This window comes from Myodes glareolus, chromosome 16 (assembly GCF_982192425.1).
Source record: "Myodes glareolus chromosome 16, mMyoGla1.1, whole genome shotgun sequence".
NCBI lineage: Eukaryota > Metazoa > Chordata > Mammalia > Rodentia > Cricetidae > Myodes > Myodes glareolus.
In genome coordinates, this window is record NC_142041.1 from 68,372,953 (window position 1) to 68,886,495 (window position 513,543).

General features: G+C 45.0%; 3 protein-coding genes, 1 long non-coding RNA gene and 1 pseudogene across 10 annotated transcripts; 3 read left to right on the top strand and 2 right to left on the bottom strand.

Moving 5' to 3' along the window:
* Positions 1-42,451: 42,451 nt before the first annotated feature.
* Positions 42,452-73,929, bottom strand: LOC125391092 (uncharacterized). 5 transcript variants are annotated; one of them, XM_087897258.1, is made up of 4 exons: positions 71,054-73,929; positions 65,676-65,906; positions 62,067-62,190; positions 42,452-42,891 (listed from the first exon to the last, which is right to left on the bottom strand). In XM_087897258.1, the coding sequence occupies exon 1, from the start codon at positions 73,927-73,929 to the stop codon at positions 73,432-73,434; it is 498 nt and encodes a 165-aa protein (XP_087753384.1). In that variant the 3' UTR covers positions 42,452-42,891; positions 62,067-62,190; positions 65,676-65,906; positions 71,054-73,431. The 5 variants fall into 5 exon arrangements, with proteins under 5 accessions (XP_087753384.1, XP_087753382.1, XP_087753383.1 ...); XM_087897256.1 differs by having other exon boundaries at positions 63,374-65,906; XM_087897257.1 differs by adding an exon at positions 70,081-70,230 and having other exon boundaries at positions 62,067-65,906.
* On the top strand, positions 73,928-108,277 carry Zbtb10 (zinc finger and BTB domain containing 10). 2 transcript variants are annotated; one of them, XM_048420042.3, is made up of 6 exons: positions 73,928-74,887; positions 87,276-88,158; positions 98,076-98,174; positions 102,875-103,078; positions 103,223-103,395; positions 103,624-108,277. In XM_048420042.3, exons 1-6 carry the CDS (start codon positions 73,928-73,930, stop codon positions 103,927-103,929), a joined length of 2,625 nt encoding a protein of 874 aa, XP_048275999.3. In that variant the 3' UTR covers positions 103,930-108,277. The 2 variants fall into 2 exon arrangements, with proteins under 2 accessions (XP_048275999.3, XP_085533510.2); XM_085677384.2 differs by having other exon boundaries at positions 102,875-103,051.
* Positions 108,278-127,300: 19,023 nt separating this feature from the next.
* On the top strand, positions 127,301-128,704 carry LOC148119605 (fructose-bisphosphate aldolase A pseudogene; annotated as a pseudogene).
* A 113,368-nt stretch (positions 128,705-242,072) lies between these two features.
* Positions 242,073-431,435, bottom strand: Znf704 (zinc finger protein 704). Its single transcript, XM_085677385.2, has 9 exons — positions 430,968-431,435; positions 380,864-381,102; positions 286,093-286,196; positions 282,169-282,395; positions 268,954-269,054; positions 263,046-263,313; positions 260,469-260,570; positions 254,369-254,466; positions 242,073-253,411 (listed from the first exon to the last, which is right to left on the bottom strand). The coding sequence occupies exons 1-9, from the start codon at positions 431,418-431,420 to the stop codon at positions 253,300-253,302; spliced, it is 1,704 nt and encodes a 567-aa protein (XP_085533511.2). The 5' UTR covers positions 431,421-431,435; the 3' UTR covers positions 242,073-253,299.
* Positions 431,436-431,957: 522 nt separating this feature from the next.
* Positions 431,958-475,573, top strand: LOC125391122 (uncharacterized). 2 transcript variants are annotated; one of them, XR_015735157.1, is made up of 5 exons: positions 431,958-432,124; positions 434,972-435,311; positions 435,624-435,692; positions 436,525-436,641; positions 456,375-475,573. It is a non-coding gene; the product is annotated as an uncharacterized LOC125391122 (long non-coding RNA). The 2 variants fall into 2 exon arrangements; XR_015735158.1 differs by lacking the exons at positions 434,972-435,311; positions 435,624-435,692.
* Positions 475,574-513,543: the final 37,970 nt, after the last annotated feature.

Sequence of the window (513,543 nt, forward strand, 5' to 3'; positions counted from 1 at the left end):
GCACACATCGAAGGGCTCCACGTCCTCCAGTGGAGAAACTTGCACATCCCTGCTCCTTATTGCTGTATTCACAACAGCTAGGCAGTGGAATCGGTGTACACGGTCCTCAACTGATGGTAGATAAGGAAAGTGTAATGCATACACACAATGGAATTTTATACAGCTATTAAGAAAAAATAAAGTTAAGCCATGCATGGTGGCACATGCCTTTAATCCCAGCACTAGGGAGAAAGAGGGAGGTAGATCTCTGAGTTTGAGACCAGACTGATCTACAGAGCAAATTCCAGGATAGTCAGGGCTACACAGAGAGACACAACTTAAGAAAAAAAATCAAATCAAAACAAACAAAAACACATAAAAAGGAAAAAATGAAAATGTGAAAATTGCAAGAAAATGGATGGAACTGGAAAATATTATCCGAAGGGCAGTAACCTAGGCCTAGAAAGACATTACTGCAGGTTCTTCCTCATCAGTGTATCCTAGCTTAGAATCCTTAGATCTGTGCCTTTGAAGAGCCTAGAAGCCCAAAAAGGGCCCACGAGTGGGAAAGAGGAAGAAATCTTAAGGGAGGGGAGGTAATAGAACATATATGACAGGAAGTAGAGGGGAGAGATACTGGAAGAGCCCCTGGGAATACTTAACAGTTTGAGCCGAGGCGGGTGTACACGCAGATGTACCCACTGGTTCAATAGTGACATGAAGAGGAAGGTGACGAGTGGGTTAACCAGAACTGAGGATGTAAGAAAAGACATCAGTGGTTTCCTTGCAGTGAACTCTGAATGCTAAACACTAACCTGCCAAGCAAGCATGTTCGCTGGTGCAGTAGCTGCATGAAGGTTGTGGGGTAACCACCTGCTCCACGGGAAGGAATTCAGGTCTGATACTATAAAACTGGCCCAAAGTCCAAGACTTGGGGGCCATAGGCTCTAGGGATGAACCTACTACTACTGTTTTGCTAAATGACTTGTTGCCAAACTGCCTTCTGAATATTTATGTTTATAAGCATAGATTAGTGCTGCCTTTGGCCAGAGGAGCGTCTCTCTTCAGTGGTCACAGTTAATGCAGAAACTTCTAAGTGGTCAAACTGCTGAGAGCCATTTTGTGCTCTGCTCCTTCCCCCAACCAAGGGTAGGAAAACATCGTGGAAGAGGAGTGGAAAGATTGCTGAAACAGGAGGATGGATGGGAGTGCCCTGAAATGCTCTCTTTGGGACACAACACAGCCGCTGCATTCATAGGATGCATCTCTGAGCGCCTGTATGAGAGCAAGCCAACAAAGTCAGCCAACATTCCAACAGGCATCGCTACTAGGCTTGGGGGGCTACCCACAGATGAGGGAGAGAACACGAACATGGAGGTGGCATGTTGGAGGTGCCTGGGGGCTGTGGGAGGAGGAGAATGCGTATGAGTAAGGCAGAGTGTTTCCATGTATGAAGTTGTCAAAGAATAAATAAAAGTCTACTAGAGAGAGAGAGCAAGAGAGGAAGAAAGACATAAAAGTTATTATATAAGATAAATTATAATTTACTTCATATGATATGATTATAGACATGAATGCATGGACTGGTATTCAATTGTAAATTTAAAAATAACTCAGCTTGCTCTATACAGATGAACGTACAAACCTCGTGAGAGTTCTTGCAATGACTTTCCCTAGAAGCAATTAGGAAACTCTAATAAAAGATTTTTCTTATAATACTAACTCCAATAATATAAAGGCATACCTAGGAATGCACTCAAACATGTAAGAATTATGTGTTGGAAAATATAACTGGAAAGAGACTTTCCTGAAAAAAGAAAGTACAGTGTAATACTTGTATTTCTTTTCTTTAAAGCACTTCATAAATGCAATGCAAATAAAAATAGGAATATATGGGATTTGTTGCTGTAGCTGTTCAGTTTTTTAGGTAGGGGTGTAAGTTATGTAGCCTAGGCTAGCCTCAAAATCAAAGTCCTCCTATCACTGCCTCTCAGATGCAAAATATATTTTCCTGAGGAAGCAAGAAACCTACTACAAAATTCATAGAGTCATAGAGAACAGTGAAGGTCAAAGGCTGTTGGTAGAGCCCTTGTCCGGCATGCACAAAACCTCAAATTCAGCCCCTGGACCCACACTAACTTGGCATGGTGGTGCACACCAGCAACCCTAGGACTTGTGAAGTTGGGGCAGGAGGATCAAGAGTTCAAGGTTATCTTCCACTACCCAGAGTTCAAAGCCAGCCTGGTACTAAAGACCAGGTGTGGAGGGTCACATCTGTAATCCCAATACTCTGGAGGCTGAGGCAGGAGGATTTCTGGGAGTGCCCGGTCATCATAACAAGACGCTTTCTTAGAAAAACAACGATGAAAAGAACGACAATATCAACGAAAGAGCACGAGAAGAAAGGAGACATTCAGCAGCCTCAACCCTGCCCTGAGTGCAGTGCTGTGGGGCTTCTCCCACACCCAGGGCAGCCAGGCCCTGCTCTGGCCGGGGCTCCCAGGGAAGCAGCTTCTGAGACAGACTTTACAAAGTTCATTCAGCAAAGAAGGAAGCATAGGGTAAAAAGGAGGGCTGACTGAGGGAACCCTCCCAGAACTCCCCAGTCTTATAGTGGGAACAGGGCAGACCTTCTCCGTGTCCACCACAGGTGGAAAGCAAGGAACCTGGCAAGCCTTGGCTCAGGGCAGAGCTGAATGGCAGAATTACCTCGAAGCAGGCATGAGTGTGTAAATGAGCCTTTATCTCAGGCTTGCATTTTGTTGTGTCTACACAGACAAGTACTGAGACACACAACGTGACCCTACCTCAGCACAGGGCCAGTTAACAGATGTTTGTTTTTGTTTGTTTTGGTTTTTCTCTGTATAGTCCTGGCTGTCCTGGAACTAACTCTGTCGACCAGGCTGGCCTTGAACTCAGAGATCCACCTGTTTCTGCCTCTCCAGTGTTGAACTCAGTTAACATATATTAAATGAACAAATTCTTTAATTAATAAGTGTGACACAAGGGGAAAGAAAGAAAGGAAGAGAAGAAAAGAGAGGGGAGGGGAGCAGAGGGGAGAGGTTCAACTCCCAGTGATGCTGGAAGCAAGGAAGGAGGGTGGAGAGGAAGAGAAGTCTATGTACTGTGGTCGCCTTTGCTTCCAGCATGCTGTGATAACGAATGCTCACCAAGTTCCCTGGTGGAAAAGACCAACCCCAGTACACCCATCTCTCTGGACATTCTTTCTGCCTGCTTAGGACAAGCTGTTTGGAAAACACGCACCAGTAAGCTACTGCCACTCCAACCAGCGTCAAGTTTACCCGTACTGTAGTTGGTGTCGGTCATTTCGGCCGTGCTTCGAAATGAAGTTGCCTAAACTCCTACAGATATCACTTCCTTGCTCCCCACCGTCCCTGGTTGGGCGTCCAGGCAGACCCCGAAGGCTCATCTGAATCTTGGGCAGAGTTCTGTCTTAGGAGCACTTGTACTGCTGACCTCTGTGTGGGGCACAATGGGGTTCACACCCCAGGGAGTGCTCAGCAAACAGGGTCCCGCAGACAGTATAACGAAATAAAGCTTTCTTCCCCACGTTGGTTTTGGTGGTGGTGTTTATCGCACCAACAGAAATCTAACTAAGAGCAGGGACTTGTGGCACACACCCTTAGCCCCAGCACTTGCGGTGCAAAAGCAGATGGATCTCTGTGAGTCTGAGGCCAGCCTGGTCTACATAAGTTCTAGAATAGCCAGAGCTGTCCACAGTGAGATTCTGTCCCTAAAAAATTAAAACAAAACAAAACAGAAACAAAAAAGAAAAGAAACCACATGACATATTTCAAAGGCCTATTAAGCTGATGATGAGTGTATCCTGCTGAGAGCTTCCAACTGAAACTAAAGAGGAAATAGTTATTAAGTAATATAGAAACTGAAGTGCCTAGAAAATGCCTGGTACCCACTAGTTATTATTTCTTACTGTCACGAGTATTTTAAAAATGATTTTTTTCCTTTTTAATTTCTTTATTGTTTTTATTGAGCTATATATTTTTCTCTGCTCCCCTCTCTTCTTCCCCCTCCCCTTCTACCCTCTCTTTTGGTCCCCATGCTCCCAATTTACTCGGGAGATCTTGTCTTTTAAAAGAATTATTAAAACCCCTAAATTTATGGCCACAGCGGTGCATGCCTGTCATCCCAGCTACTCGCAAGACGGAGACGGAAGACCCTACCAAAGGCCTCTGTGGTAGACTGAGTTCAAAGCCCACCTCAGCAACCATGTCTCTAAATAAAAAGTAAAAATAGAGGGGTGGGGAGATGGCTCAGTTGGTAAGAGCACTTGTGGTACTTACAGAAGACCCAGGCTGGGTTCCCAGCACCCACACGACGGTTATAACCAACTGTTTCTAACCTCTGTCTCTTCTGACCTCTGCAGGTTCCTGCTTGTTTATGGTGCTTGTGCTAACACCAACACATGCACACAAAATCACAGTCGAAAGAAAGGAGTGGAGCGGAGGGGTGGGGCACTCGCCTGACACACGTGAGGCCTTGTTTAACCTGCCGCACTGCCAAATCCGCACAGCAGCAACAGCATAAACACCCTGGTTCCAACTTTTTTTTTTTTCCTGAGACAAGGTTTCACTGTGTAGCCTGGCTGTCCTCAAACTTACCCTTAGACCAGGCCAGCCTCAAACTTAGAGAAATCCACCTGCCTCTGCCTCCCAAGTGCTGGGATTAAAGACCTGCACCACCATCAGTACAAACGTACTGATTTGAATAAAGCTTTTAACCCAGCATTCAATCATAACTTAAAATGCCTCCCTAACCTTCTCATATTTCTGAGCATCATGGTAGGAATGTGCCTAAGATTTCCAGATAAAATATACAGTACTTAGTTAATTTTTAATTTTAGATAAACAATACATAATTTTTAAATATAAGTATATCCCAATATAATATCTGGGACATGCCAAATTTGGGACATACTTACACTAGAAAATTATTTGTTGTTGATTTGCAATTCAAATTTAACTGGGTATCTTGTATTTTGGCTTGCTGAATCTGGCAGTTCAAATCAAACCGTAATGACTAGCAATAATCCGTAAAGCAATGTAGTAGTTTGGTTAGCTCTTTTGATTTTGAAAGAATGTTTTATTGGCAGTTAACCAATTTTCTTCTGCTAAAGCTTTCAGCCTAACTCTTTCCCCTCCTAAACCTGTGGTTAGTTTGCACTGTGATTTCACCTTCGTTTAGAAAACGTTCTGAGCTCTGGAATCAGAATAGCTATTTTTGGTTCTCTGTGGTTACCAGAATGTGGCTTGCAAAAAAAAAAAAAAAAAAAAAGGAACAGTTGTTAGTCCTGGCTAAAAGCCAGACATTTGGTGTCGAATTATCTGCCGTGTGTTCTCCTTGAGGTTCAATGAAAGCTTGTAAGGCAGGTTTCCCTTATTGGTGTGATCCAGTAGCCAGGAGACCATTGACATGGCTGCTTGTTTTCATTCACAGTGAACAGTCCACAGACCTTATGCTAAGGAAGAAAGAGCCAAGCTTGATAAGCGGTGTGGCCGGGCATAATGAGCAATGTGACTTGCCAGTGAGCGCTGGTTCACAGAGCAGAAGGCTTGGAGCCAAGTTTAGAGGGAGGTCTTGGCTGGGCACCGCTGGCCAAGGAAGAAAAACCAGAAGTTTGCGCTAACTGGTCCTTTTATGGGTCGTTTCTTCTTTCATTAGTCACTTCTCTCAAGCAACTGTATAAATCATCTTGGGTCTGAACTCCAAACTTTCAGAAAGCGGCTGGTTAGGTGAGCAGCTGTGGGAAGCCAGGGCTTCTTGCCAAAACAAGACCCTGAGGACATTCCGGGTCTCCTGCCAGCTCCCGAAAGCCCTTCCCTTTCTTCTCTGAACCCTGAGGATCGGCCAGCCTGTTTCCTCTCCTCCGGGGCCACCTGTTATTTCCAACGGCTGTTATCTCCTTCCTGGAACAGCGTGGGACAGAAGTCAGCTTCACCACTTCTGACCTACCTTATTCACACCAACTGCGGTGTGTGCAGGGCTCGCCGTGTGCCTGGCCTGGCTTCCATGCCTCCCAGCATCCGGGTCTGTCTTTCCGGTCCTCCTGAGCTGAACCTGCACTTACAGCCAGAAATCGGAGTTCTTATCAGATCTTGAGAAATGAAAATGAGCTGCAAGCCCATCCAGCTTGTCTCAGTAGCTCCGGAGATGGGCGCTGTCTCTCCCTGACTCCTTTTTTTCAGCCGAGGGTGAATGCTTATAATCCTGGAGTTCCAAAGCTAACCTCAGCTGAATAGCAAGGTTGAGACCAGCCTAATCTAATTGAGATCATGTCTTAAAAAAAACAAGCAACCAACAAGAAACAAGAAACCTGAGTGTGTGTGTATGTGTGTATAAAAATGAAAAAACAGAACAAAAAAATTAAATTTAAATTAAGATAACTAAAAAATAATAAGACTTGTGAAATTGTGGAAAAGTTAAAAAATGTTGAAAAACTAGTTCTATGATAGGATCGATAAAATTGATAAACACAGAGAGATTAAGAATAGAGAAATCTGGTCTCAGTGGTGTTTGCTAAATTATGTGTGTTAATCTAGGTTTGATACAGCATAGCCTCCACAAAAGATTCTAAGTGTATTTATTAATTGCATATCAAATATTTAAGAAAAATAAATTAACAAACTGTGGGAAAGATCTTTATGCTGAAAACCATTGCTGGGAGATTTTAAAGATTTTTAAAAAGTTGACTTTGAATAAAATTCCAATATTTTAAAATGTCAGTGCTCCCTGAATCATGTATAGAACACGCATGCTCACACAAAAACATCCCAGTCACAACTCCATCTTTATAATAGAAATTGATAATTTGATTCCAAAATTTAAATGAAAATGGCCCAAAACGGCAAAGCTATCCTAATAACCAAGTATAATGTTAGAGGACTCAATTGCATTTTAATACAGCCCACTATCTGACCACATACTGTTCTAGTTTTTCTTTTGTTTTGTCATGGTCTTGCTATGTAGCCCTGGCTGACCTGGAACCTGCTATGTAATCAAGGCTGCATTCAGACACGTGTAGCCCTCCTGCCTCTGCCTCCAGAGTGTTTGTGACTATAGGCTAATGCCACCTCACCTGGTACTAATTGGCTTTCATAAATGTGCCAAGTCAATCGACTAAGATCTTCTCAGCAAACGGTGCTATCATAGCTGACCAAACATGTGGATCACCAAACGGTGCTGTGGTGTGGGAGAGTGATCTGTATTCTGTCAATTATATTTTAAATAAATGCTGATTGGCCAGTAGCCAGGCAGGAAGTAGACGTGGGTCAATGAGAACAGGAGAATTCTGGGAAGAAGGAAGTCCATTCCTCTGCAGTCCTGACCCGATCAGAGAAGAAGCAAGATGTGACTGCTTCACTGAATAAGGTACTGAGCCACGTGGCTAGCATAGACAAGAATAATGGGCTAATATAAGTTATAAGAGATAATAAGAAGCCTGAGCTAATGGACCAATCAGTTTATAACTAATGTAGACCTCTGTGTGATTTTTTTGGGACTTAACAATTGCAGGAACTGGACAGGACATACAACCTCAGTCAACGGTGCTATATAGCTGATCAAACACGTGGATCACCAAACGGTGCTATACTAGCTATAAACTGTTTAGGAGAAAATAAGGTCGGTGTGGTGACACAGGCCTATAGTCCTGCACATGGGAGGCAAAGTCAAGACGATGAGATGTTCAAGGCCAGCTTCAGCTGCATAACAAGTTGGCAGCCAGCCTGGACTACAGTGAAACCCTATCTCACACACACAGACACTGGGGTCTGTAAGGATACCATAGAGTGCTTGCTATAAGTACACGACCTGAGTTTGATGCCCCCCAAAATTGACAGGCCTGTGTGTATAACCTCAGTGCTGGGGGAGGGGAGGGATAGAAATAGGAGGGGCCCCAGAATCCTGATGACTTCGGATGAGTGACACCTGACCTTGACCATTTGCACACATGGGTGCATACATGTGCACGAGCGCAAGTAAGTACACATACACACATATATACACACACTCATAAACTAACCAGACAAAAAGAATGGATAATGAATACTTGCTTACTTCTTCAGACTTGTGCCATAGGCTTCATTGATAGGCTTGTGCCATACATAAGCTTCATTGATAGGCTTGTGCCATGGGCTTCATTGATAGGCTTGTGCAATAGGTTTCATTGATAGGTATAAACAAAAACACTAAACTTTAAAGAAGGATGATTAATGTCAAATTTTTATTTAAAATTTCGATCATCAAAAAAAAATAAAAAATAAAAAAAAAAGGGAGCTAGCGAGAGGACTCAATGGTTAAGAGCACTGGCTGCTCTTCCAGAGGACCTGGCTTCAACTCCCAGGACCAGCTCACAACCGTCTGTAACTCCAGCTCCAGAGATCTGACACCCTCACACAGACATACATGTAAACAAAAAACACCAATGTAAAAAATAAAAAATCTTACTCAGAGAAATAACAACAACAGAGCCCGCCAAGGTCAGAGAATGAAGGGCCTACTAACTAAAGTTCTGTAGCAGAGCATATAAAGAGCTGCAGGGAATGAAAAGATAAACCAGACCAGAGCAGTAACTCAGGAAGTCTAGGTGATACCACCAAGCCTCATGGTCTGAGAACATGGACAACGCCCATGTGGTAGGCGAGAACTGACTCCCACGACTGTCCTCTGACCACTACACACAAGTGTGGCTCACGACATGTACACCTACCCACCCACACCCCTTCTCCCCCCAGATACGAACACACAATAAATAAATTAATTTTTTAAAAGACAGACAACCCAGTAAATAAACGACAGAGATTTGAATAGGCCCTTCCCAAAAGAAAAAGGTTGAGAGGGAGACGCACAATGAAACCAGAGTTAGAGCTGATTTCACGCTCATTAGACTAAGCAGAATTTTAAAAGCTGAACATACCTGGTCTCAGAGAAAATGCAGGCTCACTAAAACAGTGAGATGATGCTGGGTGGTGGTAGCGCACACCTTTAATCCCAGCACTCAGGGGGCAGAGGCAGGCAGATCTCTGTGAGCTCGTGTCCAGCCTGGTCTACAGTGTGAGCTTCAGGACAGCCAGAGCTACACAGAGAAACCCTGTCTCAAAACAACAACAACAAACCCCAAAACCAGCCTGTAAGATGTTGCTCATGGCTCGGCAAACCAGTATAAGCACTTTCAAAACACACTTGGTATTTCTTTATGTCAGACATCCCACTCCTGGGTGTTTACCTAGAGGAAAAAAACAAAACAAATGCTGACAAAACGTGTGCAAAAATGTTCACGGTGGCTCAGATACAGACAAACCAAGCCCTTAAACAAATTGTGACAGATTTATACAAAATAGGATAATTATATTTTTTGTTTGTTTTTTGAGACAGGGTCTCACTATGTAGCCCTGGCTATTCTGGAACTCACCACAATAGGCATGACTGGCCTCAAATTCATACTGCCTGCTCCTGCTGAGATTAAAGGCATGCACCATCATGCCCAGAAATTCAAAATTTTCTAGGACAGAAGCCAAACACAAAAATAAAATAAAATAAAATAAAATAAAATAAAATAAAATAAAATAAAAACATGTCTACGATTGCACTGACGGTAAAGTCAAGTCTCTGCAACGCCGCTCCCTGGCGATCGGAAGCAGGGCATGCGCAGTGAAGAAGCACTAGGAGTGGGCGAAGGCAACTAGGGATAGCAGGGTGGTCAGCATCTCCTCAGGAAGGTTGGCTACACAGTTGTATACTTTTCTTCTAAAAATTTATCGAGATTTACTCAAAGTTTGCGTGTTTCATTCTATGTAGGAATTAGAACAGTTAAACATGTGCAGTTAGAAAAAAGGAGCATAGTTAAGATCGGGGGAAGTGGGCGGGGCCAATGGCGCTTCTCAAAACTGTTGACATGAGGTTGAGCAAGATTTCTGGCTAAAATGAAACTCTTAGGTCTGTTCACTCAGCTTTATCACTTCAAAGCGGAAAAGGAATAAAACCCAGCTTCCTGTCATTTCTGGGCATTAAAGGATGAGAAACTACAGTTGCTTTCCATTTTGACTAGAAACAAAAGTACAGATGAAGAGCGTAATAATAGATGGAGAAACTGCACAAACTCAAGTAACCCCTTCATCAGCAGAAGCCAACCAGTTAAAAGCAGAACGAAAACCTTCCACGCTGGCACTCTCTGCATTTCAAATGAGGATAATAGAGAGAGAGAAAGTCAGAAAGGAAGAGAACCCTTGGCTGAGCAAGCACACCTTACCAGCCTTTGTCCCGCTCACTGCTCACTCACGAGAGCCGCGAGCACTTTTCTCTATCCGGAAGAAGTGAAAGCAAAGCCACTGAAACAGGGGGCGACGCTCACTCACCAGGGAAAGTCTCCTTTCTCAGCACCTGACTGAAGACTTTTGACTCCTGAAGACTGCTAGGGTAGGGGCTTGGCAGATACCCAAGACAGCTGTCACTGTCACTTGTGTGTCTTCATTTTCTCACCCCGCATCTGCCCTGTCGACCAGCATTGCCAGAGGGCCCTAGGAAAATAGCCTGTGTCTCTAGGCCATACTTTTTGGTGATGCCAAGGCTTGGTTCAAGTCTTGGTTCAAGACTTCGTAAAGTGGTGTTTCTCATCTCATGGCTCACAACCACTTTGTGGACCGAATGATCCTTTTATGGGGTCACCTAAGACCTTGGGAAACATCAGATATTTGCACTATGATTCGTAATAGTAGCAAAGTTACAGTTGTGAAGTAGCAAAGAAAATAATTTTATGATTGGGGGTCACCACAACACGAGGTGTTGTGAAAGGGTTGCAGCCCTGGGAAGGTTGACAGCCACCATTAGAAAGGAATGACTTGTTCAGGTAGCTGAGGAGATAGCCCACGTGCCGTAGACATGGGACAGTCACTAGACTACCTGCAAGGTCCCTTTGGTTCTTATGTTGATGACTGTGCAGAAGAGAGTGTCACTCAGAAGTAAGACTTTTTATTAAGATTGAGGGATGTTGGGGGCAGAGAAATAATTTTGGAAAGCAGAGCACTTCAGAAATTACACAAAAAAGAACCCATATACAGAAGAAAATACGCTGAGGTATTTACTACTCAAAAGAGAAAAAAAAATCCACTGTCATTTGAAATAAATAATTCTTGTGTGTTGTGTGATGGAGAATCTGCTAGACGTACCAGTCTTTAAACGTGTGACCGTAGGAGCTGTCGTGAGGAGGCGCGGGGAAATGCGTCCAGGCGCCCCTATCTCCCGTAGCAGCAACAGGGGCACTGGGGGAAGCGAGGGCCGTGCACCTTCAGCTGGCGATGACAAGCGCTCTTTTGCAGAATGGAGTAAATATTTTTGGTAGCTGTCTTTAATCACTGTTCTGCCTGCGGATTGGGCTTCCTTGGTGATAGAAGGAAAATAAACTCAAGAGGCATGGCTGAACCGCGGAAACATAACATTTTGATTTACAGTTAACGTGATTGTTTGGGAACTGTCATTTACTCAGCTGCCTGGAGAGAGCTGCCGGAATGAAAAGCATATTCCTGGGTCAAGAAAATCACAAAGAGGAAAATATTTGAAAATCCAACAAATCCTTACACTACGGAAGAATCAGCTTCCTGGAAGGGAAGGGGTGGTGCCTGCTGGGATTTTCCCGCGTCTCCCAGGAAGGCGAATAATTTTCAGAGGGGTCATCTGTTGGCTGGTAATGCCCACCAAGCCAGTAAAAATTCTCACCCACACATTTTAAGTCATTTTTATTTTCTCTTCCTTGGACCTAGCGTTTAATAAAATTACATACACATTTGCACACATGTATGGCCATGTGTGTATGGGTATGTCTGTGCATGTGGAGGGGGGAGAAAGGGGAGATGTGTGTGTATGTATGTGTGTTCCTATGTGTGAATGCGGTCATGCAAATGCCATTGTGAGTGTGTGAGGTCAGAGGGTAACCTTGGGGGTCAGTCTTGCACCTTGTTTCAGGTAGAAACTTTGTTGTTAGCCATTGTTTATGCCAGGTTAGCTGGCCTGTGGAGTGCAGGGGTTCTCCTGTTCCTGCCTCCCATCTTGCTATGGGAAAAGTAGGATTGTAGATGCATGCACTGTCGGGCTTCTATGTGGGTCTGAGGCCTGAACTCAGGTCCCCACATTTGCTCAGCAATCACTACTCAACAAGTCTTTTCCCCAGCCCTTAAAATTTAATTTTGAAAACACCCGTGCCTTTCCAAGCTTGTGCTAGCTCTCTGGAGGGCTCTGTTCAGCCTGCAAACTTCACATCGATGGTATGAGCACTTGAGCTTACATCATCATTGTCATCTTACAAACAACAGCCCTGTGTCCTCCTTGATGATAAACATTATAGGGACATCTGTAAATAATGCTATGCCTGAGGTCTGAAAAACACATAGGCTGCCTGGAGGCTGTGGCACAAACCTTTAATTCCAGAATTTAAGAGGCAGAGGAGTTCAAGGCCAGCCTGACCTACATAGTGAGTTCTAGGACAGCCAGGCTACCCAGAAAAATCCTGTCTAAAAGAAAAAAAAAAAGTCACTGGCTGCAGATTAACTCAGTGGCAGAACACTTGCCTACCACGTGCAGAGGCCCTGGGGTTTCATCCCTGGCACTAAGAATAAAAGTACATGCATTTTGCATGCCTGAAACATGTTATCCTAATTTGTGAATCATGACGTTGTCCAGAAAAGTCATGTGTGGTGCAGATTTCGAATATTTTTGTCCCATTGACTACTTATAGCACACTTTTAAAAAGCATTGACATTTCATTTCGGTCCAGAACTTTCTGGTCCCCTCTGGGTGGCCCCTTCACATCTCCCAATTCTCCTCACGCGCCAACCTCTCGGGACCAACAGATGTCCCCAACCATCTTTCTAGAAAAAGAAAACACGGACACCACGGAACCTGTCTCAAGCGTCTTTTCTGTGCTTTCCTCTTCCTTACAAACTCTTCGTCCTGCAGTTGTTGCTGTTACCCTGACAACACGAGGCCCTTTACTGTACAAGGTCTTAGGAAAGCTGTCTTCAGACTGTCGCTGTTGACGCTCAGATCCCGTCTGGGGTCTCCCTGGTGTCCTGTGGTCTCCAGCAGCCTGCGTTTTACAGCGCTGTCCCTCCTGGATGTCACCAGGGCCTCAAAGGCAGCCTCTATCTGTTCTCCAAAACTGATGCTGCTTCCTCCCATATCTCTCAGCACTGGGAGAGAACATGAGTCACGCCTGGTGCCACTTGCTGTCCTGCTGGCTCACCACGGTCTGGATCTGCCCATTTGGCTCCACCCTTCTTATGTCCATTTCCCCTTCTCACACATATCCCGCCTGGATGGTGGTGGCCATGACCTCTCGATTGGTCTTGAGTCTATTCTCATTTGTTAATCTTAAACACACAATTATGTTCACCTCTGCCTTTTTCCTGTTTCCCGAGGACCCCCATCCTACTTTATTGCATCACTTCGAAGTCCCAAATGGCTTGACTCCTTCTGTCTTTTCCAGCTTGCTGCTCCCTTTCCCTGGGACACTGCTGGAGCCTGACTCCCAGATGTGCTGGTCCTGTCTTCTCTTTGGGGCTCTTTACCCTCACCCCCATCTGCTTTGTTCTCCTGGGAAATTCATCCTCTCCTTCCTGGCATCCTCGGTCACACTCATGGGCAAGTGAAGCCCCCTTTACAGTCTCACAGCACTGGCATGCTCCCTTCTCACTCTGTGCGGCCCCACCGGGCATCTCGGTCCCTCGGATATACCAGATTCTCCGTTGCTTCCGGCCTCCCCGGCCACCACTGCCTACGGCCTGCCGCCCCTGTCATTTCTCCACAGCTGGCTAATCACTACTTGGTCTTCATTTCTTAGCCTAAAGATAACTTCCTTCTTGAAAGCCTCTTAATGGCACGCTTTTCTCCTCTTTTCCCATTGTGAGCTGTTGCTGATTGGCCTCTACCTCCAGCCCTGGCATTATATTCCTGTCTCACCATGCCCAACTTTTCACATGGATGCTAAGGATTGAGTTCAGGCCCTTGAGCTTATGCAGTAAGACGCTTTACCAACTTACCTTGCTTACCCCGTAGCCCCTGGTATGTTTTAAAAATATTTTTGACCAAATTCATTGTCTAGGCAAAGGTGACCTTGAGTCCAGTCAACCTGCCTCCAACTCATGGACTATACCTTGAAACACTTTGTTAACGACTCATACTGAAGTCTAATTTCCTATTGCAACCTCATTTGTGACTGCCTGGGAAATATCTATCCTTTTTATTTATTGGTGTGTGTGTGTGTGTGTGTGTGTGTGTGTGTACAAAATGCATGGGGGGGTGCACCCATGCCACGGCGTTCGTTCCTTCGTTCCCGTGCAAGTTAGAGGACAACATTGGGAGTCAGCTCTGTTCTTTCATGTGAGTTCTGGGAATTGTGTGGCAAGTTGCTGCCCTCCACTGAGCCATCTCGTTAGCCCAGTTACCTGTTTTTTTGAGGGACTTTAACTTTAATGGGGTCAGGAACTAGGTGTTTCCCTCTTCCGTGCTGTATCCTCGGCTCTAGCGCAGAGCCTGGTGCCAACAGTCTCAGCAAACACTTCTTAAGCCAAAGGATTGTGCTACCCACCGCGTTTCTGCACTAATCTGTCCAGTGTGTCTCTCTTGGCAAGGGCTGTTCTGCTCATGGTTGCATGGCTGTCACTGAGCCCATGCTTGTAGTAACTAAAAAACGTAAAATCAATGAATGAGCTGCTCGTAGCAAATCAGAAGAGCTGGGGTTTTTAGCGAGCTGGTACTGCCAGACTTCAACCTATTCGTTTTTCAGACCACATTTGATTTGTCTAGAAGCCCAGATGTGCAGATAACAGATGCATTATCACCTGTGATGCCCCGTGATCACCATCAGAGATACAGGCAGAGGAAGAAGTTCTTAGTCTTAGTCTTTGAATGTAAGAATGATATGACGTAGTGGTGATGCTGAGACAGTTGGATTTCTGTGAGTTTGAGGCCAGCCTGGTCTAAATAGCAGAGTTCCAGGTGCCAGGATCATAGGCCTGCCGCAGCTTTGCTCTAGTTATGTATGCATGCATGTTTTTATGTATGTTTGTATGTATTTAACATGTGGAAGTCAGAGGGCAGCTTCTGAGAGTTGAGTCCCTCCTTCTACTCCCTGAGTTCCAGTGGCTGAACACAGACTTTCCTGGCAAGTGTCTACCCACTGAGCCATCTCCTAGGGCCCTAATTCTGGGTTTTAATTGCTGATTTGTTTTTGTTAATTTACAATGTGCAGTAAAATGGCTAATTGCTACCCTTATCAATATCGCTTCTTTCGGGGAAGTTTGCTGAGACATGGAAACGGTGCTGCTAGTCTGAGGTTTTTGTTTGCTCTGGGATTAGTAAAGTAAAGAGAAGCAAAGGCCACTGCAGTCTGAGCAATATCCTTTATCATCCTAATATGATATTACATGAGGCTCTGCTAATTGACAAGAAAAGGCCGGTAGCAGTCCCTCGTCTGACTCTGCTGTCATTTGACAACCTCATGAGCATACTTATCAGGGCAACAGCAGGAGGCACAGGACGGTCATTCATTTATTTTGATTTTTTGAGACAGGATCACACTCACAAATCCATTCTTGTTTTGGATTTATGGCAATCCTCCTGCTTCAGCTTCCGAAGCGCTGGGATGACAAGTGTGAGCCACCACACCCGGCTCTAAAATGTTCATTTAGATGTTGTTCCCTTTCTGGTTTCGAAGTCGGGCAGTGATGACACACTTGGGAGGCAGAGGCAGGTGGATCGCTACGCATTTGAGGCCAGTCTGGTCTACAGAGCAAGTTCCAGGCCAGCCACACTAAAACCAGTCCTTGTGTGTGCTAGAAAATCTCTCCCTCTGAGCGCATGCCCGACCTTCGGCTCAGGCCTTACCTATCGCAGGGCACCACCCACAGTGGAACAGGATTAAAGGTGGAAATGGCAGAGAAAATGGCCATTCGTCTGTCATTCCAGGGCTGTCACACAGGGCTGAAAACTAAACAAAACAAAAAGTGTCTCTACTTTGAAGAACTTTATGCATTTCCCTTTGATAAATTAGGCCTTATAGTATTGCCCATGCTGGACACAAAACTCCAGGCTCAGGGGCTCCTCCTAGCAAGGGAGCCAACTCCCCAAGGAGCTGGAATGACAGACAGGCCCGAGACGAAGGCCGGCCGAGGGGCTCAGGGAGAGCTCTTACCTAGCACACACAGGACTGGCTTGAATCTTCGACACCATACACAAGCGCATGAGAACTCACGGGCAAACACACTCTCTCTCTCTCTCACACACACACACACACACACACACACACGTATGCACACACACGATAGTCTATTAAGGCAGAACAATTAGAACAAGATGATAATCCTTGGGGGCTGGAGAGTTTACGCAGTGACACTGGCTGCTCTTCCAGATGGACCTGGGTTCAATTCCCAGCACCACATGGTGACTCACAACTGTCTATAACTCCACGATCTGACAGCCTCACCCAGACATACAATGTAGGCAAAACACCAATGCACATAAAACAAAAATAAACAAATTATTTTTTTAAGAACGATAATCCTCACCAGTGGAGTTGTAGATGTGTGCCACCATGCCACCATGCCCATCTTCTTTATGTGGGTTCTGGAGACCAAGCTCAGGACCATATGTTTACATGGCCAGCCCTTTATCCATTAAGTTATCTCCCCAGCCCCAGGCCCACATCCGCTTCTACATGGAGGGTCTGTAGTGGCCATCATTCCCCCCTGGGGCCTCTGCAGTATAGGCCCCAGTGTCTCAAAAGGCAACCGATTTCATTGATGGACATCTTAGGCAATAAAAATATTTGCACATATTTATTTGTATGTGTGTTTATGTATACACATGCATGCCGCAGCCTGTGTGAAGAGGTCAGAGGAGGGCTGCTTATAGGAGGAGGTCCTCTCCCACCCTGTGGGGCCCAGGGACCAAACCCCAGTGGTCAAACTTGGTGGCAAATGCCCTTATTTGCTAAGTCATTTTGCCAGCTTTCTAGTTATTTTCTACAGAATTTTTCTGTAGGGTCGTCTTGACTCCCTGGTTCCATCCGACCTCGGAGCTGTGCTGGGGAGTCTCCATCCTTTTCCCTGAGACTTCAAAGCCTTCCTGTTTCTCATCTTCACACAAAACAGGTTTTTGTTCTTCTATAAGTTCCTCTTGCGCTAGATTTTCTAGATCCCCTTGGCCCAGCCCCTGTAATCTTTAGGAATCCAATTTTCTTCCTGCCTTCCTGCCTGCCTGTCTGCCTGCCTATCTGCATTCCTGCCTGCCTTTCCGTGTGTTGGTAGGCTATCCATGCCCATGTGTATGTGAATGCATGTGCGTTTGCGGGTGTACATGCGCATATGTGTGCAGAGACTAGAACTCGACCTTGGGTGTCATTCCACAAGCATCTCTCACCTTCGTTTTTAGAGTCAGGGTCTCTCACTGGCCTGCAGCTTGCTAAGGAGGCTGGCTGGCTAGTGAGCTCTGAGGATCCACCTGTCTCCTCCCGCTACCACTGGAGTTATAAGTATGTGCCACCATGCCCAGGTTTTTAATTGTGGGTTCTGGGGAGCAAAACCCCAGTTCTGGTGTTCCTATGCCAAGTTCTTGTGTTCACTTGTGTTTCCCAGCTAAGCTCTCTCTCCAGCCCAGGAATCCAGTTAGCAATAGTTCACTCTCGAGAACCTCATCGTTAGCCGTGAGTTTGATCAGACAGACCAAAGTATGTCCTGGACTGCTATGTACTGGTCCAACGTCAAGTCAGGACTTTTCATGTCAGTGTGAGGGGCCAGCAAACTATAACACAAGCCTTGTTGTATGGAGTTAGGTTATCTGGAACTTTAACTTATCACAGCCACACACAATTTATACATATAGCCCACTTGTGTCAATGCAGAGCTTATAAAACTCTCACCTCTCTACTCCAGAACACAGGAACGCTGGTAACATAGAGCAAGCCCCTTTTAGCTTCCTTAGCCCTTATCAGACGTGGCTGACTTGTGTGGGGACACTCATTCGCCAAGGTCTGTTTATGTACACCCCCATTTCTATCCGGACTTGTGTTGACAGTGCTTTCATGTTTGTTTTTGCTGTTGTGGCTTGCTGTTTGTATTCTGAATTATTTATTCTTATTTGATTCTAACATATCTAAATACAACCTACCACCCCAACTATCAGGGGTCATTTTGAATTCTATGTGTGTTTAGTCTTTCCTAGCGGCATAGAACTATGAGAAGTCCAGTTGCTAGAGCTAACAAGATAGACTCAGAAAGTAAAGGTGCCTGCCACCAATACTAAGACTGAGTGAGAGCCGTTCCTAGGACTCGAATAGTGGAAGGTTCGCTAACTCCTGACGGTGTCCTCTGACTTCCACAGGCACACGGCGGCATGTGCGCACACCCTCCTCCCACCACACCCTCCAAAGAAATTAATAAATGTGAAATCAGTTTTTTTTTTTTAAGTCCAGCTGCTGTTTGCATGCCTGCTTCTTAGGCTTTGAGAGATGCAGCATATTCTTTGCCAAAAAGAACAGCCTCCTTCCTCTCGGCGCTGTGCCCACTGACTGGGAGCAGCTGCCAGCTCCTAGTAGCTGTAGGCTTGCCACAGTGTTTCCAGGCTTCGGAGAGTCCATGGGGAGCTCCTCTTTCTGTGAGAGCTGAGCATCAGCAGCCCCGTGTCCCTCGTCCTATGGTGGGCCCCACATAGTTCCTGTGAAGGCCATAAAAGGAGGCCTCAGGTTACCAAGTCCTGCGTCTTGTGTTGCTGGGATAACTCGCTGGGATTTATGGCTCCTGCAGCCATGTTTGAGAGGATGAAGACAAGAGGGTCACCAGGCAGCCAGTTGGACCAGAAACAGCGGTGAATTCCAGGTCTCAAGAAATAGAGGAGAGCACCTGATATTTTCCTCTGACCTCTAAGCACGAGCGTGGAAGTGTGTTCACATACCCTCATGACTCACACGCACACGTACAGATACAGATCTGGCCAAGCAGCTCTCTGGCCTTTTAAAATCTACGTCTGTGGCTTCCCACCCAGACCTGTATGAGCCAGGGCCAACACCACAGGTCTGCTATGTCTCTGCCTGGCTGACTGCCCCCTTTTAAAATTCGTTATATATGTATATATATATATATATATATATATATATATATACAATTTAAAATGTACTATATGTATATGTAATATTTTAAATTTGCTGTATATAATTTTTGAGATAGAGTCTCACTCTTATAGCACTGGTTGGCTTGGAATTCACTATGTAGATTAGGTTGTAACACAGAGATCTGCCTGTCTCTGCCTACCCACTGCACGAGCTGTTTTGAGCTATTCAGTGAAGCGTCTCTTTCCCCTCCTTTGCTGTCTATTATTACTGTGTGTATATGTTTATGATGCACTGTGGCTGTGTGACCACCCCAGCATCTATGAGGACACGGGACAACTCGTGGGGCTGTCGTTCTCTCGTTCCACCACACCCGGGGACTGAACTCAGGTCATCAGTGCCGGCGGCAAGCGCCCTTACCCTCTGTGTGCTGCTTAGCTTTTATGTCAGCTTGTACAAGTTAGTGTCACCCAGGAGGAGGGGCCTCACATGAGAAAGTGCCCTTTACGGTCCAGCTGTAGGTAAGCCTGTGGGACAATTTCTTCACTAGTAATGGAAGGAAGAAGGTTGAGCCCAGCAGTTCTCAACCTGTGTGTGGGTTGCAACTCCTTTGGGGGCCGAACCACCTTTTTACAAAGGTCACCTAAGATCATCGGAAACGCATATATATATATATATATATATATATATATATATATATATTCATAACAATAACAAAATTATAGTTATGAAGTAACAACAGAAATAATTTTGGAACTATATTAAAGGGTGTCAGCATCAGGAAGAGTCACTGGCTTAGGCCACTGTGGGAGGTGCTACACCTGGGCTGGTGGTCGGTCCTGGGTTCTATAGGAAAAAAGACTGAGCAAGCCAGTAAGTGGCACTCCTGCATGGCCTCTGCACCAGCTCCCATCTCAATTCCTGCCCTGCTTGAGTTCTGCCCTGACTTCCCTCGGGGGTGTGTACACCAAATCGACCCTCTCGTCCTAAAGCTGGCTTTGGTCACGGCACAGCAGCAGAAACCTGAGCTAAGACCCTGAGGTGTCCTACTGACCCAGTTCCCTGTTTCTGCTCCACTTCTTCATTTGTCGACATGAATTGGAATCATGGCTCCTACCCAACGGTCTGCTGTAGCTGTCAATCCTCTGCCCTACACTCCCGGTCACAAACACTCAGCAGGAGTGTCTCCTCCTCTGAGTCCCCGGCTCCTCTGCTCCTCTGGAACACACTGTATGTGGTGGATGGACTTAGATGTGTCCCGGTGTGGTTGGTTTCAGCTGGTGGTGTTGTTTGGGGAGCGCTGGAGGAAGTATGTCACTGGGGGTGGTCTTTGAGGGTTTTAGACTGCCCCCACTTACTTCCTGTGTAGAGCTAAAGACGTGATCACTCAGCTTCCTTTCCCAGCCACCTGCTGCTATGCTCCCCCCACCATCACCGCTTTCCCCCAGAACTCTAAGTCTAGAAAGAACCTCTGCTCACGGTATTTTTATCAAAGCAAGAAGTGCGCTGGGTGCTAGGTCCTGGGTCCTCCTCACAGCATGGATTCAGCTCTCTGCCCTCTGTTCCCTCACTCCCCTCATCCTCACCGGACTGCAGAGGACTAGCATTTCTGCCTGTGTTCTCTATGTGGGGAGAGCACTGTGTCCTCTCTGTGCGGGGAGAGCACCGTGGAGCCCCAGCCAGGCCTAGCCTCAAGAACAAGCTTTGATGGCAGCTCTCTAAGAGCTCCCTGTCAGCCGCGCATAAACACAACTCTGCTGCCTAGAATTCATTTTCTGTGGCACAAGTTTCATGCAATTCCTTTTCCACTTTAAATTCTTGAGGCAAAACAGACCAATCAAAGACAGTCTGACTGGTAAACGCTCAGTTAAAAGGAATTCTGTTCAGAGCAGCTGTGGCCTCAAAGATTTCACTTTCCCGAAATTCTGCAGGAGACATGATACAGTGAAGTTTTCACAGTTTCTCTGGTGTCCTCGCTAATTCATTTCCTCAACAAAATCACTTCAGATCTCCTGTCTACCACCCCTGAAACAAACCTGGATGATGAAGGAGGGGAGATGAGTCCTCCTTGCCACAGGGTTTGCAGTCTAGACAGGGCCTAGCTACTACACGTGTAAGAGACAGCGGAAACATGCTGAGATCTGAAACAGAATTCAGTAAGGAAAGTTAGTAAAGGCTCAGTGCAGACTTAGACAATAGAGGGGCTGGGGAGAGCGCTCAGCAGTTAAGAACACTGGTTTCCTTCCTGTGGGCCCGGGTTCAATTCTCAGGATCCACAAGGTGGATAACAATTGTAACTCCAGTGTTGGCTAATTCAACACCCTTTTCTGACTTCCATGGATCCTGCATGCATGTGGTATGCAGACATGCATGCAGACAAAGCACATATATACATAAAATAAATAAATCTCAAAAATTTTTTAAGAAAACGGGCCAGGAGGATCTCAAGTTCAAGGCCAGCCTGGACTACAGTGCGAGACCTTATGCCAAAATAAAATAGCCACCAATGGTAGAAAAGGAGGAAGGGAGGAATGAAGGAGAAGAGAAGGGTAGAATCTGTGCAGATGGGGTGATCTGAGATTTCACTGAGAGTCGAGGGTCTGTGTGATGTGGAAAAGACTGCAGAGGGAAAGAAAGAAAAACAACCCTTCTTCTGGTTTCCATGAAGACAGAGCACTCGTACATAAAATACATAAATAAATAAATAAATCTTTAAAAAGACGTCTCAAGAGACTGGGTTCTCAGTGCAGCGATAGGTGAGGTAAGTGCTCCAGTCACTCTGTGAAACGCTTTGGCAGTTTCTTTAAGGGAAAAAACCTAAACACGTAGTAACAGAGAAACCAACATTTTCATTCATTTGGCATTTATCCCAGAAAACTGAAAACTTACAGTCATGCAAAACTCTGTACCTGAATATTCATGGGTTTGCATAGCTCGGCCTGGAGATGATGCAAATCCCGAGCAGAGGGACGTTGTGAAAACTGAGATGTGTGTGCGGCGTGGAATATTACTCAACAATGAAAAGGGTGAATCTCCCTCACACCTACCTTGAGTAAATGTCCAGGAAATGTTGCTAAATAAATACAGTCAATCTCAAAGGGTTATGTACTTTTAATTCCATATATATGTATATGTATATATGTATATCTTGTTGTTATTGTTGTTTTAGGACAGGGTTATACTTTGTAACCCATGCTGGCCTCAAACTATCAGTGATTCTCCTGCCTCAGCATTCCACATACTATAATTACAGGCATATGCTAGGACTCCTGATCTATTGATATATAGTTTTAATTCTTAGAATACACTTATTTAAAAAAAAAAAGTCAAGTGGTGGAGGTGCATGCCTTTAATCCTAGCACTCAGGAGGCAGAGACAGGTGAATCTCTATGAGTTTGAGACAACCCTGATCTACAGAGGGAGTTCCAGGACAGGCTCCAGAGCTACAGAGAAATCCTGTCTCGAAAAACCTAAAAAAGTGGGCTTTTTCTGGTGTTTTGTTTTGTCTTGGTTTTGCCACGTCTCTTTATTTAGTCTGTGTCCCTCTGGGTGCATATGTGCACAGGCACACATGTGTCAAGAGGGAAGAGGCCCTTGATGCCAAACCTCATCAGACCTGACATCAATACCAGTAACCTCCGTGGTGGAAGGAGAGAACTGACTCCTCTAAGTTGTCCCTTGCCTTACATGCTCACGTGCGTGCACATGCACACACACATACACATATACACAGTTTTTTAAAAAATTAAAAAAGAAATAAAACTGTATGCGGATCTAGAGTTAACTGAAAATTTTCTTAGCTGGGTGTGGTGGTGCTTGCCTTTAATCCCAACATTCAGGAGGTAGAGGTTATTGGAACTCTGTGAGTTCAAGGTCAGTCTGGTCTACATTCTGAGTTCCAGAACAACCAGAGCTACACGGTAAGACCCTGTCTTGGTGGGGGATGGTGGATAAACCATCTTGAAAATTCATCTGTAAAGATGCCGGGCCAGGGAAGCCAGGGAGGAGTCCACACAGTGGTCCACAGGGACTGGTCCAGGGAGTCTTCTTGTGATGCATAAAATACGCAGTTAAACAGAAAGCAAAACTGAGAAAGAAAATAAAAAAGCAAATGGCTAGGACTGAGTTAGAGGGACAAGGAGCAGTGAAGAAAGGCTGTGTACAAAGGAGGCGCCCACGCCTCAAGTCAGGCAGTCAGCACAAGGAGGGGCAATGCAGAGGCGGATATAATGGCTGAAATTGACCTCTAACATCTAGACATTCTAAGGAACTTTCTCACCAAGTTTGCCCAGTCCCCAGATGGGTAAGAACCGTAATAATATCTGATATCAGTATCAATGACTTCATTACTATTTCTTGATATTTCATACCCCGTTTTGGTACAATGGTAGAAAACTGAGAACAAAGTCAAGGAGGATCCTGAGACGTGGGATCTTGGCTCCCCTGCCTTCCCACCGCGTCTTCTCACGAATGGACTCTGGTGACGGCTTCTGTTCTGGTGCCACCGTCACCATCTCAGTAATCACCACCCCAGGGCTACAGCCAGACCTGCCGACTTCTATCCGCCAAGGGTAACAAAGGCTAAAGGTTGGTGATGGTTTCTCTAGTACCATGGAAACATACACTTCTCATGCAGCTTGTCTACTTCCAACTGGTTCTCAAGACAAAATCCCCTTCCTTCCCTCCTTCCTTTTTTCCTACCTCCCTCCCTTCCTTCCTTGTTTCTTTTTTCCCCCAAAAACAGGGTTTCTCTGTGCAACTCTAGCTGTACTGGAACTCACTCTGTAGACCAGGCTGGCCTTGAACTCATGGAGATCCACCTCCTTGGCCTCCTGAGTGCTGAGATAAAAGGCGTGTGCCACCACCACCACCACCACCGGTAAAATTTTTTCTTTCAAGTCCAGCATTTTGTACACAGAATAGCCAGGGCTTTCTGCTGCTGAGTAGTGTGGACTGTCTCTGGGTGGGACTAACGAATGTCTTTAAGCATTAAAGAAGCCCCAGTCCCCAAACTCAGGGGACAACCCCAAATGAAGCTGTGTGCGTCTGTTTGGGTGTTGGGTATGTTAGTGTGCCAGTGAAAACCAGAAAAGGGCATCAGATCCCCTGGAGCTGGAGTTACACAAGGTTGAGCGCTGCCCAGTGTGGGTGCTGGGAATACACTCAGTGAAATTATTTATAAAAACTGGTGACCTGAGGCTGGTGCCACCCGCGAGACGCCGGTCCCACGAGGGGCAGCAGTGGGCCACCCGAGGCCCCAATGAATCCTCGAATCCTCTTGGCAGATGGGAGACCACAGCGGGTAAGAGAGAAAGATGCACCTTGCAGAGAGAGCTTGGGTATAGAACTTGTTTAGTGGGCTATGGAGGGGAAAGGAAAGGGGAGAGGGGGAGGGGAGAAGGGGAGAAAGAGGAGAGGGAGAGAGAGAGAGAGAGAGAGAGAGAGAGAGAGAGAGAGAGAGAGAGAGATCCAGCTTTTAAAGGCAGCCTAGCGCATGTGCACCGGGGCTTCTGTAGCTGTGGTACGTGTAGATCATGTGACCACGCTGCATGTAGGTCAGGTAGGATTTGAGGGTCCTGGGTGACTATGTAAGTCGACTGAGCGCTTGATGGTGTATGCACGGTCCTGGAACCTGGAAGCTACCTGGGATGGCTAGAGATTTCACTAAGGCTCTGGATGACTAAAGTGATAACACTCAGGTCCTCCAAAAGAGTAATTCATGCCCTTAACCACTGAGCCCTCTCTCCAGCCCCAAGCAATTGTTCTTTAAATTGATAATACAGGGAAGACACAGACAGCAGTTACCTAATTCATTATATTAAAATCTCTAAACAAGTTTCCAACTTGTTGGTTCACAGGAACTTGAGTTCTCAGGGTCACACTAGACATTTCACCATTTGGGGCGCACGTGGAGGCTTTTAGATATCAGACCAGACGGAAGGGAGGTCATGAGGCCACAGTGCTCCGGTGAAACGGAAAAGACTCATGGTCCTGGAGGGTCCAGTGGTTCCTTCTCCAGTGACCTCTCCCCTGCTCCCCCCGGGGTCCTTGTGACAAGGAGGAACGTTCCAGCTGGCTAGCAGCTTGGGGAGGCCCGCAACCAAAAGGAAGGTTGAGAAACGAATCAATGCTCCAAAGACTTCAGTGTGGGATGAAACAGCACATTTGAGATGGAGTGGGAGGTGGTGGAGCCATTGGGAAGAGAATCCTGCAGGGGGAATGATTCCAGCTAAAAAATAAAAATAAAACCCAAAGTCGGATTGGATACCTGAACTACAGGATACAGCCGAGTGGGGGAAGCCCCGTCTGGCTGTGGTTTTCCCCACTTTCCTAACTCTTGTAGACTTTCCTTTTACCAAGATTTACTTTGTAGCATATATGTGGGAAAAGAGACACAAAGTTTGGGCAGATAGGATTCTATTTTAGATCTGCCACGGCTATGACTCCGCCCCCTCCTCCCTCTTCTCCACCTCTCTTCTTTCTCCTACTGCTCCGAATTCTCCTACTCTTCTTCCTCTCTTGCCCCACTTTTCTCCCTCTCCTTCCTACACTTCTCCCGTGGTCATTTTGCTAATAAAAAAATAAAAAGATTATAAAATTGGGCAGTGGTGGCACACGCCTTTAATCCCATCACTCGGGAAGGGAGGCAGACAGTTCGAGGACAGTGCGATCTACGGAGTGAGTTCTAGGACAACCAGGGCTACACAGAGGAGCCCTGTCTCAAAACAAAGCATGAAGTATATATAGCTCAGTGATAGAGACGAGCTCCCTGGGTTCAATCCCTAGCATTGCATCCGAAAGGAGCCAACCACACATACCCACACCCCACCCATAGATAAACACTGAAGTTCAAGCTATGGATCCTTTCTGGAAACAGAGATGAACAAGACATACTTCTTGTACAGGAGAAATTTTGTCTAAGAGGAGATACAAGAAGAAAGTCTCCTCTTTGGTTATGGATCATGCCGTGGGAACAGAGCCCATGGACACCCTTTGGTTGTTAATAAATTAGTTTATATTTACATTTTATTCTGTTTTGTTTTGAGATAGGGCCTCATGAAGCATAGGTAGGTCCCACACTGTCAAGGGAGCCGAGAGAGAAGGCAAACTCCTGATTCCCTTGCTTCCACCTCCCACACGCTGGGCTTGCATTGTGCTCCAGCAGTCTGACTTTACTCATTAAAATGTTTAATTCTCTGCATTTTTTTTGCTTAAGTGATGATGTCCATTAAACAAGCTCAATGATGTGGAAATGAACAAACATCATCTCTATAGAAATCCTTATCCTCTGGAATCTAAGAAACATCATCTGTGTGGTAGAACTGTCAGCCTCAGGTTCTTTTGGATGTTTATAACCTAGTTAGCACTCATCCAATGCTTAAAGCAATAGAGTCCTTTGTCAGAGACATTCAGTTCTTAGCAGTTACTCCACAGGAGGTAGGATTAGAGAAACTGTGCTGGGGAGACTCAAGGGCTTTCTGGGTGCAGGCTTGAGAACCTGAGGCCCATACCCACGACTCATGTAAACAGCACACCTGTAGACCTGAGAAATGGTTCAGTGTTTAAGAGAAAGGACCTCTCTGGCTGGCAGAGGGCTCAGCCAGCACCCCCATGGGCAGCAAACCTGTAAGTAACTCCAGTTCCAGGGGATTTGATGTCTGTAGTCTTGAATGGGAGTCACATTCATACATACATGCCCAAATAGGCACAAACACAGAAACACACACACAGACACACACACACAAATAAATTTTTCTTAAAAAGCACACCTGTAATCACAGCCCTGCAGAGCCAGGGACAAGAGGATCCCTGGGATTCAGTATAGCCAATTTAGCCAAACTGGAGAAATATAGGTTCAGTGAGAGAGTCTATCTTCATAATAATAATAGTAATAGTAATAATAAACAGTAACAATAATAAATAGTGTGGAGAGTGACTGAGAAAGAACCCAACAATGACCTCTGACTTCCATATATATGCATACAGTTGTGTACACACATGTTTGTGCACACACAGACATAGAAGAGTGGCCAAAGAGGGGTAGCCCATCTTCAGGACACCTCCCTGCTGCAGGGAACTGTTACTCTAACTCTCAATAAAATTTGCTTTCCCTTAAGAAAAAGTGTAGAGCCGGACGGTGGTGGCACACAGGTCTTTAATCACTCGGGAGGCAGAGGCAGGCAGATCTCTGTGAGTTTGAGGCCAGCCTGGTTTACAGAGCAAGTTCCAGGACAGGGCTGTTACACAGAGAAACCCTGTATCCAAAAACAAACAAACAAACAAACAAAAAACAAACCCAAAGCAATAACAACAACAAAAGAAAAGAAGAAGAAGAGGAGGAGAAGGAAGAAGAAAAAGAAAAGGAGGAGAAAGAAGAGGAGGAGGACGGGGAGGAAGAAGAAAAAGAGGAGGAGGAGGAAGAAGAAAAGGAGGAAGAGGAGGAGGAGGAAGGAAGGAAGGAAGGAAGGAAGACAAGAAAGCAAGAAAGAGTGTAGAAATGGCAGGAGTGTGTGGCTTTCCTGGAGTTCCCGGTCACAGGTTCTAGGGTTTTGAGAGAATTTCACTTGAAATGAGCACTGTTCTGAATGGCCTAGGAATTGACAGCAAACGGTGGGAGCAAGAGGTCTTGGGAGCTTGGACCTATAGTAGTAATAGAACGAGAAGGAAGGGCGGGGTTTAGAGACGTGGTCTCTTCAGAGAACGTGACTGTGGAAGGAAGTGGAGAGAGCTTTGCGTAAGTAACCTGCTCATCAGACAATGGATGAATAGAAGCAAAATTAACGAGAGGTCAAGAGGAAAATAATAAATTTAGGGTTGGCTTCCTTGCCTGGGAGAGGCTAACAGCTCATAAAAATGGTTGTGTCTTGTTTCAAAGCTACTCGGGTTGTGGTTTGAGGTAGAGAGTCGCATTAGTGTGTTCAAGGCTCTGGCTTCCAGCCTGGGTATCAGAGGAGAGTCTTTCAAATGAAACGCCTAGGCCAGGCGCCATGACTTGTGCCAGTCATCCCAGCACTGTGGAGGTGGAGGCAGGAGGATTAGGAGTCCAAGGTTATTCTTGACCGTGTAGTAAAGTTAAAGCCATCTTGGGCCATACAAGACCTTGTCTCAAAATCCCAACAGACAAAAATTAATCAAGTGCTTGATTGACAGAAAACAGCAGGTGCCTGGTCACAGACCTACAGGATCGCGTCTGCATCCCAGGCTGCACCTGTGAGCCGTGACTTGGCCTCGGCGATGAGCCACTGAGGAAATCACAGAACTTCCTAAACTCTGAAGATAAAATGACTAGGTTTAGGGTGTGTTCTGAAGATGTGGTTGGTGTAAAGGACCTAAAAAAAAAAAAAAAAAAAAAAAACCAAGTAAATTCTGCTTAGAAAGTCTACTGAGGCCAGAGGCCACCTGTGGCCCGTGTACAGCTGCGTGATGCAGACTGGCCTGCCCCCGCCCGCCCCCGCCAGCTGCACTGCTCAGTGCTCTCCGTGTTGAAGAGCAGAGATTGTGGCTTCAAAGTGAAAATGAAAGACTTTTGACGGATTGTAGGATTGTAAGAGTTTGCATATACTAATAAGTGAGGAGTTGGATGTAACACCAGAAATACAAGACAGGCTTCTCACTCTCCAAAACCCTCCCTGTTCATAAATCCCCAGGTTTCCTTCTAATGGCGTGTCAGTTCCTCACACTCACCACAAGACAGACGTCTGTGTGTATGAAATCACTTCCCAATCTTGCTTGCAAAAAAGTCACCACTATGACATTTGTGATGTGTAGTTTGTATAAACTCATGAAAAGTCGCTTCCTCTCTGCTTGTCAGCGTCTCAGCTAACCGTAGAGGAAGTGCTTGTATAATGGAGTCATACTCTTGTTTTGTTGTTCTTTCTTCTTTCTTTCTTTCTTTCTTTCTTTCTTTCTTTCTTTCTTTCTTTCTTTCTTTCTTTCTTTCATTCTTCCTTTCTTTCTTCCTTTCTTTCTTCCTTTCTTTCTTTCTTTCTTTCTTTCTTTCTTTCTTTCTTTCTTTTTCTTTTTAAAGGTAAACTGTGTAGCACTGGCTGACCTGGAACTTGCTATGAAGACCAGGATAGCTTCAGACTCACAGTTTTGCCCGCCTCTTAAAGATTAAAGGCATGTACCACCATGCCCGGTTCACTCTAGTTTATCTTCCTGCAGTACTCAGACTCCGGGTCAGCTGGCCCAGGACATCTGTGTACCTCTCCTGCGTCACCTCCCTCCTTGCTGCAGGAGTGTTGAGGTTACAGGTACATGGCACTGAATCTGGCTTTGTCACGTGAGTTCTGGGAACCAACTTCGGTTGTCAGACTGGCGTGTCAAGCAGGCTTCCCACTGGGCCGTTTTGCCTGCCCAAAGGCCATCTTGCAAGCACTTGCAATTAGTTGATTGCATTGGGAATTTTTTTTTTTTTTTGGAAAGGTGACTCTGGGTAAATAATGCAGGTTGTAGAACGGGTAGCCATCAAAGACTGACTGTCACAGTATGCTGTAACGGAGAGGATGCTGGTCACCATTCTGGTGATGCTTTCTTGCTAGTTCTGAACATCACCTGTGTGCCAGGAGTCTGAGTAGGTGATTTACACAGATGGCCCTCATTGGTAGCTCTGGGGAACAAATGTTCCATGCATTCTACACAAATGTTCTACCACAGAACCATGCTTCCAGCCTCACGTGAATTCTTACTGACCACCTTAAAAATCTCATAAGCATTGTTTCCTTGGATGCTTCAGTTTGCCTAAAGCTTTCAAATAAGAGGGCACACTAGAAGGGACTGTCACGTCAGAGGGGACAGATACTTCAGCCAATGGAGTGGGCATTGAAAGAGCCTGCCAATGAAATGTTGCCTTTGGGTAGTAAGTTGGTATTGGGATTATTAGAACAAACCGCATGAGGCTGCCATTTTTATTCATCAAATATTGGCAACTTCATACAGCTCAGCCCTTGTTGTAATGAAGCAATATTTATGGGCTCACCTGTGGTTTCTACATGTTGTCTAATGACAGAGAAAGTACATGGAAGAGTCCCAGCCCCCCCTCATACGGTTGGTTTGCAAAGTAGAACCATTTCTCTCATGATACTGCTTCACAGACTTTCTCAATGACAGCCCTGCAGCTCAGCCTGCCAAGAGGAACTTATATTTACACTGAGCCCATCAGCCATTGGGTAGGATGGCCGTGTCTGGGAACTGTTCCCGTCAGCAGAGAGAAGCTGACAGATAGTGTGACAGGGTGGCCACCAGCCCATGGAAAAGCAGTTCTTGTTTATTTCTTTGCTGATTGGAATTGTACATGTGCTTTCTCTACATCTTTCCAGAACTGAAACACTAAGTATCTGAAAAGACCTCAGGGCAAATGGCCGCCTCATTGTTTAAAATGAGCGGAAGGGGCGAAGTGCTGACCTGACGCAAAGAGCTGAGTATGTTTGTCTTGATAGCGTCTTCTTTCAGCACAGTGTGGTGGCACAGGTCCCTAATCCTAGCGCTTGGGAGGCAAAGGCAAGAAGACTAGAGCTCAACAGTATCTGAACTCAATGGGTAATTTATAAAAGAAGATATGAAGTAGGGAGGAGAACAGGGTGGGGTGATTCTAGAAGTTAGAGAGATGAATGGGGGAGGGGTTCACTATATTCTAAATACATTACATGCTGCTCATCCAGAAGGTCCAAGAGTTTACTCCCAGCACTACACTGGGTGTTCACACCTATCTGTAACCAGCTCCAGGGGATCTGAAGTCCTCTTCTGACCTCCACAGGCACCCACATACATGTGGCATGTACCTCTCTCTGTCTCTCTCTCTCTCTGTCTCTGTCTCTCTCTCTCATCATTACTCTTGGCTATCAAGAGTAGCAGCGCTCCTCAGTGTAATAAGTTAGGAAATTATGCATGCACTCAGTGCCCTATCTTAAGCTTGTCTCATACTGTAAGAAACTCATTACGTTTTCACAAAATTCACATCTAGAAGTCCGGATTCGAGTGTGTGGGATCTGTTGCTACTGTTACCTGAGGGTGGGGGCTGGAGTCCGTTGATTCTGAAGTCTATGGGCCTTATGGTTTCCTTATCTGTAAAACCAGGTTAATCACAGTAGCAGTAATTACAGCTAAAGTTTAGAGGGTTCTGATACTCCTACCCACCTTACTGCTGAGGCATTCTTTGTAGAGGGTTAGGAACCCTCTGGACAAAGAGAGCTTGGCTCCTCCCTCTCTCCAAGGCTCTCCCACAAGCCCTTCTCTGCCAGGAGGGACCTTGGAGTCACAGTGGGGGTTCCCTCAACTCCTGACCTTTAGTTGGGTCCAGGAAGAGATAGAAGGTGGTGTGTGTGTGTGTGTGTGTGTGTGTGTGTGTGTGTGTTTGTGTGGTCATTCCTTCCACACTTCCACCCTGATTTAACATCCCAGCTCTGCTTTGTTTTGTGCACGGCAGGGGGAGCACCCTAAGTCTTCCAGACAGACCTTCCACAGCACCTCTTTTCCCAGGGCTCAGTCGACACCAGGCTCTTCCTCCCTTTCTCTCTAGTCCCTTCCCTTGGTGCCCTCGTGACAAGGATATGGTGGTTTCTGTGTAACATCTCCGGGCATGAGCTCTCTGAGTGAAACTCTTTCTCACTGGAACCCTGACTCTTCCAGGAATGTACTGTTTTAGCAGTTTAACAAGCTTTTTGCTACTTGGTACAGTATAAAGATCTCTTTTAGAGCCAGGCAGTGGTGGCGCACACCTTTAATCCCAGCACTTGGGAGGCAGAGGCAGGCGGATCTCTGTGAGTTCGAGGCCAGCCTGGTCTACAAGAACTAGTTCCAGGACAGGCTCCAAAGCCACAGAGAAACCCTGTCTCAAAAAACCAAAATTAAATAAATAAATAAATATTAAACAAAAATCTCTTGTTTGCTAAAAAAAGAAAAGAAACAAAAACAAAAACAAACCAAAACCATGAATTGAAGTGCTAAGAATCACCATCTTGCATATCAGTGGTTTAGAAAACCGAAGGCTTGTTTCTAATTTGAACAAGTTTGCTGTTCAAATGTACATGTACATGGAGGAAACAAACCTATCTCTTTCATTTGAGTCACTTCAGTGATGAGATTCTCAGGGTTTCAACCCTCCTGCAGCTCAGTGAAGTAATCTAGAGTCGCCCGGTGCAGTGGCCCACGGCTTCAGGCTCAACTAGAAAACCCTGAAATTCTGGAAAAGGCACCTTGGCTCAAGTTTCTCTGAGTGGGACTAAGGTGTGGTCTAGCTCTGGGGACACTCTTACCGGAACAGTGGAGACACAGGCCAGCTGACCAGTCGGAAGCGTGCTCACCTCAGTGCCTGCTTCATCTGCCACTCACTTGTCCATTGTGTACAGCTTAGCCTCTCAAACAAAGTCAACAGCATGGCCGTCGTGGTTTCATGTGTGTGGGTCTATGCACATGGGCACAGGAGCGCTTAGTTCCCCCCTGTAGTTACTGGTTCTCAGTGGGTGCTGCCAGCCCCAGGATTTTGTTATATGCTGTTTTCAGTGTCCTGGGGATCAAACCCAGGGTCCTGCACATGCTATAGTAGGTGGTCTTCTACTGAGCCACCCAGTGTTCGGTCTTCAAAGCCCCCAAGCATTCTAATGCTGGCCCGTTTGACAACCATTGTGTTTGGTTCTAGTTCAGAAGCCAAATTCTATTGAGCGCTTCTGTGTGGGGATCATATTCTTCTCAGAGGTCATGCTGAATGTATTTCCCTCTGTCTGTATAAAACTGATGGCACGCCCAAAATCATGAGCAGTGGAGCTGGTGTCGGCTCTCTGGCAATCTGATGCTATCATATCAGTTCCTATCAAGGAGGCCAGAGGGAAACCAGGAAAGCTACACAGAAGACACAGTGTGGAACCCTAAACCGGGCTTCAGAGTGCCTAGTCCCATCCTGTTAACCCTCAGACATTACTTAATACACTTTTGCTTCATTATTTGTATCCAGCAGAAAGAACCAAGATGTCATCTTGCTAATAGCATCTCATTTAAAGCACGGATTTCTGATTAGCCTGTAACTAAATAAATGTTTCCTTATTTTCTCTTTGGGAAACCCACTCAGGGAAACCAAAAGCAGAGCAAGCGCACACAGAGCTGCTATGGTCTGTGTTAAAGTCCTGGAAAGGGACACCTCGTACTAAGTATCCAAAGAGTATTTAATTGTATCTTCTGGCATTCCTGTTTCTTTTTCTAGGACAAAAGGCTGTTTTCCATATATGTGTACCCCTCCCCCAGCCAGATCCCACAGCTTCCGGTGGGAAGGCAGCTCCGGAGTGTGGGAGGGTTGGTTTCTAATCTGGGGAATCCCTCAGTCGAAAACTAACGATGTCTCACAGAGCCAACGCATCTCTAATCTCACAATGAATAATGCATAATGATTTAGAGGAAGATTTAATAAAAGATCCCCATGTTCCAAAGCCAGTGATTTGGAAGTCGCTAGTTCCTCCCTCCCTCGCCTCCCAGCACAATCTGTCACCAAGCCAGACCGACTGGAGCTGCCAAACCATTCTCAAACCTGTCCTTTCCTTTCCATTCTTGTTACAACTGCTTTCATTTCAGATCCAGACTTTTAATTGGACTTCCTTCCCCTTGCTCCCTTTTGCTGATTGTCATGACAACCACAAAGACTTGTCTTCATCTCATAGTGCTTCCCTATTTTGAATGTCCTCATCTCCTACCTGAGGAAGTCCTAGGCAGGCTGACCTCTCACCTCCTCTCACGGTTCATCAATATTCTAACAATATCTCTCTATCTGGTTCCCATCTTCCAAGCATTGCTTTCCAGCTGTTTCTACTAGAATTCCCTTTCTCTATTTAGGCCAAGAGGGAAATATATCATATTTCCTTCAAAACCCTGCTTACTGGCAGCTCCTCTTCAGAGACTCCCTAGCCTAAACTGAAGACGTACCTCTGGCCCCTACCATCACAAGACCTCGGGTAAGCCTCATAAGCTATCACCTAGTTATTTTAGTTATTTATCTGTAGGTTGTTGTGTAGCAATTTCCTCTGAATTGAAACAATCCCTCCTAGAGGGAAGGGGACGATTCTTAAACACATTAAACTGAGGAAATATTTTTAAAAGACAAGATGCTCAGAAAGTTATGAACTCACAATGTCTGCCCTCTGGGTAATATCATCAGTAAACAAACAATGGCTAGGAAGAGGGAACTCTGCAGTGGAACTGCCTGCAAGGTGAGCCTACCCATGTTGGCATAAGCTCCTCCATGATGCAGGCCTCCAGGAGCACTGTGCTCTTGTAATAGAGCCCTCTGACCGCATCAGCTCATGGAGGCAGACTTAGGATGTGTTGTGGCTTTTATCTACCACCTGTGCCCAGTGTGGGGTAAACAGACACTGATTCGCGTGTTACCAGGAAGTCACACCGGATTGGTCTTCAGTGTTGATTGCCACATAAAGTGTGACACCAAAGAGCTGCAGAGTTTAAGAAATGCCAGGTGTGATGGCACACGCCTTTGATCCCAGCCCTTGGGAGACAGAGACAAGCGGATCTCCGAGTTCGAGGTCATCCTGGTCTACAGCACACCACCCTGGTCTACAGAGTTCCATGACAACCAGGGCTACACAGAGAAACTCTGTCTCAAAAAATCCAGCTATGACAAAAATCCATGTGATGTAAAGGAATCCTACGAAAGCCAAGGGACTGCCTTCTGCATATTTCTGCTGAGGACACACCCGAGAATATCTGGTCTAGATGTGTCTAAGAACTGTGACGTTCAACCATACACGTGGAGTGACCGGATGATGGAGCAACTATTGCTCTCCATAACCAAAGAGTGGACAGTTGAGGTAGGAAACAAAATGCCAGTGCACTGACTGCCAAGGGAAGCACATTGTCCTGAAAACCCTGGCTATTGCTGTCCGCAGCTAACAAGCACGAGGTGGCGCTGGAAACTGGACCGCTCTTTCTGGAGGCTACGCGCAGAAACACAGCTAGTTTGGGCGGTGTTTCTTCCAGCCCAGGAATAAGGCGAGTGAGTCATTCCCGTCTTCACTGTAACAGAGACACTTTCGGTCCTGTCCTAAGGAGATGAGACCCATCCTCCATACTTGTCTTTTCTGATGTTCTTCTTAAATTATAACAAGATGGCACACACTGTAATCCTGGGACTCGGGAGGCAGGCAGGGGCTAGAGAATTCCTATAAATTCAAAACTATCAAAATTGTCTACCAGCAAGTTCCAAGCACAAAATCAAACCAAAAAGATAACCTTCTTTCTTAGGGTTACTATTGCTGAGACAAAAACACCAGGACCAAAAGTGAGTGGGAGAGGGAAGGGTTTATTCAGGTTACTCTTCCACACCATAGTCCATCACGGAAGGAAGTCAAAACAGGAACTCAGGCAGGACAGGGACCTGGAGGCAAGAGTTGAAGCAGAGGCCATGAGGGGTGTCGCTTACTGGCTTGCTCAGCCTGTTTTCTCACAGAACCCAGGACCACCAGACCAGGGATGGAACCGCCCACAATGAGCTTGGCCCTCGCCCGTCAATCACTAATTAAGAAAATGCTCTGAGGCTCGCCTACAACCTGATCTTTAGGGGGCATTTTCTCTGCTGAGGGTCCCTCCTCTCCGATGACTTAAGCTTGTGTCAAGTTGACATAAAACTAGCCAGCATGCTTCCTGAAATTGGGTGTGGTGGTTCATGCTCATAATCCCACTACTGTGGAGGAGATCGAGAGTTCAAGATCATCTTCAGCTACATTATGAGTTCTAGGCTAACCTGAGCTAACACAACTGTCTCAGAAAAAGGCAGAGGGGTGAAGGAAGGAAAAAAGCAAGCTAATCATAATTCCCTAGGTTTGTTTTGCTTTAAAATGGGCGTGGCAGTGCAGGCTGTATTACCGGTATTGTGGAGGCCGAGACTGGAGGATTCCAAGATGGGGAACAGCCTAGGCTATTATTGCCTTCCAGAACAGTTTGGATTATATGGGGGAGACACAAAAACAAGCAAAAAACAAAAAAGTTTGTATTTTTGTTTGGCTTTTTGAGAAGAGAGAAAATCAGACAAGATGAACGCGCTCCCCCTCAAGACTGGCCCTTCTGGACACTTCCCTTTCTGCGCTCACTCCACAGCTGGGGATGGGTGGTGGTCTTACCGAGGCTGATTGGGTAGAATTACTCATACCACAGAGAAAAAAGGAGGTTCAGTTTGATCCTCCACGTATGTTTTGTCCACATATGTTTCCTGTGGTTGCAGAGGCACCCCTTTGTGTTCTCCCTTTAGAACATGACCCAGGACTCTCTTTGTGGCTCAAGAATGGACTTCCTTTAAGAAGGTTCTATGTATGAAATGACAGGCATTCTCTCTGGAGTGGCCATAGTTATTCATGGTCTTGAGGGCCATAACTTACGTTATTTGTATTATCTTTCATATATGTGTGGAGGGATTAAAATACTGGGTTCTGGTCTACTACAGAGATAAAATACAAATTCGGTTCCATGTGATTTTGGTGATATTAGGGACCAAATCTTTATGTTTGTCTTTTAGAGATAGGATCTCCCAGTAGTACAGGTTGGCCTGAAACTTAATACAATGTAGCATTGACTTGTCTCTACCACACAGTGATCCTCTTGCCTTATTCTCTCAAGTGTTGGGATTACAGATGTGATCAGATGCTTGTGTTTTTAAAAGTCTTTAATCCAGAGGGTCATGGTAGCACATGCCTTTAATTCCAGCACTTGGGAAGCAGGGACAGGATCTCTGTGAGTTTGAGGTCAGCATGGTCTACATTGTAAGTACCAGGTCAGCAAAAGCTACATAACAGGGAGACCCTATCTCAAAACAAACAAACAAAAAAGCTTTAATCTTGGATACTGAATTTTGGGTACATTTTCAATTTACTTCTAACTATTATATGGTACCTTGAAGGGCTTAACCTTTCAACACAAACTTACCATTTCTTTCTACCCATATACAATTTCAAGAATAATTTTTATGAGCTTATCGGCGAATCAATCTCACACCAGTTATGTTTTAAGGGGTTATTTATTTTGGGGGGTAAAACTTACATACACCATAAACTGTCAGGAAGGGAGCCTAGTCGCTGGAGCAGGAGCCGGGAGCAGGAGTCGGGACCAAGCACCGGAACCAAGAGCCGGAACCAAGAGAGCCTGATCTGGATCTGTTTCTCTTTTTAAAAGAGAAATATACCACGCCCCAGTGGGCTGATATTTTAGCAGTTATTGGCTGACGGAGCGGAAGTCGCTCCCAGCTGCACTGTGGGCTCGTATTTCAGTGACTATTGGTTGAGGCAGCGGAAGTTACTCCCACAACACCTCCCCCTTTTGTTTAAGTAAGAGAGTTTTAAGCCTACTACGAAATTATATACAGTAAGTACAAACCTACACAATTATATACAATAAATATAAATATTTTATTTTAACTAGCTTAAGTCTTGTATAAGAAATAACTTGGCCACGTCATGAAAGGAAAGTAACTATGTTTATATAATCTTTAATCCCATCAAAGATCTGAGAAGGGAAATAATGTTACCTAAGTAATTAGGAAGTGCAATCAAACTTCCAGAACATGTAACAAATCACAGAGACAACTGGCTACCTGGGCAAACACCCAAAATCACGTTTGCAGCGTTGAAGCAACCAACTTTGGCTAAGGCCTAACGTAACTGACATACCATTTTTAAAGGCAAGGAACTTTTTAAAACTATCTTATCCTGTCTTGGCAGGATATGACAGTCCTGTTTTATCTATTTACGGATACTCTGTAACTCTGTCAGTAGTTGAGGTATGGGTATTTCTTTACCCAAAGACCAGTTCTGCCAAGAAGAAAGGCTCCAGGTGGAGTGTCTTTGGTGCTCAACATTTTCTCGGGAATAGATCAGTGTTGCCAGGAGCGATTGTGTCTCCCTACCGCAGAACTCTGAGTTAGATTAAAGGCCATTTTCTACAGCTCTTTGAAGAGGTTGAAGATTATCTATCTATATTGAATGTAATGTCTATGTATCTAAAGAACCTGATTAGTCTAATTATAAATGACAAACTTAGATGACTATTGATCTATATTATTTTCAATATCTATCTAACTTAAAGACTGAAATAGTAAACAACTGTGCAATAAATGGGGACAATATGACCTCCAAATATAAACAATGTGCAAGTATACGTTGTAATATGGTAAATATATATTAATACATAAATAATATATAAGTATCTTAATCAGAGGTAGAAGTGTACAATGCAATATGGTAAAATATACATATATCAATACAATATATATGTATATATATGTCAATACATAAAAATGTTTTAAACAGAGGTAGAAGCATGTATGCATAAAATAGTCAACATAATTTAACTTTGTATCAATATATAAGAATCAATACCAATATATTTGTCTAAAAACAATAACTCACAAGTACAAAGCTATTATCCCATAATCCAATTATCCCTCTTTTTTTTTTTTAAAGAGATGATTAGTGTTTTGCTATCGTTTGTTTAGTTGGTTGGTTCATTGTTTTGTTGTTGTTGTTAGTTTTTTGAGACAGGTTTCTCTGTTTCCCTGGCTGTCCTGGAACTCATTATCATTTAAAAATACAATGTAAAGATGGTTTTCATTTATTTTTTGAGATGGTGCCTTGTATTGTAAAAATGACATTAATTTTAAAAAGACTTTATTCTATTCTGGCAGTGGTGTTGCACACTTTTAATCCCACCATTCAGGAGGCAGCGATCTCTGTGAGCCGAGGCCAGGCTGGTCTACATGAGCTAGTTCCAGGACAAACACCAAAACTACAGAGAAACCTTGTCTCAAAAAACTGAAGAAAAAAGAAAGACACAGGGAGAGCTCATTGGATGGTCTGCACGGCTGAAATCTCAATGCCCGTTCACTGGTGACACCTCTCTTCCAACAAGGCCACACCTCCTAACCTTTCCCAAACTATTTCACCGACTGGTTCAAACTGCATTCAAACATATGAGCCTCCACAGGGTATTCTCATTTAAACCACTAGATTTAATCAAAAGTCTACTTCAAAAGTGTAGGACAATTGTAATTTCTCTTGGGAACAGAAAATAGGATCCACTCACAGAACTGTAATGAAGAATAAAGAAATTTATCCATGGAGTTATAGAATGTGAGGGTCTGGTCAATCCTCTAACTCTGAGGACCCTGAAACAGGAGGATCAGTTCAAGGCTAGCCTCAGCTACATAGTGAGTTCAAGACCAATCCAGGCTACTTGAGAGCAGGGAGAAAGCTTCCAGCTCAGTTCCAGCTGCCTCCTCCATATCTTGCATCCATAGGATATTCCGGCTTCAGAGATACTGTATCTTATCAACCAATTCTTGTGAGCAACCAAGAGCAATAGCAAGAGTTGGTACTGTTTGGGGCTCTGGGGCGGAGGACAGCTCCAAGGGAGGTACGCCACACCTGGCTCTGAGGTTTGTATTTAGTAACCCATTGCCTTTAGACCAGCATTGTTTAGCTGCCTGAGCTATCTGCCTCCAAATTCCCTTTAGATTTTCCAGTCGCATTAACAGACAGTAGGTTTCCAAGTTGTGTTTTCATATCCCTTCATTCGGACTAACATGGGCTACTGTCCCCCCATCTCCTGAATCCCCAACCCGATCCCATAGTCCCCCTCTGTGGTATTTTACCAATGTGCCATTGCTCTCCTTCCCCTAAAGCAACTGCCCCTACTTTCCCTTTTCTCAGATGGGTTCCTGAACTCCCTCAGGTCCACATAATTACACAGCAAGTCCTTTGCCAGTGAAGCTACTTCCCGAACCTCTTATTTTCTAGGACACACATGTTTTGAAGTTTACTTATCTACCAACCATTTAAAGATTAATGTCTTGTTTAATTAGATTTCTTTATTAACTTTAAATAACATTGAAGAAAACAATAACTTTGGCAAGGAAAGAAAGACAGTGATCTGCAGACAAAGCACAGTCTCCGGACTGTAGAAGAGATTCAAAGATGGCAATGGTGGCACACACCTTTCATCCAAGCAGTTGGGAAGCAGAGGCAGGGGGATCTCTATGAGTTCAAGACTAGCCTGATCTACAGAGTCAGACTCTGTCTCAAAAAAACAAAACAAACAAAAACTGAGCCCAGTCAACTAAATGATGTTCAATAGTCTGATAAGAGAACTTTCAAGGAAGGGGTTATAGAAGCGAATGTGGCATTAAAAATTATTAGATGGGGTTCGGGCGGGTTAAACAGTTATCATAGGCAGAACCTTTCTCCTGGGTTATACTTGTACTCTGGGAACATGTGAAGATATTTGCCTTCTTACAGAAAGGAAACTTGAGCCTTCGTGGAAACTTTTTCTTCCTTTTTTTTTTCTTGACTTTTGTCAAGACAGGGTTTCTTTGTAACTTTGGAGCCTGTCCTGAACTCATTCTGTAGACCAGGTTGGCCTCGAATTCACGGAGATCCACCTGCCTCTGCCTCTTGAGTGCTGGGATTAAAGGCATGTGCCATCACCGCCTGGCTCTTTCTTTTTTATTATTATTAATTTTATTCATTTATTTTGCATTCTGACTTCAGTTTCCCCTCCCTCCTCTCCTCCTATCCCTTCCCTTCCACCCTTCCCTGTCATTTCATTCCTCTTCTGTTTCTGCTCAGAAAGTGGTAGGTCTCCCGTGGGTGTCTACAAAGCATGGTGTATCGAGTTGAGGTAGGACTAAGCTCTTCCCCTTCTATTAAGGCTGGGCAAGGCAACTCAGTGTGAGAAATGGGTTCCCAAGAGCCAATCAAAACATTAGGGGCAGGCCCTGCTCCCACTGTCAGGAGTCTCTCAAATAGACTAAGCAACACAACTGTCACAGTTAGGTGGGTCCCATGTAGGTTCCCAAGCTGTAGGTTCAGACTCTTTGAGCACCTATGAGGCCAGGTTAGTTGTTTCCATGGGTTTTCTTGTGATGCCCTTGACCCCCTTGGCTCATACAATCCTTTCTCCGTCTCTTCAGCAGGATTCCCCAAGCTCGACTCAATTTTTAACGTATGGTGTTACTCCCTGTAATTTGACTATGTAAAGGTTAAAAAGATATTTGTGGCTGGCCTGGATGATTATATTTATTCTAGAGAAAGACTTCTTGGGTTTCAAATAAACAGCACATAAATGACATTTTAAAGTGTGGTGACTGTATTTATAGTAAATGCACTAAGATGGTATGCTAATATCGTTACTTCAGAAACCTAAGATGACAATGTCTTTTATTGCTTAGCTTTCTCCTAACTGGACATATATCTTGATTTTTTTTATTGTTATTCACCAGTATTTTTCTATATTGCTTAAATATTTAATGAACAAGCAAGAAAATATATACACACACACATATATATGTATATATATACACACACACACACACACCCGTGTGATAAGAGATCACGACATCTTTGGTGAGGACACAGTGGTGAGGAAGGGTCAGACCATAGGACAGGTCTAGGTCCTTAGTTAAATGTTTCACTGTGGTTGTGAATGGAGATCCTGGCTCAGATTGACTCACAGCTCTCATAACCTTGAGCTGAATTGAATGAAAAAAATGAAAGAAGTCACTAGGCAAAAAATAATCCTAAATGAAAGCCCTTTGCTCTGACAATGCTTGTGTTGAATTTGGGGTTATCAGTGAGTTAAGGGGAGTACTATATACAGGAAGACACCAGTATCCTTCTACTTTAGGCCCCCATATGCTTGTACATATGTGCACATATTTTACTTTCTGAATCAATTGTCTCATACAGTTCAGAGTTATTTAAACTCACTGCAAAGCCGGAGCTGCCGGGCAGTGGTGGTGCATGCCTTTAATTCCAGCACTTGGGAGGCAGGGACAGGAGGATCTTTGGGAGTTTGAGGCCAGCCTGGTTTACAGAGTGAGTGCCAGGACAGGCTCCCAAGCTACATAGAGAAATCCTGTCTCAAAAAAACAAAACAAAACAAAAAACCTCAAAGAAACAAAAAAAAAGAAAAGAAAAGAAAAGTGAAAATGAGATTGCATCCCTTCCCAGCAAGGCCTGCCCACTGGACGTGTAAAGTCGAGTTCCACTCCACTGTCATGCACATCTACATGGCCTACTGACAGCTTTTCCCTTCATTGGTCTGCTTGTTTCTCCATCCTAGCCCTCCTGGTTCTCTGTGTCCCTCCAGACTGGGCACTTGTATTGTCTGTCAAACATGACTGAATTCAAGATTTCCCAAAGCAGGAGACATGTTCAAGTCCCAGGATCCCCGGACCAGCCCTGTGTTCTCTAGGATGTAATCTTGCCTTGGTTCCTTTGTAAAATGTGTTACAACTAGCACTGTAACTATGTGTCTAAGTTAGGGTTACTATTGTTGTGATGAAACACCATGACCAAAAGCAAATTAGAGAAGAAAGGGTTTATTTGGCTTACACTCTTCATCACTGACAGCAGTCAGGCAAGGAACTCAAACAGGACAGAAACTTGGAGGCAGGAGCCGACACAGAACCATGGAGGAGTGCTTCTTATTGGCTTGCTCCATGACTTGCTCAGCCTAATTTCTTATAGAACCCAGGACCATCAGCTCCAGGGTGGTCCCACTGACAATGGGCTGGGCCGTTCGCCATCGATCAAATGCACTCTAGGCTTGCATACAGCCTGATCTTTGCAGGTATTTTCTCAATTGAGTCTCCTTCTCAGATGAGTATAGCTTGTGCCACACTGACATAAAGCCAACCAGAACTATGGATAGCTATTGCTGTTTGTCTTTTCTTCCTTTTAGAATCTCAACTCTAGGAGAACAGGGGTCTTGCCTTGTTCATGGACATCGTCACTTGGAACTCTCTGTGAAACATATACAACAGTCATTTTCAGATGGACTCACATTGTGGAATCTATGCTTTAAGGTTAAACAAAGTATGATGTTTTCATAGTATAGATTAATGGAAAGGTAGAGCCCAGGGAGTTTAAACGGTGTGTCTGGAGAGGGGAGCTAGGAGTTTCCAGTTCTGCCTCCGTGCCTTCGCATCACTGCATCCCACCCGGCTGCTCTGTGTCCTTCCCCCAAGCCTTCAGCGGGCTTGGTGCTAGCTCCCTTCTCCTGTCCAAGCTTTCCTGCGCTGCTCCTGCGTGCTCCCCAGTGCCAATATAGCCCATTGAGTTGTGAAGCTTACAAGTTTTCTCGGTAACTCTATGAAGAGCTCGGCGGTGGAAGTGATATGGGGGATCTTGTGAGAATACGCTGTGACTTGGAGAGAGCCGCGGTGTGCGATGGTAGCACACACAGCGACTCCACAAAGGCTCAGCTGTGTGGTTGCAGCGATGAGTCAATAATTAGCAACACATTTCTAAAGGTCTCTCTTGCATAATTTTTGTGTCCAGATGTCTATGACATTTGGATTCTAAAATAAAGTTCCAAATACCACACATTCATGCACATTTTCCAAGAATAATTGCATGGTTTTTGAGTCTTTCTGTTTAATAAACATCAGGACCAAAGATGGACGGCTTCACTCTACCTAATGTATTCATTTTCAGCATCCATTGTGGTGTGGAGAGTGTTTGGAATAAACACAATTAAAACAGTGGCAGATTGTAAATCCTTTGAAGTTTATGATATGTCTCTTCCAACTGCTAGTAGTGTAAAAATGGAAAGTAATTTACATAAAAATTTTCAATTCACATGTTCTAAGAGATTAACTATTAACGATTCCTACAAAATACTATGAGGATCTCCATCCCCCAGAGTCCAAAGTTCAGGCGTCCGAGGAGCCAAGGCACTAGCTTCCTCTTTCCTCTGCCTCTTCTGCTTGGACAGCCCCTGCTTCACCCCAGGGTCATGGGCTAAGACAGGAGGCTACTTCTGATTCCTGGAACACAGTGGAATGTTTCTCGGTTCGCTGTAAGTGTATACGTGATCTTTCCACGTCTTCCAGCTTGGCCCCCACCAGCTTAGGAGGTAAAGGTTCTGGTGTCCTTGAGTTGGGTGAGGTGTTCCTTGCAAACCTAGCTCCCTCTCCGAACTGCTACTGGGTTATCATTGCTGAAGGTGTCCCAGTCAGGCCCTCGACTGCTAGAAGATGGTCATTTGCCCAATATGGAGTAGGACATTAAAAAACAAGTGAAATAAAGAAACTGTCTACTTGACGGCATTAAATCACAGAAAGCAAAGGTTGAACACCAATGATCCCTACCCTACCCTTCCCTTCCTCCCTCCCTCCCTTCCTCCCTCCCTCCCTCCCTCCCTCTCTCTCCTGACAAGAAACTGGTCACCCTGCTTCAGCCTTCCAAGCGCTAAGGCTACAACTACAAACTTGTGTCCTGTCTGTCTGTCTGTGTTTGCAGTACTGGGAACTGAGCCGAGAACTAGACAGGTGCTTCACAGCTGAGCTGCACCCTTAGCTGTTTTTAACTCTTTGAAACAGAATTTCCCTAAATTGACCAGCGAGCCTTAAGTCTGTGATCTCTCCCCCTCCAGCCCCCACTCCAACTGCACTTCTCTTTAGCCTGCTCTCCTAGAACTTGCTCCGTAGACCAGGTTGGCCTCGAACTCAAGAAATCAGTCTGCCTTTGCCTCCTGAGTGCTGGGATTAAAGACGTGTGCCGCCATTTCTTAGTTTGTGATCCTTTTGCCTCAACCTACCAATTAGCTGCTTTGTAGACCTTGTTCCACCAGACCTGCCTGTGACTGGAAGGTTTGAAGGGAGGAGATTTAAACTTATGTTTGTTTGAGGGTCTCACTATTATCCCCTGCTGGCCTTAAATTCAGACAGATATCTCTCTCTGCCTCCTGAGTGCTGGGATTGAAGGTGTGTACCACTATACCAGGCTATGTTTTGGTTGTTCGTTTGTTTTGTTTTGTTTTGTTTAAATCCAAAAAGGACATAGGTTTTTGTTTGATCCTCCTATCTCTAAGAAGCTCTTTAATATAAGTGAAAGGGTGAAAAGTCACTTTCTATACCATGTCACAGTAGAAGCAAGCTCTAGGGACAGTCTGAAGGGCATGCATTTTATGTGAGAGGACACCAACCCTTGAAGAACGGGGGCCCCTTAGCTATTGAAAATAATGTATCAAGCTGAACACGATGGTGTATGTCTATAACACCAGCACTCTGCTGAGGCAGAACAATCGCCTTGCATCTGAGGTCAGCCAGGACCACAGAGTTAAACACTCCCCTGCCCCCTCCCCCCCACCCTGCACACACACACACACACACACACACACACACACACACACACACACGCACGCACGCTAATAACTAATAATAAAAAAAACTAGTTGGGCTTGATGGTTCATACCTGTAACCCCATAATTTGGGAGAATTATCATAAATTCAAGGCCTAGGCTACATAGTAACTGACCACTAGGGTTTGAGGCTAGACTAAGATGCAGTACAAGAACCCTGTCTCTAAAACCAGCAATGACAAAACCCAAAAAGCCAAGGAAAGAAGTCAGGCAATGGTGGTGCATGTCTTAAATCACAGCACTTGGGAGGCAGAATCAGAAGAGATTTCTGCAACTTAGAGGCCAGCCTGGTCTACAGAGAGAATTCTAGGACAGCCAAGGCTATACAGAGAAACCCTGTCTCAAAGAGGGGAAGGCTAAAGAACAAAAGCTCCACTTCTCTAGTCTGAATATGTATCCATTCACTCTGTATATGAACTTATTTTGGAAACAAGGTCTCCCTGTGTATCCCTAACTGGCCTGAAACTCACCATGTAGACCAGGGTGGCCTCAACTCATAGAGACCCTCCTGCCTCTGCCTCCTGCATGCTGGGATTAAAGGTGTGTGCCAGAATGCCCTGTTCTTTTTAGTTTTTTTCAGACAGGTGTCTCCTGTAGCACAGGCAGGTCCCACTTGCTATATAGCTAAGGATTACCTTGAACTTCTTGATTCTCCTGTCTTCACCTCCCAGGTGCTAGGGTATAATCATGTACTACCACATCTGGCTTCCATGCACAAATGTTTAAATATATATAGGTATTGAGATTAATAAATTTTCAATCTATGTAAGCAATATTTAATCCACAGAACCAACATCAGTGTACATTTTCTCAGTTCAAATACCTTATTTATCCACCCAACAAATATCTAGCCGGGCAGTGGTGGCGCATGCCTTTAATCCTAGCACTCGGGAGGCAGAGGCAGGCGGATCTCTGTGAGTTCGAGACCAGCCTGGTCTACAGAGTGAGTTCCAGGACAGGCTCCAAAGCTACACAGAGGAAACCCTGTCTCCAAATAACAAAAAGAGAGAGAAAGAGAGAGAGAGAGAGAGAGAGAGAGAGAGAGAGAGAGAGAAGAGGAAAAGAAAGGAAGGGGAAGGGACGGGGAAGAGAAGAGAGGGAAATATAGGGAAAGGAAGGGAGGAAACCTCAACTCTCTGAGCAATTATCATTAGGCCAAGGTGGACACAGGACGCCGAGAAGGAGGCAGGTAGGGTTGGTAACGCAGGCAAGGCCAGATCTTCCAGAAGGCAGTGGTCAGTGCAGGAGATTTTCTGAACACAATAAAGACAACAATGACCAGGGATACACTAGCTTCTGCCTCTCAGGTTACTTCTTAGAGTGCTAACTTGTATTGTATGTAAACACATGCTCAAGCAATATTTATTTTTTCTGTCTTTTCTTCTTCTTTGCTTTTTGGTTTAGTTTTTTGAGACAAGGTTTCTCTGTGAAACAGTGCTGGCTGTCTTGGAACTCACTATGCAGATCAGGCTGGCCTCAAACTAATAGAGATCCACCTGCCTCTGCCTCCTGAGTGCTGGGATTAAAGGCGTGCGCCGCCACCCCCCTCTCCCCCCAGCTGCAATATCTATTTTTCAGAATACAGAATGAACTATTACCATAACAAACACTCTTTTTCTATAGTGTAGACAATTTATCCAGCAGATCTGTAGACGCTTGTGCCTTCATGGGACCCCTCTCATTTAAGCTCAATTTCACGGGCATAGGCGTGATAGCACATGCCTACAGTCCAGGGTTTGCATCTGGGAAGCAGTCGGGCCATCATCACAAATTCAAGGCTACAACAGACCTTGCCTCAAAACAAACAAACAAACAAACAAAAATAGGGAGCTAGGGTTATAGTTTAGGAGGAGGACCTGAGTTCAATTCCCAGCATCCTCATTAAAAAAAAAAAAATCAGGTGTGGCAATTTATATTCGCAATGCTTCTGGGAGGAGACAGTTGCAAACTCAGTGGTCGGCCAGCCTAACCTGGCTGGCAGGCTCTAGGGCCCAGTGCCAGATCCTGTCTCTGAGGTGCACAGCTCCTGAAAGACAGCTGAAGATGTTGATCTCTGCTTCTGCAGGCACAAGCCCAAGTTCACACACACACACACACACACACACACACACACACACAGAGAGAGAGAGAGAGAGAGAGAGAGACATATAAGCAACCCCCCCCAAAAAAAAACCCAAAACAAAAACCAAAACAGTCTACAGAGCAAAGACTATTGACATTAAGACCCAGAAGGCAACCATTTCTCTTGAACTCGGAGCACATGGCTTCTCAGTGAGCACATTCTGTCCTGCTGGTCATTGTTCAGCTGACTATAAAGTCCCCAGGGAGCTGAGGTAGAGCTGGGAGAGGGCTGGGAGAGGGCTGAGCAAAGGTGGGCAGCGCTCTGGCCATCCTAGAACCAGAGGATCGTCAGACTGTTGGCTCTAAGTCCTCTGATTCTTGCATAAGGAGAATTTGCATGTCTCCTGGGTACTCCTGCAAATGGCAAAGGGTCTGCCTCAATATCTGTTTAGGCTTGAAGGACAGCCTCTCTCCAGCTCCAAAGAAGCAGCCAAGTGTCCATAGACACACTGGCGACTGCCTTGTACGTAGTCTCTATGTGTGTCTACAGCAGCTTCATGGATCTGTGACTGCACGGGTCCTGTAAATTCTAGGCTTTTGCCCTCCACTGAGCTTGCAGGAGAGACTGAGAAATCAGCTGTCAGCTCTTTCCCCAGGGTCTGGGGAGCCTTGGTGACGTAAGCACTTTTCTTCATTGGGTTAAAGTTAGGAGAAAAGGACAATTTGCTGAGCTGGTGGTTTTTCGTGGCAATAAGCCAATTTCTCTTTTCATGTTGCTCACCCCAGGGCATGCTTACGAGGTACATGGAATTCATTTCCACGAAAGGAGAAGCCTGCCAGCACAGGAGGGGAGAATGAATAAGACAGGCTGGCGGGGTTGGCTATTTGCTATGATGTCCTAAAGAGTATAAAAGCTGAGAACTGAGAGCAGAGGCTGGGGATTCGTGAATGTGTGTATATTTAAGCAGGCATTCATTCCCTGGAAGCAAGCAGATTTTCTTGATTTTTTTTTTCCATGAAAGAGGTTGCTGGAAGATCAAGGGAAGGAGAGTTTGTTTGAAGTGCCTGTGCTCTCTGGGTTGCCAGGCCAGTGGAATTCCAGACAGAAGGGCAAGCCCATGGTTTGACTACGTATTCACGAGGGAGACAGAAATTACTGCTAATAGTAGCAACACGTAGGAAGGTTTGGAACTATGGCGACAAAGCCTTCTGAAAGAGGTCCTGTCTGAGCTGAGGTCTAAATTAATGAGAACAGAGTTCAAGCCTAAGGGTGGGGGTGAGGGTGAGCAGCGTGTGCTGGGATGGGGGTCACAGAGGAGGAAGCATTTATGCAAAGCAGAAATGGGATGTCATTCCAGGTATCGGATGTAATTCAAGATGCCGAAGCAGCGTGCAGGTGGTTAGGAGAGGAAGCAAGAGACGGGGAGGCTAGAGGTATGCGTCCAGAGCCAGGTGTGGTGAGGCACAGCTGGGATACCTCACTAGGTAGAGGCAGGAGGATCAGTTCAGCAAGTGTCAGTAAGGCCAGGGACAGAATGATGATCTGCTGGTGGTGCTCACAGGACGGGTGGAAGTAGGTGGAAATCGGAAGTAATATGCATGACTTACTTGTTAAGTATGCGGATGATGTGGCCAAGGAGAATGAGGTGAGTCACGTTCTCTAGATGTCTGGCATCGTGAACTGGGGAACAGTGTGACCTCTCTATAAAGGCACCAGCAGCTACACTAGTGTTGACGGTCCAACTGCATTGAGAAGGAAACCTGGAGCCTATGGGTTTGGTACCGTAGTCCCAAACTCTCAAGATGGTTCTGAGAGTTTATTTATTTATTATACCTGTTAATGGTTCTCCTGGCTATCATCTTTCAGAAAGAGAATGTCTGCTGGCAGTGGTGGTGCACGCCTTTAATCCCAGCACTCGGGAGGCGGAGGCAGGTGGATCTCTGTGAGTTCGAGGCCAGCCTGGTCTACAAAAGCTAGTTCTAGGAGAAGCCCCAAAAGCTACAGAGAAACCCTGTCTTGAAACACCACACACACACACACACACACACACAGAGAGAGAGAGAGAGAGAGAGAGAGAGAGTATCTGTCCTAGTTTGGTTTTGCTTAAAGTTTTATTTTATGTGTGGCAATGTTGTACATAGGTATGTGTATCACATGTGCACTTGGTGCTTCTGGAGACCAGAAGAAGGGTTAGATCTCTGAAACCAGAGTTACAGTTGTGCGTTGCCTTGTGAGTGCTAGGAACCAAACCTGGGTCCTCTGCAAGAGCAATGAGCACTCCTACCCCCTGAGCGTCTCTCTGGCTTCCAAACATGTCTGTTTGTTCTGTGATACTGGGGATTGAACTCAGTGCTTCACACTTCCTAAGCAAGTGCTTTATTGCTTAGCTACACACTCTAATAATCCCATAGCACTATTCTTAAGCACAGATTTCACCGGGATAGAGGCTATAAATCAACGTGCTGGAGGAATGAATTGGGTAGAAATATTTCAATATTTATAACGAATAATGGTATTGTTATCTATATGAGCAAACTGTATTTGTCTCGTTGTTGTTGGGTGAGAAGATACCATGACCAGGGTAAATTAGAGAAGAGCTTATTTAGGGCTTATGGTTTCAGAGGGTTAGAGTCCATGATGACGGAGCAGAGGTAGCAGGTTGTAGGTGGTTAGCAGCAGCAGAGAGATCCCATCTCTAACTGAAATAGGGTGTGTGGAGGGGAGACTGTGGGACTCTCAAAGCTGCCCCCAGTGATACACTTCCTCCAGCAAGGTCACTCTTCTGAATCCTTTCCAAAGAGATCTACTAACTGGGACCAAGTACTCAAACATGAGCCAGTGAGGGCAGCCTCGTTAAACCGGCGCAGTTGCGATGGTAGTATAGTAGGATTTGATAATTATAGCTATTCTGGATTGGAAGTTACATTCTAACTTGCTAATTAGTTGTTCAAATTGTGACCATAAGTGGCTCTGTGTATTATAAGAAAGGGGCAGTATGGGCAGGCCAGGGCTGCTGGTTACCTTCACCTGCTGTGGTTGGATGTGGATGTGATGTGTGGATCCGTACAACTGGGCTGCATTCCAGACAAGATGAACTCAATTACCCTGACGTGAGCATAGCGATTGTCATTCTAGAGCAGTGGTTCTCAGTCTGTGGGGTCACGTGCCCGTGACTTTGGGGAGTTGAACAACCCTTTCATAGGGGGTGCCTAAGACCTCCGCAAAACATGGATACCTACATTATGACTCATAACAGTATCAAAATTATAGTTCTGACGTAGCAGTGAAAATGATTTTATGGTTGAGGGTCCCCACAGCATGAGGAACTGTAATAAAGAAGGGTTGAGAACCACTGCTCTGGGGATATGTCACAGGACCCTGGATGATTCTGAAATCAAGGATTGTATCTGCTGTAGTTAGGATGTGAAGTCATTCCCCCCAGGGATGTTGTAGGCTTGGCCCCAGCTTGTGACACCATTGCACTGGGGCAGAGTATATCCTGTCTCCAGCCTCTTCTTTCTGCTTTCTGTGTGGCATGAAGTGAGCCATTTTGTCCACCACCTGCTTTCTGTCAGGGTGCTGGACTGTATCAGACACAGGTCCAGGAACAGTGGAGCCCGTGGCCTCTGAAACCGTGAGCTGAAGCAAATGCTTCCTCATTTATGGTTATTCCAGAATATGTTGTCATACTGACAAACCTGGCTAATACAATGTCTAGTCTCGTGTATCCGACATTTGTTTCGGACTGCCCTGTGACATGGCCATATGGGACCAGAGCTGCCACGTCTCCCATCTTCTTGCCATCACGATTGTTTTGTTTCCTTGGTTTTGTCCTTTTGAGACAGGGTCTCACTCTGTCGTCCAGAGTTCGTCTCCTGAATGCTGGGATTATATGTTTGTACCATGCCCAGCATCCTGCACCAGAATGCTTGATGGGCTGAGGCTGTTATTAAGAACAATGAGGGGAAGCTGCACACCAGCACTGCAGTACACCAACAGAGGATGTGACAGCCCACAACGCGTACTGCTGAGTTGTGGCTACACTATGAATCTGATGGATAAAGAATGACATAACTCGGAGAGGCAAAGCCAGCACAAGATTCTCTCACACTACTCAGAACAGCACACACTTTGCTGTCTAGAGTTTGGGAGACAGGCAGGGCACCACTGAGAGTTCCGGGCCAGCCTGGGTACCGTAGTGAGATCCTGCCCTCAAAACAAACATAATATCCTGGGCGGTGGTGGTACACACCTTTTATCCCAGCACTTAGGAAGCAGAGACAGAAGGATCTCTGGTTTTGAGGCCAGCCTAGTCTACATAATGAGTTCAGGGACAGCCAGGGCTACACACACACACACACACACACACACACACACACACACTTCTCACAAAACAAACAAACATTTACAAATTGATTTATTTCTGGAATTTTCCTTTGAATATCTCCATTCATGGTTGACTGTAGGCAAAGGGAGGCTACTCTAGCAGATTCCAGGGCTACAAGAAAAAGTTTCCTGATCTTTAAACATCACCAAACTGATCTGTGATTCTGCTTTAAGGTCTTAGCGCCTACTTAAGTATTTTTTTTAATCTGTAAGCCTCGTCTATATATTTAGAGCCCAGATCCTTCCAAAGTCTATCCAAGATTGCGCTGAAAAATTTAGCCCCATTAGAAATAAGTTTTTCATAGTAGTCGATATGCTTTTACCTCCGAACTGTTTGGAAAGCTATCTTATACAGGCAACCCTGCTATTCTGTTTTCAAACAGATTGCATTCCAAAACTGCATTTAAGGGCTGGCTCTTTGCAAGATAAAATCATTTTTTTTTCCTTTCAGAAACATTATTATGGGTGAAATTCCCAGGCTAGTGCACAAAACTTAGTCAATCTTGGCTCGAATACTCACTAGAATCCTGGATCCTGGAAGTACTACAAGATAGAGTGGAAGGAAAGCAACACAGAATCCAGAAAGCCAAATACAGCACAAGTCTGGAATGCCCAGTTCCCCTCCACCTTCTAGGTACAACGGAAAAGTCTAGAAGATGTAAAGTCCCTCTTGGCTGAACACTTTCCCAAGGTCCTCCTAACATTGCTGTCCTCCTGCCTCCCTCTGTAATGGTCTGTCCTGTCCCTTTAAGAGACACCACCACCACCACCCACCACCACCTAGGCAGCCCCTTCCTTTCTGTTTCCCCAAAGAGGTAGCTGCTGAGGTAGCTGCTGCCTCAGTACCTCCCCATCACCCCCCCCCATTTCTTTCCTACTCCCCCTTCCCTTTCCCTCTCCCCTTCCGTTCTATAATCCACTAAAGAAATATCCAAACTCACTCTGCATGGTGTGCCTGTCCTTCTCGGTGGTCTCTCACCTGCCAAGTGGCTCCCTGCCTGGAACTTGCTGACCCTCACAGCCTGGGGATTCCTAGGGGGCTCCCTGCCTGCTGCCCACTGCTGCCCCTCAGGGAACCTACAACATTTTATTTTTACCATAGCACCCTCCACCTGGGCCTTTGTGATATCTAAATAGCACTGACCCCTGGAATCCTTTATTCCCTAATCAAATCTGGCAGAGTAGTTAGCTCCTTTTTTGTTCCTACTGTGTGAGTGTTGGGGTAGGGGGTGTTACCACCGAGCGGAGCACAAGTGGACTGAACACAGGTCATCAGGCTTGGCAGGAAGTGCTTTATCCAATAAGTCATCTCATCAGCCCGAAGCAGTCACCTTCCGACTGAAACGGTGACCGAGCACCCGTATGGGAAAGCCTAATGTGCTAGTTCTGTCCTTTAAACAAATCATACCTTCGTTTCTTCTCTGTCTTTTTATTTATTTTGAGGGGGGCAGTGTTTCACGTAACCCGGGTGGCCTTGAACTCGCAAAGTGCTGAGGATGACCTTGATCTTGCCTCTGCTCCAGAGAGCTGAGATTTTAAGTCTGGCCACCACGCCTGACTACTGCCTTTACCTTTAGATGAGGGCCGCAGCTGTTGTTGTCTTTGTTTTGTTTTGTTTTTTGAGACAGGGCTTCTCTGTAGCTTTGGAGCCTGTCCTTGGAGACCAGGCTGGCCTCGAACTCACAGAGGTCGACTGCCTCTGCCTCCTGAGTGCTGGGATTAAAGGCGTGTGCTACCTCCGCCTGGCTTTTTTATGTGCCTTTCGTGTAGAAAATGGTTTGGCGTGCCTTTGAAGACAGAAGCCACTGCTTTTTAAAGAGAAGGAAACCAAGCATTCGCTTTGCTTATACTCTCTCGTGGGGGGGGGGGGGTGGTAGGACGCAGGCTGGAAAGCTTTCATCCTGGAACTACCTCAGTGTTGGGTCCTCTGTGGTCCTCCTCCCCCCGAGATTCAGAGGCTCCCGTAGCTCCAAGTTTAATGGTAGGCTCTGTACCCAACGATGAGATGAGTACCCGAATGTGGGGACCTGGGATCAGCCCAGGGCTATCATCCCTAGACAGATATTTCTGTAGGAATTTGGGTGTGCCTTCTCTTGGGCTAGGGTAGGGATGTGGAGGGGGGTGTTTAGGTGTGCCTTCTCTTGGGCTGGGGTGGGGATGTGGGGGGTGTTTAGGTGTGCCTTCTCTTGGGCTGGGGTGGGGAGGTGGGGTGTTTGCTATGATAACAATTGATATCAACTTGAGATCTGGCTAGAAGGGGAGTAAGGCAGGTTAACTCAGGAATAAATGGAATGAAATCAGGTGTGCCCCAGGCCTTAATCTCAGCAACTGGGAGGTGGAGGCAGGAGAATCGGGAATTTAAGGTCACCCTCAGTTACTCTGTCAACCTGAGAACGGGTCTAGACTACTACTTGAGGGCAACCTTGTCTCGAGAGACAAAGCAAACAACAAAAAAGAAAAAAAGAGAACATGATTAAGTAGAAAGAACCCCAAAAGACTCAGGGTGCACACCTTCAGTGCCAGCATTGAAGAGCTGGAAGTAGAGGCTGAGGCTGCCTGGGCAGTTTGGGGCAGCCCTGTATCAAAACAATAATGAAGTCATGTGTTTTCATACTTGATCCAGTGCCTTAATTTCATTCATCAAATAGCATGAGACAATGTGATTATTTTTCAGTTTTTCCTTACTGATAACTAAATTATACAGCCCATAATTGTCAGTGTTCAGCAGACTTTCAGAGATAGACAAATACTTGATGCAACAGTGAAGAAGTAAAAACTTAGAATGGAGGTGTAGCTCAGTGGTCCAACACGTGCCTAACGGGTGAGGCTTTATTTCAATCCTTAGCACTGAAAAAACAAAAAAAGAAAGCTAACAGATCAGGGGTGGTGGCACATGCCTTTAACTGCAGCACTAGGGCGGCAGAGGCAGGCGGATCTCTGAGTGTGAGGCCAGCCTGGTCTACAGAGAGTTCCAGGACAGTCAGGAGAAACCCTGTCTTGAAAACCAAACAAAGAAAAGAAAGGCTAAGAGAAAGCCTGATTCAATAGTCAGAGTTTACTGCCGTGGTTGGGCTCAGCAGAGAGGTGGTGGCCAATCCAAATGTGTCTCTGGAGGCCAAGTCTTTGTGGTCACTCTGAGCCTGGCACAGAGACACCCCTGCCATCCCAGTATCCAGTGTAGACAGGCCAAACACACTTGGTGACTCTCTCCTCTAAGGCTGTCCAACTAAGCCTTGATGTCCAAGGCTAGAAGAGGAGATGCGGAGGGGACCCCTACATCAGACTGTCCAGACCATGAGTCTCCTGCAGTTCGATGATGCCCAAGGCTAGGAGAGGAGATGCGGAGGGGACCCCTACATCAGACTGTCCAGACCATGAGTCTCCTGCAGTTCGATGATGCCCAAGGCTAGGAGAGGAGATGCGGAGGGGACCCCTACATCAGACTGTCCAGACCATGAGTCTCCTGCAGATCGATGATGCCCAAGGCTAGGAGAGGAGATGCGGAGGGGACCCCTACATCAGACTGTCCAGACCATGAGTCTCCTGCAGATCGCCATCTGCCACCTACACAAGGTCCTCAAAAGCAGACAGATAGACAGACAGACAAAAACTTCTGGGGATGAAGCAGAGCCAAACTGCTGTTTTCTGGGAAAATTTTTAAAGTAACGTTAGGCAAATATTTATCAAAACCTGTTCTGTCCAAAAATTGAAGAACCCCACTTGTATTTAGGGCTGCGGGAGAAAGGAGGATGCTAGACCTGGCTCGCATCTCTAAAAGCTGAGTCACAGGAGGCTGGGGCGGCAAAGTAGGAGCTTCTCCTCAGGTGGGGGAGTGTCCCTCAGACTGTGACAGTTTATCAGACCTGGACTGATTGGATCTATGTAAAATTCAGAATGTCTACAAAGAATGTTAGGGTTAAACCAGAACAAAAAAGTTGGGTGTGAGACCCTACCCACAATATTGGGTTGCATAGTGAGACTCTTTCTCAAGCAAAATAAAATAAAAAACAAAACAAAAAGACACACGTAACTAATTAACTTCTTTCTTGTGTATTTGTGAGGTTTTTTTTCTTTTTTTGAGATAGGGTCTATCTAAACAGCAGTGGCTGTCCTGGAAGTCACAGAGACCAGGCTGGTCTTGAACTCACAGAGATCTGTCTGTTTCTGCCTCCAGAGAGGTGGGATAAAAGGTGTGTGCCACTGCCTTATGTGTTAGCTTCTTTAAAGCCCACCATTATAAAGGGGTAGGAATGTAATTAGAGCTCACAAGTGCACTCTGAGAAAAGTGACACGAACCAGACAGTTGAAGAAGCTGGTGTAGAGTCAGATGTGCCTGGAAGGTCAGGTCAGAACTGCAGAAGGATCGGGGCAGCCTGGGCTACTACAGAAGGTCAGAACTGCAGAGGGATCAGGGCAGCCTGGGTTACTTACAGAAGGTCAGAACTGCAGAGGGATCAGGGCAGCCTGGGCTACTACAGAAGGTCAGAACTGCAGAGGGATCAGGGCAGCCTGGGCTACTACAGAAGAAGAAGTACCTGTGTTAAACCATATTTTTGTGTCTAGAATTAAGCTCTCTCAGGTTTTTAAATGGATTTTAGCTGGCCATGTTGGCGCCAATTTGTTGAAGGAAGGGGCCTCTTATTGGTTCCTGCCCAGCTAGCTTAGCCCCAAAATAATCACACAGAAACTGTATTAATCAAACCACTGCTTGGCCCATTAGCTTTAGCTTCTTACTGGCTACCTCTTACATATTAATGTACCAGGTACTGAACTCAGGTCCTCAGGCTTGACAGCAAGCAGCTTTGTGTGCTGAGCCATCTCCCTGACCTATTTACTCATTTATATTGCTTTTTTAAGACATGTTCTCACTCAGTAGACTGGATGGTTTGGAAGTGTAGACCAGGGTGACTTTGACCTCCTAAGGATCTGCTGCTTCTGGCTCCCAGGGGCTAGGATTATACAGGTTGTGCCACCACATCCAGCTATGGTTGCTCATCTTAAGAATCCTTGACTTTGACCATGAGGGGTCCATCCACTGAGACAGTTTGCCTGAGCTAATGGGAGCTCACCAACTCCAACTGGACTGGGAGTGAACAAGCATGGGATCAAACTAGTTCCTCTGAATGTGGTTGACATTTGGGGTAGACTGAGGGGGCACTGATAGTGACACTGGGATTTGTCTCTACTGCATGTACTGGCTTCTTGGGATCTTATTCTCTTTGGATGTATCCCTTGCCCAACCTAGATGTAGTAGGGAGGGCCTTGGACTTTCCACAGGGCGGGGTGTATTGCCCTCTCTTAGGATTGGAGGGGGTGGGGTGGGAGGGAGTGGGAAGGGACTGGGAGGAGGGTAGGGAGTGGGAGTTTGGATTGGTATTTTTTTTAAGTAACAACAACAACAACAAAAAGAATCCTTGACTTTAAGGTTTTGGAAGTAGGGGATCACAACTGTAATTCAGCATTTAAAAAGCTGAGGCAGGAGTTCCAGGCCAGCCTGGAACCATAAAATTTTTTAAAATATTACACAGCACTTTACATTACACGCCACTGATAGGCTATTCACTCAATATATACTTTCCAGGGTTATATATCATGTTCATAGGACTGTTACTCATTGTATAAATTAACAAAAAACTTGTCTGGAATCACTTCTTTCATTGTTGGGGATTTTTTTGTTTGTTTTTCGAGGCAGGGTTTCTCTGTGTAACAGCCCTGGCTGTCCTGAAACTTACTTTGTAGACCAGGCTGGCCTCTAATTCATAGAGGTCCGCCTGCCTCTGCCTCCCAAGTGCTGGACTGAAGGCATGCACCAATACCACCTGGCTGAGCACAAGTTTTTAAAACATTCTGTGATTAGGTTGGAGACATGTCTCAACCAGTAGAGTAGTTGCCTATCACACACAAAGTCCTGGGTTCCATCTCCAGCACTGTATGAATGAGTCTTGGTAGCACCTGGAACCAGCAGTTGTCTAGAAGAGGCAGGAAGTTCAGAGACTCAAGGTCAGCCTTGGCTACACTGTGAGTTCCAAGCCAGCTTGGTCTACCTGAGACCCTGTCACAGCCAAGCTTAGCTAACACTGATGGTTTAGCTGGGTGTGGTCACACTCCTCCAGACAAGAGGAGAGTTCCAGGCCAGCCTGGCTCCTAGCCACAAAACAAAACCCACGAACACAATGAGGTCGGGGAGAGCACCTAGACTTCATCTCTGTGTAAGTGAAGGGAAGTCTCCACGACTGTGCTGTACTGTCAGCTCTTAGGACTATTTCTCACACTCCAGGGTTCAAAAACACCCCCAACATAGCAACTCTGTGGTTTCTTCTCTATACAGGGTGCTGGGCTGATGACACCACGAAGTCCCGTTTACAAGGTGCTGAGGATGAAACTCAGGACTTCCTGCAGGCTAAGGACCCCTGAGCTGTGTTCCCAGCCCTCTCCTGAAACGTTTAAAAAGGCTGCCCGATTCTTTAATTAGTTTTCAAACACTATTATTTTTGTTGTTGTTGACGTCTAAACCAAACAGAGTGTTTTCTGAGGCACATCAAGGGCTGAACAACAGACAAAACTCTTCTAGTGACATTTTGGGACAGCGCTGCAATTGTGCAGATTAACAATTGCCTAATTTCTAGGAGCCACTAAAAATAGAGCGTGGGTAATTGGGCCGAATGAGTGGGTGAGTCGATTAACAGGGCCATGAACTCTAAGATGCTCTGCTGTCCTTCTGTCCTATAAAGTGAGCAGAGCTCTCTCTTCTTTCTCAACTGTCAACTGGAGTGGGACAAAAGCACCTCACAGGAATTAAGATGCATTGCCTGATTTTTAATTTTTTTCTTTTATTCCTGCTTTAAAGTTTTTAAAAATTGAACTGAGTTTTAGACAGTCTCAAACTTGATATGTACTATGTAGCCGAGGTTGGTCTTGAACCCCTGATCCTGACTCAGTCTTCCCAATGTTGGGACTGTAGGTGTTGTCTCACCACACTTGGCTGCTCACTTTTATTAGTGGTAAACATATGCTATTTATGCTTCCTCTCCTGTGCTCCAGATTCATGGCAAACTGTCTGCCATGATAACCCACAACACAGGCAACTTCTGTGCACAACAGCATTTTTGACAAGCGAGAAATATTCCATCACTTGCCCAGCAGTAGCTGTCAGGTAACTCACACCTGGCTCAGCATTCTCAAGATAAACAGTTGAGAGGTGAGCAGGGGTGGCCGAGGACATAAAAGGGTAATGGGAGGTGAATTATGATCAAGACACACCATATACATAGATGGAAATGTCATAATGAAATCCATTACACATAATTAACATGTGTGGATACAGAGTTTGCAGTGAGGAGAAGGATCCGTGGCTGAAGTGCTTGCCACACAACTATGAAGACACATGTTCAAGTCCCCAGTGCTCACGGAAAGCCAGACAAGATTGTGGGCTTCTGTAATCCCAGCGCTCCTAGACAGGAGGTGGAGGCAGGAGAATGCCCAACTAGTGCGGTGGAGAGCAATGAAGAGATATTAACTCAAGGATAGGCACCCATGTTTGTCCTCTGATGTTCACATAAGCACCATGGCACATGCAGACTTACACACATGCATGTGTCACACACACACATAAATAAAAATAAAAATAAACAAAACAACAGCAAAAGCAATAGGGAAGGCTGCTAAGATGGCTCAGCTAAAGAAGTCTGCCACCTCGGCCTGATGACTTTATTTGCTCCCCCAGACCTACATTGGCTAGAGGTGAGAACTGACTTCTGAAAACTGCCACATGTGTTATGTGTGGGAAGCCTGAAAAAGCAATAGCCAACAAGGGAAATGAGGAAAGTATATGATGGTGCAATTCTAAAAGACAAATAGTCTAGGGAAAAGCAAGGGGATGGTGGGTAACAAAGTAGAGAAAGGAGGATAAGAGTAGGTGGGTAGAAAGGGGCTGGAGAGATGGGTTAGTGGTTAAAAGCACTGGCTGCTCTTCTAAAGGACCCAGGTTCAATTCCTAGCACCCACATGGCAGCTCACAACTGTCCCTTAACTCCAGTTCCAGGGGTTTCAGAAATAAATGCAGGCAAAATATCCATACACGTAAAACAAAACAAAAGTAACTTAAAAATGAGTGGGTAGAAAGGAGGATGGGCATGACCAAAACATGATTATATCCATGCATGGAAATACCACAATGAAGCCCACTAATCAGCATAATTACCATGCACTAGTAGTTATAAAACAAATGTCTAATGTACACTTCACTGTTAGTCTAGAAAATAACACAATGTATTTTGGCCTATCAGACTCACAAACACTAAAAATGATATTAACAGTCAGTGGAGTGAGAGCTGTGTGAGGGTGTGCACTTCGTAATTCTAGCGCTCCAGCGGCTGCGGCAGGAGTGTGAGACCGTCTGGGAAGCCGAGAGAAACAGTGGACCGAGAATACAGAACCGGCCGGAAAAATTGTCCTTCTCCAAAGAGCTCACAGGAGAGAGAGAGAGAGAGAGAGAGAGAGAGAGAGAGAGAGAGAGAGCGAGCGAGCGAGCGAGCGAGCGAGCGCGCAGCACAGCAGGAGAAGCTGAGCCACCAGCAGTTGGATTTTCTTTTACTCTAGCCCCACTTTGGGACACAGAAATGTTGCTGCTGCTTATTTTCTACTCTTTTGGCTCTGGGGCCCCACCACCCAGCTCCCAAATAAATCACACAGAGTCTTATTCTTTCCTATGAATGCCTGGCTTTAGCTTGGCTTGTTTCTTGCCAGCTTTTCTTAAATTATCCCATCTACCTTTTGCCTCTGGCTTTCCCTTTTCTTACTTCTGCAATCTCACTTTCACTCTGACGCGGTGCCTGGCTGGATGACTGGCCCCTTCTTCTCTTGCTCCTTGATCTCTCTTCTATTCTCTCTGCCTGCCAGCTCCGCCTAGGCTTTCTCCTGCCTCGTATTGCCCATTCAGCTCTTCATTAGACCATCCAGTGTTTTAGACAGGCACAGTAACAGAGCTTCATAGAGTTAAATAAATGCAACATAAAGGAATGCAACACAGCGGGAAAACAATCTTTGCATTGTTAAACAAATGTTCCAGAGCATAAACAAATGTAACACACCTTAAAATAATATTCTTCAACAGCCAGGGTTCTTTAGAGGAATAGAACTTATAGAATGAAAAAAATATATATTTGGGATTAATTGGGATGGCTTATAGGCTGTGGTCCAGCTAACTCAGCAAAGGCTGCCTACCAACAAAGGATCAGAGTCCAGCTGTTCAGTCTGCGAGGCTGGGTGTCTCGGCCCGTCTTCGCTATACACCTGAATCCCGAAGAAGCAGACACCACTGCCAGGAAGGGGTGGACTTGCCAGTGAGTGCAAGCAGGCGAAGAGAGCAAACCTCCTGCTTCCATGCCCTTCATAGGGGCTGCAGCAGAAAGTGAAGCCCAGATTAAAGGTGGACCTTCTCGCCTCAAAAGATCCTGATTAAAAGTGGGTCTCCCACATCAGATGATTTAGTTAAGAAAAAACTTACTTCATCTATAACGGCATCAGGAACTTGAAGAACTGGAGAGATGGCTCAGCACTTAAAGCACTGGTTTAGCTCAGTACCCAGTGCCTACGTGCAGACTCACAACCACCTGTAACTCCAGTTCCACAGGCTCTGACACCCTCTTCTGGCTTCCCTGGGCACAAGGCACATATATGGTGCACATACATACATAGAGGCAAAACTTATACACACACACAATAGTAAATCTTTGAAAATAACATTGAAACATTATTATTATTTGAAGAGTCACAATAGGGATTTAAGATCAATAACACATGAAAAAAATTACTTTAGCCAATTAGATATAAGTAACCAAGATAAACTGCTTTACCAAAATCTAACATTTAACTTAGTACAAATCCAAGTATAGTACAGGAATACATAAAGATTAATTATATGAAAAAAATTAGATCCAGGAGGTAGTAACACTCAGCACTTGGGAGGCAGAGGCAGGAGGATCTCTGTGAGTTCCACGCCAGCCTAGGCACAGCACAGGAAGAAAGACCTTAGTTTTTACAACTATTATTATTATTGGAGATGTATTTTACTTTTACCCATGTGTATGTAAAACGTTGCGGGTATGTTTGGAGACCAGAAGTGTTAGATTCTCTGGAACTGGAGTTACAGTTGTGAATGTCCTGTTCTGGGTGTTGGGAATTGAACTAAGACCCTTCTGGAGGAGTAATGCCCACTTTATTAGCCACTGAGCCATCTCTCCAGCCCTCTTTTATTACTAGCCGTAGTATTAGGAGATTTTTACATTTTTGATAGTTTCTACTTGTGATCAGATCCCCACTCCTTACCTTCTTGTATCCGTTCCTATTCCTGGTGGCCTCCTTCTTCCGTATCAGCCCCTCTCCTGTTTGTAGGTCTTGTATGAGTCTTTTGCAGGCCTTAGGTAGGTGGTCATAATTGCAATGGCACGTCCTACCAAGAAGAGGCATTTTACAGTCTTCCCACCTCATCTTTCACGATGTCTCCGGGACCCCAAGGTGGGTGACACAGATGCCCATTTACAGCTGTGCCCTCAGCTGTCTCCTATTTCCCCAGAACTTTGTCAGCTTATGACTCCATGTTTTGATTGTGACCCACTGTCAAATGAAGCACCCCGAACTAAGGATGAGAGCTGCTCTCGTCTAAGAATATAAACACAAGCATGTAGAAAGTAGTTTAACCACATGCCTATTTAACTATGTTCTTCCTAGCCTTCAGCTTTTGGCCAGGTTTATGGTACCAGGTGTCAGACCTAATCAGGAAGTGGTCAGTTACCCCTAGAATGCCATTATTGCAAAAGTGAGCACATCTTGTCTGGCAGATTGGTATTCTAAGTACTCAGGTGAGACCCTTGGTTTTTTCATTTGTTTGTTTTGCTTTGGTGGGGTTTTTTGTTTGTTTGTTTGTTTGTTTTTTGTTTTGTTTTGTTTTGGTTTTGGTTTTTGGAGATAGGATTTCTCTGTATAGTCCTAGCTGTCCTGGAATTAACTCTGTAGACCAAGCTGGCCTACCTCTGCCTCCCAAGTACTGGCATTAAAGTCATGTGCCACCACTGCCAGGCCCAAGATTCTGTCTTCAAAAAATAAAAACAAACCAAAAAATAAGGGAGGAAGGGTGAAAGAAATGGGAGGGAGCTCTGACGGTCCTCAGAGTGAACCTTGCAAGGACAACATCTAGCCACAGACTCCACAACTTAAAGAGGGATGTGGAGAAAGTGGAAGGGATTCAACAGGGAGTCACAGAGATGATTAAAGGGTTAGGAAAATAGGAGCTAGAGATTATTTAGCCCAAGTTAGAAGACTGCTAGGTTTCTTAATAACAGTATTTGAGCATAGGAAGGGCTGCTACATGCAGGATGAAGAACAGCTGCTTTTCTTCAAGACAGAATGGAAGACATGAACTCAGAAACATGGAAGGCCCAACTCAGATATAAAAGGGACTTTTGAAAATGATTATCAGATTCGGGATTACCTCAGGTCTCCACAGTCTCATGTGTCAGAGTTCTCTACTGATGGGGTAAGGTGGTGTCTCAATTGAACAGTGGCTGCCAAGCATGCACAAGGCCCTGTGATTAAGTTCTAGTATTTCAAAAAGAATTCAGTTCTCAGCCTCTTACCTCTTGGTGTGTTTTCCTTCATTTCTTTCATCTACTCTGATTTAATGACTTGCTATAAATTGGTAATTTCCAAACATATGTTGAAAAATCTCCAGTGCAGACTATCTTCTAAATGCCTGCTGCACATGCGGTTTATGTTTCTTACCTGCTCTACTGTGACGTCATCACAGGTGACCCTGTTCTACTGTGACGCCGTTATAGGTGACCCTGCTCTACAGTGACGTCATCACAGGCGGCCCTGCTCTACTGTGATGACATCACAGGTGCCCCTGCTCTACTGTGATGAAAACACAAGTGACCCTGTTCTAATGTGACGCCATCACAGGCGACCCTGTTCTGCTGTGACGTCATCACGGGTGACCCTGCTCTGCTGTGACGTCATCACGGGTGACCCTGTTCTACTTTGACGTTATCATAGAACCCTGTTCTACTGTTATGCTATCAAAGGTGACATGTCTGTTATGACAGTAACCATAGATTTTCTGATTGGAGTCTAGATCTACTCCTGTACAAGAGGAATCCATACCTGGTACTGTAAAACCAGTCAAAAGTCTGTGACTGGGAGGCCATTGGCCTACTGTCACTATTTTACTAGACAGACATGGTATCGAATGACCCCATACACTAACGATGCTCTCAGCCTTGACTAAAGAAACATATCTGGAGTTGGCAAAGAGGAATGCAGAGACTCTTAACTAGTCAAAGTGCTGGGAATAAGTGACTTTTGGTGCTTATCCTGGAAGAGAACATCACTACCACCCTCAACTCAATACAGAACCCAGGAAGTACCACAGAAGAAATGGGAGAAGAAATTTAAAACTGTTGTGAAAGACTGTTCTTTGGAGGTGACGCGGTCCTTGCCTCATGAACTCAGAGCACCAGAAGGTACCCACACAAGACTAAGCCCAATAACAATAATCACCCCGTCCCCTGAGACTGGGTTTCTCTGTGTAACATTGGAGCCTGTCCTGGAACTCGCTCTGTAGACCAGGTTGGTTCACACACACATTGCCTGCCTCTGCCTCCCAAGTGCTGGGATTAAAGGTATGTGCCACCATCACCCGGTCCTAGAGAAATAATCTTGATGACCCCAAAGAATTTTATTCCATTATTCTTTCTAGTGATTCGATTCTATTATTCTACCCTACCCTACCCTATTCTCACTTCCTATTCTCTAAAAGTTCTCTATTCTTTTCCTTCTCTTTTAAAATTTTTATTTTTATTTTATGTCCATTGGTGTTTTGCCTGCATGCATGTCTGTGTGAGGCTGTCAGATCCCCTGGAACTGGAGTAACAGACAGTTGCAAGCCGCCATGTAATACTGGAAAATTGAACCTAGGTCCTCTGGAGAAACAGCCAATGTTCTTAACCACTGAACCATCTCTCTTTTCCCTCCTGACCCCTGTCGCCTTTTTACATTTTCTCTGATGATTGTCAATACATATTAGACTGTGATTTTTTGGAAGCAGAGACTGTATTATCTTTTTACTACTTTGATAATTTTAATTGACACCCAACAATTATAAAATCTCAGGGGCACAGTGTGACATTTCACAACGTATGCACAAGACCACATGTCAGAGCAGGGTAGCTGCCCCACCTCTCATCTGGATAGCATCTATTCCGGCTCATATTGAGTGCTTTACCCACACGATTTCGCTAAATCTTCACAACGAACTCAGGAGGCCTCTCTTACCCTATTATTAGTTCCATTTTATAGATAAAGAAACCAGGATCCATCTAGAGATATTAAGGAACTTGTCCCTGGACATCAAACTGTGTGGGTGTGACTTGGGTCTATCACCTGCAGGTGACTTTGTAGATGTTAATGCATCTAAAGGGATCTAAAGGGACATTGAACACTTGAGAAGAATGAACTCTCCGAATCACGACTCCACCATGTGTCTTTGGAGCAAACCTGAAGGGCATCATACAGGGAGAGTCAATAATAGAATCCCGGGGCTGTGGGGTCAGGTGACTTAAACAAGGGTGGCAAGAAGCTCAGACCTGAATTGTACCTGCTCAGTGAGCCCAAGTGTTTCGTGGGCCTTGCAGAACATACCTCTGGCTCTGACTGACTGGGAAAACAGAGCTGGGTCAAGAAATTTAGTAAGCCAAGGTAAAAATTCGTTTCAGGAGCAGGAAAACAACAGGCCTACCTCATTTCAGTTGGCATCCCTGTACCCTCAGACAGTAAGGAGTATGTCTACAGTATGCTGTGGAAGACTGGCTTGGTGTCGGCGCGTCGACTGCCCAGAGCAGGTCGTCCAAAGGGGCTTGTGTTTTCTTCTCCTTCCATTACCTGGCCCAGCCAGATGCATGGCTGTCTAGTTTGGCTTTTGTTTTCCTTTGTAGAAAGAGTTTCACTGTGCAGGCCATGCTAGTGTCGAACTTGAGATTCTCCTGCCTCCGTCTCCTGAGTGCTGAGACTCCAGTAAGTGTGCCCCACTATGCAAGTCTGCAAGTCTTGCTGGGGCGGGAAGGTCAAGTGTTGGAGGGGAACCTTATGTGGGCCCATCACGAAGAGCTCTACCTGCATTTATGAGAAGTTGGAATAATGACTATAGGTATTACTGTTCTTCATTTATCATTATGCATTAAATTGTTAAGTTATACTTAATTAGCTTACAAAATTGAAGATTTTCATATGGCTTTTGCATATAGCCCTTCTTCCCCTTGAGACAGGATCATAGGTGGACTTGAGCTCTCTGTGGCCTCTACCTCCTAAATGTGCCACAGTAAGAACTTTTAAAGTATGACTGCTGTCTTACGAGACTATGGCTGTCTAGCTACAAAGGATTTGCCTACTGTGAGTCACTAGGTTAAATATGCAATACCACAGACACAAAATAAAAAGAGAAAAGAGAAATAAGGCAGGGACTAGGGAATTCTCAGTGTCCCCATGAGGAGGTAATCTACTGAGTACCATAGAGTCCCTAGCTTCTTGGGCAGGACTGGAAGAGGTGGGATTAGCTGCTGTATCTTCCAGATCTGCAGATCAGGCACGGCCCTCTAACTGGGCCCAATGATTCAATACGAAACATGCCAGATTCATGTACACCATATCAAACTAAGCATGTTAGAAGAAACAGTTGCTTTGCTACTCTTCAAATCAACAAACGTGGCAAGGCAATATACTGTTTCCAAGGGAAATTTCTTCTTGGCAGGTGACCTTTGTCAAGGCCAAGTTAAAAATGGAATTGATTGATGACCATATAATTAATATGAAGGAAACAGATATGCGTAAGGGCTGATGAAGTCTGTCCTGGGTTTAAAAACCTTTCAGTTTCCTCATTTTATCTTACCAGGATAAATCAAAGCCTGTATTGCTCTGTTTTGGCCTGGAACCAGGGCTTCCTGCATTTAAGGCAAGCTTTCCGTCACTGAAGTCCAGTCTCAAGGGCCTTGTTAGTTTCTCATCCTGATCCCTCACCTCAAGTCTTTCTCCTACACTCCAAACACACCGACCACTATAACATTTGCTTATGTTTGAAGTAGCTTGTATTTTAACAAATTTCATTTGTATCTAAAAACCCAGTTTCAAGACTTTTTTTTTTGATTTTTCGAGACAGCATTTTTCTGTAGCTTTGGAGCCTGTCCTGGAACTAGCTCTTGTAGATCAGGCTGGTCTCGGACTCACAGAGATCATCCACCTGCCTCAGCCTCCTGAGTGCTGGGATTAAAGGCGTGCGCCACCACTGCCTGGCTCAAGACTTTCTTTCTGACCTGGGTACAGTAACTCATGGCTGCAATCCCAGAATTTAGGAGGCTGAGGCAGAAGCACTGCTCCGAGTTCAGGCTTGCTACATAGTAAGTCTGGTTGACCTGAGTTACAGAGGGAGACCCAGTCTCAAAAAAGAAGAAAAAAGGAATATTTCATTTTCAAGCTACCAGCACAGTCCATGTTTCCATAGCAACTTATATATAAGTTTATTAACATTTAACTTTTTAATTATTTTTTTCTGCTGCTGGAGATGGGAGCCAGAATCTCAAGTATAGACAAGCACTTTTATCAGTGAGCTAGCTCCTTGTTGCTACTGATTTGGATATTCTCAATCATCAATCATTATTTATTAAATCAGTCCTTTAGAAAACTACACCACCATTTATTTCTTGTGGGAAGGAGCACGCACATGTAGAGACGACTGCTTCCACCATGGGATTCTGTGGGCGGAATTCAGGTCATCAGCCTACTGTAGCAAGTACCTTTGTGGGCAGAGTCATCTCAACATCCCTGTCTAACTCTAATTTAGACAACAGCTCAGAAAAGCCTTGAAGTGACTGATGCCCACGCACACTACACTCTGTGGTAAACTGGCTATGTCCACTCCTCATGAAGTCCAGGACATTTTGTTGTATAAAACATTTTCTTTAACTGGACAGAGTGACACATGCATTTAATCCCAGCATTTAGGTGGCACAGGCAGAGAGATACCAGGAGTTTGAGGTTAGCCTGGTCTATATAGCAAAAACAAACAAACAAACAAACCAAAACAAGAACAACTTAGCTCCTAGGCCAGTGTTCTGTCAGGGTTTGGAATTTGTGAGTTTACAAAAAGAAAAATAAATAAGCAGAGGACAGTGGTGTGCCCACTGAAAAGAACCAAGTTAACCCCCACCCCCAGGCAACCAATCTGTGAGTCAAACAGTATCTGTGAAGAAATCTTAAGGTTCAGCCACCCAATTAATAGAAATCAATAAAGAGGTCAAACATGGTGGGATTATTCCTGTAATCCTAGCAGTTGGTAGGCTGTGGCAAGAGGATCAGGAGTTTGAGGCAGCTTCAGATACATGATGAGTTTTTGTCTTAAAACAAACAGTAATAATGATCATTGTTTTCACTAAAAAAATAATTATCTAACCTGTCTGTGAAGAGATATTATGACCACAGCACCTCTTATAAAAAGAAACCATTTCATTGGGGCTGGTTTACAGTTTCAGAGTTAATTAAGTCTATTATCATCATGGCAGAGAGCATAGTAGCATGCAGGCAGACATGGTGTTGAAAGGTAGCTGAGAGTTCTACATCTGGACCCATAGGCAATAGGAAGAGAAAGCAACACTGGGCTTGGCTTGGACTTTTGAAAACTCAAAGCCCACCCCTAGTGACACACCCACTCCAACAAGGCCACACCCCCAATCCTTCTCAAGAAGGAAGGTATTGCTCTAGCTGAGAATACGGCTCTACAGCTGAGGCACACCTTCAGTGTCTGATCCTCCTGCCTATGCCTTCTAACAGGTGAATTATACAAGTGTCCCAGCTTTTCTGGCTCTAACTCAATATTTTTGAAAGAATAACTTTCCTTAGATGAAAAAAACAATAGAAAGCCAGGTGGTGGTGGTGGCACACGCCTTTAATCCCAGCACTTGGGAGCCAGAGGCAAGGAAGATCTCTGTGAGTTCCAGACCAATGTGGTCTACAGAGTGAGTTCCAGAACTGTAACACAGAGAAACCCTGTCTTGAAAAACCAGAAAGAGAGAGAAACACAAAAAGAGTTTATTGAAGTGGCTTGTGGGGTTGTGGTGAGGAAATGCTGGGGACCAGCCTCAACAAAAATACCTCTTGCTACTAGAGGTGTGGGGATTTAGAACATAGTAAAGAGTATGAAGACAACACAGATGAAAATAATAAAATGGAGAAACACAGAATAGTATGGGATGGAGTTCCAGCGAGTACTGAAATTTTGCCCGCATTTAATTTCCAGTTGATTCAAATACCACTGACCCCAGAAGGTAGGAGTGAGACAAAAAAACTTCATTAACATGGTACAAGAAAATCTCCTAAAGGAACTGGACCCTTAGTCAAATCTTTAGACTTCTGTTTGAGGTAGAAACACGTCTACTTCTCTATTCCTGAAATACAAGGTCTGGCTGTTAGCCACTCCTACTGACAATGACCTTGAGAGAGCAGAACTCTCTGATTTACACCTGGGAGGGACCTTTGGTTTGAGCAGCACAAAAACCTTGAAGGAACTAGAGGTAAGTTCCAACTCTCTGACCTTTGGCCAACATGGGAATAGGCTCACATTTTTGGGCCTCCACATGGAAAGACATGGTAGGCATTTCTCAAAGCTTATTTGTGGCTGACTTTGGACAGGCTGGGCCCAGCACCTTGTTTAGTTAAATCATCCCCATCTTCCTGGAAGAGGACCCATGCCAATTTTGCAGAAGCCTGGGCCACTGTTTCTGGAACCTAAAGAGTCAAAGTGCTGAGGGCAAATGCCCTCTACCAAGGCGCTGCTGGACAGTTGCAGCCTGGCCCAGCAGCTGCTACGGCAGGGCTAGGGGGGTCATCCCTATCAGGCCTGTGGGGACAGCACGAAACACCACCTCCAGAGGTTTTACACAGCTTAGATGAAATTAGGGGACAAATTGCTTGGGATTGCCCCATTCTTCAGGGGTTCCCCTAGTAAGCATCAGGGGGAATTCCCTTCAATATGGCAGAACCCTAATAGTATGGGGGCTACAGGGGAGAACAGGTCCCTGCCTGTTAGTGGGAGACTGGAAGGGGTGGGGGAATTCCTAAAAACTCCATTTACAGAGGAGATCCCCTTGTGATTCAAAGTTCCCTTGGCACAGGGTATTTGAAGGTACAGATCTGTTTCTCATCTCCTTTAGGTTTTAGAGGCAGACCACTAAAAAGAGGACGCACACACAGCTACTCTCTGGCTATAAACCAGTTCAATAGTAGAATTTAAATCACTTACATGAATGTAGCATCATTCAACCATTCATCATCTTTCTCTTGAGACAGGAGCTCCTGAATGCCAGGCTGGCCTCAGACTTTATGCGCTAAGGATGACCTTTAGCTTGTGGCTCTCTTCCTCTACTTATATCACAGGGATGTGCCACCATGCCTGTGTATGAGACATGAGATCCTGGGGATCTAACCACGGACATGGGCCGTGCTAGATGACGGCGTACTCAGACCCGAGTCCCACAGCATCCACACTTTCACAAAGTGTTTGTGTATGTGTTTGTGTGTGCCAGGGGCAGGCTGCGTATGGAGTAGGAAGAGGAGGTAGTTGTGAGGTAGTTGGTTGTGAGCTTCTCCCCCCCCCACCATTCATCTGAATTTGCTCCTCTTCAATTTCCAGAAAGAACACAATGTGAAAACGATTTTATTTAAATTAAATATTTGATCATTAATTTATTTTTTGAGACAAGGTCTCGTGTAGCCCAGGCCGGCCTCAGCTTCCTGGGTTCTGAGACTGCAGTGCTGGCCCACCATGTCTGACAACAGTGGAGACACAATAACAAGGGGGCACATGTGAGGGGAGGCGCTCTGTAAGCACCACCAGGATCCCAACTTTTTGATTGCCTATCACTACAAGAAAGCAAATAATGCCATAACTTGATAAAGTAATTATATATTAGCAAGGGATACAAGATTGAGATGAAGTAGGATTTATTAGTCTTGGAATAAAACAGACATACAGACGACATTTCTAAACATCTTAATCTGAAAACTAATTTCCAAGTGGAAGAGGCTGTGTGGTTAAAATATAATTATGTACTTATTTGTAAAATGCCTAGAATTTTAAAAAATGCATGGAAAACCAAGCATGTTGTTACATTTTCCTATACTGCAGCAGCTACAGCAGGTAAATTTCTCTTCGCATTCCAAGGTAAAGGTAGGTGCAGGCCACAGCCCTGTTAACATCGACAATCAGAACTCACCAGCCGTCTCGGGATAAGGGGCTCCAGCATGGTGACCACTGAGTCTATTTCGGTGAGGAGAAGCTCATCGCTGGGAAGATAATCCAAGCTCCATGGCTCTCTGTGCAACTGCAGTCCTGCCAGTCTTCATGACAGGTAAGAGACCAACTCGGGCAAATAAACACAAAATCACATTGGAATTAACCAATTTCATTTCACATACAAAACAGCAGTACATCGGGTCCTAAAATTAAGGTGAGTTAAGTCAAAGTGGCTTTGAAAAGTCAACATCAACACACAAATCTCAATATTCACGCTTGTGTTTAGTTAAGGCAATTGGACATAGTGGCTCTCACCTTGAATTCCAGCACTTAAGTGAGGCAGGATTGCCTGAGTTAGAAGGCAGTCTGAGCTACACACTGAGTTCTAGGACAGCCAGAGGTATGAAGTGAGACCTATAAACAAAATAACCCCAAAACTCCACCTACATAGCTGGGCATGGAGGTCCAGGCATAACCCCAGTCAAGGCCAGCCAGGCTGCAGAGAAAGCCGGCTCACAAACACAAAACAAAAACCCCTACTGGCAAACAGTAATTTATAACACTTTGGAGAATTGTAACACATAGCTTTAAACTAAAAAAAAAAATGCATTTGTGTATCGCCTGCATGTATGTCTGTGCACCATGGGCTGCCTGGTGCCTGGGGACAGATGAGCTGTCACATCCCCAGTAGCTGGAGCTCCAGGGAACCAGCCAGTTCCTCCGGAAGAACAGCCGTCTATCCAGGTTCCAGTATCTTTAAAACTGTAAAGTGGAGGGATCCTTTGCTGGCTCCTCTCTCCACCCCAGCCCAGCCCAACCCACCCAAAAGGGAAAAGGGGCTCGAGGCAGGGGAATCTCTGTGGGTTGGAGGCCACCCTGGTCTAGTGACAGCGAGAGTCTAGAAACCCTGTCTTTAAATTTAAAAAAAAAAACAAAAAAGGAAAAGAAAAAGGAAATAAAAGCCTGAAATAAGTTTGAACAAAAGAATTTTAAGATTAATCTTGTGTGGGTGGTGTACACCCTCAATTCCAGCACTAGGGATACTGAGGCAGGAGAACTGCTGTGAGTTCGAGATCAGCCTGGGCTAGATAGCAGAGCCCTGTTTCTTTTATTTTGAGACGAGGTCTCAGTGTGTATCCCTGGCTAACCTGAAACTGGGAGATGCGCCTGCCTCCTGGAAGATCGTGTTTCAAAAAAAAAAAAAAAACCCCAATTAAAAAAAAACAAATAAGTAAATAAAAACAGGTATCACTGTGTAAATTAGTAAAAGTCTAAACGTGTTAAAGGTTTCTAAATAGAGCATAATTAAAAGGAAGGTAAGTTTAAGGGCTAACTGGCAAGCCTCCTCCTGAAAAACTCAACTAACATAAGTACGGGAGGTTCGTTTGCAGGTTCGACCGTCCTAATCGCTCTAAACTCCACACGCGAAGCCAACAGCGTCTTCTCAAAAGTCCTGAAAATTCATTCTCATCTGCACAGGCTGTCTCCGGAGCGGCTCTCTCCTTGCAGCCGCACGCAGCGCCCGCAGCAGCTGACTCCTCCCCGCTCGTGGGGAAAACCCTGCCTAATATTTATAACGCTATGACATACTGTAATACTCACAAGGTGGTTGTAGAAGTATAAACACGACTGGAGTCATCTGATTGGCTGCTGGTGATGTAACACCCATGTCAATACTTCCCAGTGAACGCACGTGTTCGACCTTTTATTTAAATTTCCATTTCATCACAGCAATAAGACACTCGGGGCGGTGCATTTTCTGCGAAACGATCACCGCCCGGGGCCAGAGGTGCTGCCCGGCGCACACAGGGCGCCCGAGGAGGTGTCCTCGCGAGGAAGGCACCGCCTGGTCCAGTCTTTTGTGAAGGAACAAAATAAGTTCACTTCCTCGGGCACGGCCACCCACCCCTCAGCGGCTGCCACGGCTGCCGCGCACTGCCAGCGCAGTGCCTCCTGGAGTCCCAGGTGAAGTCGTGGCGAGAGCCGGGCACGGTGCGCCGGGGTGCGCGGCGCCGAGGCGGTCCCTGACACCCGCCAGCTGTTTGTCCTGGCCGAGCCGGCCCCGCCCCGAGACCCCAGCCCCGCGCGAGCCCCGCCCGCCGCCCGCTTCCTTCCCGCGGCCGCACCCCCGCCCGCAGGCCCGAGCGGCCGGCCCCTTTCCCGGTCCCCGGGCGCCCCCGGCCCAGCCCAGCCCGGCCCAGCCCGCCCCCTCCCCCGGCCGGCCCCCACCCTCTCCCCCTCCAGCGGTTACTGCTACCCCGGTGCATTGTGGGCGCACGGTCCGTTGTTCATTTGCCATTCGACCTCCGCCAGGGCCTGGTCGGACGGAAACGCTCGGCCGGCTTTATTGTCGGCTCGCTATGTGGCCGAGCCCGGCGGCTTAGCGCGCTTCTCGCGTCCGCGCCTCGGCAGCCGGCGTTGGCGGCGCGGCTCCCCCGAGGACGGAGAGCTGTTGGCGGGCCGGTGTGCGCGCGCGGCGCTGAAGCGGGGCAGCGGAGGGGCGCCCGCCCGCCCGCACTCCTCAACTTCGAAGGCCGCACGCGCCCCGGCTCGCCGCTCCGCCGCCCGCCCACCTCTCCCGCGGGGGGTCGCTGCCCGGAGCGCGGCGGGGCGGGGCGGAGAGGACGCGGCCGGGACAGCGGCGGCGGCGGACGCGTGCGGCGGCCCGGGAGCGAGCGCCAGCCGGCGGGAGGGTGAGGCCGGGCCGGCGGGAGCGCAGCGCAGAGCCGAGCGGCGCAGCGCCGGGGGCGGGGGCGGGGGCGGGGGCGAGACGTTGGGGGAGCCGCGGCGAGCGCGCGGGACGCGGCCCGAGGCCGGGTGCGAGCCGGGGCACCGGGCGGCGGCGGCGCGCGCCATGTCGTTCAGTGAGATGAACCGCAGGACGCTGGCGTTCCGAGGAGGCGGGTTGATCACCGGCGGCGGCGGCGGCGGCCCCACGAACAATAACGCCGGCGGGGAGGCCTCGGCTTGGCCTCCGCAGCCGCAGCCGCGACAGCCCGCTCCGCCCGCGCCGCAGCAGCCCAATGGGCGCGGGGCCGACGAGGAAATGGACTCGGAGGGCCTGGAGCCCCAGGACTCGGAGGCCTCCGCCGGGGCGACCGCCGCCGAGGACGCCAAGGAGTTGCTGCTCCCTCAGGACGCGGGCGGCCCCGCCTCGCTGGGCGGCGGCGCGGGGGGCCCCCTGCTAGCGGAAAGGAACCGTCGGACTCTGGCCTTCCGCGGGGGAGGCGCCGGGGGTCTCGGCAACAATGGCAGCAGCCGCGGCCGCCCGGAGACCTCGGCGTGGCCCCTCAGGCATTTCAATGGGCGCGGGCCGGCGGCCGTGGAGCTGGAGCTGGACGCGCTGGAGGGGAAGGAGTTGATGCAGGACGGCGCGTCCCTGAGCGACAGCACGGAGGACGAGGAGGAGGGGGCGAGCCCGGGCGACGGCAGTGGGGCGGAAGGCGGCAGCTGCGGCAGCAGCAGGCGGTCGGGAGGCGATGGCGGGGACGACGCGGAGGGCAGCGGTGTGGGAGCTGGCGACGGAGAGGCTGTCCAGCACTTCCCGCTCGCGAGGCCCAAGTTCCTCCTGCAGAAGCTCCAGTGCTCCTTCCAGACCTCTTGGCTCAAGGACTTCCCGTGGCTGCGCTACTCCAGGGATACCGGCCTCATGTTTTGCGGCTGGTGCCACAAGCCCCCCGAGGATGGCGGCGGTGCGGACCTGCCCCCGGTGGGGCACGACGAGCTTTCGCGAGGGACCCGCAACTACAAGAAGACCCTGCTGCTCAGGCACCACGTCTCCACCGAGCACAAACTCCACGAAGCCAACGCCCAGGTACAGTAGATCCTGCTCTTGCCTTTTTTTTTTTCTTTTTGGAGATCTTTCGGCAAAGGTTTATCAGTGAGAAAGACTAAAACTACAGCGGATAAAGAAAAAAATAAAGATCCTCCGGGTGAAGGCGTCGTTCCCATCGAGAGAGGTTCGGGGGAGCTTCTGCGTAGGGGTTTAGAAAGCCTGGGAACAAAGTTTTCCAAAGTTGTGGATGTATTGGGGGAGGGGTGGAACGACAGTTCTCTAATGATAGCGCTGGATTTATCTTTTTTTTTTTTTTTAAATGACTAAGCGTTTGTCTAGGAGATTGAATCCGAAAGAGATTTTAACTTTAGGATGGACTTTGGGTCAAAAAAATTTTTTTTTATCAGAACAGATTTTAGAACTGCTTTGTGTTGGTACACACAAAAGTGCTAGAAGTAGCTCGAGGAATGGATTTAAGCAGTTTCCGTCAGCTTTGATGCTACTGGCAGTTCCCTCTTAAATTCTCATGTCAGTTCGAGATGTGAAATATGAGAGGCATATGTAAATGTGGAGGTAGTTGAATAACGTAATTTTACGGTGTCCATCTCTGTTAAACTTGAACGCTCTTGGTAAAGTAATAACTTTAGTTCTTGTTGCTTGCTTTTGCCCATATTTCTTCTCTAAGACTCTTTCATTACCCCTTTCACAAGCTTTGCTCAGGGCAGCAAACATGAAGTTAAGCTGGGCTTTGGAAGTGCCTAGGGTGAAGTGATTGGACTTCATTTACTCACTGGAAAACTGGCAGTCCTGAGTTACAAAGCAATTCTTTCTTTTCTTAAAACAGTCTTCTAATAACCTAACCATTTTAATAGCCCTTTTAAAGTCAAACAGATACTGATCAGTTCTCCTTTTTATGACTCAGACGACCTGTGGTGTCAGCCTTTTGTATTGCTAGCTAGTCATTGATTTTTAGGAAGTCAACATTCAGGTATTAGTGCCTCTGTGGTGTTGATGGGAGCGAGCCTGTTGCTCATCATAGTACACTATGTAGTTTATTAGGCTCATCTATCAGAGGCTTTAGGTTTAAAAGCATGTTTGTTTGTTTTTCCCAGAAGGCAGGGAAATGGGGTTTGTTGGGATTAATTTTGATATTTGCAGAAATTACTTTTCCTAAATCTTACAATGAAGATTACTCTTTTTTTAAGTTTAAGACGAGGGTCTCGCAATGTAACTTTGACTGTTCTGGAACCCACTCTGTTGACCAGGCTGATCTCAAACTCAGACCCACCTTGCCTCCGCCTGGGATTACTGAGATTAAAGGTGTGTGCCACCACGCCTGGCTGAAGGTCGTTTATTTTTTAAACAATGTAAAGCCTAGAAATTTTTAGTAAATTGCCTTAAACCCAGTATGACAGCTGACACTAGGGCATATAAAGGATGTTGTAATGAGAAGAGGCACTTACATTTGTCTTGTTGTAGGTGTGCCAGACTCATTCTCATTACTCTGGACAGTAATTTTGTTTCTGTTTTACAGAAGATGCATTTCAGGCGTTAAAGAGTTAAGTGATAGATACCTGAAGGTATTTAGTATGATGGTAGATGTTGTGGCTTGTAAAAATGAAAAGCTTGAGTTTTTTACATATTGGTAGGTTAGTATTTACAACTTTAAGAAAACACAATCCATATTTTTTAATCTACAGTAGACCAAGAATATTCTGTCCTGTAGGCAAACATGAATGAGACTGAAAATTACAATTAGCTGCTCAGTGCTCCGTAACTCAGGGATAAACTTCTGGTAGAACTAGTATGGGTGTATCCTGTAGGCATTTACCTGGGTCTCAGCTCATTCCTAGGTTAAAACAAAAACAAACAAAAATCCAAAAAAACATTTACTGAACTTAATCTCTGACCTACCCCTTCCCATTCCCTTAATGACAGTGCCTTTTAATGTGATCTAGGAGACATCCACTTTTTTAGGGCATTCTGTTAAATCTTAGAGGTTATATATTAGTCTCCTTGATTGAATTTTAGGTGTTACCACTTTGAATTGATATTCAATCATTTTTCTTAATTTGTAGCTAACCTTAGTTTGAGGGATAGCTTGCTCTTCAAAAAAAGCCACCTGAGATTCTCTTTCCCTTGCTAATATTAGTGACAGTTTCCTAGTGCTTTGAGCAGAATTTGATATTGTATTGTGATTGCCCTGTCACCTTTCCTTACCTTTAGGAGGCAGTGTAACACAGTCTGTAAGGGCCTATGGTCCGTCTTGAGTCCTAATCCTCCACTTTCTCTGTCGGAAAGTTCTTAGACATCTACACATAATTAGTAAACACTAGCCCTATTTACTGTCATGCTTATTTTTACTAAACTAAGATAGTGCCTTGTTATAGTCCTGCCTGACCTGGTTGGCCTCACCCTTCTTCGATCCTCTACCTGTTTCCTCAGTTTCTCAGATGTTAGTACTACATGCATTTCCACCACACTCCGCTGAAGCTTTAAATTGATTTAAGCAGTGCTGGGTATCTAATCTGGGACCTTACACTAATCTAGGTTCTTACTGCTCAGCTTCACACCCCAGGCCCAAGATTTCTTTATTTTCTGGTCTCTTGCTCATCAGTGTCATCTTTTACCTTTCTGTATTTTATTGCAGCAGAGTCTCTTTTAGCTCAGGTTGGCCTCAGAGTCATCAGTTTTGAAGCCACTTTGTCATGGTGTTGCTCTTGATTCATACGTCCTAAGACCAAGGCCCATCATCAGCCTGGGCATTCATAAGTTTCACAGAGTATCTTGTATTAGCTTCCTTATTTAAAAAATGAAGTGGCGCCTGAAGAGATGGCTCAGTGGTTAAGAGTGATTATTACTCACTTGTTGCTCTTCAGAGATGGGGTTTGATTGATATCACCTACTCAATGCCTCACAACCATCCCTAGCTCCAGTGTAGGGGCTCCAACAGGCACGAAAGATGAGTGTGATGCATATGCATACAAAATTTATGTATGCATATATAAATTATATATGGGATTATACCTGTAATCCCAGCTCTTGGAGAGAGAGAGAGAGAGAGAGAGAGAGAGAGAGAGAAAGAGAAAGAGAAAGAGAAAGAGAATGATTGTGTGTGTGTGTGTGTGTATTAGCCTGGGCTACCCAAGACACAGTCTTTTTTATTTTGTATTTGCGAGATAGGGTTTCTCTGTGTAGCTTTGGAGCCTGTTGTGGAAGTCACTTTGTGTAGACTAGGCTAACCTCAAACTCAACAGAGATCCGCCTGCCTCTGCCTCCCTGAGAGCTGGGATTAAAGGCATGCTCACCACCACCTGGCAAGTCAAGATACAATCTTAACAAACCTTGTATGAGAGTTCTAGAATTTTGGCAAGAATTGAGTTTGACTTGGGCAGGATGGCATACTCCTTTAATCCCAGTGCCTTCCAGAGCTAGAGGCAGCAGGATCTCACAGCTACATAGTTAGACCCTGTAAGTTAGATTTACTTACTCCCTCTGGAGGTTTTTCCTTTTCTTTTCCTTTTTTTCTTTCTTTCTTTTTTTTTTTTTTTTTTTTTTGAGACAGGGATTCACTTTGTAGCTCAGACTGACCTTGAATTCATGTCACCCTGCCTGTTTGTGGAGTTCTTCAATTGTAGTCATGAAGAACCACCACACTTCCCTGCTTCCCTATGTTTCTCCCTCTCTCCTTCCCTCTGTTCCTTTCTCCTATCCCCACAAGGTTTCACTGTAGCCCCAGCAGTCTGAAACTCTGTACATCAGGCTGGCCTCTAACGCAGATCTGCCTCACTGCCACTTGAGTGCTGGGATTAAAGGTGTGTGTCAACACACCCAGCTCTCATTTCTTTCACAAAGGATCGAATCCACGGCCTCCTTTATGCTAGGGAAGCACTCTACCACTGAGCTGCACCTGAAGGCCTCTTTTTTCTATTAAAAGACCCTATGTTGTAAATTTTTAATTTTCATTTTTATTATGTGTAGATCTGTGTATAGGGTGTGAGATGGCTATGTACACATAAGTGCAGGTGCTTAAGGTATCCCCCTAGGCTGGCCTGCAACTCTTATCCTGCAAGCCTGGGAAGACCTCGCACCTGTGATCTTCCTGCTTCAGCCTCCTGAGCTGTTGGAATTTCAGACATGTTCCTTGCTAGAACCTGTTTCTCATGCTTTATATAAATAAGAAAAAAAGTCTTTTTGATTTTTTTGTTGTTGGTTGTGGTGATCGGGCTGGTTGAACTCGAAGCCTCCAGTGATCTGCCTCTGACTCCCAGTGATCGGAACTCTAGGAGAGTATTACTGCACTTGGAGTTCATATTTGCCTTTTTAGTTATTAAGGACTGCTAAGGAGAAATGTTTTGGTGGTGGCTGTAGTTTGTGGTTTCGTTGTTGTTTTTTAGGCAGGGTTCCTTGGCTAGCCTCAAACCCTTATTTTTTAAACGGTTGTGTATATGTGTGTGGAGGTTTGGAGGACAGCTTTGTAGATGTTAGTCTCTCAGCTGTGACCTTCTAAGGTTGCACCACTAGCTGTCAGGCCGTGTGATAAGCACTCTTACCAGCTTGGCAATCTGGGGCCCTGGCTTCAAATTCTTGTACTGCCGCCTCTGACACTGTTGCTGGAGCTACAGATGGGAATACCATGCCTGGTTTGGGGAGAGGTTATTTAGGGGAGTCTTTTTTGATCCTAGGGTGTCATGGATACTTAGCTAGTCAAGTGCCACTGGTCTATATCCACAGCCCCTGGGAGGATTCCTTAAGATCCTATGTGAATCTGTATTGAGGCTTTGTTAGTAACGGGACCCTCCTCCATTTGAAAGTGTCCGTGAAACAAACTTACTTGTTTGGTGCTGAAGTGTGTCAGAGTCAATTTCAAGAACTATCTCATTCAGAATTTGGCCATTTGGCCCAGAAAGATTTTAAAATTGCTTTTATTACAGTGATTACCACTGTAGCTTGGTTCAGAGCACTTTCTACCCAATTGTGAAATTCTCAGAGCCCAAATCACTCGTTCTGTCAACTGTCTGCAGTCTACTAAGCCTACAACATGCACCCAAATTATTATTATTGTAAGTTTAGTTAACCTTTCCAGAAATTAAACAGTGGATTCAGCCTAGTGCTGTGATTGAAATTACTGGTTGGAGTGCATTGCTGTCAGGTGGAGAAGAGGAAGGTGAGGCAGGGCTGCCAGCCTTTGCTTGGGAAACGGGAAGTCCCAAAGGTTGCTTGGTGTTTACTCTTACTTGGTTGGCTAGTTTTTAACAACTTAGGAAGAATTCTGAAAGTCTTTTTTATTGTGTTCCGTGTGTACATATGTGGTGTGTGTGGGAGTGTGTATGGAGAAGACAGCTTTCAGAAGTTGGTTCTCTTTCTTTCTACAGTGGGGTCTAGTGTCAAACTGCTCTTAGCTGCTGAGACATCTTGTGGGTCCTGAAAGTCTTTAAGTCAGGCTCTCATGTATCCTAAATCTACTTTCATATTCTGTTTAACTGAGGGTGAACTCCTGACTCCACCCCCTGAACACTGAGGTGAGAGACTTCGAACACCACAATTGGTGTATTCTGCATTGGGACTTGAACACTGGGCCTGATATATGTTCAGCAAATTATCCATGCCTCCTCAGTCCTTGAAAGTCTTCTGAAAGGGAAAGTTAGTATGAAAGATGAGGCTATGATCCATCAAATTATCATTGTATAATTTGTAGCTGATTCATAAAAACGGGTTTATTTCCCTTGTGGCATTCAATTTTTTGGAAGTATAATCATTATATATCTAGAAGGGACATCTTTCTCCTATATTAGGTAGGTGCAAGACATGAGATAAACCTGAAAGACTTCCTGCCCTCAAGGAGCAGCCACAGTGAAATCTAACCATGTAGAAATAGAGACCATTGGGGATTGGACAGAAGGCTCAGCAATTAAAAGCACTGGCTGCTCTTCCAGAGGACCCAGGTTCAAATCCCAGCACCCATATGGCAACTCTCTGTAACTCCACTAACTACCACCATCACAGAGACACATGTGCACATAAAATAAAAATAAAAGTAAAAACTTAAAAAAAAATAAAAAATGAGAACACTACCATTCAGGCTGATGAGTCCTGCCTGCTAACTTAGGTTTTGGCCAAGGAGGACACCTTGCAAGGTGTCCAAGGATGCAAAGGGTGTTATGCCATTGCATGTGAAAGGAAGCAGCAGCAGGAGACTGAAAATAGTGCTGATATGCCTGAGGGATGGATTGTTTAATTCCTGAGCAGGATGACGAATTAGGTTTTAATAGATCACCAAATCTTGAAGGATATTTTTCATGCAATAAAGGTGGCGTTGTGAGGTACAGTAGAACATACCTACCCTCCTAGACATTGTTTCGAGCAGGAAGTTTGTGGGAGTTCAGAGTGAGACCCTGTCTCAGTCAAATCAATTGAAAACAGCAAAAGAATTGCATTGTATTCTGTTAGCAAATGGGCAACAACACCATTTTAAGTAGGGAAGAATCAGATGTGTATGTGCTGCTGGAGACACCAGCATAATGCATATGTAGGCTTAAAATTTGAGAAGGAAGCTGGTATAATGCATATATATTTGATTACCAAAGATGCCAGGGTATTAATCACCTGACACTCGTCTCATTCCCCAAACACAAAATTAGAATTTATAGTGGGTGTGGTGTTCCACTACTCTGAGCCAGATCTTTGAATTAGTCTACATAGTGAATTCCAGACCAGCCATGAAGAAGTGAAGCCCTGCCTTAGCAAAATAAACAAAACGGAAGTAGAATTTCTGAGGATGGTGTTTAAGCCTCAGAAGAGAATAGCATCATCCCACAAAGCCACCATGGAGAAGACAGACTACAGAGGAGAGCCGTGTCTTTTCCATCAGCTGTTGAATTTGCTAACACCAGAAGAAGATTGGGGTCATGTTTGCTATGGCCTTGTTTGTTCTCACATCCTAGAAACTGGATTTGATTTTTAAACTTAAAAGCAGAAATTTTATCTAAATATATATTGTTCCCAGTGAGTTCTTGAAACAAACAATAGTGAATTTTTAGTACTTTAAGTTTATTTACTTTAAGTTTATTTATTGATGATCGCTGAAAACATTTGTTTTTTCTGCTATTTGATTATCATAAAAGGACTAAATTCTGAGTGAGAAAGAAAATACTTGTTAATTTTTTATTGTTAATGATTTGATAAGCTATGATGAGGTTTTATTGCTTAATTAAGGTAAGCTTTTTCTCCTTCACCGTAAAAGGTGACTTGGCTAGTGCTTTATAAAGTGGTCTGCAAGTTGGAATGTAGTTCTTCAAGGAAGAATGGTGAAAGTACAAATTCTTACTTGTTCTTTCTCCTATGTCTCATCACTTAGGCTGTCTTATTTTCCATTAACATCTGTCTTTTTCCCTCTAAATACCTTACATTACACACGCATACACACCCTTTTTTGTAGAAAAGTTCTCATGTAGTAAAGGCTGGCTTTAAATGCTTTTTTCTTAAAATGTAAAAGTATTTATTTTGTGTGTGTAAGTATTTGCCTGCATGTATGTATGTATGTATGTATGGGAACCACATGCATACCTAGTGCTTATGCTGAGGCTAGAAGAGGGTGGAGAATCCATCCCCTGGAACTGGAGTTACAGACTGTGAGACATGGTATGGGTGCTGGGAACTGAGCCAGCCCACTTCTGCAAGAGCAACAAATGCTCTTAACTACTGAGCTATCTCTCCAGCCCCTGAACTCATTCTTTGTCATTGAGGATGATTCTGAACTGATGGATCTTCCTGTCCCATTTGGGGTTGTAGACGTTTACCACTGCCTAGTTTTATGCAGTGCTGTGAATCAAACACAGGACTTTATGCATGCCAGACAAGCTCTCTGCCAATTGAGCTACTGTGTTAACACTGTGAGTTCCCAACTGGTCACAGTAATTCTTGTTTTAATTCTGTAGTATTGATCCCTCTTCACCATAATTATCTCTTGAGTCTGTCTGCCAATCCAATACTGTACCTAATTTTTTAAGCCTGGATCTGGGTTCTACCACACAACATAACGCACAAACACATACACACACACACAACACACATCCTACTTTTTGGGAGACAGAGGCAGGTGAATGGCTTGCCATGAGTTCGACACCAGATTCCAGGACAGCCAGAGCTACACAAAGAAACCCTGTCTCATAAATTCTGTAATGCATCCATAGCGTTGGTGCTTGCCCCTTTGAAAGATATACTTTCATTTATTTCTGTGGTGTCAGGGATTGAACCTAGGACTATGGTAGGCAGGCGTTAACAATTTTCTTAAATGCTTTTTAGTTTGACCAGGTGTGTTAGCTTTTAGTTCCAGTACTTGGGAGGCAGAAATAGGCATGTCTATGTGGTGAGTTGGAGGTTAGCCTGGTCTACATAGCAAGTTCCAGGACAGCCAAATTGACACAAAGAAACCTTGTCTCAAAAAACCAAACCCACACAGGTCTTGAACTTGAGATCCTCCTGCCTTAGCTACCCCAGTCACTGCCACCATTATAGGCCTTTGTCATCAGGCTCAGCGCTGTTTAATTTATTGCAGCTCTATACATATACATATACACCCTATATACATATACACCCTATACACATATGTATATACCCTATATACATACACACCCTATATACACATATGTACCCTATATACACCTATACACACCCCATGTACATGTGTATACCCTATATACATATACACCCTATATACACACATATACCCTACATACACATATACCCTATATATACATATATGTACCCTATATACATACACACCCTATACACACATATATGCCCTATATATACACCCTATATACACATATATACACCCTATATGCATATATACCCTATATACATACATATATATGCACCCTACATACAGGGTGACCTTGACCTTGTGATTCTCCTGCCCTACAGGCATGTGCAGCTTGTTTATAAATCTGATGGAAGTGAGCTGCATTTATGTGATAAATGCTTATTTGTGCTTTATGGACATTGGACACCTTGTAGTTCTCGTATAAATAAATCTAGAATTTTAAGGATGCTATAGATCATCTTGGTTATCTTTTTAAAATATCTCATTTGTTTAGAATGTTCATCCTCCTACCCTCTTTTCTTTTTCTTTATATTTTTTTCTTTTTTTTTCTTTCTTTTTTTGTGACAAGGTTTTTCTGAAACTTGTCCTGGAACTTGCTCTGTAGACCAGGCTGGCCTTGAACTCACAGAGATCCACCTGCCTCCACCTTTCCAAGTGCTAGGATTAAAGGCGTGCTCCACCACTGCCCTGCTTTACCCTATATTCTTTATATAAAGATCCATGCATTGGTGTTTTGCTTACATGTATGTCTGTGTGAGGCTGTCAGTGTCCTCTGGAACTGGAGCTACAGATAGTTGTGAACTGCCATATGGGTGCTGGGAATTGAACCCGAGCCCAGGTCCTCTGAAAGAGCAGCCAGTACTCTTAACCCCTGAGTTGAATACCTTGGAACTAGAATTAAAGGAATAACATAGTAAGATCCCATCCAAAAGGAGAGAGTAAAAACCATAGTTGTCAGTAGTTCTATCTAATTATTGCAGCCGTCCTAAGCTACGTCACTGGGTCCTGTAACCTATTTATGTAAGGTTTGTTGCATTTGTCACACAAAATGTCATTATTTTTGAAAAAAAAATCCCCAGTCAAAAGCATACCTACAACACTACCATACTGTACAAATCAAACACCCTGTAACCACCATGTTTTCTCATTATGACTATAGAATAACACCAATATCTGCTGTTACAAATACTTCCTTTTGCACTGCCTGTTTACTGGAGGACTGTGCTATGTCTAACAGCTATTAAGAAAGCCCTTTGAGGATCTGGAGGGATGGTTCATTGGTTAGGAGCATTTGTTGCTCTTGCAGAAGAATCTGGGTTCACCTTCCCAGCACCCACACTTTAGCTGAACTATGTATGTATTTTAGACTGGCCTCAACTAAACTTCCCGCCTTGGCCTTGGCTTCCTTAATTCTGTTATTACAGGTCTGTGCGTCACACCGCTTGTTATTTAAACTTTCGGCAGTTGTTTACTTTTCAGTGGTAATTCACTGCTTCCACAGAGCTTTCATAGAAGTGCTGCTGCCACATTTGTCAAATGTTAAACGCTTTTACTTCTTCCAAGGATTCAAACCTTTACTATAATACCTGCTAGGTAGAACTTGGAACCAACCAAATGAGTCCATTGTTAGCCAGATTACAACATTCACAGTTTAGAGTTAGGTTTGTACCAAAATAAACAACCAAACAACAACTAGAAAAACTTTCTCTTTCGGGTTTCCTACTGTCTGTGGAGAGCTTTGGTTAAGTTAATGAATTTTATTCAGATAGTCAGTTTTTAAAGGGATCCAGGTTTTTATCAGGTCAGTGTGATTGGTTCTTTTATTCGAAGTCACTTTGTAACAGCGTTTCGTATAAACATTTTTAGAATTGTCTTTTGCATTTATTTACGTAAGTCAAATATTTTTACTCACTTAATGCTAAAAATTTTGAAATTCTGTGATATGGTTTATATACAAGATTCATATTTTAAAAATAACCTCTTAGAACCTGGGTGGACCTCATGCATGCATATATTATGCAGGAAGAGGGGAAGCACCCATCACTAACATCTCACTGTGTATCTCTCCCCTCTGGCTTACTGCTGAGATTAAAGGTTCATTGTGCCACGCATTCTCCAGCTGTCCCCTAATTTTTGAAACCTCATTTTCTTTCAAAGCAAAAAGTTAGACTTATTCTAATGAATAAATAGATTTGTTTCACCATTTTATCCTGACTGTTAGCGTTTTAGTAGAAGAGAAATAGCTAATATACAGCATAGAGCGTTGTGGTGTAAAAGGATTGCTTGGGAGGTTTGCTGTAGTAGAAACCAAGGGTAGACTGCAGTTGAGTCTCTGTATGCTGTCCACTCACCACTCCAGCAGCTATGTGTACCGCAGGTTTCCAGGTCCATACTAGTCCACAGGCCTGGGAGCATTTCGTGTGCTAGAATGCTAATGCTTTGTTGGGCGTTTGTGGGTTTTATTTATTTTATTTATTTAAATAGACTGTTAACAGTTGGAAAGCGTGCAGAAATAGTGCAAAGCAATATGAAGTTAGTGGGGAATATAGAGCTTTGCTTGGAGCATTTGCCTACCTATTCCCTGAATGAAGCCACAGTTATTAATTAGAACTAATATTGTTAATATCACTATCATTTAGTGAATTGCCAAAGGACACACATTCTGAAGTTAGATCATACTCTTATATCTTGTAGCTTTTTTTTAAGATTGTGTTTGTTTGTGTGTGTGTTGAGGAGATACAGTTGCACTGCACCCAGAATATGGGTGCTATATCCCTTGGAACTGGAGTTAACAGATGGTAGTGAGCTCACCTGTGTATGCTGGGAATTTATAACCAAGGTCATATGCCAGGAGCATTTAAGGCTCTTAACCACTGAGCCCCCTCTCCAGACTTGTGTCATATAATAGTTTGTTTTTCTTGCAGTGCTGGGCATTGAACTCAGAGCTCCCAGCCACCCCCCCCCCATCCCTCTCCCCTTTAGGCTGACCTCAAACACACCATGTAGTCAGATGTCCTTGAACTCATCATCCTGCCTCAGCTTCACCAGTGATCGGATTATAGGTTCGAGCCACAATGTCTAGCTTAATTGCTCTCTGGGAATCATGCTAAATAGAACTATAATGAATACCTGTTTGCATCATTGGAAGTAAAATTTATATACATTAAAGCCTCTTGAATTCAGGAACTTAAAATCACCATATAGATGAGATAGTATTTGTGACCCTAAAGAGAAAACATTTTGAAAGTTGACTAGAATTATAACTGAATATACTCATAGTGGAAGCAGGTTTTCTCCTGCCAGTCTTAACATTACCAGTTTAGATTTAATTAACTTCATTGGCCTAAACTGTTTATGTCAGTGTCTGCCCAGACTTAAACTTTACCTACCTAATTGTGTTAGGGAAGGTGATATGCCTACTGTGTTATAACTTGAGTATTTTAAGTTTAATGAGAAGAGGAAGGCCTCTGCTTTCCTATCAGAGATAAAACAGACTAATTTGGGAAATGAAAATTTTAAGAAAATAATTGTTCTTTTCATTTTAAAGTTTCTTAATTCATATCCTTAGTTATTTTTGGAAAGAGGAATCAATGACGTCCTGCTGATCCTCAGTAAGATGTGTTCATTTAATGAGTCGCACCACACTGTTCATTCCACCCATTGTTTAGAATGGCGGACACTTCTGTCTCAAAATATATAGTTATCCATGAATTGATATACTTGAGTTAACTATTTATTTTGACAGTTACATTTATTTTCCTTTGGTTGGGGGCTTTAAAATGTGAATAAAATTTAATGTTAATGTTTTCCCTCCAATTACAGGAGTCAGAAATACCGTCAGAGGAGGGGTACTGTGACTTTAATAGTAGGCCAAATGAGAACTCTTATTGCTATCAACTTCTTCGTCAACTAGATGAGCAGAGAAAGAAAGATATTCTTTGTGATGTCAGCATTGTGGTGAGCGGGAAAATCTTTAAAGCTCATAAGAATATCCTGGTTGCAGGCAGCCGTTTCTTTAAGACTTTATATTGTGTTTCAAACAAAGAAAGCCCTAACCAAAACAATACTACCCACTTAGATATTGCTGCAGTTCAAGGTTTTTCAGTCATCTTGGACTTCCTGTATTCTGGGAACCTGGTGCTCACAAGCCAAAATGCCATTGAAGTGATGACAGTGGCCAGCTACCTTCAAATGAGTGAAGTTGTCCAGACTTGCCGAAATTTCATTAAAGATGCCTTAAATATAAGCATTAAATCAGAAGCTCCAGAGTCTGTGGTTGTGGACTATAATAATAGGAAACCAGTTAATAGAGATGGCCTGACTTCATCAAGGGATCAAAAAATTGCCAGCTTCTGGGCGACACGGAATCTTACCAATTTGGCAAGTAGTATAAAAATTGAAAATGATGCTTGCAATGTCGACGAGGGCCAAATAGAAAACTACCAAATGAATGACAGTAACTGGGTCCAGGATGCTTCTCCTGAATTGGCTGAAAATGAATCTCAAGGTAAAACAAAAGTGTTTATTTGGAATAATGTGAGCTCTCAAGAGACTGGCAAAGCAAGGAGGAAAAACCAAACTACCAAGAGATTTGTTTATAATATACCACCTAATAATGAAGCAAATGTAGAAGATTGCTCAGTGATGCAGCCACCTGTTGCCTATCCAGAAGAAAATAACGCCCTACTCATCAAGGAAGAACCAGGTAACTATCATATGTGCAAAGGTACCTCAGTTTTCATTCTGATTGCACTTCAAAAATCATTTTGAGATTTATTTATCTTTTAGTTGGAAAATGTTTAGTCATGAATGGTAATAAGAACAGGGGTATTCAAATTTGGGTTTTTTTTTTTTGGTGGTGGTGTGTATGTGAGTTTAAACGTTTTAGATTGGGTAGTAGCTAAAGTACTGTCTGTCTTATTAATAAGTATTGCATATACAGATTATATAGGTTATATATTATTAGGTTATATCTGTAAACACATCATAAGATGAATGAAGCTGTCTCTAGGTCAGAAATGCATTAAATAAACTTAGCACCGTTTGGCAGCTCATTCAACAAGACCTCTATCTTATAAGTAGTAAATGTCTTATAGTAGTAAAAAGTAATAAATAAGTTAACCGAAAGTAAAATAAAGTAAAGTGGTTGTAGAGCTTGCTTTTGTTTTATAACAATTTGGAAAATTTTTAGATTGAACTCTTCAGAGTATGGCTCCTGCAGGGCAAGGTCTGCCCTGTTTTTGCATGACTAGAAGGGAGTGTTTAGTTGTCGTGTGTAGAGTTAATCACTTTGTCTTTTTGAAATATTTGTAGGATCTAGTTAACATTTTTTTTAATTTAAGCATATTTATTGCTATAGAATTTTGCCAATTCAGAGAATTCTAATTTGTTTAGAGCTTAGCACAGGGCCTCAGAAGCAGGAGGTTCTGAGTTGTCACCTGAGTCTCGTTATATATAATTTGTAAGGTTTAGGAGGTGGGGTGGGGCTTGTTTGTTTTTGAAGAATTTTAGTTTTTCTTTCCAAACATATGCCAAAGAGGCTTTTGTTTTCACTATATTCTTAAGTGAGTATATACACGCCATATTGGTGGTAAAGACCTTTTTAAAAATGGAGTAAAAGACTGCTAAAGAATACAGATAGAATGGACTTAAATTGGCTCTACCTAATTTTGAAACATCTTGGGGGGGGGTTGAGAGTTCTCATATTTTAAGTTTGTGCTTTATTAATTGTGTGAAAATGCCTGAACTGGCAGGGTTGCATATATACTCTGGCATTTTGGAGGCATAAGCAGGCAGATCTCTTGAGTTCAAGGCCAGCCTGGTCTACATAGCAAGTTCCCTTACAGGCACTCTCAAAAAAAAGAAGATCCCCCCCCCCCCCAAAATGCCTGTAGGTGTGTGATTTCTATAATGAGGATGGAGTGGGGTTTTTTGGTTGTTGTTTTGTTTTTTGTCTCTCAGACAGGGTTTCTCTGTTGTTGCAGTCCTAGCTGTCCTGGAACTAGCTCTTGTAGACCAGGTTGGCCTCAGAGATCCCCCTTCCCAGTGCTGGGATTAAAGCTCCATCCGCCCATCTTGATGGAGTACTTCCCGTTAAAAGTTACTATTTTTATTCTGTGTGTGTTTGTGTAAAAGCCATAGCACACACATGTGAAAGTCAAAGGACTGCTTTGTGGTGTTCTCACTTTTATGATAGTTCCAGGAATCAAACTTGGGTTGTAAGGCTGACAAGTCAAACTCCTTTCCCTACTGAGCCATCCTGCGCGTCGTCACACAACTGTTTTCCTTTCCAGAAGGCAAGCCTGGGAAATGGGTTTTGGCCTTTTGGATTGAGTTAGTTTTCACTAGTAGAAATAATGATGTGGAAATGAATAATACTAAATTTTCTTTGGGTCCCCACAAGATTATTAGTGCCCCCAATTAGCAGGAAAAAAACCTAGAAAACTGTCTATGTTAACAAAAAAAAAATGGATTATTAATGTTTGTCTTTGTTTAGACTGTTGGTTACAAGTTTTTATAGATAATGGTCAGAAAAAAAGCTAAACAAAGGAAATTAGATTCAGGTTCTTGCTTTGAAAAGAAAAAAAGGGAAATGATGTTGGATAAGGCTCTTGTACGTTTTTTTTAATTTATTTTTTTTTTATGTGCATGTATGTTCCACCTGCATCTGTATCTATGTATAATAATTGTGTGTGGTGTCTGTGAAGGCCAGAAGAGGTCCTTAGGTATCCTGCCTGGGACTGGAGTTGAAGGAAGGTTGTGAGCTGTCGTGTGGGTACTGGGAATTGAACCCAGGTCCTCTAGAAGAACAGCCAGTATTCTTAACCACTGATTGGCTAGTAGCCAGACAGGAAGTATAGGCGGGGCAACTAGAATAGAATTCTGGGAAGAGGAAAGGCAGAGATGCAGTTACAAGCCAGATGCAGAGGAAGCAAGATGAGAATACCTTACTAAGAGAAGGTACCAAACCACGTGACTAAACATAGACAAGAATTATTGGCTAATTTAAGATGTAAGAACTAGTTAATAATAAGCATGAGATAATGGGCCAAACAGTTTATAATTAAAAAATTAATGTATGGGAATGCACATGCATATTGCAGGGTCTCCCCATGTAACTCTGTCCTGGAACTCGCTATGTAGACCAGGTTATCCTCAAACTCATAGCGATGCCTGCCTCTGCCTCCCAAGTGCTGGTACTAAAGGTGTGTATCACCCTGCCCTGCTGCTGTTCTTTTTCCTTGTATTTTCTATCAGTTTTATCAGCAAATCCCTGATGAGACTTTTTTTTTGGAGACAGCCTATGTAGCACAGGCTGACCTCTGACTGTAGTTGAGTATCACCTTTATATCCATTCTGATCCTCTTGGTTCCACCTCACAAGTCCTGAAATTATAAGGGCATGCCAACATTTCTGCCTCTGAGACAGTTTTTATATAATGCCTCAGCTGGCACTTTGTGTATTGACTTTTATTGATACAGAAGTCCTGACAGTTCAAAAATGGTAATGTATTCCAACGTGGTAGTAGCTAGAGGGTTTTAAGAAATTGTGTACACACACACACACACACACACCCTAAACCACTGAAACATGAATATAATAAAAAACCTTTTGGAAAACAAGCAGGTATTTTGGGTGATGGCAGAACTAAGTAGAGCAAATCCTGTTCTTATAATTGCCACATCAAAGCCTATCAGTGGTGGTGCACTTTACTCCCAGCGCCTTTAACAGCACTCAGGAGTCAAAGGCAGGCTGATCTCTTGAGTTCAAGGTCAGCCTGGTCTACAAGAGCTAGTTCAGGACAGGTTCTAGCTACAGAGAAACCTGTCTCGAAAAACAAAAACAAACAAACAAGAAAAACACAGAGAAATTACCACATAAAATTGGAATGACTTTAAAAAAAACAACAGAAAAAAGAAAATAAAAACAACAGTATTGACCCATGATGAAAATACTTCAAAAAGTCTCAACACTGTTAGCAATTATTTGAGTAAGCACTGAAAACTGATGACAGTTTAATGTGTCAGTTTATCTCATCCTAAAAATGATAAATGTCATGCTTTTGCATCATTTATAGCACTTTGGTGCCTGAACTTGCTTCAGTCACAAATTTGGTTTCATGGTGATAAACTGCATATCAACTGGTGATGGAGTAAGAGCCCAGATTCAGTTAGACATTAAAACTGAGTGTGATTGGTATGATTGACTTGGTTAAGGTTGTGTCTTTATTCTTTAAAAATGCATTCTATTTTTTTACAAAATCATATGGAAATTAAACGACAAGCATACATGCACAGTTATCTACCATGGTCATGTCTAGTGCCCTTAAAGTTGGGAAAGACTTTTGAAGTTATTTATAACAGTTTTCCAGTGTTGTGTGCTTTCTGCCAAACGCTAGATAATTGGTTTACATAGCGTGGCTTGCTTGAATGCTGACAAACATGACCTTAAGCAGCCTGTGTATATGATAAGTGTTAATAGAAGTTGCCATTATATTAAGCCAAAATTAACTTCTGGAATACCCATATTCTGCTTTTTTAGTGTAATTTGGACATAGTTTTAAACCCTTTAATTGGATTAGAAATTTAAATACTTCTGAACTCATGTTTAATTTAAGTGCCATTCCTTCTCTGTTGAGTATAGAGAATTGAAATTTGTAGGGAAGTTCTTACCAACAAAACAAATCTGTGTGTTTATTAAGGTGAAGGCCTTTCCTAAGATTATTCCATAGTAAAAGGAGTCTTCAGGTTCGTGTCTCATGCTAAGATCTTAAAAAGATTCATTCTGAACCTGAAAATTTGTTCATAAACTTCTATATAAGAAAAATGAAAAAATAGTGAAATTGATGCTTTTGCATCAATTTAAAACTCCTATTACAAACATCTGAAAAGTGCTAGTGAATATTTTGAAATCTAAAAATCAATGCTTAGCACATTTAACTTGTGAATACCTGTAAAGGAAATGTGACTTCCTCCAGGTCGTAAGTCTGTAGTTAGTAACTGCAGGTCTAAGAATGTCTTGTGCCGTTGTAATGTTGAAGCTGGTATTGCATCTCCTAACATTTTCTGGAGGTTATATTGAGGCTTACATTTTGATTCTTTAAAGTAGCATATCTTGTTTGACTTAACTGAATTGTCTTAATCAAATGACATATCTATACACAGGAATATATGAAGGGGAACCGAGGATTTTAAATTTTTGTCCTTTCGTATTGGATTTATAGGCTAAAAACTGAAAACTTGCCAGTCAAATAAAAGAGTTCTAATGATTTTTAATTGTTTTTTTAACTGATTTGTTACTGGGAAATTAAATTCTAACCAAATTGGGTAAATTATAAGATTTAAAATTTAGTTACTAATTTATTTTTCAATATTGTGTTTTAAACACAGGGCGCTGTGAATGCAAGACAAGAGTTTTACTTATTTTTTTTTATTGATTTTTATTGAGCTCTACATTTTTCTCTGCTCCCCTCCCTGCCTCTCCCCTCCCCTTCAACCCTCTACCAAGGTCCCCATGCTCTGAATTTACTCAGGAGATCTTGTCTTTTTCTACTTCCCATGTAGATTAGATCTATGTGTGTATCTCTTAGAGTCCTCATTGTTGTCTAGGTTCTATGGGATTGTGATTTGTGGGCTGGTTTACTTTGAAGAGCTTTACTTATGAAGTACGCATTTAGGCCTTAAATTTTTATTTGTTATATCTGGCACAGGCTAATAGTAAGATGTCCTGGCCTTCATTGAACTTTGTGTATAGTTCAGGAAGACCTTGAACTTGTGATGCCTCAACTTCTGGAGCATTTTGGTAAATGGCATGTGCTACCCCAACCTGTGTCTTTTTTATTATTACGTTTATTTTGCATGTTGCATATGTAAGGTCACCACAGTATGAATTTGGAAATAGGACAGTTTGCAGGAGCTGGTTTTTACCTTCCACCTGATGGGTTCCAGGGAACCTCAGGGCAACAGACTTGGCAGTAGTAAGCATCTTTACCCACTGGGCCATCTCATTGACCCTAGCCTCACATTCTTAATTTGCATAACTGCCTTTTAGTGAAATAGTGTATAATATTTAGAAAGCAGTTTTGAGGAAGCAGTACTCAAAGTACATACCTTTAGGAATCTTAATAAAGCATGTATCCAAAATAACTAGTAATTCTAATTGCAGGAAACTTTTAATTAGGATTATATGCTAGTCAACATTTCTGTCCTATATTTGTGGTAATAATTATTTTTCATCATTACTTTGGGTATTGCAAAATTCTGAAATGCTTTCTAAATCATGCATATTCTTTAAAAATTAACACGTTTGTGTGCATGTGCACGTGTATTTATATACCTTCTTGTGTGTGGAAGCCAAAGGTCAGTTTACGGAGAGTCTGTTCTCCTACATGTAGCTCACAGAGCCTGAACACAGGTCATGCCTTTACCACTGAGATAGTTCACATGCCATTAAACTCTTGGACATTTCTGAGTCCTCGTACTGTTTTGACCTTGTAATAGAACCTCTTGTATGAACTGTTCAGAGTAGAGTCTAGAACTGTGGAGTTTGCTTTGATTGAAATGTGGGTTTTAGGTTTGGTTCTGTTACTTAGGAATCCCCTAGTGTACCTCGAACAACTGCTCTAATGGGAAAGGAGGAAAGCAAACAGCTCAGAATTTAGAAATTATGTAAAAGTGTCCAAGATTCCAAATTTTTAAAGAAAATTAGTTTTGTTAACCATTTTTTTGTATGTTTTAATGTTTTGTCTTAAATTTTGTCATAGATATGTTTGTGTTGTTGTGGCAAGGTCTGGTTATGTAGTTCAGCCTAGACCACCACTTTTGCAGTCTGCATGTTGTGGTTGCAGGGTGCTGCCTATGTACTCCAGTGGGTTGTTGAACTAATGTGCATTCTCCCCTCCGTTTATGGACTTGGACTCCATTCTAGATGTTCAGGCAACACTTAAGGGCATCATTTGTTGAAGATTTTATGTTGTGAAGAATGAGCCCCCCTCCCAAAAAGGAAGGTTTACTTCTCACTTTAAAACTTAGTAGTTATTGGGCCGTGAAATCTTACCAAATAAGAATTTTTAAATACTTAAGAGATGGAACTGTGAAAATATCTGTCATCCCCCTCCCCCATGAATTTGGCTCTTGATATTTTTTATTTTTCATTTTGGAAATGATCTCTGGCTGTTGAGACTGGCTTTGAACTGATCTCCCTGCCTCTGCCTCTCAGGTGCAAGAGTTATATAGACTCTCAATTCTGGTTTCTTTCCTTTCCCATTTCATTCGGGTGTATTGGTGGTTACAGCCTGCAAGTAAGAAACCCCAGGGAACAGAGGTGAAGCTATAGGAACTTAGGAGCTGAAAAAAGAAGCCTTCTGTGAATTAATCCATAAGAGAGCGTTTTTGTGATTTATTTGCTGCAGGCGATAAGTAGTCTGAATACTATTAATGTGGATCTCTAAGTTTGGAGACGTAGTAGTTGTGTTTTGGTAATGCAAGGCATTGAACTGGAGTCTTTGTGTATCTATCATCTTCCAACCCTTCAAGTTTATATAATACTGTTAGCTTCTCACAGCAATATAGTAAGTTGACCAGACTGTTGAATTTATCTCCTTTTTAATTTTTGCACTGAGTGTTTTGTCTGCATGTATGTCAGTTTTTTATGTGCATGGTTGGTGTCCATGGAAGCTAGACAAGAACTGGAAATTGAAGATGATCGTGATCCTTTATGTGGATGCTGGGAATTGAACCCAGGTCCTCTGGTAGAGCAGCCACTTGTTCTTAACCACTGAGGCATCTCTCCTGTTTTGTTTTGTTTTGTTTTGTTTTCAAGACAGTTTGTCTATGTAACAGCCCAAGCTGTCCAGGAACTCACCCTATAGACCAGACTGGCCTCCATCTACCTGCCTCTGCCTCCCGAGTGCTGGGGTTAAAGGCATGCACCACCACTGCCTGGCTGTTTCCTGTTTTGAATATATGTCTGCATGTAGACAGGTGTGCACATCCACCTTGTTTCCACCCCCTTTTCTGTTTTTAAAATGAGTCTCACTTGCCTGGAACCTGCTTTGCCAAGTGGGCTGGATTGGCTGGTAAGGCAACATCAGGGATCAGCCTGTCTCCACTTTATCAGCACTGGTTTATAAGTAACTGAGCTGTCACACTCCAGCCAGAGTATTTGAAATTTTTTGTTCTTAAAGCTGTACAGTATAGCAAATGATACTTCTGGGAAATTCCTTTCCACATCATAAAGAGTCTGGAAACAAAATTTACATCTCAAGATATCAAGCACATTCTAGAGATTAAGACTAAGAATATCGTACCTGAAGCTACTTTGTAAGTAGTAATTCATGATCTATTGGGTGCTTAGGAATCATGAGAAAGGTTCCAATGTGGGAGGTGGGCTGACAGCCCAGAAAAGATTTGTTAGAGAATGCAGTGAGAGTTGGTGTGGTGTTGTGGGGCAGTTTGTTGGGAGAGGAACAAAGATGTTCATGGCAGGGGAGCAAGAACCTGGAGTGCATGGACCAGAGGACAGAAGACACAGTGAATGGGAGAGAGGCTAGGTAGGTTAGGGCTAGAGTATATATTGTATGCCACATAGTGAGTTGTGAAATTTGTTTTATGACTTGGGCAGCAGAGGTTTCTCAGGTAGAGGTTTGATCTGTTTAATTAGAATTAGAGTGTATTTAGGAAACTAGTTAAGGACTATTTGTTGACAGAAATATGTCTTTGAATAGTGAGAAGAAGAAACTATGTGGAGCCCAGTGTAAACAAGACAGGGCTGTCAGTCATTGAATCAATGAGTTTGGGTGAAGGAAAACAAGTTTCTAGGATGCTAAGAAACTAGCATTTACAACATTTCTGTTGTAAATGAAATTACTGAATAGGAAAGAGAAAGAGAAAAATACCCGTTTTGGTTATGATAAATAAAGGGCTTGCTTTTAAGTAACGCATGCTTTTTTATATGCCATGGTAATAAATTATGAATATGTTTATATGAAAATGAAATTTGTTTAGATCATAGTCTATAAGAGTTTGTGCAATGGAATTTCAGCTATTTTTAAAATTTTTCTGCTGTCAATTTATACCCTATTTTTGAGAGTATTGGAATGCCTAAGGGTGCTGTGTCCTGCTCTGCTATCCCCTGAGATACAGGATCTGTCATTGAACCTGGCTGGCAATACCCAACAATCTTCTCAGTGCCAAAACAGTACTGGGTTACTGGGTTGCAGACGCACTGCACGTTTCATGTAGGTCCTGGGATTTTGAAATTGTACCATCAGTTTTCACAAACTCGCGTCATTTCTCCTGTCTTCATCTCTCAGGGGTTGAAATTACTGGTTCAAGCCTAGCACACTCAGCACGGTTCTCTTGGATACTCCGACCTGGAGTTCTAGAGTCTTCTTTTAGAGATTTTTTTATTTTATGTATTACATGTATGGGTGCTCCATCTGCATATGTGTCTGCATGACAGAAGAGGGCACTGGTCCCATTACAGGTGGTTGTGAGCCACCAGGTGTTTTCTGGGAATTAAACTCAGGACTCCTGGAAGGGCAGCCAGTGTTCTTAACTGCTGAGCCTTCTTTCCACCCCCAAGTTCTGGATTCTTAAAAATATTCTTTCTCATTGTTGATATATGTTGAGTGTCCTTGACATCTTTCAGTGACTTCTGGCAGCATTTAAAGATAATTTTTATCCCCTAAAAATAATTCTTACTCTGTTTCTCACTCTTCCATCTTATAGTCACATTTCTTAAAACATTCCCTCATTCTTTTATTCCCAACACAAGCATTCCTTCTTTCCACTTGCCCTGTTAATCTTCCAAGTATTATCCTAAGAGTGTTATAAATACTTTGTGAATGGGATAAAAATAATTCAGGGGTCCTTTTATATTCTTGGCCTTTTCTCATGGTCTTATTCTTTGCCTTGTTTCTCATTATATGACACCCACATCATGGCATATAACTATCTGTAACTCCAGTTCCAGGAACTCAGATGGGCACACACATAGTGCACATACATGCGTTAAGGCATTATATTTATACAAAAAGTAAAATGATGCTGTCATTGTTTTTAGTATGTTCTAGCTCATCTTACATGACATTGTAAAGAAAGTAGTATTACCTAGGATGTTTAGGACTTACAGAGCCCTGGTTGAATCCTCAGCATCACACAGAACATTTAGTTAAAAGTAGTTTCTCATATTAGCACAGTTTTCACAATTAACAGCAAGTCAGAAATAACAGGACTGGTGAGAAGACTTGTAAGAGATTGCTATACAGGTCTGGCATCCTGAATTTAAGTCCTGGAACCCATGGTAAAAGGAGAGACTCTGCAAGTTCATACTCTTGGCACACATTAGGTACATGAGTGTTACGTTTATTTAACAAGTATTTGGAGGGCGTTCATTTTAGACAGTAGGAAAGTTAGGGTCTTTGCTTCACCTGGAGTTTACATTTGTTTGTATTGTAGCTAAGCCTCTCTGGCTTACAGTGTTGCGCATGTGGTGGATACACAATACTGGAAGGCCTCTTAACTGGCCTGCATCATAAACAAAAGAGGTCTAGAAAGAAACTAGTGTTCTTGGTGAATTGTTATGCTGTGGTTGTAAATAAACATCTTGTATCATTTTCAGATTTGGACGGTGCACTACTCTCAGGGCCTGATGGTGATAGGACCGTGAACACAAATTTATTGGCTGAAGCCTGCAGTGGTCAAGATGCAGGTGATGCTGGTAGGTACAGTAAGATTTTTAGCAAGAACATATCTAAGAGGATCTGAAGACTGTGGAGTGCTAGTGTGTGTATATGGTTACTGGAGTCTACCGTAGGTTCTTTGCTATTTGTGTGTAATTGCTTCCAGTTAGAGACCAATCTGAGATTAGTTAAGGTTGTGATGACTTTAGGAACTTGGTAAATACAAATTGATATTCCTTTAGTTTTGTTTGAGAAGACTTAATCGGTATTTTTAAACACTTTAAATATTGCCTGGTTTAATGGAGCTTATAACTTCCTGCCTGCTAATTGATGGAATTGAAAGGGTAGTTATCACAATGATTGTCTAGTGTATTTTAATTAGTTCTCAAAAAATAATTGTGATCATTGATGACTATAGAAAATGTTGAAAGGGACTGTAGAGATAGCTCAGCAATTAAGAGCACTGTGATTCCCAGCACCCACACCCAGTGGCTCACAAACATCTATAATTCCAACTAAAGGCACATGGCCTTTAGGAGTACATACATTTATGTTACACATACATACAGACATACACAATAAAAAAAAACATAAAAAATTTAAAAGAAATGTTAATGAATTTTAAATAGTGATATTTAAATCAGTTATACTTTAGGGAAGCCTTGATGTGTATAAGGGCAAAAAATTTATGAATCTAGCCAGTGGCGCACATCTTTAATCCCAGCACTCGGGAGGCAGAGTCAGGTGGATCTCTGTGAGTTCGAGGACTGCCTGTTCTACAGAGGGAGTTCCAGGACAGGCTCCAAAGCTAGAAAAACCCTGTCTTGGTTAAAAGAAAAAAAGAGAGAAATTATATTAATCTATTATAAATAAAATGGAATAAAAGAGAAGATTACTAACGTGTTAAAAACAGAAGGTTGATAGAATTAGACAGAAATCTACATTGTAGCCCTCAAAATTAATTCTCTTTAAAAGTTTTTTTAATTGCTACATTTTGTGTGTGTGCATACCTACCTTACCGAGAGGGAAGAGGTATGGACACACTAATGAGATCCGAGGAGCATTAATATAACCAACTGTTCAGAATGACTGTCATTGAAAACAACTTAATGAAATGGTGTGAACCTTTGGGTATACAGCAACCTAGGTAGAATTTTTGAACAATGTTTAACCTGAATCTTATCTGTGAGGAGAAAATTTAAAAACACAGCAGGCAGTCCAAGTCCTGTCCAAGCTGGACAGAAAAGACATACAAAGGAACCACTAGATGAAAGGAGACTAGACTCAATACAGTCTCGGTTAGATCAAGAACTTTTGCCCTTTCAGGAAGAAGTTGGAAATACGGCTATGTATTTGTTAGCAATATTCAACTTAAACTTTGTGTGCATTATGGTTTTGTAGAAGAATGTTTGATATATATAATATACACACACACATTTTTATTTGTGTATAGTAAATATGTATTGTATTTAGGCATAAAGGAAAAAGTTCACAAAATGTGCACAAAAGAAAAGGGGCAAAATATTAACATTTAAAGGTGAAATATAGATGTAAATTCAACTTCATGTTTGACTTTTTAAAATGAATGGTGGAAGAGCAGGTGGCACTGCTTGTAAAAGTTATTGGCTCTGCCACTCCCTTTCAGGTGCTGGATATCAAACATGGGCCTCGAGTATGCCGGCCACGCCCTGTGCTTCTGAGAGACACCTTTTTGTTTTGTTTTGCTTGATTCAGGTCACGCTATGTAGCCCTGGTTGGCCTGGAACTCAGATCTCCCTGTCCGTATCCCCCAAGTGCTGGAATTAAAGGCATATGCTACCATGCCCAGCATGCCTTTGGATTTTTTTTGAGCAATAGAGAATTTTGAAGATCTTTTAAATGAATTACTTATTTATTGATTGTACAGAGAATTACAGCTGTCTTAAGAGTATTTAATAGAACCCAATTTTTTGGTTTAGAAATTGGGCTCAAGAATGTAAAACTGAACATTGAGCACATGTTTGAAATAGACCGTAATAACTCTTAGGTATGTTGAATTATAGTTCCTCATAATTTCTACAAGTTAACTTTGCTAATATTAAGAATTAGAAGACGTCTAGGAAATTTGGAGTGAGGGTTTCTTAATTTGAATTGCAAACATTTTTTAATTTTTTTTTATTTATTTTGATTTATTTGTGTGTACACAATGTGGCACTGAGGTCAGTAGACAACAGGGAACTGACTTTCTACCATGTGGGTCCCAGGAATCGGTCAATTGATAGTGCTTGGCGGCAAGAATCTTAATCCACTGCGCTATCTTCCTACGTTGTGTATTTCTGACTGTTAATCATGAATGGTATACACAGAGAAGCATGGAATTGGAAGTGTGTGGTTTTTTAAATTTAATTCTAATCTTGCATTGTCAGTTTATTATTATAAATATTTCTGTCTGTATGTAGTCAGCGTTATTTATTTGAATTTTAGCAGTGATTTCTGAGGTCAACTTTTGAAGTATATTGAACAAGTTAAAAATATCAAGTACACATTGGCTTTCTAAAATATTTATTCAACAAATAGGTAAAGGTCATTTATGTTAAACACTAGAAGCACAAAGATAAAACAGGTCTCGCTGTCCTAGAGAGCAACTGTAATTTGTTTTGTACACAGGTAAGAAATAGGAATCATAAAGCCCCAGCTCTGTTTAGAAATGGGAAGGTGGAAATTGAAAGGTTGACTACCCCAGGCTGCCATTCCATTCCCTGCCCTGCCCTGTCCCATGTCCCACTAGTTTGGAGATCGACAGCATTGTATTTATAGCCCCAGAGGGTTCGTTTTTTTGGTGATTTTCAAGACAGGGTTTCTCTGTATGGCCTTGGCTGTCCGGGAACACACTTCCTCCCTCCCTCCCTCCCTCCCTCCCTCTGTGCGTGCGTGTGTGTGTGTGTGTGTGTGTGTGTGTGTGTGTATAAAGCAATATAATGGTAATGTAGTACATTTTAGAAAATCATCCCACAAAGATTTTTTTTAAAACTTCCTTGTATATTCTTCTACCAAAGAAAAAATAAATTTGCTCTAGCTTTTTGTAGCTTTGGTCCCTGTCCTGGAACTCACTTTATAGACCAGACTGGCCTTAAACTCACAGAGATCCACCCGCTCTGCTTCCTGAGTGCTGGGGTTAAAGGCGTGCGCCACCACTGCCTGAAAATTTTACTCTACTTTTTAACAGTACAATATGTAAATGGTAATTTAATTTTTATGAAATAAAGAAGTTTATGGGATAATTTTATTATCAAAGTGCTTGGGACCAGATGTTTTTGAAATGTTGGAGTCTTTTCAGAGTTTGAAATATTTTGCATGACCTTTACTGATAGGTTGACATCTCTCATCTAAAAACTTGAAAATGCTCCAAAATCTGAAAGTTTTTTTTTTTTAATTTTAACTTTATTTTACGTGCATTGGTTTGTTGGTGTGAAGGTGTCAGATCTCTAGGACCTGGAGTTACAGACAGTTAGGAGCTGTGGTACTGGGTACTGGGAATTGAACCTGGGTCCTCTGGAAGAACAGTCAGTGTGCTTAACCACTGAGCCATCTCTCCAGCACCCTGTCTGAAAGTTTTTTGAGAATTCTAGATTTGTGAGTATTTGAGGTTGTGTGGGTTTTTAGGTTAGAGATGTTCTGCCTGTGTTATTACTACATGAATGAGCTCTGTGCATATCTATATTAAAAAGGAATGTTTCCGAGAAGTCAGAGTTAAAAGTGCCTATTTACCACACGTGGAGAAACCTCCCAGAGGTCCTTATGTTGGAATGGAGCAGCCCAAGAGGTGTTTGGAAGGAAAGGCTCCATCAGATTAGTCTTTGATCCGGTATTGAACGTGAATTAGATGGGTAGCCCTTGATTCTTGCAGCCTGACAGACTCTGAATCAGTCTGCTGGGTTTGATCTTATGTTTGAAACAGGGTCTTTCTCTTACTAGTCTGGCTTTTTGTATCAACTTGCCTCAGCCTCCCAAGCATTGTGGTTTTATTGTCTTATAAAGATTTGCTGACAGGTGTGGTGGTGCATTTGGGAAGTGAAGGCAGGAGGTTGCTTAGTTCAAGGCCAGCCTGTACTGCATAATACCACATCTCAAAGGGCAAATGCTGTGACTGAGTGGGAACTGGGTAGCAAGTTGGCAACCACTGAAAAAGAATCCACATGTTAGAATTGATGGTTGGTTGGATCGAGTGGCAAAATCTGATGATTCTGTATACAGAAGAAATTCTTTGGCCCAATAAATTTATGTATATATTTAAAATGTAATTGAATCCAGAAAGAGGTCATTCTTGACTCTGTCGGGTTTTTATAGGACTAGGCTTTTGTTGTTAGTAAGGTTTTGTTAGTAAACTTTTGGAGTTTCAAGAATTTTATTTATATTGTTTTAGTATGGGAATTGAATTCAAGACCTGTTGTTTTTATTTAGGTTTTGGAGTGAAGACAGGGTGAGGGAATTGGATAGTTTTTAGGACAGGATCTTCTATGTGACCATATCTGACTCCAAATTCACAGTGTATCCAAGTTTGACCCTGAACTCCTGGCCTGTTTTAACCTTATGTCGTAGGAGCACAGGTGTGAGTGAGTCAGCACACAGAGCTTTATTCAGTGTCTATTAGATAGCTTATCATTGTTCTTATCGTTGTGTTTTATTTTCTTGGGCTCTAATTAAGGGATAACAGACTTCCCCTAACCATTTCCTCTAAATCCCCTTTCAATTGCTCTAGGAGCATCCCATGATTTCAAGTATGGTGTGATGCCTGGCGCTTCAAATGACTTCAAGTATGGATTGCTACCAAGTACTTCAAATGATTTCAAATATGGATTGTTACCAGGTGCTTCAAATGATTTCAAGTATGGATTATTGCCAGAATCTTGGCCCAAGCAAGAAACGTGGGAAAATGGCAAGTATTATCAACAAATACAAAATGGTAATTTTTAATATTTAAAAGTGTCTACATTCTGAGTTTTAAAGAATAAATAGTAGCTGTTGTTATGGCTAAGCATAGAAGTGTTGATATGAGATTTCTGTTTAAAAGTATATACAGTAAACAGTACTTTTTTCTTCCTTTAAGGTGACTCATCTCTAATCATGAACAAGTTAAAATGCCCTCACTGTACCTATGTAGCCAAATACAGACGAACACTAAAAAGACACTTGCTCATTCATACTGGAGTGAGATCGTTTAGCTGTGACATTTGTGGGAAGCTGTTTACTAGAAGAGAACATGTAAAAAGACATTCCCTGGTGAGTGAGCATGGAGACGAGGGCTTTTATGGCGGGGATGTTTCTAGCATTTTATTTGCAAGTTTAAAGAAGAATGGTTAAAGTTGCTTTAAACAATTATTTTTGAGCTAATACTGTCCTTCATCAAGAAAATATTCATTAGCTATCCTTTTATTACTAAATGTATGGCTTAATTTGAATGTGTTCTTTATCTGTACTATACTTATTTTGGGTTTTTCTCCCAATTAGGTGCATAAAAAGGATAAGAAATACAAATGCATGGTGTGTAAGAAGATCTTCATGTTAGCAGCCAGTGTTGGAATAAGACATGGATCTCGACGCTATGGAGTCTGTATGGACTGTGCAGATAAGTCACAGCCAGGAGGGCAGGAAGGTGCAGATCAGGGACAGGATGCAGAGTTCCCTCGGGATGAAGAGTATGAGGAGAATGAAGGAGGAGAGCCTGAGGACGAGCTGGCTGAGAATGGAGAAGATCAGAACGATGCGTCTCGGTGGGATGAATCAGGAGATGTTTGTATGTCTCTGGATGCTTAACTGACCTACTATATTCCTCAAGAATGCTGCATTTGGACATACTATGAATCGACAATTTGGATTGTTGAACTTGAAGGCTTGCAAAATATGGTACATGCTGGATGGTAGTTACGTTGCTGTGAAAAACTGTAGGGTTAAAGCCTTATAGCAAAAAAAAAATTTTTATATTTGCACAGGACTGTACAGCAAACAACCATGTGGTTGGATACATGGAGTCCCCACATTCAGTCAGTTATCAAAGTAAAATATTTTTTATTTATAGGATATACAGTTAACTATTTGGGTTCTATGAAAATATAGTACTTGTCCTTTCTAGAGGTTACATTCATGTACTACTGTAACATGAATGAAGAAAATCCATTTATGGAAGTACAGTGACAGTTGACCCAATCACTCTGTCAATCAAACCACTCAGGCTAGTTTGTACTAGTAGAGTTTTGTTTCTATTTTTATTTTATTAATTTTATTTTTTTTAATACAGATTTTCAGTGAGGGGCTTTTTCAACCCCATTGGTTCTATTTTCTTGTATTTTTTTCATTTTATTTGCTTTATAACTTAAACCAAGTCTCTTCTAGTCTTAGATATTATTTCTGAATTCTGTGCTGATAGGCATGTTTATAAGAACTGGAGAGGTAATTTATTGGAATGAACTGACTCCCCTTCCTCCCTTCCACTTTGTCATGAATTTTCCCACTGCACAAATGAAGAATGATGTTACGACGTTACCATGGTGAAGCTGACATAAACCACTAAACTGATTATGACTTAGAAGTGACTTTCCTGCTGCTCTGATTCGATAAATGGTTACTATATGATGTTTTCTGACATGGGTTTTGGTTTTGGGTATCTGTTACTTTGGCACTATTCTTGTTTGCCTCTTAAATTTTGCCAGTGTACTATACCTCAGCCTTATTTGAAATACAGAAGTCTAATTGAAGAAAAGTCATAGAAAAATGCATAAAATGATTTGTTTTATAATTTATCATCCATGTCCAGTTTGGTTAGCTTGTTATGCAAAATAAGTGAAATATCAGGGTTCCCCCCCCCGTGCCCTTTTTTTATCATTAAAATTAACCCAAAATGTGCATTCTCTTTTGTTTCATACTTACCGGGATATTGAGTGATATAAATTGTGGCTGGTAATTTATTTTTCCATTCCTTAAAGTCACCATACCTTGATGAAATCTTTATAGTCACCATGATTGAACAATCTGCAGAAATATTACAAATAAAATGTTGAGCCTTTATTGTTCCATTATCTAAATTCTTCAGGAGTCAAAAGAGTGATTCATTGAGTTGAAATTGTTAGATTTATTTTGCCTGGTGACAGATGAAGTAGCTGACAGTGGAGCTCTGCGCAGCCTTCTACATACTAACATGACGACGTGGGTCAGGAGCGTGTTGTGTATTAGAGAGGAGTGAGAGACAGCATATTTTCAACTTTCTTTTAAATACAAATTGAGTATATTTTCCTATTTTATATCAAGTATCTAAATTAGGCCAGTTGTGTGGAAGAAACCACAGAGCTGCTTTGACAGACACAATCTTTTTGGTGCTCCGTCTGGTCAAAGTTGAAAAGTTGATTTCCATTTAAAGAGACAGACTTGATCATTGCCTCTGATTTCAGTAGAATGATGGTTTGATACTGGTCAGTGACTTTCTGTGTGGCTAGACAAGAGGTGAATGTTAGTGTTCCATTGTGAGATGCCCCCATGGCCCTCAACTGTATGGTAGTCTCTGCACGTCTGGGAGCCTGGCAGAAGACTAGTTCGGGTTTGAGTTTTGTTTAAAATGAAGAGTACACCTTATTCTCAGTGTTTGAAACAAATGAGTAAAATGTAACTCTAGTAAAGTCCAAAGTAGACATAGTTGGGCAGAAATATTATGAATGAAAAAGTATTTTAAACGTAAAATGTTCTGCTTTGTGAATATGTAAGTATAGTATAAAGATTTCTTTCATCCCATTTATCCCCTTCCTTTAAAATAAACCATAGTTTACAATTGGTAGATCTGTCTATATATAAATATATATTAAAGAGCAAATATATATATTTAAAAAAAATCACCTAAATCTGCTTTATTAGACAGTAGTTCACTTATTGCATAGAAACTGGACTTGGCTTTACATCCTTAATGTACTTTATTTTACTCGAGATAAGACCTTATCTTGAAACAGAACTTCTTTTATTACTTAAATCATTTATGTATATCTGGTAAATTATGACCAAATTTTTGTTAGATTGCATACAGTAAGTTGAAATACACATTTGGTACACTACGGGATTGTTGTGCTTCTGTTTTGATTTTAGTTGGAAACAGGTTTGATGTAGATGACTTATTACTGTTAATTTAAAATATTCTATAATTGTCCATTGCCTTTTATGTCGTGTTGTGACAGATTTGGCTATATTTTTAGTCATCTGAAATATACTTTAAAAAGTTTGTTTTTAGGTAATCCAAAGGAAAAAAAATGTTTATACTCTTGAATATATATTTGCCTCAGCCTATATAAGTTTCTTTGAAGTAAACACTTTATCAGAACAGAATTGACAGATTTTTCTACTTGCTGACTGCCTAAGTTATTTTGTTTCATGGTCTTGAGGGATCGCCTTTTTCCCTTCGAGATCTTTTTTAAAAAATAGTTTTAGTACTAAGGTATACTACTGGACGTTTCTATTTTTTTAAGTATTCCTTTTCTGACAATACAACTTCAGGAAGTTGAAAAATTGTTTGAGAACTTTTGATTGGTCTCAGAAAGGTAATGAATTGGATACTCATGATTTTGTCTGGAGGTCTGACAGAGTTATGTTGTACATTTGGTGAAATTTTTCTTGTAATTTATATTTTAAATAAAATATTTTTAGAGTTTTTAATTTTAATGAAGGGGAAGAGCATACACTTTCATATTCCACAGTGGCAATACCATGTCATAAATTCAGATCATGTGTTATTTCTCTCAGACACACTTCCCATATGGTCCCTCATTTGTCATGGTTATTATTTCCTAGACAAGCTGCTAAATTCTAGTGCCCTAGTCATCAGGATCTTGAGGGTATGCAGTATTGGAAGGGGAAACAGGACAGAAACCAGTAGTTTTTACTTTGGAGGCAAAAAACACTATCTGGCTTAGGTTGAGTCATCCCAATGAAGAGCGAATTAATTACTACCGTTCACAGAGTACTCAGGCACACTAAGTAGTTTAATAGTAGATGTGAGCCAAGAACAAAGTTAATGAAAGCTAGTAGAATGGGAGAAGTGAGGAAGTTAAAGAATTAGGACTTTCAAAGGGCCCAAGGATGGCTCGAGTGTAAATGTGGAAAGGCAGCGACAAGCCCTGAGACCTTACCCTTCTCTGAGCAGATAGCATAAGAGGGTTAGAATCATTTCTCAGACTGATGACTCAAGCTCCCGCGCCTTTTTGGTATGCCTATACTTTTGTGTTGTCTGCCTTATTGTTTTCTAGACTCTAAAGTAGGTGCTATTCTATTTTACAGATAAAGGCTCAGAGAAATCAAACATTTGCCTGACTACTACAGCTCACCAGATCTGGATTTGATCAGGTCTGCTTTGGAAGCCCCGGCTCTTTTAGGAGGCTCTATTCGCCCCATAAAACAGCTTTTTTGTAAATTTATATTCTCCCTATAAAATGGCTGCGTTAGGGATTTTGTATCCTATCTGCCCCCAGTAAGCATTCTACCACACGTTCCTTCTGGTAGCTCTCGTCACTTTGACTTAAGCACCTCACTGTAGTCGGTGTCATTAGTGAGCTGTGACCTTTTCACTTTATAAAAGGATGGTTTTTTTAATCTGGAGAAGTAGATGTAAGCCTCAGTTTTTGTGCCGTTCAGTCACCCAGATCCTTAAGCTTAACTATGGTACCTAATCTACACAGTTTGAACTAACAGATGATTATTTATTTTGTCCCTCCCCTGCTGTATCCCAGGCTTCAAGTGAACTTGAACAAGGTCGTTTAAAACATGTTAGGGATAAGCACACTTTCAAAGATGTTTTCTAGCCCTGAATTTTAGGATATTGGGGCACTAAATTTGGAATACACTATTAAGAATGAAATTTGGGGTTTGTGAAAGGGGTGGTTGAGGCCACTATGATGTGGGAGAATCAGCATCTTAAACACTGTAAACAGAACACTTTCTTCTGCCTGCTGTTTGTGAAAGCTCTGGGAAGATCTTTTACAAAGACCAACTTTTTTTTTTTTTAAATGTAATTTACCTACCTAATATAAGTGTCCTGAGACATGTATGTAAACTTCCAAAATCTGTCTGTCTGTGTATTTAGGAAATACACAGAATCTTTATCAACTTAAAATATAAACTTGTGAGCACTAAACTGCTTCTGGCTTTGTGAATTTTATTGGTATTTAATTCTGATTTATTTGCAGGTGTGCTAATTTAGAGTAACTGGGTAAGGGGAACACCTTTGTAAACTTGGGGCATTCAGATATCTGTGTACTTGGACTTTACAGGTTCGAATTGTACAATCTGATGAGGTTTTTCTGTTTCTTATATGAAGGTGCGTAAATAAGACTACCTCCTGCCCTCCCTGCAGGGCTGCTCTCACTGGTCACGCTGGCCTTTGTGAGGACCCAGAGGACCTAGAGCGTGGAGAGTTCCCTGTGGTCCACATTGTGAATGCTCTTGGAGATGGGTGAAGTCAGAGCTGAAGCACTACCACATAAATACTGTATATTAGACAAATTGATTGCGAGTAAATATATAAGATTACAAGTTTCAAGTCTTTGAAATTTTTTTATATAGAGAATGCATACACAATTTAAGTTGACTCCTTCCCTCTTACTGGTTGGACCTCGCTGTAGTTTAGGCTAACCCCAGCCTCTGAATGCCAGGCTTGCTGCTGTCATCCACTGCACCTAACTCCCTTGAGTGAGTAGTAGAAGAGGACTCGGAGTACCCTTCACTCCACTTTACTAGAGAAGGGAGACTTTAAGTTGCCTCCTCTGAAGGAGAGGGAGTCATGTAGCAGATGTCACAGAGAGCTGTCAGGTACAGAATTAAGGTGTGTTCCATGTGGTACCAAGAACAAATTACCAACAATTTTGAGTTTTCCAAAGATAAAATGGGGCTGTTTGGGGGTTGGGACTCCACCACTGAATGTTCTAGATGTATAAAAAGATTATACAGTTGACAGTCATCTTGGCTAAAGCAGTATTTGCAAACATTCCTGTCTTGTTACTTTTTAGAGGTTTGGGACATTGTAGTTGCCGACAGTTCATCTCCTTGCTTAGTACATGAAGTAGAATTGATGGAAAACAACTATATGTATGCAGATACTTAAAGAAGCTTGTTTTGACACTAACATAATTTGTAAGTCCTGTTTAGCCTTACGAAAAAAAATTCTGTGTAAGCTTTTCGCTATAAATCATGGTAGCCCACCATTTGAGAACTGGCAAAGAAAATTATAATTGGTTTTAGAACTGAGCTTAGCATGGTGGCTCCAGGACTTTATTTCCAGTATCCTGAAGGTAGACACAGAAAGATCTGTGAGGTTGAGGCCAGCCTGATCTAAACACCAGACTTCAGGGCAGCCAAAACAGAAGAACTCTTCAGTTTTTGAGCTTAGTCTTGGGCATAACTATCATTCTAAAGTTAGTATATGCTGGAGGTACTAAAATCAACAGGAAGGTATCGAAAGCAAGAAACTAGGCTCCAAGCTGGTTGTGGTAGAGCACACCTCTAACCATCTCTCAGGTGATGGAGGCATGCTGATACACGGCAAAGCCTGTCTCGTCACGCTGCTCCTAACAGCATGATGACTTACTATATATATCTTTCCTGCCAACAGGTGTAATCCAGTTTCTTCACAATATGGTCAGTCTTAAATGAGCAATTCAGCTGACTTTTCAGTTGTAGTTTAGACATCTGTTAGGTCTCAGTGAGGGACAGGACTGATATTCTGACACACCACAACAGTTACTAAGAACAATATGAAACAGTTTGAAGACAACGGGAACGGGTTCAGAGAGTATTCCAGTGACATTGTAGAGTTTGAAACCTCATTTCAGTGTCTGTGTCAAACAGTTCCATTGGGTGTGTTGCCAGTTGTGAAATACAACGACAGTTTGAGCCTTCAGGCCCCTTTTCTAACAAGCAGACAACCATACTTCAATATGAAGGGACCAAACCTAACCTACAGCAGACAACATTCGTGATATACTATCTTCAACACTTAGAATGCTTAAAAAGATGAGTCATTTGCTGCAAGCCCATTTGACCAGATACTCTAGTTGCCAGCGTTTTGTATTTGTGGACAGGAATATTGGAGCTTGTCGCTCTTAGTTAATCATATGAGAGACATAACAAGTGAAAGTTAAGATGGAGCTTAGTATCCCTCTCTATGCCAGTGTTTTTGATAATATTATATGAGCATGAGTGCTGTGGTCCATATGAAAGTCGGAGACAACTTAGTGGAGTCAGATCTCCTGCAGTCAACTCCCAGCACTTAAAAACTTCGTGAGACCAGGTCTTGCTATGCAGCTGTAGCTAGTCTGCAAGTTCAAGCTAGTTTGGGATTCATCGTGATCCTCCATAGTGCTAGAATTATAGGTGTGCCCACCACACTCACTTTGTGCTTGTGTCGTCCCCCCCCCTTTTTTTTTTTTTTTACTGTTTTTGTGTGTAGCATCTCTTAATACCGTATTTAATCAATTCCAGTTGTCAGTGTGTATCCGGATATCGCCATTACGAGATGGCGCTGGTGGTCCTGCAGCTTGAAGGTAAACAAATCCTTTTGATGTTGCCGCGTGGGGCTGAGCACCCTTTGCCTGCATTTGCACAACTGAGCCTTGTCCCTAGCCAATCCCGAGGCCCCGAGCACCAGCAGAATGGTATTCACCAATCAGGACAGTATCCGAGTCCCTCCACCCTAGAAAAGCAGCTGCCGCTTGGCTTCTGCCCCTCTCCCTTCCCACTCTCCCTTCAACCAAGAGGCTCCAATAAAGTGTGATTTGGGAAGGATCCTCGACTTCGTGGTTGTTCTTCCTTGCTGGTCAAGGAGCATGCCACAGAAGGAATCTTGTGAAACCCCCCCAGATTTAATAATTGGTTTAATGCAGTATAATCCTAATACAAATTTGATTAATAAATTCCTTCTAGATTATATATTACAAATGATGAGAAGTTTTTTTTTCCTTTAGTTGCATTTAAGGTCATAATTCTAGAAGAAATGAGACCTGTCTCAAAGGTCAGGGTAAGTGTGAGGAAGGTCCTCCTGGCTCCCACCACCAGCGTACTGGTTCATACTTGTAATTCTAGCACTCAAGAGGCCGAGGCAGGATTGCCACCAGTTCTGGGACAGCCTGAGCTAACAGAGAATTCCAGGCCAGATGTGCAATGGTGAGATCCTGTGCTAGAGATTGATTCAATAGAATGTGACAACCATGTGAATTAGAAAGGTCCCTGTTTTCCTAAGTAAAATTCTCACCAAGCTCTGAATGAGCTTCTGAACTTGAAATATTTGTGATTTCTCTCTTGGGAACCAGGCTGTCAAGACAGGGAAACACACTGGACATCAGGATACAGAACCACTGGGTTCCTACTGAGGCCTCACTGCTCAATCGATGCTGAGATAGTCACTCTCCACTGCAGACTTTTGACTCCCGAAAGGACAATGGTGTTAGTTAAGAAGGCTTGGCATTCTTCAATGTACCAAAGGGAGAAAACATACTGATCTGGAGAAAACAGGCTCTCTGCCTAGGCTGCAAGTATCTATCTGCTCACGGCTATGGCTGGGTCTAGGCTGCTTGCTGGCTGGAGTGATCTCATGGCCTGAGATTCATTACCTGTCTCTTTAAAACAAGTTTGTTAGTACCTACACAGATCAGAATCCTGATTTAAAAGCAAAATGTGTACGTGTGGCGCGCTCCTTGACCAGCAAGGAAGAACAGCCACGAAGTCGAGGATCCTTCCCAAATCACACTTTATTGGAGCCTCTTGGTTGAAGGGAGAGTGGGAAGGGAGAGGGGCGAAAACCAAGCGGCAGCTGCTCTTCTAGGGTAGAGGGACTTGGATACTGTCCTGATTGGTGAATACCATTCTGCTGGTGCTCGGGGCCTCGGGATTGGCTAGGGACAAGGCTCAGTTGTGCAAATGCAGGCAAAGGGTGCTCAGCCCCACGCGGCAACAACAAAAGAATTTGTTTACCTCCAAGCTGCAGGACCGCCAGCGCCATTTCGTAATGGCGATATCCAGACTGCTCCTTACATCCTTCCACACTTCCTCCCTGATTTTTGTTTTCAACACAGGGTTTCTCTGTGGCTTTGGAGCCTGTCCTGGAACTGGCTCTTGTAGACCAGGTTGGCCTTGAACTCACAGAGATTTGCCTGCCTTTGCCTAAGTGCTAGGATTAAAGGCCATGGCCACCCAGCAAAATTCTTGTCACTTTGGCTGTCCCAGAACTCACTCTGTAAACCAGGCTGTTCTTGAACTCACAAGATCTGCCTGCCTCTGCCTCCCAGGTGCTGGGATTAAAGGCCTGTGCTACCATCACCCAACTTCTAGTTTTTCATAATAACCATCCAAATCTCAGGCTCAAAGTGAAGCCTAGATTATTATTGAACAAGGCCAGTCAAGCATGGGTTTCTCACACCGAATAGGATTATTTCCTAGGTGCCATGAGCTGCTAAGGCCCCAAGTGTGCCTCAAATCCATGGTACCTTCTTCCTCCTTTTTGAGTCTAGTTACACATGAGAAAACGTCACCTCTAACAATAAAGTGTCATCTAAGTTTTTCTAAGCTCTGGAGAGAGGTTAGGGATTAATCAGAGATTAACCACTGTGGAACTGAAAATAAATACCACAGAAAGGAATAGCAGGGATTTTTTGTTCTGCTTTGTATTGGGTCTCACTATGTAGCTCAGGGTGGCCTCAAACTCCTCAACCTAGATCCTCTGCCTCGGCCTACAGAGTAGCTGGGATCACAGGTATACAGCACCTAACCACGCAGGCACTGCCAATTCTGTGGGGTCAAGTGAAGGAGTGTGAAGGGATGTAGGCATTGGAAATGTTCAGTGTGCAGAATGGGTGAGCTGGCGATGAGCTTGGGGAGAGCTTTTCAAGGGTTTCTGGGGCCTGTATTATGTGAGTGTGTGCATTCAGTGCCCGCAGAGACCAACAGAGGGCGCTGGTGCCCTGGAACTGGAGTTAACAGACCGTTGTGAGCTGCCGCATAGGTGCTGGAAAGCAATCCTGGTCCTTTGAAAGAATGGCCAGTGCTCTTACCTGCTGAACCATCTCTCCAGCGCCAGTGTCTGGCATTTTAGGTATCCTAACAAGATCAGCAGTTTTATTTTTAACCACAAGCCCTCAAGGGAAGCAAAGCTTAACTGTGTATAAAGAAACGTTTTAAGCAACTGAACTAAAGACTAACTTTCCATGCAACTGAGCCTTACCATAGTAATTTTAAGATACTTCCCCCTGGGGTTAACGATTAGGAGGTAGCATATGTTTAGGGCCTTTCTATTTCAGAGATGAAGGTTAGCAAAAATCTCTAAGAAGGAACAGTTTCACAAATGTGGCTTTCATTCCCTGGGCGAGAATATGTGAAATCTGTTGAGGTACACTATGGAAAGGAAATTGAAAGTCAAAGTTTCTGACTTGCAAATGTGATCAGGAAGGTTTCAGAATTAAGCCACAGTTAGATATGAATTGGCTTTACAATTGAGCAGGTAAATTTGGTGACTAGTTGAAGCCTAATTCTTTCACTCTCCAGACTATTTGGTATGAGAATACTATTGCTAAAAATTATATTTCTTTAGCCTTGTAGAAATGTTATTTTTCATCAGCAAATATTGATCTAAATTTATATGTATGTACATTGTGTCTATACAAATAATTTTTGTAAATAATCTACATAAGTTATTTATAATGTGACTTTTGTTTGAATAGGCTCTCACTGCATAGCCGTGACTGCCTGGAACTATGGGCAGTCCCCCTGTCTTGGTAGTGCTGGCGTTTCCAGAAAGAAGAGATATCAAGTCAGGAAGTGTGAAGGTTTTAGTTTGGGGGAGGAGGTTGTTTTTTGTTTGTTTTGTTTTATTGGTCTTATTTTTGTTTTGAAGACAGAGTCTTATATATCTTAGGCCTCAAACTAGCCAAAGATGACCCTGAACTCTTTACCTTCTTGCTTGTACTTCCCAAGTGCAAGGATGGCAAGCCTGAATTTTTGAGGTTTGTGTGTATGAATTTTAAGTTATGAAGTAATTGTTTCAGCATCTCCCTTTCCCTCTGTAGCAGAGCACAATGTGTCTCCCGTACATTTTCTGTCTTCACCTTAGGATTTCTGTCTTAGCTCTCTAACTTCTGGAATTGATCGCTGGTGATTATTTATTTACTTGTTTGTTTATATAATTACTTGAGAGAGATAGGGGTCTCACTATGTAGCCCTGGTTTACATTTACTTTGCAAACCAGGCTATCTTGAGACTCTCAGAGCCCTATGGGTCTCTGCCTCCCTCGCAGCCCAATTGTTTTAGTGTATCCAGGCAGACTTGGGTGGGAAGGCATAGTTAAGGACCTTTCAGATTCTCAAGTGACCCTGAGGTGAACTTTAATCCAAACTTACTGGACAAAACTTACCTCGATGTTTACATTTTATTCTAGTGTTTGCCATGAATTGCCAGATCTTCCAGAACAGCCTCTGTGGCACACTTTCTCAGCCTTTCCCTGGGCGGTCTTGCCCTGCCCCCGACCTTCTTGTCTAAGTGGAAACTGGCTAAGAAATGCAGACCAAGCCTAAGAAGAGTAGCGTTGATTCTACTCTAAATAACCTTCCACGGGGATTTTCAGGCTACTGTGGGGTCCAAGTGGTTCTTTGAAGATTGCCTCTGGTCTAGCTAGCTGGGTGTGGGGCTAAGCAGAGCAGGTGGGGCCTGGGCCTTCAGCCAAGCCTCGGTGACTACAGCTGGGCTTGTTAGGTCTTCAGATTCCAGTGCTCACTGTTTTGGGGTGTGTGTGTGTGTGTGTGTGTGTGTGTGGTTGTTGTTGTTGTTGTTGTTGCTGCTGCTGCTGCTGTTTTATTTTTTCTTTAAAGCTAGGCACAGTGATTCATGGCTATAATCCCAGTTTTTGGTAGGAAGGTTGCCGTAAATTCGAGGCCATGCTGAGTTCCATAGTTCAAACAACAAAAGCCACTAATTTAAGATCACTGGTGTGTCCTTTATAAATAGAAGTGCTATTCTATAGTGGTCTTGTCGGCATCCCTGCTTCCACTTCTACTTCCGTATTTTTGAACATTAATTCTTAGACTCAAGATTGTTTCGTTCTAAGCCCACTTTACAAATGGTCAAAGTTAAGACTTGAAATCAACTCAATAATTTGCACAAGAAGTTTGAGATTTGAGTCTGTGAGTGTCAATCAACACTGAAGAGAAACCAGGCAGACCAGGTTCAGCCCTCATCTGAGGCAGCCTAGGCTAATGAACAGAAACCGCACAGCAGGGATGCCCTCACCAGCGCAGCCTGAGAACCTGAATGGGGTGCGGTGGATCATGTGTGCAGTGTGCGGTGTTCATCTCCCACTCCAAGGTGCGGCATCTGATTCCAAAGCATCACCATGTGCTGGGGTTGGTGTTGACGGCGGAAACCAATGAGCCCACCCTCGACTCCTCCATGGAGTTTCTCATGGTGATGGTCTTTGCTGTCCACCAAACCAAACTCTAACTTTGCTATCCTCATTCTTTGATACAGGAGTTTAATTTTTATATTTTTATATTTGTAACATATACATTCATATTTTGATAGCTGTAAATACTTTACAGTGTCAGGAGAATAGTTGTTTTGTAAGTTTTGTTTGTTTCTAGTGGATGAACTACTCAGAGACCTAATGATTTAGACGTGGTGGGGAGGCGGGAGGGCAGGAGGGCAGAGAACTTCTTCCTGGCTACACCAGCCAGTTCCCGTCATCCAGATTTCCACTTCCAGGATTCTGCACCCAAGACTGGCAGAGCCCTAGGGCTGGGTAAACGCCCACATATTTTGAGAAGGAACACACCCAGCCCCCAGCTGATTTTCAATACTCTTGCCAGCAGGTACTGGGCCGTGCCCATTCTTAGCAGGGAAAGTTGGGTCCAATTAAAGTTTTTCCTGTTAGGTGCAAGACTTCACATGACTCATGGCAGCTACTGCTGCAGACGCCAAGAGGCCCAAGGCCATATTTAGGAGCTTGCTATGAAATCACCTGTCAGTTCCACCCAGTTTTTCCAATCTAATACATATGGAATGCTAGCAAGAAGCATTATCATTTATTTTGAAATCATTTACAAACATTTTTTAAAATTGTGTCGTTTTTGTTATTGTTGAAGACGGGTGCTAAAGTCTGGTTTCCTTAAATGGATGGCTGCCCTCTCTTCAGAAGCCGGCACCGGTGTGCACATTACCCCATGTGACCGTTGCCATGGAATCCTTTAGATTCCTCATACAAATGTTGAGATGTGTCTTAAAGTGTTCTCCATGAATAAAAGGCTTCTTCCTAAAAGCTATTTCTGATGAATTCTCTAATTTTTTTTTTTTTGTAAAATTAGGAACGGCTGAGTAGCACCAACAGGAATGAATCAGAGTGACGAACGCGATGACCCTTGGGCTGTGCTCCAAGCTGTGCTGTTCCTTAGGATAACTTAAAGAGACCCTCCTGCTGACCATGGGCAGACACTGTGGTAACGGGAGAGCCTGACCATTTTTCTGTGTGGTTTTACTTCCATCACAGAAGAGAAAACAGGACTGTCTTGTTTTTAGCTTACTGTGGAAGATGACCAGAGGCATTTTCTCAGCTACACAGAGGGGTAACTGGGACTCACATTAAATAGATAGAAGGGTTCATGGAGAGATCATAGGGTAAGGTTTCCATGGATGTAGACAACAGACAGTAAAGATGAGGCCAGGGCTACAGTAATACTCATTGGTAGCAGTTAAGGTTGATGAGAAAAATGCGAATGCATCTGCTTCTTTTAGAAACACAAACCTAGATTCTATTTCATGACTGTGTCTCATTATGTGGGTCTAGCTTGCCTGGAACTCATTGTGTTAGCAGGCTGATCTCAGGCTGACACTGCAGCTACCTTAGTAGGCCTGGCTCACCCTCCCAAGGCCTCAGATCAAAGGTGTGCTCCAGCCTTGCGACAGACAGCTCAGTGAGGACTCCCAGCACACACGTGGTGACTCACTGCCATCCTCAACTGCAGTTCCAGGATGCACCTGATAGACAGACAGTGAGCAATATATATAATACACATATATATAGAAATAAAACACTCACCAGGTGGTGGTGGCACACGCCTTTAATCCCAGCACTCGGGAGGCAGAGGCAGACGGATCTCTGTGAGTTCGAGGCCAGCCTGGTCTACAGAGTGCTCTAAACTTGCAAATGTGAAGTGAAGAGAAAGTAGAGAAGGTGGCAGAGCCCTGGGAGGATAATTGTTACGTAATATCACTCAAGTCCTTCTAAGGCATAACCAGACCTTTTCCAGGGTAGATGACTCTGCATGCAAACATTCGTCAAAGTATTGTTTATGAGAGAAAATGTTTTTAATTTCATGGGTATGTATGTTTTGTCGACATGTATGTGCATGGTGCCTGAGGAAAGACCAGAGGCATGTCAGATCCCATGAAACAGGAGTTATAGAGAGCTGTGCGTTGCCATTATAGCGTCTCTGATTCGTTAAGTAGCTGACGACAACCTTGAACTCGACTTTCCTACCTCGGGAATACTAGGGTTACAGGCATACACGCATCACCGCGTCGAGCTCAGTCACTGCTTTCTATGATAGTAAACTTGTGAGTCTGTCCAGGCATGCTGAGGCTCACCAGCACTTGGGACTCAGAGACAGGAAGACTGGGAGGAGCTCCCGGCACACCTGAGCTGTGTGTGTAGTGAGCTCAGGGCCAGCCTGAGGTCACTCAGCCAGCAGCTGCAGGACCTGGGTTAGACCCAGATTGAAGTCCTCCTGGGCACTGCTCTGAAGCAGTGGACCCTTCACGACAGTGGCTTATCTGCCTTCTGGATGAAGCAGTTTCGGGTACTCAGTGCGAACCGCCTTAGAGGTCATTTTTACGCCACTGCAAAGCCTTGTCTTAGTCCGTGCCCCATTCAGAACAAAGGCTCAGAATGAACCAAGCTCCACCAGCAATTACACTTAAGAACCCTCAGGTAGATAGGGTTGTATTTCCCTGTACTGTAAACATAAACAAAACCTTCAGCATTGTCTTGTGGTCTTGTGAGATGTGCATATTTTTACATAATGAAATCATTTTGTTTTGCTTTGGTTTATGCCTCACATAAAGTATATTCTTCAATCCAAAATGATTGGAATAGCCATTTATTTGTTCGTTTGTTTGTTTGTTTTGTTTCTCAGTGTTTCCCTTTCGGTGCTGCCGGGAGCCCTTTGTGGGAGGCTTTAATAGGTTATTTGGAGTCCATGTCAGGGCTCCAGGCTTGGCATGCTTCTGCCCTCACGCGAGTAGAAGAAGTTAGACGACAATTTTGTCATGGCGGTCTCTTCTCCATTATGAGTCTTGACATCTGAATTGACTGTGTTCAACTTTAATTCTGCTTTTCAATGGATTCAGTTGCCTGGGAAGCTATTTTGTGTTTATTACCTGCAGAAAAGTCATGGGCAGGGAAGGGAGTTCCCACTGCTAGACATTAATCTCAAATCACTATCTAAACAACCAGCTAACCCTGCAGAGTGTCTTAACCACTCTCTTATGAGCAGCCCAGGAGAGATGTAATGTAATACAGAAATGGCCTGTTGCGTGGCCTCTCTGTGTTGTGACCCACTAATGGATGACCCTCAGGCTGAGACTTCAGTCTCTGAAGACCCACTAAGCTGGTTATGCGTTCATGTGATTGAGATTTATAGTTTGTGCTCCACCAAATGAGTGCTCTGGCTTTACAGCGGCATACTCTCCATGAAAACTTCATAATATCTTTCTTCAAAAAATTTTTTTTCTATGTGATCCAAAGGTACTTTGGTCTACAGCCTTCCCTTTGGGCTCAAGGTAAAGTGCTCCTAAGTAACCAGTAAAAAAATTTAATTCCACCCACATTTCCTGTGGGAAATGCAGACTCACGTGGTTTTATAGGCTGATAAGGAAGCCAAGAGGTGTGTTCAAATGGCAGCTGTTGTGAGTTTGTGAAAAAGAAGCAAAGCAAATACTGAAGGGGTAAACCCCGGGCAGATAATGTCTGCACCAATACTGAAGGGGTAAACCCTGGGCAGATAATGTCTGCACCAATACTGAAGGGGTAAACCCTGGGCAGATAATGTCTGCACCAATACTGATGGGGCAAACCCTGGGCAGATAATGTCTGCACCAATCACTTCTGTGTGGTGGAGCTATGGATGATTACATCTTACACAGTAGCACACATTACTTTCATATTACAAAATAAGCATGGGGGGGCGGACATTCACTTATTCCTGACTTTTAAGAGAGGGAACCTTGTTTGAGGTATGTATCATGATCTTATTTCTGAGTAAAAATGTAATAATGAAATGACAGCCAACCATGGTCAGAAGAATCATCAAACCATTTGCTTGTTCCCTCCCACTGTAGGATACGGAGCTGAACCGGAAGCTGACAGGTGACTGAGAAGTGGTGGGAAGATGTGTTCTGAGGACGGCTCACATCCATCTCTATTTTAAAAAGGGCTGTATCCGAGAGCGAGAAGGAAATATAAACACCAAACGGCCCCGGTCCCTGCTTTTAGCCAGTGCCGTAGGAGGTAGCATGACAGTTACGTTGCGCACAGTTGGAGAGATGAGTTGGCACCTGTAGACTGCACCCCGAGTGGAGCCATGGCGGAGGTGGGCTTCACGGACCTCCAAGCATGACTTCTGACTCCCGAATCTTGGCGGCAGTTACACGGGTGAAGCCACTATACAATCGTTCAGCAAATTCTATATTTAAAAAGTGTGTGTGTTTGTCTGTGGGTGTTATACTTCAATTTTTAAAAAAGTAAACTTGAAAAGGCCAAACCAAACCATTCTTCCTCACAGCTCTGCTTCTGTCTTAATGTAGCCCTCCGCCACATAAGGTAGCCCTCCGCTACCTTATGTGGAATAAGAAGAATAATTTCTTCTCCCTCTGGTCTGGCCAATCATAGCAGTCCATGTCCAGAGTTCAGTGACTGTGGGTGTGTCTCAAAACAGCTGGCCCCATCCCAGCAAACAACAAGAAGAGCAGCCTCAGAAACTCCGGCTCCTCAGCCCCCAGAACAAATTTCTGTTGTTTCTAAATGACTCAATTTATGGCTTTTTTTTTCCAGCAGCCGGAATGAACTACGGCAGCTTGTGATATTTTGTTTGACTATTTAGATGTCAGGATCTCTGACAAGAGAATGTGAAAGTCTATCCAGGCTTTGAGGGCTCTGTGTGGTGGCTCACACCTTAGTTCCAATTCTTGGGAGTGGCAGAGGCAGGAGGATCTCTGTGAGTTCCAGGCCATCGTGGTCTACACACTGAGTTTCAAGCCAGCCAGGACTACAAAACAAGCCAGTTCTGCATCAAAAACAAGAAAACCAAAGTTTGAAATTACTTTATTATTATTATTTAAGTCAGGGTTTCTCTGTGTAGCCCCGATTGTCCTGGAACTCACTCCATAGACCAAGCTGTTCTCAAACTCACAGAGATTCTCAGAAATGAAAAAGTCACTCATGCATAGAATTTTATTCCTTTTGACACAGGGCCTCTCTGTGTAGACTAGGCTGACCTCAAACTCACGAAACTTCACCTACCTCTGCCTTCCAAGTGCTGGAAGTCAAGGCGTGTACACTCATTTCTGAGTTTTTAATATTCTCTATATCTTTTTATCTCTACAAGGCGAGGACACATACATCTAAATGAATTTTCTCTGTGATTACCAGAATGTGTGCCTGGATCATTTTAGACAATGTGAATCATCTTAATCTTCTGAATATGAAAGAGACATTGTGAAAAACAACAACAAAAATGTTGCCAATTTATGGTACCTAAGAATTTTGTCTGATGTTTGGTGCATAAAGAATTCTTAATTGAGCAATGAAAAAATAGAGAAGAATAGAAGAGATAGATGCAGGCCATATAAAGTGTCAGGTTACAAAAGAAACACAAACATCTGTTTAAGATGTGGAAATGGAAACTTTGTTTTACAGTTTCTTTTATAGTTACAGAATTGCCGCATAACAGAAGAATGGGGCCAGCCAGTTGCGGTGGCGCACATATTTAATTCAACAACAGTCGGGGCAGAGGCAGGGAGATCTCCGTGAGTTCATGGCTAGCCTGGTCTACAAATGGAGTTCTACATAGTATGACGTGATGTCTCAGAAACAAAGACCAATGGAATGAATATTTGATATTTCCCTGTAAGTGCAGCAAGGGAGGATGCCGGGAAGCGAGTCCTTTCCTATGTCATCAGGACACTGAACATCTCAGTGCTGGGACTGGGGAAGGCAGGCTGACCAGGGCTAGCAAATTCAGACCTTTAGCCTTTATTATTTTTATTGCCGTTGTTTTTTATTAAATTAACTGTACTTTTTCCCCCAAAATAACAAGGCTTTTGAGGGGATGGGGAGACAGGTTTTTCTGTGTACCTCAGGTTGTCCTGGAACTTGCTCTGTAGACCAGTCTGGCCTTGAACCAAAATAACATAGCTTTTATTGACAATTATTTCTTGTCCAACAGTGATTTCTTGGATTCAGAACAAGATCTGTGTATTTATTTCTTTGAAAACGTCCTTTGTTGGCTGCCCTTCCACCGCTGTGGGATCATTGCCTTCTCAAGCCTATGGCTGTCCCTGGAAACCCGCATCTTCTGTGTCGCTTTCTCCAGCGAGTTCTTCTCGCGCATTTTGTCTGCAAGACTCATTTTCACTGTTGAATAATAAACAGAGAGTGTATTACGTCTGAGAAGCAAAGAGCATCTCCCCTCGACCGCACGAGAGACTGCCAGCTCCCAACTGCCCTCACTCTATTCAGGGAGTGAACTCTTGACATTTTGCTTCAAGGAATTTCTCCTATTGAGTCTTAGATAGATACAGATATTGATCACAGTGTGATACACAATAATGTAAAATAGAAACAGCGCCGATGTCCAACAACTAGAACAGTGACAGTTGAGGCTGAGTGTTTAAACCAAGTTTCCAAACTCAAGGGAATGAGGAACAACCTGACTTCAGCCCCAGCCCTGCTCATCCTGCTGCTCTCCTTATGACCCCGACATTGGTTGCCCTGCCATTTTTCCTGAGATCTTCCCACTTGTCTCTCGGGTTCCAGAACTTGCAGTCAGTCTCTAGTTTGCTTTGTTTCTGTCTGTGCTTCTTCTGGATGACTTCCAGTCCTTCTGGCCTGGGCAAGCCTTGGTGCTCTAGGTCCCAGTTAAAATTTCTTTTTAAAATTGATTTATTCTTCAGACTGGAGAGATGGTTCAGTGGTTAAGAGCATGCTATGTTCTAGAGGAAAAATGAATGAAATTTATGCCCTGGCAATGCTGAAGCATGCTTGGCAGCCATGTTGGGTTTCATGGTCTAAGTTGATGAGGATGAAAGACCAGGTCTCTTTCTCAAGAAGGAACTGGATCTCATTCCAGGTGGTTGTGAGCCACCATGTGGTTGCTGGAATTGAACCCAGGACCATTGGAAAAACAGGCAGTGCTCTTAACCACTGAGCCATCTCTCTAGCCCATGTTTTAGAGGACCCAGGTTCGAGTCCCAGCATCCACATGGAAACCATCTGTAACCCCAGTCTCAGGGGATCTGACGCCCTCTTCTGGTCTCTTTGGGCATTAGGCACACATGCGGTACATAGGCAAACATGCAGACAAAATGCCCAGATATATTTGCTTATTTATTTTGGTCTTTTGAGACAGAGTCTCTACACAGCTCTATCTGTCATGAAACACACTATGCAGACCAGCTGGCCTCAGACTCATAGAGTTCTGCCTGCCTCTTAGTACTGTGATTAAAGACGTGAACCACCATGGCCAGCTCCCATATGCATTTAAGTAACTGATTGTTCTTTTATCATTACATATATAATATAATTTTATCATTTGCTCTATTATCTTCCTAATCCACTTTCTCTTCCCACCTAATTCCTTTCCAACACATCCTCTCCTACTCCCATGTCTTTGTATATGCGTGTGTATATATGTGTGTATGTGTCTGTATGTGTATATATGTGTGTATTGTCTGTGTGTCTGTGTCTGTGTCTGTGTGCCTGTGTATGTGTCTGTGTGTATGTACATGCCTGTGTGACTGTGTATGTGTCTTTGTGTCTGTGTGTGTATGTATGTGTCTGTGTGTGTATATATGTGTCTGTGTGTGTATGTACGTGTCTGTGTGTGTATATATGTGTCTGTGTGTGTATGTACGTGTCTGTGTGTGTATATATGTGTGTATGTGTCTGTGGGTGTATGTACGTGCCTGTGTGCCTGTGTATGTGTCTGTGTGTCTGTGTTCATATGTACGTGTCTGTGTCTCTCTGTGTGTACGTGTGGGTGACTACATTTAATCAGAGTTGCCTGAATGAGCATGGGTGGGTGATTATTTACTTGAGCAAGAGCAACTTATCATTGGCTACACCACTGAGCAATGTAACTCCCTTCCCTCAGCAACCATTAATTGCCTCTTGCTCCTTGGGGAGGGATGGAACCTTGTGAATTCCTCCCCAGTCCTGGTGAAATATTGATGGCCTCAGACTCGTATGGGTCTTGTGCTGTGAGTTTATGGATTCAACAGTCTTCCTTAACCTATAGAGAGCTGTTATGTTCTTCCCCCACTCCTTCCTCGATGTTCCTTGAGCACTGGAGAGGGTAATGTAGATGTTCCATTTAGGGCTCGGCACTAATCACTCACTTCTCAGCAGGCTAACCAATTACAAGTCTGCCTAGCCATCACCCACACCAAGTAAGGTTTGTTGGAGGGCAAACACAAAGCGAGTCATGCTAATAACCAACAAACCCAGTCCCTGGCTCTCCGTGGGCACTGCCATGCTGGGCTTAGCTCTTAGCACCAGGGAGAGTCAGTATTGGACCCACAATGGTGGACCTCTGAGTCTTGAGCTCAAGGGGAGCTTAACCTGTGCTGTGTCATCGAGACGACCTGACTCATGAACACTAGTACTGGGAATCAAACATCACCCCTGCAGGACCCCCACACACCCTTTCTGACTTGTTAAAAACCAAATCTACTGCCGGGGAGGCACAGAGGTTGAATGCTTCTCTCCACTGACAGAGCGATTCCACAAGGCTGGTCTGCCAGCTCTAAGTTGGATTTCCTTTTTAGTTGCACGTTATTAGATGCCAACTAGCATCCATTGTATCCATGTATCGAACTATCGCATTATACCCTAGTGAAGTGATTCTCAACCTGTGAGCTCTGGCCTCTTCGGCAAACCCCGACCTCCAAACTATTTACATTATGATTCATAAAAGTAGCAAAATTACAATTATGAAATAGCAACAAAAATAATTTTATGGTTGGGGGGGTCGCCACAACATGAGGAACTGTATTAAAGGGTTGCAGCATTAGGAAGGTTGAGAAACACTGTCCTGGTATGTTACAATATTTATATAAATACAGAAAAAGTCCTGGGCAGGTGAGATGGCTCAGTAGGTAAACGTGTTTGCCACACAAGCCTGATAATCTGAGTTCAGTTCCTGGAGCCTACAGTGGAAAGAGAGAACTAAGTCACAAAAGCTGTTGTCTGACTTCCCTATGTGTGCCATTGCACACACGTGCCTGCACACAAGTGCACAAGTGTGCACACAAATAATAATACCAAATTAAAATTTTAAAAATAAATATGAAGTCTTGGGGAAATGTCAGCTATATCTAATTACCTTAGCCAGTGATTTCCCGGGTGGATCAGGGTGTCTGAAGTTCTTGCCTCTCTCCCAAACCTGTTGCATCCCCCGGTGTGGAGGGTGAGCACAGCTGTCTTTCCCGTACCTAGCCCACATACTGCATGACATCTGAGGACCAGTGCCCCGAGAGACCCTGGAGCCTGTCCCTTCACCAGTCTGACAGCAAACTGATCTGTCACTGACGTAGGGGAGGAGGAGTTGCTTTAGTTGAGTTTATTTTGTTGTTTTTAGACATGGTTGCAACACTCTGCACAGTTTGGTCCTGAGAATCTGGCTGGAGAATGGACAGACACACAGACAAATGTCCGGTGAAGCTGGGATGAGGTGGGCCATGTGAGATCTGACAGAGTATCACCAACAAAAGCCACCAGGAAACTCAGTGAGTTCTAGTTCTGAATTGAGGAGGGTTTACCGTACAGAGCTGCACCAGGAGGCAGGCTTGGCTGGTCTTCCGGGGTCTCTGTCAGAGAGCAGACCCAGGCTGCAGTCACCCCAAAGAGGAATCTGTGGTTGATAGTTCTTGCACACACTGGCCAGTTGTTTGCCGTTCCTGAGGTCACTGGAGAAGGCACTGGACTCCTTGACATGGCTATGCTTACGTAAACAACACACACTCACAGTTTCCTCTGCCTCTAATGCAAGACCTCACTAGGTAGCCCTGGCTGACCTAAAACTCTCTGTGTAGACCAGATTGGCCCCAATCTTGGAGAGGCCCAAATGATCCTGCCTCCTAAGTACTGTAATTAAAGGTATGCCTGGCCATACCAGCCTCGTTGGGGTTTTTATAAAAGAGAATCTCCCTAGGTAGCCTAGGCTGGCCTTGTCCTCAGATGATCCTCCTGCCTCAGCCTCCCAAGTGAGATTACATCATGCCTGGTCAGGAAGGGTTTGTTTGTCCTGAATTTTTGAGACAAGGTTTCTCTGTATAGACTTGACTGTCCTGGAACTAGCTGTGTTGACAAGGCTGGCCTCGAACTCACAGAAATCTGTCTGCCTCTGCCACCTGAGTACTGGGATTAAAGGTGTGCGTCACAACTACCCAGCTGTTTTTTTTTTTTTTCCCCATGACAGGGTTTCTCTGTAGCTTTTGGTGCCTGTCCTGGAACTAGCTCTTGTAGACCAGGCTGGCCTCGAATTCACAAAGATTCTCCTGCCTCTGCCTCCCACGTGCTGGGTTTAAAGGCATGTGCCACCACTGTCCGGATCCTAGCTGATTTTTTAAAATTACTTGTTATCATAGTCTATGTGCGGGTGGAGGACCCATGTGTGACATTGCTGTATACTATGATATTGGTTCTTTTGTTCCATCTTTTTGTGAATTTTAAGGATCAAACTCGGGCTTGTGAGGCAAACCCACTAAATCATCTCAGACACCCAGGAAGTTGTCTAGAAGATGTATCTGGGGACCGAAAAGATGGTTCAACCATTAAGAGCATGTGCTACTCTTACAGAGGACCAGAGTTCAGCCCCAGCTCCCACGTGTGAGGCTTGAGTCCATTCCCAAAAAATGGACTATGGATGTTCTTGTTTAAAAAAAAGGGGGGAGTGTAGCATGATAGGCCGGGCCTGCTTGTTGGGGGGTTTTCTGTCCTGCCTGCCCCCCCACAGATGTTTAGTCCCAGAGAAAATCACACACAGGACTCCATAAGTTATAAAGCTGATTGGCCCATTAGGTCAGGCTACTTATTAGCTAACTCTTACATCTTGATTAACCCATTTTTCTGATCTATTTTAGCCATGTGGCTCAGTACCTTTTTCAGTGGGGCAGCTCACATCCTGCTGCTTCGGTGATCTGCGCAGGAATGGGAGGAATCAGCTTCCTTCTTCTCAGAATTCTCCTGTTCTCCTTGCATCATTTCCACTTCCTGTCTGGTTTTCCCACCTACACCTACTGCCTGGCCAATCAGCATTTATTTAAAACATAATTGACAAAATACAGACAATTCTCCAGCACCAGGGGAGGAAGTGGTGCAGGACAAGAGTCTATATTCTGTCAATTATGTTTTAAATAAACACTGATTGGCCAGTAGCCAGGCAGGAAGTATAGGCGGGACAACCAGACAGGAAATAGAGGCAGGTCAATGGGAACAGGCGAATTCTGGGAAGGGGGAAACCCATTGCTCCCCAATCCTGTCCCAATCACAGAAGAAGAAAGATGTGATTGCCCTGCTGAAAAAGGTACCAAGCCATGTGGCTAACATAGATAAGAATAATGGGTTAATATAAGTTATAAGAGTCAATAAGAAGCCTGAAATAATGGGCCAATCAGTTTATAAAATATTGACCTCTGTGTGATTTCTTTGGGGCTAAACAGCTGTGGGACCTGGTGGGAGGACAGAAACCAGGCAGGACAGAAACCCAGGCAATGTTGTTTCTAACTCTACTCTAGACTTCTGGATACCTCTGACCTCTGTGGTCACCCGCACTCAGGTGCATATACCTCCTGTCCCAACACAGTTACACACAATTAAAAATAAAATCTAAAAATAACTGAATTCTTTTGGAACGCACGTAGTTCGGGGTTCTGGTGACTCTGTCCGCGTTCGCTCCTCCGGTCTTTTGCTCACCCACCGCCCTGCCCGGCAGACCCACCCCCTCCTGTGCCAGGAACGTGCTGCCACTGGCACCATGCCCTACCCATACCCAACACTAACCCCGGAGCAGAAGAAGGAGCTGTCTGACATCGCTCACCGAATTGTGGCTCCGGGCAAGGGCATCCTGGCTGCAGATGAGTCCACTGGAAGCATTGCTAAGCGGCTGCAGTCCATTGGCACTGAGAACACTGAAGAGAACAGGCGCTTCTACCGCCAGCTGCTGCTAACTGCTGATGACTGTGTGAACCCCTGCATTGGGGGGGTGATCCTCTTCCACGAAACACTCTACCAGAAGGCGGATGATGGTCGTCCCTTCCCCCAAGTTATCAAGTCCAAGGGCGGTGTTGTGGGCATTAAGGTAGATAAAGGCGTGGTACCCCTGGCAGGAACCAATGGTGAGACCACCACCCAAGGGCTGGATGGGCTGTCAGAACGCTGTGCCCAGTATAAGAAGGATGGAGCTGACTTTGCCAAATGGCACTGTGTGCTCAAGATTGGGGAGCATACTCCTTCAGCCCTTGCCATCATGGAAAATGCCAATGTTCTGGCCCGTTATGCCAGCATCTGCCAGCAGAATGGCATTGTACCCATTGTGGAGCCTGAAATTCTCCCTGATGGGGACCATGACTTAAAGCTCTGCCAGTATGTAACTGAGAAGGTACTGGCTGCTGTGTACAAGGCTCTGAGTGACCACCATGTCTATCTGGAAGGCACACTGCTGAAGCCCAACATGGTCACCCCAGGCCATGCTTGTACCCAGAAATATTCCAATGAGGAGATTGCCATGGCAACTGTCACAGCTCTGCGTTGCACAGTGCCCCCTGCTGTCACTGGGGTCACTTTCTTGTCTGGAGGGCAGAGCGAGGAAGAGGCGTCCATCAACCTCAATGCCATCAACAAGTGCCCACTGCTGAAGCCATGGGCCTTGACTTTCTCTTATGGCCGAGTCCTTCAGGCCTCTGCTCTGAAGGCCTGGGGCGGGAAGAAGGAGAACCTGAAGGCTGCTCAGGAGGAATACATCAAGCGAGCCCTGGCCAACAGCCTTGCTTGTCAAGGGAAGTACACCCCAAGTGGTCAGTCTGGAGCCGCAACCAGCGAATCTCTCTTCATCTCTAACCATGCCTACTAAGCTGAGGTGATCTAAGGCTGCCCCATCAACACTCCAGGCCCCCGCCTACCCACTTGCCTTTGAAGAGGGGGCCTTCAGGCTTTCCCATCACTCTTGCTGCCCTCGTGACTGGTGTGGTGTTGTCTGCGAATGCTAATTCTGCCATCCCTTCCAGCCCACTTCCAATAAACAACTATTTAAGGGGGGGGGGCAAAAACAAAAATCAATAAATAAATAAAAATAACTGAATTAAAAATAAAAAGGTATGTTTTTTTCTGAGCCCCAGACAAATGTCAGACAGACTCTTCCAAAGACGTACGAAAGCCAACCACAGGTCTTCTCAACCTGAGCTACTGGTGACCAGAGGGCACAAGATTATTTACACAATAAAGTAGTGCAAGACAGTAATTGACCACACTTGTAATGAGAGATCTTAATGTTATGATTAATCCACGACTAATTAGCAAGCAGTGTGAAGGACCAGAACATGTAAACAGGCCTGGAAACTCCCTTGGCCTCAGGCTTCTTGGAGTGAATTCTAGGAAAGGGGGTGGAACACAGCTCCTTTGCTCTGCACCTCGGGCCCAGTTGGTGTGGTGTGGGCAAGCCAGTGGGCAAGTCTGCAGACTGCGGTGTTTGCCATTGCTTTGCGGTGCGTGCGTGTGCTAGTCCAGTGTCACGTGATGACTGGTGCCGTCTTGGCAGCTCTGCCGCTAATTCTGAAGAAAAGTTAGTGTCACCGTAATTGTCTACTAGACTTTGTTCCTGGTTACTGCTATTTTGGGGTAGAGACGCCTCTATTTGGTCTGAATCTCTTCAGAGGGAGTGAGAGGAAAGGGATTGTGGATACTGAATAATCCCAAAGACCGTGAAGAAAGGAGAAAAAGGTAGTAGAGAGGACTTAGTTGTAGGAAAAGGGGTGTGAGTGATCCCCGGGGAAAGAAAGACCTAGGTAGAAACTTTACATGTGTGAGTGTGCGCACGTGCGCACATGCACGCATACACGTGCACACACCCACACAATCACACACATACATTCATGGACACATGTACAAGTGCATACCCACACACATGAACCAGTGACAATATTGTACAACATGTACAACGTTAGAGTTGGCCCCTGCCACGCTGAGTTCGTGCGCACAGCTCTGGATGTGGACAAGTGAGTCCCTCAGGGCTTTACATCCAGCCAGCGACATGGCTAAGACTCCAAGCCGCTCTGTGCCTGGGCCCTCAGAGCTGTTATCACGAAAATGACAACTCCATGCCCTAGAACTCAGGACCTCTGGCTTTGCTTTGCAATTAATCCCTTGTTCTTGGAGCATCTTTAGAAACAACAACAACAACAAAATTATCATGTTTAAAAACCCATATAACACAAGATCTTCTATCTTAAGCCTTTTTGCACTCTTCATTTGGAGTGTTTTTGCATGTTTACACTGCTGTGGCTGCTTCTCCACGGCCTGATTTTGCCTATCAGAAGCTGGTACCCAGTGAAAATGCCCATTCTTTCCTTCCTGGAGGGTCTTTATAGAGACTCATGCACAGGCTTACAAATGGGTCTCTGTTGTCAGAGCCTCTGAAAACCTTAATTTTTTTTATTGATTTTTATTGAGCTCTACATTTTTCTCTGCTCCCCTCCCTGCCTCTCCCCTCCCCCCCCCTTCAAATCTTCCCCAAGGTCCCCATGCTACCAGTTTACTCAGGAGATTTTGTCTTTTTCTACTTTCTACTTCCCATGTAGATTAGATCCATGTAAGTCTCTCTTGGTGTCCACATTGTTGTCTAAGTTCTCTGGGATTGTGATTTGTAGGCTGGCTTTCTTTGCTTTATGTTTAAAAACCACCTGTGAATGAGTGTATGTGGTAATTGTCTTTCTGTGTCTGGGTTACCTCACTCAAAATAATGTTTTCTAACTCCATCCATTTTCCTGCAAAATTCAAGATGTCATTTTTTTCTGCTGTGTAGTACTCCATTGTGTAAATGTACCACATTTTCCTTATCTATTCTTCGGTTGAGGGGCATTTAGGTTGTTTCCAAGTTCTGGCTATGACAAACAAAGCTGCTATGAACATAGTTGAGCACATGTCCTTGTGGCACAATTGAGCTTCCTTTGGATATATACCCAAAAGTGGTATTACTGAATCTTGAAGAAGGTTGTTCCCTAATTTTCTGAGAAATCGCCACACTGACATCCAAAGGGGTTGTATCAGCTTGCTTTCCCACCAGTGCAGAAGTGTTCCCTTTTCCCCACAACCTTTCCAGCATAAGTGGTCATCAGCATTTTTGATCTTGGCCATTTTTACAGTTATAAGATGGAATCTTAGAGTTGCTTTGATTTGCATTTCTCTGATGACTAAGGATGTCTTTTAGCCATTTTAGATTCCTCTGTTGAGAGTTCTCTGTTTAGGTCTGTACTTCAATTTTTTTATTGGATTATGTGTTCTTTTAATGACCAATTGCTTGAGGAAAACATAAACATTTTAAGAAGCAAAGGAAGGGGGGGATCTTGTCCCTGTTTCCCAATCAAAATGGTGGGCATCAGAAACCTTGCTGGGTGTCTTGACGTCCCAAGCAGATGACTCTGGCTTCAGGGAGTGAGGCGCCTTTTGTTTGTTTGGGAGGACATCTAGAAATGGACTCTAAGAGATGAAAAGGCTTCGATGTGGACCCCAGGTGGCAGACCTCTCCCTCACAGCTTGCATGGAGCACTGCTGCACCATCAATGCCGCTGGTGATGTCTCTCGGGCCTGCCGAGATGATGTCTCTAGGGCCTGCAGAGGTGATGGCCTCTCGGGCCTGCAGAGGTGATGTCTCCAGGGCCTGCAGAGGTGATGGCCTCTCGGGCCTGCAGAGGTGATGTCTCTCAGGTCTGCAGAGGTGATGTCTCTCAGGCCTGCAGAGGTGATGTCTCTCAGGTCTGCAGAGGTGATGTCTCTCGGGCCTGCAGAGGTGATGGCCTCTCGGGCCTGCAGAGGTGATGTCTCTCGGGTCTGCAGAGGTGATGTCTCTCGGGCCTGCAGAGGTGATGGTCTCTCGGGCCTGCAGAGGTGATGTCTCTCGGGCCTGCAGAGGTGATGTCTCTCGGGCCTGGAGAGGTGATGGTCTCTCGGGCCTGCAGAGGTGATGGCCTCTCGAGCCCGCAGAGCCATGCCCTTCCTAGTTTTCTCTCTGCCACTACTCTGGATGGGTTAAGTGACCCTCAGGGAGCTGGTCTCTCGTACTTAGAAGTACTGGCGCTCGTCTGCTGCTTGCTTCCTCCACTAGGAGTTCATGTTCTTGCCAAATACAATGGGATCTGCTATAAAAATCAGAATATGTGACACCTGAACCTGCCACGTCTTTCTGTGGTCTGCAAGGAACCAAATGTGCACACCTCAAACCTGTGAGGGTGGGAAACCCTCATTTGATTGTTGTTTCCCCTCAATATTGCTTTGCTTTTGTCTGTCCTGATTCTTTGTTTATGTGGTTCAGGGACAGCTAGCACGGCCCTGTCCTTACAGATACCCCCCGGGTTGGTACCAACGTAAGGTTCGGTTCTGTGCAGTCCTCCATGCACACATTCATTCAGGACTTCGCTCTCTGAAGGCGGCGCCCTACAGGAAGTGCTAAAGGCAAACACCCCATTTTGACATCTAGCTTTTACCCTCACATGTACCAGCACACAGACATGTGACATATCCATGCACACACCCACACACATGCACGCGCCCATCAGCACATACACACACTGTGCCCCACACCCAGTGACGTTAAGAAACTGCTAGCAAACTAAATCAGGAGCATGCCTGAGGACATGCTAGAGAGCTGAGAAGCAAGGGGAAGTCTTCCTGAACAATGTCAGATTCGTATGTGTGCTTCTGAAATATATAGACTTTTTGTTTTGTTTACTGATACTGCTATGGTTGATGCAGACGGAGGATTGAAACTACATACCTAGACCTTATTTTGCTCTCTAGTTTGAAGCTCGGCTTTCCTAAATTATCTGGGCTGACAACCTGAAGGAGCCGGGTCTCTTCTTCCACCCATGTAGGGCCTGTGACTTGAACCTCTACCTGCTGGCCCAAGACTTTCATTTTGTCAGAGAAAAGGGCAGCGTGAGCTGTTCCTGCACCGAGCTGTCTAGTGTGACTCTGCAAGACTGAAGCTTAAAATAATAATTTCTACCAATAGTTATGGCATTTTTATTTCAATAAGTATTTCTTGACATTTCAAAGCCAACTGTGCCGAAGAGTTGAAGATTAACTTGTTTAGGAGACTTTGTGCTGCCAAAAATACCAGGAGACAACACCATCAATAAAGAAGTGGCCCATGCTTCACTGATGCTCATGATAACCATGGTTGTCCGGCACTTGCCTTTTGAAGCTCATTAACTCTGTGCTTCGCGGGCAAGAGCTCTGTGACCTTCTCCACACTGATAGACAGAGAACTGCTTTATAGAGAAGTCTGGAACACCTGCGTGTATGTGAACATAAAACTAAGAGAATGTCCCAGTCACTGTATTTTCACCCTGCAGCACAGGGGTAGTTCCTTTCCGTTTCCACTCCATTCTACCCTATTCCTTAACCATTTTGTTCCTTCTATTTCTTTTTGTTGTCCTTTGTTATCTGGGGACAGAATATTATTCTGTAGTTCAGGCTGGCCAGGAGCTCCCTATGTGGTCTAGGATGATTATCATCCTTCTGCCTCAGCTTCCTGAATGCAAGGGTGGTAGGCATGATCACACCTGGCACCTTTTTCTTTCCCCTTCCTTCCTTCCTCCCTCCCTCCCTCCCTCCCTCCTTCCCTCCTTTCCTTCTTTCCTTCCTTCCTTCCTTCCTTCCTTCCCTCCTTCCCTCCTTCCCTCCTTCCTTCCTTCCTTCCCTCCTTCCCTCCTTCCCTCCTTCCTTCCTTCCTTCCTATCTTCTTTCCTTTCTATCTTCCTTCCTATCGTCTTTCCTTCCTTCCTATCTTCCTTCCTTCCTTCCTTCCTTCCTTCCTTCCTTCCTTCCTTCCTTCCTATCTTCCTTCCTTTTTTCTTCCCTCCCTTTCTTTTATGACAGTCTCACTATGCAGCTCTGGTTAGCTTGGAATTGCTATGTTGATCAAGCTAGCCTCAAACTCACAGAGATCCCCCTGCCTCTCTGTCTCCCAGGGGCTGGGATTTTTCCTGCTGCTTGCACCACTATACCAGGCAGATGTTTGTTTTAAATGACAAAATTATCTAGACTTTCTGGTAGATAAATCTACATGCAAGATGATACATTGTTTTGAGTTCCAAATAAGAAAGATTAATTTCAACATGTTCTCAACTGTTTACCCCAAATGTTTCCTTTACTCCTTTATTGTTTGCCTAGCTGGAGTCAAAGGGGAGTGAAGAACAGGCTAATCAAAAGGCTTTTCTGGAAGACTCCCTTAGAAACAAACGTTCTGAATTCAAGCCAAATGTGAGCCGGTTATATAAGTGAGCTTGTCTCTGGCAAGCTTATGTATCTGATGCATTGATACCCAGTTATAAAACAAATTGTGTATTACTGCAAAATGAAATTTGTGAAAACATAAAAAAGCAATGTACTGTTTCCCAGATATACCATTGTTAATATACATGTTTGATTACTTATTGAATATTTATGTAAAACTGATTTGTAATGGTGAAATGGAAGTAACAGCCACCACAGGAAGTCACAAACAGCTAGTACGACAGTGATAATGTCAAGACAAATTCGAAAGAATCAAGAGCTACCATGCAAATAGGCCCAGGGAGCTGCCCACTGTCCGTGTATGAGTTTAAACGTCTCAGAACTACATATGTGACATAGTCATATTATGTTTAAAATTCATACATAAACATATTTGAATTTTTTAATTAAAAAATTCATTCTTTTAAAAAAATTTTTTTATTCTTTTTACAAACCAACCACAGTTCCTCCTCCCTCCCCTCCTCCCACTTTCCCACCTCACCCCCCTTCCACTCCTCAGAAAGGGTAAGGCCTCCCATAGAAAGTCAACGAAACCTGGCACATTCCCTTGAAGCAGAACCAAGTCCCTCCCGATAGATTCTGATCCCCCTGCCAGAGGTTCCACAAACAGACCAAGCCACACAACTGTCACCCACATGTAGAGGGCCTAGTTTGGTCCCATGTAGGCTCCCCAGCTGTCGGTACAGAGTCCATGGGCTCCCGTGAGTCTGAGCTAGTCCTCTTTGTGGGTTTCCCAGTCATGATCTTGACCCTACTTGTTCACACAATCCCTCCTGCCTCTGCCGGACTCCTGGAGCCGGCCCAGTGTCTGGCTGTGGTCTCTGCATCTGCTTCCATCAGTTACTGGATGAAGGTTCTACGATGACAATTAGGGGAGTCACCAATCTGATTACAGGACAAGACCAGCTCAGTCTCCACTATTGCTAGGAGTCTCAGCTGGGGTCATCCTTGTGGATTCCAGCGAAGTTCCCTAGCACCAGGTTTCTCCCTAACCCCACATGACTTCCTCTATCCAGGTTTCTCTTTCCTTGCTCTCCCACCCTGTCCCTCTCCCAACTCAACGGTCCCAGTTCCTCAAGTTCTCATCCCCCACCCCCTCTCTTCTTCCCCTCCCCAAATAATTTATTCTTTGTGTCTTTCACATCATGCATCCCAATCCCACACATCTCCTGTCCCCTCGAATCTTCCCTGTGCCTCTGAACCCCTCCCCCAATAAAAGAAAATAAAACTGAAGATTAAAAAAAGGAAAACAACAAAAAAAGGAAGGGAAAAATCTTGTGAGGGAGCTGCAGTGTGACACGGCGAGTCAGTCACACAGTAAATTCCTTTATTCATGTACCTTCCCACACAGGCGCTCATGGGAAAGTCGCTGGGCTCTGCCACACTGTCGACACCGAGCCCTCGTTGGGACTCGTCCTGGATATCCCATTGCTGCCCATGTTGTGGAGATCCTGAGCCCTGAGCCCACAGGATACCCCCTGCCCCCCACCTGTGCTCCAGCAGACCACAGATGGGGTGGATGTTTGCGTGGGCCAACACTTAACCCTGGTTTTGGGCCTCAGTAGTTGCAGGGTTGGTCAGCCCACCAGCTCTCTCCCCTGTCCCTCACTGTTGTTTGAGGCTGCTCATTTGTTTCCTGACTGCCGTGACTCGAAATAACCACACAGAAACTGTATTAATTAAATCACTGCTTGGCCTATTAGCTCTAGCTTCTTATTGGCTAACTCTTACATCTAGAATTAACCCATTTTCATTATTTTATATTTTACCAAGAGGCTCATGACAAATGAGTGATGGGGACAGCTCTCCCATGCTCACAAGTTTGGGACTGGTTCACCCACACCTCTACCAATAGGGTCAGCTCTGCCGTGCTGCCCAGGTGAGGTGCAGGGCCCTCTCTCCTGAGTGCTCCAGCCAGTGAGGGGTGGGGCCAATGCTTAGAGCCCTATTCTCTGTGCCTTTGGTGGTATCAAGGACATAGTTCGTCAACACAGACCGTAACAGCATCAGGGCCATGACCCCAAGCATGGGTGCTGGCAGCAGCCCAGGACCAGACATCAGCACGTCACACACTTCATTGTGTTCCGCACCTCACGGCTTTCACTCCTTCAGATGTGCCTCTGTGCACAGAAAGTGGTCCGTTCTCTTGCGGCACCTTCCCCATAACACACTGTACATTTGCACACCATAACAGTGCCCTACCCACCGGGTGCCACAGGGTGGGTCCATGTTTTCTCCTGGAAAACTAGGCGGGCCTGTGTGTGGGTCTCTTTGCCCCCCCTCAGTCTGCCATGGCTGGATTGCCATGCCAATATTTAGATTTTTATGTGCTATCCAAAAATTATCTCCTTTGATCTCCCATGGTCATGGCTTAGTTTTTGGAGCAGTTCGAGAACAGCGGCAAGTGGCTATTCACTTGCTCAAGTCTCTTGATTGATAACGGTTGAAAACCAACTTTCAAGTGTATCGTGGAAATCTGTTCAGTATTTCGCGTTACTACATTTACAATATTACTTGTTACACACAAAAATGTATCTAGCAAGCCATTCTCTTCATACAGCTAAGCTGTGAACGATGTCTTGAGACAGATGAGATGAACTCAAGATACAGCCAGAGTGCATTAACCCCAGTCAAGTGCATTTATGTCTAATTCCAGCTAGGTCAGTATCAGTCAGGAAGATGCAGTGGGAGCACCTGTCTCCACACAGACAAGGTGCTCCCCTTTGTATTAGCACACTTTCTAGAGCTGTCATAGCAGGGTGAGCTGTCTCTCTTCCCCTTGAGGACTGGGATGTTGTACATGTTCATAGCTCTTATGAATTTATCATGGTCAGAGCTTCTCCGACAGCAGCCCTGCTGCCACACCGCCACTGCTGCTCCTTGCTGCTTCCTCCTTCTTGTCTTCTTTTCTGACCCTGAACTTGTCATCCTCCTGCCTCAATCTCCTGAGTACTGGGATGACAAGTGTGTACCACCATGACTGGCAAATCATACATTTCTTTCTCCTCCTCTCACATACCCAAAATTTACATTTCTTCAAGGCAAGGATATTTTGCCTTTGGACCCAAGTCCCTGCTGGAGTCTCAGCAAATGCCAATGGCATCCCTAGGATACGGCCACTATTTAGATAGTGGTGTGTAGATGGCTTATATGCGCTGAGGCATTTTCAAGCACAATTCTTTTTTTAAACTTTTTAAAAGATGTGTTTATTTATGTGTCTGAGTGTTTTGCCTGCGTGTTTGTGTGTGCATCACTCATGTATGTGTATGCGTGGTACCCTGGAGATCAGAAGAGGAAGCCGGATCCCCCGGAACAGGAGTTATATAGATGGTTGTGAGTCACCAGTGGGTGCTAGGAACCGAACCCAGATCCTGTGCAAGAGCAACAGGTGCTCTTTATTGCTGAGGCATCTCTCTAGCTCCGAGTAGTTTTTATTTGTTTCGTTTTTTTTTGTTTTGTTTTGTTTTGTTTTTTGAGACGGGGTTTCTCTGTGTAGCCCTGGCTGTCCTGGAACTCGCTCTGAAGACCAGGTTATCCTCGAACTCAGAGAGATCCCCCTGCCTCTGCCTCCTGAGTGCTGGGATTAAAGCCCCACAGCCTGGCTTCAAGTATTATTTTTAAGTGAGCATTTTTATCTGTTTATTAATGAACTATGGAGGATTTTATTTTCTGAAGTTAGCTACCACATTCTATCCATTTTTACAGGCTGTTTGGAGAAGTGGTGCTAGCTGGATCTCCTCCTGAGCCTGGACAGACAGACTGCCCACCAACAGAAACCTAGACAGACTGCCCACCAACAGAAACCTGGACAGACTGCCCACCAACAGAAACCTGGACAGACTGCCCACCAACAGAAACCTGGACAGACTGCCCACCAACAGAAACCTGGACAGACTGCCCACCAACAGAAACCTGGACAGACTGCCCACCAACAGAAACCTGGACAGACTGCCCACCAACAGAAACCTGGACAGACTGCCCACCAACAGAAACCTGGACAGACTGCCCACCAACAGAAACCTGGACAGACTGCCTACCAACAGAAACCTGGACAGACTGCCTACCAACAGAAACCTAGACAGACTGCCTACCAACAGAAACCTGGACAGACTGCCTACCAACAGAAACCTGGACAGACTGCCTACCAACAGAACACTGTTGGAGATAGCGCAGCATGGCTTTCGGAGGTAAATTACAAGGTCACCATAAAGCTGATGTTACCTTCTAGAAACGTTTGCTCTTGGAACCCTACCATTAGGTAAGGAAACCACATCAAGAGGCCATATGCAGATGCTAAGTGAGGTCCCAGCCACCATTCATCATCAGCTACAGAGTTCAGGACTTTGTCTTTAGATGGCCCGTACCGCCTGACTGTCAAGACGTCCGCCAATGGGGCAGAACTAGGCTGTCCTGCTGAGTCTTATCCAAACTGCACATTCAAAAGCAAAGTAAAAGATGTCTGTTGTTTTAAGCCCTTTAGTTTAGGGAGGCTGAGAGATTTATTGCATAACAATAGACAAAGGTAACATCTTGATGGATTTACATTCTAATCAAAACGTAGGAAAGGGTTCTCCGGGGCTCTGTGCCCTTCTTGCTGCTTCTTAAAAATACTCATTTTAAAATAGACTTATTTTGAAAATATTTAGGCTCATATAAAGCATTAATGTTACCATTGGCATCGGCATGTCTATCTAAATAAACATTGGCAGTATCTCAGGGTACTGCTGGCATCTGTTGAGTCAAAGGCTAGGGTCCTTGTCCTTTGGAAGTAACAGGGCCAAAGGGAAGTCCAACTGGAACCAAAATGGTAATCTCCACCCCACCTAAACAAACGGGACAGAAAAAGAACCAGCACCCATTAAATTCTTGTTGGTTGTGTGTGTGTGTGTGTGTGTGTGTGTGTGTGTGTGTGTGTGTGTTGTGTGTAACTGCTAAAAAGAAAATCTTCAGCAAGTCTCCTAACATGGGGTGTTAACTATGTTTGGGGTGGCATGGTGGCAAAGGTTTTTAATCCCAGCACTCTGGAGGCAGAGGTAGGAGGATCCCTGGGTTTGAGACCAGCCTAAGAGAAAGAAACGAAAGCACACACATGAAGGCACTAACTCTGAGTTTGAGGATGTGTAACAGGGGACTTGGTACCTATTGCAGGACTCGAGGACTTGTCCAAGGCTGAATAATGAGGGGGACAGTGTTTTGACACAGTAAATCCAGTGGCCCTGAAACAGTTTCACAGATAGAAGGGCGAGCCACAGATGTAGATGGGGCAGCAGACTCGTCCATGGACACAGGCCGCTCACTTTCTTGGGAAAGTATTTCTGACAAGGAAATTAACTTTAAGGACTTGAAGGTTGGCAAAGACTTGCAGACATTTTTTTCTCATTTTTTATTTATGAACTGCCAAGTTCTTTTGAGCACACAACAGTGCACTTTTACATTAACAATGAAATACATTATTTGTCAGGAAGCAATGAGGAATGAGAATGAAGAAACCAACTTGAGGCTTATCAATGGTTTCAATCTATGAACCTCAGCAACAGGGAACCTTGAAGAACTCCTGACGCTTCAGTGAAAATACTGTGTCAACTGCTTCTAATAAGAAGAAAAGTCTGCTAGAGTCCAGTTTTTCTTAATTGTCATTTAAGCCAAACTAGCTTTTTAAAGACAAGAAATTGTTATATAGCCTAGGCTGGAATCTAAGGGATCCTTCTGCCTCAACTACCCAAGCGCTAAGGTTCCACCTTATCTGGTGCCAAGCTACCTAGTCTAGACTTTGAAAATGATTTATTATAATAAAAGCCATATTTTGCACGTTAACCTTAAAAATTAATTAATTAAAGAAAATAGCTGGGTGGTGATAGCACACACCTTTAATCCCAGAATTCAGAAAGGAAAGGCAGGTAGATCTCAGTGGGTACAAGGCCCACTGAGGAAACTCTGATCTACAGAGTTCCAGGGCTGTTATACAGAAAAACCCTGTCTTTAAACACACACACACACACACACACACACACACACACACACACACACGAAAATAGCTGTTAATTGGACGGTGATCGTTGATTTAGGTCAACAAGAGCGCACGCCGGGACATCAAACAGAGCAAAAGTGGGTCTTTCCTTCAGTTGTGCTGAAGCAGTAAGAGACCCATTCTGGATGAAGCTGGAATAAGAAGAATTATAATCCGTCTATGCTGGTTACTGGTGTCTGTGTGCAAGGAACTCTGATTCACTGATAATAATTATTTAATACAAAATATTGATCAAGCACAGGCAGAAAGATATTTGTCACAATATTATTTGTGGATTTTGAAGCAGCCAAAAATAAAAGATTGCCCAGAATATTACATTAAGGAAATCTTATGAGGTAGAGTGTAAAGAAAGTTTAGCCACCGGATGGAAGAAAAAAGGAAGACAATGTATTGAAATGCTAACAGAGATCTCATAAAGGTAGAGAAATGAATGAGTATCCCCATGTTGTGAAACAGATTTAAAACAACCATTAACTGCTTAATACCTGAGTCCATAGGAGCTGAGCAATGCTTCCACTCAGGAGAGAACAGAAGACATTTGAATAATAAGTCTAAAGAAGTGACTTATAAACATGGAGGGAACCTTGACAAAGGGCTTTCTTCTGTGGTGGACAAGAGGCACAGCTGTGATGTGCACTTGAAACACAGTCTCCCTCACCAGCGAATCCGACCCCATTCATGTGTTTCCCCAGAAGTCTGCCTAAAACTTCAGCTCTTCACAGACTGACAAAAGGAAAAAAGACATTCTGAAAACAAGTAGGAATGGATTTTTTTTTATTTTGGAAAATAGCAAATATACACTAAGAACTACAAAGTCAATTTTGACTAAACTTGAGGTTCAGTTCACAGCTGGAGTTATGAGTGAAAACTATGTGGAGAGGGCTTCGGTTGGAGGTGATGCTGACTCCCGGGGAAAGGCTCTCAGCCTGGGACAGAGCGCCAGGAAAATGCAAGTAGAGTCCGCAAAGCTGAAGCAGCACGGTCACAAACTTCATGGGAATGTTCTGGTATCAGCTTTGGGGGACTGTGGACCCCAGATCCTGATTTTCCTGTGACCCCCTGCCTGCTGGAGTAAACAACTTGTTTTCCTGTGTTTGCAGCTGCTCTGAGCACGAGACCCTCAGGAGTTCCTGATGGCAGGGGAGCGGTTTCTGGTGGGCTTGCAGCTGAGAGTTGGGGCATGGCCATTAGTCAAGGAGACCCTATATAAACTGCCCTGGAACACAATGATGCGGGAGAATTGTCTGTATTCTGTCAATCATATTTTAATAAAACGCTGATTGGCCAGGCAGGCAGTATAGGTGGGAAAACCAGACAGGAAGTAGAGGTGATGCAATGAGAACAGGAGAATTCTAGGAAGCAGGGAGGTTCCTCTGCCACTCCTGCGCAGACCACCAAAGAGGCAGCATGTAACTTGCCCAGCTGAGAAAGGTACGGAGCCATTATGGCTAACATAGATGAGAATAGTGGGTTAATATAAGTTATAAGAGTTAACAAGAAGCCTGACCTAATGGGCCAATCAGTTTATAACCTTATGGAGTCTTGTGTGTGATTTTCTTTGTTGCTTGCCGGCTGTTGGGGTACTGGGAGGGACAGAAACCCCAACAAGCCGGCCCTCATGTTACAACACAAAAAAGGGGCATTCTTGGTGTTACCCGTGTGTGTGTGTGTGTGTGTGTGTGTGTGTGTGTGTGTGTGTTTCAATCTCCAGGCCTTTGCCCAACTCACGAACCATACTGTAGCACATGGCACATAGAGCAGGCATTGAGCTACAGTCAGTAAAGATTTGGTTATAGGTTCGAAACTGACTGGAGTTTAGGGGAAATTTGTAAAGAAACTCAGTGCACAGGACTGGCTTACAGGCATAGAGTCATCGGGAGGCACAGCGGCAGGGTGATGTTAGAGTCATTGGGAGGCACAGCAGCAGGATGATAGAGTCATCAGGAGGCACAGCAGCAGGATGATAGAGTCATCAGGAGGCACAGCAGCAGGATGATAGAGTCATCAGGAGGCATAGCGGCAGGCTTGAGGGATTATGATGGTTCTCCCTGAAAAGCTACGCTGTTGAACTTGGGACGCAAGTTCAGACTTTAGACCAAATCAGAATGTCGTCCCTTCACCCATCTTAACCAGGTCTAACCTTTGATAATACTGGGTCTTAGTCACTCTCCTGTTGCTGTTAAGATACAATAGTGCTAAGGCAACGTCAAAAGAAAGCATTTAATTGGGGGCCTCCTTACAGTTTCAGAGCTTGAGTCCCTGCGACCACCACGGCAGGCAGCCCGTAGGCAGGGCTCTGGAGAGGAAACTGAGAGCTTACATCTGACCCACAAGCCACAGACAGAGGAAGAGGCAGAGGGGAAAGAAACTGAGCCTGGTATGAGCTTTGTGTTGTTGTTGTTGTTGTTTTCAAGACAGGGATTTTCTGTGTAGCCCTGGCTGTCCCAGAACTCACTCTGCAGACCGGGCTGGCCTTGAACTCACAGAGTTCCTCCTGCCTCTGCCTCCTGAGTGTTGCAACTAAAGGTGTGAACCACCATTGCCCGACTAGAAGTGGGGTTTTAAAGTACACCCCCAGGCACACTTTCTGCCACAAGGTCACACCTCTTAATCCTTTCCAAAACTGTTTCACTAACTGGGCCCAAGAATTCAAATATATGACCCTGAGACAACCATTGTCATTCAAGCCTCCACACGGGGTGTTTTCTTCACATCTGTTGTGTTGTGATGGGGTTGTTTGTTTGGGGCAGAGTCTCTCTCTCTCTCTCTCTCCCTCTCTCTCTCTCTCTCCCTCTCTCTCTCTCTCTCTCTCTCTCTTGCCCTGGCTGTCCTGGAACTTACTATGTAGACCAGTCTGACCTGGAACTAAAAGGGATTCACCTGCCTCTGTCTCCCAAGAGCTGAGATTAGAGGTGTGCACCACCACACCAACTTCACATTTCTATTTTAAAGATCATTGCAGTTGAGAATAACTAATGTTTGTGTTAAGGTGAATTTTATAAAATTAAAAAAAAATATTCCGTCTGCCTAGCATGGTGGTTCACGCCTTTAATCCCAGCACTCCAAAGGCAGAGGCAGGTAGATCCCTGTGCGTCTGAGGCTAGCCTGGCCTACAAATCGAGTTCCCGGCCAGCCAGGGGTGCATAGTGAAACCTTGCCCAAAAGGGGGGGATAAAAATGTTCCTTCTGCTTCATGCATCCAAAATAACTTTAACAGAAGTTAGTGTTCTGAGTCTTGGACAGTACCTGTTTACTATGCACAAGGGCCTGATGCTGATTGCAGTATTAACCCTCAGCATTTATAGTCCCTTCCTACATATGAAAATGAGTAGTCCCGCAATTCCGGCTGGGCTTCCCAACACCATGGGTGTTTGCTATAAACTGCTCTAGTGTAGGAATGGAGACGGGGCAAGCAATATCCTGCATGTGTTTTGCTTGAAGCCGGTCTTCCTCCCTGAAGAATATCACGGGATTTTCAGCCTTCCAATAATCCCATGTCACAGTCCTGACGCATGACATTTGTTTGTTGAGACAGTTGTAAGATGTTCTTCACAGAGTAGCAAATTGGAGGTAACCAGCCATTTCTCTGTTTGCCTCTCTCTTTGACAAAAACTCTAAATAGGATTTTTGTTCGGGTCTTGGTGTTTTGAGATGGGGTCTTTTTTCTTCTTTCCTTTCTTTCTCTCTTCTCTTCTCTTTCTTTCTTTCTTTCTTTCTTTCTTTCTTTCTTTCTTTCTTTCTTTCAAATTTACTTACCTGTTTTTGAGACAGGATTTCACTGTATAGTAGTCCTAACTGCCTTAGAACTCAATGGAGATCAGGCTGGATGCAAGCTCACAGTGGCCCACCTGCCTCTGCTTCCCACATTCTGGGAGTTGAGGTGTATACTACCATGCCTGGCTAGAGAGCAAGTCACGCTGACTTCGGATCTGTAGCGATCCTCCTGCTTCTGCCTCCTAAAGCCTTGCTTTTCAACTGTGCACCGCGCCCAGCTTAGATCAGCTGTGTGTAGAGACCATAGATTAGCTGTGTGTAGAGACCATAGATTAGCTGTGTGTAGAGACCATAGATTAGCTGTGTGTAGAGACCATAGATTAGCTGTGTGTAGAGACCATAGATTAGCTGTGTGTAGAGACCATAGATTAGCTGTGTGTAGAGACCATAGATTAGCTGTGTGTAGAGACCATCTTGTTAATGCATCTTTTAAAACTGTTCTCCTCCTATATATTTAACATATATAAATAATTCTGGTCAAATTTTCTTCACACTCACTGATATGCAATAGTTTCACCCCAAGTGATGGTTCCCAAGATGAGAAGGTTACTGTCTGCTCTCCACCACGGCTCTACACGTGAGTGCAAGCCTGTCATTCACTGTTACACACAGCTGGAATCTGAGCCCAGAACGTTAGTATGATTCATAGGTGAGCTGAGGGCTTCATTCACACCTTCTTTTCTTTTGACAGTAATCCTTCCTAATTCCATAATTGTACAGTAGACTTCTGGGGGAATTAGCCTGGAAAACTTCTTAAATTATGTAATTAATTACACTCAGCCTCTAATACAAGTGCTTGTTGATCTCGGTCTCCCAGGCTGGCAGCCCCCAGGCAGAAGTTCAGTGCCGGGTGTCCGTCACAGGTGGATGGCAAGGCCTCTCCAGTTTCTGATGTATATGGGCTAATCATAGAAATTACATTTATTTTTGCTAAAGACAAAACAAAGCAAAACCCTTAGGGATGAGCCAAGCGTATGTCATTTACTGGGTTCCCAGGACTTGGAGGAAAGAGGGGTAGAGGTGAGGGGGGCTTTCAATCATTCCCTCCTTCTATTCCTGTAAAAATTGTGAAAGAGTTTAATTGGTGTCCGTGACAAACTTCCTGTGGACACATAAATTTGGCTCATGGTGAATTAAGAACAAAACGGTGTTTTGTTTTGTTTCTTACTTTGGAGTTGCTAGCTCTCTAATGTGTTGACCTATGCTACGGCGCTCACAAAGGCAGGGTATATACCTCAAACTGTTGGACAGATAACACCCCATTAGAACAAACATTTTCACTGAGGTAAAATTTACAAGTCATGAAATTTACTATTTAAAGGGTATAATTAAATGATTTTAAGTAAATTTATAGGGTTGTGACATCATTACCTAAGACCAAGTTCGGAGCACTTTAGTCTCAAGCAGATCTTACCCTCAGACTGGAGAGATGGCTAAAATCGTAAGCACTGGGGTTCGGACCCTAGAACCTGTGAAACCCCAGCTCCCCGGGGCCTGCAAACACAGAGACAGGAAGATAGCTGGGACTTGTTGGTTTCTAGCCTAGCTGAGAAAATATGAACCATAGGCTAGGGAGAGACCCCGCCTCAAAGTAATAGGTGGGGAATGATGAAGGAGATCCTTCAGCATCCTCCTCTGGCCTCCGTGCTTGCTCACTGGTGCAGATACACACACACACACGTGCATATTCTCATGCAAACAAATAAATCTTTTTAAAACATAAAAGGATCCTATCTCTCTTTATCATCACAAAGTATCCCCACCTCCAGACTCAGACAACCACAACCTTTCCCCTGTCTTTGTGGATTTATCTTCTTTTGATATTTTGCAAAAATGAACTCTCCGTGTTTCCTTCTTTGGTAGCAGGCTGTTTTATTTTTGAGGGTTATCATGGACTTAGTAACATATATCAACAGTGCGTGTCTCTTGGTTGCCAGATGTCATTCCGCATTGCTGGGCCCCCTTTCTTCTCTGTGAGTCAGTTCCTGGTCATTTGCACTGCACCCTCTTCCCAAGAGCGTTCACACACAGCCTTTGCCTGGAAACTCAATTCTACCTATTTTTAAAGACTCAAAGAAAGGTATCAGAGAAAGGGGGGATTACAGGCACCACATACCCGGCTTTCTGATGATGTGGGCACCTGATGTTTGTGCTTGGGCACGTGGCGATCGGAGAACTTGATGGAGTTGGTTCTCTCTGCCCACCTTTGTGTGTTCCGGGAGTCAAACTCTCATCAGCAGGCTTGCAAGGTAAGCCCTTTTATCTGCTAAACCGTTTCACCCACCCCTTTCCTGTCTTTAATTTTTTTCACTACTACTGTGAGTGTGTGTGTGTGCATTCGTGTGTGCATGTTGTGAGAGAGACATGTTTCATGGAGAGCATGTAGAATTCAGAGGACAACGTGGCGGAGCTGGTCGTCTCCTGCCTTAACTGGGTTCTGGAGAACAAGTTCATGTCAGCAGGCTTGCAGGGCAAGGGCCTCCACCTGCTGAGCCATTTTCCTGGCGCTTTATACTCTTTCTTTTTTAAATTTTATTCTCTTGTCTTTTTAAACTTTCTTAATTGTGTCTTTTCAAGCATAAGTTTATTTATTTATTATCATCGTGTGTGTGTGTGTGTGTGTGTGTGTGTGTGTGTGTGTGTGTGTGTGTGTGTGTATGCAGGAATATGTGCCATGGTGTGTATGTGGAGGTCTGAGGATAATTCTGGGAACATAAGTATATGTGCACACACATTCCCATGCCTGGCACAAGGTTTAAATTTTGACAAAATTTAACCTATCTTTAAACAAACAAACAAAACCTTGCATGCCTGTTGTATCTATAAAAGTCACGAAGACTTGTTTCCAGCTCTCCGGGGACCCTTACAGTTTTAGTTCTTTGGCTTGGAAGTGTAATCCACCTGGAACTAAATCTTGCGGACTCACTCTGAGGAGCTGCAGTTGAAATAGACACATCATCCGCAGGTGGGTCGCCAACTCTGGCTGTTGCTGACAAGACCACTCTTCCCTATTGAGTTGCTTTGGAACCTTTGTGGAAAATCAATTAGGCGTAAATTTACGAGGCTTTAATATGTTGATCTTGTTGTGAGTCTCCAACAGGGAGACTAGAGAAATGTTTCCCAAAGTGATTTTTAACAAGGAACCCTCTCCCCACCCTGCGAAGCTCCCACTGCGTTTCTGAGGCTCAGACACCTGGTAATGTTTCTCCAACATGTTCCAGTCTCTCACTTGGGTTTGTAACTCTGAGAAGTGAGGAAGGAGGCTGAGTGCTGTTTTTGAAACCACAGAAATAAAGACAATTTCTTTTAATTTGCTTACTTCAACGACGTCTCACAAACGGGAATGCGGCTCGGTTACTCTAGCATTTACCTGGCTGACCTGAAGCTCAGGAATTCCATCCTTTGCACCTCATAAAACACGATGTAGCAGCGCGGGCCTGCACCCCCACCACTTTGGATACTGAGGCCTGAGGATTGTTACGAGTCCACGGGCAGCCTGATCGACACAGCAACAAATGTGGGCCCATTCCCACGACGAAAATTCATCTTCATCTTCGCAAGCCTAGGAAAGACCAAAAGCGGTCGGTCCGGTCTGGAAGAACAGACCCTGGGACAGTCACTGCCTAATCAAGGGAGCTTATTCCTCTGGCCCGGTGAGATTCAGCTGAGAGTCTAGAGATTCAAGAACAGGGCAGGCATGTAAGTTACCTATGCCCCCTTCTGCTAGGAGCTACAAGTCTTTTCAAAAACACAGTACTGTTTTTGGAACGGCACCATCTCATAGATTTAAAAAAAAAAGCGTTTTACAAATATAGGTAACTTTTTTTGGTTGTTTTTTGTTTAGTATTTTCTTATGCCAAACAAAAATGAGTAAGATAGAACGGATTTTTCTCTGTGTAAACAGAGTTCCAAACAGAACACAAGCTACAACCGCATCCTAACCCTTGCCTACTTCTCTTCTCGCTACACTTCTAAATAAGTGCTCATCTTAGTTTAGATCGCCTATCTTTTTCCTGACTGGATTTTTGGAACTGCCCAGTTTAGAAGTGTCTTTCATAGGTTTTCTGGGACCGTGCTTGGCTTGTGCTGGGTATCGGAGTATCCTCGGAGCTGCGTGCAAACTTCTAGTCGCTTCCTTGGGATGGGCTGCGGACACAGCGGCCTTGGCTGGCCTGCGTGAGTGCCCTCGTGTTTTTCTCCTGTCCGATGTGCTGCAGGTGGCCTCGCGAGCACGTTCCTGGAATGCGAGGTGCCAGCGATTGGGGTTAAACAGTGACAGCCTTCTCCCTCCCTGACCTTGACCTCCTGGGGTGCCGGACAGGAGATGACGTCACGGCCAGCCAGCGCCCGCAGCGTGGTTCAAACGTGGCTTCGAGGTCCCACAGCTTCACACAAACGCCGCCGGGACTCTTAACTTTGCTTCTGTCTGTGAGCGGAGCCCCCGATTCTGCTGAAGTTCCCCAGCCCCCAGCTGCGCGGTGGGCGGTATGGGAGCACGGCCGGGTGCAAAGAGCCAGCCGCTTCCCCGGAACCAGAAACAAGGGGCAGGCATTTGTAATCTTCTCCAGCAGTATCAAAGTCTGGAAGATTTTCCGCGCCAAAGAGCTGCCCTAAAATGAACCTAGAAAGCTATTTTCCAGGAACTAACTTAGGGCTGCGTTCCTTTACAGGAGCCAGAAAAACTGGGCGGGGTGGGGGTGGGGGGGCGGCGTTCCATTCCAGAGGGCATTGCTTTACAACACACTTGGTTAGAACTTTTGTGAGATTAGAGAAACCGAGAATTAGTATGTCTGAAGTCTTATATAAAAATCGATATTATCCAATGCAGGGTGTGGTTATTGTACAGTGTAGGGTCAATCACTACTTGTCACTTTGAGAAAGCTTCATTCAAATAACTCCCGCTGTGCAGATACACCTGGACCGGAGACTTCTAAGTAACTGTGCTGTCAGCCAGCGTACCCCAGAGCTACCAATTCCGTGTTCACGGTGAATGTGAGCAGCACTAAAAAAACCAGGGACGAGCCAGGCAGAAAGCGATTAGCAGGCATGTAACTTTCACTAACTGATAAGAGTTGGAAATAAATTTGTAATATTTGGCTTATGTGCTTTCTCTCTTCACATTTCCATGTTTTCTGTTTTATTTTGCAAAGAGAAAAAAGCCCTTTGAACCAGGCAGTGGTGGCGCATACCTTTAATCCCAGCACTTGGGAGGCAGAGACAAGTGGATCACTGAGTTCGAGGCCAGCCTGGTCTGCAAAGCGAGTTCCAGGATAGCCAGAGCTAAACAATGAAATCCCGTCTCAAAAAACCAAGGTGAGTTGGTTGTGGGGAAGCCCTTTGAACCTGAACACCTCTTGACCCCAGTCCTACGTGAGTCATGGGATTTGCCAGAGGTAAAGCAAATCTTTTAGAGTCAACCTCTGGTTTCTGTAGAACAGAAGCAAGAAAAGGAAGGTGCCTGGAGGTGAAGCTTGGGCTTCAGGGTGTTGTTTGGAAAGGCCAGCGGAATTTCTGTGTGTTCATGTTTACGTACTTAACAACCACAGTCTGTCTGAAGCAGCGCTTAGCCTCTCTGTGTTGGGCTGCTCTGGGGAAGCAGCACACTTTCTCTACCCAAGGAACTTAAGTTTATTCTGAGGATAATTGTACCTGAACCCAAAGTGTTTGTTGTGCCTAGAAAACTGAAAAGAACTCGCTTTGTTTAAGGAGCTGTGTTAAACTAAAGATGTCTGCCGTCTCAGCTAGACCCCACCCCTCAGAGGCCGACCTAGTCCCTCCCCTCTCACCTCGAGGCTGCTCCCCACCGGTCAGTAACAGCCGGGCACAGAAGGGGTGCTGCAGCTAACTCCGCCCCTGAGAGCTCTTTGCATAGCTCTGTCTCTTTGGGGATGCTTATTCCACACCACAGGGAGGTGAGGTTCCCTGTGTAGAGAGGCACGGCTCAGTCCCCAGCGTTTGGGGGAAGGAGAGGAGCTACCAGAAGCCTCCAGCTCCAGCCACCACGTGGTACGACTAAAATGTCTAATTGAGCAACCAATCCACGGAAGCTAGAAAGCAAATGAAGTGATCGTCATCTGAAGCTACTAAATCCGGGTGATCCGTTACATAGCAGTAAACAGCTGAATCAGAAAGCAGGTCGGTCGCTGTCACCTATGAGGCGTGGGAAAGACAAGCAGACGTGGCTCTCCAGAGGGAGCTTTGCCCCCATCAGCTGCAGAGAGTCCTTAGAGATGACGGGAGACAGGCCAGAGGCGTGCAGACCTTCAAGGCCTGGCCTCTGGCAGACAGGAGGAACCAAACAGTATGGAACCAGTGGTCCCGAGGCAGGCAGCAGTACTGAGGTTGCGAGTGTTAAAGCAAGAGGAGGAAAAAAAAGAATGATAAAAATAAATGCATAATTACTCAAATAAAATGTTTATTCATAGCCACATTAAATGATCTACCCTACTCTACTTTTGGAAACGCTGTCTAGAAATAACACCCTTTTCATACCTCATGGCTCCCTCTGAAGGAGGCCTTCATGAGAAAGTAAATAGGAATTTTCTTTTTTTAAAAAAATAAGTATTTTTTTTTATTACTCTGTGAACCACGGATCTTCTTTCATTGCTGCATGAGACAGGCAGTCACACTAAGGCCCTTTAACACCGTTATGCTGATATCTTACACCCTGAGAGAGACACCCTGCATGCCGCCCCCGGCATCCGCAGATGCAAACACTGGCAGGCGTGCAACCTCGGATAGGCTGCTTTTCAAGCTGGCCAACATGAAGAATAATTTTCAACTTTTCTGCTTACAGAGTTCCTAAGGATAAAGAGGTGTCTATTTGATATCAGTCTCATTTTTGTGAGAATTCTCTAGCCTCTTAATTTGTATAAGTGCTCTAGGGTTTATTAAAATTAAATTCTCATCATCCACCTTTAAGAAAATAAGACTGAAAGTGATCCTGGAAGAATAAGGCTTGCTTTGACTTCAGAAACTTCAGCTGTATTCTTGTGAGCACATGGCATAGATGGAGGCCAAGTTCTCTCAGGCCCAAGGCCTGGCTTTCACTTACGGCCCGAGAACAGAACTGTGGCTATGAACTAATCCATATTTAAGAGTTTGGTTATGGTAATGTGCTGTATAGTTCAGAGGTAACAAGAAAGGATTTGGGGTGTTCACCACAAAGAAACAAGTGTTTAAGTAGACAGACATACATACTTACCTTGGTTTGAACATTATAGAATGTGTGCATGTATGAAGTCGCAACGTGCTACTCCAGATGTATGTACAATTTTATGTGTTAAATAAAGAAAAAAATTAGAAGACTTAAAAAGCATTTGATTTTATTTTTAGTTATGTGCGTGTGTGCGTTTCCTTGTGTGGGTATGTGCACATGAGTGTCCTCAGAGGGTGGAAAATGTGACTGCTGGATACCAAACTCTGGTCCTCTGGAAGAGTACTCTTAATACTCACGAGGTGCAGAAGGGTTTACCTGGCTTTGCACCAAAATGCAACAAACTGAGTTCAATTTTCATAAATAAAAAACAATCTGTTGTTGAGACCACTTAGATAGCGGTTATTATAAGAATATTATCTCAAAAGACTTCAAGGAGGCTGGAGTCAGTTCAGCGGTTAAGAGCACTGACTGCTCTTTCAGAAAACTGGAGTTGAGTTCCCAGCGCCCACATGGTGGCTCACACAGTCTGTCGCTCCAGCTCCAGGGGATCTGTTGTGTTGTTCTGGTGCAAGGCATACAGTGGTACACAGACAGACAGACAGACAGACAGACATGCAGGCAAAAGACCCACACACATAAAAAAGAATAAAGCAAAAAATTAAAAGATTTCCAACAGTAGCTGTATGTGGTGATGGAGGCCCAGAGAAAGTAGGTTGAAGAGACTCAGGTCACACTGCATCCTTTCATCTGAACGCCGCTTTGTGATTTCTCAGATCGCCCCATTTCCAGGGTCTGTAGGAAGGCCCTGTGGCGGGCAGCCCCTCAACATGTAGCTTGTGCTTTTTAGAAAGCCAGCCTTGGCTACAGATGGACTTGGACCAAGACTAACCGCTAGGGCCTGGCTGCTGGAAGCGCCAATTCTTTGGTATCTGATGCCATGCCATTTGTAAAGTGATTCCAAAGCTGGGTTAGGACCCCACTACGACTGTTTCTTCTGTGCCTTCTTCCTCACACATTTCAATGGGAGGTAGATCTGGGGGAGATGCACGGAGCGGGTGGGAACCCTAGACAGGGAGTTCTGCCAGTCACTTAATGTCTTTGGTTGTGATGGAGACTAGAAGATCTCTAAAATAATGGTGAAAACAGCAGATGTGTCATGGAATTGTGCAAGGGGGCTCCCTTTTCCTTCTCCATTAAAAGGAGTACACCAAACTGGATTGCATTGGGCTAAATCAGCCTTCTTTTCTGCCCTTGAAGCCAACAGTAAGAAGATGGCAGGAAAGAGTCATGGGTGAGCAATGTTGCACCTCACAGCAGGATAAAAGTGTTATCAGATCAGGGCTGAAGAGAGTGCAGAAGGTCTTCCTGACAGTGGAATGGGTAGCAGGGAAGGAAGTGAGTGTGTTTCAGAGCATCTGGAAGTAAAGATCTGCAGAGTTAAACCCAGGTGGTGAGCTCCAGGGGGGTCTGTGGAGACATTCCTGCAGGCCTATCAACCCTGAGGGGTGTCTTTCTCCCCACCTGAACCCTCTACCCAGGCTAGAGCAATCCCAGCATTCTGGAGGTTGACCCAAGAGGGTCTTGAGTTTGAGGATAGTCTGGGCTTCATGGCAAGTTCCAGGCCAGATACATCCACATCCAGTGACTCTGTCTTAAAAACAAACAACAAGCGAAAGAACGGTAGGACCAGAGAGATGGCTCAGGGGTTTAGGGCGCGCGTTGCGCTCGCAGAAGATCTGGGTTGGGTTCCTAGAATCCACACAGCAACACAACTGTCTCTGATTACAGTCCCAGGGTATCTGACACCTCTTTCTGACCTCGCCGGGCACCAGCCGGGCACCACGTGGGTGGACAGACATAACACGCAGGCAGAATATTTATACACAGAAAATTAAAACAAACATAAAAAATATTTTTTAAAACAATAAACTAAACTAAATTTTTAGAACTAAAAACAAAACTAAACAAAAACAGTCTTGGGAGAGATGGCTGTGCAGTTAAGAGAGCCTGCTGTGCTCCAGAGGACGGGAGTCGGGTCTAGCAGCCTCGTCAGGTGACTCACAATCACTTCTAACTCCATTTCCAGCAGCGCCAAAGCCCTCCGGCCTCCACGCATGCGCACAAACAAACAGTGGCATAAGTAATAAATAATTCTGAAAAAAGTAATATAAGGTAAATAAAAAGTAGAGAAATCTGCTGGGCAGTGGTGGTGCACGCCCTTAATCCCAGCACCTGGGAGGCAGAGACAAGAGGATCTCTGGGAGTTCGAGACCAGCCGGATCTGCCGTTTCAGGGCAGCCAGAGCTGTTAAACAGAGAAACCTTGCTTGAAAACAAAACAAAACAAACAAACAAACCAAAAACCAACAACAAAAATAGAAAAATATAAATCTCCCCACTTTAAATTATTCAAACGTTCTCTTCCACAGATGATTGACTCAGAGGTGAAACTTGATGACATCGATTTTTTTTTTAAGTCCCATATTTAGAAACGAGATTTAAAGATGACCAGTGACTCCGTATACAGAGGAAGGACAAAGCGGGTCTAGGTGAAGAGTTATGAACTACCGACAAAAATCAGAGGCGAAGATCTTTACTTCGCCTGGCTTCTGCGCTAGGGACCCAGTGACTTCGGGGTTAAGGTGTGCCTGCCCAGGGCAGCTCCACGCACGACTGTTCTGCTATATCCTAACAATAAATCCCCAGGTAAACATTGTAAGGCACCGTATAAAAATGGGCAGGAACAGTCTTGTCCAGCGCCAGGTTGAAGGCAAGATCAGTAAAGATAAAACATGGCCTCCTGTGGAAGCAGAGGAAAGGGCAAGCCTGCCAGATCGCGCCCCTCCCTCGCAGAAGCCCCGCCTCACTTCCTCAGGAGGCCTCCTCTTCCCGCCCTCTAATTCATAAAGAACTAGGTCAAGGGTCCCAGCTCTGTCAATTTCCCCAAATGGCGATTCTTCAATTAGCTGTTAACCAATCCCAACCAGCTGTTGACGGTATCAGAAAGAGTAACATCAGCCTTTATTTGAAATTCAAACATTTTGTTGGCTAAAGCCTTTTTTTTTTCTAGTGTATTCTCCTACTCGGAACAATGATCGTCTTCTCAGAAGGATTACAGCAAAAAACAAAATCCCAGAGTTTGTCCTCTGAATGTTCCTAGGCATGTCTGTGTGCCTAAGAAATAGTCTCCATTTCCCACTGGGCTTCAGGCAAGAGCGATACTTTAAGACTTTGATCCTCAAGGAGAGCCAGGGACGAGAGGTTCTGAGTCTTCTAATCACACAGCAGCACCGGACTCTAAATGGCTCCACAGAGCCGGTTCCTCCAGTTCATCCATTCTCCTGGGGGTCTGGGAGTGAGTTTCCTCCACCCCCACCTCCCCTGGACACCACCCCCACCCCCACCTCTTTGCTGGAAAGGCAAAAGCAAGAAGGGACGGAGCTGCTGCTGCCCTTTGCCATCTGGGTGCTCCCAGAGGCCTCCTTACCTGGAAACCAAGTGTAGTCACCACATGGGGTGCAGGCGGCTTCTTGGGAGTCAGCGTGAGGATTGCAGGTGGTGGGCATGACTTCACCACCCAGCATCACACACGACTGTGATCTAAACAAGCGGAGGCTTTCTTTTTATGCAGTGGGAGAAATCCAGTAGATATGCTTAGTCTCCCACTCTCGCCTCTGCTCAGACATCTTCACAAACGCAGCACTAAACCTAAATTTTGCCTTCTGTCTCTGAACATGGCTTCCACTAATCAACACTTCCTGTTCCAGAAAGTCCATTCCCCCCACCCCGCCCCCTTTTGTTGTTGTTTTGTTTTCTTTTTCAAGACAGGATTTCTCTGTGTAGCCCTGGCTGTCCTGAAATTTGCTCTGTATATCAGTCGGGCCTCTGTCTCCTGAGTGCTGGGATCGAAGGCTTGTCCCACCACTACCCTGCTCAGAAAGCCATTTCAAATGTGGTAGTGTCACAAGTGTCATTTTAAAAGCTTTTAGATCTCATGCTAAGGCCCAGCATGATGCTGGCTTGTTTATGCATTTGCTGTGCTGTAGACTGAACACGAGGCTTTGAGCGCACCAGGCAGGCACTGGGCAGGCCCTAGGCAGGCACCAGGCAGGCACCAGGCAGGTCCTAGGCAGACACCAGGCAGGTCCTAGGCAGGCACCAGGCAGGTCCTAGGCAGGCACCAGGCAGGCCCTAGGCAGGCACCAGGCAGGTGCCTAGGCAGGCACCAGGCAGGCCCTAGGCAGGCACCAGGCAGGTCCTAGGCAGGCACCAGGCAGATGACACCAGGCAGGCCCTAGGCAGGTACCAGGCAGGCCCTAGGCAGATGACACCAGGCAGGCCCTAGGCAGGCACCAGGCAGGCCCTAGGCAGATGACACCAGGCAGGCCCTAGGCAGGCACCAGGCAGGCCCTAGGCAGGCACCAGGCAGGCCCTAGGCAGGCACCAGGCAGGTCCTAGGCAGGCCCTAGGTAGGCACCAGGCAAGCACCAGGCAGGCCCTAGGTAGGCACCAGGCAGGCACCAGGCAGATGACACCAGGCAGGCCCTAGGTAGGCACCAGGCAGACACCAGCCAAGCCCTCTGCCACTGAGGTGCATCCCCAGCACCGTTCACTTGCCTAAGAAAATACACTGGGTACTGGAGAAATGGTCAACGGTGGAGAGCACTTGTTGCTCTCTCAGAAAGCTGGTGTTGCAATCCCAGCGTCCATACAGAGGCTCACAACCATCTGTACTCTGGTTCAGAGGGGATCTGATGCTTTCTTCTGACCTCCAAGGACATCAGGGATACATGTGGTACACACACACACACACACACACACACACAGACACACATACAAGTGAAAGATGTTGTGTCTAGGCACAGTGGTACACGCCTATAATCCCAGTATTCAGGAAGCTATGGATTTGAGGCAGTCCTGGCTGTAGAGTAAGATACTGTCTCAAAACAAACAAGCAAACAAACAAAGAAAAGGAAGGGAGGAAGGAAAGGAAAGAAGGAAGAAAGAAGGCAAGGGGTTGGCGTGGCTCAGTCAGTGAAGGGTATACAACAAGCAGGAGTATCTAAATTTGATCACCTGACTATAAAACTGCTAGGCGTGTGGCATGCTCTTATAATTGCAGAATTGTGGAGGTGGAGGCAGGACTCCTTGGATTCACTGGCCAGTCAGTCGACCCTCATCGGTGAGCTCCAGGCCAAGGTTAATGAGACACCCCCATCTCAAAGGAGATGGATGTTCCTGCAGATGAGCCTCAAAGTTGTCTCCTGGTCCTCTGGACTCCATAGACACACACACACAGGTATGCCTGTATGTGCACTGCATACACATGAAAGCACACACATGTACACACACATACAGAAAGAAAGCAGGGGAGCCAGAAAGGAAGACGAAAAGATCTCTAGTACTTCCAGGCACTTTAGCACTTGGCAGGAGACTCGGAAGTTTGAGGAGGCCTTGATTGCCCAGGGAGTTCTAGGCCAGTCTGTGGGACGGGAGACCTCTTAAAACATAATCAGAGAGACAGATGGGGGGGGGGGGGGGAGAAAGTTTTCTTTTAAACAGTCATTTGCTTGGAGTTCTGTGGTGATTAAAACTAATTCGCTTGTTTGATGTTTTTATTCTAGATGTTCATGAATTACCTTGTGTTAGTGGAAGCCAAAGTCTATACTGATTAAACCGACCTCTGCTGGGGCTAGGGAGGGGAATTCAGTTTTGTTCCTTTAAAATTCAGCTCTAAAAAAAAAAAAAAAAAATCAGTCTGTGGGTATACAAAGAAAAAAACAAGGCATGCATAATATTACTGCAAAATGCTGTTTGTGAATTCAATTAAAAGGAACTTTTGTTGAGACAAAAATCTGGAATCCTGTGAAAAATTCTTAGAGCCTTGCTCTCCCTCCCCCACCCCTTCCTTCTTATTTTCTAATAAATCTTACTCAGACTGGAGATCTACTGGGAAATTTCACTTTTAGTTTTGGGAAAATGTCAGTTACCCGTGATGGGAATATCAGAATATTTAAGCAAAGAAAAAAAAAATAATCTCTCCTTTCTCGTACATGTTAAAAATAGCTGCAGGGTAATTTTTCTTTTAAATTCTGTGAAAGAAAAAAATTCACCTTTGGACTGAAGTTAATGGGGTGTGTTTTTCTTAACAAGAAAAGCTCTTCAGAAAATTAGAAGGAGGGAGATTGGAAACTGGGGCTGCCACCAGTCAGCACAGGACAGTGAACCAGAAGGCATCTGTCTGATCACCCCTCCCCCACCCCATCTTCACCCCCAGTACCCGGTCCCACTGGGCATGCTCTCAGGGCCATCGGGAAAAGTGGCTTTGACTGGGAGCAACCATGCCTTATCCCATTTTGGTTGAGAGGCAGAAAGAGCAGAGTTGATCCCTAAGATGTCCTGCCTCTTAAGGCTGTTTTCTCTGCAGGAGTCTTCCTTCAACCTCCCAGAAGTCAGCTGAAGTTCAGATGTACCCCAAGAGCCCTCCTGTCAGTTCTCAGCCTACACAATGGGGGTGCCCACAGTACTGTTTCTCAGCTTTGTCCCCATGCCCCCACCTCCCCATATTGTAGACTGGGTCTGTTAGCTCCCAGAAACCTCAGGGGGAAGCAGTCCTTCGTCCTTCTCCTCCCCAGGAGTTTCCTTCTGTTTCTTCCCCTCTCTTCAGGGGCTCCCTGTCACCTTGGTTCTTCCAACAGACGACAAGAGGCTGAAGATTTTAGGGACATGTATACTCTCATCATTTCCAGAGCAAGTACAGGGGGAAATTCTGGGCCCCACCTGACTTTAAAGGTGTTGATAAAAACAAACAGAGCTGGTGTCTAAAAAGGGAAGTTTAGAGTCAGAACTTAAAACCAAGGTCAGCTTGATCACCATGGTAAGACCTTGGTGCCTTCGGAGGTCAGAGAGGGTATTGGGTCTCCCGGATCTGGAGTGATAGATGGTTGTGAACCTTCCAGCATGGGTGCAGAATGGAGCTTGCGTCGTTGCCGAAACTGTGCTTGCTCTTAGCTGTGGGGCCCTCTTTCCTCTCCCCTCCCCAAATTTAAAAAAAAAATTTATTTTTATGTGTATTGTTTGTGAATGTATGTGTATCACATGTGGAGGTTAGAAGGCAATAGCTTGCCTGGAACTGGAGTTCGAGACAGCCGCGTGTTGCCTGCCATGTGGGTGCTGAAGCCAGGTCTTCTAAAAGAGCAGCAAGGGCTCCTAACCATCAAGTCATCCTGTGCTCTCCTCTCCCCACGTCTTAAAAGATGGTTCATGACTGAATTCAGACTGTACGTTTTTACCTAACTTCTTAACCTTTAAAAGGTCAAGAAGCGACCAGAACAGATATTTTTAAGTATTGCCTCAATAGACACGGGGGCTACATGTACAAATGATTAGTCAGTTCAGGCAGGTGGGTCACTGCTTCCTATGTTTCTCAAGTTTGTGATATTGTATAAACCACATCATGACTTATGGAACAATATTGCCAGGGCAAGCAGGGTCTCATGTCTTTACTTAAGGACATTGTTTATTGCTTAATTGTGTAAAACAAATGTACTCTTGTCTTTGTTTTGCATTTGTGAGTGAGGCTCCCCCTGTGTTTTCAAGAGGTCCTCGGATTCACTACGTAACTCAAGCTAGCCTCGGTCATCAGTGTTTCCTTCCACAGCCACCCAAGTGCTAGGATTCCAGGCGTGGGCTTCCACCTCTGCTTTGTGGCCGCCATTCTGCTGCGCCAGAGTCAAAGGAGTGAGCACCTTTCAGCATCTTTTGAGACTATCCTCTCTTCCCAGGGTTTCCTGTATGCAAAGAAGCTCAGAAGGTAACTGCCCGGGAACATTTGTTTAAAATAAGAAAAAAAAAAAAAAAGAAGGAAAAGAAATTACAGCTGCCCAGTCTGGAGGGAGGAAAGCCGTCTTGGGGGAGGAACGATGGGGAGCAAAGTGCACTGCACACATGTATGCCTGAAGATGCCGTGATGAAACCCAACACTTTGCACTTCACCTACTTTTTAAAGACTCAGTAGAAAGAAGAAAATAATTTTTCAATTTAGATATTTTAAATTAATTAATCATCACTGTTGTATGTGTACATGATGGATTGTAAGGCGGGGACAGAAGGCAGCGTTGTAGAGTGTATCCTCCTGCCGTAAGCGCAGCCCATTGGATTTCAAAATCTGGACAAAACTGAGAAACCAATTAATTTATAGCCCCCGCCCCCCGCCTGGTTCTATTCCGTGTCGCTCCAGATGAGATGTGTGGGAAGCCCCGCTCCCGTGCAGTGGTGGTCAAGGGGTGTGTTGGCCAGTGACAGGAAACTGGGTGTCTTTGTCGCACCTCTGCTATTTGATGCTGTGAGAATCTGCGAATCTGGGCAGGCTTTCTGACCCTTGTCAACTTCAACTTCCTCATCTATAAAATGGGATAATGTTAAAACCTGACATCTACATGTGAAGATTGTGAGTTGATGCCCACAACTTGCTTAGATTGTTTGTTTGTCAGAAAACGTCACGTGTCAGCTCTTTGGGCCCCTCAGCCTGCAGGCCCTGGATGCTGTAGGCCAGTGCATGCATGTGCAGCTTTGTAAATACAAGCTTACATACATGTTCTGTCTTTTCTTTCTGGTCCAAGACAAAGTTGAAACTAGATAGGCTGTGCCACAGACGCTTTCTTGCTGCTGTGGGGGGTGACAAATTTGGGATCGCTGGTCAGGAGAAACCAGTGTTCTCTGGAGTAATACCTGAAAACAAGGATTCTGGTTTCTGAACTGGCAGAACAAACAGCAAAGCAGAAGTCTTGGCCACATCCACAGAGCGAGTTCTCTACGGCTTCCAAGGAGTTTTTGACCTTTGCTTGATGAAACATGGATTTGATTGGTGGATTTTTTTTTAAACAACCATGTTCCCTGCTTGAAAGCTAATCCTATTTATGGTGAGCGCTGTTTTTTCAATTAGGTTTATTTTCATTTTCCCATAGGCCATGTTAGCTGAGAACGTCTAAAAGTTTATTTTTCTTCCCTTCATGTCTTATGATGGTTTTAAAATAAAACACACGGGCACTCATCTCCGAGATTTCTTTTGAAATACTGGTGAGTCCAAAATAAGTTTATTTGCTCTTTTTTTTCTTTTCACACTACATTACCGTATCGTAGGTGCTAAAATGCTTTTCCGAGCATCTTCATAGTTGTTTTCATAGCAAACTTAGAACAGGATCACTTCTGCTTAGCCGACTTTCTGAAGTGTGTGGGTAATTACGCTCCTGCTTCGCAGGTCGTCGGACTTAAAACTGATGACACGTTCGAAAACAGTTTTTCAGATCCCAAGCTTAAGATTAGAGGTTTGTTCTCCGTAGGAGAGCCCAGGTTTGGGGGAATGGAGTGGGGGATGAACTCATAGACAAAAGCCCACGTCACCTTTCTAATAGTTCTGTAATGGGAAAATAGTCCCCGGTGAAAGCGACCTCGGCCCTCTGGACGCGAGCGCCTCCCTTCTCCGCTTGGCCTGCTGCGGCCCGGGACCGGGTGTCCTCGTCCCAGGGAGACTGGGCTGCGCGGGCTTGGGGATCCCTGTGGCTGGGAGGGCACGTGCAGCTGCAGAGGGGCTCTCTGGTCCCCGGGAAGGCAGCAGCGGGAAGAACCTGGGCTTGCTCCCTGGCACTCCGCGAGCCCTAGGGTCCCTGGTCCCGTGCACCACCGTCGCCTGCTCAACCTCCGTCCGCCAGCAGCTATGGCCAGGGTTCTACCCGGGTTGCGTCCTGCTCCTCCTTCCAGCCACCCTCCCTCCCGATCCTGTTAGGTCTTTGCTCCCCTCCCACGCTTAGCCCTTTCCTCCTGCTCTCCGCCTCTCTCCGCTGACCTTTCTCCCTCCTCCCCTGCACCCCTTCTACCCTCTAGCTGCTCCTTCCTCTACTGCTCCTCTTCCCCTCTCCCGGTGCCCTTCACTCACTTACTTCATCCCCTATTCTTCTTTATTTGCTTTATCCTACCCACTGGCCCCATCTCCCTCCCCTCTTCTACGTCCTCCAGCCTTTCTAGTCTCTTCTCCCTGCTTCGTGCCCCTCTCCTGTTTCCCTCCTGCTGCCTCCCCTCCAGCTCTAGGTTTGTGGCTCTCCCACGCGGTTGCTATGGTGTCGCCCAAGGCTGCTGGCGGCCAGGGGCTAACTGCCCTGAGGCCCCGGGAACAGAGCAGTGACTCTAGCCAAGACTGCGGCGCCGCCGCACCCCTTCGGGGTCCAGGAACAAAGCGTGCCCCGCCCCGCCCTGCTCTGTGAGGCTTCCCAGGACCTTCAGGCGCCCCAGGCCTCGAGGCTTAAGACCACCTATAATCTGCTCGTCCCCAGCCGCTGTGGGCAGGACCCTGGAGCCAAGGTGACAGCTGCGCCCTCTCGCGCTACCTACCTTCCTGGTCCCCTGAAGATCACTTTCACACGCCTGGGCTCAGAGGTGTCACTGGGGCCGGCAGCCGGCCAGATGGCCCTATTTAATAGGACTGACCCCTTTTGTTGGGGGCCCTAGGAGCATCCAGGCCAATTTACATAGGAAAATGGGGTTTGCGTCCCCAATTCAGGGCAGTGCCCCGACAGCTGGTGACCCTGTCTTTGTCTAAGGACCCCACAGCGCGTTGGTTAAAATGGCTTTATGTGTGCAGATGTGTGGGTGTGAAGGGAAATTCACCAGGACCCAGTAGCTCCCATGTCTTGCTCCCAGGTCCTGTAGGAAATGCGTCAGTCTGAAATCTGATAAGATCCTAAAGCCTCCGATGCTCCCATAGACCCAATAGTTTATTGTTCAGGTTTGAGAAAGATTCCAGAAATCTTTGCTACGTTGTAAGGCTGAGCATCAGAGGACTTAAGGAAATGTTCTCGAAGAGAGATCTAATCTAATTGCTTGTCTTCGTGGACTCTGACTTAGCTGATTTCTGTTCATGGATATATCCTGGAACAGGTTGAAAGCCATCATTTGTTTGGTTTGGAATCAGTAACTTAAACACGTGTACTGAAGTGGTAGAACAGGAGGCCGGAGAGAAAGTTATCATTTTACCAACAAGGAGCTTGAACCACAAGAGGTAGGTCCCAAGATCACACGACTCTGCTGGGTATAATAAAGCCAGGGGTCGAATCCATGAAAGGCTCAACCAGCTGTGTGGGCACTCCTATAAACCCAGCCCCAGAGAGCTAAGGCTTGATGACCATGGGTTCAAGACCAACCTCAGTTACAAACTAAACCTCAAACTCAAAAAAACCCCAAAAAAACAAAACAACAACAACAACAAAACAAAACAAAAAACCAACCTGAAGGAAAGCAAAACATATAAAAGGGTTAGGACCCTTGAAGTGCCACCATCAGCGGACTCTGGTTTACAGGTCACTTCTGAGGAAGCCAGGATGCTAGGGAAGTTCCCTTTAGTCTCTGCACCTTCCTGGCACCTTGCGCAGTCTATATTGGAATCAGTTCAGCAACTACAGTTTTCAAGAATCCTATTCCAGGACCCGTCCCTGTCACAATGGTCATTTTGTGACAAATAGGTGGGGCCTCCTGGTGCCCCTTCCGACTGGAAAGGACCACGGTGATCCACCTGGAAAGATTTCAGCAGCCCTGGCTGCTGTGGAAGGAAGATACTAGCTGGATCAGGAAATGTGGTGAAGGAATTCTATTGGATAACCTTCCAGTCGATTTCTATTGGTTCACCCCTTTGCCTGGAAGCCCTAAATGAGTTTATGGTAATTAGAAAAGAAAGCCTCTGGGAAGGCCTTTAGTTCATTATAGCTCTGTACATTGAGAAGACCGGCTGAGGGGCTGGAGCTGCTTTGTAGAGGACCAGAAAGATTGCTTTATTTGGAGAGGTGACAAGGAGTTCAATCCCCCCCCCCCGCAACTCCAGCTCTGGGGGGCTTACGTCTTTACATCTGACCTCTGTGGGTCCCCATATACAGGCATACACATAACCTTTAATTTAAAAAGGATTCTATTTTTTTAAGTTATATGTGCGTGTATGTGTGTATGTGTGTGTGTGTGTGTGTGTGTGTGTGTGTGTGTGTGTGTCTATGCACATGAATTCACTGCCTTTGGAGGCCAGAGAGGTGTTGATTCCCCCGGAGCTGGAGTTCAGTTGTTGGCTGCATGGTGTGAATGCTGAAAACCGAAATCAGATCCTCTGTTGGGGCGGCGTGAGCGATTAGCAAGGGAGTCCCACAGACCTGGACTAGACACCCACTTGGAGGTCCGCAGAGTTGAACTGTACACAAGGAACATCTCTGATGATGTTGTTGCGGACAAAGATGGAATCCCTTGGGCTCTCAGACTGGGTTTGGCTGAGGAAGTTTAGGGTAGCTCTGTTCTGTCTTTAATCGAGAATGTTCATCTCATGGTAATGCATGACAGTGAGAAAGGCTTGGGATTATCAACCCATCCCATGTCTCTAGACTACTCACAGGGAGGCGCCACTGTGACCCCTTTGCCTACATACATCTATGTGACCAAAGCCGGTCTCAAAACCAGAGGGACTGGATAGAGGGAAGGATCCCCGCTGCAGTAAATTCCAGAACTGAGCACACACAACTTCCGCTCTCTCTCTCAGGTGGGACGTGTACAGGATCCTGTCTCTCTCTCAGGTAGGACGTGTACAGGATCCTGTCTCTCTCTCAGGTAGGACATGTGCAGGATCCTGTCTCTCTCTCAGGTGGGACGTGTGCAGGATCCTGTCTCTCTCTCAGGTGGGACGTGTAGAGGATCCTGTCTCTCTCTCTCAGGTAGGACGTGTGCAGGATCCTGTCTCTCTCTCAGGTAGGACATGTGCAGGATCCTGTCTCTCTCTCAGGTAGGACGTGTGCAGGATCCTGTCTCTCTCTCAGGTAGGACGTGTACAGGATCCTGTCTCTCTCTCAGGTAGGACGTGTGCAGGGATCGCTGTCTCTCTCTCAGGTAGGACGTGTGCAGGATCCTGTCTCTCTCTCAGGTAGGATGTGTGCAGGATCCTGTCTCTCTCTCAGGTAGGACGTGTGCAGGGATCGCTGTCTCTCTCTCAGGTAGGACGTGTGCAGGGTCCTGTCTCTCTCTCAGGTAGGACATGTGCAGGATCCTGTCTCTCTCTCAGGTAGGACGTGTGCAGGATCCCGTCTCTCTCTCAGGTAGGACATGTGCAGGATCCTGTCTCTCTCTCAGGTAGGATGTGTGCAGGATCCCGTCTCTCTCTCAGGTAGGACATGTGCAGGATCCTGTCTCTCTCTCAGGTAGGACGTGTACAGGATCCTGTCTCTCTCTCAGGTAGGACGTGTGCAGGATCCTGTCTCTCTCTCAGGTAGGACGTGTGTAGGATCCTGTCTCTCTCTCAGGTGGGACATGTGCAGGATCCTGTCTCTCTCTCAGGTAGGACGTGTACAGGGATCGCTGTCTTCTTTGTCTATTACTGTGCACTCAGAACTGCTGCGTTCGATAGCTGTGCGAAACGCTCAGTCAGCTTGGAAGGTGACTTTGGTTATTTTCACTTATGGGGAAGATTAGAATTCCCAGAGAAGGGAGTGAAAGTCTGGCTTATCCTGAAGCGGTTCTGAAAAGTCCGAATTTCAGATGTTTAACACATAAACAGGTATATTATATAACAGCAGTTTTTGTTTGGGTGGAAATTAGAAGGAGGGAGAAGAAAATAACTGTGCTTGTATTCCAGTGCACACGGGCTTCATGGAGGCATTTCCTCTCCTTTCCTTGTGCTCGGCTTTGAGACGGGATCTCAGTGCGCAGGCCCAGCCGGCCTGGTTCCTCCAGAGCTCTTCCTGCTTCTGCCTCCTCAGTGCTACACCGCCACACCTGGCCACAGAAGGGGTTTCCTTAAGATCCTGATTCCGAGGGGGGATCCCTATGCAATGCACTCTTTATTCGTTTGGAATTTGAATTTGTCCTGCCATTTTTGACTGTGACAAATGAGGGGGCAGGCGAGGAGGTGGGTTAGTGCTTAGTTATGTAAAGGGGAGTTTTGCATAGGTCTACACTTAGCAGCGGGCTATTTTGGGATTTCTTTTATATGTAACTCCAGTCTTGAACACAGGAGTATGGAAAGTTCCTGCTGCTGGCTGAGTGTCCTCAGATGGGGACCTGGACACGGGGTTCCAGGCACGTGTCATTTGGATGGGAAAGGAAACGAGACGTCTGGAGCCTGGAGATGACTGGGATCACTCTGGCTGTGTTGCCCTCTCTCTCTCCATTTAGAATGTTAGGAGCTTTTTTCAGACTTCATCCACAAGTGTTCATGAACGTGTGGGCTGATTATTAGTAAGGCCCCACAGGGAGGACAATTAGTGTAGTTTCACTGCAGTCCTTGGGGCGGAATGTTTGGAGAGTTAGAGGACCTCTGTTCTTTCTTAATTTTTTTTTTTAAATTTTGTATACATTGGTGTTTTGCCTGCAAGTATGACTGTGTGAGGGTGTTGCGTCCCCTGGAACTGGAGCTACAGACAGCTGTGAGCTGTGAGCTGTAGATGCTGGGAATTGAACCTGGGTCCTCTGGTAGAGCAGTCAGAACTCTTAACTGCTGAGCCATCTCTCCAGCCCCATGTTCATTCTTTAGAGCCCTACTGAAATCATTAAATGCTGTTAGTTAATCTTAATCCTTGGCCCAAAGATGCTCATAATCAGGGTGATGGGGAGAGGCATGTCAGCAGATCAGAGGGGCTGAGAGAGCAAGTCAACTGACAAGGCGAGCAGGGGCAGGTGGGTGAGAGGGCCCCAGGGACAAGAGAAAGCCCAGGGCACAGATCAGCTTTGTCTGTTGTGTAATGCCTTGTGAAAGTCCCGCTGCCCTGGTCCTCTTTCCCCCGGGGGCAGCCCTAACTCCAGGCTAGTCCAGAGCCATTCCTGTCACCCCTATTACCTGTGGCAGGTTAAAGGTCATACTCTGTAGGGTGAGGAACCTGCGCTCACACCAGGCCTGCTGACAGGAACGGGTTGGTCTTGGAGATAGTTGCCCCCAAGCTCCTGGCTGGGTGAAGCAGACACAGGCAGTTACGGGTTTGAAGGGATTGGGGTGGGGCAGGGAGCTAGAGAAGGCGCCAGAGGTCTGGAAGGAAAACTTCAATCAGGAGAGGTTTGGATTGACTGGAAAATGTATTCTCTCAACAACAAAAAAACAAAAGAATTCTTTTAAACAAGCAAAAGAAGAAACAATAAAACAAGACCAGGAGCCCAAAGAGAAAGAAAGCCAGTAGAGCTGGATGAAGGTCACATGCGGTAAGAGGGAACCAAAGAACTAAAGAAGAAATGTCTAATGAGCAGACCACTCGCCTCCTCATTCTCAATGGGAAAACGCAGCTCTTCTCCCCATTGAACAGGAGCGAGGATGCGAGGTTATGTAATTAAAGACCATGCGGTGCTGCTGTTGGCCGTCCTCAGTCACTGGGCGAGCTCCTAACTGTGGGGCTGGCCGCTTCAGCACACGCAGTAAGAGAAGTCAATGCTAAGGGATCCCTCCTTTTTGGGGTTTGCAAATGAGGTTTTGAATATGGCAATGTTTCTCTCCCCAGTTATATGTGGGTTCTCTGGCTTTGCAGGGCTTTGCAGAGTCTGTACAATAGGCACCTACAAAATTAGAACTGCAGCTTGAATTTCCAAAGTAAGTAACTTTGCTGGTTCATGATTATAGTGAGGACTCTTGTGGTGCTTAACCAGAGCTCCGTCTGGGCTCAGAGGGCACAAGCAACGGATGACAGCTATGGTCTGACTCTGAAGGGTCGCCCAAGGGCTTCGGTTTTCAAGCGTGTTCCCCCGCTGGTGGTACTGTTCTAAAACCTTTAGGTCATTGGCGTGAGCCTTTGAAAGTTGTCCCCGCTAGCTCCACTACCAGCCCCTGCTCTCTCCTGATCTGCAGTGCTGTAAACAGCACCCCCGCTGTGAACTAACCTGTCCCAGTGTCCTTTCCCAGTGATGGACTGAGACCCTTTGCAACTGTGAGTCCAGATGACTCTTCCTCCCTGTAAGTTGCTTCTGTCGGGCACTGAGATCACAGCAACACTCACGTGATTGACACTCTCGATTTTAAAGGGTTTATTTGAGGTCATCAATCTGCTGCCATGTTCTGATTCTCTTCCATGTGAATGTCCGCAGTGTACTTCGTAGCAGAGGCTGGGCCTGCCATGGGATTTTCTTTGACCGATGAAAGGTGTTTAGAAGTGTGTGTGTCTGGGACTAATGAGAGGATCGGTCAGCAGGGTGTTGCTTTTGCAAGACGGAGGGCCTGAGTTTCACACCACCCCCGCCAGAGCCCACATAACACGTCAGGTGTGGAGGCAAATGCTGTGATTCTGGCACTGAGATGGCAGAGGCAGGAGAATCACTAAAGCTTGCTCTCTAACCAGTCTCGTACAATTGGTGAGCTCCAGGCCAAGGGAAGGAGATGGGTAGCAGTTCTGATCATGATACTCCTGGCCTCCATGGGCACACAGTGCATGCACACACGTGCATGCATGCTCTCACAAACACACATGCACACACAAGAACGCATACACAAATTTAAGTGTCCTGTTCACATCTAAGCCGACTTTAGTAGACTGACGACAGGGACTAAGGAAATTTCTAGATGAAGCCTCCATCACCTTGGTTTCCCAGTGATGCAGGAAGACGAAAGCCCCAGGCAACCTTCATAGCACACGCAGAAACATTCACTGTGCTTTGATACTGCTGGGCTCGCTTGTTACTCCCAGATAATATGGCTTACTCTAACTGGTATATTCGGTTTTCCAAAAGCAAGTTCCTCCTCCTCCTTCTCCTCCTCCTCCTCCTCCTTTTCCTCCTCCTCTTCTTCACTTAAAGAGGTATTTTGTTGTTGTTGTTGTTGTTGTTGTTGTTGTTGTTGTTTCTCTTGCTCTTTTGTTGAGGGAAGAGGAAGCTGCAAGGGACAAGGACAACGGAAGGAGATAGGTGTACCTATCCTCCATGTAGCCCTCAATCTAGTTCGAAGCTTCAGTAGGGAAAGAAGCAGAGCTGGGAACTGAAGGAACTCTCTGGGTTTTAGGTGCTAAAGGACAATGTCCCGAACTTAGGAATAGGTGTCCTCTCCGTGTTTCTCTCTGACCTAGAACTGCGGTGGCGTTTGGAGACTTGGGGGTTTGGGAGGACCTGGGTCTGTCTTCCCTGTCACAGATACTGATATTTCCATCCAGGGGAGCAGAGATGACATCTAGAGGTGATGGGAAGGGTGGCACACAGTCAGATCTGTCACTGGATTTGTCTGGGATGTCACTTTGAGGTTCCCAGAAGGAACTCCCAGACTTTGGGGATGACCAGCCGAGGTCCTGGTGTCTACTGATGGTGTTAAGAGCCGTGGCCATTGGGAACTAGCGTTAACATGACCTCATGCTATGGAAATGTTATGAATTGTGGAACTGATAAGTCACCTAAGTGTTTACTGTGGCCTGAAGCACATTGGCAAGGCTGTTCTGGTACCTATCTAGCGAGCATTCCGATGGCCACCAGCTTACACTCTTCTCCAGGCAGACCACTGCTACCTGCCAGCATGGACCAGGATCTAGTTTTCTAGGAGCTTATCAGAATGTATAAAGTATTAGTTTCTTGAAGAAAATTGAAATGTAGTCAAGTGTAGTGGCCAACACCTGTGATAGCAGCATTTGGAAGGCAGAGGCAGGAGGATCAGGAGTTTGAGGCTTCCTCTGCTCGTGAGTTCATGATCAGCCAGGGGTACATGAGACCCTGTCGGAAACAAATCAACACATGGCAAGTGCTCTAAATAGTTCAACTGCTTGGTGCTTCCTCCCACTAACTGTCAAAGTGCATTGTCTACCAGTTCTTTCTCTTGACTTCTCTCCCTCCCTCTATTCTTTCCCCCTCCTTCCCTCCCTCCATTCCTGCTCTCCACCCTTCCTCCCTCCCTTCATTTCTCCCCTCCACCCTCCCTCCTTCCCTCCCTCCATTTCTCCCCTCCACCCTCCCTCCCTCCTTCCCTCCCTCCCTCCCCCTCCTTTCCTCCCTCCCTCCCTCCCTCCCTCCCTCCCTCCCTCCCTCCATTCCTCCCCTCCACCCTTCCTCCTTCCCTTCTTTCTTTGGGCCCTCTGTGGCCTACATAGACCGGGCTGGCCTCAAATTTGCAAATTTACAAATTTATCTGAATTCCCTTAATTCAGAAGCTGGGAGTAGAACACAGACCTCACCCATTGGTTTTCTGTGTTACAGGATGTTTTCGTATTGGGAACTGGTCTGGTGAGAGGCATGCTAAACAACTTTACTTACTCTGTATATGAAGTAAATTTAAGAAGCCAGCTGACTCTCCAAATGTAAATTCTGTAACCAGCGTGAGAGCCACAGAGGAAGAAATAAGAGAAAAACTGCTACAGAGTCCGATAGTTGTACGATTTTAAGTGATGTAGAAACAGCTAGAGACTAATTTAAAAAAATTATTTTAATCAAAATTGGATTGGAATGAAGGTTTCCATTTTCATACCCAGTGATAAACCCACAAATTCAGCTGTGTTGCCCCAGGCACATTATTTACGGTCTCCGTGGTCTCCATTCGCTGCCATCCTCTGGTCTCTGAAGGGATGTTGAAGCCTGCTCTCTCCCACCCTGCCTTATCACTTCAGGCAACACACAGTTTCTTGGCCATGGGCAGTGTGAGCCTGCTGTGAGAACCTTAATTTATCTCCATGTGCTTGGATCAATAGCTCTAGCGATGCTGGGCTTCATGGCGTTGTGTACAAAATGCCCACCCATCTTTCTCATGAAACACAGTGTAGAAATATGGGGTGCATCAACAAAGGAAAAAAAGATAGTTCTTTTCACATGCAGGGCCAAACTGTTTTATTGATGATACCACACTTTCGTTAAATATTACAAGTTAAAATTTACAAAAGCCTTTTCAAATGAATTGGCCGGTTTCTCACTCTCAAAGAGTGAATGCTAGTTAAATTACTATCCTCGACTTACTGAAGAGGAATTGAACTTTGCTGTAGGTCATTAGTTGTCACTGATATGGGATTCAAAGGCTGGAGAGATGGCTCAGTGCTTAAGAGAACTGGCTGCCCTTTCTGAGGACCTGGGTTGCATTCACGGTACCCATGTGGCAGCTCACGGCTGTCTCGTGCCATCTTCTGGCTTCTCTGGGTACCAGGCACTTATGTGGTATAGAGACATACATGTACACAAAACATCCATACCATAATAAAATAAAAATAAAAATAATGTTTTACAGAAAGAAACGGGATTCAAACTCAGGGTTTCATTCTCATTGACCGCTGGCTGCCTCCTTAATTCATGAGGCTTTGTTAAACAACTAAAGGACATCATTTTATTCAATATCTAAAGCTTTAATTATGGAAAGAACCAAAGAAAACAGTGTCAGTATGATGTGAAGAAGGTTAATTCTGGAATGGCTGTTTTCCTGCATGGCGAATGACCTTTTTCTCCCACTGACTACACAAGTCTGTGTCTCTTGAGCCACTCTGGAGATTCAGTCCAGGTCTAGCTGCTAAAAACAAGGAAGCAGATAGCAAAAGTTGATCATTTAGAATAAGATGGCTTTTTTGTTTGTTTGTTTGTTGAATCAAGGTCTCACTATGTAGAACAGGCTGATCCTATAGAGACCCACCTGCCTTGGCCTCTCGAATGCTGGGGTTAAAGGTGTGTGCCATCAGACTTGGTCTAGGATGAGAAAAGTTAATCAATAGAGAAGCAGGGCGGAAGGGGTAAAGGTACTTGCAGTCATACCCGTGAGAGTTCAATCCCCAGAACCCACATAATGGAGGAAGAGAACTGACCTGCACACAGTGGCCTCCGACCAGCACACATGTGGTGCGTGCATGGACACGCGCACACAGAAATAAATAAATGTTTAAAAACATTTCTTCTTCTTCTTCTTCTTCTTCTTCTTCTTCTTCTTCTTCTTCTTCTTCTTCTTCTTCTTCTTCTTCTTCTTCTTCTTCTTCTTCTTCTTCTTCTTGTCTCTCTCTCTCTCTCTCTTCAAGACAGACTTTTTATGTGTAACCCTGGCTGTCCTGGAACTCGCTTTGTAGACTAGATAACTTTGAACTCAACATATTTCTTTTCTTTTTTTTTAAAATATTTATTTATTTATTATGTATACAATATTCTGTCTGTGTGTATGCTGCAGGCCAGAAGAGGGCACCAGATCTCATTACAGATGGCTGTGAGCCACCATGTGGTTGCTGGGAATTGAACTCAGGACCTTTGGAAGAGCAGCCAGTGCTCTTAACCTCTGAGCCATCTCTCCAGCCTCCAACATATTTCTTTTCAAGAAAGAAAAATGACTAGCTGGGTGTGCTGAACTTTCCTGTAACTCCAGCACTGGGCAGGATGAAGGGAAATAGTGGGCTCACGACAGCCCGGGCTACAGAAGAAAAAACTGACTCAAAATGAGGAAGAACATAGACAAATAGTTGTTCCTATCTTACTTGATCTCAACAATTCATTATGAATTTCAAGGAGAGTAATAGTCAGATATTAGTAATCATTTGCTGGGAGTCTCGTTAGGCATGATAGCCACCCGCCTATGACAGCCACCCACCCACCTATGACAGCCACCCGCCTATGACAACCACCCACCCGCCTATGACAACCACCCACCCGCCTATGACAACCACCCACCCGCCTATTACAGCCACCCACCCACCTATGATAGCCACCCACCCGCCTATGACAGCCACCCACCCGCCTATGACAGCCACCCACCCGCCTATGACAGCCACCCACCCGCCTATGACAGCCACCCACCTGCCTATGACAGCCACCCGCCTATGACAGCCACCCACCCGCCTATGACAGCCACCCACCCGCCTATGACAGCCACCCACCCGCCTATGACAGCCACCCACCCGCCTATGACAGCCACCCGCCTATGACAGCCACCCACCCGCCTATGACAGCCACCCGCCTATGACAACCACCCACCCGCCTATGACAACCACCCACCCGCCTATGACAGCCACCCACCCGCCTATGACAGCCACCCGCCTATGACAACCACCCACCCGCCTATGACAGCCACCCACCCGCCTATGACAGCCACCCACCCGCCTATGACAGCCACCCACCCGCCTATGACAGCCACCCACCCGCCTATGACAACCACCCACCCGCCTATGACAGCCACCCGCCTATGACAACCACCCACCCGCCTATGACAGCCACCCGCCTATGACAACCACCCACCCGCCTATGATAGCCACCCGCCTATGACAGCCGCCTGCCTATGACAGCCACCCACCTGCCTATGACAGCCATCCGCCTATGACAGCCACCTGCCTATGACAGCCATCCGCCTATGACAGCCACCTGCCTATGACAGCCACCCACCCGCCTATGACAGTCACCCGCCTATGACTACCACCCACCCGCCTATGACAGCCACCTACCTATGACAGCCACCCACCCGCCTATGACAGCCACCCACTCGCCTATGATAGCCACCCGCGTTCTCTTAACGCTCCCAATAGCCCCGTGATAGCAACACTATTTTGGCCCGATTTACTGACGAGGAATTGAGACTTACAGAGCTGGTGCAGCTCTTCCAGGCTTTAGAGTACCCAGACAACAGAGCACCATTGCGGCCCTCCATTGACTTGATTCTTATAAGCACAGAAATCTCATTTCATGAAAAAAATTCCCATGAATTAAAAAAAAAATTGCCCAGCCCAGAAATGAAGTGAGAAGGGTTGACCCTCCAGCAGCTTTAGGCTCTGCCGGTCGAAATCTGGCTGCTGTGGAGACTGGCTAGTCTTGCCAATTTTTCTAGAACATTAATTTGCTTTTCGGCAGAGCCTTGGGACTGTATGTGTTAGATGTTACATCTCAGCTAAACCCTGGAGCTAGGCACAGACTGTACCGCTTAGGAGGGAAAAGCAGTAAATTAAGATAAACCAGCACGAAACAGTTTTCATTTAAAGAAAAGCCATCCCCGACATATATTATTTTTTTCTAGCCACGAGGTCGTGACCCTTCAGGCACGCTGAAAGGAAGAGCAGATTGATGGAGGAAAGGGAAAACCGGCGACTTAAAAAAGCTCGTGGCAGATTAGATGGCATTGGGGTGCCTGGCCATGACTTCCTCCTACAAAATGAGATTCATTAACGAGAACTCTTAACTTAATTAAGGCTCCTCACTAGCAGCTTCCCCTCCAGATGCTGGAATGGCTGAGGCCAATGGCAATATGGTTGCATGCAGCCGGTGGACACAGGTCTCTGACACAGGAGAGAAGGCACTGGGAGGGAATCCTTGATATTCTTTGAACCACGCTGATCGCTGACTTCTGCTATCAGGACCGGCCATGCTCCGGGAATAGAACTTCGGGCATAGGTGGGCTGTGACTGGCCCCCGAGGCCTTATTTCCTGGCTTGCATTTGCAAGGGAAGTTGTTCTAGAGCAGAGCAGCTGGGAGGTCAGAGGCTGACAGGCCTTGGTCGATAGTGGTCTTTCCCGGGTCTGCTCTGGGACACACAGCGGGCCCTCCCATGCACAGGCTGGATTACGAAAAACGGCAAAACAAAATCGTCCAGGTCAAATGAAAATAAACTGTCCACAGAGTTAGAGCCTGGGCCCTGGCCCTATGAAACTCCCAGGGATCAAAAGTCCAATTAAGCTGAGCATGGTGGCTCACGCCTTTAATTCCAGCACTGGGGAGGAAGAGGTTCTCTGAGTTCCAGGACAGCCTGGTCTACATGGTGAGTTCCAGGGCAGTCAGGGCTACAGAGAAAAATCATCTATCTCAAACAACAACAATAGCAAACAAAGCAGCAAAAAATTCCCAAATAATACTGAAAACAGGAAACAAAGATATACCCTGCGTGCTCACACTGGGAAAGGAAAGAAAGAGCCCCAGAGACACACTGTCCCCAGCCCCAAGTCAGTTTCCTGGGCTCAGGTTTGAATGGAGGACAACAGGGATGTGTAACTGAGCAGCCACAGCCACGTGTGGGCCACCCCTTGGCATTGTCTCAGCTCCTATCTCTAAGGTGGTCTGACAGCTCCTCAGGCCTGTGTGACAACCCCGCCCCCAGACAAGCTCCTCCTCTGCCTGGCATCTCTGCCCCCACTCCTGCCAGCTTCCTTCTCCCAGGCTGAGTCTCCTGGGGAAATTCTAATTCTTGAGGTGCACTGTCTCAATAGTGTGGCAGCTGCCCTCGGGGCATAGGAGCCCCTCTGACAGTCTCCCTCCATGCCTGCCAGACTTCCTTTTCTGCTGTTTGATCTTACAGGTGGGGTGTGGGCTGCCCTGGAATACATCCTCTGCCTGTTGGGGGCTCCTCAGGACAGGGTCTTCCCTGCTGCGGAGGTGGGCCTTAGGGGACAACACTGGGCTTCTCTAGCCTCCCAGCTGCCCTGCTCAATAGCTCCTAAAAAAGCAGGGACTTGTTATTACGTTAAGAACGACTAACTTAATGTTGAGCTCATCGCCAGGGGTATTTTAATATCTTAAAAGAATCAGTAGATGGAACTTAAACTCAATTTTAGAGTGGAGGCCACTTTCCCAGTTTACCCACTGTCTGAGGATTCTGTAGACAGGCAGGGGGAAGGGATGCTCGCTGGCAAGGGCCCTCTCTTAGCAGATCAGGTGTCCCAGGGTATCCACGGGGGATGCCACGGCGGGCTCCTTGGCGCTCATCGCTCCAGGCCGTGGTGAGAGAAGAGGCTTTGCTGGTTTTAGTTTTCCTGAAGCTGATGAAGCTGCCATGAAATGAACAGGTCTGTTCACCATGTACTTGGGTTTCCTTCAGCACAGCTCCCAAAACAACGGAGCCAAATGACCATGGACTCAAACCTCTGTCCACGCGAGGTATAAATACACAGGGCCAGAAAGCCGGCTATCAAAGCACCGCAGACTGAACGAGAACCTAAAGGTGTTGATTCTGAAGGAATGGATCGTTTTTAAAAGATGTCTTTATTGCTGTGTTTGACTGTTTTGAATGCATGTATGTATATTTATCACATGCATGTATGTTGTCCTCAGATGTCAGAAAAGGGCATTGGATCCCATGAAAGGGGAACTGCTGAAGGTTGTGAGCCACCACAAGGATACAGGGAGCTGAACCTGGCTCCTTTGCATGGGTAATGAATGCTGTTGACTGCTGAGCCAGGTCTGGAGCCCTGCGGATTGTGTTTTATTTTCCTTTGAGATAAGGTGTCATCTAGTTCAGGCTGGCCTCAGAGTTATGTGGTCATGGATGATCTTCTGAATCTTATACCCTGTTGCCTGTATCCTTCACCTCCTGTTGAATAGTGCTGGGAACTGAACCCAGGGCTTCGTGCATGCTAGACAAGCACTCTACTGAGTTACATCTCAGTCCAGGACACGCAGCAGAGTTGGGGGCGACAGCTCCAGTCAGGTGACTCTCAGATGTGTCTGAATCAGCTGCGAAAACTAAAAACATGGTGAGCGTTATGGTCATTTTCAGAGGTGGGACTCAGCGGTCCTGGCCGAGTTCCTGCTTCTGGGTTGACACCATGTATAGAGGAATTTCAGGGCTGGGACACTTTGCCCAGGGTCTCTCCTTTCAATGAACAACCTGGGGCCTTGCTAAACACATACTTCCTGGTCCTCCCTGAATCTACTGGGTCAGATTCTTTAAGAGAGAAGCTCAGGGAATCTATAGTTTAAGGCGTGCTTCCGGCCAGGTGCAGAGACACACACGGGAAGTTCCAGCTGCTCAAGAGCCTGAGGCAGAAAATCGAGCAACTGAACCCAGAAGTTAAAAGTCTTGGCACTATTGCAAGGCCTGGGACCCCAATTGAGATGACTGCAGGTAACGGGGCGTGACCAGCAGCAGCACTGTGTCCCGAGGCCAGGGCTTTCTACGCCACCTGGGAACTGGTTAGAAATACACACACATTTCCTGAGGGTGGGGCCCAGAGATGTCACCTAACGGGCTTAGTGTCCAGCCGAGGAACACGGCTCTAGCCCCCTGCCTCCCTTAGGTGTGTGCCTGGACCAACCTCATTGGCCTAACCTGGGACCTTGCTGAAGGTGCAGATGGGGGCAAACATGTAATCCCAGCTACTCTGGAGACTAAGCAGCAGGCTCCCCGGTTAAGGCCACATGGCACAACACAGCAAAACCCCGTCTCGAGGGCAGGGAGAATCTGATGTTAAGCTTTCGGGCCCTACCCAGAACTGAGGAGACAGAATTGTGTTGTAGTGGATGCTATTGTTGTGTGTTTATTTGTTTGTGAAAGGGTCTCACACTAAACAGCCAAGGCTGGCTTGGAGTTTACTACATGTTCCATGACCTCAAATCCTAATTCTTCTGTCTTAGCCTTCCGCGTGCTGGAAGTTAGAAAACACACATTTTAAATGATTCCTAAGTGATTTTCTGTGCACGTGAAAGTTTGCAAAGCCCAACTCAGAAGCTAAATAAATATAGCTTTACTGGGGAAATAGAAAAATGGAGGCTCCATTAATGAGAAGCCAAATACAAATTCGGTAATATGTCTCCCTCTAAGAATAGAAGCAAATTTAATTATAGAAGAACTATGAAGCCAGTCTCTTGGAAGCGTCCCACCCCAAGTCCAGCATTGTGCTATTAATTAAGCTGGAATGAAGAGTCAAGTGAAATTCAATGTAAAGTTCTCTCCCCTCCCCTGGCACACTTTCTCCCTAATTTAACACAGCGCCTGTCAAGTTCTTTTCCTCCAGAACTTAACTCCTTTGAAATAGAAATTTGAAATACAGATGCCTTTGAATCACACACACACACACACACACACACACACACACACGTTCCACATGTTCCACATTGAATTAGTCAGGGTGCTTCAGTGAACGAGAAACAACAGCCGGTGTCCGGCAAGGGTCGAGCTTGCAGCACGCAGAGCCACACCCAGCTTGGAGCATGGCTTCTTAATCTGGTAAATGATCTCTGGCTGATCCCAAGGCCATTTTGTGTAGGAAAGACCTCAAAGAAGATATTGTGGTTTTATGTGGTTCAGAGAGAGAGAGAGAGAGAGAGAGAGAGAAGATTAATGTGTAAGAGGATGACTGTTAAGGTATCTTTGGGAATCAACTGGTGTGATCTCGGAGAATCATAGGTTCAAAATATTCGGGACAGGGCAAGAGTTGATGCTGCAGTTTGAGTCCAAAGGCACAGTTTCTTCCTCCTGCAAAACCTCCTAGTCTCAGAGTTTAAGGCCTTAAACTGCTTAGCTGAGGTCTGTCCACAGCAGGGAGGATTAGCCCCCTGGCTCTCCTCTACTGGTTTAGAGGTCATAACTCCTGGGCTGGTTCAATGGCAGAGTTCTTGTGCAGCATGTGTGAGGCCCTGGGTTCAATTTCCAGGGTTGAAAAATAGAGGTATCAGTTTTGTGTGTTTGTGTGTGACTGTCTCTGTGTGTGCGTGTCTCTGTGTGTGTGAGTGTGTCTGTGTGTGTGTCTGTGTGTGTAAATGTGTGTGTGTGTCTGTGTGTGCGCGTGTGTATGTGTGTGTCTGTGTGTGTACGTGCGTGTGTGTGTGTATGTGTGTGTCTGTATGTGTGTGTTTGTCTGTGTGTGTGTGTTTGTCTGTCGCTGTGTGTGTTTGTCTGTCTGTGTGTGTGCGTGTGTGTCTGTGTGTGTACGTGTGTGTATTTGTCTGTGTGTGTCTGTGCATGTGTGCGCGTGTGTGTGAGTGTCTGTGTGTGTCTCTGTGTGTGCATGTGTGTGTGCACATGTATGTGAATGTGTGTGTGTGTGTGCATGCGCATGCATGTGTGTGTCTGTGTGGATGCATATGCCTTTGCGCATGTGCAGGGGGTCAGAGGACAACTTTTGGGACCGGTTTCTCACCTTTTCCCTTGGTTGAAGCAGAACCTGTCTTGTTTCTGTCTTTCCTGTCTCCCATCTCTCCATGGGAATGCTGGGATTGCAGATATGTGTTTTTAGACTTGCATAGCTAGTACCTGAGCCTGCTGCGCCATCTCCCAGTCCTTGTGTTTTGGTTTTTGAGACAGGCACTCAGTACACAGCCCAGGCGGCCTGAGACTTGTGGCACTCTACCTGCTTCAGTTTCCCCAGTGCTGAGGGGCAGAAAAGAGTCACCCCACCTGGGTGATAGTCACTCTTATTGACTGAGTTTTGAGATGGGATCTTACTGTGTACCCCTAAAGATACTATGGTTTTGCATGGCCCCAAGAGAGAAACAGAAAAGATTAATTTATGGCTATGTTTGTGTAGCTTCTGATAGTGCCCTGGGTTTTAGCTTTGTCTGTCAGGTTGCTGTGTCCACGAGTCACTTTAGACAGTTACCATGGTGTATTGGTGACAAAAGTTTGTGAAGCACTGGGAATGACAGTGACCTAGAGGAACACGACCCTCCGCCATGAGTTTACGTGAGTGATGGTACAGAGGACTTTCAGCTGGGACCAGAACTCAGCTCAGTCTAGTTGGGGTAAGAGTGGCGTCACAGCACTGAAGGCAACTGGGAAGCAGCTCCAGACACTTGAGACTGGGCCCTGAGACCTGGGCCTGGCTTATTCCCCTTCACTCTCTCAGGCTTCTCTGTGGTTTGTGTGTGTAGCCGGGCAGGAGGGTGAGGTGGGCGGGATGGGGTGGGGTGGGTGACTCTCTGAGCCGAGATTAGGTGAGCTTGACTCAAGGTCAAAGAAGAACTAGACTGTCTTGTTGGACACAATAGAAGTCCCCTAAATGGCTGGCTCATCCTGGATTGAGTCACATGCTTATCTGTAGACAGGAAAGAGCCCTTTAAGGATAGTCTGGCCTTCTTAGGCAGGGGTGTGGAGGACTTTGTTCCCAGAAAAAGTAGGAACAAAGATGGGCTGGACAGATTTTTAAAAACACACGATAAAACGTACTAAATTGACCAAAATTTAAAAAAAAGTTGCTTGTTTATGGATTCTATTTCATCTTTAAATGTTTATCCATTTCTCAGTACTGGAGATTGAACTCAGGGCCTTGTATATTCTAGGCAAGTGGATTGCCACTGAGCTCTGTATCCCTTGCTCCTCCTTGTTCTCTCCTCCCTCCCTCCCTCCCTCCCTCCCTCCCTCCCTCCCTCCCTTCCTCCCTCCTGCCTCCTCCTCCTCCTCCTCCTCCTCCTCCTCCTCCTTCTTCTTCTTCCTCGAGATAGGATTTCTCTGTGGCTTTGGAGTCTGTCCTGGAACTCGCTCTGTAGACCAGGCTGGCCTCAAACTCACAGAGATCCTCCTGCCTCTGCCTCCTGAGTGATGGGATTAAAGGCATGTGCCACCATTGCCCACTTGCTTTTTTATTCTTTAGATAAAGTCTCCCTAAGTTGCAGTTTTGAACTTAAAACCTACGTATCTCAGACTACTAGATAGATGGTGCTACAGGTGGTATCCACCATACTTGTCTAAGTTCCATGACATTTATTTACTCATTCATTTCTTTATGTGTGTATTTATGTATTTAGTTAGTGTTGGGGGTGAGGAGGAAAGAATCAGACAGAGACAGAAAGTCCTATCCAGGCCCCCCTCAAACCTGCTGCAGCTAAGGATGGCCTTGCACGTTTGATTCCCCTGTCTCTTACCTCCCAAATGCTGTGATTATGGGCTTACGGTTGGTTTTGTGAGGTGACGGGGATCAAACCCAAGGCTTTGTATGTGCTACAAAAGCATCTTTCTAGTTGGTTCGCAGTCCTAGCCTTGGTTCTGTTGTCTCTGGTGAGCCTTGGCTCAATGGCTCTGTTAGTAGTCCCCTTCTGTAAATTCTTTCTTTTGTATGTGCCTGTAATACGGTGTGTATATGCACTTGTATATGTGGGTGCATGTGTATGTGTGCGGGCATGAAGCCTGTGTGTGTGTGTGGGAGTGGAGTTCATGTACACATGTGCGGGTATGCCTGTGAGAGACCTGAGTGCATGTGCCTGTACATATGGTGTGTATATATGCTTGTGTGTGGGGGTGCATGTGCACGTGTGCAGGTGCGCACGTGCATGCCTGTAGAGACCTGAGGTGGGCACTGGGAATCTTCTATCATTCTCCTCTTTATTCAGTGGCTAAGGGTCTGGTCTCTCTTAATTGAGCCCAGAACTTGCTAACATGACTAGCTGGGCTAGCCAGCTTGCTCCAGGAATTTTGTCTAGCTCTGGAATTGCAGTTGAGTGTTCGGGCTCACCCATCATTTATATGGGGTCTAGGGTCTGCGCTCTGCCCTCAGATTTGCAAGGTGAGCACTTTATCCTCTGAGCCACCTCAGCTCATGCCATGTTTTCTGATGTGGCTGGCTTCTGCCCCCTGCTCTTTGGACTTTCCACACAGCAGCTTTGACTCCCCCTGCATGCACTGTCATCCAGAAGGGTATACCAACCCTCCAGGGACTGAGGCCTTTGCACAGCAGGTAATCAGAGGAAAAGAAACCTTCCAGAGTAGGGCATTCCCTCTCCAGCATCCCACTGTGATTCCCTCTCCAGCATCCCACTGTGATTCCCTCTCCAGCATCCCACTGTGATTCCCTCTCCAGCATCCCACTGTGATTCCCTCTCCAGCATCCCACTGTGATTCCCTCTCCAGCATCCCACTGTGATTTCCTCTCCAGCATCCCACTGTGATTCCCTCTCCAGCATCCTACTGTCATCTTTCTCGCCCAGGAAAGCCCACCTTGTCCATCCACCAAGTGACAAAGCCTGTGAACATATTCACATGGTCCAAATTGGGTATGTTCTTGACTCTTCCAAGAGCAAACTGAAGAAAAAAGAAAGATACCTTTGTTCACCTGGGGGTAACTTATTTAACCCACAGATTGTTTGACTTATGTCTAACCTCTGACCCTTGTCTGTGTGTTTATTTGGTACTAGGAATTGAAACAAGGGCATTGGGGATGCTCGACAAGAACTCTACTTCATCCCTAGACACAGCATGTTTTGATACATTTCAGCTGTAATAATTATATTAGTGTCCAGTGTTTACTGCATAAACATATAAGTTCTAAAGGAGGAAAAATTATGTATAATCTCAATGTTTTGAAGACAGGGTCTTATGATGTAGTCCTGGCTGGTCTGGAACTCACTAAGTAGAGCAGACTGGCCTCAAACTTCTACACTCCTGCTTGGCTCTGTCTCCCAAGTTCTGGGATTAAAGGCGTGCAATACCTGCCCTAATTCTCTTGGAGCTGCTCTGTCACATATCAATGCATGGGCCTCTGCATTACCCTGAAAAATCTAGTTCTTTGAGTGGGATTATTGTGTATACAATATTTTAACTTAACTTTAATTTTTAATCATTGTAAATTATATGTATGTATGTATGTGTGTTGGGGGATGGATATTTGCACAAGAGGGCCATTGATGCAGGTGATGATAGAGGCCAGATGTGTTGTGGTTGTGAGCTGCCCAGCCTGGTTGTTGTAGTTCCAACTCAGGTGCCCTGGAAGAGCGATCCACACACTGAACCTCTGAGTCCTCTCTTCAGCCCCAAATTTTAAATTTTAATTGATCATATTTCAGCAAAACTTTCATGTCAGACGTTGGTCAGAACCCAACCCTGATCTCCAATCACAGAAGGAGGGAGGTGTGGTTAACAACAGGAAGTTTCAGTGTTGACTCATCAGTATTTACATAGGACTGGAAAGAGAAGAATGTCACCAAAACACGGGCTATTTAAAAAATGGCACTCAGCCGGAGGTGGTGGCGCATATCTTTAATCCCAGAGTCAGAGGCAGGCAGATATCTGTGAGTTCCAGGCCAGCCTGGTCTACAGCGTGAGTTCCAGGACAGTCAAGGTTACACAGAGAAACCCTGTCTCGAAAAACAGAACAAAATTGACATTCATAGCACAATCTGTGGCTGTCTTCTTGCTCATTTCTTACTATGTGGTTTAATGTCTACCCAGAAATGTATGTCGCTAACACATGCATTCTTCCTAGAAGTATCGACTCATCTGCCTGCCCCTAGGGGACTTTCCTTAGTCCCGTGGAACTGCTGTCCGTCTAACCCTGAACCGCAGCACTGGAATAGAATTGAAGCCCTGCACAGAGCAGCCCTCAGCACTTAATTTCTGACGAAAGACAAGGTAGCTTAATAAATTCATATTCTGCTAGGGAAGGTGACATAAGTCTATAATCCCAGCACTTGTGAGACCAAATTAGGAGGATCATGAGAATGAGGTCAGCCTGGGCTACATAGTGAGACCCCGTCTCAGCCCTGCTTTCACCTCCTCAGATTAACCCATATCCTCCCTTGATGCCCTGTAACCAAGTAGACTGTGGCAAAATCAGTGTTCACTAAATCTTTATATTCTCTCTGCATTTTCCAGCATCCCTCCGAGAAATTCTGGCTATGTGACAAGTCTGGGCCTGGACCGTGAGTGAGAGTTTGCCACTCCGGGGTCAGGACAATGAAGAGCCATGGTGCCGCCTGGTGGTGGGGCAGCTCATGCCTTGAATTCCAGCACTCGGGAGAGAGAGGCAGGAGGATTTCTGAGAGTTTGAGGCTAGCCAGGTTTACAAAGGGAGCTCCAGAACAGCTAGGACCGTTACCCAGAGAAACCCTGTCTTGAAAAAATAAAAAATCAACCAACCAACCAACCAACCAAATAAACAGAACCAGGACGCTGCTGGGAACGGTGAGTGGCCCAGGCCTGTAATCGGAGCACTTAAGCAAGATGGTTAGCACAAGGCCACCACTAACTAGGAGCATATTGCTACATAGCTGGACTTTGGGGTGTTGGGGGTGGGGGTGGGGCGGCGGCAGGATGATGCCTGCTTCTCTCGCCTTTCCTGAGTCGCGTGCTTCCTACACAATTTCCCTGACTTTCTCTCGGCCAGGTGCTTAAGCTGGTGGGAGACAGATAGCCAAACTGTGCCAGACTGTATGTGAGAAGCAAAGCTTTTGGGTTAAACCACTAGTATTTTAAAGTTTGCCTTCTGGGGTAAAGCTGAATCGTAGCCAAGACTATCCTGACAAATACAGATATAGAACCAAAGCTACAAGTTTGGGCTGGGTGATGTTTTGTTTGTGTTCTGACAATTAAATCTTGCCTGGAGATCAGCGTTAGCCATAGAGGTCAGGCAGTGGTGGCACACACCTTGAATCCCAGTACTTGGGAGGGGGAAGATCAGGAGTTCAAGGCCTGGGCCATAGAGATCGAACCAGTCTAAAAGAGAAACAGAGCCAGGCCGTAGTGGCTTACACCTTTAATCCCAGCACTTGGGAGGATCATGCCTTTGATCCCAGCCAGCACATGGGAGGTGGAGACAGGTGTATAAGGTGGGTGGGGACAGGATCTAGCACGCACGCACACACACACACCCCGCCATTCAGTCTGAGGACTTGTAGAGACAGGACCTCCCCTATTTTTTTTTTTTTTTAAATTCACTTAGAAAGTCCTCTTGACCCTCTGTCAGGGATAACTTACATCATCATGGACCAGTCTGAGCATTCTTAGAGACAGGATCTCCCCTATTTGGTCAGAGATTTCGCGGAGGTAAGAACTCTAGTGGCTGACGGATCTGCTTCTCTGATTTTTCAGCTTTCACCCCCTAATAGCTGACTCCGGTTTTTTTGTTAAGACCAATTAGGATCCTGCTTCAAGTCTGCTCTTTGGCCATGAAATTGAACAAACTGAATTGACATAAATAAGAAATGGCCTCATCTTCTTTCCTTTCTTCTTTCCTTTCTTCCTTCCTTTCTTCCTTCCTTCCTTTGTCTATCTATCTATCTATCTATCTATCTATCTATCTATCTATCTATCTATCTATCTTCTATCTATGTATCTATGTATCTGTCTGTCTGTCTATCTATCTTCTATCTATCTATCTATCTATCTATCTATCCATCTATCTAATCTATCTAGCTAATGACACCAGGTAATTCAGGCCTCACCCATCCAGACAAATGCTCCCCACTGAGTTGCACCTCCCAGCCCCACTTGGTCTATTTGCTTGTCTTGTTTTAAAATTTCTTTTAGCCAATTTTAAAATTAATTTTGTGTATGAGTGGATACATGTATGCTATGTGGCATATGCATGGAGGTCAGATAACTGGTAAAAGTAAATTTCCTTCTTCTACCATGTGGGTTCCAGAGATTAATTTGAATTGCCAATCTTGGCAAGTGCCTTTGCCCACTGCTCCATCTTGCTGGCCTGTATTTTGTTTTTGACACAGGGAAGGCCTCATGTAGTCCAGGCTGGCCTCAAACTTTATATAATATGTCATATATATGATTACCTTGACTCCTGATCCACTTGCTCCTGTCTTCTGGGTGCTAGGATTACAAGTATAACCTACCTCCTTTATAACCACACTCAGCTCCTTTAAAAAAAAAACTTGCTTTTTAAAAATTATTATTTTCTGAAACAGAGTTCTACTGGGTAGCCCTGGCTCTCCTGGAAGCCTCTGTGTAGATCAGGCTGGACTTGAACTCACCAGAGCTCCACTAACCTCTGCCTCCAGAATACTGGAATTGAGGGAATTTGTCACCATGCCTGGCTTTTTGTTTGTTTTTAAAGCAAAAATATGGTTGGCTGAAATCAACGTGTATGACATCTGGAGAACATTCTAAATATCTAAATATAAACCAGATTTCTATCTATGTGGCATGGTTTGGAATGTTTAATCCAAAAGGCTAGCTGCGTCCCTAGTATCCCTAAGCAGCCCGCTGTCGGCTGTTTGGTTAACCTCACCACCTTTCCCTCATCTCCTCCCCCTCTTAGGTCTTCACCCCTGGCATCCTGCACTCTGCTGACCCTCCTTCCGTAAGGGTCCCGTGCTCTAGCGGCTTCTTTCAAATGTCCTGGCTTCTGTGAGTAGTCCAACTCAAACACGCCAAACTGGGCTTGAAGCGAGGGTTCACATAGAAGGGAAACCATGTGGTATTTGTCTTTCTAGACTTGTACTTCCTCCCTCTGTATGATTTTTACTAGATCCATCCATTTACCATCAAATTTCACTTTTTTTCCCCAGCTAACGAAAATTCCATTGTGTATGTGCACCTTGTTTTTATCGCCTACCCGTCCTCTGACGGACAGCTAGGCTGGTCTCCTTTCCTAGCTTCCGTGACCAGAGCAGCAGTGCGCATGGCTGAGCGAGCGTCACGACAGCGTGCAATGTTTGGGGTAATGTGACCAGGGGGGAAACAGCCGTGTTCTACAGTATTTTCTCTCTGGCTTTTGAACAATCCCACCTGATTTCTGTAGCGACTCCCCATTTACGAATAAAGATTCACTGCTTCCCATAGCCTCCCGCATTTGCTGCTTTTAGAGTTTTCGATAGTAGTCACTCTGAACAGACAGAGCTGGAACCCCAAGGTGGTTCTAATTTGCATTTTCGTAATGGCTAATGATAACGGACAGTTAGTTTTTAGACTGTTTTAGAAATATTTGTATTTCTTCTTTGGGGAACTCTGTTCAAACCTGTGGCCGTTTTTTAAAGTTGAGTTATTTTCTCGGTGCTTTTTTTTTTTTTTTTTGAGTTCTTTGCTTATTCCAGGTGTTAACCTTCTATTGTGCACCGCTGGTGAAAGGGGAGGTTTCCTCCTGTCGTAATTTACTTGATCGACGATTTCATTGGTGTACAGAAGCTTTCTAATTTTATGATAAACCATTTGTTGGTTGTTGGCCTTATTTCTTCTTCCTTCTTCTTCCTCCTCCTCCTCCTTCTTCTTTTTCTTCTTTAAGATTTCCTTGTGCAACCCAGGCTGTCCTGGAACTAACAGGGTGGCCTCTATCACTCAGAGATCGCCTGTCTTCACCTCCTGAGTGCTGGGATTAAAGGCCTGCACCACCACATTCAGCTTTTAACCTTTATTTGACATGTGTGGGTATTCTGCAGGCAGGTGTATCTGTATGGGGTGTGCAGTACCCCATGGGGGCCAGAAGAGGGCATCTGATGTCCTGGGACTGGAGTTGCACAGACTGTGAGCTACCATGTGGGTACTAGGTCTCAAGCCTGAGTCCTCTGAAAGAACAACTACTCGTCTTAACCACTGAACCACCTCTGCAGTCTCTGACCTTAGTTCCTGGATGAATAAAGTTCTTACCCGTGCCCGTATGTTGTAGCACACTTCTTACCTTTTCTTGAAGCAGTTTCAGAATTTTAAGTTTACAGTTGTCTTTGATACATTAAAATTGATTGTTTTGAATGTGCAGATAAGGATACATAGTTTGATTGTTTTATATAGGGACAACCAATTATTCAGCAGCATTTGTTGAAGACGCTGCCACTCCTCCAGTGTGTAGTTTTGGCATCTTTGGCATACAGGTGGCTGTGATTATATGAACATAAGTCTGGGTCTTCTATTCCATTGATCTGCATGTCTGATTTCATGCCAGCACCATGCTGGCTTTATTAGTATGACTCTAGTGCATGAGGGGAAGTGTGGTGGTCCTTACGGTGTTGGTGTTATTCTTTTGGTTAAGAGTTGCTTTGGCTATCTAGAATCTTTCATGTTTCCATGTGAATTTTAAGACTTTTTTTTTCAGGGTCTGGAGAGATGGCTCAGCTGTTAAGGGCACTGGTTTCTCCTCCAGTTGTCCTAAGTTCAATTCCCGGCAACCATATGTTGTCTCACAACCATTTATAGTGGGATCTGATGCCCTCTTCTGGCATAAAGGTGTGTATACACAGATAGAGCACATAAATAAATCTTTTTTTAAAAAATAGATTTTCTTCTCTGTTTCTGTGAGGAATGTGTAAAAATCTGTAAATTACCTTTAGTAGGATAGTCATTTCCTCATTACTAATCCATAAGCATAAAAGTTATTTTATCTTGTGTCTTCAGAATTTTAAAGGTTTTTTTGTTGTTGTTGTTGTTTTGTTTGTTTTATGGGGTTTTGCTGTTGTTGTTTGTTTTGCTTTTTGAGACAAAGTTTTTCTGTACAGTCCTGGCTGTCCTGAAACTTGCTCTGTAGACCAGGCTGGCCTCAAACTCACAGAGATCCCCCACGCCGAGTGCTGGGCATTGCCCAGCTTAGTTTTAATTATAGGAGTTTTCCACTTCCTTGGCTAGGTTTATCCTGAAGTTTTCAGGGAAAAGCATCTTATTGATTTATGTGTGTGCTGGTGCGTGCATGCCTACCATGATCAAGTGTGGAGGTCAGAGGACAATGTCCATTCTGTGGGTCCTGGAGATTGAACTCAGGTGCCAGGTTTGGTGGCGAGTGACTTTTTACACAGAGCAACCACAAACCTAAGGTTTTGTTGTTGGTCTGTTTTCAGGATTGTTGTGAGTGAGACTGCTTCCCTGATTTTTTTCCTCAGTGTGTTTGCTTTGGTCTATGGAAAGGCTACTGATTTTTTGCATGCTAATTTTGTAGCCTGACAGTTTCCTGAAAGCATTGATTAGTTGTAGGAGTTTTCTGGTAGGGCTTTTGGGCTCTCTTAGATTCAGCATCATATTATCTGCAAATGGGTAATTTATTTCTCTTTTTCCTCTATCCTCCTTTTTTTTCCCTTCTCTTGTTCTATTGTTCTAGCCAAGACTTCAAGAACTACATAAAATAGGAGTTGAGACGTTGAGACAGTGGATGACCTTGTCTTGTTCCTAGTTTTGATGGGACTGCTTCGGGACGATGCTGGCGATGGATCTGTCACATAGAAATTTTACTCTGCTGAGGTATGTTGTCTTCAGTTCTGTTTCATCTAGAACTGCTCTCATGAAGAAGGGATTCGATTTTGTCAAAGGCTTTTTCTGCTCTCTTCAGATGATCATGTGATTTTTGTCTTTAAGTCCATTTTTGCAGTTGATTACATTTATTGATCTGTGTATGCCGAGCCATCCCCCTAATCACTGGAGTAAAGTCAGATTGATTATGATGAATGATCTTTTTGGAATGTACCTGTATTCAGTTTGCAAGTATCCTGTTGAGACTTTTCATGTCTGTGTTCATCAAGGGATTGGTCTGTAGCTCTTTTCCTTGTTGCATCTTTATTAAACTTTGGATTAGCATCTCCTTGCTTTTGTAACAAGAGAGTGGAAGTATTCCTTCTATTTCTATCTTGTGGAATAATTTGAGAAGCACACATTTTAGTTCTTCTTTAAAGGTCTGGTAGATTTCTGCTGTGAATACATCCGAACCTAGGCTTTTATGGTTGGGAGATTTGAATTTTATAGTTCTTTTTAACTTATTGATCTCTTTTGGTTTAACCTTGATGGACTGATGTATCTAGAAATCCATCAGATTTTGGATTTTTAAAAGGTTTTACAGCTTACTGAAATATATATTTTTAAAGTATATTCTTTACAGTTTTTTTGAATTTCACTAGTATATTCTGGGGTGTTTCCCCATTCATCTCCAATTTTATTAATTTGGATCTTATTACTTCTTTTGGTTACTCCAAGTAAGTGTTTGACAATCTTGTTTTTCTTTTCAAAGAGCCAACCCTTCATTTCATTGGTTTTTGGTAGTGGTTTTATTTGTTTCCATCTTATTAATTTCTTCCCTGGTTTTGATTACTTCTGCCTGAGGTTTTTTTAGCCACCAGCCCAGGTCAGAGCTGGAACTGGAATTCCAGCTCTAGGAGCAGGACCCAAACCTGGGTCCGGGAGAAAAACTAGTGTTCCCAGCTTTCATCTGCCCCAGCTTAGTTTCCATGTAAAGATGGAAAATACACAGAGAATCTGAATACTGTATGCTATTGTCTTATCTTTACATTGTTTGACTGCCGAGGAAGGAGCAACAGCTGCTAAAATACATTTGATTATTAATGCTGCTGGATTAATCCAACCTACATATTTTGAAAATGCCTTGACTTCTAAGTTTAAGTCAAAATATGCTTCTTTGGAGAAGAGGTTTTCTTTTGTTTCCACAGGAAGTAGGAGGCTGTGAATTCATTCTGGATTAATAAAAATAAGGTTTGATCAAAATACCTTGTCTTCAAAATTTAAGTCAAAAGATAATGTGACTTTGGAAAAGAGGTTTTGTTTTTGTTTCCCAGGAAATGAGAGTCTGTGGATTCATTTTTGATTAAGAAAAATAATATCTGATTGGCTGTGGATTCATTCTGGTTTAAGAAAAATAAGGTTTGATCAGGGAAGACTCCCTGAAAAATCTCTAATGGGAGCAGATGACCCAGATGATCCAATGTTTCAGAATATATTTGTTGCATTTCCTCTGTGTTCTACATCCAGAACAGCTTCAAGACTGCTGGCTGAAATGATCCAGCTTCACAGGATACTCCAGGAAGGACTGGCCCATGATCCTAAATTTTCTTTAGGTCCCCATAAGACTATCAGTGCCCTCAGTCAGCAGTATTCAGTCTAAAAAATTATGCCCACATTCCCCTCCCCCAATGTATTATGGATGTTTGTTTTTGTTTAATGTGTTGGTTACAAGTTGTTATGGATAATGGTCAGGAAAAAAGCTAAACAAAGAAAATTAGATGTAAGGTTCTTGTTGAAAAAAATGGCAAAGTGGTGGTGTTAGCACAGGCCTTTAATCCCAGCACTCAGAAGGCAGAAGCAGGTGGATCTCTGTGAGTTCAAGGTCAGCCTGGTCTACAGAGCGAATTCCAAAACAGGCTTCATAACTACTGAGAAACCCTGTCTCAAAAAAACAAAATAAATAAAGACACACACACACACACACACACACACACACAGAGAGAGAGAGAGAGAGAGAGAGAGAGAGAGAGAGAAAGAGAGAGAGAGAGAGAAGAAAATAAAAAAGGGAATATAAATATGATAAGATAGAAAGTTAGATTATTGAATTTTTAAATATTTAAAAGCAGCTACTAGTTTTAAATTGGTTTTGCTTTTATATATTGCATGCAAATTTTGTATATTGATACAAATTTGAGATTAATTTTGTTAAAACATGATGGGGAATCTCTGTTAGCCAATGATCTTTAAGAGGTTGGACGAGGTTAGGGCGTGACTTTTTGAGTACCTGGAGAAAACAACCAGCCCTCCTAGGGTACTCTCTCTCTCTGGTACACCGCACAGGTTGGACTTCTTATTCCTGTTTCGTGAGTTTGCCCCTTAAAATAAAGAAAATATAATTGGAATATCTTGGAGTTAGCCTGGGATTCTTTGACCCACATCCCAACAAAAACATGCTGTACACACATTTCTAATCTTGTTCAAGTTATTGTACCTTTACAATTTATTTAACAGTGTAATGCAAATCTCTAGTCCTTGAAAATTATTATTATCATTGTTTAGGATAATAAAGAAATGTAGGTTAGTAGTTAATCATCTAGTATAATCGAATTTGTAGTCACATTAGATACGTTTTCAAGGACAAAGATAATTTAGATAGATAGGTAATCTTCAACCACTTCAGAGATCTACAGAATATGACATTTAAGATGTTTTAATAACCTAGGTTCTTCTTTTTTTATGACAATGAGACATGTCTGCTCCTGGCAGCACCGATCTACTTCAGAGAAGACAATGGGCATCAAAGAAACTCCACATGGAGTTTACTTTCTTTGTGGCAAAAGTAAGATACTGGGCAAGAAAATGGCCCTTGCCTCAACATTGACATTGTCTGTCCTACCTAGACAAGCAGGACACAAAATACCCTGCTTCACAGAAAAGTCTGTCAAATATGCTAGGCCTGTAGGTCGAAGATGGATGCTCCAACATTGCAGAGGAATTTTGGGTGACTGTCCAGGCAGTGAGAAGTGTCTGTCATTACTCACAGTTTTTTGAAGTTGCTTGCTTGCACTTCCTGCTTACTCAGTTAGCAGGAGAAGTTAGAAGTTATTTTCTCCTTGGGACCCTGAGGGAGTTGAAGACTAGATAGCTATAGTTTACAAAAGCAAGTCATGGCAGAAAGTAAATTAGGTATAAGACAAGATAAGATAGATATGAAATATTTTCTCTGAATTTAGCAAATGCAAATGGACTCGACATTGTTGGTGTATTTATTGCCTGTATATATTGTATATAGGCATTGTACTTATTGTATATAGCTTTTTTATATTAGTTATAGCCTTTTTAACTGTTTTAGACAAAAAGGGGGAATGCAGTGGCATTTTAAATGTATTTTAATAAATAAAGACCGCCTGAAGATCTGAGGGTAAAGCAGTCCCACTGGTCAGCCTTACAGACTGGATTATGGTCACACACACCTTTAATCCCAGTGGCCACCCTAGTTGCCATAGAAATCGGGTGGTGCACGCCTTTGATCCCAGCCCTAGAGAGGAATATAAGACAGGGTGAGACAGTTCCCAGGTGCAGTCTCCTTCTCAGATTCCAGGAGGCAGAATCGCCATTTCAGACTGAAGTTGAGGTAAGAGCCAGTGGTTGGCTGTTTTGCTTTTCGAATCTTCAGGCTGAACCCCAATTTCTAAGTTTTTATTAACCGCGCTTTAATGTAGTGATGAGACTTGGAATGTGGGTTTTCTGCCAGGTCAACCAGAGCTCTTAACTAAACCTCCAAACCTCTACTGAGGTTTTTATTTGCGTTACTGAATGTTTTTTCCAGCTTTATTTATTTGGGATGTCTATCATTATTTGTTTCTTTATTGAATTCACTTTCATGTCCGGCATTATCTTGCCTATTTCAGCCAGTCATTTGTATTTTCTGGACCAATCTGGAGTTTATTACTGTTCTCTGTCTATTCGGTTGTTTGTGTCCTCTTTGAACATGCCTACAAGTGCTCTTTGAACAACTGTGTCTTGAGTTTTGTCTAAGTTTCTTTTTTTCTCTCGATTTTGTCTTTATTTATGTGTGTCAGTGTTTTGCCTACATGTATGTGTACCACATACCTGCAATGACACGAGAGGCCAGAAGAGGGCACCATATCTCCTGGAACTGGCGTTGCAGAGGGTTGTGAGTCATCACGTGGGCTAGCAACCAAACCTGGGCCCTGTGAAAGAGAAGACAGTGCTCTTGACTTCTGAGCCATCTCCTCCAGCCCCATCTAGGTTATTCTTGTTGGGAACAATTACTACAGGATAGATAGTCTTTGTGGGGGACTCTCTATCTTTTTGATTTTTCATATAGCCTGTGTTTTTGTGATGGGACCTGGACACTGGAGTTTAGGTTGCTGGCTATGTTTGCCTCTGATCAATTTCTAGCACACTCATATTGCATGAAAGATTGGTTCTGCTTTTGATGTTCCCTAACCTGGCTGGCTTTGGATCAGGTAGAAGTGTTTACAGCTTAGTCTTTGGTCAGTCAGTCTTTTGATTCATGATTGGAAGGGCGAGAATCACTCAAGGTTGGTGGCAATGGGGGTGAAAATACCAGCTCTTATGAGGTGCTCATCTAGCGCTTGAGAAGGCCCTGCAGCAGGTACTGGTAGAGCTGCAGGCCCCTACCACTTGGAACAGTTGCTTGGGTATGGTTTCAAAGGAAATTTGGATTATTAGCAATATTCATCAATTTATCATGATGGTTTATCAGCTGAGGATCAAGTTTCAGAATTTAAAATTTGAAATTATCACTCAGGTTTCCTTGTGAAAGACAGTAGAAGAAGTCATGTGTGGTATGGGGATATAGAAGGGCAGGGCAGTTCACGTTGATTTCTCCGTTTTCTGTCCCTTGGGTGACAGGAAGAGAAGCTGGGGCCCCATGAAGAGAGCAGGGTGAGGACAGCAGGGAGTCACTGGCAGAGCAATGGGAGGTCCATGGTGAAGCGGGTGGCCTGAGAACCCAGCCAGGCTGGGCTTCCATCCTCACACTGTATGAGGGCAGGGGATTTTCACTCTCAGTGTGACGGACAGAGAACCACCTATTTGGCTTTTTAAACGCAGCTTCCCACCATGAGACAGCAAAACCAGATTTGAAGAGAAACCCTAGCCTTCAGAAGTTAGAAAGTTAGCTGCCGAGTTTGTTACAATTTGTTAGTTATGAAGCTAGAGATGAAAATCAATTTGAGGAGGAAGCTGACCTAAGAGGTCAGTAGAAATGAGGGCGAGGGAGAGAGAAATTGAGCCCGTCCTTGACTGACGGGTGTGGGGAGTGAGGACCAGGCCTGTGTGCAGACATCATTTTTCACCATGTTTGGGTAGGAGTGAACTCAACAAGGAAGATGTGGAAGAGGGAGAGGTCTAAAGCCCCTAAAATTATTTTAGATGTATTTATTTTATTTTATGAGGACTTTGCCAGCATGTATGTGTGTGTACCATATGTGTGCCTGGTGCCCACAGGGATTAGAAGAGCGTTGATGGAGGCCACCTGTTCATTTCCCGGCTCCACAGATTCCCGAAAATAATCACACAGAAATCATATTATTTAAATCACTGCTTGGCCAATCACTTAAGCGTATTGCTAGCTAGCTCTTACATCTTTGGTTAACCCATTTCTATTATTTTATATTTTGCCACGAGGCTCATGGCTTACCAGCAAGGTTCCAGCTGGCAGCTCGCATCTTTCCCCTCTGGTGGCTCCATGGCATCTCTCTGACCCCGCCTACTCTCTTTCAGCCTGGCTTTACTCTGTTAAGCCATTGGCCGAAAGCAGCTTCTTTATTAGCCAATGGCAATAAAACACATTCACTGCATACATCACCTCCCACATCAGAAGAGGGTGTCAGATTCCCTAAAACTCGCATTAACGATTGATTGTGAGCCACTATGTGGGTGCTGGGAACTGATCCAGGTCCTCTGCAAGAACAAAACCTGCTCTTATCTGCTGAGCCATCGCTCCAGCTGTACCCTTACCCCCACCCTTATCCTATCCCTGGACTCCTTTTAAAGTAGAGTCTTATGTAACTTAGGCTGGCCTTGAACTTGCTAAATGGCCAAGAATGAGTTGAACTTCTGCTTTTTCTACCTCTAGCTTTCAATTCTAGGATTATAAACATGTAATACCATGTTAGCTTTTTTTGTTTTAAGTGCTGGGAATCAAATCTAGAGTCTTATGCATTATAGTCAAGCACTCTACCATTGAGCTATATCCTCAGTTCTGGAAAGGCAAACCAAACATCTTTTTAAAATATTCATTTTTATTTCTAATTATCTGTACCTTTAGAGGAGACTGAGGCAGGAGATGTCAGTGTAAGGCTGCTGTATGGAATACCCTGTCTCAAAAGAGAATACAATTTCCAGTCTTCACTGCAAAAGTATCATATGACCAATAGGATACAGGCAGAAACATGAGGTAGCATCTCTTAGGCAGTAAGAGTGGGTGCTTTTCTCCATCCTTCCTCTGAACACATCTGAACACAAGTGTGGCCATCTTTGGTCTTGGGTATGATGCAGTGGTGCTGATGGAGTGGAGGGAACAGGGCCATCACTTTGATTCTGCCTTCATCATAGTTCATTTATATGACTGGGAAATAAAATTCTGTCTCTAGGAGCCAGTGCTATTTTGGGTTTTCTGTTACACAAAGCTGAATCTGGTCATCATTATTATGTCCCATTAAATTTCATCTTGATGAATTTGAACCATCACTTTGTGCCTTTGGGTTCTGATGCTATCATTCAACATCTCTCCCCTCTCATCTGTCACCTGCTCATGAAATCAGAGTCTGTCTCCCATCCAAGTCATTAATAGAAGTGGGGTCTGAAAGGCAACACACAGCAGCTTCCAATGCATTAGAAACTATTCACCTTGATTTGGGACCCAGCAAAGTTGCTGGGGAGAGCCCAATGAGTGTTTGTTAGAGGTCAACGGATTTCAAGCTCTGCTGCCTCTTGGGACCACCCAGAAGGCTAGAGAAGCATGTATTGCTGGGCCTGGTCTCCAGGATTTCATACTTAGCCTGTGTGGCAAGGCCCCTGTGTATACATTTCTAGCAAGTCTCAGGTAAGGTGCCGATGCTCACCCCACAATGTCCACACCCTGACAATTCTTCTTTTGGAAGGAGAAAGAATAATTTAAAACAATGGCTGGGGGAGAGATGGCTCAGTGGTTAAGAGCACTGGCTGCTCTTCCAGAGGTCCTGAGTTCAATTCCCAGCAACCACATGGTGGCTCACAACCATTTGTAATGAGATCTGGTGCCCTCCTCTGGCATGAGGGCATACATGGAGGCAGAATGCTGTATACATAATAAATAAATCTTTAAAAAAAAACAATGGCTGGGTAGGTGAAGTGCTTGAGGAGCAAGCTTGTGTTTGTGCTCTGACCCCAGGTGAAAAGCTGGGTTGACAGTGTGCACCTGTGATCCCAGTCCTGGAGATCACAAGCTGCGACAAGAGAGTCTCCAGGGCTTGCTGACCAGTCAGGCTAGCCAATCGGGGGTACTCCAGATCCATCAAGAGACTCTGCTTCAAAATCAACCAAAAGGTGTAGAACGATTGCAAAGAGAGTCCCTGCTCCTCTAAGAAGTAGCCATGCAAGATGGGTACTTGGTGAGCCAAAAGGATACAGGCTGCTGAGCATCAGAGGAGGACAGGGTTCTTTTGGGACCAGAGCATAGCTGTGGCTTTCAGAAAGAGGACCAGCAAAAGGTCAGGGGTCTGTTCATTTGATTTGGGGAGTCCAGTGGCTCCTAGTATCTTATGGAAGAATATGCAAGAATGCAAGAGAAGGATGGAAATGGAGAACAATGCAGGCACGATTGAGGAAGTCCTTGAGGAGTTAGTGTGCTAACTAACTAACTAGTTAGTGAGGAGTTAGTTAGGAGTTTTGGTGTCAACTCCTTACTGGGAGCATGTTGTATGGAGGCCACTTGTTTGTTCCTGGCTGTTCAGTCCTGAAATAATCATACAGAAACCATATTATTTGCAATACTGTTTGGCCAATAACTTGAGCTTATTTCTGGCTAACTCATATCTTAAATTAACCCATCTCCATCAATCAGTGTATTGCCACTTACTGGGTTAAGTTCTGGCATTTATTTCTGGTGGGCAACATGGCTTCTCCCTGACTCTGCCTTCTTTCTCCCAGCATTCAGTTTAGTTTCTCCCACCTAGCTAAGGTGGCCTTGCTATAGGCCAAAGCAGTTTCTTTATTCATTAACCAATAAAAGCAACACATGGACAGAAGAACCTCTCATACTAAGAGCATCCAAACACTGACCAGTAGAAGTTGAGGGTCTGTTTGAATGTTCATGGGGATGTCTTCCAGCTCTGCAAACTGCTTGCCGAGTGCCCTGTTCACATTTAACAACACATAAATGTATGAGTTTCAATGTCTGGCTTAAACTATTCCCTAGAACAAAACACACACAATATGTCTTTACATGCATACATACATACATATACACATATACATGTGAAATATATGAAAAAATATATAATCACATTTAATGCACTAAAAGTTGGTACTTTGAGAAAAATCAATAAGATAAACAAACCCTTATCCAAACTAAATAAAAGGCAGAAAGAATATCCAAATTAACAAAATCAGAAATGAAAAGGGGACATAACAGCAGACACCAAGGAAATCCAGAGAATCATAAAGACATACTTTAAAACCCTGTACTCCACCCAATTGGAAAATCTAAAAGAAATGGATAATCTTCTTGATAGATATCACTTGCCAAAGTTAAATCAAGATCAGATAAGCAATTTAAACAAACCTATAACCCCTAGTGCAGTGGTTCTTGACCCCTTTGGGGGTCAAGAAACCCTTTCCCAGGGGTCTCCTAAGACCATTGGAAAACACAGATATTTACATTATGGTTCATAACAATTGTAAAATTGCAGTTATGAAGTAGTATGATTGGGGGTCACCACATGAGGAGCTGTACGAAAGGATCTCGACATTAGGAAGGTTGGGAACCACTGTGCTAGTGACATAGTCTCCCAGCCCTGTATCTCAGAGTCAGCCTCATTGGCAGAGCTATGGTGAGCCAGACCCAAGGTTACAAGTGTGGGAGACCTGTCCCCATTACCCATTTGTCATGCTGCAGCATCAGTGGGGGACAGGTCCTTTTCCAACCCATCAACACCTGAGGCATGTGGGAGAATTGGCCTTTCAGCCACAAGAGAATGAGAGCTGGCCCTGTCCCATCTGCTGCAGCACTGAGGAGAGTGACCCCTATGCCATACCTGGGCAACACAGTAGAGCTGACCCTGAAGTTGTAGGTATGGTAGAGATCTGACCCTGAGGATGTAAAGGCAGGAGAACTGGCCCAGCCACTTGCTCCTCCTCGCTGCAGCTTCAGGCGGTGAACTCACCAGGACAAGGCAGGAGAGCTCACCCTGGTGAGAACAAGGGAGAGCTGGCAGGCTGACCAACCCTGCACCTACCCAGACCCAGGACCATGAGTTGGTCCACCCCAACATCCACCATATCAGTGATCTACCAGAGCATGTGAAGGGGCTAGTCTCAAAACTGAAGGATCTCCACAGCACAGGGCAACAGCCAGATATCCAAGGGGAATCCTAGTGAGGGCCCAGCATTTATAGTGTAGCAGAAGTTAGGGGCCTTGAACCAGACCGATGACTCTCTGCAATGAACACTTGCAAGTAAAGATATATGGTTAAAAGGGTTTACATGTGACTCACTGTGTCACACTGCAGCTTCCATGATGAGACTGATTTTTCCTTCTCTCTTTTTTTCTTTTTTTTCTTAAGTTTTATTTTATTTTATTTTATTTTATTTTAGGGGGGATTGCAAGGCCAGAGGGTAGACATGAAGGGACAGGAAAATGAATGGAATGGGTATGCATGATGTGAAAGACACAAAGGATAAGGTAAAAGAAAAAAGTCTAAAAAAAGAAAAAAAAGTCCAGGCTAGGTGGTTTTAGTGCAGAATTCTACCAGACTTTTAAAGAAGAGTTAATACTAATGTCCTCAAAAATTTCCACAAAATAGAAAAAAGAAACATTTCCCAATTCATTTTATAAGGCTACAGTTACCCTGATACCCATGCCACATAAAGACCCAACAAAGAAAGAGAATTATAAACAAATTTCCTTATGTACATATATGCAAAATAGTCAAGATCTTTGTAAATGAAATCTAAAAGCTCATGAAAATATCATACACTGCGATAAAGAAGGTTTTGTCCCAGAGACACATTCACAAATCAGTAACTGTAACCCACCATGTAAACAAACTGATTTTTTTTAAAAAAAACATGATTATCTCATTAGATGCAGAAAAGATCTTTGACAGCATCCTTTATTATAAAAGTTTCAGAGAGATTAGCAGTTTGAGGGACATGCCTAAACATAATAAGGGCAGTTTACATTAAGCCTATGCCAACATCAAATTAAATGGAGAGAAATTCAAAGCAATTCCACTAAAATCAGGAACAAGACAAGGTTGTCCACACTCTCTATATCTATTCAACATAGTACTTGAAGTCTTAGAGCAATAAGACAACTGAAAGAGATCAAGGGGATTCAAATTGAAAAGAAAGACATCAAAATATCTTTATTTGCAGATAATAAGATAGTATACATAGTGACTTCAAAAGTTCTACCAGGGATCTCCTACTTTCAGCAAAGTAGTTTGATATAAAATTAACTCACAAAAATCAGTAGCACTTCTATACACAAATAACAAACAGACTGAGAAATAAGTCAAAGAAACAACAAATTTCACAATAGCATCAATAATATAAAATATTGTGTGTATGTGTGTGGGAGATATAAAATATTGTGTGTATGTGTGGGGGAGTGATTCTAATCAAGGAAGTGAAAGACCTGTTTGATAACAACTTCAAGAAAAAAGAAGAAAAAATTAAAGAAAATATCAGAAGATGGAAAGATCTCAAATGCTCATGAATTGGTAGGATCAACAGTAAAAATGGCCATCTTACCAAAAGCAATCTACAGATTCAATACAATCCCATCAAAATTCCAACACAATTATTTACAGATCTTGAAAGGATAATTTCTGTTTCCATATGGAAACACAGAAAACTCAGAATAGCTAAAACAATCCTGAATAATAAAAAGACTGTGGGAGGTATCACTATCCCCAACTTCAAGTTGTACTACAGAGCTATAGTAATAAAAGGAACATGGTATTGGGCATAACAGATACACTGGTCAACAAAGTAAAACTGAAGACACAGACATAAATCTATACACTTATGGACACTTAGTTTTTGATTTTAAAAAAGTCAAAAAATACAGACCGGAAAAAAGACAGCATCTTCAACAAATGGTGCTGATCCAACTGAATGTTTTCACATAGAAAAATGAAAACTGATTCATACTTACCACCCTGCACAAACCTCTACTCAAAATGGATCAAAGACCTCAGCATACAATGAGATACACTGAACCTGACAGAACAGAAAGTGGGAAATAGTCTTGAACTCATTGACACAGGACAGGACTTTCTGAACAGAGTACCGATAGCACAGGTACTAAGATCAACAATGAATAAATGGGACCTCATGAAACTAAGGATCTTCTGCACAGTAAAGGACAAAGCAGCAGCCTACAGAGTAAGAGAGAATTTTTGTCATCAATTAGAGGGCTAATATACAAAATATATAAAGAGCTTTAAAAAACAAACTAGATATCAGAGAGCGAGTAACAATTTTGAAGTGTAGTACAGAGCTAAACAGAAGATTCTCAATAGAAGAAGCACAAAAGGCTGAGAAACAAGAAAATATTCAACATCCTTAACCATCAGGGAAATGCAAATCAAAACTACTTTGAGATTCTGTCTTATAACTGTCAGAATCACAAAGATCAAAAAAAATAGGTGACAACTCATACTGGAGAAGATGTGGAGTAAGGGGAACACTCCTCCATTGCTGGTGGGAGTGCAAACTTATATAGCTACTTTGGAAATCAATATAGTGGTTTCTCAGAAAGGTGGGAATCAATCTACTTCAAGATCCAGCTGGTGTAGGAGGTCCTTCTGTATTTGTGTTGCTTTCATCGGTTAAATAAAGAAACTGCCTTGGCCTTTTGATAGGGCAGTACTTAGATGGGCGGGAAAGCAGAACTGAATGCTGGGAGGAGGGAGGCAGACAAGGAGAACTGCTATGAAGTCACCACCTCAGAAACACCATGAATCTCCAGCCTGAGACAGACATAGGTTAGAATCTTGCTGGTAAGTCACAGTCATGTGGTGATACACAGATTTAGTAGAAATTGGTTAATCAAGATGTGAGAGTTAGCCAATAAGAGGGTAGAGCTAATGGACCAGGCAGTAATTTAATTAATACAATTTCTGTGTGGTTATTTTGGGGGTTAAGCTAGCTGGGTGGCAGGACATGGCCAGCTCCTCTTACAACATTCAGCTATACCATCTTAGTTAAGATTTCTATTGCTGTGAAGAGATATTGTGACCATGGCAACTCTTATAAAAGAAAACATTTAATTGGGGCTGGCTTACAGTTTCAGAGGTTTAATCTATTATCATCATGGTGAGGCATGGTGTCATGCAGGCAGACATGATCCTGGAGGAGATAAGAGTTCTACATCCTGATTCAAAGGCAGAAGAAACTAAATTGTGTGACACACTATGCACAGCTTGAGCACAGGAGACCTCAAGCCCACTCCACAGTGATATACTTCCTCCAACAAGGCCACACCCACTCCAACAAAGTCATACCTAACAGTGACACTCTCTTTGAGGGCCATTTTCTTTCAAACTGCCACACCACCCTTGGGCATACACCCAAAGGATACTCTATCCTGCCAAAAGGATACTTGCTGAATCATGTTCATTCTGGCTTTATTCAGAATAGCCAGAACCTGGAAACAAACATGGATGTTCCTAAACAGAAGAATGGATAAAGAATCTGTGCTACATTTACACAATGGAATATTACTCAGTTGTTAAAAAAAATGACATGAAATTTGCAGGTAAATGAATGGAGCTAGAGAAAAATCATCCTGAGTGAGGTAACACAGTTCCAGAAAGATAAATATGGTATGTATTTGCTTATAAGTGGATATAAGCCATTAAATAAATAATAACCAAACTATAATCTGTAGATCCAGATAGGGTAGGTAAAAAGGAAGGGGGAACACATGGATCTTCCTGGGAAGGAGAAATAGAATAGAGTTTAGTGGTGGACTGGGAGCATATGAGAAGGTAATGTGGATAGATAGGGTAGAGAGACAGAATACAAGAAGAGACATCTGGAATTGGGGGGCATTTGAGGGATAATATGGAAACCTAATGCAGTAGAAACTTCCTAAAATATATGGAAGTGTTCCTAAAGGGGTCTCCTAAGAATGGGGGTAGCAGAGTCTCAACAGGCCATCTTTTGCCATTGTTGGTGTGTATGATTTTTTCCTTCTTTGGGATTTATTGTTATGAGATCATCTATTGTCTGTGTTTTTTGTGGATGTAGCTAACTTCTTTGAGTTGGAGTTTTCCTTCTAGTGTTTTGTGTAGGGCTGGGTTTGTGACTAGGTATTGGCATGACTGTTAAACACAGATGATGCAGATGACGGGCTCACCCATGCATGCATGTGGGTCTTACGGGGACCTTTAACATTCAGGCACTTCTGCCTGAGGGCTTGTCTGCACATGCATGGCTCTCGAACCTGGAAGTATCAATCTTTTGTTGCTGAAATCATTACATTCCACCCTTTTATTTATTTTAAAAATTTGGGAAGTTTGAGGTCTTTTAATGGGTGGGAATGGGGCATCATAAGGTCTCTCGTTACTGCTTCATACTGATTTTGTGGGTGTCATTGCTGATTTTGTGGGTGTCATTGCTGATTTTGTGGGCACCAGGAAATTGAGATGTGTGACCACGTCCTGGGGTGGCTGATTACTTTTATGTTTTTCCAGGCTCTGTGGAACTGGCTGGCTGGCAGCTTGGACCTCACAAGATGCTGGACAGGTAGAAAATTATGTCTGGAAAAAATTTTAGATCCCGGTGATTAAGGGAGGAGAATCTCAAGGTTGAAGATAGAGGGACGTTCTTTTGGGGGAGGTAGAGGAAGGAATTTCTCAGGGGTTCCTGAGACCAGAAATGATAAGGGAAGAATCAAATGATACTTATTCTGGGTGAGTCTGGTCCATTTAGGTAGGTCCAATTGACTCCCTGGAGCTTATTAAAAAATGTTTGGAAAGAAATAAATTTTAGACATATTAAAACCTTATGATTACGATGATATATTGTTGGAATGGAAGATGGTGTGGGAGAAATTATTGAAAAGGTAAATTAATGTTTTACCTGAGGCAAATCCTAAGGCACTTGTTCTCTTTAGCATCATGGTATTACCTTACATCCAGGAGACACTGCTGCAGTCACTAATAAACCTGTTATGTTAAAGTCTGTTTTGTAAGTTTTTGGAGTCTGGGGCTCTGAATGTCCTCAAACTCATCATTGTTTCTTACCACCTGGGCTTTTGGCAGTCCTGTACCTCAGGTTCTATATTTAATGGTGGTCCCTGTAATAACAGCTCAGTGGTTAACTGGAAATTTAAGCATGACATTGGAGATATAGAGAAGTTGGTAAAGCAGAAGGGAGAAAGAGGAAGAGGGAGAGTATGTGGAGTTTTTGGCACAGGAGAGTTGAGTATGAGGATGAGACTTATTTTTCTGAAACTGGAGAAAGAGTGGTTGATCTTGGTGCCCTCTGGAACTTAAAGGAGCAGGGCCCTGTTTAAGTTATTGTATATGAGTGGGTATCTTGAGCTGGAAGAGTAAAAGGCTTAAGGTGGGAGAGGTGGATCTAATGAGGAAGTCCCTTGAGCTTGGCAGCTGTGGGAGTTACAGGAATTACTTTAAAGGGGCCCTGCTATTTAAGGGAAAGGGATGAGGGGCATTGGTCTGGGAGAGAGAATAGTACCTGATCCCCTATTTTAATTGGTGGTGGGCATGAATTGGCACATGGTTGAGGTAGTGAGTAGTTGGTAAAATCTCATAATAGGGAGCAAAGATGGGATAACAGCGGAGTAAGCAGGTGATCAGGAAGGGGAGAGGTTTTAGGTAAGAGAGCAGGGCCTAAAACCGGTTGCCCATACATGAGTTCAAAGGGCAAGATGATGAAAAGGGAACTTTCTGGGAGAGCCTAAGCCTAAGAAGGGCCAGAGGCAAAAGTTCTACCCAGTCGAAGTGAAGCTCCTGTGACATTTTAACAAGAACATGTTTAAATTGATATTTATTGAGCTCTACATTTTTCTCTGCTCCCCTCCCTGCCTCTCCCATTTCCCCTCAATCCCCCCCAAGGTCCCCATGCTCCCAATTTACTCAGGAGATCTTGTCTTTTTCTACTTCCCATGTAGATTAGATCTATGTAAGTCTCTCTTAGTGCCCACATTGTTGTCTAAGTTCTCTGGGATTGTGGTTTGTAGGCTGGCTTTCTTTGCTTTATGTTTAAAAACCACCTATGAGTGAGTACATGTGATAATTGTCTTTCTGTGTCTGGGTTACCTCACTCAAAATAATGTTTTCTAGCTTCATCCATTTTCCTGCAAAATCCAAGATGTCGTTATTTTTTCTCCTGTGTAGTACTACATTGTGTAAATGTAACACATTTTTCTTATCCATTCTTTGGTTGAGGCACATTTAGGTTGTTTCCAGGCTCTGGCTATGACAAACAAAGCTGCTATGAACATAGTTGAGCACATGTGCTTGTGGTACAATTGTGCATCCTTTGGATATATACCCAAAAGTAGTATTACTAGGTCTTGAGGAAGGTTGTTTCCTAATTTTCTGAGAAATTGCCACACTGACATCCAAAGGGACTGGACCATCTTGCAATCCCACCAGCAATGCAGAAGTGTTTCCTTTTCCCCACAACCTCTCCAGCATAAGTTGTCATCAATGTTTTTGATCTTGGCAATTCTTTTAGGTGGAAGATGGAATCTCAGAGTTGTTTTGATTTGCATTTCTCTGATGACTAAGGATGTTGAACATTTCCTTAAGTGTCTTTCAGCCATTTTAGAGTCCTCTGTTGAGAGTTCTCTGTTTAGGTCTGTACTTCATTTTTTTTAATTATTGGATTATGTGATCTTTTGGTGTCCAATTTCTTGAGTTCTTTGTATATTTTGGAGATCAGACCTCTGTATGATATGGGGTTAGTGAAGATCTTTTCCCATTCTGTAGGCTGTCGTTTTGTCTTGTTGACCGTGTCCTTTGCTTTACAGAAGCTTTTCAGTTTCAAGAGGTCCTATTTATTAATTGTTTCTCTCAGTGTCTGTGCTATTGGGGTTATATTTAGGAAGTGGTTCCCTGTGCCAACGCATTCAAGTTTACTTCCCACTTTCTTTTCTATAAGGTTCAGTGTGGCTGGCTTTATGTTGAGGTTTTTGATCCATTTGGACTTGAGTTTTGTGCATGGTGATAGATATGGGTCTATTTTCATTTTTGTACCTGTTGATATCCAGTTATGCCAGCACCACTTGTTAAATATGCTTTCTTTTTTCCATTTGATATTTTTTGCTTCTTTGTCAAAGATCAGGTTTTCGAAGATGTGTGAATTGATATCTGGGTCTTCTATTTGGTTCCATTGGTCCTTCTGTCTGTTCTTATGCCAATATCAGGCTGTTTTCAGTACTATAGCTCTGTAGTAGAGTTTGAAGTCAGGGACTGTGATGCCTCCAGAGGTTTTTTTATTGCACAGGATTGTTTTGGCTATCCTGGGTTTTCTATTTTTCCATATGAAGTTGAGTACTGTTCTCTTGAGGTCTTTGAAGAATTTTGCTGGGATTTCCTGGGCATTGTGTTGAATCTGTAATTGTTTTTGGTAAGATTGCCATTTTTACTATGCTAATTCTGTTTATCCAAGATCATGGGAGATCTTTCCACTTTCTGATGTCTTCTTCAATTTCTTTCTTCAAAGATTTAAAGTTCTTGTCATACAAGTCTTCCACTTATTTGGTTAGAGTTACTCCAAAATATTTTATGCTATTTGTGGCTATTGTGAAGGGTGTTGATTCTCTGATTTCCTCCCCAGCCCTTTCATCATCTGTGTACAGGAGGGCTACTGATTTTTTTTTTTAGTTAATCTTATATCTTGCTACATTGCTGAAAGTATTTATGAGTTGTAGAAGTTCCTTGGTAGAATTTTTGGGATTATTTATGTAAACTATCATATCATCAGCAAACAGTGAGAGTTTGACTTCTTATTTTCCAATTTGTATCCCCTTGATCTTTTTTTGGTATCTTATTGCTCTAGGTAGGACCTCAAGAACTGTATTGAATAGATATGGAGAGTGGACAACCTTGTTTTATTCCTGATTTCAGTGGGATCGCTGGGAGTTTCTCTCCATTTAGTTTAATGTTGGCTGTTGGCTTGCCGTATATTGCCTTAATTATGTTTAGGTATGTTCCTTGTATCCCTGCTTTCTCCAAGACCTTTATCATGAAGGAATGTTTTATTTTGTCAAAAACTTTCTCAGTATCTAATGAGATGATCATGTGGTTTTTATTTTTCAATTTGTTTATATGATGGATTACGTTGACAAATTTTTGTATGTTGAACCACCCCTGCCTCAACCACCAAGTGCTGACCCCTGGGCAAAACTGACTTTCATCTAAACTGAGGATCTCCAGACAGTAGACAGAATCACTGAAATTGACAGCCTAGCAGCTCAGGTTAAGGTAGGCTTGTCTTCCTACAGATGTCTTAGCCCACAGAATCTTCTGGAGCCTGGCAGGCCCTGTGTTAAATAGCAAAAGGCAAATACGACCTTCAGCGACCATGGAGGACCCTGAGGAGTAAGTAACTCTAGGTGAACCAAGTAAGTTCTCTGTTGTTTTCAATCAGTAACTCAAGTAAAATTTTATCCTTCTTAAAGATCTCTGATGCAGTTTGACAGCTGAGAGGTTTTGTCAGTTTAAAAGTACAACCTCACCAAACAAATTTCAGTAAAATACAGATACAAATACAAGACCTGCAAGTTATAAAGGTATGAGGACAAGTGCACGCTATCAAATTTCTTTCTCATGCTGCCTTCCATAGTCTTAAAAAATACTTTTCATTGTGCAAAAATATCAGCCACAGTCATTCTGATATAAATATGCTATTGTTTATACAATGTATGTCTTAAAGTTCTGTTTTCACAAATCCAAAAAATTCTTGTGAGTTTCAGGGAGCCAAATTGAAGGATCCACCTTAAGCAGGTTAGATACAACCCCCTCAATACCCTGGTCCTAAACTTTTTTTCCTAAACTTAACTTTGTCCTCTGTTCTGCCAATACTTTAAACAGGTGTAAAAGACACCAGACATTTCCATACCACAAACACAGGACAGGAGCAAAGAGACCAGCTACCCCAGGATGTGACCAGCACCCAGCTTTCCCAGGTTCCCCCCTCAAGACGATGCCCACAAATAAGCAGGAAGCAATCTTGAGACTCTGCCGCCCCAATTCCTTTAACCTGTGGTGTCTAACCAGCCTTTTTATTATATATATAAAAAAAGATGGAAATGTAATGATCTGTCCTGTCCCTTTAAGAGACAAGCCCTGCCCACTCCCTTCCCCTTCTGCTGAGGCAGGCAGATCTTCCTTCCTGCTTGCAGCCTGGGTCTCTTCCTTTTCCCTAAGAGACAGCTTCTGTCCTTCCCCCCCCCCCCGCCCCTCTCTCTGCTCTTCTTCCCTTTTCATTTTCCCTCCGTAACCCACCAAATAAATGTTCACCCTCACTCTGCATGGCATGCCTATCCATCTGTTTCTTGCCCGTGGATGTGGCTCCCTGGTGGTTCCCTGCCCGGGACCAGCCGCCTTTGGAGACCTTCAGTGTGGTCTCGTGGCATGCACATCCACCTGTCTCTCCTCATGGGACTGGCTGCCCCATCGAGATCTCACCCACCACGTGGCTCCCTACCTGGGACTCATGGCCTGCTGCAGCCATTCAAGGGAATTATGCCGTCCCTGTCTGGGACTGGCTGTTCTCGGGCCCACTGCCCACTTCTGCCGCTTGGGGACCTGAAGCATTTCTGCCTTTGCAGCCACTCGGGATCCTGCAGAATTTTACTTAATCCATTACAATAGTTGTTGAAGTAACATGGATGAAATTTGAAAAAAAAATTGGAGTGTTTATGACACCAACTCAAGTTTGCTTTGCCAAGGGCTTTATGCTGTATGGTAAATGCTACAGCGAGGCATTGTTTGCTTTTCAATATTGAAAGAAAAGCTGACAACATCACAGTTTAATGTAAGAGGTAATCAACTGGATATTGAATGTTTAATTTGAAAACTTATGTATAGGTTTATTTTATTTCAAAAAAAGGCTTAATTTTGTGGTCTTGGTATGACAACCAAGCCCCATCCCACCCCTAAGACAGGGTTTTCTGTGTATTCCTGTCTGTCCTGGAACTCTTGCTCTGTAGAGCAGTCTGGCTTTGAACTCAGAAATCTGCCTGCCTGTGCCTCCTGAGTGCTGGGATTAAAGGCATATGCCACCACTGCCTGGCTGGTATGACAACTTTTATACTTCATTTTTGTTTTATCTGTGTACACGTGCTTCATATGTGGATACTGATGGAGACTAGAAACCGTGTAGAATTCCCAGGAGCTTGGAGGGTTGTGAGCTGCCTGAAGTGGGCACTGAGACCCTCTGGAAGGGCAGCACATGTCCTTGACCTCTGAGTTATCTCTCCAATTCTTGACTCCCACTTTAAAAGAATATGTTTTTAGGTCTGGGGCTATAACTCAGTTGGGAGAGTGTTTGCCTAGCATGCATGAAGCCCTGGTTTCAGTCCCCAGAGCCAAATAAACACGGTGATGCATACCTGTAATACCAGCATACTGGTATCGAAGCAGGGTGACCAGGAGTTCAAGGTCAGCTTTAGCTGTGTGGAGAGAGAACAGTCTGAGGTAACTGAGCCCTGTCTCAAACATTTTTAAAAAAACCGAACATGTTTTAATCAGAAAATATAATTGAGTGGTCCACCAGAGGGCAGTATTTGATAAAAGTTTGATAAGGCACATCATTCATAGAAATTACGTATGTTCATTTATTGTATTAGCAGTGATGTTGGTGGAGAGGGTTTCCTTCCACCCGTACAGTGTCAGGGTGGGAGCCTGGACATGCCTTATTCCTGCAGGGCACACACAGTTCTTTGATCGACATTCTTGAGTTGGAAAATGTGTTTGTTTTATAGTTTAAGACGAAAGAGGCAAGTGAAGGAACCCTGAACTATTACGTGGCGCTTTATAGCCTGGGTAGAGCCCATTGGCTCACTGAGAAAGAGTTCCATTGTTCTAACTCAATCTCCAATGTGTTATTTGCCCTCCCTGGGAAACATCCCAATTTGGCTGCATTCCATGTGCTAGAAAAAGACCAGAGCCAGAGAGTCAATTGTGGGATTGAGTGAGGCAGAGAACCAGCCAGCAGCAGGAGAGGGATTCAGCTATTCTTCAGGGGCCAGGAACATCACCGGCACACCCATGCACGGGGTAGTTCTGATTAGAGGCGGCAGGGCTGTTGACCCAGATCCTCAGTAAGTAAATGTTGGTCTTTTATCCAGCCGCCAAGTAGCTACTTTCTGGAGGTAGGGCTTAACTTTTCTTTCTTGCATTTACAACTAGAAAAAAGAAAGCAACATGTGTGTACAGAAAACAAACAATACAAGCTGGCATGTAATTAACACATCCCGGATTCGCCTCCAGGTATAAACAGCAGCCAAGATTTCTTGTTTTTCAGAAATCTAGGCAGAGACTCAACCATATAAACACTTGTCTATCCTGTGTAGATAGTCATATAAATGAACATCTGTGTATTCTTTGGTATCCGTGTACATACATGCACACAAGTACAATAACACATCCTGGGAATCTTTCTGTTTCATTGCGTACTTAGTTTTTTCCATGTTATCTTCTGAGAGAACCTGTCTCTATTACAGGGACCCTAATTGGCGTTCCTTTCCCTTGCTGCCTCCCCGTGTCGATGAGAGCACTATTAACACGTGTGTTTGAGGAGCATCCCATAGGTGTCAGGCTGCTAACCCAAAGTGGAGGAAAGAGAGCTAGTGTTGTATTGGAGTTTTTGTTTTGTTTTTCTGCAAAGAAATGGGAACTGAAAATCACACATTAGATCTCAGCTAGCATTTTTCTGAGCTTCAAATGCCTGCATAGCTTTGGTCTGTAGGTTGTCCCCATGATGACTTGTTTCTGTGTTCTTTGTTTTCAGAGACAGGGTCTCTCCATATACTCCGGGGTGTTTTGGAAGTAGTTATGCAAACCAGGCTGGCCTCAGACTCAGAGAGATCCACCTGCCTCTGCCTCCTGAGTGCTGGGATTAAAGGCATGTGCTCCCATGTCTGACCTGATGGTTAATCTTGGCTGCCAACTTGGTTGGGCTAAAAGATGCCTTAGTAAAGCCCACTTCTGCGTGTCTGTCATGGGGCCTGGCATGTGGGACAATATGTAAGTGGGGACAGTATCGCCCTACAGGCTGCAGTCTGGATCTACTTCCTGGCTCCCCTGATAGGACCAGCTCTGTACTAACGCAACCTGTTGCCATGTTTCTACCTTGTCACGGCTGGGAAGCCGTAGGACCAGATGGCCACAGGCTGCAGCCTCTGAAACGGGGAGATGAAGGAAATATCTTCTGCTCTCAGTAGATTTCCTCAGAGTCGTTTGTCACAGCAATTGCTATCGACCTAAACATCCCTGTTCCTCTCAGTCATTCAGTGGCAAACTGAACCTTTGGACTGGTCAGTTCTCCATGATCTCATTACAGATGATTGACGTCTCCATGACAGGGCATGGTGGCTCCTCAGAGGGCAGAGAGATTCATACGGGTCCAGTGACTTCAGACCACATAGCTCTGGGGACTTCCCTTCATTAAAAACTTGGATAGTCTTTGGATATGACTTACCTGGCTGTGACATCTGTCACCTCTCTGACTGATCTGGCTGGCTAGGCAGGAGTCTAAGCCTCATGGGTACCTCTTCTGAAGTTGTATGTTTGGTGGAAGAGACAACTTTCCCCAGCAGGTCTGTACTTCAGTAAAGGGTGCTTGAACCTCTGTGCTGGGTAGATTTTGTTGACTTGACATAAACCTAGACATACCTGGGAAGAGGGAATCTGGGTTGAGAAACTCTTTCCACCAGATCAGCCTGTGGCCTTGGCTGTGAAGGATTTTCAGAATTTCTATTGATGTGGGCGGGCTCAGCCCACTGTGGGTGGTGCAGCCCTAGGCAGGTGGGCCTGGACTGTCTGAGAAAGGCAGCTGAGCATGCTGGGAAAACAAGCCTGCAATCAACAGTCCTCTGTGTTTTTGCTTCAGTTCCTGTCTCCAGGCTGCTCCCTTGAATCTTGGCCTTACTGGACAGACTATAAGCTGTAACTGAGATACCTTGTTGGTTTTGGCCACTGTTTTATCATAGAAACAGAAAACTAACTAGAATAATCTCCAAACTAGCTCTCAATTGTGGGTTAATACAGTTGAAATTGCATATAAAAATTCTGTGATCTTGAAATTGTCCAATAAACTAGAAAAAATGGTTGTCATTTTTATATAAAATTCTTTGGTTTAGCTTTTATAGCCTTGATTTGAGAATTTTTTTTTTTGGTTTTCCCCCAAATCCATGCATTTTGTTACTTAGAGAGCTATAACTGGAGCCTGGATTGTGATTTAATCTGCAAACTCCTTCTTTCTGAGTCCTTCCGCAGTTCCCACAGTGGCTATTGCCATTCTCTGCTGTGGGAGGCAGCATTCTGGCTGGAACTAGATTACAGAAGATCTGCACTCCCCTTTCCTCCAGGTATCCAGGCTCAGCACCCCGCTTTCCTACCTCCAGCCCTTTCTCTTTTGTTCCCCTCAGTGATCTATCAGTTTTATCAGTGTCTTGAAAGTCAGCCCATGTGGTCATTTGGGTTTCAGATGGCCAACTTGGGGAAGACTGTCTAATTGTTGAGATGGATGTGTCTGGCTCTGGAGAAACAGCTGGGCTGTGACATGGTTGCTTCTGTGTGGCAGCTCATGGTGAGTAGGTGCTGTGGACACGGGGGCAGCATGTGCAGGAGCCTTGACGGTGTCGCAGCATAAGAGGGGCACATCAGTAATATTGGGGTTAGTCTGTGATTCCTCTCACGTGACATCCAAGTTTTTTGTTTTGTTTTCTGAGGTTCTAGGACTGTGGTGTTGGTTAGATACCATCAGTAGAAGGACGTCCTGAGCCTGAGCAAACAATGCCGAGTGATGATGCAGATCTGTGAGGGTGGAGGGGTGGGGAGGGTGGGGAGGTGGGTTTAGAAGGTTGGATGGGGACAGTGTGTAGTGTCTGACACTTATCCAAGTGTCGTGCTCTCCAGCTGGGATAAAAAGCTGCGCAAAGATCTGTGACAATTCCTGTGTAAACCAGGCAGGCAGTGCATGGTGGTTGGGTCAGGAGGCTCTGGAGGTCTCGCGGTACTGACTTTAGGGGATGCCAGAAAAAGGTGAACAAAATGTGTTTCCTTTCTCAAAAAAAAATGAATGAGAAGATCTTGGGTTAACTAATGTACTAGCCTGCTTGCCTGGAAACCTGATGGAAGCAGATGCTAACGGTGTTACCAGGCAACATGGCTTCCAGTGAGAATGACCTGTGACTGGCAGCTTCCTATGCACTGAAGGGTACCATGAAGAGACAGAACTGATGCTGTAGCATGAGGGCCTGCTTGTTGGGGTTTCTGTCCTCCCACCAGGTCCCACAGTTGTTTGGCCCCAAAGAAAATCACACAGAGAGTCTACATGAATGATAAACTGATTGGTCCATTAGCTCGGGCTTCACATTAGCTCTTATAACTTAATTAGCTCATTATTCTTATCTATGTTAGCCACATGGCTCGGTACCTTTCACAGCAGGGCAGGTCACATGTTGCTTCTTCGGTGGTCTGGGCTGGACTGGCAGAGGGAGCTTCCTGCTTCCCAGAATACTCCTTCCTGTTCTCTTTGCTCCACCTCTACTTCCTGTCTGGTTTTCCCGCCTATGTTTCCTGCCTGGCCAATCAGCATTTATTTAAACCATGATTGACAGAATACAGACAATTATCCCGCACCATGATGCAACACAGCTTTGAGCTTCTTCAGCGCAGCCACTTGTCACAGGGTACTTTCTTGATGGGGACCAGGAGTTCTGGCTGTGGAATCATTACAATGGAAATGACTCCTGAAGTGAGGGGCCTGGGAGTCTTCTGCAGCCTCCTGATGCTTCCAGTCCTCACCCTTGATCTTTGATGTATCTCTTAAAACAAGTTCCTGGCCTCTGGGACTTCTTCCTGCCATTTTCTGTACTTTCTCCAGGGGAGCCATCACTGGGCAATGCTTCTTGGATTCTGAAAGAATTTGTTAAAAGTAGACGCTGCAGGAAGAAAAATACTGGGATTATTTATATATTATGGGCAAGAGACCAAATAAAAAGACCCCCAGTGACTTCTTCATTTTCCTTAAAGAGAGTATTCTGCTGTGGTATGATCAGCTTTGTCCTTGAGTGACCCTACCAATAAGCCAATATATGTCCTTATCATCCAGGACCACCAGTGCTGGTCAGATGGCACACAGTGCTTAGACAAGACCTGTTGGACAACTGATATCAACAAATACTTGATTACCTTGTTTCAAATCCCGTGTGAGTTGTCTGTGTGACGATACATGCCAGTCCATCCCTTTCTTCAAGCAATTCACACTTGATTGACAGAAAGCCCATAGGATTCTGTCCTTTTTGTTTGGGGGAGGAATGATGGATGGATGACTACTCTTGAAGCAGCAAAAGTGAACCTTCAGTCGGGGACCACTTCATAAAGGACACACCTATTATCCCTCGAGCTCATGTTTAAATGCTCAAATTGTCCCACCTTCTGGCTGATCCTGAGTTACCATCACCTCCACTTGAGTTATCGTTGTGGTCAACGTCACCATAGTTCACACTATTTTCTGGGAACCGCCATCAACATTTTATTTAGATAATCTAATCAAAGTACCAAAACCACCCCTGTTTTACAGATACAAGCATCCAGTTTGCACAAGTAGGATCCAAACCTTGGCGTCTGACTCCGGTGTATATTTTCAACACCATTCTGCTTCTTCTTACCACCATGCTGGTGACATTTAGGCGAATTGTGAGATGCTGTGTAGATTTTTATATGTCTGGGCCGTAAAAAAATATTCAACTGCATCTTGTATCTGCTTGGAATAAAAGGTGAATTGTTCTTCAAATATTTCAAACATGTCACAGACTTAGAGCAGATGCCGTGAAAATGACTGAGTCTCACTTACAGAGGGACTACAAAGAAGTCACAAAGTGTTCCTCCCTGTACAGGACTCTATAAAGACACACTAATAAACATGCTGCTAGATCGGAATTTAAAAATTAATGTCTAATATATTCTAGCTAAACCCTGGTGACGGGATTTTTTTTTTACTTTAGTGAATGTGTGCAAGTTTAATTTGACTCCATCCTTTTGGAAAATCTTAGATAATTTTATTTTGAACTTTATGTTTTGAAGTAGAATGTTCCTCAGATTTTAAGAACACTGAATTTTATCAAGCCCAGGGAAATGGAAAGCTATTGAATGTGTCCAGTTTTGCTTGGAATTGTCTCAAGATTCCAGAAAAGCTTATTTCTGTTCTGGGGTTTGTCCTCGGTTCTCTGGAAGTTTCACTCCCAGCACCTCCCACCCCCAGCTCTTTACTCCCAGTCCCCCCACACCTCCCCCCCAGCTCTTTACTCCCAGTCCCCCCACTCCTCACCCCCAGCTCTTTACTCCCAGTCCCCCCACATCTCCCACCCCAGCTCTCAGCCTGCCTGCCAGTCACTGCTCAGCCGCCCCACTACTTCCCTGCAGAGGAATGGAAGAGCTGTGTGGCTCACACAGGGGACTGCCAAAGCAGTGACCAGAAGTTTGAAGGGAAACAAAGACTTGACCACAGTTAAAAGAATTTGATCTCTCTCTCTCTCTCTCTCTCTCTCTCTCTCTCTCTCTCTCTCTCTCTGTGTGTGTGTGTGTGTGTGTGTGTGTGTGTGTGTGTGCATGTGGTGTTTGCATGGGCAAATACACAAGTCCCTCTCCAAAACAGGTCTTGCTATGTGGCCCTGTCTCATCTGGAGCTCACGATGCAGACCAGCAGATCAGTCTAGCTCTGAACTCATAGAGATCTGTCCGCCTCTGTGTCCCCAGTCTGGGATTAAAGGCATGTGCCATCATACCTAGCCATTTTAAAAACAAATACTTATTTTCATTTGTGAAATATTTATTTTGCAAACATAACATTAGGATGTATTCTGGGGTAGTTCATTCAGGCTATGAGGTGGAGATGGGAGTAGTAGATATTCATTTATTTTTTTTTTTGAGATAAGGTCTCCCTGACCTGGAACTTGTCAAGTAGGCTGACCTGGGTGACCAGTGTACCCAGGAATCCTCCTGTCTCCACACTGGGAATACAAGTGTGTGCTGCTATGTCTGGTTTTTGATCACTTGAGTTCTAGTACTCAAATTCTGATCCTCATACTTGCAAGGCAAGCACCTTACAGCAGCTAGCTCCCCATCCCTGTAATTGACCTTCATAGTTTCCCAGTATCCCTGCTCTGGATGCTTTCCCTGTCGCCATGATGCAGTATTGGTAGTACAGGGTTGATGTGGAAGATCTATCCTTTCTAAACTGTCCAGTAGAGTAGCCACTAGCTGCGTGTGATTCAATTAAAATTAAAAATTCAATTTCTCAGTCATCTCAACCACATTTCAAGTACTTAGGAGCCACACGTGGTCAATGGTCATCTCAGCCACTTTTCAGTGCTCAGGAGCCACACGTGGCTAGTGGTCATTTTGTTGACACTTGAATTACTCAGGAGCCACATGTGGCTAGTGGTCATCTCAGCCACTTTTCAGTGCTCAGGAGCCACACGTGGCTAGTGGTCATCTCAGCCACTTTTCAGTGCTCAGGAGCCACACGTGGCTAGTGGTCATCTCAGCCACTTCTCAGTGCTCAGGAGCCACACGTGGCCAGTGGTCATTTTGTTGACACTTGAATTACTCAGGAGCCACACATGGCTAGTGGTCATCTCAGCCACTTTTCAAGTGCTCAGGAGCCACACGTGGCCAGTGGTCATTTTGTTGACACTTGAATTACTCAGGAGCCACACGTGGCTAGTGGTCATCTCAGCCACTTCTCAGTGCTCAGGAGCCACACGTGGCTAGTGGTCATCTCAGCCACTTCTCAGTGCTCAGGAGCCACACGTGGCTAGTGGCCACTATACTAGCCAGTAGAGGTGAAGAATGCTTCAGCTTTGTGGGCAGTTCTGTGAGTTGGTGTTATATCCTTTTCACATCCTCCTGCTTCCTCTCCTAGTCCCCAGTCTCTTATGCCACTTCACATACACACCCCAAACACCACAGTTTTTCACGCAGGAAGTCTTCAGGCAGCACCCCAAACCCCCATTCTTTCCATTAAAAAGAACTGAGAACATTCTCTGATGTGTTTCCCCAAAAACCAAAAACCCATCTGCTTTGAAAAATGTCCCCTTGCTCCGTGAAGGCCCCGTTTCCACAGGCTGCCCATGTTTCTCTACAGTCACAGGGCTAATTTCTGAATGTGGTCTGCGGATGCAGTTTTATGACCTCATCCTCATGTTTCAGATAATGAAGTACAAGAAGTTCTGAGTCAAGTCCCTTGTTTATTTGGCTATAAAAAGCAAAGGGAAGAAAATGGAAGAAGAATTACAGACCAGCCTTCGGCATAACATCAACTTTTAAACAGAAAATATTTGACTTGTACTGAAGAACAGTCCATCTGCCCTGTGGTCACCAAAACAAGTGAACAGAGGCATACAGAACTGATTCGTGTTTCTTTTCTGCCAAAAAAAATAAATTACCCATATGTCTGGAGAGACAGCTCAGTGGTGAAGAGCACTGGCTGCTCTTCCAGAGGACCGGGTTCTGCTCCCACATCTACATAGCCACTCACAGCCACCTATGACTCCAGTCCGGGGGCTCTGATGTCGTCTTCTGGCCTCCACAGGCACCAGGCATGTATGCAAAGCACCCATATACATAAAGTAAGACAATAAAAACAAGAAGCCTATAATTTATATTTATATTTTCTATAATTTAGAAACAAATTTAGAACAAAATAAATTATAATTTATTAATTTTCTATAATTTAGAAACAAAGAATTGCATGCTAAGGTGTGCGGCTTACCTTACACATGTCTTTGTGCTGTGAAGTAGTCTGAAACCTAGGAGTACTCGGAAGGTGATAACTGTTTGCCCAGGACATTATTTGTCTTATCCAAATAATGACAAGTCATGTATTTATAATCCAGGGTTTCTGGTGAACTACGAGACTGTAGAAACTCTATGACTCAAACCTGTACTCTCTGACACTGAGTCCTGTGGTTTCCTCGAGAACAAAAAAGTTTAAAAACAAACAAGGGAAAACGTCTAGGAATCATCCAGAGATGTTCTCTGTGTCCTCTCCTTTTGTACATCCACCCCTGCCATGCTCCAGAGACCACGTGACCGAAGTGGCTTTCACTGCCCTGTCTGTTCATTCATTTCACTACTTTCAGCACATCTTGGTGGATGTGTCTTTCTGGCTCTGTGCTCTGAAAATTTGCTTGCAGTGTATTCCTTTTGTGCCTGGGGCAAGCCAGCTAGTGTACCAGTTACTTCCCTGTGGCTGTGAGAAAGCACCCAGAAAGAGCAGTGTACAGCTATATTTTGGCCCACAGTTCAAGAGCACAGCCCATCACTGTGGGGAAGTCATGGCAGCAGGGATTGAGGGAGGGGCACAGCAAGGTTTCGAAAAAGAAATGGAAACAGGAATTGTCCAGATGAGAAGTTTAGGTGGAATGAGGAGAGGAACGGACCAGGAAAAGCAGGAGGTGCTTGCTTGAATCAGGGCAGAAGTTTTGACAGCAGACAGGACAGACAAGAGACTGGAAGCGAGCAGACGGATCATCAGGTGCAGTAGGCAGGACCGGCTGGTCTCCGCAGGGTTTGGGGTCTTATTCTAAACGCGAAGGATAAGATTTGTGCTCTAAACGTCTGTGTGGTTTCTGCATGAAGAGTAGGTGGAAAGATTCAGAAGTAACTGTTTGCTGTTACACTGGCCCCTCTAGGGGTTTTGCTGTAGTTATAAATATAGCAAGGAGACATTGAGCAGCAGGAAGCAGTTGCATGGCAAGCAAATAGGAGAGAAACCAACATTTGTTGGTGAAGCTTCCCTGAGCCAGTCCTAACACCCTGTCTCCCGGTCATCACTGGGCCCAGGGCAAGGCTTTGCTGTTTCCAGCCCCTGGAGAGCAATTGCAGAGAATTGAGGAGGCCCTACCGGTGCCACTGTAGAAACCTTCCGCTTGCCAGGAACACTGGGCAAGGAGTCTACTTCAGAGGTTTTTAGGGTGTAGAACCCGGTAGACATGGTACTGAATATGCTATTAGGCATGAAGGAGAGGGTGGATCAAAGATGTCACACCTTACACAGTTGGTGATTCCTTAAAGCAGAGTCCAGCTGGAAGAAGGGGAGGAAGACTTGTGTAGATGCAGGAAGCAAAGCCCCCAAGCCAGCCGACCCTGTGGTCTCACCAAGGTGTTAGCAGGCTTGGAAGTAGGCACCCCACACAAGCGGAGCGGCATGGGCAAGCTTTCCAGAGTGCATACCAGAGAGAGGCCATCTTGGCTCCAGAACGGCTCTGCGAGGCCCTGCGAATTCCATTTAAGCTCGCAGACGTGAGGTTTAAGGAAAAACAGTGGCACATCTGATTATATGAAGGTTTGGAAATCTGCAGGCAAATGTCTCACGCCTGAAGTGAAAACCGGGAAAGCAGTTACAGCACACCAGACGAGAGTCGAATGCTAGCGGGGTTAAGAAAAGGCACCAATTCACAGCAAGGGGAAGGCCCCCAAGAGATCCAGGCGGAGGGTGCAGACAGCGAACAGCAAGTGTGGAAGGCAGACAGAGGAACCACATCATTAGTGTGTAATGAAAACAAGAAAGGCACACTTTTGAACACATACGAGTCTAGGGCAGATCTGAGAAAACAATGTAGCCGTTTGCAGGTAAGTCACTCTCTGCTACCCAGGGAGAGTAAATGAGCCATAGCTGGTGAATAGTAAAGTAGCAATCTATAACAGCAATCAAAAGAGCACGGCCTTGGGCCAGCTGTGGCGGTTGGTATGCGCCTTTAACCCTAGCATGGGAAGGCAGAGGCAGGAGGATCTCGGTGAGTTTGACGTCTGCCTGGTCTACAAAGCGAGTCCTAGGTGAGCCAGGCTAGGGCTGCATCGTGAGGTCTATCTCAAAAGAAAAAAAAAGAGTGTAAACTTAGAAATCACATACAGTATTTCCTTTTAAATTGTTTTTATTGAGCGATACATTTTTTCTCTGCTTCTCTCCCTTCTTTCAACCCTCTCCCATGGTCCCCATGCTCCCAATTTACTCAGGAGATCTTGTCTTTTTCCACTTCCCATGTAGATTAGATTCATGTATGTCTCCCTTAAGGATCCTTTTTGTGGTCTAGGTTCTCTGGGATTTTGAATTGTAGACTGGTTTTTCTTTGCTCTATGTCTAAAAGCCAGTTATGATTGAACACATATTATATTTGTCTTTTTGGGTCTGGGTTACCACTCTTAATGTTTTCTAGATCCATCCATTTGCCTGCAAATTTCAACATGTCATTCCTTTTTCCTGCTGTGTAATACTCCATTGTGTAAATGTACCACATCTTTATTCATTCTTTGGTCAAGGGGCATTTAGGTTGTTTCCAGGTTCTGGCCACTACAAATAATGCAGCTAAGAACATAGTTGAGCACATGTCCTTGGGTACAATTGAGCATCCTTTGGGTATGTACCCAAAAGTGGTATTGCTGGGTCTTGAGCAGGTTGTTTCCTAATTTTCTGACAAATCGCCATACTGATATCCAAAGTGGTTGTACCAAGTTTCACTCCCACCAGCAATAGAGGAGTGTTCCCTTTATCCCACATTCCCTCCAGCATAAGTTGCCGTCAGTGTTTTAGATTTTGGCCATTCTTACATGTGTAAGATGGAATCTCAGAGTTGTTTTGATTTGCATTTCTCTAATGGCTAAGGATGTTAAGCATTTCCTTAAGTGTCTTTCAGCCATTTTAGATTCATCTGTTGAAAATTCTCTGTTTAGGTCTGTACCCCACTTTTTTTATTGAATTATTTGTTCGTTTGATGACCAGTTTCTTGAGCTCTTTGTATATTTTGGAGATCAGTCCTCTCTTCGATGTGGGGTTGGTGAAGATCTTTTCCCATTCTATAGGCTGATGTTTTGTCTGGTTGACTGTGTCCTTTGCTTTACAGAAGCTTTTCAATTTCAGGAAGTCCCATTTATTAATTGTTTTTCTCAGTGTCTGTGCTGCTGGGGTTATATTTAGGAAGTGGTTTCCAGTGCCAATGTATTCAAGTGTACTTCCCACTTTCTCTTCTGTAAGGTTCAGTGTGGTTGGCTTTATGTTGAGGTCTTTGATCCATTTGGACTTGAGTTTTGTGCATGGCAATAGATATGGATCTATTTTCATTCTTCTACATGTTGATATCCAGTTATGCCAGCATAATTTGTTAAATATGCTTTCTTTTGAACATTTTATATTTGTTTTGCTTCTTTGTCAAAAATCAGATGTTTGAAGGTGTATGGATTAATATCTGGGTATTCAATTCTATTCCATTGGTCCTCCTGTCTGTTTTTATTTCTTTTTTTTAGTTTTTTTGAGACAGAATTTTTCTGTGTAGACCTGGCTGTCCTGGAACTAGCTCTGTAGACCAGGCTGGCCTTGAACTCACAAAAATCTGCTTGCCTCTGCCTCTGAGCACTAGGATTGAAGGTGTGTACCACAATCACCCAGACCAAATACAGTAAAGAAGCCACTACATACTTAGTGTGAGCTGTACCATTACATAACTGTTCACATGCTGGCATTGGGAAATATTTAATGATATGGGAAAATGCATATGCTATCAAGTTAAAAGCAATACACTAAATTATATATGCAGTGTGATCACAGTTATATAAATAGATATGCATGACAATAGTTTGATAAAATATATCTATTATCAGTGACTATGTTTGTAAGTTGCAATTATCAGTGATTTTGTTTTTGTTTTGTTTTGTATTACTTCACTGGTGCAGAATTGGGAAATAAGAAAGCAATCTTTGTAAGGAATAAAAAAGTACGTAGTTCTCTGCAACTGAGCTAATGGCTTCTGCCCTGATGCTGATGCTTCTCTCACCGGCTGATAGATTTTTCTTAAGCTATTTAAACGATGACACTGGTGCTGGCTCCAATAAGAATCTTGGTGGCCCCCAGTAAGTGCCGGGCAACATACTGAACACTGTACACATACTAACCCATTAAGAGTAACACACTGGGGCTAGAGAGATGGCTCAGAGGTTAAGAACACTGGTTACTCTCCCAGAGGACCCAGATTAGATTCCCAGCACCCATATGGCAGCTCACAGCTGTCTGAAACTCCAGTTATAGGGAATTCGACACCCTCAAACAGACATACATGTAAGCAAGACACTAATGTACACAAAATAAGTTAATTAAAGAAGAATTCAAATTATTGAACATTTCTGGAAAATGAAAGAACAGTGATACAGGGTAGCTGCTTCTCAGCATCTCTAGTTAAAGTAACAAAGGCCAAGGATGAGCTCAGGGACTCAGTGTCTGAGATCTGGATACCCATAAGCACCACAAGGGCTTCTTAGCTGTCCCCGGAGAGAGTGTCTCCTACAGCCGCAAGGCTGAAGTTGCTGAACACCAAGCTCATGCCCTCACTGCATGATTGGCTGATCTACAATGTAAGTGTAAGTCTCTGTAACAGCTGCAGACATCTAAGGATGTCTGGAGCTAAAGTGAAGACCCTGACTGGAAAAGAACAGAGTCTGTAAGGGGATGGAGATATATGGGAGGACCTTGATGGAGCTTAGGACCCGGACATATAGGATTCTGGTGGGTTTATTTCACCTGAGAAAATATTTTGCCCACCTTGAGTATGCCATCTGCATTTCCAAACTCACTTCTGGAGTATTGCTATCTCTGGCCCTGCCTGAATTCTATATTGTCTATGGAGCCAGCAATGACCTTCCCTAAGAGATTAAGAAAGACAATACCTCAGTGTAAGGAGCCGTCAGGAAATCGCCATTACAATATGGCGCAGGTGGTCCTGCAGCTTGGAGGTAAACAGATCCTTTTGATGTTGCTGCTTGGGGCTGTATACCTCTTGGTCTGCATTTGCATAACTGAGCCTTGTTCCCTAGCCCAAAGCCTCGGGCTTCAGCGGAATGGTATTCACCAATCAGGACAGTGTCCGAGCCTCTCCACCCTAGAAAAGCAACTGCCACTTGGCTTTCGTTCTCTCTCGCTCCACGCTATCCCTTCAACCAAGAGGCTTCAACAAAGTGTGATTTGGGAAGAATCCTCGATTCCGTGGTCGTTCTTGCTTGCTGGTCAAGCAGCGCGCCACACCTCAGGACCCATCTGCACCACCCAACTTTGCCTAGAGAACATATAACCAAGACTCAGGTCTCAGCAGTTAGAGGTGAGGTTCACAGTGTGTTCCAGGAGAGCAGGAGAGCATCCTCAGAAGCTCTTGATTTTTCTCATTCATAGAATTAAAGGCCTGGTGACTACGTGTTGGAATTGGTTTTAAAAGCGGGGCAATGCTGGAAGACACAAATAACTAGATTGGGCTGAGCTTATAGATATGGATCCAGGGAGCAGTGGTTCTTGGTTTGATGCTCATAGATGGACTGCTATGGAGCAGGAGCTGCCTAGCTAGTATCCATGGGCTTTCTGTTAAATGATATATTAAATGTTAATGATAAAGAGACCCAAAACTCAAGGGAGACTGGAAAGCCAGTGTGCCTTTGCCATTAACCCTACTCTTCCACAACGTGAGAATACAGAAGATGTGCCCTTCCCTGATGTCAGAAGAAAGATCCGTGTGAGGACACCAATGTTAGATTTAGGGCAGGGGTTGAGAGAAAGATGGGTTGACAAGTCTTCAGGTAAGAGACTGGGGGCTCAACATGCACTACAGGGGAGCTAAAGCAAGAGGCTTCCATCTAGCCAAAGTGAGGATTGCAAAGGTGGGAGATGTTCTGCATGAGAGCGAAGCAGGCTTAGCTAATATGTCATGTGTGCTACATGCCATAGGTAAGAAAGCAGGGCACTGTGACGGGGGTCCAAGAGATGCTGCATAGGGGATGATTTTAGTTCATGTATGGCTGTAACAAAGCTGCCTTGGACCTGGGTGGTAGTGAGGCTGGGTGTGTTTCTCATCCAACCCACAGTCCCATCTGCTTAGGGCCTGTGTATCTGAGAGGCATGGATTTCCTTGCAGCCACCACACTTGAAGAGCTCAGTCACTGTCATCTGCATGCCAGACCTCACAGTAGGTCTGATAGTGTCTCAATTGGATAACTTAACTGCAGTGCATCTAATTGGATCTCAGGACAGCAAGAGCCAGACAAGGTGAGGGTATTTCTTGCCATGGACAGGAGAGACAAAGCAATGACCACTGTGCTGTGACTAGTGTGGACCTATGACACTTCCTAATGAGCTATGTTTCCAGAAGTTTACTAAAGTCTTATTGATCTGTGTAAGTGGAAACATTCCACAGCTGCTGTGGGAGCTCCTTCCGCTCCTTCAGCCAACGGCCTTTAAGATACCAGTCCACTTGGGCATGGTCTCTTATACTATAAATTCAGCTGTAAAGTCTGAGATCACTCCTTGTTTCTGGCTCTCACTTCTGGCTGCTAGACTCTGTTCCTGTTCCCCGTTCATGCAGAGGATTGTGATCTTTAAGTCTCCCCTGAATAAATAATCCTTTATTATATGTAATTCTGAACTAGTGTGAGATTATTTTGCAATTCCTGCCATCATCTGGTGCTTGAGCATGGGGACCAGTCCACACTTTTGGGGGTCTGTCCACCAGCCACGTGACGTGTTGGGCACTGACTCTCCTGCCTGCCGCTTTAGTCAGCCCTCAGATGCAGCAGGCTGCTGCTCAGTGCTCCCAGGTTCGTGGCCCACGTGCTGCCTCTCTGTGTGCTACACACCAGCCCACACACTGCTGCCTGCAATCCCCATGATGTGTACAGTCTGCAACTTGCACTGATGGAAAACTTTGGGTTTTTTTTTTATCTTGGGCCCCAACTCTCAGGATCATTTGATCACCTTAATAACTGTTTTTAATTTGTTAAACAAAGCATATTTTCAGTACCTAAGTAAGCAACATGTGCTGTTGGCTGCTGCTAGCGTCTCTCAGCCATGTGGCTGCAACTGTGACACCTGCCGGCCAATAACGATCATTACACATACTCCAATTCGTTGTAATTACTTTACAACAAGTAAGAACTGAAAACTACAAAAAATGACTGATAACATCAAGGAGTTCAGTGTTGCTTACATTATGGAAGGTATTGTGCAAGACTTATGATATTTTCCCTTTTACTGTTTGATTCTAGGAATTAGCTTTGTTTTCAATATTTTCTCATTAAAAATAGTTTGATATTACTGAAAGGAATAGTATCAATTTGACAAAATGCTCTGAAAGAATTTGTGCTGTTGAAACTAACTGTCAGAATCTGTTGAAAAGTTATGATATTCCAAGGATGAGACATTATCTTTACTGAACAAATTGGAATCCTCAGTGAGGACATTAGAACAGAACACTGGACAGGAGATTCAGACTTTACAAAAGGTAATAGTAAAAAGATTTGTAAAGATTGAGGAATTTATTGAAATTGATGAGCAGGGACAGAAGGAACAAGGACAGGATTTAGCCTCATCAGAATGTGCCAGACCCCTGGATGACTTACACAGAGTTTCAACTGCATATCCGGTAACTTCCTCAGAAAGGTCATCTGGTACAAAGTACCCTAAGGCTGTCAAAGATTATGCATGCGAACCAATACATATGAGTGCTGTAAAAGAAATAAAACAAGAGAAAGCTTCTTATGGGCTACATTCACCATTTGTCAGGGTAAATGGTGAAAACATGGGCTTCAGGCATTAAGGCTACCACACACAATTGGCTTCAATTATTCTTAGCAGTCCTAGAAAATGGACCTCAGTTGGTTTGGAAGTGTTATTTGAGAGAAGAGGCAAAAATTTTAGAGCAACAGGGGAAAACAAAAGGATTTGAGACCAAGATCAAATTTTTGGAGAGGGTCATTACTCTGATCCTCAGGAACAGGCTCACTAGGACAAATGCACCTTGTCCCTATGTAACACAGCAGCTTTAAATGGATTCAGGAACCAGAAAATAGGACTGAGTCATATATTAAGGTTAAACAGGGTCAGAGAGAACCCTTTACTGATTTCTTACAAAGGTTAACTAAGGCAAGGCTGTACAATTAGGAGTGACAGACCCTAAAGCTAGATGTGTACTAATTGAATCCTTGGCTTTGAAAATGCCAACTTAGAATGTAAGAAGATCCTTGGGCCTTTAAAGACTAGATCAGTACACATAGATGAATGGATCTTGCATACAATGAATGTTGAAACATTTGACTATAGTACTGAAACTTGGGTAGGAAAAGCGATTTTCAATGATATGAAGAAACACCAAAATGCCAAATGTTTAATTGTGGAAGAACAGGACATCTAAGAAGGAACTGTAGACGAGGAATTCCTAGGAATAATGTTTTCTCTTGGAATGGCAACAATAGGAGGACTCAGCCTTCTGGTGTGTGTAGGAGGTGTGACAAAGGCCGGCATTGGACCAGTGAATGTAGGTTGACAAAAGACAGACAAGGCAACCTGATACCACTGGGAAACTGTTTGGGGGCCTCTCGCAGGTCCTGATGTCAAACGAGGCCCAGTCATTCCCAGTCATTGTGGAAAACATGTCTCACCAGGAAAATTAAACAATCCAGTTCCTACTGTAAAAAATCATACTGTTCTGGATGATGGAATAGACATGGAGGATGAGTCAAAAACTCCAGTAGGAAATAGGAAACATATATTTTGGCAGACTTCTATAAATGATCAAAGACCGAAGCTAAGAGTACCTATAAATGACATTGTGATTGAGGGATTACTAGACACAGGTGTTGATGTGACTATCATTACTTCAGAATTTTGGTATCCAGATTAGCCTCTTCAAGAGGCAGATATTCAATTCCTAGGAATTGGAAACCTATCTCAAGTAAAACAAAGAACAAGTTGGGCTGAATGCATAGGGCCAGAAGGACAGAAAGGAAGGCTCAGGCCATATGTAGCAAATATTGCATAGTATTTATGGAACCGTGATCTATTGCAGCAATAAAATACCCAGGTTAACATTCCTATGGTCCCCCAAACTCATGTTTCTGGGAAGGATGTTATAAAATATTATTTAAAAAGGTCACCAGCTATTCAGGCTGTACAAGAAGTCAAAGGAACTAGCAAACCTTCAGAGGTACAAACAGCCTTGCCTTTAAAATGGCTAATTATTCAACCCATATATGGGTTAAACAATGACCTTTAATGGAATACAAACTGCAGGCTTTAGAACAGCTGGTAGAGAAGCAACTAGATGCTCACCATATTGAAGAATCATCAGCCCTTGGAATTCTCCTGTATTTGTTGTAAACAAGAAATCTGGAAAATGGAGAATGGTGACAGATCTAAGAGCTGTCAACAAGGTTATTCAACCTATAGGCCCTCTATAGTCTGGAATTCCTCTGCCTTCTCTATAACCAAAAGGATGGCCTCTTATAGTTATTATTTAAAAGATTGTTTCTTCACTATACCTTTACAAGAAAAGGATAGAGAAAAATTTGCTTTCATTGTGCCTACTTATGATAATTCTCAGCCTACTAGGAGATACCAGTAGACTGTCCTCCCACAGGGAATGCTCAATAGTTCCACCCTGTGCCAATGCTTTGTAAATCAGCCATTGGAAATAATATGCAAGCAATTTTCTAAGTCTTTAATTTACCATTGCATGGATGACATTTTGTTATTGGACTCAAATGCAGATACTTTAGAAAGAATGTTTGAAGACGTAAAAGAGGTTTTGCCTAAATGGGGATTACAAATTGCTCCTGAAAAAATACAAAGAGGAGATTCTGTCAATTACCAAGGTTGCAGAATGGTTTACAGAAAATTAGAACACAAAATTCACAATTTAGGAGAGACTAATGAACTGTTTATGACTTTCAAAGATTTCTAGGACATATTTCCAGTCTACAGCTGGCTGTTAGGATAACACCTGACTTAACAGTTCATGTAAACAAAACCTTAGATGATGAAAAAGACTTAAATAATCCCAGAGAATTAACAGCTGAAGTGGAAAAAGAATTGATAGTCACTGAAGAGAAATTATAGGATTCACATGTAGATAGAGTGAACCCAAATCTTAATTGTATTCAAGTCATATTGCTTTCCAGAATTTCCCCAAGAGGAATTTTAGTGCAGAGGGAAAATATTATCTTAGAATGGATCTTTTAACCACATAAACCAAGTTTAAAAAATTAAAAACTTATTTGGAAAAAGTCTCTGAATTAATTATAAAAGGAAAATTGAGACCTTGTCAACTAGCAGGTATAGACCCAACAGAGATTATAATTCTTTTTACTACTGATGAAATAAAAAAGTTATGGGAAGACAATGAATCCTGGAAAAGAGATTGTGCTAATTTGGGGGGAGAAATTAATAGCAATTATCCTGAAAGTGGTAGAATTAACCTTATAATTCTTATGATTAGATTTTCCCCGAATTGTACATGATGCACCAATAACTAGAGCCTGTACATTTTATTCTATTTTATTTTTTATGTGTAGCCCAGGCTGGCCTCAAACTCATGATCCTTCTGCCTCTGCCTCCTTCAGCAAATCCTACCGGCATGTGCCACCACAACCAACGAGCCTGTACATTTTATACAGATGCAAATAAATCAGGAAAGGCAAGTTACAAATCAGAAGATTTAAGACTTAAGCTAGTTAAGTCTTGTATAATAGGAAAGCTAGTTAAGTCTTGTATAATAGGATAGGATATTTGTTCTTATCATATATAATTTTGTATTAGGCTTAGCACTCTCTTATTTAAACAAAAAAGGGAAGTGCTGTAGGAAGACCTGCAGCTTGGGATTACCCTCCTACTGGGGCGTGGCCTCTTCTCTCTATATGGGGACACAGAACCTGCGTCTGCCCTTTTCTTCTTCCTCCTTTTCGTTGAATGCTGTTCAGATTGTTGGATTGTGGGATTCAACCGTTCAAGCAGAGAATTCTGATTTATAAGTTTACCCCTAAATAAATAACTATCTATTTCTCATTTCTGAGCTAGTGTGGGATTTCTTTTTAGTGTCCGTTCATCTATCTTCAGTGCTGCCTATATTTTCTTGGACGTCTCAGTGTTTCCAACTTTACACTGAGGTCTTTGATCCATTTGGAACTGGGTTTTGTTCAGAGTGGTAGATACAAGTCTAGCTTGTTTCTTCTACACATAGATCCAGTTCTCCCAGTGTCATTCACAGTGGATGTTGTCTTTTCTCCAGGGTATTTTGACAATTTTGTCAAATATCAAGTGGCTGTAATTATGCTTATTTATGTTTGGGTACTCTGGTTTGGTCTGTTGGTATATAGGTCTGTTTCTGTGCCAATGTCATGTGGCTTTATTACTATAAATCTATAACATAATTTTAAACCTGGAATGGTGATCCTCTGGTGAAATTCCTATTGATCAGGATTGCTTTGGCTATCTGGAGTCTTTTGGGATTCCATATGAATTTTAAGCTTTTTTTGTGTGTGTGTGTGTGAAGAGTGCTGTGGAGATTTTGATGGCTATTTCATTGAATTTGTACATTGATTTAGGTAGACTGGGCATTTGCACAATATTAATTCTACAGCCCATGAGCATAGGAGGTCTTTTCAATACACCAGTGTTTTCTTCAGTTCCTTTCTTCAGAGACTTAAATTTTCATTGTAGAGGTCTTTTACCTTTTTGATTGGGTTTCTTTCAAGATATTTTATTTTTCTTTAAGGCTATTGTAAACGAGATTTACATGATGTAATTTGTTGCATGGAAATATGTAAATAAGAAGTCCATGATCTCTTTCTCGGTGTGCTTGTTGGTCTAGGGAAGGGCTACTGAGTTTTGTAACTTGATTTTGTGTCCTACAGTCTGCAGAAAATGCCAACCATTTCTAGAAGACTTCTGGTGAAATTTGGGGCTATCTTTTGTATAATAACTTACTATGTGCAAATAGGGACAATTGACTTCTTTTTCTACTTGTATTCTTTTAATTTCTTTTGTTTTTTTACTGTTCCAGCAAGCACTTCTACCATTATATTGAAAAGGAGTGGGGGTAATGGGCAACCCTAATTCCTGATCTAAAGGGGACTTTATGTTTCAGTTTTTCTCAGTTTACTATTTATAATGAAGGCATGTTGGATTTTTGTCAAAGGCTTTGTCTACATTTATTGAGGTGATCATAAAAATTTCGTCTTTAAACCCATTTACATGATTTGTTACATTTATTGACTTGCGTGTTCAACAATCCTCGTGTTTCTGGGATAAAGCCAACTTGGTCGGGGTGGGTGATCTTGATAGTGCCCATATTTGGTTTACAAGGTTTTTGGAGGAGGGGAGGTTCGAGACAGTGTTTCTCTGTATAGCCCTGGCTGTCCAAGAACTTGCTTTGTTGACCAGGCTGGTCTTAAGCTCAACAGAGATCTACCTGCCTCTGCCTCCTGAGTGTTAGGATTAAAGGCATGTGCCACCACTGCCTGGGACAAGATTTTTTTTATTGAAAATTTTTGCATCATGTTCATCAGGGGATTGATCTGTAGCTTGTTGTGTCTTTACCTGGTGTTCAAGTGAAAGTGACTTTGGAGAAAGAGTTGGGAGCATTTCTTCTGGTTCCTTCTGCTGTTGATGTTTATCAGCAGTTTAAGAAGGATTGGCTGGACATCGTTGAAAGTCTGGGCAGGGATTTTGCTTTGTTTTTGTTTTCGGTTAGATGGCTTTTTATTTCAGCTTCAATCATTTCCTTATTTCTTATGGGTCTAGTTAGGTTATTGATTTCTTGTTATGTGTCTGTTTATTGATTTCTTGATTTAACTTTGGTAGTTTGGATGGATCTAGAAATTTATCCATTTCTCTTAGATTTTCCAACTTAATGAAGTACACATTTTTAAGGCACTCCCTTAAAATGTTCTAAATTTCTTTGGTGTCTGTTTACTATTTCCTTGCTAATTCACAATTATGGTAGGAATGGGTCTCTCTCTTTTTTTTTTTTGGTTATTTGGGCCAAGGGTCTGTCACTCTTGTTTATCCTCTCAGAGAAATAGCTCTTAGATTTATTGGTTCTTTGTATTGTTTTTGTTGATTCTATCATTAATTTCTGCTTTGATTTTTTACTAGTTTTTGCCATCTACTGGATTTGTTTGATTTGCTTTTGTTTTGTTTTTCAAATTCCTTCATTGGATCATTAAGTCATTTATTTGTGCTCTTTCTGATTTTGTTTTTAAAGTAGGTACTTGGAACTATAATTTTCCTTCATTGGACTGCTTTAATGTGTTCCAGAGGTTTTATTATGTTGTAGTTTAATGTTTATTTAGTCTCAGTAATTTTATTCATATCTTTGAATATTCAGCACTCATCAGTAAATCTTATTTCCATGAGTGTGTTTACTAGAGATTTGTTCGCTGTCAAATTTAGGTTTCTTGCATTATAAATGGCCAGAAAGGACAATTGCAATTTTTATTATTTGTTTTTTTTTTTTTTTGAGACATAATTTCTCTGTGTAGCCCTGGCTGCCCTGGAACTCACTCTGTAGATCAGGTTGGTCTTGAACTCATAGAGATCTGCCTGCCTCCATTTTTCAAGTGCTTGTTTTAAAGCTATACCCCACCACTGCCTGCCACCTTCTTTTTAAATAAAGAACATTTCTTTTTATTCTGTTTCTTTTTATTGAAAATAGATTTTTCCCTCACATAATATATTCTGACTATATTGGAGACTGCTTGTTCATTCCCGGCTGCTCAGTCCCAAAATAATCACACAGAAACTATATTATTTAAATCACTGCTTGGTCTATTAGTTCTAACTTCTTATTGGCTAGCTTTTATATCTAAATTTAACCCATTTCCATTCTGTGCATCACCACGAGGTCATGGCCTACCAGCAAAGTTTCAGCACGTCTGTCTCTGGCAGTGGCTCCATGGCTTCTCTGACTCTGCCTCCTTTTTCCCAGCATTCAGTTTAGTTTTCACTGCCTACCTCTATTCCCTGTGCAGGCCCAAGACAGTTTCTTCACTAACCAGTGGTATTCACAGCATAAAAAGGGGAATCCCATATTACCTCTGTAATATTATTTTCTATTTAAATAAGGAAGGTTTTAATTTTAACATAGTAAAATTACATATAACAAAACAGTTATCAAGCAAGAATTATAGTTAAAATATTTATATCTACTTTATCTTTTATCATAACAAAGAAAAACTATAACTATAAATTCTTTAACTCCATCAAAGACCCCAGAAGGATATATTACCTAAGAAAACAGAAAGTGCATTGTGAACAACTTTCAAAACTCTAGAATTGACAGAGACTTCTCACTTCCTGGACAGTCACCCAAAGTTCTGTACTGTTGGAGCATCCATCTTCAGCCTACTGGCCCATAGTATCCAGAAGACTTTTCCATGAAGCACAAATTTCAAAGACAGTTCCACCTATATTGGCAGTTTGTCAGTCATTTTTTTTCCTGTATTCTTCAGAATGTCTCACAGTCTCTTTCATGAAGCAGGGACCCCAAGTACTATCTCACTGTAACAAGTCTCTGCCTCCCCAGTGCTGGGATTAAAGGTGTGTTCTACCACACCTTGAACTCACAGAGGTCAGTCTACCTCTCCCTCCCAAGTGTTGGGATTAAAGGTGTGTACCACCACACCCAGCTACTCTCTTTCTTTCTATTTTAAGAACTTTACCCTTTTTTTCAAGCCTGCATATATTTTTAACACACTATAAACCATTTAGAGGTTTTCTTCGTCTTTGAATCTCTCTTTACTGTATGTCTCTCTTTTTCTGACCACACGAGTCTTTAATTTGCTAAGCAGTATGGAGAGGATTAGAGCTGTGACTTTGATGGCTGGATCGTAGCTTTATAAGACTCCAGGCTCATGGCAGAGGTACTGCTGGAGCCATGGTTATTGTCACAACTCTATGGCGCTTCAAGGTCCCTGCCAGCAAGAAAGCTGCAACTGTGTGTCCACAAACAGCACTCAATGCTCTCTCTGTAGCCAGACCTCCTGCCTCAAAGAGTCAAAGTTTGCACTGGCAGGACAGCCCAGAAAGTCAGCATTTTAAAATGGCAGGTTTTTTTTTTCAGCCAAAACCCAAAAAGCATGCATTAAGCTTTTTATCAGCACTGTTTAAGTGTTATGTGGCAGGACCTCTTAAAAGAGCTGCAAGGTTTTGCAGCTAAAGCTGAGTCAGAAAGCCTCTCTTAAATGAGAGTGCTTGCTTGCCTCTAGCAAGCAGAGCAGATCAGAGAAATTGCTGCTACCAAGAAGCCATGTGTAATGCTATTATTTTGTTCTAGATTACTTCCCAAGTTGCCTCAGGCTTTATGTGGGTGCAGTTGTCAACACGTTGGCACCATTTGTAACATGAGGGCCTGCTTGTTGGGGTTTCTGTCCTGCCCAGTCTCTGTCCTCTTACTAGGTCTCACAGCCATTTAGTCCCAAAGAAAATCACACAAAGTCTACATTAGGTTATAAACTGATTGGCCCATTAGCTCAGGTTTCTTATTAACTCTTATAACTTATATTAGCCCACTATTCTAGTATATGTTAACCACATCTCACCTTTAGGCAAGCTTACCAGTCATCTCTCTGTAGGTTCTGCATGTCCATTTAAGCAATCCGGGCAAGAGCAGTTTCTTACCCACATAACTAGTAAACTCCATCAGGAGCCTCTTCAATGCCCATCTTCCTCTTGAAGTAATTGGTGCTGTCAGGAGCAGACATGTCTCAGTGTAATGAAAAGTCTTAAGTTCTTAAACATTTTAAATGCTATATTCTGAAGGTCTCTGAAAGATTTGAAGAATCCCTATCCATCTGAAACACATCTCTGAATATCTAGAAAATGTAACTAACATGACTATTAAAGGTGACTATCTATTAACCTATATTTCTTAGTTATACATTACATTTTTAAATGAGCTACACAATCACAATACCTTAATCAAGAGCACAAATATACATATAATAAGACTGACCTTAAATTTTTATCAGTAGAGCAAGATCCATATCAATGCAAATCTTTATAGCACATCCCCCTTTAAATGTAAAGAAACATTGATAAACAATATTTGGGAATATGGGTGCAGTTTTCTCCAAACTTCTTACTGCTGTTTATTGGGCAAAGTCGTTTTTTGGGAGGTTCTCAAGGTGACCTTTCAGGGGCTCTTGGTCCATCAAACCATATTAATCTGTAAGCAATCCATAGGTTCTCATCCTCTGTGGAAACAAAAGAAGAACCTCTTTTCCAAAGTAACATATCCTTAGACCCAAATTCTGAAGCCAAGATATCTTTATAATATACTTGATGGTTTAGCTTAGCAGCCTATACAATGAAATGTCTGTCTGTACTTAGCTCCTTCACAGTCAAAATTCAAAGAAAACATAACAATATACACAATCCAGACTCTCTGTGTATAGTCCATCTTTATGTGACTTATTTGTTTTAAATCTATTACTTTTTAATATTTATTTTATTATCTTTACTTTTTAAATCTATGACTGTTTGTACTCTGTCTCTTTAAAGACTTTGCTTTGTTTTTTTTTAAAAAGCATTTACTTTTTTTTATAACTCTCTATACTCTTTCTTCTCTCTCCCAAGCCTTTGTACATTTTTTAAACACACTACTATCATTTAGAGGTCTTTTTCATCTGAATTTGTCTTTGTTGCATACATTTTCTGACCAGAAGTGCTTCTTAAAATGCTAAGCCCTTCTTATGAACTTAAGCGGCACTATTGCTAGGGGAAATATGGCACTGTCTGCTTGCCCCGCCCAGTTCAGCATGGTAGAGCTGTTTGCTGCCTCTGAGAGCCATGTACATTGCCCCATTTTTAGGCACAGAGTGGGTCTATGTCAAGCCATTAAGCAGTTGTAACACTGTGCTAGTTCATGCTGGGTGTAATTCTAATAGGTCTGCCTTTATATGTTACCTGTTCTTTTTCCCTTGTGGCTTTTAATATTCTTTATTATGTACATTTAGTGTTTTGATTATTTTGTGATGAGGGAATGTTCCTTTTCTGGTCCAGTCCATTTGATATTCTGTATGCTTCTTGTACCTTGGTCAGCATCTCCTTCTTTAGGCTAGGAAAATTTTCTTCTATGATTTTGTTGAAAATATTTTCTGTGTCTTTGGCTTGGGTTACTCCTACTTCCTTTATTTCTATTATTCTTAGGTTTTGTGTTTTCACAGTGTCCTAGAACTTTTTTAAATTTAATATTTTCTTTGATCCAAGGCATTCATTTCTTCTATTGTGTCTTCAATTTCTGAGATTCTCTCTTCCATCTTTTGTAGTCTTTTGGTGAGGCTTGCCTCTGAGGTTCCTGTTCAAGTTTTAAATTTCTCAGTTTTAGATTTTTCCCAGTTTAGGTTTTCATTATTGAATCTATTTCTACTTTCAAGTCTTGAACTATTTTATTTTTTTCCACTGTTTGTGTTTTATTAAAATTATAGAAGGGATTTATTAATTTCTTCTTTAAGGACCCCTCTCTTATTTATAAAGAATATTTTAAGGTGTTTGTTTTGTTCCTCAACTGTTTTGCAATTCTTAGTTGTGACTGTGGTAGGTTTGCTTGGCCCTAATGAAGACATACTGTCCTGGCTATTATTGATTGCATTTTTACACTGGTGTCTAGCCATCTGGGTTTGGGAAGATTGTAATTCTAGATGCTGATGTCTGGTCTTTATTGGGTGGGTGTTTTGTTCCTTGGTTTCTGTTGCCCTCTCTGATTCCTAGGAGGGTGTGGTGTCTATCTGTTGCCTGGTAGGGAGTTTTGGAAATCTGATAGGTGTGGTCCCTGGGTTCTGGGTAAAATATTTCTAGGTATTGGAAGCTGACACTTGGGAATGGGGGTGGAGCTACTGAAGGGCTCTAGGGGAGGGAGGAAAGCTGAGTTTCTGTTTAGCACCCTGAGAATGGGGAAAGGCCAGAACAGGTGGCCTGCTGCAGAGCTGGGGATGAAAGCAGGGTATTGGGTTTAGAGAAGATGAGGAAGAAGTGAGGAGCTGCAGTTAGGCCACTGCTTTCCTGGCCCGGGTGACCTGGGAGCTCCCAGGGAGAGTGATGAGTGGGAGGAGGCAAACTTGGCAAGGAAGATCTGTGTGATCATGGTAAATTATTAAAGTTTTTCTGAATTTGCTAAGATTTGTTTTGTGCCCCAGGATATAGTCTATTTTAGAGATGCTTCCATAGGCTGTTGGTAGGATCCATATTTTTTGGTGTTTGGGTGGAATATTCTGTAGCTATTGTTTGGTCCATACATTTCATGTATGATGTCATTTAATTCTCTATTTAGTTTTTATCTAGACAACATGTCTGATGGAGGTAGTGGGTTACTTAAGTCCCTTAGTATTATTAGGTTGGTACAAGTCTGTGTCTTTTATGCTTTTTATAAATTTGGGTGTGTCTCTGTGTATTTATGTGTGTGTATGTATGTCTGTGTGCATGTATGTGTGTATATGTATGTATGCATATGTATGTATGTATGTATTCTAGGATTGTAATGTCTTCTTGGTTAATTGTTTCCTTGATAAGAAAGAAGTGTCCTTATGTATCTCTTCTGATGAGTTTTAGTTTGAATCTGTCTTGCCACAGTTAGGATAGCAATGCCTGCTTGCTTCCTGTTCCCATTTGCTAGAAATACTTTTCTCTATGTCCCTATTTAACAGGTTGTCACTCTTCAAAGCTGAGTTTCTTGTAGACTACAGCACGATAAACTTAATACATTTATTTAGCCTGTGTCTTTTGATTGGACAACTGAGGCCTTTAGTACTTAAAGTTTTATTGAGAAGTGTGAGTTGATTGCACACATTTTTGGTGTTATTGTGTCCTGTGTTTCAGTAATACTAGCTTCCCTCTTGCTTGTGCTTGTTCCTCTCTTCAGGCTGGAGTATTGCTTCTTCTGTTCTCTCCAGGGCTGGCTTGGTGGGCATGGATTCTTTTAGCCTGTTTGTATCATAGAGGGTTTTTCTTTCTTCTTTGGCTACACCTGATAGTTTGGCTGGGTACAGTAGTCTAGGTTGGTATCCCTGGTCTTTTCAGGATTTTGAGTATTTTGTACCAGACTCTTCTGGCTTCCAAAGCTTTCATTGAAAAATCAGTTGTTATTCTAATGTGTTCTTTTCTCCTTGCAGGTTCCAGCACCTTTCTGTTTATTTAGTGGTTTTTACTATGATATGCCATGGGGATTTTCTTTTCTGGTTTTGTCTATTTGGTGTTTATGTGCTTCTTGAATCTATATGGGTATGTCTTTCCTTAGTTTGGGCAAGGTTTCTTCTATGATCTTGTTGAAGATCTAGTCTGTACCATTGACCTAGAATTATTCTCCATTATCTATGCCCACAATTCAAAGGTATGATATTTTAGTAGTGTCCTATAGCTCTGGCATGTTTCTGTCCTATGTTAATTTTTTTCATATTCTGTGCTTGAATGGTCTAATTCTTTTACTTTATCTTGAGACCTGTTATTCTATCTTCTACTCGCTCTACTTTATTTGAAAGATTTTCTCCTGCATTTTCTAATTGAGTTATTAGGTTTTAAAATTTCTGTCTCCAGTTCTCTCCGGTGTTTCTGCTTCTTTATCTAATTCTCTTTTCAGATCCTAGATTGCCTTTATAATTCTCTTCCGCTTATGTCTATGCATGTTTTTGTTTTCTTGGGCATCACTCATGCATTTATTCAAGTTCATTCTCTTCAAGTTTGTTGAGCTGTTTGTAGCCTTATTACAGGCAAGGGCTTCAGACCAGTCCAGAGCATTGGGCGTGGGAGCCAGGCTCATCTGAAGACTAAGGTAAAAGCAAGAAGCTAAGGATTTAAGGGAGGACTCACCAGGCTGGGCTGGAGCACATAATGTGATGGCCAGGCTGGGCCTGGAGGATGAATATAATGTGGACACCAATGAGTTAAGGTCTGGTGGACAAAAAATGCTAAGCAAGCACAGGACATGCATCCTTGTTCACGCCTGGAGGTTGGGAAGGTGTGGGCATGGACCCTCAGATGGACTCAATCTAGATAGTTGATTATTTTAGGTTTAACCAAGAGCTGACTCTAGTGTAGCTACTGTGTCAGATATGACTTCCTTACTTGAATAGAATAAAATATCTCTTAACACCTCGTCTGCGGATACTGATCGCATACTCTTTTCCTCATACTTGTCCACATGGCTCACCAGAATTTACTGTCTTCTGGCAAAGCCAGTAATCTCACTTTCCTGTCTTACCTAAGCTGTATGTTATTTCTCTATCACTGTATCATAACTTAATTCTCAGGTATCTTAATGACCTGCTTCTTTCACTTGCTATAGCAATGGTCTATACTGATGATGTCATGCTGATTGGACCTGGTAAACAGTAGGTAGCAACCTCTGGACCTCTCAGGAAAGCATTTGCGTATCTTAGAAAAGGAAATAAATTCCTCCCACACTGCAAAGCTAGCCTGGCTATGGCTGTGGCTGGGTGCCAGATCTACCAGCAGCAGATGCCAACAAAGAGCTCCTAATACATCATCACCCATGGAGTCACCAGTCAGTCACCGCATAACAAGCCGAATACATTGGACTGCTTCCATCATGGGACGGGCAATGTGTTGTCCTTACTGGAATACTTACTCTGGCTATGGATTTGCCTTTCCTGATAATTCTTCTGCCAGAACTGTCATCGATGGACTCATAGACTGTCTTATCATTGTTATGTTAGTCTACAAAGCATTTCTGTAGACCAAGGAACACATTCACAGCCGAGTACGCACAGCGGTGAGCTCATGTTCTGGAATCCACTGGTCTCACCATGTTCCCACCATCCTGAAACAGCTGGTTTAACAGTATAGCGGAATGACCTTTTTATAATGTTCTTTCTATGGCAACTAGGTGGCAATTGCCTGGCACAGATTGGGCAGAGCTCTGCAGAAGGATGTATATGCTCTGAATCAGTGTCCAATATAAAATACAGCTTTTCCTATAGCCAGGATTCACAGGTTTAGAAAGTGCCGGGATTAAAGACATGTGCCACTAGCCTGGCTCCCATTAGCAAAATTTTTGCTTTCTGTCCCATGGCCTTGTGCTCTGCTGGCTTGGATGTTGACTCAGAGCAGTGTTTATGGTAAGAGACACAGCGACTATCCGACTGGACTGGAATCCAAGACTCCACCCTTACCACTTTAGATTTCTGTGGCCCTAGACTCAACAGGCTAAGGAAGGAGTTACAGTGCTTGCAGGGGCGAGCGATCCTGATTACTGGCGGCGTGTGTGTGTGTGTGTGTGTGTGTGTGTGTGTGCAGATTAGACTGCTTCTCCAGAGAAGGTAAAGGAGGACGTTTGGAGTACAGGAGATCTTTAAGGTGACTTTAGGTGTTACCATGTCCTGATCTCAAGTCCCATAAGGTTGATGGAAGATAGTATTGAAAATCCGTTTGCTTCCCAAGGCTTTCTTAACTCTGGTTCCAGGCATGTGACCTGTTGATACTGTCTAACTTTGATTCTTCCAAAGAAGTTCTTCATCCTTCTAGTAAACTCCATAGTTGGTTCTTAATCTTATCTGTGTGGGATTATTCCTTTTGACCAGCTACATAGGTGCCGTTGGCTCCCCACATCTCTAGCCATTGCTACAAGAGGGCCAGCAATGAGCTATACTGCAACATCTGACCTGGAATATTTTTCTGTGACGATCTTGGCATGACAGTGCCAAAGAAAGGAACAGACTGTACACCAGGAGGCTCTGTGGTGGTATTCAAAGGGGGCAGCAACAGGCCTGCATGAACGCTTTGATCTGGGGCTTGTGGCTAGTGGACAGGTTCACTTGGTGGTGAGAACGGTTGTTTCCAGGTTTCCCAGAGTGCACCACTCTTTGGGGGAACAGACTCAGAGGTCAGCCACCAGGCCATTGTCTGTGCTGCTTAGAGCAGTGGACGCCACCCCCTCACCGAGGGCATTCACTGTGACCAGCACTGCTTGTCCCTGTGTGCCCCGTCTGTGATACTGTGGGCTGTTCAGGTTCTATTTTCTGTTGGTTAGGCAATACTTGTTTAGAATTAAGCTAAAAGATAAAACCAGAGAAGCATTCCTTGCAATACCCTGACCCTACTCCTGAAAGTGTTAAATCTTAATGCCAGCCTAGCCTCCCTCCCGTGTCAAAGACCCAAATGTTCTCCTGACTTCATCCCATTTGCTCTGTGCATTTTCAATAGCACAGACCTATGCTGCAGCTCATTTCACTGAGAAGTGTTAGTTTTTTCTACTTATTTATTGAATTCTTGCTATGCGCAAGGCAGTTCTACATAAAAATGGTACGTGTAATTCTGCATGTTGTCTCATGTGTTGGGTAACTGTCATATAACCAATACAGTCATTTGGGGTTGGCAATTCTGAGAATGTATTTATTCAAAAGAATATTCAAAGTTCTGGGTTATAAAGATATCTGTGTCAGTCTTTAAAATGTCTACTTCTTTGCTTTTTGCTTTTGGTTTGGGCCAGGCAATGATAGGTTGAAAGCAAAGTGTATATCTCTGAACAGTGTGCTTATTCATTTAAAAACACATTGAGACTTGTGATGTACTGCACATGGTGGCCATCGTGAGCAGGAGTTAGCCAGCACCCCTGACAGAGTTCTTGGGTGGGACTTTTTGAGGCTCAGGAGCTTTACATTTTGCATTAGAGGAATTTGTGACATCCTCAGGTATTTCCCGCAGCTGTCCCTTGGGACGGCAAACATCGGATAGGAACTTGTTCACGAGTACAACTGTTCCTCTGAATCAGTGGGGAGCTTGGTTCTGGGACCGCCTTGGACACCCAGATCCTTATACTCAAGTTCCTTCTTTGAAATTGTGTGGCATTTGCATATGCCCTACACACATCTCCTGGAACACTTCAAAACATCCCAAGATTATTTAATATCTAGTGTAGATGCTATCTGAATAGCCTATTCTGCTTAGAGAGTAATACAAAATCTGTATATGCCCAGTACCAAAACAACTCCCCTGCTCCAGGTATTTACAATCTGTGGTTGGTTAAATTCTTGTGCAGAACCCCTGGATAGAAAGGACTAGATGATTTCACACTCCTTTGTAGGTGAGCATTTGTGGCCTAAGACTCTCCTTAGCTTTTCCTGCTTCCTCACACATTAAGGCTTCCCAGCCTCCTGCAGCTGCTGTCTGTGCAGGAGAGCATCCCTGGAGCCCCAGGATAGGCAGTGGGACAATGGTACCCTGTCAACTGTATTTTAATAAAACACTAATTGGCCAGTAGCCAGGCAGGAAGTAGAGGCGGAACAACCAGGCAGGAAATAGAGGCCAATGAGAACAGGAGAATTCTAGGAAGAAGACTCAGTCTGCAGTCGTGACTCAGCTGTAGAGGATGCAGATGAGAATGCCTCGCTGATGGAAGGTACCAAGCCACATGGCTAACACAAACAAGAATTATGGGTTAAGATGTAAGAAAGAGTTAGTAAGAAGCCTGAGCAAATAGGCCAACCAGTTTATAATTGATGTAGACCTCTGTGTGTTTCTTTGGTACTGAATGACTGCAGGACCGGGCGGGACAGAAATCTCAGTCAACCGTTCACTGATACTGATGCTCTTGTCTGTCCTTTGTGGCTAAAACACAGGCACCAAGTCAAACACCTAGGAAGCTCTCCTCAGGAGCATGGAGGCTAAAAGATGACATCACTGTCAAGGGAGAGCTGGCATCGTATCTGGGCCTGGCAGATACATTATGGGTTAGAACAAAGAAGCCTCTGGTTGTCTCCTATGAACCAAGCTTCCCTTGCAGTGGATTTGTGGGGGTATATGTGTAACAGGAGATAGAGAAGATGAACATCTACGAAGAGGTGGAAGGACATGGCGAAGATGGGAAGCAAGAATGGGGTACAGCGTGGCCTAGACAGCTTCAACAGCAGTAGAAAATCAGTAGTAGATCTGTATACGACTCCCAGCGGATCATGTCGAAATGGGTCTGAAAGGCACGAATGATCACCGGGTGAACTCAGGGAAAACCCAGTACCCCTGCACTCAGTGGACTTGAATCATTTAATTAACCTTTATGAATATGACTCTTGGATAAAGATGACTCAGTTGCTCTATTGTTGGACAGAAGTGAACCCTGTCCACTGTATATATGCTGCTTCCTTCACACCCATGAAGTCTAATATGTATAAAGTGCTAGGAGGTTTATAATAGAGCAACTAGCATATTATACTGTAAGATGTATGTAAATGTGGTCTCTTTCATTATTTTAATCGGTGTAGATGTGTAAATCTGTGTGCGGGAGCAAGCGTGTGGGAGCAGAAGCCCATAGGAAGATGCCAGCTTCTCTGGGGCTGGGAACCAAATTCAGGTCATCCAGAAGAACAATCACTACCTCTCTTAACCACTGAGCTCTTTCCAGTCCCTCTCAACATACTGTACCAGCCTCTTCCTTGTGATGTGGGATGCTAAACTGCCTCTATGAGATGAAAGCGAATGCTGCAGGCACTGGGATACAGTGTTAGGTTACTACTGACCACATGATCATTTTGAGGACCATTGTGAAGCCATGGCAAGGCTAACTGACCACCCCTAGCTGAAATCACAGTAGGATCTCCAAAGGAGAGGTTCAACCACAATTCCATAGAGGTGTGGTGAGAAAGACCCAGCACTGTTGCCTGGCAACGAGAAGCAAGCAACCTTGGTTGCATCTCCTGCACCTGGTCCCTGTGCTGAAGACAAGGCAGTCAAGGAAGTTCTGTGAGTGAGAGGTGACTAGGCTGGAGCAAGCAATAGGTATCTGTGCTGGCTGGTTCTGTGTGTCACCTTGACACAAGCAGAGCCTCAGAGAGGAAGGAGCATCAGTTGAGGAAACGCCTTCATGAGATCCAGCTGGAAGGCATTTTCTCAATTAGTGATCATTGGGGGAAGAGTCCAGCCATGGTGCATGGTGCCATGCCCGTGCTGCTAGTCTGGGGTTCTATGAGCAAGCCAGGGGAAGCAGGTCAGTAAGTAGCACCCCTCCATGGCCTCTGCATCCACTCCTGTTTGGCCTCTGGGATCCTGCCCTGTTTGAGTTCCTGCCCTGACTTCCTTTGGGGATGAACAGCAATGTGGAGAGTAAGCTGAATAAACGTTTACTCCTCAAATTGCTTTTTGGTCCTGGTGTTTTCACTGCAGCAATAGACAAAAGTATCCCTAAGATAGCATCCAACTGCATCCACTAATCCCCCACTCAGCAGGCAGATACGAAACCTGGCCACATACAGCTCATCCTATTAATGCCATGAACACTAACCACCACACCCCAATGCACATGTGCTATTTAACTAGGCAGGACATTTTTATTTTAGAGGGAACTATACAAAGTTGAATTGAGAAGATTCTGGTATTTGACGCGAGTCATCCTGAGTATGGCAGAGTATTTTGGCGTCCATCTGTTGATGTATACCTGGGCATGTGGTGTTTCAGGAAACCCCCATTTTACTCATTTGTCTGAGGCTAAAGCAAGGGCACTAAGTCAGCTGCTCAGGACCAGTAGTGCACACTCCTCACTCTCTCGGGCTGGCTGGACTAGAAAGGGACATTGCTTAAACCAGGCCCATCAACTTTATGATCATCCTAATACGTGAAAATTTAAGTATTAAAGAGCGCAGTAGTTAGTTCATCTAGCCATAGGCAAAACTCCCATCTCTGGGCAAACTGGCTTCCAAAGTGCATTACATTGCTGCACACGTGTATCTGGCTCTTGGAGGTGGACACAGTCAGTTCTCATGGGCAAGAAATCTGTTCAGTGGAGACTTAGCATCGGTACGGACATGGGGCACGGTTTTCTTAGCACAGGGTCAGAAACAGGTGAGCAGCTGTTGGTCTGGGCAGTGGTTCAGTGTGTAGGCAGGAGGGCTGAGCATGGGAGTGGCCTTGACGGCGAACGGCTGATAGAATGAAGGTACACCTTTGCTTTTAAACAGTTGTTACAATTCTAGGCTAAATCCCAAACGTCCTATTGAATTTGGATGTGCGTCACATGCTTGTGTGTTTCAATGCTAAACCGTTAGCTGGTGGCCCTGTTCTGGGAAGCGAGGTTTGGGAAGGACAGCATCGAGCTGCAGGCAGTGGGCCCCTGGTTTTAGGGAGGAGACTGGCTCTGATTTTGACTGGAGGATCTGATTTCTGGTTTACGAAGCTGTAACTAGCTGTGCTGCAGTTTAGTTATGTCATGGAAATGAAACTGCAGCCTCCACGCCCCCTACCATGATGGATTAGAGCCCCATAAACCATGAGCCAAAAAGCCCCTCCGTCTCTCCCTCCCTCACGTTGTTGCAGACATTCTGCCGCAATATCGATCAAGTAAGCAACACACTGACGACTCTAGAAATAAATGGTAAGCCTTGCATAAATAAATGGCTCCAAATAGAAGCAGATACACAAAAATTTTTATTAAGTGGAAGTTAGACTTACTTCGTGGTAATTAACCAGTTACAAGTGCATCTAAATTCATGTGTGTGGACACCATAGAAATCAGAAGGGTCTTACTGAAAGACCCGCATTCTGGCTTGGTTTGTGCCAGTGCAAGCCAAGGGTAGAACCATACAGAGTCAGTACAGGTTGACGATGACGTCAGACAAGATTGGCAACACCATAGTAATTGTTACAGCTAAGCATTACAGAACATGAAAGTCCAAAGACCAGAAGACTATTTCTAAAGGGTTCTTACTCTACACCTTCCCTTCTACCACATGCTTTGAGGACCACCCAGCAAGTCCTCCTCTCTGGGGGACACATAAACGGGCCAGCATACTCTAAATGTGTGCTGGTCCTCTGGATGCCCTCTGTAAGTGGACAGCAGCCATCCCCTTGGGAAAGTGCAGTTTAACTGGTGTGAACATTTTCTTTTGTAAATCGTGAAGCTGAAAAAATTTCTTCTTTTCCAATTAGCACCAGTTTATTTTAAAATATTTTTTCCTGGTGTTAAATCTTAGGAAACATTTTGTAAAAGACAAAGTCCAGAACAATAAAGGACAAAAAAATGAAAAAAAAATGTGTTAGAGAACAGCATTTAGAAAAACAACATCATTGAAACATTTGACAAATTTATGTACAGTGGGCCAAAAGCTGGCAAGGAGCATGGCTGAGGAACAGTCTCAGAAAATGTCTCTCTCCACCTGAACCTCTGCAGGCGGTACTTACAGATAGAAACAGAGTATCGGAACATCTGGATTTGGCTAAAAATCATATAAAAAGACAGGCCACCCCTCCCCCACTAACTTCTAATAAGGTAGCAAACATAACCAGCACGACCTAAGTACCGGGTTTAGAAGTGTGTTTTCCCATACTTTACAAACAGCCTAGAAAGCTCAGCAGACACAGAAGAGAACCGGAGCAGCAGAGAAACGGAGTGCGTCCTCCTTGTCAGCAGGAGGATGGCGTAAGCGCTGAAGAGGGAAGACCCTTATCAGAGGGAACATCTCATGAAAACGACTGTCAGCAGGAGGCTGAGGAAATTCGGGTATATTCTATACAGAGTTTTCAAAATATAAGTGATCATCTCTGTGTAATTTTGAAAAAAATCGACTTGTCAGATAGTATTTTTATATTTTGTTTTTTAAACTATAGCCTAAACTCTTTAAAGAATACTCCTACCCCTGGTTGGGTGGAGAGTTAAGCACAACAGACAGACCTTTCTACAGTTTCGTTGGTCACTTCTTCCTATTTCCCAGTGTTGGGGACTGAAGCCAGGCCCTCACATGAGCCAGGCCAGTGCTCTGCCCCAGCCCCATCCCTGGCCCTCATCCACCTGTTGATCCATGTGACTACAGCACCAGTCTCTGAGGACTCGGCAGTCTGTGAGTGCCGCACGGGCAGTGCATCCTCATCTCCTGTACTGGCTAGATTTTGTTTTTTTTTTTTTGCTTTTTCTGAGTCTGGGGCTCAGATGAAAGTCTGGATGCATTGTCTTTGAAACCATCGGACAAGAAAACAAAGGCACCCCACACCCTTATGAAGATTTGTATTTTCATTTATTTTGAATAATCTGTAATTGTGATAAGTTTCTATGAAAACAAAAGTATTTGGATTTGATATAAAATACATGTTTCTCTTTGAAAATGCATAGTTTATAATTTTATACATTCATTCATTATTAAAGACTTTGTAAGGAAGTACTTACCCCTGATTGATGGCAAGATTTTACCTCGAAAGACCTCTACGTACGCTGGCTAGCACTGCCGTGACGCCTTCGGTCAGTGCCTGTCCGTGCTCACAGCTGCCACCCTAGTGTGCCAGAGGCCCCCTCCCTCCACTTCAGTTTGGCTTCTGTTGTTCTTATGAGACAGCATTTTCCCTAACTACCCCACTTTAAATATTCGGTTATTTTTTCCAGATATTTTAGATTTGGTGTAGAAAAACAATTTCAAAGGTGGCTCACCTTTTAACATCGGAGTTTGCATGTAAATCCACCACTAAGGGCAACGGAGGACCTGCAGTTAATAGTCCCCCCACCCAGCCCCTCATTTGCAAGCAACGACCACAGTCCGCTTGACATTTGCTTTTGATAATCTTGAACCCTTTGGGACCTAGTGTGTATTTTCTTACCCTGAGTTCTTCCATGCATACAGGACTTTGCTATGAAATATTCTGGAAACTTATACTAGGGTATACTAGTTGATCCATAGAGTGTTTAAGTGGCTGACCACAGTCTAGCCATGAATTACAAAAATAGGACTTTTAGGGTGCACCGTAGGGAAACACGCAGTAATGGCATGGTTATACTGTGCGATCCACAGGCCTGACTCATGTTCACAACCGGGGCATTTTTAGTTGCCATAGGAGCCGTGTGCACTGGGAGCTGCCATGTGCTTTCTGGAACATTTGGATTTCATTTGAAGCTTTCTCCTGTTGGGACACTGGGGGATGATCATGTCACGGCCACTGACTCCCAATAAGAATATAAAGAAAGGCCTCAGACTGTAATCTGTCAATTTGGGGATGGATCCCTGAGGGGTAACTCAAACTCAAGAACAGCCAAAAGCCCTTTTTCATTTCTGTCTTGTTACCTATGCCTGAAATAAGGGGTGGTAAGGGATGAATGTTTAACAAGGTGAACAGATTGAAGTAGTTTTTGCTTTCTAGACACACAAAACAGAAACAATTCTATCCCAAAGGCACCCTGCCATCACAGAGAGAAGGCCAATCCCATCCCTGCACTCTGATCCTCAGGCAGAAGCCAGAGCCTGGAAGGATTTCGGCTGAGGCGTTCCTGGTTGGCTGCGGCCTCCATTCTAAAGCAGATGACTCAAGACTTCGGCACCCTCTGCTGGGCCAACTCTCATCTCTGTGCAAGTGACTGGACAGAGAGCCCTAAGCCACTGGGGAGGCAGTGGCAGTGAGTCCTCTCAGTGAGTCTGAAGTGGATCTTCTGTGCTCAGTGTGCTAGGATGGTGCTGAGGGAGACCCTCTCCTCACAGCCAGGAGACAGACCTGACCAGAAGGGACTGGGCACTTTCCCTGGAGGATGATGGTAGCCGCTGCTGAGCAGGATGAGCAAGACAGGGGTGAGCATCCGTGCCCTGGGCAGACTTCAGAGGAGCAGCCAGTAAGCAACCAATGAAGAATGGTTCATTCAACTCTGGCTTTGGAAACGAACCAAGACAACTCTCTGTCCTCTGGGTTAGGGAGAGGAGGACCTTAAAAAAGGACTTAAAACGTGTCCACCAGACAATCTGCACACTGCTGCCAGATGGCTGAAAATGGCAATTGGCTGGGGACTTCTCCTAGACTCTCAAAATTGTCTTCTCTGGGATGCTGGTTTCCTCTTCAGCTAGGGACAGTCAATGCAGATGGAAATGGGAGGCACCTCAGTTTCCCCAACTGTTTTGTCTTTAATGATAGCTCTCTTGCCTTTTTCAGGGGTTGCCATGCTCCACTCTGGCTATTTTTGTTTAATTATATTTTTGGGGAATTGATCCTACTAAGGAAGTCTAACAGTCAGCCTCCAGGATGGCTTTCTGGTGGTCTTGCAGCACGAGGGGTGCTATCTTCGAAGGCTCACAAGTCTATGGATAACGCCATAGAGGCAGGACATAAAAAAGAGGACTACTATTTAATTCTGAACCTTACCTCAAAGTCTAGTTATTTGCTTTGTTCTTGTTCACGATTACTAGGCTCTTTCTACATTGTTTGCCAGTAACACCAGTGCAAATCTATATAACGGGCTGTCTTTCCATCACGTAGGAAAGGGCTAAACCATTCTGCCTCCAAGCACTGAATTACTTAAAATAGAAAGGCATCATTAATAACAATAAAAAATGACCCTGCTAATGAACTAGGTAACAGGTCAATACAGGTTTGTGGGTGTTCCTTCTAGTCCTATGACAAGATTCCTTGTGAGCTTTACTCTGAACTCAGGATGCTCACACTCAGCCTGGCACACAGAGCCCTGGATGAAGTACACTCATACACTGGACAGCCTTTTACTCACTCCCAGTGGGTGCAATTCCAAACTTTGCCAGCACCGGTTAACTTGCATTCAAATGTAAATGTACGAAGTCTGAAAAGCTGGATGCCAGCAGCAAAGTATTCTTCCCCCAAGGAGTCAAAAATTTTAATTTAGAATATTGCTTTAGCTAATTATTCCTGCACTTTACCATCTAGCTGGAGAGAACTCGGCGACCAGCATGGTAGCGGTGGTAAGGGGCACGCTTGGGATGATTACATTTGCACTGAGAAACACAGGTGAGTGTGCTCTTTACTTCTGGATGGAGAACATGGCGGCCTCTTAAGTCACTCTGGACGACAGCCAAGCCAGTCCCTTCTTCCCTCTTCGCAGGTAACAATGGTGCTGGCTCACTGGGTTCAAGACTACTCTGGACTGCCATGGATTGGGAGAGTGACCTTAGCTTTCTACACTAGGTTCTTATGAAGATCAAAGGAAATAATGTCTGAATGAGACACGTCTTACCATAAGGACTGTCCCTATAACATCAGGACTTCAATGTAAGACAGACTTAAAAATAATGTAGCGGCTCCAATGAAAATCTGTTCAACCTCCCAAACCCCCATAACAAAGTTATTATCATTTTGATTTTGTCAAAGATGTGATGGTTTTCTACGTGGAAAAGCTTCCTTTTAAGGGAACGGGCACCCCAAACACCGAATGCCTATTAGTGTGGAAGGACCTTGATGGATCGGAGCTGAAATTTATTTATATATCTATTTTTTAATTTTACAGAGGAACAAGGATACGAGTGGCCTGGGAAGCATGGAGAGAGGGCAGAGGGCTTTGGCATAAGAGGCGCCATGTGTCACCTTAAACTTCAGGGGCACCTGGCGGTCTTCTACAAAGGCACAAGACTGCTTTCCGTTTTGTTTTGCCAGCCCTTCATCACAGTGATCACGGTAGCAGACACAGTAAGAATCAGGATCACAGCTACTTAGTACTTTGGGGTGTAGCCTGGATATGCCAGGAGGCAGCTCTTAGAAGAGCTGGGAAACCACTTAGTATGTCCTGACTAGGGGCAAGGCTAAGAATACGACATGACTATTTTGCCTTCCATGAGAATAATCTCTCAGGATATTGCTCAGACTGTGCCTGCATGTGCATTCTGTGGTGCTCATGGAGGAGCGGGACCTGTCAGCCAAGAAATGTAGGACTGACTTCCATAGCTCCAACTGTGGCACAAGATCCCTCTGGCCCCACGCAGCTTTTCTTTGGTCTCTAGTACTCGCCAAGAATGTGTGTTGGTGGTCAACACTTATTTGTCTCCAGTTGGGATCTAGCAACCTGGCCTGATGTCTGTGGGTTCTGATAGTTAGAACCTCAGTGGGGCTCAGTGTGGGTGTTCCTTATCAGAAGATGTCAGCTGCCTAGTCTAACACCATTTCCACCATTCCCTGGTGTCTTCCTTTGCCCTGGTGTGCGCTGATCGTCTACAGGACTTGTCCAGGCATCCTAAAGCAGCCTCTGTACAGAAGGTTCCATTTGCAGGTGGAATAAGACGCACACGTGGCTGGGCACTCACATGCTACTGGTGGTGCCATCCAAGGGGTGGCAGGACAGACTGGGTGCTGAGCTGCACAGGGCTGCCTCACGCTATGCATTCATTATTCTCACTGAACAGATCTAACCCTTATGTGGAACTGAGGCCGGGCTGGCCTTCTAACCACTTTCTGAGTTACCCAACAAGTGCTCGGCTGTCCTGCTGTGTCTGTAAACTTAGCAAAACCGGACTAGCTTTACGATCACTGAACGCTTGGAAGGAAAAGACGCCTTCTTTAACGGTGTGTGGGCTTGAGGACGAGGGGCAGCTTAGATCACAACTCTCTGTGTGGGTCCCTGCTGGGTTCTTATGTCCCATGGGAATACTGCCACCTTCTGCTCACAACCTTGTGTGCCTGGGAGGTTTTCATCGTGAAAAACAAAAGTCAAACAAAGCAGTTACTCTGACGAGGAAATTAATCAGTCGGTGCTGAGAATAAAATCATCTCAAACCCTGACTGGCTACAAGTTCTTTGGGTGTGTATCCTATGAGTCTAGCCATCCCCACCAAATGATACTTGTTCATTAAATGCAGGCATGTAGCTCCAATAGACCAACAAGAAAACTCAACACAATTCACTTCACACTAGAGGGATACTTTTTCCACAGCCTAGGAGTCTATCTGCTAGCATCTCTTCTTATGTTTAAAATATCGAAAGTGAATCGTCACATGTCCTCCCCCCCATGCTCTGAAAACACACTGGTCCTGACAAGGGGAAGTTGCTGCTACATCGATTCTCTTGCAAATAACCTTTTTGCCTGTTCTGCATTCTGACCCTTGCTCAGAGGGTTTAAAAGATACGCATCAAAACACTTGCTTCAAAGAGGCATAGCCCTTGGATTGGTGAACAGGAACTGTGTGCCATATCAACACGTCCTGTCGGTTAAAATACTGCATTTTAAAAAATAAGCTACAATGTATAAAACCAAGGTCATTTCCCACAAAGTGTTCATGTTCTCTGTGATTATAAAACACTGTATCTTGTAAAATATTTCCAGTTCTGATAAACTTGAGAAGTACTAACGCTCATTATAAAAGTGACATGTCTCTTGTAGATGCTGAAGCAGTATATTTCTTTCATTTGGAAATTTAAGTTGTAATTATTATTGTACTTAAGATTATATTTTCTATCACACATTACAATTGTGATTCTCAGACCCACACAACAAAAGTTATAAAACACGAGATTGTCTTAGGAAAACAAGGAGCTATTTACAAAACAGGACAGGAGACGAAACTCTCACTTTGATTGCTTGTCCTGTGGCAGGTACACTCTTTAAAGCAGGTGAATCACTGGAAATGGACCTTTCCAATGTCAGTCATCAGAAGCAAGTCAATCGTGAGTACATTTCGTACTTCCTTGCTCTGTTGGTGTGCGTTACTCAGGACAATCGGTACCTAAAAGTGCTAACCTCACTGAATTGATTAATTTCCCATTTGGCTAAATTTCTACAATGCAGAAAAGACGGGAGGAAATGGTTGCAACATGGAGAAATCCCCACAGGAAGGAGGACAGGGGAGCCTGTGTGCTGCTGGTGGGTTTCTTCCAGAAATAAACTTTCCAGTTGACTCACTAGCATTCCCCCCACGCCGTAAGCCCTGCACCCCCATCCTATCTGCTGTGTTGACAGCTCCCACTGGTGCACCCATTTGTATCTATTCACACAGGCCAATGCTACAGATGATGCGGGTGGTGGAAATCCTAGAGTCCATGGCAGCACGCTCCTCAACCTGCCAGTAGAGCAAAGCACGCGTCTCCACAGCACTCTTTCCCCTAGGGAAGGCTGTGTAGAGAAAATCAACAATTGCCCAAACCAGGAGATTATAACAGGGAACAGCGAGGCTCCTTGTTCACAATTACATTCAGAGAAAGCCTCACCACGTTTACGAATACCCGGCAGGCTCTGCACCGGTGGCTCAAACACCAGTCAGCTTTAGGTCGACTACGAAAAGACAGTGGGTGCATCTGCCACGCCTCGCGAAAGCTGACACTGTCCAGCTGGCATGGATTTGTCTTGAAATGATACTGAGTTCACATGAAAAACAAGTTCTGACAAGAAACATCTTGAGACCACAAAATTCCTCCTAGTCCTGGGGTTCTCCAGATCTGTCTTCGCACATCCTTCCTGCTTCCCTGAGGAAATGAGCAGTGTTACAGTATTCTTCTGCGCAGAGAGACAGTCCTCACCTCGTTCTCGAACCTCCTCCAGCGAGGGCCACCCTTGTTGTGCAGTGCAGTTGAAGTGAGAGAGGAAATGGACTCTTGCCAGGCTGGCTCACTAGGAGCCCAGGGCTTCTGGGGGCAGTGTGATGTGTACTCGGATACCAGAGATGACAGACTTCTGACATCTTGGGGAACAATTCAGTTTCAGAATTTTTTTTTTTGTAACATACATGTGACCATCTCTGAAGAGAGTGCTGTTCTTTTCTGATAGTGCTCACTTGGAGCTTGGTCACAGGAGGCAGGGGATCATCTCCTAAGAAAACCTCTTGGCCATGGAGCTGTCCAGAGTCACTTTAAAGCCCACTCTGCTTTGGAAACCCATGCTTTCTTCCTGACGCTGGCTGTCTTCACTCCACAGAGAAACTTCTGGACAAAAGATGGCGTAAGGGTAAGACTGGACAAAGCAGCTCCTGTCCTATTTCAGACAGTTGCAACAGGCATGGAGAATCCCTAGCTGCTCAGCTCCAAGATGAGCAGGCGGTAGGCGGGCTCAGGTCTCCTGCATTGCCTCCTAGACATACTTGCTACCCTGGGGGTTTGCTGACTTCCACATACAAAGTGTCCATCCTCCGGGAAGGCTGAGGCTGGAAACTGTTGCCTGTCGTGCCCATTGCTTTTGCTTTGTCTGGCTATAGAATGTCCTGTCAATCACTGCAATACCTTCTCAGGGAGAAATGAGAAAGGGACATCACGGAAGAAAAACAATCAGACATCTCCACTGGACAGGAATTCAGGGCGCCACCACTCTTTGTAGACAGGGCTGTTAGCCTGGGCATGCACACAGCTGCAGGCTAGCAGCCAGCTTGCCTGGGATTATGCTTCTCATCCATTCTCTCTTTGCTTCCCCACAAAATGCAGAACAAAAAGAACTTCGCTTCATGGAGATGGCATCAAATGAAAAGTCAGGCTTCATTTGGCACTTCATTTGGTTCCCCAAATAACAAAATAACTACTTAAAAAATGTAACTCATAACAAAATGTAACTCATATAATCAGTAACTGTATGTTGCAATTCAGAGCTTTCTGGTTCCCTGGAGATTGCGCCCTTCCACACAGGGAATGGGCAGCATGTGTGTCCAGAACTGGCCTCAGGATTTGTCTGCACCTGGAAGCCAGACGAGGGCTGGCCTGCAGATGAGAGCCCCAAGGAGGGCTGGCCACGCAGAAGAGCTGGTGTGACGAAGGCTGCAGAGGACACGAGGGACCCAGGCTAGGTGCACCCGGAGTCACGATTCCGCTGACAATGTGCAGTTATGCAGAACTAACTACCCTTGGGCTGTGTCTCTGGGGGAGATGGCCACGACACCTTGCTTAAGGATTGCTCACATGCAGAGAACATTCCTTCACCCCGAAGTCCTTCAAGAGAAGATGGATTTTGATTAAAGTCTTCATCTGAGATATATGTAAAAAAATCCCAGGGACCTTTGCCGAGGAGAAAAACCTCTGCCCTAGGATCTTTATTATCTAAGCACATAGTGAGCTTGATCAGACAGCTGCCGTGACAATCTCCGTGTGGCTCAGGGCTTCTTGGACCAGCTAGGACATCATTTCACAGCAGAGAGACTACAGGAGATAGGAGAGAGGACATACCCGGGAGAAGGGGGAGTGGGGAACACCTTAGCTCTGCATTAAAAAAAAAAATGCTGTTTCCTGGTTACAGGTCAAAACATCTAGGAGAGCCAATGTGGCTGATGTCGACTATCAGCCTATGGGGAATCAGATAGAGCACATTTTCTTTTCTCTTGAAATAATTTTTTTTCTTTTAAATACCTGAAGGAACAGATCAGGATCTCTTTCAAGAAATAATCTTGTAAAAAGTCACATGAATTTAAAAAATAAGATTGCCAAAATACATGAAGGCAGAAATTTAGGGTGTTGCGCTGCAGAACCTCCATATGACCCTGACATTAAAAGGGGTCTCTGATTGCTAGATGATTTCTTTCCACTCTGTAAAAAAGCGCTATGTACAATCTTTAAACATATATTAAGCTTTTCTCTGTGCAATTTTACTTAACATTCGTATGGCTGACACCACGCCCCCATCCCAGTGCCTCCTCTAAGGTGCTCTTACTTTGCATAGGTACAGGACATCCAGTTCTTTAAGCAGGGCAGAAGTGTTCTGATGAGGCTTGGTGGCTGCCTGCCACGCTCCACCCCTCAAACGTGCAAGTCCACCAATTTAGACATTCCAATAGAAATTCCAGTGCAAGCCCTGGCCCTACTAAATGGGGAGAGTCCTATACCACGATGCATTTTCCTTTGGGCATCCCGTAAGTTAGTTTCTGAGCAAACTCTTAATTCATCGCTCTAACGTTTTTGTAAGGACTGGTTATCCATCTCTGCCACTCTGTCCACTGACTACCCCCGTGACATGCAAAGCACGCCATGGATAAAAGTGCACTCAGAAGGGAAGTGGATCTGTTGCCCTGGGGGAACGACAGTCACGCTCTGCCTGGAGCAAAGCTGTGAGGCAGTCTGGAGATTTCCACCTGGGCAGGGTTTGGAGGGCAGGATGACAACCCACGGTCCTGGCCACAGTCTTGACAAGACGAAGCCGGGCACACCGCCCCAGCTGCAGTTTGTGTGACATTCCTGAAAGCGTCGAGGCTTACCAGATGGCCCCGGTGCCGGCTCTCGTCTGAGCTGTGGCAGGCACAGAAGTAGCTGGATGACCATTTGGGGGCCAAGGAGACTCCCAGATGCCTTCTGAAGTGGCTCCTGGCGTGCTGGCCTCAGCCTGCATCTGAAGTCTACCTGTGATTCCCACTGCCAGGCACTTTTGGCCAAAGCTACCTGGGCCTCCAAGCTACCATCTTTACAAGGTTTCTCCTTGGGTCCTTCGTGAAAACAAAACAGACACAGAAAAACACAGCCAAACTGCAGCTCTTTCTTCAAACACATCATGATCCAGACTGCTCCAAGCAGCTGGCTGGAAAACAGGGAGGCGCCTATTCACAAGGTAGGTTATCCTTTGTACAAATGCTAGCTAATATTGTGGAGCTTATGACTGTACTGTTTAAGTGTCAAAACCCCTTGAAAATACCACAATTCAGAAAGCTTATCAAAATCTTCCTAGGTAAAATGGGCCTGGTTGGTTAGATTGCTACAGAAGTCCAGTTTTAAGACCAGACAGAGAGTAAGCAAAGTTACTTTTGAAGGAAAAAGTCACTCTTTGCTGCTCTTGTCTGGGCTCTCAGAGCAGTGCAGGAGCTGATTTTTCTTTTTTTCTTTTTTGCTTTAATTCCACCATGGAATTACATTCCCAGAATTGCAGGAAAAGCTTCCCCTGGGCCTTGAATGGCTTCCTTTGGAAGGAGAGGCTTTCTCACCGCCTGTCGTGAGAGTGAGGCAGGGATGGCAGGGCGAGCTGTCTTCCTGGCTCAGTCGATGAAGCGCTGGCATGCCTTCTTCCAGCGGCAGGCGGTGCACCACATGTCCCGGTTTTCCATCCCGTAAACCTTGCGGCACTTTTTGCCTTCACCTCTGGGCTTCCTGTAGGACAGACAGCACAGATGTGTTCAGGGACAGGGCCCTCTGGAGGGCGCTCAGAAGAGCGAGGGGGAAAGAGAAAAACAGACACCTGCCGGGCGGAGTAGGAGCTCTCTGTAGGCTGTGTATTTGCCTGGCCGCTGTACTTAAGCAGTTCCTAAACTTAACTCATGGAAATGTCCATCCGGCCATTTTGTAAGGTTAAGGAAGTACACACAATAGTTAGGGACTGGGAAGAAAGCAGCTGCTGTTCTGGCACGAGGAGTAAGTTTGGACCGCCAGAACCTGAGAGCTGAACACGACAGCACGCGCTAGCACTGACACACCACGGCGGGAGGCACGGACAGGGAGATCCCTGCAAGCTCCTGGACCAGCCTGCCTGGCATATGTGGTGGGTGAATGAGACCCTGTCCAAGCAAGGCAGTAGGACCAACCCTTGGATGGCTTCTGACTTTTACCCAGGTGCAACTTGCAGATATGCATACTCACTTGTGTCAGCATGCAGCCACATGTGCACCACACACACACACACACACACACACACACACACACTCTTCTGCTCCCCCAAATACCCAGCCTCCTGCAAAACAAACAAACAAACAAACAAACAAAGCATGGAATGGCAGGGAGCAACACTGCTCTTTCAAATTTTCAGTGTGCCTTTCTTTCCTTTCTGGTGTTCTGAATTCTGGTTGGAGGCTTCCCAGGAGACTCTCCTGGACCTAGATGCAAACCATAAATTGTCACTCACGTCATACAGAGTTAATGCCGGACAGCGACCACCATCACCTGCCCTACAAATGGAAGTGCTGTCTACTAGCTATGAAAGAAAGCATGCTTCATGGGTTGGGGAGAAACCACAAAAGGTCATGGAACCAGGAGGTTTTGGTTCCTTTTTGCTATTTTCCCATTTCCTAGAAAATTCCTTGAGGTGAAGTATGCAGCGTCAAGCAATCGTACCTTAGGCTGACGGTCCCTCTGGGCGGGGAGGACAGGACCGTGTGAGCGTGCTGGCGCTGCTCTCCTGAGCCCGCTGGGTGGTGATGTGTTGGAGACACCTGGTGAACACAAGGAAAATCAGGTTGACAGGACAGACTCTCCCACACGTCTATTAGGCCTCAGTGGTGTGGGCAAGGGTCCGTGTGCAAACAACCATGGAAACGAACTGTTTATTCTCAGCTGCGGGAGTTAAACAGGCAAGGCCAGAGCTCTGGAGCTGGAGGAATAGAGGCTAAGCTGACCAGGTAGGAGGATCCTGCTGATTGATGTCTCACAGTCCCAGACCCCACACAGTACGGGACGTGCACACTCCTGCTGGCAGCCTTTCTCTCATTATTATTATCTTCCAAATGCCCATGGAAAAGCACACGGAAGTTCGGAGCACACAATGGCTTTTCCAGCTCCAAGTTCCACACAGTTCCACACTGCTACCCTCAACACCAACATGGCCAGGGCTACAAGAGCATCGCTCACTCTCTGCTGCCCCCTGCAGGTGGGTCCAGTTTGTCAGGCTGCAAGCAGCTCACCCACCGGGCGTCGCCTCTGCCCTGCTCTCTACATTTTAATCTTCCTTTTGTGTCTCAAACTTTTGAAAAAGTCTACCTTGAAGTATATTTTACCAAGTACAAAATATACTTTGTAGTACTATGGATGGTATTAGATGCTATTATTTATAAATGAATACAATTATTAGACTATGTGACCACAACATGTTACTTCCAGCGATTTTAAAGAACTCTAAACAATAGATTTAGAAATCCCAGCTAATCTCTCCCAGGTAGTGAGATAATTGAGCTATACAGAGCACTTTCTAAACAGGAAGTCTGACTCCATTGTTCCCAGTATAACCGCAGTAAGCGTGAGCATCTCACATTAGCCTCATGCCAGGCACTGTGCTGAGCAACACGAGATTGCTTTAGAAAAGTCATGTGCCTCACATGGGAGCAATCATATGGATTCGTGGTGCCTTTTTGTGTGTGCTTTTGAGAAATTTCCTTGTGATCTTCTCTTTCTCATACTGACTGGAATAATCTCTCAGTAGCATTCACAACCCTGTCTCTAGGCAATAAAAACAAAGCCCAAGCAGTTGCACTAGCTTTCCTGTGACTGGGACAGAAGACGCGACAGGAACAACCCACAGGAGAAGGTTATTCGAGCTCACTGTCCAGAGATTCGTCCACCACGCTGGGCGAGGGCACGGCCTGCTCAGCTTCGGAGTTCACAAGGCAGGCCGGGCTGGAAGCAGACATGAACTTTAGGAGCCTCCAGCATCAACCGCTTCCTCCAGCTAGGCTCTTCCTCCACAAGGTGTAACAACATTCCACACATCACCAGGTGGGGACCGAGTGATGTGCACATGAACCTGTGCGGTATGTCACTTCATATCACTACCCCAAGTGAAGCACGGGCTTTCTACTCACTTCCTCTCACTTTTGGGAACATGTAGCTCAGGTTGGTCTCAAATTTACTATGTGGTTGAGGTTGGCCGTAAACTCTTGATTTTTCTGTCTTTCTCTCTCAAGTGCTGGGACTAGAGGTATATACCCGCACGCCTGGCTTCCCACTTCTCCTAAAATTTTATATTGGAAATTTAAATCCTCAGTCTGGGTGTGTTGAATGATAAACCCTTCAAGGAATCAAGGTGAGATGAGGACACAGGGTGGGGCCCTGATCCAATAGGAGCAGTGTAGTTATAAGAAGAGATGCACGCACGCATGCACACCCCTCAACAAGACTAGATATAAAAGGGCTGGCAGGCATGTGCCCCTTCTCTCTCACTGTTGACCATACACACTGAGGAAAAGCCAAGTGAAGGCAGAGCTCCAATGGCAGATGCCTCCAAACAGGAGAGCCCTCACCAGAAGTAAACAGTCAACAGCCTGATGCTGGAGTTGCGGCTTCCAGGAAGTAACCGGCTGCCGATTACACTGCCTACCGTATGCAGTTTTGTTGTGGTAGCTCGAGACAAAGGGACCAAGAGCTCTTAGTTTCCAGTCAAAACGACAGAAAACAGCATTTTGTAGCTGTGAAGAGCAGAGGCCAGCCACCAGGACAAGACAGGAAGGAAAGCAGTGGTAAGGACGGCCCGCTCCGCCTGCACACCCACTCCCCAGTTCAGGCTAGCGAAGGGCAGCGGTGTCTGCACAAGAGTTTCCGCGGCCATACACTGCGCTGGCACAGAAGTAAGCAGAAGCCTGCAGCTCTGGGGGCTGCTCTAGGGCTTTCTCTAGGAGTGTCCTCAGGGCTCTCTTCAATACCACATCTCAGGAAAGGCATCTGTGACGCAGGGTGACTACCTATGGGCATCTGTCTCGGAGCACAAAGACAGAAGAAATGTCCATAACACAGAAACCACTGGGTTTGGAATTTTTAGACAGACTCATCCTTAATGTTCTTTATAATTAAAAAATTTGAGAGTTGCGATCTGAAACCATTTCAGAGTAGGGAACTTCAGTCATATTCTTAGGTTCTGCCTGGCTCCCTATTTTCTAGGGGTGAGGGCTAGCCACTGGTTGGCATGAAGTCAGTGGACATGCCAATCCTGTGGCTGTGGGACGGACTGCTCAGAACGCCCACCCACGGGGCAACAGGCCAGCAGGCCTCCGACCCTTTTCTCTTTGAAAGCACCGACAGGGCGCTCAGGAGCATAAGGAATATGATTTGTGCTCCATTCTTGTCTTTCTAGAGTCCAGCAAAGCTTTTAAAAATACACCAGACCCTTAAAATAGGAACGGCAAGTCTGACTGCTACAGTGTTTACATAAGTCTCGGCCAAAGCAGATTACAAACCAGAGAGACTGGAAACTCTCTGGTCTAAGAATAAATCAGGAATGGGGGAAGGAGGCCGGGAGAGACTCAGTAGCTTTTAGAGTGCCCGTGGCACAATCATGAGAACCGGAGTGTGGAAGCCAGCACCCCTGTAAAATGGACACAGTGACATCTGTAGCCCTGGTGCTGGGGTGGGGGTGGGGGGCAGGCAGCCCCAGAGCTCAGTGACCAGCCAGTTTAACTAGGTATGTGAGCTCTACGCATAGAGAGCCTGCCTGGAACAAGAAGGCGCATAAAAATGGAGGAAGACAAGTGGTGTCCACTTCTGTCAGCACACCTGTGCACACGTGTGTATACACGCATATGCATGCATGCACGTGCACACACATATGAATATAAGATGTATAGAAACCACACAAAACCACAAAACAAAATGAAAAGAATAAATGAGAAACAGCCACAGGAGGCAGAATTTCTAGTTAACCCAGACAGTGCGTGTAAGTGCAATCTCGCTGCTAGAATGTCCCTGGAAACTAACACAGAAATGAAATATTTTGTAAATAAATATGTAAGTGAGTAAGTAAATAAAACCAGGAATTCCTTCAGGCCTGGGGTGCTGGCTCCCAAAAGCTGAGCACTGGGTGTTAACTGACAACTCACTGGACCAAAAGACAGGGCTAGTTCAGGGGGGAGGACTGAGACTGAAGGTAGAAACTGCTATAGTGTCCATAGAAGTGTTCTAAGATTCAGTGTTGGAAAACAAACACCATAAGGAATCCTGGCTGGCATCCTGAGGAGACATTTAGGAACTGGGAGAACAGACAGCTGGTTAAAACCCAGAATGATCTCTATGACGGTTTAATTTAAAAACAGCCCAGTAGAAGCTATGCATGGTGGAGCCCAAGGCAGGGTAGCAAATTCAACATTTGCCTGGACTGTAGTGTGAATTTAAGTTCAGCCTGAACAATTAAGTAAGATCCTGTATCAAAATAACAACTGGAAAGAGATGTGGCCTCACAGTGGAGCATTTGCCTCGAGCACGAGGCCAGAGTGCGGTGGAAACAGTCTGGACTATCACGGCAGCGGTGAGGACACCGAGGCGCTTCTGTCTCACTCTACCCCTATTTTCACGGCGGATGAGCAGAACGGCCGAGGGCTGGGAAGTCTTCCTACATTACAGCAGAAACCAAGGAGCTGTCAGCGCCGGTCTGACGGTGTCACCCGAGCACACACTCTGGGTGCTAAAACCTACCCTGAACGTGGGGTCCTGTGGCCTGGGCCATACCTCTCTGCTTCAGACTGTGGATACCACATGGCCAGTCACTGCCACACTCCACGCCACCACAGTGGAGAACAAATAAACCCTTCCTTAAGTTACTTTTGTTGTGTATTTGGTCATAGCAATAAGGAAAGTAACTAAATGCGCTAGGCTATCAAAGAAGGCATCCTAGCCCCCCTTTCTGCTGCTATAATAGAATACCCTGGAAAGACTTTATTCTGGTCCACGGTTCAAGGACACACTCCCCTATGATGGGAAAGCCAAGGCAGTGGGAACCTGATGCAGGGACATATCGTGGCCACAATCAGGAAGCAGGGAGTGGTGAATACGCGCTCATCTCTTGTTGAGTCCCCGTCATTTATACTGTCTAGATTCTCAGCCAGGAGATGGTGCCAACCATGGTGGGCCAGCTTCCCATTTTTCTTTCTATGTTCTTTTCTGCCTGCCTGCCTCCCCCACCACTATCACCACTACCCCAGTCTTTCCATTCCTATTAACACAAGATAATCTCCCAAAGGTAATTCTAGATCACAGATGGGCTAATGACAAATTGCAAATGGCAAGGCACTCTGGGCCTTTTTATATCTCCCAAGGGAAAGTCCTGAGAGGAAGTGGTTCTAATCCAATGGGAACAGGAGTAGACAAATGTCTATGCTACAAACAAAACTAATGCAAGAGTGTCCATGGTCACTCCCTGAGAATGGTCAGGGGCTACCACTATTCAGCGACTTTAGTAATTATTCCAAGTTTATGGTAGTGTTTAAGAAATCACAGGAATATTTTCCGGAAGCTACCAGTCCCCCAGTGTTGCCAGCAGGAGGCCATTTGCTGTCAGCAATCCCTTTGCTCAGTCTGGTAAATATGCACGAGCAGAGCACAGCACAGAGTGCCCACTTATTCACCCTTAGAACCTGAAACCTCTGGACCTTGCTGGGGCTTGCCAAGGGAGTGCAAGAGGGGTGAGGTAGGGAAGAAAAAATAAGGCTTCAACATCTGCTATCGTTAGCTTAGTTCTGAGCCGCATCGGGAGACACAACCACCATGGAGACGGTGACGGTGCAGGTCAGTCTTGGGGAAAACTAGGTCGGATCCAGAATGTTTTAAAATGAACTGTGAGGAGCCAAGTAAATCCACAGTGATTTGGCAGTATCATTTAACACATGAGTTAATTTTTATTTAGCATCTAAATAGGGCTGCACTTTTAGCGTTCATTTACTTTATTTTATTTTTGCTTAGTCTTTCAAAGAAAAAAGTGATTTCAATTTATTTAACTTTTGGATCTTCAAATGGCATACCCCCACGACAATATATCAAACTAACAAGATTTATGGAGAGATTTGTGGGAATCTCTGCAGGAACCTCTGTAGGAAGTGTGGGTCAAACTGCTCACTCTACATCTTTGGAGATGCACAAAGCGCAGCCCAGCATCACCAGCTAACACTCTCTTCTGGCTTCCTAAGGTAGCAGGCAAAGCATCTTTTCCCAGAGATGCTGTGCCCAGCTGAATTACAACAGCCTGTCCACGAATCTACAAGTGTCAATTCAGAACAATATACCTGGGATTGGAGAGACGGCTCAGTCATTAAGAGCACTGGTTGCTCTTCCAGAGAGGACCTGGGTTTGATTCCCAGCACCCACATGGAGGCTCACATCCATCTGTAACTCCAGTTCCAGGGGATCTGACACCCTCTTCTGGTCTCTACAGGCACTGCATGCATGTGGCGCACAGACATACAAGCAAGCAAAACACTCATACAGATAAAATGAAAAATAAAGCAATTTTAAAAAAGAAGGAAGCACGTGCCTCTGGAAATAGATGTGATGGCGTGTACCTGTAATACCTGCATTCATGGGGCGGGGGCAGCAGTTAAAGGCCACCCTCGACTACATGGAGTCCAGGGCTAACGGTGGTGGTGCTCTGGAGCACCAGCTCCATCTTTCTCATGTCTGCCCCACAGTCTACTCTCTCAGTGTCCGTTTGGCTCAGCTCACCTTGCCATGCTTCGGTACTTACGGGAATGCCGGTGAACGTAACCGGAGGAGACTGCCAGGAAATGCTGAAATTGCTGCCGTTGGGGGTGAACTTAGACCCCGGAATAGTCACCGGGGGCGTAGCCTGTGAGACAGGAAGCAGAGAAGGCTGTAGTAAAGACTGAGTGTCCAGGGTCTTGGCCCTCATTACCAAAGCTGGGCTGCAGGGACAGGTAGGACAGGTAGGGCAGCCCCCGTAACGTATGCTCAACGTATGTTGAGGAGACTCAACAGGGCCATAGAGGAGCCAGAAACAAGTCTTTCATATACATACAAGCAATCTCCTATATGCTTATATAGAAGCAATCTTACACATAGGCCTCAACCTACTTGAGAAAATGGATACAACGATATTTGCTGCACAAGCGTGTATTCTGAACATGCTCAGAGACTTGGCCAGTGACGTGGTTTAGCAGGAAATGATGCCTACTGACAAGCCTGAAGATCTGAGTTCGATCCTTAGGACCACAGAGTGGAAGGTCCTGTGACCTCTACATGTACAATGTGTCAAATGTGTGTGCAGACACATGTATACAAAAGAAATGAAAAAGTTTAATAAAGAATTTAAAAGCCTTAAAATTGATCAAATAGATACAATGGAGATGACAGAAGTCAAGTCTGTATATAAAGTGACTGCATCTATCTTCTCCAGGTTTACTTGTTTTTGTTTTTGAATTACAAATATTCCAGCTAGTTACAGTAGTTGTGTTATCTGGCACCACTGGGAAACACATTGGCAGTAGATAGAAATGTCCACAAACCCTTCGTTCATGTTCTAGGTCACTCAATAATGAAAGGGCACTGCTGAGAATTACAATGGAAGACAAGAAAGCTACAGGCAGAGAACGTGTGTAGTAGCCCCCTTCACCCCGCTTTTCTTGTTTTTTAATTTTTTTTTAAAAGACAGGATCTCATGTGACCTAGACTAGCCTCAAACTTGTTACAATCCTGAGGCTGTCTCCACCTCTCAAGTGTTGGGATTAAAGGCATGCAACACCATGCTCAGCTCCATGTGGTCATGACAATGGAAAACCATGGTAGTCGGTCACATAAACTATCAGAATGATTAAAATGATTATTTCAATTTAATTAAGTGGATACTATACAATTATTTGGATTTTTTTATAAAATAGGTAGGGGAATATAATTTCAAAAATGCAGGGAAGATTTTTATGAAGTTGCCTAAGATACCCCAATTGTTAGGGTAGCCATGGCCTGTGTTAGGAAGATTTATTTCTAAGTCCCTAGGCTTCTGGAGTCCCAGCTATGGCCCAGTAGGTTGGTGTGGATAGTGTTCAAAGAATTTCCATTGAAACAACTTCTACAGGGTGCTGGCACTGTTGAACTGGGAAGACTAGCAGCCACCGGAGAGGGCTAGCTACCTACTTGGAAGTGCAGATGCTGAAACCCCAGCTACCCAGTTACGCAGTAAGCTCTATCACTGCTCCAAAGCTTGCCAAGCAAGGCTAAACTTTTCATTCACTTCAGTTTTTATTAAAAATGTTAAATTAGCCGGGCATGGTGGCGCACACTTTTAGCCCCAGCACTTGGGAGGCAGAGGCAGGTGGATCTTTGTGAGTTTGAGGCCAGTGTACTCTAGTGAATTCCAGAACAGCCAGGGATATTGTCTCAAACAAAACAAAACAAAACAAATGACACTTTTAAATGAAATGTATTTCCTGTGGCCATGTGTATGGCATGGGGGCCAGAAGACAATTTCCAGACGTTCTCTCCTTATACCATGTAGGTCCTGGGGACTGAGCGACTCCTTAGGCTCAGGGCAAGCCTTACACACTGACTTGTCTCTTCCTGGTCTTTTCACTTTACCTTTGGAGACAGGGCCTCACTAAATAGCTCTGACTGACCCGGAACTTAATATTGTAAATCAGGCTGGCATCAAACTCAGAGATTCCCCTACTCAAAGGTGTATGCCACTGGTTTTGGCTTAATTTTCACATATCAGATGCTTGTAAGCTCTGCCAGTCACCACTCTGAGGGCTTTTCGTGGCTAAGGAGTTTTATCCTTTTAACAGCTCCTAAGGGACTGAGCCCAGCTGGTCGTGACTGTCCCCTAGCGGTGCTGAAGACTGGCAAAGGAGCAAGCACTCTAGGACTAAGCGCACCCCAACCCCTCTGCTTTCCCTTTTAACACCCAGGAAGGTCACGGATGTGCCCTATCATCTTTGCAAGCTTCAAACTTCTGATCCTCCTGTGTCAGGCTCCTGAGTAACCAAGAGCACAGCCCTGGGCTACCGGACCCTTCTTGCTGTTGTTTGGCTTTAGAGACCTAGTCTCAACTATGTAGGTCAGGCTGCCCTTAAATTCTATAGCCCAGTTCTGGCCTCAAATTCATGATCCTCCTGCCTCAGCCTCTTGAGTGCTGGGATTAAAGGCATGATCCACCACTTACGACTTGAGATCATGAATAAGACTTTAAAAAGATAGAAAAACCAACTAAATTACTGGTTGCCATGTATGGTGCTGTGTTTTATTGAGTTCTCTTGCAGTTCCAGGCTGGGGAGGGGGAGCTACTGCTTTGGACAGGACCCGAGCGCGTTACCTGGTAAGCATGGTCCGTGTGCACGAGGTAGAGGGTGGTGGGGGCTGAGCGGCTCAGCGGTGTCATCGGTTTGGGGTCTGTTTTGGCACAAGACGCTTCTGTTCGGCTGCAGTCTGGGACAGGAAACGCAGGAGGTGAGGTCAGGGACTGCGAGGGCGAAACCGGGGCCAGGCCGCTCAGGCCCTCGGACATCGCGTCCGTGTTGAGCTTGATCTCCGTGTAGTAGAAATCCTCCTCCCCATCACTGTAGTCAGAGTCCCCAGCACGCCTAGGGAGGAGAGAGCACAGCTCAGCCATCTGTCCATCTGCCTCCATCTTGGGCAGACCACTCCTTCAAACTGGAACACTCTCCTCTCTGTTGGCCTGGGAGCCGCCATATTTACCCTGCAGCACGCAGCTACCCCCTTTGAGGGAGGTCTCTCTGCTATTATTTAATTGTACCCACCACCAACACTGTTGGCTAGTAACGTGATTTCCAAACTCTTATGCTAATGGTGTTAGGAAAAATCAAGAGGATGCGGGCGTGATGGTACCAGTGGCTCCGAAAGGAGAAGACAGTGAGTAGATTTGGTTTGTCTGACCGTATCAAATTCACCAGATGCAGAACATCTAGGTGTCTACATTAATGCCAGAGATCCAGCATTCAGAACCACGAGCCAAATAAACTTTCACTCCTTTCACAGAAACAGAAAATAGAGAAAGACTTCTTAGAGCAATCTTTCTACCACCCACCCACTCACCCACCCATCCATCCACCCACCCACTCATCCACCCACCCACTCATCCACCCACCCACCCACCCACCCACCCACCCATCCACCCACCCACTCATCCACCCACCCACTCATCCATCCACCGATCTGTCCACTGTTCATCCACCTACCTATCTATCCATCCACTGTCATTCACATTCCTGCCTATCCATCCATTTACTTGTCTGAGAATCATTTATTTGAATATATTACATATAAAACAGCCCACCTCCTAACAGGAACAAAACACAGACTCTGCTTTGATGGAAATTTTTATTTTTGTTTTGTTTGGTTTTGGTTTTTCGAGACAGAGTTTCTCTGTGTAGCCTTGGCTGTCCTGGAACTAACTCTGTGTGTAGACCAGGCTGGCCTCCAACTCAGAGTGCTGCCTGTCTCTGCCTCCTGAGTGGGTGCTGCGATTAAAGGAGGGCGCCACCACCGCCAGGCTTGATGGAGCTTCTATAGTCTAGAGGTAGACAAGAAATCCCTAACACACAGACATTTAATAAGAGGCTTTGCTAAGTCCCAGTAAAAAAGATAAAGCAATACTTGAGAGTCCTTAATTAAGATTAGTGGTTGGGGGGTACTGAGCTTTACATAGGCTGCTCAGGTAAGCAGACACCTGTGGAGGAAGCCCAGAGCCTTCACTAAGAAACATCTCCCACAAGCTCATGTATTGGAAAGAGCTGCTCCCCAGCTGGAGGTGCTATGTGGAAGGTGATATAACTTTTAGGAAGTGTGGGAGAAGTCTATCACCAGAAGAGGCCTGGAGGGTTGAGAGGCCATCCACTGCCTGCTGCTCTCTCTGCTTCCCGCTCCTTGGCTCCTACTCCATGCCTTCTTCTGCATTTCGGACTCTAGCCCTCTGGAGCTGTAAGCTAAGAGCTGCTTCCTTCTGTGAACTGCTTTGGGCACAGAGCCTCCTCACAGTGACGGAAAAGCAACTAACACAGCAGGGCTGGGACTCTGAAAGGGAGGCGGAAGCAGGCTCAGGTGGGGCCGCTGTGGCCTCAGTGATGGCTCTGGTATCTGGAGTTTATTCTGGAGGTTACCAAAACCCCTAGGAATTTTAGGAAATGGACATTATTTTTAACAGACCACCATAGTTTTTGTCTGAAAGTTGAAAAAGTTGGGAAAGGACAGGAGAAAAGGCCTGGAGGTGGATGCTGCCATCTGTAATCTTGAAGCGCATCAGCAGGGGTGAGGAATGAGGGATGAGAAACCACAGTCTAGATGCATCTTAAAGTTGGGGCTCAGGGCTCACCTGTTAGCCTTGTATATTTCCTTCAAAGTAAATTTGTCCTTTGAGTTAATGCCTTGCTGTATTTTGGCAACTTTTTTTTTATTTTTTTGGGTTTTGTGTGTATCTGTGTGCTGAGATTCAAACTCAGGCCTCACTGACAAAGGAGTATGAAAAGTAATTCCTCTGGTCAAGAGAATGAAACCCTCAGTCTGCACCCAGACTGACGACTAGAGCGAACCTAGTCCAAGTCAGGCTGGTCAATCAGGAACCACCCCCTAGGAAGGTACAATCACCCCAAACAAGGAAGGTTCACTTCCTTGAGCCACGTTTAGGACATAAATGGAATAATTATTCCTTTGAAGATTTTCCTTCCTTTCTCTTCTTTCCCCTTCCTTTTTTTTTTTTTTCCCAGAAATAGGGCCTCTTTACATATTTACATAGCCTCAGCTGTCCTGGAATGCACGATGTAGACCAGGCTGGCCTCAAACTCATAGAGATCTGCTTGCCTCTGCCTCCTGAGTTCTGGAGTTCAAAGCATGCACTACCACATGCAGCCTTCTTATGAAACACTGTACCTTTCCTTCCCAGAATTCCTACTTGGGAGCTCAGTCCTTACAAGCCAAGGTCTGCTGGGTCTGACCACCTTTCCGAATCCTGACTTTTCCCTGTCTCATTCATTAGATGTAGAAACTAAGTATGCTCTCTCTGGTACAGACTCACACTTCCTCTAGAGCCCCCTCCTCCCTATGTGGCTGCCTGCACCCACAGAGAGGTGCAGAGAGGTGAGGAGAGGTGGCTGTCCTCTATGCCAATTTAACTCAAATGACAGGTTTCTGTTTTCTAATCCTTCTCCATTCTTTCTCTAGGCAGCTGCTGAGATTCACAACTTGCCTGTCCTGGGCTCTTTTAAACTCTAATGACACTGTCCTCAAGCTTCCAGTGAGTGTGTTTTAAATTATTCTAATAATGAAACTTAGACCCCAAGAGGGGACCTTGATTTCCCGGCGTCAGTACTTATTCAGAACACCCCTCACTGAGCCATCTCTCCAGCCCTGTTTGTGGGCTCGGAAAGCCTTTGTCTCCTCACTATGACTATAATTCCCCAGGGCTGTCTTTTGCTGATCTCTGCACCACTCTACAAACAACCCGCACATGTGGCACTGCGTAGGCACCTACCGAATCCAGCACAAGTGAGTGATGCACAGGCTGCTGTGGCATGGTGGCTAAGACCATACTTTCTGGAACTGGATTTTTCAGGCTCAGACTGTGAGGATTCAGTGTGATTCTGGCAGTCCAACATGGTCTCATGCCTTGCCTTGTGTCTTAATTTATAACATGCGATTACAAGAACACGTCTTTGTTTACGACGGAGAAACTGTAGAGAGCTTGTTACTCTACCTGAGGCGGAAGCGCTGCTGAGTGTTTGGTAAATAAGCACAGGAACTAAGATCTAACGCCTCCCTGGCCTGCCCACAAGACTATTATCCAGGGCCTTAACTAAGCTCCAAAGCCTCCCTCACCAGGCCCACTAGGAGACTATTACCCAGGGCCTTTAAACTTCTCTACATGGAAGAAAATTGTGCTTTCTCACAGAACGTTTTGAGTTAAGTAACTGTTATGACTCAATATTTACCAGCCTTGCAAATTTCCCAAGAACTAAGTCCCCAGAACCTGACTCTCTGGAATGGCTGAGAGCAAAGGGCATCCCTCAGTTCACGGGCACTCGTGGCAGCAGCCAGAGCGAGGGACATCGCTCAGTCCACGGGCACCAGTGGCAGCATGGCAGAGCTGGCTAACTGAAAACTTGTTTCCCCCTGAGTCATCCCTGTATAGACCTAAAATAAAGTGTTCTCCTCCAGCCTTTGGCTTGGCCAAATCAGTGGCTTCTCACAGCCTCGCTCCATTTCCTCTATGTCTCAGAGCGCTGGCACCTGGGGACATATCACTGCGCCATATCAGGTCAGGTGGGGCTTGGCTTTCTGACAGGCATGCCACTGAGGACTCCAGAGAGGGGGACAAGGGCTGAGTGCCTGTTCCATTCCTGTCCCTGCTTCCTTTCCAGTCACAGGCAGGCTGAGCTGAGGCTGGCTGCCAAGTGCTACTAATAGACACTCAGACCTGAGGGAAATCATGAATTTTCCAGGGGGACAGAAGAGGATCAGCCTCTGAAGACTGGGGGCTGAGGAGAGGCTGAGAAACAGAGAGAAGAAAACCATGCACTTAAGTCTGCGTGGCGTGTCTGAACTTTCACCAGATGCAGGACCTGTTGGTTTTGGGTGGGGCTGACATGCCTCCCCGGCCACTGCTTACTAACACGCCCAGTATCCAACAGAGGCACAACTGGGCTCGAGGAGTAAGGGGAAAGCCTGGGTTCCTCACAGTCTGAGAAAGCACAAGCTGGGGGCTTGAGGTCCTATAACCTTCAGGAGGTCCTTTCCTGGGCAATGACTCGACGGTGAACTACAATTTACGGTGATTAAGAGTATGCTGGTTAAAGGGGTCCTAAGGAAGTCAACAAGTGGTTGACCCAGGAACGCTGCCCCCTCTAGGAATGCAAACTGTGCATGCTCTCTCAGTCTCTAAATACATATTCACGGAGCACATGTGGCTGCTTAGCAGGGCTTGTTGGCAAGTTCTCTGCTGGCATCTGGGGACGTGTCTGCGCCATATCAGCCAGGTAGGGCTTGGCTTTCTGCCAGGCATGCCACTGAGGACCCCAGAGGGGAGACAAGGGATGAGTGCCTGTTCTATTCCCGAGCTGTTCTATTGCTCTGAGCTATTTCTGCCAGTCTAAGCAGTGAGATCTGAGGGCAGACAGTGCAGGGCTGCAGGGGGTAGGGGAGGGGGGCACTGCAGTACTGGGACATTTCCTGAACATGCAGGCAGAGCCTTCAGCTAGGGTAACACAGCCTGGGCTCACTTGGCTATATTCCTGATGCGTGGTGACCTTATGAGCATCTGCTTTACAAAGCTTTGGTGTGTCCCAAACATCTGTCTGAAGACTTAGGGAGCCAGTTTCGTGCTGTTCTTCACAGCCACCGATGGGGCCGCGGGCTGCAGCAACCGCGGAACTCTTACTGTCCACCTACTTTTCACACAGCACACACTTCCTGCGTGTGCTCCCTTCTGGCTAAGGTGACTCTTATTTCTCCACATTCGTTTTGTTTGATACAAGAACCCTTCCTTCTGTGTTGAGCACTCAAGCGTACTCAGATGCTGACATTAGCCTTTTGTACATTGGTGACAACTATGGTCATGGGGCATCCCTTCTAAAGCCCAGATACTTGGACAAGACAGAGCCAGGATGAAAGCATGGCCGGTTAACCCCAGGGCCGATGGCTGTAGGCCTAGCTGTGGGCTCCTAACCTCAGCTGTGTCTGTCTGTAGGAAGGTTCTTATGAAGAAAACAGGCTCATCTGGGCAACAGACTGAGTCTGACCACATCTGGCTTTATCGTTGAAGGTGTGATGACTTTTTCCCTTTTGCCTTTGGGGGTGGGGAGTGGTTCATTCTGAAACTCTCTTAAAGAGACAGTAGCTTTTGAGGTTCTAAGTCAGGAACACCATACACTGCAAAAATAATGAACGCTTGGACATTTCATCTTACAGACACCAGGGGCTCAAGGACTCTCGGAAGTGTGCTCACCGCCCAGGGGAGGAACTTTATACTCTGTGTCTTTGCACAGCCTGTCTTTGACCCCAGAGATAACAGACTTGAGTACTCATTTTTAGTGGGCCTAAGCATCCGAGTGAGGACCTGAGTCAATGACCCAGGAAAGAGATTAGGGAGGGGACTGAGTGGCTAGGGATCAGGAGCCTGAGGCACAGTGCAGTGCACACTGTCTGAGAGCTGAGCTGCTGGGGTCGTGCTGCGAGGCTACCCCAGCTCCAAGGGGAGGAGTGGGCTACCTTACCCAAGGTGGATGGCCCGGATGTGCTTCTGGATGCCTGCTGCTGTGTTCAGCACCTTGCCACAGTTTTTCCAAAGGCATTTGAACATCACCTTCATGGAGTTCTACAGAAAGGGGAGGAAACAATGTCACAATGCACGCAAACCGTCCAGAGTCACCCTCTTGTCACCCCTGACCATTTCCCCTTCATTAGGAACTTAACAGCGCGCCATGTTCTTGACGAGCGGCTGGTGACGAGCTTTAGAAGCTCCGACTCCTTCCATTTCTTCCTGGGGACCAGGCTTTGCTGCTTGTTTTAATCACATTCCCAGAGGCCCCCATGGGCATTGGGGCCACCCTAGCAGTGGCTAATATTGACTAAATGCTTAGTAGGGTAATGCATTTAATTCCCCAAGATGGATGTTACTAGGGGTCTCCATGTTACAGAGAGTTGCAGTGAACCAAGGAGCAGAGCTGGAATCTGCTCCAGAAGCCAGCCTTCACCCCAGCACACAATCACACAGCGTTCTTCAATAAGGGCTTAGCATTTTCAAGAACTCCCAGTACAGTGACTGAGCCACCATGTGGACTTGTCCTGTCAACCACAGTGCTTTTGAATACAAAACAGGAATAGTAATGGAGCCCCTTATAGATGACCATGGTGCCTTAGTGACATCATGGGCAGGAACCAGCTGACTCACTCAGAGGCAACCACTCACTACAGCACATGCCAAGGAAGTATTATCACCACGCGTCCTGAACTGCATTTTTAAATTTTTGCAGTGCTTGGGGCGGGACTCAGGTGCTTGCACATGCTAGGCAAGTGCCCTGCCACTGCCCCCCTGCGGCAGCTCTAGTGGAAACAGTCCTGCAGACACAAGGGACTGGCACTAAGGAAGGTGTGGCCTTGTGGAAGGAGAGGTGTCGCTGTGGGTGGGCTTTGATGTTGCAGAGGTTCAAGCCAGGACAGTGTCTCAGTCTCTCTTCCTGCTGCCTGCTGACCTAGATGCAGAACTCTCAGCCCCGTCTCCAGTGCTACATCTTCCTGCATGCTGCCATGCTCCCACCGTGATGATAATGGACTAAACCTCTGGACTGCAAGCCAGCTCCAATGAAATGTTGTCCTTTATAAGAGTTGCCATGGTCATGGTGTCTCTTCACAGCAATAGAAACCTTAAGACGACTACATTCCCCAGGTCCCCTGGAATGAAGTCTTATTTAGTTTATATATGCATATGTATGCGTGCATGTTTATGAAGGTACGGTGGTTTGAATGATAACGGCTCCCATAGCATCATCTATTTGAATGCTTAGTCACCAGGGAAGACTTGGGAGGTGTGGGCTTCTTAGAGAAAGTGTGTTGCTGAGAGTGGGATCTGAGGTTTCAGAAGCCCACACCAGGCCTTGTCTTCTCCGCCTATGGGTCAAGATGTAGGATTCTCAGCCACCTCTTCAACACCATGCCCGCCTGCATGCTGCCATGCTCCTGCCATGATGATCATGGAATAACCTCTGAAACTGTAAGCCAGCCCCAATCAAATGCCTTCTCTTGTAAGAGTTGTGAGGCCACAGTATCTCTTCACAGCGGTAGAACAGTGACTAAGACAGAGGATATAAGCCACGCTGTACATATGGAGGTCAGCGGTCAGTTAGCTTTCTCCTTTTACCCTGAAGGTCCTGGGAGTCAAATGCATGTCCTCAGGCGGGTGGCCAAGTGTCCTTACCTGCAGAGTCATGCTTACTGCTGGAGACGCAGTCTCAGTACAATTAAAACACTCAGATTAATTTGTAGCTCTTTGTGTCAGTCATGCAACATGCAGAAAAACTCAATTTGGGATAGTTTATCAATAGCAAGAAGGTTTTTTTTGTGTGCATAGATTTACTGTGTGTGGGGACATGAGTGTGTGCATATGGAGACACGCGTGTAGAGGCCAGGAGACAACTCAGGCATCACCCACCTTATCTTTCGATGCAAGGTCTCTCACTAACTTAGAACTTTCCAAGCAGCTGGCCAGCGAGCACCAGGAACTGCCTGTATTCACCTCCGCAGCACTGGGGATACAATGCGAGCCACTGAGCCTAGCTCTTACACCTTTAGTTCCATCTGGGGGTTCGAGCTAAAGTCTTCTCAAGCATTTCACCAACTGAGCACCTTTTCAGCCCAGTACATAGTTTCTGAACACATGATGACCAAATTAATTCAATATCAAATGCACAAAGATTCTGGTGTTGCTGTATTACCTAACTCCTGTGTGGGCTTTGTTCTCAACACATCCTCCGCACGGCATAGCCGTCATTCCTCCCAACGCCAATAGACATACCTAACACCTTATTTCAGATTACTATGTTATGAATTGCGTGTTTACTGTATGCAAAGTTTTCTGATGTCATAGAAATATAAATGGTTTAATCATGTAAAACAAAAATTTCCTATTCTCGTTCCTCAGCATGTATCAAATTACTTTATCTTTGAATTATAGTGTATTAAAGCATTGGATTTGAAAACTGTCTGCCTTCCAAGTTCATATTCTATACATATAGATGAGAGCAGCTCTCAGACCTCAGGGAGTTTACTTGTGCAGTATGGCAGTCAGTGTAGAAACTGACAATGGGTCAAAGTCCAGAGAAGTGTCTGTGGCACTCAGTCCAACATGGGGCATCTATATCACACCCTACCCCATGCCAGTCAGGGATCGTCTCTGAAGCAGGAGGGGAAAGACTGCAAGAGCCAGAGACTGGCGAGGACCACAGCAAAACAATGTCTTCTAGACATGATGAGACAACTGCACCCATGAAGTCAGAGCTGTTGTCGTTGCTGTACAAGACCCGCACAAGTCAGAGCAGCCAACACTCCACCACGAGTGGTCCCCAGCTCTGGCAGAGAAGCCACCGACAGCTGGTGGCTGCTGCGGAGGGAAAGGCTCCACGTCCATGCAAACTTGAGCAGCATTATTAGCTCATAAAAAAGGAAGGAAAAGGAGGGAAAAAGACAAAAGCTTCTGAGTGACGGGATCTAGCTCAGACCAAGCCGTCAAGGCATGAGCTTCTTGGGGAACTGTCAAGTAGAGGGTGAGAGGCTTCCCATTCCAACTATAATACACATGCAAAAAGGTATTCAGTATACTAATCTTTAGGTTAATCTTAAAGTTGGAATGGGGATTAAATTAATCCCTGTGGTGGTAAGAATGAAAATGTCCTCCACAGGCTCAGATGTTTGGATACTCGGTCCCAGTTGATAGAGCTGCTAGGTAGGTTCAGGAGACGCGCTTTGCTGGAGGAAGTATGTCACTGGGGAAGGGTTCTGAGACTTCAAAGCCTGGTGCCATTCCAAGTGTGCTCTCTCTGCTTTATTCTTGTGGTTTAAGATGTAAACTCCCAGCTTCTTGATCCTGCCTTTGCTTCAGTATCATGACTCTCTGGAGCCAGAAGCTCAAATAAACTCTTTCTTCCATGAACTGCCTTAGCCATGGTATTTTATCACAGCAGCAGACAGGCAGCTGACACCATCCATGTACACCGAGTATACACAGCAGCAGACAGGCAGCTGACACCATCCGTGTACACCGAGTATACACAGCAGCAGACAGGCAGCTGACACCATCCATGTACACCGAGTATACACAGCAGCAGACAGGCAGCTGACACCATCCGTGTACACCGAGTATACACAGCAGCAGACAGGCAGCTGACACCATCCATGTACACCGAGTATACACAGCAGCAGACAGGCAGCTGACACCATCCATGTACACCGAGTATACACAGCAGCAGACAGGCAGCTGACACCATCCATGTACACCGAGTATACACAGCAGCAGACAGGCAGCTGACACCATCCATGAACACCGAGTATACACAGCAGCAGACAGGCAGCTGACACCATCCATGAACACCGAGTATACACAGCAGCAGACAGGAAGTTGTCACGATCCATATATACCGAGTATACTAAAAATGAAGCTATAATCTACTTTTCATTCTTTAAGTTCCTCTAGAAAAGAATTTGTTTTTATTCATGCACGCGGGCTTGCTTGCCTGTGTGTGCTCGATGGTGTGCAGGTGCCCAGTGAGGTCGGAAGCACGCACTGCATCTCCTGCAGCTGCAGTCACAGCAGGTGTGAGCTGCCTGGTTCAGGGTCTTGGAACAGAACCCAGGCTCCTCCCCAAGAGCAGAGTGAGCTCTAACTGCAGTCACTCTCCAGCCCTGTACTTTTTGCTTTTCAAATTACATCTTATTTACTTGTGGGACTGAGCAGGGTGGGCGGCCGCCTTCGCCCACTGAGCTGTCTCAGCAGCTCCTCAGGGAATTCCCACTGCCCGGCTTGACCCCAAAGGCCATTCAGCACCAGAACCACAGGGTTTCAGGTTGGATGTGGTCAATGGGAGGACGCAGGGGCAGGAGAAAACCCTGATTCCCCACTCACAGCTGTGAGTGGTTACATTTCTCTTCTGAAGTTGCCATTTCTGCCAGGGGATCACTCCTCCAGCTGGAATTCCAGAGTTGTGGTTTTTCCTAGGTTCTGGTAATCGCGCTGGTTGTTTGGTTCTTCATGCTGTGGTGGTAGTGGGGGGGGCTTGCCTGATTAGATCCTGGGTTGTCCCACCATCCTCGTTCAATTCCGCAGCCCCAGCTCTAAGGGCAGGAGTGTGCCATGGACGTTCTGCCAGAACCACAGGCCAGCAAAGAACATGGATAGTGGTTTCAGGGAGAGGAGGAGTAATAGTGTTTTTAGTTACCTGTATGTTTTGTATAAAATAACAAATTAAAGGTTGCAAATTAAAAATAATACTGGGCCTTTAAGCCCAGGATTCAGGAGGTTAGCTTAGTCTACACAGGGAGTTCCAGAACTGCCGGGGCTATGCAGAGGCTCTGTCTTTGAAAACCAACCAACCACACAAACAAACAAAAAACTGGGAAAGATAATTTTTATGTTAATTTCTAAATTTAAAACATTTATTCTATTTTTAGTGTTTGTTGTTATGTTTGCCTGTTTCCCGTACTGCTGAGTCCCAGGCACCTTAGTGCATTAGGCAGACTACAGTGAGATCCATAGCTACCTATTTTTTAACTTTAAATTATTTATATTAATTATTTACTGAATTTTAACTTTTACTTACTCCTTGTCTAGTGTCCTGTCACACACCTTTAATCTCAGCACTCAGAAGGCAGAGAGAGCTGTCTGTGTCTCTGAGTTTGAGGCCAGGATGGGCTACACTGAGAGCTCCAGACCAGTCAGGACAAAACAAAACCAACCAAACAAAAGCCTGACTTGACTAATGCTGTTACCTAAATAAAGATAAAAACAAACGTGTTGGAAGGATTATCTCAGCTTCAATGGACCTGAGCAGCTGGCTTTGCTCTACACAGGCGAGGGTGTGCTCCCCTCAAAGCCAAAGCCACTTATGGTAGTTTAATTCTTTTCAGGGTCCCCTCGCTGGACCCAGCTGAAACCAACCCTCTGTCCACAAACAGACTACTTGCTGTTATGCTGGAGCAAAAGCAAGCCACAGGAGGAGAGCCGAAAAAAATAGCTAAATAAACAACGCCCAAATTGCCACACGGTCCAAGCGGTCTGGAGGAAGCCAAACCAAGCAAAGCTGCTGGCCAAGCCATGGCGGCCAAGTGTGAACGGCCCATCTGTGCTCAACCTTGGCCTCTCCTCCGGGCTCCAACAGATGTGCTGCCTGCAAAAGCACAGGGCAACAGCTGAAAACTCACCCCCAGTGGAAAGCACTTTTGCTGAGCATCAAAGTCGCTGTCAGCTGAGCTGAACTCTCACAAAAGGCCCTCTTCACGAAGAGCAGCTGCCGGCCTGGGGGGGGGGGGCGGCAGAAGGATGCTCGGGAGCTGGAGCTGCCATCTCCTTGCCTAATCTAATGTTACAAAGACTCCCGATGGCCAGGCACTCCAGACCACTGCAAACTCAGAATTTTAAAAATGTTCTACGTAAGATGTGTGGACATTTCCGGCAAGCTCTTCTGACTACTCAGTTGGTGCTGTTGGTTGTAGAGAAATTCTAGAGATTCTTTACCTACGCAGCTAGCTGGAAGACTAATGGCCTTGGCAACTGTCAACCTTTGACCTCAGCTCTCAGTCAGTTATCTATCTACCTACCTACCTACCTACCCATCCATCTATCTTCTTTCTTTCTATCTATCTATCTATCTATCTATCTATCTATCTATCTATCTATCTATCTATCTATCTATCATCTATCTTTTGTATTTTGCTGTGTAGCCCAGGATGGCCTTGAACTTGCGATCCTCCTGCCTTAGGCTCCTGAATACTGGGACTACAGAGGTCTGTGTCACCACTCCTGACCCACAAATTCGATTTTTGACCCCAAGACAGGGTTTTGCTATGTAGCTCTGGCTGTCCTGGAACTCACTATGTCTAGACCATACTGGCCTCAAACTCACAGAGATCCATCTGCCTCTGCCATGCCCCCCCCCGCTTTCAGTGCCCTCAAACTCAAAGATCCATTTGCCCTGCAGCCCCTGCCCCCGCACCCTCAAACTCACAGAAATCTATTTGCCTCTGCAGCATCACCCTCTGCCCCTGCCTCCATGCTGGGATTAAAGGCATGTGCCATTACACCTGGCCACAACCTTCTTTTAAAATGGTTTCAGACCTGGGCTATATGGAGTCTCCTTCTATTTTCCTGATAAATCTAGACTGATACCCAGGACTGACAGGATAGTTGCCAGAGGTAGCTTTCAGTCCCAGGGCTAGGAACATGCTGGAATTTGAAGTATAATATGACATGCTTAGGAATACACTGGATTAAAGCAACAGTCTGGATCTTCATGAACACTACCACCGTAGCACCATAGCCTAGGCAGTATCACACTGGCTTTTCTGAGCACCGGAGACTCCCAGGAACGTATATTATTCAATATGGGGATTGTGGAGTATATACAAGTATGTGGGTATGTGTGTGTATACTGGGGTGGAGGAAGGACACTTTGTCTAAATTTCTGAATTGTGGATCAGGGCTTTCACACCACACATCCTTCTCAACTTGTCTCTAGGGCTTCTTCAGGGTCAGAAGGGCCACTGAGATCCTTAGCAAGAGCCAAAGCTAAAGAAATAAGCCCTTAAAGGCCCCCAGCTATATTATTAATTGAGGAAGTAGCCTTACACATGTGCGCGTATGCTTATGGGTCCCTCCTTTATTTGTAAAGTGAGCAGACTAAATGAAATTAGTAGGTATATGAAATGAACTCAAAGTAATGAATGAATTCAAACATTGGGTAAGCCCCACCCACATGCATGGTTTGTTGGTGGTGTCTGCTTAGCATGTGTAAAGCATGTATAATGGGCACAATGGTGCACACCTGTAATCTACCACTCAGTCTGTCAGGTCATCCTTGGCTACATGAGGTCGAGACTAGCTTGGTCTTGAAGTGAGACTGTCTTAAAGACAACCACAGCCAAGATCTCTGTAAGTGTACACGGAATGTATTCGTCCGCTTCTTTCCCCATGGCGTGAAGACTGACACCAGCCCACTGTCCTGGGCACTGGCAGCTCTTCCTCTTTTTGGATAGTGTGGTGCTCCGCTGTACGAATACGACACCATTTCCTTTTCCACGCGCCTGCTGGCGGACTTTGCGTTGTTTCCGCTTTGGGGTGATAATGAAGAAAACTGCAATGAACACTTGTCTGTAAGTTTTTTTGTGGACATGTGTTTTCTAATCTCTTAGGTAAATACATATGTAACAGTAGAGTTGCTGGGTCATATGGTTAGCATATATTTAACTTTGTAAGAAACTGCCAAACTGTTTTTCAAAGTAGTTACGCCATTTTGCATTTCCACTGGCAATGAGTGTGCGTTCCTGTTGCCAGAACCCGGAACTCTGTCTGCGCACTGCCACTGCGTGTCTCCTTCAGTGCTCATGGCCACACCGCAGCACGGAAATGCAGCAGCAGAAACACACCGATGCTGGCCTGCCCAGGGCAGTGGGAAGCGGGCTGCCCGAGGGCACGGGAGTGTTGGCGCTGGTCAGTAGGAGTGGTGGTAACTTGGGGAAAAACAGCAGTAAAAGTCACAGAACTGTATATTAAAGGCGAGCTCATGTTATTTTGTGAAATCTATACTTACTAAATATGAATTTAAGATATTTCCGCTAATAAGTAGGTTCCTCGTCATGTATTTTCTTTACCTATGGATTCTAGAAGTCAATGTCATCCTGAGGTTGCCTGTTCCCTCGGAGGTGAGGTCGAATGGTTCTTGCATGTGGAAAGGTCAGGACGACAGTGGATGATGTCTGAGGGCCTCTCTATAGGCCACATGGCCGGCCAGTCCAGCATCCCGTTAGCCCACATCGCTTATGTGCACTGGGTCCTCTCCTGGGCTAATCAGCAGGGCTAATCCTGGCGATCCGTGCAACACGTGCTGCCTGGGCGCCCGTGTTGGCACAGAGCTTCTCCCTGCACCCAGTAAGATGTCCAGAGTCACCACACCCACGAAGTAAATGAAATGGACAGAAGCCAGAGTCTCTAAGTGTCGCTGAGGTGTTGCTGAGGGTCCTGCGTCAGGTTTCTTGGTGCACTTCCAGTTCCGGCCAGAGCTACCCTCACTGAGCTGCTAAAGTGTTCTCATGTCAACCCGAGTTCACTGGGCGATTGAGGGCCTCAGTAACCCTGAGCCGCTTACGCTGCTCCCCCAGCCCCCGATATCCAAGGGTGAAACCACAGCACAGTACTAGTGGCTGCACTGATTGTTCTTCCGTCTTTGCACGTCTCATTGACATGGGACCTCCAGAGGCGACACCCCAACTTCAGAGGATGTCCAGGCTCTTGATCTAAGGCAACCAGGAATCTGACATTTTCCTTACTTACTGGCACTTTGGGCTTTCCAGGAATTAATTCTTAGCCTTCGATAGAAATGGTTTTCTCCTGAGACTATCAGAGTGCCCATACCTTAGGGCATTGCATCACCTTGTGGTCATGACAGGAACTGCAACCTTCTCAGAGCCCCAGTCTACCTGAAACCAGAGGGAAAGTCTGCTAGAAGGCAACCACTCACAAAGCTGGCCAGCTGACTTTCAGAGCAGGGACAACCTGGGGCCTCTCAGTTTCGCTGCTGTGGCTGAAGAAGGGATGCTCCGTAGGAAAAGGGCCTGAGTTCTTCTCTGCTCACAGTTTCCTCTGCACTTTCAGTGTTTCCCTTCCACCTGGCCATGGAGCGTTGGTCCAGGGACGGCTGACTACGCTACCCACATGCCACTCTCTGTGGGCTGCGAGGGATCAGTAGATCCTCCAGCTCATTCTGCCACAAGAGCAGTGCCTTTACTATTTCTGCTAAGCTCACCGTCCTTACGCCAGAATATAAGCAACACAACGCTGGGCAGCACACACAACTCAAAATGAGCTGCTCCTGCAACCTGGGAGTAACGCTGACTTGGGGGATGATTAAATGAAAGGCTGCATTTAACTCTGACTAAACATGTAAATACAGCGGTTATCAGAAAATACTTCTCATTAAGGCACAACACTTGTCTTGCCTATGCAATGCAACTCACACTTTGAACTTCTCTACGTAAACGGATCCACAAGAGTTATCAGCGAGCGCTGCAGGAGGTCAGAAAGATTAATAATCCCGAGTGCAGGGAAGGCTTTTCCTGCTGGGCTGGCAGCTCACACAAGGTCTGTTAAAACAGCTCCATGTTCCGTCACCTTCAGCAACTTCACAACTGTTCTTCCAGGTGCGACAGGCATGACCAACTTTACTACTCAGCAGGTGATGGGACACAAAATGGCTTCCTTAGGTTCTCAGAGCAGCGTCGCTAAGGCTGGATCACGGCACCTGGGTTTACTATGCATCATGAGGAGCAGGTGCTTCCAAACTTTTGTAATAACAAGCTAGAGTATAAAATGCCCTCCACAGCATCACATGTAAGTACACAGCGGAAATGGAAACCCGAGAGGTCAATGCTGACCCTCATTTAGCACATTCTCTCTTGTCTTGTTAGGTAAAGAGCGTTGTTCATCTCTCATTAGGTTGAGTCACAGCCTACTCATGAGTCAAAACTCCCATGTTGGAAGGATCTTGTCTAAAAATTTCTCAAACAACCTCCACTAGATATGTGACCACTGCAAAGACCGAGAGTTCAAATGCATACTAAGAATCTAAAAGATTGAACACCAAAATAACATGAACTCCACCAACAAGAACAGATGTGCTTAGGCAAATTAATTACTCTTCAGTTTGGCAACTCTGACACTTGGTAGTCAGTTCTCAGCACTAATGACTGCAGATATCTGGACCCCGCAGGCAGACAGGTGACTGAATCACAGAGCCGACTCTTCATCCTCACCACACCTTCTGGCTGTGCACAGATATGCTTTGGAACGTTCCTTTTCCCACTGTCTCAGAGGTATTGCTGAGCTTGGCTATGAATGCACACATCTTGCATTGGAGTTCCTGTAATGATCTTCATGAGAGGGATCTTGGCAGCAGGTGGGTCCAAACAACAGCAGGTGAGAGCCCATGCTGAAGTCAGTTGGTTTAATGAGATAAAGGGAGTGAAGGGAAAGGAGAGAGGAGGAAGAGGAAGAGGAAGAGGAGGAGGAGGAGGAAGAGAAGGAGGAGGAAGAGGAGGATGAGAAAGAAGAGGAGGAAGAAGAGGAAGAGGAGGAGGAATAAGAGGAGAAGGAGAAGAAAAAGAAGAAGAAGAAAAGGAGGAGGAGGAAGAGGAAGAAGAAGAAGAGAAAGAGGAAGAGGAAGAAGAAGAAAAGAAGAAGAGGAAGGCAGTTTGTCTTTTAACTGGGACAGGGTACTGTCTGCCACACACACAGCTGAGGCACTCTGCCAGGTTCTCATGGGGCAGGGCCAAGGTGCACCTTGAGGCCCAGGGGGGTACATTTCTGGAGCCCACTCCCTGGATGCTTTGTGTAAATGCTGATCTATATTTTAAGGTCACCACTTGGTTGATGACAGAACAGTACTTTTTTTGCAGAAACCATTCTACCTAGCCATTTGGTTCAGAAAGAAGGGGTATGTGACAGAAAAAGTGGCATTGCAAGAAGTTAAATTAATTCTGCAGAGACCTTTTGAAACACGGTTTGAAATGTAAAAGACCTGAATGACAGCGCTTGCATCCTGCAGCATCTGAACTGCTTTTGTCTCTCCAAGAGTCTAGCCTTTTCATGCATCAACCTCTGCACCCAGCTCTCCACCTTTCAACGAAGCAGCTGTTCCCTGCCTCCAGGCTGTCCAGCATTTTGCCTGGTGATGCTCAATGAATACCAGTTCACCCAGTAAACAAAAAGATGGATAGTAGGTGTCCTGTTTTCTTGCTATTTTTTACTAATCAAAATAATCTTGAGTACAAAGGCCAAGGCAGTAAAACATTAGCGACTATCAGTTCCCTCATTTCTGGGGAAGGCTGAGCCCGGAGGAAGCAAACACCAAGAATAAGCAGTTCTAAGGACCCATCAGTCTACCACCTGGCATTCTGTGAAGGAAGCCTATGCCCTTCAAATGAATGTTATTTATTTGCATGTGGATGGGTGTGTGCATGCCATGGTGGAGGTCAGAGGACAACCTGGTGTCAGTCCCTGCCTCCCATCATGTTTAGACACCAGGGTCTCTTGTTTACCGCTGTCTACAGCGGAGAAGCTGGCCTTTGAGGTTCTGGCGAATTATCCCACTTGCTGTCGGACCACGGAAATTATGGATCTTCACGTTAGTTAGTTCTGAAGATCTGAACTCCGGTCCACGTTTGCACGATGACATTTTGCCCACTTTGTGATAGGGCTTCCTCCTCTTTTCCTTCTGTGACTCAGCTGTTTGCTAATTTGCGGAAGTGTGTAGATCTGAGTCAGCCTTATGCAGTCTCACCATAGGGTGAGAACAGGACTTTTGGTTCCACACCACATTATAAATGTAGCTGTGAAAGGTGGCCACTAATGCAGTCTGAAAGCACTGGAGTCCCTGTTCGATGAACTCTTGTCACACACTGTCCACACTGATGAATCAGGACTGCTCACTCAGATACCTGGGGAATGGCAGGCTAACCAAGAGTTCAGCTCCAGACAGCTGTCAATCATATCAGCTGCCATGGCTCCAAGCTCCAGCTCTCTGACTCATCAAATGAGTCCCAGGGTCTCGTGGAGCGCCCTTACATAGACCCGACTTTTCAGGACACTTTCTCCAGGAAGGATCCTCTTCTCTGAGTCACAGTGGCCCTATTCCGGCACGTTCCGAGTGATGCTGAGGGAGGCAGCAAGGGTGCTGGACCAAGGCCTCCTCTTTGTTTTTCTCTCTGAGTGCATTCAGGGAAGGACAGGTTTGCAATGGTCCTCAAGGCCTCACTTTGTTTTGTTTATGAATCATCATTAAGAATGATGACACCCGTGTAAAGACTTAAAACCAGCATACAATGTCACATAATTTTCAAACAATGCTATGATGTTCTCCAGGCTTAGCAGCAGTGTCGCTGCAGCCTACGATCTAAAAACACTTCTACAAACAGAGAGTGAAAGGTCACTGAGAAGGCTCAGTGGACAAAGGCACCTGCGACCAAATTTGAGTTCAATCTCCAGAATCCACATGGCGTCCCTCAAGCTGTGTCTAACCTCTACATGCACACTCAAACACACACAACAAAAACAAATACGTGTCAAGAAAAATCCAAACCCTGAAAATGGTGCTAATACAAGATTCCTAAAGAGAATTTCGAGACTATGGGTTTGGATGAAGGCTCTGGTGAACTCTACAGCCAATTACTAAATTATTAAATATATCCCAGGACCTCTATATAGTCTATAAAGTACTGCTGGGAGGACCAAATAGATCATAGTCAGTTAACTACTGAGCCCAATACTTAGCACTTCTTTACATTTTTGTTTAGTAAACATAATTTTTCAGGATGAAAACATACACATTTATGTGTTAACTTTTATGCATCTAGTTGTGTAAAAATGAACAAACCCTTTTGGGCTGATTGAAGCAGAAAAGAAAAAAATACTGATTATCTTTTAAGAGCATTTAGGGACAGGAGGTCTGAGTCCACTATTTCAGCTTCAAACAAGGTAAGGCCGTGTGACAACACACACACAGGATGGAACATGCACACTGACAGGGCACAGCCATGGATATTCTAGTCATTTTTGTCTTGAATCAGGGAAAATGGCAATGTCAAAGACAACTAAAGCAGAACATGGGGTGGGCGCTCAGTCTCAGGAGTGACTAAGCCCAGTCCCGTGAGTGCAGAACACGCGTGTAACCCACCTTTCTCTTCCTGGGAATGGGCTCATCGAAGAGCAGGTTGCTGGCCTCAGCCTCATCAATGCCATCATCAGGTGGCGCGGGGCTACGGAAGGGCTTGAAGCTGTCAGCGGACAATGGCGGCGAGGGCGTGGACGGGTTGGACTGGTCGCTGGGAGCACTCCAGCTCCAATAGCCGCTGCTGCTGCTGCTGGAGGGTGCGCCCTCCTTCCAGGACCCGCTGAGACCCTCTGTGAGCACAGGGGACAGCGAGTAAGGGCCCATGCTGCATGCAGTAACACACAGAGGCTGTAAGCAGGAAGCTCTCACCCATCCCAGTCACGTGGCAGTTTTTAAACAGCTGTTTTAGCAACAATGCAACATGGCTGTCGGGGCTCTCTGATGTGTGTGTTTTATTGTGCAGTACCCTTTCCTCGGGATTGGTGGAGATTAAACAAAAACAAGAAAATAACAGTTATTTCTTGTTCACCAACAGCGGCCTCTGGGTTTGCTGGCTGCAAGGCTTCTGCATGTGGTATCTTACCTAGTCACCAAGTTGCTCCCTCTGGTTCCAATTCCCCCCTTAAAAAAAAAAGGCATTACCCACTGACTACGGTTCTTGGGATGTATGTCTAAGAAATCAGATTAGACTTCAGACTTTCAGAAATGGCGTTTTCCAGATCGGTAGAGCGACTTCCCAGTGCTGAGCAAACAAGTAACAGCATCTTCCACTCTGGCTGCTTTTATGCCCTTAACCTTCATTTTCAAAGTTAGTGTATAAAATAATGGGCTTTATAATGGCATTTCCACACATCTGCGTCATTACACCTCATTCCAAGTCTCCCCCTTCCATCTGGCCCCTCTTCTAGTCCCTTCCTTCACACTTAATTGCTCCCAAACTTCTGCGTTCACACTGTGCATTCCAATTCCTTCTACTGAATGGAGCTCATCGGCAGTTTCACCTGTCACTCAGAAGAGCATCCCCATTTGACAGTGGCACAGGAAGTTCATCTACCTGCTGCTCGCTAACTGGTAAGTGACCCTGGGCAGCCGAGGCCAGGACCTGGTTTGCTAGAGGCGCTTGGTCCTCCAGAGCATCCTCTTTTCTCTGGTCGAGCTGGATCGCATCTGAATTTATTGGCAGTCCCTACTGACTGAACTGTGCTCAGCTGAACTGTAGGAAGTCTGATGCAGAGATCTCTTCCTATAGCATCAGAGGAGGGGACTTTTAACCACTGTAGATTACCTTTATCTTTCAAGATGTCCAAGCTTGATTAGCATTTATGTAAATTCTACTTTCTTTCTAGATAATCCTTTTCCATATTTATGTTCATTGTGAATATATTCAAACTCTAGTTGTGAGGGAAGAGGAAGTCCCAAAATGCTTCATTAAAAATCCTACTAATGTCTGTGTAGTTGCTAATGAAGCAAAAATGAATAGCAGATTAGTATTTGTAGAGAAATCATTACCCTTATCTAGTTACAGAATTCCAGAAAGTTACTCAGCTACATCAAGCAAAAAGTTTAGTACAAGTCGTTAAGTTTGGATTGAAGTAGCAGTTGCCCACTTTATGACGGTAAGACTCTGGCGAATTAAATGGTCTTTTTGCATGCTTGCACCTGCTGGCATCACAAGGCCAGCCTGGTATTTCCTCCCTGACGCAGAGAGGTGGATGCACACAGCAGACTGCAGTACTCTCGTACCACAAGACAGCCATTGGTCCTGCAGCGAGTGTGCTCACAGCCTCCACAGAGACTCGCACAACAAAACCAGGTGCTGGGTGTGGTCACAGGACGAGGAGGAATGAACTGCTTTTGAGAACTAGCTACTGTCACGGTGTGCTACATGACTTGGACCTTTGAGGATGTATTTGTCTTGTTTCCTGGGCTGTTAGCTCCTTGCAGAACTACCTCTTCACAGGAAGACTCCTCAGTCACAGAGAAGGAGCACAGCAGGTACCCCAAACTCACTGACACCTGAAGACCTGAATTCTGGAGAATGGCTTTCATCCTCTTAAAAACTAATGGATTTATTATTGTAAATTTTTTTCCTTCCTTAAAAATTTGCTTCCTTTTGCAAATCAAAGATATCAGATTCAGTAGTTGCATAGTATTTTTTTTAAAAAATATTTTATTTATTTTGAGGCAAGGTCTCTCTATGTGGGCCAGGCTGGCCTCATTAATTCAGAGACCCATCTGCTTTTGCCTTTTCAGTGCTGAGATTAAAGGCGTTTGCCTTCACACCTCGCTAAGTAGTTATTTTTTAAAACCATAAACGAACACTGGCATATTCTATTGCTGTGCTAAAGAAGTGCATATTGACATATGAAAAGGTTTATTTTAATTTTAACCTTTAAATACAAAGGAAGAGTAGAAATGTTCTCGAAAAAAGAATCATATAGCAAAATAGTGATTAATTTAAGAATATCCTTTTCCCTGTTATTCCTAGAATATTTTGGGCTACCCCAGTTTTCCTCTCCGGCAATGCTGCCTGGCCGAGAAAGGCAACTCTGGGTGTTCATTTGCCAAGAGGCTCCCAAGGGCCAGACCACTAAGCAGGAATGGTCATGGCACCTCAGCATGTGCTTCTGCAGTGTCTAAGTTCATCTATGTACACATCTATATTTAAAAACACTTATGTACACACACACAAACACGAATGCAGCCTGACTTCCTAACTCTAACTCCCACTGTCTGGACGGATCACTTCAGCAGCTTGCTCAAGTCTCAGAAGACAGACTTCCAGCCAGACATACAGGACCTGTCTCAGTGAAGCTCCTAGTGTCCTCCACCCAACTTTGTCTTCCACCGTCTGCTTTCCCAATTTATCACAAGGATTAAATGAAGCAGCTATCACACCACGATTAGGAAGGCAGATCTGGAATCGGGAAGATGGGAACCAGAAATGTAGTTCTACCTCCTACAAGCCAATTAGCCCACACATACCTTGGTTTACCGATCTGTAAAACAGTGATAATAATAGCATCTCATATGCTTGCTGGTAGAAATACAATGAGATAAAGCAAGCAGAATACTCAGCAGATAATTAAGTCAGTGCTTAATTAATATGCTATTAATGAGGCCATGACTGAGTCTTTTCCAAAAGAGACTGTATAAATAGTATGGACACTATTTATACTCTATTGTGGTGTAGGAGGGTCTTCTGTCTATGTGTTATTCATTGTTATTTCATTGGTCAAATAGAGAAACTGCCTTGGCTTTTTGATAGGGCAGAATTTAGATAGGTGGAGTAGACAGAACACAATGCTGGGAGAAAGAAAGCAGAGTCAGGGAGACGCCATGGCTCTCCTCTCTGAGACAGACGCTGGTTAGACTCATGCCGGTAAGCCACAGTCAAGTGGCAATACAGATTATTAGAAATGGGTTGAATCAATATGTGAGAGTTAGCCAATACGAGATTAGAACTAATGGGCCGAGCAGTGTTTAAATGAATACAGTTTCCATGTAATTATTTTGGGTAAAGCTAGCTGGGAGCCGGCCTGCTGCTCCTTTTACAACACTATTGTTACATTCAAATCATCTAGGTGGTACCTAGTATATACTGAACTCAAGACTGGACTAAATAATTCTCTGGTTATGAAGTGTGGGATGATGCTTTTACAGACTGCTGGATCTTCAGTGAGTTTGATGATCCAACTATCTTCCAATCAGAAAGAAATTATGTGGGGAAAATAAGTTCATTAGACTACTCTTCATTTGCCTGGGGAAAAGGAACGTAAGTACTGCACAGATGCGTCCTTGGAAGGCAGCAAACACGTGACAGAACTCAGTAAATGTGAGCTGCCCGGGTGAGGACTTGAGGTCTTAGGAGGCCCAGAGTCGCCATTTCCCCCCATTTCCTCTGATTTGAAATAACTTCCGGTTTGGGAGGAAAGAGGTCCCCAGGAGAGGCCTGGCTCTTTCTCAGAGCGCACACCCTAGGCTTACCATTGGGCCGCACGGGAGGGCTTCGGACCAAAGGGCTAGTTGACAAGCTGGTTAGTACCATGGCTGCGGTCACCTTGTCCATGTCCAGCTCCTCTGAAGACTTTCTGTAAAACAGGAAGAAGTGCTGTCTGTCTGTGCTCACTCTACCCGCGGTCAAGCAAGAAATGACAGGCTGCCATGGTTACTCCTGAACGTATCCTCAGGAAAACCAATGTTCTGCTAGTGGATTTCTAAGTAAGGGGTCAAGCAGTACAATCAAAGCCACATACAGCAGGAAGAAAGGGAGCCTTATTCAGCGTTTGTCCAGCAGCTGTCTACTGAGTGTGCAGATGACCCAGGCAGACGTTGCTGCGGGCACCAGTGACACGCAATGAATAACCGACAGGAATAAAGAAGCTCTGACAGTGGCAGGCGCTATGAGGAGTATTAGCGTCCACATAACAGTGCCTGAGCATCTCTGAGGAGTGACTGCGGGGTGATGGGAGGCTGGGGAGGGCTCAGTTCTGGGAGTGGAGAGATGTGTAGTTACAGCAGCCTGAGGTACAGCAGATGAGCTCTCCAGAGAGAGAGGAGAGAGGCGCAAGCTGTGTCCACTGGGCCCTGTGTCCACGGAACGTTCGCCTTTACGTGGAGATGAGTTCCTGAACCCATGACTAATACAACGGCTGAGCTGGCATCATGCAGAGCACAGGTCAGGAAGCGCAGATGAAAGAAATGGGTACCCAGGGGCAGTGGCTGGTGACTCTGTGGGACTGGTGGGAGAGACCAAAACGGTGGTGTCTGGATTGGATATTCCCTAGAGCCTCCACTGAGATGACAGCAACTAGGCGAGAAAACCATCCAAGGTGTTTAAACCCAAGGGTCCCTCCCGTCTTCTCTCTCTCTCTCTCTCTCTCTCTCTCTCTCCCCCCCAGTCTGTCTGTCTGTCTGTCTCTGTGTGTGTGTGTGCACGCGCGTGTGTGGGAGGAGGTGGGGGGGGTTGCGTGCGTGCATGCATGTGGAGGCTCCAGGCTGAGGCTGGGAATCTTCCTGCACCGCTCCCCGCTTTCCCACTGAGGCGGCAGGACTAGCCAGTGCTTCCCACCTGCACCCTCTAAGGCCGGAATCACGGGCGAGCACCTGGCCTTTGGCTGGATTTCTGGGCACCACTGAGCAGCCTCCTCAGCCTTCAATCTTTCTCATTCCATTCTCTGCCCTCCTCAAGGAAGAGCAGGGCATGGGAACGGCAACGGTTATGGTAATCACTGAGGCAGACAGAAAGGTTGCTCTGGTTTAATTCTGGGCAGCCAAGTAAAGCAGCTGTCACGGTGACTAGAGTCAGCTTGTGTGAGCTTGTTTCCACGGAGAAGCTACAACCGAGAGGCAAAAACGTATGTAGTGCATCGACACAAAGTAAACGACACCACCTCCCGGAGAGGAACATTTTCCAGTTAGGGAGCAGTCGAAGAAGCCCAGCAGAGGACTACTGAGCCACATCTGCAGGTGGACTGTCACTCTGACAGATGCGGCTTCCCTTCACAGCTGTGCTGCAGGACTTGCGAGAGCAGCGAACTCTAGACCTCAGAACCTCACAGCACTGCTTCACAATGGATGGAAAAGAAATTCTTCCACTGAGAAAAGCCAAACAGTTCTTTACTAGTGTGTGTGTGTTGGCGGGGGGGGGGGGGGGGGAGATCAGGGGGAACTGCCTGAGATGGTGATCTCATCATCTTGATGGCATTTAGAATCACCATAGCAACAAACCTCTGGGCCTGTCTGTGGGGAACTTACTAGATTGGGTGACCTGCGGTAGAAGGCTGCAGCATTCTATGGCTTGGAGGCTCTACTTAATCAAAGGGAGAATGCCAGCTTAGCACAACTATTTGTCACTGTCTGCTTCTGACTTCAGAAACAAGATGGGCTGCCCTTGGCTTCCCGGCAGTGATGGGCGGTTCTCTCAAACTGTGAGCCAAAACAAGCCCTCCCTTATGTTGTTTCTGTCAGGTATTTTGCCATAGCAACAAGACAGGCACATAATACATCATTGCTCAATTAATTTCAACATGAAGTTACCAAAAACCAGTTTGACTTTCTGATACCCAAGACAGTACTAAAATATTCCAAGTTTATTGTTTCAATCCAAGGCACTGGAGGATGGCAACCTTTGGCATTTTCCCGTGTAATTCTTCTCAGGATCCCTTATGTGCTCACACCCCAGACTGGGCCAGAGAAAGGCGAGTTATTTGTTTCAGTGACTGGTAAATAAAACACTTGTATAAGCAAGCAGGAACAGTACGACGAAACTGCTTCCATGGACGCTGATGAGAGACAAAGGCATATCCTGGGAAGCAGAAATCTCTGTGCACACACTCAGCCGCCAGCTCCCATGGAAGGCCATGGAGATCTCTAGCTTGCTCCAGGTTGGAAGCTTTCTTCATTCTGGCTAGTCTCCAGAGTGCTGGAAGGTGCTAGGGAGGCTGCCGAGGAGAACTGTCAACAGTCTCACTGTCTTCGGACACTCATGCTACACTACTGACTGGCCTGGCAGGATGTACCCAGTACAGTACTGGAAGGTCTCAGGGGACAACCAATCACTTTCTGCTGGAACTGGATACTCCCTGCAGGAAGGAACTGACAGCTGGTACTGTGAACCTGGCTAAAAGCCTGTGGCAAGGGAGGTCAGAGGCACTAGTGGGCAAGTGGCAGCTGCTGCTTCTGACTGACTGCGCCTGCAGCTTTGCTCAGAACAGCCTCTTTCTAGGTGGACAGCAGGAAGTGCAGAGACCTAACCAGTGTAGGGGCTGGAAATAAGTGACTGTTGAATGCCCAGTCACAAACGGGACATCTCTATCACTCCCTCGGAGGCTCAGTGGAATGCTGTGAACACCCGCATTAGATCTGCTTAAAAGATGGAAGGGGCGGGACTGACGAGGATAGGGTGGGGCTGACGAGGTAAACCCTCCCGAAGGATGGTTGCTGGAGGAAGCAGACTTTCCTCCTAGTGTTAAGCCACTTGGAAAGGCACACGGTCCTGTAAATGACCTCTCACTCACACCCCTAGACACCCTCGACGATTGACTCACTTAAACAAAGACACAAGTCAAATGGAAATTTAGAAAAGGACAAAAAAAGATATTAAAGTAGAAAAAAGAAGAAGGGATAAGGACAGGGAGGTAAAGAAGGTAATACAGTATAAACATGATCAAAATACAGTATATAATGTATGAAATCACAATGAAACTTTCTGTATAGCTAATAAATGGTAATAAAACATTAATAAACAAAAAACAAAAAGTTGGCTTATGTGGATTTTAAAATGAGAAACAGTAACAAACACATCACTATAAGTTGTGAATATAAAAAGAATAAAAATTAGTGTAAACAAATATTTTTAATGTTCGTTTAGTTTTTGCATATTTTTTTTTGTGAGCAGCGGCTCACTATGTTCTCCTTGCCTGCTTGAAGCTTACTGTGTGGACAGGCTGGCCTTGACTGCTGCAGCAATCCTCCAGCCTCTGCCTCCAGAGTGCAGGGGTCAGGGAACGTGCTGTCGCCCCCAGCTAACCAGAGTGTTTACTTATGTAGATTACCTTTAGGTTTTCCATTAGTATTGGAGGTCAGTGCCACCAACAAAATCAAAGGAATGTATGGCTTGTGATCACTTAGTCCAGATCTCTTAAGAAGAATTTGGATCAAGTTATCAGACTACAGCCTTGTGCTGAGTGGTGCTTTTGTTTTTATCTTTGTTAATTTCTTTCGGTACAGTACTATCTAATTACTGATTAATTAGTGCAGCAGATTCGAATCCTTATAATTAACACTAAGAGATGATACATGAAGTTGAATCTGCTCCACTGGAGAAAACTGCTGTAAGGCCTGCTGGTAGATTCAGAGGGCTGCGGGGTGCTAGGAGCCATAATGTGAAACTGAATTTACTATTGCAAGCCACACCAACCCCTCATCTACTAAAGGCAGACCTAACTAAAAATTAATCTCTCTGCCACACTTGAGTTTTATGGAAGTGAGTGATACTCAGAATTATGGTTAAAGGAACAGGAATCTTCACTGCCATTTTATGTGCTATCCAGACCTGGTGAACAGGATAAGTCATTGAGCCGCTCTGTCTCACCACCTGCAGGGCCCTGGGTAAATCCTTAAGCTGAGTCTCTAAACGGTTTCTTCATCCAGACAAGGCCTCTGAGAGGACAAATGAGGAAGCAGACACCAGCGTGAGTCTCAGCGTTCCTGCCCAAGTCCAAGCTCCCCAGCTGGTACTGACATTCACGTCCGTGAATGTATCCATGGTGTGTCCCCAGGAAGGCAGACTTCTCTCGCTCCTTACTCAAGCCCAACAACAGAAGTTGTCTTCTGTCTCCTGTCCTTTCCCTTCTCCTATGCTCCCCCTTAGTGTGTGTGCATGTGTGTGAGCGCACATGCCCACACGCATGTTAATGCACGTCGTATTTCATGAATGGCAAAACTGCTCCCAACTCCTCTGTAAGAGGCGTGTGGAGGCGCAGCTGTGGGCTCCCTGCTAGGATAAGGTGGTGCTGTGACAAAGATACAACGTAGCACTCCAGAGCCTCCGCAGACAGTCAGGGCAGACTCTGCAGAAAGAGTCTATGCTATTGATGCGCTAGGAGTGCTGTGTGCTAGACGCTGCACCAGATGAGAGTTTACTGTCTCCAGGTAAAACAACCGCCCGCCCTCTGAGTTCTAGTGGGGAACCTGCCCAGGTGAGTGGGGAGAAGGAGGCTGAGGTCGAAGCCAGCGTAGGTGTTACAGTCTCGGGAAGAAGGTGGTTTCTGGGTGGTGAGTGAGGGCAAGGCTGCTGAGACTGTGCAGCCTGGAATGGCTTCCACCTTCCGGGAGGGTTCTCTTCCTATTTTCAAGACTCGAAGAGGTTCATGATGGGGTGTAGTGGGGACAGGCTGAGAAAGGTTCATGAGCAGTCAGATTTGTCTTTCGGAGAGCTCCCTTTGGCTGCCTGTGAAAAACAACTTCCTGGGTTTAACAACAGGTCTGTGGCCACAGGCTGCTGGATGATGTCATCTGTGACCTGAGGAGATCAGGGAAGTGTTGGCCATCTCAGTGAACACAGGCCTCGAGTCCCAGGTTCTCACACACAGCGGGGCACTCAGCTACGGCAGGGGCTTGTGTGCTCAGTCACTGTTTCAGCCTTTTATTCTTTGGAGCTGTGCAGTGTCTTAATCTCTCTGCTCGGAGGAATGTCAACTAACACTGTCTCCCCTGTTCTCCTCTACCAGCCACGGGGGAAGCACTGCACCCCAGGGCGTCATGAATACCATTTACCTACAATTAAAGTGCTGCAGTAAGAACTGGAAATAAAGATGAATAACACCTTTCTTAAATTAGTGTAAATCTACTTCCCTGGCAAACTACTAAAATCTGCTGTCTAGACTAAAATCAGCCACGTCTCTTTCTTAGGTTAAATTCTTCATGAAGGATCCAGGGACACTGCTTGTGACAGATGCTGAGGAGTGACAGGAAGAGAAACCAAAACATCTAAAAAGCTCCCGTGGAAATCCACTCTTCCACTGTCCTGCTGGACTTGATTTCTTCACTTCCTTGGTGGAAAGCAAGGGGGGTTTTTAGCTTTGAAACACATCACCCCGTACGTATTTTTCTACTAGACCTAAAAATAAATTTTTTTTTAAAAAAATGCTAGTCTACCTAGGCAATATTGATTTTTCTCCAATGTCTGTGATAATTCTTCTATATTCACAAAGCTTCAGGGACCCACTGGTGAACTCTAGAATGTCAGCAAGAACATTATTAAGGTCTCGAATCCCCTGAAAAGAATTCTGTGTGCTTAGCTGGAGTTCTCGATGTGAGTGAGCGGCTCACGGAGCACAGCTCAGAGACGCATCTCCAACACCCCTCAGACTTCGTAGGTCTGAAGCTTCTGACTGGAAGTCACAGGCAGTTTTACACCATGTTCTCTGTGAACATGTGATCACAACCCAGGGCTGCTGTGGTGGGATATTTGATCACACTGTGAAAACCGAGGCTGTGCTAATAAAAATCAACCTTGGATCAGGGGGCAGAGCCAGCAACTAGTTGACAGGAATTAGCCACAGAGAGTATGTTGAAGCCAGGAAGATGGACAGAGAAATGCACAGGAAGAAACAGAGGGGGACTTAGAGATTGTAGTCCTTTTGGTTTGAGACGGCTGGAGAGATGCTCTCTTGCTGGGTCTCTGGCCAAAATGGAAGGTCAAGTGGTTGCTTCTCGACCTCTCTGAGCCAGCAGGTTTTCACCCCAATATTAGACTCTTGACTCTTTATTGGTAAATAGAGTGATAGAAATTTAGTTAAAAACTCCATTTGGTAGCAGCGGTAGAGCAGTGCTGGAGGGAGCTGAAGCCCCACCCTGTGGCGGGTGCTGACTGCGGGTGGTGGATGGTGAGTAGAGAAGCCATAGACTCAGGTGCAGCCACTAAGCAGACAGGAAAACAACAGGCCACCACTTGCACATACTGCGATGAAAAAGACCCAGAGAACGTGACCAAGTGCTGGACGTCTTCTGAGAGCATGCACTTTGTGGGCCTCTGTGTACATGTATCTGTGCCAATGTGGATTTTGCAGTGCTTGCATCTGGGTCATATCCACGTGTGTCTGGGTCCTGTGTGTACGTGTGCATGTGTCTGTGCGCACGTCTGTGTGAGTTAGGGTTCTGTGTAGTTGTGTGCTGAGTATCTGTATATGCTTTTGAATCCTGTATGTACGTGAGTCTGTGCTATCTCTGTTATACTGGAACATGACTGTCCCTGTTTCTGTCACCTTTTAGGGACAGTCAGCATTTTCCTTCCTAACTCTTTGAGATGCAGTCCTTGCTGGTTTCTCTCCATCTCGCTGAGGAATGTACCTGCTGTCTTCAAAAGCCCATGCAAGACAACGGCTCTCTCCAGGAACCTCTGGCCAGGCTGCTGTCTGTCTGGGCTGTCAGCCAGCTGTCCCACAGCACTGCCTGGTCAGCAGGACCTGCGTTCATTCAGGGACAGCCGCGTCCACTCCAGTGGCAAGGCAGAGCCCAGTGTCATTCAGGAAACCTCAAGTTAGCCGTCTACTCAATGATGTCCCAGTTACCCTTGAGGAGAAAACTGTCATCCGAACTCCACCTCTCACTCATGCTCCTGATGTACTGTGGAGCTCCTGATGTCACTGCCTGGAGGCGTCAAATCCGTTTATGCCCCGGGAATGTGAAGGGCGGTTAGCCACAGTTCACGGTGATAATTACTTTATGCAGGAAGTTGGAGAAAACAAGTCCAGCTAAAGGTTTGTCAATGTAAAATCTATGGAAGAAGTCGCTGCCCCAAGACAAAAACAAGCCAGGAGCAGCAGCAAAACCCACCTAGACAGCATTAGAAAGACAGGAGTTCTTATTTCTGCGGCTCCCCCGCCCCGCCCCCCACACACCTGTGACAGCAAACTGACCACTGCTGGCTCCCTGCCGTTTATCTTCCCAGCTATTCTAAGAGAGGACTTCAATCATCCTTGCTAGCCAAGCCACCCCCATACACATCCTAGGGGCACTAGCGGGGCTCCCACTCCATCTAAAACGCAATTCTGAGGCTCTGGCGGCCCAGCTATCAGGAGGACTGGGAGCGTACTCTGAGGCGGAGGCCCTGCCCTTGAGAGTAACCACTTGAGCTGGACACAAAATGGCAGGCTCCACTCCCTCACAGGCCCTGGGATGGGAGATTGAGGCTACAAGCTCTAACGGGGGGAGTGGGTCGGTAAGTGATGCGCTGGAATCAATCCCTCCTAAGGCAATTAACTTCCACATCTGGCTTCGAAAAGGAAATAATACAATCTTCAAAAATGTCTGTGTCTTCTCTGCAGTCATAGCTAGTATTGACTGTAAATCAAGGATGCTAGACACACACTACTGTAAATCGCCACTGTGTGTCGATGTCTCTACCATGTTCTACTAAGAAACAGATTTTGGATTTTTTTTTTAAAGGAAACTCAGTCAGTTGGTCCAGGCAGTGATTCCACATTAAAGGCATGTCATCACACCTTGCCCCGACTTCATTTTCAACTGGAGGCATACACATAAATTTCTATGACTGAAATAGTCACGTGAACTAAAGTGTAATCCATTTTAGACTTTTGTATCTTTGTACTCAATTTAAAAATATGTTATAATGAAAAAATTTTGTATAGATGGCTTTGTCTACATTAGTGAGAATGTAGTATATAAAAGTTAAAGTCAATACATAGATTAAATTATAGGTCATCTGCCAATTATGAAGGCTTTTGTGTTTTTTCTTTTTTCGAGACAGGCTATTACTATGCAGCTCTGATTGGCCTAGAAATCTCTAGGTAGACCAGACTGGCCTCGAACCCACAGACATCCTAGTGCAAGGATTAAAGATGGTAGTCACTTCACAATTATTTTCAGTAGCTTTCCTTGAGCAGTCTCCTGCTTAGCACGCTTTTATCCTTTAAAGCCACACTTTCTTTTAGGCACAGCCATGTCCTTTACATTAAATAACACTGTGACAGAATGGCTTTAAACAGAGGACAAAAGGGAAAACTTCAAACTACAAAAATCCTCCCTCAAAACAAGTTTCAAAAATCCTCTTTCCAAATGGGTCAATGTAAGAAATACACCCAGCGGCTAGTTCTGTGCTGTTCTACTGCACTGTCAGTGGGAGGAAAAGAGAGCCCACTTTCTCGGTCTGCCTCAGGGAGCACATGTGTGGACTCATGAGAACGCAAGGATGGTTCTCCCACTTAAACATCCAGGAGCAAGGGACACAGAGAAGAGGGCATAAAGCGCAACTGAATGACCAGATTTCAGCTCACCTCCTGCACTTACAAACCCCACCACAAATACCGTGATTTATGCTATTTGGTTGGACCATACGAAATTGCCAATATTTAATAATCTCCATCTATATAGATCTATGCCAGTTCCATAAGGTTGAATCTGATTGCTTTCATGTGTTTTGTGTGTGTAGGTACATGTTTGTGAGTGCACACATGTATACTATATGTGCACTTGAAGACTCCAGGACAACCTCTGGCAGGTCATCCCTCAGGAGCCATACGCCTTCTTTTCTGAGGCAGGGTCTCTGATCTGGAGCTTCCAAGGCAGCTGCCAGTAAACCCAAGGTCCATACAGCCAAGGGCCATAGATAGCACATGAAAGTTCAAGTGTCCCACTGGGGGACTTATCTCCACGTCCCCAGTACTGGGCTTATGCGTGAACGCCACCACCTCTGGCATTTCCCACGGGTTCTGGGAATCAAACTCAGGTCCTCAGGCTTACAAGGCAAGCACTTTACTGACAGAGCCACCTTTCCAGCCCTCAAGGCCGCAGTCCACCTGGACTGCCCACGTGCAGAGTGCTGCTTTAGCGGAGTCCTTGTCCCGCGGTTATCAATGTTCCCCATTGGCACTTGAATGTCCCCACCCAGGGAAATACTCACTTGGCTCTGTAGGATTTTCATGCACTCTTATTACTGGATCTATTTTCTGTGTCTTTTATTTAAATTCTAACCATGTTACTAACACACATTACACTAATTCATATAGCCATTTTTTGACAGCCAATCAATTTGAGCAGAATATATATATACGTCCTTTATTCTTACAAAGTGGTATTTCTATCGTTCTTCATATTTGATCAGAATAGCACCAACTGAGTGCTACGAAATCACTCCCATCAAAGGCAGAACAACCGCACTTTTGCTGTGTCTACCAAGCATGAGTTCCCCAGAGCAAACAGCAGAAGAATCTGCTGCCATCAGAAACACAATGCAAAGGTTATAGCTGGACACAGCAGCAGATCAGTAACATGGCCAAGTGGCCCTAGGCCAGGAGGCCACAGGCCAGACCGTATCCAGTTCCCTGTAATAAGAGGCGGATGAATACAGGTTAGTAAGGCTAAACTGGCTTAGGTGAAAGCCAAGTGAAGGCCACAGTCTAGGAAGCGGGAAGCATCATATCACAGCTACTGCTTTCTATTTTCTCTGAAAACAATCCATGTGGCCTGTAGGCGTAGGAGGCCAGAATGAATATTTAATATAAAAGGCATCACTAGGAACACCTGGATGGCTATCAGGTACCACGTTATTTCCACCTATGCTGACAACCTTTCACTCAGTTAGGTTGTTATGACATCGCAGTTGCTGTACGTCATGACATCGCAGCAGCAGCAGCAGCAGCAGCAGAAGGACTTGCTGTAGGTATGTGGATTAAACCATACTGAGCCTGCCCGCTCCGTGGAACTTCCAATTCTATGCTATTAAAAAGTTCTGGATATTGGGATGCAAACAGGCCTCTATTAGTACGAAGATCAGTGCCTCACTGTCGTCTTTTCCACGTTCACCCTCAGGAAGGCTCCCCACACATTCCCGGTGTACCTATGCCCCTATGAGATGGCGGAAAGATGTCAGAAGCTGGCTCTATCTAAAGTTTGATGGGAAAACGAGTTACTTCAAATGATCCATTAGCCTTCCTTTTCCCATGTGCTGTGCTATTTCTATGTCGGTGCATCACAGGAGACACCAGCTTTTCTTTGCAGATGGACGGACAGCATGTTCAGAGGGAGAGAGCCAGTTTGACTTCTCCTCTCCAAGAAGCGAACACAAGATGGAGTCAGTTCTGTGAAAGACAATGTGATAAAAATGCCCAGGAAGGATGGAAGCTCCCTTCCCAGCAGGCAAGCGAGGGGGAGTGTCCTCTGAGGAGTTTGACCTCTGTGCACACTGAGCAAGGCCAGCTGGCTGGAGGAGCCCACGGTGTCCAGAATGGGCTGGCTCCAGTGGCCCTGCTTAGCTAAGTCCTTGAGCGGGAAGCACGGGAAAGCATGGACTTGTTGTGGCTACGAACCCAGGAGACGCAGGCTGCCGCCACCACTCCCTCCAAAGGTGCTGGTTCCTTTTGCTGAACAAATAATTTTACCACCAGGACTTTAGCGACTTAACATAAATATCAATAATTCTAGGTGGGATACTGGCCTCAGCTTTTCTGAGATATACTGCGAGGGCAAGGTTTTTAATTTTAATTTTATTTTTGGCCTCCATGTCTTTCCTGACCAGGCCTACTGTGATGCCTAGCTTTTATGTCAACCTGATACAAGTTATAGTCATCTCAGAGGAGGGAGCCTCAACAGAGAAACACCTCCTCCATAAGATAGGGCTGCAAGCAGCCCATGCAGTATTTTGATTAGTGATATGGGAAAACCCAGCCCATGTGGGTGGGGTTGCCCCTGGGATGGTGGTCCTGGGTGTTACAAGAAAGCAGGATAAGCAGGCTACGGGGATTAGCAGCTAATTTCATGGCCTCTGCACCAGCTCCTGCCTTCATGGTCCCCTCTGGTTTGAGTTCGTGCCATGGCTTTTCTCACTGGGTTATGATTCAGGATAAGCAACTGAAATAAACCCTTCCCTCCCCCAGTTGGTTTTACTCAGTGTTTTACGACAGCAATTGAACCCTATCTACGACACCTAGGTTTCCCACCTTTCGTGGCAGGGAAGGGTAAGACAGCCATGAATTTAGGACCTTCCCCCCTCTCCCCAAGACAGGGCTTTGCTGTGTAGCTCTGGCTATCCTGGAACTCACTCTGTAGCCCAGGATGACCTTGAACTCACAAGAGATCTGCCTGTCTCTGCCGCCTAAATGCTGGGATTAAAGGTTGCACCCCCACCACCTGGTTTAGGACTTGGGCACAGTTCACAGAAAGCACTAGAGAAACCAGAATTGTCATACGCAGGATTTTTCCAGCAAGGCAAGGAAATGGCTCCTGCTCTCCTGGATGGCTGGAGTGGGTGCTGGGTTGATCTTCTGCTAGTCTGTGGAGCCAGCCCTCACCCAAATTCCCCCAAATCCAGAGCACTGCTTAGGCACTAATCCCGAGCTTTGTCTCTCAGTCCAGAGAAACCATCCTTATGCTTCTCAGGGTCAATATGAACACACCCTTGTGGGAAAGGTCACAGGTGCTTTCTGAGGAGATGCACATTCCCATGTAGCCATGCTGTGATAACTGCTGTGTGAAAACTTTCTTCCTCCCAAAGTTCTACTGTGTTTAAAAGTGGAAGAAAAGAAACCACTGGATCAGACTCCAGAAGTTTCTGACCCAGCACCGGCTAAAGTTGTGAAGACTTGATAGTTTCCCTGCCAACTGTGATGCCTGCAAGGACCCTCACATTCTATTTCAGACACCATGAGGGCCACTCCAAAAGGTGATTAGAATTGCCTTTGCTAACCTGCTCAAACCCAGGGCATAACCTCTCTCCTCAGGAAAGTCGAAGAGTCAGCACTTATACTTCAGTTTCTGTTTCAATCGCAGGTTCTAGCCTGGGGAGCCACTGCTCATGAACCCATGAGGGCCACAGTAGTATTCCCACTGTTAGAGGAGGAAACCGAGACTAGAGAGGCGCAGCGAGTGATGAACTTGGACTGTATCCAGGCAGTCTGACACCAGGTCTGTCTGTGACAGACTGAACGGACTAACCTCTTCAAGACTCACCACTTAGCCCTAGCACCCAGGGTAACAATATCTGGAGGTGGTGTTTAGAAGCTGAGCAGTTCGAGGTGAGGTCATGACAATATAGCTCCCTATGTGACAGAATCTCTGCCCTTGTCAGAAAAGGAAGAAAACCAGAGTCTGCTCTCAGCCTCGCAGAGACGGCCATCGGCAAGCTAGAAGAAGGACTCACGAAGAACCAAGTTTGCCAGCTCTTGGATCTTAGAGTTAGTCTTTTGTTACAACAACACAGGATGAGGACAAAGCTTTCACCAATTTGCTAGAGAAGGAAGCTTGGCGAGCGTCGGGTTGTGTGCTGGTGAGGGGCCCTTAGCAGAGAGAGACAGTACTTCTGAGAGACTGGAAGGCTCAAGCCAGACGCCAGTGATGCGCCCTTAGCCAGCTGGCTCAAGGTGAACACGGAGAGCACCGCAGCAGTGCAGGTGTGCAGAGCCTCCAGCAGTGGCCACCACCCTCTGACATCATCCAGCAATGATCCTAGCGTATTTCTGGTCTCAATTCAAATTCATGAGCTGTTGCTCTTCCAACCTGCTAGTGACCACAGCTAAGCAGCGACAGAGACGGGATGCTGCTGACAATTCCGGCGGTTCTGATGGCCGTGGCCAGTCACATCAGCAACAGTACAATGGCTGTATTACACTGTTTGTTTTGTTTTGCTGAAGATATTAAAAAGACGAGGCCCTAGAGCATGACATAAACTACGTGACTTCTGCTAAAGCAAATGGCTTGCTTCATGCTGCAACGCCCCCCACCATCATGAAAATGGACAAAACCTCTGCAACTGTAAGCAAGCCCCCCGTTAAATGGTTTCTTTTGTAAGAGCGGCCTTGGTCATGGTGTTTCCTCAGAGCAGTAGAACAGCGACTAAAACTAATAGTATAGATGTGTTTAGGGGTAAGTCCGCGACAGTAACCCACTCAACACTCTGTTCAGTTATGGGATTCTGATTCCCCACCATTCACTAGAAAGATAGGTTTAGTGGAGCATTTGTGTGTGGTTGTTAACATAAACACGGATCAGTTTCAGGCAGTCAGTCCACTGAAAGGACATACAACATCTATACACTGTATGTATACATCATCTATATGCTGTGTGTGTACAACATCTATACATTGTATGTGTACATCTATACGTGATGGAGAAGGGTCATCAGTCTATGTGTTACTCTCATTGGTTAATTAATAAAGAAAACTGCTTGGCCTGATAGGTCAGAATATAGGTAGGTGGGGAAGACAGAACAGAATGCTGGGAGAAAGAAGGCAGTGAGGCAGACGCTATAGCTCTCCTCTCCAAGATGGACGCAGGTTAAGATCCTTCCTGGTAAGCCACCACCTCGTGGTGTTACACAGATTATTAGAAATGGGTTAATCAAGATGTGAGAGTTAGCCAATAAGAGGCTGGAACTAATAGGCCAAGCAGTGTTTAAAAGAATACAATATGTGTGTTGTTATTGCGGGTGTAAAGCTAGACGTGTGCAACTCGGGTGGGAATGCAGCCCGCGGCTCCTTTCTATATATACGCTGTACATTACAACATCTATGTGCTGTATGTGTACATCATCTATATGCTGTGTGTGCATCATCTATATGCTGTGTGTGTACATCATCTATATGGTGTGTGTGGACAACATCTATATGCTGTGTGTGCATCATTTATATGGTGTATGTGTACAACATCTATATGGTGTATGTGTACAACATCTATATGCTGTATGTGCACAGTTTTCACACCTGGCCTGTCATTCACAATGGGTTTCTTCACTATTATTTTATATGACAAAACCTTTATTAGTTCCCATATCCCTGAGAACTGCTGCTGTCTGGCACTGTCAATTAAAAAGTGGCTCTCACAGAGAAGAGGGGTTGATGGGAGCCATCATCTTCACTGTTTCCTCTTCATCCACATGTGCAATATCCCAAACGACCATCTGCTTCAGGTTACAAAAGCCCAGACCAGACTGTGTGTGTGTGTGTGTGTGTGTGTGTGTGTGTGTGTGTGTGTGTGTGTGTGTGCGCGCGCACGCGCGCACACACGCGCCAGGATGTAGTACTCTCAGTTACTGTTCCTTAAAGTTCATCCCCAGTGACACACTTCCTCCAACAATGCCATACCTCCTAATCTTCCAATCCTTCTCAAATAATGTCACTCACTAATGACTAAGTACTCAAGTCCATGAGCCTACGGGAGCCATTCTTACAGAGCTACCCTAAGGTTCAGGAAATGCTGCGGAAGAGTGCTTGCGCTCTTACTCTAGAATGGAAGAGTAGGGGAAAGACAAGGCATTGGAACCATACAGTCAGCCACTGTGGATGCCTGTCTTGGGTCTGCAGAGGAATGAGCCTGTCATAGCCAGGCACAGATAGAAGAGACTTCAAGGGGCCCCACCCCACCCCACCCTGTGGAATGATTCAGGAAGGGGAGGTTCAGTGTATGCTTTCAGTGTATACCTACTGGTGATACCACCAACCTTCAATGGCTAGTTCTAATCCAATGGCCACACAGATGACCCTGGATAAACTAACAGATCATAAAACAAAACTAAAAGTCATGAATTGAGGAAAGGTGCTGGTTGGGGGGAGGGCAGGAAAGAGAGGAGGAAATAAAGGGTGAGAGAAAGACAAATCAGCAAGTATTATACACAAATGCAGAATCACCAAAGAACAATAAAATTAAATAAAATTAGAAAAGGGGAGTGGTGGTCTGGGGCTAAGGGGCAGCCCACCAGTGTTGCCTGCCACGTAAGGAATGACTCCAGGGATAGTACTAAGTATCGAGGCTCAGATTTATGACTTTTTTTTTTCTGGAGAAATTGAAAGGGTGAGGCCTTGGAGCACAACATAAATTACATGACTTCTGCTAAAGCAAACAGGTTTATTTCATGTGCAATAGTTGTTTGGGACAAATGTGTATCTTTGTGAGTTTGAGGCCAGCCTGGTCTACAAGAGCTAGTTCCAGGACAGGCTCCAAAGCTACAGAGAAACCCTGTCTTGAAAAACAAAAGTAAATAAATAAATAAAAGACAAAAATGTTGCTGTCCTTTACTGTGGAAAGCTCAAGGCTATGAAGCACAGCAGTCCTGAGGTCTAGGCATGCCTGAGAGCTGACTGAGAGTTAGAAGCTAGAAGTTTCCTAGGATGAAATGACAGAATTTACTGAACAAAAAACTAGCAAGTCACCAATCACTGTGGAAGCCAATCCTGCAGGGGAAGCCACTGGAACCTTCCACGTGTTCCCACCAGCATCAGGGAGCCTTTCTCCCACTATTCCCTGGGAGGTTCCTCTTTTCTTCGGATGATCCAATGCTTAAAAAGTTCTCTGCACTGAGACAATACCAGCCTCTTCCTTACACAGTCATGTCCCAGGATGAGAGTATGGCTTAGATTTCCCCTTTCATAAAAAATGCCTCTTAAATTTGATAAACCAAAATGTAAGTCGTTTTCTTTTAAAAATGGCTAATCGCCCCTTACACTTTGACTGTTTTGCCTGAACAGCCTAAACGTCTAATACTCATGCTGTGTTTCTATGGGGGAAATAGCTCTAGTTTGCTCTGTCTTACACACAGGATGGATCCCAGTATTGCTGGCATGTCAGGACCTAAGATCTATGGAGGGGACTCTGTGTAAGGTGTGTGTGTATGAGTGTGGTTTAAGTTTTCTTTTTAATAAGAGTTTATTGAAACATATGTAAAACTTACATAGACAAAAACTTATGCTTTCAGAGTGTAAAATTCAGTGTTTTTAGTACATGGTAACAGGGTGCTGCCGACTGTCACCTCTTCCAAGACACCACCATCAATCATCCCAGAAAGACTGTCCACCTCCAGCCTCTACCAACACGGTCCATTTGCTGTCTACAGATTTGCCTATTCTCAACATTTCACATTAACGAACTTGCAATCAATTCTCTTATCCATTATCAATTCCCAATTCCATTATCACAGTGCTGAGGTTCACTGTACTGAACCACGTGTAAGTTCTTCACTTCACTTATGGACAGACAACGCTCCATGGCATGGACACGCCATATTGTGCTTGCCCACTTATCAGAGGGTGGGGCATCTGATCTACTTCCCAATACTTCAGGAATACATAGAAATGTTTCTGTGAGCATAAGTAAGTAGAATTGCTGGATCACAGAGTGATTGTAAGTTCAATCTTTAGAAGAAATGTCCAACACTTTCCACAGCAGCTACAATCCCCGAAAATGCTCAGGAGGGTTCCTGTCCTCACCCCCACCCCCTTTTCCACATTTGTCCCTCTTCTCGTCACAGTCGTTCTTACTTGCACTGTCCTGATGACTAACGATGAAGAACACCCTCACGAGTCTAACTTATGCTTGCTTACTTTTAATGGAAAAATAGTTACTCAAATTATTGGCTCATTTCTTAAAACTGGATTGCTTTTTTCATTAGAGAACTCCCATTCTGTGGGCTGCCTTCACTTTCTTCATTGTTCTCTTTACTACATTCACATTTTGGGGTTCAATAAAGTTAAGTTTATCAGCTGTTTTCCTGTGGTCACTTGTGCTTCTGGCCTGTGTTTGAGAAACTACTAGCAAATCTGAGGTCACTAAATTTACTCCCCCATTCATCTTTACATTAAGGCATTTGATCTGTTTTGAGTTAACCCAGGAGACCTCGTTCATTTGTTTATAGATGTCCAACGGTCTCAGCACCGCCTGTTGAAGGGCAGTTCCTGTTGACATGAACTGTGACTAGGGACTCATTTCTAGTAATGCCATCAGAAGTCTGTTTTCTGAGCTACTGACTGCTGCGTTTGGTGTCCCCAGGATCCCTTAAGTGTGTCTCAGGCATCACTGTTAAACAGACTCCACCCATTCTGCCCTATTACAGATGGTAACTGCAGCTCAGCAAATGTACTGCTATTGAACACTCTCTTTTTGTTCACTTGGTCATTTCAGAATGTCTAAGGTTCAGCAGCGTCCCAACACCCCACCTCTGCATTCTCGGGCACCGCTATCAGTCGATCCGATGGCTGAGACAGGGACAGCTGTGCCTTACCAGACGGTACCTGCACTGTGGGGCAGACATGGAGATGACAGACAGTATAGAAATTAAGCAACAGGCAAGACGACGTCAAACTGTCAGGCAACACTTCAAAGAGTACCGCTAAATTATGATTCCCACACGGCATGTATGTCTTCACGTTGCCTTAGATGCTGGCCATGTCTACAAATCATTGCTTCTCAGTCCTGCCGAGGAGGCGGCACTGTGCGGTGACTGCCAGGCCTCACCCACTGCTTATCTCGCTTTAGGTTTTAGAGGAAAAGAATGTCCCCCTCATAGTTCATAAATATGAATGTTTAGTAGTCATTATTGAGGAGGATTAGCAGGTGTGATTTTGATGGAATAGGTGTGGCCTTGCTGGAGGTAGAGTGCCATTGAGAGAGCACTTTGAGCTTTGGGAAGCCCAAGTCAGGTATTATAGTTGCTGTGGTTTAAAAACAAAAACAAAAAAAACACCAAGCGGAAGGAGAGAGGTTCTGGAAGGTGGAAATTGATCTGGGAGGCACAATGGGTGCGAATTTGATAACAGACTGTATGAAATTCTAAAATAATTAATAAAAATTTAGATTAAAAAGAGGGTCTACTAACATTGCTATGACTTTTTCCCATGTGAATACCGGCAGCTGTGGGAGTGGGTCTACGCCTAGAGCAGCCACAGTTGGAGCCATCTGCACTCCTGTGTAAATCTGATGTCTGAAACCTGTATCGAAACTGACCAAAAGGCAGAGAGAGAATATCCAAATTAAGAAAATCAGAAATGAAAAGGGGATATAACAACAGACACAAAGAAAATACAAAGAATCATTAGGTCATATTTCAAAAACCTGTACTCCACAAAAATTGGAAAACTTAAAAGGAAATGGACAACTTTCTGGATAAATATCACTTACCAAGATTAAATCAAGACCAGATAAGCAAATTAAACAGACCTATAACTGTTGAAGAAATAAAAACAGTCATCAAAAATCTCCCACAAAAAAAAAGGGGGGTCCAGGACCAGATGGTTTCAGCTCAAAATTCTACAAGATTTTCAAAGAAGAACTAATACCAATACTCCTCAAATTATTCCACACAACAGAAACAGAAGAAACACTGTCAAACTCTTTATATGAGGCTACAATTACCCTGATACCCAAACCACAGAAAGTCATCACTAAGAAAGAGTGACCAATCTCACTCATAAACATTGATGCAGAAATACTAAATAAGCCACTGGTATATTGAATCCAAGAACACATCAGAACCATCATTCATCATAATCAAGGTGGCTTCATTCCAGAGATGCAGGGATGGTTCAAAATACGAAAATCTGTCAATGTAATCAACCATATAAATAAGCTGAAAAATAAAACCACATGATCATCTCATGAGATGCTGAAAAAGCTTCTGACAAAATACAACGTCCCTTCATGATAAAGGTCTTGGAGAGAGCAGGGATACATGATAAAGGTCTTGGAGAGAGCAGGAATACAAGGAACATATCTAAACATAATAAAGGCAATATACACCAAGCCAACAGCCAACATCAAACTAAATGGAGAGAAACTCACAGTAATTCCACTGAAATTAGAAACAAGACAAGGTTGTCGACTCTCTCCATATCTATTCAATATAGTTCTTGAGGTCCTAGCTAGAGCAATAAGACAACAAAAAAAAGATCAAGGGGATACAAATTGGAAAAGAAGAAGTCAAAATCTTACTGTTTGCTGATGATATAATAGTTTACATAAGCGATCCCAAAAATTCTACCAAGGAACTTCTACAACTCACAAACACTTTCAGTAATGTATCAGGACACAAGATTAACTCAAAAAAAAAAAAAAAATCACTAGCCCTCCTGTACACAGATGATAAAGGGCTGGGGAAGAAATCAGAGAATCAACACCCTTCACAATAGGCACAAATAGCATAAAATATCTTGGAGTAACTCTAACTTGTATGACAAGAACTTTAAATCATTGAAGAAAAAAATTGAATAAAACACCAGAAAGTGGGAAGATCTCCCATGCTCTTGGGTAGGCAAAATTAACATAGTAAAAATGCAATCTTACCAAAAGCAATCTACAGATTCAATGCAATGCCTAGCAAAATTCCAGTAAAATTCTTTACAGACCTCAAAAGAACAGTACTCAACTTCAGATGGAAAAGCAAAAACCGAGGAAGGCCAAAACAATTCTGTACAATAAAAGAACTTCTGGAGGCATCACTCCCTGACTTCAAACTCTATTACAGAGCTACAGTACTGAAAACAGCCTGGTATTGGCATAAGAACAGACAGGAGGACCAATGGAACCGAATAGAAGACCTGGATATCAACCCACACATCTTCGAACACCCAATTTTTGACAAAGAAGCAAAAAATATCAAATGAAAAAAAGAAAGCATATTTAACAAGTGGTGCTGGCATAGCTAAATATCAACATGTAGAAGAATGAAAATAGACCCATATCTATCACCATGCACAAAACTCAAGTCCAAATGGATCAAAGACCTCAACATAAACTTATAGAATTGAACCTTATAGAAGAGAAAGTGGGAAACATACTTGAATGCACAGGAGACCACTTCCTAAATATAACCCCAGCAGCACAGACACTGAGAAAAAAATTAATAAATGGGACCTCCTCGAACTGAAAAGCTTCTGTAAAGAAAAGGATATGGTCAGCAAGACAAAACGACAGCCTACAGAATGGGAAAAGATCTTCACTAACCCCACATCAGACAGAAGTATGATCTCCAAAATATACAAAGAACTCAAGAAATTGGTCACCAAAAGAACACATAATCCAATAAAAAAAATAGAGTACAGACCTAAACAGAGAATTCTCAACAGAGGAAATCTAAAATGGCTGAAAGACACTTAAGGAAATATTCAACATTCTTATCTATCAGAGAAATGCAAATCAAAACAACTTTGAGATTCCATCTTACACCTGTAAGAATGACCAAGATAAAAAACACTGTTGACAACTTAGGCAGGAGAGGTTGTGGGGAAAACACTTCTGCTTTGCTGGTGGGAATGTAAGCTGGTATAGACCCTTTGGATGTCAGTGTAGCGATTTCTCAGAAAATTAGGAAACAACCGTCCTCAAGACCCAGTAATACCATTTTTGGGTATATATCCAAAGGATACTCAATCGTGTCACAAGGACATGTGCTCAACTATATTCATAGCAGCTTTGTTTGTCATAGCCAGAATATGGAAAAAACTTAAATGTGCCTCGATCGAAGAATGGGTAAGAAAAATGTGGTACATTTACACAATGGAGTACTACTACACAGCAGAAAAAAATAGTGACACCTTGAATTTTGCAGGAAAATAGATGGAACTAGAAAACATTATTTTGAGTGAGGTAACTCAGACACAGAAAGACATTTATCACATGTACTCACGCATAGGTGGTTTTTAAACATAAAGCAAAGAAAACCAGCCTACAAACGACAATTCCAGAGAACTTAGACAACTAAGAGAGACTTACATAGATCTAATCTACATGGGAAGTAGAAAAAGACAAGATCTCATGAGTAAATTGGGAGCATGGGGACCTTGGGAGAGCGATGAAGAGGAGGGGAGAGACAGGGAGGAGAGCAGAGAAAAATGTAGAGCTCAATACAAATCAACAACAACAAAAAAATCCTATTTGAAATGTGCCGAAGACAGTCCTTTTGTTGAACTTGTATCACCCGAGAAGAAAGCCGATTGGTGTGGACAACAACAATCATGTCTCTAGAGACCAAACAGTGGCTGGCCTGGAGGACCCAACAAACATTTAAGGAATGATAAGCAAATCAATACAAATCCTGCACTATCCAAAATTTTCTTTCTCTTTCAGGCTTTTGGGGGAGAGGGGTGTGTCCAGGAGGTTTGTCCCTCCTGGAGTATTTGAGTATAGACTGAGGTTTTGTTTTGTTTATTTTGCTTTATGACATGGAAAAAATTATTAATGGCAGGGCCATAGTTTCAATCTCCCATAGTAAAAGAATGAAAACAGCCCCGATTAAAGGCAGAGTCTCTTTATATCAAGCAAGCAAGAGATTAAGAGTGGAATTTTGCAGTTATTTTTATGATCATGGGAAAGGTACATGTTTATGGTCAGAGAGTTAACAAACCACCAAACATCTTATGGTCAGTCAACTCTCTGAACAATGAAAAGTATAATTCACACTGTTGTTGAGGAAAAACCACTGAAAAAAGTTAACCTCTAGCTAAGCAAATGACCAAGATCTAACATTGTTTAATTAAAAAGAAAGTGAGGTCTGCTATCTTTAATAATCCAAAGGCAACAGGAAGTGAACGATCTCAATGGGTATGACTTGCACACATGAGCCCTCAAGAGCCCCTTCTTCCAATGAGGCCACATCTCCTAACACTCACACTCACTTTGGGGACCACTTTCTTCCAAACCACCAAATTCCACTCCCTGGACCCCAAGGGCTTGTAGCTATAACCATACTGCAAAAATGTACTCAGTCCAAACTCAAAAGATGCCCCCCCCCCTGCAGTCTATCAGTCTTAACACTGTTAAAAGTCCATAGTTCAGAGTCTCTTTTGAGAGTCATGCAATCTCTAGGGGTAATCAATCAAAAATCGAACCAGAGATCCAACATATAATAAACATGGGGAAGGGAGCATAGTGAGGAAATACTGGACCCATGCAAGACTAAAAACCTGCTGGGCAAACTCCAAACTGTGCATCTCCATTAGACCGAGATTTTTATCACTGTGGTTTGACCTGACTTTAATTCTTTCATGATCAATGAGCTGACTCAGGCTCTCAGGTAACTCTACCAACTGCTTGGGGGCTCTGGCACCCCTGGACAAACCTGATTCATAGCCACCCTAATGAACCCTCTGGGTCACCTACTGTGTGGGCTTTTTCCTCTTCCCTACTTCAAATAGTGACATCTGCAATATTATTCAAAAACTGACTCCTCCAAAAATTTAATTTTTCCTATTGACCATAGATTCGCACTTGACTAACAAGCCTTACCTGTGAATACAAGGGTAGCATACTGGGCCTATTTTAGGTCATACAGGAAGTGGTGGGAGAAGTTCCTACATTTCTTTATTGTGTGTGTGTCTGTACATGGGTGGCGGAAGAAAGGGACAGTGCCTGGACTGTAGCATTTCAATATAAATATTTTGCTCAACAACAACAAAAATCTATTATAACTGGCTTTCCTATTCTGCCATTTTGTTTCCAACAGAAGTCAAATTTAATATTTATCAGCTGAACCGATTCCTTGGAAAAGTGATTTCTAAGATGAAAACAAACAATGGATGAACAAACACGGTTATATTTCTCGGCTGTAAAAAATCAAAACTCTGACTCATCAAATTAAATTACTCATTAAGATTCTGGCTAAGTAACTGTACTCTGTACTCAGGTACCGATGGTGCCAGACAGAAACAAGGTAATGTTGCAAAAGGGTAATTCAGGCCCATGGCCCTCTGGGCAGCAGCTGTAGCTAGGATCACTGATTTATAAAAATTTCTTTAAAGTTTCTACACTTATTGTGTGTGTGCGCACATATGGGTGTATGTGGGCCCAGCCATGTGTGCGAAGGTTATCACACATCATACAGGAGTCTGCTTTCTCCTCCCACCATATGGGTTCTGGGAAATCACACTCCGGTCATCAGGCTGGGCAGCAGGATCTTATTGCTTCACCCTGCCTAGGATCACTATCAATGCCTTAGGCCTACACAAGATGAGTATTGTTCTTTCCTTTGTCCCCAGCTAGAGTGTCTGGGGTGGATGTTTTCCCTGTTCTTAAAAGCGAACATCTTGTTCTTCTGCTGATTTCTGAAGGAGCTCTCTGCAGACCTCAGCTAAGGCTGCGGTGAGGCAGCGTTCTTGGCGAGGACTCGATCACAGGGTAACTTGCTAAGTGAATCACACTGGATGCTCCCAAACCTTCAGAACTACTTTTCCATCTCTGTTTGGATGACGTGAGGCCATGGAGGGAGTGATGCCCACGGAGGGTGTGGGGACAGATGTCCCCAGGCCTACCATCCAGGGTCTGGTCTGTAGGATTTGTTGACTCCTCCACTCTTCAAAGCCTTCTGCATGGCAAAATCCCCATTAGTGAAGCTCCACTTGCGACTACTAACTATGAGACTTTGGGGTAGCGCTGGGACACTGATGTTTCAGAAGCTCCCCAGGAGTCTCTGATTGGAACTGCAGAGCTGGTGAGGGACTCCAACATGATTAGAGACTGGGGGCTTCTGGGAAGAGACCCTCCATGACGCCCACTTTTGTGCTTCATTATTGCTACCAGGGTGAGGAGCATTAGACCCAGTCATGTGACCTGTAAGTACCGCAGGAGTCTAACTTTAAAGGCCCTGGTACTTTCCTGTCAAGGAGATCCTTTTAGGATTCTCTCCCCAGCCTGTTCGCAAATTCACCTCTTTCCTGTTAGGAGGTTTTGAGGCATCAGGTCACGTGCAAAGAAATGAACACCATGAAAGGAACCTCAGTCCTTAGTCCCCTATAGTGGTCTAGTATTTGTGTTTTAATAAATAAAGCTTGCCTGAAGATCAGAGGGCAAAGCAGCCACACTAGTCAGCCATACAGGCCAGGCAGTGGTGGCACACACCTTTAATCCCAGGACAAGTGGCAGATGGATCTTTGTGAGTTCAAGGTTACTTTGGGCTACCCAAGATCAATCCAGAAACAGTGGTGGTTTACACCTTTAATCCCCGTGTTTGGGAGTCACACATCTTTAATGCCAGCACTAGGGAGGTGGAGACAGGAGCGATATGGCTGGGCAGAGAAAGGAATGAATATAAAGGGGAAGAGACAAGAACTTAGTGAAGTGTGGCGTCTGAGGATTCGTGGAGACAGGATCTCCCCTTTCAGTGTGAAGATTTGGAAGAGGTGAAAAGTGTCTCTAGTGATTGCTGCTTTGCTTGATCTTCAGCTTGAACCCCAATATCTGTCTCTGAGTTTTTTATTATTCATGCCATTGTCCCCTTAACCCTGAGTCACCCAAAGAAACCCTCCCTGAGGTGCACACACTGCAGCCAATGTCCAGGAAAGTCCCCTCTCCTAAAACAGGAAGCCATGGTGTCAGGTACAGGCCAAGTGTTTACACACACACTGAACAGGCACCAGAGATGTCTAGTCAAGCGTTTTGAGTCATTAACTCACGAGTCAACAATTTCAAGCAAAATAACCAAATCTGGGGCACTTATCTATATCCTTAGGATTGCATACTTGTTCCCCAAATCTGAAGACAACAACTCATGAATCTGTTCATACTGGGATTATAGTGTTTATTAGCCTTTATGTACCAGAGTCACTGTGGATTAGATTCTTCAGGGAAGACTGTGAGAGCAGGGACCGTCCCTAAGTGCTGACCAGCAAGATTTGTTACTTGCTCTTGACCTCATATCAGCTGCTTCAGCTCATTTGGTTTATCTGCCTCAGGGAAAACAAAGAAAGGACAATTAAAATACTGCTTAAACTTTACCACATTGCAGTGCTGAATCGCAAAGGCACTCTGTGTTCTTAAAATAGCCCAGCATTTAAAGACTTTCTGACATGGTCGCTAATGGAGAAATTTATGTGTGGAATGTCTCAAGTTCAATGGCATTTGACCCATCACTCTGTAGTAGTTGCCATGACAGCAGGTCTAAGACTTATGGTGAGAACTTACTCAGCTCTGTAAGCTCATAGCACCACTAACGCACAGCGAAGTACTGATCACATAAATACTTCTCTAACTACGCATCCATCCATCCTACCACGTACAAGTTTCTACTAGGCACCAAGGACACAATGGAAAACCTGCGTACATTTCTGAGTGTTCCTAAGCAGGGGGAAGCAGTCTATAGGGCTGGGGTAATATTTATGCTTTGCTATTTACTAATGCTATTACTCCATTTTATCAACTATAACTGAAAACAGGGGTACACACTTCTGAGGGCATTGTGACCTGACAAAGTACTCCAATCCCCTGGGCTCTTCTCTGTCCCCTTTGCCAGCTGGACCAATTCTTCTCATCTTTTCCCTGTCTTCTGTGGTCCTTTCTGGTGTGGTTTCCTGTTGCAATAGCTAACGGCTGTGTAGCTGACACTGCCTCCTAAGTTTTTTACCTCTTCATCACCTCTTCCAGCTGTCTCCTATAAGACAGTCCTAAGATTTCATTTTCATTGCTTCTCCATTTCTAAACTAGAAGTTGTTTGTGACCCAAGAAGTGGAGTCTAGTCTCCTTGGTGTGAAGTCAAGGCCACTCACAGACTGTTAAGCTGTTTCCTCCCATTTACCAATTTTTAAATCTTTTTTTTTTTTTTTTTATCTTTTAGGTTTTTGAGATAAGAGTTTCTTTGTGTAGCCCTGGCTGTCCTGGAACCTGCTCTGTAGATCAGGCTAGCCTCAAACTCACAGAAAACCCCCTGCCTCTGCCTTCCAAGTGCCACCACTGCCTAGCTTATCAATGGGGTTCTACTCACATACTAATGTTCGTATGTACCTGTACGGTTCCCCAGGGTAGTCTCAAATAAACTGCTAGTGTGTTCTTTCCCAGCCTTTGCTTTCATCTTCCAAACACCCCTAGTAGTTCAAGGCCTCAGTCACTCAAACCCTAAGGGGAGCTTCCATTACCTCATGGAAGTATTGTTTGGGATTCTCTTTGTTGCGTTTGCTCTTCTGGAAAAAAGCCCCAGCTTGTATGACTGAGATCATTCAAGGTTATCGCAAATATCATGTTCTCCAGAAGCTAACAGATTCCTCCACAAGAATGAATTCATCTCTATCTTATGCTACCCAACATTCTGACCTTTGGTGACACCACTGCCTAGGTCTCCCAAGGGTCCTATTCTGTGTGCTGGAACGCAGTCTCCCTTTGGAGGTAGAGGCTCATCCCCACCATGCTGTTGGAGCAGATGCAATCGTGGCGCTGTCCTGTGGTCAGGTCTTGGGACAGCAGCAGGTGTGTCTGTCTGTCTTTGGTCAGGTCTTGGGACAGCAGCAGGTGTGTCTGTCTGTCTTGCATTTCTGTCCATTATGAGGCGAACACAATGAATTGACTAGCTTGCTGATCTGAGGCACATGCCAGCCAGTCATGTGACAGAAACCTGGACCCAGCTACAGTGTGGGCCAGCCCTGCCAGGTCCAGCAGCTGACCTACGGCTAGCCTGCATGAGAACAAGGGGTCACATCGGCTTTGTGTTAATCTGTTAAGTTTGGGGTGGTCTGACATCTTGCACTACTGTGCCATCAGAACAAACAGAACCTCACAAAATTTTGTGCTGTAGTTTCCCTTTTATGTGACTGATCTGCTTCCCCCAACTGTAAACTTCTGGTGGGCTGAGACACGCTGTCTTTATCTTTGTTCTGTAGTGACTTAATTTGCTTCTTGCATAGAATGAGCACACTATATATTTTTGCTGGTTGCAACTGGGTACTAATTTACTGAGGTTTAAAATCCCCGGTGGAAGTCATTAGTCAGGGATGGCACGATTATCCAAATCTCCCTCCTGCGCTTCTCGTGAGGGCATCAAAACAATCTGACATGCTTCCTGACACGCTTCCAGGAAACAGACCGAAGTAACAATAGCGACAGAGTAGTGCCCAAATAGCTGTTAGTGACTACGCTGTGATAATGGCAGGTTACTCTTTTCAAATGTGACACAGGTCAATTATCAAAAAGAGCTAGGACAAAGCCTTAACATTCTCTTCCGGTAACTAGCAGATTTGGAGCCTGTCATGCGCGCTCAGAAGGGAGTCGTGTTCCTACCGATCTTTCTGAAGAGTATTTTCTTCCTTGTCACCAAGGATTCAGCTAATTCATGGATGTTTAACAGGGTTTATCACTGGGTTCTCGGGAAATGTGCTGGGAGGGCACAGGTCTCAGCGGCAGCCACAGGAGGAGGCTACTAAGCAATGAGAGATGAGCACACTTCAGACAGACACGAATTTGCTCTCCATCCCTGCCCTGCTTTCACGGTACCAATTGTGTAACCTCAGGGCATCATTAGCTTCTCTAAAATGGGAAGAGCCAAGACTGATGGGATGCAGTGCTTGGCTTGATTGTTTACACGTCTCATTCCGTTTTCATAGGGACATTATGAGAAAAGCAAAGAACTGTAAGATGTTAATTCGTCCAAGGTAACAGAATGAGTAACTGGTAAAGCCAGGGTTTAAATTCAAGGTCAGATCCATACATTTCCCTGGGCACCACTGCCTCCTCGAATACCAACTGGAACCACGTTCCCTGTACTGTGCTTCGCTTCCTCTCTGGAGGCCAGCTCTCATCTCTTCCGTCTTCTACTGTTCTCCAAGCTCCACACCAGGTCACGGCTAACACGAGAACGACTAGACATGGACGACTCCCACCCGCCATTAAGCTGAGAGCAGGAAGAGCTCTGGATTTCCCCAGGCCTCACATCCTCCCATAGAAAGAAAAGATAAAATGCTACCTGCAAGATACGCTAGGTCAGCGGAGGCACAAAGCTTGTGGAAGTAACCAACCAAATATCATTTGAGCTAAGGCCTACTCCCACAAGATGGAACCCACACCCAACACTGCTTGGGGGATCAAGAACCAGAGACTAGATGGCCCAGGGACCTAGGGTAAAACAAAATTCCACTGGTGTAAATAATAATAATGTTCACAATATATAAAATAGCTTACCATGCTTTTGTAACCAAACCAACCAAGCAAATTCTGGAGAATAAACAATACCCTATATATCCTTTCTGTCTTAAAGTCTCTAAAACTACTGTTATTAAAACTCCATTGTCCAGCAGACCACACTACACATCTGCTTGGCCAGTTTAGTCAGCTCATTAGCAAAGTTTTTTAAAGAGGTAAATCATCAGAATATTAATAGGGTTTCCCTATTTTTCGTAGGCACATGTGTCCGCTAGTGCCAGTATATTCACGCATTTGTGTGTAGGGTATCCCTCTGCTTTTGTTTTTGTTTATTTATTTATTTTTGAGATGGTCTTTACACTGGGACCCGTGGCCTACTGATTCTGCTCTTCTAACTGCTAAGCAAGCACCAGAGATCTGCTTGTCTCTACTCCCCTAGTGCAGAGACTGTACGTGCCTGCCGACAGGCCGAGCTTTTGATGTGGGTTCTGGGGAATCAAACCCAGGTCCTCGTATTGCACATCAAGCACTCCATACTGGGATTTTTCTCAGTTTTCTTTCCCACAACTCAAAGTTATTTCTCAAAGTATATTTCTCTAGTATTTTCAGTGAGCCTTTACGAAATCCTGTGAAGTGGGAAGGAGGTGGTCAGATGGGGGCTGCAGACGAGATATTCAGTCCCAAACAACGAGGAATTCTGCTTACGAACATACCCTGACACAGAATGACAAGGCTGCTGTAATGACTCACTCTTCTTTCTCCAAGCTGGAGCTCAGTTTAAAGGCATCCTACCGCATTTCTTTATTTTCCCCACGACTGAATCTGCAAGATGACACCATCCAGGCCCTCCATGACGGAGGAGGGTTAACTGTCTATGTGTTACTTTCATTGGTTAATAAAGAAGCTGCCTCGGCCTTTGATAGGACACCAGCTTAGATAGGCGAAGTAGACAGAACAGAATGCTGGGAGGAAGAAGGCAGTGAGGCAGACACTTTAGCTCTCCTCTCCAAGATGGACGCAGGTTAAGATCCTTCCTGGTAAGCCACCACCTCGTGGTGCTACACACATTAATAGAAATGGGTTAATCAAGATGTGAGAGTTAGCCAATAAGAGGCTGGAACTAATGGGCCAAGCAGTGTTTAAAAGAACACAGCTTCTGTGTAATTATTTCGGATAAAGCTAGCCGGGAGCCAGGTGGTGGGACACAGCCCGCTGCTCCTTTTACACCTCCATGCTTTCAACTTTATTCTCCACCCCTGCCGCTTCATTACTTGTTGGGGCATGGACTTTGAATGCTCTCTGGTGATGGGTCCACCTCTGTTGTCCAGATCTTTTGAAAACCTTCATTCAACAGTTTTATAGAAGCCAGAGAACAGCCACTGGGGCACATAGGCTCCTTCCTCATCTTTACACTGTACATGCAGCCAATCCAAAGCTCTATTGATTTTGCCTCAGAAATAACCTAGTCTTTATTGCATTCTGAGTTTTCATCATCTCTGATGGATACTTCCTCTTGAGGCCATAAGCTCTTTATTGGAGAAGTCCCCCCCTCCACAGACATCTTCTGTACATACTACAGGATCATGTGTGCAGCCACCTCAGCAGCCAAGGGAAATCAAGCCATCCCAGGTCCGAAACCTTTCCTTTGTCCCCAGTGTTTACCACTGACATCCACATTTCTAAGCACAGTTGGGAGCATATTCCCTTCCTGCCATCTTTCCTCAGGTGCAGGTGCTAGATCCTGAAGCTCTGGGATAAGATGCAGTATTTGTGTTACATGATGGTAGTGCAACACGATGTTCCATCCTGTATCTGGGGCAAACTCATAATCACCATTTATGTGAAATTCATATCTGACTCGGCCGGGTGTGTGTGTGTGTGTGTGTGTGTGTGTGTGTGTGTGTGTGTGCGCGCTCACGCACGGGCGCTCAATTCCTAAACCTCCTCCCTCAACCTCCCAAATACTGAAAGTACAGAAGTGTGCCACCCATGCCTGGTTACCTTTTGCATTTTTATTTACGAATTCAGCAGAATGATTTTAAGTGTACAGAACAGCACGACAGTACAAATACAGGGACAGAGACAATAAAGAGAATGGTGCAGTGTGGCTGAAGTCCCAGGCACATGGGGGGGGGGGGCGGTCACAGGAGACACTGACGGGAAAGGGACCAGAAAGTTCCAGAGAGACTGGCTTTTGAATGACCCCAATGTGTCACAGAAGAATATGATGTCATCCAAAAACTCACATTCAACAACTAAAGAGGCAGTGTCACTTCTATAGCATCGCATGGAAACAGTACCACAGTCCTAACGCCTGTCTCTCCGAGGGCGTGCTGTTAATTCTGACCACATCTGGAGCCTCACAGAGTAAAGAACTATATTTTCTAAAACACAAATGTTTACATTTAAAGATAATTATTGGCAATACTTAAACATTAAATACTTTCCTAGAAAAAGTTCCAATATAGTGATTTACAAGAATTAAATCTGAGACAAAATAAGATAATAATAAATATAGCAAGAACAAATCCATGGTTTATCATCTTGTTATAAAAAATGTGTTAATTTAAGTAAGATTTTTAACTTATGTTTGGACAATAAGAACATTAAAATACTAGTCAGCTAAACTATAGATACAAATGATAAAAGTAAATTAGCAATTTTAAATAAAAACTTTTTTTTTTCTCGAGACAGGGTTTCTCTGTAGCTTTGGGGGTCTGTCCTGGAACTAGCTCTTGTACACCAGGCTGACCTCGAACTCACAGAGATCTGCCTGCCCTCTACCTCCCGAGTGCTGGGATTAAAAGCATGTGCCATCACCACCCAGCATAAAAACATTTTTAATCAGTTTGACATTCAGCTCTGGAAAAAAAAAGAATTCAAATGATATATGCGTTTGCAAATCACTTTTATAAAAGTTTAGGCATTAAGGAATAAAAGATTGTAGAAAGATACTTTGGAACAAGTAGGACGTTTGAAGATGGAATGGACCCATTTCAGCGTGGGGGTTATCATAACAGTGGCTGAGCCTAGACAAGCTGCTTTCCTTTGGCAGAACATACTCATGTATTATGGGAACAATGATATAATGTCTGCGATCTGCTCTTAAAATACTGCACTCAAACAAAGGAAGCGATGGAACAGGCTGCCAGAGGATGATACTGCTCAGGGACAATCGGTGTGGGGGTTGGTCGGTGAGCCTACGTCCGTGTATGTTTAAACTAAACAGGCCTTCTTGAGGGTAAATAATGTCCTCAAAAGCAGGCCATATGATAGCCTTTACTTTCTGCTTTTAGTCCCTACTGCGGCAGCTGAGAATATAGGTATTTGATTAACGATCCCTCCCTGCTTAGACAGTCTGTGGAGGAGGCACTATGTTCAATGCCTGCATACAATGTTCATTTAATGCTTACAACCACTTTCTGACCTAGGCTTGGTTGCAAATACCACAATTTATATAGGGAGAAACCGAGGTCTGCAGAGGTGACAGAGTTCTCATTGTCACAGATAGTACGCTGGCTCCCACGGTGACCTACACTACCAATTACAACATAAACCAAGGTCCTCCCAATGTATAACATAAAAACTATGGGAAACAACCTGGCAATGGTCTCTGCCACGCAGAGTGACTCAGGGTCAGATCTGTTTAAGCAGAAGAGGGGACACACTGCTCCTAGCAGAGCAGAAGCAGAGAGAGCCAACACAAGTGTCCTCTCACTGACGAGAACTACCCTTCAACTGTCTTCTTACTTTCCTTTAAACAATCTAAGACCACACAGCTCGCCTTGTGTGTGTGTCTTCTGAAGACTGGTTATCTTTTGCAGGAGTTCACCTCAGGTCTTAAATAATTCATCCCCCAGCCTCTTGTTTGGCATGCAAGGGGTGGGCGCAGGGCAGAGAGGGCGAGCAATCCTGTAGGATGAACATCACACAAGCCAGGAGCTGGCACAGCTGCAGCCCCGGAGACCCCGCCCGGATGAGCTCATCCCTTGGCAGTGCAGATTAGGATGGCATCATGTTTCTGGAGAGCTCTCTCCAGCCCACTGCAGTAGCAGCGATCTTGCTTTTCCTGAGCACAGGAAAAATTAGCATCAGTATTTCTAGCTACTTCTAAGGCAATAGCATTTTATTTCAGCGTGCTGTGGGATGCAGAACACATTGCCTGCATTACTATCAGCTCCCGGCTTCTCAGTAAGCAAGTCACAACGGCTGCACTAACTGCGCTTTCCAGGCGGACAGGGAAGGACCACGTCAAAGCCACAGTCCAAACAGTGTTTCTCTATGTTCTTTAAAAGACTGTCAGCCCAACAGTATCAAAAATGATCACACCAACAGTATTAAGTAATAACACGAATCATTATTTATTACACCTGCTTTGTTTGGGGACGGGGCCTTGTGAATCCCAGGCTGGCTTCACACTTTCTATGTGGCAGCAGATGACCTTGCAACCCTTTCCCCTGCCTCTACCTGTCTAGTGCTGGGGTTACGTATGGGTCGCCAAACCCAGTTCCTGATGCTCTGGGAATAGAGTCCAATGAAGCTACATCTTCGGTCCTCATTTAGCTTTTGTTTGAATCTCGGAACTATGCTAAATGTTGATCATATATTACCTGATCTGATCCTGTTCCAGGCTAAGAAGTAGTGCTGCCATGTTCACACATGTACATACTTATTTGACAGGACACTAAGGCAAAGCCAGTTTCACTGGCTAACAGCCCATAACTGGATCATTATGCTGCAGTGCTGTGTGGGCCACACCCCTAAGGATGCATGGCATTGTTTGCTAACAATTCAAAGAAGCTGGCTATAGTGGCACACATGAGTAATTCAGTGTGCATGCCTGTAATTCCAACACTGAAGGCGATCACGGCAGGAGCACTGTTTCAAGTTTGAGGCCACACTGGCTAAAGAGTAAGACCCTGTCTCTAAGTGAAAACATTAAATTAAATACAGAAATGAAGACTGTCTTGATGATGAGAGCTAGAAAGGCTTTGGACCTGTAATTCTCACCTCAGCAGGCTTTCCGGAGGGTGGGTGCCGGCAACAGTGCCTAAGGGCTGACCAGGCGCCAGATATTAACACAATAAATGTCTCATGCTGTAGTTGCCAGTGATCCTAGCTTAGGGACACTTTCCATTCCAGTACCCGGGAGTTTGGGAGTCCCATGTCAGCTAAGGCTACATAGTGAGACCCTGTCTTAAATCAAAACAACAGAGAAGGAACTGGTTTAAAGGTCCAGAACGACAACGACGGGGTGTCTGGGGTTTGTCCCCAGAGCAGTTTATTTCTGAAGTAGCCTACTCTGTTAAAATATACAGGATTTTGGGAATGAGTATATCTGGGGCAATTATGTTCTTATGTTTAGTTTTTTGTTTTTTTTCTGGTGATGGGCAATGAGCTGGTATAACAAAACCTTACCCACAACATTGAATTCCCTGGATCTGAACTTACAGGTGACTTTGAGCCACTTCATATGGGTGCTAGGAATTCAACTCAGGTCCTCTGCAAGAGTAGTGCGGGCTCTGAACCGCTGGGGTGCTCTCTAGCCCTTGCAAACAGAGCCCTGCCATGAAGCTCAGGCTGCCCTTGAACTAGACTGCTTGGCTTGTAACATGCCACCATGTCAGCCTTCATGCCCAGTTCTAACACCTATTAAATAAACGGACCAGACAGTTTGATGTTAACTACACAAATGCTAGGTACAAACTATACCAGCAGACATGTTATGGTGGCACCAGGGAAGGAGTGCCAAGGCCCAGCCACATGGCGAGGAACTAGACTGAAAAGTGCAATTTCTACAAAATGATTTCTTCTCTTGTTGATAAAGGCAGAAGAAGTGAAGTATCCAGAAAGTATTATTTGTATACCCCAAGACGCTGCCTCATCTCATGCTGTTTTGGTTGAACAATCTTAGCAAATGGCTGTGGATTTAGTTAATCGTGGTCTGAGGGGTAAAACAGAAAACACCACATTTCTTCACTTATTTAAAAGGCTGCATCTTTGCAGACAGCGCTGATTGTGAGTCCTGCCTTGGCATAGTAAACCATGGCGAATCACTCCAACAAATGAGTCACATCTGTGACAAAGTGGGAAACAAAGGATGTGATATGAGTGCCTCCAGTGTTCAAGTTCTGGTCACACTTTGAAGAAACAAAAAAGATTCACAATTTGATGACTAGAGGTGACTTTACAGACACTTCAAACATTTTCACGAGGCCAGTTAGCTTTTGTCATTATGACAAAATCCCACAGATCGCCAGCTCACGAAGAGAAACATTAATCCTGTCTCCGTGCGGAAGGCTGTAGCCCAGGACTGCGCAACCTCATCACCCTGGGCCTGTGCTGAGGCAGCCCCAGGATGCGAGCATGCATCAGAGACACAGGGACCTCCCCATAGATCCTTCCTCCTACTGAGAAATTCTACCACCTCCCAGTAGCACTGAGGACCGCGCCTTTAAAACATGGACCTCTTCATGGAATGCTCAACATCCAAACCACAGGCCTAGTCTAAGAAGTAACGGATTTAGTCTGACTGTGCACTTGTTCCCAAACTGATGGGTGAGGCATGGCGGCCATTTGTACCTGTTACAAAGAAAGACCACCTTTACCTCTACACAGACAGTACTCACGGTTTCACAATCCACACCAGCATCTAGGGAGTTGTTCACCAGAACTTCTGTTGGTCATTGCTCCTATTTAAAATGTTTTCCATTTAAGGTCAGTAAGATGTCTCATCAGGTAAAGATGCTTGCCTCCAAGTCTGACAGTCCAAGTTCAATCAAGGGGAGCCATGATGGAAGGAAGAACTGACCCCTGTGCCTTCTGACCTCATGGGGACCACGGCACTCATACCCACACAAGTAAGAAAGAAACGAGCAAATAAAAGTACTTCCATTTAAAAACAATAAAAACAAAGGTCTAAGGTTTATAAACAAAGCCATCAAGTTTAGCTCCATCTGACACAGCAGGTTCAAGGAATAGTGTGCGCAGTGATCCAAATTCAAAGACCAAAGCTACTCACATAATTTTAAAGGTTAAAGGTGCCCAAAACAGAAAAACAAACAAACAAACAACAACCAAAAACAAAAAACAACTGGATGATTTCACACCCTGGACAGTTTCATGAATTTCAATCTTCACTACGTCCCATATGCAGGAGAGTGCTCTGTAGTAAAGGCAATAATCTGATACCCAGTGTTAGCTGGGATTTTAGTCTGTTGGAGCTTACATTCGTCATTCTTCATGCTTCGAGTAGATCTGAGGATTAGCTGACAAAGATCAAAACAAGAATAAAGCACAATTACACTGAGGTAGGACTTTCCCAAACCCGCAAACGTGAGCAGCCCTGCTGAACTCGGGATCTTCACACAGGAGCTAAATACATCAAGCGCTGATATATGTGCATTGGAACAGGAGAATCTTTGGTTGTGTGCTGCTTTTTACTTGCTTGGGATCCATGGGGGTCCTGAGCCTGTGTCACACTACCTTCCACTATGCAGACGACTACAAGGCTCACTCCTCACACACTGACCTCATTTCTCCTCTGTTCTGAAAACAAACTACGTACCGAGTGATCTCAGCTCCTCATGTCCTTTCTCTCATGTCTACTGCGAGGCATAACCAACGTGGCAGAGAGCTGCTGGGGTTGCTGCAATGACCCCTACCATCCAGTATTCTCAGTAGCTCAGCTCACCTGCAGCACCAGAGGACTAGGTGGAGTCAAACTATGTCATTTTGACTTTACCAATCCTTGGTGCTTCCGCTTTGCTTGAGTGGATTTCTGGTTTTGAGGGAAAACAGTTACTATGTCATGAGGCCACCTGAGAAGCATCCCGAGAAGCAAGCATTGCCAGGAACCAGCTTGATATCTATACACCTGGGCTTCCTTTCTGTGGCTCTGGTCACAGTAAAATCTTTAGGCGGCTGTCCTCTGCTGAGCTGTGACTGAGACCTTAAGAGAGACCTCCAGCAAGAACTCAACAAATCAAAGATCTGAATGCCTAACTTGCCGGAGCATGGGGTGGGGAGACGATGGCCACCGCTGAAGCCACTGTGACATGGGGCCATTTGCTATACAGGATAATAGCGTTCTACCCATCTAGCAAGTTCCCTTTTCTGCTCCTGAACCTCGCAGGGAGCTCATTTTGGTGGCTGACAATTCAACTGTAAAATTTCTAGTCTTTTGAAATATCTTATAGTACATACTAACTTTTAAGATGTCTGTCTGATAAATTATATGAAACTATACTTTTCTATTATAGAAACTCAGATGTCTATTATCTGCAACTCCCCCCTCCATACACACTTTTGTACTGTTTCCTCATAATCTTGGTTACTATTGGCTAGGGTCATGGATCATGTATGTGGAAACCACAAGGTCGCAATCCTACACAAAAAACTGCAGGTAACCGAGGAATACCGAGAGGAGGAGAAACAGTCTTCCCCAAGGAAGAGCAGACCAAATGGTCAGCCCTAAAAAGAAACACACAAGTAACATAAACCATGTAGGTTATATTTAGGAATATATACTCATATACATATCCACATATAACAACAATGAATGAAAAGAGGCCACAAATTTGAAAGAGAGTAAGGAAGAGTATATGGAAGGATTTGGAATTGGAAAAAGGACAGGAGAAATGAAGTAATTATATTTTAATCTCAAAAAGAAAAGAAGAAAATTGGAGCTCTAGATGACATGCTTGTTCTTGGGCAGGACCTTGCTGCTACCAGCAGGTTTAAAACCCAGCAGCCCAGGGTCTCCTGATCCAATTTCAAGTGTCAGGAAAGACTTGAAGCTGAGCTTCAGGCTGTCATGGCCAGGTTAGTGAGGGCTCACACCAGCGGAAGCGAGCCAGCATCTCATCCCACAATGAGAAGTGTTTGCTATCCTGTCCTAACTTTCATGGATCTGTCTGGAGCTCTACGTTCGTTTCTCCTAGACGCCAGGACTGTTGGAGCCCTGTCATGTGTCTCAGCCTAGGTCTGGCAGGATCAGCACACATCCTAGTGAGAAATTAGCCCCATACAGTGGGCTCCACTCTCCCTTTTTCTGATTTTCCACATGTCCCTTAATTTGGCCTTGCAGCCATCTAATATCTCTGGGTTATTAATTCCGCTTAGCGTGGTCCAGCCACTGTTTACTGCTCCTGCGGGGAAGCTTGGTCTAAATGCTCCCTATCCAAGAAATCCTGCTTTACTGGCTAACGAGGAGTCAGAAGGCCATCTGCATAACTTCCACAAAATCACCCCATAGCAGAGGAATAATTAATATTTTTTTATTTGCTTGGTTTTGACTTTTTAAAGACAGAGTCTTATGTAGTTCAGGATGGTCTCAAACTCACATGAAGTTTAGGACAGTCTTGAACTCCAATTCTTTGCTCCCACCTCCCAAGTCCTGGGGTTATAGGTGTGCGTTACCCAGGTAGGAATCAATATTTTTTTAAGATGAAGTAGCAAAGAGCTGTCAATCTACTCAATTTATCTCGTGTTGAGGGAGAATTGTTCAGATGGGGATTCCACTGTGCCAATAAAGTCACCCTGAATCAAAGGACACAGTCAGCAATGGGCTGATCAGGGATTAACGGACAGGCGCTGGAGGACCAAGGAGGTCTGCTGGAGAGGGTAGAAAGAGGGAAGAGGGATTTCTAAGGGGATTTCCAGGACTGATGGATTGGGAAAAGGTGGAGACGTGGCCAATCAATCGACTCTTCACTGTTCCTTGGACTTATCAGGTCTTTATCTCAATTTCTGACTCCCGAGTTTTACTATACCGGAACAATTTAGGAAATCGTTTCAGTCACTAGTAAGCTGGTCACAACAGAACATGCAAACCCTATCTGTAAGAAACAGATACTTTCTATAGGGAATGTCGAATCTGCAAGACTCAGACTGCCTCAGAGTGGCTTTACTCATAACCAGTCTTTGAAAGAGGGCTGGAACTTAGCACTATGGAGTGCAAGCGGCCATGCTGAGAGGAGAGCCAAACAAGTCCCATGGAGAAGTGCATAGAGCACCGGAATATTTTCCCAGCATTTTCTGGATTCACTACACCAAAACACCAACCTGAAAGTTAGTTACTAAACCAGAAGGGAAGAGATATTTTAAACATGTCAGGAAATTGTACCTGCAGGGATGATGTGACTACCAGTAATAAAAATGAGATGTCTAGTATAATACTGAACAACATTAGCTAGAATTGAACTTTCGCGTACTGCAAATTTAAAAAATGGAGGAAATATGTTTGGAGAGATGCTCAGCAGTTAGGATCATGGGCAACTCTTTCAGAAGACCCAGATTCGGTGCCAAGCATCCACATGGAGGCTCACAGTCATCAGTAACTCCAGCTCCAGGGGATCTGGTATCCTTTTGGGACCTCAATAGGCACTGCATTCACATGGTACACAAAAACCACTTATACACATAAAATAAAGATAAGTAAATGTTTTTAAAAATGAAGGTAACAAATCACTGAATCTGACAGTATGGCTTTAAAGGAAATGTTGAGAGACAAAAGCCTTACTTCTTGTGGCAATACAGCTGGTGTTATCTAAATCAGGAAGATGAACAATTCATCACAATGCTTTGGGAAGTTTTATTGTGTACTCTTCTCCAGTCATACTCTGTAGGAATTACAGCTTAACCAGATTATTCTCCCCATTTTTGATTATGGGATGTAAGTGTTTAAAATTAGTTATCTACTGGTTGTATTTACACCATCATCTCTACCTTTGATGGTTATGAGCCACTCAGAGCTGGCCCTCAGCTAAGGTCTATGCTCGACAGGGTGTTTATTTATCCAGTGAATCAGGTTTCTCAGTTTTGTTTCCATGTCTCAGATTTGTCCATTTCTCCAACTTCTACTATTTCCAAACCATCCTAAAAATCATGCATTCCTCCTGCCATGCCCTCTATGGTTTGCATGACAATCTTTAATGGCTGTGGTCCTTCACTTGGCTTTCAAGGTTTTGGTATTATCTGGTCCTAATCTACCTATTCCACGTCAGCTTCCACTGCCTTTCAGAGAACCCTACTCCACATCATTCCGTCACAGGGCCTGGCTGGTGTTCACTGTGGGGTTTTGGTCCCCTCCAAGCTTCCATGTCTTTCCTTCTTACCAGATCATACAGAACTTGGTCCCTTAAATACAAGTGACCACGCACTATCAGGTCTTCTCTGATTTGTGTTTCTTATTTCTTTCTTAAAATTTAATTTTACTCATGAGTCACGATGCAAAAGTCCATAGTGCATTCTACAGTGTCCTCATTTACCCAGGGTCCTAGAGATGCAAAAGTCCATAGTGCATTCTACAGTGTCCTCATTTACCCAGGGTCCTAGAGATGCTGAGCTAGCAGTCTTCTCATATGCCACATGCCGTGTCCAGTCACACGCCGTGTCCAGTCACACGCCATGCCAACCACACGCCATGCTAGCCACACGCCATGTCCAGTCACACGCCGTGCCAGCCACACACGCCGTGTCCAGTCACACACTGTACCCAGCCACACCAGTCACACACACCCTGTCCAGCCACACACACCCTGTCCAGCCACACACACCGTGTCTAGCCACACACACTTGTAATCTAGGCACACACACTGTGTCTAGCCATACACACTTGTGTCCTACCATGTACACTGTGCCCAGAGAATGCTTTCTAAACATTTAAAAGTTATATCTAATGCTGAGTAAGGTTTGTTTCACTGAACGTGCTGGGTGTGTCGGTCAGGACTCTGCCACTTGCTACCCTTGTTATTTTAAACTCAATCTGCACGCCGATTACACTCAAGTGTGACATAGAGGGCTAGCTTCATACAGGCACTGTGTGAACAGAGCGAGATCTCAGCAAGGGCTGCATACTCAGCACAGTGGATGGTTGGAAGTGTTGGTTTTATAATCAAACTTCCCTTGCTGATGATCTTTTAAAGATCTTTTTAAACAGTTTGTGGCAAAGCAGTGCTTGACTTCTAGCCTGCCACATACAGAGATCTTTCAAGATTTGAACATACGCAGTATAAACTGAGAGGTTCTGGAAGTGTCCAACAACAGATTCCAAAGATTTATTGGAAAGGGAATAGTAAATAGATGAGCAATATTTTAAAATATGATCATTTTGAAATAATTTTCACAGATGAGTTAAATTAATTAAATTATTAAATTAAATTATTAAAGTTAAAGTTAATATTACTGAGGCCAGGGACATAGCTCAATGGTAGAACATTTGCCTAGAATGCATGAGGCCCTGGGTTTAACCCCCAGTAGCGCACCGCACAGGAAATTAGTAATACCTATTTGCTTTAACTTTTTCAAGCATGAATACTTCAAAACTTAGTTATCTGTGAGTCTCACAATACTTCGTAGACTTTATTATTGTAGACCAATAAAACAGAAGACAATGAGTTTCCTCTGTAGGCTCTGAAAGAGCTAACGTGTCTCCCCAAGGTGGCTACTGAGAGTCCTCAATCACATGAGAACACAAAGCAAAACATGTCACACCCCGCTAACCACATCACTAAGGACAGTCTCCCTGGGCGCAGAGTGTAATCACTGATGAGAGCAAAGCACTCAGGGACTCTGGGTAAATTTCAAACACCCATTCAAAGCATCTTCTCATCCCTGCCAAGTTCGTCATGATCTAATCTGGGTGCAATTTAATGCATGGCATTTCTGTCACAATTCAAGAATGCACTCAACCGGCACAAATACGTTTATTTCTTCTCAAAGCTGGGGAAAGAGTGGTCTCTGTTCACTAATGTGCTGAACTAATGGACTATCTCCTTGGCTGGGGTAAGGTCAGCGGTGATGAGAAAAGAACAATATTAAATACTCAAGTAGTGAATTTGCTTAAACTTGGAGACACACAGATACTGCTGTAGTTTATTCTGGTCCTCTGAAGTGTGTACCTTCTAAATTTTCATTTATTCCATGGCAACAGTAAATTGCTATAGAAAAATCTAAATTTTAAAAATAATAATAATAATGATAATAATAATAATAATAAAGTAGAAAGCCAGGCATGGTGTCTCACACCTTCTATCGCAGCTCTGGAGGCTCTCTGTGACTTCAAAGCCAGCAGTCTGGTCTACAGAACAAGTTCCAGGACAGGCTGTGCTGTATTATAAAGAAACTCTGTTTAGAAAAACCTAGGTAGGTAGGTGGGTAGGTAGGTAGACAGACAGACACACAGACAGAAAGATGATAGATAGATAGATAGATAGATAGATAGATAGATAGATAGATAGATAGATAGATAGATGATAGACAGGCAGGCAGGCACATGCACTGGTAAACTTCAGTGTATAGGAGAGTACTTTTCTGTTCTCTCATTCCCTTTTTCTCCTTTGTAATATGTATATCAAGATCCAATATATATGACATAAAAACCTGATATTCCAAAATTCACAAGAACTAAATTATTTTTAAACTTTTGGGATGCCTATGTATTTCTGTTTTTTTTTTAAATGTAATTTTAAGCTTTATTATGTACTTTTGGCGTTTTTTTGGACAAGGGTCTTGTTATGTAACCTAGGCTAGCCTTGAACTCATGATCTGCCTTGTTCTCCTGCATGCTGGGTCCTAGTGAGTTCTGATGCCGTGTCAAGTTATAGTTTTGATGACAGCTCCTGATATGCAATTTTCTATTGTATAAAGACGGTCAAGATGGTGGGGGGAAGAGAGTGTGTGTGGTAGAGGTTAATCTCAGAATTGTCAAGCATAGGGAGAAATCCCTTGGTTCGGGTTGGTGGGGCTGGGCCAATCCCACAGTAGAATCCTAGCTCTAGGAAGAACTCTTCTAGAGAGAGATTTAGCCATGCATGGACATGATATCTTGCAGAAGTAATTTTAGAGGCTGATAACATTAGGATCAACAGACTAGCCTGATACAGAAATGATGGGGGAAGGGTAGCTTATTATGATAAAAAGGGGTAGACTATTGAATATATTTTAATGTAAAAAACAACTGTTAATCTCTATATACTTTGCATTGGTATTGATTTCAGTTTATTGATACACATTTAAGGTCAATTTTGTTATACTGTGTGTGTATGTGTGTGTGTATAAATTTCTATTCTTGCTTAAGGTATTATGTTTATGTACCTCATTTAAAAATGTAATATATATTTAAAATACAGATTAATAGTCATCTGTTACAGCAAACTTATAGCCATATTAGTTAGGTTTTTTTTAGGTATAAAAAGATATATTTCAATTTTATAGGTAATCTTTAAACACTTCAACGACCCACAGAATAAGGGATTTAAAATATTTTAAGAACTTAAGACTTTTCTCAAGAGTGAAACACATCTGCTCCTGGCAGTACCAATTACTTCAAAGAGGATGATGGGTATTGAAGAATCTTATGATGGAGTTTGCTTTCAATGTGACAAGGCTAGCTACTTGGGCAAGAAACTGCTCTTGCCTGGATTACTTGGCAGTATGCTGTATAAACTAGACATGCAGGATCCACAGAAAAGAGACTGATAAATTTTGCCAAATCAAGGCAGAATTGTTCTTCAGGGTTCCGGCTAGACATTCTGCAGGTCACAGAGGAAAGTGACTGATAAACTTTGCCAAAATAGGTGGAACAGCCCTTCAAATTTCCTGTTTCACTGAAAAGTCTGCCAGATACTCTAGGCTCCAGGCTGATGATGAATACCCCAATATTACAGAAGAACTTTGTCCAGGCAGCCAGCTGTTTCTGCCATTTCTAGAGTTTTGGAAGTTACTTGCTTGTACTTCCTGCTTACTTAGATAATATTATATTCTTCTGGAGTTTTTGAAGGAGTTGAAGACTAGATAGTTATAATTATACTTTTTCTTAGTTATGATAAAAGATAAATTAGATATAAAACTTTAGACTCACAAAGATAGGATAGATGGTAGAGTATTTAATTTTGTCAAACACAAATAGAATTAATATTGTAACTGTAATTCTTGCTTGATAACTGTTTTATTATATGTAATTTTACTATGTTAGAGTTAAAACCTTCCCTTTTGATTAGAAAGAAAAGGGGAAGTGCTATGGTTTATTGTTCTGTACCCTGTGAATATGTGTTGCTTACATTGGTTGGCAAATAAAGCTCCTTTGGCCTATGGCAAGGCAGGATAGAGGCAGGCAGGAAATCCAAGTAGAGATACAGGAGAAAGGTGGAGCCTGGGAGACAGCATCCCGCCATACAAGGAACAACCTACAAGCAGATTGGTTATGGCATGGCCATGTGGCGATACACAGATTAATAGAAATTGTATAAGCTAGCTAGTAATAAGCATTAATTTAATATTTAAGATTAATATTAAGCCCCAGAGTGGTTATTTGGGAATTGGAGGGTAGGAAAAAAACTCCAGTTACACTTGCAACCTTCTTCAGATAATGTTTTAAATAAAACATGTACCTTAAAGAAAAACCACTTGCAAAATTCACAATCAATTTTGCCAGCAAGCATGATTATCACTCACATGAGAACAGAATGAGAGTGTGTCTATCAAAAAAAAAAAACTTTTTAATCTTTTTCTGTAATTTTGTGTTTTTGCAACGTACCACCAAGTTCTAGTATGAAGTGCAAACACACTGTACTTCAGAATAGGCAGAGAAGCCCTTCAGAGCCACGCAGACTCTAAATGCAGGGTGTACAGGACAGAAACAAGCCAGCCTTTCAGAAAAAGTGTGAACATCAAAATCTTCCGGAGTATTCTTAGTTGATTAAATATATTTCTGTCAAGGGAAAGCAGATTTAATATCCTAGTGCAAACCTGGCTCTTTCATAACTTGGGCTTCCCAGGCCTGGGTGAAGATTGTAAACCAGCGCAATAATGTTGGAATACAGTTTGGCAGCCTCTTATAAAATCAGAGCATACCTACTCTCTGCTCCTAGGTGTCTGCCCAAGAGAAATGTAACCTCGTATAAGCATGTTTCCGGGATGGTTATGAAGACTCAATTAGGACCATGAACATGAAAGAGGCTTGGAGGAGCGGTGCACACGGGGAGATTTGGGGGTGATACACGAGATCTTTCCTGGTTAAGTAAAGCCTGAAAGAGGACAGGATTTTCAAAGTGCAGCCCTGGTAGGGGTAGTGGTGGTGGTGTGTGCACACAAATGCACAGCTGTGTGTGTAGAGCAGGGAGATGCTAGGTGCTTTCCTCCACCATTCGCTGCATCATTTACTGAGGTAGAGTCTCTCACTGAACTGTTGTGGGACAATCTTTTTGCACACTGTGAAGATGTGTCTTTGCCAAGGTGTCTTCTGATTGATTTAATGAGGAGATGAATAGCCAGTAGTGAGGCAGGAGAAATAGGTGGGACTTCCAGGGAAAGTGAAACACTTAGGGTCAGAACCTAAGTGTGCCAGAGATGCTGGCGAGACAGTGAGGAAGTAGAACATACAAAATGGAGGAGATTAAAAAGTCAGGTGGTAGAATGTAGAATAATAGAAATGAGTTAATTTAAGTTATAAGAGCTAATTGGGAACAAGTCTAACCTAAACAAGCTTTCAGACTTAATAATAAGCTTCCTTGCCATTATTTGAGGGCTGGCAGTCAAAACAAAGTCTGACAAGAAAGACCCTCTAACTAGACTGGCTGGCCAGCAAGCCCAGAGACCCTCCTCCGGTTATTTCACAGGACACTGAACTGCCACACCTAGCTCTCTTACATGGTTCTGGGTATCCAGACTCAGGTCATCATGGTCGCATCATAAAGGCAAGCACTTCATCAACCACGCCATGACCCCGGCCCTGAGACCTGGTGGTTTGTGCTGTGGCTCTACAGCAATCCACATTACTCACTTATAATTCAACCTGAGACCCATGCTGACCTGCGCCATCTCCTAAACGCTGGGCATACGGCACTGAATCTGAGCATCCAATCCACCCTTGTACATGTCTGTGTAGAGCCTTCTGAAAGATGCTGAAGACTCTGCCTGTGTCATTCTACTCCGGTCGGCACTTCTGACACACTCCGAGTCCCACTGAACCCGCGACCACAGGAACCAGCTAGGAACAAGCTGCCTGCACATACTTTGCAAGTGCAAGGAACTGATGCACAAGCAGCAAGCAGGCCCAGACCGGAGAGGGCAAAGACTGTGAGTGACACTGACCGTGGCCTCGGCGGGAAGGGTGAGTGAGGGGCAGATTCCTGACGGAAGAGCTTGTATATGCAGCTGGTACAGTATACACGGGTGTACCAGGGACCAGAACACGAGAAAACAGCTGAGCACGCAGCCTGCAGCCCATGAAGCCCTTTGTGACATGAAGCAGTGCTTGCTTCCATTTTAAGGCCAAGCATAATAAGTTGGAAATTTGCTGTGAAATCATGGATCTAGTTTATACTATTTGACAATATGTTGTCTTCCTAACACATATGCTTAATTTGGGCTTTCCACATCTGTTTCTTCGATGCCAGTGCTTCGAATGTTCTGCTTGAAGAAACTGGGTAATTGAATAAATTGTTTTTAATCACATGGGGCCAATTCTGATTTCTAGTCAACTTTTTGGGACTTGCTAAATCCAGTTTATGGCCTAATTCTGTGGTAGGCCACACTGGCCTCAGAGCATGACCCAGCCCTCCCAAAGCAACCAAATGCTTGCTATTCTGGAACATGTCAAGCTTTCATAATATTTTGTCTTCAATTTAATTGAAAAGTTCTGTGTGTGAGACTTAAATAGAGACTCTACCACAAATAGCAGAGTATCAAGTGACTCTGTTCACACTAGTTCTGATGAAAGACTCAGTCTATATTTGTTAAAACTTTTTAGAGAGAGAGAGAGTGTGTGTGTGTGTGTGTGTGTACCACAACACAGATACCAAAACATGCTTGTGGAGGTCAGAAGAAAACTTTGTTGATCAACTTTCTCTTTCTACCTTTATGGAGATTCTGAGGTTCTTTGTTGGCAGCAAACACTCCTGCCTGCTGAGCCACATGGCTGGGCCTGCCATTTATTTCACATGCCCAAAAAACTTCTGAACCAGCAACACTGAGGAGTAGAACTAGAGGTAAAGGGTTAAAACAATGACTCTTCCCATTAAATACAGACTGAGATAGGGCTGGCATTAGAGGAATACTCGGGCTGATGGGAAAACTTCATGGCGGCATCAGCAGTGATGATAAGAGCTACTCCAACTACAAGGGACCTTGTCCCATTTAAGACTTGAGGGGTGAGGGAGTGTTTGCAAACCTTCCACGTTTTGTAGGCCTTGCAAACAGTCCTTCAACAGAACCCTCCTGTAAGTTACAACAGCTCAGGTGAACGTCACTTTCATTTTTAGAAACATCCAGATTATCAAATTATCGAGATTGTTGGAGACTGCAGACCCCAAGACCCTGGATTTTCTATGACCCTTCCCCTGTCGGAGTAAACAACTCATTTTTCTGTGCTTGCAGCTGCTCTGAGCATGAGGTCCTCGTGAGTTCCTGATGGCAGGGCAGTGCTTTCTGGTGGGCTTGCAGCTGAAAAATCCCGAGTCACAGGCGAGCCCTATATAAGCTGCCATGGAACGCAATAAAAGGGGCATTCTTGTTTCAAGGACGATCTCTCTCTCTCTCTCTCTCTCTCTCTCTCTCTCTCTCTCTCTCTCTCTCTCTCTCTCTCCAGCCCCTTGCCGACTCGCGAACCGACCCATGGTGCAGGCACTACAAGAAATGTTTCCTGGATTGCCAGGAAACAGCTATGATCGAGAGATAACCCTTTCAAAAACTCAGAGTGAGTGTGTACTCAGAACAAAGTCACTGCTGTATAAAAGTGGGATCCCTTGCAGGGCAGAGTAGGAGCCTGCCCCTAACTCAGCTACACTCCAGAGCCACCAATGAGCAGGGGCGTGTGTGGTGAAAAGAGAAGTGATGTGGGATTTCCCCTGTAGACTGTGAATATGTTTTATTTATGTGAAGAAGCTTCTTCGGCCTATGGCAGGGTAGAATATAGCAGTAAGCAGGCACCAGTGACATCAGTAACAGAAACAGGAGGGGACCTCTTCCTGACCAGGAGTGACTTCTGAGGCTAAACTCCATCAGGCTGGATTTAACAGTCTAGCTGTGTGAAGATCTTCCCTTGCCTGAGTGTGCAAATGGCTTTGGGAAGTGAGTTTTCTGCTAAGTGAATACTTTAACTTCTGGCTAGAATTCAGCTCAGTGCGCTGAAGTTTCTACTCAACTGTGCTCCTGAGTAGACAAGTATACTCAGGCCAAGGTTCTGGGGCCTCCTTTCCTGCTCAGCTAAGGCCTACCTAATGGATTCTGTCTTGGTCTTGGCACATCTCCCAGGCAGCTGTGACACTGATTGCAGCTGGCGCAGAGATTCTACAGAGCTCTGTAGGAAGGTCTGCTCAGAAGAGGGAGGGACTGCCAATAGTGCTGGCCCCGTGCTATTTCCCACTCACTGACCCAGAAGGGCAGGATCTCACAAGATCCTACTACAGTCCTGCCCAAGAGAAACCACTGAAACCACGTCCATACTGAATCCTGAAAAAAGGAAAATATTAGTAACGATTAACTATGCATTTATATAAAAGATAAAAGATATGGAAGATGACATTCAATGTAGAATCAATGTAAAACTCCAAACAATGGATTTTAGTTCACTTTCTCCACATTGAGACTGTCAGGGACCAAGAGATTTATAGCAGGTGACAGCTGGTGTTGAGTTGTCATCCACCAGAGAGTGATTCTCTGGCGGAGGCTAACTCTGCCCAGGCAAGGCCTGCAGGACCATGGACTCTAGAAACTGTTGCAGTTTGGTGTCTCCCTAAATACCTGCATTGTAGTGTGTAATCTCATGTGATGTGTATATGCAATCTCATGATTGCATCTCAATATTATGAGCACATATGTGTGGGTGGTCAGAAAGATGAATTTTCATTTAGCTATATAATTTTGATATATAGAATATATACTGGGACATGCTTCATAACTAGATCTATTAGTCCCATGAGGGCTATGGACACCAAAAAGCCTCCTTTGTTCTTCTGCTTAGTCTAACTGCACACAATTACCTCACTTTCCCCTCAGGGCAAGTTCAAAGGAAACTAAAGGCTTTCTGTAAATAGAACCTAAGTTTAAAACCTTCCAGCTATGTACAAGGGCAGAGGGGCAGATGTCCAACCAAGGCTACACACAGTGCACCCTAAGAAAAACATGCCAATTCTTTGCTTGCCAGTCTGTTAACAAAAGACCTCTGTCTCAAAGCTTATCTCACCGGGCACCGTGCCCCACCCACCCTGTCTGGACAGGTCTGGGTCCTGTAACCTTGGACCCTTGTGCAGCCGTGGCAACGGCTCAGCTCCTAATCATTTACCCTAGGAATGTGCTTTCGACCAACGAGAGGGAGCTCCTGTAATTTCCTCATCACTTCAGGGCTCCTGTGGAACAGTTTTATGTTAGAGGAGAAGATGCTAGGAGGAATTAGACAAGGAGAATTAGACAAGACACAGAACAATAAAGAGACCGAATTGGAAAAGCACATGTGAGAGAATTTGTCCTTCAGAAAAAGTTCCTTTTGCTTGTTGTAGCTTCCAATCTGAACCCTGAAGAGGACCTTGAGGCTGGACCTCAAAGGTTCTCGCTATGCCACAACCTATCTCACACCACATCCCAATTCTAATCCCAAGTTTACACAGCTGCATGTAGAGGGACACTATGTACATGGAGGCCACTGTAGGTGGGAACATATCTCTGAAGGTCTCAGTGCCACCTCTAAAGACATTTTGAGTGACTATCCCAAAATAAATCTGAAAATAATTCAAGAAAAAAAAAGAAAAAGAAAACAACCAACACACTGGCAAACTTCTCATCAACCACAAATGCTGCATGAACGAATATTTCTCTGTACAATGTATAACTCTATGAAAATACCTTAGCTTCTTTTAGTCCACTAAGATCTTACTATTCATGAATAGTAGAGGAAGGAGGGGCAGCGCGCATTTTAAAACCTTCCCTCTGGTCTCAAAGAAATGACCTCACCACAAAGGCAAAGTGGGTGGAGCACTGTGTCCACCCCAGAGCACAGTCCCGGGGTCAGCCTGCTCCCGCCTGCTTGGTTTCTACCCACAGTGGCAGAAAAAGAGCCCTTTGAACAGTCACAGAAATAGCATGTTGGTTTCCAGCATGTGAGCCTCTCTGCCTGCCTAGCTGGACCCTGCAATTGCCCATCAAATGGGAAGTTTACTTTTCGGTGGGAACTGTTTACTGGCTACTAAGTATGAGGTGTTTTCAGGGACAAACAAAACCCATAAGATCAATAGGAGATGTTTTTGAAAAACAATACTAGAAAAATAATGCCAATAAATCTCTAGCACGTGTGGCTTACCAAACTTGAGCCAAGAGGCTATAAAACGACCTGAGCTGATCTACAGAGCGCTGAAATTGAAAAAGAAAACTGAACTGACAAAAAGCAAGCCACAGGCCAGACAGACTCACCACTGGTCCCTAGATGGCTTGAGAACAGTCAACAGTGGACCTCGCTTAGACAAAGCACACAATCATTTCAAATGGAGAAATTGCCTTTGATGTATTTCTTTTGTTTTCTAAATATGCCTTGAAGATCATCTAGTTGTACATAGTAAGAAGAGTACACTGCTTGGAGGAAAGTTCTCAAAGGGAAGACCTTTCCGAAAAGCTGATTAAGTAAGTAACTACAAGCCCAATTACCCGGGGCCATCATTAACCCCTTCCATAGCCACTGATTGTTTTCCTCTATTTGTGAGCCGACAGTGTCTTTGTAATTGAAGACAAATCCTTAGCCCCCACTCACTATGGTGGTTTGAATAAAAATGCCCCTCCCAGGGAGTGGCACCCTTAGGGGGTGTGGCCTTGTTGGAGAAAATGTGTCCTGGAGATAGGCTTCTTGGTTCCAGCCAGACTCCCACTGCCTGTGGATCCAGAAGTAGAACTCTCAGCTACCTCTCCAGTACCATGTTTGTCTGTGTGCCACCATGCTTCCTGCCATAAAGATAATAGAGTAAACCTCTGAACTGTAAGCCAGCCAAAACGAAATGTGTTCCTTCATAAGAGCTGCCATGGTCACCGTGTCTCTTCACAGCGATGGAAGTCCTAACTAAGACCAACCAAAATGCTAACAGTGCCATCATCTAGCATGACTGAAGCCCAACCTGCACATCTAGTGTTCCACTAATATCTGTAAAAGGTGTCTTGATTAATGATGTTCTTTGTTCTGTTACTATAAAGATTAAACTGCTTCCATATTAGAACATAGGAATTGAAGTAATCTAATCTAAATCTGCGTCTTCAGGCCATGGTCACTCATATTTGGCTCCAGAATAAACTATCTCTTATGCCTTTGAGGTCAGAATTGTATGTTTTTGCTCACCAATCACACGTCACTGTTTCTGGAGCTAGTTGCTACATAATGCAGTTTTACTGTTCTTGGAATGGTAGGGCTGGCTGTCAAAAGGACCCTCCCCGATGATATCGTCCCAGCTGGGTATTGAGTTAATAGTCTCTTGTTATGAAGCATGGAGTTTTAGAACCAACTACATGCTGAGTGTAATTGCTGAATGGTAATGCATTCAGCACAGATGATTTCATTACAGAATGTAGACTGGCTACTTTGCAGCATTTCCTGAGGCCTCATAAGCTTTTAACATAAAATCCAAATCAACATTAATCTTCCAAAGCTGTCACTGTACATCCACTGCCAAGGGAATAAGACAAAAAGGGGGGGGGAACAAGTAAAGTAAAGTAAATCTCTACCAAGAAACTAGACCCAAACAATGATCATTCTGTCCCTTTGGGGCAATCTGACTTAGGAACTGAGGTTTCAAAGTCTATTTTACTTAATTGCTGAAGGCAAGAGAACGGGTTTTGAACTTCAGTTCTTTGTGGTGTTCTCCGCTCCCCGGTGTTCTCCGCTCCCCTTCTGCAGAAAGCAAGCTTTTACAGGCAGTGTTTTCATGGGGTCTCATAACCCCCAGTGCTATTGCTGTTCAATTACAAGAGCCAACCGGCAGAAGAGCAAAGGCGCCGTCTGCAAGAACAGGTAAGAAGGGCTGCAGGGCTGCAGGGCTGCAGGGCTGGGAGATGGTCTAAAGCACCGTGTCCTGGTTTTTATACCTTTAGAATCAATCTGTGTCTAAACAAGGGGTATCCAATGCCTCTTTCCCAGTCTCTCAAAGCTGCCCACTGTTGTGTGTTTAATTACACTCCTAAATCCTAAAGAATCAAAACAGCCAGCAAGGTTGATCTGCATATTTTGTCTGGAGACACGTGTGCAGGAAAACCTGCCCAGCTCATGTTTCCACACTCCTCAGTGCAGCCTGCAGCGCAGCCAAACTTCCTGCTGGAGGTGGCTAGAGCATGCAGCACACACCAGTTGCCCATAAGGAAACAATCTTCCTCCCCACTCCACACTATATTTAGAGCCATCTCTTGGCAATGCAAACATGTTTCTGGGCTTAGTGCCACTCAGACCAAAAGAAAAAAAAAAAGGAAAAAAGACAAGAAAAACTGGTTTGGTTTGGTTCCAGTGCTGAATCCAAACAACAAAAGTTAAATGTGGCTTTGCTCATTGATGCCTTTCTGTGTCAAACATCACTCTTTCTTCAAAAGCAGTGGGGACTGGATGTGGCGCTGAAGAATGCTTTTCGTCTCCAAACTCTAAAGAGGAAAATGTGTCTCACTCTCTAAGCGGACATTTACTAAGGAAGGAAGCCACCAAGCAAATGAAGCAGAGGACACAATGCTTTGGAATTAAAAATATAATACTGTTCATGCTAGGGCTGTTTGCTTTCCCAGAGAGCAACCCAGGAAAAGTGAAGCCCCAAACTACTGCAGAGCTGATGGGAAGGCTGTGAAAAACTGCAGGGCCCTGCGCCCCTCTCAGCTGCACACCCTTGCTCCCTAGCATGATGTGGGTCCGCCACAATCTGCATCTGGGAACACCACAGGGGCAGAGGCATGCAGCTTCTAGCAAACAGCTGCAAGTTTTCCTTGCCAGCTGCAAACACTGCCATGCACACTGTATTATCAGAAACAAGCAAACCCTGTCTCCTGACTTTTCACATCCAGTGTTTGTGGTTACTTCTCTTGTGTGCCATCTAGCTACGGGGCTCGCTAACAAGGCCACCACTGCCCATGAAGGCGGGTTTGGGAACTGCCTTCACATCAGTACACACAGTCTGCTTTAACTAGTGTAAGAAATATATAAAGGGAAAGAACAAATATACCTACAGTTCTGCTGTCATATAGTCCATGCTAAAAATTAACAAAAATTAACTTGAGTAACTAGTTCTAAAAATTCACAAACTTGAAAATACTAAATGGTATGTATAAATGTGACATAAGTTCATCTGACATGAAATATGAACTCTGGGAGCTCCAGGACAGTTCTGTATAAAACTTCTTTCTACACTAGATTTTGTAAAATACAGGGGAAAAAACCCACGAACTTGACAAATATCTAGTCTTGACACTGCTCACAGACATCCTCCTTCATGGCCACACTGATGTGTGTAACTGTCCCTGGAAGATCCACGCACAGAGGCCCTTGGGTGGTACTACTGGGAGGAGCTGTGGACGTAGGGCCCAGTGGATGATCACTAGACCACTTCAGAGATGTGTCCTACAGGAATGAGGACACATTGGCCCCATCTTTCTGGGCTTTTCCCCTTTTGCTTCCAGGCTGGTGATGCGAGTTATTCCGCTCTGTCCTGCACACCACCAAGAGATACCACAAGGCCAAAGCAATGGAGCCAGCTGACCCTACATTGAGCCTTCCAAAACCATAAGACAAAGAGACCCATTCCTTTATAAATTAGCTCGAATTATTTTGTTAAAGCATCAGGAACTGGCGCGCAGGTGGGACTGTCAACCTGGCTCTGTGGAAGTTTGTTATGTCCGGTTATGTGCATGGACCAGAGAGAGGAGCCCGGGTGTTAGCTCTCTCACCTCAGTTGCTCAGTTACCTCCCAGGCTTTTCTGAGCTCTCAGTGGACATAGAGCAAATGGCAGAAACTCATGTCTATTGTTCAAATACTGAAATTTGGGGGATACCTGGCACTTTAGCAAACCTAGTATAATCTGCTGATACTGAGTATCAGTTAAAAAAACAATTATCAATAATTACCAAAACATAATTATGTCCATCAATTCTGCTATGCAGAACAGATAGTGAGTTATTTCACGGTGGTTCCACCCACTGAAGGCTAAGATCTGTATCCACGTGACTTCCACAGTTCCTCTTGAAACTGAGACCAGACCAGACCACTTCAGAAAAAAACAAACAAACAAACAAAAAACAAAAACAACAACAACAACAACAAAAAACCCAGAACAGCATAGGCCCAGCTAAGGAGGGCAGACAAAACCGCTGGGAGCCCAGTGGCTGTCACCTTCTCTAAGGTGTTCACACAGCCCAATCCTGAAGGTGGAATACAGGCATCCAGCTGCTTCGTCTCCCTCAGTGATGGGGGTAGGCATGCCTGAGAACTCTGTCTTCACATGATGAGCTTACTATTTTTCAAAATGCAATCCCAGAATGTAAAATATTTTAGGCAAAAACAAAAAAAAAAAGAAAGAAATGCACACTTATCAGTACCCTTAATTATCAAGGCCATGTGGAAAATGTAGACTAGCTACAGTATCCTGGGCCTTTCAAGAACACACCCTGCTGGATCAAAAACTCAAGTCTTCTAGGTGCCAAAAGAGAATGCTCGTGGGCGGCACCTCTCACTCCTACGAACAGTCTCAGCACACACGAGTGGCTCTTGACGGTGCTGCTACCTCATCAGGTACAAGAGCAGCATCAGGTACAGCAAGGATGGCTCCCTCTTGCTCTCACACCAGTCCACAAGCAAGCACGCTGTGATGTCCGCTTTACAGGATAGCTCACTCAGACTACGGGTGTAACGACCCATTCTGTCACATGCTGATGTGTGTGTAGAGGCCTGAAAAATAAAGAAGTCCCACATTGCCCCCAAATGTGAAGCGAATGGAGGAACAATGGGCTTAGAACAGCGTTCCTGCACCTCTTCTAGCGTCACAGAGCCTCTCTGGACATCAGTTTATCCACTCAGAAGAACCCGCCTATTCACAGTGGATCACGGGGCTTAATCTTGACAAATCCAGAAAAGGTAATTATCATTTAAATGTTTCTAGAGTTGGCAGCGCTCTACATCCCCAATGGTTCAACAGCACCCATCTAAGTGCCCACGAGGAGTCGGGAACTTCCCAAGCACTAGCTCTGCACAGGTAAGGGCAGGAGGGCAGCTCAAGTCACAGGCGTACAGACGACGGACGACACAGCACAAGTTGTGCAGTGATGGGATGGTATTTCAGGTTTCTCAGGTCTCCAAGGAGACCCACGAGTGGCCAGCTGGGCACACTGGGCTTTGCAGTCTCCTTAGCAGCTCTCCTCCTGGCCAGACTTTGGTTTACTACAGTGCTCTATTACAGCGGAGCTTAGGGCAACTGCATCGGTATCACGTTGCTTCAAATCCATCTTCACTGCCCTTTGAAGTACTGCCAGTCTCATGAATAAAGGCCTTCCTTCAGTTCACTGCAGAGCAATTGCTCAGCCAGTCACCAAATTATCGGTTATCACGGGCGCAGGCAAGCTGAACAGAGCTGCATTAAAAGACCCTCTCGACCTGCCCAACTACTAAGCATAATCTGGGCCTTTATTCCACCTTCACGAAGAGACGAGAAGTGGGCAGAAGTGGGCGGCCCACTTTTCACCAGGAGGCCTTTGTCAAGTGTCACACTCATTAAGCATTTCAGATAGAACTGCAGGTCATTATGTATCATCTGGATTGATACAGTCATTTTGCTGATAACCCAGTCCTTTACAAAAACCGACAATAGCCTCGTAGATCCATTTGGCAAATTCAGCTTCAAATATCAAAAAAGAAAGCAAAACATAATAGCTCATTTTAGGAACTTGCAGGATGATGACCGTAAGTGCCAATAATAAAATAGCTACTGCTTGCTTAGTTCTTACCATGGGAAAGGTGCTGAGTGCTCTGTGAATGTTACCTCACTCCGACTTTATATAAAAATCTCAGGAGGGCCTCGTCAGATTTCATCCATTCTAAATCATACTGTGTTGCATTTTTTGATCTGTTCAAAATCAGTTGACATGTTAAAAGCAATAAACTTTCTGCATGGTTATTAGGTAATTTTTCTCTGTAACTCATACAGAAAACAATGCTTTCTTAAATTTGGTTGCCTTGGCTTCATCTTATGCATGACCCAAGTCTGGAGCCTGACTCAGTCCCTGAACTCCCAGCGATAAGTATGCGATGATGTCAGACTTCAGAATGGCCCAGAACACTGTGTCACATCACAAGCAAACCCTCGTTCATTCACTACTTGATACCCATTATCAGTGAGTCAACATGTGTGAAATGTTGGGGGTCTCAAAATGACAGAGAAAGTTTTTAAAACAGCTCATGGGGGGGGGGGGACCTTGGGTACCTGATTGATTAACTAGAATGTTCAGCTTTTTATTTTTTTTACTTTTTTCAGCTTTTATTCCTACAGATTAATTTACAAGGTATCTGTTATTATCTTCTCTTACATGTATAATGTCTGCTTTAAACACGCCAGTTTGCCTAGGTGTACCAAAACTGCAAACAGAAATGAGTATATTCATTATAACAAATATTATTTGAATTTGTATGACTATACAAGAATCTATAACAGTATAAATTGTCTATAAATAATAGCTCATGTATTCACTCTATTATTACTCACTATTATTATTAATTGAGTAAGATCACACTAATTTACCTATTATCCGATTCAATTTTTTTTATTAGCCAATGTCTCTTATACTATGGTTCAACTTAAGCTCTAGATTATGTAGTATCTGCTACACACACAAAAATTATTAAATCATAAAATCAACAAAACTGCTTCATTTTCCTGAATTTATGTGTGATGTTTAATCATAAGTGATAATTAATGCATATCAAAGAAGATATGGGAATACAGAGAAGCAAAAAAAAAACAGAGAAAAAAACAATCACTCATCTTTCAGTCTGAAATGGGAATAAGTAATGACCCTGAATTTGTAATATTTGGCTCACTTTTGTAAATTTTTTAGCACTACTGAGCAGCTAAAATTTAATATCCCACACAGTCAACAGACAAAACGGCAGCCCAAGAATGGGAAACGATCTTCATCAAACCCACATCAGACAGAGGGCTGATCTCCAAAATAAATAAAGAACTCGTGAAACTGGTCATCAAAACAACAAATAATCCAATAAAAAATGGGGTACAGACCTAAACAGGGAACTCTCAAAAGACGAATCTAAAATGGCTGAAAGACACCTAAGGAAATGATCAGAGAAATGCAAATCAAAACAACTCTGAGATTACATCTTCCACTTATAAGAATGGCCAAGATCAAAAACACTGATGACAACTTATGCTGGAGAGGTTGTGGGGAAAAAGGAACTCTCCTCCATTGCTGGTGGGAGTGCAAGCTTGTACAGTCCCTTTGATCATCAGTATGATGATTTCTCAGAAAATTGGGAAATAACCTTCCTCAAGACCCAGCAATACCACTTTTGGGTATATCTAAAGGATGCTCAATCATAACACAAGGACATGTGTTTAACCATGTTCATAGAAGCTTTGTTTGTCATAGCCAGAACCTGGAAACAACATAAATGTCCCTCCACCGAAGAATAAACAAGGAAAATGTGGTGCATTTACACAATGGAGTACTACATAGCAGAAAAATTATGCAGGCAAATAGAGGGATCTAAAAAAAACATTATATTGAGTGAGGTGACCCAAACCCAGGAAGACAAATATCATATGTATTCACTCATAAGTGACTTTTAGACATAAAGCAAAAAAAAGAAACCACAAAAACAAAAAACTAGCCTACAAATCACAATCCCAGAGAACCTAGACAATAGAGAGAACCCTAAGGGATATACATGGATCTAATCTACATGGAAAGCAGAAAAAGACAAGATCTCTTGAGTAAACTGGGAGCGTGGAGATCATGGAAGAAGGTAGAAGGGAAGGGGAGAGAGGGAGGGAAGTAGAAAAAAAATATAGCACAATAAAAACAATAAAAAAGAAAAAAAATTAATGACCTAAAGAACAATCCTAAGTAGTTTAACAGTACCTACGTCTTCCACTCAGCACTTATCCTGTTTTCAAAATTATTTCCTCGAGACACTCTGGAGCCAGGCTCATCAAACCACTGTGGCCAGGGTCCCCTAATTACAGTGCAAAATTTAAGGGTCTCATCACTTCACAGAGCAGACACGCAGTCTCCCCACAACCGTCGCTGGCACAGGCAGGATGGACCCACACATTTTCTGGGGTGCTCAGTGAATCACAGTGGATGTTGTATTAAGAGCTTTTCTTGCTAGAATTCACCTTCTGGCAAAGACGGGCTTTCCTGGAGCTTGGGAGTTTCAGTTGGCCAGCTTCTTCAGCTTAGCCTACATACAACAAAAGCGAAAAACCAGGAATTTACCATTCTAAAGGGAAATTCATGACCCAAGGTTTCTGGCCACTTTTTGTCTTTTCTGCATCTTTCATCGGTGTGATTATGCAAAATCTCTAGAGGTTTTAGTTTCAGTTTAGGGAAAACTATAGAGAGAACCATTCTACTCAGCCTCCCCAAAACGGAAACCTCCCACTCCACCATCCCTGTCATCTTAGGGATAACAAGAGAGCGCTAGATGCCTCTAAAGCAGTTGATATTCTTGCTACAATTATGAAGCACAAAGTATCTTCCTTTTAAAAAGCTTGCATTAACAGCAAAGAATTTTAAGAATGCATGTAAGATGGTGAATTCTGTGATTTGGTTTTGTTTCTACTGACGTGACGTATGCAATAGCGTTAGATGAGGGGATATTTCCATTTGAGACTAGGTAACAGGGTGGATGCTAATGGTTGGCTATCTCACTGGCTGCTTTCTGCAGTATTTACAATGTGACCACTGAGAACCCTGGAGAAACTCCATTTCAAGAATTCCTTAAGATAATAAAATTAATATCCCGCAAATGAGATTCCAAATCAGTCTCTTAATATCTGCTAATATAATGTTATAGTTTTATATATATAGTTAAATACTTTGATTCTTTTGTGATTTGTTCAATTTACTATAAACTTATGAAACAGTTCTTGAGGCTTTTCTCCTATGACATCTTATCTTTCAGCTGTGATGGCTAATTCTCAGTGTTGACTTGGCTGGAGTTAGAATTACCTGGGAGACAGGGCTCTGGGTATGTCAATGAGGTGTTTTCAGAGAGGGCTGACCGAGAAGTCAGACTCATTCTGAAAGTGGGTGGCGCCACCTCACCACTTTAGGGTGCCTTAGATTGAATAAAAGGATGAAAAAGAGGAATCCAAGCACTGGCACCCCACTGTCTTCTGGATCTGCCCTTTCCGTTCCTGCTGTCCCAGCTCGAAGCCTCTCCCGCTGTGAAAACGCTCCAATCAGGGGACTGGTGACCTCAAAACTGGGCCACAGTAAAACTTCCTCAGGCTGCCTCCTGTCCAGAACGTGGTCACAGCGACAAGGAAAGTGCTGGGTACACTATCCAGTAGAATTCAGGTCTGTGTTTTCAGAAGAACAAATTAATTTTTCCCCCTTTGATGATTGTTCAGAACTTACTCCAACATGTCACTTGATGAATGATGAATATGCCTGGCTTCTTACTGATTTATCATAAAAGAAACAGCCACCCCAGGTCGTCAACTGTTTGACTCGGTCCACTGACTCCTACATGGCTTGTGCTGTGACAGCTGCACGGCTGGACTAGCAGTGCAGGAGTGGTAGTCTTGCTCGACGCATGCTGATGCAGCAGGCTTAGCGGCCCTCACTACCATCTTCTCAAAGTTTCCCCTGACATTTTCTGTGCTATTAGTGTGCTTGTTTTTGATCTCCAATACTTTATTTTTGTAAAAATTCAAGGCTATAAAAAGCTGAAAGAATACTATAAAGGATAATGGTATATACTTCACCTAGATTATCTTATCTCCCTTCTGCATTTGGGCATGCATGCATGCATACATATCACATATGTGTGTGTGTGTGTGTGTGTGTGTGTGTGTGTGTGCATACATTTCCCAAGCACGACTTGCAAATAAACTTTCAAGCATCATGACAGCTTAACACACTGTTCATAAGAACAAGTCCATCATCCTCTATGGCCACAGTGGCATTATCGTTTTCTATACTATCAATCATCCAAGCCCCTCATCCTGTGCAGCCACAGTGGCATTATCATTTTCTATACGATCATCCAAGTCACTATCAACATTTAGATTCTCATCAATCACTTCACAGCATAAGAAAAGAACTAATCAAGAATCACTAATTAAACTTATTAACTGTAGATGAAACAGCCAAAGCAGCAGAGACTAAGACAGTGAGTGAGCAGGAGCCAGGCCTCCAAGCTGTGTAGCTGCCACTCGGACAGGACAACCCCGCTAAGCTCCTCCTTCTCCACAGGCTCTGCTCTGGTTACTCCTGTCCTGCACATTTTTGTCTTCAGGAAACAAAGCCGTACATAGATTTCCTTCTTAAGAGCTGTGTATCATCGGCCATTACATTGGTTGGTACAACCACCATTGGCCTGTGTGGCCCTGGCTCAAATTTGAACTTAATGGTAATTGTCAACCCTTCCCAGAGCCTTTTTTGTTTTAATGTGCATTGGTGTTTCACTTGCATGAAAGTCTGTGTAAATGTATCGGACAGCCTGCAACTGGAGTCACAGACAGTTTGGGCTGCCATAAGGAACTGAACCCAGGTCCTCTGGAACAGCTGCCCGGTGCTCTTAACCGCTGAGCCATCTCTCCAGCCCCAAGGGCTGCTCCTTCTGCCCTAGTGTTTCCCAAACCCTAGCTCCTCGCATTTCATCCCTGCTGTGGGGCAATATTTTTGTACATTGTAAAGATTTGTCACTCATATTAGTTTGATAAAACACTCATTGGCCAGTGGCCAGGAAGGAAGTATAGGCTGGGCAACCAGACTAGGAGAATTCTGGGAAGAGGAAAGGCAGAGACGTAGTCATCACCCAGAAGCAAAGAAAGCAAGATGAGACTGTCCTACCTACACACAATCTTATCTGGAAACGGGTCTCTGCTGATGTAATTCTTCAGCATCTTGAGGTAGCCATCTCGGATTATCGATCCAGCGAGAAACAAGAGGCACCAGCATAATGGCTGGGACAGAGGTCAGTGCTGTGGGGCACCCCTGGGAGGACAGCCCTGCCAGACTCTGGGCTCCTGGATTTCAGAATTGTGGGAGAACAAATTCCAGTTCATTCTGGCAATAGTTCGCATTCTGTTAACAGCAGGCCAGAGAAACTACTGCGATCTTCTCCTGCCATCTGGAGAATAGTGTTGGGAATCTGTCCCCATCAGACAGGTGCAGACAAGTTCCTACACTCAGGAAGTGGCGGGGAAAGCCGAGCAGAAGCTGGGCCTTCCACGCGTCCTCGGGTCACTGTCACAGGACTTAGTGCTTCGTCTAGCTGTGACTTCCAAGAGTTTGCTTCACACGAATATTCCTATTTCTGAACCACAACTCCGGAGATTTGTATCTGGGGAAGGGCTTAGGAACCACGTGAGCTGGCACACACTTCTGTAGAAGATGTACTAACGTTTTCTCTCAAGGGCTAGATAGGAAGTGTTTCTGAATGCTAGTGAAGCAAAAATAGCCCCTGGCAACACATAAATGAATGAGCATGGCTTAGTTTCCATGATATTTATTGACACATGATGAAATTTGAATTTCACATATTTTATATATATCAGAAGTATGATTCTTTTTTATTTTTTTTTCTTTTTTCCCCCTAGTCGTTTAACAATTAAGAGAACTGAGTGTGGTGACACATGACTTTAATCTCAGCACTCAGGAGGCAGAGGCAAGGGGGTCTCTGCAAGTTCCAGACCAGCCTGGTCTATATAGAGTTCCAGGTCACCCATCAGGGCTAGATCTATATAGTCAAACCCTGACCCAAAACCAAACAGTTTAGAGAAACAGGTGGCAAAGCAAGATCTGGGCCACAGGCCACAGCGTGCCAACCTGAGCTCTCATCTGCGGCTGCCTGTAAATCACGGCTCTAATGGAGAGCTGGGCTTTGCAAGCCAGCGCCTTGCACAGATGAGCAGGAGAACAGCACACCCGCAAACCTACCCCAAACGGCCCAGCCCAGTCCAGCCCAACCCAGCCCAGGGAGAGCATTTCCCTGGGGCGGACAGGGCTCTTCAGGCATCCTGTACATTTAAACCAAGGACTATCGTGCCAGAACAGCAACAGACAAGCATATTAACGAGACTTGGATGACGTGGGATGTACTTCTGTATGTGTTGCTTTTATCAGTTGATGAATAAGGCTTTTTCAGTCAATGGCTTAGCAGAGTAAAGCCAGGCGGGAAATCCGAATACAGACAGAGAGAGTAGGCTGTAGAAAGGAGAAAGACGCTGCCAGAACCTTACCGGTAGGCCACACCCTCGTGGTGACGCATAGATTAATAGAAATGGGTTAATTTAAGATATAAGAGCTAGCTGGAAAGATGACTAAGCCATCGGCCAAGCAGTGTTATAATTAATATAGTTTCTGTGTGAACATTTGGGTCTGGGCGGGCAGGAAACTCTGGTCCAAATGAGGACCGTGGCTCTCATTAGTCATGTCCACTAATTCCTAGACACAAAGCAAGGGAATGACAGAGTAGCCACCAAGACAATCGACACGCCCTGGTTTATTTCAGCTTGTTAGGTATAATTAACAAAATATGACTTTTATGCTGGACTATGAACTGTGACAACAGAACATTAGGTACTGAGAGTGAACAGTGGTCTTCTCCATTCCTGGGGAATGAGCCCTGTCCCCTTTCTGTATCTCTAGCCATGAGCCAGCAGCTAAGACACACCTGTTCACAAGTCTCCCCTACTAGCATGGAGACATTTCCATGGAGGAGACACAGAAACCATGACAGAATGACAATCGGGAAGACAGCAACAAGCTTGAACTCTGGCCTCAAAATACCAAGATGCAGCCTAACTACAAATGTAATTGCCTGCGGCTACATTCAAAGGGTCCAATAAAAGCACAGGTTGGAGCGGGAAAGGTTTTGTCGGTAGCTGCAAGAGAAAGCAGCTCACCAGTCTCGGGGATGCTTCGGTCACAGTCTCCACTGTGCGGTGAGACAGAGCTGATGCCAGACTCTGGTGCCATCACCATGTTCTGAAGAATTCAAGGGAGTATTCTCTACAGCACAGTCCTTCGGTAACCTGGGCATTATGTTGTTAAAGAAAAATAGACAAATGCTGTTTGGGAGTGAGAATGTAACTAGGAGAAGGGCTGGGGCAGGGGCAGAGCAAAAACAAGCCTGAAAAGTAGCTGTCTGGTTTATGTTGTTTGCGGGAGATGTGAGTGGGGAAAGATCAGAGTAGAAAGAGCCCCAAAATGTCTGTCTTTCTGAGAGGCTGAGAAAGTACAGAAAACTGAACTCAGGGCCTTGGTGTGCAAGACAAGTAATCTACTACTGAGCTACCTCCAACCACTATTTACGCGCGTGCGTGTGTGTGTGTGTGTGTGTACTCTTGTTTATGTGTACCTGTGGGAGGGGTGCACGTGTGCATACGTGTGGAGGTTGGATGTGGATGTTAAGTGTCTTCACCACGCCCCATAGTTTTAGAGACAAGGTTTCTCACCCTTTCTAGAAAACAAGCTGTCTGGCAAGCCACAGCACAGGGATCTTCCTGTCCCTGCCCCCCGAACTATGATATCAGGTGTACGCCATCACAGCCGTTCTTTATATTTTTGAGACAGCATCTCACTAAGAGGCCCAAGCAGGATGAGAACTTGGGGTCCCCGTCTCGGTTTTCTGAGTACCCTGAGCATGAGTTGTCACTGGGAAAGCTGCTTTTACCAAGATTATCTAAAGACACCAGAGCAAGAACCTGGAAATGACCAGAAATCATGTTTTAAAGATTAAATTACAAAAAGCAAAGCACCATGGGCCAAGCCATGCTTCACAGACACTTGAACAGCTGGACACTAGACACGGTTTGAGAAAATGTGTGAACGCACATCTGGAAAAGAGACATCTGCATTCAGGTACGCTGAGAAGGAAAACTTCTGAGGGACACGTTGCACACAGCTCTCTCTGCTGTCTACGACCCGCTGTGTGGACAGTGCTCTGCACATGGCCATATACTGTTCTCCTTTTCTTCTGCTTCCAGGGAGTGTACAGTCTCAAGACAACAGATAGGAAGAATATGACAGCTGCATCTGAATAGCTGAGTAACTTGAACTGGCCATTTGCATTACATGCAAGACAATTTAAAGTTAAAGAAAAACATCTGAAGATCAGAACTTTATTAGAGAGAATGGAAGAGTCTTCAAAAGTCATGAACTCATGCTGTCTGACCAGCAGGTGCACAGAGACCGGTGCTTCCTGCCTGGCCTGGATGTTTTGATGGAAATTACCATACTGGACCCTTTGATCTCAAAATGTCAAAGACAAGGCCTTGGCCTGTAATGTGCACACTTTTAAATGTGGTTTAACATGTCACACAGTCTGAAGGGTTAGGATTAGTTACCAAGAAATAAGTAAGATCCTGATCATCACACAAAAAGAGTGCATCTCTGGGAAAAGCCGCCACAAGTAAGACATGGTGAACAGCGTACACCATAATTGCTAAAATTATGGCAAATAGTTGAACCTCTGCAGACTTCAAGTTCACAACCCCAGGCACAGTGGACTTATGACACATTTGTTTTTATTAATAAAACCCCATGCACAAAAACCAGAGTTTTGCGCAGTGTGCGATGACATGGTAAAAACTGCACTGGAAGAATTAAAGTAGCCGAATACTTTCATAAACAACCACTCACTCATAATCTATAAAACCTAGTAAATCTTGGGGTTGACTAAGACATCTGTCCTTTCAGGATAAAAAAAAAATCTGTAACTTTTTGTTTTGTGCTTGTCTTCTTAATTATTTTATGTATGTGCATGTACTTGCCCATAGTGAGAAGGTGCACATGTAACTTGCAGTGTATGGAGGTCAGAGGCTCACACTGGGCTTTTTTCTCTGTCTCTCTACATTAATAGCTGCTGTTGTTGCTTTGGCTTGGCTTTTTGCCTTGCTTTGCTTGTTTTTGAGGAAAACTTTCATATGCAGGCCTGGCTGGCTTGTGTACTTGCTGGCTATGACAACATGAGCTCTAGTCATCAGAGAGGGAAGCTCAACTGAGAAAACGCCGATAGAGCCTGGCTGTGAGCAAGCCTAGGGGCGGCGTCTCCCAATGAGTGAGGGGGAGAGCCCAGCCCACTGTGGGTGGTGACAGCCCTGGGTTGGCTGTCCTGGGTACTGTAAGAAAGCAGGCTGAGCAACCATGTGGAGCAAGCCAGTGAGCAAGCAGACCTCCTCCACGGATCCTGGTCAGCTCCTACCTCCCGGTTCCTGTCCTGACTTCCTTCAGGGCCGAATGGTGATGTGAAGTATAAGCCACAAGTCACTTTCGGTCATGGTGTTTCAGTACAGCAAAAAGATACCCTAAGTAAGACAAGCTGGGAACTCACTACATAGACCAAGTTTATCCCAATCTCAGAGAGCCGTCTGATTCTGCCACCCAAGGGCTGAGATCAAAGAAGTGAGTCGACACTCCTGAGCACCTTCACTTCTGAGACCAAGGGCTCTCACTGAAGCTGGAGCTCCTGTCTCCATGTCTCCAATCAGGGATTATGGTATGCCATGGTGCTGTTCTTTTTAATTAACTTTTTGAGGCAGGGTCTCACTCTGTAGACTTGGTTGTACTGAAACTCAACTCAGCCTGCAATGGAAGTGGCCTGGGGACAATGTTGTTCAATGATATGTCACTGGAAGGAACAGAAAGCAATGCAGAGAAATGTTTTCATGGGCAATTAACTCTGGCCTTTTGTTTTTTGTCTCTTACTGGTTCAGCCTCGGGAAAGTATGATGGTGGAACCTGCAGGGAAGACCCTAGGTCTACAGGGATGGCAGACACAAAGATGGGTAGAGAAGACAAGTCACAGGTACTAGGCTTGTGACGTCCCAGAGCCGCTGTAAAAACTATGAAGTGGCTGAAGACTTTGTTGTTTGGAGAAAACCAACAAAAAGGCAGCCCTAGCTGGTAAAGGCTCGCTGTAGGAGACCCTGCTAAACCAGCTCTAACTGACTCCAACAGCACTGATTCTCTGGAAGACTCCAGAACGCCAACACAACGATGGCTGTAGCACATGCTCCCCTCTGTAGTCATTCCTTAAAGCAGAGCTTCTGAAGGACTTACACTCCGAAACATTGCTGTGAACGTTTGGACAGATGTGTACTGCTACAAGTAGGCTGGGTTGCCTGTCCAGGGAGCCCTGGGGCTCTGATTTCTTCCTCCCAGGCACGTGGACTGCAAATGTACACCACTACACCCAGTTTTTCTTTTTATTATTTGAGTTTTTAAGTTAAACTCACTTCATTGTGCATGCTAAGCTTTCTCCCCAGTCCTATTTTTATTTTGGAGATAAGGTCAAGCCCAGGCTGGCATCAAATTCATGATTCTTCTGAGGGCTGAGATGACAGGTGTGTATCACCACACCTGACTTAGGAGACCACTAATGGGATATTGGCATGGCAGAAGCCCTTGGGCGGAGTCCAGAGAGCTAAAGGTAAGATGTTATCTCAAAGGTAACGGGTAGCTGCCCTGGCTAAAATGAAGCTCACGGTTTGAGGGCCGCTACACTGGGCAGAGTAGATGTTGGGTGGAAACAGTGGTTGAAGGCAAGATGAGCAAGGATGCTCTGAAACACATGTATATACATGCATACGCACACATGTATATGCACATATATGTGTAGGCCCACAGAAGAGGATCCATTCCATCTTGACTAACGATCAGAGAGTTCAGACCTATTCTTGCTCCTTAAAGGTAACATAACAGAATATTTGACCCAGGGTGTGGCTACTGGATGTCTTGTCTAGACAGCAGGATGTTCAGTTTACAGTGTGGCTCCTGGATGTTTTGGGTATTAAGCAGGTAATTACATTGGTTCATTCTTTGTATCATGGTAAGAAAGTCTTTGCCTTCCCCCTTTGGACTGGGGTTCATAAGAACTTTGAGTAATAAACTCAGGGCTCATCCCAGTACTCACTGAATGTCCTCCTGACTCTGTCTTCTGTTCCTCGTCTATTTCTCTCCTTAATCCTCACTCCTCCTTTCAAGCACCAACAAGTACACATGAACACACACACACACACACACACACACACACACACACACACACACACAGGACAAAGGACAAACTGGAGAGATTCTAAGACATCTCAGCAAACATGTACAGGTGGCTGGACTGTGCAGGGCCTAGGGAGAGGGCCAGCCAGAAAATCTTGGCAGTGAGCTCACAGACATTACTGAGTGGCTGATCCAACAAGCTCAAAAACAGAAGGCAGAAATCCGGGATACATCTCACGTGGAATCAAAGACATGAAGAAAAATGGCTTCAGCAGCATGAAAGGCAGTAGACTAGGGATGGTCTCACTTCAACTATTAGATTAAGGACTTTGAACAAAGAATGAAAACTCATCTACTCCTCTGAACTGCTGATGTGTAAGAATTGGGAATGCAACATTAACAAACTCTGGAAAATAACTGGACCTCATCATTTGCAGATAGAAAAGGATGTTCGTGACTTTCAGCTGCAAGATGGTTCATGGGACAGCACACTGTAAATGGCTCCCAAGAAATCGTGTCTGCTGGAATTCACACCCTCACATATTCCCTTCCCCTTGGGTAAAGATCTGCCAAATAATACCCATCTAACAAAGAGCACAGTCAAGGTGAAGGGACAGGGAGTCAATGCTTTGGTTATGGACAAAGGAATAAAATTTCTATCCTGCTAGCAGACTTTCTCCTTGGCCGAACAAACAAACCAAGAGTAGAAGACTCCCCTTTCTGGCTTTGCTGAAACAAAAAGTCATGTTCAAAGGCCATATGCCAAGCACAGAGAGCCAAGAGCCTCAGGTTGGGGACCCGACACTCAGCACCTCCTTAGGTAGAGGACTCTGTAGCAAGCAGAAGTTGAGAAGCAGATCCATTCCAGCTGGGCTCTCTGATAAGACCCTAATGGACAGCACTGCAACTGTAGACTTGAGAGACAGACTGAACCAGAGTTAGCAATATCTGATTTAGTTAGCCAGACTGCCATTTGTAATAACAATGAAAACAGAGATAAAAACCTCTGCTGGGATATTTGTTAAATACAGTGATATACACATATGACATAAATCTTTATCCATTTAAATTATACCATATAGTATGGGTAAAGATTCATGATATAAGTTCATGATACACTGACTATGCTTTTATAATCGCAAAGCATATGTCATGTAACTGATCATTTGAAATAAGCATGTTCTGTACATGCAAATATAAATGAATAATTGCGATCAAGGCACTATGGCAGTTATCAATAAATGGTTTGGCTCCTTTTGTTCCCTTTCTTTTGCTAATCTGTATTCACTACTGTTTAAAATTAGTGTACTCAATCAGGCTTTGGAGGTGCATGCCTTTAATCCCAGCATTTGTCAGAGGATTAAAGGTGGGTAGATCTCTGAGTGCGAGGCCAGCCTGGTCTACAGGGCAAGTTCCAGGATAGCCAAGGCTACAGAGAGAAACTCTGCACCATTATGTTGAAAAACTAAATGCACAAAGAAAACAAAAGGTGGGCATTCCTAATACACAGAGCGCCATCACACATTAAGCAAGTTTTATTCATGAAAGTTATTGCTTGTTTCCTGTGTGCTGGAAATAACACAGAGAAGAGATATTTCAAGTGATTTCCCAGCGAGAGGGTCACTGGTTATCTAACACAGCAACGCCACCTCTCTGTCAGTGGTGGAAGGGCAAGAGATTTGCTCTTACCTGCAAAAATGCATCGAATCACATCTGATATAAATAAACAGACCATTTTGAACACTGTGGAAAACACATCTGTAGGAGTGCATGGACTTGGATCTCTGCACAGACAATATCTAAAATTTACAATGGCTCAAATGTCCCACTAGGGAGGAGGTAGCACAAGAGACTCATAAAATGCATACATGTTACAAATAATGAGAAAATTCACATTAATTGTAGAAAATTGAGGTAATAAAGTTATGCGCATGAGAATGTGAAAGTAGTGAAATCAACTATGCATTATGCAGCATAGGGAAAGAGAAACCGATTAGTTAAAGAGATGTTAGTATATTTTCGGATCTCTGTGTGGCTAATCTATTCCTTAGGAATACAAAGGCCTGGTCTGGGGAGACAGCACAGTGGCTCCTCAGGGCCCACAGCAAAGCCTGGCGGGCATGGCAGCTACCTGTGACCCCAGCATTGGGACGCAGAAACAAGGGATCCATGGTGCAAGCTGCCTCTAAAACTAAACAAGCTGGTGGGCTCTGGTTTCAACCAAGAGACCCGGACTCAGTTCAGTAACTGAGGAGTAACTGGAAGGCACTAGAGTCACAAATAGGTTCCTGCACACACGTGCACACACATGCATGCATGTACACAAACCTGTGCCTATCCACAGGCAAATATGTGATATACACGCACACCACATACATACAAAAGGGAAAGAAGAATACAGACTTCAGTTCTACTGGCTTTATGGAGAAACCCAGCCTTGCAGTAATCATTTGCAGCTTAGCGTGACTTTAATGACAAATAGGTGAAAAGAACAATTAGGTCAAGGTGCTCATCAGACACTGCAGTTCATCGTGTAGCTCAACATTGCTGCGGGAGGACCTTCTGCTCCTTCAGCCAATAGTCGCTTAAGTACGAGCCCACAATGCTGCGGGAGTGCCTTCCGCTCCTTCAGCCGATAGCCGCTGAAGTACCAGCCCACTGGGGCATGGTATATTTCTCTTTTAAAAAGAGCCCCAAGTCTCAGCTTGGCCTCTTTCTTGGTTCCGGCGCCTGATTCTGGCTCCTGCTCCAGCGACTAGGCTCCTTTCCTGACAGTTCGTGTGTATGTAAGTTTACCCCCCAAAATAAATACCCCTTTAAAACCTAACTGGTGTGGGATTGATCCACCATTATATGGCGCCCGAACGTGTGGGTTTTCCCCCCTCGTGGCGTGGGCCAAGCAACCAGAGCCACACACCACTACTGGCTCCCGACTAGCCCCGACCTCGGGCAGATCGGGGAGGGGACTTTTTGGCTTCTGCTACCCCTATCGGGCACTGTCTTCCCCGCTGCCTGGCTGAGTCCAGCACTCGACCTGCGTTGGAGCACGCGATCTGTGAATTTAACCTCTGGATTTGAGTGTATATACTTTAGAGTTTACTTCCTGGATTGACGCCATTGCCACGTGGATTCAGGTGCACCCCCGCCACCCACTGGCAGACAACGATCATTACAGGTAAGATTTTTCTTTTTGGTTGAAAATAAATAAATAAATACATACATACATACATACAAGCACAATTTCTTTTGATTGAAAATGTCAGAAAATATTACTATCCAAAAGTTCAATGGTTTTTTCAGTTGCGCTATGGAGGACATTCTGAAGGATGTCTCTGATATTCCTCTTATTTGGTTATTTCTGGGATCTGTCGCTTTTCTGGTGTTTGGCTACTTTATAAAGATGATACAATTGAATCCACAATGCTGAGGGCAGAGATTAACACCTTAAGGACAATTCAGACTGACACCAACCTCCTCAAAAAAAGAGTTTGGAATTTTCAAGGAGGAGACTAGATCAGAGTTTGGAGTTCTCAAGGAGGAGACTAGATCTTTGTCTGATATGACTTGGTCGACTGATCAAAATATCAAGAAGGTACAGTCTGATATTGCTTCTTTAGAAGGGAGCTTCACTGCTCTGGAGGAGGGGACAACCAACATGACTCGTAATCTCCAGTCATGACTGTAAGTGCTGAAACATTGGCTGAGAGGATTATAACCATTGAATGTGAAAATCGGACTTTATCAAAAGGGTATGATAGATTAATTGACAGGATTTCCATACAAGAAGGCACAGTACATGCCATGAGGATTATGTCCAAGGAGGATATGGTATCTCTAACGGACAAGCTCCACGCCTTAGAATTATCAATGAAGGCAATTATGTCCAAGGAGGAAACTCCATGCCTTAGAATCGTTAATGAAGGCTTTGGAGCATAATACTGGACAGGAGATTCGGGACTTACAGAAGGCAATGGTGAGCAGATTTAATAAGATTGAGGAAATCATAGACTCTGATGAACAGGAGCAAAAGGTAGAAAGGCAACATTCACCTCAAAAAACTCTCAGTCTACACAGAGTTATACCTGCCTTTCCAGTAATAACATCAGAAAAGATAACCGGCTCCAAAAACCCTAAGGTCATTAAAGAACATACATGGGAGCCTATACGTATGAGTGATCTGAAAGAATTTAAACAAGAAATTGTGAATTATGGACTACATTCATCCTTTGTTAGAGAGATGTTAAAATCCTGGGCTCTGAGCAGCAGGGCCACCCCTCAAGATTGGAATCAATTGACGTCAGCTGTCCTCGAGAACGGACCTTTATGGCATTTCAAATGCCTATTCAAACAAGAGGCCAGACTTTTACAACAATAAGAATCAGCGAAAGGAACTGAGGTTTCTCTAGATCAAATTCTAGGGGAAGGACTTTACTCTAATCCTCAGGAACAAGCTCTTTATGATGAAAACATTTTATCTGTATGTGCTACAGCAGCTCTAAGGGCCTGGGAAAGGGTTCAAGACTCAGGTCAGAGAGTAGAATCGTATATCAGGGTCAAACAGGGTCAGAGAGAACCCTTTAGTAACTTTTTACAAAGACTAACTAAGGCTGTACAAATAGGGATACCTGATCCAGAAGCAAGAAATATAGTAATTGAGTCTTTTGCTTGTGAGAATGCCAATGTAGAATACAAAAGGATCCTGGGGCCTTTAAAGATCAGATCAGCGCCTTTGGATGAATGGGTATTACATACAATGAATGTTGATACATTTGATTATGGCAATGAAACATGGGTACAAGAAGCAATTTCCAAAGGTAAAAGGGGACATCAGATTACAAAATGCTTTCATTGTGGCAAAATGGGACACATGAAAAGGGACTGCAGACAATGGAATTCCAGAAATAATCTACCCGCCCTTGAAACTCTCCTGTATTTGTTGTTAAGAAAAAAATCTGGTAAATGGAGAATAGTGACAGATCTTAAAGCTATCAACAAGGTTATTCAACCTATGGTCCCTCTGCAATCTGGAATTCCTCTGCCCTTCCTGTTACCAAAGGGATGGCCTCTTATAGTTATTGATCTGAAAGATTGTTTCTTCACTATACCATTACAAGAAAATGATAGAGAAAAGTTTGCCTTCACAGTGCCTACCTATAATAACTCTCAGCCTGCAAGGAGGTACCAGTGGACCGTCCTCCCACAGGGAATGTTAAACTCTCCCACCCTGTGCCAATATTTTGTAAGCCAACTATTGAAAATTATACGCAAACAATTTCCTAAGTCCATAATATACCACTATATGGATGATATAGTGATATATATAGATGATATCTGATCAAAACAGATACCTTAAAAAGGCTGTTTGAAGAAGTAAAAATAGTATTACCTAAATGGGGATTGCAAATTGCTCCTGAAAAAATTCAGAGAGGAGATTCTGTTAATTATTTAGATTATAAAATAGGTTTACAAAGAATTAAGACTCAAAAGGCACAAATCAGGAGAGACCGGTTACGAACTCTTAATGACTTTCAAAGATTATTAGGAGACATCTCCAGCCTACGACCGGCTGTTGGGATAACACCTGATCTAATAATTCATTTAAACAAGACCTTGGATGGTGATAAAGACTTAAACAGTCCCAGAGAATTAACGGCCGAAGCAGAAAAAGAACTGACAATGGTTGAAGAAAAATTACAGGAGGCTCATGTGGACAGGGTAAATCCAAAGCTTAGTTGTATTCTCGTCATATTGCCTTCCAGAATTTCTCCTACAGGAATCTTGATGCAAAGAGATGATATTATCTTGGAATGGATCTTTTTACCACACAAACCAAGTAAAAAATTAAAAACTTATGTGGAAAAAGTCTCTGAATTGATTATAAAAGGAAAATTGAGATTTCGTCAATTAGCAGGTATAGACCCAGCAGAAATTATAGTGCCTTTCACTACTGATGAGATAAAAAAGTTGTGGGAAGACAATGAACTATGGCAAAGAGCTTGTGCTAATTTTTTGGGAGAAATCAATAACAATTACCCAAAAAGCAAGAGACTTAACTTTATAAAGAGAATTTCTTGGATCCGTCCTCGAATCGTCCATGATGCTCCAATAACTGGAGCCCGTACATTTTATACTGATGCTAATAAATCAGGGAAAGTAGGTCACAAATCAGAAGAATTGAGTAAAGTGGAACAAAGTCCTTATGATTCTGTCCAGAGGGCAGAATTATATGCCATCCTTATGGTGCTTAGGGATTTTAAATAACCTCTTAATATAATCACTGACTCACAATATGTAGAAAGAGTTATTTTGCATATTGAAACTGCTGAATTTATACCTGATGATACAGAACTGACCTCATTGTTTATCCAGGTACAAGACACGATCAGGAACAGGCTCTGCCCTATGTATATAACACACATCTGATCCCATACGGGTCTGCCAGGTCCTCTAGCACAAGATAATGCAGATATTGATCAATTATTGATTGGCAGTGTGCTGCAGGCATCTGAATTTCATAAAAAACATCATGTCAATAGCAAAGGCTTGAAAAAAGAGTTTTCTATTACATGGCAACAAGCTAAGGAGATTGTAAAGAGATGCCCTACTTGCTCTTTTTATAACCAAACACCATTGCCTACAGGGACTAATCTAAAGGGTATTAAAAGGAATGAAATTTGGCAGATGGATGTGTTTCACTTTGCAGAATTTGGAAAATTAAAATATGTACATCACACCATTGACACTTATTCAGGCTTTCAGTGGGCAACTGCTTTAAGCTCAGAAAAAGCTGACTCAGTAATCACACATTTATTAGAAGTTATGGCCATTATGGGTATACCTGCACAAATAAAAACAGATAATGGTCCAGCTTATGTATCTAGGAAAATGAAACAGTTTTTTGCTTATTATAATATTAAGCATGTTACAGGCATACCATACAATCCTACAGGTCAAGCAGTTATAGAAAGATCAAATCGAACTATAAAGGATATGTTAAATAAACAGAAAGGGGTGGAAAATGTCCCCAGAAATAGATTACATAATGCCTTATTAACCTTGAATTTTCTTAACGCTAATGAGAAGGGAACAACAGCGGCAGAAAGACATTGGATAATGGAAAAGTCTGCTGAACTAAATCAACCGGTTTATATCAAGGACGTGCTGACCTCTCAATGGAAGCCTAATGTGCTACGTTGGGGAAGGGGTTTTGCTCTTGTTTCCACAGGAGAAAAAAAATTGTGGATATCATCAAAATTAATAAAGGTTAGATTTGAAGAAAAAAAAACCCCTTGGAAAGAAGAAATTACAGCATCTACAATGATGATGACCATACAGGTGGTAAGAAAAACATAGAATGGGGGCAGGGTTCTGTTCTTGTCTCCACAGGAAGACACTCGTCTTTGAAAAATTCAAGGGACCCTGGATGTTTGAATACTGACAGATGGAAAAATACTGACAGATTGGTCCAACTATCCAATATGGACTATCAAGAAAACTGAATAGGTTCTGTGAGTATGAAGTTCTGGAATATACTGAATCATATTTTTTAATTTATAGAGCTGGTTTTTGAGTTGGACTCTGGGCTTGGTCCCTCTCTAATTCCAAGTCTGTTGTTAAGAGAAAAACCCAGAGTTTCTGGAGTTTCTGTCTTATGTCAAGAACCATGATATGAGACAGAAAGAAATATGAGTTTAGAAAACATCTTTGCTTTTCTTCATATCTATCATACTTTTCATTGAATATGTCTATCATACCTTTCATTGAATATATGTTTGTATATGTCTATATAATTAATGTTTAAGTTTTCCACAATGAACAATGAGTTTTTTCTGCACTGACATTTGAAGTTTCCAAGAAGAAGATGGGACCCCCATAACAACAACTCCACTCGGTTGATATGACGTCATGATACTGATAGTGCTACTACAAGTCCTGTTTCGGGTGTCAGCTGCACAGATGATTCCAACTTGGTTAGCTGAAATGGTGCACATCTTGTACAACATTCTGGCCAGACCTCCACAAAATACTCAGAGACTGTTTGCAATTTTAAAAGACATTGACCTTGAAATTTAACTATCATTTCACTCTCACAGGATCCTCCAGAAAGAACCCCACCCCCATGACAGCTGGAAGTAATTCTAGAGGATGATGTCACCTCTCTCAGCAAAGTTTGTCCTCAGGTTTAGGAATTTAGGGATTGATTATAATTAGTATACGGTTGAGAGTTGGGAAAGGAATTTTATAAGCTCAGGGATCTTTTTGAAAAAAAAAAGGGATAATTGGATAGATAATAGTGGTTTTTGTGAGTTATTGTTTATAGATAATTACATCGGCATATATTGAATATTGTATGTATGCATGCTTCTACCTGTTTAAAACATTTTTTATGTATTGATACATATTGTATTGATATATGTATACCATATTGCAGTGTACATTTCTACCTCTGATTAAGATACTTATATATTGTTTATGTATTGATATTTATTATTTACATTTGGAGGTCATTGTCCTCATTTATTGCACAGTTGTTTATTCTCTTAGTCTTTAAGTTAGATACATGTTAAGAATTGTAGATCAATAGTCATCTATGTCTGTCATATTTATGGTTAGACTAATCAGGTTCTTTACATACATAGAAATTATATTCTGTATAAATAGTCTTCAACCTCTTCAAAGAACTGTAGAAAATGGCATTTAATTTAATCTTAGAGTTCTGTATAGTGAGACATAATCACTCCTGGCAACACCGACCTATTCCCGAGAGATTGTTGAGCACCAAAGACACTCCACTTGGAGCTTGTCTTCTTGACAAAACCGGCCTCTGGGCAAGGAACTGCACATACCTCAACTACTGACAAATACACGGTATCCGGAAATGGATAAGCAGAACTGTCCAATCTTACCAAGACAGGGTAAGACGGTTTTGAAAAATCTCTTGCCTGTTAAAATCCGGAAATGGATAAAATCCGGAAATGGATAGACAGAACTGTTAAATCTTGCCAAGACAGGGTAAGATGATTTTGAAAAATCTCTTGCCTGTTAAAAATAATCTGTCAGTTATTCTAGGCCTTAGTCAAAGTTGGTTGCTTCAATGCTGCAAACAGGTCTTTGGTGATTGCCCAGGTAGCCAGTTGTCTCTGTGATTTGTTGCATGTTTTGGAAGTTCTTTGATTGCACTTCCTAATTACTCAGGTAACATTATTTCCCTTCTCGGATCTTCTATGGGGTTGAAGACTAGATAAATGTAGCTACTTTCCTCTCATGACTTGGCCAAGTTATTTATTACACAAGACTTAAGCTAGTTAGAATAGGATATTTGTACTTAATGTATATAATTTTGTAGGTTTGTACTTACTGTATATAATTTCATAATAGGCTTAGAACTCTCTTACTTAAACAAAAGCGGGAGATGCTGCGGGAGTACCTTCCGCTCCTTCAGCCAATAGTCGCTGAAATACCAGCCCACTGGGGCGTGGTATATTTCTCTTTTAAAAAGAGCACCAAGTCTGGGCTCGGCCTCTCTCTTGGTTCCTGGGCTTGATTCCGGCTCCTGCTCCAGCGACTAGGCTCCTTTCCTGACAGTTTGTGTGTATGTAAGTTTTACCCCCCAAAATAAATACCCCTTTAAAACCTAACTGGTGTGGGATTGATTCGCCATTACAACATATCAAACAGCTCTCCAAGAAACAAAGACAGCCCCTCCCCCATATAGAAACACTCTTCAGAAGAGCTGAAAAGGATTTTACCTGCTCGGCATGTCTAAGGAGGAAGCAGTATAACATGAAATTGCAGCTCCTACCAGGAGAGGCCCCAACAGCATGCCTTTGCAGACCAATGCAATTCACTGTTGGCCCTGCTTGCCTGGACACACCCAAACTCTGCCATGGAAGAAAGCGAGCCACGGATGGCAAGTGTGCGGAAAGATGAGCATGCAACTAAACTCGAGGCACCTGTTGGGGAGGAAACCTAGGATTGTTTTCCACAGTTTCTTTCTATGGTCCCATAAGTAGGATCCTGGAAACTTTTCCACCTAAGCCCTATGAAAACAAAAGTGAAAAGGCCATGTTAGGCATACATTGTACAAACATCAAATCCCCCAGTTGTGGACCAAGCATTCGCTGCCTGGGTCATGACGGGGTCAGAGGGCAGACAATGACAGGAGATAAGTGACAGGCTATTTCCTTACAGAGACGTGGGCAACTGTCCCCACCATGCCCTCCTCCATACATGAAGAGCCTCCTGAAGACAGACGGGGTGCCCTGGCTCCTGTAAGTGAGAAGACCGTGTGAGTGAACACCCTTGGGTTTCTGAACAGAGCTTGTTTTGTCTAAATGCTGTTTGTACTGTTTTAATGACACAGAATAAAAATGGTACCCTAACTTGTAAATTTTAGATATAAAATGAGAAACATAAGGGGCTATAAATCAGCTTGAGACCAATTAAAATACTGAGACAGCCACTCAAAAACACTGCACAGAATGCAAAAAGATGAGTGGCCGCTTCGTTCTATTTCCATAACTGCAGCCAGCAGGAAGGTTTAATTTCTCCATCCAGCACTGACTGGAACATTGGAAATACAATTTAATATTATATTAACCTAAAGAATGAAATAAAGCGCCACAAGAGTGTCTGATTCAGAGCCAGGCCCATCTGAGGTCAAGCTATGCTCTGTCTGCCGAGTTCTGCGACGAAGGGATATATTCGCAGGTCACGTAGTAATAGAATTTACCCAGCTGTTGCCCTGCTACTTAAGGACAGACAGGAAGTTGGCCAGTTGTCCTCAGCGAGGGTACTCTGAACTTCAACAGAAGTAGGCACCTGGAGAACCATTCCTACAACCCAAAGTGGCCCCCAAACACCCCCGAATGTTCTGTGGGCAGAATGGACAGTGGTGGTAGTGCAGATACTCACACTACACACTGAAAACATCCATTTGGATGCTATAAAGTGTGTGTTCCCTAAATGGAAAGCCGCATCGTGTTCCTTGGGAAAACTGAGCCCTGGCTAGCATGATCACTTCAACCTGAAGGATCCCTGCAGGCTTACGCACTAAGTAGTGGTGTTACACTGAGACATTCTGGAAACACCTGGAGATGGAGCCTAGCGGGAGGAAAGAGGGGGCTTCGGGAACTCTGTTCTGTCCTAAGCTCCTCTCTTTCCCCTTTCTTTCTGCTTCAAAGCCACACAGAAAAGCTCCTCTACCACACATCCTTGCCACACATCCCTGTCACTATAAATTCTGCTCGTGCAGGCGTAAGTGGCGAGCCTGAACCCTCTCAAAGTATGAGTTAAAAGAATTACTTCCTCGTTCTGGTTGTACACTCACGTATTTTGTCACAACCAATGAGAAGGCTAACTATTAGTACATATGCTGGGAACCAGACATTAACCAACCAATGAGAAAGCTAACTAGTACATATGCTGGGAGCCAGACATTAACCGACCAATGAGAAAGCTAACTAGTACATATGCTGGGAACCAGACATTAACCGACCAACGAGAAGGTTAACTAGTACATATGGTGGGAACCAGACATTAACCAACCAATGAGAAGGCTAACTAGTACATACGCTGGGAGCCAGACGTTAACCTTCCAAATTGCTGGATGCTATCTAATAACAACATACCAAAGAGTTGTAAAGAGTAATCTCAATATTGTGCTATGCTGAAGTTGTAAATCCTGAATCATTTCAGAGCTGAACTTTTATAAATCTAGACCTTCAAATGAATGCTGCTTTCTCTCAAAACTGTGCCATACCTGGGGATGAATTTTGGTGTCTCACACACGGAAGCACTTTTATAAGTCTGCCTGTTATAGGTGACAAACAAACAAAATAAGTAACAGAAATGGGCAATTTATTTCTTTTTACCAATTTGCCTCTAATGGCTAAACATTAGGATTTCAAGACTTCCAACACATCAAAAAGTTAGTTCCATGGGAAGCTGCTAACATTTTATGCTGCCCATATTTAAATATTAGAGACAACCTACCACGTGTTTTCACAGAGAATAGGAACATGCTTATCTTACAACTGCCTGACTGGCCAGGAAACTTCAGCTGGATGGGTGCATCAGTTGTGTTTCTCATTGCTGCGCCTAAACTCTCGACAAGAGGCAACATAATCGCAGGGGGACTTATTTTACCTGACAGTGGGAAGGTGCAATCCATTACAAAGAGGGAAACACACAGAAATGTAACACTGTCTGTTGACAGCTGGGGAGGTGGAAGACAAAGACGGGACAGGAAGCAGGCCCGGCCATGGACTGTGAAGCCTGCCCCAGGAATCCACTTCCAGCCCCAGAGCCCACCTCTTAAAAGGCTCTGCCATCCTAAAACAGCAGCTGGAGACCAAGCGTTCAAGCACAGGAGCCTGTGAGGGCTTCTCACATCCACACCATAACAACGGGCAGGTGTGGCTACACATGCCTGGATTTTTTATTCATTCAATCTTCCCTCCTAAGAAGTAACTCAGACACCAGACAAGACTAGAGCCACCATAGTGCTATGGCTGTGGTCGAATTCCTTTTTTCTTCCTTTTGTTGTTGTTTGCTTTGTTTTCTGAGACAGCCTTTCTCTGTGTACGTTCTAGCTTACACAGTTCTAGCTGTCCTGAAACTTGCTCTGGAGACCAGGCTGATCTTGAACTCACAAAGACCCATCTGTCTCTGCCTCCCAAGAGCTGGGATTAAAGATATGTGCCACCACCACCCAGCTCGAATTCCTTATTTCATCACTTCAGTTACTGAGGTGACAAAGATCTACAGTTCTACTTTTAAAATGATACTGCAGAGTTCACAGTGGACGTTCACATCTATAAATTCAGCACTTGGGAAGACTGCCATGAAGGAGTTCAACACCAGTCTGGGCTATTCAGTAAATCCGCCCAAGACAGCCTGGGCTACATAATGAGCCGCTATCCCCATCTACAGCCCCAAAACACTAGTGTGATGGTACTCTAAATTAGTTATCAAACTATAGAAGTTAATTATCATGTCACTCAAGTAGGAAAAACTAAATACAACTCTACCAACAGGTAGGCCAGCTTCCGCGGGGAGTTCCCAGTTTGGAACCCACTCTGTCACTTAGGCATTTTTTTCTGGCACACCAGGCTTTGTTGTGCTGCAGCCTCGGAGAACACGGCGAGCCGCTGGAGGGGCGGAATGCCTGCTCTTGCTGACACACTGCAGCCTTCAGCTGACCTGGGCAGCCCACTCACCTCTGCTGCAGGTGCCAAGTCACTGGGCCGTCAGCCACCTCATGGTTTCTGGGATCATGGCGAGCCCAAGCCTGACTTGATGACTTAAGTCATTGGAAATGCTATCTGTGAGTGATTTCACTTGGCAGGGAGAACTAAGTCCCAGAGAGTTGAGGCTTGGACATAAAACTAGGTATCATCTTTTTCACTGTACGATTATCACAGCTTTGCTTTTCCATGGCTTCCATTTCTTTCACCGTTGTTATACATACGTGTGTGCATGTTCCCAAACACAGCCTGCTCAGTGTACAGGACGTCACTTGTATGTGTGTTTCCAGGGCCGACCACTGCTGTCACACAGCCAATTGCTGTGCTCTTTGTTCAGGGCAAGCTTAGACAGCCATGCTGAGTACAGCCGCATCTCTGACATTTCTAGGAGACACAATCTCACAATAAATTGTTTGCTCCTCTGGCTCTTTTAATCTTTCTGCCCCCTTTCATGAATTTTTAGTTTGTTCATTTGTTTCAACTGTCCATAAGACAGAAGTGTCCAAAACAAAGTAGGGTTGGAGAAACAGCTCCGTGGATACAATCATGTGCTATGTAAGCACGAGGACACGAGTTCAACTCCCAGCACCCACATAAAAAGCTGGGTGTGGGCCATGCGCACTGATAGCCCCAGTGTGTGAAGTAGAAACAGAAGATAACTGTGAAGTGCTATCCACCAGCCTAGATTCGGGTTCAGTGGGAGACCCTATCTGTTGTAGTTTGATTATGAATGTCTCCCATGGACTTGTGTGTTTGAACACTTTGTCCCCACCTGGTGGCATTGCTTGGAAAGAATATGGAACTTTTAGAGGATGGGGCTTCGCTGTAATGGCAGTGGTGGCGTTGTTGGTGGTGGCAGTGGTGATGGCGGGGGCGGTGAGGTTTTATAGCCTGGCCATAGTTCCCATTCTCTGTAGTATGTGTGATTCTGAACTGGAGACGCCACATGCAGGCCTTCTTGCTTACCCCAAACAACAGACTATAACCTCAACTGCAAGTGCAAACTTTCTCCGCTCAGGTTGTTTTGGTCAGAGTATTTCATTCCAGCGACAGAAGAAGGAAGGAGGGCACTGCCTCAAAGCAATGAGGTGCAATCCGGTAGAACAGGACACACAGACAGGCGGACAGACAGACAGGTGGGCAGGGCCATACACACACTCAGACTCACGGATGGGGGGTAGGGTTTCATGTTTCAGATTAAGCATCACACATTCCAAAAGACAAGCCTTCCTTCTGATTACACCGACCATGCTGGGATCTCCTGTGGGCACATGGACATGGAAGCCAGTTTGATTTCATTGTACCTGTCCTCCACTGCCCAAGGACTCCCTCGGCTCTCGGGCATCTGCAGATAACAATGCCGCCCACAAACTTTTGTCTGTGACTGCCTTCCCTCTTGGAGCCTTTGCCATCGCTCTGCAGACAAGTGTGCTTCTCAGTGGAGAAATGCCACGAGACAGGCGGCAGCTTTCCTGGGCTGAAGCAGAGAGCAGCGGCTTCTCCTTTCCACAAGGACAGAAAGTCGGGCACAATGAATGCCAAGTGCTGCCTTGTGAATGACAATGTGGTAACATTTGAGAAAACAGCTTCCAGAGAACATCTGAGTCTATTATCAAACCTAAACTTTAAGTTTTCTTTCACACCAGTTCTCCCATCTTTTAAATAAAGGGGACAAAGCGGATGACTTTCAAGATGCTAACAGAGTCTCTTCTTGGAGACCTAAGCTCGACTTGGGCATAGTGCTGCAAGTACCCCACTTAGCTATGCCGTGGCACACAATCTCTGCAACACACCCTGCAGGTATCAGAACTAAGAGTCCCACTGCCCTTGCAGCCGAGATGGGAACATTTGTGCTGTTTTCTGAGGTAGGCAATTAGAAGCAATACGATTAAACCACTCGGGGCATGGGGAACTAAAAAACAACAAACACTTGGACATCAAGTCTCTGTTTACCATTTCTGTTCTTGGGGAAATGTTCTCTTCCCTCCCACGAAGGCTGGCTCCCCTGAAGTTAAGACAGACCAAATGGAGTTTTAATATTGTGAAGGATAACCCCATATCCAACTACCAACACTGGAGTGAAGGAATTCTGCCTGACACACAACAGAGCAACAGCCTCCATGGCGAAGCCACTGACACCGGGTCACTCCAGGTGTGGCATTAGCCAGACACCATATACACATCAAGCTGCAGTTTCGCATTTTTGCACATGCCAGAGATGGAAAGTGCATGCAATCAAGCAACATTCAAACTGGTGTGCTTTCACGTCTGAGACCAAAGGAAGCCAGTATTTGCTCAGCTTAACTGGGGATGTCTCCACAGCACGAGCCAGCACGGAAACTCCAATATAATGACATCCTTCCACTCACAAAGGTGAGCCCGGAGACACCGTGCACACCAATGACAAGCTATGCAAAAAAAAGCCTGTTCCTTACCTGGCCTCCCGTCTGTCCAGAGGGTACAGGACAAACGTAGGTACCACACTCTGGTGGTCTATCAACTACTGTTTATCACTGCTGTGTGAAGTTTTTCATACAAAAGAGGGATGAGAGGAAAACCCTCAGAACCACTTGTGCTAGCTCGGGACTCGGCTCCTCAGGTATGCAAACATTTCTCCACTGAGGTCATTTTTTTAAATATTAATTAGGGGAAAACATAAATTTTATTTTTTATTGTTTTTTATTAAGCTACACATTTTCTCCCCTCCCCTCCCTAAAACAGATTTTAAATACAGAAAGCCTTGAAGAGCACATTACATTTGTTACTTCTACCTAGACATCCAAGAAATATCTCAAATTAACCATGCAATAAAAAGATCTGGCCCACTGAAAAGTCAGTATTTAGAGCAAACAATACACGAATTGGTTTAGTTACAATGGTCAGTCCTGCTTTATGTATCTTTTATTCTCAGAGTAGTTGAGGTACACAACACCTAATCACTGACGAGCAGAAATAACCTCTTTCTAGGTAGATGCACTGACCATATACACTGACTAATTTAGTAGTGTAAGGAGCAAACACCAAGAGAATGGTGAGTATTTGTAAGACAGAAAAACTTTTGCTTTGTGTGTGTGTGTGTGTGTGTCTGGATGTGAGCAAGAGTGTGGTGTACCTGCAGTGTGCACACACCTATGTATGCATGTGTGTGCATGTCTGGATGTGTGCATGAGTGTGGTGTACCTGCAGTGTGCACACACCTATGTATGTATGTGTATGTGTGTCTGGATGTGTGCAAGAGTGTGGTCTACCTGCAGTGTGCACGCACCTATGTATGCATATATGTATGGAGGTATGTGAGAATGTATAGTACCTGCAGTGTGCACACACCTATATATGTATGTGTGTCTGGATATATGCGAGAGGGTGGGGTATCTGCACTGTGCACACACCTATGTATGTGTGTGTGTGTGTGGATATATGTTAGAGTGTAGTGTATCTGCAGTGTGCACACAACTATGTATGTATGTGTGGATGCAAGTTAGAGTGTGGAGTACCTGCAGTGTGCACATACCTATCTATGTGTGTGGAGGACAGAGAAAGCTGTTTGGTGTCCTTCACCACTCTCCCCCTTACTCCCTAGGATGGGATCTCTCTCCGACCATGAAGCTGGGCTGGCAGGCAGCAGGGCACAGTGATCTTCCTGTCCCTGTTTCCCACAGAGCAGGACCATGGCTGCACACGTGCATCCATGTGCATCCGCTGTTCAGGCCAGCATGAAAACCAAGCTCAGGTGCTCAGATTGGCAGGACACGTGTTCTCATTCCCTGAGTCATCTTCCCAATGTGTCCCCTCACCTCCCTTTTGCTTCTCTTTCACCGTTTTCAAAGAATCAAGCCCAAACCATTTTTGCTACCCAGATTGAAAAGAAAGGAACCAAGTATGCCACTGGCTTTAGACTTAAATGCTGCGCAAGGAGACTTGATAAGTGGAGCCCAGACAGGCATAGCTGAGATTGCTGCCATGTCTCGAGGTGTGGGAAGTGCCTTGCTCAAGGACAAAGGTGTGTGGGACGACACAGATTCCTAAAGACCAAAGAGCAGCAGGGCTCTGCAGTAAACCTTTCTCGCCAGTTCTATTTCCTAAGCCATTTCCTCTCAGAGGCAGAAACACTCCTCACGTGACCTCATCCTTTAAAATTACATCCCCCTGCAACTCAAGTGGCTTGACACTGTTAATTGTGTTTCTAGTATAGACAAAGAAAGACAGGCATTATTAACTGAGTATGAACAAACTTGAGGTTTGACACGTCAGTGCTGGCTAAACAGCAACTGCATCTCTCAGATGTGTGGCAGTAACAGTTTTTTTATCGACTTGACACAAGATGAGTCGTCTGGACGACCCTCAGGTAAGAGAATGCCCCCATCAAATGGTCTAGAGGCAGACCAGGGAAGCAGCAGCTTCTTGATAAATGGCTGAAGTCGGAGAGTCCAGCCCACCGGGTGGTACCATCTCCGGGCAGATGGTTCTAGGTTGAGAAAGAAAGCAGGCTGGGCAGGCAACGGCAAGCAAGTGAGCAAGCAGCCCTCTCTAGGACCTGCTCCAGCTCCCCCAGGTTGGACCTCTAGGCTGAACCCTGCCTGAGTTCCCTCAATGACAGATGTGTAAGCCACATAAACCGCTTCCTCCGTTTTGGTCATGGTATATCACAGCAATGGAAAGCAAAGTAGGAGAAATTTCCAAGTGTAAATTTTCAGGTTGTCACATCTGTAGGCATCTGCTGGGTAGGAATAAACCAAAAAGATAACTTGTAAGCCTAGAAAAGCACGTGGAAGGACGGGTTCTTCAGTAGAGCTTTCAGCAGGTGATGGTTAGGAGGCACCAGGGGGCCACGAGCTCCGCCACGGGCTGCCTGTCCTGACAGGTGTGGGGAGCTGTCTAGTCCTCTCAGCCTTAAGAGCCCACGAAACTAGAAGGCAGGTATAGGAAACTGAGGGGATATCTCGAGAGCCATGGCGTTTATGTGTTTACCACCTGGGGCCAGAAAGAACATCCATTCAAAAACAGGGCACAGTTCCCAGAATGTCCAGTCCAGTCTGTGCTTTATTCAGTAGCCTCAGCGGAACTCAGTTCAACGTGACAGCGCCCCTACCATCCAAGATCACTTATCCTGGCGCAGCAAGTCCCAGGTAAGAGAGATACAAGTTTCTACCTGGATCTGATGAAATCCCACATTCTGCTGACAAAGCCACATGCTGGCATTTTAAATACAACAGCAAAATGGATGTAGGGAAAAGCATACGACCTTATAAGCTGGGGTTTCTTAGAAAGGGCAGTAGAATGAACCAAGTCTATTACGGAATGGATGTTATCTGAGGGATAAGGAAAGTTGAGGTCACAAACTCCACTCAAGACACAAATGTTTGCCAACTTAGTTAAGATGATTCCCATATGGAAAGGAACAAGCAGTATCTTCTCACCGTGCGGAGACGAAGGCATGCATACAAAGCTCACATCACGACAGATGTGAGCATGGGCTTCTGGACAAGCGCGTACTGTAACAAAATATAAAACAGAACACTTCACCTAGCGAGCACTTCTAGCTGTTTAAGGTAGCCTGCACACTTCTCTGTACTTACCGCCCTTTGGTTTTCCCTGAAAGGCTTCCAGCCTTTGGTAAGAAAAACCACTAAACTGTTTTTGCTAAGTGCCCCTGATCTCTAAGCCTCGATCCCGCCGCTCACATTTACTTTCTTCTGGATTGCTCCTGGGTTGCCTAGTGTTTGGATTAGCACCTTCTCCAACTAGATGCCCGGGCTGGAATTTCTAGACATCTGACCCAGTGTCCTTCAGGGTCCTCACACGGCATCGGCCATCAGCTCCATTCCTGTCATGTGCCATGCAGTCTGCATACTGCCCTCTTGAGCGAAACAAAAAACCATAACATATTGTTTACTACCTGCCTTTTCACAATAAAAACAGTACAAAATCTCGCTGCCAGGCCTTTGGGGAGCAGAGGTAAACGAATTCGACTATTAGTACCACCCAATTATCCAAGTTTTGAACTTCTGTAAGGAGATGACGAATGCCCCGTCAAATATCTACGCGAACCAGTTCTGCAGATGAAGACCATGATATGACGCCATGGAAGAAGGGATGCTCTCCTGGGTGTGTGGGTATTCCCACGTGGCATCTGCACAAGGCCAGGAGTCCACCAGAGGTTTGAATCATTTCCCCATATATGCTCAGAGACATTTCCCCAGAAGGGTTTACTAGTCACAGGGCGTTTTGGAGATGATGCCTACAAATCTCTTGAGTGCCTCTCCATCAGAATTTTGCTTTATCCCAGTTTGATCAGGAGACATGAGCCTAATGTTCTAAATTCAAAATGCAATCCTCAACAAGAGGGAACAGGATGGCTGAGTTGGGGGAAGGAAGGAGTGGGAAAGCAAGGAAAGAGGTATCTTGATAGAGGGAGCCATTATAGGGTTAGGGAGAAACTTGGCATTAGGGAAATTCCCAGGAATCCACAAGGATGATTACAGCTAAGACCCTAAAGCCACAGTAGAGAGGGTGCCTGAACTGGCCTTCTCCTGTAATCAGATTGATGACTACCTTAACTGTCATCATAGAACCTCTATCCTGTACCTGGTAGAACCAGGTACAGAGATTCACAGCTCAGCACTGGGCTGAGCTCCTGAAGTCCAGTCAAAAAGAGGAAAGAGTGATAATATGAGCAAAGGGGTCAAGATCATGATGAGGAACCCACAGAGACAGCTGACCCAACGTAGTGGGAGCTCCCTGACTCTGGACCTGCAGAAGATCAAACTAAGCCTTCTGAATCTGGGTAACAGTTCTGTGGCTTAGGCAGTCTGTGGGGCCACTGTCAGCAGAACCAGGATTTATTCCCAGTGTATGAACTGGATTTTTGGAACCCATTCCCTATGGAGGGATACCTTGCTCGGCCATGATACGGGAGGAGGGGCTTGGTCCTACGGTCCTACCTCAACTTGATATGACAGACTCTGTCATAGGTCTCTCCTATGGGAGACCTCACCCCTTCTGAGGAGAGGATGGGGGATGGTTAAGGTGTGTGCGTGGGAGCAGAGGGGAGGAGAAAGGGAGGGGGAACTGTGATTGGTATGCAAAGTGAAAAAGAAACTTTTTTAATAAAAAAATTTAACAGAAACAATAACAAACAAACAAAATGCAATTCTCAATAGGTGGTATATTCTGATTTGGTAATAGTAATCTGTACTCACGAATAATGGTTATAGTACAGTTATTGGAAAATGGTGGATGAGCACAAGAACAATGTAAAGTTCTTTTTAAAAGCATAGCCACCCACTCTCCCTCCCTCCCCACACACAAAATTCATAAGGCAATTTGTGTCACAAAACACAGGCTTTCTTAATGAGAAAATGAAGCCCATATCAATGACATCACTGTTGGTCAAAGATAGGGAGTACTATCTGGGAGGTTTCCCCTGCTCGCCAGCTTGCTGGAGAGCGCTGGTTGGTGTAGCGGAGGGCAGCAGATCTGCACTTAAATCTCAGAAATCATCTGTGAGCATCTGGCAGAAAGAGACGGCTATATTATAAAACAATCAGAAACCAAAGCAATCTGTTCAGGGGCTTTCGCTCCCGAGTGAGAAGAGAGACTTCCCTTTCCTGTGTCTCCTGTCTTTCCTTGGAGACAGGGGAGGGGTGATGGGGAACAGAAGACACTAGGAAGTTTAACATCCTAGATAAGCATCCTAATCCGGCTCAACTGGACAGTGTACAGACTCCATGCAGCACTTTGGCTTCTGTGTAGCAAACAGAGGCAATAGTGACTTGCTGACTCGAATTTCTGAGATGGTGGGACAAGCAGGTGGGGGAAGGAGTTTCCCTAAAAAGATATTGTTCTACTGCATAGAGATTGTGTCAGTGACCTAAGAGAGCCACAAATCACACAGCATTAGTGTTTCTTCAACATGGTGAGGACATTTACAGTCTCCATACACACACACACAGACACACACACAGATACACACACAGACACACACACGCGCGCGCACACACGCACGCACACATGCACACACACACACACACATTTTAAAGAAAATGTGCTTTAAAACATTTTAAAATGTTAAAGTGACCTTTCTCAGTGGTCTCATATTAGCTACAGAGTTGGGAACCTGACAAGCTCAGGTATAACATGTATGAAACATTAAATATTTTCCCCAGGAACTGGTGGTCTTAACTGAGATTCAGAAATAAAAGACAGCAATCCTGAAGCCAGATACGGTGGCTCACATCTGTTACTCAAGTACGAGGGAGGATGTGGGGGAAGGACTGGTACGCCTGGGAAACAGAGGAAGACCCCATCTCAAATAATAAGTAAATGACAGAAATTTTGCTTTATCTCATTTACTTCCAAGCTCATTACAGGAGACCTTGCTATAAGGGACACTGGAGGAAAACTAAAAGGGTAGCAAACTCGCTCTGGGATTTTTACTGTACACAAAGTTTATGGGGCAGGTTACTTTCTAACTTTTAACTCAAAGGTGAGCTAGAAGTGAGATGTGATGGTACATGCCCTTGATACCGCTCGCTCCTCTGGAGGCAGAAGCTGGAGGATCTCCAAGTTTGAGGTCTGGTCCACATAATGAGACCCTTTCTCACACGAACAAACACACACACACACACACACACACACACACGCACAAGCATTCAGTGCATCTACTGGTCAAATACTGAACTATATCTTCAAAGGCTCACAAGTTTTTGAAGATCTAAAACACAGTCTTCATCCGACATCTAGTAAGATGACTTTGTTTATCCAGCAACTGATAAGCAGCTTTAAAACCCCAGGGAACAACTGGCACTGTAACACTTTCCGTTTCCATGCAGGGGTGAACTCATCATGTGTCATATGCCCTCCGGTCTAGGAGTACTTGGGGTTCATATCCCTCTTTTCCTTAGGTTAGCTGGTTTGGTGATAGAGTTCTTTAGCATTAAGGTTATAATTAGAAGTTATCACTCTGCATAAGCAAATTGTAATTGCTGTTTGGGTGAAGTCCAACAATTTTAATCATCAGTATCCCGGAAAAAGCAAAAACAGAACAAATGCCGTGCTCTAGATTAGCGTGGTTCAAGACCCCTTTGGGAGTCATGTATCAGATATTTACATTACGATTCAAAACAGAAGCAAAATTACAGTTATGAAGTAGCAACAAAAATAATTTTATGGTTGGGATCACAGTGTAAGGAACTGAGTTAAAGGATCGCAGCATTAGACAGGCTTGAGAATCACTGGTCTACATGACCAGTGTCTGCTTAACTGCTGGTTTTGTTTAGTGGTCAGGTAGGGAGCTAGTGTTATTACTGTAGTAGTCAATGTTGTAGACATATTTTTAGAACATCACAGATGACAAGGATAATAAATTATTAATATTCTCCCACAGACACTAGTGACTATGATGGAAAAAATCTCCGTGGGGCCAGAAACTTCCATGTATTTTCTGTATGTTCTCCTATGTGTTGCCTGATAGTCTTGAATCTTTGCACTCGTTTATGAAGTGGGAATTACAACGCCTAACTGTAGCGTCTGTCATTTTATCCCTGCTGGTGGCTGATCTGCTCCTATGTCTGTGGAATACCTTACACACATTCCTCACTTCTGGAGCTCCAGAGTCCAGCTGTGGATATTCACCCCGCTCACCCAGCTGTCGATTTGCTGACCTGCTTCTCCAGGCTCCCCAGGACTCTGGGATTGGATTGTTGGTTTCAAAACAAAAGATAAAATAAGTACAATCCATCCTTGTTAAATCAGCCAGAGCGGTTCAGTATTTCTCACAACCTAGGGGCCTCCCATCTACCTCCAACGGCAGCTCAGCCATCGACTTCTTTCATCTAGACTCTCTCCACTTCAGTCCTAACTCCCATGACACCGTCATGCACTAATATGATGTTATCCTAAATGGTCCTCCTGTGTTCACTCTTATATGAACTCGCCCACTTAGCCCGTTCTATACAACCAAAATGGTCTTTCCTAATGAAGGCCTAACACTGACCTCTATAAAATCTTTCTGATCATCTAACAATGTAACACAACCAACAACTCAATATGATCTTGTTCCTGCCTCTCCAGTGGCAAGTGCCCATCAACCGATGAGGGACAGGCACAGAATGGGGTGTCATTTCACGATCAAAATCCAAAGCTCTGCTCCAGTTGCAGTGTAGATGAAACTGAAAACATGTCTACACTCGTAAAGCTTCTTTTCCTCAACTTTCCCTAAAGATCAATGAAGCCTACATTTCCTCTTAGAGACACCTTAAACTATTTAAGGATTCATACTTAAATTAGCTCATTCCTTGTTCTCAATTCACAACTGCTTGTTCAGTAGAGGTCAGGTCTTGTCTTTTGTGAGCAGGCCACGTGACAAAGACCGCCATCTGCACAGGTGGCATCAACTCAGCACTCATGCCCTTGATTTAAACCAATACTGCCATGCCTGCTTTTCCATCCGCTCTCACTCTCGTAGGCTTGGTTTTACCTTCTGAAGAACGTGGGGTAATGAGAAACAGAGTACTTCAATTCTCAATGGAGTCTAACGTTCCTTATCGCTCCCCCCAATGAAACACAGATTCTTCCTGAAACCACTCAGACCACACTGGTCGGGTCCCACAGCAAGGGGCTCTCCTAACATCATCTCTGCCCATCGAGGCGGCTCAGAAGGGAGACAGACACCTTTCCTCTGGTTACTCAAAAGTACAACTCTTTGCAATGCTTGAACCAGCAGTCATTACTGCTTTCGTTCATACGAAGCTTGGTACTCTAGCATAAGAAAGGCTGCAAATGGCCTGTACTGACAGTCTGGGCTGCCAGTCCAGCCCTTCCTCCAGCCTACACTGCAGAGGACACTTAGGACAGTGTTCCAGGAGGAGAGACGGTCAGGAGAACAGCGCTAACTGACCCAGGACCAGAGCTGGGCTCCAAAAGCATCTACTGAACTCGCCTAGGTCCCAAGCATCACAAGCTGCTCTGAGCAGAGAGACACAGGAAAGTTCTCCGAATGGGCTGTGAGGCTGCCAGCACACGGTCAGTCACCCTTCCTGCAGTCCTTCCCGCACTGGCCTTGCCCTGCCCTGCTCCCCCACCTTCCCACAAGCACTTCCCCTAATAAATTGCTTGTGTGCTGAATTCTGTTTTGGCTCTTGCTTCTCAGGTGACCAAACATAACATAGCTGGGATAATAAACTTATACTTTCTGATACTAACAACCTTCAGATGGCTCTCAGAAAACTGGCATTTTTAAAAAATGTGTAAAACAGACCACAGGTTTGAAGTTCTTCCTTCTCCATTCCATTCTTCTTATCTTCAAAGGGACACTAACAATAGAAAAGCGGGCTTTTAAATAGGCATACAAATGTATCACTCTCCTAACACTAAAGCCTTTCTTTTAGTTATAAATTCACCCAGTTCCGATGAAACGGCAGACAGACAATACTAAATGGTTTCTTGGACTTAGTTATTTATGAGTCCATCTGTCTCACTGCACTACAAGCTTCTGGAGGGGAGCACCTCTCCCATTCATGTTTTAGCAAGTCCTATATCACTAGTACAGGGACTCAGTAGATACCTGCTGATGGAGGAAAGACATGAAATCAGAAAATTCAATAATGGGTCACAGAGATCAGGTTTGACAGGATTCCCAGACCTCCCCAGAGATATGGAAAAACAGTTAACATATACACGCCTACTGCTTTCATGTATGAACTACGGGGAATAAACTTCACGTTTCCTTTTATAAACTAGAGGAAGTTGAAGAACAAGGAACAGATTAAATAAGAAACACTACAGGTGATCTTAGCTTGCCCAGGAGCTCTGCGCCAGTGACACTAACAGCCTAAACCAACCGCCTGCTCTACGAGCATCCAAAACACAGTCTGGAAGAGGGAGAGGGAGCTGTAGTAAACATGTAGACAGACACACACGTGTGGATTACACACTAATTACAGGTCATATTTAATGACAGACATACAGACTTCTCCATTCTAATACATTTCACCACACTCCAGATTGACTCAAACATCAGCAGATATTTCTGACAGCTGTAATTATCTCTCTTTTAGGAAGCAGAAAGAAAAATCTTGTTCCTTTTTACCATGTGACTGAAAGTTTCCTACCACAAAGTATCAATCTACTTGGTCAAAAGTGAACATTTACTAAATAACTTAATGAGGGTAAACAAGCAGGAGAAAACGTTTGGGAATTACATTCTGCAGAACTTGATTCCTTCATGACTATTTGATTAAAAAAGCAATTTGTTTCACCAAGTGTTAGATGTTTATGATGATTACATTTTTGCTGCAACAATGAAAACAAGTGTATTAGTGCAGACCCCACACCATGACACTTTAAATAGCACTTCTCATAGCAGATTAATTCATCGAAATTACACCTTGTCAGTGGGGAATTTTTCTCTACATATTGATGATTTAAAACCCAATTAATTTTATCCTTACTGTTTAAGAGCTCACGACAATATTGGCTTGTGCAGTGAGCTTCTGCGTACGTCTAACGGCTGCAAAGAGTGGAATGCCCTGGAGACCTGCATTAGAAAACAGAAAAGCAGGAGTATTTTCTTCCCCCCTTTTCCAGACAGCACTAGAGGTGGAATCAAGCTGAAGTACAAACACGCAGGGCTGACATGTGCTTCAGTTGGTAGTGTGCTTTCCTAGCACACACAAAGCCCTGGGTTCTGTTCCCAGCACGGCATAAACTGGGCATGGGCACAGACCTACAATCTGTGCTTAGGAGGGGAAGGCATCATACTAGTCTGGGCTACATGAGACCTTATGCAAAACCAAAGTAAAGATATATCCTACAACAACCTGAGAATATAAAGTAATTAATTCCAGGTCTTTTACTACATATGAAAGACTCCATGGGCAATGGTGTGTAAGGTGGGTCCTATAGGCCTCCAAGTCACCCCCAAACTTCAGACAGACGTGGGAAGCACACAAACTCACAGTTCTTCTCTGTCAAGTTGCTAACATGTCATTTATCAAATGAGTCAGCCAAGCATACATATGAATCAACCTGTCTACCTGCTTCGGGGCCTATAAAACATTTCACAATGAAGCCACAGTGAAAACTAATCCTTAATAACTTAATTAAGTATTTGATATAAAAATCATAGAAAAGCAAATAATAACAAATAGTTGAACAGACGGAAGAGATATACGAAATTGGCAATTAGAGGTTAAACAAAGAGGCCTATAGTTTTAAAAAGTCTGGTGATGTGGCATCTGGATAGGGTAACATGTAATTTCCTAGAGAAGATATGCCCTCTACTTAATACAGAAAACAATGGAAATGTTAATTACAGAACATGAGCAGGTGGGAAGGGCCATTCATTCCCAGCCCCCAGGTACCATTTTCCTCATAAGCTGTCAGAAAGTATGTGAATAAATGCAGGACTTCTCAAGCAACTGCTTATCAAGTTTCATGATAATCATTTCCGGCATCAAATTGGAGAACACGCACGTGTTAATAATAAACAACCTGCCATGCAGAGCAAGCACTCCCATTCCTTCCTCATCTGACACGTGCCCACAGACTCTCCCTAATGCCCACTTGGCATTGTTCTAGTCCAGAGACAGAGGATGAACAAAATGGTCTCCAAGTCCTGAAGTTGGGGTATGTGTGTGTATGCGCGTGTGCGTGTATGCGCACGCACGCTTGTGTGCATGCTAGGTGCTTTCCACATAAGGCAGGATACAGAATCACTAAGTGTAATAACAGGGTGTGCGTGAGTGTATGCATGCATGTGAGTGTGTGTATATGAGTGTGGGGGTGGGTGGGTGGGTGTGCGTGTGGGTGGGTGGGTGGGTGTGCGTGTGTGTGCGTGTGTGTGCGTGTGTGCTGTATGCTTTTCACATAAGGCTGGATACAGAATCAGGAACAGGAATAACAGGGTGTGTGTGTGTGTGTGTGTGTGTGTGTCTGTGTGTTCTGGATACATTTAGAAAGAGGAAGGACAGGTGGTGTGGGAGGTCCTTCTGTGTGTGTTCCTCTCATTGGTTAACGAATAAAGAAAACTGCCTTGGCCTGTTGATAAGGCAGAACTTAGGTAGGCAGGAGGGGGGCGGGGGGGGGCGGAACTGGACTGAATGCTGGGATAAGATAAGAGAGAGAGAAGCCATGGAATCACCAGAGTCAGACATGCCAAAACTTTGCCGGTAAGCCACTGCTTCACGGTGATACACAGATTAATAGAAATGTGTTAAACTAAGTTGTAGAAGTTAGCCAGTAGGAATTTAGAGCTAATGGGCCAAGCAGTGATTTAATTAATACAGTTTCTATATGGTCATTTCGGGGCTAAGCGAGCCGGGCAGCCGGGATGGATAAACAGGCCCTCCTGCAACAGACAGGTGTTCTACTCTGCGTCCATTCTGCCACAGGAATACCCTTCAGACCACTAGGCAGGAATGAAGAGAAACTGAAAAGAAGAGGGGAGAGGAGGGAGGAGAAACTGCAGGCTGGAAGGTGTGAGAGAACAAAGTTGAACGAGAATTATAACATGACAAACTCTCTTCACCGTGGCTAATGTTCCTCTATCCTGCAAGTGCATGTGTGTGCATGTGTGTCCCACAGAGTGCATTGATGTGCACCTCAGAACACAACCTGCTGTTCAGTGACACGCACACCATGCTAGCCACCCATGAACTTCTGGCAACCCTCAACTGCGCTGCAGAAGAGCTGGGCTTGGAAATTCGGGTCCTTATGTTTTCAGGATGAGCTCTACCCACTGAGCCGTTTCCCTTGTCGAGATAAATCTTACAAAAGACATAGATGACATCAGCTAGACACCACTGAACATTTTGACACACTGAGGACTCTGTGGGTCACTAATGGCCTGTACCACTGTCACCTTCTTTTAAGAAAGTGTTGGAATTGTTAAACTTCTCTCTTCTCGCAGTCCCACAAAGAGGCGAACTGTAGCTTACAGACATGATTTGGCAGCCTCTCACCTAGGATCTACGCGCACTTGCCTCCACGTGTCACCAGCCTTACATAGTATGCATCATTCTGTCAATGCTCCTGCAGTTACTTCTGTCAAAGACACAGTAACGTTTTCTATGGCTACAACAGTTTCAACTATGGCAGCATCAACGCCAGCTCTACTTCCCAGAAGAGACAGACAACCCGAGAGACAACTCTTGCCAAGCGTACACCCTGTGGAACAAGATGGAGTGCAGCAGCAGTGAACCACGTGAGATGTCCCTACCTTGCAGGAGGGACGTCGATGTTAGAGGAAACCACTTTCCGCTTCTGCTCAAGGAGACAAATGGATCGAGTGTTTTCTTTCTCTTGCTCAAGGATCCGGCTGGCTTTTTTAGTGTCCGTTGCTTTCACGTCTTCCTCCATGGCCAGCGGGAACAAGTGGTGAGAAGTCTTCCGGCTGGACTCGCGCCTTAAGTCCTCAGGCTGAAATGTGAAGGTCATTTCTCTCTTAAAACTCCCCACCTGCAAAACACAACCCAGAAAAGAGATCTTACACAGCTCTGCCAGGCTGTGGTGAGGAAAGACCACACTCTTTCTGTTTGCGCTAGTTTGTGGCTTAGCTGGGGAAAATGCAACACAGAAGTAAGCAACTACCATCACAACCAGAAATAAACAACTAGTTTGGGGCCAGCCTGGTCTACATGGAGTGTTCCAGGACAGCCAGGGCTGCACAGAAAGATTCTGTCCCAAAACAACGGCAACAACTCAAGAAACGGCTTCCTTTCAAGAGATGAAAGCACTAGCTCTCTATGCGTTTGTACTGAAAGCCATTTCGTGCGTAAATGAAGAAAGCTAGAATGCAACAGCTGGTATGCAAATGCAGACTGTCTTTGACTATTAACACTGACCTTAGTGTCCATGAATAAGGGAAAGGCAAATATGAAACCAAAACTCAGTGAGTTAAATCCCACTGTTTCCGATTTTGGAACCATTGGGGAAAAATTAAACTAAAGTTAAAGTTTTTATAAGCTGCCATTCAGAAACCAGCTCAGCAGCAAACTGATTCAAGCCTTGAGTACAGCAAGAAGAGCCTGACTCTCCCGCCATCAGGAATCTCTCCGTTCACCAAGAGGTCATTTCACAGACACACAAGCCAGGCCGTCCTCCCTGTGAGCCCAGGGAGTCTCCCCAGCCCTGCTTACCACAGCCCAGCTAAGCTTAGATAAAAGACCTCAGTCAAGCATTTCTACTGAAACTGAAAGTCATAAACAACGTACATAGTAAAATGAAAATGTGTGTAAGAACAGCAAGAGTCTCTAGAACTAATCACTACACATTCCGAGACCAAACGAAAACTCGGGTATGTGTGCACATGGCAACCCCAGGACTGATCCAGAATTCATGTGAAGACCCAGAGCTCTCAATCAATGTTCTCCATAAATGTTTCTGCCTTGCCAGGGTTGTGACAGGAGGGTGGTATTTTGCTTCAGCAGTGGCCTGTGCCCAGTTTGTGACGCCACAGAGGACTTTAGAGTCCAGGCAACAAGAAAGAAGTAGAGACCTTGGTGTGCACGACTATCCAGTGTCTCCTGAAAGCCAGGAACCACATGGATTAAACAGTCACGGTGTTCAAAGTCAACAGTCTTAAACTGAAACAGGATAAGCAATGCCTCCCCAGGGGACAACTGAACTGACTAAACGGCTCCCACGGAAGCACTAAAAGTGGAAGACTGAAGGCTTGTGGCTTTATGCCTCACAAGTTTAGAGAAATACCTGAGGCATATAAATACAAGTAGAATAAATTTCCTACAGCAATGATGTAATAACCATATGCTATGCTCCTGGCCAAGAATACATAATAGGAAAACAGAGAGCGATAATACTCTACAATGCAGGCTATCAATCTAAAACGCTTCCTGAACAAACTCTCGGTAGTAAGCAGAAATTCCAGAAATAGAATGAATTCCACAGCAACTAATCCCAAAGTCCTTGTTTAAAAAATTATTAAAAATGGCCAGAAGACCAAAAATAACTACAAAGGTAGGAGCTGCTAAACCACCAATAGGAAGAGACACTGCTATGCTAGCTACTGCAACTGACTGCTGAACAATGATGGACACCCATCTGGGGCTAGGAACCTCACCAAGCGGTGGGGATGCTCGACAAACAGACCATAGTAATGTCTGCTCAGCAATAAATTCATTAAAACTGACTGACTTGCATTCTACAATGGGATCCATGCTATGACCAAACTGATTCGAAGGAGCCAGAGAGGACGACCAAACCGGTAGTGGTGTAGAAGGGATACACCCAAGAACCCCTAGACCACAAGTTTGGAACTTGTGAGGCAAAGTGTAGCCATAAAGTACAGGAGTCTGTTGTTACGTGAACTTTTAAACCCTGCTACAAGCAGCAGCATGGTTATATCCCACTATGTCTAAAACCTAGTCCCCATTGAAACTAGGGTCTCTACGCTTCCTCGTCTGGGCAAGAAGGCCATTTTCTAATTCATTCACCTGGAAAGAAACTTTTTGTACTTCGTCTGCTCAAACACACATTTCCCCCCTGTGTTTTCACAGCTCCTATGCTCCCGGGGCTCTGCAAGGCCAGTTAATTAGGTGACTCGAAAATACAAAGCCAGTATTCTCTCAATGGAAATGATACCATCTGAGAAGTCACTATATGCTATGGCTCTAACCAGGCAAATAATGGCAGATGACAGTCAGAAACAACAGTAACAACAACAACAACAAAAATCTGAGTGAAGAGAAGCCGGCAGTGGCATCAATGTCGCTAAGAGCAAAGGGAGAAGAATCAGCAGGCAGAGCTCAGCAGCGAAAGGTGGCTGGGGTGGGAGGGGAGATAGGGAGGTCAGCCAAGGAAGGGTGGGTAGAGGCTCTGAAGTATCCACAAGTGACTACAAATGGGTAGACACAACAGTAGCTTCCAGAAGGGTGAGGGAGCAGGATTCAGGCGATGTCTGCTTATCTGGAGCCTGTGGTGGTTCTGAAGCCTCCTAGTCCACCACCATCACCGTAGCTGAGTGGTTAACTACAGGAAATGCCTTAAACACTCATCCAGAGAAAACTAAAGACATCCGAATTTTTAGGGTTTTTTTCCTTTCAGCATGTTAAAGACTAGAAGGCAAGGAGGGCATCATACGCGAGGACGGGCACCACAGGCCATAATCTGAGTCCCTACACTAGCACACTCCCGCAGTGGAAACCTGAGAGACGGGCAAGAATTTCCTCGGTAAGAGAGTCACTGACCCACAAACAGTTTTAGGAAGCATCTGAGGAGGAAGGAAGAAACATACAGGTAAAGCTCCCAGGCTGGAAACCTGGAAGATGGTAACGGTGGGGAAACGACAAGGTGGAGGGAGTACTTCTAAGGGAAAATACAGAGCAGAGGTTTTGAGATATTTAAGGGCAGTGTTCCCTAGGAAGGGCTGTTGCATGTGGAGGGTAACAGGCTGGGCATCCCTAGCCCAGAAATCCAATCCCCCGCCAAAATGTTCCAGTTCTCACAAGTTTATCAGCACTGACATGGTATCAGACAGAAAACTGTGCACCAGCAACTTGTGCTTCAAGTACAGTTACTATAGGTGTTATACAAAATGCCTTCAGCTATGAGCGTAAAACGAACATACACTGGAAATGAGCTCTATGTCTGGACTTGAGACCTGCCTGTGATATCTCACTATGTATATGAAAATACTCTAAACTTTTAGCCCCAAGCCTTTCAGATGAGAGACAACCCACCTGAAGTATCTGATTCAGGGGACCGCATCTTAAAACGTCACTAGTGAGGTAGAAGAGTAACAAGATGGCCTGGCAGAGGACCTGCGTGGGAGGGCCTGGTAATGTTCAGTGGAGAAGACAAGCCGCTCTGAGTGCAGGCTCTTCTATAGGCCTGGGAGGGCTTCTCTGAAAGCAGCATCCTGGATCCTCCAGAGCTAGCCAGAGTGTGGTACCCACCGGAGCCTCCCCACTTCTGTTCCTGCTTCCTTCCTCTTCCCAACCCACAATAAACCTTCACATCCAGCTGTGTTTCCAGGAAGTTTAGCAGGCACAGGGACGCCAGAAGCCACTTGTCACACTCTAACATTTAAAGTGTTGAAAGTTTCTATAGCACTGAAATGTCCTTTTCATTTCTTGTTTCCCACATTTCATTGCTTGTTTCCCATAAAATAAATGCCTATTAAGATTTCAGTTAAAAGGCATATAAGGAAAAGCTCATTCTTCCCCAATCCTTCTCACCCTGCCCAACCATCCCCTGCCTTCAAAGAACAGTTTTTAACAACTTACCACAAAACCTCGATTGCCTACAGTGCAGTAACTACCTGCGTGTCCACAGAAACCACACGGAGAGCCGAGGCATGGGCGCAGTGATGCAGGCTGCCTGACTGGCTAGACAAACTGTCCTGACCGTCTCTGCAGAAGTATATTTCTGTATTTTGAACACTGTATCATTTTATACAATGTCTTTTTGTTAGTTTCCTCATTAATGTTAAGGTACTTTTTGATTTTTTTAAATTATTAAAAGTAATGAACACCCCATGCATGTATCTTTATGTGCTTGTCTAAGAAAGATATAGGAAGATTTTCCTGAAGGGAACCACTTAATCAAACCACCTGATTTTAACAGTGAGCAAGCACGACACCCCCACACAGTGGGCATCAATTGCATCCACACTCTAATAAAGGTAACACATTTGGGCCCCACCTACTGAGAAACACATATAAGCTACAGTCCACAATGGACATGATTTCTCTGAATTTAATGGACAAAACAGTATGCTCAAAGCCATATTGTTGTAATCTGCTAGCCTTGCCTATCACCTGGTACCCTGTCCCTTTAGGAGACAAGCCCCGCCTACTCCCAATCTCCTCCTTCCACTGAGGCAAGAGGACCTCCTGCCTCTCTTTCTTCTTTCCTTTCCCCTCTCCCTCCATAACCCACTACATAAACTCTATACCCAAGCTCTCTCTGCATGGCATATCTATCTGTCTGTCTTCCGAGCAGTCTCCCCAGGGGACCTGCTGAGGCCTTGGGTCACCCCGTTTTATAAATGATAACACATATATCTCAGAGACCTGAAGATGACATGGGCCTCAAGGGTTCATTTATTTAATATAAAACAAGGTACACATATATACAAAGAGACATAGATAATTTTAAAGTAATAAGATCGTAAGATTTTTATCTTATAAACAGAAAAATTAAAATAATGAAGTAGGCGTTATTGCTTATGAAATTCACAAAAATTGTAAGACTAATTCTCTATGTTTTGCACTGCTCCACTCTGGTTTGAGGTTTGTTATTTGTTTGGTATTTTTGAGATAAGATGTCATCCCAGGCTAGCCTCCAACTTGTACTGTAGCTAGGGATTGCCTTAAAGGGCTCATTTTCCACTTCCACCTCCCTGGCGCTAGGATTTCAGGTCTGCACCCCCACACCAGTTTCTGTGGTGCTGAGGATCAAAGTCAGAGCCCTGAGCACGGCAGGCGAGCGAGCACACCTCTGAGCTTCGTCCCTTGCTTTGTCCCTCGCTCTGCTGTCTGTTTTCTAATGTGAGAGCGAGCAAAACTCTGAAATAGTATTGATAGGAACATACAAAGGTTAGAAGGCTGACCTAGAGTAATCAAGCAAAATCTGAAAAGTTAAATATTATCAATACATATAATGTGTCAAATACGCACAAAGAAATGCACGGAGAGAAATTATATGCTGGCCATAAAAAGGGCATTACAAATAATTTTGTGTAATGTGATCTCAGAGAAGAGGAATACGTATAGGTAAATGAAGAAATCCTTTCAAAAGGATATTTTAAATGTTAACAAATGTGTTCATTGGTAGCAGATATATAGACAGGCCAAGTGTTCTGCCATGTTTACAGTTTTTAGTATACACATGTAATTTGGTATTTTAAAACTTGTATTACCCTACAATGAAAAAAGACATATTCATAATTATTTATTAAGAATCTAGCATTTACACAGTATCTCTCTTCTACTAGTTTTCTATGATTAGTGTGTTAAGTACGGCTTAAAGGAACAATAAATTTCTTCTAATAATGCACCCCTGGCACTCTCAGGTCCCCTGCCCACCAGCGCCCTCAGCTATGGTGACCACTCCGTTATCGTGGACTCTCCAGCCTCTCCTTCCCCCAACCCAGAATCCCTCCACACACACACATCATAGACACATTACCCAGGGTAATTTCTTGCAAGAGAACACAGTTTCAATGTTCAATTATATGAGAATACTACCAATTACCAACTGACAAATAACTCAGAATCTTTACTTCAGTGAAGAGCTTTTGTTCTGAAGAAGATAATCAACGCATGTATAAATAGGACACACTCAAGGAAACTGCAGTTTTTTTAACGAGAGGTTCACAGCATCTGTTTAAGTCTTGGACGCCTGTAAATGCTGTCCCCTTAGTGGGCACTGGAGCATATCAGTCTTTAAAAAAAAGATCATCTGGCTTCCAAAGAAATGCTACCGACCTGTCCTGAAGGAGCACAGTTACGGATACTGACCCAAGGGCACGGCAGTTTTTCTCCGGACACGTTCCCTCCACATGCATTATAGTAGACACCAAAAAGTATGTGTCAACTTGAAGTTCCTGTTACTCATCTCCGCCCAGTCAGATCTGAGGAGCTGCCTCTAGAGAGCGGCCGGATTTCCAGGAATAATCTGAAGAAAGCTGACCCAGCTGCCCTGACTTTCTGAGTAGCAAGAAAGTATGTCAGAAATTCTGAGAGGCTGCATGAAGTTCAACCCACAAGGTAAGCACTGTTGGGGAACAGGCAAGGAAGGTATGTGAGTGGTGAGAGGTATCAACTCTTAGCACCCCCAATTTTCTCAAGAAAGTCACAAGATCATCCTGGCAAACTTCATAAAAAAAATTCTTCCTATTTCCAAATACAGGTTACATATTTGAATTTATTTCTAGAACTTTCTTCCATAACATACAGTTTAAATGTCTAGTATCTGCTGATGACACAGCACACACCTTGTGATGGGGCAGTCAGCCTGAGGACTTAAAAACAAGCCACAGAAAGATACACAGTTTCTACTAAGAACAGAAACAACGTATTCTGTTGCTCTGAAAATGTTACTACTGAGCCGAGAGCTGGCTCAATGGTGAAGGGCACTTCCCTGCTTTTCCGAGGAGCCGGGTTCAGTGCTCCATGCCAGCAGGGCAGTTAGCAGCTGTCTTTAAAGCCACTTCCTCCTGTTCTCTGCAGGCACCAGCCATCATACGGTGCACATACAACATCCAGCAAAATACTCAGACACACAAAAATAAAGTCTTCAAAGACCAAATTAACATCCTAGTAAAATTCAAGGAAAGATTTATCAGAGTTGTAAGAGAATTGATAAACATTACCTCTAAAAATAGCCAACACACCTCTATTCTCTTACTTAAGAGTTAATTCTTCAAATTTCATGCTGGGTACACAGAAAAATAAGTTAGATGGTAAATTCACCCAGTTCTCATGAATATCTCCACTAAAACCAATTTAAAAACAATTGCTTCCAATTACTAGCCCTTGATTCTACTAGTCCCTGGGCCCTTTGCATCTCTGTTGCTTGCTCTACATGAGACAGAATAAATGACCTACAGCAACCAGGCTGGTCCAGTGACAGTGCCTACTGGAGTAGGTGGGCCTTCTGTCTATGTGTTACTTTCATTGATTAATAAAGAAACTGCCTTGGCTTTTTGATAGGGCAGAATTCAGATAGGTGGAGTAGAGTGAACAGAATGCTGGGAGAAAGAAGCAGAGTCAGACAGACGCCATGAAGCTCTGGCCAGAGATGGACGCTGGTTAAACTCATGCTGGTAAGCCACAGAAATGGGTTAAAAGAATATGTAAGAGTTAGCCAATAAGAGGTTAAAACTAAGGGGCCAGGCAGTGTTTAAATGAATACAGTTTCCGTGTAATTATTTTGGGTGTAAAACTAGCCGGGCAGCTGGATGGTGGGAATGCAGCCCGCTGCCCCCTTTTGCAACAGCCTACAGCGTCAGAAGTCAAACTGAGGGACAAGGCTGGAACCCTCGGATAGGTTCAGAATCACACGCCCCACTCTCAGTAATTAACGTTGCTAATACCCAGTTTACTACCCAGGTGTGTCCACTTTAATACTCTGACAGTTTAATATCCAGGGAGTGTGACTTGGCTTGCTTAATCGGAGATTAGTCAACAACACATGTAGGAGGGAAAGGTATGGCACAGCGCTCTAGTGGAAGACCTGGCTACGCTCCAGGCCTTCTATCAACATTATGCAAGAGAGAACACACAATTTGGGGTGTTGTGGGTGTTTTTTTAAGATCCTTGCCTTGAACAGAAATACAAAAGCAAAACCAGCAACACCAAACAAAATCATTCCAGTGAAGCCCAATGTTAAATTCAAACTGAGCTAACTTCATCTCTTTATCTTTTCCATCAAATATAAAGACAATGGCTTATCAGCATCATCAGTATCACTTGAACTTGCCACATTAAAGGATAATCTACTCATTTTACTCAACTCAGTTTAAATGAACCAATCACCGGCACTCCCGCAGCAGTCCCAAGGACTTGTCTTTCAGAATATGTCTAGAAGAGAGTTTCGTCTGCCGTCTCCACAATGACCGCTCAGGCAGACAGCCCGTGGGTCCTGTCCAGATACGCACAACTCTCCCTACAACTCTGCTTTCATCTTTGCCCTACGTCAGACGTAATCAGGTCCCATTTATCCTGGCTCAGAACACTCCAGCTGCTCCCCGTTGTCCCCAGAATGAATGAAAACCACCTCCTCACAATGATGGTGAGGCTACGTTTTTCTGAGTTTCTATCCCACCTTCACGCTCACCTCCACCCCTGCTATCATTTAGATCTCTGCTGGCCCTGCAAAGGCCCATACTTAAAGGCTTGGTCCCTAGATGCCTCTGCTAGGGAAAGTGTGGGATCTCAGGAAAGGTCTTCATTGGAGGATGCCCTTGAAGTCAAGCTGGTCCCTGGGCCCTCCTCCTGCTGTTCCTAGCCCATTCCTGCATGGTGTGAAGAGGCTTCCCTCTCTCACCACACACTCCCAAACAGCGAATCACCCAACCAGACCCGCAAAGAAAGCTAAATCTCTGCACTCACTGGACACGGTGTATGCACCTGAAACCCCAGCACCCAGGAGGATACAGCAGGAAAATGGGAGTCCTAGGCCAACCTGGGGGATATAGCAAGAGTCGGTTTCAAAGAAAGAAATTTGATTCTCTGAGGTACTGTGTTACAGTAACGAGCCTGACCATTGAGCACACAGCCACACCACTGCGTGGGCTTTGCACTGCTGTCCCAACTTCCTAAAAGGTATTCTTCTTCTAAGACCAAAGGCTCCCTCACCCTTTCTGTCTTTATTCAAACCATCCTGTTCAAAACCGCAATACCCCCCCCCACTTACACACCCAGCTCTGCTCCTTATGGATTACAGCATTCTCATTGTATTATAGCCTAAGGAACACTGTGCACGTAGAGTCAGGGCTGTTCTTACAGAACAGGTCTGTGTGGAGAGGACAGCAGGAATTTTTTTTTGCTTTAGGGGCAGATTGCTCCTAGGAGTAGGAGATTCTGAAGCAGGGCCATCTTCCCTTGTAGGATAAGCAAGTGGAGCTCCAGTGAGTGCAGAGCAGAGTCCTGGGGCCTGTGAGAGAGCGGCTACCACCCCACTTTTCCTTCTCAAAGTTTCAGCTTCGTCTCATGAAGGACTTCATCTCCGGGGCTGCAACCCCTTTTAGAATCTATACAAAACAGGAGTCTGTTTGGTTGTTAAATTACAGAATTCTCAACCTTCTTTCTACAGGTATTCATGGGTTAACCCAGAACAAACCTGAGAGGTATGAGAGCAGATACACAGAACAAGTCAGTGTTTTAATATTACAAAAACTTCAAAGTCCTGGGGAGTAACGGTCCCATCATCCAGTGTGAGATGCTAGGGTACATGGGAACCCCAGGTATGCCCCCCACAGCTCTTCTGTCCATTTGTCTCTGGTTAACTTACTTCACACATGTGGTCTAACATTCACAATCAATAATCACATTAATGATGATAAAAGCCATCGAGATGTCTCTCATTCTTGTCTGACAGGGACTAGTTTATGCCCTACGTAGACATCTAAATTTTTTATAAATGCCTTTCCAAAGAAACAGAGCCCACAATTTTACTGAGGGGCAGTCAGTCTACACCAATCTATCCACAGATGGCTATGGAGCTTTGCTGGCAGACGGTCAGTGTCATTCCCAGGGAGCCAGGACAGTCGCCCCTTCTCCCTGAAGCCGCAGAACCCCAGCACATCAGTAGAGCCCTTCTGGAGATCACAAACTTACAGAGCCCATGGGAGGACCATGCCTCTCTCCCCAGAGCACTTTCTTCTCCTTGGCTGCCAGTCTGAGCTCCTCCCTGTGGACTCCAGTCCAACTAGGCATGAATACGGTCAGGGAGAAAATTCAGAGAACTGAGGCAGGATTAAAGCTTCAAAAGCCAAACTGTTATTTGCAGCTGGCGGAGATAAAGACACATCTTAGAGATGAGAGTAGCCGACCAAGACACCCATTTCAGGGGCTAAACAATGCAATATATATATATGCAAAATATATATATATTTGAATATATAAAAGAATATATTTTGTTTTGATTTTTTTCAAGACAGATTTTGTGTAGCTTTGGCTGGCTGCCCTAGAACTTGCTCGATTGACCAGGCTGGCCTCAAATTCACAGAGATCCCTCTGCCTCTGCCTCCTGCGTGCTGGGATTAGAGGATTTCACAGCGCACTATCCTGATGCACATAAGTAAAAGAGAAATGCAGTCCCCACTCTGAACTGAGGGCCTAGGGAATGCTAAGAGCATTGTGAAATTTCTCTAGATACCAACATACAGAGCCAAATGGAAGAGACCCAGACTCCAATTTTAATTAGCTACAAACACAAGACAGAAGAGTAGCCTAGATCTCCGCAGGAAACAATCCAGGGAGTCAAAAGGAGGCGGCAGCAGGGGGAAGTGCAGGAGGGAGCTACTGTGACTGACACAATGACCAAAAGCAAGGGACACAGAGGAAAGAGTACACAATTCATCACAGAGGGAAGCCAGGGCGGGAGCTTCGGCAGAAGGGAAGGACACCCAGGCAAGGAGGAACGCTTTCTACTGCCTGGTTTCCCTGGACTTGGCCAGCTACCCCTCTCTTCCACAGCCCAGCCTGCCTGCTTAGGGACGGCACCGCCCACAATGGGCTACACCCTCCTGCATCAATTAGCAATTAAGAAAATGCCTCACAGACATGGCCACAGGCCAATCTGTTCTGGGCAAGTCTTCAAACTGAGACTCCTTCTTCCCAGGTGACTCTAGATTTGTGTCAACTTGACAGCTGAAGTCACTTGGGGGCGGGTGGTGCACAGGGACCGGGAAGTGGGAAGAAGAAGGGAGAGACAGAGCACGCATGGAAGAACAGACAGACAGTGGCAGGACGCCTGACACCCTCTGAATCCCTGGCTGGGTCTGGGTCTGACTCTCGAAATTTCCAACCTACTCAGACTACCTCCGTTAAAGGGGGTGGGAGGATGAGCTGGTTTCAACTTCTTCAAAACAAAAAGCTGGACTAATTCAGTTTAATTTATTTGGCAATAAGATGGGCCTGGTGGTGTAGGCCTATATAAACCCCAGCTATTTCAGAAGCTTAGGAAGGAAAATTATAGTTCAAGACCTGCCGTGGCCACAGCCTGAGTAACTTCGAAAGACCATTTCTCAAAATAAGGTTTTTGTTTGTTTGTTTTACTTTTAAAGAAGTCTGAAAACCTAGGTGTAGTTGTGAATACTTTTAACCTCAGCACTCAAGAGGCAGAGGCTGGCTCCCAGTGAGGCCAGCCTGGTCTACATGGAGGATTCCAGAATGCCAGAGCTACACAGTGAGACTCTATCACAATCAATCAATCAGTCAAAATTAAGAGGGCGGGGTATCTAGTTCCGGGGTAGTGTTTGCCTAGCTTGCAGCCTGCCCTGGTTTAAGTCTCCACTCCCACAAAGAACTAGAAACAGACTCTTTCAAATTCCCACAGGGTTCTTAGAGCCTTGCCATTTTAAAACTTGCAGACCATATTAGAAGCAAGAGTTAAGTAAAAGAGAATGTGAGTTTCTAAGGTTTCTTCTATCAATGTACACTGCCTTTCAAGTATAACCTACCATCTCTTTGGGCAGTAAACAAATGAAACCGAAGCTGATGAACTCACATTTAGCTCGGCGTGTGCGCTTCGCTCACAGCTGAGTGTCTGACTAGCTGAACAGATGACTAAATAAAATCTGTTAATCAATGCAGCTAGCGTACTCAAGGAAGCAGACAGTACGCATTAGAATCAATTTGTGTATCTGCTCATCATGAACGTAATGCTCTACAATACAGGTCTGGGTGTGTAGAACAGGGCAGATGGGAAACGGAGCGGGCTACATCGCTGACTTTAACAGACTTCACACAGAGAGAGACTTAAAAGCGGAGCCTTCTCTCCCGAGCTAAATAGGTGGACAAAGGCCTCAGGACGAAAGGGAGGCTCCGGATTGGGGATGTGGCTTGGTGATAGAGCTCACACATAGCATGAGGACTTGGGTAGGATTCCCGAACTCAGCCAAAGGAAAAAGAAAAGTAAAATGGGAGGTTCTGCCTTCCTCCCTGGGACTTGGAATTGCTAAACCAGCCAGAACAAATACACAAATCTGTGAAGCTGGGATGAAATATGTTTACTTCCTCTTCTCTCAGTATTCAGAAGACCAGATGACAGAGGACATTTTCCTCAGTGCGGCATCCCAGGCTCATCATCTACTTGGTTGGTTTGTTTTATTCTTTTGAGACAAAGTATCTCTGTGTTAACAGTCCTGGCTGTCTCTGTAGACCAGGCTGGCCTTGAACTCACAGAGGTCCCTCTGCCTCCCGAGTGCATCACCACCGCCCAGCCTCATCACCAACTTTTATCTAGCACACACTAGTTTATAAATGTTGGCTAATGTCATTAAATGAAGGCAATAAAATAATGGGGCTAAAAGGGAAGATCTGTAAATATGGGTCGAAAATGATAGCTACCCTATCTGTATCCACAGCGCTCTAAAGAATTCAGAGACAGTAAGATAGCCACAGTGGGAGTCGTACAGCTATGGTTACAAAATCTAAAGTCAAAGACACGCCATTAAAATTTGCCTAACATGTATCAACAGCAATCTCAGAATTCTTAAGAGGAGCATTCTACCCAAATGCCATAGTTGAGGAAACCAAGGCACAAGGAAGGGTGGTGGCTGATTGAGGTGTCTCACTGTGTACTCTCTTTAGGATCTCCCTTCTAGACGCTTCTCACTGGCAATCAAACATGTGCCTACATCTTATACTAGCTTCTTTTGACTCCACTCTGCTCATCCGCTGTCCCTCAGCTCTAGGTCCCATATGATCGTTACCCACGGCCATCTCCTCAGCTCTAGGCCCTGCATGATCGAGTTACCCACGGCCATCTCCTCAGCTCTAGGCCCTGCGTGATCGAGTTACCCACAGTCATCTCCTCAGCTCTAGGCCCTGCATGATCGAGTTACCCACGGCCATCTCCTCAGCTCTAGGCCCTGCATGATCGAGTTACCCACAGCCATCTCCTCAGCTCTAGGCCCTGTACGATCGAGTTACCCACAGCCATCTCCTCAGCTCTAGGCACTGTACGATCGAGTTACCCACAGCCATCTCCTCAGCTCTAGGCCCTGTACGATCGAGTTACCCACGGCCATCTCCTCAAGCAGCTTTTTCTTCACTGCTTTCTCTTTCCTCCTTACTCCAATTCCTACTTCTTCCAAAGCAGTAACAACATCAAATGTATTTTTGCTAGAGTATCAAGCTAATTATTTACCACTAAGTTTAATAGTAAACAGCTTTCAGCTGCTGTCCTTGTCAATATTACACACAATTAGCCTCACTTCCTGTTTGCAGGCAAAACAATCACCTAGCTAGTTCAAGCCTAAAGATTATTGGAAGCTCCTGCTGCAAACTGAGGGAGCATGCCATGATGTTCAATATTACAACTGCACAGATGCAGGAGCAAAGCCGAAACCTACCACAAGTCTGAAGCCCCCACCATTCAATTTCTATGACAACAGGGACCAAGAGCCCACACTTTGCCACAGATGATCCTAAATCACTACCTTATGTGAGTGTGTTTTCACAGAAGTACATCGCCTTGGTGGAGTCCAAGTCACACATACAACTGTAGCTGTAAGGAGCTCTGAGGAATTCTAGCCACAACAACAGAGGGAGATATTACAGAGGGGAAGTCGAAGGGTCAAACGGGCCAATCTGCCGTATCTGCCACAAGTCGTATGTTCTGGATTGTTCTTGCTTTGCAGTTCTTCTGTCCACTCTCTCCAACACATTTTCAATCTATGTCTGTCTGTCCCTTCTATTGCCATCATAGTTTCTACTCCATACACCCCGGCTCCTTACCCCACTTCTATTCTCCACTTCTGACAAGCCAAATGCTACTGAGAGTCAAATAAAAATGACCTTTTAACTTCGATACTGAATCAAATGCTGTTGCTAAAAACCTTTTCTTGGTTATAAATATCAAATTCAACTTAAACACACAATTTAAGTAGTGGCATGAAATCCCTGATATGAATTTAAGGTGCTGGAAAGAAAGAGCCCCAGAAGAACCACAGATCCCAAGTCTAGGAAGACTCTAGAACCTGTGTCACATTTGTCGTTAGCCCAGCAGCCTGGCTACCCCAGATCTCAGGGAAGGAGTCTATTTGCTACAGAATCCCCCAAGGGCTCGAATCAAATTCCGAACCAGGAGATTGGCCTGGGAGGGGTTCTTGCCGGCGTTTCAGCATCTCTTTGTTCAAGGTCTGCCTCTCTCCTACACAGCAGGGAGAAGTGAGATGGCTGAATGGCAGCCAATGAACAAGGACACTTGTGTAATAACCTAGAACCGGCTTCTGGCAGGGATGACTAATGAAGCAGCGAGAATAACCGCAATCTCACACGTGTTCAGAGGTATCAAGAACCGTGAACACAGAAACGGGCTGGGTTTAGAGGGAATGAAGAGCACAGGCCTCCAGCAATGGCTAAAGCAGGCAGGACCTGAGAGCCTGGAGCTGGGAAGGAGCCAACAGCGAGACCCTGTCGGGAAGCAGAGGGAAGGGGGAGGGAGGGAGGGAGAGGGTGGGAGAGAGAGAGAAAGAGGGAAAGAGAAAGACAGACAGACAGAGGGGAAAGAAGAGAGAGCAGTGAAAGCAGATGGGAAACTAAAGCTCACTTCACTGTCGTAAGAACTTCTGCCTTGAGGAAATCCAGTGAGGGCACCGAGGTCTCTGGCCACCATTCACTATCCACCATTCCCCCCCCCAGCCTGAACTCACTACACTGGAAACAAGCACTACAGTGGGTGGTGGATCTGAGCGGAAACAGGAGGGGAACCTGCCTTACTCTGTCCCTGTGTGCTCCGTGGGACCTTCCGGTTCCTTCAGAGAGGACGAGCCCACCAGCCAGGAAACACAGTATTCACAGTCTCATTTGTGGTGGTCTGCTCTCGTCACAGCCACTAAAATGTCCCTGGCACCTGTGCATCACCACAAACAACGCAGAGTTGATTCTCCACCGGTATGTCTCGTAGACTGGAACCTCTGCTTCGAATGTCCCTCGGAAACCCACGCTGAGGCTGCTTGTCTCTGTGACGGTGCTGAGTAGTGGCTGGGCTGTGGGTGACTAAAGCACTCTCTGGGTCTGGCCGGCTTTCTTATCCAGGCCAAATTTAACATTCGCCACCCTCGCGATGACACAGAAAGCGGGCTCTCATCAGATGGTTCCCCTCAGGCTGGTACTCCCCAACTCTCAGAACCGTAATATATTTCATCATACATGACCCATCTGTGGTAGTTTCTTTTAGCAGGATATGAGTTAAGAAATTCCAGAAGAACTTCGTTTCACTTAGTACTTCCAATAGACGTTGTTGGGAGAGGGATTTCTTGGGTAGCTTTACAGATTTCCTACACCCACAGTCTCCTGAAAAGTACAAACATGGGACTTTTGATAGCCCAAGGATGCAAATGACAGCTGGCTGCCTGCCAGATACTTATCATACAGCTCTCCACGAGCAAATGATTAATGTGTTTATGAATGTCAAAGGCCATGCAGTCTCAAACAAGTTGAAGCCTTTAACAAATGTGTTAGCCATCTGAAGGTTATCTACAGAAGAAGTAAAATATGCATTAAGTCATACCCTACGCTCTGGCTTCAAAAGGCAAATACATTATCTACAGTCGAAAACACGTAGATTCTTCCAGGAGCTCAACAGACGAGTGACAGACTATACATAAACACCTTCTGTATCTCTGTGCAGCACGATTTCACAGTATGTTACTGCACTAATTCCCAGCTAAAACACCTCCCAATTTTCTCATTAAAAATCACTTTCAATGGATTCTTCAAAGACATTGTATAAGAAACTTTGAAGAAGGGGAAAGTTCTAAAGCTTGAATATTTACTCCAACCTGCACATACACCAGTCTCCTCTTCCCAGAGATGGTTAGGAATAAAGACAGTTTTTAGTAGATCCTTGAAAAAGGTGTTTGCCTGAAAAGTTGTCACTCAGACAAATATTTTCAGTAGGTATTATAGGCAAAATAGGGTAACAGTGCTCTCTCTCTCTCTCTCTCTCTCTCTCTCTCTGTGTGTGTGTGTGTGTGTGTGTGTGAGAGAGAGAGAGAGAGAGAGAGAGAGAGAGAGAGAGAGAAAACTTTCCTGAGGAGACACAACACTCCAGACAGGCAGTCTGGGACAGACCAAAGCACAGATAGCAAAGCCCACCTTGGCAAACCAGTGAATTTCCCTGGTGTGATTGACATGGATATGGGTAAGGGATTGGATACAGGACCTAAAATGACTCAAAGACAGCTGCACCGCCAAAGTCCGCCCCAGCATGGGTGATGGTCACAGAAGCTGGGAGCAGGGATTCACTGCAGGCACTCAACACCTCGGAGAGTATCCTTTCCGGATGACTCTGGTCTAAACCTGTCCCAGGTACCTCAGCTGTTTTCTGCAAGTCTTCTGGGCAGCTTGGTTTCTCTGAGGGGACCCTCGGCTTTCAGGGCTTACTCTGCAGAGGTGACCCAGAGAAAATGCTCAGTTCCAGGGACTTCCTGAAGCTATTTTGAGTTATTTACCTTCCCTGCAGGAGGGAACCTCAACAACTTCCTCAATCTCAGAGGAAACTATTACACGTAAAGTTTGTGACCATGGCACATTCCTTCCCTCTCCCGGGGTGTGTGTGTGTGTGTGTGTGTGTGTGTTGGTTAAAAGCCCCACCACATGATAGCCATCACCATGGAGTTTAGATCTCACTCTCCATTAAAACTCATCTGTGTTATAAATATCTTCCCAACAGAGAGAGCAATGACTTTACCAACTCACTGTGGTGTCAGGATCCAAACGCGTTGAAAACCTGAGGCAAGAACCACCACATTTTAAAATAAAATTTTCATCATTTTACCTCATTTTGGAGATTTTAAGCTTGCAAAGTTTGCTACTGAGGGCTGGAGAGAAGGTTCAGTCAGTGAAGCTCTCGCCACATAGCATGAAGACCTGCGTTCCATCCCAAGAACCCATGGAAGGAGCCAGGCATGGTGATGCGAGCTTGTAATGCCAGCTCTGGGGGGAGGAGGACAGGAGGACTTGCCAAACAGCCAGCAGTCAAGCCCAAAGGTAAATCCCAGTTCCCTGAGGAAAAGACTAAACAAATCAGCTTGGGAGAGCTTGGCAGTTAGAAGCACTCCTTGCTCTTCAGAGGCTCACGGCTCTGTTCCCAGCACTCACATGGCAATTCATGACCACCTTTAATTCCATTTCTAGAGGATCCAGCACCCTCTTCTGGCCTCCATGGACACTGCATGCATGTGATGCACAAATGAACATACACACAAGCATGGAAAATATATAATCTTTAAAAAAAAGAACCAAAAAAGGTGGCTAGAAATGCCATCTGAGGTGACCTCTGACCTCCACACACAAATATATACACGTGAACACACGTACATATGCCCACATACACAATCTGCTTTCGAACATGTATGTGGAGACAATAGTCATAGTTTAAAACCCGTCCCTGGGTGAATAAAACTGGGATGTTTCCTGCCTTTGACTTTAAGACTGTGTAAGGATTTGAGAGCCGAGAAGGCAGCTCAGAGAGGAAACAGCACTTGATAAGCAGGCATAAGGACTGCGTTCAAGTCTCTAGCAGCCACACAGAAGCCAGACAGGGCTGGGCATGCACCTGTGTGCTGGCTGGCTCCAAACAACTGTGGTGTAGAAAAGCCTACAGTGCATTTTCTTAATTAGTGATTAATTAGGGCCACGTTCACTGTGGGTGGTGCCACCCACTGGGCTGGCGGTCCTGGGTCCCATTAGAAAACAGGCTGAGCAAAGCAGAGTAGACAAGCCAGTAAGGAGCACTCCTCCATGGCTTCCAGCCTTCAGCCTGCCTGGGTGTAGTCAGGACCTTCACTGTTTTTGATAATGAACTGTGAGTGAAGTAAACCCTTTCCTCCCCGAAGCTGCTCTTGGTCCTGGTGTTGAGTCCCAGTGACAGTAGCCCTGGTGATGGGAGAGGCAGGGCAGAAGGACTACACAGGCTCACCGGCCACCAGCCCTCCTCCAGGTTCAGTGAGACTGTCTCAGCGTAACAGCAGAGCCAAGAGTGATTTAGCAGAACGCTCGACACCCTCCTCTAGCCTCCATAACTACATGCAAATGCACATCTCTCTCTCTCTCTCTCTCTCTCTCTTTCTCACACACACACACACACACACACACACACACACACACACATCTTCAGTGTGTGGAATGTTCACTATGAAGGGCCCTGAGCACATATTCGAGAGGACCTACCCTATTCTGCTTTTATTCTTTCTGTTCCCATCCACGATTTTTAGCCTCTTCTATAAAACTATCAGCGTATGAGACACAGTCTACCAGGCATAATGAGACGTGAAGGCTGCGGGACCTGGGCCGCTCATCTCACTCTTGCACTGATTCTGACCCTATAGCCAGCAGCCCCTGAAAACACTGCTGACCCAGCCCTACTGCAGATCATTTCCTGTGCTTTCACTGGGGTTTCCTCTCACAGGAAGCTGACCTCACCGATAAGAAGTCTGGGATCGGAGTGGCCTGCTCTGCCACCTGAGGCCATGCTGCTGTCTGAGGGCCGTGCTGCTGTCTGAGGGCCGTGCTGCTGTCTGAGGGTCATGCTGCTGTCTGAGGGCCGTGCTGCCGCTGGGGTCGTGCTGATCTGGGTGCCTTGCGCTGCCACCTGGTGTTGTGGACTGTGGACCTGCAGACCCTGAATTTTCTATGACCCCGTTGCCTCCCGGAGTAAACAGCTTGTTTCCCTTATGTTTGCAGCTGCTCTGGGCACGAGACCCTCATGAGTTCCTGATGGCAGGGGAGTGGTTTTTGGTGGGCTTGCAGCTGAAAAATCCCGAGAGCTAGGGTGTAGCCATTAGTCAAGGAGAGCCCTATATAAGCTGCCCTGGAACACAATAAAAGGGGCATTCTTGTTTCAAGAATGAAGTGTGTGTGTGTGTGATCTCCAGCCCCTTGCCCGACCTGCGAACCTTCCTGTGGGAGACAGGCGGTACTGTCCAACCCGGGCCATGGTGACATCCAGCTCAAGCTGCTGCCAAGGGCCATGACTGGGTTCGTAATCTTGTGATAGCTGATGTCTGTGTTGATCTCTGTGGTCCATATTACCACAGGGGACCATAGGAACCATGCATGTTGAAATCTGAGCATCTCACGGGCCACTACAGTGGAAGAACTGGTTCCACACCTCAGGAGAGAGCTGGTCCCACTCAGGACAGATAGCCTCACCCTCACCATCGAAGTAGAAGAGTTGGCTCTGTCCCTCACCTATCGGGGTCAATCCCAGAAGCCCAGACTGACCAAATCAGCTGCCACCCAGACTCACATCCAGGGCTGTGAGTTGGCCCACCCTAACTTCTTACCCATTGGACCTGCAAGAGGGTTTGAAGGAGTTGGTCCTGCGTAAACATAGCTGCAAGATCTCCGTTTAGTGAGGGTCCAGTATTAATGGTGTTCTAGAAGCTAGAGGTCTCAAATCAGATCAATAACTCATTCCAATGACCATTTGCAAGTGAAGCTGAGTAGAGAAAAGGGTCTACTGCATGACACACTGCAGCTCCAGTGCCATAAGACAGATGGAGAGGTGGAAGGATGGAGGAATAAAGTGGGCGATTTGTTTTGTTGTTGTTGTTGTTGTTGTTAATTAATTTGGGGGGGATACAGAGGTAAGGGAGGGATATGGAAAGACCGAGAAGTGAGCAGGATTGGGGTGCATGATGTGAAAGTCTCAAAGAATTAATAAAAGAAAAGAAGTCTTGGCGTGCTTAAGAAGCTGCAGCATTTAGCTCCTCACTTTTCTCCCTCTATTTGGCTGGCTTGTGGCAGATCAAGAGGAAGGGGCACACTTTAGTCCCAGCAAATGGGAGGCAGAGACAGGCAGATCTCTGAGTTCGAGACCAGCCTAGTCTACAGAGCAAGTTCTAGCACAGCCAGAGATGCACAGAGAATCTCTTTCTCTCTCTCTCTCTCTCTCTCTCTCTCACACACACACACACACACACACACACACACACACACGACCACCAACTCTGGAAGTGCTCCCAGCACTCATGAAGAAGAATTTGGTGTAAATACAATAGTAAGGAGCTCGTGATCCACAGAACCATGAATACAGACTTGCTCATGAAGTTGATACTTCAAAAAGAAAAACACAGAAACCATGAAAGCAGAGGGGAAAGAGTCACAGCTCTATGCAGTAACTTATTCAGGTGTGAATGGCTCAGAACCCCATTAGAGCATCCAAGGTAAAGCCTGTTGAGAAACGGACAGTCTAAGCAACTCTGTTCACTGACCTCCAGGAGTCCAGGGAGCATGTGCAACTCTAACACACTCTGTTCAAGGAAGCACCTGTTACCCAACCCTCTGCCCTATCAAAATTATAAATAAAATGTTTTTATTTGTGATACTTCTGAGTGCCATGTGTATTGTTCAAGTTTTCAAACAACAGATCACGAAGTTACAGATGTTGGGTGTCAAAGCCACCCACACTGGGCCACACGCCCCTGCAGGGACTGTTCCTGTGAGTCGTGGACAGTCAGATAAGTCTTTAGGTTTCGGAGGTATGCATCTCTGCCCAGCTGATCCAGGTCATAATGACTCTCACACAACTCCAATGGCTTTGTTGTGTTGTGGTTTTCAGACAGAAATTCTACACAGGCTGATAACTGCTCTCCAACTACCTTAAACAGCCAAGGATGACCTTCCCTGTCATCCTCCTGCCTCCACCTGAAGTGCTGGGATTATAGATATGATGTATGGAGTGTTGGAAACCAAACCTTGGCCTGTGCATGCTAGGCAGGCCTCCATCAGCTAAGCTACATTCCCGGCTCTTCTGCTGTCTTCAGCTGCAGTGAATTTGCAGGTAGTTTCCAGCAGCACTTGTTTAGTTTTTGATCAGGTATTCAAAATATAGCTGATATTTTATCTTAGGAAATAAGAACTAACGGCATTCCAGACTATCTAAATTTTTGAAATTCAAAAGATTTTCACACATTAAGTCTTAATTATTTTGAGAATAGCGTTTCCAGTTCTTTTGAAAATTCAGCAGGAAATCTGATTTACTGGGAAACTATATAGTATTGAAATCAAGCATTATTCTCCCAGGCAAGGATAAAGAAAATCTACAATTCCAGGCAGGCTTTGCAGTGGTCCAGCTTTGCCTAATTAAGCTTAGGTTGTATCAAATTTGCTCAGGAAACTTACCCTAACCCATTTTTATTCTTTTCGCTGTCATTGGAGATTAAAGAATAACTCATTGGTCAATTTTAAAAAAAAAAATTCAGGTTCCTAAAGGATTCCTGGAGATAACAAGACAAGCAAGATTGCAGGGTAAAATAGTGACATGGCAGGGAAAAGTCACATTTCTATACAACAAACCCAGAACACTACGATACAAAATACCATCTACAATCATACCAAACAAAGTAAATAAAATATAACAACATATACAGGATTTATATCTTGAAAATTAAATAACAAAATACCTGTGGAAGAAATAAAGATCTAAATAAATGGACAGGCACTGCAGTAAGCAATCCAAAAGACTCAGCAGAGGCGAGAGGTGTATTCTCCCCATTCTGATCTAAAGGGTCAACTCAGTTTCTATCAAAAACTCAACAAAGGCCAGTCACTGTGGTACATGTCTTTAATCCCAGCACTGGGAGGCAGATGCAGGTGGATCTCTGTGAGTCTGAGGCGAGCCTGGTCTACATAGAGAATTCTAGGACAACTAGGGCGATGTAGAAAAACCCTGTCTCAAAGAATAAAACAGCAATAAAAAGAACTCTGTAAACAGAACTTATCCTAAAATGTATATGGAGATGTACAGGAACAAAAATAACTGAAACAAGAAAGCTAGTGAACTGCCTTACTTCTACAGCTAGCCTACTCAAGACAATGCAGAATCAGTCAACGAGAAAGAATCAAAAACAGACCCCACAAAAATAGTCAACTGAGTCCGGTCAAAGATGGGAAGGCAATTCAATGAAGGGAAGATGGTTGCTTACCAAATGGCACTGGTGTACTAGATACCATAAACTTCAATGCACAACTCACATATTCTATAAAAATTAAACCAAGACACACTGTTGGTGTCAAGATAAAATGCATAGCAACTGTGTTACTATGGCAGCCTCTTACAAAAACTAAACTAAACCCAGCCTTACCTTAAAACTCAACAATCGCTCGAGGCCAGCCTGCTCTACAAAGTGAGTTCCAGGTCAGGACTGTCACACAGAGAGACAGTCTCAAACAAACAAACAAAGCCCTCAGCAGCCATACACATAGTTATCTGCTTAAGAAAAATTAAAATTTAAATTACACAAGAATGTCCACATGAATGTCCAGAGCAGTTTTCTCTCCGGATGTCCTTCCGTGCAGTTACACAGACTGTGGCATCCACTATTCACAGTGATAGAGTAACTCGGAAGTCTTCAAAGAAATGACACTGCACATGGGAAGAGTTACACAGAGCCAGGCATGGGGTACACATCTATAACCCCAAGATCCAGGACGTTCAGGAGGATGTTACACACAGAGCTAGGCATGGGGTGCACACCTATAACCCCAAGATCCAGGACATTCAGCAGGATGTTACACAGAGCCAGGCACGGGGGTACACACCTATAATCCCAAGGTTCAGGACATTCAGCAGGATGTTACACAGAGCCAGACACAGGGGTACACACCTATAATCCCAAGGTTCAGGACGTTCAGGAGGATGGGATGCAAGGAAGACAAGTTCAAGGCCCACCTCGGAAACTTAATGAGACCCTGTTTCAGAACACAGAGTTAAAGGGGTGGGAGGGTGGGGCTGAGGGTCTAATCCAATGGTCGAGCATTTGCAAAGCATGCACAAATAAGCAGGGGCTGTGACTCGTGCTTGTAATCCCATAATCCCAGCATTCAGGAGGGAAGGCAGGAGGCTTACCATGACGAGCTCCAGAAAGCTGAAGTTAACAGTAAGACCCTGTCTCACAAAACAAAACCACCACCAAAAAGAACACTGCCATAAACAACCAGGAAGGAACAAGGCAAAGCCAACAGAGACATCTGAGGAAAGGGAAGGCAAATCAATCACTCCACCACTGGAGAACAAGCAGAGTCACCTACCTGTCTGCACAGCCCCCCAGATCTGATCTCCCCCTGATCCACTAGGCAGAAACGTGGACTCTCCTCCATGTTCAAGGGTTGGTCGCCAGCTTGTCCCTGCTGGGAGTGTGGACCCTGGGGAGATGTGCCTGATGGTCCTCTGGTCACTGAGGGCTGCCCTCAGAGGGCACAGGGCTCCAGCCCCTCCTCCAGTTCTCTTCTAGTCCTCTGGGGTCGCTGTCCTTCCAAGGGCTCCAATGCAAATGACCTGAGCCTCTGGTATCTGACACAAAGCTGACACGCTAACGGTGACCAGACTTGACCAAGGTACTTTTCTCTCACCCTCCTTGTGCCCAGGACAAGAAACCCAAGCATTCTGAGCCAGACAGCATTTCCTTCAACTCTAGATTTGAAATTACTACCATCATAATCTGTGGCTCAGACAGAATACTCAGGGCCAGCTGTGAACACACAGACTGCAACTGAACCATAAGAGCTGCAAAGCCATGTTCTAGCCAATTCCACCCAATTCCACCCACGGACCACGGACAAATGCTGCAGTGAGTTCCCGGAGAAAACACGTGGTGTGAACTCAAGAACTGGAGCTTTTAAGGCCCCGCAGAAGGTAATTTTCAAGGCCTAAGGATGGACATTAAAAGCTGTAGGATAGTCTTTTTTTTCTATTTTTGAATTTTACATGTTCATACCTTGAGTAGTCACTGAACTATACTTCTGTTAGAATACATTTTTCTGTTGCTTCCAATAAGGTATTTTACTGTACTGTGTGTCCTGTCCTGGGATTCAATTTGTTTTATTACATTTCATGTCTGTTTTCTAAATACTTTATTGCGCTCATAGGCAACGGTATCTCCTTTAGGATTTTGCACAAATTTGCTGCTGCCGGCTTGTGTTTGCTGTTCTTCCAGTTCTGAAGGGAAACACACTCCGGCTCAGCTACCTGCGGACTTGCACTACAGTCCCATCATTTGTTTTGTGTCACATGCACGGCATGGGACTAGATTCATCAGAAATCCAAGAGTTTGATGCCTCTATCTTTCCACAACTTGTTTCCCTTTATGCATCTCACTTTAAGTTCTATTAGCAGCTTTGGACACAAGTATTTAATGCCTCCCCCAAGTAACATCTCCTGGCAGTACTGAATACAGCATAGATGGCGTACAATCAGTGTGCCACTGTGGCACGCTCCTTGACCAGCAAGGAAGAACAACCTCGAAGTCGAGGATCCTTCCCAAATCACACTTTATTGGAGCCTCTTGGTTGAAGGGAGAGCAGGAAGCGAGAGAGGGGCGAAAAGCCAAGCGGCAGCTGCTTTTCTAGGGTGGAGGGGCTCGGATACTGTCCTGATTGGTGAATACCATTCTGCTGGTGCTCAGGGCCTTGTGATTGGCCAGGGACAAGGCTCAGTTGTGCAAATGCAGGCAAAGGGTGCTCAGCCCCATGCGGCAACATCAAAAGGATTTGTTTACCTCCAAGCTGCGAGACCACCAGCGCCATTTCGTAATGGCGATATCCGGACAGCTCCTTACATGCCACTACCAGAGACATGGCAGCAGGACCGGCACCAACACCATCGCTCCACCTGCCGCCCTGCTCCTCCCCATCTGCTCCTTCCTGACCCATGGTCTCTGCTGTCTTGCTGGGTGGCCAGCATAGGGGATATCCATCTCATTCTATATTTTACAATCTGTCCTCCAACCTGTAACAAAGTTCTAGCATCATTTTACTCCACAGCCTTCCTAGCCGCCCCTCCAAGGTTAGATTTCTCCTCTTTGTTCACTTTTGAGCTCTTTACCACAGAACTCAAAAGGCTGGACTGCAAATGTCTACATGCATTTTTGCTCCAACACCTAGGGACCATGGGAAGCAGGTCACCAACTAACCTGGTGAGATTCCTGCAGAATTGGGGCTATTTTGTTTTCAGAAAACAAAGCTCATAGGCCTATGGTCAAGAGAAAAGTCAGAAGCCAGCAGAGACTAGAACAACACGAGCAGTCAGTTCAGCCCTAAACAGACCGCTCTTCCCGTTCGTGAGAAGGGGTTAACTAGGGATGGCTGGGCTCGCCCAGGCTACGATTTGTCAGTAGATACAAGTCAGTGGGACTTCATTTTCCAAGTGACTCAAGAGAACAGTCTTAGCAAGACAGCACCATGAAGAAAGGAGATGAGAGCCATCCCCAGCAGTATCCCTGATAGTAATCTAGATTATATGCCCCGTATGTTTAAGACTGCTGCGGGAAGGCTAGCCCAAGGATGCTCATATACACGTAAATAAAAACAGAAATACTGACTTAATAATGTTCTTGCCATAGCGAGACATAGTAGTGGCGTATGTCTTTCATCCCAGCACGTGGGAGAGTGAGATCGAGGATAAGGCATTCAAGTCAGTGTGGCTACATGAAAGTCTGTTTCACTCCCCACCCACAAAGTTGCTAGCTACATAAAATGGACTTGAAATGTTATAATTTCTTATGTTATATAAATATCTGCACAGTTTCCATCAACACCAATTTCATGCTTGTTACTCTAATGATGTTGAGGCTAAGTAGAGAGATCTACTTTCTTCCTGAAGATGCCCAACTTTGCATTTGTTGTGGGCCAGGAAAATCTGCAACAACACACAGCAGGACTGACTCTCCGGGTAGGGACGAGGACAATGCACACCAGGACTGACTCTCCGGGTAGGGACCAGGACAGTGCACTGGTGGTCCTCACGGGCTAAGAACTATGCTGTGGCGGAACTAGCAAAGGTTGTAGGCCCATGTGTTGGAACACTTGGCCCCCAGTCGGTGGCGCTGTTTGGGAACATCATGGTCATGGAATTTCTAGGAGATGTTGGAGGGAGAAGAGAACCTGGGGTGGGACTGACTCCTGCTACCATGCCTAAGCTGCCTGTTGGCATGCCTTCCCCACCATGATGGACTCCATCCCTCTAAAACTGTAAACCAAAATAAGCCCATTCTCCCTTATGTTGTCTGGTCATTTAATCTCACAACAGAAAGGAACCTAATACAAACTCTCATACGCTCAGAAACATTCATTTCTAGAATGGTACCTCAAGTGTGTAGTGTGTTTTTGCACAATGTAGCATCCTGACTTGAGTAAGCAAGTACATGTGCTGGACTTTGACATCTGTTTTTGGTTGCTCAAGCAACAATGTTAGCTTGCTTTCCTGGCTTTAGGGTGGGTGATAGGGGGGAGCTGGGCAAACGAGTGCTCTCACTGTGTCCACTCTGAGAGCCCAGACAGACCCAGCAAGAACCTGTGAACGATGAGTGAAATCCCAAATTATTGGTTCCTTAAAATGTTCTACAAATACAGCTTCTAAAATAAGAAAAAGTTACGTGAAACCCAAGATTATTTTAGTAGTTCTATAGAAAACAGTCTTAAATAAGGAGGGAACTATAGGGAAGGGAGGCAATGAGGAAGGAAAGTGCTGGAATCAAAAGTGAAGGTTGAGGGGAAAAGCATCATAGGAAAATGTAGGGCTGGAGAGGGGAGGAAGCCAGAGGGAAGCAGAGCGGAAGACGCTGCTCCGTCCATCTCTAGTCTTGAAACACTTGTTTACAGAGCCCTCCACATAACCACATCTGCTGGGCATGGGCTACTGGCAGCAGCACAGTGAGGAAGGGTAAGGAAGTCACTAGGAAAGCTGTCGCCGGGTGTGTAACATGTGTGCACAGAAGACTAAGGGAGATGAGTTATCCTGAAAGATTTCAACAGGAAATCTAACCGCATGACAGATGAGATAAAGAAAGAGGACATAAATTAAATGAGAGGATCCACTCCTCACAACAGTCACGTGCCTCAGATTAACCTAAGTAGCATTGACTGTAGTGTGTGAAAACATTATCCTGTGTGGAGAAAGGATGTGCTATTGTGCAGAGTATGGGGCCACACAAGAAAAAAAAAATCGATCTTTTGCTTCTGAAATTCACAGGTAAAGCAAGCACAAATACTCATTTTCATTTATGGAATTTACTTAAGTGAAGCTTCCCTCCCTAGTGAGATGCTCCAAGTCTTGAGTTTATCTCTGCTTTTGCTCCCTAGTGCCATCCTGTCAAATCACCTACTTCTTTCCGTGCGCGCGCGCGCGCGCACACACACACACACACAGACTTGCAAAGCAAACCCCAGGAAGCGCTGAACTGTGCTCTGGCTCACTGGCCCCTACTTTAGAAGAGAGTATCATTAGGGAGTATCTGAAACTCTAATTTTCAAACAAGGCTTTTACAACAGCAACGGTAAAGTGGTAAAGCTACCGTCCCATTCCCCTTTGCTGGGAACCAACACCAGAGTCTTGCTACCTGACCCTAGCCACGGTGAATGTTTAAAGTCCCAGTCCCTTTCCTTTAACAGCAGACAGAAGAGGCAGCTGGAGAGCGTAGCTGTGTAAGCTAGAAAATAATTACTCTCTGCCAGGTCTCGTGCTGCAGAGCGAAGCCTGCACCACATGCCCCATGCTTCCCTGCCCTTCTCCTGCCATTTCACAGCACAGTTGCCTGTTTGCCTAACCGCTCCCCCAGGGCCTGCTTGAAAAGGGGAACTGGGCAAAGCGGAGAAGCACAGAGTACTAGATGAATACCATGCTTTGCTATACCTCAATAAGTGACGGGAGAAATCTATTTAATCTCTTCATTTACTTCAATGTTAGTGTGTTCTTAATTGTATTTCTTCAGAAAGCTTGGAATTTTGGCAACATTTAACAACTGCTTTATAATTAACGTTGTCTGGATGTCTGTATCTTCTCTAAAATGTCATCTTTGCCTACTCAGAGGTAGCAGAGGTGGTTTCCTTAGGTTCGGTACAGAAGTGTGCGAGGCCATCAGGCTGTGTCCCACCCTTCATCCAGATGCCTTTCCAAGCTCCTTGATCAGAGTTCACTGGTTTTCTCTGTTGTCGCTCTCTAGGAATTAAGAACTCACATTTTATTTTTCAAACTTATTTCAAGTGCTATTTATACTTTAACTAGTTTGCCCATCTCTATTAAAAAAAAAAAAATCTGCCAGGCCAGATGTGCCAGACATCTTCAATCCTAGTACTTGGGAAGCAGAAGCAAGCATAGCTCAATGAGTTCGAGGCAAGCCTGGTCTACATAGCAAGTTCTAGGCCAGTCAGAGTAATACAGCGAGACTCTGTCCAAACAAAATGAAACAAAACTGCTGAGGTTTCGACTGAGACTCTGGAATCTATAAAATTGGTGGAGAACTGTTAGCATCAACACACAGGTTCTCTGAAGACAGGAAATCAACGTATGCACAGTAAGTCTCCTTGACATTTGCTCCTCAGTGTTGAGAGAATTCAAAGAATTTTTTTTTTGAAGTGTTCATTCGGTTTATCTACTCCTATTTAGCTTTTGGTGCTGTTGTCAAAGCATTTCAAAGAACATTTTATTAAATTCACAAGTGCATCTTTTCCAAATATTTGACTAATTTTGTGAATGCCAGGTTTGGTGGGCGTACAGAGTGACGGAGAGCACCTGATCCCCGGGAAGGGTGTAGCAGTTATGCTCAGGCGGCACCCTTCCTCCTTCCCTCCCTATGCCCTCCCTCCACCCCTCCCCTCACCCAGAGAATCTCCTCTGAACAAAGCAAAGACACCAAAAAGCCTAGTTCTGCATTCCTGGCAGCTACTGCAGCTTCCTCCCCTAAAGTTGCATTTTATCATTTATGCCCTGGCTTAAGCACGCATGGGCAGCCCGTTTATGGTGGTTCTCCAGTTGTTCCTGTCCTGGGCAGTCCTAGATGCCTCTGTTATTGTCATACCCAAGGTTCCACAGTCTTCCCTTATGCTGTCTGGCTAGCATCTTGGGGTCCTTCCTCTTCACCTTATCCCGTGCACTCCTCCAAGGAGTGCTGTCTTTGGGGACCTGCCGTCATTTATTCTCATAACATGGCTGACGTATCTCAAGCACTGCTGCCATATCCTATAGTTTACTTCCTTCTGTAGATGGATGTTTCTTAATGTCATTGTTGAGCATTCTATTTCAGACATCAAGAGGCAGAGATAGCAAGGGCTGCATTCCAAGCACTAGAAAAGGTTTGGTCAGCAAGAGACATAACAACAACAAAATAACAAGTCTATGAGACACTCGTCTTCAGCTGCCTTCTTCACAACTCTGAAACCTGGACAATGAAACGCTCCTCAGAACAGCGGCTGAATGTTTGAGATGGCATGTCTCAGGAGGATCCTAGGCGACACATGAAGAGACAGGCTCAGTGACCATGTCGGGGATGCCCTCTCCTAGAACCCCTAAGTCTCCCTGCTTGTTTGGGGGTGCAATTTCTCTAGCCTCGATCTCTGGGACTGGAGAACCCACGTGAGAGTTGCTCTGCTTAAATATATCTGTTGTTAGACTTTCCAATTGGCTTGATCTGGCTTACTGCATTGGTGGAGAAATTTATTATTTGGGGGGAAGAAAACCTATTCCAAACAACATATTCTTATTATAGTCACCCTCAACTCCTCCCTCATCCCTACCTGCCCACTCTTCACTCTCTTTTCCCCCAATCCAGATCAAGTCTACTTTGTGCTGTCTAAGACTCTTGGGCGCGGGGCCTGGAGTCCTGGAGATGGGCTGACAACCAGGAGTGGCACCATTATAGAGACTCTCCCTCTGGCGGCAGCAATCAAAGGCCAACAGCTCCTCAACCAAGAGTGGGGCTTCCTGTCCAATTCCCCTTCAAGCTGGGATTGTGTCTGGCTTGAACTTGCCCAGGTCTTGTGCATGCTGTCACAATCACTGTATGTGTATCTGCCCTGTTCTGTCCAGGAAACAATGGTTCCTGGTGTGGCATACAGTGCCTCTGGCTCTTACAAGCTTTCCTCCCTCCCTCCTTTTTTGAAGATCTCTAAGGCTGAGCGGAGGGGTCTTATATAGACATTTCATTGAGAGCTGAGTATTTCATAGTCTTTTATTCTCTGCATGTTGACCAGCGTTAGGACTCTGTGCAACTGAGATCTACTGCAAGCAGCAGCTTCTCTGATGAAGGCTGAATGAAAATGTACTAATCTTTGGGTACAGCCATGAGTCATCAGCAGTCATTATAATACTATGTCCATTTAGCAGAACAAAAGCAGGCTGTCCCTCAGTGCCTCAGAAGCCACTGGTTCTTAGTCTTATCAACAACACCAAGCATAAGTTCTATCTTGTGGAGCAGGCCTTAAATCCAAGGAGCGTGGTTGGTTACTCCCATAACGTTCATGCCGCTATTGCACAGTGGCTTGTCTTGCCATGTCAGATGTGACGGTAGCTTTCAGGTTTCAGTTGGGAAAGATGGATAACGTTCCTCCTCCAGGGTAATATGCACAGCACTTTCAACAGTGAAAGCTGGGCAGTAAGGATGAAACTTCCAGGCAGGCTCCTGCTTGATATCTCCATTTTTATGACTCAAGTATGTTGTGTCTTCACCAACAGAGGTTTACTGTCAAACTCTAGAAGGTGACCAAGGGCATCGGTAACAGAATGTGTGGTAGCAGTGGGGGAGGGGTGTTGATCTATGGAAATCTAGAGGCCAACAGTTTATAAAACGTAACCCATTCCTGGCACTATATCACCCCATCACAGAGCGACTTCACTCACATGCTGAATATATGCACATATTTTAAGAAGGTTCTGTAGTAGAAGGTTTCTGTGTAGTTTTTTCAAAGGCTATTAGTGTCCATTGCCAATGGACTTTTTAAAAATCTCATTTTAGCAGCTTTTGCTGCTTCCTTAGAATTTTCTCTGTGTATACCATAAACACAGAGTTTTCTGTTCTCCAATTTTTATGCTTTTTTTGTTTCTTTTCTTTTTTTTATCACTTTGGCTCAAACCTCCATGACAATGCTAACTGAATGGGTTAGAAAAGACATCTTTAAGTTATTCCTGATATTCATCGAAAGGTGTTTTGCCACAGGTATTATGGTAGTTAGATTTCTAATACATTGTATTAGTTTAAAGAATTTCCATGATTTGCCAAGTTTTTTTAAATCATCAATGAATGATTATTTTCTCTTTCAATCTGATAACATTGTAAATTATATTGACAGACCATTAAATAATGAACCAACCTCACATTCCTAGAGGAAAGAAGCTAGTCTTAAAATAGCATGTTTTGTATGACTAGATATTATTCTCTACTGCCTTTAATGTTTTGTCTGAGTATGTGAAAGTCTATAAAGTTCCTCATTTATAATACTGTATAACTTCAGTGGAAAACACACTATGTTCTTAGGAAAGACATCAAACATCTTATCTCTTTTTTGATAAAGATTTTATAAGCTTGGTATTATTTCTTCCATATATTCTTATATGTGGTTAAACACAGAGATATACCCTGAGAAATACATTTTCCAAGGGATTTATAGCTATACAAACATCCCAGTGTCTGCATACAGAAACAGCCAGGCAACATAAATTTACAGGTCTAGGTTCACCACTGGATATGTAGTCTGTGTTGCCTGAAATATCCTGAATGGTGTGTGACTCTCTTTGACAGATTTCACTGAAGGTATCATCAGACCAGTGTGGAAAGGATCTCAATTATAAATTCCATTTCTCTGAGCTATGGTTAATTACTTAAATATCTCACTATTCCATGTGGTATATTCTGTTCATTTATGTTTCTCAAAGAACTGGCCCATTGTCCAAATTTTTAAATTTTTAACTTATCAGTGGATTAATCCATTGATTAGATCAGGACCCTCATGGCCCAATACTTCCCCTCTCAGGTGGCAACTAAACATGGTCTTCTGGGGCATTCCAAACCAAAGCAAAAACAGGTCAGTTTGTGAATGTCCGTTGTACCGTAGGTTTATTTTTAAACCGTTCAGTTTTGTCTTCTATGACAAAGTATTCTATGAACATTAATTAGATTAGTTTTGTTAATAGTGCTTTTCAAGTATTGTCTACTTTCTTAATTTTTTTGGCTACTATTCTATCAATAATTAAAGTGTTCAACAATGACTGTTCATTTGTCTATTTCTCTTTTTGGCTTTTGTTTGGTCTATTTTTAGACTCTGTGATGTGATATTTAGGATGTTTGCTTCCTTGGTAAAATGATTTGCTTTTTACATTTTGTGTGTACACACGTGTGTATAAGTGGAAGTCAGGGAGTCAAGAGGACAGACAGCCTGAGGGCGTCAATTCTCTCCTTTCCCTCTAAGGGTGCACGCTGCCGTGCCAGCTGAACTGACTCTCTTAATGTTATGGTCCTCTCCCTACCTCACACTCCCACACTTTTTTTAAAATTACATCTCTAGTCATAGATTTAAGGTTCTTGGAAAAGAAAGTGGCCTTTCTGAGCAAGCTGCGGGTGTTTCAGAGCAATGGATCAAGTCTAGATCATGTCAAGTCCCTTTTCTAAACCCCTGGACTGAAGTACCGTGTGGCCCAGGACCCCTTATGAGCACTAGTCGTCATCCTGGGTTTTTCTCTTTTCAGAAATAGCTTTGTTTCCTATGGTACCATAAAAAGATAAATCTTGAAAGTAAATTGGTAGACTGCAAACACTGTTCAGAAGGGAGTCTACCACGAGCAGGTCGAGGATCTCCCTGCTGTGCCTCCACTTGGACCCACTGTCCCGGTAAGGTAACAGAATTCTTCTAGCAGTGAAGATGGGTGCTGGGGTTCCAGCTTCAGATCTGCTGCCTGGAGGGGTAACTCCCATGCCATTTGGTCCATTATGACCTAGACTGTGTTTCCCTATATTATACCAACAGCAACGGGTATGTAACAAATGTTATTTGTTGTATATTTTTTCTTTTATTTTTCTCAACATATTTTTATCTTATTATTTTTCAGTACATAAATCTGAAATAAATCTTGCATTATGCTCTTAGCCAATTAAGAAATGAGTTATCAGCCAGCCTAGGTCTCTACAACAGGACACTTCTACCACAGACAGTGACTCTGACTTCACTAAATGACTAAAACTCAGCTTGAGGAAAGTGACAAATAGGTTAACATTGCTGACAAGGGGCCAGTGGGATGCTTGCAACCAATCATATCCTAAGTTTGGTCCCCAGAAGCCAAATGGGGGAAGAAAGAGTCGGTTCCCGCAAGCTCTCCTCTGATCTTCACCTGAAGGCCTTGGTATCCAATTACCCACCACCAAAAATGGAGGAAAAAAAAGGAAAGGTTTTTAAATGATGATGTCTTTTTTTAAAAAAAGAGGTGCCCAGCCTCTTTTTACACACACAAAGCATTACTTACTAAAAGCATCAACTGCGGGACACTGGCTCACTTTCCTCTAATAGCTATCCTCCATTGGGTCACACTAAGTCCAGCACATGCACGTACACACACACACACACACATACATACATACATACATACATACATACATACATACCTGTTTATCTAAAAACCTCAAGAAACTGTGGATAAAGCAAGAATTTAAGGATGAGATTTCTTTATTCCCAAGCTGCTTCAGATTTTTTTAAAAAACAAAATCTAATCTAAACTTCTGTTGGCTTAAGGTGTTAAGTGTAAACGAGAGTTTCCTTGCGGGGCCCCTTTCCAGGTGGCTAGTAGAGGAAACGGGCTTTACTGCCAAAGCGTTTGCTCAGTACACACATGCCTTGCTGACCATGTCTGAATGCTGGAACGTGACAAACACAATGGAATGCACTGGCTGTGTGCGTCTCCTGTCCAGTCTTCTCTCCAAATCTTGACCCTTAGACTACAGTTTCTGATTTATCTGAGCCCTTGAAACATCACAAATGGATACAGTAATCACGATGTGCCATGGGATCTAGTCTGTGCTAACGCCATGCAATGTTCTTTTTAATGTTTTCAGGCATCTACTTTGTTTTTGCAAACTTTTTTTTGTATTGAAAGAAAAAAATAAAAGCATTTTTAAAGATTTACTTCTTTTTATTTTATGTATAGGAATGTTTTTCCCATACGGACATATAACACAGTGTGTGCAGATCCCAGAAAAGGGCACTGGACGCCCTCAAACTGGAGCTGCAGATGGTTGTGAGCCATTACATGGAAGCCGCCGTCCTCTGCAAGAGCAGCCAGTGCTCTCCACCACTAAGCCACCTCTCCAGCCCCAGTGAAAAAACATTCGGTCAGGAAACTGTGTGTGTAAAGCATCTGGAAGCCCAGCGGGGCGGTCAGGAAACTGTGTGTGTAGAGCATCTGGGCTTGGAAACTGTGTGTGTAAAGCATCTGGAAGCCCAGCCGGACGGTCAGGAAACTGTGTGTGTAGAGCATCTGAAAGCCCAGCGGGGCGGTCAGGAAACTGTGTGTGTAGAAAAGCATCTGAAAGCCCAGCGGGGCGGTCAGGAAACTGTGTGTGTAAAGCATCTGGAAGCCCAGCGGGGCGGTCAGGAAACTGTGTGTGTAAAGCATCTGGAAGCCCAGCGGGGCGGTCAGGAAACTGTGTGTGTAAAGCATCTGGAAGCCCAGCGGGGCGGTCAGGAAACTGTGTGTAAAGCATCTGGAAGCCCAGCGGGGCGGTCAGGAAACTGTGTGTGTAAAGCATCTGGAAGCCCAGCGGGGCGGTCAGGAAACTGTGTGTGTAAAGCATCTGGAAGCCCAGCGGGGCGGTCTTCACCAGCAGAGGACGTTACTTGTCCTCAAGAAGCTCCTATCTTGCCCTTAGAAAAAAAAAGCAAGACACATATATATATTTAACTCCTGGGATTAACAGCCTAAGTCTTCTGTAAAACCCTGAACAAACTTAGAATTCTTTACCCTTGTTCCCAGTCCCTAGCACTCTGGGAGAGTTGATTCTGTACTGCACTACAGCAGTACGTTTGTACTGTGACACCTACATGGACCAAATATGTGTGCGGATCACCCCAACCTCCAGGATGGAGAATGAAGAGCAAAGAGAGAAAGGAAACCTGCAGAGGAATGTCCACCTGACGTGCCCAGCAAGAAACCCACGTCCCCTGTGCCCACAAGACTTCCAACAAGCCAGACATCAGGGTGCGGTGGGTGCCCGCCATCCCAGCATTCTGCTGCCTGAGGCAGGGAAAGGAAAGTTCTAGGACAGCCTAAAGCTACACAGTAAGACTCTATCAAAACCAAAGCAGTGTAGGATATAATGCTTGGACGTAAGTCAGCTCTACAGTTGCTGCTCAACGCCAAAACTGCATCTGGAATTTACAAGGAAGAGTCAAGAAGAAAACGAGGACCCACCTGTATCCTTCTCCTTGACTCTTTTCCCTTTGTCCCTAAGACTTCAGGGCACTAACCAACTGCTTGAGCCACACTGAACCCACATCTTGTTTTGCTATTCTGGTTTCTTTTCCCTCACTGTCCCTCGGGCTTTCTATTATACTAATCCATCCTCACTCCATCTTTTCTTCCTAAGAAATCACAACGATCACACACAGACTTAGTGGCACTGAAAACAAACAAAAAAACCAAAACAAAATCATCCATGTGCTAGCTACAAGCATGCACCAAGTGGCGACTGCACGGGTGCTGACCTCTGTCCAGAGCGACGTGTCTCCGTGTAGCGTTACAACAGCTGCGACTATGGCTGTAAATAAGCGTCCTGGATCATATCCGTACCATTTTCAGTACAGGTCTTACTGATCCCTAGCACCCAGGTAGAAAGTAAGGCAAGGCGGCATGCATGCAATCCCAATGCTGGGAAGGCAGAAACAGGAGGATCCTAAGGACTCACTTCCTGGAAGCCTAACCTAATTGGCAGGTCCCAAGTCCCAGCAAGAGATCTTGACTCAAAAATATGAGGACCAGAGAGATGGCTCAGCAGTAAAGACTGCTTCCTGCTAGGTCAGACATCGAGGCACGTGCCTTCAACCCACACCTTCATCCCAACACTCAGGAGGCCAAGGCCAGTGAGCTCCAGGGTTCTTACATGAGGTGGAGTGTGACTGCGTGTGACCGTGAGCTCCAGGGTTCTTACATGAGGTGGAGTGTGACTGCGTGTGACCGTGAGCTCCAGGGTTCTTACATGAGGTGGAGTGTGACTGCGTGTGACTGAGCTCCAGAGGAGCCACCGTTTCATTCAAGCCTCCACAGACACCATCACGAAAGTGAACATCTGCACAGACACATGCGGAGTTAATCTTTGGCTGGAGAGATGGCTCAGAACTTAGGAAGACCTCCTTCTCCTGCACAGGACTCAAATTCGGTTGCCAGCGACTACACTGGACAGATCACAACCACCTGTCACTCCAACTCCAGAGGCATCTCATGCCCTCTTCAGACCTCCTCGGGAACCTCAACACACACCGAGTTTTAAAATAATAATAAAAATGTGGAAGGCCCCTGAAAAGACACAGGTCCTCTGGAAGAACAAAAAGTGCTCATAATTAGTGAGCAGCAACCAGCAGTGTTGGCTGACCAGCAAGCCTCTGCGCCCCACCACGGGGGATTATATACTTTTTCAGGATGTATCAGGACACCCAGCTTCCTCACCTGGGCTCCGAGGCCGGAATTCAGGTCCTCACGCGTGCACAGCAGGCTCCTCACCATCAGAGCTACTCCTCCACCCCAGCATTGTTAGTACAAGCGACCTAAGATGGAGCAAGACGACTTCTCTTCCAAAGAGAACATTTCACATGGACTTTCTGTCAGTTCTAAGATGGTCATTCAAATCTTTTTTATTAGTTTTCTAGTATTTTGTGAGATTCACTTTGAGTTGGAAGAACATGAATCTACTAATTGAAAACACTGTCCAAAACATGCATTTGAAGAATGTGTTCTTAATTAAACTTTGGATCTCGACCCAAATTAATAGAAAATGTGCAGCTCGGTGTTCAGCGAATTAACACACAGCTGACTGCACGGCACAGGTCACGTGAAGACACTTGACAACTTATGAATTCACATTGTTTTAATTTGTAAGTTGATCCAAAAAACTCTCCTCTCTCCTTGAATTTCCATTGTTGCTTAGGTACCGATTCCAATTATTTTTTTAAATCTGTTGGTCCCAACTGTTTTCTGAAACGTTTGACAAATATCTGTGTCATTTGGTATGAAATTACCTCATATGTATTTCTTTCCACAGAAGCTGCCATTTCTGTGCTTCTTCTCCACATCCATAAAACGAGGAAATTGCTACGAACCTCTGAGTTTACCCAGAGGGTCAAATGAGGCTAGCCCCGAGGGGCACTGTAAGCTGTGAAGTACTGTACTGAATGGTGGAACACGTAACAATGTCTAGCATTATCCAGGAGTCCGTCCCGTGGCACCCGGCGCTCTGAGCCCACAGAACGGTGTCAATCCCCTATCCTAGTCAACTGCAGAAGTCCTCTCACTTACGCTGCCCTGGGATCCCATCAGATTAATAATCTGCTATAAACGCCTTGTGGTGTTTTGCTCCCTCAGTGTTTTTAAATCTACTACAACCACACTTCTCAAACCTCCCTATCTGGCCTCCTAGAAATTAGTGTTCTCTACACCTCCCACGAGAATGAGGCTTAGAGCAAAAATGCACCAGATGAAATAATTCCCCCAGAAACCAATATTGAATCTACCTGTCTGGCCCACTAAAAACACTTTATTTCTTCTCTGTACATGATAATGTTTGTTGTTTATTTGTATATGGGATCTTACTGTTCACCAGGGCTGGTCTCTAACTCCTGGGCTCAAGCGACCCTCCTCCCTCAACGTTCCAGAGTAGACAAGTTTACAGCTGGGTGCCACCACGCCTGTTAACAGTTTACTTTATTAATAAGACCACCTTAGCGGGGCATAAGGGTTTACATTTAATCCCAACACTCAGGAGGCATAAGTAGGTGAATCTCTATGAGTTTCTAGCCAGATAGGACTGTATGTGAGACCCTACCTCAAAATAATGATAATGATATTTTTTTTTAAATGGAGAAAGAGTTTATTGGTTAGGCACACTCACTGGTCTTACATAGGATTTGAGTTCAGTTCCCAGCAATCATGTCAGGCTGCTTCTAACTGTCTGTGGCCCAGTTCCAGGGTATCCGACACTCCTTTCTAGTCTCTCCAGGTACACTCATGTAACACACACATGCACTAAAAATGAACTGCACACCTTTAACCACAGCACTTAAGAAGCAGAGGCAAACAGATTTCTGTGAGTTCAAGACCAGCTTGGTCTACACGCAAATTCCAGGAGAGCCAGACTGACTTAGTGAGATGCTTCCTTTAAAAAAAAAAGAAAAAAAAAAATCTCAGGTGGGCTGCAATGGCGCACACTTTTAATCCCAGGACTTGGGAGGCAGAGACTGATGGATCTCAGTAAGTTTGAGGCCAGTCTGGTCTACAAAGAGAATTTCAGGACAGCCAGGACTGTTATAAAGAGAAACACTGTCTCAAAAACCAAAAAGCCTAAAATAAAATAAATTTAGTGTGGCTATCAAGTATGAGCGCTGGGGGTGGGGTGCTGGGGTGGGGCACGCATGCCACAGCTAACAAGTGGAGGTCAGAGCACAACTCTCTGAAGCCGCCCTCCCACTCTGCTTGGGAGCAGGGCTCACTGTCTTCCCTCGCGGTGATGTCTGAGTGATGTTTCCGTGTCCATCTCCTATCCTGCCACAAGTGCTGGGATTACAGGTGGGAACTAACACAGGAAGCTGTTCAGCTTTGTTCCCCAGGTCCCCCCACACCCCTGTTGGTTTTTCAAGACAGGATTTCGCTATGTAGCTCTGGCTGTCCTGAAACTAGCTTTGTAGACCAGGCTAGCCTCGAACTCACAGAGATTCACCTGCTTCTGCCTTTCAAGTGCTTGGGACTAAAGGTGTGCACCACCACTGCCTAGTCAGCTTGTTTTTTTCAATGTGAATCTTGGGAGTTGAATTCGGGTCATCAGACTTACACAAGCATACATTTTTACCTGCTGAACCATCTCCCTGGCCCAGGTTTTCAGTTCTTTATCAAGTCATTAGGCAGACACTTCTGGCTCTCCCACTGAAAAAAAGGAATTATAAACCAGTATTTCCTAAAGGCTACCCAAATGAAAAGTGCTCTGGAAACGGGAGGAGCATTCAGTCTAAAAAGCTTGTAAAATAGACAAACGACCCAACTGTATTCGTCTTTCCAGAAGCTGCCGACGGCCTTGGTACACAACGAGGACGCCCTTACACTGGGGCCCTGGTACACACCGAGGACGCCCTTACACTGGGGCCCTGGTACACACCGAGGACGCCCTTACACTGGGGCCCTGGTACACACCGAGGACGCCCTTACACTGGGGCCCTGGTACACACCGAGGACGCCCTTACACTGGGGCCCTGGTACACACCAAGGACGCCCTTACACTGGGTCAGTGCTCTTTGACTCTTCCGACTCACTGCCGTTCTCAAAGGTTTTATTATGGGAGAAAATCTGTTCTCTGTTTTTACCTGGATTTTCCAGAGCTGACTCAGAATCCTGTCTCACTGGGCAGCTCCCTCAGAGGAGATAAAGGAGGTACAGCAGCAGGTAAACCTCAGGCTAACGACCCCCATCCACCCCTTCAACAAGCCCTAGAGACAGAAAACTAGGAAGGGCAAGTCCACACCTGAGAGTTTTAGTCATGCAAATGAGGAAGAGAGGTGACAGCCGGTACAGCCACAGCAGGCTGCAAGGGCACACTGTGGTCACTTGGGGCTGCGACAGAGCTACAGGTCCAAACAGACCACAAGCAGAAGAGCGAGTCTCTGGCCTCTGTGACTCGATAAATGAGTGGCAGCTTTCTGGGCTGGGAGGGAAGGATAAAGTTCACTACCTTACCTCAACTCAGGTGGGTCAGCTGGGGAGGCGGCTCACTGAAATGCCTTGGGGGCACAATACCAGAGGGCGGGACTTGGGACTGTAAACCATTTACAAACCAATGCTTCCCAAAACCCGCACTGCCGTACACACCCACTCTGGGGAGGTCCCTGGTCCAGGTTCTCCAACAACTGCTAACACTGAAGCAGAGGAGCATGTAAGTGAGGCAGGTCACACGAAGTATACTGCAAAGCCAGGGTTGAAGTCAGAGCCTGCTCGGCAGCATGTCCGGATTGACAGAAACTTGCAGTGAGCCGGGGGCACTGCTGCAGGGTCGTCGGCTTGGACTCTACCGTCTGCTACCGTGGCATCTTACTAAAGAGAAGACACTGGAGATCCCATCAACAGATAATTACCCTGACTGCAAGATTTGGCAAATAAAATTTTAGGATATACAGTCTTTTAAAAGAAAGAGAAAGAAGGAAGGGAGGGAGTGCAGGAGGCAGGCAGACAGATTGGATTAAATTTAAAACGCTGTCTGTCACACTTGATATTCACTCATTTTGACTGGCTACTCAGTGTGTCCTAAAATAGAGACAGTACTATCCTCACATCTTCCACTATGAAAGGGACATAGGGGAAGCGAGGATGTTCCTGAGAATCCCCTGGGAAAGCACAGAACCAAGCCCAAAAGGTACTTTCTACTTCTTCACCTTCATGGACCTGAGGGGTCCTACAACCCAAACTACCTCCAATCCAAATGTACAATTCTGTGATGTCTAGACTCTCCAAAACTCTAGAGAAGAGGCTGCGGACAGGGCTCAGTCAGGCAGTAAGAAGCTTGCCACACAGCTGTTCGGATCTGCAGAATCTCCATAAAAAGCCAGGCATGGCAGTGCACACCACAATGCTGAGGAGGCAAAGACGCTGATCCTGAGGGTGCACGGGTCAGCCAGTCTAGCTGAATCAATGGGCTCCACATTCAGTAAGAGACCTTGTTTCAAAAAACAAAGTGGTGAGACAGGAGACATGACCCAGCACTGGCTGCTCTTCCAGAGAGCCTGAATTTGGTTCCCGGCACCCACATGGCACCTCACAGTGCTGCCATTCCAGCCACGGGGGACCTAAGTCTCTCATATATGATATGTGGACATACATACACACACACTCCAAAAACCCACAATAAATAAGTTTTTAATTAATTAATTTAATGGTGAATAATATACCTAAAACTGACCACTGGCCTTCACATGCAGATGAATATATGTGCATGCGTGCATGCAAAGACACACACACACACACACAAAACCTCAACAATCAAATCTGTCTTTCCCACAAATTCTAACACAGGATTTTCCAAAACAGTATCTTCAGTGAAATGGATTTAATCATTCTAATTCTACTCCCCTATATTTCAGAGTTATATATTCTGTTCCTTCTTACTCACTAAAGAGCAACAACTGCAGGTACTTGCTAGATTCAGTCTCGGAATTACCTCCTGGCCAGACCATATAATTTTCTTTATATAAGTTGTTTGGTTGCATTGTTTTAAGGTATACATCAAAATTGCATGCCAAGTTGTGACCCAGTAAGTTGGCCTGGAAGAACTAATCATGATCGTATGAGATGCGAAGGGAACAGAGGACTTCACACCTCCCTACAGAGCATCTGGCAGGTTGTGGGCTCCCTGGACGCAGAGGCAGCCCAGGCACTGCTAGTTCCCTGTGTACACCAAGTATCCCACTGAAGAGTGAGGACAGCCACGAATCATCCTGGTTTGGAAACAGGTATCTGACCAAGCCACAAGGTTGGTCATGAGAGTTTGCAAGTATTGTGGAATGCTTCCAAAATCAGTCAGAAGCTGTGTATTCGCCTTAAGATGAAACTGTACGGGGCAGCTGAAGGTCTGACTTAGGCAAATATCAGAGTCACTGGGACAAAGACTGTTTCACACAGATCGCAAATTCTGATGCTGTGGGTGCAGCAGGGCAGAACAGCAGGCTTTGGCCCCTCATGACCGCAAGAGCCCGGAGCGCATGCTCATCTAACTGGGATGGGGCTAAATGAATCCAGTCCCAGGGATTTAAAGTTCAGCCATGTGCAAGGGCTGTTGCTTGCTTTGGCTCCTTCTCATTAAGAGGTAAGGGGTTTCAGGTCCCCTTTTGTTAATCTTGTGGTATGGGCAGTCCTACACAACCATGGCCAAGTGTTAACAGAAGAGACCCGAGTTCACGGCTCGCTAGGCAAGCTTACCAGGTACACGCTGCACAAGGGGTCACAGCCAGTGGCTCAGGGTGACTTTCTGTTTGTAACCATTCTCTTAAGTATGCATATCCTTTGAAAGCCTCACAGGGAGGGGGAAAGGGACAGGCCCAGGCAGGATTCATACCAGTGGCAAGTCAGGCATCCCACCCCACCCCCACAGTAACACAATAGAATGAGCTTTTCAAAGTTAGAAGCTGAATACTTCAGAAAACCGCGATGTCCCTATCCACAACTCCAACAGACTGGTGTGAGGGTCATTCAAGGAACAATCACAGAAGATTGTGGTGACTACGGGTGGGCAGAGAGAGGCCCGGTATCAAAAGTCAGAGTTGGACAGGTATTTGTGTTCTCCACAGACAAGGCAGGGAATTAGATTACTAGTTAATCTCCGTGTCCCTTCAAACTCCAGCAGTCTACAGGTCTCTAGAGGACAACTGTGTGTAGTATCTTTAGCACACACCTTCTCCGGGGGCCAACACAGACAGACAATCTGTAAAACATGCACTTGTTAGCAAACTGGAAGGCAGTGTGGGACACGGGGTCCCTGCCAAAGGTGCCTTGAGTCATCTGATGGTCAAGAGATAAGCTGGAAAATGTGTTAGCCACCCTGGAGAGCTGGCATACAGCCAGACTATGTCTAATTAACACTAGGGGCACTGAGAACAGTCTTGCTAATATACATTACTTCATTTAAAAGCATTTTCTCCACAGTTTTTCAATACAGGAAATCTTGATGAACTTTCACGTTCCTCGTAATTTATTATATCACTGAATTATCAAACTCTCTAGATTGCTGAGTTCTGCTTGGTTAAACTTCTACATAGCACTGGAAAGCACTGTCCTGGGTCTTGTTATCCAAGCTCCCCACTGTTCTATCTTTGCCAAAAATGGAGATATCATTAAAGCCTTCCTCTGTTTGACACTGGCCTTTTACTGGGTTGTTAGTAAAACCTTAGTTGAAGTATCGTTCATGTCACTCTGTCATTTGCAGAGGCCCTCGCAGGAGACTGTCAGGATTCCTCGGGAGTAGGGTGGGTATGCAAACACCCATATGGAAACAGGAATCACTGTAATACCAAGTTTTTCTTCTTGTTTCAGCTAATGACTAAATGTGGGGAGGGACGCTACAGCAATAAAGTGGTGCATCCCAGATACTTTGTAGCGTCAGTTTTTCTGCTTTCTCAGCAGTCAGAGAAAACTGGGCAGTAGTTCCGAGCTGCACACTAGAGGGTTTCAAACTGGAACAGCCAAGTGAACGGAAAGCTCCCTATATCCACACTTTCCAGCAATGCACGCAGCAACCTGGGACATCCACTGAGCTGCATCTACCTATATCCTGATTTCGGCTTCCAACAACGCACTGGTCTCCCTTCCTCTGGCAACTCCTCAGTAATTCTCCTTTTGTGTTTAGTTTCTGTTTAAAAATGTCCTGGTTTGTGTCTGGGAACTCAAGGCAGAGGGCCAGTCCAGCCTGAACCAGTTAAAAACTGCAAGGCCAACTATGCAACTTTGAGGGGAAATCCCTATTTCCCCAACTTTCTGCCTGGGTGTGCAGGTGACTAAGAGCACACACATGTGGAAAGAACACACACACCAAAGAAAGACTCACATACCTCTAGCTTGTCAATCAAAACAGAGGATCACTTGCGCTGCTCCCTATAGCAACCAACTCCTCCTGGACCCCATAAAGGGAAGCCCCAAACAATAACTGCTACTCTTAGCCATTCTAGCTGAAGTAGTGCACTGATTCCTTGTAGTGCATTCTGTATAGTCTCTCTGAGTAAAACACAATGGGATTGTGAGAAAGTTCAGTGGATCAAAGCATTTGGGCAGAAGTCCGAGGGCCTCAGTTTGATACAAGAGGGAGGTTTCTAAAAAGGTGGATGTGGTGGGAAGCATCTATAGGTATCACATGCTTACTGTAAGACAAAAGGCAAGAGGCAGAAACAAGAGAATCTCCCAGGAGCTAACAGGTCAGCTAGTTCAGAGTACACAGTGTAACAGACAAGAACCTCACCTCAACAAAGCGGAGAGACCCAACTCCCCAGAGTTGTCCTGACTTCCACATGTGCACGTAGTAATATGTGCACCCACCCACCCACACACCCCACCATACAGAAATTTTTAAATAAATGAAATAAAACTTCTTGCTAACTTACTATGTATGTGCATTTAAAATTATTTGAATATGGTGGTAAGAACCTAGAAACACAAGACCCAAACAGACCATGGAGAACAAGGTGTGATTAAAAGCCCAGGCTACGATGGCAAACTCAAGCCTCTATTTGCAACCATTTATCTTGAAGTGGGATATTGCCTAAGCTGGTATCCTCAGCTGGAGAACGGAGGCCTCACTAATTCGAGTTTTACAATCTCAGGAAGTCCTCCTTCAGATGAAATATTTAGGATAATTCCTGCCTCAAAAGGATGCAGAAAACACTCTTAGCATTCTTTTGAAACCTCATTGTCATGGCTTTATTGATTTAACCTCTATTTCCTCAACTGTTTTACTGCTCCGCCCCCAGTCTCCTGCCCTTATTATTCTGTATCCCGTGGTCCCTCAGAGCCCAGGCAGCACCAGCAAGAACCAGTCTGTCCCTCTCCTTTCCACAGCCAGGACTCCTGCAGAAACTCCACCCTGCTTAACCCAGCTTTGCCTTTTCCACAGGGCAGCTCGGCAGAAGACTGCCCAGGACTCCAGTCTGTGCATCTTAGTGGTTTGTCCCTTCTGTAAAAGTAACAGTCTCACCTGACCTGCCTCTCACTCATGCTGGCTAGCCATGGTGCCCAGTGAAGGGGAAAGCAATTGCACTGGCCACGTGAGTCACTCTGTCTGTGTTCGCTGGGATTGCTTTTATGATTATCATTCTGTGCAGGAGGCCAGAGCATGGAGCTGGGGGAACCACACGCCCAGGCAAGCTTCTTGCTCTATAAACACGGAACCACAAACCCCAGATGGGCTCCCTACGGGGTCCGGCAACTTTCCTGCTCTCCCAGACGTCGTTTCCAGCTCTTAGCACAACCTCAGGTCACTCTCACCGCTCCAATCTCTGCACGGGAGGACTGAGGCTCTCGGCATGCGCTGGTCACCTGACCATCATCGTCTATATAAAGACTGGACCTCCGCTAGGGTCCTCCACCTGCTCCACCTGCTCCAGTTCTTCCACCTGGGTTCCAGGTCCATCCTCTACAGCTTCCCAGGGGCTTTCCCTCTGCAGTGACCCCACCCCCCCACCTGCTCTGCTCCTGTTCCTTTCTTACTTCCCAGCGATGATGCCCAGGGATGCTCACATCTCCACGGACTTGGATAATCTCTGCCTTTTAGACTAGGCACAACCTGTTAACTTGTTTCCAACCAAGACAATGTGGCAAAGAGAGGAGTTCACCTCTGCCCATGGACGATAACCTACTGGTGGCCCCAAGATTCTCCTTGCTTGTTTGATAAAACAAGAGGCCGTCCTGAGGAGGCCTACGTGACAAACACTGTAGGAAGGAGACAATGGAGGAACGAGCTCCAGGAAAGACGAAGCACTCAGGTGCAGTCAGCAAGAAGCTGGGGCCCTCCGTCTTTCTCGTTCAGGGAAAAGAATTCCACCCCTTCACTCTGCACCTCGCAGGGAATTCTTTCTTGGCCAAACTCCGAATGAGAAATCAGCCCATCTAATCTAATCCGTGGCAACAGGTAAAATTCAGGCTGAAACTGGAGTCCTAGCTCATGGAAGACTTGGCTGGATCCAAGGAGGGTTAAAAGTATAGTAATCTGGAACAAAGTTTCAAAGCACTAGAAAACCACCAGGTGTGGCGTCTCATTCTCCTCACTAGTCCTGAGCTCACTTCACCTCACCTGTAAGAAACAAAATAGACCTTTCTTACTCCCGAGAGTTCTACACACACCCTAACAGCCTCCCCTTGCCGTCACACACACCCTAACAGCCTCCCCTTGCCGTCAAGGCTCAGTTCACCTGACCACAACACAAACTTCTATCAGGAATAACGGGTGGGGGCTGAGAAATGGCTCAGTGGTTAAGAGCACTGGCAGCTCTTTCAGAGGTCCTCGTTTCAATCCACGTACCCACATGAGGGCTCCCAACCGTCTAACCCCAGTTCAGGGAGATGACATCCTCTTCTGGGCTCGAAGGCCCTGCACACACACGGTGACCACACATATACATGCAGGCAAAGCATCCAGACACATAAGAATGAACCTTTAAAAAAAACAGCACCAAGTTTCCTTTTACCCAGCACAAAGGAATGTCTCTTTGTATGTATTCCACACCTTACTACTTGTCCCTCGGTTTTTGAAGCGATTTCTTCTCTTGGTTTCTGAACATTACATTTTCTACACATCTGATGCTGCTTCGACCACCTCCACCAGCTCATCCTAGAATCCACTGAAGTGGTGTTGCATCCAGAGCCCGGCCCAAGGTACCGCTCTATGAGACTGCAGTATGGCCTCTGACATCAACGGACTGCTGATTTTCAAATTCCCTTTCTAGCCCAGGCCTCCCCGTCAGATCCTCATCCTAAGCGCACCAGCCTGCCTGCAACCTCCCCCTCCAAGACTCCCATCACCTCACTCCTCATCCGTCCTAACAGAGCCCTCTGGCCTGCAGTTCCCCCAGTCTCAGCAAAGGGCTCAGAGCCATCCTTTGCCTTCCCTTTCTTTGCTTCCTTCACCCAGGCCATCAAACACTCTGGCAGGATGAGCTTCACAATGGACGCTGAATTGGTCCACTGTCTTGAGCCCACTCCTGCCGGCCCCTAATGCCAAGCAGCGCTCCAAGGGCTGCATGAGCGACAGTACCTCACTGCTCTCCCAGCACCCCCTGCGGGTCTCCACCCCCCCCCCCCCCACCTGGCAAGCTCTTCCTGATGAACCTCCCAGAGACACCACACTCTATCCTCAAAGAGCCTCCTTTCTCTACACCGGCCCAGGCCTGCCTTGGACGCGGACCTCCATCCTGCCAAGTCCCAGCTTCTCACCTGAGAGTTACAACCACTATTTCCTGACCTTGGATCTTGGGAGGATCCTGCACAACGTGTCTCTGCTTAAAGATCATACACCCCCTCCCAAGAAGGGTGTCGCTCCCCCCACCAGAAGTCTCCTCTTTTCTTTCTAGAATCTAAATGAAATTAGCACCATTTCCCTCCCAGTTACCCCAGGTCTGCCAGGCAAGCCTTGTCTTTTTATTTTCCCACCCCCACTCCCTTGGTTTGGTTTCCTCAGTCGTGATCCAAGCACCACAGCAGGATCAGCTCAGGAACTCAGTGCATTTGATTTACATCTGTGAGGAGGATGCACCGGGCAGAAGAACCAGCTGTTTCAAACTGCTTGCCTGCCATCCCCACCGCTGGCTGCCCTCCCGCACTCCGGTACTCACTGCAGTACACAGCCATAGTAAATTTCCACCCACCGGCTCCAGAGCAATTTCTGACACAGCTCCTAAGTCAGACAAACGTGGTTCCTAAGCATGAAGGAGGAAACATTAAGTCTTAGAGGTATTTTCCTGCAAGTCGTAAGACTAGTTGAGAGGTCCAGAGGGTGGGGACAAGCATGCAGGCCGTGCAAGCATGACAACCTGGGTTTGAGCTCTGGAAAGCAGAAAGGTGGATGGGAAGGAAGGACTCGGATTTCCCCACGCATACCACTGCAAGCATACACTCTACATACACAATTATAATTGTAATATGTTTAAAGTGCAGGTCATAAATATCTGTGCACTGATAACCTGCTAGACTTGCTAAAGATGGGAAAGGAGGGGAGACTAAGAAACCAGTTACTGAATCAAGCCCCATCTCTTTGCTTTAACCAGCTCTGGCATGGTCACCGGCTCCCCTCAGGAGGCTGAAGTTTGGCTTGGTGAAAGCTGAGTAGCCACAGCACAAATCCTAGGTGTCATGATCACACATTGGCTAGCTGCCATGCTATGATAAAGTCATACCCTGCTGTGTTCCACAGTAGCACCTGGCACAAAGGGGGTGCTCGGTAAATATTTGTCAAACAAATGAGCACATGGATACACAGAAATGCAAATGAATTTGTTATGATCCATTAAAAAAAACTCTCTTCAGATGCAGTATCAGGATAGCGCTAAATTGAAGAAGATAAATTATACCGCAGCATATTCAACATGTAACTTCTCAGAAGTTGTGAGCAATGTGCTATAAAACTTGTGAGCAAAGCAATGTGTTAGAAATTTGAAAGAATTTGAATTCATTTGGAGATGTGAAAAATTTTTTCTGCTAATGCTAACGATCACACCCTATTCTGGGTTTAAAGAACAGGCTTCTTTCCTACATGGGGCCTGCTTGAATCACAGAGCATAACTTATTAATTTTTCTATCTCAATTTGTGTAATCACTGTTCAAACCCCCTGACACATTCATTGAGTGTGTCTGAGCAAAACCGCTAAGGAGTCTGTCTTATTTGGTGTCACTGATGCTATGGAACTTAATTGAAACCCAGCTATATCCTGTTGCCACACAAAGCAGGCTTTTCAGCAGGCCGAGTAATGAGTGTGGGCACTCGGGATTCCAGCAAGCAGCTGTCAAAAACTATCACCCAAATGGCCATTTGCTCAAATCTTCTCACACAGGGAGCCAGGCAGTTGTACTTCAGGGTGGTCTAGAAAAGAAACACTTTCCACGTCTATTGCGGGGCTGCCCTAACTGCTGTTGAACTTTTCATTGTAAATATAATTTCAAGCTTCCAGCCACTTTTGAGAGCGGATACAAGGAGATTTTAAAAACAATAATCTCTATCAACTTGTTTATTATGCATTTTCTTCTGAAAACTCCCAAGAATTTTGAGCTATTCTGCTATCTGGAGAGAAACAACTCTCCCTCGTTTGCCACTTGCTGCCCTCAAAACTTCTTAGCAACATACACGGTGCATGAACCTCAACGCAGTTTGCTTTGTCCAATAGCGTGCATGGAACCTCAGCCAGTCAGTTGTGTAATAATAAACCCTTTATCTCCTGAAGATACAAAAACGGAAAGATCGCTCGGTGCTTTAGCGCGGATGGGGACTTGGCGAGCATTCGCCGAAACTGGCAATCACTGTGAACGTCACCCCACCACCCCACCACCCCCACCTTTCTCGCTTTCCTCTCCCCTCAGCTGTAACCTTAAGGGCGGGGAGGGGGCCGACACAAAAAGCTTAGGACGTCCAGTTTAAGGAAGGCGAGGAAAAGCGCGGGGAGGGAGGGGGACACTAGCAACAACCACGCGGGAACCAAGGTCCTGGTCATTGCTGCACAGGCTGACGATTCCTTCACAAGTGCTTGTGATGGAAACGGATCAACAACTGCTCTCAGGTGGAGAAAGCTGGAGCAGGCTGCTTGCTAGTTTCCAGAAGCTTAAACAAGGGAAACACTCCTGCGTCCCCAAAGCAGAAAATGTCAACGCCGGACAGATTAGGCGCGATCCTCTCCTACCTCGTCCCGCTCCCAAGTTCCCCACCCTGCCCGGGAGAAGCGTTCTTCTCCCACAGGCACGCGGGACCACGAACCCGCCCGGCCTCTGAGCAGTGCCAGGCCGCCAGGGCTCCGCCGAGCCGCAGTTCCGCGCGCTGCCCACGGCCGCCTGACACACCCCTCCCGGCCCGCGCCGCGCCGCTCGGCCTCCTCCTTCCCTCGCTACCTCCCCGGCGCCCGGCTGCCCCGAGAGCCCGCGGCGCCCCCGGCACGCACCTTCGCCGATCCCCGGGCCGGGCCCTTGGAAAGCGCACGGCCGGGTCCGAGGGGCACGAAGCGCTCCTCGGCGTCCTCGTCGTCCTCGTCGCCGTCCACCACCTCGACGACCACCTCTTCGTCCTCTTCCTCCTCGTCGTCGTCCTCCTCCGCGCCCCCTCGGGGCTTCTCGGCCAGCCGCCCGCGAGCCCTGCGCCTCCGGCCCGCGCCCTCCTCGTCCTCGTCCTCCTCGCCCAACAGCAGCAGGACCGGCGACGAGGCGGCGGCGGCGCGCGAGGGACAGGTCCCGCGCGGCGGCGGGAGCGGCGGCCTCCAGCTTCCCGGTGCGGCGGCTGCGGGGCTGGGGCCGGGGGGCGGGAGCCCCAGCGCGGCGGCCTCGGGGGCGGGAGCGGGCGCAGCGCCCCCGCGGCGGCTGCCCAGGCTGGGGCGCTTGGCCAGGCGCCTCGCTTGCATGCCTGCGCCGGGCTGCGGCCCGGGGCGCCGGGCTCCTCGCGCCTGCGGCGGCGGCGGCGGCGGCAGCGGCAACGGCGGCTGCTCGGGCCCGGGGAACGCGCGGCTGCGGCGCTACGGGGCCGCCTCCGGGGCTGGCCGCGGCCGCTGGCTGGAGGACGCGCGGGCGCCGCCTTCGCTGGCCCGGCCCGCGGGGACGCCGGCGGCTACGGCGGGGCGGCGCGCCGGCCGCGGGCGGGGGTGGGTGTGAGCGAACGCGCCGTTGCCGCCGCCGCTGCCTCCGCCTGCAGCGCCCGGGAGCCGCGGGCCGCGCTGCGCTCCATGCGGCCGGCGGCCCGACCGGCGCGCGCCTCTCCGGGCCCTGCGCCCGCCCGCGCGCTCGGGGCCTACCGAGGCGTCCTGGGCGCGAGCTGTTTGTGTGGTGTCTTCACCGCCGCCCGCCCCCTGCTCCAGTCCTCGTAGCCTTCCCGGCCCGCCGTTCAGTCAAAACCCGGACTGGATTTATTTCCCGACCCACGCTCTCTGAAAATCTGCCCGCTTCCTAGCAGTTGGCCGGGACACGGAGGCCGCCGTTGCCCCTGGGGCCCACGACTCCCTCTGGTGGGGAGAGCGTAGGCTCAGCCAGGAAGAAGGTGTTGGGTTAAGAGATTGGCTGAGAGTGGTTCTCTGATCGATGGCGACCGCACGGGAGCTTCAGTGGAGTCCAGGTGTGCCAACCCGAGGTTTGGGGTCAGTTCCCAACGTGAGTCCCCCGTCACTGAAATTCCTGCAACATTTTCGTGGCCCTCTCTGCCAGGCTTCTCTGAGCGCCCGGGCTGTAGGCCTTGCCTTGTAGCTCCTTCAACGTTTTTTGGTTGGTTGGCTGGCTGGTTGGTTGGTTGGATGGTTGGTTGGTTTTTCCACCTGAGGACGTTACCTGTTGATGTCGGCCGAATTCTAAAAGCTTTCAGCTCTCTTGGTTTGGTCTCCTGACATTGTCCGAGTCTTAAGGGAGCAACAAACCAGGGAGTCAATATCGCTATTCCAAAATTTTTCTGTGATGTAAGGCCTAACATAAGGACAGTTTGCCACGTAATGAATGACTACCACTTCCTGAGGACTTCCCCGTGTTGTTTGGCCTTAGACTGTAGTAAACCAGGCATTCAGCATCCAAATCACACCCCTAAATTGCACTGTTTTGGCTAGGGCTGGGAGGGCCGTATTCATCAGTTGTTGAGTAAAGGTGCCGCATAATCCAACCTTTCTTATTGGGGGGTTGAACAACACCGTCTTGCTAGACACGTGATGGGGACTCATTAATGCTTGCTTAGGATGCCTTCCCATCGCTGAATAGGGATGAGGACAGGGATTCTAAAATGAACTGGGTTTTCCAGGAAATTGATTACCTTCCAGAAAATGCCTATTTTAAGTAATCACACCCAAAGAGTGATGTGGTTTCTCTTCACATCTTTGAGGCATAGGACAAGTCCTGTCTATTGTTCTTTTTGAAATGCCTTTCCTACCAGCACTTCCGTTCGGTCCCAAAGTTCTGATAATAGAAGTGCAAGTCCCTGTGCTATAGAAAAAAGAGGTATACAACCACACACTTGGATGACCCCACTCAGACACTACCCCAGGATTTACCTCCCTCGAGCCTCATTCAGAACACACCATTTCTAGCGAACTTTTCATGTGTAAATATCCTGCTCAGGAATTTAGAAAGAGCAAACAGTTGGAACATTGTAATTTGTGGGTGTGTCTAGAATCAAGTCTTAGAGTGCCTAATCCCTCCCAGGAGGGAGTAAACTGTGGGTAGCCAAGGTGCCCTCCTCCACAGTCTAGAAGGGAGCTTGGTTGGGTTGATTTGGAGAGAGGCAGCCAAGTGTATAGGTCTCTGCCAGGGGTGGGCAGGTGGCTGGCTCAAGGACAGTGGCTGGGGTGCAGAAGAGAACGTGTTGTAGAATGTGAGGATTAACATGACAGCTGTCAGTCATCAGAATAGCTGTGACATGAGATCAGGCTGTTGACTGTCCTCAGAAGAAGGGGATAGAAAGGATGAGATTCGGGCATTCCCTCTGCATCTCCTTCCATTTGCATGGAATTTTGCCCTCACTGCCCTTGGCTCTGTCCCAGTAGAGATGCTGGATTACAGAGTGTGGAAGGTTAGGTAAATCATCATTTGTGTTGGGGTAAGACCTTTCTGATGGTCAGCTGCTTTCGGGTCACCCACGCTCCTGTAAGTAACCCCTTACTCATGCTTAGTCAGTAAGCCCAATAAAGTCACTGGTCCCCAAGGTGGGCTTTGGCAGGGTTGTTCATCACTGGACCTCTATGTCATGTGAGAAAACTTTTCCTGGGGAGACAAAACACACCAGTCATCTACTCACCCCAGGTAGGGAACCCAGGCCAGACCAAAGTACGAGTACCTCCAAAGTCCCGCTCAGTGAACCAATGAGCTTAATTGGGGTTACTTACAGGAATTTGGGTGAGGGGTTCCTTATAGGAGCAGGGGTGACAGCTGCCTCATGAGCTGCCACCCCTGAGAAGAGCTTCTGAGGGAAGGCAGCCAATTTTCTTTAGTGGTGCAGCTCCTGGGAGGTCAGCAACACATACATTGGAGTTGATTACATTTTAAATGATAAAAGGTCACAAAGTTTTTTGTCCGGGGTTGGGGGGGGGAGAGGGGGATTAGGAGGTGGGTAGATCTGAGAGGAGCTCAGGGGGAGGAGTTGGGGCGAATATGATCAATTGTGTGAAATTCTCAATGAACTCTAAATTTAGTAGGCTAATGAGTTAATAGGTGCAGTCAATTTTAAACTGATGTATGCGATCAGTTTAGAAGACTGTTGTCATCAGCTATGAACTCGACCATTGCCCCTCCCTACCCCTGACGTCACCACGGAGTTCATGGCGCCAACCCCCTTCAGGTTGGGGCATTTTCTTGCTGAATTTTTCATTTGTAAATAATCCAGTTAGGAATTCAGAAGTCTTAACAAAGGCTCATTATTCTAAACATGATCTTAGAAAAAACAGGATAACTTGAGACAGCCGAAGGACAACTCTCTGAAGTCCGTTCTCATCATCTGCCCTGGTGGAGCAGAGTTTGTTTTCTGCCACTCCGTATTCCAGTCTAGCTGGCTACAAAGACCAGAAGTGACACTTCTGTCTCTGCCCTGCCACACCTACCCGAAGAGTACTGGGATCTGTGGATTCCTGGGATGGAACTTGAGGCTCAGGCCTGCTCCGCCAGCACTTTTACCCAATGAGCTGTCTGTTCCTTCCCCTCAGGGTTATAGGAATCAGACTCAGATCCTCCTGCTTGCAAGACAAGCCCTTTGCCTCCCAGCCCCAGGCCTGGCTGTAAGCACTGGTAAGCACAGTGAGCAAGGGAGCCCTTGCTGCAGAGGGAAGTAGAGAACAAACAAGAAAAAGTGAACCAACTTCAGAGGTATAGTAGGCACTAGAGAAAAGGCCAAAGTGGGAATAGAGTGGTAGTGGTTTAACATAAAGAGATGTGGGCCCCAGCATGGTGGTGCATACCTGGAGTCCCAAAGGATTCTATTTCTATGTTGCAGAAAGGCTAACACAGTCGGAACATCACAAGTTCAAGGCCAGCCTACTGGACTACAGGGGTGGTCCTGACTACACCTATTCAAGCATGAACAAAGCAAAACAAGAAGTGTGCATATGTTTACATCAAAACAGACTTAAGAAACCACGGAACACAGTGTGAAACTAAAATTGGAACACGCAGTGAGCCAGGTTTCCTTCCTCTGAAAGTGTTTCCTTCTGCTTCTGTTCTGTTGTGCCTTTGGTGCTGATCCACAGGGACGAGGTCGGCTTAGAGCAAGTGCTACTCCTGCTCTGTAACCGCTGACAACTTGCCATCTCTTGTCTGGGTTCCCGTGATCCACAGTGAGTCTTACACCTTTGACATTTGGGTCCCAAAGATGCGTTTAAAAAATGATTGAAGAGAGCAAGGCTCATTTTTGACATTTTGTTCGATATTTTTGAGATTCAGAAAAATAGAAACCATGGCCCCCAAACTGTAACCCATGCAGAAACACAGTGGACTCACCCACCACTGACTGCTTTGGTGTCGTTATCAACCTTAAGTAATTAAATCTTTTGATCGTGGTAGCGCCTTCCAAAAACTATTTTTAATCAAAAAGTAACATGTTGCCCTTTATAAAGGTTATGAAAGTAAGATTAGGTTCATCTTTCCAGACTTCTGGGAACCTCAGGAATGATCTCAGTTGATGACTGTCACCACTCCGTATGAAGACTCGATGAAGGGTAAAAGCGTGGCTCGTCTCACAGCTTTCTACGACAGCCTGACTCAAACTCACAGTTTCACATGACAGTTTCTTCTGTGAGCAATTAACTCAAACCCTTTAACCACACTGTGTTCCTATAGTTCTGAATAATGCCTCCCAAAGACCTGATGGGAGGGGCATATTGTTTTCCAACCCTCCACACAATTGCTGTGTGTGCATGCGTGTGCACATGTGTGTGTGTGTCTGCATCTTGATTGTTACCTCATCTGTTGAGTCCTCCCATACTGGCATTTATGCAATAGATGAGCAATAGAAAGAACACCTGACTAGGATTTTAGAAGCATAGCTGGAATGCTGTGTGTGACAATAATTTAGGCCTTCTTCTCTGAGGAGTTCACAACTTATGGTGATTGAGCAGTGCTCCCCACTTTCATAGTAGACGCCTGTGTTCAGATGGAGCAGTTGCCCGCTCTTAGCCCTCGCTAATAGGCCCCAATATATACCCACAAATGTACAATGAAGCTTGCTTGAGATTGTGTGTCCTGTAAGACAAATCCCGCTGGTTACCTCCGTTTCTAGGAGCATGCCTTTCCGTTCGATGGCTCTCCCTGTTTGTTGGGAACACAGACTTCATGAAGTTATGATTTGGTTGCTCTGACATTTCACTGCTGTGCTCATTCTCTGTTGAGGTGCCTGATGGCTTTGCTCAGAGTTATTGGTACATTGTTGCGTTTGTCCTAGCTGCTTTTCCTGCAAAGAGCAGCCTGCCTAGTCCGAGGCAGACAAATCTTCCCTACCAGGACGTTTTCACAGTCCTGAAGCTCTTCTGTTACTCTTCCTCTTCCCATCAGTGTTTTCATACGGGACCTTTCTGGTGCAGTGAGCCCTACTCATGGCAGAGCCAAGCCAGAAGGTAGACCATTTTGGGGAAACTCAGGCGCGGACGGTGCTGAGCCGGAGAGCGGAAGGTAAGCCATTTCGGGGGAACTCAGGCGCACATGGGGCTGAGCTGGGGAAGCGTTTGAAGTGGAAGTTTAGCTGGAGAGTGGCCAACTCTATTTCTGTCCCACGTAGCTGTCTATTGCTGTGATAAACACCATAACCACAAGCAGCTTGGAAAGGAAAGGATTTCTTTCACCTAAAGTTTTACCATCATGAAGGGATTTAGCGCAGAAACTCAAGGCAGGACCCTGGAGGCAGTGACCGAAGCAGGGAGTAGGGAGAAACACTGCTCCCTGGTCTGCTCCTTGCACCTTGCTCAACCTGCTTCTCCTCAACGTAGGACTAGGGTCTACCCAGGGACGGCACCATCCACATTGGGCTGGGCCCTGCAACATCAAACGTTTATCAAGAAAACATCCCACAGACTTCCTACAGACCATCTGCTGGAGGCCTTGTCTTCCCTCATCCCTGAGAACTCTATCTCATATTGACAAAATAACTGAGACCCTGTCTTTGTCTCTGAACATCCTATATGACACTTGTTTCCTTGTCTGCTATAGCAGGCTTTCTTGGACTGCCAGCCCCCAAATCATGACATGGAGACTTGTTATTAACTATGAAACTCGGCCTTGTTAGGCTTGTTTCTAGCTAGTTTTTTTATTTTTGAACAATCTCTTTCTAATAATCCATGTGCTGCCCCAGACTTGCTTATCTCAACAATATACTGTGCGTCCTGCTTTCCTGCTTCCTCAGTGGCTGTTCTTTGTGCCCATCAGCTCTTCTGTCCCTACTCTGCCTAGCTATTGGCTGTCAGCTTTTTATTAGACCAATCAGGTAACTTAGACAGGCAAGGTAAAGCAACAGACATCTTTACATAATTAAACATGCAGTATAAACAAAGGCAACACAGCTTTACATAGTTAAACAAATGCAACACATCTTTACTTAGTTAAGCAAACATTCTATTCTACAACAGTCTGCTCTACTGGAGTAGGGTCCACAGGTCCCTGGGGCCACACACTCAGCCTTGTGATAAGGGGAAGGAGAGAATGAGACATTTGTAGCAGCTACAGCTGTCCCACCTCAGTGCTCTGAGTGGACTCCATCTTTGTCACTGTGGAATGCAGTGACCCTTACCAAACCAAATAAAGAGGAAAGTAGTGGTTACTGGGCGAAAGAAGAGCAGATAAAGCTACTATGTATTATGAACATCACAGCACTATGTAAATGTGAAACAATCCTTTAGGACAAAAGCACTAGTGATGTCCCTTCCAGAGCCAACAAGACGGCTGTTTCGCTGTGTTGTTTCTCATTTCTATTCACTTTCTTTTTCTCCACCTAATTCTGCATATAGTTTCCACCTAACTTTATAATGGTAGTGTTTCTCTCACACAGGCTGTGTAATGTCAATGAATTCCCGAGACAGCATGACAAAGTCATGTAAATAGACAGAAAAGGTGCATGTCTGTGTTCATAAACTCTGAAAAATGACCACTTCAAACTCAATGACCAGGCAGAGCAAAAGGCTGCTAAGCTTGAAAACAAAAAGCCTCCAAGCGTTTAAATGACGCCATTAAAAAGTTTTAAAATAAGGGCCTGGGGAGATGGCTCTGCAGTCAAGAGCATTGACTGCTCTTCCAGAGGACCATGGTTTGATTCTCAGTACCCACAGGGTGACTCACAGCTGGCTGTAATTTCAGTTCCAGGGATTCAGTTCCCACCTCTGGTGTGCACACCTCCCAGACACCCATGTGATCCACAGACATACATGTAGGCAAAACAGCAATACACATAAATTAAAAAGTGATATTCAGTCACGTATGTCTATAGTTCCAGCTATTCAGGAGGCTGAAGCAGGAGGATTGCTTCAGACCTTCAAGGAAGGCCTAGGTAACATGGGGGTTTGCTTACCTCTACCACCACTATAATTGAGTCTCATGTAATCCAGATTCTCAAACTCAGTGAATAGAAGATTACTTTGAACGCCTGATCTTCTTACTTCTACCTCTCTTGAGTGCTGGAATTATAAACAAGTACCAGAATATCCACCTTTCTAAGACCTCATCCCTTTAAAGAAAAAGTAGCAGGAATAGTTCAATCTGTAAAGCATTTGACTTGCAAGTATGAAGGTCTTGGTTTAATCCCCAGAACCCATGTAAAAGTGCCAGCTGAGCTTTGTGTTTATAATCCTAGTGTTGGGAAGCAGAGACAGGAAGACCCCTGGCAGATCTTGACCAGCTTATCTGGTCAATGGTGAACTCTGGGCCAATGAGATCCTGTCTCAAAGGAGGTATACATTGTTCGTGAAGATGATGCCTGAGATTGTCCTCTACCTTCTGTGCATACATGCACACAAGTCTAACAAGCAAGAGAAAGGTTTAAGTGAAAGATAATCAGACAGTGTTTTCAACATTAAGCCTAGCATCAATAGGTCGTCTAAATAGATACACTCTTGGCCTACCAGACTGAACATATAGTTCAAGGTTTTGATAGGATGCAGTGTTACCAAGGACATGGGGAAACACACTTGTGTAGGTCTACTGCTTGAACATATTCATCTATGTGTCTTTGACTTCAGCATCACAGTTCCAAGATGCACTTGTCCTTAGAAGTCAGAAATTCCTCTGCTAGCTCTACATCATAGAGAGGTTGTATGAACATAAAGAATAGTGTTGCAGCATTGCCTTTCACAGCAAAATAGTAAAAAATTTAAGTATTAACCAAAGGGGAGGTATGATGTATAAATCGTTGGCAGTGTGTAAACTATGTTGCCATTGAAGAGGAAAGTGTGGTCTCTGTGCCGAGAGGAAGTGGACTCGTGTTAGTGACAAGGACGAGCTGAGAAGTGCTCTTCACAGTGCCGCTTCACCGGCTTCAAGCCCAACCCTCTGACGTGTGTCAGCAGAGTGGGCTTCTAAGAGGTGAACTGAATGTAGGTTACCCACCTTCAGGTGTGAATTGGCTTCAGGGAGGAGGTGTGGCTTCCTAAACATAATGTGTTCAAATGCTGCAGTCACTTTAACAGTGAAGGACAGAGGAGCACGGGCTGCTCCTCCAGAGGACTGGCCTCCACTTCAGCACCCTCCTGGTAGCTCAGAAGCTGTAACTCCAGCCCTCCATGGGCGCTACCTGTCAGCAGGAAAAATGCCCATACACATTAAATAAATTTTATTTTATTTTTTGAGACAAGGTTTCTTTGTGTAACAGTCCTGGCTGTCCTGGAACTCTTTGTAGACCAGGCTGTAAACTCACAAAGATCCACCTGCCTCTGCCTCCCGAGTGCTGGCATCAAAGACCAGCACCAGCACCTCCCAGCAATAGAATTTTTAAAAAAGGAACCAAAGTTCTCACAGCAGAGTTTTTGCCGCAGGCCACTCTGTTAGCCTGTGTGTTCCTACCCCGCCTTGTCTTTGAAACATAGCACTGCCAGCCTTGGTCCAGAAGCACGCTTCTTAGGGATTCTCCTCATGATCAGTGCCAGGCAGAATGCGTGGCAGGAGAGTGTGCATATTTGCTCACTCTGTTTTTCCTACAAGGCTTCCTGGGAACGGGTAGGGGAGAAGGAATTCGAAGGGGAGCTGCTATCCCACACACTCCCCTCCTTCCAGGCTCCTGTAGTCAGATATTCCATTGTTTCTGTAAAGGGTTTATTTCTGTGAAGAGACACCTGTTGGTGATGGGAGAGGGCCACTTGTTTTTCCTGGCTACCCAGAACCAAAATAATCACACAGAAACCTTATTAGTTAAATTACTGCTTGTCCCACTAGTTCTAGCTTCTTCTTGGCTAACTCTCACATCTTGATTTAACCCATTTCTAGTAATCTGTGAATCACCATGAGTTTTTGGCCTACCAGGAAAGATTTGGCATGTCTGTCTCTGGCAGCTCTCTCTCACTCTGCTTTCTTCCTCCCAGAATTCAGTTCTGTCTTCTCTGCCTACCTAAGTTCTGCCCTATCAGGCTAAAGCAGTTTCTTTATTCATTAACCAATGCAAGCAACACATGAACAGAAGGACCTCCTACACCAGACACCAAGACCATAGTAACTCTTATAAAAGAAAACAATTAATTGGGACTGGCTTACAATTCAGAGGTTTAGTCCACTGTCATCATGGTGGGGAGCATTAGAGGCTTGCAGGCAGACATGGGGCTAGATAAGGAACTGAGAGTTCTAAATTCAGATTGACAGGCAGCAGGAAGTGAATGTCACACTAGATCTGTCTTGAGCATCTGAGACCTCAAAGCCCTCCCCCAGAGGTCACTTCCTCCAGCAAGGCTGCACCTACTTCAATAAGGCCACATCCCCTAATAGTAACACTCCCTGTAGCCCTGTGGGGACCCATTTTCATTCAAACCACCACATCCATCAAAACTCATTTTGTTTCCGTTGATTTCTTGATCACTGAAGAATTTCCCTTTGCATTCAGCTTTTTTCCCACTCTGCACATTCTTGTCTTATCATCTGCCTGTGTGCCTGGAGAGTGAAGGATTTTCTTCTCCACACGCATGCATTCTTGTTCCACACTAAAAGCCCAATGGTCACATTTTTTTTTACCATTTAGCTTTGCTGTCTGTCCTTAAAAGTTTTAATGGTTTGCCCACAGTCTTCAGGTTTTCCTACAGGCCTTCCTTTCCCTCCTTTGCTGATTTCTCTACAAATTATTACCATGATTCCCCTGGTGTTTGTACTACTGACTTGTACAGGTTGATCCTTTGTTCTTTTCTTGGAAGACCAAAATACATCATGCTTTAATGTTCTCTCTCTCTCTCTCTCTCTCTCTCTCTCTCTCTCTCTCTTTCAGTTTTTCAAGATAGGGTTTCTCTATGTAGCCCTAGCTATCCTAGAACTAGCTCTGTAGACCAGGCTGACCTCAAACTCACAGATATCCACCTGCCTCTGCCTCTCCCTCCCGAGTGCTGGGATTAAAGGTGTGTACCACCACCGCCAGGCTTAATTTCCTTTTTCTTGCAGTCAGTTTTGTGTTTCAATCATGCTGATCTAATTTAATCACCTTTTACAAGGATGTACTATTCTGGTGTGATGGTTGACTCGGGTCAGCTTGAAAGATTTAGAATCACCATGGAAACACCATGCATTTGTCTTTGAGAACTTCTCAAGAAGCAAAGGCCCTCCCTGAGTGTGGGCAGCACCATCCCGTGGGCAGGAGTCTTGGACTGCATGAAAAGACTATGAACTCAGCAGCAGCCTTTGCCCTTCTCTGCCACTGGCTGTGGACCAGCTGCCTCAGGCTCCTGCTGCCATGACTTCCCCACCACAATGGACTCTACCCTCAAAATGTGAGCCAGGCTGGGCTGGTAATACACCCTCTACGAGCTGATGTGTGTGAGATTCCCCTCTGTGTGCTGTGAATATGTCTTGTTGCCATTGGTTAATAAAGGAGCTATTTTGGCCTATGGCAGGGTAGAATAGAGCTAGGCAGGAAACTAAACTGAATGCAGGGAGAAGAAGGCAGAGTCAGGGAGACACTATGTAGCCGCCCAAGAAGCAAGAGGTAACAAACCATGAGCCTCATGGTAAAATATAAAATAATAGCAATAGGTTAATTTAAGATGTAAGAGTCAGTTAATAAGAAGCCTGAGCTAATAGGCTAAACAGTGTTGTAATTAAAATAGTTTCTGTGTGATTATTTGGGTCTGGGTGGCCGGGAACGAAGGATCAGCCTCCATTTACAAAGAGCCAAAGAACACCCAACAGAGACATCCACAATAGCAGGCATGAGAAGCCCTCTTCGAGTTGTTGGTCAAGGTTGTGCAAGGAGACTCCCACAGTATGTAGGCTACCACTGCTGTCCTCAGTTGCCCCACTGCCTGCCCCTAAAGGTGGAAAGAATGTCACTATTGCTGAAGATACCATGCTCTTCAGATATGGAATCAGAGGTGTAGGGCTGCTTTATATAGGCCCATATCTCTACATGGAGTGGCAGTCAGAATTCTGAGCGACCTGCCACACAAAAGTTGGTCGCCTAGCCCTCTGAGAGTGAGACAAACTGACGCCATCTAAAACAAAGAATCAGGATATGCTAATGTCGCTCTGCTCCTTCTTTGTAATTTGGGAGATCACCTGGGAAAGATGTGTTAATTCAGTCTACATGACAGAGCAGGCTTACAGAGCAGGAAGATAGATAGGAAGACGTGACCAAGTGGACATAGAAAGGTATGGATGTGACCACAGTCATTCCCCGGCTACCTAGGAAACAGAATGCTAATGAATTCCCCCTCAGTTTACGTTTTGGTAAAAAAGCTGTTTGGAAAATAAACATGGGTGACTTTTCAGTATATAAATTCAGGATTTCATAAGGGATCCCTAAAAACTCCCTCCCGAAAAAGTCATATGAGCTGTGCTTCAATTATTCCCACACCTCCACTCTGGATCAAAAAAATAATTTATGGGCCAGGCTGGCCCTGGACCTCAACTCAGAGGTACCTGAGCTGGAACTGACCTAAAAGCCACCTTCCCGAATACTAGCTTTCTTGGTACAAGATGGTGCCATGCAAGTTTCCAAAGGAGGGCGGCAACCAACAGTGGGGGAAACAGTCCATCCCAGAGAAGAGCACACCTATTGGTTACCCAATACCAGTGGTCAGCCCTGCCTACATCCAAGTAACAGTGCTGTGAGATTTTGTTTGTGTTCTGACAAATAAAGCTTGCCTGGAGATTAGAGGGTGGAGCTAGGTATTAATTAACCATAGAGATCTGGATGTCTGTACAGACAGACAGGAAGTCATAAGGCTGGACAGAAAGAGGAAGCAATAAGGCAGGGCAGAGACAGAAGCTCAGCCCTTCTCTGAGAAGTCGGAGAAGTAAGAAGTGACTGTGGCTGGTCCTTTACTTCTCCCATCTTTCAGCTTTTACCCGATATCTGACTCTGGGTTTTTATTATTAAGACTAATTAGGATCGTATATAACATTATACAAATTGGACAGGTTACAGTAAGGATAGGTATGTAATACCTAATAACATAACAATGAACAAAGAGGCTATGGATTTGCAAGAGAGCAAAGAGTAGTATATGGGAGTCCTCAAGGGAGGAAAGGGAAGGGAGAAAGGATGTAATTATATATTCAAACATCAAATGAAAAATGCAGTATAAATAATTCAGACAGAGAAAAAAAAATGTGAGCCAAAACAAAGCCTTCCTCCTCAAGTTGCATTCCTCAGGCTTGTTATCACAGTGATGGGCAGTAATTACAATGTCCTCAGAAGGAACAGGTTGTCACAGTGATGAGTAGTAACTACAATGTCCTAGGAAGGAACAGGTTGTCACAGTGATGAGTAGTAACTACAATGTCCTAGGAAGGAACAGGTTGTCACAGTGATGAATAGTAACTACAATATCCTAGGAAGGAACAGGTTGTCACAGTGATGGGCAGTAGCTACAATGTCCTAGGAAGGAACAGGTTGTCACAGTGATGAGCAGTAACTGCTGTGTCTTAGGAAGGAACAGGTTGTCACAGTGATGGGCAGTAATTACAATGTCCTCGGAAGGAACAGGTTGTCACAGTGATGAGCAGTAACTGCTGTGTCCTAGGAAGGAACAGGTTGTCACAGTGATGGGCAGTAACTGTTGTGTCCTAGGAAGGAACTGCTGGAGGACGCACGTCTGGTCACGTGGTCCTGTCTGGTCACGTGGTCCTGTCTGGTCTTGTGTCTACCATCCTTCAGCCTCAGCTCCCGATGTTGTGATCCCAGGTGTGCTCCCATGTGTCTGACACTCAGGAAGCATTCTTATTTTATACTTTTCAGATTTGATTCTCATCTGTGTAGCTATTGGTTACATGCCTGCTTGTCTATATTCCAGCAAATAACCTTCATTGTGATGTAATATTTCTACACCCATATAACAATAAGAAGTGGGCTGCAGAATGGTTCAGTTAAAAGCACAGACTGCTCTTCCAGAGAACCCAGACTTGATTTCCAGCACCCGTGTGTGCTGTCTGTAACTCCAGTTCAGAGAAATTCAGTGTCGTCGTCTAGCATGTACAAGGTACACATTCTTACATACGGGCAAAACACCCATGCACGTAAAACAAAAGTAAATTAACTTCAAAAAGGAACTCAGTAATCATCATAATAGCTCTAGTAAGCAATACTTCTCAACATAATCTTGATACATTTAAAGACATTAGTAGACACGGCTCACCTGCTAGCTCATTTTGCAGAGACGGAATTAGCTGCTAGCAGGGCTATCCACTATACAGTGGCCGGTCATCAGCCACATGGCGTGATAGAGCACTTGAAATGTGCCCAGGATGAATAATCAAGTGAATTTACATTTTATTTGATTTTCATTAAGCCAGAGAGCTACATGGGACCAGGCACCTCTATGCAGGCACAGACTTTCAGAGGGTCTTTTTCTACTTTCTAAACCCATTTGTGGGTGAATCTGACTGGGCTAATTAAGGGGAAGAAATGACCCCTGGGATATTTGCTGCAGCTCTAAATCTGAACAACCATGACTATTTTTTCACCTCTACCTAACTTTGAAAGGCCATTGTTTTATTTTGTTGTGTTGTGTTGTTTATAATGTTTGGCTTACATTTAACAGTTCTCATTTATCACTTTTACCAGACCCCCGTGAGGGTCTTTTCAGGCTTGGGAATGCTATGATGGCAGAAACTTCTAGCCTGTCCTTTTTGCCCTTGATACTCTTGTCTATACCATTTTGGTTTCTCTGTGTTATTTTACTCTTGAGCTAGGCTGGGGGTGGTGATGTCCTAAATGAATCCCAATAACCTAGTATGAAAGCCTTAAAAGCTAGGAAGTAGAAGTACGATCTCAGCAGGTGCAGACAGCCATGCCCCGGGGGCTCCTCTTGCTTGTAAACATCTTTCTGTTCTTACACCTGTAGATATGAAATGAAGCGGGGTGGTGGGGGGCAAAGTGAGAGTGACTTTTGTAAAGAGTGTAAGAATTCTTCGTTGCTCTTCATACTTCTTACTACAATGTGGAACTTCCCTTAAGTCAGCTGGGAAGTTTGCCTGTCCCCCAACACGCAGGGGTGGAAGGTTGAAGGGTGAGCAGAGCAGCCTCGGTGATCTCCAGGCTTCACTGTGTGTGAGTGCAAAGGTTACTTACAGATGACCCTTCTCTGCCTGTAAAATCCACAGTGCAGATGCTGGCCCCCAGCCTCTGTGTATGAGCCCCACTATTCCCACAGTGGCAGTAGCTCCAGCCATTGCCTAGTCATGGTCGCCATTGCCTGTTGTTCGGCATCCTGTCACATGGCAGGCATGGGGGTTCAGAACCCATTTGTCGTAGGAGGATTTGGGATTGTGTGGAAGGAACTCGGGAATTTTGACCAGGTATCAGGTGGGTCCTTCTGGCAGCAGTATGGAAGTTAGGCCACAGAACTCGGGAGCAGCCTTGCCCAAGTTGAGAATGGGGGGAGCGTGAACTGAAGTTGCCCTAGTGTCCATAAAAGTTAAGTTTACATTCCTGAGCAATAAACCTGTCACCAACACAAGAAAAAAAGTAGAAAAACAATTGTCTGGTCTGAGCTCATGAGACTTTTAACAGTCAGAAGTGGGAGTAGCAGACTCGCTGAGGGACATGGCCCCATTTGGGAAAAATCAGTTCCAGGTGCCTGTGAGTATCCATGTTGCGGCCTGTAGTAGTTACCAATGTTTAAGAGGGAAAACTAGGTGAGCCAAGTGACAGGGCACTTGCCTGGCATGCAGGAGACCCTGGGTTCAGCCCTGGAGAGAAAAACAGTAAAGGCCAGCATGATGCCTGATCTGTTGTCATGGGACTCTGCTTCTTGTTGCAGATCATCAAGCCAAGGAGGTTGCTTTTCCTTGGCTCCTCCTTGGTGTTCCTTTGAGGATGCAGATAGCAGGGAATGTTTCTTCCTCTTTCTGCTTTAGAGCATCCCACACACCTCACCTCCTCCCAGACTCCAGGCCCACATGTTCCACCCCACGTCCCAGGAGCCAAGCAGCTTTCTGTCATGGCCGACTTCTGAGTTGATCTTTTCCCGCTCTTCGGTTACCTATGAAGATTAAATTCTGTAAATCTTTAGATGTGTTTTTGCTTTCCTGCTCAAATATTGCCTGACACAGAAATCATGAATGTGCAGTGGGGATTGGTGTGGTTAAGACTGTAGCAAGCTGAGATGGCTCAGCAAACAAAGGCATCTGCCACCGAGCCAATCCAAGTTTAATCCCTGGGACCCACATTGTGCAAGGAAAGAACTGACTTCTGGTGTAGGAGGTCCTTCTGTCTTTGTGTTGCTTTCATTGGTTAATAAAGAAACTGCTTTGGGCCTGTTGATAGGGCAGAACTTAGGTAAGCAGGGAAAATTAAGCAGAATGCTGGGAGGAAGAAGGCAAAGTTGGAGATACGCCATGGATTCACCAGAGACAGATGCTGGGAATTTTACCCCGTAAGCCACTGCCATGTGATGATACACAGATTAATAGAAATGAGTTAAATTAAGATTTAAGAATTAGCTAATAAGAAACTAGAGCTAATGGGACAAGCAGTGACTTAATTAATGTGTGTTTATTTCGGGGCTAAGCTAGCTAGACAGCTGGGATGAACAAGCAGCCCCTCCTTGCAACAGATTTCCACAAGTTGTCCCCTCACCTCCATCCGTATTCCATGGTACATGGGCATATGTACACCCAATATACCTGCAATACTCTCTATGGTACAGTTTGTGCTACTGTCACATTTGCAAGCCATACAAGGGCCTGGAGATGAAAAGAACACACAAGAGACATGGGCCATTTGTGAGGAGATAATGACGAATGCTGTTTATTCAAGCTTAGGAAAAAACCTCATATACCTAACTGCTGCACAGTGAAATCCCCCCAGGCAGGTGGGAAATTACCACGCCCAAGGTGGAGTAAACAATGGCCCTATAGCCAACCACCAGGAGGGCAGAGGGAGCACAGGAACAAACAGGATGTTTGGCCGGAAAACACAACAAGATGTCTGGCCAGAAACTGTCCTCAAGATGAAACTCTGGGAGGAGGGTAGACCCATGGGCCCTACACCCACACAAAGTAAATAAAATATAAAAACAAGTTTAGAGGAAATTATAATTGAGAGCTGGAAATTGCCAATGCATCTTATGAGAAGTCGGGGATGGTAGCAAGGGCACCAGAGCAGGTGACAGTGGATCATTAAAGGGACAGAAGTGAAGCGGTCAGCACGCACTTCAGGCTTCCAGTTTTGTTCTCCACAAGTGTGGTTATTGGAGGAAGGAGTAAAGGAGCAGCACAGAGAGAAAGGAGTTTAGAAGACGGGAAGACTTGGGTGTCATTAACACACAGACGACATGGGAATTAATAATAAGTGAAGAAAGAAGCCTCAGACAGGAGTCAGTGAACAGATCATGAGCCTGAGCCTGAATAGGACGAGCCATCTGTCCCCTCAGAGAAAGAGCCTCCAGCATGCATGCCTATGATGATGTGTGCGGAGGGCCAAGCACAGAGTGAAGATATTCTTTTTTATTGTTTTTATTGAGCTATATATTTTTCTCTACTCCCTTCCTCTCCCCTCCCCTTCTACCTTCTCCCATGGTCCCCATGCTCCCAGGTTACTCAGGAGATCTTGTCTTTTTTTAGTTCCCATGTAGATTAGATCCATGTATGTCTCTCTTAGAGTCTTCATTGTTGTCTAGGTTCTCTGGGATTGTGAATTGAAGGCTGGTTTTTCTTTGTTTTGTCTCTAAAAGCCACTTATGAGTGAGTACATAAGCTATTTGTCTTTCTGGGTCTGGTTACCTCACTCAATATGATGTTTTCTAGCTCTATCCATTTGCCAGCAAATTTCAAGATATCATTATTTTTTTCTGCTGTGTAGTACTCCATTGTGTAAATGTACCACATTTTCCTTATCCATTCTTCAGTAGAGGGACATCTAGGTTGTTTCCAGGTTATAGCTATGATAAACAATGCTGCTGCAAACATAGTAGAACACATGTCCTTGTGGTACGATTGAACATCTTTTGGGTATGTACCCAAAAGTGGTATTGCTGGGTCCTGAGGTAGGTTATTTCCTAATTTTCTGAGAAACCGCCATATTGATATCCAAAGAGGCTGTACCAGCTTGCATTCCCACCAGCAATGGAGGAGTGTTCCCTTTACCTCACTTCCTTTCCAGCACAAGTTGTCATCAGTGTTTTTTATCTTGGCCATTACAGGTGTAAGATGGAATCTCAGAGTTGTTTTGATTTGCATTTATCTGATGACTAAGGATGTTGAGCATTTCCTTAAGTGTCTTTCAGCCATTTTAGATTCCTCTGTTAAGAGTTTTCTGTTTAGGTCTTAGCCCATTTTTTATTGAATTATTTGTTCTTTTGATGCATAAGTTCATGAGTTCTTTGTATATTTTGGAGATCAGACTTCTGTCTGATGTGGGGTTGGTGAAGATCTTTTCCCATTCCGTAGGCTGTTTTGTCTTGTTGACTGTGTCCTTCGCTTTACAGAAACTTTTCAGTTTCAGGAGGTCCCATTTGTTAATTGTTTCTCTCAGTGTCTGTGCTGCTGGGGTTATATTTAGGAAGTGGTCTCCTGAGCCAATGCGTTCAAGTGTGCTTCCCAGTTTCTCTTCTATGAAGACCAGTGTGGCTGGCTTTATGTTGAGGTCTTTGGTCCATTTGGAGTTGAGTTTTGTGCATGGCGATAAATATGGATCTTTTTTTATTCTACATGATGGTATCTAGTTATGCCAGCATCATTTGTTGAATATACTTTCTTTTTTCCATTTTATATTTTTTGCTTCTTTGTCAAAAATCAGGTGTTTATAGGTTTGTGGATTGATATCTGGGTCTTTGATTCGGTTCCATTGGTCTTCCTGTCTATTTTTATGTCAATACCAGACTGTTTTCAGTACTGTAGCTCTGTAGTAGAGTTTGAAGTCAGGGATTGTGATGCCTCCAGAATTTCCTTTATCATACAGGATTGTTATGATTATCCTGTTTTTTTTTCTTTTTCATATGAAAATTGAGTATTGTCCTTTCAAGGTCTTTGAAGAATTTTGCCAGGATTTTGATGGGCATTGCATTAAATCTGTAGATTGTATTTGGTAAGATTTCTATTTTCACTATGTTAATTCTCCCTATCCAAGAGCATGGGAGATTTTTCCACTTTTTGGTGTCTTCTTCAATTTCTTTCTTCACAGATTTTTCTCATACAGGTCTTCTACTTGTTTGATTAGAGTTACTCCAAGATATTTTATGCTATTTGTGGCTGTTGTAAAGGGTGATGTTTCACTAATTTCTTTCTCAGCCCATTCATCATTTGTGTAAAGGAGGACTACTGAGTTTTTTTGAGTTAATCTTGTATACTGATAAATTACTGAAGATGTTTATGAGTTGCAAAAGCTCCTTGGTAAAATTATTGGGGTTGCTCATGTAAACTATTATATCATCAGCAAATAGTGAGTTTGACTTTGTTTCCAATTTGTATTCCCTTGATCTCCTTTTGGTGTCTTTTTGTTCTAGCTAGGACATCAAGAACTAGAACTATATTGAATAGATATGGAGAGAGTGCACAACCTTGTCTTGGTCCTGATTTCAGTGCAATCTCTATGAGTTTCTGTCCATTTAGTTTGATGTTGACTGTTGGCTTGCTGTATATTGCCTTTATTGTTAGGTATGTTCCTCATATCCCAGATCTCTCCAAGACCTTTATCATGAAGGGATGTTATACTTTGTCCAAGCCTTTTTCAGCATCTAATGAGATGATCATGTGGGGTTTTTTCCAGTTTATTTATGGATTTTTCCAGTTTTTTTCCTGTTTATGTTTATGTTGTGATGGATTACATGGACAGATTTTCATATGTTGAACCATCCCTGTATTTTTGGGTAGAAGCTGACTTGATCATGTTGAATGATTTTTCTGATGCGTTCTTTGATTCGGTTTGCCAATATTTTATTGAGTATTTTGCATCAATGTTCATGTGTAAGAGTGGTCTGTATTTCTCTTTCTTAGCAATGTCTTTGTGTGGTTTGGGTATCAGGGTAATTGTAGCCTCATAAAAAGAGTTTGACAATGCTTGTTCTGCTTCTATTGTGTGAAACAATTTGAGGAGTATTGGTATTAGTTCTTCTTTGAAAGTCTAGTAGAATTCTGCACTGAAACCATCTGGTCCTGGGTTTTGTTTGCTTGGGAGACTTTTGATGACTCTCTCTATTTCTTTCGCAGTTAGAATTCTGTTTAATTTGCTTATCTGGTCTTGATTTAATTTTGGTAAGTGATATTTATCCAGAAAATTGTCCATTTCCTTTAATATTTCCAATTTTGTGGAGTATAGGTTTTCAAAATATGATCTTATGATCCTTTGGATTTTCTTCATGTTATGTCCCCCCTTTGGTTTCTGATTTCTGGATAGTCCTCCTCTGCCTTTTGGTTAGTTTGGATAAAGGTTTGTCTATTTTGTTGATTTTCTCGAAGAATCAATTTCTTGTCTCTTTGTTTCCTTGTGTGGTTTACTTTGCTTCTATTTTGTTGATTTTAACTCTCAATATGATTATTTCCTGCGGTCTAGTCCTCCTGGGTGAGTATGCTTCTTTTTGTTTTGGAATTTTAAGGTGTTCTATTGATTCACTAGTGTGGGATTTTCCCAGCTTCTTTATATAGGCACTTAGTGTTATGAACTTTCCTCTTAACACTGCTTTCATTTTGTCCCATAAATTTGAATATGTTGTGTGGTCATTTTCATTGAATTTTAGAAAGTCTTTAATTTCTTCCTTGACCCATTGATGATTCAGGTGAACATTGTTTAATTTTCATGTGTTTGTGGGCTTTCTGGAATTAGTGCTGCTGTTGAATTCTAATTTTAAGCCATGGTGATTCGATAAGATACATGGGGTTATTCCAATTTTTTGTATCTGTTGAGATTTGCTTTGTTACTTAGTATGTGGTCAATTATTGAGAAGGTTCCATAAGTTGCTGAGAAGAAGGTATATTCTTTTGTGTTCAGGTGGAATGTTCTATAGACTTCTGTTAAGTCCATTTGAGTCATAACATCTGTTAGTTCTTTTATTTCTCTGTTAATTTTCTGTCTGACAGACCTGTCCAGTGGTGATAGTGGGCTGTTGAAGTCTCCCACTATTAGTGTGTGGGGTTTAATGTGTGATTTAAGCTTTAGAAGTGTTTCTTTTACATATGAGGGTGCCCTTGTATTTGGGGCATAGATGTTCAGTGTTGAGATTCCTTCTTGATGGATTTTTCCTGTGACTAATATGAAATGTCCTTTATTTGTCTCTTTTGACTGATTTTAGTTTGAATTCTATTTTGTTGGATTTTAGGATAGCTACACCAGCTTGTTTTTTAGGTCCATTTGATTTAAAAATTTTTTTCCCAACTCTTTACTCTGAGGCAATTTCTGTCTTTGTGGTTGAAGTATGTTTCTTGTATACAGCAGAAGGATGGATTCTGTTTTTGTATCCAATCTGTTAACCTGTTTCTTTTTATAGGTGAGTTGAGTCCATTTATATTAAGGGATATTAATGACCAGTGATTGTTAGCTCCTGTTATTTTAGTTTTCACTGTTGGTGATATTATTGTGTGTGTTTTCCCATTCTTTGGGATTTGCTGCTGTGAGGTCATCTATTTTCTGTGTTTTTGTGGATATAGCCAACTTCCTTGGGTTGGAGTTTTCCTTCTAGTACTATGTGTAGGGCTGGGTTTGTGGCTAGGTATTGGTTAAATCTGTTTCTCTTTTGTCCCTCTATGGTGATTGAACATTTTGCTGGATATAGTAGTCTGGGCTGGCATCCATGGTCTCTTAATGTCTGCATAACGCTTGACCAGGACCTTCTTCTTTCACTGTTTCCATTGATAAGTCAGGTGTAATTCTAATAGGTCTGCCTTTACATGTTACTTGACCTTTTTTCTTTGCTGTCTTAATATTCTTTCTTTATTCTCTGTGTTTAGTGTTTTGATTATTATGTGGCAAGGGGACTTTTTCTTTTTGATCCCGTCTATTTGGTATTCTGTAAGCTTCTTGTAACTTCATATGCATATCTTTCTTTTGGTTGGGAAAGTTTTGTTCTATGATTTTGTTGAACATATTTTATGTGCTTTTGAGTTGGACTTCTCCTTCTTGTATCCTTATTATTCTTAGGTTTGGTCTTTTCATGGTATCTTATATTTCCTGGATACTTTGTGTTAAGCTTTTGTTAGATTTAATGTTTTCTTTGACCAATGAGTCTGTTTCCTCTATTGTATCTTCAGTGCTTGAGATTTTTTCTTCCATTTCTTGTATTCTGCTTTTTATGCTCGCATTTGTGGTTCCTGATCATTTTCTCCTTTCTCTGTTTCTATAATTCTCCTGGTTTGTGTCTTTTTAATTGTCTCTGTTTTGGTTTTCAAGCCTTGAATAGTTTCTTTCATCTGATTGTTTTTTCTTGGTTTTCTTTAAGGTATTTATTTATTTCTTCCAGTTTTTTTATCTCTCCATTTCTTTGAGAGAATTTTTCATTTCCTCTTTAAGGCCCTCAAACATTCTCCTAAAGTAATTTTTTTAGGTCATTTTCTTCTGCTTCATCTATATTTGGTTGTTAAAGTCTTGCTATTATAGAGCCACCAGCTTTGGTTGGTGTCTTGTTCCTCTTTGTGTGTGTTCTTACCATGTCTATCCATCTTTTCTCTGATTGGTGTAGTTGGGGCTGTATCTCTGGTGACCAATCTTCTAGGTGCCAGTGGATCCAAGGCTCAGATGGTTGCTCCTTGTGGTGCAGTCAGAGCCACAGTTCCAGTCACTCTGGAGATCATTAGCTGTTCCTGGAGATTTCTCAGTGCTCCCAAGGGGTGCTCTGTAATACCGGGGGTCCTTTGGGCCTGCTCCCTCAGCAGCTGTTCCCACATACCTGCTTCTATGGAGGTTGTTGCCTCAGCCTGCTCCATAGAGACTGCTGCTTAGTGCCTGCTCAGGGTTCTCTGGCTGAGGCCGGTTCCCTTGGAGGTCATTGTGTCAGGAGTATGCTAGTGGAGGTCCTGGTTCAGGCTGGTTCCCTTAGACGTCCCTGACTTGAGCCTGCTCCTGCAGTGGAAGTCTCTGACTTGGGCCTGCTCCTTCAGAGGTTGCTGCCTGGGGCCTGCTCTGCTGAAGTCTCCTTCTAACCCTGAGGGAGGATATTCTAATAGAACACTGTGCCCCTCCCTTTGGCTATCAGACTATCGAGACAGTAGACTTCCTAGGGATTAGAATTTCCTCAGAACTCTCCTGCTGGGAGAAGAAAAGGTCTGGGAGCCTGGTGTCAGCCCAAGGGGGAATCTCCTCTCAGAGAGATTCCATGCAGTTCTAGATGTGGGTAAGAATCTGGAGGGCATCGACTGAGATTTCCAGGTTCTTGTGTTCCAGAACAAAGAATTGGTCCAGGAATGTTATTACTTTGGGACACTTTAAGAACTAACCACGCCCACCCCAGCTACTTCTGACCCCACCTCCCCTCGCCGCCATCTTTTCTCTGGTGTGTGTGTGTGTGTATGTGTGTCTTTGTTTTCTCTATGTTTGTCTATGTTTCCCTTTAAGTAATAAATGTCTAGCTTTATGTATAGCTTTATGTCCATTTACTCTGCCATCCACCGCATCCAGCCGCCTGACTCTGCCGCTCGCCTGGGAACCCTGCATGCTTTGGCGGCAGCAGCCTCTGTCTGGCTCGCATGCCGCCCGGGATATCCCAACATCTTATTATTTTTAAAAAGAACAATAAGGAACGTATGGACGGTAATAGAAATCGAGGCAGTTTGTTGAAAAAGAGACAGGCACTCCAAAGAATGGAGTAGGCTAGAGAGCTGACGCAAGCAGATTCCCAACAGGCAGAGCATCATGGCCCTTTGTAGGTCATTCAACAGCATCCACCTTTCGATGCTTCTTCACACCTCTATTCCACTGCCATAACTGAGCAATCTCAGACCACCTTATAGGACAAACTGGAGTTCTGACAGCTACGAGTTAATAATGGGTGGGACCACACATTCACCAGAGCTGATAAATTATGCATACCCCTTACCGTTTATTTAAACCTAAACCTCGTGTTAAGACCGAAAGATTGACTGCTTGAAAATGTGAAAACGTAAGTTTAAAAATACTGCACAAAATACAGGCTTGAATGTGTACTTCAGCGAAGTTTGAGTGTCCCTGTGTGTCCTAAGGTTTGAAGGACTCTGATGTGCATTGCACACTACCCTGCAGACTTAGTTGAACACACTGCATGCACACACTGCACTGCTTATGTGGTTTCTGCACACACGCCAGCTTAGGCTGAAGTTTGCTCATACTCTCATGGTCCTAACAGAAGACACAGGTGGATAGACCACTAGACAAGACTCCAACATACATGACCGTGACGTACAAGTGAGTTTTGGTGTCAGGAAGAAAACAGGAGATAGCAAATATTATTATTTAGATATAAAATGTTTCTCCAAAAGGCTCATGTTGTCAGCTGAGTCTGTGTTTTAGATATTTTGCTCTTGTTGCTATCATAACACCCAACAAAAAGCAATTTAAGGAAGGAAGGGTTTTATCACAGTTTGATGGTTTGATAGTGCAGTATATCATGACAGGGGAGGCATGACCCCCAGAACATGAGACCGCTGTTCATATTGTGTCCACGGTTGGCAGGGAGGGGGGAGACAGACAGACAGACAGACAGACATAGACACACAGAAAGAGACAGAGAGGACAGAGACAGAGAAGAATGCTGGGGATTCAGCTCTCTCCTTTTTACTAAGTCCAGATTCCAGCTCACGAAATGGTGCCACCCAATCTAGAACAGGTCTTCTGACAGTTGACCCAGCCTATGCACTCCCTCACAGGCATGTCTGGAGGGTGGTCTCTTAAGGGATTCCAGAGCCAGTCAAGTTCATAATCCATATGACCACAGCAGTCCCCAGCATGAGTAAGACTTCAGGGAGCCAACTAGATCAGGAGGGAACGGATTCATAAATTGAACAGATTAGTGATAAGCAGTAGACATGCTAGGAGGTGGAGCCTGAAGGAAGGAGGCTGCATGGGTGCAACTTTAAAGGGTACATTGTCTTCCCAGTCCCACTCCCCTCTTCCACTCCCTCTTTCTCTCTTTCCCTCACCTCCTCCCTCTCTAGTGTCCTCTCCTCATTCATCGCTGCCCTGAGGTAAGCAGCTCTGCTCCATCTTGCCTCCCCATGATGTTCTGTTCCACCACAGTCCAGTGCAGGGCAATCAGCCCACGTTAAACTGCATGCTTCAAAACTGACAGTTAAGATTCGTTTTTCTTCCTTTGTGCATGTGTATATATGTGCATGTGGCTTATGCACATGTTTGTTTGGGTTTGTGTACATGTCTTTTGGGGAGGTGCAGGGCAGGGAGGTACCCTTTGGAGCAAAGGTGTGGGATGCCAGGGAGAATTTGGTAACTCCACTTTGGTGGTGTGAACCAGGAAATAGCTAGTTTAAAATACCATTTATTTATTTATTTAGGTGTTTCCAGTCTGAAGTTTAGTCTTACCTTTTAGTGTGGTGGCTCGAATGAGGACGGCTCCACAGGCTCATATATTTGAACGTGGGCTCCCAGTTGGTGGGCTGTTTAGGAAGGATTAGGAGGTGGCCAGGCCTAGTCTGCCTACCTCCTGCCTGTATGGATCAGGTTGGAAGCTCTCTACTTCTGCTCCAGCGTCATGCCTGTCTGCTGCCATTCTTCCTGCCATGATGATCATGGACTAACTCTTTGTGACTGTAGAGAAGCAAGCCCCCAGTTAAACGCCTTCTTTTGTAAGTCACCCTGGCATGGTGTCTCTTCACAGGACTAGAACAGTGACACAGTGACATGGCAATCATCGTGCTGTGCGAGGCAGTGACAGTGGCTGTGGCCCCACAGGGGGTCGTCATCCTCACAGAGGACATCACGCACAGGTCAGTGCTCAGGACACCGTCCCTTGTCACCCTCTCCTCGCAATCCGGAAGCCAGGGATGGATGTTACTGGAAATAAGACTTCTGTTCACAACCTTTCAAAACAACATGCAGTACTGGAGAGACAGCTAGGTGGTTAAAAAAATATCCTGTGCCAGGTGTGGTCACGCACACCTTTAATCCCAGCATGTGGGAGGCAGAGGTGAGCAGATCTCTGTGAGTTCAAGGCCAGCCTGGTCTACAGAGAGAGTTTCAGACAGCCAGAACTGTTATACGGAGAAACCTTGTCTTGAAAAATCAAAAATAAGGGGCTAGAGAGATGGCTCAGAGGTTAAGGAAACTGACTGCTCTTCCAGAGGTCCTGAGTTCAATTCCCAGCAACCACATGGTGGCTCACAACCATCTGTAATGAGAACAATGAGATCTGGTGCCCTCTTCTGGCCTGCAGTCATACATGGAGGCAGAACACTGTATTGTATACACAATAAATAAAATCTTTAAAAAAAAAAAGAAAAGGAAAAATTAAAAGCAAGAACAAAAAAGAAGGAAGGAAGGAAAGAAGAAAGAAAGAAAGAAAGAAAGAAAGAAAGAAAGAAAGGAAGGAAGAAAGAAAAAATGAAGAAAGAAAGATTATCCTGCTCTCCCAGAGGATCTGGGTTCAATTCCCACATCAAGCAATTCACTAGCAGTCTGTAACTCTAACCCCAGGGGATCCACTGCTGTCATTTCTTGTGTGCACACATCCACTCACTGACACACAAACACATCATTTAGAAAATAAAGTCCATCACCAAAACAAAACGGTGAGGAATGTAGGTGCAGACTTCGCAGGGATAAATGGATTTCCTGTTGCTGAGATAAAGTATCCAGGGCAACAGACAGTACACATACTTGCAAGAAACACTGCAGGCCAGGGTGACGTGCTGAAGCCCTGAGGGCTGGAGAAGGGATTCTGATGACCGAAGAGGCCCGCGTGCAAGACTGAGCGCAGCAGACTCAGGCAGGGATGAAGATGCGAAATAGGTGGATTCACAAATGTCTACTCATAAGTATTTGTCTACAGTCTCTTTAATGAATAATTCACCATGCAATGCAGTTACACATTCTGTAAGGTAATGAAGTTCAGTTCAGCCAGCTGGTGGCTCCTGCACAGCCAGCGGGCAGCGCTAACTTAATGTGGTCTCAGTGAACACTGTTAGCTTTCCTCTCCCAGTGTGTTCCTGTTTTAGTGATGTTCTTAACGCATGACAACACAACTCAGTAACTGAGGGCAGCGACTTAAAGATTACTCCTGCCTTCTCCATCTCTCCCATACCCTGGATTTACTTCCAAAATACTTTTTGTTTACTTTTGATATAGTGTTTCTTGTACCAAAGATTGAACTGGAACTCACCGTGTAGCAAGATGGCCTCCACTTCTGAGTCTCCACTTCCCAGGTGCTAGGATTACAGATGTATCCATCCCATCATGCCTGGTTTATGTGGTGCTGGGGATAGAACCCAGGGCCTCCCCCTGTCCCGTCCCGCGCTACCGTCTCGCCAGCAAGAACCACGCGGTACACATAGGATCCTTCTGCAGAAAAGCTTTATGTCTCTTGGGAGCTAGAGCATAAGCCACATGGCGGAGACCCAGATAAGATGGAACCCATCCCTTATAAAGGAAACAGACCCTGCTTCGGACGTGTCACTCTTGGATTGGTCCATTGTCCATAATCCCAGGTGAATGCCTCGGGAGTAGGCGGGGACTCAGTGGGAAATTACCGAGCACATGTGCGTTCACCTGGCGGTGAAGCCGGATGTCAGCGCCATCTTGATAATGGAGAATGTGGCTGCGGCCTTCTACGTCTCCCCCTAATTTTACTTCTTTGCAGAAAGGCAACTCCCTAGGAAGGTAAAGATAGAGGTCGCACTTCCCAAAATAGAAACATTAAAATGGGCTTACACGGAATCTGTCCCTAGGCTCATGACACCTGGAACCTATCCGGCCTGCCCTTTGCCAATTTTCTGGGAAAGGGAATATACGGCAGGAAACCCTTAAGCAAAGCGACTTATCTCTCAGAGAGGGCCATTCTCTGTGCGATGCTCTTCAGCTCAACAACCTTCAGGGCTAGCTAAGCCAAGCACTCCACCCTGTGCAATGGACCACAGTCCTAGGGGTGCAGGAGCTGGTTGGCTTAAACCTTACTGCTTTAACATAAATAACCACACATCAGTAGAGGCCCCCTGTTCCAGGGCAGCCAGCGCTTGTGCAATAACCACTTTGTCCCTACGATTTTGGGATTTGAGTCAGCAGACCATCCAGAGGAGAAACACTAATCCATAGCATAGGACTGTTCCAAAACATTTCCACCCCCACCCATTCTTTGAAGTAGGGGAAGAAAGACACGACCCAGGACTGTAATCCTATGGCCAAGCTTATAAATCATCTCTAGGACGGTAGGGGGAGGGGGCCCAGAGTCATATTGGTTGTAAAAAGTCAAGGAAGCACCGCCATCCTATGGCTGACTGGTAACAGCTTCGGGAAAGCTGAGAGTGTCCTCCATCGGTGCTCTGTCATCCATCTGCAAAATGGCAGGAGGAACAGCAGCCAGGTCCTCAGGCGAATCCGTGTGTTGTGGATCACTCTTCACTGTTCGGGTCAATCGCTCTGGCAGCCAGAATGGGCTTTCTTGATCCTGTGGGAAGACACAAACAGCTCCCCTGGATCTCAATAAGATGGGATCCGGGCCTTTCCATTCATTAGAAAGCACATCTTTCCACTTAACCAAATCTTTGGGCCGCTGCGGATCCGAACAATGTCGTGTTGTAGCATTTTGGCCATTATCATCCAGATTTAAAAAATTTATGGTGAACAGAGCCATGGCGATGGCCATTCTTGGCATCGGGGGCAGTTCCTTTATATTATTCCCCCCCTTTTTGTTTAAATAGATATTTATCCAATTCTTAATTTGAATAACCATGGCATTTTGTAACCTATCTTGAAGATACCCATAGTGTTTAGCAGAAATAACTGACAGGATAAGGGAAACTGATAGCAAGCAATAGTACAGCAACAATAACATTGCAATGTACAGCAACAACAGCACAGTAATAACTGACAGACCAAGGGCAGGAGCTGGACCATCCCTTAGGAACCTGCCAGCTCCGCAGCAATCAGGCCAGACAGCTCCATAGCAGAGGCTTTGTCCTCAGGCCTCTGGACAGATGAATCCACAGCATGAATAGTAGCATTTCTAGAAAAAAAAACAAACAAACTCTTCTCCCAAAATAACATTTAAGAGTATTAAAAAACTCAGTGTAAAAATTTAGCATAGTCAGTACTGGAAGTAGGCTGGTCTTGAACTTAGAGACCTATAGGTCTCTGTTCTAAAGAGCAATCTTGTTTGTCTGTGTCATTATAGTAGGCCTTAGAATTAAACCATTTTAAATCTGGCACAGATGAGATTATTGTTTTAAAAATATGAGAAAACCGTTTTCCTGTTTCCAGCCTGGAGTCCTAAGATGACGTGGCCATTGGGGAACCCATATGGGGATCTGTTTTTTACGGTATGGGCCGTGTTGCCCCAGTGGCGCCTAGGAAAAACCCAGGCCCTGTTTGTTGATATTAGATCTAAGATTTATTGGCTCCCGTATTTCTTGCTGGTACGGTGGCCTCGGGCTCCAGAGCCCGCCCGTCATCCAAGGGCTGTGTGTGGCCCTGGGCCTGCTCGCTGTGCGGATCCCCGTGTCCCGCTGTGCGGCTCCGCCTGTCCCAGGCCAGGAAGTGGCGGCTCCACCCCCAGGTGTCCCTGCCTTCCCCGCGGGGCTAGCCTAGTTCTCTGAGGCTGTGTTGGTGGCGGAGTGTGGCGGGAGCCGACACCCAGACCAAGGCTGCACAGGCCGGCAATAACTCAAGGTCCGCGCCAGAGCTGCTGCGGCTCAAGGGGCCGATGGGAGAGGCGGCGAACAGGGCCGCTTTCCTACTAGCCAACTCTCAACACCTGTGCCACAGCAAAAGCAGCTGTAAACTCTCACAGATCCAGCCAACGACCCAATCACCCCGAAATCCAAGGGCCCTTCGCATCCACCTCCCTGCGGATCCTGAAACATCAGACGAGCCAAGCGTACATACAGCAATCTTTCAGGAGGACTTGAGTTCTTAAAATGCTAAGCAGTTCTTAAAAACTTAAGTCACACTATGTAGATGTAATACGGTACTGCCTGTTTACTGCATTTAAACCTTAATTGTGCTTTTATTATGATAAATATGACCAGCCCTGCCTGAAGTTAGCATCGTTTAGCATAGCCAAATGGAATCAGAGCCATTTTACCCTCAGAGACCCTCACAGTTTTAGGTACATTGTAAGCCTTCTGGCCCGGCTGTCTGTGGCACCGCTCTCATTCTCGGTACAGCTGTGATACCCTCCAGGCCAGGCACCAACTGAGCCGCACCAATTGAGCTGGCGCAACGTGCTCCCCACCATAGCCACAGAGCAAAGCTCCGCTCCAGCCGCCCTCCAGCCCCAGCTGCACCCATTCCGAGCCCAAACCGGTGTACGGAGCAAAGTGGAACTCAGAGAAGCAGGCTTGCTGCTCTGCAAGGACCTCATTTAATCTTTTAGGGAATTTGGGCGTCGTTAGTCTCTGGCTGCTTCCTGCTGTTATTGGGCCGTTGCATTCTTAGGGGTATACACTACAACATTTCAGGAGGTCTCGGTGATTCAAACCACATAAATCCCAAGTACACCCTTAGGCTCTCCCCCTCCGTGGAGACGAAAACAGAACCTCCCTCCCAAAACACCATATCCTCAGCAGTCTCCAAGTTCAAATATCCCTCTCCCATCCAGTACACAAAAGACAACATGAACAACACAACATAAAGCTTTTGACCCTGCAAATCAGCCCTCTCCCCCATCTCCACTCTCCCAAAATCACCGGGAGGTCCTTTTTAACTTATTTTTTTTTTCTGTCTCCCCCATTCTTTACCGGAGGGTCCTTTTTAACTTATTTTCTTTTCTGTCTCCCCCATTCTTTACCGGGGGGTCCTTTTTAACTTATCTGGGTGCGCGCGCAACCTCCCACTGCTGCTCAGTTTCTGATATGCTCTCTGGACTTTAGAACGTACCTCTCTGAGCACGCATGCCTACAGTTCTGAATCCTCCTTGTGTCCAAGGGGTCTCCGGTGGTGCAAAGTTCTTCTTTTTCTTCTTCTTCCCGGGTATCGGCACCAGATGTCCCGTGCTACCGTCTCGCCAGCAAGAACCACGCGGTACACATAGGATCCTTCTGCAGAAAAGCTTTATGTCTCTTGGGAGCTAGAGCATAAGCCACATGGCGGAGACCCAGATAAGATGGAACCCATCCCTTATAAAGGAAACAGACCCTGCTTCGGACGTGTCACTCTTGGATTGGTCCATTGTCCATAATCCCAGGTGAATGCCTCGGGAGTAGGCGGGGACTCAGTGGGAAATTACCGAGCACATGTGCGTTCACCTGGCGGTGAAGCCGGATGTCAGCGCCATCTTGATAATGGAGAATGTGGCTGCGGCCTTCTACATCCCCCTTTCTTGGTGAACACTCTGCCAACTGAACTACATCCCAGCTTGTTCAAAAGCCATCTAAACCTAATTAAGCACCCACTTCCTCTCTGACACCTGGATGTCAAGCAAACCTCCTAACTGGCCTACCTAGCTTTCACCTTCCCCAGGCAAACTCATACATGGTGGTCATACTTGTGATGGGCTCAGAGCAAAGCAGGCCTTCCAATGCAGGAAGCTCCAGGAGTTTCCCATCGCACTCAGGGAAACTTCCTTCCCAGCCTAGAAGCCCCTGGGATTGCTCCTCATCCTACTTCTGGCTGCCGTCTTCTCTTTCCTGTCTCCCCGGATAACACCAACCTATGTGTCTGTCACACTGGTCTGTCACCTTCCAGTCCCCTCTACCTGAACGCCTACCCACTGGATCTCGCCTGTCTTTCTAGCTCCTGAATTTCACCTGAGCATCTGATTAAACATCACATCCTAGAAATGTCTCTCCTCAGCACCTTTGTAAACTGCGTTCCAAATCCGCTATCACCCCCCAAATTTCAAGCACTTTTACTAACAGTCTCCGGCTGTTGAGCTGCTGTGTCCCTTGTCCCTCTGCTCTTACGCCAATGTCTTGCAACTATTGGTGCTCAAGAATTTCTTGAGTTTAACTGGTCCTTGGCGATCCACCTGTTTTAGCAGAATGAGTAATTCTCCGAGGACAACAACAGCAATGTTCTTCTTGCATCTTCTGGCTGGAAGATCCAGTGGTTCTCAGACTTCACCATGCCGCAGAACCATTTGGGGATTTTGTGAAAACACAAGTTAGTGATATAAACACCAAGTCTTTGATTCTGAGACACAGGGTGCAATTGGAAAATTTGCACTCTGACAAGTTCCATAATGCTGCTGGCATTCCTGGGGCAGAAACCCCACGATAAGAATTCAAGGGCATCTATGTCAAGCGTGCCTTCTTTTCTTGTGCCTTTCCCTTCCCAACTACCCACCATCTCTTACTTTCCAGTGGCATCAGAGGAAACCTGTGTCCCAAACTTCAGTTCTGGTCCTCACCATAAAAAGAAAAATTTGCTTTCACAAAGCCACCTATGGCCAAGGTTTCTTCTACCTTACAGCCGCCAGCATTTTGCAGTACTCCATGGTTGCTGGCCTCCAAAAACAAAGTGCTTTTTGCAGCTTAGACAGTACGTCCAGGGCATCCACACAGGAAGGCTGTGGTTCACCGCAGATAACTCAGCAGGGCTCCCCCTGGCAACCCCAAGCCTGGGCATTGACTGAAGTTGAACTTCTGCCCTGGGTTATTTAGAGCGAGAAGAAATAAGATCCCAGGCTGCAGCAGCAGAAAGGAGGCTTCTTATTTACGGCTATGGCTCATGGTTGGATGATGGGAGGATGGCTCGGGAAAGTTTCACATTTCCAAAGCATGCTCACTGGTGTGAACATGTGTGTGTGTGTGTGTGTGTGAAATTTCATTTAGATAATTCAGTTTACTTTGGGGCTTCTATCTTTTCTGTACCGAAGTTATTTTATGTACTTTTAAAACGGAGTGCAATTCTAGGCCCAATTTTCTTCATCTTGCTTTCTGTAATTCTCCCCTAAATAAAAACATTAATGCTATCTCCGAGAATGCAATGATATTGGGAGCTTGACTTATTCTACATTTCCTGCTCACTGGGATTTATTTATGATGGATTAAGCAAGTTCTAAGCAAGTTTTTAACCATGAGAAAAATGATTTACAGGAAATGGGGTGTAAGTCAGTAAAAAACCTAGTTCAAAAGTATGCCAGGCAACAAAAACAGGCCTTGGTCTGGCCTTTTCCAATATTTGACCATAGTGATGATCACACAGATTAACCTGTGCAGGAGAACCACATGAATTATGCCCCTCCCCCGCCGCCTTCTGCAGGCTAAACTGAAGAAGTCTTAAGGTAAACTGTGTGAGTGCCAAAGTCCTGTTTTCAGTACTGTCCAGAGTTACACAGGACGGTGCATTAGAAGTAAAAGGAGATGCAGATTGTGCTGTTACAAATGTCCGGGGATCCACAGTTAGCTCAGAAGCTTGAAAAGGAAGTGCTATAGAGAGGCGAGTTCCAGTAAGAATGTAGAGTCCTGACGGCTGTACAAGGACATCAGAAGTTTAGAGGACCCATCCTTCTCTCCGGGAATGAAAGGGAAGATGGAAGTGCTGGCAGAAAATGTCCTCCTCTTCCTGGCCTAAAATGATGCTATGACGTCTTTCACCCAGTCATAAATTCTTGAAGGATCATCCACCAGATGAGCTATCTCCCCAGGCTGAGCTTCTCCGCACATACGATTATTTCTAGAAGATTCTCTACCATATTTTGGCATACTACGTTTGTTTATTGTGTGCTCACTAAACGTCAGGCACTTCATGTGGGTTTTCACGTTAACCCTTCACAGCAAACCTAGATGTGTCTGCGGGCACTTTCCTGAGGAAGAGATGATTGCCCCACACACCGCATGTGTGGGGACGGAGAAGGTGCTCAGGTGGGCAGACTCCACAGCGGCCCTGCAAGCTCTTTCACTTCCTGCTCTAAGTCACTGAAGTGTTCTGTCCACCAGGCCTGCGTCTGGTAGTCTGGTGTATCAGAGGGCATCCCGGGAGATGTCCTTGCTATGTTGATGTACTGGAGACTCAAGACAAGAACAATTCTGTGTTTAAAGTGCCCTTGCTAATGACATTTGACTTTGAGATCTGACACAGAAGCAAGCAAAGCATGTCACCAACTCATTTCTTTTCACCTTTTGTGACTTCTGAGCACCTGACAGGGGTCATCTCTGGTCCCACAGGAGACAAGTCTCTGCCATCAAAGCCAGTGACGGGAAGTCAGGAAGCACTTGCTAGAGCAACTTCTGGCCGGCTTAGGGCTGGGATGGCCCTGCAGATTCCTTCTGATTTCTCTTTTCTGTTGGAGCTCTTGCCGGCTGCTCCCAGCTGCTCCGTGTCCAGGTTTTGGGGGTGCCTCTTGCGTGCCGGTCCAGGAGGCCAGTAAACAAGCTGGGCGCAGCCAGCTAGCCTAGCCTCACAACGTAGCCCAGAGCTGCCAGATACTCCGGCAGGGTGAGCTAGAATTTGGCGCCACAGCTGGGAGTGTGGCTTTTGTTCACAGTAAAAACAAGGCTTAACTGGCTCTGCTCCCGCGCCCGCCAGCCCAGGCAGGCAGAAAGGAGCCTCTGTAAGTGTCTGTGCGTTGTCATTATCTCCGGCCGCCCTCCCAGGCACCACACAGCGAAGATGCGGTCAAGGATGTTCACCCCAACCACACCCGGAAGGAGCCCGGATGCAGACGCTCAGGACCACAGTAGTGCAGGTGGAAAGCATGTTGCTGTTGGCAACCGCGGCCTTTTCAACACTTGTCTCCTCTGTCGGAGTTGTTACCCTTTGTGACTAAAAGGCTGCCTTCCACCTGGACCAAGTTAAAGCGTGGATTCCTTTATTCCAGAAGGGAAATTCTGTCATTGTGTAGTATACCAGTTCCCAATTTTGCAGGCCCTACTTATGAACACAGAAGCAGATTCCATTGTTGTTAGCTTAATTTTTTAGAGGAAGGAAAAAAACCCCACCACTAACAGGGGCTGCAGAGATGGCTCAGCAGTTAAGAGCACTGACTGCTCTTCCAGAGGTCCTGAGTTCAATTCCCAGCAACTACATGGTGGCTCACAACCTTGTATTACGGTCCTGAGTTCAGTTCCCAGCAACTACATAGTGGCTCACAACCTTGTATTACGGTGTTTGATGCTTCTTCTGTCATGCAGGCATACATACGTACAAATAGAGCACTTGTGCACATAAAATACATAAATATTATAAAATGTACCCTTATTTATGTAGTGTGAATGTGCAAAACAATTGTTCAGAGCCGATTCTCTGATTTCACCGTGTTGGTCAAGACTTCCGTCTTGATAGCAAGTGCCTTCACCTGCTAAGCCTCCTCTCAGGCCCTAGTTTAATTTTCCAGTGCTAGGATGTTTGGAACACACCTGCATCCGGTCTCAACACACTTGGAGAAAAGTAATTAGGTGAATTCCAAAGCCAGGTAGGTTAGAGGTGATTGTTGTCACTTGGAAAAAAACTTTTAGAGGCTTGAAGTACCAGTAAAGGGGATCTCTAAAGTCCTACAGTTAAAACTTCATTTTAAAAATGTATCTTAAATTTTACTTGTTTATGTGCATTGATCTGCATGTATGTGTTTATGTGTGCCACGTATATGCCTAGTGCCGTCAGATGCCAGAAGAGGACATTAGATCTCTTGGAATTGAATCCAGGTCCCCTGGGAGAGCAGCCAGTGCTTTTAAACACTGAGTCACCTGTTCAGCTCTATTTTGATTTTAATCGTATGAGAGTGAGTCTGTGTCTATGACTGAGAACACATGTGAGCGCCAGGGGCTGAGGAGGCCAGAGCCGCTGGCTCCTCTCGAGCTGGGCTTAGAGGTAGTTATGAGTTACCAAGGTGCGTGCTAGGAGCCAAACCCCAGTCCTCTGTAGGAGCAGCAAATGCTCTTAATGACTGAGCCATCTCTCCAGCCTGGAATTTCATTCTTTAATTAGTCTTGCAAGAATAAAAACACCTTTGAGGAAAGGGAGATTTAAAAGATAATTATTGACAATTTAGTGTGGATTGTTTGCTGAGCTAAGTTATTTCTTTCTTGAAAGTACATTTTCAGAAATGAGGGTACCTAGACATAATTGAGTTAAATATAACCAGTGTGGTATGTTATCGGAGGTTGCTTGCTCATTTCCCAGCAACCTAGACTTGAAATAATCACACAGAAACTGTATTAATTACAATACTGCTTGGCCTATTAGCTTATGCATATTTCTAGCTCACTCTTATCTCTTAAATTAACCCATTTCTATTATTTTATATTTTACCATGAGGGTTGTGGCCTACCAGCAAGGTTCTAGCTTGTGATTTACGTCTTTCTCCTCTGGCAGCTCCATGGCTTTCCTTTGACTCTGTCTACTCTCTCTCTCTCTCTCTTTCTCACTGGCTATATTCTGTGAAGCCATTGGCTGAAAGCAGCTTCTTTATTAACCAATAAAAGCAACACATATACAGAAGGACTTCCCACACCATTTCCTTTTTTCTGTTTAAATTTTTAACTTTTACATAGTAAAATTACATATAACAAAACAGGTATCAAGCAAGAATGACAGTTATAATAAAATTTATATCTACTTTATCTTTTATCATAACTAAGGAAAACTGTCTATATTTTTTCTCTCTCCCAAGCCTACATACATTTATCCAACACTGTGACCCATTTAGAAGTCTTTTTTTATCTGAATCTCTGAATCTGTCTTTATTGTGTATCTGTAATTATTTTCTGACCAGAAGTGCCCTTTTTATGATAAGTGGGCATGGCTAGGGCCCATGTGGCCCTGCCTGCTTGCTCCACCCAGTCCTACGTGGCAGAGGCAGATTGTTGCTGCCTCTGAGAGCCATATACATTTTTAAGTACACAGCGGGTCTATGTTGCCAGTAAGCAAGTTATAGCACTCTGCTCACAAACCCCATTTAAATGCTTGGTCTCCTGAAAGAGCCAGAGTTCGTGCTGGCAGCATGGCCCAGGAAGCTGCCATTTTGAAACTGTGCAGCATACTGCCAGCAAACAGAACCCATCTGAAAAAAAAAATGCAGCTAAACTTGTTTATTTTAGTGACTAGAATTTCCTTCCAAGCCCTCTTAGGTTTTATGTGGATGTAGCTAGCACACGTTGAAGCGCCAGTCTGTTGTCGGAGGCTGCTCGTTCGTTCCCGGCCACTTAGACCCAAAATAATCACTCAGAAACTATATTATTTGCAATACTGTTTGGCCAATAGCTTAAGCATATTGCTAGCTAGCTCTTATATCTTTGGTTAACCCATTACTATCTCCCTAGGTAATATTATGTCCTGGAGTCTTTGATGGAGTTGAAGAATAGATAGTTATAATTATAGTTGTCCTTACTTATGATTAAAAGATAATGTAGTTATAAATATTGTAACTGTCATTCTTGCTTGATACCTGTTTTGTTATATGTAGTTTTACTATGTTAAAATTAAAGCCTTCTTTTTAATTTAGACAGAAAAGGGGAGGTGATGTAGGATTCTCCTCCGTATGTTGTAATTACCATTGATTAATAAAGGAACTGCTTTGGGCCTATAGCAGGACAGAGAAGAGGTAGGTGGGGAAAACTAAACTGAATGCTGGGGAAAGTAGGTGGAGTCAGGAGAAGCCATTGGAGATGGATACTGGACAGATCCTTGCTAGTAAACCACAGCCACATGGCAATACATGGATTAACAGAAATGGGTTAAATTAAGATGTAAGAGCTAGCCAATAAGAAGCTAGAGCTAAGCAGTGGTTTAATTAATACAGTTTCTGTGTGGTTATTTTGGGAGTCTGGGTGGCCAGGAAACGAACAACAGTTTCCAACTATAGTGGTAGTTTGAATGTAATTAACCCCCATAATCTCATAGGGGGGAGTGACAATATTAGGAGATGTGACTTTACTGGAGTGCGTGTGGCCTTGTTGGAGGAAATGTGTCACTGTGGGAGCAGACTTTGAAGTTTCCTATGCTCAAGATATTACCCAGTGTCACAGTAGATTTCCTGTTGCCTGAAAGATATTGGACTCTTGGCTACTTCTGCAGTACGGTGTCTGCTTGCGTGCCGCCATGCTCCCCACCATGATGATAATGGACTGAAACTCTGAAAATGTAAGCAAACCCCCTCAATTAAATATTTTCCTTTTAAGAGTTGCCTTGGTCATGGTGTCTCTTCACAGCAAAAGAAACCCTAAGATAAGTGGTATGACCAGGGAAAGTGAATTATTTTTAAAAAGACTTATTTATTTTTATTTATGTGTGTGTGCATGCATGCATATGTATGTATGTATTTTTGCCTGCATGTGTGTATGTGTATCATATACATGCCTGATGCCAGAGGAGGTCAGAATAGTGTTTCAGATCTGCCAAAAACTGGAATCACAGACAGTTGGTAGCTACTGTGTGGGTGCTGGGATCCAAACCTGGGTTTTCTTCAAGAGTAGCAACTGCACTTAACTACTGAGCAATCTGTCCAGTCCTAAAGTTGACTTCTTAATTTTATATCATTTTAATAACCACCATATGAGTTATTGCAGCTTTAAAGTATTTTAAAGGATAAATTTGCCCACAAATCTGTAATAAAAAAATCACAAAGTAATTTATTGGGCAGCATTATAGTATTCATGTCCCTGTCTGTCTACTCTTCCCTTTAAGCAAAGCTTGACCATAAGGACATGGGCACAGTGATGGCCACTTCCAGGACGAGGTTTTAAAGCGCCCCTGGTGTAGCCTTGAGCATCACAGTTGGCCGCTCATCATTGGTGCTGATGGAAGCCAAGTGCTATGGTGCGGTCCTAAAGTGAGAACCCGCTGGCAAATGACCTCAGTCACAAACAGCCAGGAAAGCCCCAAGGTCTGCAGACCAATGACTGTCAAAGAATTAATGGCTCCCAACAGCCACCAGAGTGTGAAGGGTATAGAATCTCTGCCAGTTGCAGCCTGGCTGGCACTCAAATGCACCATGCCTGAGTTCTGCACCCACAGCTCGTCTGCTTCTGAAACCACTGGAGCCAAGGGTGGTTTGTTACACAGCAGTTCATTTTAACATGGTCAAGTTATCTCAAGTTCCTGTGTACCAGGATTGAATGTGGATTGAATGCTCCCAGAGGTTCATGTAGTGAGCCTTAGCCCTCAGGATTAGGAGGTGATGAAACCTTTAAGAATGATGGCCATGAAAAGATACTCAGATTTTGGGGGTGTGCCAAGGCTCTCTAGCTTCCTGTTTCAAGGTGTGATCCTTTCCCAAAAACCTATGTGTGTTATTTTTCATGGGCTGTAGTTATAACTAGGCATTTCAACCTTACTTCAGCTATTTTGTGATATGAGTGAAAAATGTGCTAGTACAGGCCTCCATAGACAGAGAAACAACACCCCCATTATATGAGCACTCCGTTGTGGATATTGTCCTGAGCAATGCAGTACCCGACACCCCCATTGTATGAGCACTCCGTTGTGGACATTGTCCTGAGCAATGCAGTCCCTGACATCTCTAGTTTGTGGCTGCTTTGCTTGCATGGCCCTAGGAGTTACTTTTGCTGTAGCTGAGAAGAGTTGGGTGGGTCCAGGGTCACCTGGAGATGATGTATTTCCTTTCCTTTCCTCTTCTCTAACCACAGTGTGATAATTTCTCCTCTCAGGAAATCTTGCAGGGATATAGTCTGCAGGCATAGAGGAAGCTGAAGCAGCCTCAGGGTCAGAAGGGGGTTTGGTCCTAACACAAACTTATCCTTTTGAGTGGAAAGTTTCTTAACCCAAAGAAGCCTGCTCATGCCTTGCCAATCCCAAGACCTAGCAGATGAGACTCACATGCTTCGGTGATGCTGTGACAGAGGGAAACCGACACAGTCTGCTCCTGGTTCACAGTGGCAGCACAATTTTCTGGTCCTGTGTGGAGATTAACTAAAGCGAGAATTTTTAAAGAAAGTTATCATTTGGTCTTAGAAATGACAGCCAGGAAACACCTGCGTGTTTCGAGGGGCCTTTTGAGCTCCCGCGTGGGATCAGCTACTGTGTTTTTGAGATGTCCCTTGGGAGGATTCCAAAGAGGCCTGTGAGTGTGAGGTGTAGAGTTTTTGAGGCCAACTCTGATTTTCTGGCTGCTGCCTCCGTCGCTACCACTCTTAGACTCTACAGAGTTAGGAAAGGTTGGTGGGAGTGTTGATTGACAGGGGCTGTTTAAATAGTACCATTGATGTGACTGCACATTTTGTAAATATTACCCCTTCTTTTCCTTGGGCAACTTTTACTTAGCTCCCCCCCACAGTTTACCTTGTGAGCTTATTTCCACCAAAAAGAGACAGGGTGGGTCATTTATCCAAGTGCACCTTTTCTCTTAAGAAAAGAAAAATGGTGCCCTAAATTAAACCACTGATAGAAGGAGAGAAGGCAGAAGGCCTTCATGCCCCACCCTACCTAAATAGGCCTTCTACTACCCCCATCTCACTTTACTATCACATGGGTTCTATTACCCTCCCTCCACCCCCAATTCTAAAGCCCTCCATTGCCACACACTACAGAAAACAAAATGCACCCACACAAACTCTAAAGTTCCGTTGCTTTCTGTTTTATTGTTGCTTTTCATTTAGTCACAGAGTTTTGACATCATCCCCATAATCCAGCACACTTTCCAATCTCACCCCAGCCCTGTGTCGGTCTCCACTCGTCTCTGCCTCACCCGCAGAGACAGAGAACCCAGTCATCCAGTTCCTCTCTTGACAGACTTGCCCACTCCAAACACTTCAGGGAGTCACGGAGCCCATAGGATCTGGGGACCAGATTCTTTCTTACGGGATTCTGTTGTCTGGTTTCTGTGCTGCAGTCTGCCTCAGATCGCATTTCTTTTCTGCGGAGTCAAGGCCCACACCCCTGCCATCTTTGGATGAATATTGAGGTTGGACTTTTCCTTTGGTTGCTAGTTTACAAATGCCCTTCTGCCCATCCCATAGCTACAGGTGGGGCTGGTAGGCTTCCAGCCCCATCTGTCCCTCACTCACCTGGCCTTCCACACCTTTGGCAATTATCAGGAAGCATTCGAACCCTCCTTTAGATCCCTGGAAAAGGATTTGGAACTGAGAGCCTCAAGCTGTAGGTGTTACCCTCTGACCTCAGGGCAAGTTAATGATGACAAAAAAGGGGGTGGGGAGAGTGTGTGAGAGCTAGACAGATGAGCTGCTAAGGGACCAATGGCGGGTTCCTAGTCAAATGAGCAGAGTCCTTTGACAACTTGTCTAGCAAGGAACTGTGTCTTGCAGGAAACCTGAGGGACTTACACATGCAACAGCACTTGCTGTCTGTAAGGAACATGTTTGCTGGCCATGTGTTGTGTGTGGAATACTATTCTCAAGGCATGACGTAGGCATTGCCCCTTCTACTATCAGCAGCTATAATCATCTGCAGGAGACCTACACATGATTGGCTCCATTGATGATCTGTCAGATAGCAGAGGCTCATGGGGTCTCACTCCTCCCAAGGATATGTAAACAGCTAATGGTAGCTGGGAGGAGAGTCTTATTAGCCCCTGCTGCTCCTCAGGAGAGAGAAGGTGGTGGTGGTGATTGTGGTTGTAATGCCCACCTGTACTACGTGTACGATGGAACTACTCCTGTATTGCGGCACCTTCACTTCAGGACCATTCGCGAGCCGGTCTAGGGCTTGGAGATTTAAACACACAGAGACACGGATCATCCTTGAAACAGGAATGCCCCCGTTATTGTGTTCCAGGGCAGCTTATATAGGGATCCTTAACTGATAGCCATGCCCAAGCCAAACCCACCAGAAACCACTCCCCTGCCTGAGGGTCTTGTGCTCAGAGCAGCTGCAAGCATAACACGTTGTTTACAAGAAATTCAGGATCTGGAGGTTCACTGCTCCCAACAGGTGATGGTGTGTTTTAATGGCTATTTGGGATGGGTAAAGGCTCTTATAGCTGCCCATAAATACCCACACTCCTGTAAGGGATCCCCAATATCTACTCCACAGCAGCAGCCCAGAGCCTGACAGACTTGGGGGAACCATTTCATTGAGCAAGCATGGTAAGTCTGACGTGTAGGTCTGTGGTCCTACTTCCCTTTGGCTCTGAGCCAATCAGAGCAGCTTGGGCTGGCACTACCAAGGTCTTTGGAAGGGGGCAGTTACATAATGGCTGGTGGCAGTGCCTCTCTCCTGTGCCACGGGGTCTATCATTGATTGATTGATTTTGTATGTAAGTATTCATATATATATATATATATATATATATGTAACATACTATGTGCTTGCAGCTGCTCACATGGCCAGAAGAGGCTATCAAGTCCCCTGAAACTCGAGTTCCAGGTGGTTGCAGCCTGGCCTGCCTGGTGTGAGTGCTGGAAATTGCATCTAAATCGTCAAGAGCAGCACGCTCTCTTAACTGTCCAACTGTCTCTCTAGTCCCACAACATTGATTTTTCTGAGTAGGCAGCTGATACAAGGGATGGAGTCTACCCCGGCCAGACTGGACTTGTTAACATTGTTCTCTTTAGTCTCATTTAGCTGCTGACTGCTGTGACCAGCTGGCGCTTGCTTGGAATGATGGGTAGTGGCCTTCAGAGACTTTGCTCACCCTTTATGAAAGGTTTCACCCACAGCCACTGTATGCTAAACTCTGAGAGCCTAACAGATGTAGAAAAGTACCTGAAAGATGAGGAAGTCTACCTAGAGAAATGAGGTTGGACAATCATTGCACAAAAGGTGCACGAGGAAGCCCCAGCTGTAAAATTTCTGGGAATGTTACAGTCTGGTAAAATGCAAATGCCACCTCAGAAGGGGAATGAATAAAATCCTATAACAGCCTGTGCCTCTAAATGTTAAAACAATGATTGAATTTTTATTAAAAGTACCCGGCTGGAGGGAGGGCTCACCTGTCAAGAGCACTGGCTGCTCTTCCAAAGGTCCTGAGTTCAATTCCCAGAAATCACATTGTGACTTGCAACCATCTGTAATGAGATTCAGAACTCTCTTCTGGCCTTCTGGCATACATGCAGACAGAACACCGTATACATAATAAATAAATAATTTTTTTAAAAAAAAGAATCAATTTTGCTGGGCGGTGGTGGTACATGCCTTTAATCTTAGCATTCGGGTGGCAGAGGCAGGCCATCTCTGTGTGTTCGAGGCCAGCCTGGTCTAAGAGTGAGTTCCAGAACAGCCACAACTACATAGAGAAACCTTGTCTCAAAAAAAAAAAAAAACCAACAACAACAACAAAAAAGTACCCTGCACAGTCAAAAAAAAGATGCTCACAGGTACACCAGAAGCATAAAGGCTGGACATGCCCCAGCTGCTGGTGAAGATGCATGAACAGGTTCAATCTGCTGTACATTTGTGGAAACAAAACCTTATTAAATATTTTTAAAAAGTTGCTTACAGAAATCAGAAAACTGAAGACCCTATTGCTGAAGATGTCATATGCCTTAGTATGAAGAAATCAAGCTGGGTCTCAGCTGGAAGCCTCTTCTCTGGAAAGTGCTAATCAGGCCACTGAAGGGAAGTCGTGGCCAAGAACCTGACTTGGTTACAGACCCTGTGTCTTGGTTACTTTTTTGTTGCTGTAAAGAGGCACGGCCAAAGCAACAGAGAAGAAAGGGTTTGTTGGGTCTTTGTTGTAGACTGTTACGTTAACCAGGCAAAGATGTGTTACATTTATTTATGATGCAGACCATTACTCCAACTGTGTAAAGGTGTGTTACTTCTGTTTATGTTGCATTTGTTTAATTATTGAAAACTGTTTTACCTTGCCTGCCAGAAGCACCTGATTGGCCTAATAAAGAGCTGAGCAGCCAGTGCCTGGGCAGAGAAAGAATAGGCATAAGCCACTCCAGTTAAATGTTTTCCTTTCTAGGAGTTGCTGATCCTATGGCATCTCTTCACAGCAACAGAAACCCTAAGTAAGACATCCCTCTTAAACTGACAGCAGCCGTAATTACCTGGAGGAGACAAGGACAAAATTGAGCCCCGGAACATTCCTGAGGCCCTGCTCCTTCCACCTCCCACCTGGACACCCGAAGATGCATAAACTGTTAGTGGTGGATGGTGGAAAGAGATGCTTAGGTGGTGCAGCTACTCACAAATTGTCCATGATCCTATAAGTAATCAACCATGCTCTTGTAGGAAGCCCCGATAGACTCCTTGGTCTGTTGTTGATGCCCTCACTGGGGAGAGCTGACCTTTTGTTAGTATGGCTGCATGGTGGCACAAGCCTATAGTCCTAGCACTTCTGGCAGAGAGAGCCAAGTGGATTAAGAGTTGAAAGTTAATGTTGAGGTCCATGATCCGTGCTGCCACCGAAGGCCGTGTGGATGTCTGTGATCAGGGCTGCAGCCGGTAGCCATGTTGATGTCTGTGGTCTGTGCAGCCGCTGGAAGCCATGCTGAGGCCTGGATTCTGTGCTGCCGCCAGCAGCTCTGGGCAGGGAAGCTTCTTTTGCAGTGGTGTTGATGACTCGGACTCATAACTGAGAATGAGAGACGCTGAAGGCTGCTGTGACAATCCCCTCAACCAAGGGAAGACAAAAATAACAGTCCAGACAGGAAGCTGTGGAAGAGAGTCCTTGAAAATGGTGATACAGATGCTGACTGCAGTTCTTCACAGCTGATGACTTCTGGGGGTTGGGGTGAGTCAGGGGGCGGGGAAAAGACTCAGTTTTCTTTAAGGGGCTGCCAGGGAGTTTGCTCCAGTGAGTATAGGGGCAATAAAAATTAGACTTGATGTATTTTTCTTTGGGGAGGGGAAGACGGCTGGGAGAGCGGATGTAGGAGGAATGGGAAGTGAGTGTAATCTGGGTGTATTGTATGAACATTCTAAATAATTAATAAAAATATTATGCTAGGGAAAAAAAGAGTTGAGGGTTAGTTTTGGCCATGTAACAAGTTGAAATTCACCCTGGGCGACATGAGAACCTGTGTTGAAATAAAGTAAAATAAAATAAAATGCAAATTTTAAGTTGTAATTTAAAAATATTTATTTATTTTGCACGGGGGAGAGGGGCGTGCTACAGCATGACCACAGAGGGCCACTTTCAGGAGCTGGTTTACTCCTTCTACAGTGAGATTGCAGGACCTGAACTGCAGACACTAAGGCAAGTGCCTTTACTTACCGAGTCATTTCACACGGCCCGCATCAGTCTTTCTTAAAAAACTCACTCAAGCATTCTAAAGCAAAGCTGGATGGTGTTTCTAGTTCTTTAGTAGAATATCAGTTTTACAAACTTGTTACTTTGTCAAGCACCAATCAAAAGGAATACAGAGTGGAGAGAGTCTATGAAGGTAGTGACCCGAGGACCCCAGTGCATTCAGAGTGGAGAGAGTCTATGCAGGTAGTGAGCCGAGGACTCCAGTGCTCTGCTCCGTAACCAAGCAAAGAGGCCCAGGCCTTCATAATCAGCTTTCTAGATCTCTCTGGGATTAGAGGGATGACTTAATGGTTAAGAGCACTGGCTGCTTTTCCAGAGGAATTGGGTTCAATTCCCAGCTCCCACTTGGCAGCTCACAACCATCTGTAACTCCAGTTCTAGGGGGTCTGAGGCCCTCTTCTGCCCTCTGAAGGCACCACTGTGCTCTCTAGAGCAGAGACACAGCTGCCATCACACACACGAAGTTACCCAGAGGCTTACAGTCACCAGTAAGTGTTTTGCTTGTTTGTTTCTGAGACAGGGTTTCTCTGTGTAGACCAGGCTGGTCTTGAACTCAGAGATCCACCAGCCTCTGCCTCCAGAATTCTGGGACTGACTGCATGTGCCACCACCATCTGGCTAGAAAGTGTTTTTTAAAGGAAAACTCTGGAAATTGAGGTCAGCTGTGAACTGGTTGGTATTTTTTTAACTTTAACATCCATCCTAGCTCTAGGTAGCAGCATTGTAATGGAGAACAGCCTGAATTCCCAGCACCAGCAGGACAGAATAGACTTCATTTTAAAAGAGTAATAATTAGTTTCTTTTTAAAAACTCACTTGGCGACTCCTTGGAAAGCCAGCACAAAAGGCTTATCTTTATTTCTCTTGGTTTGGAAGTGGCCCAGTGCAAAAGCTACTGGAATGGAGGGAGGCGTTAGTGAAGGGTATTCACAGGTAAATGTTTTGTTTGCCACTGCCTGAGCTGACAGATAGCAGCTGGCACAAACAAAGAGTTAGGGAGAAAAGGCTGGGAAGTGAGAGGCCCACAAAAAGACTTTGGAAAGTTCACGTGAATTTCCTGGTAATCTGAAAAGGCATTTGGGTTTAGGGATGGCCTGGTAAGGGCCTAGGCTCTGGCTAACCTCCAGTCTCATGAGTGGCCGCAAATGGCAAAGAATGTCGACATTAGAAAATCCATTTGCAAAAGTCGTTAAATAAAATCAGCAGCAGCAACAAACCCCAGGGAGAAGAGAAAAATTGAATTTTAGAATTACCATTCTGGAATATTCAAAACATTCGGTTTTCATCCAGTGGGTGGGTGGGGAGATGGCTGCGCAGGGAATGCACTCATGAGTTTAGATCCTCAGCACTCAAAGAAGCGCCAGGTGGGCATGGCAGCCAGCCTGTAATCCAAGCACTCAGGAAGTGGAGATGGGGGTGCCTGGGCAAGCTGGCTCCCAGGACTGTCACATCAGTCACCCTGGGTCCACATATGAGACCCTGCGTCCACATACAAGATGGAGAGCAATGGAGAAAACATCAACTCAGACCTCGACTCTGCTCCACATGCCTGTGCACATGCTTGCACATAACATCCTGCCCATTAGTGCCCATGTCATGGAAACATGCAGACACACAAGCACACCACATTGGCCACATACACAATAAGTAAACAAACAAGTAAGGAACATAAAGGGCCAAGTCACCAATTTTGTGTGTGGGTATTTTTCTTCTTTTTGAGACAGGGTTTCTCTGTATATCTCTGAAACTCATTCTGTAAGACAGGTTGACCTCAGAACTCAGAGGCTGCACAGTCCAGAGACCTAGTACAGAGCTAAACATGTGTAATGATTCCTAATGATATCTGCTCTAGACTGATAGACTCATAGACTGATGGCTCAGTCCAGCTGTCATCAGAGAGTTTCTCCCAGCAGCTGGTGGAAACAGGTGCAGAGATCCGAAGTCAAACATTGGCTGGAGCTCAGGGGATCCTTCAGAAGAGGGAGAGGAAGGATTGTAGGAGCCAGAAGGGATCAAGGACACCACAAACACCACAAAGATTTCATGGGATTATCAGTGGTACAACTGTTTATAAAAGATGATATATTTCACAGATAACGTTGTTACAAGCTTTACATAATATTTTTATCTGCTTTCTTGTGTCTATGGATTTAGGTCAAGATATTTAATGATCATCGAACTGGAAACTGCAGGGTGTGGAAAAAAACTGTCTTAGCTGAACAGGGACAGATGAAGAACAATGCTATCTAAATTGTGCAGGATACTGTATTTTCTGGCTCTATTTTACTGGTTAAACAATTAGCTTTACAGCAAAATAAGTAATAAATTATTCAATTTCTTCATTAAAAAATAGAAAAGCATCGGACATTGCAAGTGCAAAGTATTTATAATGAGACAGAGATACAAATCTTTTAAAAAGTCCAATAGCATTCTGGAGCTGAGATGCGTAATATCAAGTTTCACAGTTCAGTGAAGGTGCTCGAAAGTAGATCAGGTGGAAGAATCAATGATTTGAAGGTGGGTGATGGGGATGTCCAACAGGAGAAGCAGAGAGTAACCAGAAGACTCAGCAGAGATGTAAAGACCCAGGGACCACCTGCTCCAGTGCCGGAGGGCAAAGAGCGCGGCAGCCCACACTGACAGGGAGAAGATGGGCGGTGACGAGGTGTCGGTGAGGGAAATTGGGAATGACTGTGGAGTGGATGTGGGGTTTCATTTCGGGGAGACAGAAAAATAAACACAGAAGCATCGACCAGAAGTGAAGAGAGATGCTGGTCACTTTAGGCGATATTATCTTCCGTGACCTTCACCCCAAGACATTTTAAAAACAAAATGGAGTATACTGTTAACAAGCCGTGCCGCTGGTTAGCCTTGAAAACAATCGGCTATGCGGGAAACATGAAAAACCCAGACACCAATGACCACATATCACATAATACAATTCGCATAAAACGTTCAGAATAAGAAATTCTTCAAATTCGAAAATAGATTAGTGGCCTTGGGGTCAAGGCAGGAGACTTGTGACTGGCAAGCTTTCCCATGTAGTTCTGCAGTTGTTGATTTCCCTCATATGCCTGTGTGGATGTGCATCCCTGCTCATGCTGAGGGTGTTTCCTCCTAATACCATGTGGGAACCCAAATGTGGAATTGGCAGGCCCAGCAGCAAGCCCCACTCCCTCTGAGTCCTCTTGCTAGCACCTGGAGGCGGGCCTTCCTGTGAGGTGGCGGAAGTGTCCTGTGAAGGATAGTGTCGGCAGGGCACGGTGAGCATGTTAAACCCATTGGACTACACACTTTGGAACGGCAAACTTTTATGTTCCAGAACTTACTCACTTTTTAAATAAGGAAGATATAGAGAGAAAATGTAGGGAAGTAGTCTTGTGTACAGTAGCTAATTAACAATTATAAGAAAATTATGATGTCATTTCTAGATTTCTCATTTTTGGCTTTGTTATGTGTAATTGTTGTAATTTCTCCGACTCTAAAGGTAAGCTGACCTTTTAACCTACTAAAGTACTACATTTTCTCCTAAGAGGGCTCCTGAACTTGATAAAGCTTCTGTTCCGCAAAACCAGGATACCCCCAGAAGCTTTGCACGATTAAGGGATTCTTTCACCAAACAGAGTGTACCCTGTGCCAAGGGTGTCTACCTCTCAGCATCTCCTGGTGCCCCCCTCAGTCCTCAGGCCCCTTCTGAAATTAGAGGAAGGAACCTCCGTCTGTTCTCCCATCTTCCATTGCTGTAGCCCTCACTCAGCTTCCTATGGCTGGCCTAGTCCTGGGCCGTCATTAGACGGCCTCAGAGCTGTTCTTAAAGCTATTTACATATTTAGGGGTTTGTTTGTTTAGACACGGTCTCCTGTAACCCAGGCCAGCTTAGAATTTGCTGAATAGCTGAGGATGCCCTGTAATCCTCCTGCCTCAGCTGGGATGACAGCCAAGTGGCAGCTCAGGAAGCCCTGGCCACTGCTGAGTTTCATTGAGGGCTCATCCCCTCTTGCCTCTCTCACCTCGGCTGAGGAGCCGGTCAGCACCTGTCCCAGCCTCTGTTTACCCCATCTCTCACCTTTCCCTCATGAGAAGGGCCTGCATCAGACTGTGCCAGCACCTGCCCATTCCGCCCCAAATCAACACACGGCTACCTCTGTACAGTTCTTTCTCCTCACCTTGGACACGTCGCCTGCCTGGAGCCAGCTCCCAGGTAGCCCTCAGAAAGGCTTCCCACGTCCATCTGCAACATGGACGCCTCCCGCTGGCATTGGCGAAGAGATGTGAGCATTTTAAACAGTCTGTGCTTGCTCAACTTACACTGCTTCTGTGCACAAATGTATAAAACATTCATGCGCATTCGTGGGCTTATGTATGACTACATGAATAGTATATATGCCTTCAATTTATTTTCTCAAGAGCTAGTCATCTATAAACATGTCCAAGGCAGGGGCGATGCCTCATTTGTTTACATTTGGAAGTCTCTATGTTTACAGCTGACAGTATGTGCACACCCCTGTGCCAATTTCTGCACCGAAGAATGACGCTTTGGAGTTGAATTCTTTCCTTTCAGGGTGCCAGTCACTGAATAACGAAACCACCAGAAGAGCACAATGAAGAATGTTAATGCACCGGGTGGTGGTAGTGTATGCTTTTAATCCCAGCACTTGGGAGACGAGTTTGAGGCCAGCCCGGTGTACAACGCCAGTTCCAGGACAGCCAGGACTGTTTCACACACAGAGAAGCCCTGTCTGGGTCAGGGGGAAGAATGTTAATGTTAGAAAGAAATGTCGATGTGGACTGAAGACCAGCTGGGTAGAATGGCGGCTCTCCTCTGCACTGATGTCCTGGGGCTTGGGTACTGCGGCTAAGCAAAGCACCCTTCCTAGAGTGGACGGGCAGTGGAATGGTGAAGCTGAGCTTTCAGGTTTGGAGGATAGTGGATTAGGATGTGGGTGGCCGGGCTCTCCTCTGGAGGTAAAAACATGGCTAATGGGTAAGGTGAAGCTGGTCTTATGGAGACAGGGAACTTCTGCCATCCCTATGGTTGGTCCTGGTACCTTCATGTTTTCTTCCAGCTTGGAGCTCTTCCCTTGGACAAAAGGAACTACAGCAATGTAAGTCACTGTCCACACTAGTTTAAGCTGTCTGGGATGGATGGTATCCCCTCACTCCCGCCACCACCCAGTACACAGCCATATTAAAAGTGAGCAGAGGAGTCACTCCCTATTAATGCTCTGCTTCTCCCAGTCAAGAGGAGTCCTTTGAGGCTTCACAGAGGCCAAGGCTGCCAGGCTTCCTAGAAGTTAGAGAAAATAGCAGGTGCCTTGCTGGGCTACAAATCCCAGGTTGTACACAAGAGGAGCTGGGCTTGCTGGTGTGTGCCTGCTTGGTGATGCATGCCTGCTTAATGGTACCTGCCTGTAGCCCTGCACTCAGGAGGGAGGATCAAGTGTTCAAGGTCACTCTTGGTTATTTTGTGAGTTTTAGGATAGTCTGGGCTACTTGAAACCCTGTCTCAAACAAACAAAAACAAGCAAACTAGAAATGCAGACAAATTGAATTCTGTTTTGTGTAGGGAAGTCAGAGAGGAACGTCTCTTTGTTCGCTACTGACGATACCAACTATGACGTCACCAACTATGACGTCATGGGGAAGCAGATGGAAGCCGTGTTTAATTTTAATGTAACTTTAAATTGAATTGTGTAACTGAAATTTTTATTTCAGTGTTTTATAATTTCCTTCAGCCTGTCCTTCCTTCCTCCTCCTCCTCTTCCTCCTTCCTCTCTCTCTCTCTCTCTCTCTCTCTCTCTCTCTCTGACACACACACACACACACACACACACACACACACACACACACACACACACTTTGGCCCAAAGTCTGCTTGTGTGGCATCCTGAGCACCCGAACCACACCCCTGCCTGACAGTATGAAGAAACAACACCCTGCCTGGGGCAGAGTAGGCTCACGGACCTGGCACAGAGCTCCAGGGAGAGCCAACATCTGGAGCCAAGTCCCAGCAGGTGCTGGGAGAGGAGCGCGGGGAGGAACGCGTTCATGTAGAGTCTGGAACTAGACAACACAGCGCTCTGGTGCCCGGCTCCTTTTTGTACCAGGTTTCTCACCATGGGCTGAACTGGCCCCAAGCCGAGTACTCGAGCTAGGAAGGGTCAGAAGAAATGGGGCAGATTGGCAATTCACAGTACTTGTGAAGGCTCCACCGTGTGGTGTGTAACAAAAGAGCTTCAGGCTGGGCTGACACCGTGAAGGGAGCATTGGGCCAGGGCTCCAAGGCGAGCAATGCCATTTGGAAAGATTCACACCCACGGTGGCCGTACAGGATCTGGGCTTGGATTGTGTATCCTACTTGTTTTGTTTCCAAGGCACTTTGGCTACTTTCTCAATAACCACCAAAGCACCCAGAAGGATTTTTTTTTTTTACACAATTAGGAGATGGGGACCTTAATAAATGTGAAGTCCAAAGCCTGTCCACAAAGCCTGTAATCTGCCCTAGGTTGGGGCCCTTGGGCTGGCACTGCAGCCCACTGGTAGAGGGCACATGCTTTCCTCGGGCTCTGAGTTCTGGTCCCAGCACTGGGGGAGGGGGGAGGGGAGGAGCCTGCATATTCATTCACTGTGTGTGTGCTGTCCCTCCTCACCCCTTCCTTACAGCTCATTCCAGAGGCCCAGAACCTGGGTGCCCTGCAAACCTCACTGATCTCTGAGGGGTTCCCTGAAAGGTATCAACTCAGGAACTCCCCAGGCCATGTTCTCAGCACAAAGGAGATTTATTTGACTCAGAGAGACAGAGGGCAGGGAAAAGAGACAGAGACAGAAGACAGAGAAAGAGGAGAACAGAAGGGAAGAAGGGAGGGGAAAGGGACAAAGGACCGCCTGTGGGTGGCGAGGACACAGACGTGACACAGAGCAGCTTATAAAGGTAAAGGCAGAAATCCCGTAGTAGGATGAGGTATTGAGTTTTAATTGGGTATGTCAATTAGGTGAGTCACAGGGGGCTTCTGAGTGATGGACTTTAATCCTTTGATAGCTGAACCTTGGTGGCTGGCTCTAGGAATGTCATCTAACAGTTTTTAGCAAGGCAGAGGGAACGGAAAAAGGGCAAGGCCTGCCAGAGCTGTGCTCACTGAGTTAATCAGAGTCCAGATCAGAGTTCTGGTAAGGTATTGGGAAGCAGAAGTCAAGTGGGACTTCCCACATAGTTTTAGTCTGTCACTACCAGAGTTCTCAGGAGGCATAGACAGAGTGACCAGACTTACCAAATGACTTTTATTAATATAAAATTGGTTTTATGTGATGGCCAATCACACTTTTTTTAGTGGTGTCATGGGAGTCAGTCTCTCACCCCAAAATAGGACAGTCAGTATTTATGAGGAAGCATCTCATTCATGTGCCCTAGGTACTCTGATAAATGCTGCAGGAACAAAGCCAAGCCGAGGCATTAAACTGGTCACAGAATTTGCAGAAGGTAGGCAAACCAACAGTCTTCTGCAACCCAGAGAACGCTGAGGGAGCCTTCTCGTCCTCAGTTCACCTTAGCTGACTTCATTGACTACAGCGTAAGTCCTGGCTAGGGTATACAGGACAAATGTCTGCACTTTACCCCCAAGGAGTTCAGAGTCCAGAAGGGGTGACAGACATGCCAACAAATATTAACAGGGTGGAAATAAGCCGCCAGTGTGAGTATGCGGCGGAGTCTCAGGCAGAAGAGAGGATGTGCCCACACTGAGGGACAGGACAGCGCCCTTTGTGAGTGAGGTGGCACCCTGACTCTGCTAGGCTTCGAAGGGCATTCAGCGCAAATACATGTAGTCAGGAGACTAAATGGCTTCTGGAGGCCTTACTGCTGGAATGAGGTGATGGTGGCGGAGGTAACAAATGGGTCAGGGGATAGTGTGAGATGATGGAGGACTTGGATCAGGAGCGACACAGATAATGGGGAACTATGAAAGATGGCCAGGAGACATTCACGACTGGATTTTGGTTCCATGCAAGCATGCTAGCAGTCCTGTGGAAGGCTGATGAAGCAGAGCACCGGCAAAGAAATGAGGAAGAAAGCTGCTCCAGGGATCTGCACGGGGACAGCAAGGGAAGTCCACAGCACAGTCCCTGACAGAAACAGCTTAAAGGAGAAGTGGTAGCTCATGTTTTTAGAGGGTTCACTCCATGCCTGCCGGGGATGACGGAGCACTGCTGGTCATGGCCACAGGAGCACGTGGCAGAGGCCTTTCCTGTCACAGCAGCCAGGAAGTAAAGGGCTCTCGGAAACCAAGTGCTGGGTATAACTGCAAAGTCTTTCTCTTAGTGGTCTATGTTGCCCCTAGTGAGGCCCCACCTCCTGAAGGTCCCACAGCCTCCCCAAACTGCAGCACTAGCTGGGGAGTAAGCACCCAGAATATGAGCCTATGCGGGGTGCTTCCGATTCAACCCAAATCTGGGAGGAAATGGGGTGGTCACACATGGCAATGTGTAGGGAAGAATTTGAGGGTGTTGGCAGCTAATTGGCTGTGACTTGTAAGATACAGGAAGTCCAAACTTAGGGGCTGGGGAGATGACTCATCTGGTTACTCAGCACAGACTTGAGTTTGAATCCCCATCGCTCATGTAAAATCTGGGCACAGCGGCATGCAATCCATAGCCACAGTACTGGGGAGCCAAGATCCAGGTCTTCCTGAAGCATGCTAGCCAAGCCAGACCAGCTGAACTGGTGAGTTTAGATCCAGTCAGACATTTTATCTCACAGTGTAAGATGGAGAGCAATTGAGGAAGACACCCAACATTGACTTCTGTCCTCCATATACATGGGGCATCCATGTGTACATACATGTATATGCAGACACAAACACATGCACACACACACACACACACACATTCATGAACACATGTACACACTTGAAGTCTGGAATTGATCCCAGCTTTCTGCCCCAGGGAAACAGGGTAGAATGTGATAACATCAACTCCCAATACAGAAGAAGGAGAAAGGAGAAAGACAGAGGAAAGAGGGAAAAAGACGGACTGGAGAGTTTGTTACACACAGAAATTTTCAGAAGAAACTTAGGCATATGTCTTGAGTGGAAAGAGGCAGAACTGAAATGTAAAACGGAAAGCTTCTAGGATCTAGGTGTCTGAATCAAGGGGAGGCTCAGCTCTCTAAGAGAATGCAGAAGTCGAGACACAATACAGTCCCTTGGGTTCCTGTGGGCAAAATGATTACCGGAAAGACTCACTAAAAACTGAGAGGAAACTTGCGTGGAGAAGGTGGGTAAAGGCATCTGTTGCTACTGCGGGGTGAAGTAAAACTTAGGTAAGGATCCAGAAATGAGCAAGTTGTAGAAACTGCTAGGAAGACGTCTTCTGTAGTGTTGGAATGAGAGAGAGGTTCAAGGGCTCAGAGGAGGAGGAGCCAGCAGAGGTGGTTCCAGAATGTCAATTCTGAAATCATGTATGGTGAAGGTGGTTAGCTAGAAACAGCACTGGGTTGGAGGGCTGGACCAGATTAAAGACTGATGTGAGGTCTCCACAGAGACAGAAGCACATGGATTCCAGAGCAGGCTTGGGGACATCTTCAACAGAAGGAGGAACACATCTCCATCTCAAACTGCTAGAATGTCAATGAATGAATAAGGGAATATTGTAATGGTCTGTCCTGTCCCTTTAAGAGACAAGCCCCGCCCACTCCCTCCCCCCCTCCACTGCCAAGGCAGGAAGATCTTCCTTCTGGCCTGCAACCTGAGCCCCTTCCTTTCCACCTCTCTCCCAAAGAGGTAGCTGCTGCTGTGGCTCCTTTCCTCTCCCGCCCCTTCCCCTCTCTTTGTTTCTTTCCTTGTCCCTCTTCTTCCTCCCTCTCCCCTTCCCTTCCATAACTCACTAAATAAATATCCAACCTCGCTCTGCATGGTGTGCCTATGCATCTGTCTCTTAGCCTCCGTGGCTGTGGCTCCTTGTGGGACTGGCTTCCACTGGCCAAGTGGCTCCCTGCCTGGGATCTGGCTGCCTTCGTGGCCCACCATGGTCTTGGGACCCACTGCCCACTGCTGCTACTGGAGGGCCTGCAGTGTCTCTGTTGCTGCACCCCTCAGGGAACCACAGCATTTTACTTAAACCATTACAAATATTGTTTGTAAAAATTTAGGAATTTTAAGCTCACTGACTTGAATTACTGAAATACGAAGGCCATTGTCCAGGCTGAAGAATCAAGAAAGGAGAAAACCAATGGAGAGTGTTAATCCCATCTGGGGAGAGTATGACCACTACCAAAATTTTGAGCCATATTTAAACAAGCTTTAAATACTGGCTGGGATGATGGGCACTGGCCAGGCCCTTTCCTGAGCCCTTCCATGAAGTGGTGACAAGTCACATTTTGCAGAAGTTTATAAAGGCAAATCCATAAGGCTAGTATTTCCCATCAGATCCAATCAGGGAAGTGTACATTCTGACATGCTTCCTGCCTGTGTGCCTCCTACCTACATCCAAACAGGGACAACCATACATTCTGATGTGTTTCCTATCTATGTACTTCCACCTACATGTGACTAAGCACATCCCATGCAGTTGGGTGAACATTAGGAGATCGAAATATTTGACTTGTCTCTCATATAAATAGCTTCCAACATTTTAGGAAGTGTCTGTCCTTGGACAAAGGGTTTAAGGATTAGAGGCATTTTTTTTTTTGTTCCATGGATCTCTTACACACAGTAATTAAAACTTAAAACATAAGTTTGGTTTTCATAGGAGGAAATATTGGTTCTTATATATGCATGGTCAATGAGGGAATGAACTCCCAAAAATGAACTAACAGCAATAAAACTATAGAAAAACTACAAACTAGCCTAGGAACTAGTCACCAGTATCCTAAGGACCTCAAATATCTTTCTTCAGTTCCTGCTACTGGGCCAGGTCTGCTACATTTTATGTCAAATGACATCAATTCTAGAAGTTCAAGTCTTCTTAATTAAATGCAGTGCAAGGAGTTTGGTAAAGTCACTACTGTGAAAGCCGGGTACAACGTAGCACCCTCAGCTTGCTATAGAAGTCATGTACAGGATGCGAGGCCCAGGGCAGTCAGCCCACACATATTGGGGCCCAGGCCACGTGGGGCCCAGGCTGCACAACTGTCAAGGCAGGCAGTACCAGGTCCCAGGAAAAGCCATAGGCCGACACCACCCAGGGAGGGTCAGCATCTAAAAGGAAGTATCTGACATTCCAATCATTAGATAAGAGTAGATAAGACCACCAGAAGTCCCCAAGCCCAGGACTCACCTATTCCCCTTTTGCCAAGACCCCTAGACAAATGTCAGCTAATCAGGGTCCTCATCCCAACCTCCACTATGTAAAAAACCCTTCCCCGACTGGGTTTGGCACTCTCTGCCCTCAATCGCTGTATTGGACAAACAGAGAATCCAAGCTTAAGCTTTGCTTTTACATACGAGTGCAGACTCCATGCTGGTTTTTTTTTTGGTGGGGGTGGGGGGACTACCATCTGAGTGTAACGTGGGACAGGACCCTCAGTTTGCTATGAAAGTCATGTATGGGGTAGCTGTAATGGTAAAAATAAAATGATGTGGGATCCCTGAGTAGCTGCAGTGGCAGAAATGCTGCAGGTCCCCAAGCAGGGGGCAGCAGGTCCCAAGGGCAGTCAGTCCCAAGCAGGAACAGCACACAAGACCATGCCACAGGTCCCCAAGGTGGCTGGTCCCAGGCGGCGAGCCACGTGGTGACAGCAGGCAAGAGACAGACGAACAGGCATGCCATGCAGAGTGAAGTGGGTTATAGAGGGGGAAGGGAGAATGGAAGAAGAGGAGAGAGGCGAGACACAGAGAGAGAGAGAGAGAGAGAGAGAGAGAGAGAGAGAGAGAAACAGAAAGGGGGAGGGGGAGAAATGGAGAAGGCAGAAGCTGCCCCTTCCAGAGGGAGACAGAAAAGGAAAAGGCAAGGGAGGGAGTGGGTGGGGTTTGTCTTAAAGAGACAGAACAGATCATTACATTCCCATCTCTTTTTTTTTTTATAGTAAAAAGGCAGGAGGTTAGGCACCACAGGTTAAGGGAATTGGGGTGGCAGATTCTCAAGACTGCTTCCTGCTTATTTATGGATGTCATCTTTGGAGGAGAACTTGAGAAAGCTGGGTGCTGATCACATCCTGGCATAGCTAATCTGTTTGTTCCTGTCCGGTGTGTGTGGTATGGAAATGTCTGGCGTCTTTTACACCTGTTTACGATATTGGCAGAACAGAGGACAAAGTTAAATTTAGGAAAAAAAATTTAGGACCAGTGAATTGAGGGGGATGTATCTGACCTGTTTAAGATGGATCCTTCAATTCAGGCCCCCAGTCAAATGCACCGCACAGAGTGTGCAGTGCTAACGTGGGAAGACTGACCCCGGGTCAGTCTGGTCACGATTTTAGCTAAGGGAAGCAATCCAGAGATGAATGTTAGCGAAGGGCTCAACCATAGCCTTAAAGACTGTGATTGGGGGCTGTCCCCCATTTCTAGGAACACCAGAAGATTTCTGGGAGCTTATTGGTCAATTCCTTGGGTTTGGAGAAACTGTTAAGCTGACTAGAAAATGGGGGAAACTCACCAATTGAAGCTATGTGTAGAAATCATGCTGTAGAAATCACACTCAGGTATATGAAACATGTGGTTGTTGTGGAAAAAATACCTGGTTCCGGATCACGAACCCCGGGGAGAGGAGCTCTGGGCGAGAGAGCCATCTGAGTCGCAGCATCAAATGTAATGGATTAAATAAAAAATGCTGTGGATCCCTGAGCAGCAACAGGCAGCGGGCCATGTGGTGGCAGGCAGGGGGCAGCAGGTCCCGAGAGCAGCCAGTCCCAGGCAAGGATGGCACATGAGACCATGCCGCAGGTCTCCAAAGGTGGCTGGTCCTGGGTGGTGAGCCACGTGGTGGTGGCTGGCGAGAGATGGATGGATAAGCACGCCATGCTGAGTAAGGTTGGATATTTATTTAGTGGGTTATGGGAGTATGGAAGGGAAGGGGAAGAGGGAGAAGAGCAGAGAGAGAGAGAGACAGACAGACAGACAGACAGACAGAAGGAAGAGAGAGAGAAGGAAGAGACAGAAGCTGCCTCTTTGAGAGGGACATGGAAAAGGAAGAGACTCAGGCTGCAAACAGGAATGAAGGTCTGCCTGTCTCAGCTGGCAGGGGAGGGAGTGGGCATGGTTTGTCTCTTAAAGAGAAAGAATAGAGCATTACAATAGCACCTTCAGCTTGCCATGAAGCTGCATCTTCCTGGAAGAACAGTGGGAAGACAGTGTGGACTGGGACAGTTTTAATAAGGAAAGACACCCTGGGAAACTGTTGAAATATTGCTGGCCTTGGAAGGAGAACCTGCCAGGTGAGCCTTGGGAACATGTCTACTCTAGGTGGTTTTCATTCAGTATTAGGAAGTTTATGTGACTTAATGCCCTTTTAATTCTATGAATCATTTGGGCTTTGGTGGTAGGAGCAGAGAATGAGACAGACAGAGACAGAGAGGGGAGACACAGAGAGAGACATGACACAGAAAGACAGACAGACAGAGTTATTGGAGAATTTTCTTCTTCTTCTTTTAGGTTCTTCTGTAAGGGTGCATTAGGAGCCTTTATGTGTCATTTTCTTGTCTCACTGCTGTGACAAAACACCGAGCAAATGCAACTTAAGGAAGGACTGATTTTGGCTCCTGATTTGAGGGATACATCCATCATGGTGTGGAGGATACGGCAAAGGAGCAAGAGGAGGCTGGTCACACAGCGTCCACACCAGGAGGAGGTGAATCACTCAGCTGATTTTCTCCAGTTTTTAAACCTTTTTATTCCGTTCAGTATCTTAGCCTGCGGATAGTGCTACCTCATGGTTTGTTTGTTTGCTTCTTTTTTTGCCAGCTTAGTGGCTGCACATGAATCTACTGATATTTTAATTATCATCTGCTGCTCCATGCCCCCCCCCCCAGTCAGTGCCCTGCTGGACTCGGCCCTGACTCTGCCATGACTGTGATATACAGGTTTAAATTAAGTCTCTATTGTTCTGTTTATCAATAAGACTTGGGAGTCAAAGGCTGGGGTGAAAACCTGCTAGCTCAGAAAAGTTGAGTAGCAACTAGCTGACCTTGTTTTTTGGCTGGAGACACTGTAGGAGACTTTTTGCCCCCTCTCATCCCAGAAGCAAAAGAAGTTCAAACTCTAATCCCTACCCTTTCCTTCCTGAGCATCTTCTCTATCCAAATTCCTGGCTTCTCTATGGCTAATTCTAGTCAGCTAGTGACTGGCTACATCCCCAGTTTCAAGGTAAACTTTATTGACAGTCTGGAGTGTCACAGTGCGATCAAAATATCCCACAACAGCTACCTACATCCAGGGTGTCTCTTTCCTGGTCTTTCAAATCTTTAACACTTTCACAGAGACACCCTCTGGGTGTGTCTCCTAGGTAATTCCAAATCTAGTGACGCTGAAGGCGGGTATTAATGGTCACACTTTGATGTAAATGAATCTGGACATTAAAGTTAAGCAAATCCTGTATTATTTATTCATTGTGTCATAGGCTCTATCAAGGGGAGGAAGGGGGGCTTCTGATCCCTCCCACTATTCCCTAGCAGTCTTGCTGGTTATCTCTAGCTTGATTAAAGGGAATGATACTCATTTGTAAATGTATTTGGCAAACTTACCCTGCTATTGTTTCCATTATTTTGCAAATTACAGACATTGAGATGAAGGCTCTATAATTTCCTAGTGCTCCCTTTATTCCCTCTTGGGAAACTGGTGTTGCCCTGGCATGCTTCCACTTAGCTGTTATTTCATTTGAATGCAGCAAATTCTTTATTATGATTAACAAAGACTTCTGCTCCATTCCTCTTTGAATATCAGTCTGCTTATGGAGATGAGTTGATTGGGAGCCTGCTGTCTGCTTGTATCCCTGAAAGACTTTCAAGACAACAGACACCCAAGGATTCCTAAATGACATGTTTTTTTTTTGGTTTTTTTTTTTTTTTTTTTTTTTTTTGCATGTTCTCCATTTTGAGTCTGTGATACGTTTAGTAATTTTGCCATTGTCTGGAACTTTTTTCTTCGCTTCTTTCGATTGTCTGCTTCTAAGTGTCACCTTCACCCATTACTTAAATGCCTGAAAAATATGCAAATGGTTGGGTTTGGGTGATTGTTGGGGCTCAGAAAAGTGACAGCTTGTAGGGAAGTCCTCAGCATCCAGGCTTGTCACTAAGCTTCCCCAGCTACTGCCTCTGACCGCTCTCCCTTCACAAGCCACAGAAGCTAGAATCCCTCTCCTGCAATGTGATGATAGCAACCAGAACCTCTTCCTCCAGAGCCAGATATCAAGCCCCCAAAACATGAGTGACTTTACTGCCTTTCTGCCTAACAGATGGTCATCGAAAAGTGATCAAGCCTGCCACAGTAACACCGTTCCAGAAATGATGCTGTCTTGTGCCTGGAAGGCAGGTACGCTGAACAGTACTCAGGAGACTCTGAACAGAGACTGTGCTGGCTCTCCCAGCTCAGTTTCATTGACAGCCTGTTATTCGATTGCACTTCTACATGAGTGTCTTTATAGACGCTTAGCCTGGGCTTTGGGTCTTCAATCTGAAGGCTCTTGAGTCACGTAGACCAAGCAGCCTTCTTATGCTTTGCTCTCATTAGCTCCAGTTACGGGAGTGCTGGCCCTTTAAGATGCGCAGAACTCCTCATACGTGCTCTTGCAATTTTAAAACTCCTCCTCCTATAACCTCCTTTGATCTTCTTTTCCTCATCTGTATCTGTCAGGATATTTTACAAGATTTTCATAAACAGTCTTGATTCCAGCCACTTTGGGGTACCTCAAATGCACACATGGTTTCCCTCCAGTGATAAGCACCCATTAACCACTGAACCCGCATGACTTTGTTCACACCAGGCTCTCCTTCCTTAGACCGCCCATTGTGCAGATTCTCACTGGGAGTCTGTCTCCTGGAGCAGGCACATGTAGGGGTATCGCATTAAGAGCACTCTTCTGGGTGAAATGTGCTGGAACTAACACAGGGGCATGACTTTGACTGGAGAGCCTATCTTCTGAACCAAATATCCACGCAGAAAATGCTGTTTGAATACCTTCTTCCTCTCGTTCTTTTGTCTTTTCTCTATTAAGTGATGTCAGCATCTTCGGTCTCCCTTCTTCCTTCAACCCCAGCAGTACACTGTACCAAGGTGAGGGGAGCTCAAATCCTTTCTCCAACCAGAAGGGTGACATTGTGTAAAGGAAGGGCCATCAACAATTACATCTTATACTGAAAACGTCAGTGTGGTTGGCATCTTTCCAAGCACATTATTTCTGTTGTTGACTTCATCTCACTCAGTCCCAGCCACCTGAGGATGTCTATTAGGCTGGGTCCTCAAGAGGAATGTAATGTATGCATATTTAGTTATGGATATTTATTAGACTGGTTCCTATGACAGAAGCTGGGTAGTCCAACAATGCCAATCTGCAACACCGGAGGGTCTGAGAACTCAGAAGTTGCTAGTCCATGAAGCTAGATGCCTTCAACTGCCCAAGCCCAGTGCTGAAAGTCTAGATGTTCCCGGCAGTCACTGGTGTGGACTACACATCGGAGGCCTAAGAACCTGGAATTTGATGTCAGTGGTGGGAAGCAGCAGCAACTGTAGATGCGCTCACTCTGCAAGAGGAAGATAGACAGACACCCACACTACCTTTAACGAGGGCCTCTTAATAGCTATGCAGCCCGTGGGGGAGTGGTCTAATGTGGCTGCTCACACTGAAGACATCCTTGTCTGCTCAGTTAATCCCCTAGATTAACACCACAATCACACCCAGAGTAGCGCTCTCTAGGTGGCTCCAAGTCCTGTCAAGTTGGCAATCAAGACTAACCATCACATGAAATAACAGCAGGTAGAGAGGCCCACAGCTGGCTCCCATGTGGAAGGTGCAGGTTTCGAGCACATGACCAACATAGAGCCAGGCCTCCACTGCGGTCGAGCTCTGCTGAGCTTTCTGGGTGCCTGCCATCAGATATTGATCATGTATGCACGGAGCACTACTGTATGCTCAGCTAGTTTGGATCTGCCATCTCTTTAATTTTTGTAATAATCCCTGGAATCAAGCCTTCTTTTTATAGTAAAAATGGAATCTCAAAGACATTCTTTCCTCAAGTTGTGACTCCTACCCATAAAATTATTTTTGTTGCTATTTCATAACTATAATTTTATTTCTGTTATGAATTGTAATGTAAACATCTGTATTTTCTGATGGTCTTAGGCAACCCCTGTGAAAAGGTCATTTAAGCCCACAAGTTGAGAACCACTGAGCTAGGAGGAAGAAGCCCTAAATAGTCCAGGGAATTGCTTTTTAGAACCCTCTGAAGGGTTTATTTTGGAGAACACTGTGAATTTTTTCTCATCAGACTGAGGGTGCTAATAAGGTCCCACTGATAACAAAGATGTAGAAGCCAGTAGATGTTTCTTCCTGTGTAAAACCTTGATCCCGGAGTGTTGGAGGAAGCCACTTGTTGGTTCCTGGCCACTTAGCCCCCAAAATAATCACACAGAAACTGTATTATTTAAAACACTCCTTGGCCCATTAGCTCTAGCTTCTTATTGGCTAACTTTTACACATTAATTTACCTGTCTCCATTAATCTGTGCATTACCACGTCGCAGTGGCTTACTGGCAAAGTTTCAGCATGTCTTTCTCTGGCGGAAGCTCCATGGCTTCTCTCCAACTCTGCCTCCTTTTTTCAAGCATTTAGTTTAGTTTTCCCCACCTATCTAAGTTCTGCCCTGCTATAGGTCCAAAGCAGTCCTTTATTAGCCAGTGGTATTCACAGCATACAAAAAAAATCCCACATCATCTCCACTTTTCTGTTTAAATAAAAAAGGTTTTAACTTTAATATAGTAAAATTATATATAACAAAACAGGTATCAAGTAAGAATTGTAGTTATAATATTTATATCTACTTTATCTTTTATTATAACTAAGCAAAACTATAACTATAAATTCTTCAACTTCATCAAAAACTCCAGAAGGATATAATATTGCCTAAGTAAACAGAAAGTACATTGTAAGCAACTTCCAAAACTCTTGAAATGACAGGGACATCTTGCTGCCTTGACAGTCACCCAAAGTTTTTCTGTACTGTTGGGGCATCCATCTTCAGCCTACAGGCCTATAATATCCAGTAGACTTTTCCATGAAGCAGAAAATTTCAAAAACAGTTTCACTATATTGGCAACTTGTTAGTCATTTTCTTTTGTGTCTTTCAGAATATTTAGCAGACTCTTTTATGAAGCAGGAACCCCAAAGGACTGTCCCATCTTTAGGCAAGTTCAGTGATCATTTCTCTGCTGAGGGCCAGGTCACCTGGGCTCAATACATCTCTTGTTGAGAGCTGTCAGCGCCCAGAAGAATATTTTTTTTCCTAAGAGATGTTATGTATGTTCAAGAGGGGTTGTGCCCTGAGGAACAGTAGGAAGAAGGACTCCCACTGGTGTCAGCTTCATCAGTAGCTTGAGCAGAGGTGGAGTTGCTGTTTTAGCAATTAGAACAAAGACGTTGAGTCTGGCAGTGGTAGCACATGCTTTTAATCCCAGCACTTGAGAGGCAAAGGCAGGTGGATCTCTGTGAGTTTGAGACCAGCTTTGTCTACAAAGCGAGTTCCACGACAGCCAAGGCTAAACATAGAAACCCTGTCTCCAAAAACTAAAATCCAAAACCAAAAGTCTCCAAAGACATGGGAAGCTCTTTCCCTTTTCAGCCCACCCTTCACTGCCCATAGCTTTCATTCAGGGGTGAGTTCTCGGGTGCCACAGCAGAACTGGAACCTATGTGACGGGTGCACTCTCCACCCACACTCTTCCTCTTGTCCATCAGCTCAGAGGCAGGTCTGCTCCATGGTCCACCTTGCTGAGCTGAGCCCTCCTCTTTGTGCCTCAGAAGAGTTCTCTCAGAGCCTCCTCTGGTGCGTCCACCTCAAGCACAACACTCTAAAGCAAGCACCCTTGAACTCAAGGGCAGTCTAAGCACCACGCCTCACTGTTTGTCTGTCTAACACCCAACCTCTTTATCCAAAGATCTCGCAGTAAATTCCTTCCCCACCCTTCATGTGTTATCTTGAAGCGTAGGTACATCCACCAACCTGCAAGCTACAGGGCCCGGAAGTGAGCATGTAATCTTGTTTGACCAATCGGTGTTTTCCTTTGGAGCTTTGCTGTGAGGAGTAACAGAGAAGTGAGGGGTCCGTAGCTGGGCAGCATTCAGGGAGCAGCTCAGGCTCAGCCCTCTGTGGAGTCTGAGGCCATGCTCTCAAACTGCCCTTCGTGCCCCTGGCTCTGAGCTCTTTGGAGGATGAATGTGAGTTATCTGTGGGAGAAGACAACCACAGACACTTCTGTTGTTCAGAATTCAGACTGAAATGGAATTGAATAGATTATAAAAGGGTGATGAGGAGCATCTTTGTGGTTCTTTTTTGTCACCTCATTCCCTTTGCATTAGCTTCCCCACCTCCAGCAATCTTATGCTGCCCTTACTGCCCAGCTCTCTTATGCTGGTCCCTCTTCTAAACTTGTCCCCACCAAAGTCCAGAGGCCTTGGAAACTTTCTCTGCAATCCCATAATAACAATGTATGCAGTTGCTGTCTTCAGGATAGCTGCCCTGCAGTCTGTGCTGCTAGAGCCTCAACTCCTCACAGCTCACAAAACAGACGACTCTTAGAGTTTTACGGCTCCATCTGTGAGCTGCTGTAGAAGGAGGCTTCTTAGGCCATGCTGAGCTGAGAACACACATTGCGAGCCAGGCTGTGTCTCTCTTCTGCAGCTGCCGATGGTTCTGAGCAAGCAGCACAAAGAATATCTTCAGGCAAGCTGATGTCTTCTATCATCCAATGGCGTGACTTTCATCAAATAATGGAGCCCCTTGGGATCTCCATGTTTGAACCCGGAAAGATGAGGGCATTACGGTGGGCTTTCCTCAAGGTGCTTGCATTTCTATTGATTGAGGTTCTAGTGGCGTTTGCATTTTAGTAGACTATTTGTAGATTTCCGAACACACATCACCAGTGTCCAGAAATGGAGTTTTGTGACAGGCCAATGGCCAAGATATTTGCTAGGATGGAAGACAGAAGCGGAGGAATAAGGAGAGGTATCCAGTTTCAGTATTCAGCTTTCCGGATGTTACAGCTCACTACGTATGTCTTCTCTCACTAGACTGCGTGTGTGAAGGGTGATCTACTATCCAGCAAAGAGGCCCCTGGTGTGCTTTGATATGTGGCCTAGGATACATGTCTTCCTGGAGCTTCTGACTCCTGGTTTAAACTCACCAACTGTAACATCCCTGGGAAGCTTTGCTTCAGAACACAGTGTGGCTCCATGCTTTGTCTCTGAGCAAACAAGAGAGCACCCACCATGCTGCTCCAGAGCAGTGGGTACACCACGTGGATTCGCGTCTTCGTATGTACGTGCCTCTGTGAGTGTGTGTGTGTGTGTGTATGTGTGTGTATGTGTGAGTGTGTGTGTGTGAGAGTGTGTGTGTATGTGTGAGTGTGTGTGCGTGTGCGAGTGTGTGTGTATGTGTGTGTGTATGTGTGTGTGTGTATGTGTGTGTGTATGTGTGTGTGTGTATATGTGTGAGTGTGTGTGTGTGAGTGTGTGTGAGTGTGTGTGTGTATGTGTGAGTGTGTGTGTGTATGTGTGAGTGTGTGTGTGTGTGTCTGTGTGAGTGTGTGTGTGTGTGAGTGTGTGTGTGTGAGTGTGTGTGTGTGAGTGTGTATGTGTGAGTGTGTGTGTGTGTGTGTATGTGTGAGTGTGTGTGTGTGTGTGTGTGTGTGTGTGTGTGTGTGTGTTGCCAAGCAGGCTGGGCTGGCTGAAGAGATAGCCCTAGGCATCCAACTGTGTCTGCCTCCCAACAATGAGATTAAAAGCTTTCACCAACCTGCCTCCCCTCTTTCTTTGTGGATTCTGGGGATTGAAATCTAGTTTTAACTTTGCAAGACAAGCACGTTACCAGCTTTTCAGCCCTCACTTCTTTGTATCTTCACCCCTTGCACTGATGGGTAGTTTGTTCAGTTACAGCTCACACACATGTATAGGGATGGTGCAGGTCTCCTGACTACTTATCTTGCAGAGGCAGGGTTTAGAAACATCATAAATCCCATTTGACTCAACAGCTGGAAAAGATATATTTTCCTCTCTGCTGTGACTGTGAAACCTGGATATTGAGACACTCAGCTGTTATGGTTTAAGTAAAACGCTGCAGGTCCCCGAGTCGCAGCAGTGGGCAGCAAGTCATGAGACCATGATGCAGGTCCCCGAGCTGTGGCAGGCAGCGGATGCTGAGATCACGGAGGGCCACAAAGGCAGTTGGGTCCCAGGCAGGGAGCCTCAGAGTGGCCCACAGGCCATGAGGCCAGCAGGTCCTAGGCACAGAGCCGAATGGTGGGTGAGAGACCAAGATGGTAGGCACGGCATGCAGAGGAAGTGGGTATTTATTTAGTGGGTTATGAAGGGGAAAGGGAAAAAGGGGAAGGAGAGAAGGGAGAAGAGCAGACAGAGTCAGAGAGAGAGAGAGAGTCAGAGAGAGAGAGAGAAACAAAGGGGGGGGGAGGTGAGAAGTAGGGAGAAGGGAGTGAGGCAAAAGCTGCCTCTTCGGGAGAGAGACAGAAAGGAAGGGGCTAGCAGGTTGGAAGGAAGATCAGCTTGCCTTGACAGACAGGGGAGGGAATGGGCAGGACTTGTCTCTTAAAGGGACAGGACAGACCATTATATTTCCATCTCTGTTTTTTTGTAATAAAAAGGCAGAAGGTTAGGCACAACAGGTTAAAGGAATTGGGGCGACAGAGTCTCAAAATTGCTTCCTGCTTATTTGTGGGTGTCATCTGGGGGGGGAACCTGAGAAAGCTGGGTGCTGGTCACATCCTGGGGTAGCTGGTTTTTTCGTTCCTGTCTGGTGTTTGTGGTATGGAAATGTCTGGTGTTCTCTTACACCCGTTTAAGGAATTGGCAGAACAGAAAACAAAGTTAAGTTTAGGGGGGAAAAATTTTAGGATCAGGGAATTGAGAGGGGTGTATCTGACCTGTTTAAGGTGGATCCTTCAATTCAGCTCCCTGGAACTCACAAGAAGTTTTTGGGTTTGTGAAAACTTAAGTTTTAGACATCAGAATGACTGACAAATGTTTTTACACAATGAAAAGTATTTTATTTTAGATTACAGAAGGCAGCATGAGAGAGAAATTTGGTAACTTGTATTTGTCCTCACACCTTTATAACTTGCAGGTACACACCTTAATAACTTATATTTGTGTTTTATTAAAATTTGTTTGATGAGACTGTCCTTTTAAACTGACAAAACCTCTCAGCTGCCAAACTGCATCAGAGATCTTTGAGAAGGATAAAATTTTTCTTGAGTTACTGATTAAAAAATGACAGAGAACTTACTTGGTAGGTACCTAGAGCTACTCCTCAGGATCCTCCATGGTTGCTGAGGGTCATATTTTTCTTTTGCCAGAGAGGCTTAGAGGCCACTCCAAGTGGTCCCTCACAGCAGGGGCAAGTGGTCCAAAAGAAAAGAAAAGGAAAAGAAAGGAGAAGAAAAATCCAAGGGATCCTGGGCCCCCAAATTAAATGCACTGCACAGAGTGTGAGGGAGAACCAACCCTGGGTTGTCCAGTCACGTTTTTAGCTATGGAAAACAACCAGAGATGAATGTTAGCGAAGGGCTCTAAGCTGCACAGTTGAAGAGACAGGAAGACACACTGCTTTGGCAGGAGCTTGCATTTATTTTGCTAAGAGGGATGGCTGCAGAAAGAGACTCAATAGCAGCAGACCACCTGAGGAATCAGGAGGACTCATCCCCATTTGTCAGCGACTCAGGCCTGATTGAAAGCAAGATACAGTTTCTGCAGCTCAGAAGCTGGACATGAGCGATCAGCCCTCCTTCACATAGGATACAATATTGGAAGCTGTAGTGGTCCCCGCAATTTTGTTAGGCAAAGAAAATAGGAAGCAAGCCCATTTTCCCATGTCTTCTGTCTGAGAGGGCTGTGCTGACTTCTTGTCAATAGTGTATTTACTCTCCTGGTCATATGAGCAGAGACAGGAGGATGAGTCACAGTTAACTGACTGCTAAATTAAGAAAACATAACCCATGTGCTTGCTGGAAGACCGAGAGCCTTTTCCCCTCAGCAGCCCTGCCACACCCTCGGCAGGACAGGCATTCCTGCACCCCTGCTGGGCTGGCGGCTGGGATAAGTAAATCCCAGCTTGTGGCTGTCTCTTCCAAAGCTGTGAGACTCTGATGGTGTTCCTCTGTGCTTACTAACCCCAAAGCTCCACTGTGGCTCCACTCACGTCCACCCCTCCTGTTCCCCAAACTGACTGAAATGGAGCATGTCACATTGGGCAGCGCCATTTCTAGGAACTCTGGTCCTGTGAGGAATCTGTTGAGATACTCAAGGTGACTTCCTCGCTTTTTACATAATAGGGTAAGAGACCAGCAAGGCTGAATCAGGTTCCTGAACTCGGACTTCCAGTTCCCCTGTTGGAGAAACCTTTCCCCTGAGCACCTCGGAAGATCAGTGCAGGCAGGAAGCCCTGGTTTAGAAGCGGCAGATGTGTCAAAGTTAAGTAAACAAACAAGTATCACCAGAAAACACAGCCAGTTCTCATTCCAAAGGGAACAAGAGTCATTATTATGGGGCAGGGCAGAGGGCTCGCTCAGAACGTAACATACTAGCCTTGTGAACAAGAGAACTTGAGTTCCATCCTGTTGAAACCCATGTTTTAAAAAATGTCAGCATCGTGCCATGTGCTTGTAATCCCAACAACGGGGAGTCAGAAACAGGTGAATCCCTGAGGCCCCCTGGCCAGTCAGCCTGCTTGGCAATCCAAGACAGTGAGAAACCTTATCTTCAAGGGCAAGGTAGGTGGTGTCTAAGAAAGGACAACTGAGGTTGCTTTCTGACTTCCAAAGTTATAGGCATACATGTGCACCTGCAAACACACACACACACACACACACACACACACAGAGAGAGAGAGAGAGAGAGAGAGATTATTCTGAACTAAACATGGGTGGCAGAGGAACACCTAGATGGCACACTGCAATCTAGAACTGGTTACAGGAACTCTCAAGGCAATAAAAACAGTCATAAATAAAGGGACTTAACTGAACACATTGGTGGGCTATAGCAAGGCAGGGGACTCTGCTGCAGACCTCAGATGCCCACTGGTGACATTCTTAGCTTTCGGTTGGAGAGCTAAGTGGTCTGCTGCGAATACATTGCAAAAGTCTCATCTGATATCAAGAGGGTATTAGGTTGGATGCAGAGGTGAGCAGAAGTGATTATGAATGAAGCTAAAGTCAATCCAAGATCTTTTTGGCTGTCTGTGTAACTAGTCAGGAGGTTCCAGGGGTCAGTCAGGAGACAGGATTCACACAAGCCAACAGATAAACCTCAGGTCACATACTTACTAGCCAGGCCACTCCTGGGGACCAGGACGTCGGCTGACAAGCCAGGACTCTCCACTGAAGGGAGGCTCAGCTTTATCACCTCTGCTCCATCGCATCCACCACCTTACCAGATCTGCTGACTTGACTCAGGGCCCAATTTCTCATCTTTCCCAAATGAAGCAACTGGGTCGGACACTTGGCTTTCTTCACACAGACAAAAGATTGCCACTGGTGATTTTTCTCCAGATGAATGGGGTTCTGGTTCATCTCGTTCTGCTGCGGAGGACATTTCCACCACACCCGAGGTCTGCATCACCACCCACCTGGTATGGACCTCGTCACCATACCTTCTACGAGCTAGGTAAGGTCCTAGGGGCTAAAACACAAGACACACAACACAGAGATAGAGAGTTCGAGTCATTCTCAGGGAGAATGCCCGTTTATTCAAACTTAATCCAGGGTTAAATACTTTGGCCCCAGAAGAGGAGAACCCCCTCCCAGCCAGAGGGGGATGGGGAAGCTGGTGCCGAGTGAGCTTCTCCGCAGGCAGGTGGGCAAGGGGTGCAGGACAGTGTCAGATAGGGTAGAGGGATCTTGGCGCCTGGGCTCTCCCAGGCAGGTTGAGAAATTACCATTTCAAAGTGATATAGAGCCCTAGGCTATTATACCAGGCTAGAGCAGAACAAGCACGGAACTTAGCAGGAAGCTTTAGCTGGTTGCCAAAATAGTCCTTGATTTGCATCCCAGGGAGCATGGGAGGGCCCAGGCCTTACATTCTGCAGCATTGGCACAGGCTAGCCCATGGGCAGGAGTAGGCATTAGTAACATGGGTCAACACAGAGGAAACCCTCTTAGGTGTGGTTGTCACTCCATCTTCGCCCCATTTACAGGGAGCATCATGTGCCTGGGAAGCAGAGGCAGGAAGAGTACTCAGAGTCTGAGGCAGTCTGGCCTGTCTAGTGATTACAGTCCAGCCAGGGCTACAGAGTGAGCCTGTCTCAAAAAATAAATCTCTATTTTGTTCTGGTTGGCCTAGAAATAGCTATGTAGACTAGGGTAGCTTCAAAAGTTGTCGTCGTGGAGTTAGGGAGGTGACTTAGTGAGTAAGAACTTTTACCATACAGGTATCAGGATCTGAATTCAGATGTCCAGCACCCATGTTAAAAAAGCTGATTGTGGTCACAAGGATTACTGGGGTGGGCAAGGCACAAGTCTGGCTCCAGGTCCAGTGGGAGACCCTGTCTCTCCAAAAAATTGCAGATAACAGTAGGGAAGGGACCTTTTGACTCACTCATACACACACACGGGCATACATCACTGTACATACACACACACACACACACACACACAAACACACACACGTACACACACATATGGGCTTATATCACTCTACACACATGCACACACATACACACACACACGGGCATACATCACTGTACACACGCACACCCATACACACATTCTTTAATTCAAAACTTCCAAATCATAGGGAACCATTTGATTGTACCCAAATATGAAAAAAAGAGGTGGAGAGGGAGGGAGGAAGAGGTGGATGGAGGGAGGAAGGGATGGAGGAATAGAGAGAGAGAGGGAAGAAGGGAGGATGGGAGGGAGGGAGGAAGGGAGAGAATTTCCCAGCTCAAAGCTCTCCTACTTTTGCTGACCTGACAAGTCTCTCTCAGAGCATGAGGCATCTGGAGCAATATTTTCCAAGAGGAAAGAATCCTGTTTGTCCCACATGGGCCTCTTGGACTTTGGTTCCCTGAACATCTCCTGAGTTTGGAAAGCCTCCAGGTGGCAGAGAACAGCAGAGTCTCTGGGAAGGAGAGGCCTTCTGCTCAGGACTTGGCAGAGCTCTTTGCTCAGTTACTTACAGTTCAAGGAACTTGACAGACAGAGGTTGTTTGTTTGTTGAAGGCCTGAACCTGCTGGTTCAGCCAGTCACCTCACACCTAGCTCTTCTGTCTCCTTCCGGGGTGGGGGGTGTCTTCTTGCTGAGGAGGCTCAAGAATGGTATTTATCACGAACTAGAGCCAGTCTTGGGCCCTTCTGGTCTATTCAGCCTCACTGTGCCTGGAATGATAAATCTGCCTCTCTCTGTATCTCTTTCTGTCTGTCTGTCTCCCCCACCCCTCTCTCTGTGTGTTTTGTGTTTTACTCAAACGATTGAGAAAGAAGACAGACGGCTAGACAGATTTCCAGCAAGCAGACTGTGACAGTCTAGACTAATAGTTAAACAGTCAACTTATTTTTTTACTCTGTGATGATTAGTGATTTATTTTGTATTTAACTGTTTTCCAATCCAAGAAAGTAAGAAAGTGTATAAATGCTAGGCTTGGAAGCCACCAGTCAGCTTCAGCGATTTCACCAGTAACAAGAAGCTTATTGTTCCAAGGAGCAGGAGGTACATGTTGTTTGGATGAAAAGGTTGTGAATCTTGAAAGGGTTCTACTTTTTTTTTTTATTCTGTAATTTAAAAAAGCAGCACATTCTGTTGCTAGGTATTGGCAAAAAGAGTTGAAACTACGGCTGCTCTTAAGATTATATGGTTTCCTGGAGCAAAGAATGACTTGGACTTAGGTAGAAAAGGTTCCAATTATGGACCTAACGACATGATTCAGAACATGTTAATGTTGCTCAGAATTGCTTTTCTCTCCATAAAGGGAGCCCCTTATTTGTCAAAGAATAGAGGATTGCAATAGGCTTCTAGGCACAAAAATAATTGCTGATTTGGGGGGCTGCTAAGATGGCTTATTGGATCAACAGCCTGTTGTCAAACCAGACAGTGTGAATTCTACTCCTGGGAACCAAGTGGTGGACGGAGAGAAGCAGCTCTCGCAGGTTGTCTTTGACCTCGACAAGCATGCCTTAGCATATCTACCCCCTCCGTCCAGTAAACAAGCATAACAAACAACTCAAAAGACCTTTCTTTCCATGAAACTTTACGTTATTTGGATGCCCAATAAAGAACCTTTGCCCCAGAAGTAAAGAGAAACATTTCCCCTCCTTTTTTTTAAATATTTTTTTTTTTATTATGTATACAGTGTTCTATCTGTCTGTGTATATGCCTGCAGGCTAGAAGAGGGCACCAGACCTCATTACAGATGGTTGTGAGCCACCATGCGGTTGCTGGGAATTGAACTCAGGACCTTTGGAAGAGCAGGCAATGCTCTTAACCACTGAGCCATCTCTCCAGCCCCCTTCCCCTCCTTTTAAAACGTACATTTATTTACTTCTTATTTTACTAGGCGGTGGAGCATACTTGGAGGCCTGAGAACAAAATTGCAAAAGTTCATCATCTACATCTGCCACATTAGTCCCAGGAATTCAACTGGCATCCTCTGGCTTTATCCGCCGAGACACCTTCTCCTCCTTTCTTCCCCGACTTCTCTTCTCCCCGCCCCCTTCTTCTTCCTTTTCCAGATAGAGCTGGGCTACCTTGGGTTGGCTCCATGTGGCCAAGTACACGCTACTATGACTTGTGAAAGCTCTGTCCAAAGCTTTCATCCTGTGAGACCCACTGATTTAGTCATGCTCTCTGGTTTTGTCAATAATTAACACTTCATTCACAACCCTGTGGATACTGGAAGCCTCACTAGCTGAACCTCAGCTGTAGCCCCTGGCTGTCCTTCCACAAAGTATAGAAAGCACTGTGGATGACTTCTTTACTCCATGACAGCTTCTTCTCCCACCTCATAGGAGTGTCCTTCTGTGCCTAGCCCTTTCCAGGAGTTCCCACACTGCTTTCTTGCTGTGGGACAATGATCTTATACCCTGTAAAGGTTTGTCATTTGTACTGGTTTAATAAAATACTGACTGGCCAGTAGCCAGGCAGGAAGTATAGGTGGGGCAACCTGAGAATTCTGGGAAGAGGAAACACTCAGTCTACGGTTGTCACCAAGACACAAAGGAAGCAAAATGAGAATGCCTCACTGATAAAAGGTAACAAGCCACATGGCTAACACAGACAAGAATTACGGGTTAATGTAGGATGTAAGAGTTAATAAGAAGCCTGAGCTACTATGCCAACCAGTTTATAATTAATATAAGCCCCTGTGTTCTTTGGGACTGAACAGATGTGGGACTGGGCAGGACAGAAATCTCTGTCAACAAGTCAAAAAAAATGGTGTCAAAGTGGACAACTGCATCCACATAAAACCTAAGAGAGCTTGGGAACGAATTCTAGACACAAAAGAACAGAGTGAAGCATGGCTTCTTGGTAGCAGCATTTTCTTGGGTGGGCTCTGCTTGGTAGAGGCAAGTGGGTTCTCATTTAAAAGAGGCTTCCTGACTCAGCTTTAGCTGCAAAAACCTTGCAGCCCTTTTAAAAGCCACCCCCAAACATTTAAATGGTGTTTATGAATAACCAACAGCATGCTTCTTGGTGGTGGCAGGAACCTTGAAACTCCACGGAGTTCTTGCAATAAGCATGGTTCCCACCAGTACCTCCACCATGAAGCTAGACTCAGAAAGTTAAGGAATGGGGTGGATCCAGTCTTCAAAGTCACAATCCTAGCCATAATTGCTTAGCAAATTAAAGACTTGTGTGGTCAGAAATAGGGAAATAAACAGTAAAGAAAGATTCAGATGAAAAAAAACTACTAAATGGTTTATAGTGTGTTTAAAAATTTATGTAGACTTGGGAGAGAAAATAAGAAGGATAAGGTCCTTGAGAGAGAGAGAGAGAGAGAGAGAGAGAGAGAGAGAGAGAGAGAGAGACAGAGAGAAGTTGGGTATGGTGGCATACACTTTAATCCCAACACTTGGGAGGCAAAGGTAGGCAGATTTCTGTGAGTTCAAGGACAACCTGTCTACAGAGTGAGTGCCAGGACAGCTAAAAATATACAAAGAAATCTAGTCTCAAAAAACCAAAAATTAAAAATAAAAATAAAAGAAATAGACTTTAAAATAAAGCCACATAAAGATGAAAAATACACAGATAGTCTGGATATTGTATGTTATTGTGTTGTCTTTGAATTGTTTGAATGCTGAGGAAGGAGCAACAGCTGCTAAAAGACATTTGATTATAAATGCTGCTGGATTAATTCAATATATATATATATATATATATATATATATATATTAAAATGCTTTGACTTCAGAATTTAAGTCAAAAGATATGTTACTTTGGAGAAGAGGTTTTGTTTTTGTTTCCACAGGAAATGAGAGACTATGAATTCACTCTGGGTTAAGAAAAATCAGGTTTGATTAAGGAAGACCTCCTGAGAAATCTCCAATAGTAGCAGATGGCCCAGATGTCTGTGTTCTACATTCAGAACAGCCTCCAGACTGCTGGCTGAGATGATCAAGTCTCACAGGATACTTCAGTTAATACTTGACCATAATTCAAAATGTTCTTTAGGCCCCCATCGGATTATCAGTGCACCCAATCAGCAGGAAGTAGCCTGAAAAACTGTGCCCACATTTCCAAAAAATAGATTATGGACGTTTTTATTTGTTTAGAATGTTGGTTACAAGTTGTTATGGATAATGGTCAGGAAGAAAGCTAAACAAAGGAGATTAGATTCAGAATTTTTGTTTTGAAAAAAAATGGGGGTGGGGGAGTGCTGTGGGACAATGATCTTATACCCTGTAAAGGTTTGTCAGTTGTACTGGTTTATTAAAATGCAGATTGACCAGTAGCCAGGCAGGAAGTATAGGCAGGGCAATAAGAACAAGAGAATTTTGGGAAGAGGATAAAAGGTAACAAGCTACATGGCTAACACAGACAAGAATTATGGGTTGATGTAAGGTGTAAGAGTTAGTTAATAAGAAGCCTGAGCTACGATGCCAACCAGTTTATAATTAATGTAAGCCTCTGTGTGTTTCTTTGGGACTGAACAGCTGCGGGACCATGCAGGACAGAAATCTCTGTCAACAAGTGTTATCTCTACCTTATAGGTGTGTCTCCTCAGGGTTTCCTTTGCTACTTCAGGATCAGGGGAGTCACACTGTGTGTCCCTTTTTTCTCCCTCTGGCCTTGTGGGAAGTAGAAGCAAAGACTTTTTTTTTTTCAACAGCATCTTTCTCTACTGTTCAGGCTACAGAGTCTTGGTGGCTTCAAAGGCACACTTGCTTTTCTGTTTGATTTTCACCATGGCCCTACTGTTTGTAACTTTACTACAAGGCTCAAAGGGTTGAGCACCAAAACCCAACTCTTTCATCCCCAGGATTCACTTGGGAGTCCCTCCTTCTTTCTTCCCTTTCTTCTCCTTCCTGTCCCTCCTCCCTCCCTCTTTCCTTCCCTTTCTTCTTCCCTTCAATTGTTGGCTTTACTCCAAGCCTGTAGCTCCAGCACCTGCCTCTCCACCTTCTCCCCTTAGGAGACTTCCTTTCTTCTTAAGAATAATCATTCTGTGCCTCACAGCTCAGACAAGTCCACATCAGCTGACTCATATCAAATGCTTCTATGACCCCTGGGCTTCCATGCATGTCCAGAGCAGAATAGTTCAGTGGCAGGGTTAACTGCTGAAGCACAAATCTGAGCCAACAATGACCATGAGAATAAAAGAAAAAAAAAATCGGCAGACTTTGGATTCACCTAGTCCTGGAAAAGTAGGTCAAACTGGCCTCGTCTAGGGCTAGCCGGCCAGACTACTACAGCTAACATCTGGAGTCCACATAGAGCAATCAGGACAGTCTGATGAGAAGGAACATCTCAGTGCTGGAAAATGAATATATCTGCAAGTCCAGAGAGGATTCTTGTTAGATTTTTAAGGCACTTCTACAATCCTGCACCATTATCTTCAAAGCAATATTATTTTAAATTTAATTCTTTAATTTAAAAAAGTGTGCATGCTGATGTGCGGGTGGGTGTGCAGGTCGCCATGGCGGCCAGCAGAGGGCGACATATCCCCTAGAGCTACAGTTAACATGCTGCAGCGAATTGCCTGGTGTGGCTGCTGGGAACCAAAGTCAGATTAACGCTCTTCACCCCTGAGGGTCTCTCCAGCCTCTCAAACCTTACCATTGTTGGTCCATTTTCCACCTCCTCTTGAGAGCTGCTCTGGGGGCATTGTGTTTAAAATCCCATCTTTGACCAGCTGATTTGTAACCTTAACATCTCTGACAAAGATTTTACCGGTTCTGGGGATTAGAATATGGACATCTGTGGGGGCCTCTTCCACCTGCCATGGAAGGGGATCTAGGGAGCGTGTGAGTGTGTTTGCAGTTAGGGTAGCAGAGGTGATGGTTGTGGGGTAGGACAGCTGCTGTACTGTTAGTAGCTTACCTTGGAGTTCACGGGAAGGTTTAATATGGTTCAGACACACCTTCTAGCTCCAAGGTAAGAACAGCATTTATACATCCTGCTTTGCAGTGGATCATTTAGGAACAAAGGCTTAAAAGTCTTCACACAGCATTTCTCTACTTTTCCCAAGAATTTTTTTTTTTAGCCTATGAAATGAGGTGGCTATTGGACTCAGTTATCTCTGGAGTTTCATTCAGACCAACTTCCCTGACTCCATGAGCTCTGTTTCCATCTTGCTGGTCAGTGGCTGGGAGGTTCTTCAATACTGAATGAAAAGCCCTCTGCAATTATAACAGAGGGGCACTACAGCAACGTGCCTTCAACTTTCAAACCAAAGCAACAAGTGAGAGACAGGCAAACGTGTGAAATATGAACAGGGGCATGAGGGTATGGTCTGGACAAGGAAGGAGATGCTGGCGAGCATCTGAGCAGCAGGTCGCATGGTACCTGCTGTCAGGAAGCAGAGAGAGATGCATGACGGTCCTTAGGCTCCTTCTCCCATTTAATTCTGCCCAGGACCCCAAACCACTCATATTTAGAGTGGTTCTCTCCACCGTGGTTATCAGTTTAGAAATTCCCTCATAGACAAGGCAGGTCCAGAGATTTGTCTCTCAGGTAAGTCTGGATCCTGTCTGGTTGGCAACATGAACACAGTCCTTAAGACTGGAAGCTTCAGGCTGGGGAGGTATTTGGGACAGCAGGTGAGGGTACAGGAGAGGCTAGATTTTCTGTGTAAAGTGCGGCAGGGATGTAGGCGTGACCAAAGGCTGTCTGTGTTTAGTGGGGCAGGAATGTGAGCGCAGCCAAAGGCTGGGAAGCCCTGCTCCATGGAGGCCTTACCCAAGCGGGATAAGGCCAGGAGCAGGATTTGAGCAGTCCCTGGCACACTGTTGGCATCCCTTCCAGCTGTCCAAAGGGCTCACTGACCCTTGCCATCAAAGGCCAGTATGTGGATGCCTTCATGACCGGCGGCTGAAGTGTTTGCTTCATTTCCTTTAGCCCTTCTTTCTCAGGCTTTTCCTCTCCGAGAGGGGGTCTGAAGCACCACCTAGACAAAAGAAACCAGGTGGGCATGGGGAAAGCAAAGGGGCAGAATAGACCAGCCACCTCTGTCCCTCCAGACTCGGAGAGGACAGTTGTGAAGGGAGGGGCTAGGAAGGATGAGGAAGAAAATTAGAAATGAATTGGGGTAAGTCTGAGTTTGGTTTGAGTCACAGAGACAGGTGTCTTTAGCGCAGGTTAGAGTCTTTAATGTCGCTAATGGATGGTTAGGGTACATGTCACCAGAATGAAAACATGCCGAAGTGTGGAAATAGTGTAGGCGTACCGTGTCCATCTGATCACATGGGTGTCTACCAGGTGGCCACTCCAGCCCTATCTGCAGACCTGTCTGCCTGAGTATGGGGGCAGACTTCTGCTGGCTTCTTTGAGCTGTGATGTCCTGCCAACAGTGCTAAAAGAGGCCCACCTCACTAAGGGCACCCGTGCGTCCTTTCTGGCCACCCGTGATGCAGTTGTAGGCTGAGGATGCATATGTCACTATTGTCTGCTGGTGTTTTGCTTTCCCAATATTTCTGAATGGGTCAAGGATACTGAGGGGAGCAGCTCTCATCCCTCCAGTGTTGCCTGACGACCCCATGAGCTCGAGCTGCCCTGCTGCTGCCCAAAGTCCCCGGAGGATGGGCTCATTGTCTTACCTCTCTCTGGCTGCCTTGGGGTTAGCACTTCCTGCCTCTGAATTAGAGCCTTGTACTTCAGCCCAAACCCAGTGTGGATTCGACAACTAAAGATGTCTTTTCAAGTGAAACAAAGAAATTTAATTAGAGTCAGGCAGGGAAGTGCTTCCAATGTGGCATCTGGCTTTGTACCCTCAGTCTGGCCCTGCAGACCCCACCACAGAGGTGTGATGTGGCAGGGGACTGGAAGGTGACAGAGCAGCCTCCGGGGAATCTGTGGCTGTACTCAGAGGAAGGAGGGTCACTGTGGTATGCGTATTTGTGCCTGCCTGTGTGTGTTCATGTGTGTCATAGTTAGCTTCAGCTGCCACTTTGGTAGAAGCCTACACATGCTGACAAGAGGGAATCTCAGCTGACAAATTGCCTCCGTTAGAGTTGTCTTGCTGTGTCTGTGAGGCATTTTTCTTTAAAAAGTTTTAGATTTATTTTATGTTTGTGAATATTTTGCATCTATAGGTATGTCTGTGCACCATGTGCCTGCCTGGTACTTAGGGAGGTCAGAAGAAGGTGGCAGATCACCTAGACCTGGGCTTGCAAGTTATGTGCAGTTGTGAGCCACAGTGCTCAGAATTGAACCCATGCTCTCTGCTAAACTGCTGAGCCGTCTCTCCAGCCTGTGAGGCAGTTCCATAACTGTTAACTGATTTTAGAGGGCCTGGCCCTCTGTGGGTGGTGTTATCCTTTCCTTGGTGGATCCTGGGTTCCGGGAAAGGAAGGTAGCCGGAGAAGAAGCAGGGGGAGGAGAACCAGTAAGCTGAGTTCCTCCACGGCCCCTGCCTCGGCTCCTGCAGCAGGTCACTGCCTATACCCTGCCCCTCAAGTTGTTCCGGTCAGCGTTTTATTATAGCGACAGAAACCAAACCAGCACAATGTGTCTGTGTGTCTGCATGTGTGCATGTGTGCAGCGTGGCACACACAGTGCTGTGTAGTACACAGGCAAGGGAAGGGGAGAAGGACACAAAAGGAGACACAATGTGACAAACAGGCATTTTCTTCTCTTCCGGGTGAGAAAAAAGCAGAGAGAACTAAACGTGCTCCTGCAGAGGAGTCAATACTTGTACTATGTGGTTTAACCATCTAAGCTAAGTGTTTACCATTTTCCCGGGGGAGCCCACAGGCAAACAGTCGTAGCTCCAGTAAAGACTGCATGGGGAAGAAGAGGCTTGGGGTCTTCAGTGTCTGACACACAAGCCTGGGGACATCCTAGGTAGCCCCCAGCCTCCCTCTCCAATGGCCCCTTCTTCCAGAGCCTGAGCACCTGGGGGACTTAGGGTAGCATCACTCTGGGGATAGATCACTCCACACGTTCCTCTGCCTCTGTGTCCTTTGTCATGAGGTGGGCTCCAGCTGTCTGTTAAGCTGGGATGCCCTGACAGTATCCTGGTGAGTGGTACCAATCTCTGCCTTAGCTTCTGTTCTTCTGGCCCTGAGAAAATACCCCGACAGAAGCAGTTGAACCGAGGGAAGGCTTGTGTTGGAACATAGTTCTAGGTACAATCCATTCTGGTGAGCAAGGCATAGGGCAACTTAAGGCGGCTGGTCACATCATCTCTGCGCTGAAGAGATGGAAAAGGAATTCTGTGCTCGGCCACCTTGTGTAGCTACCAAAGTTTCTTCCCTTCTCTCCTGGCGATTCGCAGGGCCATGTGACCTCCGACTTCCTGGAGACTCTGCACTAGCTCTGGCTTGAGGGGATAACGTAGCTAGAACCTGGTTCTCTTTGTTATGGTGATTCCACTTGTATTCAAGGTCTTAGCAGTGGGCCAATAGCCTGCCTCCCCTAGTTGACCCTGCCCGAGGCACCGGGAAGGCTTTAATCTTCCCTACTGCTCCTGGTTGGGAGGCCTTGCATTTTCGGTCTTTCTAGCCCACTGGTATAAATATCTGACTTGAGTTTAATAAAGTTGCCATTTACTCTTGTAGATGAGCCAAGTCTCTTGTGTGTGTGTCTCTTTTTTCAACCCTCAGGACAATCATCCCTTCTCGTGGGCCCGAGTTCAGGAAGCGCGCAGCCTGGGTCGGGCGTGGGTATCCATTGGAAAGTGCAGACTCTTACAACCTTGCTCTTTTTGGCATCCCAGGGCCCACACGCGAGGAATGGTGCTTCTTACTTTTAGTGCGTGCCTTTTCCCCTCAATGAACCTAACCCATGTCTCTCCTCGCAGGCATGGCAGCAGACTAACTAACCCCTTCCAGGTGTGTCTGGGAGCTCGGCCTCTGGGTGATTCCAGATCCTACCAGACTGACAATTTGTTGGTCATTGCCAGCTCGACAATACCCTACTCTAGGATAGGCCGGCTGCGGTGGCAATATAACCTCCCCACCAGACCCAGGCATGCCCACTAGCACATCTGGAAGGTTCGCCTATAAGCCAGCACCCCTGCGTTCTTCAGCTGCAGGTCTTTTCGTTTCGGCCCCCAGCACATCACACACTCTGACATTCCAGACAGCGGGACATTGGCGGCAGCTTATGCTCAACCGGCAGGCCCCATGGCGGGTGTGTATGTGGGGTGACTGAGAAGGTCCGTATGGAGGAGTGTAGAGGAACAGGCATAATGAAGACGCTCTAGGCAGCCCCTAGCCTGGCAAACACGGCGCTGGCAGGCCTTGCCCTTCCCCGTTCCCCCTCCTTTGTAAACCACGGATTACAGCCCTAAAGCTAGCCATCAGGGTCTATTCCTTTGTTTGGACACTTTTATATGCCTGAACCATTCCTGAGAATGAGTACCCAAGTCTAGCATTGAAAAGTCCTCTTTGGTTCACCAAATTAATATGCCCAACCTAAATATACCACCGCATCCTTGCCCACTCTAGCACAGACCTCCCCTTTTTTCTCTTACTAAAAATTACACCTGCAAGGTCACTTGTTGCTGTTTTGCTGCCTGAGTCAGAAAGCAGCCACTTTATCTTTTCTTCTCCGCTCAATAAAGGATCTCTCTGTGTTTGGGTTTGGTTTCTGCCTGATCCAGATTTCAGGAGGGACCCCTGCACGGCGGGGTAGTAGTTTATAATCATGCTGATGGACAGGACTATCCTCTGAGCCAAACAACCACGATCTTGGGGAGTTTGGCTGTGCCTGTTTGGAAAAGATTGTAACAGCTCTGCCTGTTGACTATGTACATCCCCCAGAGAGAGGTGGATAGGGCCAAGTGACCCTCCGCGGAGCCCCCGGTGACCCTCCGCAGAGCCTCCCGTGACCCCCCACCTCGTCCCCACAGCCCCCGGTGACCCTCCGCGGAGCCCCCCCCCGGACCCTCTGCGGAGCCTCCCGTGACCCCCCTCGCCGCCACAGCCCCCGGTGACCCTCCGCGGAGCCCCTCCTCCTCCCCCCCGTGACCCTCCGCGGAGCCTCCCGTGACCCCCCTCGCCCCCACAGCCCCGGGTGACCCTCCACGGAGCCTCCCATGACCCCCACCTCGCCCCCACAGCCCCCCCCACCCGTGACCCTCCGCGGAGCCTCCACTTGCTCCTTACTGCCTGTTGTATCCAGCGCTTTCCCAGTGGCCTCAGGAGGGGTTAGAGGCCAGGGAGGGTTAGGGGAGGGCCTCCATCTCTGTGTCTCTGAGAAAACCATCGCTGCCGGATAAAGACTTCTGTGTGGCTTTGTGTCATGTGTGTAGAGCACCCACGCTCCTGGAAGTAACCCGCACCTGTGCTTTGTAAGTAGGCTCCACAATTTAATTGGTTGCCTAGAGCGAACTTTGGTGGAAATAGACAATGCTTATGAATCCCCTACCTCCCCCTGCCATTCTTCCACCATCCCACCCCCTAGCCTTCGAGTTTTAGCATCAGACTCTTGTTATCAGGGCCTTGTGGTGAATGATGCCTGGTTGGTTTTGTTTGCTTGTTTATTTGGTTCTTTAATGCAGACAAAGACCAGTTTCTGTGGGTTGTTAAGTGATTGACTTTGAGGTAGCTACTGTGCTGGCCGTTTGTGGAAGAGAGGCAAAGAGAATCTTGAAATTTACTGCTTACTTATCTTGGACTCAAAGAGGAAGCCCCAGGGCAGATGCATTTAGTTCCCCAGGAGCCTGGGAATCTGGAGGCCAGAGCCCAGTGGTGGCGGAGTGGAAGTGTCAACTCAAAGGAGGGGTGAGAGACTGCCTGAGAGGAAGGTGCTGAGGGAGGGGGTCTGCAGCCAGCTGGAGGTGCCTCTGCTCAGAGCCAAGGGCGGCTGCAGTGACAGCAGTGAGGGCTCTTGGTTCTTTGGGTGAATGATTTTAAGGGGAATTTAAAAGGAGGGCTGTAGGAAGAGGTGTAGCTGCCTCAGTAGTGTGCCTGCAGAGCACACTGTAAGCCCTAGGGTTGGTCCCCAGCACGACCTCTAAGTGATGGAACACACCTGTAATA

What these genes read in the sequence shown, in the direction of transcription:
- Zbtb10 (XM_048420042.3), top strand. Translation starts at nt 73,928, where the DNA reads ATGTCGTTCAGTGAGATGAACCGCAGGACGCTGGCGTTCCGAGGAGGC. An exon ending in TCCACGAAGCCAACGCCCAG is followed by an intron (nt 74,888 to 87,275) that starts GTACAGTAGATC and finishes CTCCAATTACAG; the next exon opens with GAGTCAGAAATACCGTCAGA. An exon ending in TTATCAACAAATACAAAATG is followed by an intron (nt 103,079 to 103,222) that starts GTAATTTTTAAT and finishes TCTTCCTTTAAG; the next exon opens with GTGACTCATCTCTAATCATG.
- LOC125391092 (XM_087897258.1), bottom strand. Translation starts at nt 73,929, where the DNA reads ATGGCGCGCGCCGCCGCCGCCCGGTGCCCCGGCTCGCACCCGGCCTCG.
- Znf704 (XM_085677385.2), bottom strand. Translation starts at nt 431,420, where the DNA reads ATGCAAGCGAGGCGCCTGGCCAAGCGCCCCAGCCTGGGCAGCCGCCGC. An exon ending in CCCTCCCGTGCGGCCCAATG is followed by an intron (nt 282,396 to 286,092) that starts GTAAGCCTAGGG and finishes CTGTGCTCACAG; the next exon opens with AGGGTCTCAGCGGGTCCTGG. An exon ending in TTACGTTCACCGGCATTCCC is followed by an intron (nt 254,467 to 260,468) that starts GTAAGTACCGAA and finishes TGTGTTCACCAG; the next exon opens with GTGTCTCCAACACATCACCA.